Genomic DNA, 454,234 nt, shown 5'->3' on the forward strand with positions numbered 1-454,234 from the left:
TATTTACGGCATCATACTTGCTGTGGCTATTTTTCCATTTTTTTATGTTGTAAAACCGTAAATTGTAGCCGCTTTATATATTATAATTAATATTTATCTTGCAACTTATGAGCCAAAATAGTGAGTAATGTGGAGTCTTGCTAGTTCGCGCTTCGCGCCTCCTTTGACGCGGGCCGAAAAACCGACAAAAAACGGGGAACAATGCGCGAAGGCGAGGCGTGACCAATCTGCGAAATCGACGCCACACTCGCGTTCGCGGCTTCTCGCCGCGATTCGCGCACGAGTGTGGAAGGCCCTTTAAATACTAAATCCCTGTAAATCGTGCATCATGCTTCCAAAATTACGGTCAGACTGTACGAAAGGGGGGGCTGGGACTTAGAATTTTTTTTGACAAAGTGGTATCATTATGACACTATTTTTAAATGATTGTAATGTGTAGATCACGTCAAAATAAGCATCTTTTATTGGAAAAACTTTTCTCTAAAATAAAAAATGTCCGAGTTAGACGCGACCAAAGATTGATGTTTTTAAAGGGAGCTGGGACTTATAAAATTGTATTATTATAAAAACGTCGGTTCTGGCGCTTCGCCGGCCGCTGCCGCGGCACGCTCGCTTCGCTCGCTCGGCTCGCGCGCTGTATGGTCGCAGTTACACCTAACACTCCTCCTCGCTTCGCTCGTCGTCGTACCTACTCCGACCTGCCTTAAAAGCCTGGCCTGCCTTAAGCTCTATCTCCGCCATTTTCAGTTTTAGTTAAAAGTTTTCCAAGTAAAAGTTGCTTATTTCGATGTGTTCTATACATTAAAATCATTTAAAATATATGTCATAATGACACCACTCTCAATGAAAATTTTCTAAGTCCCAGCTCCCTTTAAAAATATCAATCTTTGGAGGCGTCTAACTCGGCCATTTTTTATTTTAGAGAAAAGTTTTTCCAATAAAAGATGCTTATTTTGACGTGATATACACATTACAATCATTTAAAAATAGTGTCATAATGACACCACTTTGTCAAAAAAAATTCTAAGTCCCAGCCCCCCCTTTGCTACAGTCCAACCAAAATACAATACTTTTTACCTTGCGTTGGCAACACTAACACTAGTGTCACTGTCACTAAATGTTAATATCATGTGAGAAAAAAAAAGGGCGGGAACTTCGTCGACATCAGGCGGAATTTTCGAAATTATTTTTGTAAATTGTGTACTATAGCCCTTTTTGGATTACCTATCCATTTTTCGAGTAATCCGAGTTGAAGTATTTGGGTGATGGGTAAAGATAGCGGCGGCAAGGCCGCCAAACGCAAATCAGGTGAAGCTGGTGAAGCGGTACAGTCTCCACCAACTAAAATGGCGGCAAATTTTATATCGAACAAAAGAGGACTATTTAAGGACTATACCCACATATATACAGAAGACAATAAAAAAGAATATCCCATTTTACTGTCAATGTCTTCGCCTAATACCAAAATTGATGTGATGCGGTGCACAGGTATCCTGAAAACATGTCTTGGCCTAAGCCTTGTTAAACCTATTGGAAATTTCATGATCAAAGTCTTCTTCACTAACAAGAAAGATGCCAACAACTTTCTTTTAAATACTCAGATGCAGGAGTTACATAGCTGGCAAGCTAAAATCCCTTATGATCACCTAGAATGTTTAGGGATAGTTAAAGTGCCTATTGAAATTACGGAAGAAGAACTTTTGAAGGACCTGAAGTCAAGTGTTGAGATCATTGGAGTCAAGCGATTCACAAGAAAAAATGCAGTTGACGGCTCAACTTTGCCAACGCCTACAGTTCTAATTACATTTCTAGGCTCGCTACGGCCTGATCACGTCACATATGATTACATCTGGTTCGACGTTAAAGAATACGTGAAGCCAATTCGCCAGTGTTACGTATGTTATAAGTTTGGGCATGGACGTGGTTCCTGTAGGAGCCCCCAGGTGTGCTCCATTTGCGGTGCTGGCCATCTATTCAAGGACTGTACAGACAAATCAAATTTAAAATGTGTCAACTGCAGCGGCCCTCACATGGCTGTAAGTAATATCTGCCCTATCAAAGCTGCAAAAAATCAAGAGGTGAAGGATAGAATAAACGGGAAGACTACATACGCAACAGTATCGGCCAAAGCTCCGGCTACTTCCGGTGCTCCTACCAGACCACAGTCACAACCACAACCCAAAAAGCCCCCCCAGCGGCCTCATTCCAGAGCTCTGTTTACAGACTTAATTAATTCTGACGAGGTATTAAATGTTTTTACTAAAACATTAATGGAATTAATTCAGTCTAAACAACTGAATATGGATGCTCCTATGTGTAGTAAGGTAATAAAAGAAACTCTAATTAGTAATCTATCTACTCAATAATGTATAGTGACACCAACATTGAAAACCTTAATATCTTTCATTGGAATTCACGCTGCATCATCACTAAAATAGACCAATTAAAACACTTTATTTCTTGCAATAACATTGATATAATTTTATTAAATGAAACATGGTTGGAACCTTCCAAATCTTTTAAGTTACCAGGTTACAGGATTGTGCGCCGAGATTCTGATCGTCCTCATGGTGGCATTGCAGTAGCAGTTAAAGATAAGTTCTCTTTCACTCTGATTAACACACCTTCCAGTTATCATTTTCAAAACCTATTATTGTCTGTTATCATCGGCTCTACTGTTATTGAGATACTCTGTCTATATATACCTCCCCCTCCTAATGGTAGATTTAATTTAGAAATGTTACTCAATTCCTTTTCTAAAATTTCCAGCAGGAACTACTTGCTCATAGGCGATTTTAATGCTCATAATTCAGCATGGGGATGCCGTCGTAATAACAGTAGAGGCAATGTTATTAGTTCTTTTGTAGACAAATATAACCTAGTCTGTTTAAATGATTTCTCTGAATGACCACTTTTGCCCCGTTTGGTCAACAAGGTAACACTCTTGATTTAGTATTTGCTTCGCCGGTGGTTAGTTCTAGTTGTTCGTTTTATGTCCACGATGACCTTTTAAGTAGTAACCATTTCCCAATTCTAATTAAAGTTATTTTTAATGATGTAAGCCGCTCTTCTCCACAGCATTTGGATTTCGACTCTTCTACTGTTACTCCACCTTCAGTATCAAATATAAACTTCAATAAAATCAACTGGGAAACCTTTTCTAAACTTTGCACCGAAAAATTTGCCTCTTTTGTATTAGCACCTAATCCGTTGGATAGTTACAGTAACTTCATGCAGTCTCTGTGTGACATTTTGTTGACATTTCCAAAGAAATCGTATGCTTGCCATACTAAAAATCGAAAAGCTCTTATTTGGTGGAATGACTTGTGCTCTCGGACCGTTAATCAGTCTAAATATGCTTTATATTCTTATAAGAAGTATCCTACGTTGGAGAATTATTTGCTTTATAAACAATTTGATGCTAGAAAGAAAAGAATTATTTCTGAACAAAAACAATTGTGTTGGGTTAAACTTTGTTCTTCCTTTAATCGAATGACTCCTTTGCAGCGTATTTGGGACCATGTTAAAAGATTTAAGTTTGCCAAATTAAACAATAACAATACAAGATCTAAATTTTTGGACAACCCATCTAATGCTCGTGATTTTTTAGATAAAATTGCCTCTTCTAATTGCGTTGACCCTGATCGTAATACTTTAGATTTATTTTTTGCCTCTGAAGGCTCCGAAATATCTCGATGGATCGGCAACTCCTTCGAATATTATGAATTTGAAGCTTCTTTGGAAAACAAAAAGAACACGTCTCCTGGCCCTGACTTCATTCCATACTCTGTTATTAAAAAATTACCTATTAATGTAAAGAAAATTCTACTTAGTATTTACAATCAACTTTGGTTACATAAAGAAATCCCGCCTATCTGGAAAGTTCAATTTGTAGTTCCTATTTTAAAACCAAATAAGGATTCTAATAGTTTAGATGCTTATCGACCCATTTCTCTTACTTCATGTTTTGCTAAGTTATTTGAAACTATGTTAAAGAATCGGATTGAATGGTTTATTGAACATAATTCTTTGATTCCAGAATTACAGTTTGGTTTTCGTAAAGGCAAAAATACTATGTATAACTTGGGTTGCTTATTAGGTGATATCAGACACAATATGAAGAATAATAAATTAACTTTAGCAGTTTTCCTGGATATAAAAGGTGCGTTTGATAACATTAATCATGAATATTTAATTAAAAGCTTACACAACCTTGGTATTCCTGGTTCAGTTCTATATTGGATTTTCAATTTTTTAAATGACCGCAGTGTCTCACTTAAAATAAAAAATAATTTATATGGCCCCAAATCTACTTTTAAGGGAACTCCGCAAGGATCTGTTATTTCTCCCTTAGTGTTTATTTTGAGCCTCGTTGACTTTATGAAACGTATTCCTACTTACGTCAAGTATTCCTTTTACGCTGATGATTTAGTTATATACTTAGATTGTGATGATATTTCAGCCGGTGAGATTATAATGAATCAGTGCTTATTAACTATATATAATTTACTACATAATCTACTTAAACTGGAAGTTAACGTAGCAAAAAGTTCAGTTATGATTTTTAGTCATGCTTGTATATTTCGCCCTAAAGTTTATTTTAACAACACTCTGTTACCATTTAGTACTTCTGAACGATACTTAGGTATAATATTAGACTCTGAATTATCTTGGACTCAGCACATTGAGTATATTTGTAAAAAAGCTGAGCTTCGCTTAAATGTTTTGAAGTCATTAGTCGGCGTCACTTGGGGTTCTGATCCTAAGATATTAAAAACGTTGTACATTTCTATGGTTCGTAGTCAATTTGATTATGGGTGCATCTTCTATGCTAACGCATCTAGTCATATGCTTAAAAAATTGGATGTCATTCAGAATAGAGCCTTACGTATTATCACTGGTGCTATGATGTCTTCCCCTATAAATTCTTTAGAAGTTGAATCCGGTGTTCCGCCACTATTTATAAGGAGAACTTACCTTATTGACAAATTTTGCCTTTCCTTAGTCAGTTCCGATAATGTTCTTGTGAGTCGGTATTTAGAGGATTTTATTGTTCCCAATTATAATTTAATATCAATGCCTTTTAGTAACACCTTAAGCGAATCTATTACATATTTAAATTTTGAGTTTCAAGATACTGTATTTTGGTACCACCTCCTGCCCTGTTTTACTTACAGCTACCATTGCCTAATGAGAGATATTCCGGTTACTATAATTAATTTTAAGACTAAATATGAATGTTATGAATTTTTAAATGATAAGTCAGATTATATTAAGATCTATACTGATGGGTCTAAAACCAATACTCGCACTAGCTTTGCTTTCTATGATTCTTCTATTAATTCAGGCAAAGTATTTTCCTGTAATACCTCTTTTTCAATTTATTCAGCCGAAATTCTAGCTATGATTTATGCTTTGATGTACATTAAGTATAATGATTTTGCGTCTCATAACTTTTTGATTTTATCCGATTCTATGAGTGCTCTTCAAGCTCTTTCATCAAAACAAATTGTAGCAAATGCTAATTATTTAATTTATGAGTTGCGAAAGCTATTTGATGATCTATTAAATTGCAAATTCAATGTAGAGTTTTGTTGGGTTCCTGGTCATTCAGGTGTACTGGGCAATGAAATTGTTGACTCTCTTGCTAAAAATTCAGTGAATTCTGAAATTTGTAGTTTTAAAGTTCCTCGTACGGATTTATTCAAATCTATTAAAGATATCATGCTAAAGCGGTGGAATGTTTCTTTAATCAGTTCCAGAAATATTAAAGGGAAATGGCTGGCTGAGATTCAGCCTGACCCGTCAACTTCTGCCTGGTTCGAAAAAGGTAACGTTTACTCAGGCAGAGAGTTTATTAAAAGTTTGTGCAGGCTGCGTCTTGGCCATTGCCAGCTCATCTTTTTAGGTTAAAATTGTCGACTACTTCTGTTTGTAACTTCTGTCCCGCTAAAGATTGTAATCTAGACCATTTATTTTTTAATTGCCCCTATTTTAATGTACAGAGATTATTATTTATATGCACTTGTACTGACGTATTAAAAAACACAATAATGCCAACATCCGTACAGGAACTTTTAAGGCACTTTGTATTATATAAAGTTATATTTGATTTTGCAAAAAACACTTTCGGCCTTTTGTAGGTGTCCGACTTTTTTATTTTGTTTTGTTTTGTGGATTGATAGTTTTTTTTTAAGGTGTGTGTGTAGTTTTTAAGTAGTTAAGGTTCTATTATTATATCAGTTTGTAATGTATTCAAAATGTAATTATTTTCATGTTTAAGCTGATGGCCGTGTTGCCAAAGCTTCAATAAATTAAAAAAAAAAAAAAAAAATTAATATCATGTGTCAGTGTCAAGTGTCAAAAATTATCGTATTTATTTTTCTATCCGGTTGCGGTCTGCATTGTGCATAGATTTTATTCTAATTACTTGTAAATAATATATATCAAGCAGCGTTTCCTAACATTCCATCCACTAACACATACACAACGAAGATGTGTTTGAGATTTAGCTTGAATTGAATGCTTTCAGTGCCCTGGATTGCGATTCGTATTAATATATCTCCATTCTAAAAGAAATCAGCCTTAAAACCCATCATCTGTTTGCGTATGCTACCTGCGTTATTAACAGCTCTTCGATAAATAAATAAATATTATAGGGACATTCTTACACAAATTGACTAAGCTCAAGGCTTGTGTCAGGGAAATAACTCGCTCATCACACAAATGACCTTAGCTTACCGGGATTCGAACCCAGAAGTCCCAGAACCATTGGCTTCATAGGCATTAGGGTCACTACCCACTATGCCAGACCGGTAATTTTGATATTTTAAAGTAACCCTAGAGCATACTCAGCTTGAAAATAAAATAAGTCATAAAAAAATCTGATAAACAATAAAAAGATATTTGTTTACTATATACAATTATCACATTAAAGTAAAATTCTACAAGTTTCTAGAGGCTACTCGTAATATTTAAATTTTAAGGAAATGATACAGTTTTAAAGTCTGAATATAAAACTTACTTTGATCTCTACCTCTGCATGAACTTTGACATGACAAAGTTTGGCGGTGCCACAATATACATCATAATTATTTTCATAGAAATTTCATAGTTACCTATTGTGCACTTTAGTTGTTACTTTATTACCAACTAGCGACCCGCCCCGGCTTCGCGCGGGTTAACAAATTATATATAAACCTTCCTTTTGAATCACTCTATCTATTAAAAATAACCGCATCAAAATCCGTTGCGTAGTTTTAAAGATCTAAGCATACAGACAGACAGACAGACAAGCGACTTTGTATTTATACTATGTAGTGATGTAGGCACACGCATACAGTTTTCCTCCTTAATACTTTGTAATAAGGCGGAAAATGTAAACATATCTTTCACGTCGACTATACCATCATTTACAGTTTACACAATTAACCGATCAAATCTAAACCTTACCACACTGACATAAGGCCCATTGTGTGATAACTAGGCATATTTCTTAGTGAATTTCTGGTGGAAGTCTTGAAATATATTGAGCATTTCTTTGAGTACATCTGTCTGTGGTAGTATGGTTGTCCTAAAGTGGTAGGTGCCTGGTCGCTGCTTGAAACCGCTGCCTGCCACCACACAGATTCCTGCAAGTTATGGATTATATTAGTGCTTTTGCCCATAGTCCATCCTAGTCCAAGGGTCACCAGTTAGTCTTTTCAGGTCTGGTTCTTAAAATAAAATGATCATTGCGGTCCGTTCCTCCTTGAGTTTATTAAATAAGCAAAAAAATAAAATAGGTCGGCGGTCCGGATGCGGACCACGGTCCGCCATTGGTGACTCCAGTCAGTCTAACAACAATGGAATAACAGCAACATGCTATAGCCCAAAGCTAATATCACAGTGTAAAAAGTAACAGTGGAGTGGACCGACGCCTTTGATGTTTAGCGTAAATACGGACACCGCACAAGAACACAGTAGGGTTGTCACAATACAAATCAGTCAAAATAAAACAGAAAACATTTCGTATAAATCACGCTAGCACTGTAAGTCCGAGCTGTAAGTAGTACCGAGCTACTAACAATTGCGATGTATGCAGCTCGGGTGCGCACGACCCTACCCTCGCCCCTTGCACCCCGCACGTTTACCCTGTCTATAATGACTGTATCTTGTACCTTTAAACGAGCAATTCTTGCATATTTATTTATTTATTTATTTATAGTGGAGTCAATATAAAGTTAAAGTTACATTAATTGCACAGTCAAATGCTTCTACACGGGTGAATTATATATCATATTGAATACCCGGCTGCGAATTAACAACTTGATATCTGTTCCCGTTTTTGAGAAATAACATTTTTTTTATTTTATATTTTATACTACCTAAACAGTAATTTCACACTAGAGATTTTTTGAAGAATGGGCTATGAAGCTTACACGACTACACGGTCAGAATTTCTCCCGACAATAATATTAATTATAGATTTAATGAAAAAAACAATAACTTTGTAAGTTTTTCATGACCGAGAATATCCCACACTGAGAGAAAAGTTTACTATTGTGGTTAATAGTATTTGTTTCGATCATGTTTAATTTATCTGCCTGAGGAACTGCTATATTCGCAGAATAGCAGCATGATATTGGAAACAAACAGCAAATAATGTTCTACACAATTAATGGACACTTCTAGTTTTTTGACAGTAACTGTACAAGTTATTGAAGAATAACATACTTATTTTTCTCGCAATTATTAAATCAATTTCCAGCATAAAAAGTCAATGAAGTATGCTGTATTTCTAGGCTTCCACAGAGGCCAAGTCAAACTTTGTTTAAGATGTCAAAAAGATATCATTTTGTCATAATTCGCCCAACCGTCTCGCTCGCACCAATACATATTTCATCTAGTACGAGTGAAATGCACGCGCGAATGATATAAAATGACATCTTTTATAACAAAGTTCGAATTAGCATCAAGGTATATTAGGAAAATATACCTTATGACTTATGGCATTGCGTTAAGGTTTAATAATTCAATGCATAAAGTGTCTGTGTTTATGTGAAAAATGATAGGTGTCAATTTTTATACCTATTCACAAAACGTTTAGAATACAGGATGCACAGTCAGATATAAATAGACCCTTGAAGTCTTACAACTATCTATGATACTGGATCTCAAGCTTATTTGGTTAGTAAGTACCGTCCACCAAGTTATACTTCGAATAGCCACCCGGACAAATTCCAAAGCTAATTTCGAATTTTAAAATTTGACAATTCACGAGAAGAGTAACGTAACGTCAAAGGATATGTTTGTCCCTTTTCAACGATCCTGTCATCCGATGCTTGAGTAGAGTGAAACTAAAAGAAGCAAATGTCAGCAATTCGTAACGCTTAGTTTTTGTTACCGTTAGCGCATCGCGACATGAGAACTAGTATGAGCCTGGCCCTCGATTACGTATAATTGCAAGGAAACTTGGGATCAAGTTATCTTAGTCAATTTAGAGCAGTTGGAATTCAACTCATTGTGAAATTTTTGAACGTTTTCAAATAATTTGTTGGATTAAGTAGTAAAAGTGTTACAGTGTGTTATATATTTGTGACCTACTCACAAGGCCCTTTCATTTGGTACCCCACATGGTATGTTTAAAAGAAAAATGGTAAAAACTTTGCGTCATAGCAACTACCCTCACCACTTTCGCGCTTGTCATCTCATATATTTGTGTTCAGGATATTATACTGAATGCACTGATACCAAATATACTCATATCTGAGACGACATGAGCGTAAATTTTTCTAGAAGACTTTTCGAGAAAAGGCCAGGCTACAATATCTTTACAGGTTGATTGATACTGAGCGTATTAACACCATGTTCACCCATATCCAAGACGATATGAACGAAAAGTAACCTAAAGCCACCCTACCAACATTTTCGTAACAATGAGAGATTATTTCTTGGAAATAATGTTGTTTTATAAACTCCTTGTAGAGCACCTACCTGCGAAGAGATCGTGCTGTCAAAGTTGTTAATGATTTAATATAATATTGTTAATTAACTAAAGTTTTATTAATGCATCATTTCATTTTATACACCGCGGGATTTAATAACCCGAAAGATTTAAATCACGTATTTTTGACGACAGTACGAGTAAATAATGTTATATCAACATGGGTCCAATTATATATTTTAATTAAACTACTGTTTCAGTACAAATTAAATCATATTAATTTACCGCTTCTTTGTGAACAAACCTTTATTCAGAGAGTGAGCGAGTTTAATTAATCTCAAGTAGAGAAACAGAGAGCGAGCATGACATTTCATGAATCACTCGGATATCATACGATGCACGGCGAATGCAGTGACATGTGTTCCATGACAAGAAGTGTCAAGTTATGTCTAGGATCATGTTTACGTTGAAATTATTTCAATTGATTGGCACCTCAAAATACCACAAATTGTATCAAAACTTTATTAATTACTACAACAGTAGGTATAGTGCAGTTATTATTGTTGAAACTTTGCGATAAAATCTTTTCCTTTGAGTGAGGTAACCAAAGCCATTAACCATGATTATATCCGAAAGAAATCATGCCTCTTATTGTTTTAACTCATACTACAGCTGGAAAGGGATGATTACTTGAATGACCTTTTGTTAAAATATCGATCATGCTTATCAGTACGTATTTTAAATTCTCGATGTGTTGATTTATACTGAGTAAAGTAAAATAAACAACTATGTTAAACAATTACGCTTTTTTATTAATTTAATGAATTAGGTTTTCGAAGTGTGTACCACCGTTTTCAGCACAAAGATTTAATTTTAAACGGATTTCATTATTTAGGTTTACAAAAGTGTTCTTTATTTCTTCGGAAGCCGTTCGAATTTTTATTAATAATTCTTCTCCAGAGTTCACTGGTGTTGAGTATTCCTTCCTTATCTTTCAGAGTTCCCCCTAGAAAAAAACCAATGGCGTTAAGTCGGGTGACCGGGCGGGCCAGGTTAGGACGTTGCTTCCACGGCCAATCCACCTCTCAGGGTATTGTTCGTCTAGCCAATTTACGAACTTCTAGGCTGAAGTGGGTCCGTCGTGCCGGAAGCACATAGTTCTTCGGGTTTCCAAATCCGTACACAAAGTGAATATCCGCTAAATGAATTTTATTTATTACAGTCAATCAAATTTAAAGATGTTATCTTGCGCATATCTTGTGTGACATATGAAATATGTCATTTTATTGACATCAATTTCGTCATTTTCGTCAAACTATCAGCCAGTTATCGTAAAGGTAAATAGTTTGTACTCTCGTGATTGAGAACAGAACAAAATTTCGGTAGTGAAACCTTTTTGTAGGATATCAAACTTAATTAAGTGAAACTGGCTAATAACCATGTAGTTAGTGCGCCTGCGTGTAAAATTAGTTGGTGGCTACGTCACGCATAAGGGTGTGTTAGAATTGAGATTTTTTTACTTGTGATTTGTTTTAAATAATTAATATCTCTTAAATTAAGGGTTTTTGGACTATGTGTTATATAACTTTATATACTCTAATTAGGCTCTAAAATCGTTGGTTTAAATCTTTCGGGTTATTAAATCCCGCGGTGTATATAACCCTATTACCCTTTGAATGACCTTTTTCACGTTTTCTACAGCAATGCAGTCGACTGCAGCAATTTTGAAGCGCGACATTGCTACCGACTGCATTACTGTGGTAAATGTCAAAATCGAAGTTCCTGTCTGGATTTTGGCGTCCATTAAAAATAAATAATCAAAGGAGGTCATCGATCAAATGGGCCGGAGGACAAGCCATCGTTAACTGGTAGAGAATGCCTTATGGCATTAAGTCCGCCTCTTGTACTATAAGGTTTTTCTTTTGTGCAATAAAGATTAACCACTTTATTCATAAACTTTACGGGCCTGATTTAGTTCAATTATGTTTATCCCTTACTTACAAATACATAACTTAAAGTGACAGATAAGGACAAACGATTATTACTATTATTAGCTAATTGAGGTTTGTAGCGCGTTTATGAATAACGGGGGTTAAAGAAATAAAATAAATACAGATGATGACAGTAATTATATACGCATTTTATTACGGAAAAAGATTTAATATTGGGTGTAAATGAAACGGGAATTGGAAATATAAAATAAAATGATATTATATTATTCATTTCCGTAAGTCAAACCATCATCTTTATTAGCATTGACATAACGCTCAACTTCGCACAAACCGTATGGTTTTTCACTAAGGAGTGATATATTCTCTTTACGCTAAACTTTATGGTGGGTAGACAAGTCTGTATACTTGTTTGGAACTAACTGCCACAGTCTGTCATAGCCATGTCATAGCCTCATAGCTGACATATGTGACGTATAGGAGATACCGCAATGCATGCATGCATTGCGCGTTTTATAGGAGCTTGGCCTGAGGTGTGTTAAGTAAGCGCGCAACGCATACCGATGAAACTGGGTAAGATAGTCATGGGAGAATTAACGGTCGACCGGATCGCGAACTCTCGGCTGTTGAAGCGGAACAATCGTCTGCCGCGAACATTGAAGTGAGACGGAGATATGGAAGTCGATAAAACGTTCTCTACAGTGAATCAGTACCCGCCATTTAGGGTAATTTAAATAGCTTGGATGATTTAATAATGGTTTTATTCCATACAATATTACATATACGTGGGAGATTTTTTGTTGTTACACTAACATGAGAAAGAGATTTGAGAAAGTGAAAAACAAACCCACTGTCCATTTTCTCGAAGCAACGAAAACATTTTCAAAACAAAAATGGTTAATAGTAATTAAATGGATTAATTTACGTGAGAGATTTTTTTGTAGGATATAGTAAAAGCTACAGAGCTTAATTAACATGTAATTGTTATGTACACATAGTTGTTATTTTTATATAAAAAAATATTTTTAATAAAGAAAATTATTGGGAGCTGGTTTTGGTGTCAAGCTGGGAGAAAATATAAATACATAATGAGTATATGTTTGAGAACTGCATATTAAAAAATCTCGAGTGTCGGATTCATGTTTTGATATATTTTTTCTATTTTAATAATAGTTTGGATTTATTAAAACCATGTGACATATTTTGTGGAGATTTTTTTTTAAATATAGTATTTGCAACATAGGTTATCACATCTCAAAAAATCTCTAGTGTGAGAATTCATGTAGAGCTCTCATACATTATGAACTGTGCTGACCCGCCTATTACCTATATTTCGGGGATCTCAGAAACGGCTCTAACGATTTCAATTTTTTTTTGTATATATGGGGATTTTCGGGGGCGAAAAATCGATCTAGCTAGGTCTTATCTCTGGGAAAACGCAAATTTTTGAGATTTTATATGTTTTCCGAGCAAAGCTCGGTTTCCCAGATATTTGTTTTATAAACTGTGCCGGATATGCTCGCTCAATGTGGACCCGGCTATTGGTTACCTATTACCTGTTTCTTCTAGTAAAGCGAAGGCGTAGAATACATCAGCAGCCTTCCCGTCAGCTTTGGCCGCCTCTATCGCTTTTGGTGGCAGCTGAATTCGTGGAAAGCAGTACATGGCTCCCTTCAATGAAAAAATGTTATAAGTAAAAAGCTGGTAGCCTAGCGGCACAGAATAAGTAATAGTATTTTCACCTCAGCAGCTCGAACAAGGGTACTTTGCTACTTAAAAACAGTGAGCAAAATCGCATTTTGCTCACTGAGTGAGACAAAATGAGCAAAATGCGACTTTGCTCACTCAGTGAGCAAAATGCGATTTTGCTCACTGTTTTTAAGTAGCAAAGTACCCTTGTTCGAGCTGCTGAGGTGATAACTTAATTGTTGGTATATCTTAAGAAAACGTGAGTGAATAGAGGTACAGGTAAGTGATGAAGAAGGAATACATTTTTCGGGTTCTCTAATATGTTCTCACTGCTGAGGTGAAAAGTTTTGTGAACTACACGAGATCAAAAGTTATTTACATCTCGGGCGCTTTTGAGTCCCTTACTACGCTCAAGATTCTAAATTAGATTAGATCTAGTATAGAATCTTTCGCTTGCACGGGACTCAAAATAATCACTCGAAGAAATATCAAACGTTGATCTCTTGTTGTACAAATAACTATATCATACAGAACGCACACGCACCGCCCCGCCCCGACTCGGATTACCTCGCCCGCGACTGGCCGCGACATGAATGTGTGTGTAAGTCGCTCTACTGAGATTCCGTCAGGATTCCGTCAGAAACACAATGTCGTAGTACAGACGTGCCGCGCACACATATAAACGCAAATCAATTTTGATGTATGGCGTGTCCGCCCTGTGCTAGCGGTATGAGCGTGCGACTTTCAATCCTGAGGTTGAGGATTCAAAACCTAGTACCAAAGAGTTTTTCCGACTTATGTATTTGATTTTTACCAATCGCTTTTCGGTGAATGAAAACATCGCGAGGAAACGGAATATAAGACCTAGGGCCCGTTTCTCAAAAGCTTTTGACTTGTAATACAAGTGGAAGTCCCTTTCTAACAAAAGGGATTATTCCCACTAGTTACCACCAAGTTGTTACCAGTGGTAACTACTGGGAACTTTTAATGTCAAAAAGTGACATCCGCTTGTATTACAAGTTACAAGCTTTTGAGAAAGAAGCCCCTGGGCCTTTGGGTTGAAAGGTCAGACGGCAGCCGCTTTCGTAAAATTCGTGGGATCAGTTGCCAAGAAGGCCCAGGGTCCAGGCTAAAGTTCCTTGTTCAAATACCTGAACGGGGTTGCATTTAAATCCTTCCATGGAGTTGAAAGTATCGACGACCATTTTAGCGCGCGTCTTCAAGGATTCCAACACAGCTGTCTTCTCTTCATTGAAGAGGTCGTATGAAGGCTCTCCTTGTTTTGGTGGTCTGGCCTAATGAACATATAGGTACAGGTTATTAAATCATTTCACAAAAAAAGAACTGACTTCATAGTTTAAAACAATTGAGAATTCTTTTTTCTTTTGGACAGTCCTGTATAATACACTTTATGGTCTTCATTAGCAGTTCCACTTCACCATATGGTGCTTTATAAAAGGAAAAGCAGGAAAGACTGAGAATACAGTCAGTATCGTTTTCAAAACCGTAATAGGTATGAGTATAATAATATTAATAATAGGACATGAAGAGTTCCCTCGATTTCTACGGGTTTCTATCATCGGACCATGACGTGATAGGAACATTCTTTCCTGAATTATTTAAGTTCAAGCGGGTTAAATGCGTCACTGAGGTAAATGCGTATTTTAAAGATTTCTTCTAATCGGATCATTTTAGAACTATTGCAACCTTATTCTCTGTTCGAAGCGTGGTCACTAAACTTTTAATGCAGACGGCTATAATAGATACTTAATACAATACCTAGGTTAGGTTGCGTTTCGAAGATATCGTCAACACAAGAGACGCATTTACTCCGGTTGTGACCTTATAATTAGCATTAAGAGTAAATAGTAAACTTACAACTGTATCTGTGGCAATCTGGCCAAGTACAGTTGGACACAGCATCGCGGATAATGCCTGAAACAACGATACATTATGAGGGTCTAATATCTAACAGTAGAATCATTAGGTACAGTCGCTATCAGATATATCATAGCAGCCAAGCCTCTATCTATACTCAAGACGTTAGAGTGCGTGTTCAGATATTTGTGATCACCTTGGCCGCTCGGAGATATCTGGCCAACCACCAAACAGCTGCGCAAAACGACAGAAATAATTCTACACGTAGCGTAGGAATCTTATGATGCAAACTGAGTGGACGCTCGAGGAGTAGCAACCAGAGGGGTCAGTGTAAGTTACGGCCTGGCCACGACATTGCGCGACTGGCTTCGGCTAAGGCGACAACCATAGGTTTGAGCGAGACACAGCGATCGGACCTTTCGTTCCCATGTATGGTTGTGGCCTTAGCCGAAGCCAGATCGGAAATCCCTTGGACGCTAGACGCATCACTACATGCCCCACTGAACGCCTTACTGGTCGCTCGCCACTGAGGCTGTAGGTACTCTCATAGCCCGAGTACAGTCAGCAGCAGAAGTTGCTAACCGGGTGGTGTTCAAAATGATCTTGACGCGACTTTATTGTTAAGAGAATAAGGGTGTATCAAGGTAATTTTGAACATCTCGCCCGCTTAGCAACTTCTGCTGCTGACTATACGTACTTTATAAAGGTGCGCCTGCACCGCCGGCTCCATGTTCACGATCTCCAGCCATCCACCCCGCAGTCCGCATTCACCCATGTAGCCTTTACTAATCGTCATGAAAGAGGTCACTTCTACTTCGTCCGTGTATGGAGCGCCCATTTCTCTTAGCACCTGAGTAGATAGTAAGAGACTTAAAAAAGGATTAGGGGCCCGATTCGGATTTTGTAATAGACATCTATTAGATATCTTTTAGACATCGCCAAGATACGATAACGATAGGTATGTTTAAGATCTAACCTGTCAAATTTGACATTTCCGCTATTCTGGAGATAGGTACTCTTGAACGATTTCCACAAGATATTACTTAGAGATCAAATTCACATCTAATAGATATCTAACACGATCTATCGTAAAAGTGACATTGGTTGCCCGAATTGCGCTGCAAAAAAGAACTAGCTGAAATCTAAACTATTAACGTATCTAGAATGGATCTAGTACGTGTCGTCTCTTGTGAATATCTTGAAGTTCGAATACGGCAGTAGGTTAGTAATACCTACATATTCTGCACAAAGTTTTTCTGTAATTTTAAGTGGTTATTTTATCAGTGATGTCTCAGTTTAGACATAGAAGCCGATTCAATTTATCGTTGATGTTCTAATAACTAAATGCCCTCCCACTTGACTCCCCTTGGCCATCGGCCATATCAACTGCTCCCCCTAGCCCATCAGTTCAAGACGCCCATGACCGAGGTCGCACGGAAACTGCAAGGGAGATAACCGCCTGTTAGATTATGTCATAATGCAAAGAATGAAAGAATAACCTTCTTAAACGAGTGGAACTTGCTGCCCTCAGCGTAAACGTTGTGCTGGTACACTTCATCCGCGATTATCAGCAGATTGTTCTCGTGGGCAAACTTGATGACTGACTCAATGTTTTCCCTTGACAACACCTGCAAAACAACCCTTGTTAACACATTTAGTGCCGAAAACCCGACTATCGGGTATTTTATGATTTCATTCCCAGGCCGGACGACCCGCGATAGTCGGCATCGTGGTACTTCGTCAGCTTTATATGACGACATTTTTGTGGCATGGCGCGGATGTCTTGTTTGGCTGGGTGGCAATGAATGTGTTAACAATAAATCATCATCATTACTGGCATATTTTGCTCCTGGATATACCTACTCGTATACTAATATGCAATTAACGTGCCCTCTGTGACCCGAAAGATTTTAAGTAACCGTGTTCCTGATAATTTCCAGAAAATAAAGTGTCGTATAAAATTTTCTGGATATGTCCAATATTCATTTGAAAATTAGGGAAGAAAATCCACATAGTTTTTCATTCAAATCGGAATGGGTATTGCGACAATAAATGAAAAACGCAACTGTCAATTTCATTGTATCCATTGCATTTACAAATTCTCTAAAAGCCATACATTAATTAGCCCAACATTGCTGTCATCTTGCACCCTTAGAAGTTCATCCTCGCCACCAGAAATATTATCTTTCTCCAGGAAACTTACAGCTTAAAGAGACAGAGAAAGTTATATGTTGTTTAGCTTACCTGCCCCGTAGGGTTCCCAGGATTTATAATAACAATACACTTCACAGAGCACGTTTTCTTCGCCTTATCCAGTGCATTGTTCAGCTCGTTCATGTCTAGCCCCCAGGCGTTGTCTTCATCCAAATAATAGCCTACGGCTTCTAGCCCGAATTCGACAAGAGAGGCCGAGTAGAGGGGGTATTGAGGTATGGGGATCATTACGCCTGAAAGGACAGAGATATTTGAACAAAATAATAACCAGAGCAAATGAATGGTGTGTTACTTACTATAAAAATACCAAAATCAGAACCGCCTCCGTTTTAGGGTTCCGTACCTCAAAAGGAAAAAAAACGGAACCCTTATAGGATCACTCGTGCGTCTGTTTGTCTGTCTGTCCGTCCGTCTGTCACAGCCTATTTTCTCCGAAACTACTGGACCAATTAAGTTGAAATTTGGCAAACACATGTAAGTTTGTGACCCAAAGATGGACGTGTAACGTAAATAAATGAATTTTAAATTTGGAGGCCATTTTTGGGGGGACAATGAGAAAATTAAAAAATACAGTTTTTCAAACTATATCGTGTTACATATCAAATGAAGGAGCTCATTGAATCTCAATTTTTATTTTATTTTAGGATTTATATGAAACACCAGCATGTGACGTTGTGACGTCACAATCAAATTATCTACTCTTTTTATAGTAAATTTTATACGGGTTTTAAAATAGAAATTGTGTTTAAAAATAACTCCTGTCTGCGTTTCTCTATCATCTGGTGCTTTATTTCGTGCATGGTGTATAATTATTTATTTTAAATACAGACAAATACCCTATAGGCGCCAGTCGTCGACTTTCGGAAACCTGGCTACAATACAATACAATAACCACTGGGGCCCGTTTCTCAAAACCTTGTAACTTGTAATACAAGTGGAAGTCCCTTTCTAACAAAAGCTGTCAAAGAGTGACATCCGCTTCTATTACAAGTTAAGCTTTTGAGAAACGGGCTCCTGGTTTTACTTACCATCAGGTTTGCTCCCTGGGCAATACAAGCCAAGAATACTTTTAATGCCCATTGAAGCACCAGCCGTTATAAGTATATCCTCCCATTTGCTGGGGTGCCCGTCGCGCTCTTCGATGTATTTGGCAACGTCTTTGCGAATTATTTCTAGTCCGTATGAAGCGCTGTAGGCTCCGACTGACCTTCCTCTAAAAACATTGCTTTAATCTACTTCCTACGTTTTGGGACACGAGTCTAGGGTTTGCAATCCGAATCCGGAATGTTTGAAATTATCTGAATCTGGATCGGGATCCGCGGATCTTCGCATACATTTCGGATCCGTCGTGCAAACCCTAGGACATGACACATGATTTTGCTAATTAACTGTAGATTTTCATTGCATTGTCGGTTACATGATGGAGGTACTTCTATCAGATAACAGAGAACGACATGAAGAAGTTGCATGGACACATTATGAGTGAATTCGTTTATAAAATGGCCATGCACTTTTGCGGCTCGGTTTGCATGTGTCATCATCTTCTTCCTCGCGTTGTCCCGGCATTTTGCCACGGCTCATGGGAGCCGGCGTCCACTTGGCAACTAATCTCAGGAATTAAGCACTAGTTTTTACGAAAGCGACTGCCATCTGACCTTTCAACCCTGAGGGTAAACTAGGCCTTATTGGGATTAATCTGGTTACCTCACGGTGTTTTCTTTCACCGAAAAGCGACTAGCAAATATCAAATGACATTTCGTACATAAGTTCCGATAAACTCATTGCTACAAGCCGCGACCTCCGGATTGCAAGTCGCACGCTCTTACCGCTAGGCCACCAGCGCGTGGTCGGTGTGCATGTGTGTGTAGCTGAATATGGTAACTCACCCACATGCATCCAGCAGTTCATTAGCTCGCTGTTTCACGTCACTGGGGAAGTCATACTTATCAATCAGCTCTGGTAACGTTACACACGCCAACACCTGCCAAGGAAAACTTTGAGAGAATTATGATATACAGTGGAACCTCGATATTACGAATCTCAAGCGAAACGCCAAAAACTTCGTGTTATCGAGGTTTCGTCGTATAGAGGGCACCGACTTAGGGAGGTTTTTATGCGTTTTTGTTCGTCTTAAAGAGGTTTCGACTTACAGAGGTAAAACCCTTGAAAAATTCGAGAGGTAATTATAGAAACGTAGGAAGTACAGTCTTTATTATTTGTTTCGAGTTACAGAGGTTTGTTAGTAAATAACTTCGAGTTAATTATAGAGGTGGTAAAACAATACGACTATTTTTTCGTGTTTTAGAGGTCAAATTTGATTTTTCGAGTTAGAGGTAAAAAATGTACTACATGATATGATATGATTATGATATCCTATCCTCCTATCTTCTTTTCTATGTCTTCGTTATGCGTTTCTTTTGTAGATATTCTGCGCACTAACGGTAAGGTAAGGGTACAGCGTAGACTACTTTGAATAGGTATCTACATAAATAGAATGTGTACCTGTCGAATAAAAGTAATGGGCTTTTGACCCATTGCATGCGCGTCGCCAAGGTTCGCTCTGATTACCTTCTTGAACGGCTTATTTGAGCCCTGAAAATTCAAAATGATGCTCAGTAAAGGCGTTTCCAGATGAACGCACGATGACGATGATGATGAGCTTTGATAGGATTGAGAAAGACTTATGAAAAGCCGCAGTGTTGACCACGACAGTGTCGCCAAGAGCTTAAGAAAAGCAATTTATCTGGATCGATCGAAGTATGTGTGCTCTTTGGATCAATTTCAATTTCTTGTTTTGTTACGCGTGGTTTGTTTCCCAAAAAGTTTAAAGTCACAACAATGTATTGTTTGTCCGCATTTTCGTTAGTCATAACATAATTTGCTCGGTTTAGAAACGCGTAACTTTTCAGGATTGCCATAAACCAAACCTAACCTAACCTATCTATAGGATAACCTTACGAAAATCCTGAAAAGTTAACAGTTTCAGTTTTAGGACTAGGTAATGATAATATGACAAACAATACATTATGACTTAAAACTTTATGTGAAACAAACAGACCCCATTGTTTCTATGTCCACAAAAGGCAGAAATACCTATAGTGTAGATAAAGGTGCTCTAAAATTAGATTGGGGTGGGTCCTGTGGGCTGTGTTTGGTGTCTGGCATAAGGGCATGAATTTATTTCCTCAGACCTTGCACTCGAACTATGGATAGGTATAGGTTAGGTACCTATAGTTATAGATTACCTTCTTAAGTTCATTCTCGATTGCAGCAGCTCGCATCACCAGCGGACCACGCACAGCATATTCCAACTTCACGATGTTTTGCCTCATAGTTTCCAGTGTAAGAGACTTTTGCCTACACTGTATAGGACTTAACACACTTGTGACTGCCTCAAATCGTATTGCTAGCAAGTGGCTAAGCATTTTTTTCGCCCCACCCATTCTTATTCGGAAGATAAGGTTCATTTGACTAGAATTTATACCAATTCTTCACAAACAGTCGGTTTGTAACGAAATTTAAAGTAAATAGCAAGTAAATAGAAGTTCAAGAAATAGTTTTCGAATTTGGTCTGTAGCAGCTGACAGAAGGGAATGTTTGACATCGTCATTAGAACTAGGTACATATGATGAAAAGAGGTTTTGAATGTTTTGATGAGAGGAGGACTAAATTTATTTATTTGAAAATTGGCTCTTGCACATGTGTCGCACAAGTGCTTGAATAACCGGATTACACATTGAGAGTCTGTGCGTAAAGAGAAGAGTCGTGGAATGTACATATTGGGCCCCATACACGACACTTCTCTTTCCGCACGGACTCTGTGTTAACGTGTTCTTGGCAGTGAATGTGTCAAGTGCGAGTCCATACTTACTCCGTTGGCTCAGCGATCCTAAACGAGTCTTGGCCTCCGACGCAAGGCAGCGCCGCCTCCACCATGGTTCGTCCTCTTGGTAGGCGGCCCAGGAGGCCTAGCCAAGGTGACAATCTCTTACGCTTCGCCTTCGAATCGCTTTGTGTCTCTCTATCATTTTTCCATATTAGTGCGACAGTGGCAGTCGCTACGAAGCGTTAGCGATTGGCATGTTGTCTACGGGGCCGGGTACCAAAGAGTAAAGTAATAAACACGTTTGATATTTTTCGTCGAACTCTATTGCCTAGGTAGGTAATTCAAAAGCAGGTGTTGAATTATCATAAAATAAAATGCGGATTCGTTTCATTATTAATTTATTTTTTACACAATATTTTCAACTACCGTCAGAGACCTCTAATAACTATAAGAATCCCAATACAAAAATATTTCATCTCTTTTTAACTATCCGTAGTATTGACATGTTTACTCTTTTTACAATATACATAAATATTTATGTTCATATATTCAATTCTCAATAGGCTATTTAGTTATATATAATTTTAGATTGTAAACAATGTGATGTATTCACAGAGGAGTATATATGTATATTAATATGGTACATATGTATAGCAACTTCAGTAAGAAATGGAATACGGTGTTTTATTTACAATCTTAGAAGATTCATTAAAAAAACTGATGAAAATATCATTAAAATTAAACAACAGTTACAGTAGAAACATTATCTCACACATTTATGGCAAATTGTTAATGTCCACAAAACAATTGTAATAATTTTACCATTTTTCATTAATAGACAATTATAAAACACAACATTGCTATATTTTACATAGTCTTAAATCGAAATAAATAAATTATTTTCTAAAATAGTGTATTGCTTATTGTCAAATAAATTTAAAAGTCTAGTAAAATCCCCTTTAGGGTGCGGATGTGCAATTCCTAAGTTTCATTTATGTACTAGACCTGTGGATCTAGGTCCACGGAATGTAAAGTGACCCATCTACAATTTACAAGACATGAGCCCTAAGTAAAGCATGAAAGGAATGTATATAACCTCTAATATAGGTACATAATATTTTAACAAACACTATGTTGATATCACGCGATGATATGAATAATTCGAGTTCAAATATTCAACAATGAAAAATATTCTCTCACATGATTTTATTTGGCCATGGATTTTTAGTGGTACAAACAACAACACTCATAAGTGTAAGGCCTGAGTGGACGCTCGAAGCGGAGCGTTCGCCGGGGTTCAGCGTGGCGTCGGGCTCCCAAGTAACTGACCCTGACGCCACGCTGCACGCCCCGCCGAACGCTCCGCTTCCAGCGTCTACTCAGGCCTTACACTTACTCATAACTGTCCATCGGTGGACCTTATGCCTTTTGTAATAAGGTTTAGGTACGAATTGTCAGTTAACAGTGTGGGCGATGGTAGCATGATAATTTACTTTAGGTAAGGAGACTCTGACAACAGACGTTAAAAGCCAACGAATGTTACCGATGAAAACAAGAAGAAAAGATTTAACAATTATAAAGGATTTTACTACGAAAATGCCAAAAAAGATTATCAAAGATGCAAGAACAAAATATTTAGAATATGATAAAAAATTTACATCAATAAATGGACACAGAATTGCGTAGAAATTCTTTGAAATTAGTTGTCATGACCGGTAGAGTTAGACCAAGATAAATCTGCAATGATTTTGATAGCACACGCAGTGCAAGTGTTATTTCAAGCGTCAAACTTCTATGAAATTATGACTTAGGTATAAATAACACTTGTACTGCGTGTGCTATCAAAGTCGCTGCAGGCTTTTATCTTGGTCTAAATCTACTCTACCAAGACTCTACTGACATTTTATTTGACTATAAGTATATGATGTACGCACATTATTGCCATATGTGAGCTGCTAGTAGCGACTATTTCAGGGCCAAATAGAATCTTGTCAGGTTTAACATGAAATAAAGACATTCACACAGAAAATACTTATACAACATAAGTACGACCAGATCTAGCTGGAGATTAAAAAAAGCATAGAGTAGTGACACATTGGCCAGTAACACTTTTACTTTTTAAGAAAAAATAGAATAGGTTAGAACTTAGAATAGAAAACTATGTAAGAAAAAAATAAAATCTCTATTTACGTCAATTAATAATCTAGGTTTACATGCGCTAAATTCGATTTTTCCGCACAAAACTGGATAAAAATAATAAAATACGTCAACATTTTCAATTATTACAAACAATTTCATTAATTTTAAGTGTCGTATTTCGTCCGAATTCAATTTACAATGGATTTCGTTCGAAATACGAATTTAATTACCGGCAGCGCAAGAGCTATTATTAATAAAATCATTATTAATTTTAATCAAGCATTAAGTCACTTTTGAACTGTCGGCGAAATAGAGTCACATTTAAAGCGACAAAAAACTAACTCGAAAAAATTACCTTACCACTTAAAATCAGTTAAAAATGCCACAAGTTCTTGCTGTGGCATCCATAGTTTAACATTTTGGATATTTCGGATAAATCCTCTTGAATTAAAGGCATACTTTTAGAAAACCAATATAACCGACGCAAAGCGGTATTCCCAGAAAAATGGACTCCTACGAAAACATTCGAAAATAAGACTCGTCGGTTATATTTTTTTCTATAAATATCCCTCTTCTATTGCTACTCGAAAGTACCTTAGCAATAATAGGCACTATGTTGGAAAACTTCAACTTTACAGACTTAGGAATAAGCCTTAAAACGACTGTCATCCAACGCTGCTGAGTTTCAGGGCGGCGCGAAAATTTCTTACATTGACCAATTTGACTTATGGTTCTGACATTAAAGTTACGACTATCTCTATCGTTCTTGCAATAATTAAACTGTAGAGATAGAGATAGCTTATCAATCTAGTGATTATCACTAAGACACAAATCAATACTAAGACGCGTAAAGTATATTATTGGCACCGCAAAAACGCTAATTTAGATGGTGGGGCTTCATACATTATGTGGGAACCAGGTTAACAATCCAGTTAGCACAAAATGGTACCTATTTCGCACTTTTCGTGTCTTAACATTTCTTCGGGGGCATCACTAAGGGTGGTATTCCATCTGTCCAATATCTTCGTCCAACGTCATTACGTCTCGCTCTCATCAAGTAAAATGCGAGGCAAAATACCTACACATTGGACAAAAAAATTGGTCAGGCGGAATACCACCCTAACCAAGGGCTCTGTACAAAGCATTACGGCCAAAGAATTTGGAACTTCCTGGATTCAACGGGCATTAGTAGTGAACTTTAAAGGGCCGTCACAATAGATCGTTACTTGGTCGAACTGGCATTCAAAGGTCCAAAACATCCCAATACCTAATAATAACCAAGGGCCATGGAACGTTTGAAGCGTGCGAAAAATTCTGGGTCAATATAAGTGTAAGGCCCGAGTGGACGCTCGAGTTGGGCGTGCAGCAGGGCGGGTGCGGCGTGCATGTTAAACAAATGCAAGCGCATAAGAGCGGCCTTAGTGCACGCTGCTCACGTCACTCATGATCCCGACGCCACGCTACACGCCCCGCCGAACGCTCCGCTCCGAGCGTCCACTCAGGCCTAAGTGTAAGGCCTGAGTGGACGCTCGAAGCGGAGCGTTCGGCGGGGCGTGCAGCGTGGCGTCGGGCGTACAAGTAATTTGAGCAGCGTGCACTAAGGCCGCTCCTATACGCTTGCATTTGTTTAACATGCACGCCGCACGCCCCGCCCCGCTGCACGCCCAACGCGAGCGTCCACTCAGGCCTTACACTAACACTTAAAGGGCCGTCACAATAGATCATTACTCAGTCGAATTGGCATTCAAAGGTCCAAAACGGCAATAATAATAACCAAGGGCCATGGAATTAACGAAGCGTCGTGTTCTAAAAACTGGGTCAGTATAAGAAATTAGCGCTGCAAACCTCAGCCACAGTATACTAAGAACAGTAGTGAATCTAAGGCCGCTCGGCAAGTTATTTACCTACTCTTGCGTTGGTGCTTAGGGTTGTCACTTTTATTTTTAGTTAAATATTATTTGCGTATTATGAGTAGCACTAGGTTTCTATTTATATAATATAATGAAATGTTCTGTCAATTCATAAATGAGGTATAAATTAAGGCCGGTAAGAGCAGGCAAATGCGAGCGTACTCGAATGCGCGCGATCACAGTCGCGGTACGGCCCACACTGCCGCCACCATATTCCCCCGTATATTATGCGAATGTGTGCGTGGCAGCGCGTGCGTACACATTCAAGCCGTCAGCGGCACATTTATATGAAGATTCACTACTGTTCTTGTACTGTGCCTCAGCTCACGGGTAGTATGTCGTGACGCAGGCCACCCGCCTCGGTCAGCAGTCGCGGTCCTCGCGCACGAGCTGCGCGGTGTCGGCGCCCGTGTCGGCGGCCGGGTCGAGCGCGCGGGGCCGCGCCGCGCCGCGGGTCTCCGTCGACGACGGGGATATCACCGCGGACACCGCTTTGTCTTTCAACTCGTCCGGGACTTCGTAGATGCCCGCTGGAACAAACAAATACAAATAATTTATTGAGAAATGTAATAGTACCCCACTGACAATCCAACCTCTAGACTGAGCTTAGGCCAATTCTTTCATGAAACCGATGCTGCCAAAAATACGGGGGTGCGGGGGGATGAGGTGAGCGAATCCCGTGCCGTGATTGGTCCGTTCAAAGACACGGACCAATCACGGCACGGGATTGACTCGAAGATGGAGTAACGCTACCGTATGTGTGGCAGAGGGGGTAGCGCGACTATGCTATGTCTAGAGGTTGGATTGTCTGTGTAGTACCCATACCCGGTCCCATATTGGGATACCCTCCTCCAATTGAGAGGGGATTTAAATCTTCTCGGGGCAGAGGTGTAGGGTTGGAGCCGGTCTACCTAGCTTTATTTGACGTTCATAAGCGCATTGTAATTATGCCTACTTGAATAAACTATCTTTTATCTTATCTTATCTTTTTACCTACCTACCTACAGTGGTTGCTCTTAAAGACTAAGAAACAGTTTCATTAGGGGTCGCTTTAAATCAAGTATTATTATGAGTTTTGTCAATGAGGAAGTATATACTTGCTGCAAAGTTCTCGAAACATTCGCTTTCAGACTAAATCGCTTTCAAATATTTTACAAGGGGGTAAAGTTGTTGTTTGACCGCTCGTGCTAATATTGATACCCGAGCGAGCGAGAGATTCCAAAATTGAACCAAGAGCGTAGCGAGTGGTTCGAAAAATGGAATCTTGAGCGTTGCGAGGATTTCAAAGCACGAAAGTTTAACAAAAAATTTCACCACACCGACCCGAAAAAAATATTAACTGTAAGATAAAGATACCAAACAAAATCAAATCAAATCCAAATTAATGTAATTAAACATTTCACATTCAAAATCATCATTTAAAAGTTCAAAATTTGCATTTGATTACTTTGCCTCACATGTGAATAAAATGCAACTTTGCTATCAGTTTTTGAACAAACAAGAGAACCTTTAGCAGTTAGTGTGGTGAAAATAACGTTTCTCTATTTAGTACACAGTGTTTACTGAATTGCGATTTCGTTACCCCAATCATCAGATCCAAATGCAGGAAGTGTGGCGTGTTCCCAAATCGTTTCAACCCCCTTGCGTAAATTGAAGAACCACCTTCGAAATTTAGAATTCTAAAAGATAAAGATAAAGATATTTTATTGAGTTAATAAAGGTGCTTAAACTACTTACATAACTTACATTGTTTTATGGTACAAAACCAACAGGCAAGTAAGTGTCATCTGACCCCCGTACTAGTGTGAACTGTATCACGGTGGGTCAGGATTCACCGTCCTTACATTTTGTTTACAACTCGTAGGTACCAATCGCTTTATTTTATGCTTAACAATTATAATTTCTTTTATATATCGTTTATTTACAAACAAGATATATACAGTGTATTACTAAAAGAAATTAAAAACTAGCTTAAATCTAAAATAGGCCCTTGAGGCATTGTACCAAGGATGCTGGCGACATTTCCTCGCTGTATACAATTATAATTAAAAACTCACGTAAAGGCTCAGGTTCGCCTTGCGCGGCGGCGCGCGTGACGGCGTCATACATAGGATTGGAGAAGTCCCGACCCTTCCTCCGAGCATCTTCTAATGAATACGCCGGCTCAGCGACTCCGCCGAACTCAACATTGGAGCCCTGGCGGAAGGATACGCTCTGGGACGACGCTAGGCTGCTCAGGCCGCCGCCTTTGCCGCTGAAATTAAAAGTTTTGGTGAGAAATCTACGTTAAAATTATTGCGAGACATGCTTACATCAAAATAAAATATAATAATTCAGCCTATATACGTCCCACTGCTGGGCACAGGCCTCCTCTCATGAGCGAGAGGGCTTGGGCTATAGTCCCCACGCTAGCCCAATGCGGATTGGGGACTTCACATACACCTTTGAATTTCTTCGCAGATGTATGCAGGTTTCCTCACGATGTTTTCCTTCACCGAAAAGCTAGTGGTAAATATCAAATGATATTTCGTACATAAGTTCCGAAAAACTCATTGGTACGAGCCAGGATTTGAACCCGCGACCTCCGGATTGAAAGTCGGGCGTCATATCCACACACCAAAATATAAATATCGTCACATCAAAATAAAATGTTTAAATCCCCCATTCGTCCCTCTATGACAACACTACACATACTTTGCAAGAACAATGTGTAATCGTGCTTCTATAGACGTCATATATTCATAGCATGAATTTAGTATTTTAACTGGATCGGTCATGAGGGGTGGGGGGAAATGATCGAATGGGATAGTCTTATGTATCTTTCAGTAGGAGTAGCAGCGAAAGCGCTATTATTGTTTGTCCTTGTCACAGTCTCAAGTTTTTTTTTATTTCCCTCCATAAATTAGTATGGATTATGGTGGGCAACAAATAAATTCGACCAATCATAGTGTCGCATTGCCTATGTTTTGTCCCTCACGGAGGCACGTGTATCTATGTATATGTGTGTGTGTGTAGGATCCTACCTTCTATGATTCATAGTCATTTGAGGTTAATGGTACCTCTACTACTCTGTCGTTTGCCAAGTCGGTACAGACTTATTTCGGTCTGACCTTAGAAACTACAACCAAGTTACAACATTTTTTGAATATTGTACACTGTTATTCTCATAGGTAAAGAAGGGCTTTACTCGAACCAAAGAGTAAAGTAAACTCGAACCCTGAAGGTGGCTAGCTTTCTAGCTTATTAACATAACTAAGGATGACTAATGCGCATCAATGGCGTCACAATAAAAGATGCCAGGAAGGATTGTGCGAAGGCTTCCAAGTACTTAGTAGCTGAGAGCGCAACCAGGTTTATACCTTGAGAGAGAGAGATAAAACAAAAACAAAAGAGCACTTACAATGGCCTTTTCCTTATGACGAACCATGCTGCCGCTCCAGCTATAGCCAATAGCAGCACCAATAGTACTGGTACTAATACAGCAGCGGGCGCAGCTCTTGTCGATGCCGCCGCTTCAGCGCAATATGGTGGTAATAACGGCGCTCGGCAGATGCATTCTAATTCGCCGTTGGTGGTTTCGGAGCAGACGCCACCGTTCTGGCAGGGGCAGATGCGTGGGAGTGGCCGTGGGACTTCCGCAGCTGTGGAATTAAGGAATTTTCTCAAAAATGGACGGCAAAGTCGACGTTGCCGGTTAAAAAATAGGTCGCGAAGTGCGTAGTTTATGGTCATTCAAAAAATTAATAAGTTAAAAACATTGCAGTCTCGATTTCGGGACTGCAATGTCGCATACAAATTTCATTATTTAACGAGTTCCAAACTTTTTAAAAGTTGAAATGGCCATATGAAATAAAGGCATGGGTCCATTGAACAGCCAAACAGATAATCAGTACTTATTATTATAATGTTGGTACCGCGACTATTTAGGTGTCTCAAATAGGTTGGCGTATTTTCAGCAGAAAAATACACTTCAATTTTTTTTTTAAAGGTGGCAAAGCAAATCTTTTTAATGGTTTTACTTTTTTCTGTGAAAATTAGAACGTTGCTTCCGTAAAACATTTCTATTTCTTGCACCATTTTTGAGAAAAGCACTATATATGACTCGGCTGGAAGGCTACTTGCTGGCTTCGGATTCAATTAAACGGACTCCCAAGGTCGTCCGTTTAAAACGAATCCTCAGCCAGCAAGTAGCTACTTCCGAACCTCGACAATAATGTACTATTATTAGTTGTATTAAAGCATTTTGCACAAAACAGGTAAGTAAGTAACAAAATAAAAGAATGTAATTTTGATAAATACTGTCAAATAGTCTCACAAAGTGTCAAACAAAAACTGAAACAGGCAAGTTAGAGTCAGACCGAGAAAAGTCTGCAGCGATTTTGATAGCCCACGCAGTGCAAGTGTCATTTTAAACGTCAAACTTCTATGAATTTATGACGTGTAAATAACACTTGCACTGCGTAGGCTATCAAAATCGCTGCAGACTTTTCTTGGTTTAACTCTAGTCATATTGAGTTACCTATTTGATTTTTAAGTGCCTAATGTCAGTTGTGGTAACAAGAGTGTCATTGGTTGATCTGGTTGCTGGTAACCAACCGGTTTATACTAATTTGTAACCTAAATGAAGTAAGACAACCTTGAAACAGACTACAAAAACCGGTGATCAATCGGCGAAAACAAGGAAAAGATATTGGTTGCATGTAACTTGTTCCTGGTTTCTAGGTTTTTAATTGCTAACCACTTTAAGCAGTTGCAGGTCCATCGTACCAGGTAACTTACCAGATTTCTAGTAACAAGTTTAGTAATAAACTTACCGGCGTCACAAGCTTGTTCTTGAGCAATGCCCTTAGGTTTGGGAGCAGGCGTAGCGTCGGCCGCCCGGCACGGCGAGGCAGAGATGCGAGCAGGGATTCGACGTACAACCGCCAACCAACTGACTAATCTTGTTACTAGTTACTACTGGTTACTGGTTTAGTAACTGGTAGCTAGAAGTAAGTACATACCGGCATCACAAGCTTGTTCTTGAGCAATGCCCTTAGGTTTGGGAGCGGCAGAGTCAGGGCAGGCGCAGCGCCGACCGCCCGGCACGGCGAGGCAGAGATGCGAGCAGAGATTCGACGAACAACCGCCAACCAACCGACTAATCTTGTTGCTAGTTACTACTGGAAACCTACTGGTTACTGGTTTAGTAACTGGTAGCTAGAAGTACGAGTAAGTACATACCGGCATCACAAGCTTGTTCTTGAGCAATGCCTTTAGGTTTGGGAGCAGGCGTAGCGTCGGCCGCCCGGCACGGCGAGGCAGAGATGCGAGCAGAGATTCGACGAACAACCGCCAACCAACCGACTAATCTTGTTACTAGTTACTACTGGTTACTGGTTTAGTAACTGGTAGCTAGAAGTAAGTACATACCGGCATCACAAGCTTGTTCTTGAGCAATGCCCTTAGGTTTGGGAGCGGCAGAGTCAGGGCAGGCGCAGCGCCGGCCGTCCCCAGCACGGTTATGGGCACAGATGCGAGCAGGGATTCGACGTACAACCGCCAACCAACCGACTAATCTTGTTACTAGTTACTACTGGAAACCTACTGGTTACTGGGTTTAGTAACTGGTAGAAGTAAGTACATACCGGCGTCACAAGCTTGTTCCTGAGCAATGCCCTTAGGTTTGGGAGCGGCTGAGTCAGGGCAGGCGCAGCGCCGACCGCCCGGCACGGCGAGGCAGAGATGCGACAGGGATTCGACGAACAACCAACCGACTATTTTGTTACTAGTTACTACTGGTTACTGGTTTAGTAACTGGTAGCTAGAAGTAAGTACATACCGGCATCACAAGCTTGTTCCTGAGCAATGCCCTTAGGTTTGGGAGCGGCTGAGTCAGGGCAGGCGCAGCGCCGACCGCCCGGCACGGCGAGGCAGAGATGCGAGCAGGGTTTGATGAACAACCGCCAACCAACCGACTAATCATGTTACTAGTTACTACTGGAACCCTACTGGTTTAGTAACTGGTAGCTAGAAGTAAGTACATACCGGCATCACAAGCTTGTTCCTGAGCAATGCCCTTAGGTTTGGGAGCGGCTGAGTCAGGGCAGGCGCAGCGCCGACCGTTGGGTACGGCAAGGCAGAGATGCGAGCACGGGTTTGACGAACAACCGCTGGTCACCGAGGTGTTGTAGCGACGTGGGTGGTACACTGGAAACAAAGGCCAAAGTTTTTAAACAACAGTCTATAGTTGGTCAAACCAAACTGTCAGTAAATAAGAACACAAAAGACTATACTCATCCTTTATTCTTTTGGGTGCTAGTACTAGTGTAAGACAAAGATAGTATGATTCTCTCTATCTATGTTTAAAATGAGACAGTCCTTTGACAAACTAGCGCCTCCTAAGGCCCGAGTTCCATTTAAAAGGACACATTCTAATCAAATTTTGAAGTATAATGGAATAAAAGAAGGTTCCAAATTCAAAACTGCAAATCTGACTCTGGGTCTTAGAGGAGGCTAGGGTAATCATAAGACGACGTAGTTTAGTTAAAGGGCCCCAACCCCAAATATCATTGAGTTTTTTTTAAAGGGGTAAATTTTATTGGCGTATTTTTCCAAGTTACAGCCATTTCCATATACTGGTATGCTGCTGAATGTAAATAGTATGGTAAATGATATTGTGTCAACTCTTGGAGAAAGTACATGGGTCACTTTGGAATGTCTATTTGGCTGTGTTGTTTTAAGCGATGTAAAATGAGGTAAGAGAAGATACACATCTTCACCGGTTTTAACTTCCATAATACAAAACAGTATCTGAACCTAACAGCTTTCGACGACTTCCAGTTTAAAAAAGTTCGTCTTGATGCTAAACAGAAAATAACAGACCAAAAGATCTTTCACTCTGAGCATAGAAAGGAAGATTTTACTCACCTTTAACAGCCGATGGGTTGACTAGATCCTTAGACAGTATAAACGGCACGCCGCGCCCGAATTTATCCTGACGTACAAGCTCTCCTGACTCTCTCGTCACCCAGAACAGAGAGGACTCAAACACGTCCAAAGACACAGGGTGTTTCAACATATCTCCCTTCAGAACCGTCTTTCGGAGCGAACCGTCTGGCCGCATCATCTCAATGGTGTTCAATTTCGTGTCCACCCAGTAGATAGTGTGATCCATAGCATGGTCAATAGCCAAGCCAGTCGGGTGTCTGATGTTCTCGGTAATAAGCGGTCGGCGTTGTGAACCGTCCATCCAAGCGGTTTCGATCTTCGGCGCTGAGCCAGCATCCGCCCAATACATTTTACCCTGCTGCGGATCGACCACAACTGATGTTGGACTTTCTATACCCACAGTTACCAACGCTCGTCGGTATCTTCCGTCAGTCTTAGCGACCATAACGCGACCGCGCGGTTTGGAGCCAGTTCTATCCGTTTCCGTCCAGTATAAGTTTTCACCAATATAATCTACGGCTAAAGCTGTAGGCTTCGAGCTTCCCTTCATGTTAAGATCCTGAGCGAATCCACTCTTAACTTCCCCATGCAACGCGTTGACCATGTATGATCTCTTGATTGTTTTATCGTAACTGTCAGCCCAGAAGACCATCTCATGCAGAGGATCGTAATCGATGGCCTCGATGCGTTTCTCTGATGAGATGACTTCGTATTCTTCGTTTTTGTCTTGCACGAAGCCTCGGATCTCAGGGCCGTTGGCGAACATTAGCACTACATCCTCTTCCGTCGCTTTGCATACACCGGAGAGGCTGTCAGCCAGTCTGTAAAAGAAAGCAGTTTATTAAGAATACTGTTTTTTTGCTGTGTCGGAACAGGTCAGCAACAAATACAGTATGAGCACTGGCTCCGAATGTTTTCTGGTTGAGGAAACGAAATAGTAATTCAAATTGTAACGTGAGTTGAGCGCGGGGTATTGGTAGGAAAGTGCGGCTCTCTTATTAATACATTGGAGTTCATAAGCAGACAATGTTTTGACGACCGGTCTGGCCTAGTGGGTAGTGACCCTGCCTGTGAAGCCGCGGTCCTGGGTTCGAATCCCAGTAAGGGCATTTATTTGTGTGATGAGCACAGATATCTGTTCCTGAGTCATGGTTGTTTTCTATGTATTTAAGTATTTGTATATTATATATATCGTTGTCTGAGTAACCACAACACAAGCCTTCTTGAGCTTACTGTGGGGCTTAGTCAATTTGTGTAAGAGAGTCCTATAATATTTATTTATTTATATTATTATTTAATGTGTCAAAAGATGTTATCCACCTGTATTAGCTTAGTTAAGATTAACCATCGCTTTGAGTACTTACTTGAATCCTTCCCTGCAACTGCAACTATAGCTGCCATTCAGGTTAGAGCAGAGCTGCGAGCAGTGATGGTCTCCCGTAGCACACTCGTTCACATCCTCGCATCGCTTAGGGTCCGCGTGAGAGATGATGTAGCCCTGATAGCAGGAACAGATGTAGCCTACACCAGTACCGCCGGTCAGGTTCGTGCAGAAGTGTTCGCAGCCACCTAAAACAGGAATACATCAATCAACATGATCTTGCTAAAGATATGTAGGCATAGCGCAGCTTATAAAATAATTAACTTCATCTAAAATCATACAGGTTACATTCCGGCTGTGAAAACATAAGTGCAGCAACGAGAAATGACGATGTCATAGTCAATCTCCTTGATAAAATGACATTTAAATCGCCCAACAACGCGGTAACTAAAGGAGTTACAGGGGCTTTGGATCGCAATCATTCTCGTCACCTATCAGCAGTTATATTGCAGAATTACGTTTATTCGAAGCACCGATAAACAATGAAACTGCTAGTACGGATCTTAGCCTTTTTTTATGTTCTATTGGATTGTTTCCTTACCTTTAGAGATCATATCACAAGTCTTAGCGTGATGACAACCCCTCTCATCACTAGCATCTCCGCAGTCATCTGACAGATCGCAGAGCTGCGTTCGCTCGACGCATCGGCGGTTGGCACATTGGAACTGTGTGTATGGGTCGCAAGGCTTGGCACGGGCTGCGCAGAGCGTCATATTGTTCTCGTCTGAGCCGTCACCGCAGTTGTCTACTCCGTCGCAAACTTGGTATCTGTATAAAATTAATCATATTTACGTCATGGTTTCCAATAAACGATCTTCTATATTGCTACTAAATTCCTGTATAAGTACAGCGTGTAAGAAAGCGTGTTGTCAAAAACCGACTCAAAAGTAAAGAGGAAAATTCCTTAAGGTGCGTTGGCGTAAGATGAAAAGTTCTCCGTAATGGGGTTGGCCGGTCAAAATATTTTACAGATGGTGCCATCATAGGTTTTCCTGTCAATCCCTAATAGATTTGTGTCATCTTGTTATTTTTTCTCATAGAACAAGACTAGACACAGGGCAAACCTATATTTTCTCATTGAAGGTAAGTCTTAAAAATATAAGAATTGCTAAAATATATCTGTATTTATTGTAGACAACTTTACCTGGGCACACATCGATGGTTAGTGCAGTGGAACCGCCTTAGCGTATCACAGTTGAAGTTGGTACACAACGCCGGTGCTTCATCACTACCGTCGCCGCAGTCGTCCGCTCCGTCGCACAGGTCCGATTGTGACACGCAGAGGTTGTTCGCGCACTGGAATCTGCAAGGGGATGTGAAGATAAGTTGCAGTTGGACTCTATTTCTTTCAGCATAAGAATCATAATTGAGGGTAGTTTCAAGATGACTCCTTAAGTCCTTAGAGTTTACCCACATAGGCCACAGATAGAATTGCAACAGAACCAACCCATTTGTGGTGGAACAATGCATATTCTCCGAATCTCTGTATGTCTCCCAGACACACCATAAGACAGAGAACTGTGAGTATTCTTCATCACTCATCAGTAAGTGGCTTAAAACTTTGGAATATAGGTACATCCATAATAGACTTATTCACCAAGCGAGCGCAAAGCGTCGCCGTTTCACTTGGACAAAGACGCTTTTTTATGTTAGGCCGTTCCCTTTTACAACGTATCGCATTTCTCAACCGATTGTCGAAGTTTTGTAAGCAGTTTCATTTACGTACCTAAGTTAATGGTTTTTTTATTGATCATGTTTTTTTTTAAACGGCCGAGTCATGGGGTTTCACGAGGTCAAGGAGACGAGAACAAAGAGAGGGATTAATAGAAAAAAAAATGTAACAAACCTGCTCTCCGGGCAGTATCTGCCGCCAGGGAAGCGCGGCGGGCAGCCGATCTCGTCCGACAGATCGCGACAATCTCGGTCGCCATCGCAGCGGAAGTACGACGCGATGCAATGTCCCGACTTGCACTGGAAAGTTCCATTCTTGCACTGGAAGCCGCCGCATGACATCTCGTCTGAATTGTCCCCGCAATCGTCTTCGTGATCACAGCGCCATCTTGAGGATATACACTTTCCGTTGCCGCATTTGAACTCTGATTCCGAGCATTCTCTGTATTGATGTCGGCAGACTCCTTCGGCTTCATCGCTTCCATCGCCACAGTCATCAGTGAAATCACAAAGCCATTGCTTAGGTATACAACGCTTATTCTCGCACGTGAAGTCAGTATCCGCATTGCATGAAGGACAGTTCTCTGGTAATTCATCTGATCCATCTCTGCAGTCGTCTTTTCCGTCGCAGAAGAGCCATTTAGGTATGCATCTGTAGTTGGACTGTCCAGGGCAGCGTCTCCATCCAGTGGTACAGTTCTTCTGTCTGCACATGTAAGCAGGTTCATCCGAATCGTCACCGCAATCGTTGTCGAAATCGCACATCCACAGTTTAGGGATGCATCGGCCGTTCTTGCAGGAGAATTCGGTGTCTACATCACAAGGTCTGTTGTGACACATTATTGGGTCTTCGTCGCTGTTGTCTTTGCAATCTGTGTCACCGTCGCACTTCCAGCTGTCCAAGATACAACGGCCACTGGCTTTGCACTTGAACTCGAGGAGTGGACATTCGTGTGCGCACTCAGCTTCGTCGCTTCCATCCCCACAATCGTCAGTACCGTCGCAAATAGTAGCTGCAGGAGTACAGTTGGTATTCTTACATTGGAAGGAACCAGCTCTGCAATGCCGTACAGGGCACGTGTCAGGTTCATCCGAACCATCCATACAATCTTTCTCGCCATCGCACTTCCAGAACCAGGGAATACATTTCTCATCGCGGCCGTTACATCTATGCTGGCCATCGGTACAGTTGGCAATACAGGTCTTCATATCTCGAGCCAGGTAATATTGGTTCGGACATGCGCATTTGTATGTAGTCGCGCCTTCCTCGCCGTAACCTTCGATGTTCAAGTAACTGGACTCGTGAGGCGGAGCAATAAGACATAAGTGCGAGCATCCACCGTTGTTATCGCCGCAAGGATTGTGGTAAGGCAGCTGTCTCAGTGGGTGGACTACGTGGATATCATAAGGCCTGTGTGTAGTATTTCTCAAAAGCGTAAGATTCTCTCCGGAATGTTTGTTGGCCTTGCTTATAGCTTTAAGATTCCAGTCCGTCCAGTAGATTTCATCATCGAACAAGCTGATAGCGAAAACGTGAGGTACCTTATCTCCAGAAAGCACGACGTGTCTATGTTTTCCTTCAAGATCAGCGGAACCAATGTAGTCCAAATGAGCGTCAGCCCAGTAGATTCTGTCTGTGAAATAGTCGATGGTTAGAGCATTCGGCCACGCGATGTCATCTTCCCAGTTCAAAATGGCGGTGAAGTTAGAACCATCCATGCCCATCTTTCCGATATAAGCTTGGAGGTGCCAAGATGTGAAGTACAAATATCCAGTACCAGGGTGGACAATGATAGCACGAGGGTCGGCAATGCCAGTCTTGAGAGTCTTTCTACGTGTACCATCTAATTCAGACACATCAAGGTTCTTAGAATGTCTATCCAGCCAGTACAATTTCCTTCCGATCCAGTCTATTGCTATTCCTTCTAAACCATGCGAGTCATGTCTGATCACTACTTCCTTAGTAGGATTAGGATCTGTAAAGTCCGAGCGATAGATAGTTTTGGCTGAAACATCGGCGAAGTACATCTTGTTTTCTTTGATGTCGAAGTCGATGGCCACGACGTTCATTAGGTCTTGGTGGACTAGATTGTAACGAGAAGCGTCTGTCGACATATTTCTGACGTAGTATTTGTTTGTGAATATGACCCAGGCTGTGATGTTGTCCTTCCTCTTGCAGGTATGCTCATCGGCTTCTCTTTCGTAGTACCGGTCGTTACATTTACAGTAGTAAGATCCTGGGGTGTTGGAGCAATATTGTGAGCAAACTCCTGGTGTTTCCAAACATTCGTCTATATCAGCACAAGCTTTACCATCTGACAACAGCTTGTAGCCTTGGTTGCAGTCACAGTAGAAACCAGTTAGTGTGTCTATGCATTTGTGTCCGCACTGGTTACTCTCTAACTTGGCGCATTCATCGACATTGCAATGTGCAGGCTCATCTGAATCATCCGCACAATCTGACACTTTATTGCATACCAGTCTGTTGTCAATGCACTGGTCATTGTTACATTTGAATTGTCCAGCCGGACAAGTCTTGTTCTCTTTATTACAGCCGACTTCGTCAGAATGGTCACCACAATCATCTTCACCATCACAACGGAAATGATTACGGATACACTTGAAGTTCTGGCATTTGAATTCTTGATCGGAACACTGTTTGTAAAGCGAGTTGCAGTGTTTTCCTTCATCGGAGCCGTCGCCGCAGTCGTTATCGTGGTCGCAAACCCAACCCTTATTAATGCAGCGTCCATTGGTGCACTGGAACTGGTCTTCGGAGCAAGGAGCGGGTGTAGCACAGTGGTGTATCGACGCATTTTCATCCGCACCGTCAACGCAGTCGGGGTCGCCGTCGCACAACCATTTGCGTGGGATACATTGAGCGCGGTTCCAGATTTTATTCGCTTCGCAAGTGTATTCGGTTTCCGCGTCGCATTTGCGTTCATTACATTGGTGTCTTTCGTCTTCATCGCTGCTGTCAAGACAGTCGTTGTCACCGTCGCAGATGTAGATTCTTGGAATACAGTTTCCGTTGTCGCAAGTGAATAGATCGCCGAAGCATGTGCGGCCTTCTGAGCGGCAGTATTCTGGCGGTTCGTCGGCACCATCTCCGCAGTCATCATCACCATCGCAGTACCAAGTAGCGGGGATGCAACGGTGGTTAGGGCAGCGGAAGCTATTCTGCGGACATGTCCTCTGAGCGCAATGCAGCGGATTTTCATCTGAATTGTCTCCACAGTCGTTATCGCCGTCGCATAACCAATAAGGCTCAACGCAGATATTCGTCTTTTCACACTTGAGATGGTTAGCTGGGCATGTGGTGTTCTTCGGGCACCGTTCGTGCGTTTCATCTGACGTGACGTTGTCTTTGCAGTCGTTGATTCCGTTGCACACTTGAGACATCGGTATGCAGCGCGAGTTGGCGCAAGTGAATTCTCCATCAGCACACGGCGCGTACACGCAACCTTCTTCATCAGAGCCGTCTTTACAGTCGTTTTCATGATCACATTTCCAAGATTTGAAGATGCAGCGGCCGTTGTTGCAGCGGAACTCGTGAGGGGAACAGGAGTGGTATGCGCAGTAATCAGGTAGTTCGTCAGAGCGGTCGCCACAGTCGTCATCACCATCACACGCCCACATACGACTGATGCATTTGCCATTGGCACATGAGAATTTGCCAGCGTCACAAGTTACATTGCGCGGTACACACATTCGCCCCTCATTGACTAGCTTGAAGTTGTCGTCGCACTTGCATTCGACGGTGTTATTGGGTGCTGGGTGGCAGGAGTGAGCACAGCCACCATTATTGATGTTACAGAGGTTTGCTGTGCAAGTCTGTCGGCTGGTGCTGTAAACGTGGATATCTCGTGGTGAATCTTCTAACCTTTTCACCATCTCTACCATGTTAGCTCCGGTGTGCTTCTCAGCGCGATAAACGCCGCGAAGCTGTAAGTCAGTCCAGTAGATGTAATTGCGGAATACTGTGATCGCGAATGGATAGATCGTAGCGGAGATGAGGACCTCGCGATCCGATCCGTCCATTTTTGATCGCTCGATTTTCTCTCGCACGGCGTCCGTCCAATACAGCATGGAGTCATCGAAATCAATCGTGAGACCGCTCGGTTGCGAAAGGTCTTTATCTATGATGGCTTTCTTTAGTGTCCCGGCCATAGTGGTTCTGTAAATTTTGCCCGAAGTTCCGAATCTACCCCAATCAGTGTAGTATAAAGTTCCGTTGCAGGGGTGTACTACAATAGCTCTGGGCCGTTCTACTCTGGCGATCATCACAATCATGGAGCCATCGAGATTCATAGCGTAAATCGAGTTGTTAGAACTGTCAGTCCAGTAGATCTTCTTCTGTGTCCAATCATAAGCGATTCCCTCAGGATTGATGTTCTTTTGCAGTATGTTTTGGATAGTTGAAGGATCAGGATTGGTTGATGGCATCCAGGCGATTTTAGCCCACGGGCGGATCTGAGTGAAGAACAATTTATTGTCCGCATAGTCAAATTCAACGCCGACTACGTTAGTTAAATTAACGACAGGTTTGAATGGCGTTCCAGTGGATTTGGGGTCTAGGTTGACGGCACGGATTTCGGTTCTGGTGGTGAAGACTAGATATTCGTCAACAGCTTCGCATTTGCTTGGGTTGCTCTTTGATACCTGGCCTGTGGCACAATCGCAGCGGTGCATGTTTCCTTGGAAACTGGCGTCCGGAGGGAAGCTGAAACACAATTGCTCACAACCACCGTTTCCTAACTTTCTGCACGGATTAGTTTCGTCTATTGGCTGGTTGTTTATATCAAAAATAACGATGTCCCTCAATTTTGGCAAATTCGTCCTCATCTTTTCAGGCATAGACATATTTCCTGGAAGTTTAGAAGCCTTGTAGATGGTTTGCAAGTTTCTGTCTACCCAGTACACGCTTGTCGTGTGAATAGCAATTCCCATGGGGTTTGGTAAGTTGGAGCGGATCACCTGCCTGTTTCCACCGTTGTATGAAATCTTCTGAATCTGATCCAGTTTGGAATCTACCCAGTAAACGTCGTGAGATAGCATATCGATGGTAAGATCTCTAGGGTTCGAGATTCCTGAGCTTACAACTGGCTCCCATTTGGAACCATCAAGGTAAGATTTCCCAATATGCGGGTATTGGCCGTAGTCAATCCAGTATAGCAGTCGTTTTATCGGATTTACAGCGAGTTCGCGTGGGGCTTCCATGGTCTTCTTAACAAGTACTTTCCTGTGAGAACCGTCGAGCCAGCACATTTCTACATAATTCTCGTGCGGGAAGACGTTTGTGAAGTACAAGTTACCAGCAACCCAGTCAATTGCCAGCCCTCGAATGCCGTTGCTACCGATGCCATCTTTAACGATGTGTTGTAATTCTGTGCCATTAGGTCGGATGCGGAAGATTCCGTTCCATTGTCCGCGATTGAATTCCACCCAATATATGTAGTTCTCAGCGAAATGTACGTCTACATGTAGGATGTGGTGTCCCAAGCCAGTAACCGGGACCATAGCTTCAGCGCTGTTATCCAAACTGTATCCTCGGATGAGGTCGAGTTGTGACACAACTGCAAATGTCTTGTAAGGCACACAGTTGATCTCGTTTTCTTTCTTGTATCCTACTGAGCAAGCGCATACTCTTGACCCGCCTTCACCAGGGATACAAATCTGTTCGCATCCTCCATTATTCTGCAAGCACGGATGATGGATCATCTTTCTCTTTTGGAATATCGTGAGGGATTTCAGATCGCTTTCATTGTCCATGATAACTTTGATGTTGTCACCGTTCGGGAGATCGGCCTTGATTATCTTTTCGTGTCTTTGGTCCAGGACGTACAGTCTTGAGTCGAGCACTGCGATAGCTTTAGGATATGAAATATCATTGGCTTCTGAGAGCACGGTACGGCGATCGTTGCCGTCTGTGTTCACGCTGCTGACACTAGCTGGGTATTGCGTGCTGAAGTAGATGACCTTCTTCTCGATGTCGATGGTGATGGCTTCAGGTCGTTCGATGGCATCGACCAGCACTATTGGGTTGGTACCGTCCATGTTGGCGCGTCCGATCTTCGCTGGCACACCGTAGCCGCCTTCGTCTGACCAGAAGATTTTTCTGCAATATACAAATGGTATCGTTTATAAACAATCTTAACTTAAACACTTAGAAACAGAATTAGTATAGCATGTGGCCTGTAACACGGGCGAATAATTAAAACGTAGATTCTGCTCCTCAAACAATAAAACTTTTGTTCAACAACTTTTTGAAATTATGTAGTCTTAAAATTGTCCCTTTTTCAAACAAACTAAATAATATTTTCAATGTACTTTAAATTCCGTGTAATTGACATTGCCTGTCAGTCTTGTCACCGTACAGGCATAATCAATTTCGTAATACATTGCGTGTTCGAATAAATTTTAAAGTGTTTTAAAATCCAAACCACAAGTTATTTTTAAATGTCGTTGAACAAACATTGTCTAGTTTGAGGAGTAGAATCTACGTTTTAATTTTTCGCCCGGGTTACAGGCCACATGCTGTATTATGCAGTATCACACACATGCTGTATCTTCAGTGGCATGTATTCAGATAAAGCTAAGATTAAAAGCAAAGGTATATAGATGTAAGTTATAACTTACCCTTCAGTAGGATCCAAACAGATGCCCTTTGGCCTCGCAATGGACAACCGGCTTCCATCATTGGCCAAAATAATAGTCCTGTACTTGATCTTCCCATCGATCCGGACCATCTCAATGTTGCTAGCGATTCTATTGGCCATAAACATATTACGGCCGAGCCAATCAAAGGCGATAGCTGAAGGTGCCCCAACGATACCGGTGTCGTCTCCGAAGAATTCTTCCTTGTTGCCGCCTCCGTAGGGCATGCTGTAGATGGTGCAGTTCTCGTTGTCTTCACTGTCGCCGGAGACGGATTGTAGCCAGTATAGCATGTGGCCTTGACGGTCGTAGTCGATTTGAACTCCACCTAAGAACAAAAGAAGACTTTAGTAACAGATACGGACTAGAAGTGTTTCTGTTTCCACCTAAAGTGTCGGGGTGAAAATTTACGTGATGCAATTTTTTTTATGATTCTGAAACTAAGAAGCCAAGATTTCATGTGATAACGTAAAATTTGATAGTGAACTTTCATTCAAATGTATATTCTACAAATTTAATTTAAGATTTCTGCTGATTATTAAGGTAACGTAATGGACCCTATAATGGACGTGGAACCGGTAATGGGACATAAAACCACAAATCCTCTAAAATAAGTATGTAAAAGTAGTTTATAAACACTGGCAATATTTTACCATAAATAAGAGTCATAGAGCTGTTTAAGTTTGACTTTTTATTAATTTCGGTTAATTTTTAAGAAATTGGCGCCAACCCAAAAGTTGTCGTGTCACTGGAAAAAATAACCAGTAAGAATTCTTAACAACTTCGCTAAGAGAGGTGAGTTCATATATTAAATTGTAATTAATTATTACTTGGTGTAAACTAGAATGTGTTTTGTTAATTGCATTTACCATGAGATAAGGTATACAACACATTATGTTGTGACTCTAGAGATGTATAAAAAATAGTAGTATTTTGCCCAATCCCATTATAGGAGCTGTAAAACTGCATACCTCCTATGATGGGATAATTTACATAATGATGCTTGCCATGGCGTAATTTCATGTTTAAACAATACAGAAGTATAATGTAGTTACTCGTACGAACTATGTCAGGAGGTCTTCTCGGACTTCGGATAAATTAATATCGTTTTTACAAAATTTTATTTAACTTGCCCTGTTAGTTTGTATACAGGGTGGATTTTCTTTTTGGGTCAGTGAGGGTAGCTACCAGATCCCGTGCTGCGACGAGAAAACGGTCTTAGAAAACCTTCCCTCGATTTCAAATTAATGAAGATTGGCTTTTACAGATTTTGGAAAAAACATACAGGGTGCGAGAAAAAGGTAATTTTTGACAATCTTTTTTTTGATGCCAATCGATCCCATTCCTATTGAGGATCAAAAGCTTGTATGGAGCTAAAAAAAATTCCGGCTAGAAAAGCCACAAATCGAGGAAAACTTTTCCCATACAATTTGTATGAAAATCAAAACTTTTATTTTTCACATGCTATTTTTCTATGACAATTGATTCCATTCTTATCTAGTATCAATAGTTTCTTTGGGGTCAACTTACGATAATGTACTAAAAAGCCACAAATTAATAAAAACTTTTTCCATTGACCCCAAAAAAACTATTGATACTGGATAGGAATGGAATCGATTGGCATACAAAAATAGCATGTGAAAAATATAAGTTTTCATTTTCATACGAATTGTATGGGAAATGTTTTCCTCGATTTGTGGCTTTTCTAGCCGGAATTTTTTTTTGTTCCATACAAGCTTTTGATCCTCTATAGGAATGGGATCGATTGGCATCAAAAAAAAAGTTTGTCAAAAATTACCTTTTCCTCGCACCCTGTATGTTTTTTCCAAAATCTGTAAAAGCCAATCTTCATTAATTTGAAATCGAGGGAAGGTCTTCTAAGACCGTTTTCTCGTAGCAGCACGGGATCTGGTAGCTGCCCTCACTGACCCAAAAAGAAAATCCATCCTGTATTAGTTAGTGTGGTTCAAATCTTGGAAATGGCATTTGAGCCACTTTCGGATTTCCGATTGAGTTGAAATTTTGGATACGTATGCAAATCGGATGACAATGCAATCGGGTGACAAAAATGACTAATAACTAGTTTTTTGCCAAAAACTTATTCCCTATTCCAATATCTTATACTGATAGGGTATGCCCATTATAGGGGGCCCATTACTGGATCCACGTCCATTACCGGGGTTCCATTACTGGAGCTTTGGTGTCCATGACTGGAGAAAAAAACCATACGTTTAATTTATTAATTATGTGGAAACTAACTGCAGTATCTTTGATACAACACGCCTGAAACATGAAAGAAGGATAGGATATTCATCTTTTAACAAGCTAAGCGGTAGAACTTTTACATGTATCAGGGAAATATCACAAATACTCAAAATTTCCTCTTAAATGTCCCATGACTGGTGCCGTTACTATAGCTGTCTAACTCTCAAACGCGTCACGTCACCAACAAAAGTCAAATACTTAGTAGTTTTTAAGAGATGCCCGTTTTACATTGAACTATCGATGACATAAAGCATACCTTGAACGCCAACAACTGGTGCAAGCTGACCGGCCTTTCCAGAACCATCTGGTGACAAATCGATGATTTGTGATCCTTTCAGAACCATCAGGTATGCGTTCTCCTCTGAAATGTAACAGGAAAATCATGAGTTTTGACACAAAAGGACACAATATACGTGAACATTAGAAAAATCAAAAATAGTTTCTTTACCTTCCACGCATTTTCCTTCAGACAGTAATTTAAACCCAGGTTTGCAATAGCAAGTGTAACCTGTTGGCTTGTCTGGACTGAGTAAGCAAAGATGCTGGCACGAATCAGGCTTGCAAGGATTTGTATATTGGGGCTGCAGCGATGGATGGTGCACATGGATCGAAAGAGGCTGCGAGATCAGATGAGATACCACTGTTTGGTTGGTGCCTCTGAATTTGTGAGCTGATAGTACTCTGTTCAACTGTCTATCTGTCCAATACAACGTGTCTTCGAACATAGTTAATGAATGCGGATGTAATAGGTAATGGCTTCCAGCTAACACTTGCTGCCGTCCTGTGCCGTTGTAGTTACAGAAATCTATGAAATCTAGCTTGGAATCCGCGAAGTAGACGCGTTGTGTGGCTGTGTCGAGGGTCAGGCCGTTAGGCCAGTAGATCTTGGAGGTGATGATTGCCATACGGTTGGAACCGTCCATGCCGACGCGTTCGATACGAGGATTTTCTCCCCAATCAGTCCAGAACAACCATCTTGCGCTAGGAGCGGGATCTAAGCACATTCCTCTTGGCTGCGTAACATTTCCACTCAACAAAGTTGTTCTCGCGCTTCCATCTTCTCTAGCGACCTCAATCGTATTCAACTTACTGTCCAACCAGTAGATATTTCCACCCACCCAATCATAAGCCAAACCTTCTACTAAGTCCAAGCCAGTGGACACCAAAACCTTAGGCTCGCTTCCACGATCTAACCTTGAAATCGTCTTTAACTTCATATCGGACCAGAAGATAGTTCCGGTGTGCATATTCGAGTCTGTAGCGACGACGTTTTCGACACTGATTGGGACTCTTTCTAAGCCTTGTTCGTTAAGATCTGCTACTAAGATGGAATGTCTGTTAGAGATTATGAGGAAGGCACTGGAGTGGTTGTTGGCTTTGCACATATGCTTATCCGTGGCTAGTACGTAGCCATCCACACAGCCGCAGTGGTAAGATCCTTTAGTGTTAACACAAGTTTGAGAGCAAAGGCCTGGCGGGTTGCATTCGTCGATATCTTTGCATCGGAAGCCATCGGACTCCAATTCTTCGCCCGATGGGCAGAGACATAATGGACCATTAGGCGTTTGCTTGCAATCGTTCGAGCAGAGACCTGATTGATGTTGGCATTCAGCAAAATCGCAACTTGGTCCTGAAATAAAGCATAGAAGATTTAATTTGTGTCTTACAGACCACAAAGTGTAGTCAACGACTCTTCAAAACAGCCAGATGAAGTTCGATTTTCCAACAATGGAATAACGTCTAAAATTGTGTACGTGTCGTATTTTCGTATCAATAATTGTTGACATACCTTCATCAGCTCCGTTGGGGCAATCAAATTTGCTATCACAGACTTGCGTGAGGTTGACACAGCGACCCGTGACTCCTGGACACTGCCATTGTCCTGACGGGCATCTGGAAATTGACAAATCGCGTGTAAATAAAAAGATCGTGAGTGTGAAAAAACATCGCGCAACATCACTGTAACTGTAACATCACTTTTGTCCTCAACACAAGTAAATATGGCGTTGAAAAAAGTATTACGAATAAAGTAGACCACACACATACATTCTATAAATCATCTGCATTCGAATTGCCCTTTGCATTGGCATTTCGGGCTCATTCAAGATGTAGTGTATTTATTGTAGAAGGGAATACGGAAACCTTTAAATACCTCATAGTCTGAAATGTCGTTGACGAAATTTAAGTATCGATTTCTGGTTTTTCTTGATATTTTTTTAGTACCGAATAACTCTGAAGGTTAGACACACTACAAAGTTCTGCTTAAAGAGTAAAAGTCGCTTACCTGAAAGGTGGTGGTTTGCACGCATGCGCAGTGCCCTCATCGGATCCATCGCCACAGTCATCCCGTCCATCGCACACGTAGGCTTGGTACACGCAACGTCCCGAGGCGCACTTGAAGTGGTTGGGCGGGCACGCGGCCGCGCCGCACGTGGCCGGCTCGTCGGATAAGTCTTCGCAGTCTGGTGAACCTGGAATAACCATTTATCATTAGCTTTAGGACATTCTGGTTGGTGATAAGTTTGGAATGAGTCAAATAAGTTGGGATGGGATTTTCAAGTTGTGTGTTATCTTGGGATGGTATTCCATCTGTCTAATATCTTTGTCCAATGTGCAATTGGGTGAATTCATCAAAACGTCGGTGACATTTGATCCAATATTACGAATGACATTGAATTCAAAATGGCTACGCAAAAAATACTATAAAAAATGTAATCAAGATGTAGTGGAAGTTGGACCAAGATATTGGACAGATGATCCTTACACTAATTTCAGTTCAGATTATTAGAGGTATTATGTAGAAATAGTCTTAGGACTGTGTTAGATCAGTTGGATGCTACTGTCGAAGAGATAAGTTTTCTAGTTCTGAATCTTTCATCGTTTTGGACCGAATTGGTACAATATTAGAGGAAAATGAGAGGACTACGTTTGTTTGGAGAAATTATCGTCCCCTTTCGTCACCATCAGATTCACATATGAACTGGCTAGCGAGATAGAAATACAAGCTAGTTACAGAAACTTACCATCGCAATACCAAGTCCTCGGTATACAAATCCCAGAACTTTGACACTGGAACTGCTTATCCGGCGAGCACTGATGCGGCGCCAGCGACGGACAACCAGCCTCATCGCTTCCATCGTTACAATCCGGTATGCCATCGCACTTGTAAGCTTCCTGGACGCATTGTTTGAGGTCAGCACATTTGAATTGGCTGGCGAGACAGGAGATGGGGGGGCAGTCAGCTTCGTCTTGTTTGTCGAAGCAGTCATCGTCGCCATCGCATACCCAGGATGCTGGGATGCAGTGGCCGGTTCGCGGACAGGTAAACTGGAATTGGAAGAAATGAAATCTGTTATTTATTGGAACTAGATGTTGTTTTAGCATCTTCAATACAGGAAAATAAACTTGGTCAAGCAAATCTTGTTAGTAGAAAAAGGCGGCAAATATGCGCGGGTTAACAACACTACGTTTGAATTATTCGAAAAACGCGTGTCATTATTTATAGCCTGACCAGTAATATATGATAATTGTCAAGAGGGCGCTGTTATTCTCATGTATAGGATGACAATTCAGTGTAGTATGAAAAAAATAGTTCCAGTGAAATTCCGCAACATGGCGCACCCTTAATAGATCCTGGTTCACCTATATATCTAATCTGTGGAACTGTTTTGTTTACATTTCATAGTTGTTCGATGTATATTGCTGTTTTTTTTTTCGTTTCCTAGGGATACCATACTTTAGTTTGCTTTAAATTGCTACTGTAGCAGACTATAACAGTTTTGAAATGTATTTAAGATTCTCCTTTTTTGGGCCTTCTATATTTGGAATATTTTCTTAAAATTCAGCTTGATCATTTTCATGGTCATCTTTGGGTCTGTACTGTATTCCGTCATTTATGTTGTTGTTGTGCCATGGATACGCGTTGGATCTTTAATTCCCGATAAGGTCTTAAATCAATAACTCACCTGGAAATAAGCGCAAGTTTTTTCCGCGCAATGTGTGCCTTCATCCGAACCGTCCCCGCAATCGTTCTCCGAATCACACTTCCAAGTGCTAGGCACGCATCTTCCGTTGTCGCACTGGAACTGCGACGCGGAACATGTCGCGTTGACGCATCCACTCTCGTCTGAGAAGTCGCCGCAATCGTTCTCGCTGTCGCATTTGAACGTCGCTGGTATGCAGCGGCCGGATTTGCACATGAATTCTGAGGCGCTGCAGGTAGTTTCTGAAAAATATAATGGTATTTAATAAGAAAAGGCAGATTTGTGCTACATCATCATCAAATGATTGTCAGATAGCTAATATTTGCTGGACTTTTGGGTGAGTTGAAGTGCTTTTGGGTCCCATAACAAGTGAGGGACAGCTTGTTCATTTCAAGGATTCACATTTGAAACTGCTTTAAAGACAAGATAAAGATCAAGACAAGGATCAAAAAACTTACTGGTGCAATTTTGCTCCTCATCACTGTTGTCCAAGCAGTCGTCATCTCCATCGCACACCCAACTCTTCGGAATACAGCGCTGGTTGTTACACGTAAAGTCCCAAGTGTTAGGACAAGCCTGCACCGGCGGTTCCTTGTTAGGATCCGCTATGCAGCTCGTACCATCCGCGTCTAACTTCTCTCCATACGGACAACCACACTTCACTTGTAATAACTCAGTGTTGTTTCTTGGGATAGCAAAGCAAAGCTTCTGACAGTTTCCATTCCTGATCGAACAGGGTTGATTTGGGTGTATTTTCTGTATCTCTTCACTGTAAACTTTGACACCGTAAAGTCTGTTCGTCTGAGGCTCTCTCACCATAATATCTTCCTGTTCACCTGTGAGCTTATGCAGCCTGACTATAGCATCTAACCGCCAGTCGGTAATATACATGAATTCTTTGTAAATGACGATGGAGAATGGATGTCTGATAAGTCTGGAGTTTACTGTTTTCACATCAGTGCCGTCTAGTTTAGCGTGTTGGACGTGGTCTAATAAAGCATCGCACCAGTAAACGCGATCGGCGTCGAAATCTATGGAAAGACCGTTAGGCCATCCAAGAGTTACGTTCTCGAAAACAAGTAGACCAGTTCCATCTGTATTCGCTCGGCTGATGTTAGCTGGTCGATCCCATTCCGAGAAGAATATGTAACCTTTGTTCGGATGCACCACAATAGCTCTCGGTCTTTTCAGGTCTTTCAGCAAAGTTCTTTTGTATGTTACATTTGTAGTAGATAGAACGTTTAATGTACCTTTCCTTGAATCAATATAATACAAATTCTTCGACGCCCAGTCGACTGCTAAGCCTTCGACTCCTTCATTCTGCGACGCCAACACTATTTCCCTAGTTGATCCATTTCTATGTACTCTATAAATCACATCTTGTAAAACATCGGAATAGTAAATATGATTATCTCTAGCATCGAAGTCTAAACCTACGAATCTCGCTCTTCTAGAAACTACGGGCAATATGGCTTCGCTGAAGCCTTCTATGACAGGGTTCAAGACTTTGCCTTTGATGAACCTCTGCTGAGAATACATAAGGAACTCTGATACGATATCACAGCTTCGTAAGTCTGTTTCTAGTTTGTAGCCAATGTTGCAGGCGCACCGGTAGCCTAGACCGCCGTTCTGCAGGGCGGTGACTATACACAAGTGAGCGCAACCACCATTGTCATGTCCACAAGGATTGTTCACTGACGTCTGTTTTAGAGAATGTATGACGCTGACCGCTTTGGGGTCTCTGATGTCTTTCATTTTGTAAATGGCCTGTATGCTGGTTGAGCCTTCGAATTTGTTGACGGAGCTGATGCCTTGTTTGGTGGCATCAGACCAGTAGACCCTGTCTTCAAAGAGGGCCAGACGTGAAGGGCTGGGAACCTGCTGCCCGCGTAGTACGAGGAAGCGATGGTTGCCTTCATAGTCCACTGTTTCGATGTAGTCTAATAAAGAGTCGCACCAGAAGACGCGGCGAGCGATAATGTCCACGGCGATACCGGATGCTTTGTAAGCTGCTTCGGAGACGATTGATTTTGCGTGTGTACCATCCATGTTTGCTCGTATAATCTGAAAAAAAAAAATAGGTGTTATGTTTTGGCGTTGCCATAAAAATCTTACATTTCCATGGTACTATAACTTTTGTTTAGGTACTTCTTCGTTTTGTATCACCTTTTCTTTGTAAATGTTGATGAGTTGCAACGATACTTGACCAAATTTTCCAACATTACAAACGCAATAAAATCAGACAAGTTTATCGGAGGCCCTTTTATATCTAATAAGATTTACAGGCTCACTGATTTATCAATCAACAACTAATGTAAGAAGATGTATCAAGGCATTTTTAGCATCAAATCATAACGCCTCACCTGATTGCTGTCAGCAACAAACATTAACCCAAGCGTCGGATCCAACGCGATATCGGCCGGGCTGGTCAAGTTACTGCCCAAAACCACAGCATGCCACCTCCCATCCAGCTCAAACACATCTATTTTCTGTCCCACCGCATCTGCGACGTAGAGTTTATCTCCGACCCAGTCTACCGCGAGAGCCACGGGGGCCCAGGAGCCGGTGACGGTGATGTCGTTCTCGTAGGTCGTCGCGCCCGCTGGGGAGCTTAGGTGTTGGATGTGGATCTGAAAATATAATGGATTATTGGTGAAGGAAAACATCGTGAGGAACCGGACTAATCCCAATAAAGGCCTAGTTATATATTAAAGGAAAAAATGGAAAATGTTACGCTTCCGGCAGGACTTGAACCCGCATCCTCCGCAATCCGTGCGTTGCTCTTAACCAATTGAGCTACGGAAGCCTACCAGGACATCGCAAATCTTTCCATCCCTTCCTTTATGCTTCCTTTAAGGCCTAGTTTACCCTCTGGGTTGAAAGGTCAGATGGCAATTCTTGGGATTAGTTGCCAATCGGACCCCAGGCTCCAATGAGTCGTGGCAAAATGCCGGGAAAACGCGAGGAAGATGATGATGATTATTGAGCGCTGGTGGCCTAGAGCAGTAAGCTTTCCCAAAAAAACTCATGGGTTTGAATATGGGTACGGCTCGTCATCAGCATCACCATCTTCACAACGAGACCACGAATGCGACATTGGTCTAGTGTCATTATTAAAAAAAATTAACACAATAAACGCGGTTTCCATTATAGGCATGACAATTTGTAGTGTATGGTTTTTTGAGAAGGGGCAAGACTGTTCTAATATGTTCTCGCTTACTAAAACAACCCTTCATGAGATTAAGTAACTAAGTATAGCTGCTGTTTAAGCATGAAACACGTTCTAAACTCACCTTTCTAGTTTTAAGATCGGACCAGAACAGCAGATTCTTCTTAAAATGGAAGTCTAAGCCAGCGGCTGCGGTAGCGTTAGCGAGTACAGCGGGCGCACGGCCGTGCATGTCCATACGAAGGATCGCCTTCTCGTAAGCCAGGAGCAAAGCGGGCGCGGCGGAGGCCGAGGCCACGCAGCGGGAACCGTCCACCAGCGTGTAGCCGGGGGCGCACGCACATTTGTAGACTGAAAAACAAAAGACCAAGATTTAATATCTGTTACATAAGATCCATTAAAATGAAGGTAAGACGAGGTGTGCCGCAGGGATCCACTTTAGGCCCTGTAGGTTTTATTATATTTACAAACGATCTTGTCAGATTTATCTATAATGTAGTAGTACCAAATTGTAATTTAATAATGTATACTGATAATACTAACGCTGTTGTTCATGCTGATCATATAGTAGAGCCTAATGAAATAGTCAATCTAGCTTTATCCTCCTTTCATGGATGGTTTACTCGTAATAATTTATGTCTAAATACCGATAAGCTCCAAATAATTCTGTTCAAATAAAACTCTAAGAAACTATGAATAACATAAAGTGTTTTTATTGACGTAAAAGGTAAAACTACAGAAGACACACATATTATAACTTTTAACACGTTTTACGCAATTAAAAGGAAGAGTTGACACATCTTCAATGTTGGTGATGTTGGAAGTTGAAGTTCTAAATCTCCAGGGAACTGTATCATCATTATTAAAAGTTTCCCCCCTCTACAACGAACGAGCGTGCGCTGACCGCTAGCTAGTCACTATGCCGCTTGCGACCTTGACTATGTCGTCTTAAGATTAGGAAATGTCATCCCTATTCCTTACGCTCATCGCGGTCGACGTAGGTGCGGTTGTCTAGCAGCAGATATTAGTTACTACACTACTTACATCCAGGCGTGTTGACGCACAACTGATGGCAATAGCCCCATTCCTTGCACTCATCGCGGTCGACGCAGGTGCGGTTGTCCGGCGCGAGCGTTAGTCCGGCCGCACACGCGCAAGCGCCACCTGAGGGCGATGCCACGCATTTGTACTCGCAGCCTAGTGCTGGACAGGAAGATGTTGCTGGAAAAGATAAATTAAACAGTAATGAATAAGGGATGTGGAAAATCGGCCTGATGGAGCAGTATCAGGAAAAATACCTGTCAAGGGACAGATCTACAAAGATATTCATCTGGTCCTGGAAAATGGAACATCGTGCAGATCGAAGAGACTATTTGGTCGCAATCCTCAATGACATGGAAACGAGGACGATTGAATGCATTAATCAGTGTTTTTGGAGACTGAAAACGAACCGTTTTTCAAGCAGTAAGTACGAGTACATAATGTAATTTTACATAAACTGTTGCCGTACTTTACTAAAAACCAACAATGTCAACAAAACAGATCAACCAACCAACAATAGTCACAGCAAGCAGCATCCTCATCATATGTGGTCCTCCAGGGGCACCTCTAGGACAAAGGTACTTGTTGTCGGGGCAGGCAATGGCCTCATCTGGCAGAGGTACTTTAATAAGCAGGTCAAAAATACTTACAGCAAGCGGCGTCCTCATCAGCATTATCTTCACAATCCTTCTTCCCATCGCACAGCTGCGATCTCGCTATACACTTATGTTGTCCGCCAGGCGCGCCTCGCGGACAGAGGTACTTGTTGTCGGGGCAGGCAATGGCGGTACAGTTGGCCTCGTCTGAACCGTCGCGACAGTCTTTGTAGCCATCGCAGTGGAACGTGGCGGGGATGCAGAGGGCGTTGCTGCAGCGGAACTGGCCGATGTGGCAGGGCGGGAAGCCTGGAAAGTGAAATAGTTGGTTAAACCTATTGAATGTTCTGAATGTTAGGGGCGAACGATTTCAGGCTGGATTTACTCTTGACAGTAGAACCAAAATATAAGGGTGAGAAGTGGCAATAAGATTACAAAATTAGAACTTGGAAAACCTTAAGAAAGTTAATAGACTCCTCGCTAACTCTAGCTTTTTGCCGTTTGTCTCGTCACGGAGCTGATAGCTGTAGGTAGACAGATATTATGAAGAGCAGACTGTACCTGTGGGAGCTGTTCTTTTTTTCCTTCTTATTTTGCAGGAATAGCTAAAGGTTAACGACCTAATTTGAGCACTAAATACGTTTAGTTTCAACTAAGGAATATCATAATAAGTAACAACGCCTTATTAGAGACAAGTGCATCGTTGTCCTTACACTCTCCCTTATAGTTCTAGCTATCCACAGGCCATGGTGATCTTTATAGAAGTTTTTTTGATCCCGCGTAGGTACCGTATGTCTTCGAAATTGTCGTTACAAATATTACTGTTTAACACTCACTACAATGCGGCTCATCATCAGCAGTCGTTCTCATGGTTACACTTGGCAGACATGTTGACACACTTGTTGCCCGACTCGAACAGAACTCGAGAAACAAATCGTGTTACGGGGCTCATTTAGACGGCGTACGAACTCGTATTACGATTACGATTTTAGTTACATTGCGGACCATTCAGGTGACATCAATTCAGCCGACCGATCAAATGACGCAATGTAATGAAACTCGCATGCGAGTTCTCGCAGCGTCTAAATGTGCCCTAATACTTACTACAATGCGCCTCATCCGAGTTGTCCCCGCAGTCGTTCTCATGGTTACACTTGGCGGACATGTTGACACACTTGTTGCCCGACTCGCAGCGGAACTCGTCTAGTCGACAAATCGTGGTGTTGTTCGCGCAGCCTTCCTCGTCCTTGCCTGTTCTGCAGTCTAAGTAACTATGGACAAGTAATAATAATGTGTATTAATATAGCTTTATTTTTATTGTAAGGTCATCAGAAACGATCGAGTTATTTATAGGTATTATGCCGTATCGTATATGTCGTGGCCAGATTATAGAGCTTGATAATTTTATGAAATGCTAGAATTGATCTCTTCATGATATTATGGTTAGGTTAGGTTTTTGCCTTTTTCATGATGTGGTCAACGGATAAGTTCATGAAATGATTGTAGGGATTGCAATCCGGTCCGGCGGATCCGGTAATCCGGCCGGATCCGGTACATTTTTCAAACTACCGGATCCGGCAAATTTCACCGGATCCGGTCTCTGATCCGGTAAAAGGAATAAAAGCGCTAAAATATAAAATAGCAGATTAAAACACTGCTAAAATTTAAAAGTTCTCGCCAATATTCGAACGTAATTCTATTTTAATGCTCCCTTCCCCGCGTTCCCGCTCGCGAACAGCAACCCAACAACTTGTTTGTTAGTTGACGCCAGTCTTCTACCGACGAAATATGTGTCGTCGTAGTGTTGGTTGAGATTCCCGTGCACCGTAAGTAAGTACTGAATTGTTTTATATTTAATTAATTGTGTTGTTACATGATAATATAACGTACATGTTGTTTCGTTTAATTTAGTACAAACCATTATAGCCCAGTTATAATAAGTGTTAACTGCATTTAAAATAGAATGAAGAAATATTTATAAAACTTCATTGAGCAGTCAAGTTAAATGTTTTGTCGAATTTAAAGTAAGAATATGTTATTTTGTTATTATTATACTACTAAATAAAACGAAGAATTAAAAGCACCTTTTTGTGGGAGTTGTGGGGCTATAGATATTTTAAGAGAAAAAGAAGATTTTAATTTGTGAGACTGATTATTGTAATAAGACTTAGTGGTTACGTAATAAAAACGTTGATATTTGAAACCTCAAACTGTCGTTTTATTAACCCATTAGAAAAATATCCTTAACTGCGCATATAACACTAAAAAACATAATAAAATACGTGACTGGACGAATTTTTCATCCGCAATACCAATCCGGCCGGATCCGGCCGGAACCCCGGATTGAGGCCAAAATTCGGCCGGATCCGGCCGGATTCAAAACCAGACCGGGTTGCAATCCCTAAATGAAATCTTTTATTTCAGGCAACTAGTGGCCCATACATTATTATATACCACATGATCCAGTCATAGATTTTGAAAATACCAGTTTCATTGAAGGGTTGGGAAGTTGGGAAGAACATCATTTGTCTGTTTTTATCATTCGTCTGTCAGAAAATCGATGTCATTCATGACAATCGATTTGTGATTTTTGGCGTGGTTCGCGGGGGAGCGGGGAGTGAGCGAGCGAGATCGCAGATATAAAATCTATGAGTATGAGCAAGACAGTTGAATCGTAGCGGGGCAGAGGGGCATCGGTGTCTTTGAATCGGTTAGGATTTCCCATCACTAAATTGCGGCTGTGACGTCACAGTAGGTGGTAAAAAGTCGGCACGCTTGGTTTCAATATAAATCGTTATATTTGCTTGATCTATGGTATATTTATGTCTGCGGCGCCGCCACAATCACGCACACAACCAATTTAATCTCCAGAGAAAATTAAATCACTACGCGCGGCCATTATTATAATGAAATAAAACTCGTCATCGTGTGCTTAGCATAATAAATTAAATCAAACAATCAGTTTAATATCGATTAAATCAATACAATTACTAGATTGAAACGGCCAATGATTCGATAAAGCTTACTGGCCCTGTTTAAATTAATGCGATTTCCTCATAGACTGGGCGTCACAGAGAAATAAAATACAGAAGATACTCTTCTGAAAAGAGAAGTGGTGCTAACATCTAAGGGCTCATTTAGACGGTGCGCAAACTCGTATACGATTTTAGTTATATTGCGGACCATTGAGGTTACATCAACTCAGCCGACCGATCAAGTGACGCAATGTATTGAAACTCGTATGCGAGTTCTCGCACCGTCTCAATGAGCCCTGACTTACTATACTCTTTGAAGTAGCTCTATTGTAGAACGTCATAATTGTTAGTCATACGCTGTTAATTAACCTAGTTTAATTACAATTGCCATTTTGCTATTCGTATCAAATGAAGACACACAGCAATAGATGTAAATTATATAATTTTTTGAAAAAAAATAAACAAGCAATTTATAAAACCAATACTTTAATATACACGGCAAATACGGGTAATGAAGATAGGTATGTATAGTATACTCTTATTTAACTACAGTGTTCAAGTAACGTCAGATCACTTTGACTTCTTCATAATGCGTGTCGCCGATAAATGAGAGGCAGCCTAAGTAGTTATGTTAGGTCATGTACCTACTTTATATGTTGGGTCAGCCTATTCAAATTCTTGACCAGTTGTATGGAGACAAGCTTCTGCAAATCTATTATCTGTCATCACTGACCTTTCAGCTTTTTCGAATAATGCTTCTGACTGATATACCTATAGAATTATAGCCGAACCGAGCTCAATTGAGTAATTTGATTTTTTGTGCGAGTTGCAGGCACAGGTAGGTTTTTGAACTGTCTACAGGATTTTATACCTATTCGGGTTCGATCCCAGCCCAGAAGGGCTAAGATGGTCGGCTCTTTATCATTTGTCACCATACCTGTCACGTTCTAACAAATATGTAATGTGCGAAAGTTGCGCATGGCTGACAGGTGATAAAAATGCGACCATAATACCGCTGCTGGGCACTGGTAAGTATATTTCTTATGTGTACATATGTGTATGAAATCTATTTCAGTTTATATGGTTACTTACCCATCGCATCTCTTTTCCTTGGGTATGCAGGGTCCCTGCGAAGCCGCCTTTCCTAATACGGACGTCTCGACGCCGCACTGAAAGTCGTCCGGCTGACACTTTCTGTACGCTGTAACAAATATATTACAATATTAATGCAATTTTTATTAACACACAAAACTAACAAAACAACATAATAAAACTTACTAAACCTCGCGAATTAGTATCGCTAATATACAGCGAGGAAATACGGCCAGCCTTCTGGGCACCCTGCCCGTTGACGGCGATTTAGGCCAAATTTTTTACCTGTAGCATAAGTAAGTTAGTGTAGTGACTACACTATACCCACTAAACCGTAGGTTAACCGTAGGTAGGTGTAGTGACTAAATCCAGAGATGCGATTTATTTGAAATACTTCTATTTAAAATGCAAATACAAAATGCAAAATACCTATTTTGTATTTTGCATTTAAATGCCTTTTAGTAAAAAACATTTTGTATTTTATTTGAAATACTTTTCGAGATGTATTTTGCATTTATTCATTTCAAAATGCAAAATACTTTGTGATTAAGTTTAGCCGTTAGCCAACATTACCAGTCAAACAAAATGAAATGAACGAATGACGCTTGTATTGCCGAATTTGACCGATAGAGGCGCCTGCTAGCGCCTGGCGCCAGCGCCAGGGGGCCGATTTTTGAAAGTCGGCCGCTCGATTTCGTGTATTTCGTTCAGCAATATCTCCACTACTAGGCATGTAAATTCTACTAATAGAATCAAAAACGAGTGGTCAATACCACTAAATTCACAATTTATATCGGTCGTATTTCAAAAATCAGCATCTCGCTGTTTTCCACCGATTTTCGAGTGACGAAATCGAGCGATCGAAATTCAAAAATCGGCCCCTGGTATTGTTAAAAAGCGTAATAAGTAATAAATAAAGACAGATGTTTTTTTTTTTTCACTTTTTAACAATACCAGTCCAGTTGTTATTAATAAAAGAAAAGTGTAATAATAATAAAATAAGAACTAGATGCACAATCAACCGAAATAAATGGCCACACAAGTCACAAAATGGAGCCATGGCTCTCTTTTCGTTAGTATAGTTTTTAGGGTTCCGTACCCAAAGGGTAAAAACGGGACCCTATTACTAAGACTCCGCTATCCGTCCGTCCGTCCGTCCGTCCGTCCGTCCGTCTGTCACCTGACTGTATCTCACGAACCGTGATAGCTATATTAGACAGTTGAAATTTTCACAGATGATGTATTTCTGTTGCCGCTATAACAACAAATACTAAAAACAGAATAAAATAAAGATTTAAGTGGGGCTCCCATACAACAAACGTGATTTTTAACCGAAGTTAAGCAACGCCCGGGGTCAGTACTTGGATGGGTGACCGTTTTTTTGCTTGTTTTGCTCTATTTTTTGTTGATGGTGCGGAACCCTCCGTGCGCGAGTCCGACTCGCACTTGGCCGGTTTTTTTACATTATTTTAAATGAGTATTATTTCCTTTATTTATTTCTCTTCTTAGGTTGGTTTTTTACAATATGTATATAAAATTAAAATATAAAATCACTTACAAAAACAATATAAAAAATATTATAAACACATTATAAAAAAAAGCAGCCAAGTGCGAGTCGGACTCGCCCATGAAGGGTTCCGTATTTAGGCGATTTAAGACATATAAAAAAAAACTACTTACTAGATCTCGTTCAAACCAATTTTCGGTGGAAGTTTACATGGTAATATACATCATATATTTTTTTTAGTTTTATCATTCTCTTATTTTAGAAGTTACAGGGGGGGGGGGACACATTTTACCACTTTGGAAGTGTCTCTCGCGCAAACTATTCAGTTTAGAAAAAAATGATATTAGAAACCTCAATATCATTTTTGAAGACCTATCCATAGATACCCCACACGTATGGGTTTGATGAAAAAAAAATTTTTGAGTTTCAGTTCGAAGTATGGGGAACCCCAAAAATTTATTGTTTTTTTTTCTATTTTTGTGTGAAAATCTTAATGCGGTTCACAGAATACACTACTTACCAAGTTTCAACAGTATAGTTCTTATAGTTTCGGAGAAAAGTGGCTGTGACATACGGACGGACAGACAGACGGACAGACGGACAGACAGACAGACAGACAGACATGACGAATCTATAAGGGTTCCGTTTTTTGCCATTTGACTACGGAACCCTAAAAATCTAACCTAGGGTGCCGCCAGCAGCGGGGCAAGGCCCAAGCTGCCGGTGGTCAGGGCCGCAGAGAGAGGATCCGACGGACTATTATTAATAACATAACAGAATTTATTGATACGCGTAATGATAAATATGACCAAAATGTCATGCATAAGGTGCCATGTTATTAGACGTTTTTGTTCGGCTCGGCATTGTGTCTCTATTTCTCATTATAAATACCTAACATAAATAAAAATATCTGAGATTTGGTCAAAAGGTATTTTATTTTGAAAAAGTATTTTGAAAATACCTATTTTGCATTTAGCATTTGAAATACAAAACTCAAAACTATTTGGTATTTTGCATTTGAAATAGTAAATCTGAAAAGTATTTTGCATTTTGTATTTAAATGCTTTTTTAAAACCATTTTGTACATCTCTGACTAAATCGCCGTCAACGGGCAGGGTGCCCAGAAAGCTGGCCGTATTTCCTCGCTGTATAGCGATACTAATTCGCTGTGCGAAAAAGTGGCCAGCCCTCTGGTCGCCCGAGGCCTGTATTAGGCGCGTCGATAAATCTTTATGTTAATTGACTGCTATAGAGGTGATAAACCGTATCTGCCGTATGCACTTGGATACATGGGTCAACATAAATAAAAAAAAATAAAAAACATGATGAATTCCCGCCTTGGTCACGTGGGGCGGGAACAGATGGGTACGATTATTTCTCATTCTATGCCCGCCGAGGACAGAAGGGAATAGTTTCATTCCCCTCTGTAACCTCTATGACTTGTTACGAGTGAAGTTCAGACGGGATGATCAAATCGACCGATTTAATCAGAAGAGAAATTGGCGTCGATCTCAAATTTAATCACCAATTTAAGTTTTATGGTGATATTTAAGCGTTCTTAATTAAAAAAGTGCCCCCAAACGCGAATACTGGAGTCACAAATTGGTATTCTTGCGTCTGCACCTCCATTTTGTCGGTAATATTGGTCATAATCGGCGAGCCAAATTAGCGTTTGCGTCCGCACGCCCTGATTTGATCGGACAATTTCATCAGATTGGCGAAAAATCATTCTCATCTTGACAGGCCTTTAGTCGTGCCTTGGCCGTCACTTTTACGTTATAAATATAAATGCACTACAAAATTCGCAAAGTATGAGTTGATGATAAATTGCAACTTGGTCAAACTTGAGATTATGTTAAAACTTTATCTTGTATATGTACTAAAAATTATGATGGCCAGAATGTCCGAGTCCGGCCCAGAAACCGAAAATCGCAAATTGCGGGCATTTTTCTCTGTCACTCCAATTACGCCTTCATTGGAGTAAAAGAGAAAGATCCCCGCAATTTGCGAATTTCGGTTTTCGCGGTAGCCCATCAGGGCACACAGAATACAAAAGCAAATACTCTCACATGTTTACTAAATTATCAGTCCTTCTATGTCTCAGCACGTAATGTCAAGTACACATACACACGAATCAGCCATCGGAAAACCAGTTCGAATTTGGACTTTCTTACGTCAGAATACGGCATAGAATTGAATGTATTTTCCAACGAATGTTACGCAGTTGTCTAGTGTTGGTTAAGACTCGAGACTCGAGTCCTTTGAGTCTTCTGCTTTAAGACTCGGTACAGTTTTTCAGAACAATAATTAAGACAAAACTTGAGATCTTTTCAACTTGTTAGAAACCAGATATTTTTGTAGAAACTTGAGAACTTTTAACAGAACTCTCCTTTTTAAAGAAAAATCTCATAATGCGATGTCTTTATGTAAAATTCATGGATTATTAGGTACACAAATTATACAATATCGCCTCTTTTCTTTACTATTACTTAGATAAAACCTACAAAATTGTCGACAGTCTATTTTCGGAGGCTAGAGTCCTATGAATATGCGCTTAAAAAAGACTCAATAAAGAACTCGACTCTTTTAAAGCGCCGAGTCTCGCGTAGAACCGAGTCGATCTATTCAAAAGACTCGAGTTCCATCCAACCAACACTACTAGTTGTAACGTGTCCGATCGCGTGTGTCGAAGTGTGAAATTTCCCTTGTGCACAAACACTATTCTAATTACGAACGTTCAAACGTCCGTCAAACGTGTTGGGTTACGAATCAATAGCAACAGTATGAGCATTGTAGTGTAAACAACTAAACATGTATGGGAGCATTAGGACCTAATTATCTGTGTGCATGCACTAAATTACAGTTTAGTTCCGTAACTGAGTTATATTTTTGACGAATATCTCTCTGAGTTATAATATTATTGGGTCAAAACATTTTTCAGTAGGTATGAAATTATAAAAGAAACGGGCTTAAAAGCCTGATTTTCGTACTTTATCTTTTCCGGCATGATAAAACCTTCTAAGTATATATTTAAATTTCTGTGCTGACTAAGAAAAATCTATCTTACAGGCGTATTCTGATTTTAATAACAGGTTATGAATTCGATCTGGATTCGTTATGGAAATGATCTGTCAGTTTCAAAAGTGACTTTTTGGTCGAAGAAATAAAATCAGAATACATCTGTAATTCGTTATCTATTGTAATTTCGGCAGAAAAAACATCTATTTTCGCAAATGTTTTTAATCAAAAGAGATTAGAGATAATAAACTCATGAAACATTCATTTAGGTACTTAAAAACAAACCACGTGCTATAATAGGAATAGGTATCCCTTTTAAAACATTATCTGCCGTATTCGAACTTCAAAATATTCACAAGAGACGACACGAACTAGATCCATTCTAGATACGTTATAGTTTAGATTTCAACTAGTCCTCTTTTGCAGCTCAATTCGGGCAACCAATGTCACTTTTACGTTAGATAGTGTTAGATATCTATTAAATGTGAATTGGATCTCTAAGTCATATCTTGTGGAAATCGTTCAAGAGTATCTCCAGAATCGCAGAAATGTCAAATTTGACAGGTCAGATCTTAAACATATCGTTATCGTATCTTGGTGACGTCTAAAAGATATCTATTCGATGTCTATTTCAAAATCTGAATCGGGCCCTCTGTCAACGTCTAACATTTCAGATCTCCTTCATTGTTTCAAACTCAATATTACTTTACTAATTTTATTTGTAATATAACGGCGACGTCAACTCGTGTCTCTCACACGGGATCTTGTTAAATTTCATCGTTTCTCCATTATTAGGAAATGCTCAACGCTTATCTAATAATATCTGGGAGACCGAGCTTTGCTCGGAAAACATATTTAAACTCTTTTTTTTATAATTTTAGGATTAATAGTTTAGCAGTTATTCAAGAAAATAGGCTAAAAATTACCATTCCCCCCCCTTATATCCAAAACTACTGGGTCTAAAATTTTGAAACAAATACACAAAATAGTTCTTTACCCTATAGATGACAGGAAAACATATTAGAAATGTGCAGTCAAGCGTGAGTCGGACTTAATGTACGGAACCCTTGGAACGCGAGTCCGACTCGCACTTGGCCGGTTTTTTTTTAATTAATCCCCGTACCACGTGAATCTCATTACCGACTGCACACATTTTAAATATACATAGGTACCTAAGTATTATACTATCTCCGTATATTATACTGCTCTATAAAGGTGCATCGTGGATAATGTGGTTGCCATACAAAGCCTAGGAAAAAGCCTTTGAGACCGAGTCGTATGCCTTTGTGTAGTCGATAACTTTGAGCTAGAAAGGTTAGCACAATATGGATATATAAGGAAGTAGGTTACTTTCAGTATGTTATACGCTGTATATTTTATAACGATCAAGAGCTTTATTTGTCATGCGTTGCTATTGTTTTGCGTAATTTTTGAAGTGAAAACTTCTTTAGCGGCGCTGTGCACTTTTTGAGGTGGGGAAAAAATGTTAAACTCGCGACAGGTCACGTGACCGACAGATTGAAAATTCGTAAGTCGGACACGTGACCTGATCGAAAAACTGTTACAATGTCATTGAGTTTTCACTTCTGCCGGCACTCCCGGAGTGCAACCCGTTGTTTTTTTTATATTTTCATGAATTAAAGTGCGTATCTAATTTTATCTTTATAGCTAAATCAAAGAATTTGTGTAGTAGTGCTAAGTCAATATCTATCAGGGCACATTAAAAAACTTTACTATGTAATGTAATGTGTTACGAGCATAATTATGTACCTACATATTTATTATTTATGTCCATTTCTATGGCACACCCTACAGCCGTTTGGGCTGGACGGTTTATGACATGCATATGTGGTGTCATTGAATTCGTCAAAATTGTGGTAGTGACATAGGCTAAGTACATAAATTTTAAAAATTTCGCCCGGAAAAAGAGGGTGGGGGGGGGGGCGTGTTCTTACCATAACAATATGGGTATCAACGGAAAACTAGTGAAAAGACCATTCCAAAAATATATGTAACTAATATAAAATTTAATATGTAAGTAACAAAAAAAAGTTTTTTCCCTTTTCATCAAGCCCCTTCCATTTTTTTAAGCAGTCGGGTATTTTGTTTTTATAATAATACTAGCGACCCGTCCCGGCTACGCACGGGTTAACAAATTATACATAAACCTTCCTTTTGGATCACTCTATCTATTAAAAAAAAACCGCATCAAAATCCGTTACGTACTTTTAAAGTCTTTAAAGATCTAAGCATACATAGGGACAGACAGACAGCGGGAAGCGACTTTGTGTTATACTATGTAATGATTTACAATTGTTTCTATTCAAATCGGTGCAAATGGAAAGGTAGCTTAGACGGCCTTTAAAAAAAACCGGCCAAGTGCGAGTCAGACTCGCGCACGGAGGGTTCCGCACCATCAACAAAAAATAGAGCAACACAAGCAAAAAAACGGTCACCCATCCAAGTACTGACTCCGCCCGACGTTGCTTAACTTCGGTCAAAAATCACGTTTGCTGTATGGGAGCCCCATGCACTTAAATATTTATTTTATTCTGTTTTTAGTATTTGTTGTTATAGCGGCAACAGAAATACAACATCTGTGAAAATTTCAACTATCACGGTTCGTGAGCTACAGCCTGGTGACAGACGGACGGACGGACGGACGGACGGACGAACGGACGGACAGCGGAGTCTTAGTAATAGGGTCCCGTTTATACCCTTTGGGTACGGAACCCTAAAAAGCCGTAATAGCTTGTCCGCCCTGTGGCACGTCTCCGCATCAAAAAATGCAAATCCCCCGTATGGAAATGACACGACACCAACAAAAGTGGAAAGAGCCTGTAATGCATCCTTTTGTCATCCAGATTAAATGCAAATTTAAACCTAACACGAACCTATTTTTATGCCTAACTTTGGCCACACAAAGGATGGGATGCCAGCGCGCTAGACCCTTAGTGTAAGGCCTGAGTGGACGCTCGAAGCGGAGCGTTCGGCGGGGCATGCAGCGTGGCGTCGCGCTCACAAGTGATTTGAGCAGCGTGCACTAAGGCCGCTACTATACGCTTGCATTTGTTTAACATGCACGCGGCACGCCCCGCCCCGCTGCACGCCCAACTCGAGCGTCCACTCAGGCCTTACACTTAGTTTTCCCGTAGTAGTTTACTAAGCAAAACGCCGTATTGACTTTGAGTACAACAGCGGCTTGGTTTAGTTTTTAACAAGGGATATATTTTATTTTTTTATGCAATAGAAAATGGGACAAAAAACGTCCGGGATCACGGCGTTTTTTAGTTATGTGGATATTACAAATTAACGATTATGATACATTTTTCTTAGACGTTTATCATACAAATATTAGGAAATAGAAGGTTTTACGAGTCTTAAAGGATAAAGTAAGAAAAGGCTTAAAGTAATAAATGTCTCAACCTCTAGCCGCCCAGAGGGCTATAAAAAGGTCTCCCGTTCCATTGAATTTTGAATTTGACAAATCAAAATTGCATTTGTCATGGCAGGTTTTGATTCGTGAGTGGCTAGAGGTGAATCATTTATTGTGTATAAAGATTTAGGATATGTACAGAACAGTGAAGTAGGTATTGTAATTTTTTTGTGTCACTAAATCTTACATTTCCAAGCATTCACACATTACTAAGTTAAACTACCACTAACAAATTATAAAGCGCGATATATTGGCATCACAAAGAATAGTGTAAAACAGATAGGTATTGTATAATCGTATTGACAGTGTGGGTACTCGTAGACACATTTCGCGCGAAATGCAAGGCTCAGGGCATAGTGGACGGTATGAAATTGAGTCAGTCCTCTGAGCCGCGTCTTGAGCGCTCATGTCAAAGGGTTTGCACATCTAATGCATGCGAAATAGAGATTTTTTTAAATGAGACGTTTTAGTACACACTAGCCTTATTGAGCTTCCTGTGGGACTAGGTCGATCAGTGTAGTTCCATTTTTAGGTACTCTTCATAACCATCGAGGATAAACGTTAAATTTAGGTAATTTATAACTTAGTTACAGATAATCTTAGAATCTGCCTATTCGGCATAATAATAGTTTCCCAAGTCGCTCGTATAATCCGCTTAAGTCGCTAAACGTCCCAAATCGAATCATCAATCACAGCGCTTATAAACTAACTTCGACTGGAAATATTTATGTAGAGAACAGTATTTTAACTTGTACATACAATGTACATACATACATACATATAATCACGCCTATTTCCGGGAGGGTAGGCAGGGACCACAGATTTCCACTTGCTACGATACCTCTTTCGCTTCCGTTACTTTCATAACATTCCTCGTACACGCTCGCGGGTTGACGGTGCTCTGACCTGGCCTTTCTTCAGGATTTTCCGATCTGATCAGAGAAAGTCCGCCGAGGTCTGCCCCTTCCAACTCCCTCTTCTACTTCTCCCTTATACACTCTCTTTGTCAGCCTTCTTTCACTCATTCTTTCCACGTGTCCAAACTATCTCAACATTCTTTTAAAACACATATTTAATTACAAAGTGTTATATGTATAGTACTTGTAAAAATTAAAAAGTAAAAACGAATATAAATAGGTACCCCACATTTTCGTATAAATAAACTCTATAATTTGCAAGTTGCTGTTGTTGTACACATATGTCGTCTCACACTTCATTTATTAAAATCGGCACATTAGTCCTCTTCAGGCTAATACATCCCTTTTGCGTATCTACGTTTAGTATGGTTTAGTATAGAATAGGTAATAACAGAGATACAGGGCCATCATTATGCAAATAAAGCGACGATTATTTCGGGCCAAAAATAGTAAGTAGTACCTAGTAGTGGGTAACCTAATGGTAACCTACAAACAAACTTGCCCACGCAATCAAAACATTAATTCCTTTTTCAACTGCATACTGCTGGTACCTGCTACTGCTACTGGTGGCTGCTTCATACTGCTGGGCTAAGACCTTCTCCTATTTCTAACAATGAATTTTTTTGGGTGATTTCTCGTAACAAAACTTATTCTGTGGAAATAGTGTGCATCCTAAACCAATTTAAAGTCAACATACTGTCTCACTATACTGCGATTTACGTTGCTGTATTGGAACCGTATTAAAAGTTCCACAGCCCAAGTTGAGGCTCGGTGCGCGTCATTACCATACAGAACATACCTACGTACGTACATACATACATACATAAGTTAACGAGTACGAGTATACTCTAGAGACGCAACAATGTTCAAGTCTGGTTTGAAACTGTGAAATGTACAGTCAACGAGAAAAGTTTATGTCGACTTTTCGTACTATGTTGCGCATTTTGTAAGATGCCATAAATATGTCTAATATGTTAATTAAATTAATATCACCACTATATTAAATAACGACCTAATGCAATAAAATAAATTGGCTAAATGGGCGCACAAGTTTTAAAACTTTAGCGCTTCTTTTTTCTTATCTGAGTCCTATTTTCGCTTGATTGGATTATGTTATTTAATTAGTCAGGTAATATCATAATTATTATGCGTATACCAAGTTACAGTTGAAATTTTCACAGTATTTTAGCAATGATACGAGAAACATGCACGAAGTTCTCCAGTAAAACACAACCACTCACGCACACACGTATGTTCCAAACGTACGTATACAATGTATGGAACTACGTATGCATCAGACTACTGATTACCTAGGCGTGCAGAAACGCCGCTCCGAAACACACCGGCCTATTTTCTTTTAAAAAGAGAACTCCACATGGCATCTCCATCAAAGCGGGCTATATATCCACAGCTTGTATTTTAGTTTGCCGTTTTTAGAATAAATATTTGTCGTTAATATACCTACACAATGTGACAGGCAGTCAGACAGACGGACAGACGGGCCGTTGAGTCTTAGTAATAGGGTTCCGTTTTTACCCTTTGGGTACGGAACCCTAAAACGGAAGGCAAAAATATACGGCAGCTCAATTCAGATTCAACAATATATTCGGTTTTGATCTTATTTTAATACGACCTTGAAGACCTCACGCACGAAGTGTAAGTAGGTAGTGCATGAGATGCCCGCCAATCACCAAGACGATCGTATCAAAACCAGTTCAAACCATAACAAATTGCTAAATTAGAATCGTCCCCCGGGCCAACGTAAAATGGCGATACACTCAACAAGTTTTAATGTTGTAGAAATTGCGTTTTTCTTCACCGCACGGTGCTCCTGCTAAAATCTGTTGTCTCTGAAACTCCGGAACTTTGTTCCTAAATTTTATTGGGAGCGTAGTACTTGAGTTCTGGGGAGCTACCGCAAAAACCGAATTTCGCACATTGCGGGGATCTTCCTATTTTACTCCAATGAAGGCGTAATTAGAGTGACAGAGAAAAATGCCCGCAATTTGCGAAATTCGGTTTTTGCGGTAGCCCCTCTGGTTGAAAAACAATGGCATCTCAAGTTTCGCTTGAATTCGAACATCATTCGCGTCTCGTGAAGCGGGGAATGGAGTCATAACTCGTTCTTTCACTCTTTGCCACGCGACATATTTCGTCCACAAACTTAGATTTATTTCCGCTCTATAAAATCTTGCTTACGTCTGCATTTTTTCTTTCTGTGTGTTGCTATTCTTGCCATCGGGAAAAAGTGATAATATTTTTTAGCTACTAAAATATTCTGTAAGTGAAACTTTGGGGTAACATCTCGAGTATACTCAGAACAATCTGCTCAAGATCGTAGGGAATATCATAATTAGGTTAACGCACCGGTCGTCATGGACATCCTTTTTTTATATGATAGCAAACGAGCAGACGAGCCGCCTGATGGGAGGCGGTCATCGTCGCCCATGGACATAAGCAACATCACAGGAGACACTTAAGCGTTGCCGACCCTTGAGAACCCTAAATACCTGCTTCTTGAAGAATCCCATGTCGTAGTGCAAAGGAAATACCTCAGGAGGCAACTCATTCCACATTCTGCACGTTCTGGGTGCTTCCTTCCTTTTTAGAACTCCATTTAATCTTACGGCTGTACCGCGAATATTAATTATTAAAAACAGTTTTTAAACTATACGTAATATACGAGTGTCATGTTTTTTGCAGTCAAACAAGTACAAATAAAAGTACTCGTTCACGGGACAGTACTAAACGGGGGCACACTTTTTTCCAGCAAATATATCGCGGAACTTTTCCCGAGACAGTCGGAGTTTTAATAGCTCTCAATTATATCGTAGATCTATCTCCCAAGTTCGGATTGAAAAGGATAGTTTGTTCCATGGACTAAGAAGCAATCGGGGTTGAATTAAAGATGTATCTCATCCATCGCCTCAACTATTCCATTCCCCGGGATTGCATCGTTTCAGCGCCAGGAGATTTGCCTCCGATGTTTTCGACGTACTATTTGTTGTGGAATGACTTCGGTGGGAACGCAATTTCTTTTGTTTTCGTTCGGTTTCCATTAGCTTCGGTGCGGTTTGGTGGGTGAATTGATTGGTTGGTTTTGACAATTTTGATAATTGTTATTGTCTCTATTGCCTACTCCAGTTTCGTGTGACAGTAAAATGTCCGGGATCAAAGGTAATTGAGATTAACTCAGGCGGAAATTAATATAACATCGTCGGGGTACTTTGATAAATAAATACTGAGCCATTTAATTTAGAATATTGGAGAATGCTGTGCCGTATTAAGAAACTTCAAACAAAAGTAATCGGTTTTGGAGTATTTTCGTCAGCTTTCGCCTCTGGCCGCGTAGCCAACGTACAAATCGCTTACGCTCCGTAGCGATCGAAACGCAACTGTCACTGTCGCACTAATATGGAAGAGTGATAGAGAGGCACAAAGCGTTTCGTTGTCAAAGCGATAGCGAATATCAGCTTGGCTAGGCCGGCTGTTTACAAAACAAAATGAAGTTTCCCTCGATATAAATTAATTCATATTGTAACAGATTTTTGCACTTAATATCGTTAGTTACGGACTAAAGGATGACTCACTCTCGACCGGACCGTGCCCGTGCCCGTCCGACATGTAATTTTCTATGACGGCTGATCGGTGATCACGTGGTGCTTACCATAGAAAACGAAGCGCCGGAGCTCCGGCCCGGACCCGGCCCAGGGTAGCATGAGTCATCCTTTATGCAGCGAAGATCTCACACATCTACGTTCGAGATTGTTAGCCGAGAAAACCATAGATTACAAGCGGGCCGTGGAGTGGACGTACCTACGTAAAGTGTCATTTTATGGAACTTGCTAACTATGTAAACAAACCGCCATATTTAAATTGTCTCTGAATGTCAATTTACTAGTGACTTTTGTTTACATAGTTAGCAAGTTCCATAGAATGACACTTTAGTTTAGTGCGTCGAATAAGGTTAATAAAGGTAATTTGGTACGTACTGCAGTCGGCTTCGTCGCTGCCATCCATGCAGTCGACGTGCATATCGCACCGATAATGTGCAGAGTAGCAGTACGTCTTGTTGAAGACGTACTGCCCGCAGGACAGCTCATCCTGCAGGCAGTCTGGTGGAGCTGTCGACAAAAAAAGATGGTTAGTAAATTGGTTTTATGAGGATACTGATAACTTTCTGAGATTAAGTACCTAAATCTATATATATAAATGCACGTGTCCTGACTGATTGACTGACTGACTGACTGACTGACTGACTCATCAACGTAGAGCCGAAACTACAAATGCTAGAAAGTTGAAATTTGGACACTAGGTTGCATTTATGAAATGTATAAGAGCTAAGGAGCGATTTTGAGAAATTCAACCCCTAAGGGGGTTAAAAAGGGGATGAAAGTTTGTATGGGGTTCAAATTTTATTTTGAGCTAGGAAATTGAAACTTTGTAAAAATGTACTATATTAAAAAACAAGAAAACTAATTTCTGCGTTTTCAAAAATTCATCCCCCAAGGTGGTGAAAAAGGGGTTGAAAGTTTATATGGAGATCAAATATTTTTATGAGTGTTGGACTTGAAACTTTGTATATGGGGATATTATTATAAGACGGGAAAAGTAATTTCAGCGTTTTTGAAAATTCATCCCCTAACAGGGTTAAAAAGGGGTTGAAAGTTTGAATCCATTACAAATGCTTTGAAACTTCTTAGAAAGGCATAATAGCCGATGACAAAAAAAAGTAATTGCGACGTTTTAGGTAATTCAACCTCTAAGGGGGTAAAAAAGGGGATGAAAGTTTGTATGGGGTTCAAGTTTTATTTTGAGCTAGGAAATTGAAACTTTGTAAAAATGTACTATATTAAAAAACAAGAAAACTAATTTCTGCGTTTTCGAAAATTCATCCCCCAAGGTGGTGAAAAAGGGGTTGAAAGTTTATAAGGAGATCAAATATTTTTGTGAGTGTTGGACTTGAAACTTTGTATATGGGGATATTATTATAAGACGGGAGAAGTAATTTCAGCGTTTTTGAAAATTCATCCCCTAACAGGGTTAAACAGGGGTTGAAAGTTTGAATCCATTACAAATGCTTTGAAACTTCTTAGAAAGGCATAATAGCCGATAACAAAAAAAAGTAATTGCAACGTTTTTGGAAATTCAACCCCTAAGGGGGTTAAAAAGGGGATTAGAGTTCGTTTTAGGGTGCAAATTTTATTTTAAGCTAGGAACTTGAAACTTTGCAAAAAGGTATTGAATTAAGATACAAGAAAACAAATTTCAGCGTTTTTAAAAATTCATCCCCCAAGGTGGTAAAACATGGGGTTGAAAATTTGTACGGATATCAAATATTTTTGAGAGTGCGGGACTTGAATCTTTGTATTTGGGGATATTATTAGAAGACAGGAAAAGTTATTTCAGCGTTTGGTAAAATTCATCCCCTAACAGGGTTAAAAAGGGGTTGAAATTTGGTATGGAGTTCAAATTTTATTTTAAGCTAGGAACTTGAAACTTCTTAAAAATATATGTAATTAAAATACAAGAAAACTAATTTCAGCGTTTTTGAATATTCATCCCCTAAAGTGGTGAAAAAGGGGTTGAAAGTTTGTATGGATATCAAACATTTTTTCGAACGCGGGACTTGAATCTTTGTATTTCGGGATATTATTAAAATACAGGAAAAGTAATTTCAGCGTTTTGTAAAATTCATCCCCTAACAGGGTTAAACAGGGGTTGAAAGTTTGAATCCATTACAAATGCTTTGAAACTTCTTAGAAAGGCATAATAGCCGATAACAAAAAAAAGTAATTGCAACGTTTTTGGAAATTCAACCCCTAAGGGGGTTAAAAAGGGGATTAAAGTTCGTCTTAGGGTGCAAATTTTATTTTAAGCTAGGAACTTGAAACTTTGCAAAAAGGTATTGAATTAAGATACAAGAAAACAAATTTCAGCGTTTTTAAAAATTCATCCCCCAAGGTGGTAAAACATGGGGTTGAAAATTTGTACGGATATCAAATATTTTTGAGAGTGCGGGACTTGAATCTTTGTATTTGGGGATATTATTAGAAGACAGGAAAAGTTATTCAGCGTTTTGTAAATCCCCTAACAGGGTTCAAAAGGGGTTGAAATTTGGTATGGAGTTCAAATTTTATTTTAAGCTAGGAACTTGAAACTTCGTAAATATATATGTTATTAAAATACAAGAAAACTAATTTCAGCGTTATTGAATATTCATCCCCTAAAGTGGTGAAAAAGGGGTTGAAAGTTTGTATGGATATCAAACATTTTTTCGAACGCGGGTCTTGATCTTTGTATTTCGGGATATTATTAAAATACAGGGAAAGTAATTTCAGCGTTTTGTATAATTCATCCCCTAACAGGTTTAAACAGGGGTTGAATGTTTGAATCCATTACAAATGCTTTGAAACTTCTTAGAAAGGCATAATAGCCGATTACAAAAAAACGAATTGCAACATTTTTGGAAATTCAACCCCTAAGGGGGTTAAAAAGGGGATGAAAGTTCGTCTTAGGGTGCAAATTTTATTTAAAGCTAGGAACTTGAAACTTCGTAAATAGGTAGTTAGGTAAAGTTAGGGGCTTGAAACTTCGTAGGTTGTGAAAGACAAGTCTCATGCGTCGTATAATATTAATAATTAAGAAATGATTAACCGTCCTACCGCAATCTCTTGCTGCATAATGTTCTAAGCTAATGTAGAATATATAACCACCAATATACAAATCCACGCGTACGAAGTCGCGGGCAACAGCTAGTAAATACATAGGAGGGCGTCCGCTAGCTGGCGCGGTTGCACAGAGCGGGTGAGCGGGTAACGAAAAATGGTATGTGCAACGCTAACGCTAACGCGTGCGGCGGATTTTACCTACGTCCACTCCGTGCACCCGCGCCATCTAGCGGACACGCACACAATGTACACATTGAACACATACTTAATTAAATACACACCCCCACACACAGCCACTTCGCTTTCTTTGTTTTATAAGCGCTTAATTAATGTTTAACCACATTCTATTATTTTTTTTGGTTTTATTTTAAAATTATATTCCGCTCCATTGTTTATGTAACCTATCGGGCATTATTGTGTACATTTTTCTTTTGATTTGGTTACCTACGAGACAGGCAAAGACGTGCTTTGAGCGTTCCAAATAATACAGACTGTTAAACTTTATTGAGCTATTGAATTTCAAGAGATTCACACATGACGATAGAAATCGGTGACCCAATGCGTGGCAACTGGGAAAATGGACACATGTGACACAAACTCCTCCGGGTGACTGTTTGTCTTAAATTTGGGGCCCGATTCAGATTTTGAACTAGACATCTATTAGACATCGCCAAGAATGTTTTAAGATATAGCCTGTCAAATTTGACATTTCCGCGATTCTGGAGATATTCTTGAACGATCTCCACAATATCTAAAACGTCTCGTTATGCATTTTAAGATCTCAAAACGATTTTGAAACGATCTTAATACGATAATTTAATGTAAAAGTGACATTGGTTGCCCGAATTGAGCTGCAAAAGATATCTAGTTGAAATCTAAACTACCGGGTATCTAGTACAATATCGTGTCGTTCTCTTCTCTAGTTGAACGGATCTTGTTTTCCGAATACCGCGGTGTTAAACTTTATTGAGCCATTGAGCTATTGAATTTCAAGAGATTCACACATGACTGACATGACGATAGAAATCGGTGACCCAATGCGTGGCAACTGGGAAAATGGACATATGTGACACAAACCCCTCGTTTGTCGGTGACTGTTTGTCTTAGATTTGGTCAATGTTGTTTACCCGGTTGTAGGCTTTTATCAGTTGTTTATTTGTGACGCTAATGGATTTGGGCGTTTTCTAAAATAAATATCGAAAACCTGATTCTTTCAAATCTGGACATTCTTGGGCTCATTCTACTCAGAATTGACAGCACTCTCCATCCTTCCATTAAAAAAAGATGTCCCAAAATGTCCATTCCATTACGTCACGTTTTATTATGAGAAAATTTTTCACTTGTATGGACGTGACGTAGGTAGAGAAATGTACAATTTTCATACAAATTTTAGGGACAAGTTTTTTTAACATCAGGATTGAATATGCTAGTGATTCTGAGTTGAAAGAACCCAAAAACACCAGGATCTGTGAGAATCGGGTTTTCAATATTTATTTTAGAAAACGCCCATTTACGTTAAAATTTGATGTTTGTACAGGATGTGTGTTAATCCTAGGTCCTACTTCGAAAGATACATTTGTAGTTCTGGAGCAACTATGGGGTGGTTCAATTAAAGCTATTTGATTTCACATAAAACTTCGTTGACTATGTGGTAAAAAATTATGTAAATTTTCTGACATGTAAATCTTTTTTTTTTGGGTCGGTAATTATTCTTTGAAACGGACTGTAAAAGTGTAAAGTAAATTGTATATAAAACAAAATTAAAAGACTTAATTCTTCAATTTAATTTATTTCATCGTGACGTACGAAAGTTGGCCATATAAATTCCATTACACAATAAAAGCAATTATACATATTTCCAGTTGATATCGTTGAGTGAATACTCAACGATAATTGCCATAAAAGTGTCCAGAAATTTTCAGTTCCACCCACACCATCAATGAGATATTTTCACATTTAAATCTCTTCACTACATAAAACAAAGTCGCTTCCCGCTGTCTGACCCTATGTAACATGCTTAGATCTTTAAAACTACGCAACGGATTGTGATGCGGTTTTTTTTAATAGATAGAGTGATTCAAGAGGAAGGTTTATGTATAATTTGTTAACCCGTGCGAAGCCGGGGCGGGCCGCTAGTTAAATATATTTAATCTTGTCACAAGCTCTACGGCGGTCTTCACATTGTCGCCGCTCCGGTGTGCGAGCGGGACATCGCTATAGCTACAGAGTATTTTAGAACCCTTAACCAAAATTTCCGAGATGAATGATAAGGTCATACTGAGCTTCTTTTACTAAGGGATTAACCTGCTGTTTCATACATTTTGGCTAATAAGATGAGCATTTTTTTTTGTATGGGAGAGCCAAAACTTTTTTTGCTGTTTCGGGGTTGATCTTTTAGTAAAAGTTGCTCAATACGGCCTATAAATTCATCTCGCAAAATATGTCTAAGGGTTGAAAAAAACTGTATACGTGCATAACGCTGTCTCACTCACACACCGGAGTTACGTGTTAATCCGTACGTCAACAAATGGAATCGATCCCACGCTTATTAGTGGGCACTCGTGTCCACTGACCCGTCAATCAATGGACCCTCTAGGACGGGGTTCTGTACGGATGTGAAAATATTTGGGAACAAATACTTGTACTTTGTATTTAATTTCACAAACGGGTCTAACGCGATATATTTTCATTGTTTTTACCTTAAATTCCGACGTTTCAGCTAAGCTGCGCCAGTTGTGAGAGAGACGATTGAAATTAAAAAACACCCTAAAGATTTCAATAGAGAGGACGGGTACAAATTATCGTCTACTTGGGGACCAGTTATATAAATATAATATCGGACTATATATAACATTATTAAACGACTTATCTCGCAATAGTACATTACGATACAAGTGAGAAATATAGGAACTTCGTAACGAGTGGCGATAAATTAAAACACGACCGAAGGAAGAAGTTAGAGGGACAGCAATGTACAATAAATAGCAACACTCGCCTTTTGTAATAAGGTTTTCGAACTGTCAGTTAACAGTGTGGGCGATGGCAGAGGACAGGCGTGGCTCACTCCGCGATTTCGTCGCGCCGCTACAAGTAAGTACCTACAAGAACATGCGGCCCACACCAATTTTGGTGTCTAACTATAGTAGTCGCCGCCACAGAACAAGTTAGAATGGCGATGCGAGCAGGGTACGTGTCGCCGCCGGTTTTGAGCAAACGCTCGCATGCTACTCGCCCGCGCTGACCGAAGACGAAAACGAAGTAAACATGCCTTTTGCGCCACAATAACCTTCAGATTAAGAAGCCAGACATCAAATCTGTCTAAAGGAGGCGTGTCCATTCACCACGCACACAAGTTTTTACTACCGTTGCGCGAGTGTTAGTAAATGTGGAGAGGAACGAGCGGCGACACCCGTTCCGATACTAACTGCGCGCGATAGCCATTCTAACCTCTTTAATATGTTCTGTGGTCGCCGCGTACCGCTGCGCCACCTAGCGGTCATATCTGTCGTAATAGACGCGTTTTGTTAGAGAGTGAATCTTCTGTACCTAGTACTATTATTTATTCTGTGGCGATGGTAGGAAACGTAAGGTGTCTGTTTGGGGCCAATTAGTTTTGACATTGTAACAATGGTAATAACTGTATGCAATTGAGTTCCATTGCGTTAAAAATAACGAAAAATTGCGAAAACGGCTCTGATGTAAACAGGATTTGGAGTAATGGCAACCATCCTGCCTGTCATGTTAACATCCCTATCGTTTTGTTCCCAGTTAATTAAATGAATGTTCAACGTTTTTTACATTCGCCGGATTTCGGAAAAATCCGCGTATTCGTTGACATGCTACATTTGGGTAACGTGTCGGCCCAATTATTTTGACACAGGGCGGACACGCCATACATCAAAAATCATTTGCGTTTCATGTGTGCATGGCACGTCTGTACACGCGTCATTGTGTATGTGTGGGTAAGTCGCTTTACTGAGAGCACGCCAGAAGTCCGCCAGATTCATGTCGCGGGGCGAGGTGATGCGAGTCGGGGCGGGGCGGTGCGTGGCCGTTCTGTATGATAATAAATAAATAAAGGAGCTTTATTTCTTCCACACATACTTCAAACAAAATAAATATATAACATTAAAGTAAAAGATAACTTAAAGATTAACTTAAAAAATATGTGGGCCCCTTTCGGGTAAAAGCCTCCCCCAAGGAGTTCCATTCCTCTCTATTTTGGGCTATCTCTAGCGATTTTGGACCCGCCGTTTCTACTAGCTCGTCTGACCATGTATGATAATACTATTGCTTATTTTGTGATTTTGCTGATGACGATAACTTTTTCTGAATTCAAATATCGCGTTTGTTATTTTTTAATTCGTGGTTATTTTTACCTATTGCATTTATGGCATTTTGATAAGATGCTGATCCTGCCATTCTTATCAAGTTGCGTTGCTAATGCGTTCAGTAGCCATGACTATCGTAACTATCTTACCGAAAGTATCTTAAATACCCAACACGTTGCTAGTAATGAGCTAGCTTTGTAATACAAATAAATTAGAACAAGTAGAAGTTTTGTACGTAAAACTACTACTACGAGGGGCGTTCAAAATATTCTCGGTATTGATATCTTACGACCTCTTCTAAAATTTCTTTCGTTACTGGCCGCTAAGGTTTATTCATTGACATTAAAAAAAAGTATAATTCGAACCGAGATGGTCTTTTGTTTTTCTGCAATTGCTGAACAAACATGAACATCATGTGCGAATTGACAATGTTAACTAAATTAGAACATCGATGCGTGATAAAATTCTTGACAAAACAGGGTAAAAATCAAAAAACCATAAAAGAGGAAATGGATTGTGTTTACCGTGAGTCTGCTCCTTCTTTATCTACCATTCAAAAGTGGTCAAGCGAGTTTAAACGCGGAAGGGAGAGTATTGAAGATGACCCTAGACCTGGCCGGCCTGTAGTAGCTACTTCACAAGAAAATATTGATAAAGTGGAAAAACTTATATTGGAAGATGGTCGAGTGAAGGTAAAATCTATAGCACAAGTAACCAATCTCTCTATTGGTACCGTACATGATATTATACATGACCATCTTAATATGTCAAAAGTAAGTGCAAGATGGGTTCCGCGAATGCTGACTCGGCTTCAAAAAGACATGCGTGTAGCTTGTTGTTCCGATTTTATTGACCTGTGCGGTGAAAATCCTGATGAGGTGCTGCAAAGAATAGTAACTGGAGATGAAACCTGGGTTCATCATTATGACCCAGAGAGTAAACAAGAGTCCATGCAGTGGCACATTAAGGGTTCAGCTCATCCCAAGAAGTTCAAGGTCATCCCTTCAGCTGGCAAGGTCATGGCCACGATATTTTGGGATTGTGAAGGAGTATTACTAATCGATTATAAAGAAAAAGGTGTAAATATCACAGGACAGGTACTACGCTAACATTCTACGTCAATTAAAGGATGTAATTAAAGAAAAGAGGCGAGGAAAGTTAACCAAAGGTATTCTGCTTCTGCATGACAACGCCCCCGTCCATACTGCTCATATTGCCAAGGCAGCTATTGTTGAATGTGGGTTTAAAACTGTTACTCACCCACCGTATAGTCCGGACTTAGCCCTCAGCGACTTCTTTTTGCTCCCCAATCTTAAAAAGGATCTGCGTGGAAATAAATTTTCTGACGATGAAGCATTGAAGGCGGCAGTGGAGGAGCATTTTTACACGAAAGATAAAAAATATTTTTACGAGGGATTAAAAAAAAAAATTGATCGATCTTTTAAGTGTATGAACATAGGGGGGGAGTATATTGAAAAATAAAAATATCAAACTTTTCGTACTTGTTTGTTTTCATTCTCATACCGAGAATATTTTGAACACCCCTCGTATATGATAGATATATGTTACTTGAAAATTCATGTTAAATTTTATGTTATTTCAGCATGTCGTTTTAAAATGAGAACGTATTTTCGATTATGTGGCGGCGGCTATTAAGCTTCGTGTGACTCTTAAAGGATGACTCACGCTAGACCGGGCCGGGCCCGGGCCGAGGCTTCCGACGTGTAATTTTCTATTACGGCTGATCGGTGAATATGTGGTGCTTTCCATAGAAAACAAAGCGCCGGAAGCTCCGGCCCGGCCCCGGCCTTGTCTAGCGGTTAGCCAGTAAATAAATATTATAAGGACATTTTTACACAAATTCAGCCAATGCGTTCCCTTAAGGCCTGTAAGTATACAGTGGGTCAAACAGATTACTGTGTTATCGTCTTTCCTGTAGACATACACAAGAGTTAAGGGCTATAAAGGTTAATTTTCTTATTTAACCCTTATGCACGTGAAAAGGCCCTCCTTTTATTTAGAGAACTATGATAAAATCATTACTTACATGCCCACAAGCTGTTAACTATTGCCCACAGGAGAGAAAACTAGTATGTTAGCGCTAACTGTACATGTTTCTCTCCTGTGGGCAATAGTTAACAGCTTGTGGGCATGTAAGTAATGATTTTATCATAGTTCTCTAAATAAAAGGAGGACCTTTTCACGTGGATTAAGGGTTAAATAAGAAAATTAACCTTTATAGCCCTTAACTCTTGTATATGTCTACAGGAAAGACGATAACACAGTAATCTGTTTGACCCATGTAAAATATCCAACCCTTCGGTCAATCCCTTCAGTATCATGAGCAGAGAGGCCAGAGTCCGGTACTTGAAGTAAGGTCTAGGTGCGGCGAGGTGTGAACGGGTCGGCTCTCAACCAAAGTTGTATTTGTATATCTGTGTGTTTGTATATCACGGGGTCTGGCTTAACGGGTAAGTGTAAGGGTACTTATGATCGAAACTTTACGTAACTGCGAGTCATTGACATACTTATAATTTAAGGGCCTTACGGGCACTAAGAATGGTGCTAAGTGCATGGTTGTGTAAGTTGAACAAACACATGTTACAAATCGGAAAGAAACAAGATGCAGAAAAAGACATGCAGGTTCTGCCAGAAGTCAGAGGAGACTGCTATACACATTCTCTGTTCCTCTGGACCACTAATCATCAAAACCTACCTACCCAGCTACCTACCTACGTACCTAGTGTACCTACCTTGGGCGACACGTACTGCAACCCTATGAGGTACAATAGGCCCAAAGAATCTGGAATTTCCTGGATTCAACGGGCGTTAGTAGTGAACTTTAAAGGGCCGTCACAATAGATCACTACTTACTACCCCAATAATAATAAATATAAAAATAGTGCTAGTTCAGCGGTGTCACTCACGAATTCGAGCCAATCGTGCAATCTAAGGAAGCTCGCTTTCACGAGGACTACGATGCCACAGACACACAGACATTGGCGTCAAACGTATAACAACCCTCTTTGCATCGGTGGTTAAAAATACTGAGACCTCTGTCAGATTTTTCCGCAACATGATTTTGCCACATCCTTTTTTTTTTTTTTTTTGTTGACGGAGTGGGAATGCATTTACGCACGGTGTGTGGGACTCGCCGCTCCTTGTCCCTCTCTTGGCGAGAGGGGGGGAGAATTTGGCCCTACCCACTAAACCCACTCCGGCGTTTCATCCTCTTTGCCGTTCGTGAGGGCGCACTGGGATCGATATCATACCACCACGGCGCCCTCCGGCAGCCCCGGCTTATCGCCAGGGCACCCTCACAATGCAGGGGGGGGATCAGAAACGCTTGATCCCCACCCCTACGACGTGTGTGGGGCCGTGCAATGCAGGTTCGGTACCCGCCGGCCCCACTAGGGCTCGAGGCGAGCATATGCTCTTCGCCTTCGACCCTGCCGCCTGCGTCGAAGAGGAAGCGCGTCAGCAGCCGCTTCTCGCTCCCTTTCCGCCTCCTCCTTCTGCGACATAACCTCTTCGCAGAAGGAGGCCACCGCTTCCCATTTCCTCTCGCTACCCAGCATCGCCGCTATTATGCTGTGTAGCGAGAGGTCCGCCACCCCCGTCGCTGCCCTGAGGGAAGCTCTTTCCACGGCCCAGCGATTACACTCCTCCAGAGTGTGCTGAGCCGTGTCATCCGCTGCGCCACATTCGTGGCACTGAGGCCCCGGCTCCCTCTGTATTTTGTGCAGGTAGTGTCCAAAACAGCCGTGTCCGGACACCACCTGCGTCACCCTATATGTCAGGGCCCCCTTGCCCCGATCCACCCACTCGTCCATTATCGGGAGAATAGCCCCTATGGTTCGGGTTCCATAGTGGCTATCCTCCAAGGCCTCCCTCCATCTCTCTCGCAGGCGCTCCGCGGCTCCCCGCATCACCCTCTCGGCCTCCTCCGCGTCTGGGAGCTCCCCACGCCCCCTGGATTCCGCCCTCAGCCGGTACCTGTCCGCTAGCACCCCTGCGTCCAGCTCCCAAGGCGGGGTGCCGGCAAGGAGGCATGCTGCTGCGTGAGAGGTGGTGCGGTAGGCCCTCACCATCCTCTGGGCCAGCACCCTCTGTGGCCGACGGAGCAATGCCCTCGCGCGTCCCGTCAGTCGTCCAGCCCAAATTGGCGCTCCGTAGAGCGCCATGCTCCGGACGATCCCCGCATATAGCCGCCTACATGGGGCATTCGGCCCCCCCAGATTAGGCAGTAGGCGGCCCAGAGCCGAGGCAGCACCAACGAGACGAGGAGCCAGTCTCGCAAAGTGCTCCTCGAAGGACCATCTTCTGTCCAGGACAAGGCCCAAGTACTTAATGTGGGCCTTGACCTGGACAGCTTCGCCCCCCACCCTCACTGCAGTGCCCGCCGGCAGCTGCCCCCACGCCCTCATTCGCCCGAGGACCATGGCCTCGGTCTTCGGCAGTGCGACCCTAAGCCCCAGGAGTCCTATGCGGTGCACCGTGAGCTCGGTCGCTACCGCTGCCCTTCTGAGCACCTCTTCCAGCTGCTTTCCCCGTACGGCCACCAGTGTGTCGTCCGCATAACATACGGTGACCATGCGTGGAAGCTGCGACCCCCGGATCACCCAGTCGTAACCGAGGTTCCACAGGAGGGGACCCAGGACAGACCCCTGTGGGACCCCACACACCATGGCCCTCGCGCCCCGGACACCTCTCTGCTCATAGAGCACTACCCGCCCCGTCAGGTATTGCTGTATGACGCGCCTCAGATAATGAGGTACTCCATGGTAGCGGAGTGCCTCCCCAATGACCGAGTAGGGGAGGGACCCGAACGCGTTGGCGATGTCCAGAGACACCGCCACCACTCCCTCCCCCTGGCCTGCCGCAAGTAGCCCGAAATCCCTCAACGCGCCCACCGCGTCTATAGTGGACCGCCCCCTACGGAACCCGAACTGGCTGTCATGCAAGTTCGGACCTGTTTCCACTAGGTGCTGCTGTATACGGGAGGCCAGGATTCGCTCGAAAAGCTTCCCGACCTCATCCAGCAGCACGATGGGGCGGTAGCCAGCGGGGGAGTCTGGTGGGCGCCCCTCCTTCCTCAGTAGGCACAATCGCCCCTCCTTCCAGCATCCCGGGAAGCGCCCCTCCTCGAGGCAATCGTCCAGGAGGGATCTGAGACGGTTCCCGAGGTGCTTGAGTGCCAGGAAAAGCACTTTTCCTGGCACTCCGTCCGGTCCCGGCGCTTTGCGTGAGCCCCTGAGCCGGTCCATTGCCCACTCTATCTCGTCGTCGGTGACGGGGATGACGACGAGAGGTTCCACTGGGTCCACTACTGGGGGGGCCATCGCCGGTGGGACAAAGTGCGGTGCCTCCGGAAACAGGCCCTCAACCACTCTCCGGAGGAGTTCTGGGTCCATGGACTCCATGGGCGGGGCGCTCTGCAATTTATTGCGCACCATTCTATAAGGGCGACCCCATGGGTCCCTATTGAGGGTTGCCAAGAACTCCTCCCACCCCTCATTCTTCGCCTTCTTAATGGCCTGCTGGAGGGCCCGCTTCTTCGCTGCCCATGCGGTGCAGAGGAGCTCCTCCTCCTCAGCGGTGTGCCTCCTCCTCCTGCACCGCGTGTAGGCCCGCCGGGCATTATTGGAGGCCGTGCGGAGGGCGGCGATCTCCGGAGTCCACCAATAGACTTGTTTTTTGCCTCGGACAGGCTGGGCCCGGGGCATGGAAGCGTCACAAACCGTCTCCAGGGACCTTCTGAAGTGGACGGCCCTCTCTTCGATGCCTCTTGGGGCCGCTTGGGGAGCGTTCCACGCCTCGATGATGGCGGCCTCTTCCGCCATTTCTCTGTCGAGGCGGGCCAACGACCATCTTGGGAACCCCCCTCTCCCTGCACGTCGGCCATGAGGACTGGTCGGCGCGGCCCTCTGCAGTGGAGAGACCCTCATGCGGATATATAAATGATCCGAGAGGGTCTCTTCGTCCTCCAAAACTCGCCACTCGGCAACGCGCGCTGCCAGGTCGGGGGTCGCGAAGGATAAGTCAACTATAGACCCCCCATTCCAGCGGACGCACGTCTGCGTGTTGCCGTGGTTGAGGAGGACCAAGCCAGCCGCAGCCGCCCAATCCTCAACCTCGGCCCCTCTGGGGTCAGTGTTTGGTGACCCCCATGCTCGGCTCTTGGCGTTGAAGTCTCCCAACACAAGGATGGGCGCCTGGCCGGCCCTTCTCACCACCCCCTCCAGGTCCCCCAGGAAGCGCTGGAAGGCATTCAGCGGCAGGTTGGGGGAGAAGTATACCCCGACTACTATGATTCCTCCCCATTTAGCCGCCACGAATCCCTCCCCTCTCTCTATGCCCATGAGGACTTCCCCCGGCACCGAGGCCACCAGCGCCACCCGGCCGTCTCTAGACCCTGCCCAGTTGGGCCGAGGCGGGACAGCGTATGGCTCCGCCACCGCAGCCAGTGCAATACCCCACTCCGCCATGTTCTGCATGAGCAGATCCTGTGCGGGAACGCAGTGGTTGATGTTGCACTGCAACACCTCCCATGAACCTTGTTGCGGGTGTACTTGCATTATTGGTCCATTGGCTGTCCCACAATCATCTGTTCCGTCGGAGGGGGGCTTGGGTCAATAGCCGGGGCGGCCTTTTCCGGAGCCCCACGGTTCCCACTGCGGGCTTCCACTCCCCTTACCTTAGGGGGGTTACAGGAGAAACCGCCCATCCTGTGCTTCGCTGGCAATTTCGCCTGATGGCAGACTGCGCAGAAAGCCTCTGCTTGGCAGTCCGCCCCTCGGTGCCCCGGCTTGCTGCAGCGGAAGCACAGATCACCTCTTTCTACCGGGGAGGGGCACGTGGCCCTAGTGTGTCCGATGCCCAGGCACTTAAAGCACCTGAGCACACCAGGTTCCAGTGCTTTAATTCGGGCGGACGACCACCCTATTGTCACCCTACCCACCGACGCCGCGGCGCTCGCCGCCTCTATAGGGCACTGTACAAGGGCCGAACCAGTGCCGCTGTAGCCAATGCGGATGTCCCCGACCCGGACATCCGCATTCGAACAACCCCCTTTGGCCGCAATTGCCGTCGCCACTGCTTCCGGTGTAGTAGCCTCGTCGAGGCCGGAGACTCGAAGACGCGCCATCTTAACCGGTCTATAGACTCTGGCCGCGTCTCCTATGGCTGCCTCCAGGCGCACCTTCAGAGCGTCGGCGGTGCGGCCATTGTCTGCCCCCGCCACTTCCAGGATGCGGGTCCCGTCCGCCGTCTTCCGCACATTAACGTGCTCGAGGCCAATCTCCTCGAGCCGAAAGGCTTGAGTGGCTCTCAGCATTACGGAGGCGTACGACTCCTTCGCCTCTGGCTTAAGAGCCACCACTACCGCTGCGGTTTTCGGGACCGCCAGCTTTTTGGCTGCCGGGGCCGCCGGCTTACCCGCTTTTGTCGTCGAAGCGGCAGGAGGGGTGGCCTTCTTTTTCTTTCCCCGCTTCACCACCTGCGTCCATTCCCCCTGCGTGGGAGGCATCTGTGTGGGGGCTGCAGGCACTGGCTTGGGCCCAGCCGCCGTCGTCTTCTTGGTCCGCGGAGCAGGCGCATGTCTCGCAGGGGGCATGAGTGTCGCCCCCGTCGCAGTGGCTTGTCTGCCGCTGCCTCCCAATGGCCCCCTGTTCGCTCTCAGTTGCGGGCTGGGCTGCTCCGGGACGGCAGGCGCATTATTAGGGCCCTCTGCCCTTTTTCTATCTGCCGCTAACGGCGGCCGGATGATCGGCTCCGGAGGGAGGCGCTTCTGGATCTCCTGCAGCCTGGTGTTCACCATCCCTCCGATGGAGGCAAATAGCTTCTGCTCTAGTTCCTCCCTGAAGGAGTTGAGAAGCGTCTCCACCTCGGCCCTTAGGAGGTCCCCTGACCCATTATGGTCCATCGCGGGGGGTGCCTGAGGGGCCGCCATTCCCCTCTCGGAGAAGGCTTTCCGGAGCGCTTTTGTCTCCGATCGCATGATGGCGAGTTCCTCCCGCATCCTTTTATTATCCGCTCTGAGGGAGCGGATCTCCTCTCTTTCATGCCGTGACTGCAGCTGTTCCATGGCGGCCTTAATAACGCTGCAAGCGTCGTTGATGGTGCCCCTCACGCAACCCCCGATATCGGAGGACTTCGCCGTCTGCTCCAATACTGTCTGAGCAGCCCGGCGTGCCGCCTCAATGGGGTCCTTATCCCCCAACGGGGACGCCCGACCCTCACTCCAGCAGTCACCGTCCATAGGCTCCTCATCTTCCTCCTCAGGATCCCGGCCCATGCTGTTCCGCAGATTTTCGCGGGCGGCCGACAACCCAGCGTATGTTCCAGCGGCCTTTTTCCCTCGAGCTGGGATTTTTAGTTTAAGGCGAGGCGCGCCGGACCCTACACCGCCGACTTTCCTCCCCCTCCGAGCCGAGCTAATTTTCGGCGGCTCATTATCGGGTTCCAGTTCCCCTTCGTCGGGGTGGACCCTTTTTGCCCCCGCCTTCAGCCCCTTGCGTCTCTGGAGCGCTTTTCCCTCCTCCCCACCGGGCACAATCTGGCAAACAGGGAGGCCGCCTCCAGCCCCCTGCATCCGCTCGCAACGCAACCTCATTTGTAGGAATGTTAAGGAAAATCCGCAGTTCGCATGTGGCATCCGTCACGTCTCCAGAGGCCGCGCTGAGCCATACTGCCGTATTCGAACTTCAAGATATTCACAAGAGACGACACGTAGGTACCAGATCCATCCTATAGTTTAGATTTCAACTAGTTCTCTTTTGCAGCTCAATTCGGGCAACTAATGTCAGTTTTACGTTAAAATATATCGTATGAACGAACGATTTCCATTAGTACCTCTACCATCAGTTTGTCACTGACATAAACGCCGGCGAGAACGTAATTTACTTTCTATACATCTCGCTCGTACTCGCATATTAGTGCAAACGAGATGTATAGAAAGTAAATTACGTTCTCGATAGCGTAAATGTCAGTTTTGACACTGTCAGTGACTCATGGTACGGGCTCAGATATCTATTAGATGTGACTTGGATGAGTATCTCCAGAATCGCGTAAATGTCAAATTAGACAGGCTAGATCTTAAAAATAACGTTGTCGTATCTTGGTGATGTCTAATAGACATCTAATAGATGTCTAGTTCAAAATACGAATCGGGCCCATATGCATGTCAAGCTTTCCGATTCTGATGCACTTGCCCGGAGCCGTCCATACCGACCTTCCCAACCTCGTATCAAGACCATCCTACATTGAAATATCGACTGTAAGCACTTGGAAGAAAGTCCTATTTACAACCATCGATGATCGATAGTTGTGATGTTTTGATTCTGTTTAGCTTCCATATAGTTTGGTAGCGTTAACAAGCGCCTATCCAAAATAAAATTTTGTTGGATTATCGACTCTCAAAACATGTGCGAAGGTTGATTTTGGAATGACCATCGTGTATGTGATAAGATCTTTTTGTTTCGGTGTTACATGGGTGACGCTGCAATAACTCGGGAAAGGATTTGCAGCAAAATTCTACGCTTTTGAGCGAGATAATGGGATTGATAAGGAAGAAAGACGGAATAAGTCCGGTATAGACTTGATTAAAAAAAGGTACTAATGAGAAAAAATCTGCTGACTCTCATTCGTGGACAGTAGTTATGCAAGAGGTAATCATTTTCTGCAGAATTAAAGTTTCATTTTGACGAAAAAATATTTTAGTTATTTTTTTCAGAACCGAATTACGGTCTTAAGAACTAAAGTATTAAAAAAATACGTATTTTAAAGTTCGAGTCGGGACGTTAGTGAGACTGTGCCACTGCTACGAACAAGCTACGTCGTAGCCGCGCCGCGTAGACGTGCTACGCCATCAAACTTTAGACGACTTTGAAGTCTTTGAACTCAAATTGTTGAACATTTGATGCTTTGCACTAGAATTGTTATAAATAACTAGCGACCTGCCCTGGCTTCGCACGGGTTAAAACATTATACATAAACCTTCCTCTTGAATCACTCTATCTATTAAAAAAATCGCATCAAAATCCGTTGTGTAGTTTTGAAGATCTAAGCATACATAGGGGCAGACAGACAGCGGGAAGCGACTTTGTTTTAATGTAGTGATAGTGATAGATAACATGGAATATTATAAAGAGCAAAAATGATGGCATATTTATGTGGTGTTTAATGTGCTGAACACAGCATGTTTTCAAACAAATGCGTTTGCTTACGGCGCGATTCGGGAAATGAATTAGTGATTCACTAGATATGAAATAGTAAAGATATGTGACGTTCCACGGCAAAAGGTACCTATGGCGGCTGGGGCTTACGCTATTATTAACGCCGCTCCAATATTCAGCCGGGGCAATGGTACCTTTTTCTGTGGAACGTCACATATCTTTACTATTTCATATCTAGTGTCTCTTATTCATTTTCCGAATCACGCCGTCAGTCCCTTGCAGTGGTTAACCCTTTAAACACCACGTATATCCTACACAGTTCTACACCCATCGTAAACCTTATCGTAATACACGAAGGTAAATATTATCAAAGCGAATAGAGTGAATAGAGAGTTAAATTAACGCCATCTACCCGAGTGTAGGCCAAAGGTTATGGCGCCATCACTCGAAAAGATTGCATACCTTTGGCCTACTCTCGGGTAGATGCCGTTAATTTCAATATTTACCAAATGAACACATATCAGTAAAAGAATAAGGGTCAAAGTCAAATGGCGTTCTAACAGTTTTAATCTTTTGTCACAAGATGGCAGTGAATTTACTGTAGCTGGGCGTTTTCTAAAATAAATATTGAAAACCCGATTCTCACAGATCCTGGTGTTTTTGGGTTCTTTCAACTCAGAATCACTAGCATATTCAATACTGATGATAAAAAAACTTGTCTCAAAAATTTGTATGAAAATTGTACATTCCACTACGTCAGTCCATACAAGTGAAACATTTTCTCATAATAAAACGTGACGTAATGGAATGGACATTTTGGGACATCTTTTTTTAATGGAAGGATGAAAAATGCTGTCGATTCTGAGAAGAATGAGCCCAAGAATGCCAAGATTTGAAATAATCAGGTTTTCGATATTTATTTTAGAAAACGCCCGGCTATATAATTTACTTTCAGCATCCGCCTCTATTTCAAATACTCTTTGATATTATACTGCAACCGTGCCCGTCTTTGGCGGTCAAAGGGTTAAACGAACGACCCCTGGCTTTGTCAACAAACTTGGCAAACAGGGGTCGCCAACTAATGTTGACTACCCTGCAGTTTGTCTCTAATTGTGACTGCCCACACATTTTAGTTGTTTTGCTTTAATTTAGTTTAGTGTCTGGGAAGTTTATTTTAAACAATTATTGCGATATTTATTTTGCTTCAGTTTTGATTAACCATTTTTAACAAGGTTTTATTAGGTCGACCTGTATGTAACTGTAACTATGTAATGGAATCTTGCAAGTAAAATTTGATCCACTTCCCGGTTTCCGATTGAGCTGAAATTTTGCATACACATGTAAGTCGGGTGACAATGCAATATTATGGTACCATCGAGCTGATCTGATGATGGAGACAGGAGGTGGCCATAGGAACTCTGTGATGAAACAACGCAACCTAATTGTGTTAGGGGTTTTTAGAATTGTCTCGATGAGTATTAGTTGTCTGTCGTAAGAAAAGTACAGTCAGCGATAAAAGCTTGTACCAAAAATGATTTTTTTGCCAATAACTTATTATGTTATCTATCATACATAATAACCACAAATGTATGATTGATATATGTATTTTAAAATTAATTAAGTTTAGTGACACTCACAACATTACCATTGATGTAGGTATAAATATGTAATTTTCTGAGAGAAAAAAATGTCGATGATAAAGTTTACGTAAATAGAATAAGTGTTCTTACCTATTTTTATTTATTTACCTGTTTAAACATAATTTCAAAAAAAAGTACAAATGGCGGACTTAATGCCTGTCCAGTCAACCATAGGGCTAAAAAGATTCGGGAAAATGATGCAAATATTTAAATACCTACAATGTAACAAAGTAGCAATAAAATAAATAAAAAAAACGGGCAAGTGCGAGTCGGACTCGCCCATGAAGGGTTCCGTATTTAGGGGATTTATGACGTATTAAAATGAAACTACTTACTAGATCTCGTTCAAACCAATTTTCGGTGGAAGTTTGCATGGTAATGTACATCATATATTTTTTTTAGTTTTATCATTCTCTTATTTAATTAGTGTCCGACCGAAACATGTTTTTTTGCCGAAACCGAATATTCGGCTTTGGCTCTAGTTTCGGCCGAAACCGAAACCGAAACTTTTGAAGACTTCTTAAAATCGTTGAAAAAATGTCATAACACCGCTTTTAAACTCATATTAAGGGGCTGTCAGCACCCAATGTCTTTGAAATTGATGTTACTTAAGGGGCTCCGCCACACCAATGACCTTCGATCTGAATCACAGGTTTTCTTATGTTTTTGTAGCTTATCATATTAACAGCAACGGCTTTAAGCAATATAGTATTCCATATTTACTTCAAAGTTCATTGTCTTCGAGATATTTGGCATCAAAGTTGGACAATAATTTAAGGCCAAAAACCTGGTTTTCTGGCCATAACTTTTGTGTTAATTCGTTTAAAATTAAAACGACGTTTTACGACACGTCAAAGACGAACCAATATGTAGATTTCGTATAAGTAACCTTCACAGCAATCTAGATACGAAAAAAGTGTTCTTTTAGACAATGTTTAAAAAATCATAAAATAGTATCAATTTCTTTCACAATCCGGTAGACAATAATGTAGATAAAGATTGAAGAACCGATAGCCGTTTGTCTTATAAAAATCCATCTAGTGCAAAAGTAGGAGATACGATTCAAAACTTGTCAAAAATCGATGAAAACCGCCCCTTTTAAGAAAAACTATTTGATTTAGTAAAGCAAAAAAAATATTTATGTTAATATTTATTATATTTTAAGACCGTGGCCGCACTCGATACATGATTGAACGACATCGGCTCGATAGAAAATAATTGCAAAGATTGGTCTTAAAATCACCATTAAACGGTTCTAATGTCTTTATTTCTTGACTTATGTGTCTGAAATTAAAATCAATTTGTCAAAACATTTACTTATACCTAAACCGCTAACGAATAATATTACACAAATAATCGACATTTATTTTTATTTCAATAGTTTTCTTATTATTCCCTTGAGCGCTGGTGGCCTAGCGGTGAGTAAGAGCGTGCGACTTTCAATCCAAAGGTCGCAGGTACAAACACTACAAACCCCGGCTCGTATACCAATGAGTTTTTCGGAACTTATGTACGAAATATCATTTGATATTTACCATTGAGGAAGCCGGACTAGCCCGATAAAGCCTAGTTTACCCTCTGGATTGGGTCAGTCTGATGGCAGTTGCTTTCGTAAAAACTATTGCCGACGCCAATTATTGGGATTAGTTGTGAAGTGGACCCCATGCTCCCATGAACCGTGGCCAAAATGCTGGGATAACGCGAGGAAGATGATGAGTTTTCTTATTATTCCCTTGCCCAGACCCAGTAACATGCGACAGTGCTATCTCATTTACTACGATACAATTAGACAGAGTGCGCGTTTTAGATATTGACAGCCTCCTAAGACTGCGTCGACCGTTCAGTGGCCCCATCATTAGTGGAATTGAGTTTAATAATAAACCGATTAATTTCTGTATACATAAATCAGTATATGTATTAATATTGTTGTCCTACTTGATCCACAACGTTTGGTCTTTGTCACATAGTTAGAACGAAGTACCATTGCGTATGTTTCGGCCCGGCCGAAAGGTTCGGCCGATTTTTGGCCGAAACCGAAACTACGGCCGAAACATGATTTTTTGGCCGAAACTGGCCGAAACCGAAACCGAAACCGAACCTTCGGTCGGACACTACTTATTTTAGAAGTTACAGGCCCCCCCCCCTGTAACTTCTAAAATAAGTAGTGTCCGACACACATTTTACCACTTTGGAAGTGTCTCTCGCGCAAACTATTCAGTTTAGGAAAAAATGATATTAGAAACCTCAATATCCATAGATACCCCACACGTATGGATTGGATGAAAAAAAAATTTTTGAGTTTCAGTTCTAAGTATGGGGAACCCCAAAAATGTATTGTTTTTTTTTTCTATTTTTGTGTAAAAATCTTAACGCGGTTCACAGAATACATCTACGTACCAAGTTTCAACAGTATAGTTTTTATAGTTTCGGAAAAAAGTGGCTGTGACATACGGACGGACAGACAGACAGACATGACGAATCCATAAGGGTTCCGTTTTTTACCATTTGGCTACGGAACCCTAAAAAGAAGTGAATGTAAGTAAATATGTGACGTCCCACGGCAAAAGGTTATGGCGGCTGGCGCTTACGTCGCATAGCGCCGTAATAATATTGGAGCGGCGTTAATAATAGCGTAAGCGTCAACCGCCATAAGGTACCTTTTACCGTGGGACGTCACATATATAGTTAGGTATATACTGACTATTGTATAATGGAATTCACGCTGCTGTTACAAGTACAGTCAGCAGCAGAAGTTGCTAAGCGGGCGAGGTGTTCATAATTACCTTGACGCGCTCTTATTCTCTTAACAATAAAGTCGCGTCAAGATTATTTTGAGCACCCCGCCCGCTTAGAAACATCTGCTGCTGACTGTACATCCTACGGTATCATGTACTATTTGAAATACAAGATTTATGCGTTTAGCCACGCAGAACCGGCAATTTGTCACCTCCAGTATCTAATATCGAAATTTCCCTGAAAATGGGACATTACATTTTGTACCCAATTTGTCACGGCAATAACGTTCGTGGAGACAAATTATCGTATGTCTGACTAGCAGCTATTCGCTAGGTGCACGACTGGTGCTGCCCTCATTTTGGCAGACTTTCTACGTTAAATCTTATGTAGTAGAACCGGGAATTCCCGGTTCTCGCCATACAAACTCAGTACCGGGAGCAAACCCTATTATGGAGTAAAATTAGTTCAATCGGCTGCCGCTAGTACTAATGTCAGACATTCCATAAGATTACCTGTGTTTGTGACGATCAGCGCCACTTCCCCCTCCACCGCTTGCGCACCTTGCCAATATTCGAACTTTAAGATAAGTCAAATATTAGATACCTATATAAATGATATGTCAGTGTCAAACAAGTGTCAAAAGTGACGTTTCTTCAAACAAAAATGATGCATATCGTTTCCATATCTAATATTTAACGTATCTTAAAGTTTGAATATGGCTGTAGGGTTATGTTTGAGCTAGTTTATGGACAAGTTAGGTTAAAATATAGGGTCAGAAGGTCAGAACCCCTATGTGGCTACCACCAGTTTGGCACTGACATAAACTCCATCGAGAACGTAATTTACTTTTTATACATCTCGCTCGCGAGTATATGCGAGTACGAGCGAGCTGCATAGAAAGTAAGTTACGTTCTCGATAGCGTTTATGTCAGTGCCAAACTGGTGGTAGACACACTGGAGTAAATTTCATTTGATAACGTAACGAGCGTCGCTTTGTGTTTTTGTCTATTTTTGTATGAGATTTTGAACAGCGCGCCAAGCGGGACGTTTTGGAAACTGAAAATCCCATACAAATTTACACAAAAGCTTACGTCACGTTGCGCTATCGAATGAAATGTACCCTAGGGGTACAGGAATAAAGTAAACTAAGTAAAAGATATATGTACAATGACAGGATATCTTGATGACAAAAAAGGAATAGAAATAGAAATTGAAGACGAAATCACGGAGTGGGCCACGCCTGCTACTAGGTAGCTTAGTATAGAGTCTGTGATATTTTACTCATACTCAATTTGTCATGGCAATAACGTTTGTAAACAAATCATTTGTCCGACTAAGCTTATGTTTGAGCTAGTAAGGGACAGGGTTGGTTAAATATGGGGACGCGGGAATAAAGTAGGGGATATAACGGAAGGGGACAACTCGAGTAGAATAAAAATGAGTCGCGAGAAAAAAATATGCCGATTTGAAAAATTACTGGCACAAACTTTGTAGTTGAATGTAATTATAGAAAAAACTTGGTGGAAGAAGTTAGAGGCATATTTACGCTATCGTTTCGTTTCTATATACCTAATATAAAATTCAAGAAAAGAGAAGATTTGCTTGCCCCCACGTCCCGTATTTAATGCACCCTCTCGCTTCCTCAGCCAACTAATTGACAAATTAAAATCTCGGTTCACACACGCTAAAATAGTGTTTTGCAATTCAACGAAATACTTATTATTTTTTAGGTATTAAAATAAACGTAAAAAAATATAATTCCGCGGCGTAAGTTGTGCCGTCAGTTTGATTTTTTTCCAAAACTACTATTCTATCATAATGGAAACAACTAAAACGGCTCCTGCGCCGACATCGTAACCTAACTTTGCGAAAAATATCATTCGAATCGCTCCGTTATTTACTTGCGTTCCTATTCTCACCGGAACAACATACTCCCGGCACTTTTAGTGTGGCTACCATCAGTTTGGCACTGACATAAACGCCATCGAGAACGTAATTTACTTTCTATGCATCTCGCTCGTACTCGCATATTAGTGCGAGCAAGTAGTATAGAAAGTAAATTACGATCTAGATAGCGTATTATGTCCGTTTTGACACTGTCAGTGACTCATGCTACGGGCTTAGCCCCGATCTTCCCTACTTCGTCAACTGCCACGTCATGCATATGTCCTTAGCATAACCGGCAAGGGACATACATTAGTCTGAAGAATGTACGAAGGCGCATTGTCTTCCGTGAATAGCTTCGGAGGCCCTTTACGAACTTTCCAAGGATTTGTCTATGGGTGAAAGTAATGATAATGGCGTATTGGTTTATTGAAACCTTTTTGAATAGATAGGTGTAGAAATAAATGTACTGTGTACAGTCGCCATCAGATATATCAGGGCGGCCAAGGTGTTCACAATATCTGAACACGCACTCTAACGCCTTGACAATAAAGCCGTGTTCAGATATTTGTGAGCGCCTTACCCGCTCCGATATATCTGATGGCGACTGTACTTTAAACTGTCGATGCCTAATAGTTTTAGGGTTTAACTTAACATATTGTAATAATTAGCCGATATACAGGGTGATTCAGGAGACGTGAGCAGGATCAAGCCTACGCATACAGTAAGTTATAAACAACTGTTTCGTACTATACTAGTATATGTGAGATTAACTTTAATTTATTTTATCCTGTTCAAAAAAAAGTTATAATTTATTTACGACATTTATAGTCACCCTCTTTGTTTTATCCATAACAAGTGCTAAATTGAATGTCATCGAAGTCTGGTTACTTTTGAAAAATCGTATCTCACTCAAGTGTGACATTTTATTTTCTTCATACTCAAAGGGCTGTCATAACGGTTAAAAAGGTTTTATCTTTGGTAATTAAATGTTGTAGGGTATCCATGATTGTAGATTATTAAATTTGTCCTTACCAAAAAGTATAAAAACAGAAAAAAAGCGTGATTGTTTTACTTAAATATTGAACGATTCTGCTACATTTACTGATTGTGTAGGCTTAGTCCTGCTCAAGTCTCATGAATCACCCTGTATTTGATGGGACATCAGTTATCCGCGACCATGGCCAGTGAAACCTGCGTCGAATTTTCGGAAATAAAGGTAACAAAATAAATTGGCGATAAACAAAGGACGCTTAAAACGAGGAGTTTGGTAAATTGACGCCGATATTATTATTATTATTTATTTAATTAATAAAGTACAGTGATATTCTTAACTATAATCATAGCCCCGCAAAACTCAACAATGAGTTTGACTGTGGGGTCATCAGTCTCTGGTTAATATGTAACTTAATGTAACTTAAAGTAGGTAAATTAATTACTACAATGTGTCATGGTAATGTTTTTTTAACATAGATTTAAATTTGGACTTCTTGTTTTCGCGTCTTATAGCTTCAGGCAAACTATTGAGTAAGTATGGAATTCTTTTTCTAAGTGTTCTATCCCCGTAGTAGTTATTAATTCTAGGAACGGATAGTTTGCCTGTAGTCACAGCCTTTGTGATGTATGTATGATTAACTGGTGTTAAGGAATCCGCTGAGTTAGACTCTTGGTAGCTATGGTTATTGATCGCGAGTAAGTATTTATGTTTTAAACTAACTGGTAAAATATTGCAAATTTTAAATAGTAGTCTGTAGTTACCTTTACATTTGAGTTTAATTTTATGGTTGACAAGTAATTTTAAAAATCTGATCTGCATAGTCTCTAGTTTATCGATATTGGTCTTAGTTGTGAGCCCATAGCTGTCAAGAGCATAACTCAATATTGAATCTACAAGTGACATGTATAGACATCTAAGTGTGCTAATAGGAACTTTGAATTTTAAGTGATAGAACTTACCTAATAAGACTCTAAGTTTTTCATAAATAAAATTAACATGATACGACCAGGATAGGTGCTCGTCTACTTTGATTCCAAGGTAAGTAATACATTCTACTTGTTGAATAGGTTCACAGTTACAGTTATAGTTGTTAAGGTGAAAGCAATGGAAAGTATGGGCATATAGTTTGGAAGGGATATTCTTAATTGGTAAGTACGGTGAATGAATTAGCAAGAACTTGGTTTTATTGGAGTTGAGAACTATTCCATTGTCGTGAGACCACTTAATGACCGAGTTAATGTCTTGCTGAACTAGACGGAAAGTGTCCTCAAGGTCAGTGCCCGCGCGCAAGGCGCATAGGTCGTCTGCGAACATGTGCGCTGAGCAATGCTGCAGCACACCGCACAAGCTGTTAACGTGCATCAAGTAGCAGACAGGACCACAGCCCGAACCTTGAGGCACCCCACACTCCACGGCGCACTCACGACTATAGGAGTTCCCGACCCTGACCTTGTAGGAGCGCGAGGCGAGATAGTCGCGGAACCATGTGTTCAGCGGCTCGCTCACTCCGCACTCGTGCATGGCCTTCAATAAGGTGTTCGATTCTAAAGTATCGAACGCCTTTTTGAAATCAAAGAATACGGCTAATACAATTTTTTTATCATTTAGGTAGTTATTAATTTCATCTGTGAAATTTGACAATAAAGTTGAGGTACTTTTTCCTCTTTGAAAACCGTGTTGACTGGGAGTTAAAACATCATTTTTACTAAGATAGGTACTAAGCTGGTCGGTTATACATTTTTCCATAATTTTATCAATACTGGATAATATTGCAATGGGTCTATAATTAGAAAAAGATTTACGATCTCCTTTTTTGTAAATTGGACGAATTATAGCTTCTTTTAGCTTACTAGGGAATTTATGATGTTTGACAGATAAATTAATCAATCTGGCAAGAATAGGACTTATTTTGTCTGCGACGAGTTTTATGTCAGACATGCGTATCAGATCGCTGCCCGGAGATTTGTTTGCGTTCATGTTTTTGACAGCTTTTCTAACTTGGTGACTTTTCACGGGCTGCCATCTCATGCACACGTCTGACTTTTTAGCATAATTATCCCTATCAATCCAGGTATCATTACACATATGTTTAATCTCTTTGATCTCGTCCGTATAAGTAGAGGCGAACTTATTACATATATATTTGTCATCTCCCATATCTTGCATGTTAGAGTGTATTATATCATCTAAATTTTTACTATTTTTTCCCAACAATATATTTATCCTTTCCAGGATAGGAACAGTCCTATCTCTATCGCAATTCTGTCTGCCTATGACCACGATACCGGCGGTACATGACACTGTTCGACTGAACAGCAATAATTATAATTATGCGCACGCTGTAGAAATAGGAACAGACGGGTCACTGTACATCATTCTTCGTGTTTAGCATTCTTACTTTAGATGTAAGGCTTTATTTCAACTTAAACTTCCCAATACCATAGAGAAAAAAATACATAGATTGCTCACTCCATACATCAGTTTTGATACCAAAAGACTATTAATTTCAGTGTCTACATCTAGCATCGAGTAGCGGAACTATCAGTACTGCTATTTGACAATAGATGTAGCACCGAACGGAAAGTCTTATGCTCAACAACCGGTCGGTGCTTACATCTATTGTCAAGTAGCAGTACTGATAGTTCCGCTACTCGATGCTAGATGCTAATAGTCTTTTTGGTATCAAAACTGATGTATGGAGTGAGCACTCTTGTCTTACTATATTTCTCTATGCCAATACGTTGCATGATTTCCACTGACATTCTGATCATGTATAGCAAGAAAAACTTAAACTTTATTGCACAAAATACATACAACAATGTACAAATGGCGGACTTAATGCCAAATGGCAGCAGTTTTATGCAGTTAGAGTTAGACCAAGATCTGAAACGATTTTGATACTTAGCACACGCAGTGCAAGTGTTATTTATGCGTCATAATTTCATACAAGCTTGACGTTTGAAATAACACTTGCACTGCGTGTGCTATCAAAATCGTTGCAGACTTTTCTTGGTCTTAGTAAATTTTGCACAATCGGTTGCGACGTTCAAGGAGAGGTTAAAGAAGCTATGGCTATCTGATCTGACTGATTAAAATTTGTCAATATTTCTATTGTATAGTTGCTGTATATCTTTCTAATTCATTCAAATTTTTTGTGTATTTTCCCCATTCCTTTTTGTGTAATATATGTATGTTTATCCTATAAATGTTGTATGTATTTATATCCTTTATCTTCTGGTACCTTGTTGTACATTTTGCTGCATTTGTCACCCTCTTTTCACTTTCTCCTCTCATTTACTCAAAGGTTAACTGGAAGAAATCCCTCAAAGGGATAAGTTCGCCTTTGTACTTCTTAATAATTGTATGTAATTTTTAATATGTCTTTTTGTACAATAAAGAGTTTACTACTACTACTACTACTTTTTCTATTCATGTAATAAATTCAGCGCATGCTGTCGTTAAAAGCTAGTTTTCATCCACAACAGTCAGAAAAGTCAGATAAAGCCGTCTCCCAATAAACTGCAGCGCGTGGGCCCGTCCATCCATCACGCCATTGTTGCTGCTGAGAAATGGCGCGGCAATTTTTCGGCGCGGACGTGAGCACGAAATAAATAACAGAAGATACACGTTTGTAAGACTTTTGAGGTCATAGTCATAAATTATTATAAAGGTGACGTTCGAACGTCAACTGTAGCTGCATTACCTATTTTTTAACAGTTTTGAATTATTCACGGTTAGTTTCACTCACAGACAAGACATCCTCCAGACTGAGCATAGTAGCGCTACCCCCTCTGCCACAAATATACGGTAGTTTTACTCAATTTTCGAGTCAAAGTGTCTTTGTGTGACGTCCGTGTCTTTGAACGGACCAATCACGGCACGGGACTCGCTCACCTCGTCCCCCGAACCCCAGTATTTTGGCAGCATCGGTTTCATGAAATAATTGCTCTAAACCACGGGGTTCCTAACTCCTCCTCTAGACGGCTAGAGGATTCCTAGTCTATGGTTTCACTAGACTTATATCGACCGGGATATATATGAACCAAATGAATGTTATTAAATATTTATAATTCAAAATCATCATTTAACAGTAAATTCTACCAGCAAATATAAGGAAACAACTCAAAACTTGCATTTAATTACTTTGCCTCACATGTAAATAAAATGCAACTTTGCTATTAGTTTTTGAACAATCAAGAGAGCCTTTACCAGTTGGTGTAGTGAAAATTAATTGACGATAATATTACCTGCATATTATACAAATCTAAAAAATATCTAAGTAAGTATACCATATATCATATTTAGTTTAGCCGAGATTAAATAATAGCAATAGCACTATTAGCTTGAAATCTTAGCTGATTTTGATAAATATGGTACATCGCTTAGCTCTAGTAGCTACTTTTTTTCAAGATTTACACATTAAAGATTTTATTTATCTGCCCTTTAATCTGTAAACCTTCTGAAATACTTATATACTCTATGAGAAGGAAATTTATTACCATTATTGTATTGTCATCAGATTTATAGACTGGCATGGTTTTATATTACACTTGTTTTATTTACCGTAACGTTATTGTCATTCTGTGATATACGAGTATGTTAAAATGGTGTTTAATTTACACACTCAACCACTGGGTAGGTACTTACTTACTGCCGTATTCGAACTTCAAGATATTCACAAGAAACGACACGTACTAGATCCGTTCTAGATACGTTATAGTTTAGATTTCAACTAGTTCTCTTTTGCAGCGCAATTCGGGCAACCAATGTCACTTTTACGATAGATCGTGTTAGATATCTATTAGATGTGAATTAGATCTCTAAGTAATATCTTGTGGAAATCGTTCAAGAGTATCTCCAGAATCGCGGAAATGTCAAATTTGACAGGTTAGATCTTAAACATATCGTTATCGTATCTTGGCGATGTCTAAAAGATATCTAATAGATGTCTATTACAAAATCCGATTCGGGCCCATAGTCTAACGTCTTTCAACGTACACTATGTACACTTTCTAGTTTCTACCCCGAAAATTGGAACGTACATTTTTTAAATGTTATATTATAGGCCCATTAAAATATATTTTATCCAACCCTTAAGTCGACGCTCGGATGCAGACTGCACCAGCTTTACGGCAGCAGTATTGCAGCGCGACAATACTGCCGACTGCATTACTGATGCAAATGTCAGTGGGTTTGCGGCAGCGATGCAGTTTATCTTTATACTTTATCCTTTTTGAAGTCGGGTTCCTTTTTTTTGTAAAACGTTCTAAGGTAGGTACCTAAATAAGTCCTTGTCAACACGTGTACGCTACGTGTATGTGTACGTTACTGTAGACTAGTTGTCCAGTTCAGTTTTAGAGCCGTTCGGGGACATTTAATCGATGCACCACTTTTAAAGCTACGTTCCGAAAAACGTACAAGCTAACTTAACGTTTAATGACAACTCGTAAAATAGCGACGGTGTTTTATTTTGTTAGCGTGTAAAAAAACACACAGCCCCGATTCGAACAATGCTTATACGAAGTCACAGCAGTACGATACCGATCTGTCAGTGACAAAAGTGACGTTTTTGATTGAAGAAATTGCCATGCCAAATTGCAGTTTTCTACCACTAACGATCTCGGAGCAAAGCCTTGGACAGACGGACATAGGGAAACTATAAGGCTTCCTGGTTGACTACGGAACCCTAAAAAATAGCTACAACCAAATACAGAACCTCCTCTATGAAATTGAAGTCGGTTAAAACTCGAGTCAATACAATAATAGGGTGTATACCCTATACGTAGTATACGTATGTATACTGCATTAAAATAAATTATTTCACACCATGCACGAAATAATGCACCAGATAATTAATAAAAAAACATAGATAGCAGTTATTTTTAAACACAAGTTGTATTTAATAAATCGGATAGAAATATAAAAAGTAGGCGAGTTGACCGAGAGTCAAGACGTCACGATGTAATTAATGTTTCATATAAATTCCAATCCAATCGTTTTGACAGTTCTTAAAAAGAAACTGATAATAACCCTTCCGCTTTCGGCGAGTAACAACGGAGTCACGGATCGGTCACGTCCGACGTATCAGTAGAAGAACATCAATAAATGCAGTTGCAACAAAAGCCTGAAACCGAGTGCAGCCAATGGGAGACTGTAATTTTTCAACAATTGAATCGACGTTCGATTGTGTCGGACCCAATGAAGCTTGAGGCCGCATCTGACCAATTTGCTGGATTCGGTATATTGTGAACTTGGAGGATACAACTTGATTATATCCTCCAAGATTGTGAACAATGAACATATTTGTTACGTTATTTCGACACGACTATAGTTATTTGTACAACAATCAAAGTTTGATATTTCTTCGAGTGCTTATTTTGAGTCCCGTGCAAGCGAAAGATTATATACTCGTGTAGTTCACAAAACTTTTCACCTCAGCAGTGAGAACATATTAGAGAACCCGAAAAATGTATTCCTTCTTCATCACTTACCTATTAACTCATGTTTTCTTAAGATATACCAACAATTAAGTTTTCACCTCAGCAGCTCGAACAAGGGTACTTTGCTACTTAAAAACAGTAAGCAAAATCGCATTTTGCTCACTGTGTGAGACAAAATGAGCAAAATGAGACTTTGCTTACTCAGTGAGCAAAATGAGACTTTGCTCACTCAGTGAGCAAAATGCGATTTTGCTCACTGTTTTTAAGTAGCAAAGTACCCTTGTTCGAACTGCTGAGGTGAAAAATAAATATAATATTGTCTTCATTTACCGCGATAATCACACATAAATTAAAACTATACAAGCGGATTATATCGCGTATAATGAAATTAAAATACATCCCCACGTTTTGAACCTTTTACAGCGTTCGTGGTCAACGGGTGATTTATACTTAAATTTTAATCATATAATTCACTCATTCAGGGTTATTGAAAACTTCTCAATAGGAATTAAACACATAGTATCAATATATTTTTTCTCACTGCACCAATTCTAGGTATCTCTGTTTGGCCCTAAGGTTGACTGGTAGAGAATGCCATTTGGCATTAAGTCCGCCATTTGTACATTGTAGGTATATATTTTGTGCAATAAAGTTTAAATAAATAAATAGTAAAAGTCCCGACAAACCACTAAAAGGCACACAGGTATTAAATTCATTATTTGGTGCGTGCGAGACGCACTGCGAGTCTCAAGATCATATTATCATTACAAAACTTTAACAAATTATAGAATCAGAATACCACTCCTAGAATTATCACGGACTCAAATGTGACGTATCTATGAAAAGGGACCTTATTGTCGATGGCGCTTACGCCATTATTTACGATGCTCCGATATAAATACAATGCCGCGCGATGCTGTGCGGCGTAAGCGCCATCGACAATAAGGTCCCTTTTCATAGATAATGCCCCAAATACGTTTTGTCACGTAACATTATCTTCTAGCCACCCAGACATCAAAACTTGCCAAGACAAGTCCAATTTTAATACAATATTGACATGATAACAAGTGCATATTACTCCTCCCCCGAAAGTTCCTTTCAACTAAAATTAAAATGGAATAGGAGACCTTTGTATATGTCACCGTAAAATTTTAAACACTCGTCATATTATAATCTCGCTAGTTACATTATAAACTGACGGTAGGGAGATCTAACCTAACCTAACCTACGTTAGATTATAAACTAACGGGTTCACAATCTTACGGTGTCATATAGACCGGCTAGAGGTTATTATCAGACTGACATTAGGGTATTTGTCTGTATTTAAAATAAATAATTTTACACCATGCAAGAAATGAAGCACTGAAAGATTATTAGAAAAACGTAGACAGCAGTTATTTTTATTAGACACAATTTCTATTTTAAAACCCGTATAAAACTATAAAGAGTAGGTAATTTGATCATGACGTCACATGCTAGTGTTTCATATAAATCATTTTGACAGTTCGAAAAAAGAAACTGATTTGACTAGTAGTCAAATACCCTAGACTCTACTACTATTGTCTAGGGCCTAGACAATCGGCTTCGTTAAATTGACAGCCGATGACACAGCCGTTCTACGTACCGTGACGTTACGTTTGGTGACAAATCACCCGCGTCAAATAACGTTCGTGGCATTGAGACGGTTAAGGGTTGATAGATTGTTCAGACATGTCAGAATGTAGACAGACTAATGTACCTAGAGCGGCATTCGGACTCTGCAAATTGATCTGTGGTCCAGTTATCGTAACTATTAGGTACCTATACAGGGTGTTTCCTGTAACAGGAGCAATAAATTAAACTGTACGCAGTACTCCTCAAACTGACCAACATTTGTTCAGCAACTTTTGAAAATAACACATGTTTTGATTTTTATTACACTTTAAAGTTTATTCTAAGACGCATGCAAATTTTGTTATGTTTAAAGCGTGACAAGCAACGTCAAACACACTGATGTCAGCGTACATTGAAGGCAATATTTGTTTTGTATGAAAAAGAGGAAGTCTAAAGGATTCATAATTTTTAAAAATTGCTGAACAAATGTTGGTCAGTTTGAGGAGTACAGCCTTTAGTTTAATTTATTGGTCCTGTTACAGGAAGCACCCTGTATAACAAATTTTTAGGCGTAATTATAGTTTTCCTCGGGTAAGAACAAACAGAGAGCGCGATTCGGATTTAACAACTTGTTACGATCTTAATTTGATACGACCTTGAAGATCGGTCACGCTGATTGGTGCATGAGAAATGGAAGTGAAAATCCTGCGTGAGATACGCGCCAATCACCAAGACAATCATCTCATCTCATCTCATCTACTCAAAGGTTAACTGGAAGAGATCCCTCAAAGGGGTTCGCCTTTGTACTTCTTACTAATTTTATGTTATTTTTAATATATCTTTTGTACAATAAAGAGTTTACTACTACTCTATGTACAAACTTCCAGGTCGGTCGTATGTCGTACTAGCTGTTGCCAGCGACTTCGTCCGCGTGGATTTGTATGTTGGTGGTAATATATTCTACATGAGCATAGAGCATTAATGCGGCAAAATATAGTAGTCTTCTTCTTCTTCTTTAATTGCCATGCCCTAACGGATGTCGGCGACCACCTAAAGAAGATAGCAGTAGGGACTGTTAATAATTTGTTAATAATTATACAAAGCACGAGATTTGTCTGTCACAAACTACCTACTCATGAAGTTTCAAGGCCCTAACTGAAAAAAAAAATCTCGATAGAATCCCTCTTGCGTGGCCCTTAGAAGATTTTCAAGTCCACTATTTAAAAAAAAATCGCGCCCGATGCATACTCTCAACCCTTTTTCACCACCTTGAGGGATGAATTTTCAAAAACGCTGAAATTAGTTTTCTTCTCTTTTAATTAAATACCTTTATACGAAGTTTCAAGTTCCTAGCTTAAAATAAAATTTGAACCCCATACAAATTTTCAACCCCTTTTTAACTCTTTTATAGGATTATTTTTATAAAACGCTGAAATTACTTTTCTTGTATTCTAATAATATGCCTTTGTACAAAGATTCAAGCCCCGCACTCACAAAAATGTTTGTTCTCCATACAAAATCTCAACCTCTTTTTCACCACCTTGAGAGATTTAACCCCCAACCATGTTTTCTCATAAAATGCTATAGCAGTGTTAATGGAAACTTTAATACATACTATAGTAACTTTAGGAAGCAAACGTATTTATTTATGCATTTGGTTATTAGTTCCAAGCAAAGTTCGTTTACGTTTGCCAACATGCATAATATTCGTAAAGTTAGAGCCAAGTCCACAACTTCTGATGGTCAACCGCAGCACTGTGTTATTCTCGTAGTATTCATGTTCGTCTAGCGACTAGACCTAGACTCTGCATTGAGAAACTTACTTCAGTCATATAATTTCTTGGAAAATAAAGGAACATCCAGTAACATATTATTGAATGTACAGTCACACGTGCAATAATATGTTACAAAACGAAGGCCGCAAAAATATCTGACACTATCTTATTTGTAGAGCCATAAGAGCGTGTCACATATTTTAGCGGCTTTCGAAGAGTAACATATTATTGCAGGTGACTGATTCGAGATCAGAAAAATGATTTTTAAAATTTTTACTCGTCAGATTCCTTGGCTATATCACTAGCTATTTTATACTGAAATTATACTGCTATATTTCAGCGGAGACACTTTGGTATAGATGCGTACTTCCCTCCTAAGCTAAAAGGCCGTATTATCAAAGAAAACTATATGAAAATACCGCTTTTTAGCTTAGGAGGGCAGCGTAGTATCAAAAGTAGCGATACTAATAATTCCGCTACTCGATACTAGATGTCGACTACGAAAATAGGCGTTTTGGTACCAAAACTGATGTATGGAGTGAGCACTATGTTGACTATATTTCTCTATGGCACTAGCAACTAATGTTCGCCTTAGCACATTTGTAATGCATTCGTACTGCAACTGCCTTTAGCTTTGCAATCGAGTTCTAAACTGAGCTTTTAACAAGTTTGCTATTAGAGTAAGTAATTAAATGGAAAGCTCTGTGGTTTTGCAATGTAGGATTATAATAGTTCTACAATCATTTATATAGTTTCCGAGAGTTCTTCCCACTTTTAGGAAAACGTCCGCAACTTTCACATCAATATACAATTAATTCAATTTTAATCTAGCTCTGACATTGTATGTATCTTTAAATTACCTATCAAAGGATCAAATCTCCCGAGAATCCATTTTACCCAGTCTCCCCTAACGGTCGTGTTATATTACATTAATTTTTATTAATCTCATAAATAATATTCAAATGGAACTTTAATTGCAAATGGCGGGATGTGACTCGAATTAATAGCGTCACATTAACTAGCGGCCGCAATCCGGGAATTCCCGGGAATTCCCACTATTCCCGGGGATTTGCGGGAATAATTACGCGTTATTGCGTAATCGTCAACGCGTGATTCAATCAACGTGACATGGAAATTAGGGAATGGCATTACAATTTACAACTGCCAGTGTCATTCAATTGTCATTTAACTTAATTTAAGTAGGCGGAACGTTTTTGCTGTTTTGATGGTTGGTATTATATCATAGCCTTATAGGCGAGCTAAGCGCTACGAATGTAGCAGATAACATGTGTTTTCTGAAACGTTTCTGTTCTTTCTGTTCTAAAACGAAATACACGTAAAATTAGAACTGAAATAAAGATATTGTACTGTATTGTATTTTGACGACCGGTCTGGCCTAGTGGGTAGTGAACCTGCCTATGAGGCCGATGGTCCTGGGTTCGACTCCTGGTAAGGGCATTTATTTGTGTCATGTGACCACAGATATTTTGTTCCTGAGTCAGGGATGTTTTCTGAGTATGTTCCTATCTAAGTGTTTGTATATTATATATATCGTTGTCTGAGTACCCACAACACAGGCCCTCTTGAGCTTACCGTGGGACTTAGTCAATTTGTATAAGAATGTCCCTTATAGCATTTGTCTCTATAATATTTATAATTTACCTATTGTATTGTAAAACTGTCTTTCTTACGTTTCCTTCTACTAAAGCGGTCCATCAAAAGAAAACTTTAGAAGAAGTTTTGGTTTCGACACTACATAATAGGTACACTGGAAGTTATAGTGTATTTCGCTCGCACCAATATTATATAATATATTGGGTACACCTAAACGAAGCACTGTATTTAAGTGAATGAAAAACAGTTTCTCATTCTTTTATTCAAACAAGATCGTGCCACCGCGTTCTTGTCCTAAAAACACTGCACATTGCACAATCACTCCCACAATCGTTACACGAACTCAACAGGTCCCGGACACGTACAGGCATGGGACGATAAAACGGGACATTACCGGGACACGTGACTGCACCGTCCCAGGACATGGGACACGTGTTTCTAACGGAATCGGACTTGCAACTCTTGCAAGTTATTCTAGTTACTTTTATCGATTGAAGATCGTATCTTGTTTTTACCAGCGAAATCATAGGTACTCGTAATTGTTGAGGTCGTGAACTTTTAGGGTTCTACATCAAAAGAAAAAAACGGAACCTTTATAGGATCACTCGTGGGTCTGTCTGTCTGTATGTCTGTTCTTGGGATTAATGGTCAATCGAACCCCAGGCTCCCATGAGCCGTGGCAATATAGACAACGCGAGGAACGAGGATGATAGAATACTCACGGCACTGCTGGAACTCATCTTCGCCCTTCTCGCAGTCTTTCTGATAATTGCAGACCCTCGACCGCTCGATGCAGGTCCCCTCGGGACACTGGAACATGGTAGACGGACATATTGTGTCCCCTGCAACAAATAACCCAGCTTTAGAACGATGCTTACGCTTAAACTCTATAAGTTTTATACAACGAACACGTCTATAATATTTAAAGCGTTTTTAACATATTTAACCCACATTTATAGATGGGTCTATCGCTAAATTTATTTTATTACCTTTATTTACCGACGGTTCGACACAGGTTTTACTGGTCGTGTGGTCGCGGCTAACTGATAAATTTCGCGATAGACCCGTCTATAAATGTGAGTTAATAACGTGTCTCTACTCTCTGGTCTCTGGACATCGACCGAGATCCCGAATAGAGTACCTTCTAAGGAGTGTTAAAATATGGTAAAGTATTGCATTAAATGAAAGTGAAAAAATATATTTCAAAAGTTAAATCAATTCAAATAGATTATAGATCATCAATAAATAGGAGCACACTGTATCAGTCGTTGATGACGATAAGATTAAAGACACTAATGATACGATATACTCTTTAATTACCGTGTATCGACATACATACAGGCTGTTCCGAAATATTAAATCGTAAATCAGTTATTTCTCCTTTAATACTCTGGCCTTTGGAATGAGACTTTGTACATAGAGGTACAGTCAGCAGCAGAAGTTGCTAAGCGGGCCAGGTGTTCGAAATTATCTTGACGCGACTTTATTGTTTACGTTTAGAGAATAAGAGCGTGTCAAGGTAATTTTGAACACCACACCCGCTTAGCAACTTCTGCTGCTGACTGTACATGTCGGTGTAGTATAGTTACTTTCCGCAATAAAAAAAGGAATTAATCAATAATGTTTACTAAAAATATATTATACCTTATATTTATAGGTAAAATACAAAAAGCTGCCGAAATCCAGGAGGTACTGTGGGTTATACCTTGTTACAAAAGCAAATATTAATTCCAAATTCAATCCTTCAATGACGCTTGGCATAATTCCGGTTTTCATCGTGATTTTGATCGCTGACAAGTTGATAATTGAATAAACGAGAAACTCAATTGGCACTGAAAAGCAGTGATCTCACTTTTGATATCAATTTGAATGAGATCGCGTGAAAAATCTCTGCTTTCAAACTGCCTCTCAAACACAAAGTTCATAATGAATACAAAATGTAAACTACCATCCAAGACGTCAAATATCCATCAACTGACAGTTTTCGGCACGAGGGTGAAATGTAACTCATATCCCGGATATTGTCTTAGGAAGTTATTATATTGGGAAAGTATCGAGTGCTTGTAAAGTTGACGAAATATAAAGTGGGCCGATCTTGTTCAAACTTGTTCGAGAGATCAGCTCACTTTATATTTCGTCAACCAGAAGATGTATTGTTTAGTAATTAATTCAACGTAAGATGGACTTTGAGATTGTAAAGAAAGACAATAAAGTATATTGGGATTATTTCGTAAATGGGATAAATCCGGAATTTCTAAGATTTCCTACATTAACCGATACGCTATTAATATAAGTATAGATGCTACGTTGTATCTGACGAGTGCCGTTCGCTCCAGTCGCTAGCAGTACGTATGTGAGCTGATATATTAGAACCTAACTCATAAATTATTTTTACTTTACATAATTTTGATGAGAGTATAGAAAAGCAAGTGCTTATTATTAGATACGAATATTTCAACGAAAAACTACGGGAACAACATGTTAAAAATCTCAACGTTAAAAATCAGTATGGAAAATGAATAAGTTGATACTTAAAAATAACACGCTCTAACTACAATTGTATTAAATATGAAAATTAACTTTCTAAATACTAGTTTGATTAAGTATAAAATATTGAAACACAGTTATTTCTAATAAAGTTTAAATAAGCAAACAAGCTCAAACAGACTTAATTTGCTTATAGCATAATGTGCGAGGCGAGTATGAGAGCACGAACAAAATACCAAGTTGTAGATTTGACGTCAAAAACATGTATACAACTTTCGCCTTATTGTTTTGGAATAAGGTGCAAGGTTGTGAACTGACGTCGAATTTAATACGAGTTGTAGTTGTACATTTGACGTCAAAAATACGTATACAATTTTCGCCTTATTGCTTTGGAATAAGGTGGAAAACTGAGAAGATATATCTGACGTCGAATTTATACGTAAATCAAGTTGAACAACAAAGGTACACTGTAAGAAAGCTTTGAAAATTTTCGTTTAGTTAAGTTGTAAATTAACACATTAAAACTATTTTTTACAGATGGATTTGATTTTGTTTGATATCTTACAGATAATATTTTCTTCGCGTTGGTGAAAAATTTTGCGTTTAACTCGGGGGTAAAATACGTATTCCAAAAACGCGGGAAAACCAAAGAAATTTTTATGTTGGCACCATTGAAATATTGCAAATGCAATCCCATCTGTCGCGGGCACTGATTTAAATTTCGAACAAGGTGATTGATTTACACCCGGTTACCGATTTGAACGGCTATTACTTTTTTCTCGATTTCCGATAATTGTTTGTGGCCAGAATGGCCGCCATTTTGGTTTATAGTCTATGAGCGAAATTGAATTATGAAGTTTGACTTTAGTATGATTGGGTTTTGTAGGTGTTTCGTTTAATTAATAGGTCTATTAAATATTGTGGTTTTAGAAAGTTATAGAGGTGAATTAAGAGTTTTTTACTTCCATACTGATTACGAGTATAAGTCCACTCAACTAAAATTGTAAACCATCCTTTATTTATAAATTTACAACTGACAATTAGAAAAAAAGTTAGGAACATTGTGCGGACGTAGGCACGACGTAAACAGCCAATAAAATTTGATGCCCTCGTAAACACAGATGGCGTTTTTAATGTCCAGCGAATTAGTTGAAATGGCAGCTTTTACGCCAAATAGAAGTGACAAGACTTACTATGTATGTAGTTTCATTATAGCTGCTTAGTAAATTACTATTAGTTTTTTATTACTACATATTTATTGATTAGTAATTATTACTCGTATTGGTACTTTTCTCTCTCTAACAGCCATATTCGAACTTTAAGATACGTCAAATATTAGATATAAAAACGATATGGATCGGATATGTCAGTGTCGAACAAGTATTAAAAGTGACGTCTCTTCCTTTTGACACTTGTTTGACACTGACATATCCGATCCATATCGTTTCTATATGTATCTAATATTTGACGTATCTTAAAGTTCGAATATGGCTATAAGTCTACTTTTCAGACATTATTATGTTTCGAAAAAGAGCTTTTACCTTAAAAAAAGGTCTTATTAAGAAATTCTATGATAGCAACTATAGTGTGTCAAAGGACTGTCTCATTTCAAACATAGACAGAATCATACTATTTTTGTCTTATACTAGTATTAGCACCCAAAAGAAAAGAGTATCAGTCTTTTTTTTGTTCCTAGTTCGTGACATTTTGGTTTGACCAACCAAACGACTAATAAAAACGTAAGTTTCTAACCAATAATCGACACATTTGCAGTGTGGCCAACATAACGGAACTTGTAAATCCGCATGAACCTTCCAACGTCTATTTATACCCGCACTGGCTCTCTCACCTCGTTAGCTGTCCGGCCATCTTTTATTCAACAGAGCTATGAACGAATGAATGTGAACGAATGAAATGAACGGGCTCAGATTGACGACCAACGCACCAAATATAGTATTCACTTGTTCTAACCGTTACGCCGTTGAGTTAAAGTACACTTTAGTTTGAATTAACGGTAAGGGAATATGTAGGATTGTTTTATTTAGGAAAGAAAGATGCGTTGACCCTTCGGGTGTAAGCCGGGTTTTATGACAGTTTTGTTGCTGTCGTTTCTGTAAGTATGGGTGTTGGTAAAAATATTAGCTTAAATGACGAAAATATACAACACCCAAGACTAAAATCTGCATACGCTTTACTCAAGCTAACTAAAAACATTTTTACTATTGTAAAAGAAACAACACCCTTGAAGATGTATATCCATTTATTTTCTTGTCTTGTTCCAATTCACAATAATCTCGTCTTATAACAACCGTTCGCTAGCACGGCTCAACAACCAAAGAGACCCGTCCGCCAAGCGTTATGTAATAAAAATTCCTTTTTACATACTTAACAACAATATATTTCTTGATCACAATATTCCGTTACAGTTTAATCTCCAATCCTCACTTCACAATCGTCCTCCCGTCACCTCTGCCCGTAACCGAATGCCCGTTAACCGCCATGCCAGTCCTTTTATTCTTTTTTCAAACTACCTACTCTTTACAAAGGTCAACTATCAATAACGTTACTTTTAAACGTACTAAAATTGGTAATTTTAATGAATCTTACACTATGTCAAAAATAAATTAACATAGAACCTAAAAACCGAAAACCCAACTTTCTCCAACCCATCACAAAATTATGTCTATTATTTTCTAAGTTTTTTCTCCAGTAGGTATTAGAAAAAGCGTTGCAGAAAAGGGCATAGTCAGGTAGGTATAGGTATGTAGTAAAATTTTGAAAAAAATAGTACTAATCGTGTTTGTTGAGATTAATTCAATATTATACCTCTTAAAGTTACCAATATGAACATCATGCTTAATTCTAAGAAGTTAATTTTAATCCTTAGGAAAACTAGGTACCTAAGTAGGTTTTTTATACATAAAAAAATCAGGTCCCGTCCCCGCGATGTTTACGGTAAGGAATGTGTTTTTTTTTATAGTTCTCATGAACTATGTGACACTAGATGATGCTATAAATGATGATGATAGCAATGAAGGTGAAGATACGAAAGTTATAGTTATAATAGTACATTGGGCAGACCCTAATTTTGCAACAAGAGCCCATTGCAGGCAGCTTTAGTTTTAATAAGGCACATAATACCCGCTCGAGCGGTCGAGAGCTAAAATTACCGGAACTAAAGATGTAATTACTTGGCAACTGGATACCGGTAACCCGGCTGGGTGTGAGATTTCCTTTACTGCTAAGGATTGTAGTAGTAGTAATGTTTTACATAAAATGTGCAGGTCGTACAAAATATGAGATTTTCTCACAGTTTTGTAAATACTTAGATCTTGCTGACAGACACAAGCTAAACCACTAATGTCGGTTGTCGATAAGGTTGATTTCAAATTGAAGCTATATGGAAATAGCGCCTTATTCACAACCGACAATAAATGGTTTAGAATGGCACATATGTTTTCAATACTCCCGGATTTTAATAGTTTTTTTTTTCAAGTAGCCCCGAGTGAAACATTTAAAAAAATCGAGCTTCAATACAAACTTGAAAATGGAAAAAGTAGTCCATTCGGTGTGAAAATATTGTAACCGAGAATATTCTTCCTGCGATATCACGACAGTCCTTTGTTTTGCGAATACATTCACGAGTTTTTGTTTTACTTACCGGTAATTAAAATACGGTGATACGGTTACAAATAAATAAATAAATATTCGGTTAAATTTAATGAGGAAATGGTGGTGAATTTCAATGATTATTACTTATTTTATCGAGTACGTACGATACGAGCCGGGGTTTGAACCCGCGACCGGATTGAAAGTCGCACGCTCTTGCCCCTAGGCCACCAGTGCATAAAATGCCACAATTCAAACCCGAATATCAGTCCGGCTAGATTACGAGCCACTCACGCTTCAAAATTTAACTGATCCATTAATTCGAGCACAGGCCAGTTCAAAAGCACTAAGCCAAGTTTCAGTTAGGAACAGATGTTAGCACGAACCTGAAACAGCTAAGCCTGTGGCGATTGGTTGAATCTGGAATTCTGGACGTTTGTCCGGGGCATTCGATGTTTACATAAGATAAGATCTTAGATAAAAGATTTTTATTCGTGACGATCACAAAACATGTACGGACATGTACAGACAACAACGACAGCAAGAAAATAAAAAATCAATAAGTGTGCATCACGAAATGAACCCAATGTAACTCAGCATAATGCTAGCTATAAAGCCAGCGCTGGTCTTCCGTAGGGCCCATTCGGTGATGCCGCGACAGATAACACATAAAGCAACATATTTAATTATTTTCTGGACGTCTTGTGGCGTTATTGCGTTACATTTTTTTATATCACGTCGGTGGCAAACAAGCATACGGCTCGCCTGATAGTAAGCAGTCACCGTAGCCTAATATGGACGCTTGCAACTCCAGAGATGTTACATGCCCGTTGCCGATCCTAATGTTGCATAATATGTTAATTGACCCTGACAAAACACAGACATTACCCGCTTAATATGACGACGTTTAATACGATTTCCCGCGTATAATAACTACGTAGACTAGACTACGCAGTTGTAAGTTATGTTTAGTTATTAGTTTGTATTTTAGCCGTAAGTAATACTAACATTATTTTTAATTGCTTTGTTTTGTTTTGATTTTTGTTACTAACCAATGATATGGACGATATTATGTCTGAAATAAAAAAAAAGAATTTCAATTTGAATAATAATATTTTTCAATGATTGTTATTTGTAATAGTTATATGTACCTGTTTGGTATCTTAATGTTAAGTATCATGGCGCATTGGATCTATCTGTAAGGTCATGTAAACATTTTTCAAATAAATAAATAAAATGAAACCAGCCACGTAGTGGTAATTAATGGGAGCGTTTTCAGTTTTTCGCGCTTAGCGTCGAAAGGTAAATAATTTATAAATACTCATTTCCATTGTTTTCTAAATGTTCGAATATTATAGTTAAACCAATGAAGTTTGTGCATTACGTATTGTGTACCTAGAGAATTTAATGTAACACCCAACAGGATATACCTTTGTTTATTTTCCTGTTGGGTGCATATGTTGTAAGCAAAGCCCGAGATTTATTAATTTATTTTAAATATAGGAAACCAAAAAGCAGACGTATCGCCCGTCGCCCATGGACACAACATCAGAGGGGTTGCATGCAAGTGCTTTTTTTCTAAGGTACGTCATCCAAGTTGGCCAACCCTCCCAAAGGTCAAAATAATTTTCACGCCAAATAAAATTTTCTTCAACTTTTTCCTTAAAATCAGAACACGATACGATACAGAATATGCCCTTAAATTAAACGGATCCCTACTCCATTTTTTACACCTTGTTTCTTTTGTATGAATTTGCAATGCCATAGCTGCCCCGTTTAGGGTCCGTCTACGCAACTTTGCCCCGACTTGAACAGAACAAAGTGAGAGAGTGTCATAATATGTCATATTTTCAAAGAAGTTTCACATGAATTATGACATTGGCACACTTTGTCATTTATGGCACGACTTTAGCCATTCTTAAAATTGATTAAAAAAGATCGCTGATGCAAGCAGTTTGATAAGTCAAACCTAGGTTTTCCGGAATTGTGGTTTTGACTGCAACACTTGAATTCAGTGAATTGTAAATTGAATCGAATTTCTACACCGCATATTAAACTGTTATTCGGAAAACTAATTTCACTGTTTCCCTCTTAGATCAGAAACTGCTTCTATATGTTTGAAATATGTTTGACGTTGAATTAGAACACTAGTATAATTATAACTGAAATGAACTTCGCTTGAAAATCCTATATAATGGGATTATTATTTTGGTTTGTTCCTCAAATTTCTAGGGTTTGTTTATCGCCTGAATTCGACAAAATATAGGTATTTGATTTAATGTGATGTCTGTCAGTAAGGGTATCGACAAGGAGGCGCATGGGGCAGCTGAGACCCCCCCCCCCCAAGAAAAATTATGCCCCTTCCCACCCCTTGGCTGTCGGCATGAATCTAACTGGATCAGGCATGAGGGAGGGGGGGAAATTACCGAAAGGGATAGTCTTATGTATCTTAGGAGTAGCAGCGAAAGCACTATTATTGTTTGTCCTTGTCACAGTCTCACATTTTTTTTATTCCCCACCATAAATTAGTATGGATTATGGTGGGCAACAAATGAATTCGACCAATCACAGTGTTGCATTGCCTATGTTTTGTCCCTCACGGACGCACGCGTATTCCACATTTATTAGAATCCTAATGGCTGTCGGCCATGTCAACTGTCACAGACCAGCGAGTTTAAAATTGTAGTTAGTAGCACAATGCTCTAATATTAAATATTTTATTAAAGTCCACAAGCGACGTAGGACGACAACAAAAAGATAACAAATAACCATTTCAGCATCAGACTTCGCGAAGCTAGTTCCCAGCGAAGTATAAAGCGCCCTGTACACGGAGCCTGTTATTATCGATATCACAGAATAAATAATAGTACTAGGTACAGAAGGTTCTCACTCTCTAACAAAACGCGTCTATTATGACAGATATGAGCGCTAGGTGGCGCAAGTGCGAGCAGGCGTCCGATCCGTAGCGGAGCGCGTGCGCGGCAACTAAGTAAATAGGCTTAGTGACACCAAAAATTGTGTGTGCCGCATATACTTTTAGTGGCGATATAGTTTTAGGCTAAATTTTAAAATGCATTTATTATAACAATCATAATACATAGGTAGGGTAGAAAAGTTGAAGCTAAATTGTGGACTTTTGTTTCACCAATTATGCATAACTTTCCTGTGAACTACAGAAGAGACAGACTAAAACCTTGTGACTCCTAAAGCCAGTTTATGCATAACTTTCCTGTGAACTACAGAAGAGACAGACTAAAACCTTGTGACTCCTAAAGCCAGTAACTATCCATGAACGGGACAGCTACTCGCTCAATGTGTGGCGGCTTTAAGCGTAACTTTTTCACGCTCGTGAGCCAGCATCCAGCATCGCTGTGACGTTGCACTAATAAGCTTAACTGATAAGAAGATTGCGTTTTCTTATAACTTATAATAGTATTTTGTTGCAATTTCATTTCGCGAAATGGGAAATATGATTTTAAGAGAAGGATGCACGAAGCTAGACTTTTCCGTAAGGTTAAAATTAAACCAGTTTTGACATAGTAAGATCAGAATTTTTGTATAGACGCTGTATCACTATCACTACATAGTATAAAACAAAGTCGCTTCCCGCTGTGTCTGTCCCTATGTATGCATTTGCATAGATCTTTATAACTACGCAACGGATTTTGATGCGGTTTTTTTAATAGATAGAGTGATTCAAGAGAAAGGTTTATTGACCGAAGCGTAGCGAAGGTCTACGTTTTGACTCGGGCATTTTGCTTTTGTATGTCCGGATGTTCTCCTCTACAGGTCGCAATTCTTAACCGATTTTCGTAAAATTTTGTGATCGAATTCTATGACTAAATAATTTTTTTTTGTCGATCCGGATTTTGGAAATTTTTCAAAATGGCGGAGTCGTGATAGCTCCCGCTTAAACAAATAGTCGTATCGGTATCATAAGAGTTCTTTTCTTTTTGAGATATGTTTATAGATTAAATGGCCAAAAATTCAGAAAATTTGTATCGCTGGTTTTGGCGGTATTTAGATATTTAGTTTTTACTTGAGAATGAGTAGCTATACTAAGAACTATAATGGCGTATTTTGCAAACGTTCGCTTTTTTTGTTTGCATCGGGAGGTCCCTGGTTCCATCCCCAGAAATTGTATACTGCTACATAACTTTTTGTATTTTTATTATTTTTATACCTAAATTTCGTATAGTTGTTTTTTATATATTTTTATTTTATTTATCAAGCGCGGGTTAAGCGTATTCGTTTAATTTTTGTTTGTAGGTTTATGTAGTTTTTAATTTTTTGTTTATATTACATGTACTATACCTATATTTTAATAAATATTTTTGCCATACATTTATTCAGTTTTAAGCTCTGCTCGCGAGGTCTACAGCTCACAGAGCCACTAGTGTATAATTTGTTAACCCGTGGGAAGCCAGGGCGGGTTGCTAGTATGAGCTATAAAGTTTAAATTCTAATTGCAACAGTATCGCCGTACAATGTCCTTGAACTCCCTGATCAATTGTCATTAGTCCAAAGGCAAAGTAAAGGGGCCCACTGGTTAACAGTCCGCCGGACGGTATCGGCCTGTCAGTTAGAACAAAAATTTGACAGTTCCGAACAACTGACAGGCCGATACCGTCCGGCGGACTGTTAATCAGTGGGCCCCTTAACTCAATAATGATCGGATTTACGAGTATTATCTCAAATTGTTGGCCTTATTGTCTCCTCAATTGAGCCAGTAATGTCAAATATTTGTATCCAATATTACGTGAGTGTTACAGGCACTCTGGTATCGCATTGCACTTACCGTCGCGATGCACTTACGGAATGAAAGATGGCGTCTCTTGGGTCAAGGAGACGGTTCAACCGCGAAATGGGATAGCTTGTGCTTATTTATATGTAAACAACATCTTCATAACGGGGTCCCTTTGTTTCACATAAAGTTTTAAGTCATAATGTATTTTTGTCATATTATCATTAGTCCTAAAAGTGAAACCGTTTTTTCATCAAACCCATACGTGTGGGGTACGCTTCCAAAGTGGTAAAATGTGTGTCCCCCCCTGTAACTTCTAAAATAAGAGAATGATAAAACTAAAAAATATATATGATGTACATTACCATGCAAACTTCCATCGAAAATTGGTTTGAACGAGAACTAAAGTCTATTTTTTTATTCGGTAGACTGAAATGACAGTTAATAGTATGGACATGAAATGTCATTTCATACTATTAACTGTCATTTCAGTCTACCGAATAAAAAAATAGACTTTAGTAAGTAGTTTTTTTTAATACGTCATAAATCCCCTAAATACGGAACCCTTCATGGGCGAGTCCGACTCGCACTTGGCCGCTTTTTATTGAAACTAACCGTGAATCATTCAGAATTGCAATTTATATTCAATAGGACGTTTCCTTTTATCTATGTCTATTAGATATGTATATCCGATCTAATTTCAAATCAATAACCAAACAAGATAGAGATAATATATGTCATGTTTGAACGTAGCTTCTACACGATAGGATTCAGTTATACGATAGGTTTACCTTGTTCAATACCTCATGATAAGTCGGGCCAACAGGTGTGCGACGATGTGGAAAACAGGATTTTACATCCTTATAGATAGCGTGGAAATATACCCAGGTCGATGAACTATTGGGGACGAGTCTACGATGAGGACAAAATAATGTATTTAATAAGACAGCTTCCAAGAACTAGTGTCCGACCGAAACCGGGTTTTTGGCTAATTCAAAAGGTTCGGTTATACTCTACATTCGGCCGAAACCGAATGTTCAGCCGGTACAGGATTTTTATGTATAAATCTGCTGACACCGAAGCTTTGTTCGGACTCTACAAAAAAAAATTCAGCATTTTTCGTCAAAGATGTTTGACCGAAACATTTTTTGTCGAAACCTGCCGAAACCGAAATCGAAACTTCGGTCAGGCAGTATCAAAATCTGACAACAACGTACCTATACCGGATTGTAACTAAGTTTTGGGCTTGGGATCACACAAAAGCACACTTAATACCAGTAAAAAAGGGTCATTTTATACCCATGTAAACAGAGTTTTTCAAGAAAGCAAATCCAGACAGGTAAAACATTTCATTAATTTTTCTTGACAATTAATTGTTTACCATATATGAATTGCTTAAAACAAAGAATCTGTCATGAAACAAACACCTCAATGGCGGATCGGGAACATGGCTCCGGTTCCGGCGGAAGTGGGAAGCGTCACGAACTCACGACTCTCATTGCGACGCACTTCCGGCAGGCGCTGGCACAAGTGTCGATACAAATACATTTTTTATTAAGATAAGATTTTTTTTTATTCATTACAATCACAAAACATGTACGCACATGTACAGACAATAACAGCTGCAAGAAAAGAAGAAATCAATACGTGTGCATCACGAAATGGACCCAACTCAATGTAAAGATTACAATGTAAAGATGGTTCCTAAATTGTATAGTATAGGACATAGGAACTCTTATAGATCACTGCTGAGGGACGTACATTAATCCGTCGTTGGTACAACTTTTGTGGTAGATCGCCCTTATTCTGGTTTGTTTGTGCCTCAGACATCAGACATGCCTAACAACTGGAAAGTCAAGGTTCCATCACGTCACACAGGCGTGTTTTCCGGGCGGGACGTGAGCGTTTTATATGTAAAAGCGGCGCGCCCCGCTCACGCCCCGCCCGGAAAACGCGCCTGTGTGACGAAGCCTTAAGTCGTAGTGGCTATTACGAGTTTATAGTGGCGCCCAACGTGTGGCTGATTAAACATGCCATTTTCGTACTTATGTCTTATGCTGTAGAGATGATTTTGCAGGAACGTTGTTTGAATCTGGTATGTTTATAAAGATGGCTAGATAGATCTGAAAATGGTATAGAATCCGTATTGAAGAATTTTTAGATTTAAATAAAGCACTTAAACTCGATTGCAATCGTTGAAAGCAATTTGAGATACTTGAATTGAATTGAATTGAACTTACTGAATTTTTACAGACTTTCAAGGTAACGTACTTGTCAGTGGCATTAAGATCCAAATTAGTTTAACTTTAGAAACATTCTTTAGAAATGTTATTATCTCCGAAAATGTACGCTGCGAATGCCATCTACTGGAGGTCAAAGACTTATTGAGTGGACAATTAGACATCACAATAAGATCTATGATTATATTACGTCAGTTGCAAAAAAGCATACATTCTGCCTGCTAGGAAGCGGTTACCCTAGCTTAAGGGAGTCACATCAAACAATCAATCGATTTGCATGTAGGTATTCCCTAGGAATCTGGGGGCACGGCAGTGCCCCCGCCAAGTCGAGCAAAACAAAGAGGCACGGCCGTACCATCCTTTTCTCGAATTAACTTTACAGGGATTTCATTGACAGAGAGGAAATTATTTTGTAACTGCACAGTGCGCAACATTGCCATTTATGATTATAACAAATAATTAAATACATTAATACCCTATTCATAATAAAATTTGATTTGATAACCAAGTCCGCTTCTCCACGCCAATTTCAATAATATTCGCTACATCCCCCCACTTTGACTCCACTGCAGTGTGGCTACAACGCTGCAGCTATACCACTGCAGGCTACAACGCCGCGAGGTGCTAATTTATAGTCGATTGTTCCGTCGCGTCGCCAGCGATTTTGAATTATTTCCTCTTCCAATAAACTACAGAACGACGTATCTCCCAAACAAACACTATACTCTTAAGCTCTTTAAGAAATAGTACAAACATCGACGACCAAGGACGTAAGTTGAGCTCAAACTATTTTGCACTTAAGCTCTTTAGAATTAAGGTTTAAAATAGCAAATGATAAGTCGCACTAATGAACACAGCGTTGCATTAATGACGAGCCTGTGCCGGCATTTTGGACTGTTTAAACACATTCAACACATGACAGATTGCTTTATTGGGCGTCATTTGTCGTTTCAACAGTTTGTTACACGAAATATCGTTCACAAATCTGAACTGTGAATTGAGACTATTTTCGTTGAAACTTTTAACAAACTACATTTTTATGGCTTCAAAGTCGCATTCAATTTCTTCTTTTTTCTTTTTAAAGCTTAAGATTTCAATACTGAGTATAAAAAACAGAGTTCATATAGATGTTGCTGGATTTAAAAGATAGCCTTTATTAAAGTTATCTCTTCTCTGATCATGAATATTATTATCATAAAGATAAATTTCTAAAAAAAGTAATCATATTGATTCTCTAACTTCTTTTTACGAGTGTAATGGAGTCTAAGAGCTGTATTTAAATCTAAAAATATCTGCTTCTAACCATTTTCAGAGGCTTTATCTAACCATCTTAAGGAACATTACTAGATCCAAATAACGTTCTTGCAAAATCAACTCTACAGCATAAGACTTAAAGAAGAAAATGGCAAGTTTAATCGGCCCCACGTTGGGCGCCACTATTAACTCGTAATAGCCACTACGACTACGACTCTGAGACTTTCCAGTCGCTTAGTGAATTCAGGCAAGTCAGTACAAAGAACCAGAAGGGCCATCGACTACCAAAGTTGCACCAACCACAACTTCCACTCACTTTCCATCAGGTGTGTCTAGAGCCAATCGCCGATCAGTTTAACATAAAAAAAAAAAAAAAAAAACTGACGGATTAATTAACGTCACTCAGCAGTGAAGTATAATATACAATCAAATTTAGGAACCATCCTTACATTGCCGGCCCCGTATTGAGATACCCTCCTCCAAATGAGGGGGGATTTAAATCTTCTCGAGGCAGAGGTTGGAGCCGGTGTAGCTTTATTTGACGTTCATAAGCGCATTGTAATATGCTTAAATAAACTATCATTTATCTTTATCTTTATCATTGTAACAGAAAAAATGTAGTTTTTATACATCGCAATACGTTGTCTTGCTTTTTTGTCCCCAAAAATGTGACGGAGTGGAGCTTCTTAGATGGGGTGAAATTTAGTTTGAAAATGTTCTCAAGAGAATTATAATCTACAGCTAGAAAGACATGCAATAGCACTCAAACTTCTTTATTTATTTGATAAAAGGCAAACGTGACAGAGTGGTCAGAAACAAGACAACGAATATAATTTTGACCCAATTCTGTAAATGATATTTGATTTTGTTTTTTTGATTTTTCTGTTACGGAATGTCAATTTACACTGGTCACTGGAGAATTCCATTCGGCCGCGCTGGCAACACAGCCCGTTGTCTTGATCGCCTCTACTCGGGGATTGCCAGCTATTTCGTTATTTTCCTATGTCCCATTCAGTGCTTAGATAGCGAGTAAGAGTAATTGGGGTTAGTAGTTTGTTTTGGGCTAGATTTATACACAATTTACTGAAACTGATCGTAAATTGGTAAAAAGGCGACATATTAATTCATGCCAATGGAGGTAATAGTTTTAAAAGTTATTGTGCAAGTTGCGACAAATAAGTTTAGTAAGAGTTCTGTGTTGTTAAAGATATACTCTGGCAAACCCACTTTGTCAGTAGTAACAGGCGCGAAACTCAAATTTTGTATAGGACAACCCTTCGCGCCTTAATTTTTTGAGTTTGGCGCCTTTTCTACTGACGGACATGGCTTTCCAAACTATAGTCATTTTCTATTAACAATTTGCACCTTACTTATTTTTATTTAACTTTAAAGACCATATACGGAACCCTAAAACATTAGATTATTATTTTATCCAGTTGAAACTTTAACAAAGTGTATAAACGAGAAAGAAAAGTATCCTAAAGATAAAGTATACAATACAATACATATTTGTATTGTCTTTTCTTTTTATGGCACATCTCAATAAAAGAAAACAAAAACACAAGCAAAGGTAAAATAGGCGGTCTTGTCGCTCAAACGCGATCTCTAAAGTACCTATATCAGAATAACTACTTTTTTCTGAATAAATATCTAAGTGGAATCTAGGTTCAAGACAAATTGGACCGAAAGACGCCAGATGGGCCCTAATCGAGTTGACTGGGCCCGGGTGATATAGAGCCTGGAAAATACGTTGCTGAGGCCGTATTTATAGACGAAGACTTTAAAACGATATTAGGTCAAATGAAATTGTAGCCCTGTTTAGAAATTTACCTTTTTCCTTAGGTAAAAGAAAGTCCTGGTTGATTTATTTTATTTTATTACGAAGAGTTGAGATAAATCTACGTTAGTTTGATGGGTTCATTTTTAAGATGACTGTGTTTTGTTTTAACTATAGAAACTCCAACTTTGACTCGGACGTAATAGGGTGACTGGTGACTGATATAGTCACTATTTCTGATTTGTTAGAAAAGGCCTTACTGTGTAGTGGCCATTAACTATAGCAGTCACCCTATATTTATTTATGACTAGTCACTCACGACGAAATGAGTTATAATAATATCTCGAAGATCGGCTACGTCAATCATCTTCGGGCGCACGAGCGCCGAGCAAACTAGGAGTCGAAGTGGTCGCCATGGCCGAAATCGGCCGGAAGGATCATCATCATCATCATCAATAATAACTATCTGAACACTTCACTGCTACAAAAATGCGGCGTAATAGTACACTAGTGGCTCTGTGAGCTGTAGACCTCGCGAGCAGAGCTTAAAACTGAATAAATGTATGGCAAAAATATTAATTAAAATATAGGTATAGTACATGTAATATAAACAAAAATTAAAAACTACATAAAGATACTAACAAAAATTAAACGAATACGCTTAACCTGTGCTTGATAAATAAAAAATACGAAACTTTCATTTTTTTTTTCAAAATAAAAAAATGAAATAAAAACAACTATACGAAATTTAAGTATAAAAAAAATACAAAAAGTTATGTAGCAGTATACAATTACTGGGGATGGAACCAGGGACCTGCCGATGCAAACAAAAAAAGCGAACGTTTGCAAAATACGCCATTATAGTCCTTACTAAAGCTGACGAAATTTAGCTACTCATTCTCAAATAAAAACTAAATATCTAAATATCGCCAAAACCAGCGATACAAATTTTCTGCATTTTTGGCCATTTAATCTATAAACATATCTCAAAAAGAAAAAACTTATGATACCGATACGACTATTTGTTTAGGCGGGAGCTATTACGACTCCGCCATTTTGAAAAAAATCCAAAAACCGGATCGACAAAAAAAATTTATTTAGTCATAGAATTCGGTCACAAAATTTCACGAAAGTCGGTTAAGAATTGCGACCTGTAGAGGAGAACATCCGGACATACAAAAGCAAAATGCCCGAGTCAAAACGTAGACCTTCGCTACGCTTCGGTCAATTAGGATACAAGTGTGAAAAGTAAGTTTTAAATCGACACGAGTTGCGAATTACTTTTTCGAACGTGTATTGTACAACGTTTTACAGTAAATATGGCCCTTTAAATTTTTGACATAGGCACGTATTGTCCTTAATCCCGCCCTTGGGCGGTAAATTAACACCATATTTACTGTAAAATACATTCACAGGAAAAGCAAGCGTAATCTAAAAGCTTACATAAATATCTCTGTTCTCCGTGTAACACTATTAGCTCAAAACCGCTTACCACCAGACTAGCAAGTTAATTCAGTAAGTACGGAATAAATCCCAGCGCGCAACCTCAGAATGAGCTTCGGAAATGAGGTGCAGTGTTTACGCCTTATCTTCCCTCTGAATTACCTCACCGTTGTGTTTGAGGAAACTATACACACACATGTATTTTGAGGAAACACATATTTAAGTAGGACGGGCTATTCTTATAAATGCGGAAGTGTTACTGTTGGTGAATCAACATTTTGTGTGTTGTTATTTTGTCCTGTTGCCCAAGAGATAAAATAACAACAGCAGTGGCGCCAAATATTCAAATATTGTAGCACGTTCTACTATAAATTATAACATACCGTGACGGTCACCGTGACCGTGTGGTGGCCGGTTTTAGAATAGCGCCAACCCTCACATAGGATAAGGGTGTCGTACGAGGCGACTAAGTCCACAAACGAAGCAAGCTATTTCGTCACAGGGGAGGTGGTCCTCTTAGCATTGGTTTGCAATCCATCTAGGAGAAGGATACTCCAAAATAAAACCCGGAATGGAGTTTCCGTAAGGCGCGAGTATGGTCCAATCTGAAATAAGCGGCAGATCCCAGGAAAAAGCTAGTACGTGCGTGGGTCATACTGAAAGTTTCTGGATTCTGATATATGAGACGACTTATTTTTTCTAAGTGGCCAGTCCAGGAATTTTTAGTATGCCCTAAGTACTAAATAACAGGTTTCGAAAACTTCTAAGCGACAAACCCTTAATAAATTATATCAAGAAAACAGCTCACAACCCAAGAACAGCAAACCGAGGAAAATAACATTACATTCGATACAAATTACGAATCAACTATCTGAACAAGACCAGCCAGCCTATTATGGATAGCTTTATCCATCTTTATCCACGTGATAAAATAACTGTCACTGTTTAACACCGTGGGAAAGAAAGTGACGGACACCGTTTTATCACGCTGTCACGTAGACAAGAACGACCATCATATCCGTACAGCGAGTAAAGCTTGTGACATAGATAGAATTTGTCTCGGATTGTCGTGGTCACAGTATTACACACAAAAATAATTATTTTAACACAAAAGACCTTTTTACTTGTAAGACGTTGAGAATTTTATCAGCGTTAGTAGGGAATGACACTCTTTTATAGATATGTCAATATTCAAAGAATCCGAACTTTTTATTTATTTTTATTTTATTTTATTTTATTTTATTTTATTATGGCAACAAACAGTCATTACATCAAAAGATACAAAGGATGGATTACAGAGAAGACAAACAGTGCCGAAATTTACAAGCGTTATTGTAGAAACATAGGAGTTGATACTGAGTGGTAGAGAGAGATCCATCGTACTACCCAACAGACAGGCTCACAACATTACAACTGACAATTTATTACTTTGTATACGTATATGTATATATATAATATATTTTGGAAACCTGTCAGTTAAGTTGTCGACGAAATCCAGCTAACAATTTAAATGACAATGACTAGGAAATATTAAATGGTAAATATTAACAAAGGTTCTTAAGATCTATACCTTATGATCTATGATATATCATTTAGGTTTTACATTATTCAGAGTTCCAATTATCAAGAGTTATTGCGTGGGATGTAATAAGCAATTAGATATTTTATTTTTAAAAGATGAAATGGATACATTAAAGGGGTTTATATGCAAAAATTTATTGTTATACATTTGAGGCGCACGGGAGAGAAAACAATTTTTTGTATATTTTTTCTTAAAGTGGAGAGGTGAAAATAGATATTTTTTACGTGAGGAGCGAGCTGGACGATTACTACACGAGAGCCTTATTTTAGATAACAAAGTAGGAGAATCGATTAGATTATTTATAATTTTAAATAAAATTGTCGCGTCAGTTAAATTGCGTCTATTTTCTAAAGATAGAAGTCGGTAGTGTTGTAGAGATTCCTGGTAACTTGAGTTAATACGAAAATTGCGATAGTTGAGTATTTTAATAAATTTTTTTTGGACTTTTTCTATTCTAGATTTATGGCACTGGAAGTAAGGGCTCCATACAACACTACCGAAGTCTAATATGGATCTTACAAACGAGAAGTAAAGAATTTTTATTGTTTTATTGGTTTTAAAGGGTTTACTGAGTCTATTGATGAGGCCTAAATTTCTAAATGCTCTTTTAACTATTTTGTCTATATGTGCATTAAATGATACCTTATCATCCATTATAATACCTAAATCTCTAATATTAGTAGCACGTTTAAGTGTATTATCACAAAGGTTATAGTTGAATATTATTGGATTTTTTTTACGGGTATAACTTATGACAGAGCACTTATCAGCATTTAAGAATAATTGATTTTGTAAACAGTATGACGACAATGTTCTAAGATCATCCTGCAAGTCCCAACAATCTTTGATTGAGGTAACTATTTTAAATAGTTTCGTGTCGTCAGCATATAACAAGTGATTGGAGTTATTAAGTGTTTTGCCAATATCATTTATATAAATTGTAAATAAAAGGGGCCCCAAATGGGATCCCTGAGGAATACCAGAAGGCACGCTAAGAAAATTAGAACGGTACCCTTTAACACATACGGCTTGACTACGGTTACGTATATATGAGTCGATCCATCTCAGAAGGTTGCCGTGCACACCGGCGTTCAAAAGCTTGTTTATGAGCAGATCATGATTAATTTTATCGAAAGCTTTTGAAAAGTCGGTGTACACGACGTCCACCTGTTGGTTTCTGTCCATAGCTTGAAGTATAAAGTCTGTAAAAGTTAACATGTTGGATTCGACACTCCTACATTTAAAGAAACCATGTTGATGTTCAGATATGTGGTGTTTCAATGCTGAAAATAATTCAGTAGTAACGATTTTTTCAAAAACCTTCCCTAGTACGCACAGTTTAGAGATCGGTCTATACTGGTCAATATGTGCCTTACCCTCTGTTGTTTTGGGTATGGGTGTTATTAAAGAGGATTTCCATATGCATGGAAATATTCCTGACTTTAGAGAGAAACGGAATATATACGTAATAGGTTCAGCAAGTTCAGCTGCACATTTTGAGATTAAGAGTGGATGTATTCCATCTGGGCCAGCACCTTTATGAACATTAACATCGCGCAACTCTCGGAGGATTATATCTTTATGCAAATTAATGGAATCTATATCTACGGTTGTTTGAGATGTACTTGAAAAGTCTAACATACTATTTGAATTGTTATCTATAAACACGGAATTAAAATATTGGTTAAATGCGTTGCATATATCAATACCATCAGTTAGAAAATTATTTTTGTAACACATTTTGTCAGGCATGTCATTATTCATCGTTTTATTTTTGACAAAAGCCCAAAAGTATTTAGGATGCTTATTTATTTTTTCCTCGCTAAAATCAATGTAATTGTTGTAGCAATCACGTTCCATTTTTTTAAATCTCTTTCTTAAGGTGGCATAGGTTAGATAGTCTTTTCTATTACCGTATATTTTCCATTTTTTATGCATTTTTTGTTTTTCTTTATTTAACTTAATAAGGGACTTTGTGAACCAGGGGGGGAGTTTATTACTATTATTGGATATAAATTTACACGGAACATGTTTCTCTATAAGTTCGTTGAGAGTATTATAAAAATAGGTAGTCATGTCTTCGACTAGTGACATAGACGAAAAGACGTTTAACCAATCAACAGTCGACAGGCCGGAACGTATAGCTTCAAAGTCGGCTTTAAAAAACATTTTTTTACTGATTTTATTATTCATAAGTGAGGTTGGTAAACACAAGGATAAGTCTATGTCCAGGGCTTTATGGTGAGGATCCTCAGAAACCAGAGGTAACTCGCATGTCAACACATTACAGAATCTATTACATAACACTAAGTCCAATAATTTGTCATTAGCATTAAACGATAAGTTATATTGAGACAGTAGGGATAAACTCATAAAATCAGCTAATAGAGAGCTGTGGTAATCATTGTTAGTATTTATGTCAATTGAGTCATTATCTTCATCGCGAAACCAAATTGCGTTCGAAATGTTAAAATCACCTAGTATAAGACATAGATCGTTAGAATGCGTATACAGTAATTGTTCAGCCCTAGATAAAAATGAGCTAAGTTGTCGGTCGTAGTTTTCACCGTGCGGAATGTACGTGCATATTATATGTAGATGCGTAGGAGCGAGCGAGTCGCGCGAGCCAAAGCCGGCGCGCGGCGAGGTCGCCGCGAGCGGCAAGCTGATCCACAGCTCGTCCGCCGGCGGCGGCGCACGCCACTCGGCTCGCTCAGACGCGCACAGCTCGCGGCGCACCGCAACAGCCACACCACCACCCCGACGGCACCCGCTAGCCCCGGGATCACGGTCACATCTAAATACCACATAGCGGTTATCGAAGTATTCAGAGCTATAAAATAAAAAGAGTCATTAAGCCATGTCTCAGTAATACACAGTATGTCATAGTCGTTGTTTATTAAGTTGCATAGAAAATCATGTGACTTAAAACTTAGGTCTGATCAAGGTACAGTCAGCTTGCAAGTTGCTAAGCGTGCCAGGTGTTCAAAATGATCTTGACGCGACTTTATTGATAAGAAAATAAGAGCATGGCAAGGTAATTTTGAACACCTCGCCCGCTTAGCAACTTCTGCTGCTGACTGTACTGTGACCTGCGAGTGGTAGCGCATCTGTCACGGAACCCGGCTGGCATCTAGGTTTCAATTCGCTCGTGTGGAGTTATGATTTCGTACACATGGGTAGGTTATAGAGAGGGGCTGAAGCGGAGGCGGAAAGCGTTATTAGCTTAGTACTTACTTATAGGGAAGACATAAACAAAACACTATCGACCCGCCCCGGCTTCGCACGGGTTAACAAATTAGGTATACACAAACCTTCCTCAAGAATCACTCTATCCATAGGTGAAAATCGAGTGAAAATCCGTTCAGTAGTTTTTAAGTTTATCACAAACACAAACAGACAGACTCGGCGGGGGACTTTGTTTTATAAATTTCGTCGTTTGTCCCAGTCTATTGTTAAGCCATAGATAAGAGAGGGACAAACGACGATCATCAGCTGATTAACTTAGCAGACGTTTATGAATAACACCGTAAGTATATAATATATACTTATATAATATATATCCTTCCCACTCCATTAGTAATTTTTACAGTGTGTGATAATCACCACCCTTTTTCCGATTTTAGCTTGATTCGTTGGAATCATTCCAATTTCAATAAAAAGTTGTTCAATTTAAAAATGCATAGCAAAACTAGAAAACAATTCTCTTTAAAAATCTTTAAATCAACACAACCATCTTTACTTAAAGTAAATTCGTAATAAATCTACCCAAAAACAAAGTAGAAATCGCAGAAACAAACTCTGAATCTCACAGCTCAAGTCTAAACTTGACATTATCTCGAAACTTTCGGACTTTCCCGCGTTATGATTGTTAAAACAGGTGCTAACTTTGAAAAAAGTTGGAGTCCGTAAGATAGCATTTTTCTTCGAAAGTCAACTGTTGGAAGCTAAGTACTACTGGGAAGTGTCATCTGATAATGACTTTGTGTTTTTGTAAGAAGTAGTCTAGTGAAATCAGAAATTATCATCCGTATATTGGTTGCCAAGTGAAATCCCTTTATGTTTTGTAACCTGTATGCTTTTTGTGTTGCAATAAATGGTTTCTTATTCTTATTCTTTAAATAGAGAAGTATCATCTTTCATAGTTGTGACTGACGTTAAAAGTTATCCATTAGGTAGTAAATTAATAGTTTTTTTTCTAAATATTTTAAAATGTACATGTATTATATTCTTCGAAATCATCGTCCATTGTGATTGTAACTTGAAATATGCGTGCGGTAAATTTCACCGATAGTTAATTAACCTACTTCAATTTCTAGAAGGATTTTGATGAAATTTCTGTATTCGGTTGTGCCTATTTTATTAATGTAGGTATGTTCAGTGTTTACCAATAATTAAGCCCCGTGGTCAGATTAATAAATTCTTATTTTGTCGTTGTACGTATTTAGAGTGTTGTTGTTAGTATACATATACGGCTTTATTCATAAACGTCTGCTAAGTTAATCAGCTGATGATGGTCGTCACTTGTCCCTCTCTATGGCATAACGACAGATAGGGACAAACGACGATCATTAACTGATTAAGTTAGCAGCCGAATTTTCTAGATCGCCAGCGCTTGATCACTATAACCCCAAAACAAAAGAGTGGCGAAACAATCTCGCAGACAACAAAATAAATTGCTCGCGTCTCTCGGGAATTGTTTTTAAATTTTGTTACACAAACTTGCGAATTGTCACTTCTTACCAAAGCATGTGTTACTATTAAACCACTATATACTGACCTGTAGAAGCGCTGGTGGTAGCTGGTAGCGGTAAGAGCGTGCGACTTGCAATCCGGAGGTCGCGGGTTCGAACCCCGGCTCGTACCAATGAGTTTTTCGGAACAGTACGAAATAATATTTCGTACATAAGTTCAAATATCAATTGATATGATATTATCATTTGATATTTACCAGTCGCTTTTCGGTGAAGGAAAACATCGTGAGGAAACCGGACTAATCCCAATACGGGCCTAGTTTACCCTCTGGGTTGGAAAGTCAGTCTGGGTTGGTAGTCGTTTTCGTAAAAACTAGTGCCCACGCCAATTAGTGGGATTAGTTGTCAAGCGGACCCCAGGCTCCCATGAGCCGTGGCAAAATGCCGGGACAACGCGAGGAAGATGATGATACTGACCTGCAGAAACGAGTATGTATAGTTGCTTTGAAAAAAATCTCTAAAAGCTCAATCGCTAAAAAATCCATTTATATGTCGAACGTGCTTACAAAATTTTACGGGAATGTGTTGAGAAATGAGAACAGGTTATAGACGGACATACGAAAGCATTTTTGCCTAAGAAGATGAGACGCTTTGCTCCAACAAACCCGGCATGTTTGACAACCGGGATTGTGTGGCACAAATAACATTAACATTAAGCATTAGTTACGAATCTGCATTTCCAACACAAGATAGCCGCGGTATTCGGAAAACAAGATCCGTTCTAGAGAAGAGAACGATACGATACATATGTACTAGATACCTGGTAGTTTAGATTTCAACTAGATATCTTTTGCAGCTCAATTCGGGCAACTAATGTCACTATTGCGTTAAATTATCGTATTAAGATCGTTTCAAAATCGGTTTGAGATCTAAAAATACATAACGAGACGTTTTAGACATTGTGGAAATCGTTCAAGATTATCTCCAGAATCGTGGAAATGTCAAATTTGACAGGCTAGATCTTAAAAATATCGTTGTCGTATCGTATCTTGGTGATGTCTAATAGATATCTAATACCAAGATGTCTAATTCAAAATCCGAATCGGGCCCTAGTCCTTCCTCGCGATGTTTTCTTTCACAAATGTTTTCGTACATATGTACATATGTATATATGTGTATATATGTGAATTGAAAGTTGTACATCTTGCCGCTAGGCCATCAACGCTTTTCTTAATTTTCAGCTACGTATTAATTAAATAGTGCAAATATACTGGTTTTTCTGAGCATTAGACTCGCCTGTGTTAAATAATAGGCTGAAATTACCCCCAGAGCGTGGTCGCAACGCAACACGATCCTATCTAAGTTAGAATCGGACAGCATGCGATAGTTAGATTTCTGTAGGAATAGTAATGTTGTAATGGAGAAGACAAGTGTTCCGAGGTTCTTTTAAAGTTTGTAGGGGAACAGCTGGATATTGGTGCTGGTTGGTGTTTCAATATGTAAGACTTGTGTAAGTTAAGTTTATGTTTTTGTTGAAATGGAATAAACTTCCCATTTTGAACAATCAAGTATAAACCTAAAAACTAGCTTGTTCGTTAGCAGAGCCCGAAGAACCTTGAAGTGGGTAATTTGTTGTGTATAGTTATAGGGGAGGCTGAAATATTCGCGGCCTAAGCTAGAAAAAAAGAAAAATTAAAAATAATGAATTAACATTTACTTTCATACTCTCTTTTATTTATTTTCTAAGGCCGCGAACTTTTCAGTCGCCCCTCGTAGCTAGAGGCTTGTTAATACCTGCCCCCGTTAAAACAAGCCCCACACTCCCCTACAAACTGTTTTACACTAAACATAGCCCCAGACAATCTCGCCTTAACTTTTATTTTTAAACCGTACAAAGTTAACCTCGAAAAAGTCAATCAAACTTAGCGCTCTCCACATAACTTTAAACTTTCCGAAGATGTGTGCTAACTTTTAGATTGCTTCAACCCACTTTACGGCTTAAGTTTGAACCTATTTTTTGCAGGTTTTTGTCAAGATTAACTTAGTAGTTTGCGCTGTGACGAGAATATTTTTCGTGGTACTTAATTCCAAGATAGTTAACCTAGACGCTTTACAAAAATAAACTTTTAATCTCATCTTAAAACACGCTAAATATATTATTATATTAAAGATAACTAGGTTAATACCTAGCAAACAAATTTATGCTGCGATATAAATATACTATAATGATTAGGTATAGTATATTTATATCGCAGCATAAATTTGTTTGCTAGGTATTAACCTAGTTATCTTCAGGGCAGGGTGCAGGGAGTGTCAATTATCTCTGTACCTACACCCTACACCCACAATAAAGGTACCACGTCCCATTCTTTTTTTTAAGACAATACAGTAATTGCGCGGTTAATGATAAGAATAGTCAAAATAACGCAAGTACGTAAAATTGTTTTTGAGATTCTAAAAACTTTCAGTGTTACCCTCTTATCGACTATCGGCACAGGGCGGACACGCAATACATCAAAAATCATTTGCGTTTATATGTGTGCGCGGCGCGTCTATACACGCGTCATTGTGAAGTCTCTTTGCTGAGAGGACGCCAGAAGTCCGCCAGATTCATGTCGCGGCCAGTCGCGGGGCGAGGCAATGCGAGTCGGGGCGGGGCGGTGCGTGGCCGTTCTGTATGATAATACTATTACTTATTCTGTGCTATCGGTAAATTTACTGCTGTCTTCATCATTTCATATTTTTCGACTGTAAACTGTTCATATATTTCAATAACAATGGCCCAGATATCCCGTCACCCATAGCCAATTATGACGATAATTTAACGATATAAAGGGGTGACCACACGCCGCGGTTGTCCGGACTGATCTCGACGGCGTCACCGCAACGCGTAATGAGCTCGCTACGGTGACCAACCGGGCGTCCATTTCGGGATATTGTATCATTCAATTTGTATGATTAAATATTGTAAAAGATGAATCCAGTTCCCATTTTTAAGATCATTCATGTACAGATGTACCTAGTGCATAATAGGGATGTTGACAATTTTTTGGAACTGGTTTCATTTTGTAGATAGACACGTAATAATTACAGAAAAAAATATTAAAAAAATATATTCATTAATTTTGAATAAAAAAACATGTATAATAAGTTTCGTGTTCAAATTTCGCGCCTAAACGCTCCAAACTGTCACGTGACCTTGATGACGTAACGGCGTTTTAAACAAACTGCTGTCAGTCATTTTTTTAAATTCTTTATATGGCGACTGACAATTTTTTTTTAAAGCCTTAACACACTACCGCATCGGACAGCGACCTTCTTTCTCGCTCTAACTTATAGCTGCGTCCTTAACGCACCACCTTACACACTATCGATTCGTGCGCCGCACCGCACCAAGATCGCGTTTCGATACGATAATCTGTAGACACTTATGGCTCTTCTACACGATGGGCCAACGCCGGCCACTCCAAGGGACGCAGCCACGCGGTAGAATGAGATAGCAATATCACTTGCTCCCTCTAACGCATAAATGCGTCCCCTAATATTCCCTGCTATGGTAAAAACATAACATGTTATATATTGGCGATTCATGTCAACATCCCTATTGTTTTCCATCGTATTTTTTCGGAAACGCTCGTATTTGTCATGCTAGTTCAGTCAACGTCAGTAGTTCAGTACTTTTTGTACCGAGACTGACTAAAATTGCAAGGCACATTCGTAAGTTTCCGTGAAAATACGATGGAAAATAATTATGCACTACATCTGTATGTAGGTACATGTATAAGTACTATAAATTGTGGATACTTAAAAGTTTAGTATACGAGCCTTAAGTGAGGGCGGAAAGTCAGGACATTAGACGGAAACAAAAGATAGGCACGTCGCGCGATACTTGCGACGGAGGATCTGGCCATCGCACGGGTTTATAACATTTAGCTCAATTAGGCACTCTAAATATACTTGTGTATAAAATGTTACCTCTGTAACACGGTTGTACAATAAAGAACTATCTTATCTTATTAAAACATGTAAAAAATCAATATAAAAACTATATTTTTTCGTTAACCCTCTTACGCGAAAACTTAACGCGCTGACCACGACATTGCGCGACTGGCTTCAGCTAAGGCGACAACCATAGGCTGGAGCGAGACACAGCGATCGGACCTTTCCTTCCCACCTATGGTTGTCAATGCCGCCGTCGCAAGTCGCTCAACGTCATAGCTAGCGCGTTAAAAAAAAAAGTTAAGTTAAGTTTTCACTTGTAGCTGTAGCTGGACCTGGGGCCCGTTTCTCAAAAGCTTGTAACTTGTAATACAAGTGGAAGACCCTTTCTAACAAAAGCTGTAAAAAAATGTAATCCGCTTGTATTACAGTTACAAGCTTTTGAGAAACGGGCCCCTGAAGTATGAATTAATGAAGACAACTTCTAGGAATCGCACCGCAACGTTGCTTATGAAGCCTGGCGTTTTATGAACAAAGTAATAATGCCTTCCGAGAACATGTACAAATTATACAATACACTTAGCTCACATAACTGATTAAATATTTAGCTTCTGAGTAATTCCTGTAATAAATTAATACTGGAAGTTTTTCCAGGGATTTCGGTTTGGATTGTTGCCAAATTTAATATGAGTAGTTTATTCGTTTAAGTCATCAAGGGCTTTTGGTTGACTATTAGAGTTATTTTAGTTATTTGTTCGGTATTTAATATATTTTACGTCACCGAGACGCTACGCGAGAAGAAACTCTCACTTCCTGGCCAAGGCAAGACGTAAAACTTTAGACAAACCACGGGCGGTAATTCGTAAAGCCCGAGATCGCATATTTATGGCCCTCACCTTCGGTTCGGGCCACAAACACCTGCGATCTGGAGCATTTACGAATTCACCTCCCTAGGTATGCGCATCATGTTGTTATTTACAACTTTTACAAGGTGTCAGGTACTTATAGTATAGTTGATACTAGGGATTAGTGTAAAATGTCGTGAACAAAACCTACACGAAAAAACGTAAAAAAAACTTTACAGTACATATGGTACTACTTTACCGCACGAGTGCGGTAATTTGCACTTTACGTGCCTATTTCTTAAAAGGGCCATATGTACTGAGAAATTTTGTACGGTACACGTGCGAATCGAATAGGTAATTCGCACCTCGTATCGATTTAAAACACTCCCTTCGGTCATGTTTTAACTTATCGCTATAGTCTGTGCGGAAAGAGTCGTGGAATGTATTGGGCCCTATACATTCCACGACTCTTCTCTTTCCGCACAGACTTTAATCGTTGCGAATTTCCTACTTGTATCGCATGTATCGTAATCTATCTATCTAATCTAATCTATCTATCTAATACCTTCAAACGAGCAATTTTTGTGAGCTTTGTGTTGAGCTTGTATATTTATTTATTTATTTATACATATATATATTTCGGGGATCTCGGAAGCGGCTCTAACGATTTCGATGAAATTTGCTATATGGGGATTTTCGGGGGCAATAAATCGATCTAGCTAGGTCTTATCTCCGGGAAAACGCGCATTTTTGAGTTTTTATATGTTTTCCGAGCAAAGCTCTATCTTCCAGATATTTATCGTATTAAGCATGCAGCAGATCTACTGTTGTTATACATATTATATTTGAATATTGACAACATAAGACCCGTTCAAAGCCGAGTACAATCGAAAAGGCCCACATCAAATGCTACCTATATCTTGCCTCAGCAATTCCTGTCGTTGCGGTGAAAATGGCCATAAAAAGTATTTAGATCACCCTTATATATCTTCACTAGATATTGGTAGGAAGACTTAATTTACACGCGCTAGCGGAAAGATTTTTTGCGTCAAAACATACGAGGGGCAAACTGAAAGTTTTTAGAATGGAGAAAACTGTAGTAATTAGGCGGTTATCGATCAAATGGCAGTACCAATGAGTTTATCGGAAAATGAACGTCATTTCATTACATCAACCAACACACCAGTTGCTTTTTGGTAAAGAAAATTGGACTAACCCGACTAATCTAATGCGGTTAGATTTTCACTCTAGGTTAATAGGTCAGATAGACGCTTTAATAATATCGATAATGTAATCCGTGCCTTTGGGCAATATAATTTTGCCCGTTATCCTTTTATTATATTTTCTTTTATTCCGAAAACGAGTTCTACGACTTCATATATAATTTTCTAGTCAGTATTTTAGTGTTTTACTGTAATATTTAAATGTGTATATTCAAATCAAGAGGTAGACCAAAAAATAGATGACCTTGACGCTTTTTGCAGCGACTGGCGGGAACATGCAATAAACCTTGATAAGTGGCGGAAGAAAAGGGGGGCCATTGCCCAGCAGTGGGGCACAATAAAAAAAATTCAAATCAAATAATGTTCTAATTAATTTTGAATTCCATATACTCGTAGAATGTAGCTGACATGTAACTTGGCGTTATAAATAAAGTATCGCGTTATTAAGCAAGTTAAGTATTTGTATTAAAAGGCTGCGCTCCTATAGCTTGTATCCCCGTAACTGCAGCTTAAACCCTTCGCCATATTCGTTATCTCCGCTCTATTTATTTTCATCACATATTTATGGAGACGGCTTCCTGTATATATTGTAACGAATATATGTAAACACACTATTAACCTATTAACCTGAATATTATAGATTAATAGGTATATTTTGTCTGTAGGACAGAAAAGTAGATATTTGCGTATCAGTGCAAAAACTCTACGTGCATGCAGATATATATATATATATATATATATATATATATATATATATATATATAATTGTTTTCCATCGTATTTTCACGGAAACGTACGAACGTGTCTTGCTATTTCAGGCAGTCTCGTTACAAAAAGTACTGAGGTTGACTGAAATAGCAAGACGAACGAAAACAATTATTTCTTTATTTATTTAAACTTTATTGCACAAAATATATACAACAATGTACAAATGACGGACTTAATGCCAAATGGCATTCTCTACCAGTCAACCATAGGGCCAAACAGAGATACTACAATTGGTGCAGAGAGAGAGAAAATATAATGAGTGAATTAAAAAAAGCAAACTATACTTATAAACTACAACATATTTATAAAATGCATACTACATATAAATATAATAATGATGGACTCTTGCTTTAGCAAATGCTTACGTAACATCCGCTTGAAAGAAAACTTACTAGTAGCTTGTCAAATATTTGGAGGGAGTGAATTCCAAAGACGGCTAGCCTGGACGGCGAAAGAATGAGTCATAAAACCAGTCTGCAGTAGATCCGGAAGGACCTACGACGACTTATGCACTACAACCGTACCTAAAGTCCTAAGATTACCTACTAAACACATAAGACTTAAATATTTACTTGCTATACTAAACCGTGATATATACGAAAAAAATGTGATATAAAGAAAATAATGCATTCTACAGACATCTAAAATAACGAACAATGTGCGAATAAGAAGAAATGATGAATGTTCCCATCAATCGATTCTAACTTCATTACTCATACAAATATTTTGAATAGGTACAGATACTCACGGAACACCCCACCCCTGTATTGTGGCGTGAATAGCGGGGCTCTTAGTCGAAGAAAGAGAGAGCTTTGGAGATGTTTCTAAATAAAAAGCGGCCAAGTGCGAGTCGGACTCGCCCATGAAGGGTTCCGTATTTAGGGGATTTATGACGTATTAAAAAAAAAACTACTTACTAGATCTCGTTCAAACCAATTTTCGGTGGAAGTTTGCATGGTAATGTACATCATATATTTTTTTTAGTTTTATCATTCTCTTATTTTAGAAGTTACAGGGAGGGGGGGGGGGGACATACATTTTACCACTTTGGAAGTGTCTCTCGCGCAAACTATTCAGTTTAGAAAAAAATAATATTAGAAACCTCAATCTCATTTTTGAAGACCTATCCATTGACACACCCACACGTATGGGTTTGACGAATAAATTTTTTTGAGTTTCAGTTCTAAGTATGGGTAACCCCCAAAATTTATTGTTTTTTTTTATTTTTGTGTGAAAATCTTAATGCGGTTCACAGAATACATATACTTACCAAGTTTCAACAGTATAGTTCTTATAGTTTCGAAAAAAAGTGGCTGTGACATACGGACGGACAGACGGACAGACAGACATGACGAATCCATAAGGGTTCCGTTTTTTGCCATTTGGCTACGGAACCCTAATAAAAAGGGCCCTTCTGTTATTTTGATGCGTTTAGGCAAAGAGAATAATAGTATATAGAGAGTTACTGTCATGGTAAATTAATATGTAGCCACAGTAAGTACATTTACTGCCATGTTTCGACAGAAGGTTAAAACTGTTAGAACACGTTTTGACTTTGATCCTTATTCTTTCACTGATATGTGTCAATTTGTTAAATGCCAAGAATTTACGCCATCTACTTAACAGTAGGCCAAAGGTATGGCGCCATCGCTAAAAAAGATTGCACCATACCTTTGGCCTAATCTAGTATACCCATTACTAACCGAGAGAGGGTATCTTATACCTTTAAACGAGCAATTCTTGTATATTTATTTATTTATTTATTTATTTATTTATATATATATATATATATATATATATATAGTTCGGGGATCTCGGAAACGGCTCTAACGATTTCGATGAAATTTGGTATATGGGGGTTTTCGGGGGCGAAAAATCGATCTAGCTAGGTCTTATCTCTGGGAAAGCGCTAATTTTTGAGATTTTATATGTTTTCCGAGCAAAGCTCGGTCTCCCAGATATTGTTATATTATATAGTAGGCATAAACTGGTATACACACACCGTACATTATACGATTCTCCGATTCATCTGGCCACTGGTGGTCTGTGGTCTCGTTTAGTCAAATTAAATACGGGTCACTAAAACCGTTAGTGACCAAATAAGGAATGAAAGAATTCACTTAGAATGAAGCCGCGAGTCACAGTATCATCATTAATGTGCTTGTTACTTACAAGGGCATGCTCGATGCCATTCTATTTTGAAATAGGTCGAAATAATATTTTAGCGAAGGTTTTTGATGCCTTGAGTGAATTTCGAAGTCGAACAAAAATAAAGTAAGTATTATATATGACACCGTAAGATTGTGAAGCCGTTAGTTTATAATCTAACGTAGGTTAGGTCAGATTATAATCTCCCTACCGTCAGTTTATAATGTAACTAGCGAGATTATAATATGACGAGTGTTTACAATTTTACGGTGACATATATATTTCTCTCTCTGCACAAATTGTAGGTATCTCTGTTTGGCCCTATGGTTTACTGGTAGAGAATGCCATTTGGCATTAAGTCCGCCATTTGTACAGTGTTGTATATAATTTGTGCGATAAAGTTTAAATAAATAAATATATTATAACATAATTAGGTATATCGGGTCTGTCATTAATTTATTTTGTTCAACCATTATTTCCGCCTTTTTACCGACTTTTCGTGGGATGGTTACACAAATATCTATGTTTTGACATTTTGCCGGGACATCAGTTATTCCGCGACCACGACCAACGGTCGAGTGACACTTAACTTGCTTCGAAATATCGGAAATAAAATAAATTCGCGATAGACGAGATATGATCGAATAATTAAGTATTTTTCACTAGAAATAGTGACATTTATGGTAACACATTCACACTTCATTCCATCCATTGCAGAGTCTGTGCAGAATTAACTTGGTCCAACTCTAGCCACCTTGTGGAACTAACCAGGGATGTTGCGGATGCCGATTTTTTGACATCCGCGGATGCGGATGCGGATGTCAAGATATAGGTACATAAAAAACGTCAAATATTACATTTTAGTAATTTTTATTAAAAAAAACCGGCCAAGTGCGAGTCGGACTCGCGTTCCAAGGGTTCAGTACATTAAGTCTCACTCACGCTTGACTGCAAATTTCTAATAGGTTTTTGGCTAATGACGAAATTACCTAGCAGTTTAGCACTTACGCCGATGCTAAGACGTTCCTGTACCGACGTGTTCCACATCCGCATCCGCATTAAATCCGCATCGATTTTATGCGGATGCGGATATTCAAAATAATGCGGAAGTTCCGCGGTTGCGGATGCGGATGCGGATATTCGCAACATCCTTGGAACTAACTAATATTGTGTATTTCGATGGCAAAGTAAGTATTTGCGCGCGGCCCCGGGTTCGAGTCCCGACGATGATGGATTGGTGCACAACTTATATGCTTACGGTAATTAATTGGGGTCAGTAGGGCTAAGGGAATTAGGGGTAGTTCATTATAAATATATAGGTACCTCTAAACCTAAGAGATTGGTGAAGGAATGAAATTGTGTGATGTTTTTCTAGGGACTATTTATAGGTTAAAGCATTTTACTGTAAGTATAGAAAGTGGTTACTCAAAAAAATTAAGTACGTACTATTTAAATCTAAATAAATACAAATATTACTTGGAGCACATTACAATATATAAACACACAAAAGTCTGCAAAATAAACACGACAAATCGAAAATACATAAAACAAACAACACTTTTAGCAAACCCAAAAAATTAACATAAATAATATAAATATGTATGTTATTTATTCGCATAGCCCACAAAAATGTAAAACTAAAAATAAAAGTTATTGCAAACACAAATTACGTATTAGGGCGGTTTTTTTAAAGTTGTCCCCTACACTTTTTTTTCAAATTTGTGATTTTTAGGGTTCCGTACCCAAAGGGTAAAAACGGGACCCTATTACTAAGACTCCGCTGTCCGTCCGTCCGTCCGTCCGTCTACCGCTATAACAACAAATACTAAAAACAGAATAAAATAAAGATTTAAGTGGGGCTCCCATACAACAAACGTGATTTTTGACCGAAGTTAAGCAACGTCGGGCGGGGTCAGTACTTGGATGGGTGACCGTTTTTTTTGCTTGTTTTTTGTTGATGGTGCGGAACCCTCCGTGCGCGAGTCCGACTCGCACTTGGCCGGTTTTTAGGGTTCCGTAGCCAAATGGCAAAAAACGGAACCCTTATAGATTCGTCATGTCTGTCTGTCTGTCTGTCTGTCCGTCTGTCCGTCTGTCCGTCTGTCCGTCTGTCCGTCTGTCTGTCCGTCCGTATGTCACAGCCACTTTTCTCCGAAACTATACGAACTATACTGTTGAAACTTGGTAAGTAGATGTATTCTGTAAACCGCATTAAGATTTTCACACAAAAATAGAAAAAAAACAATAAATTTTTGGGGTTCCCCATACTTCGAACTGAAACTCAAAAATTTTTTTTTCATCAAACCCATACGTGTGGGGTATCTATGGATAGGTCTTCAAAAATGATATTGAGGTTTCTAATATCATTTTTTTTCTAAACTGAATAGTTTGCGCGAGAGACACTTCCAAAGTGGTAAAATGTGTGTCCCCCCCCCCCTGTAACTTCTAAAATAAGAGAATGATAAAACTAAAAAAAATATATGATGTACATTACCATGTAAACTTCCACCGAAAATTGGTTTGAACGAGATCTAGTAAGTAGTTTTTTTTTTATACGTCATAAATCGCCTAAATACGGAACCCTTCATGGGCGAGTCCGACTCGCACTTGGCCGCTTTTTATGTTATTTCTACCTGACAGAATCACGAGCTCTTTCTATCCTAATAGGAGAAAAAAAGTGTCCTAAGGTTTTTATTTCCATTCCGTCACCATTTTTCATAGACTTTGTATGGCGGTAGCGGAATGAAAAGATCGAAAAATGTATGGAAATTTTGGGACACTTTTTTTCTCCTATTAGGATCAAAAGAGCTCGTGATTCTGAGTAGAAATAACATAAACAATCCCAAATTTGAAAAAAAAGTGTCAGGGACAACTTAAAAAAAAAACGCCCAATAGATAAACAAGTAGTAACTGATGAAATGTAAATACCTACCCCAATATAAACATGTTCAATAAAATAAAGGATGACTCACGTTAGAACGGGCCGTGTCCGGGCCGGAGCTTCCGGAGCTTCGTTTTCTATGGAAACTTGGAAAGCATCACGTGATCACCTGTCATCTGTCATAGAAAAGTAAGCGCCGGAAGCTCCGGCCCGGACACGGCCCGGTCGGCCAGGACTAACGTGAAACGTGAGTCATTCTTAAGACCAAACAGGAGCTGAGATTTAAATATTTTAGGTAAATATACCCGTCTCCCTAACAAGCGGCTCCTAAAACTAGTGAGATATGGACAAGGCGAAAAATCCTGCGTAAAAATCTCAAAAATCGAGGTTTCGTACTCGACTGTTTCCTCCTCCAAAACTTAAGCAATCGTAACCAAATTTGTAAATCTAAATGATTATGAAATTATCTGTGTCGGACCATTTTGATTTTTTGGCTAATTGATATCAGTTTTGAATACCACGCCTCTCATTGCGGCATAGTCCATTAGGCCATTATGGCCATTTTTGAAGGGCTCTAGCGGCTTAAAAAACAAAAATATCAAAAAAATCAAAACGGTCTGACACAGATATTGATAATATTAATCTGTGTTGAAAAAATCATTGCTCTAGCTTCAAAACCCACGGAGGAAACAGTCGAGCACGTTTGTATGGAGAAATGACCACTCCTGTTGGCTCTTAACTAAGAAAGAATCCCAATAGATACATAAAACACACGCATCGAACTTACCTTCAAGAAGAAAAACACCCGTAGAAATATATTTAGTGCCAACACTAAAAAACGCTATGAGAATATAAGAAAAACACAAAAACTACAAAAAACACTAACGCCCTCTACGACGTACCTTTGAAGCGTATTTTTTTTAAAAAGGGCTTGGACAGCCGACTCTTGACTCGGCCCACACGTCCTGAAAACATGTGCCATTTCAATAAAAAATGTATGTATTACGTGTATTTAAACATGTCTAAGGGTAAGCCCTAACAGTTGCCATACTACATCTATGTAAGGAGTGGTAAGGATTGGTTATTGAAACAACGACATATTGGAAGGGTTTTTTTATTCGTAAAGCGCTATCTCACACTCTTTTAAGTGTTTATACATTTGTCGGTCCTTATTGCTCTAATGTTGCTATTATACCTATCGAATGAGAGTATTATGATTCGACCTAAATATAGACTTTGCTCTTACATCTAATATCAACCCTTTCACTGCGACGTGTGCAAAGCGATATGATAAGTTTAATTTCAGGGTGGCCAATATAAGCTACGCGCTACAATGTCGTACGTAACTAAGCACTACGCAGTCCTACGAAATCACTGTATTTGTTAACTACTAGCGACCCGCCCCAGCTTCGCACGGTGTAACAAATTATACACAAACCTTCCTCAAGAATCACGTACTTACTCTATCGTTAGGTGAAAACCGCATGAAAATCCGTTCGGTAGTTTTTGAGTTTATCGCGAACAAACAAACACACAGACAGACAGACGCGGCGGGGGACTTTGTTTTATAGGGTGAAGTGATTAAATGAGTCAATAGGTTCAAAGAACTTGAAACTACTTAATACCCAAAAACCCCCACTTAAATTGGTGTCTTTTTAAAGTATGTTAGTAATCATAACTCCAGGATGAAGGGAGATTCCAAAGGTATCATAGCAAAGACCATTAAATAATTCATTAAACCAAAAAAAAAACCTATTTCAAGACACTCTAAATATAAATTCTTAAAGTACTAAGTAAAGTAATCGAGAATACTTAAAAATACAGCAATTAATTAACCTAAAAGGCATTAATTAAAAAGCCGTAAATTAGAAAAGCCTTATAAAAATGGGCTAACGAGATCCCTTGGAATATTGCTTAATGATAAGTAAATAATCTTACGCGGTGTTTAGTACCTACACATAACTAAAGGGCTTAAGCGCCGTAGTTTTCCTATACACATTCCTCTTTTTAGTAAGAGTAGGCATTGTATTCCTATTATTTTGAGAGCTGGCGAATCGAAGGAGCGTAATTGATCTTGAGATTAGTACACTTTAGAACAATGATAAATAAAATTACCGGGTAACTCGACTAAAAGACAATAAATCTGACTATCACGTGCTATCATCGAATAACTACATACCTATCACCGAATAGCCAAGGTTCACCCTAATATGCCGCATTCTAATAAAACTCACATACTATCAAACTTTCAAATTGTATCAGGACTATAACCGCGAAAATCGAAGTTCTCAAATTGTGGTCATTTTTCTCTGTCACTCTAATTACGCCTTCATTGGAGTAAAAGAGAAAGATCCCCGCAATTTGCGAATTTCAGTTTTTGCGGTAGACCTTCTGATATCCATTATCTTCCAGCTATAATGAAGGCAAGCAAAGGGTTGCCAGAAATAATCCCACCTGCATTAATATCGCGAATTTGAAATTCAATTCTGACACTACCCAGCCCGAATCCGCGGACGTATCTCGTAAGTCGCAGATGACATAAATAATAGAGTCGGAAGTCATCTAACCGGGCATTCCACAAAAAAGTTTACTTTATCGGGGACGTGACGCCTATGGCAGCTACCAATAACCTGTAGAAATCTGTATTATATACCGTTAAATTTAAAGCTAAGGTATCAAACGTTATCAACTTATCATGCCAAATATAGACTTCTTAGCTTTATCAAGTGTTTAAAAAAAATAGCGTCACATACCCGACACTTTTCTGGAATGCTCTTTACGCAAGATTTATTACCCTGCGTTGTTTTAAATGGATCACAAACTAGTAATAAATTTTAATGCAATGTTATTAATTATTGTAACCGCGGTGGAGTGCGTAAAACGCCTATTAATCCTAATAGCTAAAAAATGTTAACAAAGGCGTCGCATTAGCTTGATAAAGTTGTGTCTGGCATCAGCCAGATTTAACGGTGTATATTTGCCAAAAATACGATGTAACCTAATTCTAACTGTGGTTGATAAGTAATTTGTCTTGTTGATAACTCACAGCGCCCTAGAACAAACTTCAATGCTATAGCGGTAGGCAATGAGGTCCGTGGCCCACATCGCCTGCTATAAAGGGTCATCTATGGAACTTGCTAACTATGTAAACAAAAGGTGACAAAAGTCACTAGTAAATTCATCATTCAGAGACAATTTCAATATGGCAGTTTGTTTACATAGTTAGCAAGTTCCATAGAATGACACTTTATCTGAATTTGTGGCCCGTACACGGCTGAGAATATCTTACCGTATCTAACCTTTACCACATCGGCCGCATCCGAAATACATGAATAAAATGAATATTTCGGGCGAATGCAGATTAGCGGGGCGGCGCGGACTCATTAAGGCCATTACCTGCAACAATAGATACACAATAAGTCAGTTATACACTGGATAAGGAGTATAATTTCATTAAACATATCATTATAGGTACATTAAACGCGTTAAAACTTTTTTAGATTAAAAAAACAAATACTAGATATCACTGCCTCGGATGAGAATCGAACAGAACTCATGACTGCAGTAATAGTGGTACCAATTCAGCTACTGAGACTTGTTTTTTATACCACATCGGTGGCAAACAAGCATACGGCCCACCTGCAGATGGTAAGCAGTCACCGTTGCTCTCTAACGAAACGCGTCTATTATATACGACAGATATGACAAGCGCGAGCAGGCGTCCCCGTTCAGTAGCGGTGCGCGGCAACTACTATAGCTAGACACCAAAATTGGTGTGGGCCGCATATACTTGTAGCGACGCGACGAAATCGCGGTGTGAGCCACGCCTGACCATACCCTAAAGCGGTGGACTGGACGTAGGTATACGGCGCACGGCGCGGTAAGCGGCAAATCAATATTTGCGCTAGATCAAATGTAGGTACCTATTATCAAACTGAGAGTTCGAAATTCTCCCGACTCAGTTTATCATTAGCAAAAACTTTAATTTAGTTTTCAAACAGTTCTGCTGAACAATAACATAGGTACTTATTGCTTTTTTCCTGCAGCAGTACAGTCAGCAGCAGAAGTTGCTAAGCGGGCCAGGTGTTCAAAATGATCATGACGCGACTTTATTGTTAAGTAAGAGAATAAGAGCATGTCAAGGTAATTTTGAACACCTCGCCCGCTTAGCAACTTCTGCTGCCGACTGTACCTAATAACAACAACATAATAACATTACGGCTAAATTTATTTACACAATATAATTTAGCGACGCAGTCATTGCCCCGTACATTCGCGAAGATAAGTGCAGGTGTAATATGAACACCTCGACATTTGTGTCGCCATATTGCACAGACACCTGAGTTTATGTGACAGTCGTTGCTAGTGTATACTACGCCTTGTGTCTTGACTTTATATTGTGTCTTTATTTTCTTTTATTTAGTTCAGACAGTAAAATATACCTACCTACTTCAATTTAAGGATAACTGTTTTTAACAAATAGGTAGACATTGTTATTTATCCTTAAGAGCCAACAGGAGTGGTCATTTCTCCATACAAACGTACTCAACTGTTTGTTTCCTCCGTGGGTTTTGAAGCTAGGGCAATGATTTTTTCAACACAGATTAATATTGTCAATATCTGTGTCGGACCGTTTTGCTTTTTTTGATATTTTTGTTTTTTAAGGCGCTAGAGCCCTTCAAAAATGGCCAAAATTGCCTAATTGACTATGCCGGAATGAGAGGCGTGGTATTCAAAACTGATATCAATTAGCCAAAAAAGCAAAACGGTCCGACACAGATAATTTCATAATCAGTTAGATTTCTAAATTTGGTTACGATTGGTTAAGTTTTGGAGGAGGAAACAGTCGAGTACGAAACCTCGATTTTTGAGATTTTTACGCAGGATTTTTCGCTTTGTCCTTATCGCACTAGTTTTAGGAGCCGCTTCCGTTAGCGAGACGGGTATATTTACCTAAAATATTTAAATCTCAGCTCCTGTTTCGTCTTAACATAGTCTATCCCAACAAGCCGCGACATTCGAAAACTTTAATTACTTACTTATATCTATCCCCTAATCTTCCCCCCGAAAATCAATTCCAATCAGTACTACTTATTATTTATTCTGTAGTAATACTGATAAATATGCCCTGCCCCGCAGCGCTGTCCTGCCCGCTTTAATAATGTGTTTTATATTTTGTATTGTTTTGTATGCGTTTTTATATTTTACTATTAATATCCATATTGTAAAAAACCTTACCTAAGATAAAAGATAAATAAAGGCAATTACATATATTACGAATATCATCCGTCATCCTTTGATATTTCCAAGTTTTTCTAAACTTATTCAAAGTGAGACTGAAAATTCCCCGCCCATTAGGATCGCGCAATAAGGCCGTAAAAACATTTTTATTCCACGGGAAGTTTTATCTTTACGGATGCAGCTGACTGTACCTGAGACATTACGGGAACTAATGTTGTAGACAGTATACTGATTATATCAGTAGTGTTGATGACATCAACAGGGTCCTTTGCATATTTTTTTTCCATAATAAAGAATTGGTAATGTGGACTAAATATTAAACAGTAAAATTCGGTTTAATCTATTATTATATCAAGATTAAAGCCATTTCTCGCCAGTCGGGTTAAATATGTACATACAACATAAAAAAATATATTGTTGTTTGTTCAACTAGTGTTTTTTTTTTGTAGATTAGCTCCTAAAAATCCTGTAATTAAAATTCTAAATAACTTGACCACACAGACAAACCCTTTATATGTATAAACTCACAATACAATAAGCGAGAGGTTCCGCAGGATATTACATTTAACACGGACCCTCATTATGCCCGCTTGTAACAGAATACAGTTATTACACCGAGGAGACCGAGCGCTCCAAAAGGGCACCAAAGTACCACATTCAGTTCGCTAATGAACTGTATTATAATAGTTTACCCTTGCTAATGCGTTTGCGAGTATTGTATGTACAAATTTACAGTGAAAAGTAGGATACCGAAGACAGCAGATAGATAATAAATGTAAAGGCCGCAATACCAAGTTGGAAGTTGGACCAAGCTAGGGCTGCCATCCGTCCGGGTTTCCCCTGATTTGTCCTGGGTTGGAGGGGGGTTTCAAAAAGTGTCCATGGACACTTTTCAGAATGAAAAATAAAGCGATTATTTTTTAATAATATTATTTTCGGACACGTCCGGAGAAAAAATGCGATTTACGCCAAATGTCCGGGTTTTTAAGTCTTAGTCCGGGTTCGGCGAATTTAGAGATGGCAGCCCTAGACAAAGTCAATTCTGCATGGCGTTTGCAATGACAAAATGTGGAAATGTTATCATACATATTCAGTTCATAATGGGAACCCTTTCGCAGGGATCGGACCTGGGTGATCTAGGAATACATATTGGGCTAGGTTAGGTATTATGTTTTTTTTTAATGCATTAAGGTATTAATTTTAGTTTCGTAGGTAGTTCTAATATTAGGTTACATTTTAATCTAAGTTTGTTATTAAGTATATTTTTGGCACGTTTTTGGTTTAAATACATTACCTAATGAAAACAAACAAACTTAAATTACGTACTGTTTGTTTAACTTTACTGCGATAATAATATAACTCGTACACAGTTGAGGGATTTTTAATATCAGACAACGCAAGCGCAGAGACACAAATTGGCTCGCTCCAGAAAACTCTAGAAGTTTCTAGAAGCGTCCACACCGACCTAGACAGAAGAAAAAATTTACAATAAGTTTTTGTTTTATAACTTGTTTTTGTGGTACTGTGAAGATATAATTAGATATTTTTTCTAGACTGAAAGTTTTAGGACTTTTGTGTTTATACTTTCAGCTGATAAAGGTTAGGAAACTCTTATTAATAACTAGCGACCCGCCCCGGCTTCGCACGGGTTAACAAATTATACATAAACCTACCTCTTGAATCACTCTATCTATTAAAAAGAACCACCGCATCAAAATCCGTTGCGTAGTTTTAAAGATCTTAGCATACATAGGGACAAGACAGACAGCGGGAAGCGACTTTGTTTTATACTGTGTAGTGATAAAACAAGTGATTACAAAGTCATGTGCTATTAACTTTTACAAAAAAGGCTTCAAAAAGGATAAAATTAAATATTGTCACTTGTATACAAGGTGAAATTGTTAGCTCTGACCATACTCTGAGGAGTGGATATATGTAGGTTACTCGACAACTTTTACTATAGCCAACGGTTTAGGCGGAGTATGTCACTTTCTTAGGACGTCTCTTTCGTGTTAGGTCACGTTGTGAGGACGTCACTTTCTGAGGACGCCACATTCTGAGTTTGTCACTTTCTGAGGTTGTCACATTCTGAGTATGTCACTTTCTGAGAACGCCACTTTCTGCGAGGACGTCACATTCGGAGTACGTCACTTTCTGAGTACGTCACTTTTGTACTGAGTACGTCACAAGAAAGTGACATACTTCGCCTAAACCTTTTTTCGCGATTTCGGGGTTGTCCCCATAGTAAGTAGTAAGTTGTTAAGTATGACCTAATACATATTCACCCCTCAGAGTTTGGTTAGAGATAATAATTCATTCTGTATAAGGATATAAGTAGTTAGTTATTAAGATATCGCTCACATAGGAATATCTCAATTAAACCAGGGGTCTATTTGACTCATTATAATCATAATTATAGATCGTTTGAAGTATTTTAGGCACTATATTCATAAAAGCTTTATTATAATGGATAAAATACTTGATATTTTCTACGCCTAAGATTATAAAATTCTTTACTTTATCCTACGCATAAAACTTAATACAACATTATAACATCAAAGGATGTTATTAAATCTCCACTCCATTTTCCACGCTAAAAAATCCATTTTTAAATGATAATATTTCTGGCAGAAAATCAGCCGTTTTCACCCAATATCAGATGATATCTGAACTTAATATCCTGTCGAGAAGATTATATTTGAAGCCTCTTCTTTAGTTTTTAGGGTTCCGTAGTGAAGATAATTTTTCGGGAAGAATTAGTAGTAGTAGTCTAGTAGTAATCACTTTATTGTACACAACACAGGTTTTCAAAAATCAATTACAGTAACGGAAGTATAAAGGCGTACTTATCCCTATAAGAGGTCTCCTCCAGGTAACCTCCGAGTAGATGAGTGGAAAACTCTAGTTAGGTCAGATAGACAAATTTACGGAATGTACAATAATATTAAATATAATTATTATTAATAGAATATATCCTTTTTGAAAGTGTCTAAATTCTGACCTAATAATCTCACCCAGAGAGCATATTTTTCGATTACCTATATATGTAGTAGGTATTCGTAAATTGTGAATTTTAAATATTACAACTCAAAACTTTATCAACTCAGATTTATAGACGGGTCTATCGCGAATTTTGCTGGGTCATCAGTTAGCCGCGACCACGGCCAATGAAACCTGTAATAAAATAAATTCCCGATAGACCGGTCTATAAACGTGAGTTAATAACTTAATATGTGTTCAAAACGCGAAAGTTTCAAAACTTTATCCCCATCAAAATAATAAAAATATGAAGTTAATCCATTAAACCAAATTACATTTAGGCTGTTCGGGGATTATTTAGACCCGCTCCGCAGATTTATGCAAGCTCTAAATTATTTTAATTACATGAATGTCTGTTGAGATAACATAATTACGTTTATGTTACTGAAATGTAACATTTGTGTAGCTTATCGAATAAGCAATTTTCTACACTAATATGAATATTTCATAGTAATATAAATGTATCAAGTTATCATTGCGGTCTAGTCCTGTAAATTCATGAATATGCTTCACATGTTCTATCATCTCCGATTTAGTGGAAAGGCAGCCTAAGCCGAGCCGCACGTCACTTTATGAACGAATTTATTTACAATGTGTCTATGACATTTGCAGCTTGCTGTACAGTCAAGTGTAAAAATATGGGTCATATAACTTACCTACTCAAAAATATGTCCCATAGTTCTTAAATCGCTGACATAAGAGAGCTATGGGACATATTTTTGAGTAGGTATGATGTGTGCACTCATATTTTTACACTTGACTGTACACTGAACTTTTAGATCATTACCTATTGCAGCGGTCGGCAACATTTTAGCAGCCAAGGGCCACATAGTAGTAAACAAGTTGACGCGGGCCGCACTTTGTGACTTTATCAGGCATTGTCGTTTGTCAATTGTATTACATACAAAATAGCCAGGGAGGCTCGCGGGCCGCAAGTGAGACGAGAGGTTCACGGGCCGCTTGTTGCCGACCGCTGACCTATTGGGTTGATTTAGTCCTAATTGCCATGCATTTGGAGAATTTGTATTCCATGGAAACTGAACTTCCCTTAAAAGCAACGCAATAGGGAATATTACGCGAAACTCTGCGTAGGGGGCGCCACTCCCACAATCAGTCACAATCTAAGGGTTCTACCGCAAACGAGAGTCGAAATTTTGTTATCTAACCTCTCTATCGCTCTTGCATATTCGTGCGATAGAGAGGCAGATAGCTGACTTCCGATTTCGCGTTTCCCGGTAGGCCCCTTGTAAACAAACCGCCTTGATGTATCAATGTCATATTTTATTGCGTGTGAAAACTTGTCAAAAACAGATTAAGGCACAGTATGTATAAGTTACTTTATAGTTTACTAAAGGCGCTAGTGCTGCACTCTGGCGGCAAAACATTGCAGTAATACTCCCTATTCCCCTACAGCTCGAAACAGTATCAACTGACACGCATTCTTTTCTCCCATAACAAATCCTTTGGGAAACCCTCGATCTCAACTACCCACTTAACCTAAACACCTACCACTACCATCACAAGCTTAAACCAACCTTAAACATATCAAATAAAGTCCAATTTTGTTAGCAACTTTTTAAATTAAACTTAAATAGTTTAATTTCATCGTAAGAGTTCACAAGTCCTTGCGCAGACATTAATAGGGATTACAGTACGTGATTATACGGGTATATATAGTAGCGGAATTATCTTGCATTTTCACAAGTTTCATCGTCGTTGATAGTTTCCTAAAGTTAGCGCAGTAGAATTCAGTTAGGTTAGTTAGGTTATTCTGAAGTGAGAATTTTAGTCAATAGCGAGATGCATAGAAAGTAAATTAGGTTCTCGATGGCGTTTATGGCAGTGCCAAACTGATGGTAACCACATAGGTTGCGAGATTCACGCTCCGCTTCTATGGTTTTTTGTCATAACAACATCAAATCATAACAGTTTTGAATTATTCACAGTTAGTTTCACTAGACTTATATCGACCGGGATCTCAAAAACAATACAAAAGGTAATCACGGTTCATATCCCAGTCGATATAAGTCTAACATCAAATCATGTCGCAAGAGTTCGTGCAGAAAACCTTTTTCTTTTCTTTAATTGACAGTCCGACCTCCGGCCTTCAGACCCTTGGGTCTTAATCTGACATCTATCACTTATCAGTTGTAAGACGTAGGTCAGACATTGGGGATACACGTAGGTACTGTAGGTCCTAATTCAGACCCTAGGGAAATCGATCTGTAGAGAAAATATCGAGACTATGGGCCCGATCCCGATTTTGAACTAGATATCTATTAGATGTCTATTAGACATCACCAAGATATGTCAATGTCAAACAAGTGTCAAAGTGTTTGTTTGAAGAAACGTCACTATTGATCTTCGATCAACACGGAAGGGATGCGGCATTCGCACTATTTCCCCTCTGCCTAGGTACAAGATCAACTGATCTAGCGCGGGTAATAAAACTAGTTGCGCTCGGATTTTAAATTAGACCGAATCCAGACGCGCGAGTGAACACAGCAGCAGAAAAATGTCTAATTGCTCGGTTTTTTGTTGTAAAAAGAGGTCGGGGACATCAAATTTACAAAAAGAAGGTGTTACATTTCACATGTAATATTTTTTTTACATGTCTAACGTTTAATTACATTTAAACACAATTATTATATTTTAGTCTCGTGTAATTGCTGGATTTATCGATTTTGCTCGCCCAGTACAAATTGCGGATCGGTCGAGCGACAAATCCGACTTCTCATCTCTCAGAAAACAATGAAATTCTTTGACGAAATGTGTTAGTGTGCGTGTTGTGACATTGTCACTCGTCCGTACACAAAAAGAGATCGAGGTTTGCAAGATTTGTCTTTGACGTGTGTCATTTTCTATGTATTTGTGTCGTCATTACAGATAGGATTTTGTATGTAAGTGTGTGAGAAGTGCGACTGTGTGCACGTTCCCCCCCGTGAAAAATGGCAGAATGATTCGAATGTCAAGATATCGCTTGGGCCTATCCCTTCCGACGTGTCGGAAGCCCGTGTTGATCGAAGCTATTGATACTTGTTTGACACTGACATATCCAATCCATATCGTTTCATTATCTAGTATTTGACGTATCTTAAAGTTCGAATATGGCTGTAAGCTAGGCAACTCAAGCAATACTTTTAAACATTTACTGCATATTTACTGCACAAAAACACATCGTACAAACGGCGGAATTAATGTTAAGTATTATTTATCGGTCAAACTTTGGGAAAATGATGAAGTTGTAGGCTGATTTGACAAAGACATCAATTCAGCGATAAGACTACATTTAATATTTTTAAGTTTTTTTTTTTTTTAATTTGAGTATTCAATCGATTATATAGATTATATTATATATTTGTACTTCGGAACCGCAAGTTCCACGCGGATTTACCAACCCAAGTAAAGTAAGGTGAAACGGGTAAGTACCTACCTAAACACAGACCGAAACAAACTAAAGTTAATGATGAAATATTTGACTTTTTTCATTCATTTAAAATATCTGCTATTCAAGCGTCTACCACACAAATGAAAGCAGGGTTTGCAAACATTTTTCTCACCTTAATAACAAAATCCAGGTGCGCTAAACCTTTTCTCTTATCCTCTAAAATTACGCCCAGAGTTCATTATAGCTGGACCGAGCATTTTTAGGGCCAACTTCATTCGCTGGCCGTTCGTTCGGTGCACTCTCATAAAAATGCAAATACCGCGAGAGAGAGACGGACGTATTATGTTAATTATTGCGAATGCGCCATCTTTTTTACACGTTTTTCACCATTTCGTGTGTTTCACCAAGTTCTTATTTATTCCCTCTAAAACGTTTTATCTTCGGATTTATGCCGTATGCTGGTGATTTTTTTAAGCTAAGAGTTTCCGCATAAATTGTGAAAATTTGAATATTGAAATGCGTTTTTGCTTATGTTGTTGCTTAGTTATTTAAGAGTTACTTTTAGAAACTTCTTTCTTTCTTCTTTCTTTAAGAGCGGTAGAGGCCGAGTGGAGGTCGCTTGTTCAAATCCTGGCTCGTACCAATGAGTTTTTCGGAACTTATGTACGAGATGTCATTTGATATTTACCACTAGCTTTTCGGTGAAGGAAAAACATCGGGAGGAAACCTGCATGCTGCAGATGTATCTGCGAAGAAATTCAAAGGTGTATGTGAAGTCCCCAATCCGCATTGGGCTAGCGTGGGGATTACAGCCCAAGCCCTCTCGCGTATGAGAGGAGGCCTGTGCCCAGCAGTGGGACGTTTATAGGCTGAAATTATTATTATTATTTTTAGAGACCAGGTCTCCCTTATGTGCTGCGTAGTGAGATTTTCAAGTTAAGAGATTACTTTTTCATTTTTTTATAAAAGTCATATTACATATAACTATATATATCGTCGTCTAGTACCCACAACACAAGCCTTACTGAGCTTACTGTGTGGGACTAGGTTGCCCTGTGTAAAATTTAATAATCCTATAATATTTATTTATTTACTTATTATATATTTTAAAGGTTACTACTTAGATCTATGTACGTTCCTATAAATTTAAATAGTAAAAACAGTTGAAAAAAAACCGGTTTTATAAAGAAACATCCCCATTGTTTCAAGTATATCGTAAACTCTTTATTTCGATTCTAAAGAATGCTGTACAATGCTCATTACGCTCTTCCTTACAATAAAACTTTAATATCTAGTACTTCAAAATCCACTCTAAAAAGACTATTATGTTGATCCATCTAGGTTTTAACGGTGTCTTTTAGTTATACACGAACATTTAAATAAAATTCAAGTAAAATAAAATTTATCCTCAATGTAAAATTCGAACATCGATTCGTGAATTAGAAGAAAAAATAAAAGACAATGTTTACAATGTTATTTTTAAGCCCCGATGCAAAAAGAGGGTTGTTATTTGACGCCAATGTCTGTCTGTCTGTCTGTGGCATAGTAGCTCGATGCGGATTTTTATAACGTGAAAGCGAGTTTTCTTGCGGCGGTTCTTAGTTATGTTTAATAAAAATCGACCCGGCAGTTTGAAGCCTATCAGCTCTTTTCCAATAAAAAAATGGAATGGTTTTTTAATTTAATAATTATTTAACCAAGTGAAGCAAAAACGGTCTCCGTTTCAGCTTCCGGAAAAAAATGTTTTCCTATGTCCGGCTGTTCTCATCTACCGATTCTCGTGATATTTTGTGAGCGGGTTCGATAATTATGTATATGTGACGTTATCTATGAAAAGGGACCTTATTGTCGATGGCGCTTTTGTTAACGATTTTCCGATATAAATACAATGCCGCGCGACGCTGTGCGGCGTAAGCGCCATCGACAATAAGGTCCCTTTTCATTCAGATTTTGTATATTATTTTCCGAAATTTGGTATAATTATAGTAGTTTTTACGTCTCATTTTGTACAAGCACGCAATAAATCGAACTTTGTTCCCTTTTCCTGTTTGGTCGATGAACGTAGAATAATTCTAGTATTAAACAAACTCCAGTAATCGCAACTTCTACAATTAGACGTTCAAACCGTTCCACCAGGAAGTAACGATGCGTTCCACATGTGGCTACGTTACGTTCCACGCGTAGAATTAAGTTTGTTAGGCATTGTTTACACCAGAATTTGTTACAATACAGCAGTATTTCATTAATATGTTTTTCTACTCCCGTACTTTTATTTGTCATTTAAAGGGTCGTGCACACACCTTTAAAACCCTACCTTATAGTTGTCAAGACAAGTCTTTAGTCTATGCCCCAAAAAAGAATTTGTGCATACACGCAGTATCTTTTTGGCGATTTTACGATACTTCGTGTAATGACCACTTCAAAAATATTGAATGAAATACAGTGTTGCCAACCTTATTTTAAATGTCATCTCTGACAAATAAGTGAACCATAGACATGTTTTTTTTAATTTCATTCATTCATTCATTCTTTTCCCGCCCGTACCCTCCATTTTTGCTACTTCTTGAATTAAAAATATTTGTTAAATTTACAATTTTATTTCAAAGTAATTGCTTGGTCGTAGAAAAAGTATTGTATGCAACGTTGTTTAACTGAGTCAAAAAATACTCGTGGCGTCTTTATTAACAATTTTCGGCTTCGCCTCAAATTGTTACTCACGCCACTCGCCTTTTTTGACCTCTCTTAAACAACGGTTGCATAAAATACTATTGATTGATTAAGAATCGCTGATCGATCTGATCAGCGACCGCCAGTATGGTTTTCGCCACGGTCGCTCGACTGGTGATCTTCTAGTGTATCTCACACACCGCTGGGCTTCGGCCATTGAGAGTCAAGGCGAGGCATTGGCAGTCAGCCTAGATATAGCGAAGGCATTCGATCGGGTCTGGCATCGGGGTCTCCTGTCGAAGTTACCATGTTATGGATTGCCGGAGGGACTGTGCAAGTGGATCGCTAGCTTTTTGTCCGGCAGACGCATACGAGCTGTAGTAGACGGAAGCTGCTCCGATAGCATGGGCATTAACGCCGGCGTCCCGCAAGGTTCTGTGCTATCCCCAACGCTGTTCTTGCTGCACATCAATGACATGTTGTCTATCGACGACATTCATTGCTATGCGGACGACAGTACTGGGGATGCCTTTTACACAGGCCGTGCCAACATCCCTCGTTCTGTGGTGCTTGAGAGTCGTGAAAAGCTTGTGTCGGACATTGAGAACACTCTATCCAGAGTTTCGGTGTGGGGTCGGGACAATTTAGTCCGATTCAACCCCACCAAGACACAAGTTTGCGCCTTCACCGCTAAGAAAACCCCATTTACTGTGGTCCCACAGTTCCAAGGCACAGCCCTTACCATGTCAGGGAGTATTGGGATCCTTGGTGTCGACATCTCCAGTGACGTCCAATTCCGTAGCCACCTGGAAGGTAAGGCTAAGCTGGCATCGAAAAAACTCGGTGTGCTCAATAAAGCGAGGCGATACTTTACTCCGGGGCAAAGACTGCTGCTTTATAAATCGCAAGTCAGACCCCATATGGAGTACTGCTGTCACCTTTGGGCAGGAGCACCTGGATGCCAGCTTGGACCCTTCGACTCAATCCAAAGGCGCGCTGTACGAATCGTCGATGATCCCAAACTCACAAGCGGTATTGAACCTTTAAGTCTGAGGAGAGACCTTGCCTCCTTATGTGTGTTCTACCGCTTGTACAATGGGCTGTGCTCTGAAGAATTGTTTGACATGATGCCAACGGCAGCTTTCTATCACCGCACCGCTCGCCATCGGCAGGGTGTTCATCCACACACCCTAGAACCTAAATGGTTGCGTACTGTGCGGTTTAAGAGGAATTTCCTCCCGCGGACGCTCCGGCTGTGGAATGAGCTCCCTTCCGAGGTTTTCCCGAGGGTCTACGATATGGGGTTCTTCAAAAAAGGAGTGTACAGGTTTTTAAAAAAAGGTCGGCAACGCGCATGTAACACCTCTGGAGTTGCAGGCGTCCATAGGCTACGGTGACTGCTTACCATCAGGCGGCCCGTATGCTTGTTTGCCACCTATGTGGTATTAAAAAAAAAAAAAAAAAAAAAAAAGAATTAATCCAAGGCTCGGAAAAACGCCCCTCATTTTGAAAACATTACCCTGTTCCGTACAACACAGACTTCTTTATACCAATATCAACGATTAAAATATGCCCCAATGACATCCGTGGACCGTAAACGAACATTTTCGACTCGTAAATTGATCCTAAATTATGATTTGTTTTCAAAATGACGGGCAGTTTTCCAAGCCTTGAGTTAATTAACCAACCATATACATAAACGCAATATTTCACCGACAAAATCGCAATTTTCTTGTTTTCCATATAAGTATTGAAACGGCTTCTAACGTTACATGATGACGTCACGATATATTGCATTTTCTATGAAGCGTTTCGTCAGTAAAGTGCGGGTGCCATACTTTGACCATCATTTGTGACCTTTGTATTGCTTTAAGACAATGGGTCCTATACAGACATTTGATCCTCAAAACAAACCTGATCGACTGATACCATTCATAAAAAATGTCAAATACCCTATTGTGTGTCAGTGTTTTCACTTGTGATGCTTTTGTAAATATCAAATCTACACCCTCAAATCTATTTAAAGTTTAACCCTGTAATGGGGCCCACAGATTACCAGTTCGCCGGACGATATCAGCCCGTCAGTTAAACGCAAAAGGTGACAGTTCCGAACAACTGACAGGCTGATATCGTCCGGCAAACTGGTAGGTAATAGATTACCAGCCGATGGTTCACCCATAGACGGGCCCATCAACTCACCGGATTAATAAAAACACGCTTCAATAGTTCTAAAAAATCTCGTTAACAACAATACAACAAGATGGTGCATTACCTAAACCTAATAGAAGACGACCAAATTAGTTAACACCAAAAAAATTTGCTGAACCACGTCCTTAGAATGATGTTGATTCGTCTCATCGTGTTTCGTTCCACGCAGGAACATAACGACAGCGCTTTACGAGGCTTCGCGCTGCGCTGAGAGACGAATCGCGTTATGGTGATGTGGCTTTGAGATTTTATAGTTACTGCTGTCAGGATGTATGGGTACTAAGGAGCGTTATGTGCTACTTTAGCCAGGCTCTCGTGGAAAACTGTGATACAAATGTTCTATAAGTTATAGCGGCAACTGAAATACATCATCTGTGATCAACTGTCTAGCAATCACGGTTCATGACACACAGCCTGGTGACAGACAGACGGACAGTGGAGTCTTAGTAATAAGGTCCCGTGTTTTAGGTATATGGGTACTGAGGAGCGTTATGTGCTACTTTAGCCAGGCTCTCGTGGAAAACTGTGATACAAATGTTCTAGAGTATGTGCGGAAAGAGAAGAGTCGTGGAATGTATGGGGCCCAATACATTCCACGACTCTTCTCTTTCCGAACAGACTCGAAGTTATAGCGGCAATAGAAATACATCATCTGTGAAAATTTCAACTGTCTAGCTATCACGGTTCATGACACACACAGTCTGGTAACAGACAGACTACGGACAGTGGAGTCTTAGTAATAGCGTCCCGTTTTAAACTTTTGGGTACGGAACCCTAAAAAGACGCACCACCCAGCATCGTTCAATGTTATGTAATTCCTGAATCAGACTTGTCTAATGTATAATCTAAAATTTCTACTTATATTGCCCTAAAACTTTCCTATCCTCGTGCCGCCCAATGTACATTAGGATATACACTCAGTCTCGATGGAATGTCAACCTTAATTAAAAACAAAGTAAGTAGCATTTCATTTGTCTCGTAAAATTTTCGAACAAATGAAATTCAACCTATTTGAAAATACAACAAGATTCTAACTTCCTTGGCTATAATTTTGTATCCTGGGCGGCACGAGGCTATAAGGCAGTTTCAATGCATGACTCTAATGACAAAGAGATTTTCACGGCTGAAAGGCACGCTGTATTAAAATGTAAATATTAATAGCAAAGGCGCCGCTAAGGCTTTCAAAGTAGAAATTAATGGATGCATCGCGAAGGCAAAGAATGGAGCAGCGCCATCTAGTGGCCGAACAAAGCTGTTTGTTTGGCCTTGGTTTATGGAAAATAGGCATGTGTCGTGTACACATTTTTATAGGGCGCAGACGGCGCAGTGTTATATTTATTACAAGCTTTTGTTAACTTGCAATATTTGTAGGTTTTTATTTTATTTAAACTTTATTGCACAGTAAAGAATATACAGTGACGAAAGGCGGAGTTAATGCCACACGGCATTCTCTACCAGTCAACCTTTGTAGGTACCTATGTATGTATGATCGGGTTAATCTTCCTATTATTCGATATAACTAAAACTTCACATTTGTATGTGAAGTCCCATACCATAATATTGCATTGTCACCCAACTTACATACCTATGTAGGTACCTATGTAAGTTGGGTGACAATGCAATATTATGGTACCATCGATCTGATCTGATGATACACAGGTGGATATAGGAACTCTGTGATAAAACAACGCAACCTAATTGTGTTCAGGTTTGTTATCACCGTCTCGATGAGCAGTTGTCTGTTGAAAGAAAAACACAGTCACCGATAAAAGCTTATCACACAAATGATTTTTTTGATAAAAAAACTTATTAATGATATTTTATTAATACATCCTAACCGCCGTTATGGGTTTTCACAATACAGTATGAACTTATTTGCTTGAAAACTTAGCAGCAATGTTCAAATTTCCACATCGTTATAGGGCGTTTTTTTTTTGTTGTCCCCTACACTTTTTTTCAAATTTGGGATTTTTTATGTTATTTCTACTCGGAATCACGAGCTCTTTCTATCCTAATAGGAGAAAAAAAGTGTCCCAAAATTTCTATACATTTTTCGATCTTTCCATTCCGCGACCGCCATACAAAGTCTATGAAAAATGGTGACGTAATGGAAATAAAAACCTTAGGACACTATTTTCTCCTATTAGGATAGAAAGAGCTCGTGATTCTGAGTAGAAATAACATAAAAAATCCCAAATTTGAAAAAAAAAGTGTAGGGGACAGCAAAAAAAAAAACGCCCTATAGTGCTTTTTTGCATGAATGTAAACAATGTACTTATAGTTCATTGTTTACATCCATGCTTATCCTTATTTTTTTCAAGGGATATCTTCCTCATAAGTAAATAAAATTAGCAAAAGGAAAAACAAGTTAGTTAGAGACACTCTAGTTAGTAGCCGAAAGTTAGTGACCGCGTCCGCGTCATGCGGGTGTAACAAGCCTTTATTTAGTTAGTTAGTTTAGGTTTAGTTAGATTTAGTTATAACCCTTCCTTATAAACTCAAGAATTATGTGTTTTGTGGTTTACACACAATATAACACTAAAAACAAAACTATGATGCGAAAAGCTAAGTTTCGTTCGTCGGATTTATTTGAAAAATATTGTTTCACCCTAAATATAATTATTTACTTACTAATAAGTACTAAGTATACTGTTTGCATGTACTTAATTACACATAAGAGTCTGATCAGATTTAGTTATAATTTAATGTCAAAATAACTTGTACTTACCATGTACTTATACTTTTAGAATTGATATAGTTTGACTTTTTCATGATATGGGCAACTGATCATTCCATGCAATGATTGTCACACCAAGAAATAGTAAATTCTTGTCCCGAAGTATACATTTCCTTATCGTAAATCCATTGAAATAAAGTTGAAAAGTGGAACATATTTTTAGCATTACCGGTACAAATGAATAACCTAAATCTCTGATTATTACTTAACCTAAAAACCTAGAATTTATTTACTCTTAAGACTTCTTACGTCGATCAACGACAAACATGTCCCAAAATCCCTGTTCTAAAATCTTAAGTCGCAAACACATAATATTCGAAGCGTATGTTTGCTTGACTCATCCAGGCATCCAATAAGTCTAAAAGTCCTAATTTCGGAAGCGCTCGGTGAAGTTTGGGCACATAAATCAAGCAGAGTGTACTTGAGTCCGGGAGTGTACAGTCGTCCTATATTTTAAACAAATGTTTACTCTGTACTTTAAGGAAGAGACATGGAGTTTTTTTTTTTAATATTTCAGGGTTTTTTTTGAAAAATAATACGAGTACTGATTGGTTCTTACCCCAATAGGTATGCTGTCCGATAAAGTAAAATATGTTTTTAATAATAAAAATTGATGTGCAATTCGTAAGTTAGAAATTATTTACAGGATTTTAACAATGACAGTTTTCTTAATTTTAATATTACTTACATACCAAACAAAATATTATACATATTGCCCTTATATTTTCCAGTCTTCATTTAATATTTACTAATAAAATAATTATACCTTTTACATACTCTTATATATCAAGCAATATTAGGTAAGTATATTACTGCACATCGTATAACAGTCAAATAATTCTCCACTATATCCTGTTCTTCTAACTATGAAGTACTGTTTATAGGTAATAGTATGAAACGCTCATTTGTTTCTTGCATAATGTGTATCAAATAATAATAAAACCAGGATCACCTAATTGGATTCCAAACATTCAGTGCTTAACCTAAACCTAAATCTAACTCAAGAACAGTACAGTCACCCATATTTCAGATTCAGTAAGTTTGCGAGAGATAAATCAGCCAAGTGTACTCGAGACGAGGCGAGGTGCAGCGGGAATAAATTGTATTGTCTTATAGTGGTGCAGGTTCGAGTCGGTCGAGTCCACATTAAATTCAATTCAATTCAATCATTTATTTCAGACATAAGTACAAGCCCATATCATTAAAAGTCGAGTCAGGAATTCTAAAAGTCTAGGCATTTTAAGTCAAAGCTTGAGTTCTGTTTCAATTGGTAAAAATTATAATCTTCTTTAAGCTGCTGGGACAGTATTTTTTTAATAAAATAATTGATGAATATGATTCGAAATTAAGAATCATTAATTCATCGACATGTGTATACTGCCTGTCCTAACCTACGGTGCCCAAACTTGGTCACTCACAGGGAATCAGAAGTCCAAACTGAAAAATGAAGGTTTGCCAACGTGCCATGGAACGCAGCATTTTAGGTGTTAAATAGGACCGATCGCGTCCGGAACACCACGCTGCGCTCTAGAACTCGCATTGCTGACGTTGGCAAAAAAACCGCCAGGCTCAAATGGGACTGGGCCGGCCACGTCTATCGCATGCATCCGGATAGGTGGGCTAACATAGCCACCAAGTGGATGCCGACGAAGAAGCGTGGGCGGGGCAGGCCAAGGCAGAGATGGCGGGACGACTTTGACGCCTTCCTTAACAACTGGCCGGAAGAAGCGCTGAATCGGGAGTCATGGAGAACCAGGGGAGAGCCAGCCTAGCAGTGGGACACACAAATAGGTTAAAAAAAAAATCGTCAATTGTGCATTACAGGTAATGAATACAGGTGTTATAAACAATTTTGTTGTCTGTATCTTGCGACGTACAATGATTTTGGTTACCTAGTATTATAGGATACAATACCTATATTTTTTTTAATAATAAATATTCGCGTGTGGAATTCATACACTACACGGGAACTAAGACAAGTATGTACTTTAAATTTAGACTTATAAGACTCGAGTTATAAACAACACTATTCTTTAATGTACGTGGCTTTCGAGAACTGGATATAACTATGCGAATTCGGTCGGATATGTTTGCAAAAACGACCAGGAAAATTAGTTCATTGGTTTAGCTCACTCAGTTTAGGTGAGATACGAAATGAATTTAGGTGATTTTTAGAATCAACTTCAGAACTAATGTACCTATAGTGCCTATACCTAAGTTACAGTATCAAAATGATAAAGTAACTTTTTACGAGACTCGTACGTCGTATAAAGTTACTTTTTTCTCTTATAGGTATTTAAAGAAAGAATATTTGCAGATTCTATTTTATTACATTTAAAGATGACATTTTTATCGATATTTCCTTTGAATTTTATTTTAAGCTTCGGCCTATTGAATAACCATTTACAACACTTCCTCCCACACATTGTATTTCATCGAACAATCCAGCGTTAAACCTGAATTCAAAAAGAGCATAAAAAAATGTTCGTCACATAAATCGGGGCGGCTTTGAAAACGTCAGAAAAATATAATTTACTGCCCTAGGCCGGGTATGTTCGTGACGTCACTGTCAAGGATTGTCGGCCGCGTTACCGGGGGCGTGGGGACCGTAAAAAAGTTTTGACGCCTGCAATTGTATATAGGATTGTGACAGGTGTTAGTAATACGTATTTTAAATTTCTAGATACTTACATTTATTTTCTTCCTGGCGGAAATTGAAAAATAAATCGTATTTTTAGCGCTCGGAAAGAAAATCACAATACTTTTTATGAGTTTCGCAGTTTCGCCAATCGTACTTTTTCCATTCCAGGAAGAATATATCTATTATAAATAAGTACCAGAAAATATTTACGTTTTGAGTTAAAGAGGCACTCTGCAAGGCAAAAGGTGTGTGTAATATAAATAGAAGTAATTGACATACTTTACCAGCGGTTTTATTACCTTTGGTGTAGGTAAGTGCTTTCAAATACTTTTAAGCTAATATTTCACGAGATATTCGTTGAAGAGTATTGGCTCTGTTTTAATAAAAAACTTAGGCCATAAAACGTAAATTAAGTATCAAAAATTTCACTACTAAGAAATTGGAGAAATGAGATATAATATTATGATGATGATATTTTAAATCATTGATGTTTCAAGTTAATATTAATATCTTCAATTAATATAAAATATAAAAATATAAAAGTATTAGTTTTAAGTATGAGTCTATGCTAGACTCACTTTTTCCATATCCAATCCAAATAACACTGGCATTCTCTTTCTACATTTAATTCCTTTCAGATTTCCAGTGAAATTCAAATAATGCACTTCTCTTACAAATCTAAGATTTTTCAAGAAAAACTAACGCTAAAAAACAACATGAGATACAAAGTAACGAACCCAATCTCAATATTTGTTTCGGTAAGAGCTAAAACTGAATGCATTGAATAAAAAAAAAAAATGTCGCTTGGGTATTGAAAGTTCCGTTGATTTTATTGTAAAACTAGCGACGCGCCCCGGCTTCGCATGGCTAAACCTTAACAAATTATACACCTAAACCTTCTTCAAGAATCACACTATTGATAGGTGAAAACCGCATGAAAATCCGTTCAGTAGTTTTTGAGTTTATCGCGAACATACAGATTAATGTAGTTTAAAGGCTTCGTCACACAGGCGCGTTTTCCGGGCGCGGCGTGAGCGGGGCGCGCCGCTTTTACATACAAAACGCTCACTCCCCGCTCACGCCCCGCCCGGAAAACGCGCCTGTGTGCCGAAGCCTTTAAGGATGATTACCATCATACCCTACCCCCTGGTAGGGTCATGTGATATTTTTCCATTGTAACATTTATTGTTTTGTACTATGGTTTGCTATTTTAAACGATTACTTACTTACATACAGACAGACAGAAAGATGCGGTGGGGGCCTGTTGTAATGCCGCGCAAGATGTTTCACGTAGGTAGGGAATTTTATTTAAGCTAATGAAAGCTTTTAGCGACCAATCCCATTTTTTTTAATAGCGGGAAATTGTTATATAATTTATTTATAATATATTTTTCGGGGATCTGGGAAACGGCTCTAACGATTTCGATAAAATTTACTTAATGGGGGTTTTTGGGGGCGAAAAATCGATCTAGCTAGGTCTTATCTCTGGGAAAACGCGCATTTTTGAGTTTTTATATATGTTTTTCGAGCAAAGCTCGGTCTCCCAGATATTAAGTATTTATGGAGAATAGATATAACTGACAGTGATACGTGTCAGACAAGTGTAAGTCATACGGACCGATTTTTGAAGTCTAAAATATACATATTCCGTCGCTGTTCATATTACATCTAAAGGGGTTTAGCTAGAGGTTTAAGGAACCCTACTTGCAAACAGAACGCTTCAAGGGCTCCGCTCATAAAAAATAACATTTTACTCGGCACAATAAAAAGGCTAGGAAATAATAATTTTATTGGAACGTCACGTCTGCTCCGAATGTTATCTAATCTTATCTTTTCAGAAACGTCGTGCTCATTATTTCTGATGTATCTTTTAATAAAAATGTGGTGTACAGTCGGAAGGGAAATGTATTTATAAAGAAAATAGTACTCTATTGCCAAGGTGCTTAGATATTTTTAAGCATGACTGTCAGTATGTGTGTGAGTGTGATTGTATGTAGTAAACATAATGTCCGTTATTGTTAAAGGGGAAAGCTTACATTTTGCTTGGGATTTGGGTGCGTCGGTCATAAGGTCATAAGTCCAAAACTTTAGAATGTGTAAGATCAAACTCAAGCGGGTCAAACTGTTTCTTATTGTTATTCTGTCCCGTTACCCAAGGGAACAGTAATGGCCTACTTTGTAAAAAGAAATGTTGTATCACGTCTAACATGCTTATTATATGGCCGATTGGGGAAATAGCTTATAACTACCACAAAAAGCATGTTTGGTAAATATTAATCTCATCAGGGTTTTTAGAGTGACTCCGGGGACTGTAACCATGACAACGAGTGATAAGAAAAAGTTGAGTCACTCAGATGTTTTTAAGAAGGTAGCAACATTATGGCAAAATCAAATACATAGCAATAGATCGTATGTATGTTTTTTTACAGTAGGTACTAATGTAAAAAAATTGCACGCAATCAATTTTAACTGCAAATATGTAATAATAATTTCAAAAACCTTCGCAGTTTTCGACTAAAGTGTAATTTAATACGCCACTTTGGTATCTATTTTCATCAAATATATAAAGTTCATGAAGCCTTAAACATGTTTCGCGAATATAATTTACGATATATTCTTACACGCCAATACAGGCGAATAAAACACGAGCAACGAAATATAATTAAACACGCAGGCCAATTCGAACGTACACTGACATCGGAATGATATTTAATCATGTTATTTGGTTATCATGCGTCTCGCCCGCGCCAATACATGTACGGACATGTATGAGCGAAATGCACAATAACTAAATAACATGATGGAAAAATCATTCAGCCAGCCTATTATGGATAGCTTTATCCATCTTTATCCACGTGATAAAATAACTGTCACTGTTTAACACCGTGGGAAAGAAAGTGACGGACACCGTTTTATCACGCTGTCACGTAGACAAGAACGACCATCATATCCGTACTGATGTCAGTGTGCGGTCGAATCGGCCTGACATTTACAGTACGTTTCGCTGCAAAATTTTCTTGAAGGATATTAAATGTAAGTAGGCAGTATAACTGCTTTATTTAACGTTTCCCATATATGAAAGGAATATTCCTGATAAATTTTATGGTGGCCATTACTTGTATCTCGAACAACTGGGTTGGGGGCAGGTGCTGAGTTTTTTTAAATAAAAACCGAACAATTTTATGACTTTTCTTCATGACAACTGCGTTACGTTCGAAATTTTCTTAGGATAACTTTAAAATAATGTTATTTTTTCTGATTGTGTGAAAAAATTAAAATTAGTTAACTTATTTTATATTTATTTGTTTTGTAAACAAAAAGCAAATCAAATTTTGTATTCTTTATACCTATATTTATACCTTTATATATTTAATTGGCTGCACAACAGCGAAGTGCTTTATTCCCTTTTAACTACCTACTACATTGAACAAATAATTAACTATAATTGATTTTAGAATAAATTTAAAAGTGGAAAAATTACTGTCTTGGGTGAGACTTGAACTCACGGCCTCTGGAGTTCAAGTCTCACCCAAGACAGTAATTCCACTTTTAAATTTATTCCAAGCTTAATAGCATCGGTCGCAGACGTTTCTGCTTGTAATTTTTTTTTAATATAATTGATTTCTCAAAAAAACTTTCAATTTGTAAAAGTGGAATCAGAAATCAAGAAAAACCTACTTACACCCTTTTACACCAGGAACTTTGACAATAAACCATCGTGAGTGAGCACAAGTGATCAACCACACGTCGAAGTTTAATTGCCAGCTACTGGAGGCGAGCCAACTTGAACGGCCACTCGACCGGACACTCGACCTTAATGCGATTACGGGATTGCATTGGTTGACAAATCTGAAAACATTATTAATAGAAAAAAGCTTAAAACCGTCAGGATAATAAAATAATGAAAAATGTGATGATGGGGTACCAAATTTGTTTGTGCATAGATATAATATATTTTAACACATTCAGTGCCGAAAACCCGACTATCGGGTGATTTATGATTTCGTTCCCAGGCCGGACGACCCGATAGTCGGGATCGTGGTACTACAGCTTTATATGAAGACATTTTTGTGGCCTGGCGCGGATGTCTTGTTTGGCTGTGTGGCAATGAATGTGTTAATTGAATCCTATTTATGGTACATCTCTTATTGTGGTAACACAATAGATTCAAATAAAATTTGGATTAATTACAATTGTTAATTTTTTTAACTTTCATCCGGTGGGTAACCCTAAACAGTTACAAGTTTTTATAGGTACCAGTTTACCTAATGTAATGTATACTGCAAAAATTCCGAAACAGTATAGAATACAATCGTAGTTATGTATATTTACATGCAAGAGCAGCCGATGCAACGGAGCCACGCCGTTTTGTCGACTAAATAACTAGTGTTTAGTTTTAAGTTTATAAAATACATATGTATGTTAGTCTGTAAGGTATTTGTATAATAATATGGGCCTTGTTGCCTGATTATAATTTCTAAATAAATAAATACGGTGCGTGTTTTAAATAATAGTGGACCTAATTGTATTCAATCCTATCTTTAGGGCTATTTTTCAATCCGTTTGAACGTGCGTGTAATAAATACTCCGTTGTCAATCAGTGGCTATCGCAGGCAGCAACAAAAGCAGATTCATTAACATTCTACAGGCGCAGTAGTACTTACCATCGGCCACAAAGTCACTGACAAGTCGTAAACCTTATTGTAAAGACATTAAGGTCCAACGGTGATCAATTGAGAGTTGCTGATTTAAAATATTCAAGAAAACAGACCCGGACAATAACTTTATGACTTTTTGAATGTTATAACGAAGTTGTATTCGAATTTCCAGCTTATAAACTAGACATTTTATACTATCTCTCAATCAAGTCCTTTTTCCGGGCCAAGGTAGCTGGACTAATAATTAAAATTCTAGTCTTAATGTCGAATACTGTGCGCGTTGGAGGGTCTGCCATCTTGTGGGCTACATCGGAAGCATAAACTTCACATTTATGCGCCAAAAATGTGACGGCTCCTGTGCTGCCCCCTGTTGATGCACGCTCCCTATAGACAAGGTCCAATCGTATAGCCTTCTGAAACGTTCTCAATTGCAAATATATATTATGCAGACTAATTCAAAAGGCGCGTTTGTTCCGAGAAATGAACGGGTTCGGAGCCTAGTAATGAGTAACGGTCGGCGGACAGTTATAGGAATATCAAATATTAGCATATCGGCGTTACAAGTTTAGTATACTCGCATATAAAACTGTGTTATTATGTTCTAGTTAAAATGAGTGAAAATCGGGCAGTCTAAAGAGCAAACTTGGGTCGCCCAACTGGTTAGAGTGGAGTAGATCTCCGTGAGCTCGGCGTCAGCGAAAACTGGTGTGAATCCGCTCAGGACCAAGCAAAATGGCGTACTCTTGTGTTGGAGGCCAAGACTCATTTTGGGTCATCGCGCCAGCCAAGTATCAGCCATATTCGACGTGACGTTTCTTCAAACAAATGCGTCACTTTTGACACTTGTTTGACACTGACATATCCGATCCATATCGTTTCAATATCTTTGATGTATCTTAAAGTTCGAAAGTAGGTAAGTAAAATAAAATTACGGTTTTATTGGACAATACCAGTAGTATTGTATTTACTACAGATGTAGTGAATAATCCTTTCCCGTCGTTATTTTACGGAAACGTACGAACGTGTCATGATATGACACGTGACCTGATCGAAAAACTGTTACATGTAATGTCATTGAGTTTTTCTTTATTGATTTAAATGCCATGTAGTGAGTTTCACTCTAACTGGTATTAATATAACTCGAGTACTAACAGTGATGTGCTTAGGGGTTTCAAGTAATTAACGCTAACGCTAGATGGCGTTAACCTCTATTATACATAGTGCATTTTGCACTAGTCATTGAGTTTTCACTTCTGCCGGCACTCCCTGAGTGCAACCCGTTGTTTTTTTTAACACTTGTTGTGTTCCCTTAGTTTTGTTTATAATTGACTAAATCTGATCCCAAAGCAAATCCCGAACATTTTGTTTTCTAAGAAATTAATTTTGTCTTAAGTAACAGAGTTAGAATTTCAGTAATTATTTGTAGATCAGATTGTTTAGCTCAGGTTGCTGGTGTTGTTTCCCTTAATTAGTTTTACTCGCAATTCCTACTTAAAATATTATAAATGGGAAAGTAATTCTATCTGTAAACAGGCAGACAGAATTACTTCTACCTATTGAGATAAAATTTGGTATTATTATCATTATCATTATCATTATCAAGTATTTTATTCGTGATAAACTTAAAACTAAAATTACATACAAAAGTATAACTAAAAACTATAAATATTCAAAAACTTGGTAAGCGTTAAAGTTTACCACGAAATGGGCTCGCCTCAGCATAATACTGACCCGAAAGTCAGCGCTGATCTTCCGGCGAGACCATTTGTGGGTCACGATCGCAGCCGTACGACACGGCCCTATCATAAGCTGAACGCAGCCTTTGCAGCAGCGACGGGCGCCATCTTGTCTACTGTCTGTGGCAGCAGCAGTAGCTGAGAATGACATTTGATTGACAATGACAAAAATGGCCGTGCCGTACAACGCGATAAAAATATTTTTAACTTTCATTCGTATGAAATTAACTTTTATAACTATTAGGTGCAGACATACATGCAACAAAAGTGATAAATTCAAATACAACTTTGATACAACATAACGAAGTAAAGAGGTGAAGTTTACTTTGTCAATGTGAAAGTTTCCGCAGTTGACCATGAAGATCATGCTTTTACATAATTGAAAGTTTATACTGTACACTAGGGGAATTATATTAAAGGAAATAAATAACATAAGATAGCTACAAAAAGATAACCACACGCGCAATTGCAATGTGGGGTATAAGAATAAGAATATATTTATTTAAAAGAAAAAACCTTATTAACAATTAATAATGTCCTGTGGCTAGGGTTACCAGATGACAGGAATTTTCCTGACATGTCAGGAATTTTGGCCTTTTATCAGGAATGGGGACGGAACACGAAAATGTCAGGAATTTTTTGAATTGATAGACTTTTTTATAAAGTATCACTTTATTTACTTAAATTAATCCATAAACATTGTAAAAAAATAATAAATGAGATCCACACAACTTATCAAGTTATCAAGCATACATAGGTACATAGATGTTTTAGAAATCTAAATCATGTCGAATATTCGCATTTGCAAAGATAACAATATAATAAGAAGTATCCTCCCAATTGCTCCCCCCCCCCCCTCCCCCCCCGTTGTCGTCGTCAAAAATATAATTGTCAGGAAAAATATTCGGTAATCAGGAATTTTGTCAGGAAATTCTAAATGTGTATCTGGTAACCCTACCTGTGGCCCCACACTAGGCTATGCCTGTCACGTGGTAGCCGGATTCGTAATTCGTAAGCTGAAGTTTAAGTAAAGACTAATCTAATAGATATTGTAATGGAACAGTATACTTACGATTTCGATAGCGTGACGTTCACGTGACGTACGGGTTTGCGTTAAGTGTCATTTTGAATGGGATTTTGAGTTTCCAAAACGTCCCGCTTGGCGCGCTGTTCAAAATCCCATACAAAATGAGACTAAAAGCAAACACGAACGTCCGTCACGCTATCGAGAGAAGTACACTGAGGGGCCACCGCGAAAACTGTTTTTCGCAAATTGCGGGGATCTTTCTCTTTTACTCCAATGAAGGCGTAATTAGAGTGACAAAGGAAAATGCCCGCAATTTGCGAACTCCGATTTTCGCGGTTATAGCCCTGGGTTCTATAAATAACCGTTGATCTCAGTGCAAAACTCCACATTTGAAGAAATTTCTCCCAATAAAACACAAATCTATCCCTCCACTATACGTATTTTAATGCATACGTTACTAGAATCTTAATTAACCCCAACTAAACCCCATTGTAACCCCGAACCCTCCTGATACATTGTAAATCGGAATGAAAGGCATGTTTCGGACTGTTAGGTAAGAATAAATTATGCCTAACGTATCGCAAAAACTACCCGAATGGGATATTCGTACGTGGGTTATGGTAATTGATTCGTTGGGGAAAATATTTAGGTTTTTGAGTATTTATTTACATTCAAGGAAAACATATAGAATGGATGTTATGTTATGTATGATAGGCAAAAAGTTACCTACAAAAAAGAATAGTAAAACACTTATTAAAATGGAAAAATTCTGCGAAATTAGTTTGTTTTATGGCGGACTGTAATTTTCTTTAGAAAAAAAGTATATTATCTTGTACTGGTGAAGACGTTTCTTATATGTTCAAATAAGTTGTTGTTTTATAACAGACTCTCTAGGTATGTGCTTGTCCATCATCAGATCTTGATGACAAGCGAATAATATTAGTTGTAAATCGTTTTAGTAGTACATTTTTCGTCAGTAGCGAAACTTGTAACATCTGGTATCAAGTAGCGGTACTGATGATGGTTCCACTACTTGACGTTAGATGTCGACTACGAAATAACTCGCGTTTTGGTAAGAAAACTGATGTATGGAGTTACCACTCTTTCTTTACTTATATTTCTCTATGCTTGACAGCAAGATTTGAAATATAAGTACAAACAAGAAATCATTGTGAAGCTACTTATTAAATGTAAGCGTGTAAAAACAAAGGTGGTACAATTGATATTACTCTCCGCTAAGAACCTTCATTTACCTCTCTACTCTGAGTTTATTAAGATACATGCCCCCTGAAAAATACTTAATCTGTGCTCCATAAATTTCATATTTAAATTCCTTTACTTAACAAAGAGTATTTTTTGTAACGGATGTTTGAAAATTAAAAAGGTGAGGTAATAAAACCCATAAAGTGTGAAGCTCGGCGAAATAATGGCAAAGCGATGGGGCCAGTGCAAATTTATTTATTGTCTTGACCCTTGTTCGGTTCGCTAGGGCTGGCCACGAAAACCGCGATTTTCTTAATGATTTTGTCCTTAAGTTCTATTTATTTCTGATTTCTTGCTACTATGTTCTGAACTAGGTACTTAGTTTATGTTTCATTCTAATTGTACATACAGTTTTATATCACTTTTACTAGTGAACCAAAAATAGTAGGTACATATATTTAAGTTCTAAGCCTAAGGCATTAGTAGTCATTATAATAATAATTAAGTACCCACTATATAAAATAATACATTCTATCAAAAGTTACATTGATATAACATGTCTTAAAAATGTTAAATATAATTAACAATAAGTAATATATTTCTAAGCACTCATATTACGATAAAAGATCGATTGATGAACGATGAGTACCATTTATTCAAATACTATTGTATCTCTAAATTGTTGCTATTTTTGTCTGCTACTACTACTTATAATACCAGCTTCAAATATAATGTGATGTTCAAAAATATGTTTTGAGAATAAAATCAGATCGAATGTCGTATTTACTATTTGATTTGACTGTTATTATTATTTATTTAGTTCTGTTTTTTATAGTATTCAAACTGCGCGCCAGAAAGGATTATTCTACTCTCCACCAATTTACTAGCCCCACACGTACACTCCAAACTTAATCAGTTCGCCCGCAAGTCGCGATAAACTCCGGTAAAAACTAAGTTCGCAGTCTTCGTGGTGAAGTTCAAGCCTTTTTTAATTACTGCGAGCCTCGGTAGGTTTAAACTTTAATCTGTATTGCAGGTATCAGGTTAAAGTACTGTATTGTATTGAACGTGACTTCATTTTGAAATAACTTCTAAATTTGCGTGAGAAAAAACAAAAGTAAAGTAGAATGTGCTCGTAAGTATTAAAACTCATTAGTAGTCACACGAATTCGCTTCCAAAAAGCCGCTCCCTGGAAGTTACACTCTCATTTTAAATTTATTAGTTATCCTATATTTGAAAAACTTTCTATACTTGGATAGACACATTAGATACACATATACCTATTTCATCTATATTTATTTCTATCAACAGTTGAAAATGTCCAATAATTGATTGATGGCGGGTCGCGACCCTTGGAGTAAAACGGCACCGACACCTTTTGTATTGCGTCGTGGGTCAACATTTATAACGCTCCGAATAAAATAAATAACTATCAATGCTGCCATTTTGCAAAAATGTAGTTAGGGGTTAGAGGTACATTTTCGTCAGTGGGAAAGAAAATTGTATAGGTGTAGTCTGTCAAGCTATTTCTGTCAGTAGAAAAGAGCGGCAAATTCAAAAAATGTAGGCGCCCCTCGCGCGTTATCGTCGCATAAAAAAATATCGCGCCTTTTTCTTCTGACAAAGTTGTTTGACAAACATTCCTGAAGTTTGTTTTTTGAAGATAAACGTGTACTTCGTTTTAGAAAAATGATTGTAGTTTTATTTTTTTTATTACGATTTCTAAAAAATGTGTAACTGTGTAAGGAAGGAAAATATTCCTAAAAATTCTTTCAGGGCAATTCGAACGTAATGTATAATTCTAACGTCAGTGTAATTGCAAGTCACCTACACGTCTTACGTGAACTGCAGACTAACCCCCTTATTCATAAACTACTAAAGTTGACAAGCCGATAATAATAGTTTGTTCCTTTCCGACGTATTAGTATGATGGAAAGGGACAAACGATTATTATCGGCTTGCTAACTTTAGTAAACGTTTATGAATAAGGGGTTAAATGACGAGCATTTACGACACCTTAGAGACACATTCGCAGCGCGTTCGCCAAATCTGGACGCACCTTCTGACCGCAACGTCTTCCGTCCATGATCGTCAATCACGATAAATTACCTGCAACAAAAGATTACGTCAAAAATATGTAGACATCCTCGCCTTATCACAAAGGATTAAAGTTCAAAAATGTTAGCATGTATACAGGTATGAAGTAAATAAATCTCGCGCTCGGGGAGTCGTTATAGAGACGGATGGGGGGCAGCGGCGATTACAGAGAGTTATTGCGATTTAAAAACAAGAAAAAACAGAAATAAATCTATGCTGCGGTAGTTATCTGACCTCGAAGATCGAGATTATTGTCTGGGGGTCAATTGGTTGTATTTATTTATCGGTTACTGTAGGTCTTAGGGTTTTTCGTGAGATACACAGCGAATAACCTTTAGGTACTGTCCGCAGACATAATAGTTAACGCATGAAGTTTTAGTTCCCTAAAAGTTTATGTGTTGGTTGGGGGCGATTTTGTTATGACTACCAGGCCAGTTCGAATGTACACTAATATCAGAAAGATTTGTTTCCCATAAAGTTTTAAGTTATTGGCGATATAATGGAGTTTTTTTTAAAATTAATATGTTGGTGGCAAACAAGCACACCGCCCGCCCGATGGTAAGCGGTTACCGTAGTCTATGGAGGCCTGTGACGTCAGTAACAGTGATGTCGACAATTGTCGCACCTGTCACCGTAGTGAAATAGGGGCCTGATGTCAGTGTACGTTTGAATTGGTCTGATAACTGCGTAGGTCATAAGGCACTTTTGCTTAGAAACTAACGTGTTTTATGTGTCCATTAAGAAACGCACACAATTATACATTTCTAAAACAGTATTTTTATTGAAAATGACTTTGACACCAACATTGCAATTGTCATCACGTCCCCATAGTTCCGAGTTCCAGCTTATAAGGCGAAGCACATCCAAGCCGCAAATCGCATTATAGTTGGCGGGAACTTATAATTATTTTTGTCAAGTTAAATGAGACTTCCGAGACTGGTTTTATTGAAATTGTGGACTTAGGCTTTCATTTTATCTGCTTGTTCTTAACTTAGTTTTCTAACTTTGAAGTTTTTTGGATTTTTCTGATTGTGTTTGCAGTCTGTTTTTGTTGTATAATAAATAGGTAAATAAATATTATAAGGGCAATCTTACACAAATCGACCTAATCCTTCTACATTATATGTATATGGATAGTTTGACCACCAACGTGAAATAAAAAAAAACTTACATACCTAACTAAATATAAGGCGGCCGCTAAACAAATTCTTTTGGGCAGGGTCGCCATGTAAAATTGGCGGGCGGTGGATTTTCTACTTTTAATTATTTTCTATTAATACACTCGGGTGCAAAGAAATCGGACCACCCCAGCATTTTCAACATTTTTTCAATTTGTGTAAAAACTGTAACCTCGATCATGATAATTTAAATACCACGTGGTAGATAATTTTCTGCCCTATCAAATGACATCAATATTCAGGAGTGGGGATGGATATTGTGCAAAATATGGGCCTGGAAATCACCCCCCTCCAACTGCCTCATTAGCGCATGCACTAATTGACCACTTATCATTAGGTATAAAAACAGTCATTATCATTGTTTATGCATCATTCGTGATTGGTACGTCTTCCTGAACACTACTCTCATCGCCTGAACCTGGAAAAACTGGAGAAAAATGGATACTACCTCGACTGAAGCCGGCCAATCAGTTGCCCTATTGCAGGGAGGGCTTAGTCAACGTGCAGTGGCTCGACAACTCAACCTATCGAAGTCGTCGGTTCAACGTGTCTTCCAGAGATTCCGCGTAGATCAGACGTTATCCAGAAGACCCGGAACTGGCAGAACTCGCATCACTTCTGAGAGAGATGACCGTTTCATCGTTCTTACCTCGCTACGAAATCGTCGACTGAATGCCGTTCAGCTTCAGCAGAAGCTCCTAGAGACCAGGAATGTGTCTATCAGCCGATGGACAGTTAGAAGACGACTGAAGGAGAAGGAATTGACAGCTCACAGAGCTGCAAATGGCCCAAAACTCACCCCAATACATCGTGGACAACGACGCGTCTTCGCTCGCGAACATGAAGAATGGACCCTTCAGCAATGGAGTTCCGTACTTTTTTCCGACGAGTGCAGGATAACTTTGTCTGGCAATGACGGACGGGTACGAGTCTACCGAAGACCTGGGGAGCGGTTCTCTCAATGCTGCATCGAGGAACGTGTTGCTTATGGTGGGGGGTCAATCATGGTCTGGGCTGGTATTTCTTTGGAAGCGAAGACGGACATTGTGTTCATCACAGGGCCAGGTACCAGACCGAATTCAGGCGGTTTGACTGCACGTCGGTACGTGGAGGAAATCCTGGCTGATCATGTGGTCCCATTTGCGGGTTATATCGGCGATGAGTTCATCCTCATGCAAGATAACGCTCGGCCGCATACAGCCCGGATCACTAAGGAGTACTTGGAGGAGGTCGGCATCAGAGTCATGGAGTGGCCAGCCCGCAGTCCTGACCTAAACCCGATCGAGCACATTTGGGACGAGCTGAAAAGAAGAATCCGGGCCAGAAATCCCGCCCCTGAATCCTTACTGGAGCTAAAGACTGCGGATCGAAGAAGAATGGGCGGGCATCCCTCAAGACACTGTAAAAAAATTCATAAGATCAATGAAAAACCGAATGACTGCATGTCGTAGGGCTAGAGGAGGCAATATACGGTATTAAAATGCTGAAAATTGTTTTAATTTTTACTTGATATCTTTAGAATCGCAGTTTTCCCATTATGCATAAGTTTCACTCCAGTATGCATTTTTAGGGTGACAAAGTTCTTAGCCCTGAAAGCCTGAAAATATTGGAAGTAAACCTGTGAAAAGCACATCAATTTATAGAGGAAAAGCCAACCTTTCATTAGGTATATAATATGTCACAGTAGCACATACAGTTTTTACAGAAATTGAAAAAATGATAAAAATGCTGGGGTGGTCCGATTTCTTTGCACCCGAGTGTATATTGTTTGAGGGCCTTATATAAAAGATTGAATGACAACCATTTAGGTACAAACAACAACACTCCTAGTTGTACATCGGTGGACCTTATTACAAAAGGCATAAGGACCTTATTCCACCGATGTACCGTTAACGGTGTGGGCGATGGTAACCTTAAGGTAGTCGTTAATGTCGTTATACACATTTTATCGAGAACGTTTGGTTGTTTAAGGCTCATTTAGACGGCGCGCGAACTCGTATACGATTTTAGTTACATTGCGGACCATTGAGGTTACGTCAATTCAGCCCAGCGATCAAATGACGCAATGTAATGAAACTCGCATGCGAGTTCTCGCACCGTCTAAATGAGCCCTTACACGAGAAGACAGAAAACGATCAAATAGCACGATAATGTCGATAATAATTAACACTACCTAAGTTTATTTTGTTATTTAATAATATTACTAAAGCCAATAAGGTCGCTATCCACCAAACAATCTGTGAAATGGAAAACTTTGTTTAGGAATTATTGAAAATTAGATCTAATTTGACTTTAATTAACAACCTTGATGTTGACCACGTTCCTGCTCGGAACTTTACATTTTATCATCAAAGCAGCCTAAACACCTGTCCGGATTATTAATTTGATTAATTTCACGAGTATGGACGATTCATCAGAGCAAAGTTCAAAATTGATATTGATCTGATATTAAAATAAAATGGAAAAATTCACCGGCAAGGCTCTTTAAATTCATTGATAAAGTGGCTATGCAATTTTTCTGCGGGGCGGGGTGCACATTGTAGTAATTTTTCTTCCATTTCGTACCTTGTCGCAGTGACAATCTGACAATGAATATGAAAGTCGCTATAGTTCGTTTTTTTTAGCATTAGAAAGAAGGTAAGCGATCTTGACATGTCTTTTAATTGAAAAACGCTTTTTAAAAATCAGTAACTTATACTTATAAAAGCAGAAGAATATAAATGATCGTATTAGATTCATAATTGTTACATATTTGCCGTGACTTATTTTTAAAACATGTTTTTCAATTAAAAGACACATCAAGATTGTTTACCTTTTTTCTAATGCTAAAAAAAAACGAACTATAGGGATCATATCGGTGAATCAACTTAGCGCTCTGTAATAGTCGCCGACGACAGACACGACTACTACGACGGACGACGATGACGACGACACGACGCACGACGGTAGACGGGGTTCCGTTTGGAAATTATTTTTATCAACCGGCGCTAATAGTCCTCACTTACTTTAAAAGTGCCAGTAAACTTGACGTTGATCACAGAACGAAGCGCAGCCATCATTCAAGTAAGTTTTTCGGATAGATATTGTACTAGGTAGTTCACATATGGCCCTTGTGGATACACTTTGACCTATCGCGATAATTTGTGTTACCGACGCCCAGTAACACGATACATACGTTTAGCGGAGGTATTCTATTTATTTATTATATGTTATTATCATTCTCAAATAAGATCACACTTTTTCATTGACATGTTTATTTACATACTGCCATGATAGCGTCAAATTATTTGCACATAGGTAAAGAGTCTTGAAAAGGAGTCCGCAACATAAATGTCAAATAACATTGAGTTTTTCTTTATTGATTTAAATGCCAACTAAATTATGAGTGGCCATCTAAACCTTACGCCCCTTACGGTCACGTGGTCGCCTTACGCTGTCTCGAGTTTATCATTTTTTCCCCACCTCAAAAAGTGCCCAGCGCCGCTAAAGAAGTTTTCACTTCAAAAATTCGTATTCGTAAACCTTATTGCAAGTCCACCGACGGTCAAAGAGCTTCTGCTGCCTGAGTTCGGCAAGTAATTAGAATTATATCCAGCAGCGATATTCAAATCAAACAGCAATTGCGAATTCACACCGGCAAGTCGATGGTCAAGTTGGCAGGCGAGTAACTCGCCGCTCTAAACACACCCGCTCAATCTCCCTTTGAAATCTCGTTCTAATTTATACCTTATAGCACGGGAACTAGGTTGATAATTCAAAGACTTTTCAGTTGCAGATAAGATGGTTATGAAACTTATGAAGTAACTCACCTCACTAAATATACGTGTTCTATCTGCGTTTGAATACTTCTTCAATTTTGCACCTTATATCATGGGAATAAGATTGAAAATTGAATGAATTTTCAGTTGTAGATACGGTAGTTATGATAAAGTTGATACCAGTGCTGAAACTAGTTTGAAACTTGCAGTTTTGATTATGTTACCCTAATAAGATTATTTGTCTTTTTGAGAACTGGATCTATTAATTAGTGTGAACATTGTGAAATTGCTGAGGATGTAAGATGTAACTAATCTGCATGTATAAGGTAAGACATATGAGCAGAGGGGCTACCGTGAAAACCGAAATTCGAAAATTGCGGGGATCTTTCTCTTTTACTCCAATGAAGGCGTAATTAGAGTGAGAGAGAAAGATGCCCGCAATTTGCGAACTTCGATTTTCGCGGTTAAAGCCCAGACTCCGATTTAACGGTCAACATTTCGGCACATTCAAAAGTTAAAAGGCAGTAACTCTGTATGCATACATATAGTAGATACCGCATTTTTCTTTTGATTGACAGAACAAGATACGAGTTTTATTTTCTAAGAAGTGCCTATTTGTTTGAGGTTTAAAAAGTGCGAAGACAGTTGTAAAATTACATGTAATGTAATTCTGTTAAAAAACGTATTTTTTTAATCTGAATATAAATGATTTTCCCAAAGCGACATACTACAGGATTATAACAGGAAGAACTTTATCTTATTACTATTAAATATTTGTCTAGTATTCGCATTCTAATTATGACACGGTCGTGAGTTTATGTAAATAAAAATATTTTAGTAGAGAATGCTTTGAAGCCTTAACACTTTCAGTGACAAGCGCCTCATTTCAAATACAAAATGAACACACCTAGCGTGTAATTAAATAGCTAAAAATAAACCTCAAAAACGTTCCTTCGTTTGTTTTAAAAGATAAGATAAAAGTTAGTTTTAAACAACAAAAACATCACAACACTGATTTAAACTTTCACGATTTTTACACATTATTAAATTGTACAACGGGACTTAATCGCGTATCTAAGTTTTAAGATTTACCTCCGACGTTTCGAAAACGGCGTTGTCCCCGTGGTCTCGGAGAAGACTGAAGTCAACGCCGTCCTCAAAACGTCGGAGGTGAGTCTTAAAAACTTAGATACGCGATTAAGTCCCGTTGTAAAATTTAATAAAAACATCACAATACAACTTAAAGGTTAAAACGAAAAGGCGGTAAGAACTTTAAAACTCCAATTAAATAAATTTGCTCCATACGTGAGGAAGCCCGCACTAAGCCGGCGAATTGCACCAACTTCTGGTGTCTGATAGTTTAGATTGCCAATTCGGAATAGTGATGTGCCCTACAATTACCTACGGATAAATCATATAAGTTATTTAAAAAATATATAATGTTTTTGGTAGATTTAATTTTAGGTTACTTTTTAATGTTAGTTTATAATTATGTTGTTGTTCAATAAATTACAATATTTCACGTTCATAGTAATATCTGAAACTACCTGTGACATGACAACTGTAAGAGTCATGTCAAATGTTAATGCATGCCTGCCTTTTTAGCGAAAAGTAAAAAAAAATAGTTGTTTTATTTGAAAGTACATAATAAGTATTTTGTCAAAAAAAATATTTTTGATACAAGCTTTACCGTGCCTCACTACTTTTTGGTGCCTTGCCTTATCTAATAGTCATTAAATTATGATAATTCTTCGTATTACCTATCTATCATAATTCCTTACTCATTATCTCAAACATTTACTCCTTTATAGCAGCAGTTAATTATTTAGGCGGTAAACAAAACACAGCCAAACACAGAAATAATAACCTAGGTACTTACCTAGCTACTAGCTAGGTAGCTAATAATTATAATAGGTAATTAGTCTAATAAAATACTGTAATAGTCAAATATTTACAACACTGCGCAATACACAAAAGACGATTTTAGGAACAAAGTAAGTATTGTAGACTTCTAACGAAGTGATAGTTCGAAAATGGTTTTGTTTTGTACAAGATGGAAAGTACCTAAGTCGGTTTATAATAAAAACTCATTGGAAGTCGGGAAGTGGTTCAAATTTAACTAGCAATATTTGACCCGTACATACTAGGTACATTGAAAATAACAAAAAGCTTGTAAAAAAAAGAAATAAATTTCCAAAATATTTCTTTTATAATATTCCTGGGGATATTTGCGCAGCACATCACTAGTTTAGAACATTTTATAGTCAGTTAATTAGTTAGTTATTTGATCTTCCGTAGTTTCGGGTAACGTGGCTACTTTGCTCTAAATTGCTAGGTTATGTTTCGAGTATGGTATGTTATAAATATAATATCAGGAATGTTAAAATGTTTTTAATTTTGTCGTATTGCGTATGTTCTGTCCCTCACGGGCGCACGCGTACACTCATCTATTGGCAAGGTGCGAAGTCGGTGGAGGGGGAAGTGGCGCTGATCGTCACAAACACAGGTAATCTTATGGAATGTCCGCCATTAGTACTAGCGGCAGCCGCTTGAACTAATTTTACTCCATAAGATTTAACGTAGAAAGTCCGCCAAAATGAGGGCAGCACCAGTCGTGCACCTAGCGAATATAATACTAGATCGAAGACCTGAGACACTTGTAAGTTTTACTTACGTAAGTATTTAGGGACAAAGCTATTTGTTAGAATGTGATAACGATATTCATCTCTTTCTTAGTCATGTCTTGGGCCTATGGTATGAAGATACGAACGTTACAAAACCCTACGTTATACGTGGTGCGACAAGTATTTAATTTAGCCACTTTTAATTCGAAATTCTTCATTCAAATTGAAATCTCACTCGAACCATTTCATTGCAGCGCCATCTAGCTTTGCGTGTTCAAACTCATTAATACCGAGTGATATCGAACAAAGGCATTCTGAGCTCTAATCATGCGTAATCTTCAGGAATAAGGGTGATATTTCCAAAACACTTCCCTAAATACGTTGGAGCATTTTCCCGTACTTTTTTTTCCATTCATTACTTCCCATACCGATCTATTTTACAAAACGACGTATGTAGAAAGAACGTTATACGTAGTTAAGACCTTTTGTAAATTAGTCTCCCATACCAGTCTATTTTACAAAATGTCGTATGTTAAAAGAACGCCATATGTAGTTACGACCTTTTGGAAATTAGTATAGTATAATTCGTCTAATGACGTCCATTGTCCCAGAAAGCTCACGCGATACACTCATAAGCCCTTGGGTCTTATTATTATGGTATTTAGGATGGGAATTGAATGGAGCCATGGGAACGACTTTCTGCAGATTATCTTGTAAACGCACTTTGTTATTGTACGAAGGTTTTGTTGTGTGCGTGTGTTATCTTAGTTTCCATTGAATCGCTTTGAAAAAACCGGCCAAGTGCGAGTCGGACTCGTGTTCCAAGGGTTCCGTATATTAAGTCCGACTCACGCTTGACTGCACATTTCTAATAGGTTTTCCTGTCATCTTCAGGTAAAGAACTATTTTGTGCATTTTTTTCAAAATTTTAGACCTAGTAGTTTCGGAGATAAAGGGGGGAATGGTCATTTATTGCCTATTTTCTTGAAAAACTGCTAAACTATGTATCCTAAAATTATAAAAAAAATTGAGATTTTTACAATGACCTCTTTCATTTGATATATAACACGATATAGATTGAAAAACTTTATTTTTTAATTTTCTAATTGACCCCCCAAAATTGCCTCCATATTTAAAATTAATGTATTTACGTTACACGTCCGTCTTTGGGTCACAAACTTACATATGTCTGCCAAATTTCAACTTAATTGGTCCAGTAGTTTCGGAGAAAATAGGCTGTGACAGACGGACAGACAGACGCACGAGTGATCCTATAACGGTTCCGTTTTTTCCTTTTGAGGTACGGAACCCTAAAAATAACATTCTTTGGTGTTACGGGCATTATTCTATGATGTCTTAATATCACATGGTGGAAATTAGGCACAAACTTATAAAAGACATAAAATAATTCAACTTAAAACAACTCTCAAGAATCATGGACAATCTTGAAATGGTACCGCGATGTCTTGAAAACTATACTGCTGAAATTCATGGGATTGGCAGCAGAAAATAGCACCTAAAAAATGATGAATTTGTGCAAGTATTAGGGGCGTTTTTTTTTGTTGTCCGCTACACTTTTTTTTCAAATTTGGGATTTTTTATGTTATTTCTACTCAGAATCACGAGCTGTTTCTATCCTAATAGGAGAAAGAAAGTGTCCCAAAATTTCCATACATTTTTCGATCTTTCCATTCCGCGACCGCCATACAAAGTCTATGAAAAATGGTGACGTAATGGAAATAAAAACCTTAGGACACTTAAAAAAGTGTCGTAAGGTTTTTATTTCCATCCTAATAGGAGAAAAATCTCCTATTAGGATAGAAAGAGCTCGTGATTCTGAGTATCAAGTACCTAACCATAGTTAACGTAATATGTAATATTATTTTTCTCGATTAAAATATAAATAAGGCGTAACAAAATTATGTCCCAATTTTATGTTCAATTCTTTTATATTATTATATTTTTGATCTCATCGCATTTCCCACCCTGTATTCCTCAAATTAACTAAAACCCACAATGTTCCTTACTCCCTGCTTTTAGTACCTAAAGCGTTCATGTATTATGTAACCAACTTAGCTTATATCTAAGAGCTAGTGCACCTATCTTTCAGCCTAATTTGCCTAAAGCACTAAGCGACTGAACAGACAAACAGACGGTGGAACCGCGCATACATAATTACTAATATGAAAATGTATGTGCCTTGCATTTGCGTGCCCGTTGTGTCTGCTACGTAGCCATTTTCGGGTTGGTTACGTCATTTGTCGGATGTAATAGAAAATAGATTTATTTCTAGGACATTCATAGAAAATTAAAAACCGGCCAAGTGCGAGTCGAACTCGCGCACGAAGGGTTCCGTACCATTACGCAAAAAATAAAATCATGTTTGTTTGTTGTATGGGAGCCCCACTTAAATATTATACCTATGCTGTTTTTAGTATTTGTTTTAATAGTGGCAACAGAAATACATCATCTGTGAAAATTTCAACTGCCTAGCTATCACGTCACGGTTCATGAGATAGGTACAGGCGGACAGACAGACATCGGAGTCTTAGTAATAGGGTCACGTTTTTATTCTTTGGGTTATTTGGGTACGAAACCGAGTGGTGACAAAACAGTGCGGCATCACGGCAGACCTAGAATTAAGGAGATGGCGGCACGACCGAACATCTTTTGGAAAGTTTGGCCTAATATTGCCATATACAGAAATGCGTGGAAGAGACGAGGAATGTCTTTACCCAGCAACGGGTCACAATAGGCTAAAAAAATGCGGCGTTGTTGTTGCCGCCGTTCTCTCTGTCAATTGTCATGATAAAATGAGTGACGTTCAATGCCCAATTATTGCCCCGATTATAAACTTTATTCCGTCACTCATTTAGCAAAGACGCTGCAACAGTAACGCAGTTGACATCTGAACGTCACCAGTGTATTATGAGACGTGACACAATGGACCCGCGCATATTGGCTCGACTGCACTGCATTTACATTTCATTTCAACTGTTGCCGTGCAGGTGCGCAAATAACCAGCCATTGTGGAGTATGCATGGGATTTAGAGATCGTATAGGCATCGAAAGAAATTGCAGTAATGCAAACATTAAACACAGATATACTTAGTTTAGGCTCATTAGGAAGGCCTCGAGAAGTACCTGACAGACATGCAAATGAGGAGAATTACGATAAAAGTGTGTGTCACAAAAAGAAAATGACATCAAAAACATGTTCAATCAAGTGTTTTTCGCGCTGTATCACTTATCACTTACATAGTGACTAAGTCGCTTCCCGCTGTCTGTCTGTCCCTATGTATGCTTAGATCTTAACTACGCAATGGATTTTGATGGGATTTTTTTAAATAGAATGATTCAAGAGGAAGGTTTATGTATAATTTGTTAACCCGTGCGAAGCCGGGGCGGGTCGCTAGTATAAAATAAAAAGAACAAAATATACCTTTATCGAGTAAGTAAAGAAATAATAGGCAACCAATATTTAATAATACAAGAAATATATAGATTTTCATTTTAGTAAACTTGATAAATTTTACGCTTGTTGCGTAATTTCATGTTCATATAAACAGTATTGAGGGTAAAAATTAAAACAGATTTCATACCAAACCAAGTGGAATTAATATTCGTCTGGTCGCGTAGTCGTGGTGAAAAAGCTCATTCATGTCATGAAAAGTACCTGAAAAAGACATATCAGTAAATAAGATTCAAATACTTAATAATATTTTCCCCTCAAATATTACTCATTAAAAAAAAAATAGAAATAGGTAGCTAAAATTAATGACAAAATTTGGCTGATAAAATATTTATTGATAAGAAATTAAATATGGCTTAAGAGGAACGTATAGCGCGTATTCGTCCATACAAAAAGAGAGAACGTTTTTCCACTTCTAAATGTTTTCCATTCTCCATGATTTTTTCATTGATTCAGTATGTTATTGACACAATCAAAAACTAGGTTTTCCGTTTATCAAAAATAGTAATACAAAAAATAAAGCAAAACCTATAAACCTTGAATATATTATGCTGAAGCGATCAACATCAAAATCAAAGTGATATGTTAAAATTTAGTCGTGGAAACCGTTTTTTCCCGAAATGGAAATTGTATGAAAAAAGTATCTTTTGTCAGTAACTATACTCGTACTTCCCTCTTAATGTTGAAACGTTACTACCTCTACCTCCTCAGGTTAATATTCTAACTATTTCACGAAGCAGAAGGCCTACCGCGAACCACGTTCGACGTGTTGCCTCCCTGTCACACCTACGTACGAAATTACAAGTGCGACAGAGATGCAACACTTCGTACGTGGTTCGCGGTAGCCCCTCAGTATAGGTACTCAGTTAAGTAAGATGTTTCTCCCGAACGTGATATTGTGCGCGCGGGGAAGATTTGCAACAATAGCTGGAGTGTTTACTTAGTCGACCTTTGCTTTACCGGCCAAGGAAATAAACGTAGTTAACTACATTTTATGGTGAAACACTGATTTAAACTTTAACGATTTTTTACACATTATTAAATTGTACAACGAAACACAGCACACACACAGCACACCAACACACACACACACACACAGCCCACAGCAAAACGTAAACGAATATCGACAGTTGATAAATCGAATATTGATAGGGTTGTGTGTCGACAGAGTAACATCCCTAGTACGCAAAACGTTCAAGCTGATAAACAAGACGTTCACTAAAAACATTTGTTCATGATGTTTTCTGTGTATATAAGAATTTATATATTATTATATTGAGCTTACTATAGGACTAGGTGGATCTGTGTAGTGTCCTATAATATTGATGTTATATTTATTAGTATAGATCTTGAAAGATATCTTGTTATATTGTATGAATGGACGTAACCCTTGGCTTTATTATGCTAAACGCTACGATGATCCTAGTATTCAAATATCATGTTTTCCTCTCCTAACACAGAATGAAGGAATAACTATGGCAAAGTCATACTTAACCTCTATAGTCCAAGCAAAAGTAAACCTTGTTCCATCGTCCGAAAGACCAAAATCAATGTAGTTCTTGAAACCCCGAATTCTGACCGAGAATTCAGAAATCCTAAGCCTGTATAAGTCGGAATAATCCATCAAATTATAATATTTGTTTGAAGAGCACTTGAAAACGGCTTGTAAGGGATCTGTAAATCGGATGTGCAAATGTACAGTCAGCGTCAATGGTAGAAGATAAAATCTCGCGTCAAAAGTAGGTACCTAGCAGGGATGTTGCGAACATCCCCATCCGCATCCGCAACCGCGGAATTTCCGCATTATTTTCAACATCCGCATCTGCATCCGCATCCGCATAAAATCGATGCGGAGCTTATGCGGATACGGATGTCGAACAAGTCGGTACAGGAACGTCTTAGCGGCGGCGTAACTGCTAGGTAATTTCGTCATTACCTATGACGAAATCGTCTAGATCCAGAAAAGTCGGCCAAGTTCCTGCAATGTTTATTAAATATAACGCACCAATATTCTTGCTCAAATACTAAACGTTTCGTTTTTTTTAATAGAAAAATACTAAAAATGTAATATCTGACGTTTTCTAAGTACCTAATCTTGACATCCGCATCCGCGGATGTGAGCCTTTAAATATCCGCATCCGCATCCGCTTCCGCGGATGTCAAAAAATCTGCATCCGCAACATCCCTGGTACCTAGGTTTCATCCTCTATTACTTTTATTTTACAATTGTGACGTTCCTCGAGTAAAGGTAGCTTATCCTCCTGAGACCCAGAAGCATTTGTTTTGTTTTTGAATTTGGAACCCTTAGTTACTCAATGAACTTTCAATTTTTTTTTTGAAATATGCACAAAAATTTGTTCGCAGGGTCTTAGGAGGTTATGACGTATCGTACCGACATTAGTAGTATCGAGCGTCGTACATAACCGGTGTAAGCGCCAACAGCCATAACTACCTTTACCCGTAGAACGTCACAAATATCTCTACTGTAGGCATTCAAAAGTACCACTTTCTGTTTTACATTATTGAGACAAAATATATCTTGTTTCATAATGCTATACTAGTTTCCGTCCACGACTTCGTCTGCGTTGACAGATAATTTCCATACTTCCAAAACTATCCCATGTCCTTTTTTGGGGCTCAAACTATCTCCATATCAAGCTTTATCTAAATTGGTTCAACCGTTTAAGCGTGAATAGGTAGCAGTCAGACATACAGCCAGGAGTTAGATTCGCATTATACTATTAGTAGGGATAGAGATCAGCGAATTTTGTAGAAACACGACACGTATCCTCGTCCATTTTTATTGACGCTGAGTGTAGCTATGTAAATAGCCTAAAAAAATACTCAAGAAAGCCAGACCTGATTTTTGCAGAGAACCGGAGATGAATTTGAAGAATTGGTTTAAAATATTCAAATTAAGGCTATTGTTTGTGCACCCTTTCAAATATTATTGAAAGCGTGGAAAAGTCTCATCTATTTTTGGAAATCTGTAGTAAATTTAGACTTTTATAATAACAAATCGATAACATAAATGATAAAAACTACCTATAAGAAGAAAAGTAACACAAAAAAACGTACGTCAATAACATCTAGGTTTTACAGTATCTGATACTTGTCTCAATCTTGCATCAGTTACGAAACACTCGTAATACCTAGCAGATATAGTCAGCAAAGTTAATTTTTATCGTTTTTAACCTAGATTACCTGCGTTGAGAAAAAGATACACCTTATAGTTAGTACTTACTAAACAATATACCTACCCAAACCAGGATATTTCGCCATTGTGATACTATTTTTTTTTAAAGTTATAAAATTTGTATGTAAGGAAGGATAACGAAAACACTTTTCACGGAATACTTAAGTATATATTTTCATTTTATTTGAACGCCGAAATTCACCTATTCGTTTTTACCTCCGCGTAAATTCTTAAAGAAAATTTGTTCCCGAATTATTACGCATTCCAAACAGAAAATCTTTCGCAAGCAATACAGTAAGCAACCTAAGTTCATTCTGATCTTTATTGCATCAAGAATAAGGTTGGTTTTACTTGTGGTTCACCGTACAGTATAAGTTCTTGGGAATATTTTTTCGTCATAAATAAGGATTGGGAAACGAGACTCTTGAGTGAACCCTTAAAATTTTACGATTCATCGAGGTTACTGTTGGTAACAAAGTTCGTTGGCGTAAAAAAGTTTACACATGCGTTTGGAAACCCTATCAAACGGGTAACTGGAGGTACGGAAATCGTTTTAACATCTAAGGAGGCAAATAAGCAGACGAACCACCCGATGGTAAGCAATTACCGAAGCCCATGGACACCTGCAACACCAGAGAGGCAAGTGCGTTGGCGGTAGATGGAATCACGCTCTTTTACTTGAAAGTCGATTATCACGTACATTTATTAGCAGCATTAAGGATGACTCACGCTAGACCGGGCCGTGCCCGGGCCGGAGCATCCGGAGCTTCATTTTCTTTTGAAAAGCACCACGTGATCACCGATCAGCCGTCATAGAAAAAGCGTGAGTCATCCTTAAAGGTTCCGTCACACAGGCGCGTTTTGCGGGCGGGGCGTGAACGTTTTATATGTAAAAGCGGTGCGCCCCGCTCACGCCGCGCCCAGAAAACGCGCCTGTGTGACGAAACCTTTAGCTGACAAAGTATGACATACGCTCTTCTAAAAAAGTTGTGTAGCATATTCTGAACACCCTACCCGCTTGACTACTTCTGCTACTAACTGCCTTTACACATAGCCGATCCAATACAAATTCAATCTCAGCGCTGCGCGGAAGCCTAGAGTTAAGCAACAAAAACCGTACCATTCTTTCCCATTCAGCCTTTTTGAACGTGAATACTGAAGCTGATTCTATTTTTGAACAAAAAAATAACAAAGTTAACGCCTCAGCATCTTGGAGGATACAACTAAACGGAGTAGCCATTAACAGGCTTTCCCCTCTGTCGAAAATGGGCGGCCAACGGTCATACACAATCTATGGACTGACGTTTATCTGACATGGCTATTTTTACGTACAGTACAGTACGTACACTAAATTACTCCAAAATTTGTCCCATATAGCTCTTATGTCGGCGAAATACAAACTATGGGACATATTTTTGGGTAACTTGTATACGCCCATATTTATACTTGACTGTACAAGAAAAAGGAGACATGCAGATATACAAAAAATTTGGATGCTAAAATAGGATAATGCCGTGACAATCCATGGCGCTGGTTTACACTCACAGTGGAGACATCACTTAAAAACTAAAAGTTTTAACAATTTGATGTGGATTCCATCTCATTTTCATACGCCCTTGAGCCGTGTTATCATGTATCACCTCAATGAGTACGAGCGAAATTCCTTATGAGCTCCTGATTGCATTACGTCAGCTGCAATCAGCTCGAGCCTTTACCGCTCATGGAGTCTTCGCTCCGCAAACGTCCACCTTCATCAAACATCTCGGTGAAGCCATCGCTGACCGCGTTGGGACAGATCCCTTGTTATAGTCCTAATGGGCTGGCTAAGATCCAAAATTATGATTTCGATAATCCGAGCCACCAGCATGTGTATCCGTGGGACACGGCGCAGATTCAAATCCATCCAACATTTCTTCGGTTTCAATGGCGGTGCAGCCCTACATATCCCGTCTACCACCACCCTGCACTAGCGCCATGTTTTTGTTGTTGCTCATTCTGTTTTTTTATAATTTTATATTTTTGATAATTAAACTAGTGCTCACGATCAAGGTCGTATCAAAATAAGTTAAAAACATATCATATTTTCAAAACAGAATTAGCCTCCGGAACACTAAAAGAACTTCGACAAAATCGAACGGTAGCCCGACAACGCTTTTGCCTGAAAGACCGAACAAAGCGCAAAAACATTTCCAAAGCATTGTTGGATTTTCCTCAGTTTTAGGATTCCGTATCCAACTGACATGTGGAACACACTCACAGACGAGAGGCAAGGCTTTTTCAAAGTATAATCTCAATTTTGCGTCTTTTGGTGATCTTACGTAAGAACTATCAAAACTCCCGGAGTCCCTTTGTTTCCCATTGTTTGTCATATTATCATTAGTCACAAAACTGAAACCGTAGACTTTTCAGGATTTTCGTAAGGCTATCATATAGATAGATTAGGTTAGGTTTGTTTTATGGCAATATGAAAAGTGACGAGTTTCTGAACCAAATGAATTGACTAACAAAAATTCGGGGAATTAATACATATGACTTAGAACTTTTTGGGAAACAATAGCGACCCCTCCCACCCTCTTGTTAGAAAAAATAAATAGGGTGTAGTACGGAACCCTCGGGGCGTGAATCCGGCTCGCACTGACCCGTTTTTTCCACCTTTAATTAGCAAGATCAAACTTTGATCATCAAAGTGCATTTGATGTTTAAATTAAAATAACTTTAGTTTATAAATTTATTATTGGTTAATTAATTTGTCTCCGGTGATCCCGCAATATAAATGTAAATTATTTAATTAGGCGGCGCTGGATGAAAGACTTTGTGGAAGTGTGGATTTTTACAACCCTTTGTGCTCTTTGTCTTCCTTAACTTTGTGTGGTCACTGGGCATTATCGGTTTATTTAAATGAAAGCATCGTTTTAACTTTAGTTAAAATAATACAGCATGTTTATAAATATTTAATTGACACAAAAATGTATATCAAGAGCTACTAACTGCCATCAAACTGTTTCGCAGTTTAGCAGTCCTATTTCAACATAACACCTAAGTTCTGTCTTATGAAGAAAAAAAAACTACATTTCGTTTGATAGAACCATTTTGTGTAATACGAGGGGCGTTCAAAATATTCTCGGTATTGATATCTTACAACCTCTTCTAAAATTTCTTTCGTTACTGGCCGCTAAGGTTTATTCATTGACATTAAAAAAAAGTATAATTCGAACCGAGATGTTCTTTTGTTTTTCTGCAATTGCTGAACAAACATGAACATCATGTGGGAATTGACAATGTTAACTAAATTAGAACATCGATGCGTGATAAAATTCTTGACAAAACAGGGTAAAAATCAAAAAACCATAAAAGAGGAAATGGATTGTGTTTACCGTGAGTCTGCTCCTTCTTTATCTACCATTCAAAAGTGGTCAAGCGAGTTTAAACGTGGAAGGCAGAGTGTTGAAGACGACCCTAGACCTGGCCGGCCTGTAGTAGCTACTTCACAAGAAAATATTGATAAAGTGGAAAAACTTATATTGGAAGATGGTCGAGTGAAGGTAAAATCTATAGCACAAGTAACCAATCTCTCTATTGGTACCGTACATGATATTATCCATGACCATCTTAATATGTCAAAAGTAAGTGCAAGATGGGTTCCGCGAATGCTGACTCGGCTTCAAAAAGACATGCGTGTAGCTTGTTGTTCCGATTTTATTGACCTGTGCGGTGAAAATCCTGATGAGGTGCTGCAAAGAATAGTTACTGGAGATGAAACCTGGGTTCATCATTATGACCCAGAGAGTAAACAAGAGTCCATGCAGTGGCACATTAAGGGTTCAGCTCATCCCAAGAAGTTCAAGGTCATCCCTTCAGCTGGCAAGGTCATGGCCACGATATTTTGGGATTGTGAAGGAGTATTACTGATCGATTATAAAGAAAAAGGTGTAAATATCACAGGACAGTACTACGCTAACATTCTACGTCAATTAAAGGATGCAATCAAAGAAAAGAGGCGAGGAAAGTTAACCAAAGGTGTTATGCTTCTGCATGACAACGCCCCCGTCCATACTGCTCATATTGCCAAGGCAGCTATTGTTGAATGTGGGTTTGAAACTGTTACTCACCCACCGTATAGTCCGGACTTAGCCCCCAGCGACTTCTTTTTGTTCCCCAATCTTAAAAAGGATCTGCGTGGAAATAAATTTTCCGATGATGAAGCATTGAAGGCGGCAGTGGAGGAGCATTTTTACACCAAAGATAAAAAATATTTTTATGCAGGATTAAAAAAAATATTTGATCGATCTTTTAAGTGTATGAACATAGGGGGGGAGTATATTGAAAAATAAAAATATCAAACTTTTCGTACTTGTTTGTTTTCATTCTCATACCGAGAATATTTTGAACACCCCTCGTACCATGTAAAATCAACAACATTTGTTCGCCGAAGGTATTTTAGCGTGATAACATGGTGGACTATAACATTGAATCAAAATTATGTTATTGCTGGCAGATCATACCACTAACAGTATCACTGGAACACCAACTTACTTTTGGTATAGCTGTAGCTATCAACCGTCATTTATTACATAGGCAATAGAGTCTGTGCGGAAAGAGAAGAGTCGTGGAATGTATGCCTGTATGGGGCCTAACGGGCCAATTCTAACTTTAAGATACGTCAAATACTAGAATTGAAACGATATGGACTGGATATATCAGTGTGTCAAGTGTCAAAAATGACGTGTTTGTTTGAAGAAACGTCACTTTTGACACTTGTTTGACACTGACATATCCAATCCATATCGTTTCAATACTTTCAATCTCTAGTATTTGACGTATCTTAAAGTTAGAATTGGCCGGTAATACATTCCACGACTCTTCTCTTTCCGAATCTGTTCGGATAGTTAGTCTATCAATATAGTTCACTAAAAAATATCAAACAAAGTGACTGGCTAGGTAGACCTTGATTTTATAAATGACTTTTCGACATGAATCTAGTATATAACTGTATCTGGCATGAGGGGTGGGGGAAATGACCGAACGGGATAGTCTTATCTATCTTTCAGTAGGAGTAGCAGCGAAAGCGCTTTTATTGTTTGTCCTTGTCACAGTCTCACATTTTTTTTTATTCCCCACCGTAATTTTAGTATGTATTGGTGGGCAACAAATAAATTCGACCAATTATAGTGTCGCATTGCCTATGTTTTGTCCCTCATGGAGGCACGCGTATAACACTTCTATAGGATCCTACCTTCTATGCTTTTCGATGATTATGAGAAAAAGAAAACAAGATAATTTGGTTTCATTTAGGTTAGATGCAAGAAACATTTTAAAACAGAATTTTAAAGCATGACGTTCCGGGTTCGAACCCGTATAAGTGAGAGTTATGGATTCTGGATGTTTTTTTATCTATTTATATAAATATTCTAGTACCCACAACACAGTCCTTATTGAAATTACCGTGGATCTTGGTCGATTTGTGTAAAACTGTGACGTAATATTTTTTACTGAGTATTAAAACCACTGCAACCAGAGTATTTTCAACGTTACCAATGTAGAGCAAATAAACCAAGCGTAATAAACCCAATTAAGCTTTACGTCGACCACGTAAAGTCCACAATTGATTAACCCGTCCGCACTAGTCCTCTGATAGCGGTTTAGTATAATCCTAAATCAATTGAGCCATGGATTGCCTTTCTTGATTAGGTTATTTTCTAACTAAAATACTGTTTAGCAAACCAAATTGTGCCGTAATAACAGCTTTAACAGCCTTATGACGTAAAACACCTTTACTTCATATAGATATTCATTTTGACCCTTGAAGAACGTTTATACATCTAATCTTAAGTATTATCAGTATTTTCTTTGACATTAGGGACTTTCATGCATCTCTATACTTCGTTTTTTTAGCATTAGAAATAAGGTAAACAATCTTGATGTGTCTTTTAATTGAAAATTAATTTTAAAAATAAGTTACGGTAAATATGTAACAATTATGAATCTTAATTTTTAACAAGCAGAAACGTCTGCGAACGATGCTATTAAGCTTAGAATAAATTTAAAAGAGGAAAAAAAAAAAAATTAGTATGGGTAGCACATCGTAACTGGTGAATTTCCAATATGACTTGGAACTCCGGTAGCCGTTTAAGAAGTGTAACACTCTTACGGTAGATGTCGCTACGGTCCCCTTGACCCATAATATGGTGGAAAGATTTGCTGACTATGGATGAGGTCTTGGTGGCTCAGATGGCAGAGCGCTGGAGTATCGATCCAGAGGCCGTGAGTTCAAGTCTCACCCAAGACAGTAATTTTTCCACTTTTAAATTTATTCTAAGCTTAATTATGAATCTAATACGATCTTTTATAGTCTTCTGCTTTCATAAGTAATAGTTATTGATTTTTAAAAAGTGTTTTACAATTAAAAGACATGTCAAAATCGCTTACCTTCTTTCAAGTTCTTTCTAATGCTAAAAAAAACGAACTATAAGTTTATTAGTTACAAGTAGTACCTAGAAGCCAAGTGGCGGATGAAAGAAGATGAAAGCGATGAGAGAAGTGCACGCAGCGGAAACGAGAATGTTGAGATGGATGTGTGGAGTTACGAGAAAGGATCGGAAGAATAAGAATACAGGGTGCTTCCTGTAACAGGAGCAATAAATTAAACTGTAGGCCGTACTCCTCAAACTGACCAAAATTTGTTCAGCAACTTTTGAAAATAACTCATGTTTTGATTTTTATTACATTTTAAAGTTTATTCTAAGACGCAATGTATTGCAAATTTTGTTATGTTTAAAGCGTGACAAGCAACGTCAAACACACCGATGTCAGCGTACATTGAAGGCAATATTTATTTTGTATGAAAAAGAGGAAGTCTAAAAGCTTCATAATTTTTAAAAGTTGCTGAACAAATGTTTATCAGTTTGAGGAGTATAACCTTTAGTTTAATTTATTGCTCCTGTTACAGGAAGCACCCTGTATAATGGAAGTTTGAAAGTAGCACCGGTAACGGAGAAGATGAGGAGTAGTAGGTTAGCATGGTATTGTCATGTAATGAGGAGGGATGTATGCCATATATCTATAGGCAAAAGAGTGTTAGGGATGAATGTTGATGGGCGGAGAGGGGATGGTAGACCCAAAAAACGATGGATGGATTGTGTGAAAGAGGATATGAGAAAGAAAGGAGTGAGTGCTGAGGTGACGCAAGATAGAGGAGAACGAAAGAGAAAAACAAGTTAACTGGAAGAAATCCCTTAAAGGGATAAGTTCGCCTTTGTACTGCCTATCCTGTGCCATAAATTTGTGTTTTGTGTTTTGTACAATAAAGAGTTTATACATACATACATACATACATACATACATACATACAAGTTGTGCCGACCCCTCATAACGTGGGATGAGGGCAGGAGGAATGAAGAGTTACATATAGTACCTAGATTGTGTCACAAGGGAGCAAAATGTTCTCTTATATTAAATCAGCATTATTAAGGCTCCGTTAACGATTTTAGGGCCAAAATGTAAAATTGATAGATTTAGTCGTTGAAATTGTACTCCTTTTGTTACGTAATATCTAAATAACAAGTATTAGTTTCTATTAACACGTCTTCTCATCTTGCCTTTTAATAATCAGGTCCCAAGCGTGCGTCACCGGAAATATATGACGAGAAGGGGCAGTTTTTAAAAATTCATCAAAAAATTATAGTTATAAATTATAAAAAATGATGTATAAGAACAGTTTCAGGAAATGTTGTAGATTGTTTAAGTATCAAAATTACGTTGAAATTAAGTCGATTTTCACGAAAAATGTTCACTTGTTTTGAAGTAATTTCTGGTGAAAATTGATTTCGTCTAACTTTCATTTACTCTTGTTCAATATCATATAACAAAAATGTAGTCTATGAAAGTTGGAGTACAGGATATGTGTAATACAAAATTACCATTTTTAGCAGTCCAAACTTTACGAAATTTACAAATAAGATCGACTAAATCAGTGCTTTACGCGCATTTACCTAAACGTCCATCAGAAAAAAAATCATTACTAATTTAGTGAGTCAGTTTTCAAAAAAATGATCTGTACAAATGCAAGATAAGAAGACGTGCTAATAGATACCAGTACTTGTTGTTTCTATTACGTAACAAAAGGTGGACAATTTCATCGACTCAATCTATCAATTTTACATTTTTGCGACTAAAATCGATACCGGCCTCTTAACTTGTGAAAAAGTTCTTTTAGCCGTAGGCGATTTTTTTTAAATAATGTATTATAGTTAAACACCATACACGGTTGTATGCTATAGTTCGTTTTTTTTAGCATTAGAAAGAAGGTAAGCGATCTTGACATGTCTTTTAATTGAAAAACGCTTTTTAAAAATCAGTAACTTATACTTATGAAAGCAGAAGAATGTAAATGATCGTATTAGATTCATAATTGTTACATATTTGCCGTGACTTATTTTTAAAACATGTTTTTCAATTGAAAGACACATCAAGATTTCTTTTTTCTAATGCTAAAAAAACTATAGGGCCTAGAATCAACCTATTTACCTTCCATATTATTATTAAGTTTCTTAAGAAATAAAATAATAAGCAATTGCAATATAAGTGCATTAGAGATCGATCAATTCTCACATACTCGTAAACAACAGAAATCTTAATTTTACTCAGTGAAACAATATAAAGTCCATATAAACTTCGGCAGTAACTTTATTTTGTAGCGCGTAAAATCTAAGAAACTCCCTCTTAGACTGCCTTCGTAAAAGTACATTGTTACTCGCTATAGATCGTTAAGTTTTAAGGATTTGAACTTAAACTGATTTTTAAGTAGGTATATTAGCCTAGCTAGAACAATGAAACCTTTTGAATTCAGTTTTACTCAATACATACATACAAATCATTTACCTACCGAATTTTGATATTAAACTAGCGAAAACTTTTATAAACTAGCGACTCTAGGCTTCGCACGGGTTAACAAATTATACATAAACCTTCCTCTTGAATCACTCTATCTAATTAAAAAAAAACCGCATCAAAGTCCGTTGCGTAGTTTTAAAGATCTAAGCATACATACAGACAGACAGACAGGGAAGCGACTTTGTTTTATACTATGTAGTGATTTTTGCACATAAAAATGCGTCCTAGCTAAATTGGTTGTTCCATACTTACGCAATGGATTGTCCAATTTAGCTAGAACCCTAAATGGCGTAACAATCACGGAGCGTGACTGTATCTTTTATGTTTTCGTATTACATACTTACAATCTATGTGAATTATCAATAACCATATGAACATGAATATTTTTCATACATTATCCCACCACAAACATATTAAAATCTATATTGAAGCAATTAATCATGATTTTATAGGCACGTCGCTCAGCCAATCAATCAGGTGTCATACATATTCATGCAGGGTGTAGTGGGCTACGGGACACGTCTGTGGGCGAATCTGTAATCCTTTAATTTTGTGTAGGATTCAGGATCTTGCGTGACCGGAATTCGATTTACTGGAGCAGATTTATGTAACACTAATATGTACCCTTGTACTCAAATATATATTCAAACAGTACAGTATATAGGTAGTTAGTAGAAAGCGAACTTTTGGTGACTTTGGCGGAAAATTGACGACGCTACGTTGCATGTAATATTATGTATGTGTATGGATTCAACTTTCAATTAATCTTTTTAGTTGTTATAGTAATCTAGCGACCCGCCCCGGCTTCGCACGGGTTAACAAATTATACATAAACCTCCCTTGAATCACTCTATTAAAAAAAACCGCATCAAAATCCGTTGCGTAGTTTTAAAGATCTAAGCATACATAGGGACAGACAGACAGCGGGAAGCGACTTTGCTTTATACTATGTAGTGATAATCATTTTAGTCATCAATGTTACAACTTTATTTTATTATAAATGAATCTAGATTAATTTCTTCAAAATCTACTTGGAAATGTTACCTGGAGATTTCCGTTATGTTTTTCAATTAAGTACCTTTCATTACTGATTCACACACTCCCAAAAAACCCTAAAAGCGCGGCTTAAACGCTGATCCGTGCCGAATATTAAAAAAGCGGCCAACAAAAGCGGTATGAATGAAGTCATAATGCCGGCGTGAGCCGACTCCTGCGATGGCTAGGTTAAGCTTTTAAGTGTCGGGCTCAAAATGGATAGAGGATCACCCTGGATGTTGTGTGAAAATCTTTCGGGGTTTTAACCTGGACCACAGAATAAATAATAGTATTAGGTACAGAAGGTTCACTCTCTAACAAAACGCGTTTATTACGACAGATATGACCGCTAGGTGGCGCAAGCGCGAGCAGACGTCCGTTCCGTAGCGATGCTCGGGAACTACTATGGCTAGACACCAACATAGGTGTGGCCCGCATGTACTTCATGTACTTGTAGCGACGCGACGATTTCGCGGAGTAAGCCACGCCTGGTGTCGCGTTCATAATGGATAACCCTGGATGTTGTGTGAAAATCTTTGATATCTTTCGGGCTTTTAACCTGGACGCAATTTTGCCCTATAAGGTGTCTGTGAACCTAGCATATCAAGTGCCAGCATCTCAATCTTTTTTGAGAGTTCTAGTAGCATCCCTAATAGTTCTACAGTTCTAGATGGTTTTTTTAAATAGTTCTGCTCATTTTCGCAAAAAAAATGAAATTTTAAAATGAGATGCTAACTTCACATTTTGACACTCCAGCATCCCAGCCATTACCCACTCCACAGCCTCGAAATAGCATTTAAATGAAAGATACTAACATTTCTAGACGATATATATAGAGTTCTAGTCAAAACTGTAAAAAAAAAATTTTTCATATATGTATGGGACACGAACATGAAAAATAATTCTAGGTAAATTCTGATTAATGCTAAGTTTGAGCAAAAATCCCAGTTTTGACCACCAGCATCTCAGCAGTTCTGGATAGCCAGCTCCCTAGAGCACTAGAATAACCACAGTTCTATCTTCTAGAAGGAAATTTGACAGAGTTTTGATAGACTATGTCCGAAAATAGTATCGAAATCGAGTAAATGTTAAGTTCTGAGCGTAGAATCCCAGCCAATGCAGGTCTGATACCCAGCATCTCAGCAGTTTTGGATAGGCAGCTCTCCAGTGCACTAGAATAACCACAGTTCTATCTTCTAGAACGAAATTAGGCGGAGTTTTGATAGACTATGTCCGAAAATAGTATCGAAATCGAGTAATTGCTAAGTTCTGAGCTTGGCATCCCAGCCAATGCAGGTCAGACACCCAGCATCTCAGCAGTTCTGGATAGCCAGCTCCCTAGTGCACTAAAATTACCACAGATCTATCTTCTACAAGGAAATTTGACAGAGTTTTAGAGGATTATGTTTGAAATAGTCTCGAAATCGAGAAATAGCTAAGTTCGGAGCTTAGCATCCCAGCCAATGCGGGCTAGATACCTAGCATCTCAACAGTTCTGGATAGAAAGTACCTTAATGCATTAGAATACATGGAGTTCTATCTTCTAGAACGAAATTTGGCAAAGTTATGAAAGATAGTCTTTCAATACTCCAAAAAAGTATTGAAATCGAGGAATTGCTAAGTTCTGAGCTTGGCATCCCAGCCAATGCAGGTCAGACACCCAGCATCTCAGCAGTTCTGGATAGCCAGCTCCCTAGAGCACTAGAATAACCACAGTTCTATCTTCTAGAAGGAAATTTGACAGAGTTTTGATAGACTATGTCCGAAAATAGTCTCGAAATCGAGGAAATGCTAAGTTCCGAGCTTAGCATCCCAGCCAATGCAGGTCTGGTACTCAGCATCTCAGCAGTTCTGTATAGCCACGTCCCTAGTGCACTAGAATAATGACAGTTCTATCTTCTAGAACGAAATTTCGCAGAGTTTTGGAGAATGATGTTTGAAATAGTATCAAAATCGAGGAATTGCTAAGTTTCGAGCTTAGCATCCCAACCAATGCGGGCTAGATACCTAGCATCTCAGCAGTTCTGGATAGCAAGCACCCTAGTGAATTAGAATACACGAAGTTCTATCTTCTAGAACAAAATTTGGCAAAGTTTTGAAATATAGTCTTTAAAACTCCGAAAAAAGTATCGAAATCGAGGAATTGCTAAGTTCTGAGCTTGGCATCCCAGCCAATGCAGGTCAAACACCCAGCATCTCAGCAGTTCTGGATAGCCAGCTCCCTAGAGCACTAGAATAACCACAGTTCTATCTTCTAAAAGGAAATCTGACAGTGTTTTGCTAGACTATGTCCGAAAATAGTATCGAAATCGAGTAAATGCTAAGTTCTGTGAGAGTAGCATCCCAGTCAATGCAGGTCTGATACCCAGCATCTCAGCAGTTCTGGATAGGCAGCTCCCTAGTGCACTAGACTAAACACTGTTGTATCTTCTAAAACGAAATTTGGCAGAGTTTTGGAGAATTATGTTTGAAATAGTATCAAAATCGAGGAATTGCTAAGTTCGGAGCTTAGCATCCCAGCCAATAGAGGTCAAACACCCAGCATCTCAGCAGTTCTGTATAGCCAGGCCCCTATTACACCAGAATAAATACAGTGCCATCTTCTAGAATTAAATTTGACGGAGTTTTGATAGACTATGTCCGAAAATAGTCTCGAAATCGAGTAAATGCTAAGTTCTGAGCTTAGCATCCCAGCCAATGCAGGTCTGATACCCAGCATCTCAGCAGTTCTGGATAGGCAGCTTCCTAGTGCACTAGACTAAACACAGTTCTATCTTCTAGAACGAAATTTGGCAGAGTTTTGGTGAATTATGTTTGAAATTGTCTCGAAATCGAGAAACAGCTAAGTTCGGAGCTTAGCATCCCAGCCAATGCGGGCTAGATACCTATCATCTCAGCAGTTCTGGATGGCAAGCACCCTAGTGAATTAGAATACATGTAGTTCTATCTTCTAGAACGAAATTTGGCAGAGTTTTGAAAGATAGTCTTTTAAAACTCTAAAAAAGTATTGAAATCGAGGAATTGCTAAGTTCTGAGCTTGGCATCCCAGCCACTGCAGGTCAAACACCCAGCATCTCAGCAGTTCTACATAGCCAGCTCCCTAGAGCACTAGAATAACTACAGTTCTATCTTCTAAAAGGAAATTTGACAGAGTTTTGCTAGACTATGTCCGAAAATAGTATCGAAATCGAGTAAATCCTAAGTTCTGAGAGTAGCATCCCAGTCAATGCAGGTCTGATACCCAGCATCTCAGCAGTTCTGGATAGGCAGCTCCCTAGTGCACTAGACTAAACACAGTTGTATCTTCTAGAACGAAATTTGGCAGAGTTTTGGAGAATTATGTTTGAAATAGTATCAAAATATCAAAACTGTCCACTATCCCTAAATTATTCGAGAAAATAGTATATGATAAAATGTTTAATGCAATAAGACCCATGCTTACTCCTAATCAACACGGTTTTATAAATAAGCGTTCGGTTGAGTCCAATCTCACTGAATTTTTAGATTTTTCTTTGAAGGCCATGGATAAAGGGTTTCAGGTTGATGCCATTTACACTGATTATTCTAAGGCCTTCGATAAAATTTCGCATATTATCCTTATTGCCAAGTTGAAGACTTTCGGAATACATGGCGATTTATTAAGATGGTTAACATCTTACCTCCGAGATCGTTCCCAGGCTGTATCTGTCAAAGGATATACCTCCTCTTTTGTCCCTGTTTTGTCCGGTGTCCCGCAGGGGTCCCACTTGGGTCCCTTGCTGTTTAACATGTTCATTAATGACGTAGTTAAATGCTTTCACCATTCTAAAATTTTACTTTTTGCCGACGATACAAAATTTTTTACTTTGGTTAAATCTATTGATGATTGCATACTTTTACAGGATGATTTAAAAAGGTTAGATCTTTACTGCGCCAAAAACTGTCTTGACCTCAATATCGAAAAGTGTTGCTCTATTTCATTCTCTCGCAAGCGTAACCCAATTCTTTTTGATTACCAGATTAAGAACAAAAAACTGAATAGGGTTACCGAAGTAAGAGATCTTGGTGTTTACATAGACAGCGAAATCCAGCTCACTTCTCATATTGACAAAATTACGTCTAAGGCATATAGAATGTTAGGTTTTATTTTCCGGCAAAGTAAAAATTTTAGTGATCCTCGAACCGTTATTTTACTTTATAATGCCTTTGTCAGGTCGCATTTAGAATTCGCATCGGTCGTTTGGAGTCCTCAATATTCGGTGCACATTAATGCCATCGAAAAAATTCAGAATAAATTTATTAAATGGATGAAATATAGGTTTAAATTGTTTAATGGTGATAACATGGTAAGTCTCCAGCTGCGCAGGGAGCAAAAAGATCAAATTTTTCTGTTTAAATTATTAAACCATCTAATCGAGTCGCAATATCTTATTAGCAATATTTCATATAGATGTCCTAATTCCCGAACTAGATCAAAAGCTTTATTTGCCATTCCATTCTGTCGTACTAGGTACTTCAAAAACTCATATCTTGCTAGATCATGCTCAATGTATAACTCTAAATATTCAAATTTTGATGTGTTCAATATGAAGCTGGGTAAATTTCTCACTTCAATAAAAAAATAAAATAAACCCTAACTTAGTAATAATTAGTGTCCGACCGAAGGTTCGGTTTCGGTTTCGGTTTCGGCCAGTTTCGGCCAAAAAATCAGGTTTCGGCCGTAGTTTCGGTTTCGGCCAAAAAACGGCCGAACCTTTCGGCCGGGCCGAAACATACGCAATGATACTTCGTTCTATGAAACTAAACTATGTGACAAAGACCAAAAGTTGTGGAACAAGTAGGACAACAATATTACATATACAGATTTTTATGTATACAGAAATTAATCGGTTTATTATTAAACACAATTCTACTAATGATGAACGGTCGACGCAGTCTTAAGAGGCTGTCAATACCTAAAACGCGCACACTGTCTAATTGTATCGTAGGTAGTAAATGAGATAGCACTGTCGCATGTTACTGGGCCTGGGCAAGGGAATAATAAGAAAACTCATCATCTTCCTCGCGTTATCCCGGCATTTTGGCCACGGCTCATGAGAGCATGGGGTCCACTTGACAACTAATCCCAAGAATTGGCGTCGGCACTAGTTTTTACGAAAGCCACTGCCATCTGACTGACATTAGAACCGTTTAATGGTGATTTTAAGACCAATCTTTGTAATTATTTTCTATCGAGCCGATGTCGTTCAGTCATGTATCGAGTGCGACCACGGTCTTAAAATATAATAAATATTAACATAGGTATAAATATATTTTTTGCTTTACTAAATCAAATAGTTGTTCTTAAAAGAGGCTACCTGCGGTTTTCATCGATTTATGACAAGTTTTGAATCGTATCTCCTACTTTTGCACTACAGATAGATTTTTATAAGACAAACGGCTATCGGTTCTTCAATCTTTATCTCCACTATTGTCTACCGGATTTTGAAAGAAATTGATAGTATTTTATGATTTTTTTAAACATTGTCTAAAAGAACACTTTTTTTGTATCTAGATTTCTGTGAAGGAAACGTATTCTACATATTTGGGTTTGTCTTTGGCGTGTCGTAAAACGTGTCTAGGGTTTTAATTTTAAACGAATTAACACAAAAGTTATGGCCAGAAAACCAGTTTTTTGGCCTTAAATTGTTCAACTTTGATGCCAAATATCTCGAAGACAATGAACTTTGAAGTAAATATGGAATACTATATCTTAAAGCCGTTGCTGTTAATATGATAAGCTACAAAAAACATAAGAAAACTAAGGGATTCAGATCGAAGGTCATTGGCGTGGCGGAGCCCCTTAAGTAACATCAATTTCAAGGACATTGGGTGTTGACAGCCCCTTAATATGAGTTTAAAAGTGGTTTTATGACATTTTTTCAACGATTTTAACAAGTCTTCAAAAGTTTCGGTTTCGGTTTCGGTTTCGGCCGAAACTAGAGCCAAAGCCGAACATTCGGTTTCGGTTTCGGTTTCGGCAAAAAAACATGTTTCGGTCGGACACTAGTAATAATTATAACGATGTACCTAACAAACTAACATTAGCATAGAATGTACATCTATTTATTTATTTTTCCTTTCTTTCTCTTTTCTTCTCGATTTAACTAACAAGTTTAGTTAAAATAATACAGTAGTTAAAATGAAACAATAATGTAGTTCAATAACTTTCAGTTTGCTTGATTGCTTTGGATAATACGTTTTGTATTTTTTGTATTCTATTAAGTACTTCCCTTTGAGCATATCTGCTTTAATTTACTAGTGGAAACTGTTTTGGCTTGTGTTTTATTAATATTAATTCATATTGTGTAAGATTGAAAGCTGTTTGTTTCCCAATAAAATAAAATAAAAAATAAAAATAAAAATCGAGGAATTGCTAAGTTCGGAGCTTAGCATCCCAGCCAATAGAAGTCAGACACCCAGCATCTCAGCAGTTCTGTATAGCCAGGCCTCTATTGAACCAGAATAAACACAGTGCCATCTTCTAGAATTAAATTTGACGGAGTTTTGATAGACTATGTCCGAAAATAGTATCGAAATCGAGTAAATGCTAAGTTCTGAGCTTAGCATCCCAGCCAATGCAGGTCTGATACCCAGCATCTCAGCAGTTCTGTATAGCCAGGTCCCTAGTGCACTAGAATAATGACAGTTCTATCTTCTAGAAGGAAATTTGGCAGAGTTTTTGACAATTATGTTTGAAATAGTATCTAAATCGAGGAATTGCTAAGTTCGGAGCGTAGCATCCCAGCCAATGCGGGCTAGATACCTAGCATCTCAGCAGTTCTGGATAGCAAGCACCCTAGTGAATTAGAATACATACAGTTCTATCTTCTAGAACGAAATTTGGCAAAGTTTTGAAATATAGTCTTTCAAAACTCCGAAAAAAGTATCGAAATCGAGGAATTGCTAAGTTCTGAGCTTGGCATCCCAGCCAATGCAGGTCAGACACCCAGCATCTCAGCAGTTCTGGATAGCCAGCTCCCTAGAGCACTAGAATAACCACAGATCTATCTTGTAGAAGAAAATTTGACAGAGTTTTGTTAGACTATGTCCGAAAATAGTCTCGAAATCAAGTAAATGCTAAGTTCTGAGTTTAGCATTCCAGCCAATGCAGGTCTGGTACTCAGCATCTCAGCAGTTCTGTATAGCCAGGTTCCTAGTGCACTAGAATAACCACAGTTATATCTTCTGGAAAGAAATTTGACAGAGTTTTAGAGGATTATGTTTGAAATTGTCTCGAAATCGAGAAATAGCTAAGTTCGGAGCTTAGCATCCCAGCCAATGCGAGCTAGATACCTAGTATCTTAGCAGTTCTGGATAGCAAGTACCTTAATGCATTAGAATACACGCAGTTCTATCTTCTAGAACGAAATTTGGCAAAGTTTTGAAAGATAGTCTTTCAAAACTCCAAAAAAGTATCGAAATCGAGGAATTGCTAAGTTCTGAGCTAGCATCCCAGCCAAAGCGGGTCAGACACCAAGCATCTCAGCAGTTCTGGATAGCCAGCTCCCTAGAGCACTAGAATAACCACAGTTCTATCTTGTAGAAGGAAATTTGACAGAGTTTTGTTAGACTATGTCCGAAAATAGTATCGAAATCGAGTAAATGTTAAGTTCTGAGCTTAGCATCCCAGCCAATGCAGGTCTGGCACCCAGCATCTCAGCAGTTCTGTATAGCCAGGTCCCTAGTGCACTAGAATAATGACAGTTCTATCTTCTAGAAGGAAATTTGGCAGAGTTTTTGACAATTATGTTTGAAATAGTATCAAAATCGAGGAATTGCTAAGTTCGGAGCTTAGCATCCCAGCCAATAGAAGTCAGACACCAAGCATCTCAGCAGTTCTGGATAGCCAGCTCCCTAGAGCACTAGAATAACCACAGTTCTATCTTGTAGAAGGAAATTTGACAGAGTTTTGTTAGACTATGTCCGAAAATAGTATCGAAATCGAGTAAATGTTAAGTTCTGAGCTTAGCATCCCAGCCAATGCAGGTCTGGCACCCAGCATTTCAGCAGTTCTGTATAGCCAGGTCCCTAGTACACTAGAATAATGACAGTTCTATCTTATAGAACGAAATTTGGCAGAGTTTTTGAGAATTATGTTTGAAATAGTATCAAAGTCGAGAAATTGCTAAGTTCGGAGCTTAGCATCCCAGCCAATGCAGGTCAGATATCCAGCATCTCAGCAGTTCTGGATAGCCAGGGCCTTACTGCACCAGAATAAATACAGTTCCATCTTCTAGAATTAAATTTGACGGAGTTTTGATAGACTATGTCCGAAAATAGTATCAAAATCGAGTAAATACTAAGTTCTGAGAGTAGCATCCCAGCTAATGCAGGTCTGATACCCAGCATCTCAGCAGTTCTGGATATGCAGCTCCCTAGTGCACTAGACTAAACACAGTTCTATCTTCTATAACGAAATTTGGCAGAGTTTTGGAGAATTATGTTTGAAATAGTATCAAAATCGAGGAATTGCTAAGTTCGGAGCTTAGCATCCCAGCCAATGGAGGTCAGACACCCAGCATCTCAGCAGTTCTGTATAGCCAGGTTCCAAGTTCACTAGAACAAAGACAGTTCTACTACACAGACAGTACTTCTAGAATGAAATTTGGCAGAGTTTTGATAGACTATGTCCGAAAATAGTATCGAAATCGAGTAAATGTTAAGTTCTGAGCTTCGCATCCCAGCCAATGCAGGTCTGGTACCCAGCATCTCAGCAGTTCTGTATAGCCAGGTCCCTAGTGCACTAGAATAATGACAGTTCTATCTGCTAAAACGAAATTTGCCAGAGTTTTGGAGAATTATGTTTGAAATAGTCTCGAAATCGAGAAATAGCTATGTTCGGAGCTTAGCATCCCAGCCAATGCGGGCTAGATACCTAGCGTCTCAGCAGTTCTGGATAGCAAGCACCCTATTGAATTAGAATACATGCAGTTCTATCTTCTAGAACGAAATTTGGCAGAGGTTTGGAGGATTATGTTTCAAATAGTCTCGAAATCGAGAACTAGCTAAGTTCGGAGCTTAACATCCCAGGCAATGCAGGTCTGATACCCAGAATCTCAGTAGTTCAGGATAGCCAGGCGCCTAATGCACCAAAATACAGTTTTATGGATGCTAAGCTCAGAACTTAGCATTTACGAGGGGCGTTCAATATATAATGAGAATGAGATGCAAACTCTTTAAATATTAGGAAAGTAAATACTGGCCGACAAAGCTAATCTACCTAGCTGATTGCCATGAAAAAAAAAACTAACTGTTCTTTGTTTAAAAAAAAAAATACGGCGATTTCTTTGCGATGCTATTGAGTACGTTAGCGAAAATGGAGAAAATTGAACTGCGCGCCGTTATCAAATACTTGTGTTTGAATTTTTTTTCTATGGACCAAGTCAATTTAGATTTACGGGACACTTTAAGGTCTAATGCTCCTCCGTATTCGACAGTCGCACGTTGGTGCGCCGAATTTAGACGTGGAAGAACATCGACCATGGATCACACCCGCTCCGGACGCCCTACTACAGCAGTAACTGAAGAAATTGTGAAAAAAGTTGAAAACTTAGTTTTGGCGGATCGTCGTGTCACGGTTCGTTTTATTGCTGAAAATGTAAAGATTTCAACGGGGAGCGTGCATAATATTTTACATGAACCCTTGGGTATGAAAAAGGTATCAGCGCGTTGAGTACCCAGAATGCTTACTGACACGCAAAAACAAACTAGAGTCGAGATTTGTCAAGAAGCTTTGGACCTGATACAGCAAGACCGGGAACTTTTTTTGGCGCGATTTATAACAATGGACGAAACATTTCGAGACTATTTTCGGACATAAATAAATAAATAAAATAAAAATAAAATAAAAAATAAAAAAGCCTTTTATTTCAAGTCCAATTTATATATATAGTCTAACAAATATTATAAATTTATCTATGATTGTTCTAATTATAAAATGGTGGTGCCTCTTTAACTTTGCTCACCCGTTACCATCAAGATGTTCTCTCTTTGACTCCCCAATCCAAGTGAACGAGTCTGCACAACTGTCCGTTTAACTCCCACTTACCCCTACCACTTGCTAACTCAAGTGTTGCCAGGTAAGTCATTAAACATTACCCATTACCCTAATATTAAATTCAGGTATGTTCAGAAAGTTGCCAAGTAAAATTCATATTTGCTTACACTTTTTGATATAATTACCAAAAATCATGACATTCGGCCATCCTACTTCGTGCATGACTCCGGCGCACGAAACTCAATTTAAGGTTGAAAAGAAAATAGCTAAGAAAGCGCCTTTAGAAACACTTATAAAACATTTCTTATACACTGAAATAAATCGTACCTACTCCATGAAATTCCTCTGAGATCGAAATGCTTATTCAGCTTCTTATACCTAGTTGTAAACAATAACATTAAATGTGTAAACTTTTTTTTAAATCAATATGTTTGAGCTCGCGTCTATCATGACATTCGGCCTTCAGTTCTTTCCTTTCTTTATGTTTACTGTCAATTGCATATGTTTAGCTTTATGAGAATTTGACTTGTAGTTAATTATTTACTTGATGTTTACTACGTGTCTTACAAACGCTTAAAACATTTTTCATCATACAGCGATATAAGTTTATGCAATAAATAGATTTTATTCAATGAATTCGATAGTCTTCAAGTAAAATATGATATTGTACCTTTAAAAGTTTAAATTTTAATATTATGAACACAAACTATTTTTTTTATTGTATTTCTCTGAAACAGACCTGACAAATAAATCAGATTTTGGTACCTCTCTAGGAAGAAACTTGGCCTGTTACAATCCCCTTTATGCTTTATAGTATCAACGAGTATGTATGTACTAGGGTACTCTTGAGTGTAAATCCATATTGGTATGTTTATTTCCGAATAGGTACCCAAAAAAAAAATGGGATAAAAACAATTCTCAAACTTACAAAAGCGTAGCTGCTACATTTATAGTAAAAAAAATGTTTTCATTATTTATCGTTTATGATTTTTAACTGTAATACTATTTTCAGCTCGTACGTTACAGGTCTTTAGCTATTGGTGTTACTTAAGATATACATATTTTCTTTATTTTATTAGCATATAACCTTGCTAACCTGTTTCCGAATATTAAACTCAAAGTCGACAGAAACACTTGAGACAGGTTTCAGTAGCAAAACGCAGACTTTATCAATTTTATCATGCATAATTGTAGATTTTTATTTTTGCAAATAATATTAAATAATTGTATAATGTCCAATATTTTGATGCATTTTCTAAATTTCAAAGTCTATTTGACACCCAATATATCTAATAATTTACCAGTTTTTCTTGAAGATTTATTTTATTTCATCTATTGTAACAGAAATAAATCAACTGGTCGGACCAAACGGAAGATTTGCATTTTGTACACACCCTTTTGATATCATTCGTTACAGCAGTCTTCTAAAGATGGCAATTTATCTTTTTTTTTTTTTTTTAATCAAAGTAAGCTTTCCAAAAAAAAAAACATGTTTCTTCACACACTTTCAATATTATTTCTCACAGCAATCATGCAAAGATAGCAGATTTTTCAAATCAATGCAAACATTTCTGACGAAACCAATCTTATTGGTGCAATTGGTTTCTTCTTTCATACTGACTTAATTGATTTTAAGTACCTATCTATAGTGCATATAAAGCCATTTATGGCAATTATAATATTCAACTCTATTGACAGTATTAAAATTCAATTTGAAGTAAACAATTTTATGTGACATACATTTTTTAAGCGTACCGACATATGTTAAGTACCTAATCAATAACCGTTTCAATATTATTTTATTACCTCTGTTAAGATGAACTTCAAAATGTAAGTGTTTCATTAATAAATAAATGAACAAACGACACAATGACACGAAATTAACTTTTTGAAAATAGAACGTAAATAATACAGAAACTAGATATTAAAAGCGGAAATGTGGAAAGTCATGTGATATACCAACTACAACTTATGAAAATTATGAATTTTGAATTACATTTTTTTTTTATCCTGATCCTGATACGAATGAAACATCACAATCATAACTTTGAATACGAGAGAGATAGGATGGTTTTAATTTTGGATGTCTCGATCATTGATGTATATGTTACCCTATATAACCCTTTCTAGATATGCTAGAACAGTTATTAACAACTACTAATGCTATCCCATCATTTAGATAAACTATTCTTCTAGACACTGTTTTTTAAATCGATTAACAAATCAATAATAATCAAGCAGAGTATGTTTAGAGTTAGACACTGGCATAAATACGACTAATCTCACAATTCGCATAATTTAAAAGCAAATCAGTTACTGAAATCACGCATAGGCAATGAATGTTACCTATTTCATGTCTCTAACCAAAATCTAAGTCAAATACCTAATTCAAATATTATTTTTTTAATTTACGACTATACATGTACTTTATTATTTCTATGCTTCAAACATATTATTACGTATCTAGAGGCTGTAGCTCTAAACTTCTTCACAAACTCAGCCATTTCTACAATTTCGCTTTTATAACGTGATTTGTAACTGTATATAACCCTAAATATTCTTCATATAGACGTACAGACAACTAAAAATAAAATACCTTTTGACATTGATATCTAATTTACTAGAGCTTTTTTTTCATTTGGATATTCTAAGTTTCAAAAATAAACTCGCATCAAACTTTCAATCATAGAGAAAGTACATTTTTATTTCAAAATATTTCGAGACCGCATGTAACGATACTTAAATACTATTTTGTAAGAGAGGAAATCAAGCCCAACCCCTACATGACACCAAACTCGATCGCACCTTATCGTCATCGAGATCACCACTAATACTTACATCAAGACCTCTGAGTCAATTGCATATAGGTAACTCTCTCAATTTAATAATCCTGCTAGCTATAAAGCTATAATCGTATCAAACTTCACAAAGATCAGAATAACGTTGTATGTATAGGTATTAGGTACCAAAGTTATTGCGGAACAGATACTAAAAAATGTTCCTTATGTTTCCATAGGTAACGCAACTTAAAGAAAAAAAAAACAACTGCATACAGTATAAACGGGCTGCACCCAGGGAGCGCCAGCAGCGAAAACTCAATGACCAGTGCAAAATGACAATTGTCTCAATTGAGGCCAACGCCATCCAGCGTTATTACGTCTCATCACTTGAAACCCCCAAACACATCGCTGTCAGTACTCGAGCCATACCAGTACCAGCTAGAGGGAAAGTCACCAGATGGCATTCAATTCAAATCAACAAAGAAGAACTCAATGACATTGTAACAGTCCCTCGACCAGGCCACGTGCCCGTCCCACGTTTTACGAATCTTACGTCTTACGCTCTCGCGAGTTTAACATTTTTTTTTTCATCACAAAAAATGCTCGGCGCCGCCAAAGAAGTTTTTACTTTAAAAATTACATTCATTATCACCACTAATTTTGAAACGACTATTTCGTAATGTTAAAAAAAAATGTTTACTTATAGTTAGTTTTTGAACATTTACTGCTTCATAGTTCATTAAAATGGGTTTGAAATATTTTAACTACCACTCACTTATGGCATGTACATATACTAATTTAATTTATACAATAAGTTATTGCCAATTGCGTTAGTGTGAAAAATTCTAAATCAAACAGTTTTCTGACATCAATCAGTCAACTATAGCTTCAAAAAGATCATTGTATTTAATATTCAACACAGATATTATTTTATTGAATTCATTTCATAGTCAAAATATATTCATTAGAAAAACCCGATGAGGTAAAAACCAACTACTCTTTTCAATCTTCCGCCAATGACAAGAGTTCTCTGGTATAAAAAAAATATTCTCTGACCTTTGTTATAAAGTTAGCACAAATGTGACATTTTAACTAACTCTGTAAATTTTCATTGACCCCATTTCACAATTCATTCAACAATTCTCAGTCACCTTGACCCCTCACTGCTATTTGAGCAGGTCAAAACCAATATCAACTTCCTTTGATGCTTTCAACGTTTCTCGTATCTCGTTTGTTCCACCTCGTACTCCAGCACATGATCATTTTAAAATAAACAAAATTCTTACACTTCCTTCTCAATACATTTAATATGACTTTGCAAAACACGTTAATGAAAACATAACTACATTTCCGTGCAAACAGATCACTCGCACAAGACAGGGATCAAAAAATCAACTCCGAACTCATCCTATTAGACTGACCAAGTCATATGGTTGGTAAAGTTTTACTTGTCATTAACTTCTGTCCTTTTTAAGAGAATTACTCCCATACTGTTCTTAATGTTATTTCAATTTGTTCATTATGTTGAAACTATTTGCAGTATCTCTCATTAACCACGTCGACATTTTAAAAGAGGAATAAGACATTAACATTTACTGCGCAACCCGATCGAAATAATACACGTACTTATCCGTGAAATATTTAAAATACTTGAAATGTAAGTACTCAAACCCTTTTCATGTCTTTACATTACAACCTTCCAGACTCAGTCTTACATAGATTCAAAATGCTTGTTATCACAAAAACACAACAAGAACTACCAGAATATTAATAAAAAAATCTGTGGAGCTGTCGCTAGTACAACATAAATCCTCTGCACTCTCACGATATCTATGCCTACTTTTTTCCACTATAAACATTTTAACATGATCTGCAATAAATGATCAACATTAGCATGTCAGATCCACATCAGTTTATTTTTTAACTTTCAATAACGTACACGCGCGCTATACTATGTATTTTACTTGTTCCAAACATCTCTAAATTTTCAAATTTAAATAAAATCCATCTTCATCAGACGCATACCCGCGTTACACAAAACGAAACTCCAATAACGCATGCTTAAGTAGTACAAATGACGCACTTTCGTGTCATATAGAACTTAACCTCAATGACGCCCCAACGTCAAAAAATCAGCTTCAATGACGTCTCCACGTCATACAAAACAACATCAATGACGCCACAACGTCACACAAATGACAATGCCATGTCATACAAGTGACGCTTCCACGTCACACAAATGACGCCTCCACGTCACACACAAATGACACCTCCATGTCATACAAATGACGCCTCCACGTCACACAAAAGACGCCTCCACGTCACACAAAAGACGCCTCCACGTCACACAAAAGACGCCTCCACGTCACACAAAAGACGCCTCCACGTCACACAAAAGACGCCTCCACGTCACACAAAAGACGCCTCCACGTCACACAAAAGACGCCTCCACGTCACACAAAAGACGCCTCCACGTCACATAAAAGACGCCTCCACGTCAAACACAAAAGACGCCTCCACGTCACACAAAAGACGCCTCCGCGTCACACAAAAGACGCCTCCACGTCACACAAAAGACGCCTCCACGTCACACAAAAGACGCCTCCACGTCACACAAAAGACGCCTCCACGTCACACAAAAGACGCCTCCACGTCACACAAAAGACGCCTTCACGTCAAACACAAATGACACAAGCTGGCCTAGCCAAGGTTACATTCGCTATCGCTTCGACAACGAAACGCTTTGTGTCTCTCTATCACTCTTCCATATTAGTGCGACAGTGACAGTTGCGTTTCGATCGCTACGAAGCGTAAGCGATTGGCATTTTGGCTACGCGGCAAGCTCATATTAACGTCGATTTAAAGTATCAGGATCCCTGTGCTATTGGTATCTTACTAATGTCATATTTATTTCGTAAATGCACTGCATTGCACAATACTACTTATACGGTACTCATTTAAATTAATTGTAATGATTATATTGTATCATAAAATATTATTAGTTTGCATATGACAAAAAAAAATCAAATAGGCTTTAACCGAGAGGAACAAAGTACCGTTGTCACTAAAAATTGCTGGACAAAAACTATAGGTTATAGTTAATCAGTTCAGTTTCAATGAACAAGGCTTATTCCGTCCCAATTAACCGCGATATGCTACACATGTACTATATTTTATGAAATAAATAAGACATAATTCAATAGCACAAATTTCCGATCACTGATCACCAGCACAAGCCCACACATCAATCTGTAATCATAAAACACAAAAAGATCAAAATAATAGGCATTTCAAATATGTACTTATCTACTCATAAATGTATCAATTTTCTTACGACGTTGCAATTTGATGACAATAATTTTGATCATTTATAGTAGATAATAGGTACATATAAAACAATAATCTGTGCTAAATAGCCATTAAATCGACGGGTACATAACTATTAACTTATGAACTCATTCCAAAATCAAAAGTCTGCCGCTTTAATACTAATACAATAATTATAATTTCATTGTAGGTAGATGTCGTAATAGCAACCGACTAAAATAATTGTACCATTCAAATGATATCGAAAATTATGGTTATATTCCAAATACTTTTGCAAAGAACACGTACCTAGATCAGATACTCTAATTACTCATCCATCTAAGAGTATATAATTAAATATATAACTTTTTACCGTTAGCAAAATGTAGGTTACCTACCTTCATTAAAACAAACCAAACTAAACTCAACACTTTTACAATGAATTGATGTAAAATTTTACTTTGTCGCTGATTATACAACTACCACTCATGTATAATAAAACTACCTTATATTTTTTTTTTGCATTAAAATATCTTGATAATTTAAAACAACACTACAAAGCAACAATGTAAAGAAAGTCTAAGCTTCTTACAGCTACAAAACTGCATTCGAAACACATAAACTACTCGAGGTTTATAAAATCAATCCATTATGTAGGTACTTAGGTACCTACTATTGAAATAAAATAAAGACAACTTACGTTTTTATTCTACCGATCGAATCTAAAAATCTTATTGTGGGTTAGTGGTACGTTAACACTTCTGAAATATTATAAATTTATCTATGATTGTTCTAATTATAAAATGGTGGTGCCTCTTTAACTTTGCTCACCCGTTACCATCAAGATGTTCTCTCTTTGACTCCCCAATCCAAGTGAACGAGTCTGCACAACTGTCCGTTTAACTCCCACTTACCCCTACCACTTGCTAACTCAAGTGTTGCCAGGTAAGTCATTAAACATTACCCATTACCCTAATATTAAATTCAGGTATGTTCAGAAAGTTGCCAAGTAAAATTCATATTTGCTTACACTTTTTGATATAATTACCAAAAATCATGACACAAAACTCTGTCAAATTTTCTTCTACAAGATAGAACTGTGGTTATTCTAGTGCTCTAGGGAGCTGGCTATCCAGAACTGCTGAGATGCTGGGTGTCTGACCTGCATTGGCTGGGATGCCAAGCTCAGAACTTAGCAATTCCTCGATTTCGATACTTTTTTCGGAGTTTTGAAAGACTATATTTCAAAACTTTGCCAAATTTCGTTCTAGAAGATAGAACTGCATGTATTCTAATTCACTAGGGTGCTTGCTATCCAGAACTGCTGAGATGCTAGGTATCTAGCCCGCATTGGCTGGGATGCTACGCTCCAAACTTAGCAATTCCTCGATTTAGATACTATTTCAAACATAATTGTCAAAAACTCTGCCAAATTTCCTTCTAGAAGATAGAACTGTCATTATTCTAGTGCACTAGGGACCTGGCTATACAGAACTGCTGAGATGCTGGGTATCAGACCTGCATTGGCTGGGATGCTAAGCTCAGAACTTAGCATTTACTCGATTTCGATACTATTTTCGGACATAGTCTATCAAAACTCCGTCAAATTTAATTCTAGAAGATGGCACTGTGTTTATTCTGGTGCAATAGAGGCCTGGCTATACAGAACTGCTGAGATGCTGGGTGTCTGACTTCTATTGGCTGGGATGCTAAGCTCCGAACTTAGCAATTCCTCGATTTTGATACTATTTCAAACATAATTCTCCAAAACTCTGCCAAATTTCGTTCTAGAAGATACAACTGTGTTTAGTATAGTGCACTAGGGAGCTGCCTATCCAGGACTGCTGAGATGCTGGGTATCAGACCTGCATTGACTGGGATGCTACTCTCAGAACTTAGGATTTACTCGATTTCGATACTATTTTCGGACATAGTCTAGCAAAACTCTGTCAAATTTCCTTTTAGAAGATAGAACTGTGGTTATTCTAGTGCTCTAGGGAGCTGGCTATGTAGAAATGCTGAGATGCTGGGTGTTTGACCTGCATTGGCTGGGATGCCAAGCTCAGAACTTAGCAATTCCTCGATTTCAATACTTTTTTAGAGTTTTGAAAGACTATCTTTCAAAACTCTGCCAAATTTCGTTCTAGAAGATAGAACTACATGTATTCTAATTCACTAGGGTGCTTGCCATCCAGAACTGCTGAGATGATAGGTATCTAGCCCGCATTGGCTGGGATGCTAAGCTCCGAACTTAGCTGTTTCTCGATTTCGAGACAATTTCAAACATAATTCACTAAAACTCTGCCAAATTTCTTTTTAGAAGATAGAACTGTGTTTAGTCTAGTGCACTAGGGAGCTGCCTATCCAGAGCTGCTGAGATGCTGGGTATCAGACCTGCATTGGCTGGGATGCTAAGCTCAGAACTTAGCATTTACTCGATTTCGAGACTATTTTCGGACATAGTCTATCAAAACTCTGTCAAATTTCCTTCTAGAAGATAGAGCTGTGGTTATTCTAGTGCTCTAGGGAGCTGGCTATCCAGAACTGCTGAGATGCTGGGTGTCTGACCTGCATTGGCAGGGATGCCAAGCTCAGAACTTAGCAATTCCTCGATTTCGATACTTTTTTGGAGTTTTGAAAGACTATCTTTCATAACTTTGCCAAATTTCGTTCTAGAAGATAGAACTCCATGTATTCTAATGCATTAAGGTACTTTGTATCCAGAACTGTTGAGATGCTAGGTATCTAGCCCGCATTGGATGGGATGCTAAGCTCCGAACTTAGCTATTTCTCGATTTAGATACTATTTCAAACATAATCCTCTAAAACTCTGTCAAATTTCCTTCTAGAATATAGAACTGTGGTTATTCTAGTGCTCTAGGGAGCTGGCTATCCAGAACTGCTGAGATGCTGGGTGTCTGACCTGCATTGGCTGGGATGCCAAGCTCAGAACTTAGCAATTCCTCGATTTCGACACTTTTTTCGGAGTTTTGAAAGACTATCTTTCAAAACTTTGCCAAATTTCGTTCTAGAAGATAGAACTGCATGTATTCTAATTCACTAGGGTGCTTGCTATCCAGAACTGCTGAGATGCTAGGTATCTAGCCCTCATTAGCTGGGATGCTAAGCTCCGAACTTAGCAATTCCTCGATTTTGATAGTATTTGAAAAAATGAAAATGAAAATGAAAAAATCGTTTATTGGTCACAGTGATTATTGTGTAACAAATTTAGAAAGGGTTGGGACCTCCTAGTAAGTATATCAATACTTGTGACAGGAGACCCCGCTCTTCCAGCAGCAAGTTAAGGGTATACAAACCAATAGAATACTCGTTAATTATGTAGGTACAGAAAGTAATACATTAAAACATATAATTAAACTAAAGTAACAACAGTTAACAATTCAATGTAATGTAATAATCTAAGAGTACTTTATATAGGGGTAATAATTATTTTAGTATATAGTACGAAAGTTTTGTTTTAACATTAGGAAAATAATAGGCTATGCTTTGTTACGAGTTATGTTAAATTACCTATATTAATAATGCGTGTGTGTGTGCGTGCGTGTGTGTGTGTGTGTGTGTGTGTGTGTGTGTGTGTGTGTGTGTGTGTGTGTGTGTGTGTGTGTGTGTGTGTGTGTGCGTGTGTGAGAGACCGTATGTTAATGATAGGTATAAGTATGTTGATCAATTATCAATAAAATTATAAAATGAATTTAATTTATATCTATTACCGAGTAGAATGTAATAATAACTCTGTTTGCTCATAGTTTAAATTATTTAACCAATTCCGGACTCCTTTTTTACATTTATATGTCTGTACGGATATGATGGTCGTTCTTGTCTACGTGACAGCGTGATAAAACGGTGTCCGTCACTTTCTTTCCCACGGTGTTAAACAGTGACAGTTATTTTATCACGTGGATAAAGATGGATAAAGCTATCCATAATAGGCTGGCTGGAGTGGATAGATGGATAGTGTGGCATCAACCGAATTATACAAGTGGGCTGCTTGTGAAACATATTGCCGCTTCGCGAACACAGATTTTAGCTTGGGAATGGGGGCAGCTTTAGGTTTTCTCCTACGTGTGGTATTTGGTTCTTCATATTTGAGAGATTTGTGTAATCTTAATATAGTATTTAAAATATATAGTTTACGCATTGAGAGAAGATTAGATATTTGGTACAGCTCAGTTGTAGGGAATCTGTAAGGTTTTGAGTACATGAGTTTTAACAGGCATCTTTGGCCTCGTTCGACATCAATAAACTTGGTTTTGCTTGATCCTCCCCAGATGGTAATGCAGTATGTCATAATGGATTCGGCCAAAGCAGTATATATTTGTTTTAATAAATCAAGAGACGCGATTTGTTTCAATTTCTTAAATAACCAGGTTAACTTTCTTATTCTGCCATTTACATATTCGATATGCCCATACCAGGAGAGACGCTGATCGAGAATAACGCCAAGGTATCTAATGGATTCAACCTTGTCAATGCAATTACACTGACAAAGTTGAGTGTTTGTTAGGTTACATCCGTGGATTTTTAGTGATAGGGTGTTAGGTGGTTGCGAGTTGTTGTATTTAGTGAAGCACATGTATTTTGTTTTGGACTCGTTTAGTGTAAGTAGGTTGGATCTTAGCCAAGCAGATATTTTATGTAGACCTTTTTCTGCCTTTGCATACACTTTGTCCCAAGTGACGTCACTAAAAACAACAACAGTATCATCTGCATAAGAAATGATGCTACCTCCGTCAATTTCAAGATTTGTCAGGTCATTGATGTAAGCTAAAAATAAGGTGGGACCAAGGACACTTCCTTGAGGTACTCCAAAAGAAATAGTATTTCAAACATAATTCTCAAAAACTCTGCCAAATTTCGTTCTAGAAGATAGAACTGTCATTATTCTAGTGCACTAGGGACCTGGCTATACAGAACTGCTGTGATGCTGGGTATCAGACCTGCATTGGCTGGGATGCTAAGCTCAGACTTAGCATTTACTCGATTTCGATACTATTTTCGGACATAGTCTATCAAAACTCCGTCAAATTTAATTCTAGAAGATGGCACTGTATTTATTCTGGTGCAATAGGGGCCTGGCTATACAGAACTGCTGAGATGCTGGGTGTCTGACCTCTATTGGCTGGGATGCTAAGCTCCGAGCTTAGCAATTCCTCGATTTTGATACTATTTCAAACATAATTCTCCAAAACTCTGCCAAATTCCGTTCTAGAAGATACAACTGTGTTTAGTCTAGTGCACTAGGGAGCTGCCTATCCAGAACTGCTGAGATGCTGGGTATCAGACCTGCATTGACTGGGATGCTACTCTCACAGAACTTAGCATTTACTCGATTTCGATACTATTTTCGGACATAGTCTAGCAAAACACTGTCAGATTTCCTTTTAGAAGATAGAACTGTGGTTATTCTAGTGCTCTAGGGAGCTGGCTATCCAGAACTGCTGAGATGCTGGGTGTTTGACCTGCATTGGCTGGGATGCCAAGCTCAGAACTTAGCAATTCCTCGATTTCGACACTTTTTTCGGAGTTTTGAAAGACTATATTTCAAAACTTTGCCAAATTTTGTTCTAGAAGATAGAACTGCATGTATTCTAATTCACTAGGGTGCTTGCTATCCAGAACTGCTGAGATGCTAGGTATCTAGCCCGCATTAGCTGGGATGCTAAGCTCCGAACTTAGCAATTCCTCGATTTTGATAGTATTTCAAACATAATTCTCAAAAACTCTGCCAAATTTCGTTCTAGAAGATAGAACTGTCATTATTCTAGTGCACTAGGGACCTGGCTATACAGAACTGCTGAGATGCTGGGTATCAGACCTGCATTGGCTGGGATGCTAAGCTCAGACTTAGCATTTACTCGATTTCGATACTATTTTCGGACATAGTCTATCAAAACTCCGTCAAATTTAATTCTAGAAGATGGCACTGTATTTATTCTGGTGCAATAGGGGCCTGGCTATACAGAACTGCTGAGATGCTGGGTGTCTGACCTCTATTGGCTGGGATGCTAAGCTCCGAGCTTAGCAATTCCTCGATTTTGATACTATTTCAAACATAATTCTCCAAAACTCTGCCAAATTTCGTTCTAGAAGATACAACTGTGTTTAGTCTAGTGCACTAGGGAGCTGCCTATCCAGAACTGCTGAGATGCTGGGTATCAGACCTGCATTGACTGGGATGCTACTCTCACAGAACTTAGCATTTACTCGATTTCGATACTATTTTCGGACATAGTCTAGCAAAACACTGTCAGATTTCCTTTTAGAAGATAGAACTGTGGTTATTCTAGTGCTCTAGGGAGCTGGCTATCCAGAACTGCTGAGATGCTGGGTGTTTGACCTGCATTGGCTGGGATGCCAAGCTCAGAACTTAGCAATTCCTCGATTTCGACACTTTTTTCGGAGTTTTGAAAGGCTATATTTCAAAACTTTGCCAAATTTTGTTCTAGAAGATAGAACTGCATGTATTCTAATTCACTAGGGTGCTTGCTATCCAGAACTGCTGAGATGCTAGGTATCTAGCCCGCATTGGCTGGGATGCTACGCTCCGAACTTAGCAATTCCTCGATTTAGATACTATTTCAAACATAATTCTCCAAAACTCTGCCAAATTTCGTTCTAGAAGATAGAACTGTAATTATTCTAGTGCACTAGGGACCTGGCTATACAGAACTGCTGAGATGCTGAGTACCAGACCTGCATTGGCTGGGATGCTAAGCTCGGAACTTAGCATTTCCTCGATTTCGAGACTATTTTCGGACATAGTCTATCAAAACTCTGTCAAATTTCCTTTTACAAGATAGAACTGTGGTTATTCTAGTGCTCTAGGGAGCTGGCTATCCAGAACTGCTGAGATGCTGGTGGTCAAAACTGGGATTTTTGCTCAAACTTAGTATTAATCAGAATTTACCTAGAATTATTTTTCATGTTCGTGTCCCATACATATATGAAAAAAATTTTTTTTACAGTTTTGACTAGAACTCATTATATATCGTCTAGAAATGTTAGTATCTTTCATTTAAATGCTATTTCGAGGCTGTGGAGTGGGTAATGGCTGGGATGCTGAAGTGTCAAAATGTGAAGTTAGCATCTCATTTTAAAATTTCATTTTTTTCGCGAAAATGAGCAGAACTATTTAAAAAAACCATCTAGAACTGTAGAACTATTAGGGATGCTACTAGAACTCTCAAAAAAGATTGAGATGCTAGCACTTGATATGCTAGGTTCACAGACACCCCTATAAGTATTTTCATTTTACAAGGAAGAGGCTTTTTATAATAAATATTGATTTTAAAAATTAGTTTCTAATTAAGAATAGACATAGATTTAAATATTTTCATATTTTTAGTTAGGATACTTTTTTTCTCCTAGTAAAATCATTAGTGCTCATGATTCTCGATAGAAATAACCGATTTTTTCTGGAAAGAGTAGCTCGATCTACTCTCGAAACTTTTTTGCCACTTCATATTTTAACCAATTGTTTATTTTCTTATTACTGATACTGATACTGATACTGATACTAGGGGTAACTCCAGCCAGCAGATCCTGCAGCAAGGACTAGGAAGAGGAGACTACAGGGGGGAGGCGTAGTTGAGGCAAATAGTCCTGTAAGCTCGTATGACTCTGCTGATTCAACCTAAGCGGCATCGAGTCAGTGGAGGTGTCAGCGTCACCTCACACCGGCTAAGCCTCAAACGCGAAATCAAACAAAGTACGCGCGCAAACCAGCTTATTACGCAACAACCCCTGCCACCCCTCCGTAGGCGCCCGCAGCCTGCCCGAGACACCGGAGCACCCAGTAGATAGGACTGGAGTGTAGGGTTTGCAGTCAGGATAGTAGGAGAGACGGGAAATTTTGAGCCGACCCGAATACAGGCATCGTGAAGTCAGCATGGGGTAGATAGATACTATACTTGGTGTGTAATAAATACTTGGTTGTGAGGGAATATGACTGCTTTTTCTTCCTGTCTTCTTAATGTCTTCTTCTTCATCTTGTCTTTATTACGTAATCTCTGATCTAATCAAAGCGTGCTAGGTCACTTGGGGCTCCGTATTAGATATCCTACCGCTAGTGCCGCCACCGTTTTCCGTTTCCTCTGGCTCTGATTCCGTGTCCGTTTCCGGTTGTTTGTATATTTTTTTTTTTCCGCTTGTTTTTTTTTTTAGGCTGCTTCTGTTTTCAGATATGTACTCCAAATAGGATCGGGGTCGGTTAGTAAGTATAGTGTCGAATGTCGTTAAGTGAGTCCTCCCACGTATATATCGGGCGTCCCTCCTTCCTCTCTTTCTCTTTATATTCCAGAGCTGCGTGGAGTGCTGCGTTTTCTTGCGATAATGAAGAAGGCAGGTAGTGGTCATTAAGTTTCTTGATCGACGACCAAGTATGTGCTTGCGTAGCGTACGGTGAGCTTCGGTAAGGTGGACGAAGGATTTTGTCCTGTTGTATAAGTGTACGTAGTGTAGCACAGGTAGCGCAGCTTGTAGATATAGGAATTTCTAGGGGGACCTTTTTTTTCCCAGGAGGCACGAGTAAGTAATATCTACCGGTTGGTATAATGGTTGACGTTTGTTATATTATTACTCAGTAGGCACAAAAAGAAAATCACAACTTGCGAGGTCCTTTACTTTATATAAAATAATAATAATGATAGATAGTAGTTTAATCACGCTAGGACATACAAAACTGGATTTTAGCACTGCACAACACAGACACTTCTAACACAATAAAACCGCAAAAACACAGAGTTTGCACATCAGCATATTACATATTTACTTCGGGCATGAGAAAATTGCACTATCACTTTGATTAAAAAAAACACAAACGAAACAATTCAATAAAAATTACAGAAATATATATTAATAGAGTTTCACTTGAATTGATTGTTAAACCTGAATATTATTTGGTAGTTAGGGCTAAAGACCCATGACACCCTCTTCCCGTTCCGGTATCTTAACTTCATATTTCTCAATGCAAATATTCCATTTACGGTTATACTTGGTAGGTATCTCTTAGTTTGCAATTCATATATCGACGATATAAATATATAAAACAATTGTATGGTATTATTTTGAAGTCTCTACCAGCATACCTGTTACATTCCTTCAATTCCTCGCGCCCCGGCGTGGTCGTGGTGAAAGTAGCCGTGCCTCGTACCCTTTTTTTTTGGCATTTATTGCAACTGCACATGTTGTGATGGGCTGTAAGACCCTTGAAGCCGGATAGTATAAAAAATAATTCTGAAGCGGTGTCCGCCATTACTTCTGCGGGCCTTTGTATTTTGATTCGTTTCTTTGAGCCGACTGTCTTGCGTATTTTGCTCGCCTTTTACAACCCTTTACAATCGCCCAGTATGTCTCGCTGTACATTGAAATCAGTGGGTTCCGTAAGAGGTCCCTTCTTTCCCTTTTTAAGCTACACCCACCTACAGGCATAGGCATCTTTCTTACTCAATTACCTCTATCCTAACCCAGTCCAGTTGTTAGGAATAAAATAAAGTTGCCGCTATAGGTATACAGTAGGCACATGAGACCGCCACGACATTATCTGAAGTAACAACTTCCACCAACCAAACTCGTGCGAAGGAAAAAAAATTGTGTACAAGCAGCGTCCCTCGTGAGTCGTGACGCATGTTAATTTAGAACAAATTTGGAATGGTATTGTAACGACGAAATTAACATAGAGTTCGTTTTATCAACTTGCATCTTTCGGTACTTATACTAGTATGTAGTTGCCTGTTTTGGGGCAAGATTGAAGGTAATCGTCTACATTTGCTCGTAAAGAGACAGCAACATACAGGTACCGTAAACCGGGGTGACTTTCAAATGCAGGGGCGACTTCGATATTTCAGTTTTTCAGCCGTTACATATTTTTATTCGGATTTTTTAGTAGTAGGTAAACAAGTATGTATAATAATCTAACTTGTTACACGAACAGTTCGAGAAAATAATGAATAATGATAATTTAGTGGCAGTTTTAAAACTATCAAAGTATCCCCAAAATTTCCTAAAGTCACCTCGTTTTACGGTACTCAACATAGTTCAAGTATTGCTTGTACTGCTACCCTGCTTAAAACAGACAATGCAATTATACAGAGATTCAATCCACATGAGCATGTTATTTGGAGGTAAAATGGAAATCTCTCACCAGGTAACTCGTACTCATGTCTCGACTTCGCTGAGGTTTACTTCGGCGTATGCGCAGTGATTTTACACATTTTAAAATAATAAAAAATACGTTAAACCGGCATTTCTCGGGATGAGATATTTTAATAGTAATGAATAGAATCATAGAATCGAAACCGAAACACACAAAACGCGCGCGGTCATTTATATACAAAAAAAAAGGCACAGTCCGGCCCGGCCCGCACATCTGGCGACAAAATGGTATAGCGTACACCCTTGTAAAACACCCCGGGACGCGTCCGACCTCGGTGACGGTCAAAACAAAACTCCACCAATTGTTTATTTTCTTATTACAAAGATTTATTACACGTTTAAAGTGTAATGTTTACACTAGTCACACAGTCAATAGGTAGGTAAGTTAAGTTCGTTAGCTTCAGAATACGCAGAAAAATTTCACTTCGGAAAAAAAAGCGATTGCTACTAATACGACTTAACTTTCGCTACGCTTTTGTTATGCTTTGCGACGCTTGGTAAAAAAATGCGGGGAAAATTTTCTACGCAGAAAAAACGAGTTTGGAGCTCTGAACCTGGGAATTCTAAGAACGCAATATACAACAATTAAAAAAAAACGCCCACCTACTTAGGTGTTGTTGGTAAACTAGTTCAACTAGTTAATAAGGTGCTAATTTTATAATTATAAAGTTTTAAGTAGAGACTAATCATCGTGGATATCTTATTGACCTTAATTAACATCAATAAATTTATTGCCCTTAATTATAGGTATTTAGCGAATGATGACTATCGGTAGATATAACTATGTACGAAAGTAAGTACCACCACAGAATAAATAATAGTACTAAGTACAGAAGACTCACTCTCTAACAAAACGCGTCTGTTACGATCAGCACAGATATGGCCGCTAGGTGGCGACAACGCCACGCGCGGCTTATGGCTTTCCCCAAAATTGGGGTCGAACGGATGTACTTTTAGCTACCTGTAGCAAAGCGATGAAATCGGGGAGTGAGACACGCCTGGTACCACGGATTTCCATTTGCTACGATCCTGACATACCTCTTTCGCTTCCGTTACTTTCATAACATTCCTCATTCCTCACGCTCGCCGGTTTAGGGTGCTCTTGACCTGGCCTTTCTTGATTTCCCAGATCTGATCAGAGAAAGTCCGCCGAGGTCTGCCCCTCCAACTCCCTCTTCTACTTCTCCCTTATACACTCTTTTTGTCAACCTTCTTCAAATTGGTTATATATGTAGGTATTTAATAAATGCCTACATAAATATGATGTATGATCGCTTTCACGTAATATTTGACTTTAACCTTTTAACCGCCATAGAATACGTCATTGAGCGTGCTCGTGTCGCCGGGGGGTACGAACTTACACGAAGTTTTGTGTTATTTATCAGACAGCGGCGAAATGAGCCCGATTTTGTATGTGTTATATATCAGTCTACGGCGGTTAAAAGGTTAAAGTTCGAATGGAGCCCATTGTCGTGGTATAAGCCGGAATGCTGTTTTACCGTGCCCTATCTCCATAATCATTCCATCTTAGCATCTTATACTTCAAATACAAAGATTCTATACAAATAACCCACAGCCAATCTACCTAACACACCTATTGTAACCTTCCACAAGATTTGCATAAGACCGACCAGTTTTAACTTGAGCTCTATCTACGCAGTATTAGTATGCAAGCAGGGACCAAGTTGTTCGAAGTTGCTGGACAATAGAGTAACACGTGATTTTACTTTTATGGGGTTGCATCGTGAGGATAAGAGGGTTTTTGCATTAGAGGTATGTTTGGTTTGTTATTATGTACATGTTTGTTTAGGTAAAAAGTTAAGTTTTGTATGTGGTAGCGAAGTGACCGGATAGATATTTTTGCAATGTGTAATATCGCGCACGATTTCCATATTATTTACTTAATAAAACACAACGAAAAACATTTCTCGGAAAATAAAAGTACGTCATTATTTGCAATGGTACAAAGCTACAAGAAATTTTAAATATGAATACGAATAAAAAGCGAAATAAAGCTAAAGCTAAATAAAGCTGTCATTACCGCTACGTGTCATATAAAAAAATAATATGTTTCATGCCTTTTTTATTAAAATACATTACCACGAATCAATAAAGTAGTAAAATGTTTTTAATTTTAAAGTTATTCATTCATATGTATCTGTTGCGGTCGCGTACCATCCCTAAAGGACTTTTATTTTCAAATTAACATATTACAAATTACTACAAAATATCATCATTACCATGATTATAAAAATTACGGTCGGTTTATTTATTTATTTAATGAAGGTACTTAACACGTTATTCATCTTGGCACAGAAATTGCCATTATTATTATACGAGGGCTGTTTGATAAGTACCCGTTTTCCAAATGTATTAATATCACGGGCCGAAAATATGTATACAATCGTTTTAAGCCATTTTTCAGAGGTGGGAAAATTAAAAAAAAAACAGCATTCTTTTGTTTTTTTCTCATTTGACAGCGATTCAGTGAAAGCGTGAACTTAAAATTGTGAAAATGGAGAAAGAGCAGTATCGGTCTGTAATAGATATGAGCACCGCGCCGGCGCGCCGCCGCCGCCGACGCTGCGCTATCGGCGTGGCATCGGCGTGACCTTGGTAGTTACTACTACTTTCAGAATCAGATTATATATTTTTAATCGAGTTTAGATCATTAACGGCGCCACTTCGAATAGTTTATAGGCATTCAAAATGTATTTTAGGCCCATATAATTCAAAAATATCGAAGGCAATTGCATAATTATCTGTCTAGTAACCGCGCTACTAGTTTTGGGGAAACGAAATTATTTAACATCAATTTTAACACCAATATGCTTGTAATAAACATACTGGTTTCCTTCCATTTTTATTGTGGAACGTTCCACATTACAATTTATAGATTGTATATATATGACGGAGGCACGGGCGACGGTGATGGGCGTAGTACCTCAATGTATTACTTCACAGCTAAATTAGTATGCTACTAGTGCATGAAATAAGCATTCGGACTTGTTAACCATACTAGCACCTACTATAGTTCAGTACTAAATGATAAAAAGAACTAATTGCTATTCGAATGCAAACTGATTTGTTGTAAAATAAAAGATCACATGAAACGTTCAAATCTTTATTCAAGTTAACCCCACACCAACCCTACACCTCTGACCTGAGAAGATTTAGCCCAATATGGGACCGGCAACAAACTCAGCGGGACACATGTTTTCAAAACAACACATTCTTTCTTTATTTCTACCGGTCTACCAACATAACGACAAAACTGCCACCTTGTACCAAACTTCACCCAAGTTAAACAACTTGACGTTCCAAAGCCTTCTACCCGTCATCATAGTTCAACAATACGCCAATAGACGGCGTTACTATCTACGTTATGAATTTCGTTACAACTTCAGTGATACGTAGCCAAACATTGCTAATCGATTGTATACAGGCGTCTAAAACTATGAACTGTAACCCCGCAATACGTCCCTCTGGAGTCACGCCCCGACATATATATGTCGTAGTCAGATCGTATAATCCGCCGTATTACATTACGGCTAGCCATTTTCTAAAACAGGGGCGTTTTGAAATGCGGCAGTTCGACGATTAGCCGGATTGTCATTGCGATACGTTCTTCAATAAGGCGGCCCACGTTTAGCCGCATCGTAATACTATTTAGATTGTAGAGTGACCAGCTCTTTCGGTCGCCTACGTAACCGGAGTTTGACAATGTTTGCCATTTAATTTATTTTTACCATGGCCCAGCGCACTACATGTGTTTATTTTTCAAAACATTTCCTTCACAACTTAAATAGACGAAGCCCCGTCTGGGCGGTTTGCCCTTCGGGCATCTGAAGCTACCTAACGAGACCTAACCTACTTACCTACCTTCGCTTTTTTCCCCAAAGTGTAATGTTTTCACGGACGTCTCACTAAATCAATAGGTAGGTAGGTTAGGTTCGTTAGGTAGCTTCAGATGCCCGAAGGGCAAACCGCCCCGAAATAGGAGCCCCGCAAAGCGGAGCTCCGTCTATTTAAGTTGCGAAGGAAATGTTTTTTGAAAAGAAACAGTCCGACGAACTCCAGATTTGATGGACACCCCAGCGTTTTTCATAGTTTGTTGTTGTTACACTTGGCTTTCGATTCTTAGCTGTATGCTTACCTGCAGCTCATCCTCTGGCCTCGCATTGGGAGGCGTCGAAATCAAGTCTTCGGTGTTACATGGAGCTCGGCGTTGACCCTCACTTTTTGACATAAATCGGTTTTGTTGGGTCGATATTGGTTAATGACGGAGCTCGTTTTTTTTTGGTGTCAACAAGACGTTTCCCTGATACAGTCAATCCGCAATTTTTAACTTAGCACAAAAGATAAGGGCCTCGCTAAGATCTTCCGGCCAAAGCCTCGCCATGATTAAGACCGCCTCTGATGCCGCGCGATACTGCTTATCCACAGTTTATACGATATCAATTTTTTTCTTATCATTATTCAATAAATTATCCTTGAAAATAAAAAATGCATTTATTTCATAACTTTCTTACAGCAAAAACATGTTTTTTTCGGTAAAATTTTGGTTTGAATTCTTTTTTCATTAATCGAAGGCGTTTCAAGGCCACGCCGCCGATTCGCCGCCGCCGCCGACCAATTTTGACCGGCGCGCCGCCGCCGGCTATATACCTATCGGCGCTCATATCTATTCCGAAATCATACTTTTTGGATGGTTTATTGAAGCTTGAATATAGGTGGAACAAGTGTATAGAGTTAAAAGGAGACTATGAAGAAAAATAAATGCATATAAACAAAAACAACTGATTATTTTTTTCATAAACGGGTACTTATCAAACAGCCCTCGTATTTAGATAAAATCACAAATTTAACGTGACTCTGATTACATCATCAAGGGTTCAGTGGGAAAAATAACTATACAATAATTGTTATCAATATTACCCATTTTATGTATTGTATTAAGATTTTCTATAATAATCACAGAACTCAAACCTCAAAACTCAAAAATTACAAGACTTAATTGTTGTCTTGTCATCTGCGGCGGTAGCGGTCTGCGGTTTATCGCTTGTCACCATGCCTGTCACGTTCTAACAAGTAGTGACAGGCGATAAAAATGGAACCATGCTGCGCCCGCTGCAGTGATAGTCAACGATGTATGTATAACAAATTGTCTGAGTATAAATAACACAAGCTTTCTTGAGCTTACTTTAGAGCTTAGTCAATTTGTGTAAGAACATCCTATAAGTAATACTTATTTATTATCAAATGATGTTTATAACTATATTTACGCAAAGGTATTAGACGTGGAAAAATTACTCAAACTACTTAAATACGGTGCTCTAAAAATCTGCGATGAGTCGATAATAGCGTGACAGATGAACAAGGCCGCGGTAATGACATCGAAATAGTACACGGCAATGACAAGTACTCACTTCCGCTGCATTATGTGACAATCGCATCCGGCGCTTTCATGAGATTTCATGTTCACATGTTTATGGGTAATTATGGTTTGAGATTATAGGGTTGCGATGAATATTTAGTTTCTAGATTATTATAGATAGTTTAGAAATATAGTCTAGCCTATCAGATCAATTTTTCAGTAGATAAAGGCGCATAATTCATGATATTTAGTGAGATTCTTCGCGCCTTAATTTTTCCAACGCCTTTCTCTACTGACAAAATTGGCTTGCCAGATTATAGTAACCTTAATTAACTTTTAGTTAGGTACTAATAGAAATTATATAACTTTTATATTAATTGTTGTTAGGTATAAAATAATTTAAAAAATATATTGAACAATGTCAGGTTCATTTTACTCAGAATTACAAATTTTGATAATCAGTATGTATATATAGCCACTTACATAGTTTAAATATGAGTTAATATAATTATGTTCAGTTTTACTATGTACCTAACCTGTCCAAAGCAGGAATAGCGAAAAAAAATTTTTTTTTCAAAGGAAGATTACTTTGACTTCCAATCTCTTTATCTATTTTTGTTTTAATTTTAAAGTCTGATACTCCAGCTGGTTACTCTATCCCCCTGCATTTTACGTCACAAACACGAATTAGCATTGCAATTGCGAGGGTAATCCGATAGCGCTGCGCCATCTGCAATCCGGTCCACGATCGTCATTTCCATGGCGCCCGCACGGTAGTGACTGTCATATCCGTGCCGGCCGGACGCATCTAACATGCATACTCGGGATTTATTCCTGAGCTTATGTCAGTGGGTTAAGGTCCAAATTAGAGTAGGTTTTTAGTTGAGCGTAACATTATTTGCAGGCTGCGTTATGACTTGCTTCGAACTGGTTTCTGGTTTTAGTATCTATAATATATGAGTATCTACTTGAAGTGTCCGGTGTATAAGCTGGCAGTCAAGGAGGCTTAGCTATTAGCATAATCTAAGTTTTGTACTTTGAATTCTTGTTGTTTGAATTGGTAATCCTGCCTACGGCGTCGGTGGTACTGGGTTCGAATCCCGACCAAGGCATTTATTTGTGCGGGGGTCCTTTTGTTTCCCTGTAAAGTTTAAAGTTATAATGTATTGTTTGTCATATTATCATGAGTCTTAAGACTGAAACCGTTAACTTTTCAGGATTTTTGTCAGGTTATCCTATAGGTGGGTTAGGTTTGTTTTATTGCAATCCTGAAAAGTGACGCGTTTCTGAACCAAAGAAATTATGACTAAAGAAAATGCGGGCAAACAATACATTATGACTCAAAACTATTTGGGAAACAATAGAGACCCATTTGTGCTATGAGGAATAGCACTAATATTGATTCCCGAGTCATCAATGTTTGTCTAAGTAGTAAGTAAGTACTCATAATACTAAGTAAGGATATCCCCTGTTTTATATTTATCTGTACAGGCACCGTACATACGTTTACTTTGGATATAATAACTTTTAGTGCTGTATTTCGTGCAGCTTATTTCGTACAGTTTATTTTGAACAGTCAACATCCCTATTGAAAGCGTTGCAGTAATACTAATAGTCTTTCAGATTAATCGTCTGACCTTCGTGTCAGCTGACACCGAGGTACGATCTTCGAGATGACAGTTACTGCACTTCCTATAATTACAGGAAACTTCTCAGGGTCTGCCTTATTTATTATTACTAATTTATTGACAGCAGAGCTATCCTCTTCCTTATTATAAGTAGCAAAAGTAAGCTTGAAGTATTCATAAAATAAGTACGAATTTATCTTAAGTACTACAAAAGCACAGATATTATCATAAATACAGTAGAGATGTAGTCCATAATTATTTTCCATCGTATTTTCACGGAAACGTACGAACGTGTCTTGCTATTTCAGTCAGTCTCGGTACAAAAAGTAATAAGGTTGACTGAAGTAGCATGACAAATACCAACGTTTCAGAGTAAATAAAATGGAAAACAATTATGCACTACATATGTACATATGTACATATATTTTACCAGTGCCCTGTTTATCAAAAGCTTGTAACTTGTAATACAAGTGGAAGTCCCTTTCTAACAAAAGCTGTCAAAATGGGACTTCCACTTGTATTACAAGTTACAAACTTTTGATAAACAAGGCACAGTACGGCTACCATCAGTTTGGCACTGCATAAACGCCGTCGAGAACGTAATTTACTTTCTATGTATACATCTCGCTCGTACTCGCATATTTAGTAGTAGTAGTAGTAGCAAACTCTTTATTGTACAAAAAGACATATTAAAAATAACATACAATTAGTAAGAAGTACAAAGGCGAACTTATCCCTTTGAGGGATCTTTGCAAACGAGATGTATAGATAGAAAGTAAATTACGTTCTCGATAGCGTAAATGTCAGTTTTAACACTGTCAGTGACTCATGGTACGGGCTCTGGTCTCTTCCAGTATTGTACAGGCTATACGCAAACCAGTTGGATGCACCTGCAGCAAATGTATCAATGCATTATGCACCGAGAGCGCCTTTATGCGCTGACGAACGTGTATCGCATGCCATTGGGACTTCCTAAACTTGGAGGATATAATCAAACGGAGATGCCATGTCTGTAATTTTCTGTACAAAACAGTCTGCCGATTTTTGCGGGGGAGGGGAACGTCAAATGTATGCGTAACGTAAAAATAGCCATGTCAGATAAACGTCAGTCCATACATTGTGTATGACCGTTGGCCGCCTATTTTCGACAGAGGGGAAAGCCTGTTAATGGCTACTCCGTTTAGTTGTATCCTCCAAGTTCCTAAAGCACCAAGTATTTTGTTTGTAAAGGTTGCATTCAGATCACGACTCCAGCGTTTTTCCTGCAGCGGTGATGCTACTCGAGTGATGTCAAAGATGTTATTCTGATGACGACTGTAGCAGCATTACTGTTGCAACGTTCTTGCTGCAGCGTTGACAATCTTATTGATGAAATAAGTGAACGATTGAACGATCTAATCGCAGGAACTATGAAGCAAAGACAACGCAATTTTTTTCATTCATTTGCCGTCGTTGCAACGTCACAGCAATAACACTGTTGCAGTTGAGATCCACATTTCATCTGGTCATCACATTCAGATGTCAACGGAATCGGCAGCTGCATTTCTGTTGCCGCATCCTTGTGGCTGTATATCTGTCAATTTTCATGACAAAATGAGTGACGCAATGAACGTCATTATCGGGGCAGTAATTTATCAAGGCAATAGGAAAGATACTGCGGCAGCAATAAAGACGCCGCAATAGTAAAGGTTGCGAGTGTTGCGACCACACCGCTGCTTAAAAAACGGTGACTGTATAAAACGCATAGTTAAAACAGTTTACTAATTTCCCGGTAGATGTCGCTTTTTATTTCCAGAACTGGCGAACGGTTGTCTATCGTAGGATACTTTAAGATATTTAATTTATTTATTATACTTGGAGATAATTTGTATGGAGTTTAGTTCAGCCCGATTAAACATACTACTGTTTCTAATAAACGAAGTGTTTGATTGAAGCTTTCCCTTCGAAACCAGAGTCCAAAATTGTACAGTAACGGTACGGAATCGCAAGATCTCCACACCGCTGCTTAAAACACGGAATCGCAGTGACGCGTCGTAAATGTGACGATTTTGACATTTTTGACACATGTCTCCCTAGTAAAGTCGTAAAGTTTACGGCACGTCACTGCGATTCCGCACCGTTAGCGTATTTTGAACAGCGGTGTGGGTGGCACCCAAAAAAATATGATGCATCACTGCGATTCCGTACCGTCACCGTGTTTTAAAGCAGCGGTGTGGTCGCACCTTAATGTAGCTGAAGTCGACACCCGAACGTCACCTTAAACGTAACTTCAGTTCTTTTCCTTGAAGCTTGTAAGTTTTGTCTGAAAACTTAGCCGTCTGGGAAAAACTTTGTTTTGAATCTCGTGTAAGAGTCTAAAAGGTAAAAAATGTTAGTAAAAGTATACATAGTGAGAGGTAAGACGGATTTCTTCTTCTAGTCACGTACCACAATAGGTACGTTATCTTTGCATGCGTTTTCAAACGTATTTACATTTCTCTGCGGCGTGGATGTAGGTACAGCTAGCTGCAAAAGTGGATGGACACATTATAATTTTCTTAATAAGTCCATTCAATTTTGCAGCATAATATGTCTCGTGTATGCACCGTTAGACGCATCTGTAGCTAATTTATACGCGAGTCAGATGCGTGTGAGCATTCACGAGACATGTCGTACATCTTACCTACACCTTATAAAACAAAGTCCTCCGCCGCGTCTGTCTGTTTGTCCGCGATAAACTCAAAAACTACTGAACGGATTTTCATGCAGTTTTCACCTATCAATAGAGTGATTCTTGAGGAAGGTTTAGGTGTATAATTTGTAAAGGTTTTGTGTAACACGTGCGAAGCCGGGGCGGGTCGCTAATTATTTATAAAAGCGTCCCTTCCAGCAGAATATGTCTCGTGTATGCACCGTTAGATGCATCTGCAGCAGATTTATACGCGAGTCAGATGTGCACGAGCATTGACGAGACATGTCGCACATGACTCATAATTTATAGTTTAGAATTACGAGATAGTTTAGAATTATTTGGCATTTAATAAAGATATACGCTGATCACGAGGAATTCTGTACATTGACCCGCTTGTTTCTATCTCTATCGCTTCGTTTTGTCTCTGTTTTTGTTATGTATACAAATATTTAGCTACTATTACTACAGTCAGCAGCAGAAGTTGCTAAGCGGGCGAGATGTTCAAAATTACCTTGTCGTGCTCTTATTTTCTTAACAATAAAGTCGCGTCAGGATCATTTTGAACACCTCGCCCGCTTTGCAACTTTTGCTGCTGACTGAACATTAACTACTAGAGTCCGTGCGGAAAGAGAAGAGTCGTGTATGGGATCCAAAACATTCTACGACTCTTCTCTTTCCACCTACTCTACATTCAAATAATAGTTTTACCTAAACGAAGTTATAAGAGTTAAATTTGGACCACATTTGGGAGCTTTTGGGACTATAGTTGGTTGGTTTTACGCTATTTTTAGGTTTCCGTACCTCAAAGGAAAAAAACGGAACCCTTATTTATAGGATCACTCGTGCGTCTGTCTGTCCGACCATCCCCCCTTTATCTCCGAAACTACTGGGTCTAAAATTTTGAAAAAAATATACAAAATAGTTCTTTACCCCGGGAAAACCTATTAGAAATGTGCAGTCAAGCGTGAGTCGGACTTAATGTATAGAGCCCTTAGAACGCGAGTCCGACTCGCACTTGGCCGGTTTTTTCTACGCGAACAGACTCATCCTACATTTAAATTCTAGCTAAACGATTTGTCTAAACGCAGCCAGTTGTACAGTTTCCCGTTAAAGCCTAACTGGTCATCGCCACGGCCCGGTGGCTCGGCGACAAGTTAGAAAGAGTAATTCGGTGACAATTAACTCTATCAATTAACTGGATACATTGCAAATTGATATTACTGAATCGCGATTAGAAAGGGATTGAGATAGCTGTCAATCCATATTGATTTTGACGTAAGTGTATGGAAATCTGTTATTTCTAATCCCTTTCTGATCGCGGCATGATAATACTGACAAATGTTGTGTACAGATAGTACGTAAGAGCAGTTACCATGATCCATGATTTGAGTTATTAAATATATTACAAACGGGTCACTCACGTATTTTAAGTCGAAAACGCTCGACATGTTTCACTCCGTACCGAGTAGCGTCCGGAGCTTGCGTTAATTGTGACAGACCGGCGCAGACTACGGGCCGTAGCGAGGGGGCCGAGAAACTACCCTCGTTTACGGCATTATTGTCAATTGATGGGTTGCATATAACATTCACTACGTGATTCGTGTTTAATTTATTTAATATGTCTGTGTCTCACGGAACTTTTGTTATTAAACCATGATTCGAGTTGTTGATACCAGTAACAGTGTGGCTACCACCAGTTTGTCACTGACATAAACGCTATCGAGAACGTAACTTACTTTCTATGCATCTCGCTCGTACTAGCATATTAGTGCGAGCCACTGGTATGCTAGTACCAGTAACACTATGGTTCTTAAAACAATATTTTGGCATTTCCTTTATAAATAAGGCTATTTTGAAATAAGTCGCCTCAGACACCCGACAATGTCCCGGAATGTTCCCGATGCGGCTAATGCCCGTACATTCCCGCATAAAACGCTGTCGTGGTGCAATTTCAATGGCGCTGCCAACATTTTCTTCGAAGATAGCTTTTAATATTCGCTGCACCTGCGAACGCGAGTTACAGGCGGAAGCGGATTAAAACTAACTTTCCTTAGTGAAAAAAAACGCAACACTAAGAAAAACCCTACGTACAGTCGCCATCAGATATATCGTATCGGCCAAGGAGCTCACAAATATCTGAAGACGCCTTTATTATCAAGGCATTAGAGTACGTGTTCAGATATTTTTGAGCACCACGGCCGCTCCGATATATCTTATGTCGACTGTACAAGAAACACACATAAGAAGATTCTGCAGCGGCCCACACCAAAAACGCATAACCTAAGCGTATTAACCGTGAAAAAATGGGTAACAATTTGACAACAAGTTACGAGGAACAGTATAGAAGATGACTCATGCTAGACCATCAGCCCCGGCCCGGAGCTTCCGGCGCTTCGTTTTCTATGGAAAGCGCTACGTGGCCATAGAAAATGACGTCGGACGTCTCGGCCTGTGTACGCCCTGGTCTAGCGTGAGTCATCCTTAAAAAGGCGTATTGTGCGAGAAATTTAATATGCGGAGAAGGTGTTAAAACCGTTTAACGTAATTTTCACCTATAGTATGTTTAAAAAAAAGTTTACGAGAAAGAATACTATACCTACTACCGAGATGAACCCTAATCCTCAATTATGCTGAGTGGGGGGGTCCTATTTTAGTGTCCAATGTTTTTTTTAGAACGGTGCAGAATGAGAAGAGTCGTCGATTGTATGGGGCCCAATACATTCCACGACTCTTCTCTTTCCGAACAGACTCTATGTAATATGTGGTGGCGTTAAATAAATGTATTTTCTTTCTTTTCTTTCTTTCTTTCTTTCTCAATGCACCCGCTCCCGCTTATACCTTGAACCACGTTAGCGGTGCACTCGTTACGGCATATTTGGCGGAAGCTAGCGCCGCGCCGCGGCTCCGCCCGACTTCCTTCAACGACAGATGCATCCGTTATGACGGGCTTCTATCTCTAAAGGTGTCGTTTCGATTTGTAATCATGTATGGGCGAGGGTTAAGGCTAAGTGTAGGTTTACTATAAACTCAAATAGATGTCATATATTAAAGAAAAAGTGACGAAGCCCTCCAATAGTGAAGGCCGGATTCGAACCGGCGTCTTTAGCAATCCGGGCTAACGCCTTGAACCCCTTGGCCACGCCGCCACTGTGGAATCCGTCCCAATTTCTCGACTATATGCCATCTTACTAAGAATAAAATAAATTGATTTGTTCCCAAAGTTGTGTATACTTAGGTTTGGTGTTACTGTTTAGCGGATAACAGCCTCAAAAAAACCGGCCAAGTGCGAGTCGGACTCGCGCACGGAGGGTTCCGCACCATCAACAAAAAATAGAGCAAAACAAGCAAAAACAACAAGCAAAAAAACGGTCACCCATCCAAGTACTGACCCCGCCCGATGTTGCTTAACTTCGGTCAAAAATCACGTTTGTTGTATGGGAGCCCCACTTAAATCTTTATTTTATTCTGTTTTTAGTATTTGTTGTTATAGCGGCAACAGAAATACATCATCTGAAATTTCAACTGCCTAGCTATCACGGTTCGTGAGATACAGCCTGGTGACGGACGGACGGACGGACGGACGGACAGCGGAGTCTTAGTAATAGGGTCCCGTTTTTACCCTTTGGGTACGGAACCTTAAAAAGAACTAGGAAGTTATTATTATATTTGACGACCAGTGGCCTAGTGGGTAGTGACCCTGCCTGTGAAGCCGATGGTCCCGGGTTCGAATCCCGGTAAGGGCATTTATTTGTGTGATGATCACAAATATTAGTTCCTGAGTCGGGTGTTTTCTGTGTATATAAGATGTAGTCACTGTCAGTGACTCATGGTACGGGCTCAGATATTTCTTCGCAATGTTGGCGTCCTAAGTAAATTAAGTATTCTTTCAGTGCCATTATATTTTTAACGTATTTTCTTTGAAATATACCTAGTAATTTCAATTTTCGTTGTCACAATAAGACTTATCAAAACTAAAAGTCAAATAATCGAATTTCTTCAATTCTCGAAGGAACAAAAGTAACAAAGAACAAAAAGGGTGAAATCTATTACAAATTTCTTTTAGAAGTAATAAATTTTCTTCAAAATCATTTCTTTTATTGAAACTCTTTTCTAGCTAATATTTTTTTTCTTGTAATTGGAGGGTTGGTAATTTAAATTACTCTAGAGGAATCATTATTTAGAAATTGTGAAAAAATAAATTCGGTGTAAGGTTAAAAAGCGGACAAGTGCGAGTCGGACTCGCCCTGAGGGTTCCGTACAAGTTTAACAAATTCATTAGGTACAAATGTATAGTTTTCAGATTATTTCTGTAGGTACTTGAATTGTAGAACGATATTACTTGCCAAATTTCATAGTTCTAGGTCAACAACAATAAATTTTGATTCCCTTGAGGTCTCGAAATATACGTGTTTTTGCAGCATAAACGGCCGTATCTTTTTATTACGATCACTTAGAAGTTTGTTTTTTTCACAGCTTCAAAAGACTGTAGACCTGAGTATTCAAATACTTACTACAAGGGCGTCCCTTCGAGACGCCCCGGCGGCGGCCTCCATGCCATGTAAAGGCTTTGTCACACGGGCGCGTTTTCCGGGCGGGGCATGAGCGGGCGTGAGCGTTTTATATGTAAAAGTGGCGCGCCCCGCTCACGCCCCGCCCGGAAAATGCGCCTGTGTGACGAAGCCTTAAAAAAGAGACAATAGTAGTTTGTGTTACAAGGGATCAAAATGATATATTTCCGTCAAGGGCGTACATTGAATCCAGAGCGTAATGAGGGATTCAATTTGTTAAAGCCCAAGACGAAATAATTTTGATACCGTGTGACACATACTGCTTTTCACATCAACTATGAGGAAAATAAAATAATCTTAGTGTTGACACAATCTGATGTTTAAACAGATTATGCTAAAAAAAATGTGCAAAAAAATGTAAAAATAGTGTGCCAGAACAGAAAAGTGTTACTTTGATCCCTGCTAGCAGGGAAGAAAAAGCTCTTTTCCGAATAGGTGGTGTGAAAATGTTAAAGGCGTAACTTAGACCAAGCACTTGTGAGATACGTAGTATAAAACAAAGATCACACTTACATTTTCACGAAATAGTCCACTTTTGCTAAGCTAATACGTATATCGAAATAATAAGTTAGAACTGCTGTTTAATTACACAACTACCCTCCATGTATATTTCTTGACCATAACTGTCAGAACATTAGTAACGTAAATAAAGTATCTTATAATAATAAGCCATGATATTAAATTCGTATTAATTTGCGATTAATTATTCTATAATAAATTAAATTAAAATGTAGCAAATACATTTGTTAAATTGAATTATTATGATAACCGGATGTGCAGGAAACATCTTACTTGTTATTCCTACCAAGAAGTGGTGGAAGGGGTGAAGTCTGATCGAATATAAGCGGGTGTCTGACAGTTGTGGCTCACTTCTCAGTTGGAGAGCTAACAACGACAAACGAAGCTAAGTATCCATTTTATTGTGTTTTTATGACTTTTATGTTTTCTTTGTGTTATAGTCTGATGGTATGTACGTTACAACCTTTGATGACCTTTTAACAATTGCTATGTAACGTATATTCCAACTGATTACGGTGTAATACATCATGTAGCTTATTGCTAGATCTTTATTACTGTTTTAAATTATGTCAAGTGTGTACGGTAAGGTAGCCAGTACTAACTATAAGCCACCGATATCTATTACGCAGCGTACCTACTTGACTAATTAATTTAGCAATACAATTATTAAGATTTTTGTGAATTATGTGGTAATAAAGCCGATTAATTGTTCAGTAAATTTACAATATACTTTTACTTACAATTTGCTTATATAAATATATTACTTAAATAATGTTTACCATTTTTATATTCTAAACCTTGTAGTTGTCCCTATAATAAATACATTACTTTGAACAATAACTAACTGGTCTTAACTAAATACTGCATTGCATCCTGATTTTCTATTCTATTAATGATTTTACTGGTGGTAAATCTGACATCAGAAGTGGGATGTTACACACATTCTATGCCTACAAAACTAATGTTTCAGGAGCAGTACGAGTCAACAGCGGGACGCTATCCAACTCCAAACAGACACTGTAAGCCGCGCTATCCTGGACACAAGGACACTGGTGTTTCACTTTCAGTGAAAACCCCAGGTGAAACAAGATATTTGGTATACTAAGCATGATGCTTTTTATGGAGAACAGCAGCAAGCAGCTCAAAAGTACTTCGCGAAACAGAAACTACCGCACCTGTGAGACGCTACGGAGTGGCGCCTGTCTGGAAGGATGACTGATGAATGATGTTGTTTCTGGTATGTTAAAACTTGGCTATACTTAAAAATAGGACTGTATAGGTATGTTTAAACTATTCTAAATGACGATTTAATTAATGACTAAATTGAATAATAATACTTAAAAGGGTTATTTGTGAACACTTTGACAACATTTTGGTTTGGATAAGTTTCTAAACGTTGGAATAACGTTATTTATAGCCTGGATAAATATTTTAATCGTGATCAGTTAGCTATAACTCGAATTTCATTATAAGATTTTGAGGTCTGCATTAGAGACTTCGTTTGAATTTTAGGCGGTTAATAACGATGGGAATTTTAATTGTAACTTACCGCGTGTCTTAGTTAGGTACGTGTATCAAGTCACATTCAGCTGTCGGTTTAGTTACGAATCTGATTTAATTCTCACGTTTATGATATTTATCGTCTGCTTTGTCACTTTTCCTAAACGGCCGTTAACGGTATACAGTTAAGTGGAAATACCCTTATACGTCCTATATATTTTATTAGTCACATTATTTCTTATTTTTGTTACGATTGATACGAATAAATATTTATATAACACCAGTTACTATTTCAATAAGTATAAAACAGTAAATAACATTAAATTGTCTGGTCGTTTTAAAACTATAAGGATAAAGTTCACACGCTTTTTGGTTTTCATTTACAAGCCCTTATTTACAATTTTGCACCTACAGTGCTTATTGCGGGTTCTGTGTACAGATAGTAATACGTGTTTGGCATAAAAGCGTTTTTGAAAATATGCTTCCAGTTAGCTTGATAAATTTACTGATTGATGGATATATATGACTACAAAAAAAAAAGGATATCTCAGTGACAACCTTAGACAATTACGCCATAAAAATAGTAGACTAGTTAATTCGACTCCCGTATTAATAAATTATGTTTTAAAACCCTGAAAGTTGAAAGATAGTGTTTTGCACACGCAAATTAGTCAGTAAATAAAAAGCACATATTCTCTTGGTAATAAAAATACTTTACTAAAAAAAAACAATAACAGAGTACGATAAATGTGTATAACGTATTCCTTTAGGACAGTGTTTTTCAAACTTTATGGTGTCACGGCCCTTTATGACCACTAAATTTTTTTTTTCGCGACCCACACTTTGAGAAACACTGCTTTAGGACAATTCATCTAGGTGATCTGTAAGGAATATAAAAAAATATATACACGGTATAACATGAGGAGGCCGAATAGTTTTAGCAGCGTATTCCTGATCATATTTAGAGACAAAAATGTCCTATAAACTTTTTTGAAATTCGCCTAGTTTCGGAGTTAATACCAATAAAAAAAAATTCATAATAATTTAGTTTTTATTGTTACATTGATGGCGAAGTTTGCTACTATGGGACGTAGTCTAAATATCCTTATTGATAGATGTCAAAAAGTGACAAGTAACTATGACTTAGGTACGAAAATAAAATAAAAATATGTAAAAATGCATTTTAAGTGACAGGTTTACCAATAACATTTAATGTATAAATACATTGGAAAAAATTGAAAAAAAAAAAAACATTATTTTTGTTTTTTTTGCCAAATTGACCTAAACGCATTACATTTTTTTCCCCTTCTTTTGACCTCAGAAATGCGTGGTTACAGTCACATTCCTCGTGAACACCATGTATATACAATATTTTAAACCATTATATACTTATACATTACCAGTTCTCGTAGAAACTCACATATGCAATTGGGTATATGTACCACCATTTACATGGTCTGGCGGTAATTAAATATGCGGCGGTAATGAAATGCCTAATACAATGGCAATTTTGTACCTATGATCTTCTGGTTCATTTTATTGTTTGCTTTAATTTTGGTACATACGAGAAAACACAAGACAGCCAATAAAGCCAAGCGGAATGTAGATAGAATGTTTACAGTGAGTGAATGAGCTATAAAACGATTGTATAATCCTGATACCATAGTATTTAACTTATATGCATTTTTTTAAATTCATACCTAATCTATTGCCATAATGAAGCATGATTGTTATAAATAATACATCTTCGAATGAATTATGCCACTGTTGTCCATCGGACAACGGGATAGCATAACAAACACGAAGGTTGATCGTACCCAGAACATCCTAGACCTCCTAGAGAATAACTTTTGTACGATAAATCCGCCTTTGTACGATATGTTATTTTGTACAATTAAGATTCAACTAGCAGAATATCGCGTTATCTGCTAAATTTGGGTTTAAAGACAGTTACTATGGAAGCTCTAAAACAACATTTCATAAAGAGAAGTACGTTGCCTATTATATGTAACCACATTTTTTTTACCACCAAAGCTTCAGCTAAATAAAAGATAGATCTATAGACATATTGAATACATTCTAGATAATTCTGATTAATGACTTTTAGGGTAGTTGTTTTGTGGGATGGCCGAACGGAGTTTAAAATTCTGTTACATTAGGTTTATATAAAAACCATAGGAATTCAGTTTAATTTATAAAGGTTGAAATCTCATGGCAGGAGTACAAATTTATTTTTGACATAGGGCTCCCAGATTTATTTTCCATTTGTCGCGATCTTGAGCGGTTACTTCCAGCTATTTCCAGTCGAGTCCAGTTGAGCCAGCCTCCTTAACTGACCACCTCCATGTTGAACTATGCCTTAGTTCCGACCGTCTACTGCCTTCTGAATGCCAAATTAATTTTGTATTAAACGGAAACGTTTGCGAATGATGATATAAAGCTTAATTTTTTTTTTTCCACTTTTAAATTCATTATTTATTGTGGTTGTAAACTTAGTGCACAAGAACTTAGTAAGTTTTACGGGGATTGGAGATCTTGGATTAGAAATTTACATGTCAAATTAACTGGAGGACCCGGGTTCGATATCCAGTGGGTACATCTATTTGTGTGTTCATCGGAAGGATTTGTTCCTTAGCCGTGAATGATTTTTATGTATATAAGTATCAATATGTGACATATTATTATGTACATATGCATAAATATATTTATACATGTCTATCATCTTCTAGTGCCCAAAACATAAGCTAGTTGAGCTTGCTATGGGACTAAGAAGTTTTATATACTTAAGGTAATTTATGTATTATAAAAATAAATAAAAAATTACGTGTTGGATCTATATCCCCACGCAAGCCTAACAAAAGACCGGGATTATAGGCCCGTGAAATCTAAGGAGATACAAATAATAATAATTAAAGTTTACGTATGTGAATGAGACATGAGTTGATTATCGATCGATTGAGAACTTCCAGTGTACACCACAAAGTTAAAAAGCTAATTTGACAAAATAATAACCGATTAATAATTGCTGCAGAGCCTGTGTGCCCCACTTGATGTTATAAGTGGACCAGTAGCCAACTCAGGGCGATACATGCTACGGAGGCTGACTTGATGTGATAAGTGCCCGTAGCATGGTGATTGTAAGTAGGATAATTGCTGCCGAACCTGCGAGCTCTCGCTTGATGTAAGTGAAAAAGTAGCAATATAGGGACCTGCTGCAGAGCCTGTGTGCCCCACTTGATGTTATAAGTGGACCAGTAGCCAACTCAGGGCGATACATGCTACCGAGGCTGACTTGATGTGATAAGTGCCCGTAGCATGGTGATTGTAAGTAGGATAATTGCTGCCGAGCCTGCGGGCTCTCACTTGATGTAAGTGAAAAAGTAGCAATATAGGGACCTGCTGCAGAGCCTGTGTGCCCCACTTGATGTTATAAGTGGCCCGGTAGCCAACCCAGGGTGATACATGCTACTGAGGCTGACTTGATGTGATAAGTGCCAGTAGCATGGTGATTGTAATTAGGATTATTGCTGCCGAGCCTGCGAGCTCTCACTTGATGTAATAAGTGAAAAAGTAACAATATAGGGATATGCTGCAGAGCCTATGAGCCTCACTTGATTAATGTTATAAGTGAAATAGTATCTGACTAATAAAAATAGTAATTGTATATTACTAAGTTTAATATGATTGCAGAAATAAGGTACTTCGAGAACGAAGCACCTGTCAGTATGGCCGTGTGAGATACGTAGTATAAAACAAAGATCACACTTACATTTTCACGAAATAGTCCACTTTTGCTAAGCTAATACGTATATCGAAATAATAAGTTAGAACTGCTGTTTAATTACACAACTACCCTCCATGTATATTTCTTGACCATAACTGTCAGAACATTAGTAACGTAAATAAAGTATCTTATAATAATAAGCCATGATATTAAATTCGTATTAATTTGCGATTAATTATTCTATAATAAATTAAATTAAAATGTAGCAAATACATTTGTTAAATTGAATTATTATGATAACCGGATGTGCAGGAAACATCTTACTTGTTATTCCTACCAAGAAGTGGTGGAAGGGGTGAAGTCTGATCGAATATAAGCGGGTGTCTGACAGTTGTGGCTCACTTCTCAGTTGGAGAGCTAACAACGACAAACGAAGCTAAGTATCCATTTTATTGTGTTTTTATGACTTTTATGTTTTCTTTGTGTTATAGTCTGATGGTATGTACGTTACAACCTTTGATGACCTTTTAACAATTGCTATGTAACGTATATTCCAACTGATTACGGTGTAATACATCATGTAGCTTATTGCTAGATCTTTATTACTGTTTTAAATTATGTCAAGTGTGTACGGTAAGGTAGCCAGTACTAACTATAAGCCACCGATATCTATTACGCAGCGTACCTACTTGACTAATTAATTTAGCAATACAATTATTAAGATTTTTGTGAATTATGTGGTAATAAAGCCGATTAATTGTTCAGTAAATTTACAATATACTTTTACTTACAATTTGCTTATATAAATATATTACTTAAATAATGTTTACCATTTTTATATTCTAAACCTTGTAGTTGTCCCTATAATAAATACATTACTTTGAACAATAACTAACTGGTCTTAACTAAATACTGCATTGCATCCTGATTTTCTATTCTATTAATGATTTTACTGGTGGTAAATCTGACACACTCAAAAATAAAGGGTTAAGTTTAATTTGGGATAAGTAGATAGTAATAAAATGCTATTATAATAAGTACATGTAAAACTAGCCCGGTCACTTCAGATAGATAACCCTCTCCATCGTTTCCCAAATAGTTTTAAGTCATAACTCATAATGTATCACGCATTTTCGTTAGTCATCATTTATTTGGTTCAGAAACGCGTCACTTTTCAGGATTGCCATAAAACAAACCTAACCATACCTAACCTATCTATAGGATAACCTTACGAAATCCTGAAAAGTTAACGGTTTCAGTTTTATGACTAATGATAACATAACAAACAATACAGGTATGACTTAAAACTTTATGGGAAACAAAGGGACCCCACATATAACTAGACTGACTAGCCCGGTCACTTCAGATAATGTTAACGCGGTGGTACTCGTATTCGCTATATCACAGACATTTTTGTCATTTGTCATGACATCTGTACAAATCACATTGTTGTCGTCCGACGACAGAACGTCCTAACCTTGCACTTGACAATGGCGGGCGGCGGAACTGATGCGCGCGAAAAGCGGAACGCGCCATTGTGCTAATGTGCGTACGCGTCACGTCACGGCTCGTTGACCGACTTTGGAAATTGAAGGTTCTGCGACAACGACGAATCCAGTTTAGTCGAGGGGTTCTTCAAAAAAACATTAATTACGTCACTCAACATTTTGATTTTTTAGACCCCCTCTACCATTGTGACACTTTTTCATAGGAAAAAGATAGGTCGCTATATACGTACTATCACACTTGGCTTGACCCCTGGAGTTGCCGGCGTCCATAGGCTACGGTGACCACTTACCATCAAGCGGGCATTATGTTTTTCCACCGACGTAAAAAAGTTTTATCGAATTACTGTAGCTACGAAAGATATATATGTCGGAGCGAGACACCAGAAAGACGTATTGCAGCATTACAGTTCATAGTTAGACGCCTGTATAAAGTCGATTAGCTACGTATTATTTGCTTGTAACGAAATAATAAAGTTGCGTAATGAATAACGCCACCATCTTTTGGCGTATTATTGAACTAAAATGACAGGTAGAAGGCTTTGGAACGTCAAGATGTGTATCTTGAGTGAACGTAGGCACGAGCAGGCATTTTTGTCGTTATGTTGGTAGACTGGTCAGGCAGGTTTACCAACTTGAATTGGAGGCGGGAGCGGTTGGCTCCGCCGCTGGAACTGGCTTCCTTCTTCTTGATCGGACCGCGCTAGAGATCGGACGTTAGCCAAGCTCGTGCCTAATTCGCTACGTTCCTGAAGGCTTACACCTGAAGGATTATTCTGAAAGCTTATAGATTCTCACGTTGTTTAACCGTTTAGCTAAGTGTTTTATTCCAAGTGTTATTTTGATTTCTTATGTGCCATTAGAAGCTTACTTTTGTAAAATAAAGATTTGAACGGTTTCATGTGATCTTTTTATTTTGATTCAAATAATTTTGGAATAGTGATTGGTCGTTTTGATTATTTAGTACTAAAATATAGTAGGCACTAGTATGGGTAACGAGTCTGAATGTTTATTTCATGCGTTGGTAGCATACCTACTATTTTGGCTGTGAAGTAATACATCTAGGTACTACCCCCACGCGCCCACCGCCATCGGGACCATCCGTCGCCGACATCAGAAGTGGGATAGATGCGGAGTTTCATGTATTGCTTACACAGCCACCTGGGAGCGTGGTGTATTTCTGGTGACCTGCATTCCATAATCTGGACACTTTGTAATGGTAAGCTCACGTGTCTAACCTTGATTGAATGGTGAGTGTAATTCATTGTTATTTGGTGAGAATTATTGTGAAATTGTGAATTATGATTGAGGCAGTCGAGCATAGCGGTCGTTACGTGACGTCATCTCTGGTATCGCCGCGTTTCTTTACAATTAATTTTTGTAATCCGTTTAGATCGAGGCGATCTCGAGTTATTTTGATTTGAAATCCATACTGTTAATTAAAACCAAGTATTAGCTATCACGACGTGATATTATTTCATCGCTCACTTGTGAATCTACCCTCAATAATTGATTTGAAAATACAATTAATTTTTAAAATCCGTTGAAATCTAAGTGATCTTAAGTTATTTTCATGTGAAATCCATATTGTTAATTAAAATCAAATATTGGCTGTCGCGACGTGATATTATTTCATCGCTCACTTGTGAATCTACCCTCAATAATTGATTTGAAAATACAATTAATTTTTAAAATCCGTTGAAATCTAAGTGATCTTAAGTTATTTTGATGTGAAATCCATATTGTTAATTAAAATCAAATATTGGCTGTCGCGACGTGATATTATTTCATCGCTCACTTGTGCATCTACCCTCAAAAAATATTTTTTTTCATAAAAATACAATGCACCGTTAGAAATTGATCCTGCTGATTTGCCAATGCAAGCATTATGTAATCTTTACCCTGTAATGTTTAGTAATTAATAAAATTGCGACAAATTATTGCTCGTAATGCCGTGATAGATCACAAATCGTGTATACTATGGAAACATGAGCTACGCATATGAAAATTAATGTTACAGTGTCCTGCAGCCAGAGCCGAGCGAACTTATAGACACCATTACGCCCGTGACACAGAAGCAGCTGTGCAGTATCTTCTGTGCTGGAAATTTGGAAATAAAAGGACAGGTTTCGTTCTAATTGTTTATTAGTGAATTTTATTTTGAGTGTAATAGCGAAGCATAACAGTCGAACGTAACTAATAAGCTGTCACTTTTCGTATTGGCCCATTTTACCGTGCTACTTATTTTTGGAACACGTGTTTGTGTGTTCATAGAATGAAATAAAACGCACTCATTGAAGTTTAAATTTTATTCTGAGATTTTTGAAGTCCCATATACATTGGAAACATGTTTTTTGTGTCTGCTACCTTGCATTTCATAAACCTTTTGAGTTTAGCCTGCATACATGATAAACCTGATACCGTGCAAATGATGATTTCAGTAACAGCCAGCTATGTTGAACCACATCGTGTCTCTCGCAATCTGCCGCAGCAACGGCAACGGCAAGCGGAAAGGATCAGTCTCCGTGCTTGGGTTGGACCTCACCACCACCACCTTTGACTTGGTCGCGTGCATCATACTTTATTAAGCTGGTGAGCAGTTCCCATTTCGTTGGGATTATTTTGAGATGTTTTACTTCTGCATGGAAGTCTTTGAGCGAGTTTCTGTTGTTAAAGCTAAAGAAGAAAGCTATCTTTAGTGATTTTTATCAGTAATGTTCAGTTTCAGTTGATCAGTTGACGCTGATAGTGCCAATGGTTCTGAGTAGCATGCGTTAAAGACCTGTTTTTAATTTCTTTTTTTTTTTTTGGAATTCACTGTTAACATTGTTTTGCTTTCGACGGACTGAAAGCTTGTACTTTTGTAGGACTGAAATTACGCCCGATGGACTGGGCACTACTGTTTTGCTTTCGATAGACTGAAGGCACGTCCGATGGACTGGGCAATACTGTTTTGCTTTCGATGGACTGAAAGTATCCCCGATGGACTGGGTATTGTTTAGTGACCGCATCAGAAGTGCCGGAGCATATTGTAAGAGGTGCACGTGGTCTGCTTTTTATGTGCAGAATGCTCTTTGCGAGGAGTAGCACTTACGTGGCTGAGATGGTTACTTCTGACGAGGGTCTGGTATCTGCCGAAGGACTGGCAATGCACCGAAGGACTGGTGTTGTTTTGTTAAAAATGAATTCCCGTTTATGTACTGTGCTCATACGAGTAAAATTGGAACTATCAATTCAGAATGTTATTTATTTAAGGATGTCTTACAAAAATTTAGATCACATATGACCAATTTTTTTTTAATGCCAGATAATTTCCCCGTAAATTGATATTGACGACAATAGTAGTGATACTGTCGAGCAATGAATTAGAGCTGTTGTGATTTGTGTTTTTGATGTTTGGGATTGTTCTGTTTTCACATAAATTTGAGAGTATCCGCCAGATGGAGGCGATGATTATTGGAGTGTATCCGTTAGATAGCGGCGATGATTACTGATGATTATTTTTATTTAGTCGTTGCTCGATGGACTATTTTTGACTAGAGAATTGAGGATTGTTAAAGTAATTTTGAACAATTATTTTTTCTGGTTTGATTGATAACAAAGTTTGATTTTAATAGTAATTTGGGTGAGACCCAAATTGTTGGTCAGGAATGACCGAGCGATGAGATACTGTGCTGTATATTTTGTTACAGAATCAAATGCATACACCCACACACGAGGACGTGTGTAGCGCAGGACGGCCGTGTCGGAGCGAGACACCAGAAAGACGTATTGCAGCATTACAGTTCATAGTTAGACGCCTGTATAAAGTCGATTAGCTACGTATTATTTGCTTGTAACGAAATAATAAAGTTGCGTAATGAATAACGCCACCATCTTTTGACGTATTATTGAACTAAAATGACAGGTAGAAGGCTTTGGAACGTCAAGATGTGTATCTTGAGTGAACGTAGGCACGAGCAGGCATTTTTGTCGTTATGTTGGTAGACTGGTCAGGCAGGTTTACCAACTTGAATTGGAGGCGGGAGCGGTTGGCTCCGCCGCTGGAACTGGCTTCCTTCTTCTTGATCGGACCGCGCTAGAGATCGGACGTTAGCCAAGCTCGTGCCTAATTCGCTACGTTCCTGAAGGCTTACACCTGAAGGATTATTCTGAAAGCTTATAGATTCTCACGTTGTTTAACCGTTTAGCTAAGTGTTTTATTCCAAGTGTTATTTTGATTTCTTATGTGCCATTAGAAGCTTACTTTTGTAAAATAAAGATTTGAACGGTTTCATGTGATCTTTTTATTTTGATTCAAATAATTTTGGAATAGTGATTGGTCGTTTTGATTATTTAGTACTAAAATATAGTAGGCACTAGTATGGGTAACGAGTCTGAATGTTTATTTCATGCGTTGGTAGCATACCTACTATTTTGGCTGTGAAGTAATACATCTAGGTACTACCCCCACGCGCCCACCGCCATCGGGACCATCCGTCGCCGACATATATTTATTTCACAACGTCAAAATCCAGGCAAGAAAATGGGGAGTGGGTACTACGTTTGTATGGAGAACGATCGTCCACTAGGTATCTTCTTAAACAATGGGGTTGGCTACTGTCAAAGGTTTGCATAGATGGCGCCATCATAGCTTGCCCCTTTTCTATGAGATTCTGCTTAAAGGGTTGGCATTGGCATCCAGGGCATTAAAAAACAAAAAATTGACACAATTCTAGGGATTGACAGGGCAAGCTATGATGGCGCCATCTGCTAAGTACTTCGACCGGCCAACCCCATTAATATGACTTTTTCCCAGTGCTCTATACAACACCTAGATAGAACCCATATTTTAGTAGATAAACAATAATTTATCACACGCGGTCCTATCGACCCCAATCTCCTCTAATAGGCGCAACGCCGAGGTTATGACTCCCATTTGCAACGGGCCCCGGTGCCCCCAATTTGGGCGTAGGGTAATGAGGTTTAACCCTTTCGAAGGGTTTCGAAAGTTATTCTTTTTCTTCGCTAGATGACGCTTCTAGTCGTTAAGAACTGATGACGTACTATGATGATAATTGACATCACCGTTGTCACTTAATTTTTACACGGTAAAGGAGCGAGTGTAAAACAAATTGAATGAAAAAAACCGGCAAAATGCGAGTCGGACTCGCGCACGGAGGGTTCCGCACCATCAACAAAAAATAGAGCAAAACAAGCAAAAAAACGGTCACCCATCCAAGTACTGACCCCGCCCGACGTTGCTTAACTTCGGTCAAAAATCACGTTTGTTGTATGGGAGCCACTCTTAAATCTTTATTTTATTCTGTTTTTAGTATTTGTTGTTATAGCGGCAACAGAAATACATCATCTGTGAAAATTTCAACTGTCTAGCTATCACGGTTCGTGAGATACAGCCTGGTGACAGACGGACGGACGGACGGACGGACGGACGGACGGACAGCGGAGTCTTAGTAATAGGGTCCCGTTTTTACCCTTTGGGTACGGAACCCTAAAAAAGATGTCGAATTGTGTGTGTAGCACACAAGTAGGTACTATCAAAATGTCCACCTTATCATAGTTATCATTATCAATCCTGAGTAAGAAATATGTACCCAAGAATTTTATTGACAGGTCTGAGATTAGTTTTAAGCAGTTTACTAAATTTTAAAGTCGCCCTTTTAGTTGCCTGAAAATAAATGATATTTGATTTGATTATATTTTTACTCACACAGTGTGAGTAAAAATATAATCAAATCAAATATCATGACTGAGTCACACTATCTAGATTCTAGACACTTTAGACTTTAGACAGCCTAAATAAGTATTCGTAAATATTAAGAATTAGGTTAAAAAAACGTTAAAATACGTTCAGGAGCTATAAAAACGGAGTCACTTTGTATTTCAATTCAATATGACTCATTTTGATTATTCTGAAGTGCATACTCGGACTTTTTAATTACAAGCCCTCATTCCCTTTACCCTGTAGGCACCCGATCATGCGCATCGCGAACTTACCTGTAACAAAATGAGAAAATTAAAAAAAGGAATACCGGCGTAATTGCATTCCGGAGGGAGCTTGGGCGTAAATATGTATACATAGGTATGTATGCTCGTATAAATAATGCGTGTGTGTAAGTTATTAATCGTACGTGTAGAACAGAGAGACAGATCTAATGACTCGATCCTCTAAACTCTGAAGTTACCGAAAATGGAACTAAAAACCGGCCAAGTGCGAGTCGGACTCGCGCACGGAGGGTTCCGCACCATCAACATAAATAGAGCAAAACAAGCAAAAAAACGGTCACCCATCCAAGTACTGACCCCGCCCGACGTTGCTTAACTTCGGTCAAAAATCACGTTTGTTGTATGGGAGCACCACTTAAATCTTTATTTTATTCTGTTTTTAGTATTTGTTGTTATAGCGTGCAACAGAAATACATCATCTGTGAAAATTTCAACTGTCTAGCTATCACGGTTCGTGAGATACAGCCTGGCCCCTATTTCACCAAGCTGACAGGTACGACAATTGTCAAAAAAATGACAGACCTTTGTTTCACCACGCCGACATTTGTCAGTGACATATGTCGGGTGACAATTGTCAAGTGACAGGTGACAGATGACAATTTCGTAAATTGTTTTGTATAGAACTTCATATAAACATGACAGGTAGTTTAGTACAATTGTCCATCTTAAATTTAATGACAATTATTTTGTGAAACAAGGGTAATGTTTACTAGTCGACATATTTGTCAATTCTTCACAAGAGATCGTTAATTGCTTTCGATGTGCCGTGTTGTCATCACTAACATGATATTGATTGAGATCCCATCTGTGTCCCGACCCCATTTAATGCAGCGTATACCTACATTATATGATGAGAGAAACCTTGGATAAGTGGACAAGAGACCTTGTAGAGTGGTGCCCTAGATATAATAAAAGAAAGAGTGGCCCACAAAAGTTTAGATGGTCGAATGATTTAACAAGAATAGGAGGTGGAAAGCTATGGAGGAGGCCTACGTCAAAGGACGAGTTGAAGCTAAAGTTGATAAATCAAATTAATATATGTTATGTACCAGCTTCAATAATAAATGCTAATTACTATTACAATTACAATACCTACATTATTTGTTGACAAGGCGTCAAAGCATTATTTTTTTGTTAGTTTTAAGTATTTTTTTCTGCAAATGCAAAGTCAGTGACGTCAAAGTAGGAATCTATTCGTACTTTATATATTCCCTTGTATAAGAATATCACCACTATTGCTTTCGCGGAGATTCATTTTCTAACTAACCAAAACCCTAACTTTACTGTTAGTGCCCAACTTCGCCCAAGTAAATTATTAAAAAAACAATAAGATAAGATAAGATAGTTTATTCCATAACAACTTTACAATCATGTCCGAAATTTAACTTACAATACCTATCTAAACATACCTAATTTCGCTACCGGTCCCCAACTTCGCATTATATTTTTTTTTTATTATGAAAACTATACTGAGACTTATTCCAAATCCTAAATGTTGAATTACTAAACGCCTTCATAGGCAACAATTAAAATTTATAATGGAATTATGATTTAATGCTAGTTAAGAAGAATTTAAAAGCGATTTAAAGCGATTTTTATTTGTACCCTAAAGGCGAATTTAGGGTACACAGTTTTGCGAACGTTTATTTTCAATGAACTGCAACGATGATAACGGGGTTTGCTAACAACGAAAACACTACAATTGTCACCCAAGCCTGACACAGCTCCGATCTCATGTCAAGAATTACCGACAAATTGACAAATATGTCGACTTATAAAAACTACTCTTGTTTCACCAAATCATTGTCAATTGGACAATTGTAACTAAATGCCTGTCATGTTTATAAGCACTTCTATACAAAAACAGTTTACGAAGTTGTCACTTGTCACCTGTCACTTGACAATTGTCACCCGACATATGTCACTGACAAATGTCGGCGTGGTGAAATTGGGGCCTGGTGACAGACGGACGGACGGACGGACGGACGGACGGACAGCGGAGTCTTAGTAATAGGGTTCCGTTTTTACCCTTTGGGTACGGAACCCTAGAAAACCATACAACCGAATTGATAACCTCCTCCTTTTGAGATTTGGAAGTCAGTTAAAAACTAACTACTTACCAACTGCTTATAATATTATAATGAACAATGGACGCTTTGAAATAAGTTTCCAATTCCAAGTTATTTTCGATGCATATCGATAACATTCTTATCTAAAAGTTGGAATGCTACAGCTTTACTCAAAATGTGGCTTTCCATCAAAGAAGGGTCATTATTCATATGCATAAGGACCTTTCCACCAAATACCCAAGCACAAGCACAAGGACCCTTCTCTGATAAGCCACAATTACAATTACCTAGGTAGGTACCTTATACCTATAACAATCACTACATAAGTAGTATAAAACAAAGTCGCTTCTCGCTGCTTGTCTGTCCCTATATATATGCTAGATCTTTAAAACTACGCAACGGATATTGATGTGGTTTTTTTAATAGATAGAGTGATTCAAGAGGAATGTTTATGTATAATTTGTTAACCCGTGCGAAGCCAGGGCAGGTCGCTATTGAGTAATAAAACACGGCATAGTATTTCACTTCATCAGTAAAAAAATGTATTTATGTTTAGTGGGGTCTACAAGTGTTAGTTCACGTTAGAGGTGTTTACCAAGACAATATACAGGGTGGCGCATTCAGATCGGTCAGTATGGGAAAATTTATGGTTAAACAAACTTACCTGAAGTGAAGTTTGGCCATAATTATACGAGACGTTACATCCGAAGAGATTTAATTTTAACTAGGTAGTACACTGTTTAATGTACTAGGCATCCAGCACAATATTTAGATATAAGAAAATAAGAAAGTCAATTGATCCTCTCGTTCCCGCCGCTGCGCCCTCTGTCGGCGCGCGCGTCACCTCATTACTTTAGAGAGTTAAGGCATCTACTCTGCGAAATTTTGGGATGAATGGTAAGATGTATTTACTAATTACCATTCAAACAGGGCGGGATGGGACCTTAAATCTCTTCGGATGTAACGTCTCGTATAATTATGGCCAAACTTCACTTCAGGTAAGTTTGTTTAACCATAAATTATACTATCGACGTTACATCCTCGAGATTTAATTTTAACTAGGTAGATGTTTAGCGCCCTTTCGCAGAGTGAAAACTAAAGGAAAAAACACTATTGTAATCACATGGTGTTTTAATTAGTTTCTTTAATTGTGATTAGGTATATAATATTAGGCTCATTATCACTTATAAAGTATAATCAAATAAGTACAATCAGGCATTATAAACTGCTTCAGCAAAGGCATTGTCGGCACTAGCGTCAGTTGTTAGGGGTCTATTGTAAAATTTTGAGAATACTAGCGAATTTCCGGACCAGCCTGCTGTTTTCTTAATCCTTTCAACTGACAGGCCTTTGCGATTAGCCGCTGAGGTAGCGGCGTGCCTTGTGCTATGCGCAGAAAACAAGCTCGTATCAATTCCACTGTCAGACATCGTCTGTTTTATCCAACGACTGATTGTGCTAGAACTAGCGTTATGTATTGGTCTTTTTATTGTTAGGAAAAGTCGTTCTGTGTTGACGCTATTTCTAATAGTTTGGGTTCTATCCATGTATGCCAACAATGTCCTGGCTGGGCAGATTTCTATTTTATTGGGAAAGAACGGTATAATGAGACGTGGCATTGTCCTTCCGGGAGCGGAAGTTTTTATAATATCATCAACAATTATTTGAATGTTAACTTCATTGATTTGAATATTAGGAGGCTTAATCAAGGATAACGTCTGTACTCGTTGTGCAGTTGACAATGCGAGCAGAGTTACGGTTTTTCGTGTTAACAGATCCAGGCCTATATCTTCATTTGGATATAGGGTAGTTAAGTGATCCAAAACTATATTCGGATCCCAAGTTGTTTGATATTTTGGGAAACAGGGTTTGGTTTTATAGACTCCTTTTAAAAACCTAGACACATGTTTATCTTTACCAATCGAATCTCCTAAAATTAAAGATAGAGCTGATCGAGTAGTATTTAGGCTTAAATAGTTAGCTCCACGTTGATATTGCTCCGTTAGAAAATTTAATACTATGGATGTGTCCACTGAGAAACAATCTAACTTATTGTTTTTACAATACAGCCACCACTTATACAATGCACAATTATATTGTTTTAATGAATTTGCAGAAAGAGATGAAATCATTATATCAATCGTTTGGGGCATTAATGACTGCCTAGAAAATGCTTTCCTGATAACAGCGTCGCCACCAGGGTAAGCTTCTTCCAGAGTGGATGGTAAGTCCTGAAAGGGGATAGGAGCAAGTCAATATTAGGTCCCAAGAAAATTAGTTCTGACGTTGACAAGGCTGTCAGTAGCGAAAACCACGGTTGACTAGGCCAGTAGGGAACAACAATTATGCCAGTTGCTTTATCGGCAATTATCTTATTTAAGCATCTTAAAATTAATGAGAAGGGCGGAAACGCGTAGAAAAAGAATGGATGCCAATCAACTGTAAACGCATCAATATTGAATGCACTTGGATCCGGGAACCAAGAGATATATTTCTGACATTTAGAATTGATTCGAGTGGCGAACATATCGATGTCAGGGACACCAAATTTGTCAATAATTTGAATATAGGCATCCTCTGATAGTTCCCACTCTGTATCTATATTGGTGCGCCTGGACTCTTGATCGGCCTCCTTATTGTCTCTTGATTTTATGTATGATGCGAAAATAAATAGCTTGCGACTTTCACACCACTGCCATATTTTGCGAGTTATGTCATTAAGGTGTACGTATTGCACCCCACCCATTCTATTTATATAAGAGATTGCGGTCATATTGTCAATTCTAAGTAAAATCTCTTTGTTTTTCAAATCTTTCGCAAAACACTTAAGTCCTATAAAGGCTGCCTGGAGCTCCAAAAAATTAATATGGTGTTCCCTATCTGTAGCGTTCCAGAAACCGTGAGAGCGTTTACCATTACAATATATGCCCCAGCCAGTGAGTGATGAGTCTGAAAATATTTCCAACGCGTATTTACTAGATCGGATCGGGTTTTTGGTGGTCATTATGTTTTCCTGCCACCACTTTAAGTCTGGTTGAATTTTTTCAGTTAATGTCATATTACTATCATAGTTATCACCTGAATTCCTTAACGCGAGAAATTTTTCTCTCTCCAGACATTTGGTGTATACCCAACCATAAGATACTGCCAAACAAGCAGAGGTAAGAGAGCCAAGAAAAGTAGCAAATTCTCTGATGGTTACAACTTTTTGTTTGGAAATATTTTTTGACTGATCGTAAATATGTTTTCGTTTTTTGTAGGGCAACTCTAGACTCATATCACGAGAATTTATATCAAATCCTAGAAAGGTACATGTCTGGTTTGGCTGCAATTTACTTTTCTTGTCGTTAATCACAAATCCTAATTTGTTTAAAAGTGATACGGTTTCTGTAACGCAATCATAGCATTCGCTATAAGTGCGACCTATACACAATATGTCGTCTAGATATATTACAAGCATTAAGCCTTTACTTCTCAAATGTGAAATAACAGGTTTCATGAGTTTTGTAAAAACGTACGGCGCCGAACAGAGACCGAATGGTAGACATGTAAACTCATAGGTATCATGAAATTTGAACCTTAAAAACTTTCGGCTTGATTTATGAATCGGAATTAAAAAATATGCCTCTTTAAGGTCAATTGTTGCCAGGTATCCTGATCTAGGTACTAGTTTTGTGGCAGTACGAATATCCTCCATCTTAAAATGGTGATGATCAATGAACTTATTTAGTTTTTTAAGATTGAGGATAAATCTAAGTGACCCGTCACTTTTAGGAGTAAGAAAATTTTTGGATATAAACTGCACTGCAGAGTCTTGACATTTTACGACGGCGCCGCAATCTAGTAATTTTGTGATAGCAATTTTAAGATTGTCATTATCGGATGGAGAAATAACAGAGTTAGTTGGCTCAATTTCTTGTACAACTGGTGAATTAAATGGGATTTTGTATCCAACAACATACTGTAGAACAACCGGATCGTCTGTTATATCACGCCATTGATCAGTGTAAAACTGGAGTCTACCTGCGTGTTGCTTTACCTCTATTGATGTTTGCGTGGCTGCCGGCTGTCTCTCTTGGACGACGAAGGCTGGTACTTCTCCGAGGTCGTCCGCCGGGGGTGCTGAGGAGGGGCGCGAGGCCGGTACCCACCCGGCTTGTTCGTTCTCGAACCCTGTTGCCTGGGTGGGCCCCTCCAGTTTCCCTGGCGCGAAGTATATTTCTTTGACGTAGAAGGGACATTAGAAGTGTAGGATCTTTTAATTTGCAGTCCTGATTTTTCTGCTGACTTTGAAGCTTTAATCTTTTCGCCGAGATTCTCTCCGAATAGATACGAGTCCCTTTTAACATCTTGCATCATATTTGTAAATTTTTTATCCAAACTTGGTAAGATAATTTTCCTTCTGCTACTGGTATTCTCCGAATGAAGATCAGCTAACAATTGGCTAACATCAGCTATCTGCTTTATGATAGCAAGCTTTTCCATGTTTTCTGAAATTAAGGAACCTGTGAGCTTTGATAAACCTGCGATAGCCAGTCCTAGTTGGTTTTGGGCCTTTTCCATTCTTTTGTCTCTTTGTCTTGAAGACTCAGACATCACAGCTGCAATTTCAGCATTTAGTTTAGGAGCTTTAAGTAATTTAAAGTTTTCTGGAATTAGAAATTTCTCTGTAAGCTCCTCCTTTTCTTCTTTGCCTAAGCCCTCAACTGCTATTCGCCCCCAACGTTTAGCGATTTCTTCTGGGACGTTAGGCCCAAATACCTCATCCTTCTCCTTCGAACCACCCAGCGCCTCCAAAATATTAGCTGTCAACTCCATCGGCGGCGCTTCCGGCGTTACAGTGCTTGGGCCTGCGACAGGCTCTGGAGCGGGTGCTTGTGTAGCCTGGGCGTCGACCGAAGTTTCGACCGGTACTACTACTGATTTAATCTCCTCTGCATTAGAGTAGTCCGATGCCGAGGCTTGTGACACTTCTTCATAGTCAGAATAGTAATTTTCCGCTGAAGAGTTGCAGTCGGAAACTGTAATAATGAGTTCCCATGTAACAAAGAAGAACTTCGAGTAAATGTATGTATATATCGGTCAGACGTTGATGTGTGCGTGCATATGAAGTGCATACCTCGACATAATTCGTATTTTACTTTGTAAAAATTTAATTTCAGATAAGGTCGTAATCGCATCACGACTCAAAAAATAATAGGCAACAAAAAAGTTATAGACCGTAATCGCATCACGGTTCTAAATAACTTGTTTTATACAATTCGAGGTATGAAGGGCTAAAAAATAAAACGTTTGTTGCCAAACTTAACGTTTAAAGTCATTGATTGCAATCGCATCGCAATTCGAGACTAAAGTTATTGACCGTAATCGCATCACGGTTCTAAATAACTATATTATGTGTTCCTTACACATATCCACACATACGGTTTGCAGCACACAACAGCGTAGGGTTTAAAACCAGATAAATAAGGGCTAGTATTCAGTTATTGACAAAGGTATGTATGTAGCACATTTTTTCCTAATAGTTGTGCATGTCAATCCGGTAGAAAATGCACCTTATGGCATAGGTAACTGGGTCATAAACGAACGAACGAATATTGGTATGTTTACATTCTCCAAGATGTGCGGTAGGTAGCGAACAGCAGCGGAGGCTCGCCGCCCCTGCACCATAGTACCCACGGCTAAAAAATGTAAGTACTTTGAACTCACCTTCATCGTCACTATAATAATGGCGCCGATCTAAACTGCGTTTTAATCGTTTTATTTTGCGCTTAATATCTTCCGAGCGACGTCTTTTTCGTTTTCCCATGTTATCGTGATATCCTTTTATACGTACGCGGTAATATAACACTTATTTTCACAAGATTAATAATTTAATTTGAAAAATAAGAACGAGAGTGTACTGCGATGCCCGCACAAAAAAAGCGAATGAGGTGACGCGCGCGCCGACAGAGGGCGCAGCGGCGGGAACGAGAGGATCAATTGACTTTCTTATTTTCTTATATCTAAATATTGTGCTGGATGCCTAGTACATTAAACAGTGTACTACCTAGTTAAAATTAAATCTCGAGGATGTAACGTCGATAGTATAATCTGAAACTATAAGACATACGACGATCTCTTCTTAGGAACCATGTCATCGATTTTAGTAACAAGAAAAACTGCATTCATACATTTAAAAAAAATGTGTACTCAGCTCGGGAATCGAACCCGGACGTTTTGAAAAAAAAAATCTAAAATTATTTCTATTTAGATATCGATTGTGTAGGTCTTAAGCAGTAAATGTTACTATGAAACATGATGTCTGAAATGAATAAAATGCATTGTTTTCATATCCTTTAATTTATTTTAGTATGTTTTCGAAATGGCCACCATTTTTTTCAATACATTTTACATAAAAAAAATTTAAATGTATGAATGCAGTTTTTCTTGTTACTAAAATCGATGACATGGTTCCTAAGAAGAGATCGTCGTATGTCTTATAGTTTCAGATTTTCCCATACTGACCGATCTGAATGCGCCACCCTGTATAGCTTCTCTAAACACTAAACTAAAACGTAATTATCTGGAAAACGGCCTCAACTAACAAACAAACAGGTTAGTTTAGTTAGCACTGAGCAAACCCCTTGGTACCCCTTAATATGTCATTGTATGTCGCTAGACTCGCAACACAGTACATTTAGTGCCTGCAGTATGTTATCCTGTGATAAACATTACGCAGCAGACAAACAGGTTTAGTTTAGTTAGCACTGAGCAAACCCCTTGGTTATCTGTCATTGCGTGACGCTAGAGTCGCGACACAGTAAATTTAGTGCTTGCAGTATGTTATCCTGTGATAAACGTTACGCAGCAGACAAGCAGGTTTAGTTTAGTTAGCACTGATCCAACCCCTTGGTTATCTGTTATTGTGTGTCGCTAGACGCAGTAAAGTTTGTGCTTGCAGTACACTGTGTCCTGTAAAAAATACTACTCAGACAGCGACGTAATTTATATAAACGAAAGCCTTAGGACACTTCAAAAAACAGTCCACATGACTGACGCTTATCTGAGACGTATCACTGCCGTGTTATACGCCACCGGCAGCGTTGAATGCTCGACACACAATTTCCCGCTATTAAAAAAGTTGTGACGATTCACTAAAAAAATTAAAGATTTTTTGTATAATATAGGAGGAAAACGAGCAAACGAATTGCCTGATGGCAAATTGGCAAGCAATCATCGTCGCCTATGGACACCTGCAACACCAGAGGGGTTGTAACTGCGTTGCCTGCCTTACCTTGCTTTGCTTTGTGTTAACCGAGCCGGGAGTACGCTCATTTCTTGAAGGTTTAAAGGTCGTGTCGGCATATAAGTAAAGTACTCTCTGCAATATTCATACTGTGTGCGAGGTAGACCTGTCAATACCAATAAGGATTAGTTCTTGAGATCCAATCACTCACCGATGGAGGACGTAGCGCTTAAACTGCGGACCTAGGTCCTAGGTAAAAGACAAGTAAAAGTAAAAAAGTAAGGTTAACCTAGCTAGCAAAAGAAATACTGCAAATGGTGTGAGATTGATCTTTCATAAGGATCTTTTTATGTTAAAAAGTCAATATAAAATCGTTGAACTTTTAAAGTTTTAATTATTCTACAGAAATAACTTTAATTCTTTTTATTTTGTATTTTACTTTCGTAACAGTTTATTTTGGCATTTTTAAAAGGGAACCAATAGGTATTTGTAATTACCTGTCTCAATTTGGACTTTATTGCTCGACAATAAGGTGGAACAGTATCACTACGCTTTATAAAACAAAGTCCCACGCCGCGTCTGTCTGTTTGTGTTTGTATATTCGCGATAAACTCAAAAACTACTGAACGGATTTTCATGCGGTTTTCAACCTCTCAATAGAGTGATCATCGAGGAAGGTTTACGTATAATTATTATTTTGTTTAGGTTTTGTGTAACCCGTGCGAAGCAGGGGCAGGTCGCTCTAGATTTATCTGCGGTTAGTAAAATTCATGACCTAGTTATCTAGATATTCTAGATCGAACTAAAGTCTAAATAGAGCCAAGTCGTCAGCTTTCGCGATCATCGTCGAGGGTAAACAAGCGAGCTCATCTCGGGTAATAGAAGGATTATTGATAACGACTTAATATACTGCGTTAGCGATATATTGGATAATAATTATTATTATAGGTTGATATACTCTTTTATTAAAAATATGATAGTTTGTACCTATGTGTGAAATCAGTTGAACATGAACAACTCCCGTATCCAAAATTGTCAACACGATCAGAACAAAAAGCGGCCAAGTGCGAGTCGGACTCGCCCATGAAGGGTTCCGTATTTAGGCGATTTATGACGTATAAAAAAAAAACTACTTACTAGATCTTGTTCAAACCAATTTTCGGTGGAAGTTTACATGGTAATGTACATCATATATTTTTTTTAGTTTTATCATTCTCTTATTTTAGAAGTTACAGGGGGGGGGGACACACATTTTACCACTTTGGAAGTGTCTCTCGCGCAAACTATTCAGTTTAGAAAAAAATGATATTAGAAACCTCAATATCATTTTTGAAGACCTATCCATAGATACCCCACACGTATGGGTTTGATGAAAAAAAAATTTTTGAGTTTCAGTTCGAAGTATGGGGAACCCCAAAAATTTATTGTTTTTTTTCTATTTTTGTGTGAAAATCTTAATGCGGTTCACAGAATACATCTACTTACCAAGTTTCAACAGTATAGTTCTTATAGTTTCGGAGAAAAGTGGCTGTGACATACGGACGGACAGACGGACAGACGGACAGACAGACAGACATGACGAATCTATAAGGGTTCCGTTTTTTGCCATTTGGCTACGGAACCCTAAAAAAACCAGCCAACTGCGAGTCGGACTCGCGCACGAAGGGTTCCGTAACATTACGCAAAAAAACGGCAAAAAAATCACGTTTGTTGTATGGGAGCCCCACTTAAATATTTATTTTATTTTGTTTTTAGTATTTGTTGTTATGGCGGCAACGTAAATACCTCATCTGTGTAAATTTCAACTGTCTAGATATCACGGTTCATGAGTTACAGCCTGGGGACAGACAGACAGACGGACGGACGGACAGCGGAGTCTTAGTAAGGGTTTTCAAATACTTACCAATTTTCTACATAACCTGACTAAGAATTAAGATCAGCAAGACACTTGGCAAATATTCATGCTGCATCTCGTTCCTTTATATACCAAAAGATTATTTATTCTGTGCCAAAAGTAAATGACGGAGCTATATTCACGCAATTACAACAAGCAAGCAATAACCCTTACCGCCATGATACCTTCATAAACTCTCGTTGTATAAAGGAACAAGGAATTATAGATCACTTACTTAACAGACGAAGTAAGGGTGTGTCTCAATCTTATTTTTACTAGCCCATAAAATTATCCCACTACTGGACAAAGGCCTCTTTTCCGCCATTTGGTCCTATCAAAATGTATCAATCGTCACGCCATATTCGTTTTTTGGTCATCCTCTGCCCCCAGGTCCATCCTGTGGGAATTATGGGATCCAGTCTGTGGCAAGTTTGGCCCAGCCCAGTCCCTCTTTGACTTACAAAGTATATTTGTCCCAGTGACAACGTTTACTACTGGTCCAATCCCAAAACAGAGCTAAAAACTTATCATAAACTAAAAAGGAAGTTATCATTTTGGAAATAAGAAATATCATGCCCTATAGGAAATAATGAGATGATTCAGAGACTTAAATTAAAGAAAGAAATCACTTCACTCCATATTATATAGGTAAAACAAAGCCACTTCCCGCTGTCTGTCTGTCCATATGTATGCTTAGATCTTTAAAACTACGCAACGGATTTTGATGCGGTTTTTTTAATAGATAGAGTGATTCAAGAGGAAGGTTTATGTATTACTTGTTAACCCGTGTGAAGCCGGGGCGGATCGCTAGTACTTGATAAAGCGGAGTCTACCAGGTGGGTTTTCTGTGAAGTTAACATAGTGAACAATAATTAGTAGTCCATTACTCGCTGAACCATTTACGAATATGTTCTGTGCCCTTATTAAGCAGACATGTACTCGTATATTGCGAGAAACAGCTCATTGCGAGAAATTAAACAGAGCTTCAGGAGAGCTGGCAACAGTGAGATAAGGGTCACAGTATAGACAATGACAGTAATCCATTCCTAAATTTACCTTTTATTTTATGTTTACGAGTCTCACGCACCCTCTGCCAAAAAGCACCTAGCTATTTAGTCACCTGCAATGCAATAATTTAATAAGTTATACTATGTTTACTATAGGAGCAACCCCGAAATCGCGAAAATAAAATTTACTCTCCCATAGAAAATGTCAAGGTCAGACAGCTAAAATGTATGAAACAGCCAATATTTTTTTCGCGATTTCGAGAGGTAAGTAAGGTCCCATAGTAAAAGTTGCTCAGTATAACTAAATAAACACCCCCTGTGACTAACTAAATACCTGTATTTCTTGAATATGAATATACATATATGCCAAGTTTATTGTCATTGCAGAAAGTCAACAACAATTAAAATGAGAGCGTAATTGGATTGTATGGCGGCGGCATTGTCACAAGACATTTACCAACCGTTGTTTAAGAGAGGTCAAAAAAGGCGAGTGGCGTGAATATCGGCGTATATATTTTCGGCTTCGCCTCAAATTTTTAATAAAGACGCCACGAGTATTTTTTGACTCAGTTAAACAACGTTGCATACAATTCTTTTTCTACGACCATGCTGCACTTACTTTGAAATAAAATTGTAAGTTTAACAAATATTTATAAATATTGTAAGTTTAATAAAAATGGAGGGTACACGGAGATAATTTTTTTGTAGAATCAAGTAAAAAATATTAATCATTAGTAAAATTTTAGTGAATCCCATGACAAGTAGATTATACTAACGGTTATGAACCAGTTTTACTAATTGTATTTAATAACACCAAAAAAAATTTCCTTTTTGGAACAACAATACTGTTTACTAAAAACAAGTAAACTTTACTAGAAATTACAAAAAAAAGTAATGGAATTTATAAAGCTGAGAAGTTTTATCTAGTGTTTTGTTTCTTGGTTTTACTAATCCCGTGACTAAAATTCACAATAGTTTGCTTGGAAACAATAAAGGCCAAGCCACACCGGATGCGTGTGCGTAGACGTGCACGTGCACGTACGCGTCCCGCTGCGTTGTAGAATACGAAAACTCATAAGAGAGGACACACCGCTTGCGTGACGTGTGCGTGACGTGCGCGTACGCGTGACTTGCACGCAACGCAGCTCCGACGAGACAAACCGGCTGCGTACTGCGTGCACGCGTCCACGCAGCGGAGCGGCAACGTCGCTTCGTTGCGTGCAGTGATGACGTTGAGTTTTCGTATTCTACAACGCAGCGGGACGCGTACGTGCACGTGCACGTCTACGCACACGCATCCGGTGTGGCTTGGCCTTAAAGCAGCACTCTTATTTTCAGTAATATTTTTACTAGAAATTACAAATCTATAGAATAATTCATGGGATTCAGTAAGCTGCGATTTGATTTCAAGTAACCATAATTGCAATATACAGATGCGTCCGCACCTGAGCCTGATCCAAGCGATCCAAACGCTGTCGAAACGTACCAGACATATTTAGATCCCGTAAGGAACGATCACTTCTTACGCGATCTAAATTTGCGTGGCACGCTCCAATCGCGCTTGAATGGATTGGATCAGGATCAGGTACGGGTGCATCTGTAAATTGCAATTATGGTTACTTACAAGTCGCTGGCCCAATTTTACAGGTTTCTTTGTTATATGTTCAAAGTAGTTAAAACTAGACTTAGTCATAGTTCCATTCAACGACACACCACATTCACCAAACATAATTTCTCCGATGAGTTCCTTTTGCCGATGAGGTTACAAGCAAAATGGACGAGTCAAAGATGGATACGGAGTACGCGTGCGGGGGGAGGGGCGGCTAGTGCATTTAGGAATCTTGTTATTAGTACACTTTACTAATATCTATAAAGCTATTTACTATTTACGGAAATAAGAATAAAACTCATAAGAATAAGAAAGGGACTTGTTATTACAAGATTACCAAGTATAGAAATCAGAATTGACTTATAATTATTAATACTCATTTGTAGCCACCAATTTTAATAAATCCCATTTGTATTATCTAGTAATCTTTATGTACTGTAACTAGTACACCATTTATAAACTCAAGGAAAGTTTTATAGAATTTATACAAATCTGTTATTCCGAGTAAAGAATATTAATTTCACGATTAAGTAAAACCGTTTTGTATTTCCTATACTATGAAATTAATAAAACTTACTTGAAATTATATTATTTTCTATCGCCTAGAAAAAAAATGTAAAAATTAATAAAGTTTGATAATCCCGTCTTTTAGAAATCAGGTTTTTAATTCGAACAATATTTTTTCTCTCCATGTACTGGCGGGAAAAGAATGAATGAATGAAAGAAATAAAAAATACATGTCTATGGTTCACTTATTTGTCAGAGATGACATTTAAAATAAGGTTGGCAACACTGTATTTCATTCAATATTTTTAAGTGGCCATTACACGAAGTATCGTAAAATCGCCAAAAAGATACTGCGTGTATGCATAAATTCTTTTTTGGGGAATAGACTAAAGACTTGTCTTGATAACTATGAGGTAGGGTTTTAAAGGTGTGTGCACGACCCTTTAAATGACAAATAAAAGTACGGGAGTAGAAAAAATACATTTAGGTATGGTATAGTGAGATCATAATATCGGCGATATCTCAAGCCGGCCCGAATGGCAATCTAACTTTTCCTTGTACCGGGCGTTTCCTCGTCGTCTTCTACTGTTTACGATACGTAGGCACCTAGTGTACCTACATTTATTTTATTACTCATGCGTAATGTTTTTAGGGTTCCGTACCTCAAAAGGAAAAAACGGAACCCTTATAGGATCATGCACTCATGCACCCTTTATCTCCGAAACTACTGGGTATAAAATTTTGAAAAAAACCACACAAAATAGTTCTTTACCTATAGATGACAGGAAAACCTATTAGAAATGTGCAGTCAAGCGAGAGGGGTACGGAAGCCTTAGAACGCCCTTGGCCAGTTTTTTTGAAAGACATCTTTTACTCAAAAAGTGCTTTTTACGTAGCTGTTTAGCGTTCGCTTTGGATTTTGCGAACTAGTGTTTTTTACTTTTCCAACTTTTTTTAAATTTAGACCGTACATGACCGTACCTAATCCATACGTCCATACCAAAGACTTTGTATATCAAAACATTAGTTCCTAACGTATCCTCGAGTAAAGTATTTCAGAGTGTGGTTGAGAAACACCTAATTACCTACGAGACCTAAGAGTACAGTCACCTGCAATAACACGTTACACAACGAAGGTCGTGAAAATATCTGACGCGTTCTTATTTATAGAGCCATAAGAGCGTGTTACATATTTTTGCCGCTTTCGAAGAGTAACATATTATTGCAGGTGATTGTACGTAACCTATACTTAGGTATAGGGGTAGGGGTAGGGTGCTTAGGCACTAGCTTTGCTTATATTCAAAGACGTCATCCTCCTAAAATACCAGAGAGGATAAAGGTTATCTCACATCTGATCATTTAAGCCCGTTCTCATAATTGAAAGCCGAAATTCAAGGTTCGCAAAAAGGCCAAATGGTTTTGTGATAAACATCCTTATCTTTACTTAGTTTTTTTCTGTGATGTTTTGCAAAAACATACCTAATTTTGGTTTCTGGGAAACTAAAGTATTTGTGCATCGTAAATTATAAAACCCGCATAAATACAGTATTATAAGATTGTTTAATGTAACGATTCTTTTTTTTTATAAAAATAACTTCAAGACCGAAAATTATCAGCAAGTTCTATTTAATTTAATTTCCGGGGTGCAAGATTTAAACAAACTTCACATCAAGTAGTATTTGACGTTTTTGTTTGAAGAAACGTCACTTTTGACACTTGTTTGACACTGATATATCCGATCCATATCGTTTCAATATCTAATATTTGACGTATCTTATTGTTCGAATAAGGCTGGACCTTATTTGCCATTAGTCAGGCGCTTGGCTTTAAACAGACAAATACGTTCGAAACAAACGCCTTTTAAAAGACAGTCATCTGACTTTGGACGAGAATTCAAAGTCAGACTTAGGAAAAGAACACGTATCATTGTTTATTTTACTCCGTCTTGGAATTGGTGTAACACTAACAGATACAAGAATACAAGGAAAATAAGAGTTATTTTTCCTCGCATGTTTTTTTTTGCTTTTGTTTTCTTGCCATTATTCGCCAAACATACACTTGCCTATTCGTAAAACGATTTGATTTTATGCTATACGATATGTAATATTATACGAGTATACGTAAGTAAATATTTGTGGTTAATTAATGATGATGATACATAATTAGCCTACACTTGTAATTTTAAATCGGATAAACTCGTTTTTTTTTCTCGAATTAATTAATTACCTACTTAACTAAATATTTAGCCATTACCTGTCAGCGCCAAGTTTTTTTTAACCTGTCGAATCCCACGATATGACGTCACCCATAAGCGTTCTGGCTCAAATATGAGCCACTGGGAGCTGACAGATTAAATCAAAGTAATCCAAAAAATCGCGAAAAACCATTCTTAGATCCCGCAGTACCTAACAATATCGATAGTCACTTGTAACAGTACTCGCGCGCATTCTTGCGGCGATGCCTGGCACGGGCTGGTACGGTCCTCCACTCCCCAATACACAAACACCGACTTTAACACCTACGACATACGACTCAAAATAACTAAGCAGATTCACGTCAGTCGAAGCGACAGGGCTCACTCATACATAAACGTAATTTGAACTTTAAATTTCGAACGCTACGGTTCGAATTCGATATCGTTATTTAAGTTGCACACATGGACGTTTAAACAAGCTGCTCAACTGAGTTTCAACTCTCTTTACTTGTAGTCAAAGTGCATTTTTGTTTGAGGTTTAATGAATACAGAATGTAAACATTAAGCAAGTCGTTTAAATGAATGTGTTAGTTTTGTTTGTATGTTGTTTTGCGTGTGAGACGCCGTGACAAACGGTGAATGGCTGATGGATCGAGCCCTTACGGTCGGGCTATTGTGTGATCCATCAAAATTAGGCGTCAAGATTACGAAATGATACAAATGAAAGGTAAAGCGGCCATTTAGTTGCGATCGGTAATCTAAGTGCGTAAAGTTCACCTTCCCAGGCTACTCAAACGCATACACATATCATATGTATACCGAATGTCATGTGTTTATGTTACATAAATAGTTTTTGAGTTATGAAAGCCCAAACTGGCTCTAAATCGTTCGTGTAATATCCTATAGCCTGACCAGTAATATATGATAATTGTCAAGAGGGCGCTGTTATTCTCATGTATAGGGTGACAATTCAGTGTAGTATGAAAAAATTAGTTCCAGTGAAATTCCGCAACATGGCGCACCCTCAATAGATCCTGGTTCACCTATACCTAATAGCTACGTCACATGTTCATTTTTGTTGAACTTGGCTTGATACACTGACTCGCGTATAAATATCGGCATACACACACACTAATATACTACAAAAAAAATTAAACCCAAAAATGTATTGGCGTCGAAGTTTTGATATTCACCACAATGGAAACAAATATACCTAAAAGAACTAGAAATATTATTTAATAGGGGGTATTATTGCAATATTCTGCCGCCAGAGTGCAGCACTAGCACCCATCATAAACCATGGAGTAACTTATACATACTGTGCCTTAGGGCTTTAGAGCTTGTGCGGAAAGAAAAGAGTCGTGAAACGTAACGTAAAATTCCACGACTCTTCTCTTTCCGCACAAACTGTTTTTGACAAGTTTTCACAGACAATAAAGGCCAAGCCACACCGGATGCGTGTGCGTGACGTGCACGTACACGTACGCGTCCCGCTGCGTTGTAGAATACGAAAACACATAAGAGAGGACACACCGCTTGCGTGACGTGTGCGTGACGTGCGCGTACGCGTGACTTGCACGCAACGCAGCTCCGACGAGACAAACCGGCTGCGTACTGCGTGCACGCGTCCACGCAGCGGAGCGGCAACGTCGCTTCGTTGCGTGCAGTGATGACGTTGTATTTACCGGCGTTCCCTATGAGACGGCGAACCGAGCAGGTTCGGACACGCACAGCTCGGTGCTGCGTAGGTGCTGTGCGTGTACACGCACAGCTCTCTTGTATTTATTTACAACTCGACCGGTGCGCGTGGTGGTTTTTATAATGGATTGCGAAATAAAAGAAAAACTTATTGAACTAGTGCGCAAATACGAATGTATTTATAACCAAAAACACAAAGATTACAAAAATTCGTCCTATAAAAACTTGTTATGGGAACAAATTGGTGTCGCAATTGGAGTAGACGGTAAGTTTATGGTTTCTATTGTGCTATACTACTTGTCTTGTGTATTTTGTGCGTGCGTCGTATAATTTTATTCCCGATTATCTCGATTAAAATAGGAGACAAATTTTTCCCTAATTGCTATTGCGGCATTAGGTGACCTTGCATTTGTACGACGTAAAGGCATTAATGCACCGCCTTCCAAGCTTTGACTCGTTATGTACATTTTCGGGCAAGTTTTGACTCGTCGGTTCATTTGGAATCATTTTTTAATATATGAGGTCTCACTAAATCATGTAACTCTTCAAAAGAATCTCTTGACATGTGGAAATACCAGTAAAAACGATCTTCGTGAGACTCAAGTTCACGGCATAGGTTATGATATTCACTATGTTCCCCTCTTTTTCCATTGATTTCGTGAATCCACACTCTTTTAGGTTTCGCACGAGTATTTTGCGTTAAAAGTAAGAGGAGTGCCTCCTCTTCATCCGATGAACTGCTGTCAAACATTGCTAGTCGTCTAGATGCCCTAGGGAATAGTACGGAAATGGCGGCGAATGTGTACGCAGCCTGCACGCAGAGCTGCAGCGTCGGCCTGCGTGGCGTGTGCAGCGCACGCCACGCAGCGTGCTGCACACGCAGCCGGTGTGGCTCGGCCTTAAAATACATATGACATTGATACATCAAGGCGGTATGTTTACATAGGGTCTACCGGGAAACGCGAAATCGAATCTCAGCTATCTGCCTCTTTATCGCTCGAATATACAAGAGTGATAAAGAGGTTAGATAATACAATTTTGACTCTCTCGTTTGCGATAGACCCTTAGATTGTGGCGCCCCATACGCAGAGTTTCGCGTAATATTCCCTATCGCGATAACTTCTTATTAGTTTCATATTTATGCTACATATACTTACTGCATTTCAACCTATTAAAACTTAAAATATCTTTGCTAATTAAGCTGTGTCCACAAATTATGCAAATATTCCACAATGATGTCACTCTTTTAAAATGTATTGGTTATTCTGAAGAAACAATGTTATTAGAACTATTCGCATAGAAAATGATTGATCGTCTAATTAGTATCGGAAATTGCCGCATAAAATGTTATAATGTGCCAGTATATCATATACGCTGGAAGCGAGCAATTTAAAGGGAATTTTTCTAACAATTTATGATATATTTAAACTGAAAACCTATTAGAAATGTGCAGTCAAGCGTGAGTCGGATTAACGTATCTTGGAACGCGAGTCCGACTCGCACTTGGCCGGTTTTTTGCCATGCCTCCGAGGCTACAAGATAGTGCAGAATATAAGTAGGTAAAATCAGCAGCAGAAGTTGCTAAGCGGGCCAAGTGTTCAAAATGATCGTGACGCGACTTTACTGTTAAGAGAATAAGAGCGTGTCAAGGTAATTTTGAACACCTCGCCCGCTTAGCAACTTCTGCTGCTGACTGTACCATTATCAGAACCAGTCGTGACGAGCGTTATTTCAAGGTTCACCTCGTGGTCAAACGTGGAATAATTACTCCATTGTACCTACATGATTTATTGGGAGAACCATGCTATGAAAATAATTAAAAATATTTATCTAGTCCTGTACGGATATGATAGTCGTTCTTATCTACGTGACAGCGTGATAAAACGGTGTCCGACTATTTTATCCCGCGGTGTTAAAAAGTGACGGATATTTTATCACGTGTAGGTATACAATCGGGCGAAAATGACACAATCACCCGAACACACCGGTCTATATTTGCCCGATTCGAACTTTAAGATACGTCAAATATTACGTTTAGATACGATATGGATTAGATATGCCAGTGTCATAGAGAAAAAAATACATAGAGTGCTCACTCCATACATCAGTTTTAGTACCAAAAAGACTATTAGCATCTAGCATCGAGTAGCGGAACTATCAGTACTGCTACTTGACAATAGATGTCGCCACCGACCGGAAAGTCTTATGCTGTTGAGATAAGACTTTCCGGTCGGTGCTACATCTATTGTCAAGTAGCAGTACTGATAGTTCCGCTACTCGATGCTAGATGTAGACACTGAAATTAATAGTCTGAACTGATGTATGGAGTGAGCACTCTATGTATTTTTTCTCTATGCCAGTGTCAAAAGTGACGTTTCTTCAAACAAAAACGTCACTTTTGACACAGACATATCTAATCCATAACGTAGGTATTACCTAGACGTAATATTTGACGTATTTTAAAGTTCGAATCGTGCCGTATCTCGTTTTCAAAGTCAAGAATAGCTCTAATGACTAATGATATCTCCTCGACTTTGACATGCCGTATCATTGTGCACCGAAATTTTCCGTGCCACAGAGAACTCGCAGCAGGCAAACAACTCACTTGTATGCTTTTAGAGCATTAGCCGTCGCTCTGTGTACACTAATTAACACGTATTAGGGAGCCGCGGCACAAAATACAGAGTAACGTAGGCAAGTTAGCATTTTATTTGCGTCATTATGACTTTATTTGATTGAAATACATTAAATACCCAGTAGTCAGCCAGTGGCTGACCACTGGACAATAAGCTCGCTCTACTCGAACCCACTAATCAGCCATTAGAATGGGATGGCTGGGTAGGTACCTAAAGACTGTGTATTGGTATACAGCTAGGGGGCTGATTACTGGCAAAAAGGCCCTTTTATTATAATTAATGAAATATTACCAAAAGCGAAATTCAATTAAATTTTATTCTTTAAAAAATAAACTTTATTAAATTCTTGAACAGAAAAAGTGACCTTAACACATATTGGTTTGGTCCATATGTGTGCAAAATTATACGATCTTGAACATAGAAATTTCGTTATAAGGCTGACTATTGGTGCTTTTACCCTATCAGCCGATAATCAAAACCGGTGCTTCGGTTTCGGCAAAAAAAACAGGTTTCAGTCAGACGCTAATAAACTTTTCGGACGTAGTAACCTACTGCTATTAATTTACTGTGACCACGTATGTCAACGCGTTTGACAAATTAATGGCACTAAGTGAGGAATACAGGATTCGCATTCAAACTCCTGGTACAGTCGCCATCAGATATATCGGAGCGGCCGAGGTGTTCAAAAAGATGTAACCCGCACTCTAACGCCTTGCAATAGAGGCGTGTCCAGACATTTGTGAGCGCCTTCGCCGCTCCGATATATCTGATGGCAACTGTACCTACATTATAATTATATATTATATATAGTAAATAGTTATGTACGCTTAATGGTGTTAATCAATTATCTAGGGTCTCTAAGGAATAGTCCTTAAGGCATCCTCCATCATGTCCTCTAGGCATTAAGACATATAGATGTCTTAATGCCTGGAGTGATGGTGATGGCTCACGGCAAATAATATATGGGGCAATTGGGGCATTATCTATGAAAAGGGACCTTATTGTCGATGGCGCTTACGCCGCACAGCGTCGCGCGGCATTGTATTTATATCGGAGCATCGTTAATAATGGCGTAAGCGCCATCGACAATAAGGTCCTTTTTCATAGATAACGTCACATATGTATTTACCCAAGTCAGTGGGGATTAAGCGTTGTTTAGTTTGTCTAAAGTTTACTTACTTATAAGTACAATACAATACTCTTTATTGCACACCTCACATACACGTAGTTTACAATAAATGTACAATAACATAAATTACTTACATTCTAACGCCTACACAAATTAAAAGTCTACATCCAACAAAATTAAGATGTACTTAAAACAATTAAAATCTTTACATAATAAAGAAAATGCAAATCACGCTCTTATACAATCGCAATGTAACATTATTAAACTCTATGCAGTTAACATAAAATTCATTTTAAACGCAAATAAAAAACAAAAAATGTAAATAAAAATACAATCAAAAACCATTCTTGTCCCTTTTTAATAAAGTCCATCTAAACCGCACAGATAAAGTAGCGTAGCTATGAGCCTTCAGGGCCTACCGCGAAGACTGAAATTGCTTGCATCTTTCTCTGTCACTCTAATAACGCGTTTATTGGAGTAAAAGAGAAAAAAATCCACAATTTGCGAACTTTGGTGTTCGCGGTAGGCCTTTCGAATTGTCTGCATTTTTAGACAAAGCAATTTGAATTCTACGCAATTGTAATAGGGTCCCCGGGTAATTGACATGCAAAGAGGTGAAGGCCCAAGTACCGTTGCCGCGGGGTGAACGACCCCGCGTGGGAATACGATCTTTGCGTAGAACAAATAGCGAATGTGTGTAGAAAATATTATCGAATAGAAATCATAGATGAGGTACGTTATTTTTATTTTCATGCGTAATATTTAAGTTTTTTTTTTACATTTTACATGTTTATCAAAAATGTAGAATCTCAATAACAAAACACACTTATGCAAATCACTACATAGTTCTTAGTTGTAGTAGTAGTTACATAGTCTGTCTGTATGTATGCTTAGATCTTTAAAACTAGGTACGCAACGGAGTTTGATGCGATTTTTTTTAATTGATAGATTGATTCAAGAGGAAGGTTTATGTATAATTTGTTAACCTGTGCGAAGCCAGGGCGGGTCGCTAGTTAAAAATAAACTAAACCTAGCTTAATCTACGGAGTCTATATTATATGTACAAATATCTCCTATATCGCTGGCACTGTGACACTAAAGTTTAGAGTTTATAAAGGAAAGGGAAACTTCGGAAAATAAGTCCGCAATTATATCACTTTTAATTAATTAAAAAATAGAAAAAAAGTGATAGCTATGCTGTGATTAATATATGTCAAGTCGTGTAAAAATATATGATATGAAACTGGGGGCTACGTTTATATGGAGAATAGAAAAGCGTAGAATAGCTTTAAAACGATTGTATTTGCAATACTCATATTTCAAACAAACTCGCTAATCGTGAATCTTTATTCAAAGGTTACCTATAATATACCTTATAACGAGAACTTATTCATGTATTCAAAGACCCGACTTTATCTGATCTAATCATTACTCGTATGAGTTATTGTTATTGGGTAAGCTTATACAGACTGTGTAAGTTTTTATAAATTCAACTCAAAAGAGATGAAAATGAGCTTGAAAGTTTTTAACGAATTCTTAGCGAACGAAGTCGCGGGCAGATACTAGTATTCCATATGACCCCAATGTTTATTTAGACAATACAGGGTGTATATAAGAATAGACAACATTTCCCCATTTCCTCATGTTATGTTAAATCTATAGTTGGCGAAGCACTACGGAATCACGAGAGGCCCTTAAAAGATATAATATGAAATAAATGATGTTCGCTGTTCTCGGACTTCTTTTTAGGGTTCCGTACCCAAAGGGTAAAAACGGGACTCTATTACTAAGACTCCGCTGTCCGTCCGTCCGTCCGTCCGTCCGTCTGTCACCAGGCTGTATCTCACGAACCGTGATAGCTAGACAGTTGAAATTTTCACAGATGATGTATTTCTGTTGCCGCTATAATAAAAAATACTAAAAACAATAAAATAAAGATTTAAGTGGGGCTCCCATACAACAAACGTGATTTTTGACCGAAGTTAAGCAACGTCGGGCGGGGTCAGTACTTGGATGGGTGACCGTTTTTAGGGTTCCGTAGTTTTTGCTTGTTTTGCTCTATTTTTTGTTGATGGTGCGGAACCCTCCGTGCGCGAGTCCGACTCGCAATTGGCCGGTTTTTTCTGGCCACATATTGCATAGGTACAGTCAAGAACGGTGGGTACAATCAGCAGCAGAAGTACCTAACCGGTTAGACTACGTATCCACGATTTGAGTAAATTTTAAGTGTTTTAACCGTATCTTTTAGATTACCTTGAGTTAATACATTATAATGATGTAATAATGTAACAGTAATTTTTTGGTAGTACTTCATAAATAAAATCTTAAATAGGCACCAATGGTTTATATTGTATAGGTAGTCATTTAACAAATATTAATTTAAATAAATATATTTCAAGTAACTTCGTTGACACAAAAGTTATAAATTAATTTTGTATTATAGTTGGTCAAACCAATTTGTCAGTAAATAAGAACAAAAAAAACTATAGTCATCCTTTTCTTTTGGGTGCTAGTACTAGTGTAAGACAATGATATAATGATTCTCTCTCCCTCTTCTTTGACAAACTATAAATAGATACCGTCTGCTTAGATATAAAAGTGGCATATAAATTCACAGTTCGATTCTCACCCTAGACTGTGAATTTTCCTACTTTTACTTTAGGTACAATAAACCTCTGTTTTTTTATAGTCTGCGAAACACGCGTAACACTAATGATGTTGAAGCTCAATCATGTGAGTGAGTGAGTGCGAGCGAGACAGACTTATACGAGATGAACTTGTTAAAGAAACGCAGAAATGATATAACTAGTACACACATAAATAAATAAATTATTGTTTGACTGCGCATTACTTAGCACTAGAGACCCGCCCCGGCTTCGCACGGGTTAACAAATTATACACTTAAACCTTCCTCAAGAATCACTCTATTGATAGGTGAAAACCGCATGAAAATCCGTTGAGTAGTTATTGAGTTTATCGCGAACAAACAAACAGAAACAGACAGACGCGGCGGGGGACTTTGTTTTATAAGGTGGGTAGGATTTAAAAATACATGATAGGACATTTTGAGTCTCTTTTGATATAAAAAAAGCAAAGCTTAATCCAAAACTTACAAAGCCCTTTTTTATCCTTCAGGCATGTCACAGGAGTCGCTGATGGGCTTACTTGGTATTTGCCAGTATTTATTATTTGCCTGTACGCACACAGCAGGTGGGCCTTATTTTCAATTGTTTACGTTTAAAGCACTGCTACATATATTACAGCTAGGTAGTTGTTAGTGGCGACTAAGTCCACAAACGAAGCAAGAAGGTAGGTATTTCGTCACAGGGGAGATGACCCTCTTAGCATTGGTTTGCAATCCATCTAGGAGAAGGATACTCCAAAATAAAACCCGGAATGGAGTTTCCTGAGAGTCCAATCTTAAATAAGCGGCAGATTCCTGCAGCCGACCTGTAGCTCGCCTTTCCTGTGGGATAAGACAGTGAAGCCGAGAGGGTAATGCAGGTGCTGGACATCCCTGCATTATCTTAATTCCGTCCCAAGCGGTGTAATGGGTGTCTCTCCGGTTTTACACCATAAATCGTCTGCAATAGACGCTAATGCCAATGATGATGATGATGATGATGATGATGATGATGATGACGTTTACAGGGTGAAACTGAAAGCGTGAATGTATTTTTTTTCTGTCTTCCGGCCGGAAAGCGTCAACTTTCGGGCCGCTGCGCTAATAATGACCAGCAACCCTAGTGTAAATTTCATTCGATAGCGCGACGAGCGTTCGCTTTTGCGTGTTGTCTATTTTTGTATGATATTTTGAACAGCGCGCCAAGCGGGACGTTTTGGAAACTCAAAATCTCATACTTGACACTTACGTATGTCACGATACGCTATAGAATGTAATTTACACTAGAGGTACAGAACCATGAAGTCAAGCCCTTTTACAAGCACCCTGTCCACAAAACGACCACATCATTTTAAATGTCACTGAAAATCCTCAATTTGCACTTCATTCTAGCACGCAGGCGTCTCTTTCTCTCTGGTATAGAATGGTAAATAGTCGTCTCTGTCGCACATTATTATTTTTTATGGGGCCATTGGAAAGTGCATCGCTCGTTACTGGAAACGACGCTAGAGCGGTATTTGAACTTTTAAATACCTATATGTTTTTAGATTTGACATTTAACTGTTAGTACACATTACTAGCACCAATATAAGCGCTAGCGGGATACACTGATAAAAATATTAGATCACTATCCAATCAAAATAAGGTTTTTTAAATTTACCTTAATTTTTTTTACATTATGATATAACAATCGCTGTACTGTACTTTACTAATCTCTTCTACTTGATACCATTTTATTTAATTCAACCTGAATTTTTCTATACCTAACCCGTTGTACACTTGCCCGTATACAAGTTGGCGCAAAAGTACGTTGATAAAATATGTTTAGGAATACATATTTCTCTATAGGTACACGTCTTTTGCAAAATTCCGTTAAAAATGAAAACAGTTATTGTTTAAAATAAAACGTATTAAGTAACTATCTTCAGAATATTCGTCTTTAGCTACGTATCAAACATAAACGCAAACATTTAGTAAAATGAACAACAATTGGCATAGAAAAAAATCTTTATCAACGTATTCTAGGGCCATCCTTTATTAATAAAGGTTAGACCACACTGATGTATTTCTAATTACCAAAACTAACCCCCATTATCCCAACTAATTCCAAGCATACTCGGACTAACGCAAAAAAGCCGTAGGTACGGTTCGCAAAAAGTTAATGGCTTGTTTAATTGACGTTTTTCCTAACGACCATGATCACTTTTTTACTGACGCTAAGTTTTGTTGTAGGGTATTGTCAGGTTTGTAATGTTTTGTTAGTATATGATATGAGTATACAGTTTTATACATTACAAATAATTTTAAGTTGGGAAAAAATATTAACTTGTAGGTAAGTATCTGGACCAAATAAGGCCCGGTTCTTAAGCGATGCTAACATCCAAAATTTCATACTTTTATAAGTGCAAACGGGTGGGGTCCAATTATGCGCCTACGAGTATATCCGCTACTACTGTTAACAAAACTGCAATTTCATAATAAACACAAGAACAACAAATAAAAATAACGATGGGCCTTATTTGGTGCAGACCTACTTTAATGAAAAACGTGTGTTTTTTTTTGTATTATCTATACCTCTCTAGATACATACTATTATATAAAATTGCAGTATTCTACCCTTGACCGTTATGTTCAACAAAACATAATATAGTAATTATGACCATTTAAGTACACAAATAGACTTACATTTACATGTAACATAGCACTCACACACAATGTTTGATGTTTGTATTTGATGGATCGGATGCATGACATACCTGTAATAAAAAATAATACATTATTGTCGAGGTTCGGAAGTAGCTACTTGCAGGCTGAGGATTCGTTTTAAACGGACGACCTTGGGAGTCCGTTTAATTGAATCCGAAGCCAGCAAGTAGCCTTCCAGCCGAGTCATATATAGTGCTTTTCTCAAAAATGGTGCAAGAAATAGAAATATTTTACAGAACTTACAGAAGCAACGTTCTAATTTTCCATTAATTTTCACAGAAAAAAATACAACCATTAAAAAATTAGCTTGCCGCCTTTAAAAAAAAAGAAGTGTATTATTCTGCTGAAAATACGCCAACCTATTTGAGACACCTAAATAGTCGCGGTACCAACATTAAGCCTGTAACAGACTATCGCACCGCACCGCGACCTTGGAGCGTCGCACCCATAAGTGAGAGCGAGAAAGAGATATTTGTTTCTCGCTCTCACTTATGGGTGCGACGCTCCAAGGTCGCGGTGCGGTGCGATAGTCTGTTATAGGCTTTATAATAATAAGTGCTGATCATCTGTTTGGCTGTTTAAGGGACCTATGCCTTAATTTGATATGGCCATTTGAAGTTTTAAAAAGTTTGGAACTCGTTAAATAATGGAATTTGTATGCGACATTGCAGTCCCAAAATCGAGACTGCAATGTTTTTAACTTTTTAATTTTTTGTATGACCATAAACTACGCACTTCGCGACCTATTTTTTAACCGGCAACGTCGACTTTGCCGTCCATTTTTGAGAAAACATATTTATTAAATCCTGTCTTCATTTAGAAGGCTATTAAAGGCCAAATCGAATTTTAGTTATTCTATCTGTTTCCGATGTGATACTCATCTGTCAGTGTCAAAAGTGACGTTTTTGGTTGAAGAAATGTTACCGATATGATACTCATCATCTTCCTCGCGTTGTCCCGGCATTTTGCCACGGCTCATGGGAGCCTGGGGTCCGCTTGGCAACTAATCCCAGTAATTGGCGTGGGCACTAGTTTTTACGAAAGCGACTGCCATCTGACCTTCCAACCCAGAGGGTAAACTAGGCCCGTATCGAGATTAGTCCGGTTTCCTCACGATGTTTTCCTTCACCGAAAAGCGACTGGTAAATATCAAATGATATTTCGTACATAAGTTCCGAAAAACTCATTGGTACGAGCCGGGATTCGAACCCGCGACCTCCGGATTGCAAGTCGCACGCTCTTACCGCTAGGCCACCAGCGCTTTTTGTTACCGATATGATACTGACAGATCAACATAATATCGGAAACAGATCGAATAACTAAAACTCGAATTGGCCTGTTATTGTCAGAATAAATATCAAAAGAAATAAGTATATATTTAGAACAAATGGGATTATTCCAATTCACTCTGGTCGATTAATATTTATTGTTATTAATAAACTATTTATTGAAAAACTGTTAAGAAATAAACAAAAAACTTATTCATTAAGTTACTCCATGTAAGTATAGCAGTGGCAAGATAATATGTAAAGGCGATTGTTTATGTGAAATATTTTTCTAATGCTCATAATGAAAAAATAAGCCCGTTCAGCTCCAGCTTGCTTTAGTGTAAGGCCTGAGTGGACGCTCGGAGCGGAGCGTTCGGCAGGGCGTGCAGCGTGGCATCGGGGTCAGGAGTAATTTGAGCAGCGTGCACTAAGGTCGCTCCTATACGCTTGCATTTGTTTAACATGCACGCCGCACGCCCCGCCCCGCTGCACGCCCAACTCGAGCGTCCACTCAGGCCTTACACTTAGATTTGTTCTAATTTCAATTCAATCCCTGAAAGAAAATCATATCATAACTATATTGTTAATCAATTCATCCATCTGAACAAACTTCCGTCATAACTAGATTTACCAGATCTACATATTGTACTTTTTACACAGCTTTAATAAGTGTCACATTCCGATAACATCGGTCATATAGATAGGTCGGTAGATTCCCTTACCTTTAACAGACTAACATCGGCTATTGATCATCTTTGGCATGCAAGAGGCAATACCGAAACCGCCAAACTATTAACGGCCGGCCGATTAAACAATTAGTCAGCAGTTAACCGACTGCGGTGCAATTTGGCCGGTCACTTGAAATTTAAAGGCTTCGAGCAAGCAGTGATTAAAGTTTAAGAATGTTTAAGTATTTGGTGCAAGTTTGAAGTGGTTTTATTTGAGATCAAAGGTTCTAGTGGGTTTCTGCACGGACAATAAACAAACTGCAAGTGAACTGTAAAACGATTCTATGTAAAATACATATAAAGGTACATATAAAATAAACATAAGAGTAAATTTTAACAAACTATGATGCCGTTGAAAGACGGTTTGGTTAGAATGTTAGATTATTTATCATACAGAAAGTTTATTAAATAAATAAATAAAATATCTTTATTTCGAAGAACAGACTTCATAGTTATTACCTACCTGGATTAGAATAAAAGATAATTATTATCCTGGAAGTTATTGTTAATTAGGGTCACATGAAACCTCATGTCTTCATAGTCATGAAGTATAACGTTTTATTAATCGAATTAAACGCGATATATGTAAGAAATATTAAATAGTAATGGACTATAGTTGAGTGAACACATAATAAAACATACTTATAACCGGGTCGACACAAATCTCTCGGTAAAATCGGGTAGTTAAGTACCTACATAAATCTCCGTTTTGTCATTTTGCTGGGACATCAGTTAGCCGTGACCATGACCACTATGTCGAAACGTCGGAAATAAAGGTACCTAACAAAATAAATTTGCTATAAAACCGGGTATAAATACGTTTTTAATATAGCTGAGTGGTTTAACGGTATGCGAAACTAACGCAATTGTACACAAATAGCCCACTCTGCGTGTTATGCAGAACTTGGAAATAGTTGTAGTTAACATATCTCGGTTACGCTTTTTCCTGTAGCGACCGGTTAGTTAAGCGTTAATTAGGAAGCGGTTAACTGGCGGTTGTACTACCGGCTCCGCAGAGGGCATTTTCAACTACAAATATGTTTTTTTAAACATACCACAAAATAATAATAAGACACGGTTAAGCAGTTCATACTGTAGCGGAAATGTTGTCCTTAGAACTCGATTTTCGGCGTCTTATAATAACTATACACCTTATAAAATAAAGTCCCCCGCCGCGTCTGTCTATTTGTGTGTATGTTCGCGATAAACTTGAAAACTACTGAACGGATTTTCACGCGGTTTACACCTATCAATTGAGTGATTCTTGAGGAAGGTTTAGGTGTATAATTTGTTAAGGTTTTGTGTAACCCGTGCGAACGGGGAGGGTCGCTAGTTACCTAATTATGTTTTGAAATAATTGAGGACCCTATTCTAGAGGCCTCAAGGGAAAGTACCTAAGCCAAAATTTCCTATATTTTCTTCCATATTTTTTAAGAACTACGTTTGTAGCGCATAACTGAAAAAATATTTAAATATTACCTATTGAATGACATCCTAAAATTGCACCTTAAAGACCTATTTATCCTTCTTCGTAACCCTATCTGGAATGGAGTATAGTTATTCGCTTCCCTAAGTTTCAGTTTCATCTCACCCGTTTAAAACCCTACGTCTTATTTCAATAAGAAAGCCCAACCTCAAACCTCACATATACTTCAACAAACAAAGCCTCTCCTCAGTACGAAATGTACGGCGCTTACGCCCCTTCAGTTCCGCTCAACAAAATACGTATGGAAATTAAATAAGGCCCATATAAATCACACGCAACTGTCAGACCCTTCATTTGCACAGGCTGTTTACTTAATTTCGTGGACTTTAAGGCTAAGACTTAAGGGTGATATTGCGATGGCAAGACGGTACGCAATCATGTGTTATTGCCGAGTGAAAATCGTGACATTCGTGCTTAGGCCGTGTGTATTAAATCATGTTTTAGATCTCGTTTTTAGGGATACGTCGCCTGAGGAAGAATTAATTATCTACAGTAAATTGAATACGGTTCTTTCAAGGTGCAAATTTGTCAACGTATTTTCGGGCCACCCTGTAAACAATTAGATAATTTCCCATTGCGCGTCATTCTATTATTGTGCATGAATTTGAACCTAGACTCTCCGAAACATATCGCGCTTAGTGCCAAAACAGTATCCAAATATTCTAAATACTGAGTGAGTAAAACTGTAAAATTATCTATAGGGTCATCAACTATACTTGGTCAAGCAAATCTTGTCAGTAGAAAAGGGTAGCAAATTTGAAAAATCGCGGGTTAGCAACACTACGTTTGTATTGTTCAAAAATCGCGTGTCATTTATATCTTATCTGTGGAAATTGTTTACATTTCATTTCATCGTTGTTCGATATACATATGTACATTACTGCTTTTTGTTCGTTTCCTAGGGATACCATACTTTAGTTTGCTTTACATTGCTACTGACATATCCGCCTTGACAGACTATAGGTAACAATTTTCTGGTGATTGTCTGCGAAGTCTCACGCCACAGAATGGAACTGCGTAACGAATCCAACTGTTACGTGGTGACCCGTGGTAATAGTTACACTGTCAATTATTACGAAGCCATTACTTGTTACGTGTAACTTTTTCTAATGTACTTAACATATTTTTATACTATCTGTAGCTTTTGAGGGACATTCCACCAAAGTGTCACAGAAGCACGCTCCCTACCTACCAATAGGTACTTATTGTTCAGTATGACAGCCTTCCCTAACAAAACAAATACAAAATAAAACTAAAATACATATGAATACAACATTATAAAAACCCTAACTTATAGGGCAGGCCCAACCCACAATATTTAACTATAACTATTCTATAGAATGTTTTCCACGTTTTTAGGGTTCCGTACCCAAAGGGTAAAAACGGGACCCTATTACTAAGACTCCGCTGTCCGTCCGTCCGTCCGTCTGTCACCAGGTTGTATCTCACGAACCGTGATAGCTAGACAGTTGAAATTTTCACAGATGATGTATTTCTGTTGCCGCTATAACAACAAATACTAAAAAGCGGCCAAGTGCGAGTCGGACTCGCCCATGAAGGGTTCCGTATTTAGGCGATTTATCACGTATAAAAAAAACTACTTACTAGATCTCGTTCAAACCAATTTTCGGTGGAAGTTTACATGGTAATGTACATCATATATTTTTTTTAGTTTTATCATTCTCTTATTTTAGAAGTTACAGGGGGCTCAGCACGGTTCCATTTTTTATCCACTATCACTATGCCCGTCACTTTCGCACTTACATACTTGTTAGAACGTGACAGGCATGGTGATAAATGATAAAAATGCGACCGTGCTACTAGGGCAGGGGGGGGACACACATTTTACCACTTTGGAAGTGTCTCTCGCGCAAACTATTCAGTTTAGAAAAAAATGATATTAGAAACCTCAATATCATTTTTGAAGACCTATCCACAGATACCCCACACGTATGGGTTTGATGAAAAAAAATTTTTTGAGTTTCAGTTCGAAGTATGGGGAACCCCAAAAATTTATTGTTTTTTTCTATTTTTGTGTGAAAATCTTAATGCGGTTCACAGAATACATCTACTTACCAAGTTTCAACAGTATAGTTCTTATAGTTTCGGAGAAAAGTGGCTGTGACATACGGACGGACAGACAGACGGACAGACGGACAGACGGACAGACGGACAGACGGACAGACGGACAGACAGACAGACAGACAGACAGACAGACAGACATGACGAATCTATAAGGGTTCCGTTTTTTGCCATTTGGCTACGGAACCCTAAAAAGCGGCCAAGTGCGAGTCGGACTCGCCCATGAAGGGTTCCGTATTTAGGCGATTTAAGACGTATAAAAAAAACTACTTACTAGATCTCGTTCAAACCAATTTTCGGTGGAAGTTTACATGGTAATGTACATCATATATTTTTTTTAGTTTTATCATTCTCTTATTTTAGAAGTTACAGGGGGGGGGGACACACATTTTACCACTTTGGAAGTGTATCTCGCGCAAACTATTCAGTTTAGAAAAAAATGATATTAGAAACCTCAATATCATTTTTGAAGACCTATCCATAGATACCCCACACGTATGGGTTTGATGAAAAAAATTTTTTTGAGTTTCAGTTCGAAGTATGGGGAACCCCAAAAATTTATTGTTTTTTTTTCTATTTTTGTGTGAAAATCTTAATGCGGTTCACAGAATACATCTACTTACCAAGTTTCAACAGTATAGTTCTTATAGTTTCGGAGAAAAGTGGCTGTGACATACGGACGGACAGACAGACGGACAGACGGACAGACGGACAGACAGACAGACAGACAGACATGACGAATCTATAAGGGTTCCGTTTTTTGCCATTTGGCTACGGAACCCTAAAAACAGAATAAAATAAAGATTTAAGTGGGGCTCCCATACAACAAACGTGATTTGGCGGGGTCAGTACTTGGATGTTGGATGGGTGACCATTTTTAGGGTTCCGTAGCCAAATGGCAAAAAACGGAACCCTTATAGATTCGTCATGTCTGTCTGTCTGTCCGTCTGTCCGTCTGTCTGTCCGTCCGTATGTCACAGCCACTTTTCTCCGAAACTATAAGAACTATACTGTTGAAACTTGGTAAGTAGATGTATTCTGTGAACCGCATTAAGATTTTCACACAAAAATAGAAAAAAAACAATAAATTTTTGGGGTTCCCCATACTTCGAACTGAAACTCAAAATTTTTTTTTTCATCAAACCCATACGTGTGGGGTATCTATAGGGATAGGTCTTCAAAAATGATATTGAGGTTTCTAATATCATTTTTTTCTAAACTGAATAGTTTGCGCGAGAGACACTTCCAAAGTGGTAAAATGTGTCCCCCCCCCCCCCCCCCCTGTAACTTCTAAAATAAGAGAATGATAAAACTAAAAAAAATATATGATGTACATTATCATGTAAACTTCCACCGAAAATTGGTTTGAACGAGATCTAGTAAGTATTTTTTTTTTAATACGTGTTAAATCGCCTAAATACGGAACCCTTCATGGGCGAGTCCGACTCGCACTTGGCCGCTTTTTTTGCTTGTTTTCCTCTATTTTTTGTTGATGGTGCGGAACCCTCCGCGCGCGAGTCCGACTCGCACTTGGCCGGTTTTTTCTTATCATTGAGTGAAAGACGGTACCTAAACTTAACTTTTACATATTAAATTATTTGTAGTTTTCAAAGTCAAGTTTTAGCAGAAGATTTTCTGTATTAAAATTCGTCTGAAGCGATTAAAAACAAAGTTTACGCAATGAATACTAATGAATGTCGGGATAGTTTTAAGAAGAAAACTTCCTTGGAATAACTGAGAAGAGGTTTTAAATGCAACGTTTCATCAATATCGTCATACATTTCTAGGAAAAGAGCTAAATTAAAAGTAAAAAAGCGGCCAAGTGCGAGTCGGACTCGCCCATGAAGGGTTCCGTATTTAGGCGATTTATGACGTATTAAAAAAAACTACTTACTAGATCTCGTTCAAACCAATTTTCGGTGGAAGTTGACATGGTAATGTACATCGTATATTTTTTTTAGTTTTATCATTCTCTTATTTTGGAAGTTACAGGGGGGGGGGGACACATTTTACCAATTTGGAAGTGTCTCTCGCGCAAACTATTCAGGTTAGAAAAAAATGATATTAGAAACCTCAATATCATTTTTGAAGACCTATCCATAGATACCCCACACGTATGGGTTTGATGAAAAAAAATTTTTTGAGTTTCAGTTCGAAGTATGGGAACCCCAAAAACTTATTGTTTTTTTTTTCTATTTTTGTGTGAAAATCTTAATGCGGTTCACAGAATACATCTACTTACCAAGTTTCAACAGTATAGTTCTTATAGTTTCGGAGAAAAGTGGCTGTGACATACGGACGGACAGACGGACAGACAGACAGACATGACGAATCTATAAGGGTTCCGTTTTTTGCCATTTGGCTACGGAACCCTAAAAACGTTCTACCACGAGTTATAGCAGACAACCACAGCTTTAATATTAAGATGTTGGTATAATATTTACTCGTATAATGTGTTGTAAGTTGTAGTGTTGTCTACTAAGACAATAAATTTGTTTCAACATCATCATCATCTTCCTCGCGTTGTCCCGGCATTTTGCCACGGCTCGTGGGAGCCTGGGGTCCGCTTGGCAACTAATCCCAGTAATTGGCGTGGGCACTAGTTTTTACGAAAGCGACTGCCATCTGACCTTCCAACCCAGAGGGTACACTAGGCCCGTATTGGGATTAGTCCGGTTTCCTCACGATGTTTTCCTTCACCGAAAAGCGACTGGTAAATATTAAATGATATTTCGTACATAAGTTCCGAAAAACTCATTGGTACGAGCCGGGGTTCGAACCCGCTACCTCCGGATTGCAAGTCGCACGCTCTTACCGCTAGGCCACCAGCGCTTCTTTCAACAAATATGTTTTTAATTTTTTAAAAGCAGAAACGTCTGTGAACGATGCTATTAAATATTATTGAAATATTATTCAATATTATTGATGATGTTATTGGATATATATGTTTTGTTAATAAACTGCTAAAAACAACATTTATTTCAAGGTTATTGGCTATTGATAGATCAAGAACACGAGTTAGAGATAAATCACAGAAACACGAGTAGGTAACACATAATTCACATAAATAACTAGCACATTAGTCTATAGATCCAGCTAGCCTAGTACAGTCGCCATCAGATATATCGGAGCGGCCAAGGTGCTCAGGAATATCTGAACACGCCTCTATTGTCAAGGCGTTAGAGTGCGTGTTCAGATATTTTGAGCACCTCGGGCGCTCTGATATATCTGATAGCGACTGTACCTATCGGCATTGTACACGTAAGTACAGAAGTCTTCAGGTGCTATTTATCAAAGTATGTTAGTGTAATGTCAAATGTGCGAGCATTACCACTTGTGCAGTAAACAAAATATGGGCAGTATGATAATGAAAATAATCATTTGTGAATAAGTATGATTAGTGGTGTAGAAATTTACGGTGAGAATGCACTATTGTCCATGACGTAGCCGTTAGGGTCAAATCAAATTCTAAGCGAATGATCCGGGCCTTACACTTAAAATGGGAGGAAATTGTATATACTTTAGATAAAATATATTGGCGCTCTTATCTAATCGCATACCTTTAAACGAGGAATTCTTGTTTACATATGTACTTAAAAAAGTATGTATATATTTTTATATATTTCGGGGGCGAAAAATCGATATGGCCAGGTCTTGTCTCTGGGAAAACGCGCATTTTTGAGTACTTGTTTTCCGAGCAAAGCTCGGTCCCCCAGATATTATCTTTTAAACTATCTGTACAATTTGCTGATCTAACCAAATATTAATGTATTTCATTTAGAAGGTTTTTTTGGTACCTGCAGACGTGTTGTGTGACAGCATAACGTCAGATTCACGAACCCTGGGGATACCTACATACAAATAATCCATGCCTCTTTCAAAACAAATATACCTATTACACATTATGCGTCAAAATATAAAGTGAATTTATTAACCCCGCATAAAATGTCCGCTAGAAGTAAAAAATCATATATTTAATAAACATAAAAAATACCTTAAACAAAAGTTCCTAAACTGGATACTGTGACCGCCTGCCACCATACTAGCAATTAGTGTTACAAATGATACCGTACCTGGGCAGATTGCTACCACCATCTTATTCTAAAAACGACTTAACCGCCTACTAAACTCAATGTCACTTACGACTTTAGCCCAACTACGAATATTACTACATACATTACTGCTTAAAGTTCCATAGAGTTTAAGTCGTTGCATTAAGGTTGCTTTTAGTGTAGCCAGTGTAGGAATGTTGCTATAGTCGGACTGTGTTAATCTTTCCTTTGAGACTCCTGAATTTGGTTTCTAGGTTTGTAGTAATGTGAGTAATATTTAATAACTTCATTATTTTCCGTCCTTATTTCTGTCATTTCTGATTCCATCATTTTAATCAATTCACTGTCAATAGTAATGTCATTTCTATTTTCTAGTATCATTACTTTGACATAACTCAAATACTGAAGCAAGATATTAAAATAACTTCATTACTTACCGTCAATCCTTCGTGCCAATCCCTGTCCCATTATTCATGATAGTGTCGGGCCCATAATAACGTAAATAGGAATGTAATATAATATGTTGGTATGATTATTGCTATGACCGAACAAAACAAAAGCAATGCAACTCATATTCAAAAGGGAACATTACGTAGGGGGCGCTACTACCACGATTACTCACAATCTGAGGATATAGCGCAAACGAGAGAGTCGAAATTTTGTTACTTATCTAAACCTCTCTATCACTCTTACATATTCGAGCATTAAAGAGGCAGGTAGCTGAGTTCCGATTTTCGCGTTTCCCGGTAGGCCCCCCTTTGTAAACCATCGGCCTTGATGACCTTGATGTATAATGTCATATTTTATTGTCTGTGAAAAGTTGTCAAAAAACAGTTTAAGGCACAGTACGTATAAGTTACTCTATGGTTTACGTCTTACGATGGATGCTAGTGCTGCACTCTGGCGGCAGAACATTGCAATAATTACTCCTTATTGAAAATAGTTTTATTTACATTGACGTATTTCGTACTACGTATTTAGGAGGATCAATTTCCAGATTCCAGAGATCACTGCAAACTTTATGCAATGGGCGTCCATTTTGCAATTCAAACGTTAGAACTTCGCTGTCAATTTTCGTCCCAAGATGGCGCCCGTGCCATGTTTATTCATTATTCGAGACGCGGTACACGATTGATTTAGTTTAATTGAAATTTGAGACTAATGTCAATTTGCATGACACGGTTACGGTGTTAATATGTAATGAAACAATGTAATCTTAACAACTCAAATTTAATTGGACGAACGCTTCTCCATACACACGTTGTCCCCGTTTTCCTCCCAAGATATTATGGAAAATATTTTTCTAAAATGTATTTTTAAGCCTTTATAAACAATTTAGAACCTGATGACATCTTTATGTATTGTATATTAACTATTTACAATTATGCTCCTTAGTTACATTTTTTGATTTAGTAGGTATTATAAGAGTTCGGAGCAAAAAACTAATTCCATACAAATTTTTAAAACCTTTTTTTATACCCAGTCGGTGGTAAACAAGCCCGTCTCTGATTCACCGTAGCCTATGGATGCCTGCAACCTAAATCATGAAACAATAAAAAACTAAAAAATCAATGAGGGCGCATAGATAAAATAATAATGGTGTGAACACGCAGCAGGCTTTCTACATCACATTAAAGCTCTCCAAAGGGCATCTACGTGTTGGATCTATATCCCCAGCCTATCTAAAGACCGGGATTTATAGGCCGGTGAAATCCAAAGTGGTAAATAAATATAACATTAAAATGCGTATAATATTTTCTATATTGTTAATATCCAGAGAGGAAAATGGGGATTACGTTTGTATAGGAAAGCTGTCCCTCCGTCTTAATTATTCAGCGACTACACGCGATACTTGAAACATGTGTTCTATATCCAATGAATAAGACTGACATTCGATTGTCATTTTTGAACGGTTAAGGGTTAAAGCATTCTGACATGCGTGAAATTATGATCAAGTTGATATATTTGATCCACAGATAAGACATCCTCTAGACTGAGCATAGTAACGCTACCCCTCTGCCACTTATACGGTAGTTTTACTCCATCTTCGAGTCAATCCCGTGCCGTGATTGGTCCGTGTCTTTGAACGGACCAATCACAGCACGGGATTCGCTCACCTCGTCCCCCCGCACCCCCGTATTTTTGGCAGCTGGCACGACTAACCTCGATAAGATCTGGAGGTATTTGTCGTACAACTAAAGTGCGCTTGGTATGAGCTACCGTCTTTTCAATATTCCAGTAAGGTGCCGAAACATGGAGCCTCAAAAAGTGTGAAGTGGCAAAGATTCATGGCGCTTTTTAGATGTGGTGTTAACGAAGACTGCTGCGTATACCTTGGACAGCTAGAAAAACATACCCCTCCATTCTCCAAGAGCTCAATATCGGCACTCAGCTCTTCACAACATGCAATGGGTGAGCTGGTAAGCTTTTAGATCAGTGGTTCCTAACCTGGGGGTAATTACCCCCCTGGGGGTAAAACTGGTATTTTACGGGGGTAATAAGCAGGGCCGGATTAACCCTAAGGCAGAGTAGGCAACTGCCTATGGGCCCCGCCTCGGCTAGGGGGCCCCGGCGGCCCCGCGCTCATAAAAAAAATATTTGTTCCAAATAGCCAAAATTCATTAAAAAAAAATTATGGTACCTACTTATACCTAATGTCCAATATCAGTTTCTCAGACACAGAAACATTAGATGATTATGAACCTAAATTATGTTATTTTATAGCTTTTAAAGTCTGTAGCGTTTACCTTGGGTTACCTCCTTCCTTTCCTTCTGTTTGCCAACAATTATCATTCCCAATCCGAGCATTCCAACCGGATAATATCTATCTTTGGCTCCTTTTCAAATTACGATTCTCTTTGGTCTGCATCTGAAATTTACGGGATAACGTTACGGAGATGCTTAAAGCTCTCGTGAACCATCCTGCTGCGGTGGAAGCCTGGGACCTCTGCCTGGCTTACCTTGTACCACCTTTTTCTTTAACTTGCCTACGTGCAAAATGGCCCTAAGCCACCTCGATACGTACCTTCCTGTTTTTCTCATAGTTTTCTTATAATTTTGTATAATTTAATCGCTGTATTAATCTAATTTTAGGCTTTTGCAACTTTTTGACATGTTTATTTATGTAACTGACGTAGCCGTCAACTCCCTTCATGTTTCGAATCATGAAGTTATATTTTTTAAACTGGAGCGAGTTGTCACTTTTTTTGCCATACTAATTTGAACCTTATCACCGAGACAGAAAGTTGTTCGTACCAGACTAGAGAAAACGGTCCACTTGAGATAGAAAAACCCGAGCCCTGTGTCTCACTCGCACATGTTGCCAATGTTAAAAAGATGTCATTATGGTAGAAATTATATCAATAAACTACTGAATTTAATTACCTTCTTATACAATTTTAGTGCTATATTCAGACTACAGTTCTGATATCTTTTAAGTAATTTGTAAATAATTATGATGCCAATATTATTAACTGATTAAACCAAGCGCATACACAGCAAAAAAAAACTAAATTTTAGTATGGTAGAAGTTGTAGTAACTTTAAATATTAATTGGTATCCCCAACTTGATGACATTTCTTCAAAACACGTGAATGCGAAATTTCTTAAAAATTGTGAAGAAATGTTGTGTTAAAGGTTGTTGGAGTGAAATAATTGCTAATTGTGGAATATTGTTTCACAAGAAAGCCACAATTATTACATTTTACTATAAAAATACAAGACAACATTGTCAAACTCATTAGGGTGACTATGATGTCGGCACGTTTTGAATCGGTCTCACAGAATTCTTATTAGTTATTATTAACGTAGGTAATGTAAAAGTAAGTTTAACATAATAGGTACCTTATGTCTTTATTTCGGCATGTTTAATTTAAGATTTGTTGTAGAACAATTGAAGGGATGTTTACAAAAACAACATAACTGCTTAGACCGGTTGACACTTTCTTAAGAACATTGTTAATCGTTTCAGGTGTCAACCAGTGTAGTCAGGTATGTTGTTTTTGTAAACATCCCTTCAATTGCCAAAATTTAAAACCAAAGTGCTTAACTCCTTAAACATTACAGACTCTCATTTATACATAATATTTTGTTAGGTGTGGTAAACTGTTTATATATGACATCGATTCTTTATAGGTAGGACACATTTCCGTCAATAGAAAAAAGGCACCAACTTTAAAAAAAACGTCATATTTGCTAAACAGATCTTCAATGACGCTTATACTTAAAAAAAACTGAAGTGGACAAAAGGGAAGCCTACCTTTATGAACATACCATGAGTGAGTGCGAAAGAGGCCGACTACAAATGAAAAAAAAACCTGACCACTTAAAATTTCACTTTATTTAGAAAATGACACACCCTACTGATATATTCCATGTTATCCTAATATCCCACATACAGATGTCTTATGGTCACCCTAATTAGAACGAGATGCAGGGCTCTAGTTTGACTTCTCATGTGGACACACTTTTTGGTCAATGTACTCGATCCAGTTTATTAACTCTAAATCCGTGTTTCGAATTTCGCTACTAAAGAGTCTAGTCTGTATACTTTCGGCAAAGGTTATTCAAAATTTCATTGAAAATCATAACTGGTTCACAACTATTTTTAAATTTCAAATTTTGTAATGCTAGTTCCTAAAATCAGCTATAAAAGCAGAACAACAGTCATCTGGAAGGCAGTCTTACGCCAGCTCTAAAACAAGAGCGATCTTCTAAATTAAGGGTCCGTGCGGGGCCGAGGCAGGCCCCGCACTATCAAGAAACCCTTGTTCTTTTGGGCTATTTTCTCTTGCCTTTTTCGCGTATCTATATAATTTACGTTCGCACGTGCGTACCTGAGCGCGCCTCTACCTCCAAGCGTGCGCGCCTGTGCGCGCCTCTACCTCCAAGCGTGCGCTCCTGAGCGCGCCTCTACTTCCAAGCGTGTACGCCTGAGCGCGCCTCTACTTCCAAGCGTGTACGCCTGAGCGCGCCTCTACCTCCAAGCGTGTGTTAGATTAATGAATATATATTTTTATTTAATATTAATAAAACTCAAAAATTAATAGTCAATATTAATCACAAAGGCATAACTTGTCATTTGTCATTAAGATATTTATTTACCTTGATTCATAATTATGTAAAACTGCTAAATCAACAACTGGATACTATTTAACTTTTAAGTAAAGATAAATAAAGTAATAAACAGATGTAATTGAAAATAAAACTGTTTTATTAAATTAAATACTTAATCCAATTTATTCTCCTTATCATCAACAAATAAATACAATCACTATTAGTTTATAATTCAGTAAGAGACGATTTAATTAAGTAATTAATTAATCCATCTAATTAATCAAGTAAGTACATAATTATTACAATAATTACCAACATAGTAAATACTTAACTTTCAATATTCCTTTGGCGATGATCAACTCAGTGCCGCCGCGCAGAACAGAATGCTCAAAGCAGAATGATCAAAGTAGAATGAATCAATAATGGATAGGTCGGTCCCTTTTATACCAATTTCTACCTGGCAACTGGTTGATCATGCCACTTGTCATTCGGTAAGTGACGTCACAGAAGTAGTTTCTCATGTACCTCGTCCATTTATCGAATTATGCAGAATAAAACTATTAGAACATCTTTTCAATAAACTCCGTTATAAATAATTATTAATCAGTAATATTAATACAAAATATAATCATTTCAAAGTAGTTTACAAATCTTAGTAGTAGGTTAAATTACCGTTTCTCTTGTCAACCGTGGTTTCGTATCGTACCCACATAAATAACAAATTCTGTAAAATTCACGTGATGTTGTGTTAAGTGTTTAATTAGTGTAATATATTATCAACATTGGACGTCAAAGAGAAACAGGTCAGTTTCATACGTAATACAATTTGTACATAGAACAACAATATTCTAACACGTGCGCGTCTGAGCGCGCCCCTACCTCCAAGCGTGCGCGTCTGAGCGCGCCCCTACCTCCAAGCGTGCGCGTCTGAGCTCGCCCCTACCTCCAAGCATGCGCCTCTGAGCGCGCCCCTACCTCCAAGCGTGCGCGTCTGAGCGCGCCCCTACCTCCAAGAGTGCGCGTCTGAGCGCGCCCCTACCTCCAAGAGTGCGCGTCTGAGCGCGCCCCTACCTCCAAGAGTGCGCATCTGAGCGCGCCTCTACCTCCAAGCGTGCGCGTCTGAGCGCGCCTCTACCTCCAAGCGTGCGCGCCTGAGCGCGCCTTTACCTCCCACACGCCGCGCGCCTGTGCGCGTCCTCCTGGACGCCGCACGCCTGTGCGCCCCCTCTTAGACGCTGCGCGCCTGTGCGCGTCCCTACTAACCTACGTAACTACAGATAACTTGTGCCGTTTATTGGACTTTAAATAACTCGGAGTGCCCTATTGATTTCTCCTGGTAAATAAGAGACCTACCCCTGAATTCCATACTTTTATTGCTCTACCCTCACCTTCACCCTACCAGCTGCTCAGTTGCGTGCTCTTTCAATTTATTGGAAGAGCACGTAACGCGACAAGTCTGTAATGTCGAGCTCGAATTTCAAGCTCACGAGGGCCTAAAACCTCATCAATGGAAAGTCAGTAATGTGGAGATTGCTGAGCTCGACCTTTAGCCTCACTTTTTACCTCAATTTTTGGTTTGTCTTCCAAATTTCCTCGTCGTCAGCTTAGCCTCGCTGCGCCAAGCTCGGCCTGCGGCCTCGCTTTTTAATACAATGGACATTGGTTGGCGTCTGTGCTCTAGCTGAGCTTATCCTGAAACACGGCTTTGACCTCGCCTTGAATACTAGCAATTATACCTATCCTATATTCATTTACAAACCCTATTTTACTCACAGCCTATTCAAAACTATACGTAGTTCACTGACCTGCAACCTGGATTGATCAAATTTTCAAGAAAAACAACAATTTAATGATTTTTCTTAAGAAACCTGAAAGTCAAGGTCACGCCGATTTCACGCCGATTTTTTGGCAAACGCCGCCGCCGATCATTTTTTAATCGGCGCACACGTCTAATCGGTTTCATGAAATAATTGCTCTAAACTCAGTCTAGAGGATTCCTAGTCTATGATTTGATCGCTCATTTGACATTTCTCGCGTTACGATGAAATTGATATAATGAGGATAATTTTGACGTTGATGCTCGTACAGTAGGCACTAGTACGAATCGATACAGAACTAATAAGTAATTTATGGAAAAAAAATTTTTTTGGTACAAGCTTTTATCCCTGACTGAACTTTTTTCCACAGGCAACTTATGTTCATCGAGACAATTCTAAAAACCCCAAACACAATTAGGTTTCATTGTTTTATCACAGTGTTCCTATAGCCACCTCCTGACTGCATCATCAGATCAGCTCGATGGTATCATAATATTGCATTGTCACTCGACTTACATATGTATGCAAATTTTTAGCTTCATTGGATGTCGGGAAGTGGGTCAAATTTAACTTGCAAGATTTGACCCGTACAAACATACATACATACATACATAGTTAGGTACATAAAGGGCGATCTCTTCCAAGCAACCTTTGGGTAACGGAAACAGAAAATGTATTTAATCTAAAAAGTAGGTGTTGCACATAATATCACCTTATAAAAATACATACCTACCTAATTAAACAATTACGATTCTAATGTTGTATCGTACTTAAACTAAAGCAAGCAAATTCAATTAATCGCGCTTCTCACGTCACATGAGCGGTAACTAATTTACTGTCACCAAACTGTAAAGTGTAAACTCTCGCAGAACTGCAGCGGAACTGCAGCGCAACTGCTAAGCCGGTTACAAGACCGTGACGGGTTGATTGATTCAATTTCCGTTCGCCTATGGAGCCGGCAGTGAACATGGAGTGAGGATGGACTTTTATACGACGTAATACGTGTACTTACGAGGGCTGTTTGATAAGTACCCGTTTATGAAAAAAAATATCAGTTGTTTTTGTTTATATGCATTTATTTTTCTTCATAGTCTCCTTTTAACTCTATACACTTGTTCCACCTATATTCAAGCTTCAATAAACCATCCAAAAAGTATGATTTCGGAAAGTCATTAAAATAGGCCTCTGTGGCGGCAATGACTTCGTCATTTGATCCAAATGGCTTACCACCGAGCCATTTTTTCAGGTTGGGAAACAAAAATAAATCGCATGGGGTCAAATCTGGAGAATACGGGGGGTGAGGCAATAGGGCGTAGCGTAATTGTGTTAATTTAGCCATCACAACTCTAGACGAATGAGCTGGTGCGTTGTCGTGGTGAAACAGTACTTTTTTATTTTTTAAATGGGGTCGTTTGTCCTTCAACACAGCGTCAAATTCATCCAATAAATTGGCATAGTACTGCCCTGTTATCGTTTTCCCCTTTTCTAAGAACTCAATATGTATAATACCCTGCGAATCCCAAAAAACGATCGCCATGACCTTTCCAGCCGATGGAACGATTTTTGCTATCTTTCACCCGGTAAAATCCACTGCTTCGACTGCCCTTTCATTTCCGGGGTGTAGTGGTGACCCACGTTTCGTCCACGGTCACGAAACGACGCAGAAACTCCTTCGGGTTACGTTTGAACACAGCCAAACACTGCTCCGAAGTAGTCAGTCGGTTCCGTTTTTGCTCCTCCGTGTGTAAACGCGGCACCCACCTCGCCGATACTGTCTTCATACCCAATTTTTCTTCTAATATGTTTTGTACCCGCTCGATTGGAACATTTACAGCATCAACGATTTCTCGAAGTTCAATTCGGCGGTCGGCTAAAACGATAATTCCAATTTTCTTAACCATATCGTCTGCAGTCACCTCAATTGGGCGGCCTGGGCGATCCTCATCAAAGACGGTTGTTCTCCCCCGCTTAAACTCGTTAAACCAGTATCTGACGGTTGTCATAGAAGGAGCACATTCATGGTAAACCGCTTGCATTCTTACTTTTATTTCATCACAAGTTTTTCCTTCCAAAAACAAGAATCTAATTACAGACCGATACTGCTCTTTCTCCATTTTCACAATTTTAAGTTCACGCTTTCACTGAATCGCTGTCAAATGAGAAAAAAACAAAAGAATGCTGTTTTTTTTTTAAATTTTCCCACCTCTGAAAAATGGCTTAAAACGATTGTATACATATTTTCGGCCCGTGATATTAATACATTTGGAAAACGGGTACTTATCAAACAGCTCTCGTATAAGCAATCCTGGGATAACTCGGGGCACTTATACTAAAGTGACGTAGCAAAATATTTTATCGACAATTAAATATATCGGTGGCCCGCTCACGCCCCGCCCGGAAAACGCGCCTGTGTCACAGAATAAATAATAGTACTAAGTATACAGAAGACTCACTCTCTACTAAAACGCGTCTGTTACGATCAGCACAGATATGGCCGCTAGGTGGCGACAGCGCCACGCGCGGCTTATGGCTTTCCCCAAAATTAGGGCCGGAACGGATGTACTTTTAGCTACCGTAGCAAAGCGACGAAATCGCGGAGTGAGACACGCCTGCCTGTGTGACGCTGGCGAAGCCTTAACATGGACGGAGTTTATTTTTCCTGATAGTGATAGAATGACCAGAGTGCCAGACCACAATAGAAAATACTTGAAGAATCGTCTAGAGCTTAAAAAACACTTCCCTGCCCCGAATTCCTCACAACCAATAGAGGTCACATAAATAAAACTCTAAGCCCGGAAGCGATAACTTCTCGACGTGCGGCAATTTATATAAACGTCTGCGTCTACGCATTTACGGGCCGTTTTAATTTTGAGCTGTCTGTCTGACGGATTTATACGGCCGGGCGCGTATTGGCAGTTCATTAAGATATTGACTTCAATATATACCTATTAAATATAATATCTCTGTGCTACCTTTCTTCAGATTAGTTAACGTTTTCCCATCAGTACCAGAAGATTTAGCGAAGGTACTCGTTTTTAGGATTCCGTACCCAAAGGGTAAAAACGGGACCCTATTACTAAGACTCCGCTGTCCGTCCGTCCGTCCGTCCGTCCGTCCGTCCGTCCGTCCGTCCGTCTGTCACCAGGCTGTATCTCACGAACCGTGATAGCTAGACAGTTGAAATTTTCACAGATGATGTATTTCTGTTGCCGCTATAACAACAAATACTAAAAACAGAATAAAATAAAGATTTAAGTGGGGATCCCATCAGTGGCGGATTTCCCATAAGGCACAGTAGGCTCGAGCCTAGGGCGGCGAGATATTAGGGGCGGCAAATTGTGACAAAATATTCGCTGATTATAACAAGAAATAATTCAAAATTAGGCAACGAATTCTCAAAAAAAGGTACCCATAGAGGGAAATGCTTGGAAGTCTTGGAACATAACTTTGGACTTCGTAACTTTGTTTGAACTAGTTAGGAGGTGAACATATCAAAAGTCCCCGGCCGTAGCCCTTGCTGAGCCGGGGGAAGAGGGGGGGTTTGAAGGCCCCATTTTTCGGTTTTTCGTTTATATCTCGGAAACTATGCGTTCTAACGACAAACATGATCATTATACAAAATGAAACCTGATTAAATTTGCTACAAGTTTTACTCAGTCAAGTTTTTCGATATCTTGAGGGCCCTCTACACTTGTGCGCGAATCGCGTCGCGAAGCCCCGAACGCGAGTGTGGCGTCGATTTCGCAGTGGCTCTTGAAATATTGCATTAAATTTTCTTCAATAATATTGACGAGGAAAAAGGAACCCGAAAATTTTTAACAGTTTATTACTGATCATATTAAATTACTAAAATGTCCTTTCAACTTCTCTGGAATTCGCTGGAGGCCAAAATAAGGAAAAAAAATGTTATATGATTTTGGCAAAAAAAAGATTTTCTTATGTTTCTTTTTAGATTTTTTGAATGTTTTTGTACATAAAAACTAGTGTTATTGGTAAAACTGTCACTTAAAATGAATAAGTATTTGCTTTTTTTCGTAAAACCTTTTTTTTCTGCAAAGCGTTACTACTTTCTGACATTTATCAATAAGGATAATATGTAGACCACGTCGCATAGTGGCAACATCGCCATCGTAAATGCATTTTAGATGTTTTGTTTTTTAATTGGTAATAATTCTAAAACTAGGCGAGGTTCAAAAAAGTTTATAGGACATTTAGTCTTTAAATTAAATATGATCAGCGGCGATATCATGGTCGCATTTTTATCACTTGTCATGTTATGCGTCACTTTCGCACTTACATACTTGTTAGAACGTGACAGGCATGATATCATAAAAAACCGTCCATCTTAGCCCTACAGGATTTTTTTTTTTTTTGTTAGCCTGGTTTAGTGTCCCACTGCTGGGCAAAGGCCTCCCCTCTCTTCCTCCACTCAACCCTGTCGTTTGCATTTTCCCGCCAATCCGGATAAAATGCGTCCAAGTCGTCCCGCCATCTCCTCTTTGGTCTGCCTGAACCCCGGCCTACACCATCGATGGTGTTCCGTGGGTCCCACTCGGTAACCATTTTGGCCCACCTTTCAGGGTGCATGCGGCAGACATGTCCCGCCCAGTCCCACTTAAGCTTAGCGGTCTTGGCACCTACATCTACAACTCGAGTTCTGGAGCGCAGTTCCGTGTTTCTGATTCGATCAGTTCTGCGAACACCTAGTATACTGCGCTCCATCGCTCGTTGGCATACCTTGAGTTTGGACTTTAGAGCCTCCGTTAATGACCAAGTTTGAGCGCCATAGGTTAGGATAGGCAGAATACACATGTCGATGAGTTTGCGCTTGAGACACAAGGGAAGGTCACCCTTCAATAGCGCCTTCATGGACCAGAAGCTCCTCCAGGCGTTTTCGATACGTCTATTGACTTCTATGATTTGCCTGTTTTCGAAGGAAGCTATCTGGCCCAAATAAATGTACTCATCAACATACTGTATATCCTGCCCATCTACCGTGACCCCATATTTGACTCCGTTGGTCATCAACTTAGTTTTCGCTCTGTTCATTGTGAGTCCAACTTCAAGGCTCGCAGTGCTGAGATCTTGTAGCATGTGTTGCAGTTGAGATGCCGTGTGGGAGAAAAGAACAATGTCGTCGGCAAAACGCAGGTTAGTTAACTGTTTATTACCGACGACAATGCCCAGCCCCTCCCACGAGACCGCCAGCTTTTTGAATATCTCCTCTAGGCAACTGGTGAACAGTTTCGGAGACAGCGGATCGCCCTGTTTGACGCCTTTCTCTATTTTAAACACAGGACCAGGTGCGTGTAATTTAATGTTGGCTGTACTGTTAGTATAAATTGTACCAACGAGTCCAACGTACGTCGGATCTATACCTTGACTCTGCATGGCGGAAAATATAGCGGAGTGTTTAACGCTGTCAAATGCTTTGCTATAGTCTACAAAAGCAAGGTATAGAGGCACGCTGAACTCGTTGGACTTTTCTATTAATTGATTTAAAGTATGGAGGTGGTCTGTTGTGGAGAAACTAGGACGAAAACCAGCTTGCTCTGGTGGCTGATGTTTATCCAGCAGTGGGGCAATTCTATTTTCTATTATCTTTATGAATAATTTGTAAATATGAGAGATTAAACTGATAGGCCTGTAATTATTTATATCTGATTTATCGCCCTTTTTGTGCAGAAGTACTATATTTGAGTGGCATAATTTAGGAGGGACTTTACCGCTGTATAAAATTGCATTGAAAAAGTTCGTTAAATGTGGTAACAATGTATCTTTTCCTGTTTGAAGTGCTTCGGTTGTGACACCGTCATCCCCAGGGCTCTTCTGATACTTCATGCTCCTGAGGGCGGCGTTGACTTCACAACCGGTTATAGGAGGGATACTATCTGGACAGGACTGGCTATTATTGAGTGGCGATTGCAAAGTGTCGGAAGAATAAAGATTTTTATAATATTTAGTGCAGATATCTGTAATTTGGTCCCTACTGCTGCATTTTATCCCGTTTTCGTCTCTAAGGCTGGTTATCCATGGTTTTTCTTTATTTATGCCTTGCTTGGCTGTTCGAAGAGATGAATGTGTTGTTAATGCTATTTCAACGAGTTTTGTGTTGAAGTTATGTATATCGCGTCGGATACTTCTTTTTACCTGTTTATCTATGGTATTATATTGTTCCCTGTTGTTTTTGTAGTGTTCTCGGTCCTCTATCAATTGTAGCGTGTCTTTTGTTAGTTTATTGTTATTTTTTCGGGTTGGTTTGATTTTACTGCTAGCTGATTTAATACTGTTAATTATGGTGTCGTATTGTAGTTTGAACATCGGGATGATTATTTGTGTTATTATTAAATGCGTCAAAACTGTTTCGTAACTCTAAGTTGAATTTATCGTGATTAGATATAAGCGTGTCTTTATTTAATCTTTTTCAGAAACAGCTGTTTGCGATGAATTTTGATATTAAATTTCAATTTTGCTCTCACTGGTCTGTGATCGGAACTAAATTTGAATTGGTTGATAGTGGATATGTCTACAGGAATACACTGTTAAAATCTTATAGGTTGTACGTAGTTGTACCGTAAATATTTACATACTATGTATTGAAGGAAATTAAATAGTTTAATAGTTTATTTATTGTAGGTAATACACAAAAGCATTTACAGGGGTGCAAAGATTATCCTAATTATGTACAATTGACAAAGTGTAGGTACCTCAGCTAAAAAATATATTGTGTCAGGTTGCTCTGGTTCCTACACTAGGCTCAGCCTGTCTCGTAGGTAACCCAGACTCAAGAGCAAAATTACAGAGAGCGGATTTCTCAAAAACTAAACAAAATACCTATCGAAAAACTCGACTGTCTCGACTGTATAAAACTTGTAGCCAATTTAATTAGCTTTGATTTTGTATAATGAATTTGTCACAAGGACGCATAGTTACTGAGATATAATAAGCAAAAACCCGAAAAATGGGACCTTCAACCAAACCCTCCTACCCCCACTCAAGGGGACTTTTGATATTATGTTCACCTCCTAACGAGTCCAAATAGAGTTACTAAGTTAAAAATGTGTCCCAAGCATTTCCCTCTACACCTTTTCGTCGCCTGACCACAATGTAGTCAATATGATGGGTGCTGATGCTGAGAAAGGGGCGGCTACAAGGCCTGGAGCCTAGGGCGGCAAAGACTGCAAATCCGCCACTGGCTCCTATACAACAAACGTGATTTTTGACCGAAGTTAAGCAACGTCGGGCGGGGTCAGTACTTGGATGGGTGACCGTTTTTTTGCTTGTTTTGCTCTATTTTTTGTTGATGGTGCGGAACCCTCCGTGCGCGAGCCCGACTCGCACTTGGCCGGTTTTTTAAGAAATCAACAACCATTTCACCTGCTATTATCACGAAAGCATGTGAATGAAGAGACGACGGGTGACAGAGAGGTATGGAAGAGAAAGACATGCTGCGCCGACCCCAAGTGAATGGGACAAGGGCAAGAGAATGATGACCTGCTATATATTAACTACTTATTTTACTGCATCCAAACATTTTACATTCACACAAAACATTTTCGAACCGAGAGTACTTTGTACCTACTCTCGAAGGATGTATAACGCTACGGCTTACGTACACTCTAAAAAAAATTTGGTTGGCCCTATCAATATCTTGATAGTCGTAATCAAGCATCTTGATTCCATACGAGCCTAACAAGAACTTAGACACATCAAATAAGGTAATTCTGATTGCTATTACTATATCTATGTAACTGAACCAATTAAGATCTTGTTCAATATTTACACGAAAAATAATTATGCTAACTAATTGATCCTAGCAAGATCAACTAAGGGCTTGATAATTGTTATCATGATAAGTTACTGTACCAACTAATACAAACAAGTCAGTTTAACTAAGATGTAGGTCAATATTAACATGAAGAATTACTGTATTAACTATTTGACCCAAATAAGTTCAACTAAGAACATGATTACATCGACTAATCGACCTTAGTAGCCTGAACTAAGATATTGTTAAATTTGAATCTCAATTGTTTAATCATTTCAACTAAGATGTAAATCAATGTTAACATGAAGAATTACTGTATCAACTATTTGACCCTAATAAGTTCAACTAAGAACATGATTGCATCGACTTATGCATCTTATTAGCCAGAACTAAGAAATTGTTAAATTTGAATCTCAATTGTTTAATCAGTTCAACTATGAAGCTTGTCTAGTACAATATACCATTCTTCATCAATTGTACTAGTACAATAAAACACAACAACAAACAACAAGCTTCATAGTTGAACTGATTAAACAATTGAGATTCAAATTTAACAAAGTAAAGTTTTATGAAAAGGGGGTAAATGAATAAAACAAAAAATATATATAATAAGATGTTATTTATTCATCTAAACATTTAGAAAACTAAACGTTTTACATTTAAAAATCGAACTTTCTTTTACATACCTTACATATATATTATAATTAACATTTAAAACGGGCTACAAATATAATGACCGTTTGGCGTACAACCGTCGATTTCCCCCTTATGGGTACCCGTTGGCGGCAGGCTCGGGGACGTCTGTCGCCTACACGAGGGTCCCTGGGATGGCCAATGCGCAAAAAATGGCGCACTCTTAGAGAAGTAAAGGGAAACAGTTCCTCCGAAGTCGAGTCCGCAGTTCGGACAGCCGCTGGCGGGGTTTCGGAAGCATGGTCCCGATCGTTTCCCGTGCCTCGCCTTAAAGCCTTGAGGCGGCCAACAGGGGTTTTACTGGGTAGACCTGGGGTCTCATTAGTCCACAACAGGGATTCCCACATAACCATCCCGGCCCGTCCCCGCGCCTTTTATTCCCGTCGCCGCGATTATCACTTGCTCCATGTTGCACATACACTATTATACATTAGGTACACAAAGCAAACGTTCACTGTTCCAGGCTTGCCGTGAAATAAAGGCACAAGTAAAGTTTATTTCGTTGACGCGTACTTGAATGACTAAGTAGTTGAATGTTGAACGTCGAGGCTGAGACTGACTCCCCACTCGCACGGTCACAGGCGCCGCAGGGGCGCGGGCGGGGAGGACCGCGGGTGCACCGGCGCCCCCCTACTTATCTCTTGATTGAACGGATTAACTGATTATATAATTTAATTATGAAGAAAATCGATTTAACAAATAATTCTTAATAGAATGGAATATTAGTTTCGTAATTAATACAATAACTTGATCATAATGGGATTGAATGTTTTATCTTCGTTGTTCTAAATATTATATGTTTAGTTGATTAAAATACCAAGTCTTATGTAAATCAACAAAGAGAAAATAATCACATAAACTATTAAAATGTTCATAACTATTAACATATTTATCTGTTTTAATTAATTTGTTAAGGATTGAATCAACCTACGTTACATAATTATGCCAACAAGTTAATGATAGATGCAAAGTATACAATTGTTAGGATTAATAACATACCTACTTTATTAGTTCAATCACAGATACACTTATTGTTTTAAGTAATCAGGTTTCTTTGATTTATATAAGATCGTTATTGTTATAATTAACTTAACGTCAACTAAGAGAAAACTGCTCTTAGTTGGTCTTCATTTTTTAGAGTGTAGGCGAACAACGCGCGAACGCGGCGCGGCGCGGCGGCGGCGCGGCTAATCGCGGCGCGGCGAGGATGAAACAAACCGTTGATACGTATAGGTATGTCCTTCTCGTACGTGAGCGATTTAGACGCGAAGCGGCGCGGCGGCCGCGCCGCGTTCGCGCGTTGTTCGCCTACGTAAGACGTAGCGTAAGAGCTATGTTCTCTTTCGGATATTATTTCTACCTAGCTCCTGCCCACAACATGGCCGTATGTCCTTTCTCGGGCCTCAAACTTCATCTAAATCAGTTCAGCGGTTTAAGCGTGAAGAGGTAACAGTCGTAGAGACAGAGTTATTCTCGCATTTACATATTAGTAGGGATTTAATCCAATACAACAGAATTCAGAATACCCTTTCACCCTTTTCCGTCGAATACAATATTCGTCTGTTTATACGACAACGGTTTCACTCGTTCTCGGTCGTATAAACAGTTTAAAATATGTCTCACGAAAGTTTAATATCGACAATATTCGTCGTTAGAAGGGAGGATAATTTAATTTGTTAGCATTCAAAGAGGCCCGTTCAATGGGTTCCGAGGCTTTTACGGGCTTTAGAATCATTTTAGGGTTCCTTAATAGCCGTCTAAGAATACCTCTTTGCCCGTTTGGAGTTTCTATGTTTAGCTCTCTCAAAAAAATTAACTTGAGCTAGAGATGTGCATTGCCAAAATTTACCAAAACTCTGGAAAACTCTCGCAAATTTCTATAAAGTTTTACAAGACCTAAAGAATGTGACATTTTGACATCCAAATACACTGACCATAACATTACTAAAACCGAACTGTTAGGCGGCTTAATACAACCGATTTTCTGGATGTATAAAGATATATTGAGCCGATTTGCTGGATATAAAAAGTTAAGGCAATCATTCTAAAAATGTCATTATACAATAGGTACATTCAAATCCTGAACTTTAATTACATCGCCAAGCGAACTAGAACTTGGCACCCATATAGATCTCAATTATTTTTCCGGCAAAGTTAACAACGACGCATATTCTTAATATTGGACCTGACTCTTTTCACATTTATGTTTTTGATGGGATTGTTTTTAAGTCTTATTTTCATTATAAAGGACAGTCAAATTTTAGGTACTTAAGTATATTTTTACTTTATTTTAAGGAAAACTGCTAAGAAACCTTCAAAATAATATTTGATCGATCAACTGATTTTGCTACGTAAGTACTAAAAACGCATTACACAACCCAATTTCTTACAAAATCAAAGGTTATCAATTTCATTTAACTTTGCTTTATTTAACTACCTATATGTGTCAACACTCCATTGTTTTATTCAAAACGCGTTTATAGCCACAAAATAAGTAATAGTATTATTATCATACAGAACGGCCACGCACCGCCCCGCCCCGACTCGGACGAATTACCTCGCCCCGCGACTGGCCGCGACATGAATCTGACGGACTTCTAGCATGCTCTCAGTAGAGCGACTTACGCACACATACACAATGACGCGTGTACAGACGTGCCGCGCACACATATAAACGCAAATCATTTTTGATGTGTTATAGCTCTACGGAACCCAACAATGTTTATTTACAGAAATTGATGTTTCTTAAATAAAAAATGTATACACTGAGTACTCGATGTAATTTAAGTTGTACTTTAGGCTACCGATACGAGTAGATTATTCAGGTTATCTTATTTTATTTTGAACGCGTTTTTCAATGATTTTGCAACGAGAGCAGATAACTAATTAAAATTTAAAAAACCCCCTACGCTATTGAAATTGTTTATTTACCCCAAAAACCCAATAACATCCCAAAATATCCGTTTTTTTTTGTGTATACTAATTTTTAATGAACAACAACATAAGTATAAACTAAAAATAAAAAGTAACCTAAAATTAAAACTACCTACAGAACTAAAACTGCTACCTCCTAAATAAAACTATATATCGGTATCTAAAGAGGGCCCAGGGGCATTAGCGCCAAAGATACTGGCAGCATTTATTGCCAAAAATGGTAAAACCCAATTCCTTGACCACTTTGAGACCCATAGATGGGTGCATTACATTTTTTATAATTACTTTTCATATAATGTAGTTTGATATATCGTTATTTTGAATAACGTAATAAGCGGCATACTACCGCAATACCTAATTAACGATATACATCATGTTATTATTGGTATAATGGTCATAAGGTATATTTACACTTCGTCTAATATACATTGCCATAATTATTACATACTCTAAAGCATATTATTTGTTATAACAAGTGATATCACATAATTATTTGTGTGGCATAAATGGCATAATAGTTGCATGACATAAATGGGTTAGGTTAGGTTAGAACGGCGACTCCGCACAAACGAATAACTAACTAGCAAAAGGAGGATTAGGTTAGGTTAGAACTTTGACCCTCCGTAGAATAAAATACCTAGCAAAAAATGGTTTAGGTTAAGTTTAAACTGCGGCCCTCGCAGAATTGCAAACCGTGAAAAAATTGGTTAGGTTAGGTTAGAACTGCGACCTCCCTAGAATAGAAACTTAAAAAGTTTGTAAAATTTTACGTTATCTTTAAATGAAATATGACAATAAATGTTATACCATATATGTATTTATATTTGATAAAATTGTATGAAGTATTACGTTATACAAAAATATATTATAACAAATGTCATTATAAAATATGTATTTATACTAATTAAGAATTATATTACAATAGGCATTATATCAATGACAGTTTAGATGAAATCACAATATAACAAAGGAAACGTATAATAAAAACTACATTATAACGTAAATTAATATATCAAATGGCGTTATAACAAATGTATGATAGTTTTTTTATAATTATATTAAGCATTACACACCCCCCATAGATAATACCAGAGTGTCTACTCTCCATTATTAAGTTGGACCCCGCCGGATGTCCAATCAATCCAATTGCTAGTCATCGGTTACGCTTCCGCTATGACTATGACTAGCCTGATTGTATCACAGCGGTCATTTCTATACCTCGTCATTCTTCTTAGAAGATGGACTAAGATGCGATGACTACTTTATTAGGGTTCCGTAACTCAAAGGGAAAAAACGGAACGGATAGGATCACTCGACTGTCTGTCGATCCGACCATTGGAAATGAAATGATGATACAACTTCAGTAAGAAAACATAATAATCCGCATAAATATGTACATATAGTTTTGAATAACATGCCGTTTGATTACTTCTACTGCTAACTGTACTAACTTTACATTGTAATATGGCAATTAGCCACTTTCAGTGTTTAACGGTAGCACTCTGGTTTACCGTAACATAAACGCATATTGCTTGTGTTAGCGCAACCTAACATGTATATATAGGCAGGCATTTAGAGAATATACGTCCTTATACTATCAACACAAGGTGTTTCAATACCTACTCCCACCAGCACCTGCTCGAAACCATATACATATATTTTATTTATTTAACCAACTTTACATTGACAGTTAAACCAAACATGCAAGTTATGGGTTACAAACGTATGTACTTAAAACTAATTATGATATGCTTATCACTAAAATTAATTAATATTAATATGTAGTTGTGGGCGTAGATATTTACTCTAGATAGCGGCCTGCTGTGGCTAGGATTTGTGAGAATATGTCAAGAGTGGGATTATGTAAAATAATGTTATTAATATGGTTAAGTGCGACATATAGATGACTAGTGACTAGTGTCATTGTGCTAGTCTTGGGAATTACGAACAGGGGTGAAATGCGAGGTCTGAGAGTGGTTCTAACAAATGGTGATGGTACCTTAAAATGAACATATTCTAGTAGCAACGGATTAAATATTGAACCACGTATTAGCCTATAGAAGTATTTTACTGTTGCAAGCTGTCTACATATAACAAGTACCTACCCTCTTGTCTTGTTATTAAGTATAACATCAATTTACCAATACAAAACCAACACCCAGACGTATTAAAGATAATTGCGTGTTAATATATGCAAATTGGGTGGAACAGAGCTAATTCGTCTCGGCAGGCGAATGGCTGCGAATTGTTATTCGCAAACGCCGAGGAAATTGCTTTTACACTATGCGGAAAAAATACTTAGGGCCACTTGCACTATTCCACTAACCCGAGGTTAAGCGGTTAAACCGTTAACCCAATGTCAAATTGTACTGGTAACCATGGTAACTGCATGTTTAACCGGTTAACTCCGGGTTAGTGGAATGGTGCGAGTGGCACTTAATCCGATAAGTGGCCGGACGATATCAGCAAAAGGTGACAGTTCCGAACAATTGACAGGCTGATATTATTGTCCGGCGAACTGTTTAAAAAAATCATTTACCAGTACCAGCTAACTTAGTGAACAAATACCGGTAATCGAAAATGTTCAAAGTAAAAATACTGCCTAATCACGATAAAAATCTCGAAAATAACCATGAGTTTTACGCGGCCCTAATAGTGACTGCGTCAACTCAAACCCAGTGGATCTCGCTTGCCCCAATGTCAGTACGAGGTAGATGCATTGTGAGTTAGTTACGCAGTCGCTAGCGAATATGTCCGTGTGAAACTCGTGGTAAGGAGGAGGTGGTTGTGGTGGTAATTTTTATCCCGATGGTACCTATATCTACCTACTGCTTTTAAATTTAGTTATGACGTTTATAAAAGATCGTAGATGCTAGTAGAACTATTTCTGTTAGTATTTCCCTTAAGGAAATATTGTAAGCAATTTGCAACGATGTACCTAACTATTTCTAGTTAGGTACTATTTGACAGACAACGATTTCGTAATTAGGGTCAGATGGGGTAATATAAAACACGGATAAAAATAAGACTAAGTTTTTAACACTCGCCTACACACAAGGCATCTTTTGAAATGGATTAGGATTGAAATGAAATAAGTTTTTGAGTGTTAAAACTTAGTCTTATTTTTACCCGTATTTTTTTTTATTGAGAAGTTCAACAGCGTTTACATCAAATAATTCATAAAAAACATGAGAACTTATAGCATAGCCAATAACAGAACTTCCTGGAATTTATACATAAAAAATAATAATCTGTGGGTACACTTGTGACTATTTTATACTTAATTATTTACCCCACCTGACCCTATATAAAAGTCGTCACGATCCCGTACTCAAATCGTATCGTTTGAATGTCTTTTCATCCGCCAACGCGAAAGAAATGGTAATGAAAATTATGACAATAAATGGACAATCTTACTTTTACGCGCGTTTTTATGTTTAATAAGCCATTCCCATCAGCTTGCCCAAGTTATAAGTGTAATTTCCCTCTCTACCAGCGGCGTATGCATTGACGTATATCTCAGGTAGGGTTGCCAGATCGAAAGCCGCTATTATCGGGAAAAAATATGAATTTTTCGGGATTTTGGGCCTTAAATCGGGAAAATGAACCATTCAAATTAAATTAATTGTATTAAAAACAACGATATTTTACATTATTAGCACTACGTCAGCTGCTCTGCCCAATCTCGCCACGCGCGCCCGCTGACGGGCTCGACGCGTCACGCGGGTCGCTGGTTCGTTCCACGACAGTTCAAAACTTGAAATTATTGTTTTATAACGTGATGCTGTTTTTCGGGACAATTTTCACTTTGTCGGGAATCAGGAATTTTACAATCATGTCGGAAATATCACAGGTGAAATTTAACTTACGAGCTACTAAATTAAATTAATCACAATTTTATAAACGCAGATTGGTCTCAACTAGTTGCGTTAGACGGCACAATTGGCTCGAATTCGTGAGTGACACCGCTGAACTGGTACCATTTTAGTGCCCGTAAGGCCCGTCCTGTGATATACGTCAATGACGGTAGCATTATCCTTGGTTTGGTCCGGTATTTTTATCTCTTTTAATATTTTAAAAGTTTAAAAATGGCAAAACCTTTATAGGTAAGGCATAACGCCGCATTTCTAGGCAGGCAACACCGCTTGAGGTATATAAATATATATAGGTATCCTAAGTACCTAGGCACTTATCTAATTTATTAGAAAGTTTTGCCTTGTTTTGTGGCAGTTCTCGTAGAAGTTACCTTACCTGAAAGAAAAAGACAACATTTATTAAAAAAGGAAACGTAAAAAAACAGTTGTAGAGAAATTTTAATATGTAGGTATTCGGTATAAATAAAACCCTCATAATACGTACTTATCAAGAATTTAGATCATGATATATATTATATACCTACCTAAGTAAGTTCTGTAACGGTTCTAAACGTTAGAGAAGTTTAGAAACGAAAGAGTGGTACCTTTTACCTATAAACGTCACAAGGATAAACGCCAACTGCATTCAAGAAAAAGCGGCCAAGTGCGAGTCGGACTCGCCCATGAAGGGTTCCGTATTTAGGCGATTTATGACGTATTAAAAAAAAACTACTTACTAGATCTCGTTCAAACCAATTTTCGGTGGAAGTTTACATGGTAATGTACATCATATATTTTTTTTAGTTTTATCATTCTCTTATTTTAAAAGTTACAGGGGGGGGGACACACATTTTATCACTTTGGAAGTGTCTCTCGCGCAAACTATTCAGTTTAGAAAAAAATGATATTAGAAACCTCAATATCATTTTTGAAGACCTATCCATAGATACCCCACACGTATGGGTTTGATGAAAAAAAAATTTTTGAGTTTCAGTTCGAAGTATGGGGAACCCCAAAAATTTATTGTTTTTTTTCTATTTTTGTGTGAAAATCTTAATGCGGTTCACAGAATACATCTACTTACCAAGTTTCAACAGTATAGTTCTTATAGTTTCGGAGAAAAGTGGCTGTGACATACGGACGGACAGACAGACGGACAGACAGACAGACAGACATGACGAATCTATAAGGGTTCCGTTTTTTGCCATTTGGCTACGGAACCCTAAAAACCGTAACAGCTCGAGTCTAAAAATAAGCAAAAGTACAATAAACAAAAAAAACCGCCATAAATTGACGATTAACGAAGGCTCTGCAAGGTCAAGAGCGCGTGAAAGCGGGACGGGGCGATGCGCGAGCGAGACCGCATGCGCGGGCGCATGGCACCGCCTGGCACCGGTTTAATTAAACATTTGCAATTAAATTAATAATATATATCGATGTTTTCATGTTCTAAAGGTGGGAAAATTTGGGGAATGCATGGTAAACAAAAATAGGGACTGCATTCTTTAGTTATCACTTCGATTTGAATTTAATTTAATTGCGTCGAGTTGTGCAAATAACGCAAATTGAAGGATATATATTTATTATTTTATTTCATTTTTTAATGAGTACCGACTGCTACAAAAACATTATACAGATTTAGGTAACAAGACAAAGCCAATTACAAGTACGAGTAGTCACAGATAGAAATGAAATAAACAATATATCAAACTGCGCGCAATTTCACACAATGCATTTACGTTTTATACTAGAACTAGCGACCCGCCCCGGCTTCGCACGGGTTAACTAATTATACATAAACCTTCCTCTTGAATCACTCTATCTATTAACCGCATCAAAATCCGTTGCGTAGTTTTAAAGATCTAAGCATACAGACAGACAGACAGGGAAGCGACTTTGTTTTATACTATGTAGTGATAAGCATACTTCGATAAATTATCGATACACACGGACGGGACGGTTGCACGCAGAGTGGTGCGGGCTTGGCATGGTTCTATTTTTATCGCCTGTCACTATGCCCTTCACTTTCGCACTTACATACTTGTTAGTACGTGACAGGCATGGTGACAAATGACAACATTTTAAACTTTTAACTGTTTTGGGAAGTCAGTTTTGAAAAAAAAATGGTTGTCTGTAAAGTCGGTTTACGGACGATAATTTTGCGTGATAACGTCATAAGAAAACATTGATGAAAAATTGCATACTTTTATACGTTACCATGGAGATCTGTCCACAACGTTACCATGGAGATCTGTCCACAACGTGACACTTTTTCGTGCATGCTACCGGTGTTCATCGATTTATAAGACGTTATCACGTCAAAAAGTCAAGTTAAAAATTCTTGTATGGCATTCGATGTACGGAACGTCCTTGAAACACCACGGTCAATGGCAACATAATTCTGTTATTTATGTAAATAAACCCGTCCTCAGTCCGCGACAGTCAATGTGTATGGAATAACGATTATACTGACAGACATTTATAGTGGTTTTCAAAGATAAAGGGACAAACTTAAAGGGATAAAGGTGTTGGGTTTTTTAAATGTAGAAGTTTGTGAATTTGTCTTATTTTGCAAAATTTTACAAAAGGAAAAATGCGGTTTCCTGAGCTCGAATCATCTGTCTTCACCTTGTTGAAAACTAATATGTAATTATAAAAAAAAATGTATAGGTACCGTTTTATTAGGCAGGCTTCCGATTTTTTATCCCAAAGCCCCGTACTTAGTCCATCGTTTTAACTCAATAGCCAAGTTCAGCCATACTCTAAGTGTGTTCCGCGGAACCCTAGGGTTCCGCGACACCCCTGCAGGGGTTCCGCAAGAATTTAGAACACTATGCTTTAGTCGCCTCGAAAAATTTTACTATGCCGCCACCGTATTGTAGGGTTCCATCAAGTATTTCGTTTTCCAAAAGGGTTCCGTCAAAAAAAAAGATTGAGAACCGCTGGCCTAGTTCATTTAAGATTCCATTCCATCAACTTCCAATAGCCTTTACTTTACACCCTGGCGGGTGCTGTCTCTGGGTGTGTCCCTGACACGGGCAAGAAACAGCATCCGCTCGGTGTACCCCTTACATTACAAAAGGGACTCTACGTGTTGGCTTCGGCTTAACACACGCCTCCCAAAGGTCCGGAAGACCTATGTTCCGTGATGGGAAAGATAATAACAATATTTTGTAACATTAGCAACTTTTCGTTTCAAATCTCTGAACTTTGATAACAAAATGTAAGCGATACTTACTGCTTTAAATATGGTAGCATCTTTTTATAGCAAATGCCTAAAATGCCTTAAAATTAACAAAATTACAATTAAACTTAACTAATACCAACATATCTAATAGCAAATAGGTACCTAAGTAGAATTTAGTAGTAGTAGTAGTAAACTCTTTATTTTACAAAAATACATATTCAAAAATAACATAAAATTAGTAAGACGTACAAAGTCGAACTTATCCCTTTAACTTATATTATCCCTTAAGGGATCTCTTCCAGCTAACCTTTAATTACTAACACCAATATTACGTATTCAGGTTCTCAGGCTATTTAAGTTAATGGAAAAATTTTACTTGTTACCGAGATGAGCTACCATGTCTAGGTCAACCAACCTAAGATCAAAGAATTTTCGTCCCAAACACATAATCTTCCATCGCATCCGGCATGTTCTCATTAAAAACACAATTGCTATTGTGTCCTCTGGGCTGTCATTCCCATTCTACCAAACACATCGCCTCAGACCAGCGTGCAGCGCCGTACAAATCAGGGATGTTGCGAATATCCGCATCCGCATCCGCAACCGCGGAACTTCCGCATTATTTTCAACATCCGCATCTGCATCCGCATCCGCATCCGCATAAAATCGATGCGGATTTAATGCGGATGCGGATGTGGACCAGGTCGGTACAGGAACGTCTTAGCATCGGCGTAAGTGCTAGACTGCTAGGTAATTTAGCTATTAGCCAGAAAAACCTATTAGAAATTAGCAGTCAAGCGTGAGTGGGACTTAATTTACGGAACCCTTGGAACGCGAGTCCGACTCGCACTTCTCCGGTTTTTTGAAATAAAAATTACTAAAATGTAATATTTGACGTTTTTTGTGCACCTAGTCATGACATCCGCATCCGCATCAGCGGATGTGAGCCTTTAAAAATCCGCATCCGCGGATGTCAAAAAATCGGCATCCGCAACATCCCTGGTACAAATATCACCCTCAAGTAGGTACGGAACCATAGTGTAAATCTCATTCGATAGCGTGACATGACGTACCTACGCGTTTGCGTTAAGTTTTATTTTGTACTAGCGACCCGCCCCGGCTTCGCACGGGTTAACAAATTATACATAGACCTTCCTCTTAAAAAAAACCGCATCAAAATCCGTTGCGTAGTTTTAAAGATCTAAGCATACATGCAGACAGACAGACCGAGCGGGAAGTACTATGTAGTGATGGGACTTTGAACAGCGTGCCAAGCTCGTTTTGTAAACTCAAAATCGCATACAAAATGACATTAAACACAAAAGCGTACGTCACGTCACGCTTTCGAATTAAATTTACACTAGGGGTAGGTTACTGAAGTACTGATGTGACGTCGGAAACTGATAAAAATTTCGATTCGCATGGAATAATTTAGAAATCATCACATACTTTTGTACAGGGATAAAAAAACCGTTTTCAGAATGAAGTTTCCATTATTATTTGTAAAATTCTCCTGAAATTTGCAACTCTTTGGAAACTTCCCGCAACTCGCAAGTCTGTGCCTAAACCATAAGGTTAAAACCTGAAAACCGTGGTCTACGTTTCTTTGGATTTGGCATAGTTCACCCTTCACCAACAACATTAGCAAAACAAAGGTCAAAGTCTGGTATTAAATGATACTAAATTTTAGCATCAGCACTACCCACTTTGTCACTGCCAATTCTGAGCAGAGTTAGGTTTTGCGTCTAGTCTCTTTGGATTTCACATTTTTCCGGTGTCCCTGACTCTCATGGCGTTATGAAGAACGAGAACCGCAATGATTGTATTACATGGGCCACTCCTTTTTTCGTAATAAAAGGCGTAAGTACTTTTTTTATATGATTCACCTGGCACTCACGATGACAAAACCTATTAATGTTATTTTTAATTGATTTTCAACAGATGGAGAAAATTCTCAATATGATTGCTTTTTTTCTTCTATTACACATCGACATTATTGTATACCTGGGCATTTTCACTTAAAAGTACCATTTACTTTTTTTCGAAAATCCATCAACCTTTTGGTTATTTCTAGTCAGAATGACGAGGACTGTCAATTTAAAAAGAAAAAATGTGTCCCATAAAAACGTCAGTTTTGTAACGCATTAGCGTCCGTACAAAGTACATTTTGTATGGACCATTACAAAACTGACACCCAAAATTTGTATGAAAAACTGGGGACTCTCTTTTTCTTAGGCTCATTCAATAGTCCTCGTGATTCTGAGTCTAAATAAGCCAGAAGTTGATGGTTTTTCGATAAAAAGTAAATGTCAAATGCTAAAAGTGAAAGTGAGAGGCGAAATAGTAATTCATCGCAATAATATACCAAATTCGATTCACATAATTTGTGGTTGGGCTTTAGAAACCCTTGAAGTGAAAATGCGTCATGAACGTAATGCGTTATTTCTACACCAAAGGGCCACAAATCATCCACATTGCATCGAAAGTGACATTTTATTTCCCATAAAAACTTTATACTTTTTCGACCATTTCCATGTAGGTACATATAGTGATTTTCATAATTATTTCAAAGAATATCTGTTATTTTATTCGACTGCCAATAGGAATTGAATAAAAAAAATGTTTTTGCTTTCATTTTGTTGTAGGTATTTAGTTTTTGTTAGCTTTTTTACTATATTTTGTTATTCAAATATTATATTTTTAGATTATGATATTATAAGTCATTACTCATTACAATTAAAAAAAAAATAGGTATTAAACATATACTTATAAAGAATTGTCAATACTTTTCTTTTCTTTTCAAATTGATTAAATTAAAAGTATCTGAATTAAGACCGAAAATGTTAAATATTTAAGATTTTTATTATTTTAAGTAGAGACGCTACAATATAAACCGGATACCTTGCCCATTTCTTTCGTATATGACATCTATTTGACATAACGAATACCAAAATAGATTCTTAAAAAAAAACAATTGCCTCCCTCCGATTACGCTTAACCTATTCAAATCTCATTACCGGCGTGACAAAGCGGATGGTAATGAAAAGAGTATTGAATCCAGCGCCATCTATCGCACAAAGGGCCGGATAATGCGACGTCTTTAATGGAAACGTCAGTGACACGCGCTAGTGAGGCGACGTGTACCGAGATTATGGTACAGCATTATGGTACAATACAATTTTTTACACGCCTTCAATAGCAGAGGATATAAATGGACTATGTTACATAGAACAGAATAGAGGTCCATCCAGGCGCAAAAGAGCATGGCCACTTTATGAATGAATTCATACATACGATACAATACAAATTTTCTTTATTGCTCACCAATATGAAAAAGAACATGGCATACAAATTAAGCACATAATCTGTATATAATAGTTATTTTCGATACAAGTGCGAAAAAGAGGAAATTCGAAACGAGTGGCGATAAATTAAAACACGACCGAAGGGAGTGTTAAATCGACACGAGTTCCGAATTACCTATTCGCACGTGTATCGAACAACGTTTTACAGTACATATGGCACTTTAAAGTTTCTACATACGCACGAGAAGTGCTATTTTACGCACTAGTGCGGAAAAGTAGCCCCATATGTACTGTAAAAGCCATTTTGCCGCTCGCTGTATAACGAGGCTTGGGTGTCGGATGATACATTCCGTCTCTAATAAGGGCTTAATTCTTTCTTTTTGAGCGGTAGAAGAATAACATAAACATATAACTTTCACTGTCTGTCCCTGCAAAAAGGTGTAATAAGCCCATCATGTCAGTATCTATTCGGTTCTAATATTATAGGTTAGCTGATTAACTCAGCAGACGTTTATGAATAATACCGTAAGTCTATTGACTTGCAGTGTACCGTCAGTACCTAAGGTTAAAATTTCATAAATCCATATTTGGTTACCGTTTACTAAATATAGAACTAATTAAAAACTAATTAGCTATATTTCCTGGATTTCGTGTTATAACCCTCTCGGGGTGAAACAAGTAATCTGCTAAATGTAGGATGGTTAATTTGTAAATTTATTAACGATTTGTTAATCAGTCATATTACATGCTCTCTAAGGTATTACTAATAATAGAATAGATATAATGAGAAAGATTAGACGCCGAATATTACGCGAAACTCTGCTTAGGGGGCGCCACTCCCACAATAAGTCACAATCTAAGGGTCTACCGCAAACGAGAGTCGAAATTTTGTTATCTATCCTCTCTATCACTCTTGCATATTCGAGCGATAAAGAGGCAGTTAGCCATGTTTCGATTTCGCGTTTCCCGGTAGATCCTTTGTAAACAAACCGCCTTGATGTATCAATGTCATATTTTATTGTCTGTGAAAACTTGTCAGAAAACAGTTTAAGGTACAGTATGTATAAGTTACTCTATGGTTTACTAAAGGCGCTAGTGCTGCACTCTGGTGGAAAAACATTGCAATAATACTCCCTATTAATAGCAAATTAAATCATACTTCGAATTCATCATTGTCGCCTGCACATAATACTTGTCATACAATGTACCACTTTTAAAAAACTGGTACACACGCCATCCCAACTAGCACGTGCTTGAAGGCTCCTTCGTGTCCCATTATTAGGGCGTCACTGAGTATTCCTTGGTCCCTTTGTCAGTAAGGAGACATACGAGAGACAATAGGCAGTGCTATTAAGATAGTTCATCTTAATGTTCTATGACCTTCCGACGCAGCCTACAATAGTTCATGGGTCCAAGTTATGATTTTACTATTTTAAGTTTTTGACGATAAGCAGTTGTTTTTAGGCAACAAAAATTATAATGCCAAATTGCAGCTTTCTATCACTAATGACCACTGACCAAAGCCGCGGATGGACAAACAGTTGACTACGCTAAGACTAACTAACTATTACGGCTCAGCGACCCAAAGAGGATCTTGGCCTCCGAAACAAGAGCACACCACTTTTCCCGATCCTGCGCTGCTTCCTGCCAATTATCGGCTTGAAGCTAACGCAGATCCGCTTCCACACTGTCTCCTCAGCGGTATCTGGGCCGATCTACCAGGCGGACACCGTCGGTCTTCCCAGGTACGCCCTCTTGGCAGCCCGGTCCTCTCCGATTCTCAATAGGTGACCGAACCGAACGCAACCCTAAAACATTGTCATAAGCATCAAGTGGAGTTTAGTTTGTTTTTAAATATATTTTTATTTCGTAATGTGTTAAATATTGCATCAATTGAAAACCTCAAGATGTTACACACAATACAATTTTCTAACACAAAGAAACATTGACGTGTGTCATGCTGTATGTTACATTACAGGCTACAAGTTATATCCGGCATAACTTGTATCCACTCATATGCATAAATAAACATATTAGTTATGCCGTAACAAGAACTATGAACTCTCGACCTAACCTCTGCGATTTGACACTGTGCTAGCAAGTAACTTGAACGGTACTTACTAATCAAACTTTAAGGTCGGCTTACACGGTGCTAGTTAAATACTAGTTTGCTTATAAACAAGGTTTAGATGACCTGTCAAGATAAGAAACTACTATTTGGTGAGATGCATGATGTATTAGGTACAGTCACAATCCGTGATTGTTACGCAATTTAGGGTTCTAGCTAAATTGGACATTCCATAGCGCAAGTATGGAACAACCAATTTAGCTAGGAGCCTAAATGGCGTAACAATCGAGAACGTGATAGTACGTGTATCTCCAAGTAAACTGAGTATTTATGTATTGGTAATTCACTATTAATGCATGAACCAATAGCATAGAAATAAGCGGCATTTTATTTATACAATTAATTAGAAGACTGTATTGATTTAAATGCTATGAAACTCTTGTACCAAAAAATAGTTAAGTATGTGTGTATTTCTAACGTTTAAGAATGTTTAACATTACCTAATCATTAAGTCTTTCGATTTTGACATCATCAATATTTATTGTTCATCATTTGACACCCCGAATGCAAACGTCTATAAGATATATTTATTTTACACACATATGACACACAACTTAACATCGAGCATGACGTAATTTTTTTTCCACCGCCGCAGCACCTATAAAGAAACGTGTAAGGTACTTGTCTTATGTAAATCGCCCTTTAATCTCAACGTCCAACAACTAAACCAACTAGCTACATTGAATAATTGAACATGTACCACATTAAACTTCAAGTGTCGAACTTCAAACGGGGTACAGTATGCGTTTAGCAAATATTGCAACGGCCCATGTTTGGGCGCCAAACTGCATGTTTGCCAAGAGATTATTCCAATGTACGAGGAAGCCGAAAAGCTTAGCGATTTACGACACTATTTCAATGATATAAAGCTTAAAGTGCCTTGGATTTCCATGACTGTAAAGTTAGGTTAAGACTCCAAATCTTTGGACGGTTATGGTTGAAATGAATCCTGAATTCCTTCGCAATAACTTTGTTATGCTTTATATCTTGAAGCTATACATACCTACATGTAATACATACATACATACATATATTCACACCTATTTCCCGGAGGGGTAGGCAGAGACCACGGATTTCCACTTGCTATGATCCTGACATAGGTACCTCTTTCGCTTCCGTTACTTTCATAACATTCCTCATACACGCTCGCCGGTTTAGGGTGCTCCTGACCTGGCCTTTCCTCAGGATTACATAAGTAATCTAGCTCACTAAATGCCCAACTCCTCATTTAGATTTAACAAACTTAGAAATTTGCGTAATGTAGGTAAATGTTGAAGAAATTTTAGAGAAGAGTCAGGCAAAGAATACCCTCATCCGATGATAATGCATATAAAAGTTTGAAAATTGTTACGAAAAGATTCATCTTTATCAACCCTTTTGGGAAACATGCCTAGTTTTATTAACACTCAAGCAATGAAGCTGTGTCTCTTTGAAAGAAATTTGTCTTACATAGTTACCCGTTTTCATCGATGTATATTGTATATAAACGATAGACCACATATGTGACGTTTTCAACCACAAAAGTAACACATTGTCGGTTGTCGATAAGGTTGATTTCAAATTGAAGCTATACGGAAATAGCGCCTTATTGACACCCGCCTAAGTACCGTTTTGGATGAATATTACACATATATGGCGCAGTCGGTAGGATCGAAGTACGTATATATTTCATGTACTTAGAGCTTCTGTAAGGACTAACGGCGTTATTCATAAACGTCTGCTAAGTTAATCAGCTGATGATCATCGTTTGTCCCTCTCTATGCCATAACGACAGATAGGGACAAACGACGATCAACTGATTAAGTTAGCAGCTGTTTATTAATAACGCCACTACTAATTAAATAAAACCCTCTAGTCAAAAACTTATTTATAATCCTTATTCCACCCTAGACCTTGGAGGATACAACTAAACGGAGTAGCCATTAACAGGCTTTCCCCTGTGTCGAAAATAGGCGGCCAACGGTCATACACAATGTATGGACTGACGTTTATCTGACATGGCTATTTTTACGTTACGCATACATTTGACGTTCCCCTCCCCCGCAAAAATCGGCAGACTGTTTAGTACAGAAAATTACAGACATGGCGTCTCCGTTTGATTATATCCTCCAAGCCCTAGACTCTTATTTCAATCTCCTTCCGGTTTAAGGGCCCACTAAAATGAGAACTTGGTTAAACTTTGATTTACGACCACGTATAATGCGCTAGGGAGCATTTACCCAACTTTATAAATTGGGCGTGTTTGTCTTTTTTATGTTGGTAGTAAACGGAAGTTGCGACGCGGAACGGAAGTGACGTTGGCTAAGTATTTTGCGGGTATAAAATACTTTTTAGGGGATTAAACTTCTCAAGTGACTTGAGGGGAAGATGATATGCCTTGGGGGATTACTAATTTGTTTTACCCGCAAAATAATATGGTAGGATGCTTTAAGAGATTGTATTCCGTTACACGAAACAACAATTCATAAATGAAAGGAATATTTTTTGAATTTGGGGAGTTGTTACAAAATTAATAATGTCACACGCTGCCTAAAAACAATGCGTGTTTTATAACAACATCATAATTTTCTTATTATTTACGAAAACGAGACTTAATTGCGTAAGTATAATTAAGTTTCTTAAAAAAATAGATGAGGATGATTCAAATGTTCCATACAACCATAGTCCTATAGCAAAATAATCTTTAAACGAATATCTAACTCCACTAGCCAAAAAGGAGTTTCTATTGCTTTTTTTCTCAAAAGTTCGTTATAGGAAAAGGACACCTGCTCCAGTATAACCCAAAGTAAAAGGTATAAGTATTATAAACGAAATACCTAATAAAGAAAGCTATTTAGCCAAGTACTAAACACCCTTAACCCGCCACTTCACAGCTAACAGGGAGTTTATATCGCGTTAAACGCTTTCTTTTTTAAAAGTTCTCGACAGCAAAGAGTCGGAATGAACGCAAACTGCGTCCACTAACGGCCCGATTCGAACAATGCTTATGAGATATCACAGCGATACGATACAAGCGGCCTAGCCAAGGGACGATCGCTTGTGCTTCGCCATCGAATCGCTTTGCGTCTCTTTATCACTCTTCCATAATAATATTAGTGTGAGCGCCTGGTAGGGTTGCCAGATGGTCGGGATTCGGCGGGATTCTCCCGATTTTCAGCATGTGTTCCCGATTCCCGACAAAGTGAAAATTGTCCCGAAAAACAGCTTCACGTTATAAAACAATAATTTCAAGTTACGAACTGTCGTCGAGCGAGCCAGCGACCCGCGTCGAGCCCATCAGCGCGCGCGCAGGGCGCGCGTGGCGAGATTAGGCAGAGCAGCTGACGTAGTGCCAATAATGTAAAATATCGTTGTTTTTAATACAATTAGTTTAATTTTAATGGTTTTTTTTTTCCCGACTTAAGGCCCAAAATCCCGAAAAATTGATATTTTTTCCCGATAATAGCGCCTTTCGATCTGGCAACCCTAGCGCCTGGCGTCCGTTGGCTCGTTGGGTCGACGACATCCGGAAGATTGCGGGTCACTTCTGGATGAGATTAGCTCAGGACCGGGACAAGTGGCGTACTAGAAGAGAGGCCTATGCTCAGCAGTGGGTGATATAGGGCTGATATGATGATGATGACCGTGATAGTTGCGTTTCGTTCGCTACGTAGAGTTAGCGATTGGCATGTTGTCTACGGTGTCAAAATTGACGTTTTTGGTTTAAAAAGTATCATTTTTGACACTGACAAATCAGTATCGTATCGCTGTGACGTCTTATAAATATTGTTCGAATCAGGCCGTAAGCCGGAGTAAGGCAAACAGTACGCGGCGACTAAAGTTACGTAGATTGCATTGTAAGTCACACCCTGGTGCGATGGTTTCAGATTTTCAGTGCATAGGTACAAGGTACAACGTTGGCTACCAAGCTTAGAATTCATTAAATATACTTACGTGTGAAATGTTATTTTTGAGAAAACAGTACCTACAGTCGAGTTTTCGGCATGAATGTGTTAAAGATTATTATTTATTTAAGAACACTTAAATTTCACGAATACTTAAACTTAATATGACATTTTATTAACCTTTTAATTCAAATTAATTAATGTCAACTCAGCTTAGTTCACAGATTAACTTCAGCATTCTATGCGATCACTGCCATAATAATTATTCTGCAAATCTGCACTGCAAAAATAATTTTAAATAAAAAGGTCGCGTTGTCTACTAGCACAAAGAGATTAGATAGTATACAGGCCTGTCCGTGTCCTGTCATGTAAATTTTGTAGTCAGAGTAAATTTACTGCCATCTATCGACACACGATTAAAACTCAAAATGAAAATGTATAAAAACTATCAAAAAAACTTATATATACATGTATGTATATGGATAAATTATTTTATTATTTTTATATCATTTCGACCCACGTTCTTTCACTGATACCAACGCCATCTAGCCGAGCAGAGGTCAAAGGTGTGTGCGCCATCTATCCAAGAATGACTTTTTCTTGATTTCCGAGGCAAGTTTTTTTTATCAAGATGCTAGTGCCTTCATCTTTTCGACTTTTGAAAATTGAGTTGGGTAGGCTTCGCTCCATACTATAATAATGTTATCGGTTCATCATATACCAACACGTCTGCACCGTATGGAATAACAACTGCGACTGTCGCCGGAGTCGCGCCGCTCGGAAGTGTATCTGCGTCAGTTACCGCTGCGACACTGACGCAGCGGCTCTGACTCTGCGGCCGTTGCGACAGAGCCGCTTTGCTCGGAAGTCCAGCTTTAGACTTTATTCATCTTATACGGAGTTACATATGTCTTACTCTTTGCTACTATTCTACTAGGTACATGATAATTCTACGAGTATTTACTCACACCTTTTCATAAAAGGAGATATATATTTTTTTATTAATTTAAGACATTTCAGACTAATTTTAAATTAAATGATAAAGCTCTAATTTAATTAATAGACTCAGTAATCTAATGTCACAAGAAATAACCTTAAATATTCATGTTTTTAATTGATTTGATATAATTTACCGAACCAAATTAGATCTAAGATACGTGTAAAATACCTCTGAGAAAACTGTCTGTAGCAATTTTTGTCCTAATTAGGCAGTTTTATATTAAAATCTAATTTGTCTCAGACCATTTTAGCATAATCTTGAAATATTTTCTATAATGGACCCTTATGATTGAATTACTTTGCTACATATAAATTGCTTTAAGCTGAATATCAATTGCTTATAAGATTGGGTAAGTATAAGATTTAAAGCTATTATTAGGTACCAAAATCAATTAAATCAAGATATTTATACAAAGTTTTTATGCGGACTAAATCCTTAATACTAATTAGCTACAACAGCCAGTGATGCCACATGTAGTTGGCAATCGTTTAAAAACCTATATACTCCCATTGTCCCCACAGAAGTCCCTTAACCTTTTGGACGCCAATGACCGATATATCCGCACCGTACCATGCCAAAGACCGATTAATCGGTCACAGACCACAGAGCAACATAGACCTACGTGACGTGGCGTCAGCGTGACAGCTTTTTGTGTTTGACAGCACGGCGTCGAAATGGTTAAGATAACCTCAGCAAGCCACCATTAACGTCTGAATAAGCCCAAGATCACCTTGATCATTATTACATTATTTGGCATTAGATCAACCTTTAAACAACCACTGTAACAAGATCCCCAACATTACATACGATGACCTGAACTGCTAGCAAAAGTTGCGCTCTCACGCGCAACTCCATACCTGTTCTTATCTTAGTCACCTGCAATCATTTACGGTATAAATATATAAGTCATACTAACTTTTACTATTGGACCAACTCGGAAATCGCGAAAAAGATATCTCCTATAGGTACATTTTGGCTGGCTGATGTTGATATTTTGTATGGGAGAGTAAATTTTTGCGATTTCGGGGTTGGGTTGGTTTCCCATAGTAAAAGTTGCTCAGTATGACCTATATATTCATCCCGAAAATTATTGCCGGTGACTAAATTGACATCCTGTATTACTTTAAGCAGGCGTGACACTCCGCGATTTCATCGCGTCGCAACAAGTAAGTACCTACAAGTACATGCGGCCCACACCAATTTTCGTGTATAGTCATAGCGGTTGCCGCGCAATGCTACGGGATGGACGCCTGCTCGCGCTTGCGCCACCTAGCGGTCATATCTGTCGTAATAGACGCGTTTTGTTAGAGTGGAGTGAATCTTCTGTACCTAGTCTAGTACTATTATATTTCTGTGCTTCAAGTATGGACTCGCGCGCGAGAACGCAACTCATGCTAGACGGTCTGATTGACAGATCAGCTTATACCGGACGCCATTATTGTAGTTTAGGCTGCGATCGCCGCGACATTTGCAGGTCGATGGCCTGATTAGGCAACAAGTTGTCGGTTGCGAGTGTACCATCCTTTATAACTTGTCTATGTCTATGTGAGGAGTTTGTGTAAAAGAAAATCGCATTAGCACAAATTTTACTTTTGTACGACTTACATTCCAGCTAATGAGATGCAGCTGATTTCTATGGGACATCCAAAGTTTCGCGATTTCGGCATTGGTCCCATAAAAATACGGCGTCATTCATAAACGTCTGCTAAGTTAATCAGCTGATGATCGTCGTTTGTCCCTGTCTATGGCATAACGACGGATAGGGACAAACGATGATCATCAACTGATTAAATTAGCAGCCGTTTATGACTAACGCCAATAGTCTTTATTATTTATATACTTGTATTTCTTTTTGTAATAGAATTAGATTAGAGTTAGAGGAAGGCATACATTTCGGTGCTACGTTTTATCCACTACAATGGATGCTGACTGTACTTAAGTGCACTCGCGAGTGTACCAACGTACCAAGGACACCGGACACTGCAGCAGCTGCATTAAGCTAATGGTCCTTAAGAAATTCAGTTTAAGAGGGTATCTGGTTATTTAATGGGCGCGGTGCAAAGTTGGCGCAATTTCTAAAGTGCTGTAATACTTATGATAGTGACTCTCATTAGTAACGGAATTGCGGAATTCCATAGTACTTGTAATTAATTGATTTTTTTTCTACTCGTAAACCTAACCATAAAGAAAAAAATACATAGATTGCTTACTCCATACATCAGTTTTAGAACCAAAAAGACTATTAGCATCTATCATCGAGTAGCGGAACTATCAGTACTGCTACATCTATTGTCAAGTAGCAGTACTGATAGTTCCGCTACTCGATGCTAGATGTGGACACTGAAATTAATAGTCTAACTGATGTATGGAGTGAGCACTCTTGTCTTACTATATTTCTCTATGACCTAACCTAAAATTTATAAAAATATAATTATTTTTAGGTTGACACTCCATCATCATCTTCCTCAAGTTGTCCCGGCATTTTGCCACGGCTCATGGGAGCCTGGGGTCCGCTTGGCAACTAATGCCACATTGGCGTGGGCATTCATTTTTACGAAAGTGACTGCCATCTGACCTTCTAAACCAGAGGGTAAACTAGGCCCTTATTGGGATTAGTCCGGTTTCTTCACGATGTATTCCACCGAAAAGCGACTGGTAAATATCAAATGATATTTCGTACATAAGTTCCGAAAAACTCATTGGCACGAGCCGGGGATTGAACCCGCGACCTCCGGATTGCAAGTCGCACGCTCTTACCTTACCGCTAGATTGGCACTCCATATTTCGTGTTATTTTCTTACTCAAGAACAGTTTATGTGCTAACACTTCTTTTAATTCTAGTCTACATAGCTACATACTAATATCCAGAGTACTGCTACACCTTTAGACTATTATGCAGTTCGTACAGAGCTAGAGATATGTGCATGTCAAATGCAAATAGAGACAAATTATGCGCATGTTACGAGCTGCAGTATCTGTGTCGAAATTTGTCTGTAAATTGTAGCTTCACTTCACTCACGAATAAGAAATACGGCCTAATTCGAAAAATGCTTCTAAGAGATCACTGCGGTACGATAACGATCTGCCAGTGTCAAAAGTGACATTTCTTCAACCAAAAACAGGAGTTACCATGATGTCCTTATTGCGATTCTGTTTAGGACCTATACTGAATTACTAAGGAACGGAGTTATGCGACTTATATAGCTCCGGTCTTTAGCAATTTAGTTTAGGTCCTAAACAGAATCACAATAAGAACATCATAATAAGGCCCCTGATTCCTGAATTGTCTATAGTAAAATTTTACGCGCAGGTTCAATAATCATGGTAGAGTCATGGGGTTTCGCAAGGTCTACAGGTCAGAACTACTTTATTATGGTAAAGTATGTCGGTATATGTAGTCAGTTGCACGTAGTTTCGTTGAATATGACAGGCAGAGTTGGGCAAGCCACAGGCGGTGGGATGGCCCGGAAATCTGCATTCGGCATCGGCGTGATGCCGCGGGCTCTAAGCTTAAGCTGCCCGCGTTGGACTTTAGAGTGAATATAAACCAGTGTATGTATGTGTATATGCTTTTGCCTGCGACTTCATCGCACAGAATACGTTATTCTACTCGAAATTCTAACAGAATCGCAAGGAATGTTTACATGTTGAACTCTTTACTCCATCCGTATGACTGTATGGACTGCCTGTACCATGAGTCACTGACAGTGTCAAAACTGACATATAAGCTATCGATAACGTAATTTACTTTCTCTACATCTCGCTCGCACTTAGGGTTTGCAATCCGGATCCGAAATGTATGAAATTATCCGGATCTGGATCCGGATCCGCGGATCTTCCCATACATTTCGGATCCGTCGTGCAAACCTTACTCGCACTAATATGCGAGTACGAGCGAGATACATAGAAAGTAAAAATAACGTTCTCGATGGCGTTTATTTATGTCAGTGCTAAAATGGTGGTAGCTACACTGTTTATAGTATTTAAATCCTGTTAGTTAAATTTGGACAATGCATTCATATAATAACCACATGGACCGATCTGGTGATGCAGTCGGAAAGTGGCTAAAGGAATCTGTCGAAGAACTAATTAAAAATGAATAACTGAGTAAACTACAGAAGGTAAGATATTGGCTCGCCTTTTCTGTGGGATAAGGGCTGATTTAGACGGCGCGCGAATTCGCATACGATTTTAGTTACATTGCGGACCATTGAGGTTACATCAATTCAGCCGACCGATCAAACGACGCAATGTAATCAAACGAGTTCTCGCCCCGTCTAAATGAGCCCTAAGACAGTGACACCGAGAGGGTAATGCAGGTGCTGGGCATAGTGGGCATCCCTGCGTTTCCTTAATTGCGTCCCAGGCGGTGTAATGTCTACCATAAATCGTCTGCAATAGACGCTAAGGCCAATTAAGGTAGCAATAAAAACGCGAATCGATAAATGTTTTTAACTTAATCTTATTTACAGTTATATTTTATTTACATTCAACTTCTGAGCCTTAAATCGTGTCGCAAGCGCATCAGCACATCAGCGCATCGTGGGAACACTTTCACTGCTTCATCTTCACAAGCAAAAAGGCAGTAAGCGCCATACTAACTACTAACTCACTGCTTTTTGATTACGGACTTTATGGAATGGTGATAAGGTTTAGATTGTTGTGTCTTCGTTAGTGATTGCGTTTGTTCTGTGGATGTGCTCTGTGTTCATGTTATTGGGGGTTTTTAGAACATTTTGCTTTTACGTTTGGAAAATAATTATGTTTATAAACTTTATAACACTAATATGACTAAATTGTTTAAAATAACAGCCATATGGGGACGAAAAGTCGCCAGATTATTTTGCCATACATTTTTGAAAGAAGAAAAGAAGAAGAAAGAAAGAAAGAAAATACATTTATTTAACGCCACAACATATTACATAATTGAAATAAAAACATACAGACATAAAAAAAAAAAAACATTGGACGCTAAAATAGGACCCCCACTCAGCATAATGCCGCGGCAATCCGTGGCGCTGGTTTTCAGTGGGGACCTGACTTAAAACTATGAGACGACACATACGCCAACGACACAAAAAATAGACATAAAAAGAGTAAGGTTTTTAATTTGCGTTTGTCATTCAATCTTTAAATAAAGTATGTAAAACTTTTACTCGTTCTAATTTCTTTACGTTACAATTTCTAGAAATGAAAAAAGTACCAGACGTGATATACACTATACTTAAGGGTCATTTTTGGACCGTTAGGTAGGCCATACTGAACAACTTTTTCTATAAGACCAACTCCGAAATCACAAAATTTTTTTGGCTGTTTCATACATTTGGTCGAGTGGATGTCGACGGTTTCTATGGGAAAGCCAATTTTTTTTTGGGATTTCGGGGTTGGTCCCATAGAAAAAGTTGTTCTGTATGACCTATCTAATCACCTCGCACAATATGGCTAACGGTCCAAAAATTACCCTGTATGTTAGGTATACGAATGTTCTATACAAATTTCATGATATTTCAGGAGGTGGTGTTAATGAGATCATAACATCGATTGTATGCGGCGGTGGCGGCTAATAATTGACGATATAATTAATAATATTTTTATTTTAGAGACAGTGTCCACGAATTCGCACGCAAAAACGAAAATAAATCAATTTGTAATTATCACACGTAACCATTTTTCCTAATATATCTTCACATTATAGTGATTATGTACTAACTTACGTAAACGCATTATATGCATACCGCATATTTACCACAAAATATCATTGCGTCTTAACAATCCCGACACGTTCCAAACGGCAGTCGCTTACGTCATTTCTAACCACAATTACATGTAAATATGGTTGAAATGGTCTTAAGCGCCAGGGATACTATCAATATTGATTCAAATTAAACCTTATTCTGATATGTTTAAGGTTTACTTTGTTTATTTATACGCATAATAGCTCACATTTTTTACCAACACGCTCTATTGACCGTCGCTATTTCTATAATGATTCTTTATTTAAATTCTATCGTCACTGTAAACTGCCAATTAGTGTGCCTTAATACCAACTATACCAAGACATAAAGTTCAAAGATGGTCAGTTGTTTAACAATTTCATAATTGAAGTAACGGGTATAAGTACGTTCCTAATTGTGGATTTGTGAAATGTTATTATGAAACTGCTTGTATGAATGTTATTATGAAAGTACTAGCTTTTGCCCGCGACTTTGTCTGCGTGATGGAGTTACCTAGTAATTTGGGTAGCTCATTTTTACCAATCTACTTTTTAACGATTCTCCATACAAACTTCCACCCCCCCTTTTCACCCCCTTAAAGGGTGATATCTGGGATAAAAACTACCCTATATCCTTCCTCGGGGCTCAAACTATCTCCATACCAAACCGGTTCAACTAAATCGGTTCAGCGGTTTAAGCGTGAAGAGGTAACAGACAGACAGACAAACACACTTTCGCATTTATAATATTAGTATGGATTAGTCAAATGGGGCAGTAGTGGAAAATCGGAAACTATATGAACTAGTACTAGTTAATTTTTCCTTACTTTTATTTTAATCACGACTCCGATTTCTAGTTTAATAACTAAATTAAAACTATTTTCGATTTTAGAATTAAATTCATCAAGGTGAGTTTTGTGTCAGAAAGTGGGTAAAAAGGTTTTTATTGGGGTTAGATAGGCAACTAGGAGTCTAGGATACCCTTATATATTTTCTCCATATGCGTCTGTGACAAGGGGTTAGAAGGGGGTGCCCGAGCCTCCCGACTGCCCAATGGTCCCCTACCTCCCCTACACGGATTCCTAACCCCTTAGTTAAAAAACAACACTTGAGAGAAAAAACACTCCGCACTGATAGGAAGTGTCAACACACCACAAGTGTTCACCAAGGCACTACTGCATCCGAATAGCGTAGCTTAGCACTATCCATACAAACCACCCATCTCTGCTTAAATTCGCAATGAAAAACCAACCGTATTCCTTTCAAGTAAAGTCCATATTAGAAGCACGCGCGCCCAGCAACTTACGAGTTTTAGAAAGTTATTATAAACGTGTGTTAGCACTGTCCCTAAGAACACGTCATTGCTCACCCGCTCCGTGAAAAACAAACCTATCCCCTTCTATTTAAAGTTTAAACCCGAAGAACACGCGGCACTCACTTACGAGTTTGCGAAAGTAGCAGTTAACGCTTCCCGAGTCTCATGTGGAACACTCGCCTCTTTATACATTTGCAATTCAAAATGAACTCTAAATCTTGTTGCTAAAGTTCAAACCTGAAAACAGCACACTGGACTTATTTACGAGTTTGTGAAAGTTACAGTGAATACTTCTTGTATATCGCGTGGTTCTGAATTGGACTTTAAAGTTAATATAATAAGGTGTTGGGTGCTAGAGATAAGTGGCCACGGCTAAGACGGTGCGCTCAAAGACATGCATTTTACAGAGTGGGTATTGTAGCGTGAGTGGCGGTCTTTGTTTTGCGTATGTCGTTGAATATTTAATGTAGTCGAGAAAAGTGATATACACTGTAGAACACTGACAAAGCGTTTGTTTTTGACACACATTTAGGATTAAATAAGAAGTGTTTGTGTTGTTTTAAATTCTCTTGGCAACAAAGGTGTTGAAAGTTTCAGGATTTGTCGTGTCGTGTACACAATGCTGCTGCCAACATCATCGTGGCTCCATAATACACAAAATAACGTTAATATAATTAATATTTACATGAGCGTTTAATTACAATATGTACACTAGGCACTGTCATGTGAAAAATGACATAGGTAGCATAAATAAGTAACATCATTATCATCATCATAGCAGCCTTTTATCGCCCACTGCTGAGCATAGGCCTCTCTTCGAGTACGCCACTTATACCGGTCCTGAGCCAATCTCATACATCCAGAAGTGACCCGCAATTTTCCGAATATCGTCCTCCCAACGAGCCAACAGACGCACTCCTTTCGTCTGAATTTTGAAAGCGGTCACCATTCCTTTAGCCGTATATTCCGTTAAATGTACTATTAGGTATGCCGAAATGTATTACCATTTACCAAACACGTAAAACCAATCAAAATAATTTAACACATGAACCTGTTGCCCATGTTTCCCCTTTTAACACCCTAGCTAAACCCCATCTTCCTCTATTAACACATCTAGACCCCACAACAAAGGCCCAAAGCTATCAGCTCTCGCATTACTTTTTTCGTTTTTTTTTTAACTAACAAAGCCGTGAATTAGGAGTTAGCTCTTCCTAAGTTGTTCTAAGTTTAAAATGGTGTTGTTAAAGTTGTTAAAGTTTATTATCCATCCTGAGTTCTCCGCTAAATAAAGAATTAATGAAGTTTTTGAACTAAAAAAGATGGTCACTTGAAATATCTATTTCCCATCTAAATGGAAGACTTAATAAAACAAACTACAATTTGATCAAATAGGGTATTATACTGTATTTAAAATAAATTATTTTACGCCATCCATGAAATAAAGCACCAGATAATTATTAGAAAAACACAGATAGGAGTTATTTTTAAACACAAGTTCTATTTAATAAATTGGATAGAAATAAAAAAGTGGGGTCCCGTTGTTTCCCATAAAGTTTTAAGTCATAATGTATTGTTTGTCATATTACCATTAGTCATAAAACTGAAACCGTTAACATTTCAGGATTTTCGTTAGGTTATCCTATAGATAGGTTAGGTTAGGTTTGTTTTATGGCAATCCTGAAAAGTGACGCGTATCTGAACCAAATGCACAAATGTAACAAACAATACATTATGACTTAAAACGTGCTTAAAACTTTATGGGAAACAAAGGGACCCCATTAATGTTCGCTAGTACCATAGACAAAATTACAATGGGCCTTCTTTGGCTAAGTACCTAGATCACAATACTCATGGCACTTGCGCCAAAGAAGGCACATATTTATATTAGGTTAAGTTTAAGTACCTATTATAATAATTCCCTTATGCATTCCAAGGTATTTATATCCTTGCAGTGTCCACAATGAAGTACCTAAGTACCATTTGGAGTTGAAACTCTAGGTCCATATGGGGTCCCAGCGCGCATAAGATGTTCGCAGAAATAGCAAAGCGTCTGGTTGACGTAACTGGTGACCGAAGAGCTGGCGGCTACCTCGCATAACGTATCAGCATTGCGAAACAGCGAGGAAATGTCGCCAGCATCCTTGGTACAATGCCTCAAGGGCCGATTTTAGATTTAAGGTAGTTATTAATTTCTTTTAGTAATATCACTGTATATCTTGTTTGTAAATAAATGATTTTATCTTCTTAATAGGTATGTTAGCAATAAAATGCTTTTAAGTTGAAGTTGAAAATGTACCTTAGTAACACCAAAAAAAACCTTACCACGTCAGCAATCCGGCTCGCGATGTAACCGATCGTGTAATAGCAAGTTGTGGTCCCGTACCTGAAACAATCCGAATAAAAATGTCATCACAATATGAGACGGGATAAGCTGAAATCAATACTGGAATGCGGATTGAAGGAGCTTAGATGTAGGTACGGGATGTTTTTAGGGGGTACCAATATTTATTATATCACTAGCGCCCCGCCCCGGCTTCACACGGCTTAACAAATTATGCATAAACCTTCCTCTTGAATCACTCTATGTATAAAAAAAACCGCAGCATAATCCGTTGCGTAGTTTTAAAGATCTAAGCATACATAGGGACAGCCAGACAGCGGGAAGCGACTTTGTTTTATACTATGTATAAGTGACAAACATAAAATATAAAAACAGAAATAATACCTACTAAATTAAATTAACTAAAAATATCTACCTGTATACACATATTTACAAGTAAAATTAAGTACATTTTTTTGTAGAGTTGGAGCAAGCTAAATTTTCCTGCCATGTGTTACGTTAAGTATGGAGATTATAAAGATATGTCGGGAATCGTGGGCGTATCATACCTACTATCAGAAGCACATCAGGACCTTCAATCATGGATGACGAGCCCTCGTCAATGAAATACGTTATTCAAGTCACAGTTTTTTATTAAGACTGATTATAAATCATAGCACACGTTACACTTCTTATTCAAAGCAAACCAGGGGATTAGACCCAGGAACCGCCACAGACGTCATCTTCTCCCGTTCATTCTCATCATGTTCTCATGTGAAGATTGATTGACAGCATAACTGCAATTGTTCTGGATTTCATTTGTTTTTGACAGCGCACTCTATGACGCCTTGGCGAAACTGCGCCGAACACCACTCAGGTGTACACATATTTAACACCCTAGTTTGCTCTATTTGTCAAAGATTGCGTGATGAAACGGCTCTTAAAGGCGATAGATGGCACATTTCAGCCATTCTCCGACAGATACGTATGCATTTTTTGTGAAAAGTTAGCGTGGTCAGAGTCTAGGTACCTAGCCTACCGAAGAGATCCATTATACCTATAAGAAATGAAAATACGTATTATCTAACGTGCACGTTGAAAAATCTGAGCACAAGAGAGCAAAATGCATCGCCCGCGGCAAACATCGCACTCGCATTAGAGATAAATGTCGCACACCTATAATACCCTATATTTTATACCACCAATAGACCAAGAGCTAGTCATACGACCGGTCTGGCCTAGTAGATAGTGACCCTGCCTATGAAGCCGAAGGCTCCGGTTTCGAATCCCGGTAAGGGCATTTATTTGTGTGATAAACACGAATAATGGTTCCAGTCATGGGTGTTTTCTATGTATATGTATAAGTATGTATATCGTCGCCTAGCACCCATAGTACAAGCTTTGCTTAGTTTGGGGCTAGGTTGATCTGTGTAAGATGTCCCCTAAATATTTATTTATACATTTCATCATTTTAACCGGCCTCGAAATTTTACAGGATTTGTTTATTCATGCCTTCATGGTTACCGATTTCTCAAAGACGGCAAGACCGATTTGAGATAAGTTTAGCTTGAAAGGAATTCATTTTAGGATCACACATGGTCCTGTTCCCAGCTGGTTATCTGATAAAGAGATCTTCAAGTAAATTGAGGGAAGATTTGAAATATTATTAACACGTGTATTTGCTCTCAGAAAGCGACCTTTGATAAGTTGAAAAGCTAAACAGCTTTTGTTTAAGGTTATTTTTAATCAACAACTAAATGTTTCACAAGAAAATTGTTATAGACCACGAAAAGGTTTAACACTGCAAAAAGATTGAGAATAAGCAAAAAAGTTAAAATACCTAAAATATATTATTACGAGGCAAAATCTTGAGAATGTTTGTGTTTCGATTTATTTAGTATCGCCTATTTAATACTAAATAGGATTTAAAAAATGCATTTTATGTTTATCCTCGGCATTTACCTATATGGAATGTATTTCGCTCATAATAAAATTATAGAACCTATACTATAGTAGGTACATTCAGAGAAATAATCGCCATAAAACTATAATGACCAGACACTTGGACTTGGACAGACGAAACAAGTTATGTAAATATAATATTGGAGTCCGGTAAGTATGGCAAATACCTACTTAAAATGCTAATATTTTATGGATGGACCGGTTTGACAAACTCGGCTTTTATCTATTGTTAAGCAAAGCGATATTATTCATTCATAAAACTTTGAGTAAAATAATAAGTGTCTTAGGTAAACTTGGTTATTTTTTTCTTTAAAATACCTCTCAAACCCTATTGCTACCAGTGTGCGATTTTCACAAATTTTCAAAACCTGAGTTAACAAAATAAATCTTTACAATTATCTACATATAACTGCTCACAAAATTTCACGAGAATCGGTTGAGAAATTTGACGATAGCATTTTTGCCCAAGCTGAAATAAAACGTAGACGTTAAGTGAATAATTTTGGACCAAATAAGAAGAAAGAAATCTATATTTTTGAATGTCATAAACGCTAGAAAAAGTAAACGAGATTATGTAGTACTGAATCCGGTGACGGTCATGAAGACTCAAGGGCCCGTTTATCAAAAGCTTGTAACTTGTAATACAAGCGGATGGCACTTTTTGACAGCATTTGTTAGAAAGGGACTTCCACTTGTATTACAAGTTACTAAATTTTGATAAAATGGTCATTGGTCACTCTTTAAATTAATTGTAACGTATACCTGTGTATTTATTTTACTTCGTAATAATTACAATCTATAAAATGAACTAAGATTCTAATGCATACGGATAATGGTATAAAATAATGAATAATAGTGTAAATATGGTAATTTTAGAAGTTTACTAGAAACACGTTTTCTAGTTGTAAAATAGGTAATAAAATCTCAATTATTCTGCACTTTACATATTTTATTCATTAAAAAGGCACTTTAAATCAATTATTTAATGCGAATGCCATGCGAAAAAAAAAAGATTGTACTTTTATTATATTGCCGGCGACTTTGCCGCTATTTAGATGAAATTTGCTATGGAGATAGTTTGAGAGCCGAGGAGGAACATATGATAGTTTTTATCAATCAATAATCATCGTTATCATTCCACACGAATTCGCGGGCAAAAGCTAGTAATACAAAAATATGTGAGAATCGTCGTTTGTTAATGTCATAGCATATTTATTGCCCACGGATTTCCTAATCATATCAGACAGGTAACTTGATTTCTTTGATATAGGATTCTCATTATCATATAGCCGTATATTTTCTGGGAAATGAACTTAATAACCGAGCTAAGTTTATCTCAGGCTTGACTAAAAATAGATAAGGTTACACTTAATATCTTGGCCCTCAGTGGACAAATTGACAAATCAAATTATCCAACTAGGCCACCGGTGGACTTGGTCACTTTTTAGGGTTCCGTACCCAAAGGGTAAAAACGGGACCCTATTACTAAGACTCCGCTGTCCGTCCGTCCGTCCGTCCGTCCGCCTGTCACCAGGCTGTATCTCACGAACCGTGATAGCTAGACAGTTGAAATTTTCACAGATGATGTATTTCTGTTGCCGCTATAACAACAAATACTAAAAACAGAATAAAATAAAGATTTAAGTGGGGCTCCCATACAACAAACGTGATTTTTGACCGAAGTTAAGCAGCGTCGGGCGGGGTCAGTATTTGGATGGGTGACCGTTTTTTGCTTGTTTTGCTCTATTTTTTGTTGACGGTGCGGAACCCTCCGTGCGCGAGTCCGACTCGCACTTGGCCGGTTTTTCTTTGTGATCTATTTCTGTTTATAAATCAATACTTATTTATATTATTTGATATCAAACATCGACATTTATTCAGCAAATAGGCCACAAGAGCATTTACACGTCAACATGGAATTTAAATACAAGGAAAAAAATAACACATAAAAAATTATAAAATACATAAATCTAACTACAAATATCAATTCAAACTACGTCACAGCAGACGAAAATACTTGTTTAAATTAAAATTATTTTGTAGTTTTCCTTAAGCACTTATATGACGTCTATTTTGAACTGCCGAATCAGTGTTAATAGAGGATACGGGAGCTGAGATTTAAATATTTTAGGTAAATATACCCGTCTCGCTAACGGAAGCGGCTCCTAAAACGAGTGCGATAAGGAAAAGACGAATAATCCTGCGTAAAAATCTCGACAAACGAGGTTTCGTAGTTCGTACTCGACTGTTCCCTCTTCAAAAACTTAATCAACTTTAACGGAATTTTGAGATCTAAATTGTAATTAAATTATCTGTGTTGGACTGTTTTGCTTTTTAGGCTAATTGATGTCAGTTTTGAATACTGTGCTTCTCTTTGTGGCCTAGTAAATTAGGCCGTTTTGGCGAATATTTGAACTATTTGAAGTGCTCTAGCGCCTTAAAAAACAAAGATATCAAAACAGTGTGACACAGATATTAATAATAATAATCGGTGTTGAAAATCATTGTTCTAGCTTATAAAAAAAACCCCGGAGGAAAGTCGAGTACGTTTATATGGAGAAATAAGGACTCCTGTTGCCTCTTAAAATTAGAAACTACCTCTTGTGGCGTACCCGCGTTCGAATGTTTTGTCTGAAATCAGCCATCGGAGGTATTTATAATTTTCCTTATAGCACTTATATGCCTTCTGTTTTCAATTTCGATTTCGCGTTTCCCGGTGGCCCTTTGTAAACAAACCGCCTTGATGTACGAGTATCAATGTCATATTTGATTGTCTGTGAAAACTTGTCAAAAAACAGTTTAAGGTACAGTATGTGTAGGTATAAGTTACTCTCTGGTTTAATAAAGGTTCTAGTGCTGCACTCTGGCGGCAAAACATTGCAGTAATACTCCCTATTGCCAAATGTGCTAACATTAGCAACTGACTCTTAGAGTACCCCCGTTCGAACCCACGCGAGATTCTGCTATGGCAGCCAATTATTTTTATCTGTCATGGCGAAACCAGCTTAGCTACGTATCGGGATATTAAAGGTCATTGCCCTGACATTTCTATTACGAGAAACGCTTTTTAAATGGTTTTTTATTAAGAGATCTTTGGAACCCTTCTAGCATCGTTTTGGTAATTTCTTACTTAGATTTTTCGAATGAGATATGCAATAAGTGTGACTTAAAAAAGTGCAAAAAACACACAGTAAGTAATTAATGTCAAGCACCTTATATTTTTGCAATGAGATTACGAAAATATTAACAAAACATTAATTTATTGTACTAGATGTGTAAAGAGAAAAATCGTACCACCGAGTTGAACAACGTGTGGTAACTGAATTGTCATACGTCAACTTTGAAAAGCGGTAAGTTTCAAAAAAGTTGGAAACTATCTCGGAAATTTCGGGAAAATTTAATAGGAAATTAAGAAAACTTTCATTATGGAAACTGTAAATTTCGACCACATACCTACAAAATATGAGAAACTTCCGAAACTTTTCTATGTGGAATCCATGGAATCAGTAAACCAGAACCATGAATCTTTTGGTCAGTGGTAAATGGACATCGCAATCCTTGACCTCTGAACAAACATTCAACACGTAAGTTTTGAAACAATTGAAACAAAAGCCTTTGTTGCAATCGCTGTCATGACTATCCGTCAATCGTCAATTAATGACAATTGATTGTCACTGAACGTAATCCTATAATGTGATTAAATCAATGCAATTGCATTGTTACGAGTATGATGAATCATCATCATCATTGATGATAGGCGCTAAGGAATCACTCTTATTATATCTAACATTACCAAACAAATTCTGACATTGCTATTATAGAGTCTGTGCTGAAAGAGAAGAGTCGTGAAATGTATGGAACCCAATACATTCTACGACTTTTTTTTTTTCTTTTTTTTTTTTAATATGTTCGCCAAACTTACGTTTAACGGCGAATTGATGCACTCATTTTAAACGTTAGTACCTTAAACTAAATTACATTACTTATTACTTATTATTACTCTTCTCTTTCCGCACAGACTCTACATAGTTTTATGTATAGGTCCCGGGTTCGAATCCTGGCAAGGACATTGATTTGTATATTTATCACAGATATTTGTTCCTGCGAGTTTTAGATGTTTTCTGTGGATTTAAGTATTTATCTATGGAGCCGTGGAATGTATGGGGCCCAATACATTCCACGACTTTTCTCTTTTCGCACAGACTATCTATCTATTAGTCGTCTAGTACCAAGAATACAAGCCATACTGAGCTTACTGTGGGATTAGGTCGATTTATCTAAGATTGTTCCGCAATATTTATTTATTTATTTTATTCCCTCAAAACCAAGTCACATCACAACACCAACAGCAACACGAACTGAGCACCTATGAACCTTGTGTCATTACAATAAGGTTTACGAATTGTCAGTCAACAGAATGGACGTACGCTCACGTTAATCAATTTGTCATTTATTAATCAGCCGCCAATCACGGAGCCGGTTAACCCGTCCGGATGTCGGAGCTATTATCCGGAAGCCAATTCGAAGTTCGAATTTCGAATTCATGATTGTTTTTATACTATATCGGTGGCAATTTACATAGGGTCAGGTGGGGTATAAATATAAAACACGGGTAAAAACAAGACTGTTTTAACACTCAAAAACGTATTTTATTTCATTCCTATTTATTCCATTTAAAAAGAAGCCTTGCGTGACACGACTTTTTATAACTCGTGTTTTAAATTTACCATTCCTGACCTATAGACTAGGAATCCTCTAGACGGAGTTTAGAGCAATTATTTCATGAAACCGATGCTGCCAAAAATACGGGGGTGCGGGGGAACGAGGTGAGCGAATCCCGTGCCGTGATTGGTCCGTTCAAAGACACGGACCAATCACGGCACGGGGTTCTGACACTTTGACTCGAAGATGGAGTAAAACTACCGTGCCGTATATAGTGGCAGAGGGGGTAGTGTTACTATGCTCAGTCTAGCTAGAGGATGTCTTGTCTGTGACCTGACCCTACGTCTTCAAGCAGTTACCGTAACTTATGACTTATGAACGCCTGCCATTCCAGCAGTGTAATGGTAACTCGTGTATGTTTTTGGTGCAAAATCGCTCGTTGATTTCAATTCAATCTTACCTGTGCATCTCGTTTGTAAGTATCTATGTTCTAGTGGTGCGAGCGAGATACACAGCGAGTAAGAACATGTAAATAGCAAATCAATAGCAGATATTCAAAGTTCGAATCACCCCAGCCCGGTTGATTAAGAGCCGGGTAACCTTTTGCGTGTGCAGCGCGTCGCAGTTGCACTTTTTAATTAAGTGCATAAAAGACTGATTGTTTCGTTCTTACAACGAAAATTTACGTTTGACTGTAAAAGTCCATGTGTCACGTTTTTTAGCGTAAGCCCTTTAATAGTAGTTTATGTGACTGCCACATAATGAAAGCGAATAATACGAATGTGGGTTTATGAAACGAACGAAGTGAGTTTCATAAAAGGATCACACTACGAGTAGTTATGATATGTATGTAGATAAAACGTATTTCTAGGTATGTTTGTACATTCGATTGGGATTTTATAAGTTAAATTTGAACCACTTTGCAGTGTGCGATTGCTGATTGGGTTCTTTAGTACCAAACGCTTCCCTGATTTATTTTCCAATGCAATGAATATATGCTAAAGCGGGGCTAATGTTATTGAGCACACGATACCTAATCTAATTACGAATAATTATGTATTTAAAAATAATCGCGAATTACTAATTAATATAGCTACATGTATATTAAAATAATAATTTTCTATAATGTGTTCGCTTTGCTCGCTGCTTGTTACAATGTACATTATTTAAAAGTAGAATATTTTCATAAAAACATATTTCATAATTTATTCGCTCCGCTAGCTGTATTATTTTTAGTGCATATTTGCGAATAATTTAATATGCAGTTAGTTATTGCGAAGATCCTGAGTGACATGGACCCACACACGATTATAGGAAGCTTTTCATCTGAATACACAAATAGGCAAGCTGCATTCGAGGGGGCGACAGCTGCAGTAATTGAAAACCACACTGTTTTTGAAAAGGACATTAGTACACTTATATTTCAAGAGACATAAGGCCTTTTAGAATTTTAGCTAGCGCGGGTTAGGTCAGGTGCAACGGGACAATTTCATTAATAGAAACTATATTTCTTTGTTTTTATTAAACAGTTTGACGGATTATATCTTGTGAGTCGTCGCTGGATTTTTGCATGTCAATTATTTTTGAGCATTATTCAAAACGGTTTAAAATTATTTTAAAGGGACCTAAAGTGATTTCACGGGAAGAGGAAGAAATATTGTATGCAACGGAACAAGTGAGAAAAGGGCATCCGGTGTCAAAAATGACGTTTTCACCTCAGCAGCTCGAACAAGGGTACTTTGCTACTTAAAACATTGAGCAAAATCGCATTTTGCTCATTGAGTGAGACAAAATGAGCAAAATGCGATTTTGCTCACTGTTTTTAAGTAGCAAAGTACCCTTGTTCGAGCTTCTGAGGTGAAAACTTAATTGTTGGTATATCTTAAGAAAAAGTGAATGTGTGAGTGAATAGGTAAGTGATAAAGAAGGAATACATTTCTCGGGTTCTCTAATATGTTCTCACTGCTGAGGTGAAAAGTTTTGTGAACTACACGAGATCAAAGTTATTTACATCTCGTGCGCTTTTATCCCTTACTACGCTCAAGATTCTAGAATCTTTCGCTTGCACGGGACTCAAAATAATCACTCGAAGAAATATCAAACTTTGATCTCTTGTTGTACAAATAACTATTTTGTTTGAAGAAACGTCACATTTGACATCGACATATCTAATCCATATCGTTTCTAGATCTATTAATTGACGTACCTATCTTAAAGTTCGAATCGGGCAGTGTATTCGTTTTTGACGAATTACCATTACATTTGTTATGTATTTACCAGTTATCTATTAATATATAGAATAGAGCCTTTACCATAAACCAGAAATAAATAAATAGGTAGGTAACATTAATATTTCACAGTTGAGTAGAGTGCACTAAAATGTAGCGTTTTAAACTTTCGACTGGAAGTGATTGGTAAATAAATACGTCTATAAAATCAAAGTTATCAGTCAGTTTTTATCCGTTTAACTTTTTAGCCTGCTAACCAGCTAGATAAACGTAAATATGTCAACTTACTATGTACTAAAAATACCTACTTAACTTCCACCACGATGCCGAAGTTGATTGAAATTCGGCGATTTGCATATGCACACTCCTCGCGAAATTTATAAAGTCAAACCGTGATATATCATCCCAAAAGGACGTATGTCACTATGGAAATCGTTTTGAGATACGACGTTTTGTGGATTAGCTTGGTGAAACTGGAGTGTGTTTGTTTTTCAGCTCTCACTGCCAATTAAGTAGTTCATTTAAAGTTTAATAACTGGGCTATTAAGTTACAATGATATTGTACAGTCGACGTCGAATTTACGTTTACACTTTTGCACCTTACTCCTTCGTAATGGGGGTGCCTAACCATATATGTATTTGACGTCGACTGTAGGTACTTGCTAGTTGATAAAGTTTTCGCTATACGGGGCCATTTTTGTGTTATGGTATTAATTTCTACTCAGAATCACGAGCTCTTTCTATCCTAATAGGAGAAAAAAAGTGTCCCAAGATTTTTATTTCCATTCCGTTACCATTTTTCATAGACTTTGTATGGCGGTCACGGAATGGAAAAAAAAAAGTGTCGGGGACAACTTTAAATAAAATGGCCTCTACAATCTACAATCATGAAATCAAACTTACTGATTGCTCCTGTGGACTATATATATTAGTGATTGTGAATTTTGATAAATACACGTCAGCAGAATTATGTTTTTAATATATTTATTCACTTGGAAATATACTACTAGTAATTGCCGTGACGTTTAAAGGAAGAGTAGTTAGGTATAAGGACGATATCAAAGTGGTCGCATCTCAACAAAAAAGTTATTTTTATGGGCATTAAATATTTTTTTAAATAAAAACTTACCTTGAATAATTTTACGGTTTAGACTCACTTGCTTGTTTTAAGTCACTCGCGCGACATGTTGTTAAAACAAGTGAGTCTAAACCGTAAAATTATTCAATGTTAGTATGTCTCACAACAGTTTAAATTCGATTAAAAACTTACCTCCTTATAGACGGTATGTTGTTCAATATGTCCATAAAACCTCAAGACTCCCTAATTTAAATATTTAAAGTTAGAATAAATACATATTTATGTGTTCGAACTCTTACTTAAATTGTCATCACAATTCACATTCCTGCTTCAAAACGACATCATACTATAATATACCCATCTCTTTTTCCATTTAAACCCCTACGTGAACTGCAGAATAATCTTAGCGTCTAATCACGTGTGAAAAATACGAATACCCTCCATTTTCCTCCATTCATATTTCAACCCAGTCCCTTAGGGACAGAGTCTGCAAACGCTTGGCATAACAAGTCCAGTAGAGCAGTTGAATTTAATGGTTCTCCCGAGAGCATCCATCTAGGACAGCGGTCGGCAACCCGCGGCCCGCGGGCTGCATGTGGCCCGTGAACCTGTCACTTGCGGCCCGCGAGCCTCCCTGGCTATTTTGTATGTAATATTGACAAACGACAATGTCTGATAAAGTCATAAATATTAACAACGTGTGGCCCGCGTCAACTTCGTTAACTACTATGTGGCCCTTGGCTGCTAAAAGGTTGCCGACCGCTGATCTAGGAGAAAATAATATTTAAATGCACGTATTGCATTTCTGGCTGTAGCGTTGTTGGTGAAAATTGTTTGTGATAGCTGATATTTTTATTTGTTTTGGTTGGAGTAACAGTTTGAGAGGCAATTACCTCCAACTAGTGTTTTGTATTAACCGAGTTTGTTGATAGATAGATAGATATAGATAAACACTTAAATTCATTTCCACAACATACATGGTAATTACAAAGAATGATTTATTAAGCATTTTAGCATGCAGCGTAAATTAAAAGAAAAACTAATAATTATAATTACAAGATATGAACAAAAAAAATGCTGATAAAATAAACACATTTGTAAAAAGTTCAAAAAATTCGATAGATGTGATGTAAATGCCCTGATTCTAGACACAATAAGGTATTCACCTACTAGTCAAATCAGTTTATTTTTTAGAACTGTCAAAACAATTTACTAATCTTCTTCTTCCTCGCGTTGTCCCGGCATTTTGCCACGGCTCATGGGAGCCTGGGGTCCGCTTGGCAACTAATCCCAGTAATTGGCGTGGGCACTAGTTTTTACGAAAGCGACTGCCATCTGACCTTCCAACCCAGAGGGTAAACTAGGCCCGTTTAGGGATTAGTCCGGTTTCCTCACGATGTTTTCCTTCACCGAAAAGCGACTGGTAAATATCAAATGATATTTCGTACATAAGTTCCGAAAAACTCATTGGTACGAGCCGGGGTTCGAACCCGCGACCTCCGGATTGCAAGTCGCACGCTCTTACCGCTAGGCCACCAGCGCTTTACTAAACAATTTACTAATATGGAATTTATATGAAACATTACACAATGACGTCACGGTCAACTCACCTACTTTTTATATTTCTATACGATTTATTAAAAAGAACGTGTGTTTAAAAATAACTGCTATGTTTTTCTAATAATTATCTGTGGTATAATTATGGTGTGAAATAATTTATTTTAAAAATACAGTCAAATACCCTATTACTGCTTAAGGTTATTATTCACCACATCAGAGTTTACAAATAAAATAATCCTAGTTCCTCAACTATCACCAAAAAGCAAACCACAAACTACTAATCCTACCCTAACTTTTCACAAACTCCTTTAAACTAAAAGGTTTCTAAGTAAACCAATCCAAAACTAAGAGGCGATTAAGAGTTAAGATTAAAACCGCATCAAGTGACGCAGGTGCGAGTAACTCGGTCCAGTAACTAACTAACTAAACTACCGAACTAAACTCACGGCTTGACCCTAATGTTGTTTCCAACTAAATTTGGCCCGGGCTTTTTGTTGGACCTTTCGGACATGCGGTCTGGCTTTGTAGATTGAAATGTGGTTATGTTACTAAGTATTTTTTTAATCTGACTCTGGATAAGGCAATTTTTTTTTACAGTAGGTACATCTGGTGCTCCGTTACGACGTGGTTACGACACCCTGTGCTATAATAAGCATACTTATTACGTAACTACATTTAAAATTTAAAGGGCTATATCCTGGACTGTAAAACGTTGTACGGTACACGTGCGAATAGGTATGTAATTCGCAACTCGTATTTTAAAATTCGCCAGTCGTTGCGGATTTCCTATTTTCGCACCTGTATCGTAAATAACTATTTTCGCACATTATTCACATAAGAATCGCAATTCCAGCGCACACTTAGATTTTTTTAAATCTCAGTGAAACTTAGAATAGCAAGCAAAACGTTTGAAAAACTTATTTACAGTACATATGGGGCTACTTTTCCGCACTAGTGCGTAAAATAGCACTTTTCGTGCGAATGACAAATTTTAAAGGGCCATACGATACGTACTGTAAAACGTTGTTCGATACACGTGCGAATAGGTAATTCGCAACTCGTGTCGATTTAAAACACTCCCTTCGGTCGCGTTTTAATTTATCGCCACTCGTTTCGAATTTCCTCTTTTTCCAAGTGCGAAAATAACTATATTCTACTTGTCCATTGACTTTAATGGTTGAATTAAGACCTGCTAAATACTACAAACGCAAATAACAGAACTATATGGGCTCTCACTATAATGAACTAATTACGAAACACTTTAGTGAACTATAATGAATTTTATCAATACGTCTCGCCGCGATCAAGGGGATATAATATACAAACTTTAAGTCCTAAAACTGAGCTACCTTCTACTAAAAAAAATGACCAGGCCACTTCCTCACCAACCGTTTGAGTTAATCACTTAAGTGGTTGACCCGCAAAACTTAAAATAGCAGAAATAATTACTTATGTTATCTCATGTGAATTAATTAAACATTATCTAATCTAAAACCCGTTTCATATTATTTAATCACAGTTTGGTGGCTTTGGTGCTATTAATTGAGTAACCTATCAAAAGTAAGTAATTAATAACTTCTGATGTAAACAGCAATAACTTTAATTACTTCTATCATTACCTTAAAGTATATTGATATTTAAACGACTATCGTATGTATTGCAAAGCATCTGGGAAGTATCTAAGTAGTAGGTATGTATACCTATGTACTCTAGGCGCCGAATGGCAAGGGGGGCGCCAAAATGGCAAATGAGAAAAAACAAGTTTTAAAAGACGCAAGTGTGCCGAGGGGGGGGGGGTGGAAAATACGCTTGAAAACTTCAACGAAAGGCGCCAAAACCCGATTTCGCTCTACCCTGATCAAGGGCTCGGACCGACACTGCAGGTACCTATCCTCGTACCGCCCACCATACAAAATTATAGCCAATTAAGGAAGTTAGAATCTTGTTGTATTTTCAATTAGGTTGAATTCATTTGTTCGAAAATTTTCGAGACAAATTAAATGCTACCTACTTTGTTTTTCATTAAGGTTGATATTCCATCGAAACTGAGTGTACCTACATCATAATGTACATTGGGCGGCACGAGGCTAAAGGTAGAAATAATAGTACATTGTTGTAGAGGCCGGGAAAGGGCAATTCGTGGATGAGTTTCGATTTTGTAGGACGACGCGAAGCTATACATATATTGTAGCGTGTAAATATCTACAATCGATTGTCCATCTTAAAGCCAAATAAAAAAACCGGCCAAGTGCGAGTCGGACTTGCGTTCGTTCCAAGAGTTCCGTACATTAAGTCCGACTCACGCTTGACTGCACATTTCTAATAGGTTTTCCCGTCATCTATAGGTAAAGAACTATTTTGTGTATTTTTTCAAAATTTTAGACCCAGTAGTTTCGGAGATAAGAGGGGGGGTCGGACAGGCAGACGCACGAGTGATCCTATAAGGGTTCCGTTTTTTCCTTTTGAGGTACGTAACCCTAAAAACATTCGAGCACTTTGCCGGCTTTTTGTCAAAAATCTGATTTAGCTACATTTTTCAGAGGGCGGACACAAAAAAAAGAAATAGCGGTACATTTATTGGTGAAAGGTGTGCGTTACGGAGTGGACTCGTATTGGTAAAACGTTTTTTCATGCTCCGCTATGTTAGGACATGGCACGCTTCGTTTTATTTTTTAAAAGAACCTTTCATGTTTTATGTATTTCGGTGTTACGGTATATTATATTGTTCAAATACCGAATAGAATCATGTATTATTACACGGATGAACCATGAGCATGGGTTCAATAGTAAAAAAAAAGTTTAAATGTGCATAATTCACCCCTCCATTCATGAACGAAAACATTTCGTACTTGTATGTACTTATACTTGTATCCTCAGGTTTTTTTTGCTATATCAGAAGGCCTACCGCGAAAATAGAAGATCGATATTTCGTTCACTCCATCATTCAGCCTCTCCGTCACTCTTGCGTATTCAAGCGAAGAGAGGCGGATAACGAAATAATTATGATTGTCGCGGTAGACCCTCTGATATTGCAAAAAAAAAACATAAAGGTAACTAGTACGAAGTGTCTTATTGGGGACATATTCCGGGCCCTTCGGGGGTCCTTCCTCAAGCTCGAGTGCTTGCGGCGGCTGCAATTCCGAGGCGAGGCGAGGGCGGAGTGAGTGAAACCGTTGTCGTCTAAACAGTTTAAAATATGTCTCACGAAAGTATAATATCGATTAGTACGAAGTGTTTTCATTACAATATATACCGGTTAAAACACGGATAATTAACTTCGTTAAAAAAGCAAAACGCCGGTAAATAAGTACCGTAAAAATGCAAGTTATCAAAACCCCGCAATATAGGAATACCGCAAAAAACACCAGAAACGAGCAACTAAGTAAAAAAAAAGTCCATTTGCAGCAGACTTGACTACGAATTAAAATCATGGGGATTTTAATTCGCAGTTTAAAATATGTCTCGCGAAAGTTTAATATCGATTAGTACGAAGTGTTTTCATTACAATATATACCGGTTAAAACACGGATAATTAACTTCGTTAAACAAGCAAAACGCCGGTAAATAAGTACCGTAAAAATGCAAGTTATCAAAACCCCGCAATATCGTAATACCGCAAAAAACACCAGAAACGAGCAACTAAGTAAAAAAAAGTCCATTTGCAGCAGACTTGACTACGAATTAAAATCCCCATTACACCGGATAGACAAACTCGACAAAAACATTCAGTTTTAATGCCCGGAGCAATTAAATTAAAATTTTCTTTAAAATAAAACTCGCAGCGAAATGCATTTAACGGCTAGAGATCGGAGGCACATACAGAATGCTTGGGGTTTTATTCTGAGCTATTAGGTTCACTTTGAAAAGAAAAAGAGCAAAACTGCTTAATATACAGGGAATAACAGGATAAGTGAGAGTCGGACTCGCCCACCGAGGGTTCCGTACTTTTTAGTATTTGTCGTTATAGCGGCATCAGAAATAATACATCGTCCGTGAAAATTTCAACTGTCTAGCGTTTCACGGTTCATGAGATACCGCCTGGTGATCCCTCCTCACCCCAACTACGGGGTGAGCTAGGATTTCCTACTATTTCATGTTTATCTTTAAAGTTATGAAATGGAACTACACAAAATTATTAAAAAAAAACATAAAACTTTAGATTTATATACATTTATTATAAATAATAATAATAAATAAATATTATAGGACATTATTACACAAATTGACTAAGCCCCACGGTAAGCTCAAGAAAGCTTGTGTTGTGGGTACTCAGACAACGATATATATAATATACAAATACTTAAATACATAGAAAACAACCATGACTCAGGAACAAATATCTGTGCACATCACACAAATAAATGCCCTTACTGGGATTCGAACCCAGGACCGCGGCTTCACAGGCAGGGTCACTACCCACTAAGCCAGACCGGTCGTCAATGTCGGTGTTTATGTATATAAATCTAAAGTTTTATCGAGGTTTGAATGTCAGGTTTGTCCCTGCGCACACCATTTTACGGTACTATCTAATACGAATCTACCAGAAACTCTTTAACACCTGCAGCAAACGCATCCGAGTTTTAATAAAAATAAATTGAAAACTGACTACTATGAGGCACGCGGGATTATACCCGGTAATTGACTACACCCAATAGACTCCACTTTAAAAAGTTTACGAAAACCGCGATTTCAACAAACATTTTATCGCTTAGATACGTACGGCCCGATTCGAACTTTAAGATAAGTCAGTGTCAAAAGTGACGATTCTTCAAACAAAAAAGTCACTTTTCACACTGAGACATCTAATCCATATCGTTTGTAGACCTAATATTTCTTGATTGACTTGATTTAGTGGTCGTAATTTTAGAAAGATATTTATTGGTGGCAAGCTTCGCAAAACGTCCCTTTGATGGCAATTTCTTGTGTAGGTACTACAGTGCCACACATTTATAAGGCACTTTTTTAATTGAAAATGCTACGTATGCTAACTGATTTTATTATTAGGTAACTTTTTCACTCAAGAAATTTGTAGTAACAACGAAAAGTTAACCTCTGTTCTGGCAGTAATTTGCGGTTGTTTACGCATTATCGGAGGTTTAAAATGCTAAATAATTTAAAGCGTAAAAGTAACTAAGTTCGTTATATTTGTAAACAGAAATAGATTTGTGTTAAATAATTTCTTTTCTTTACAGTTTGATGCTCTATTCCGCAAACCAAAATAGAGTTAGACCAAGACAAGTCTGCAACGATTTTTATAGCAGACGCAGTGCAAGTGTTATTTTAAATTTAGTGTTGTATAAATAACACTTGCACTGCGTATGCTATCAAAATCGTTGCAAACTTTTCTTGGTCTAGTTTGAGCCGCGAATCGTCATCATAATGCACCATCCCATCGTTAAGTGATCTGTCGTGCCAGTTAAGACCAAGTTTTCATTTGAGGACTCTTTTTGATGAATTGTTCGTAATTTAGCTCGGATTAATTCAGAGCTGTTGTAAAATAGAAATTAAACGGGGAGAACATTTGTTTGCGTTAATATCTTATGAGAAGTTATAGTTGAGTACACCTGCTTTAATTAAATAATATCTTGAAGTTCGTCAGGTACAAAGATGTGCTTAAGCGGCACCAGGCGTGGCTCACTCCGCGATTTCGTCGCTTTGCTACAGCTAAAAGTACATCCGTTCCACACCAATTTTGGTGGCTAGCCATAAGCCGCGCGTGGCGCTGTCGCCACCTAGCGGCCATATCTGTGCTGATCGTAACAGACGCATTTTGTTAGAGAGTGAGTCTTCTGTACCTAGTACTATTATTTATTCTGTAGCGGCACATGAAAAGTGTGAAAAATGACGATACATTTATGTAGGTACAATTTGATTGAAAACAGCCTAACAGGTGAACGTACGAATCGGTCGTAACGATAATGGTAAAGACGGAGATGCAGACTTGGATTAGTCTTAAAAGCATTTCATTTCAGTCTTAATAGTCTGGCGTTAAATTAAACACAAGTCGTCTCCTTCACGATTTTCGTAGACATCTCTTCTAAATACCTAAAACTGGTATGGATGTGTTCCTCGTGGTCTCTAGAATACGAATTGACCGGTTTTAGTTTATGGAGAGGGGGACGTGTCGATAAAAAGGGGGGGAATGTGGGCGGCCGACCAGCATTGATATTTGTTCACATCTTGAGTCCTATGGGACCGATCGGTTCGTTTGAGGTGTCGTTTGAAAGAGTATTAAACGTGCTATTATTGCTTCATAATAACTGTAGTCATAACTGTAGTCGTTTAGAAAATATTTTAAAATATATGATTTTTTACCGTGCATGGATGGCATAAGTACTGACAAAACATGCGTCTAACTCAATAAATTATAACTTTACCGCAATTAATGTTATTACAAAATATACGAGAAATTTCATTAGCTTTCTAAAAACATAAGGTTTATTGGTGTATGGTATTATATAACCATGTAATGATGAATTTTGTTCAGCATGGGTCACTACGCACCGTCACGTAAATGGCGGGCGACCGACCACAACTGTTCATTGTTTCTCGGGTTCTATTTTACTGATCAATTGGTGATGGATACCATTAGAAAGAATGTTAAATGTACAATAATTGGTTTCTAATAACCGTAGTCATAACTGTAGTCATTTACAAAATAATTGAAAATATATGATTTTTACCGTGCATGGACATAAGTACTGGTAAAACATGCTTCTAACTCAATAGATTATAACATTACCGCAATAAATATTTTCAAAATATACGGGAAATTTTATGAGCTATCCAAAAATATAAGTTTTATTGCTTTATAATGTTGTATAACTACGTAATCATGAATTTTGTTCAGCATGGGTACTGTGCACCGTCACGTAAATGGAGCCCGGCCATCGTTGAGTTTTCATTATATTTCAGGTTCTATTTTTCTGATACATGGTGGATACCATTTGCAAGCATATTAAATTTTCTGTGAATACTCGATTGTTTGAAATCTGAGGCCCAAAATAACCATTTTAAAAATATTAAAGAAAATGTTTAATTTTTACCTTAGAGGTTTGCTTAGTGACTGAAATAATTTGAGAAAGAGATAATGTAGTAAATATAGCGTGAAATTTTTAGAGTAAAATCAGCAAACTATTTATTAACTTTCCAAAAATATTGTTTAGTTACCGTACAACTATAAACATATATGTAGGTATGCCAGGACCAATTTCGCCAAGCAAGCAAACACACGGCGCGGCGAGCGCCTGGTAGACCAGCAGCATTCTATTATTGTTTGACAGTACATTTTATAATGTAGGTATCCAAAATGATAAAATATCGATATAAATGATGGTTTGTTTGTTTTGTTTTTTTATCACAGGAAACTTAAGTATAGTTTGACTCTTTTGACAAAAGCCCAGTTCTAGGTTCATAACATCGTTAAGTTCGTAGCTTTCATGATTGCAAAACCACTGCATATGAAGTACTTAATATCTGTGTTGTTATTTGACTCACGCGTCTACACGTAAAACGTTTTCAAACCCACTCCGTAGTTAATAATTTAAAATCACCTTTTTAGTGAGATCTGAGGCTTGTGGCGTTAAAGAGATATTTGTCGCCGCACGCTCCAGGATGCAAAATAAGTGACTACTATTTGAGTACCAGCGTATGTCCACATAATAACTATCCGTGAAGTCCGGTTTTAAGTATAGTAATAGTAAGATAAGGTCAATATTGAGTAAACTATCTATATTATATTTATTTACTATTTTATTTTACGGTCTAATTTATAGTTTTTGCTTACCTATTGATTCATTGGCGTTTGGCATTGTAGTTTTAGCTTGTAAGTATGACTCTATTGACAGTTATAAGATGTACTACGGTATTTAAATAACGCTCGTCTGTAACTACATGATCTTAGATCTATAATAGCGACTCATAACTTCTCTGTTCGACTGTAAGTCATACAAGAGAGTTAAGTAGCGATTGCGATATAAAAAGCTATAAGTAGAAGGCTTTATCACACGTTTAGAACCTTAAGTGCAAATTGCAGATTATTACTCATATAGATGTTAAGGTTTTTCAATTCACTTTGAGCTATAAGCTATAATACTAGCAGCTTAACATGCAATATAGCGCCCAAAACAGCTACTGTAGATCTTAAATCTTTAGATGAACCTTTTAAACACTTTTATCTCACCAGAGCCTGTAAACTGTAAACTAAGACTATAGATGTAGCTATTCTAGAGCCAGGCTGTTAGGTAAGAAAATAGGTGCTAAGTGTCGCCTAATTGTTTGTTGGGATTTATATGACGGTGCGCAGTGACCCATGCTGAACAAAATTCATTATTACTTGGTTATATAATATCTTACACCAATAAATCTTATGTTTTTGGAAAGATAATGAAATGTCTCGTATATTTTGTAAATACATTAATTGCGATAAAGTTATAATTTATTAAGTTAGAACCATGTTTTAGCAGTACTTATGTGCATGCACGGTAAAAAATCATGTTTTCAATTATTTTGAAAATGACTAAAGTTATGACTACAGTTATTGAAAACCAATTATAGTACGTTTAATATTCTTTCAAATGGTATCTATCACGAACTGATCAATAAAATAAAACCCGAGAAATAATGAAAAGTTGACACCGATCTCCTGCCATTTACGTGACGGCGCTTAGTGACCCATGTTGAACAAAATTCGTAATTACTTGGTTATATAATATCATACACCAATAAAACTTATATTTTTGGAAAGCTAATGAAATTTCACGTACATTTTGTAAGAATATTATTGGAGTAAAGTTATAATTTATTGAGTTAGACGCATATTTTATCAGTACTTATGCCATCCATGCACGGTAAAAAAATCAAATATTTTAAAATATTTTGTAAATTACTAAAGTTATGACTACGGCTATTAGAAACCATTTATTGTACGTTTAATAACCTTTCAAATGGTACCTATCAGAAATTGATCAATAAAATAGAACCCGAGAAATAATGAAAAGTTTACGTCGGTCGCCCGCCATTTACGTGACGGTGCGTAGTGACCCATGCTGAACAAAATTCGTTATTAATTGGTTATATAATATCATACGCCAATAAAACTTATGTTTTTGGTAAGCTAATGAAATGTCTCGTATATTTTGTAATAAAATAATTGCGGTATTGTTGTAATTTATTGAGTTAGGCGCATATTTTATCAGTACTTATGCCATCCATGCACGGTATAAAATCAAATATTTTAAAATATTTCGTAAACGACTACAGTTATGACTACGGTTATTATGAAACAATAATAGCACGTTTAATACTCTTTCAAACGACACCTCACACGAACCGATCGGTCCCATAGGACTCAAGATGTGAACAAATATCAATAATGGTCGGCCGCCATCTTTGCCCCCCTTTTTTTCGACCCGTCCCCCACTCCATAAACTAAAACCGGTCATTTCGTATTTTAGAGATCACGAGGAACACATCCATACCAGTTTTAGGTATTTAGAAGAGATGTCGACGACTTTTCTCGAAACAGGCCGATTTCCACCTGTCTATAAGGACGACTCACGCTAGACCGGGCCGGGCCCGGAACGAGGCCTCTGACATGTCATTTTCTACGACGGCTGATCGATCACGTGGTGCTTTCCATAGAAAAACATTTGCAGATATTGATATATTCCATTTATCATTACAACAATTTGTTTCTGCAGATATTAAAAATAATATCCAATAGTAATTATTCATACTTGCCAAAGTTTAAAGTTACCGGGCGGCGCGTAAGCGTTTTATAAAAGCGGCGCGCCCCGCTCACGCGCCGCCCGGAAAACGCGCCTGTATGACGAAGCCTTTACGCGTTTAGAGCCCGTACCATGAGTCACTGACAGTGTCAAAACTGACATTTACGCTATCGAGAACGGAATTTACTTTCTATACATCTCGTTTGCACTAATATGCGAGTCCGAGCGAGATGTATAGAAAGTAAATTACGTTCTCGACGGCGTTTAATGCCATATTGGCGTTTGAGCCAAACTGATGGTAGCCGTATAGGTCGCGAGATTCACGCTCCGCTTCTATGGTTTGATGCCAAAACGGCACCAAATCATGGCGCAAAATACTGGTTCTCTGTGCCGTTTCTATACGTTAGTAATAATAGTTCAACGAGTATGACCTATGTATACTTAATCCTCGTAAAATTGAAAAAGTCAACAGTATACCTATGTCCCGCTCGCACACGGGAGCGGCGTGTCCAAATCCAGTGTGAAGACCGCCTTAAAAGCATTTTATTTCAGACTGAACCTCTTTTGAAGTCGTTTGAGCTCTTTAAAAATAAGTAAGTATGAAGCGAGCAAATCGGTAAGAATTTGCGTTTTATTTTTCAAAATTGCTCGCTCATCAGTTTTGTTGGAAACGCTTTGCATCGGACGATTGTCTGGGTACTGAACATAGTTTTACTTTTAAGTTGTAAATCTGAAGGAAGAATCTTAATGTTAAATGTGATTCTATTGGTTCTTAATAAACATATTCCTCGATACGCATCCTATCTCTCTGGTGGAAACGCAGCCGAAATATACTAGTAAATGCAATAATGTGGTATTATTGTCTTCCAATATCAAACGCTTAATCACTAACAGTTAGCCGATTAAGACCTTTGTTTTTTAAACAACCACTACTAAAACGTGCACTCTACTGCTCAGGACATACGGTTCCTTTTACAAGTGTGAAGAGTTTTATCAGAAATAATCAGAACATCAACAAGGCATTGTTTAGGCGATAAAGTGTGTACGAGTTTAGAGAACTTTGTTACTAGCTATGAGTTACTAGCTCGACTACCAAATTAAATTAAAGACGGGTTTTAATGTGTTAAAAAACCGGCCAAGTGCGAGTCGGACTCGCGCACGGAGGGTTCCGCACCATCAACAAAAAATAGAGCAAAACAAGCAAAAAAAACAAGCAAAAAAACGGTCACCTATCCAAGTACTGACCCCGCCCGACGTTGCTTAACTTCGGTCAAAATCGGTTTGTTGTATGGGAGCCCCACTTAAATCTTTATTTTATTCTGTTTATAGTATTTGTTGTTATAGCGGCAACAGAGATACATCATTTGTGAAAATTTCAACTGTCTAGCTATCGCGGTTCATGAGATACAGCCTGGTGACAGACGGACGAACGGACGGACAGCGAAGTCTTAGTAATAGGGTCCCGTTTTTTACCCTTTGGGTACGGAACCCTAAAAATGTAGGTACATTTCATTTATGTCTTCAAAATATTGACTAATTGGGCTCATTTTACTCAGAATCATTTGTACATTCACGCCTCATGCATGAAAAAATGTGTCCCAAGATTTCTTTTCCAGATCGTCACATTTTTGTATGAATATTTTTTTTATTTGTATGAACGTGACGCACTGGAAAAATATTTTTTCATACAAAATTTTGGGACACATTTTTTTATGTATGAGGCGTGAATGTACAAAAAATTCTGAGTAAAATGAGCCCAAGAAGTCGAATATTTTGAAGACATTAATGAAATGTAAATTTTTTTTGAAAACGCTCAAATGCAGGTACACTGTAAATAAGAGGGTTGAGAAGCAGTGAACTTAATTATTTATACATATGGTGGCAAACTCATATCAAATTAAGTATAATAGGTACCTACATACATAGGTATGAGTATTTGATCATGTGTATTATTGTGTATTCAACTAAATTACGTCATAACACTTGACGGCCTGCCAATACACAAGCACACAAGACTAGATTAAGGGGCGTTATAGAATTTACTCAGGAAATTAAGTGGCTATTGTTATTTGTATGGCTGTTGAGTGTTGACATAATCATATCATTAAGTATATACTCGTTATGGGTCTCCATTGCAATTGTTTCCCAAAAAGTTTTAAGTCATAATGTATTGTTTGCCCGCATTTTCGTTAGTCATAAATTCATAATTTATTTGGTTCAGTAACGCGTCACTTTTCAGGATTGCCATAAAACAAAGCTAACCTAACTTATTATTTATAGGATAACCTTACGAAAATCCTGAAAAGTTAACGGTTTAGTTTTAGGACTACTTAATGATAATATGACAAAATTATGACTTAAAACTTTATGGGGAAGGTATGATATGAGACTTCCCAATAAGGAGGGATTTCCTCAAAATTTGTGTGGCATATAAATACATGCTATTTTTTTTATACACAAACTATACACCTACCTGTATTATGTACAATCATTACCTAATGTCGGGAAATAATCCTCCTAAAATCCGTAAACGGTTCAAAAATTAATTACTTTATGTTAATATCTAATAGCAAGCGGTAATTAAAAACCTAATACCATTTGAGCCTTTTATCCGGTAATTATCTATAATGAATTGTAAATTGATATTTTGATGCGGTACGGGTACCCAATGCCCGGGTGCCGTACGCGTCCGGGTAACCTACGGGCAAGAGCGGGCAGCGGGTATTAATTGTTAAGGTAAAATTTGGATTGTAACCGCAGCAGCCTTACTATTGTGACGTACTGCTCATACATCATTGTTGTTGTGAGGGAGGGGAAGACCAAGAAAAATGATATGAGCCAAGTAAAGAAGCATGAAGGGATACTAGATATGTCATAACAGGATACTAAAAGGCTGGCTTTGGATCAAACAAGGTGGAAACAACTTCATCTCGCTGCACCAACTCTTGTTGGTGCCCAGCTCTTAAATTGAATGATGGTGATGTAGTTAGGATTTTCACGACGGATCTGAAATGTATGGGAAGATCCGCGGATCCGGATAATTTCATACATTTCGAATCCAGCCCTAGTAGCACGGTCACATTTTTATCGTTTGTCACCATGCCTGTCACGTTCTAACAAGTATGTAAGAGCGAAAGTGACGGGCATAGTGACAGTCGATAAAAATGGAACCATGCTGAGCCCTAAACCCTAGATGTAGGGCTACGGCGCTGAAGCGTGAATGCGACATAAAATTAAACATGGTTGTTGTTATTAGAACATTCAATCCGTCGATCATTTTATCAAGGAGATTCGCAGTGACATCTAACACTACCAGCAGTAAAGTTGCAACAGTAACGCTGTAGCAGTCGCTATCCGAATGCAACTTTAACCCACTGGCAAGCGGGCGACCGGACCGATATTAATTGCCGGTGATGATCGTGTAACGGTTTACCCGGATCAAAGAATATTAAATCAAACAAATAAGCATATGACATTGTTCAAGTCCATGCAAAAAATGTAACAGGATTTGTTTTTTTAACAGAACAGAATAAATGTGCAATGCAATGTACCAAATTGTGCTTCTAGTTGGATAAGTTTGATATGTGACGATATAAAATATGCTGTATGAGTACCTATCAAAATCGTACATGTACAGTCGAACAAAATCCTCAGATTATGATTGTAAGTATTAGGGAATGCTTCCGGTAGGTACTGAGTTTGTATGACGAGAACCGGGAATTCCCGGTTCCGGTACTGTATTTGTATAGAAAACCAGTACCGGGAGCACTCCCTAGTAAGTATCTTTATACTTATTTATATGTCGCGTTACATGACAATTTATTCGTCGTTTGTCAAATCAATTTGTATATCTTCTAAGGGGGTTGAGAGGGATTATATTGAGAACAATTTTATTCAGTTAGGGGCTTAAAGCTTCGTAGGTTGTGAAAGACAAGTCTCATGCGTTATATAATATTAATAATTAACAAATGATCATGCAACCGTCCTACTGCAATCTTTTGCTGCATAATGTTCTAAGCTAATGTAGAATATGGGGTGGGGGTAAAACTGGTATTTTACGGGGGTAATGAGCTAACCTATTTTAACAATACAACAAACGTACACGTTTTATTTTTTATTACCATTGGGAGGAGGGGTAAAATCAGGTTCCCTAGTTAGTCATAGGGGTAACCGAACTGAAAAGGTTAAGAACCACTGCCTTCTGGCATTAAGTCCTCCATTTGTACTTTTCATGTATACATAAAAAAAACGTATATTAAAAGGAAGAAGATAAAATTACATAACTAGCTCAGTGGCCCCACACTAGGCTAGGCCCGTGTCGTGGTGACCGCTCTACAGAATTACTACAAACATAAACTTTTGGGGTATCCTCTAACTATAGTATCTTACTTTGTATGAGATGAAAGACTATGCTACGCTAGATAATATCTAAACTCCCTCTCTCTCTCTCTCTCTCTCTGCGGGCGACGAGAAATAGGCATGAACGTTAACACTTAACATTCTATCCGGCTTATCAGTGCAAACTCGAGCGCTCGTGATACAAGCCACGTTGTGTTCTTCCGATGAATCTTACGCCTACACCAATATGCGCTTTGTTTATTGTTGAGGAAAATTTACATCAAAGGATTTATTGAATAAATGACTGGGATAGTTTAGAAGTGTTCAATTAAAGGGAAGATAGAGACTTAGTAAAAATGTAAGTAAGGTTTAGGAACGAATTCCATTCACAATGTGCCCATGTAATTTTGCAGCTCGCTGTACGTTGATATTGTATCGCATGTATGTAGAGTTAAAACTACTGAGCCAATTTTGGTAAGTGACGTGTCAATACTTAATTCATTTCAATTAGGTATGCAGGTAACACAGGGTTCATTTTGAACCGAGACAAACTTATTGCTTAATTTTTCATTTGCATACTCTGTATTCAATTACATATTATGGACATCTTCAATTACAATACAATTCAAGCTGAGTGTAACAGCGCCATCTATTGCACCAAACGAACAAGTTATAGAACGCCCACACCATAGATTGCTATAAAGTAGGTATAAACTACTATCGTTAGAGGCCATAGGTTCACGGATGACCGCACCGCCCTATTGTTATGTACTAACACCAACACTGAGTATTGGTGAACCTTATGGCTCTGGAATAAGGTTTACTAATTGTCATTTATTGGTGGACGAAGGTACAGTCGACGCCAAAGATATGTTTACACTTTTACTCCTTTCACCTTTGTAATAAGGCGAGATCTGTATACTGTATTACTGTATGTGCTGTACTGTATTAACATAAACCCTCTTGGCACCACTTGCACCAACCCACTAAACAGGGGTTAACCGGTTAAACCGTTAGCCCAGTGTCAAATTGTACTGGTAACCATGGTAACTCCTGGTTTAACCGGTTAGTGAATGGAGCAAGTTCAGCTTGTCCCCGTTATTCATAAAGTTTTACAAGCCTCAATTAGTTAATCTATGTTTATGACTTTCTTACAAATACGCTGGTAGCGCGTTTATGAATAACGCCACAAGGCTTTGCAATACGGTTTACGAATGCATGGGTTAATGACGTATCGGTGTCAACTGAAAACTGTGTAAATAAATACATATGTGTCCATAACTCCACGGCAGGGATCGGATACCGTTATTTTTTCGTTCTTTGCTAATTATTTCATTTGTAATTGGGCAATCTAACAATACGAAGTTGTTACCTAAGCACACAACTGAGTCCTACGTTTCGAGTATAAACTAATTTAAAAAATATGGTAATTTCGAAGTTTTTGCAAAAAACCGGTTCCGATCCCTGTTCCATAGTCCATGGTAGCCGTGTGTACCGGTCATGGTACACGGGTTATCTATGTAGTTGTGTGTTGTATTTATGGTACACGGTTTCATGTAGGTACCTACAGTTAGAACGGTTTACGTCAGTGAGAGGGTTAGGTAGGGTCTGTCGGTTGATTTTACTATTTAGATTTATAGTGTTGTGTATGAATTCTAATCCTAAAGGTATGTTTAACGAGCGATTGTTAGCAAATACACGATATACATAAATATGATTTAGAACGCCTATAAGTAACGGTTTGGGTTTCTTGGGATAATTTTTACGACAAAAGTAGGTAAATGTTTTTGCCAAATTAAGCATAAAATTGTAAGGTAAACGTACTGGTGCTCGACGCGGTACCAGTATATGTCATCTTGAAACTTAAGTCATTGTCAATAGAGGTGACAGCAGGGTGTCATCTATTGGGCTATCTACTATCTAGCACTAGTACTTTACCTTTAGTAGTTTACCTTACCAAGTATTAGCTTAGTCATTATAGGTAATTTTTCTATAGATTTTGGGTTTTTATTGTTTCTTGAATCTGGCGTCACATTGCGGAAATCTTTATTATTAAAACAATATGTTAATCAGCGATACAATAACGTGCTAATCAATTAGTACTAATGCTAACCCGTTAACTTACTTGGGTATTTTTTAGAGATGCCCCGAATAGTGGTTTTGGCCGAATACCGAATATTCGGCCCCTCTCTCTGCCGAATACCGAATATTCGGCGACCGAATGTTCGGCATGACATGCGAACATTTTGAGTCACAATTATTATGAAAACTCATCGCTAACAAAGCTCAACGTTAGATTACATTAGCTAAGATATATTTTTGTTGAACAGCTAATGCTATAATGAATAGATAGAGTCAAACAAAACAGACTCATGATAAAAATTAAATGTTTTTCAATCAACAAATACTCAAAACAGGGTCTTCGTATTTAACAACTTTCCAAGAACACATTCTAAATATACCTACATAGTTTTTGGCAATTATTGTGCAATTTTTCTTTTTACGTAGGTGCAACAGATATTCGGTATTCAGCCGAATAATAGGCAACATTCGGCCGAATACCGAATATTCGGCAAAGTGGCCGAATAGGCCGAATACCGAATAGTTGCGGAATATTCGTGACATCTCTAGTATTTTTCGCATGCAGTTAATGTTACCGCCCTCCCACCGCGAAAGGAAATACGGAAATAAATACTATACGAGTATGTATAACACACCACCACCAAAAATACAAAAACCTAGGTACTTATTAAGTACTTAAAGCAACTACTTTAACTATTTATTTTAGTACTTTCTGTCCACGCAATTCTTAAAAACCATTTCATGCTCATTTTCATAAAAAATTACGTCTAAACACTTTCGTTTTTATAACTCATTAAAATAACTGAAAGTAAGTTTAACTTCCTCGACGTTCTGAACGGGAACATAATACCTACTTTTCAGGCATGCTTGGGTGGGCTATTATGTTAAGTACTAAAAAACTAGAATTTATAATGCCCTACGTTTTAATTTTTCACACCGTACCGAGTAGCATCATAGGGAGTTCGCGTTAGCGGACCGGTGAGTGACCCGTTTAAATATATTTAGTATTTCTGTGTCTCACAGCAGTTTTTTTTATTAAAAGATACTGTAATGATTTTTTATTGAAAAAGAGTAAATATTATTTATTGGAAAATCTACATACTTACTTTAAAAATCTGACGTTATAATATATGAAAATTTAACATTTAATCACCGCAGTGTGGCCGTCCTAATGGGTGGCAATTTGCAAAATTAACGCGGCCCACAGCCCACACTGCAAAAATTGCCACCATAACAAATTGCATAGTAGCTCAGAAGACAAATGGCGTAACAGTGCATGATAAACATATAAGTGCAATGGTTCATACAAAGACATTAAGTTCACATCTCTATTTCTAGGGACACAGTAGTGCCCCCGCCAAGACGAACAAAAAAGGCGGAAATAAATCCTCAACCTCATAGCTTCGTCCCAGATAAAATCATGATAATTCAAAATATATACGTAAACCTTAATATTTTGAGGCAATTTTTGCAAATTTTCTTCGGTATTTTATACCTTTATGAGCATTTAAGCCCTTTTCACACGACGCGACAAATTGCAGCTTCCTGCAATCAGGCAGCGTGCTAATCATTAAAAACTGTTCCTTCCGGGGTATAAAATATGTTAAATTACCTGTCGTTTGTCACTTTTACCATAATTATTTAAAATTTTAACTGACTTCAAACAATTATTTCAGCGATACAGCGAGGAAACGCGGCCAGCCTTCTGGGCACCCACCCTGCCCGTTGACGGCGATTTAGGGCATTTTTTTTACCTGTAGCATAGTGTAGTACCTAGGTTTAGTAAGTGTTATTATGTTTTTTTTTTAATTTTATATACTTACAGATTAATAACAATAAATTCTTTCAAAATGATTCACTTTTTTATTGCTTTTAATTTCGTTACGTTTTTTTGTCGTTTTTTATTCTGGTATAGTGGTATAGTGTCACTATAGATAATTGCCATTTCTCACTTTGCTAAATGCTGAATTTCGAAACAAATTATTGTGTATCATATCTTCCTCGCGTTGTCCCGGCATTTTGCCACGGCTCATGGGAGCCTGGGGTCCGCTTGGCAACAAATTATTGTGTATAATAACATTAATAATACTATGGCTCTCAAGAAGCTCTTTATTTATTTTTTCTGCCCTCCGGACAGCGTCAACTTTCGGCTTCGTCGAGCAGAAAAATTGTATACCCACCTCGGGCAGCAAATAAGAAAACCTTAGATTGTGATCTAAGGTTTTCTTATTTGTTTGTCTACTGTTGACTGCCCTAGCCATGTAAAATACTATTTCAGTTGTTTTCAATAGTTTTCTCAATACTCACTATATTCAAATTTGTCGCCATTACTGTCATACGCGAACTTCTATTCCCCAGAACTTCAACAACATTCCAAACAAACAAACTAAGCACTCAAAATATACCATATTTCCATTACATAAAGTTCTTCACGTCCGCAAATATTAAAGTTTCTCGACAGACACAACAGTGTTTTCTGTAAAGGAAAACAGGTCGTATTTTCTAAGGAAAAGAGTTCAGACAATGTGCATGGAAAAGTTTGCGGAAAAGTCTCAGAGGTGTCGAACGTGCATTTGCGTCACGGATGTTCAGCACGAGTCGCACTTTGTTAAAAGTTTGTCTATATTTTCATAGATCTGACGGAATATACTCAACTTTTATACGCCTAGATAGCTAAGGTATTCACACTTGTTTAGGAATAATGTTAAAATAATTAGATAGCAATCTTGCAAACAATTATATAAAAATCAAATTGCATAAAATTCACTCCGTAGAAGATCGAATGGAAAATTTTACATACTTGCGTCAGCTCAGCCACCTTAAAACAAGTAAGCACCTTAAAAATAAACGTAAACAACGTAATTACAACTTAATACGATAAATCGATGATTAATGTTAATAAGGTCATTAGTAAACATATATATGTACCTATACATAGATATTAAGTACGTTTTAAATGGATCGTATATATTTATTCTAAAAATAAATCTGTACCTTTATAGGTATGTTAAAGTATCGTTTATTCATTCGTTTATCATAAAACCATAATACTCGAAGCAAAATAATTAGGTACTCGTAAACACAGGTTTTCACTCCACGACAAAGTAGCAACAAACAAAAGGTGAATTGGAATATCCCATTGTTTGTGTACAATACACATTTGTTAAAAACATGTATTGTACCGCGAGCGGCCATTTCTGTCCGCCATTTTGAAAATTGCCTCTTAAAGTTAGGCAGTTTCATGCGAATTTTTTAGGCGCGTTTTATGAAATTTTCTCCAAGAAAACAATTTTTTGTAGCTTATGTTAATAACTAAAGGAGGAAAGCGTTTTGAAATTTTAATATCTGGAAATTCAGAACGAGAACGAAGTTAGAGAATTCAAATGACTTGCCAACGTTTTTACGTGTTCCTTTGATGATTTTAAATGACTTGGCGGCTTTCTGCGTGTTTCTTTGTAGATTCGGACATACCTGGAAAGAGAGATAGGTCAATTAGACATAATATTTTTAAAAAAGAGTAAAAAAGTGACAGAAAAGTAGTTTTTTCCGAGAAACAGAAAAAAGTCTTGAAAATGTTAACGGGCTGTGTACGTATAATCAATCTGTGTTAAATTGTCCTATAATATTTATTTTTCGTTATAGACGTTTAATTATTAAAAATGTGAAATTATTAAAAACAGAATGAGCAACAACAAAAACATGGCGCTTGTGCAGGGTGGATGTCGACGGGTTAGGTAGGGCTGCACCGTCATTGAGACCGAAGAAATGTTGGATGGATTTGAATCAATTTATTTAGATTTTTCATTGATTTCAATCGTAATTATTCATTTCATTTGACTCTTCTTAAATTACGCTACGTATAAAATGAAGCAGAAAACATAACTTAAATATTAACAGCGCAGCGGTATGCCAAATTAAACGGCCCATATATCTCGCCGTGAGCGCACATTACCGGATTCCGGTAAATCTCCCGGAATCCGATTAACCGGTAAAGTGGGCGTCAATAGCCCGCGATTACCGGACACGGCTGGCGCTGGGGAAAACTTAGAACAGTGGGGCCACTTTTACTTGATGGTTCGCCAGCAAGCTGTCATGCAGTTTGGCGAAAATTATGTATGTAAATTATTACCAAACCGACGACCATGTACCAAATGTTTATGTAACACCTTATTATAATCATGGTTTTTGCATAAAATAAATGAAATGAAATTACTCTGTAATTTTGATTGAGTAGCCAAAAAAGAAAATAATTAAATTGAGAGAGACGAAATTTTGTTACCCTCTAACTTCTCTATCACTCTTGCATATTCGAGCGATAGAGACGCGGATAGCAGAGTTTAGATTTTCGCGTTTCCCGGTAGACCCTTTGTAAACAAACCGCCTTGATGTATCAATGTCATAGGTATTTTATTGTCTGTGAAAACTTGTCAAAAAAACAGTTTAATGCATAACATGTATAAGTTACTCTATGGTTTACGATGGGTAATATTCGCCTTTTTTGCAAGGTTTAGGGCATGATAAAAGGAGCAGAGGGCCTACCGCGAAATCCGAAATTCGTAAATTGCGGGGATCTTTTTCTTTTACTCCAATGAAGGCGTAATTAGAGTGAAAGAGAAAAATGCCCGCAATTTGCGAACTTCGATTTTCGAGGTTATAGCCCAGGACAGGTTGTTATAAGCTGTGTAGAAGTTAATGCGCCGGCGGTGAACATTTGCACCGATTGTTGCTGCAGACTAATTGGACATGGCAGGTTTTGTTTCACATGAAACTGTAGCACAAATCGACTTTTCATGACATTTCATCACAATGGGGTTGGTAACTGTCAAAGGTTTGCATAGATGGCGCCATTATAGTTTGCTCCAGTTTAGTTCTATGAGATTTGATTTAACCCCTCGTATGCTTAGACACGGATCCGTGCGTGGGAATTTAAATCTATTGTTTTAAATTTCAAGGTCACTTTTTCAATAATCAAATCTGACAGGCCGCATACGAGGGGTTAAGGGGCATCCAGGGCATAAAATTTTATTAAAAGATCAAGAATTTGACAATTGTCTAAGGATTGACAGGGCAAGCTATGCTGGCGCCATCTGCTAAATACTTCGACCGGCCAACTCCATTCCACATTTATTTTACATAATCCCACTCTTGACATATTCTCACAAACAGAAGGAACCGAAAGTCCTAGCCACAGCAGCCCGCTATCTAGAGTCAATATCTACGCCCACAACTATTAATATTTATTAATTTTAGTGATATGTTTATTACAATTAGTTTTAAGTACAAACGTTTGTAACCCATAACTTACATGTTTGGTTGAACTGTCAATGTAAAGTTGATTAATAAATGTGATGTTATCTATGAAAAGGGACCTTATTGTCGATGGCGGTTACGCCATTATTAATGATGCTCCGATATAAATACAATGCCGCGCGACGCTGTGCGGCGTAAGCGCCATTGACAATAAGGTCTCTTTTCATAGATAATGCCCCAAATAAACTCCAAGAGTCATCATGGGAACTAGCCAAGATCAAAACCGTTTATAGAATACATCAATCGAAACTTAAATATTGTAATTATGGAAATATAGACAGATAAAGACATAGGTACATGCTGCGAGTCTTTATACAAAGTTCGCGAATTAGCCCGGCGAACGAACATCATACAACAAATTGATGCAAAGCAATTCGACCCATATTGATCTGTAGTAACACACGTCTGACACTGAGTCGCTACGACCCAAATTGAGTTAGCATCACACGTGTGATACTAGGGCGCTCTACGGGTTAATGCTTTAAGATAGCTGCTTTCAAAGTATAAATTAATAAGCAGCACAATATTCCAAAGAAAAAGGCACTTAAAAAATACTAAGGCACTAAGGTGAATATTTAATTTGGTTGACTGTATCTTTCTTTTCGTAAAAACAACCTCGGACCACAAAACAATAAGTTATTCATTATAACTTTTCTCAATTTGTACCAAAATAGGAGGGGCCAGGAACAAGTTATGTTGACATAAATATGTATATTTATTTAGTCGATTTAAAACCAAATTGAACACTGAATATTAAGATTATTCTGTTTTGAACTCGATGCATTATTTATTTTGCACTTAAGAATTTCGAGGTGAAATTAAAAACTTACTAATGTTTGTATTACTCGCTCGAGTATTTTGTTATTAATGAGGTGATTTCAAATATAAACTGACTGATGACTCAAAATATCTGCATTACATTCATCCAAATCGGTTCAGCGACGGTAGAAGCGTGAAGAGGTCACAGACAGACTGCGTATTCGAACTTCAAGGTATTCACAAGAGACGACACGTACTAGATCCATTCTAGATACGTTATAGTTTAGATTTCAACTAGTTCTCTTTTGCAGCGCAATTCGGGCAACCAATGTCACTTTTACTATAGATCGTGTTAGATATCTATTAGATGTGAATTAGATCTCTAAGTAATATCTTGTGGAAATCGTTCAAGAGTATCTCCAGAATCTCGGAAATGTCAAATTTGACAGGTTAGATCTTAATCATATCGTTATCGTATCTTGGCGATGTCTAAAAGATATCTAATAGATGTCTATTACAAAATCCGAATCGGGCCCAAAGAGACATACATATTACATTCGAATTTATAATTTAGTAAGTATGGATAAACAAGTGATTACACATTTGCTGAATAAGTACAGCAAATTTAGAACAGAAATATTCATAAGCAACTAACGATACTCATCTAACAAATATGTATTTGTAGCATCGTATTTGATCCTCGCATAAATTGTAAAGATCTCATCTGCCTCTATGAAGAAGATCATAAATATCATAATATTAGTATAACAAAGTCCTAAATAGATACAGCCGCCAGAGTCAGATATGGCATTTTCTTACTGACTTACAAAAGGAGTCGCGGGTACACAAATCATAATATCTGTAGCACTTTGTCTCAATATTAAGAGACGGGGTGTAAGGAAGATATTAAAATAGGGTGTGGTGTGAAAGGGTTTTCCTTACCTTTTGGTAAGGGTTAGGTAAAGTAGAATAAATAAATTCGATGAATATATAGAATACTGTTTATTGGTACACCTCAGTAAAAGATACAGCTTAAAGAAAAACAATTGATTAATGATAGAGGCAGACAACAGGCGGTCTTAGAGCGGCAGAAGAGATCGCTCTTTAGCTATAAGACCGCCTGTTATTACCTCTGTCTTCATGTATTATGTGTGTCTCTCTGTAAATGTTTTATTGAGTTTGTGCAATAAAGAGGATTTGTATTGTATTGTATCCTTCAAAATCTTAGCTCTTTCCCTGTTACGGTGCTTTCTTACCCCTTTCTCAAATTATTATAAAAGGCAACAGCGCATGTCTAACTCTCCTGACTTTATTACGACTCCAAATGAAGATTAATTCGCAGCGTACAGAGCAACGTACCAGACCAAAGATATATGCGACTCCGTATAAGATAAGTAAGGAAGGAGGGAACGTGCCTCGGAAATCAAGAAACAGTTATCCTCGACTAGATGGCGCCACCTTTGGCCTATACGCGAGTCGATGGCGTTGACGACACCGTTTGATATTTAATAACTTTAACACATATCAGTGAAAGAACATGGGTCAAAGTCATATGGCGTTCTAAAAAAAAACCTAAAAATAATAATATATTTATACATATATAGGTACCTACATATATTCCTCATTTTTAGTTTTAATCGTGTGTCGCGATAGATAGCAGTAAATTTACTGTGACAACGAAATTTACTATGACTTTAACCCTCTATAATATAATCTGTTCTCTTTGGTAAGACTATCTCATTTCACGTGATATATGCACGATACAAGATGAGATTTGTCACACTTTGTTTTCATCACTGAGATTCACATTTGTTTTACTTTCGTTGTACAGTCAACTTCAAAGATATCTTTACATTTTTCGCCTTATTACAAAGGAGTAACGGGCAAAAGTGTAAACATATCTTTGGCGTCGACTGTACCAATTCGTAATGCACGAGTGAACAAGGTTTTTATATTAAAATAATACGCGATGTATAAAGTAGGATTTGTAACAAAGTAGGATGGCGTGTTTTAACAAGTAATGTTGTTTTCAAAGCATTCATTTTCTAAATAAATTAACTTTCTAACATTTGCTTACTAGGTTTATTTAAACATTATTTCTTTTTATTTTGATAACGTGAAAATTGGAAGAGCTCTTTAAAACAGCATTTTTTTTCCAGCAACACTAATTAATAAATGAAACTTTTCTAGACCAAATTTTAATAAACTCGATGTTTAAAAAAATTTTCTTCGTTGCAAGAAAAGTCGAGTATTGCGTGGGCGAAAAGTTAGGTTAGGGGTTTGAAATTAGTATGTGGTAACCCTAAGGTCAGCCGACCAACACCCATGGCAGACAAATCAAAGGGACCGGGCTGTGATTTAAAGGTGCAGTGAGACTGGTGGGAATGGTGGGGCATGGTAGTGCGACAGCCAAGAACAAATGCGTATGGGGACATTTTACATCTCTAAATTTAATTATTAAACATAGTAGAGAATATACATACAATCTGTTATATTATTAAAAAAAAATATCACAAAATTTACAAATACATTACATTAAAAATATGTCTCTATCTGTTATATTGTAGTAGTTAGGTATATATTTTTATAAGATTGTTATAATTTAATATTTACCCAGCTACGGGCTGTTGTATTAATAAATGTTGTTATTTTTAATAGGTTTAGATTTAGACTTATGATCATTTGTTATATAATCTCTGTTTTAGTAAATATGTACATATATTTGGGCTTTGTAATTAATCAAATCGAAACTACCACATTGTGCATAGTATGCAGGTGTACGTAAAACAAACGTTATACGTATAAGCACGCGTCTGCCCGGGTTCGAACCTGGCTACGACAGGTTGGCATGAGCTCGCTAAATTCATGAATGTATTAGACTCATGAATGGCGTATCAGGCGGGTGTTATCGCGGCTAATGCAGCGTGCGAGGCCCTATTCAAACACGTGGATACAATCAAGATACAATTAAATTATGTTAAATCAGGCCAAGTTCTACTAAAAAGCCAATGTTAAATTTGGGAATGGTGTCTAAAGGAAACGCCCGTTTGGTTGACAGATTTATTCCAACTGACCATCGCAAGATTATGCATCTACCTACATATAAGTAACCATACAGAACACCTCCACCTTTAATTTATACCAATGAACACTTATAACTATTAATGCGTATAGCTACACTTAGGGCGCATTACATAATCGCCGTTTACTAAAACTTGCACGACCCTATAAACGAGTATAACGATACCTTAACTGTATTGATAAGGAAAACTTTTTAATAATTAAATATAACCTATCTTATTACATAAGCGATAGCTACTGTTACATATACATACATTAGTTACTAAGATAAGTATTATTTTAAATTCCATCTCAGTGGCTTACTAGGTATATCATATACCCAAGAGGTATTTATTTATATAGGTACTAATACAAAATTGTGATCTTAAACACTAAACCCTTATCTAATTAAGTATTACTGATAACAAAGAGATCTTCAAACCCGAATCTAAACGGGGGCTTGCGGGGTCTAGGTACCCTGGGCGCATTGACAGGACTGCCAGAAGGCAATTGGGCCCCAGACCTAGATGATTGTTCAGGTGACTTGTTGGGCGTTCTATCGGTACATGGAGCCGCTGTGTGCGCGGTTGGGGACGCAGCCGAAACCGCCGCCGCTACCGGCTCACGCTCGTGCTCATCGCCACTGCCGGGCCGGCTCATCTCATCACTTGGCTCCTCAACGTCCGGCCGGGCAACCAACTCGTCATTACCAGGAAACACCAGCGAATTGCGCTTAGCTACACTACCTCCCCCGTTATTTAGCGTTACCCTCCTGCTCTTCAATTGATCGATATGCCTATGAATCCCGGTTCCATTGTCAGTGTCTACAATATAATCAGTATCTCCGCGCCTATCTCGTACAGTGCCGGGCATCCACTTATCGTCACCGCGATACTGTCGTACCCAGACGGGATCGCCGGCGCGCAGCTCGCGCTCGACGCCGCCCGCCGCGCGCCTTTGCCGCTCCTGTGCCGCTCGGACATGATCCCCACGATCCGGTCTTAAGCAATCTAACCTAGTTCGCAGCGAACGTCCCTGCAACAGTTTCGCAGGACTCTCTCCTGTCGTGGTATGTTCGGTATTTCGATATTGCAAAAGAAATCTACACAGTGCGGTCTCCGCGTCTAAATGTTCTTTAAAAGATTTTATAATTACCGCTTTGCATATTTTTACTGCGCTCTCGGCGGCTCCGTTGGAAGCCGGGTGGTACGGCGCCGAGAGTACTTGATCTACGCCATTCGATGATAGGAAATTTTTAAATTCTGTACTCGAATACGGAGGCCCATTGTCACTAACTACTTGTTTCGGAATGCCGAATCTAGACCATAATTCCCTAAGCACACGTATTACCGCAGCCGCTGAAGTGCCATTCATCCCTATAGCTTCGATCCACTTTGAGTAGGCATCTACAACGATTAGATATGTTTTCCCCCGGATCGGACCGAGGAAATCGAGATGTATCCTAGTCCACGGCCTGTCCGGCCACGCCCACAAGCGCGGCGCGTGCGCCGGCGGCGCGCTAGACGCGGCGGCGCACACGCCGCACTCGCGGCATTGCGCCTCGATGGCCTCGTCAAGTCCGGGCCACCATACGTAGCCCCGCGCTAAGCTTTTTGTCTTCACAATGCCCATGTGAGCTTCATGAAGTTCCTGTAATACTTTGTCCCTACATGTTATTGGGATGACCACTCGGTGACCCCATAAGATACAACCTAATTCCGTATATAATTCATTTTTCCTATTAAAGTAAGGACTTAACTCTCTAATTTCGCATTCTGCCGGCCACCCGTCTTTAATGTAACCTAAAACTCTGCTTAAAATCGGATCCGAGGCCGTTGAGGTTTTCAATTTATTATAATCTAACAATAAAGCGTCCGCGGCAAAATGCAGATAGGTCTGTTCAGGTATCTGGCCCGCCTCCTCCACCGCTTCATCTTTGTATGATTTAATTAACCTAGAAAGAGCGTCCGCCGTATTTTTCTCGGTCGAAATGTACTCGATATCGAAATCGTAAGCTGAAAGCACTATCGCCCAACGCTGTAGTCGGCTCGCGGCGGTAACCGGCACTCCGCTGTTTGGGCCAAAAATACTCACCAGGGGCTTGTGGTCCGTACGCAGTGTAAACCTACGACCATAAAGGTACTGGTGAAACTTACTCACGGCAAACACGATTGCTAGTGCCTCCTTATGTATTTGACTGTAATGCAACTCGTGTGCAGTTAGCGACCGCGAGGCATAGGCCACGACGCGTTCGGTGCCGTCGGGCGCGCGCCGTGCTAGCACGGCCCCGAGGCCGTGCGAACTCGCGTCACAGGTAACAACCGATTGTTGTGAAATATCAAAATGCACTAGCACGTCCGTGCTGACCAGTAACCTCTTAACCTGTCTAAAAGCTGCCTCCTGCTCCTTACCCCAACGCCAATGTACCCCTTTTTTTACTAGCTGGTACAGTGGATGCAAATATGAACTCAAGTTGCGAACGAATTTACCATAAAAATTTACCATTCCTAAAAACGAACGCAATTCGGCCACGTTTTTGGGAGCACTCATTTCTACTATGGGTTTTATTTTCTCCGGGTCTACACTCACGCCCTGCTTATCGACCTTAAATCCCAGGAAGGTAACTTTATCGGCCAGGAATACGCATTTACTCTTTTTTAATTTTAACCCACAATTTTCTAATCGACTAAATACCTCATTTATTGTTTTTAAATGCGCGTCTAAGTCCGACCCTGTAATTAAGATATCATCTAAAAAATTAAGTACGTTCGGAATTCCCTGTAGAACAGATTGCATCATTTTTTGGAAAATCCCTGGGCTGGACGAGAGCCCGTACACTAATCGATTATATTTAAATAATCCGCGGTGAGTATTTATCACCGTATAACACTTTGACGCCTCGTCTAGTTCATACTGATTGTAGGCATGCGATAAATCTAACTTCGTAAAATATGAGTTGTTGCTTAAATTTGTAAACAAGTCCTCAATTTTTGGAACCGGGTACCTATCGACCAATAACGCTTTATTCAAGGTAATCTTATAATCAGCGCATACCCTTATACCGCCGTCTGCTTTCCTGGCAATGACAAGAGGAGTGGCCCAGTCGGAGTGGTCGACTGGCTCGATGACGCCAGCCGCCAGCATAGCGTCCAGCTCGGCGTCGAGGCGCGCGCGCAGCGCGTACGGCAGGGGCCGCGCGCGGCAGAATATCGGCTGAGCTCCCTCGCGCACACACAGCGACGCCCTGCCTCCGGTGTACCGGCCCAACGTCTCCTCGAATAACGGCTTATGCCTGGAAAGTACATCCGAAATTATAGCCTCCTTATCCATCGACTTGACGACAGACCCGTCGTTTATATTAAAATTGTACACCTTAAAAGGTGGTATATTTATGCCTAGCTCGGCGAGCCATTGACGGCCTAACAAACTAGTACAACCATTATTAATTACATACAAATCCAAGTTTTTCTTCTTATTCTCGTAAACTACGTCTACTTCAAGATAACCTAGAGGCCGGATACCCGAACCATCATAAAACTTAAGTAAAAGTTGACACGGGTGCAAAGTACAGTAAGCAAAATATTTATAGTAGGTTGTACTACTTATACATGATATTGCTGATCCCGTGTCCACCTCCATCGTCAAAACCTGATCATTTACAAGGATAGGAATACACACCGGCTTGTACTGGTTCAACGACATCAAATTCATAATTGCTTCGCCGTCCCTTCCACGCTCGCCTTCCATGAAGTCTTCCTGGTCCGCCTCCGCGTCCCGACCTTGCACCCAATGCAAGCCGGACCTGGCACCACCACCTCGGCCGCTCCAGCCCCCGCGCCATGACCGCCCGCGATTGGCCGGTCCGCGGCCTCCATTGCCACGCCGATTAGCCCCAAAAGGGCTTCCGAAACTGCTGCCACGCATGACTTGCGGGCACATCCTACGCAAATGCCCCTTAATTTTGCACACGTCACACACGTATTGACTAAACTTGCACTCCGTTTGTCGATGATGAGGGTCGCCGCACGACTCGCATAAACCACGACCTGCGCTGACCGGTTGAATCTTATGCACTGTTTTTACATCGTTCCGCTCGCTATAATTATCCTTATCTCCGATTGCATGTGAATCCCGCTCGGCCGCCTCCAGCGTAGTAGCAATCGTAACCGCCTTATTATAAGTCAGTTTTTCCTCTGCAAATAATCGCTGTCTAACAAAATCACTACTTACGCCACAAACGAATTGGTCTCTCATATTATCGTCCAGATTAGTACCAAAATCACAATACTTGGATGCTTTCTTCAATTCTGCCATAAAATTAGCCACTGATTGTCCGTTACTTTGCCGACATTGACGGAATTTAAATCTTTCGGCGACTACCGACGGTTTCGGTTGTAAATAATTAGCCATTACTTTAACCACTTCGTCGTACTTGCAATCACACGGTTTTTTCGGGCTGCATAAGTTGACCATCAGCTCGTACGCGGAGTCCCCTATACAGCTGATCAGCGTCGGCAGCTTCTTGGTGTCTTCCACATTGTTCACCAAAAAGTACATATCCAACCGATCACAATAAGTTTGCCAATTTCCACCATCCATCTCGAAGCACGCGACTTTTCCCACAGTTTTAGCCATCTTCCTCGCAAAAACACTTTTTATTTCCCTCGTCAGCCAATGTTAAATTTGGGAATGGTGTCTAAAGGAAACGCCCGTTTGGTTGACAGATTTATTCCAACTGACCATCGCAAGATTATGCATCTACCTACATATAAGTAACCATACAGAACACTAAAAAGCGCTGGCCTAGCGGTAAGAGCGTGCGACTTTCAATCCGGAGGTCGCGGGTTAAAAACTTAAAACCCCGGCTCGTACCGACGAGCTTTTCGGAACTTATGTACGAAATATCATGAATGATATTTACCAGTCACTTTTCGGTGAAGGAAAACATCGTGAGGAAACCGGACTAATCCTAACAAGGCCAAGATCCCCCTCTGGGTTGGAAAGTCGGTAAGTGGAATTTTTACGAAAGCAGTCGCTTTCGTAAAAATTAGTGCCTACCTACGTAAATTCTTGGGATTAGTTGTCAAGCGGACCCCAGGCTTCTAAGTTAAAAGACGGTCTCTAGAAACATGAAGCTGAAAATTAATCTTTAAGATTAAGATTTTATTAAAAATACTGCTTTTTTACTTGGAAAATGCTATGACGAGGAACCATTAATTCTTTATTAATTCAGTGCATGTTACAGAATTAGGCCCCAGGTGATCGCTGACGGTTGTAATCTGGGCTCAAATTAGCCACATTGTGTTAGGAGCGTCCGTGTGCAGCCACTAACACAGCGGTTTTAACCTTTTTATTCATCCATCAATGGCTTTCTCATCGTTTTTGACGGCATGGCACATCAGCTCACTCAGGAATAGTTATTTGTTTTACAAGGGGGCAAAGTTGTTGCTTAACCGTTCGCGTGCTAGTAATAATATATATCCGAGTAAGCGAAAGATTCCAAAATTGAACCACGACCGTAGCGAGTGGTTCGTAAAATGGAATTTTGAGCGTTGCAAGGGTTTCAAAGCACGAGGGTTAAACAAAATTCGCCCCCGAGTGAAACACAAAATTTTTCACCACACCAACCCGAAGCAAATATTAAATGTAAAATATCAAACAAAATCAAACCTAATCAAATCCAAATGAATGTTATTAAATATTTATACAAACATAAGAAAACAACTCAAAATTTGCATTTGATTACTTTGCCTCACATGTGAATAAAATGCAACTGTGCTATCAGTTTTTGAAGTGCAAAGTAAGCCTTTCCGAGCGGGTGTGGTGAAAACATAATTTAACATGTCCGATGGTGGCCGTGTGGAAAGTATTGTATCCACTCAGGTTTTTAAGTGCCCTTGGGCTAGGAAAATGTAAAGAAAACTAACAAATAAGGCAATAACAAAGTTAATAAAAGGAACTCTTAACCCTTCTATTGATTCTGCACCGGCTAGTTAATATTATACGGAATCTAGGTCAAAACAAATGTCGTGTATGACTATGACTCTGTTAGTGTATAATTTTAACGGCCTAGTACAAAATCCCGATGGGGGCATTTATTTCTGCTTATCGCGATTGGTTTTTCCCGAGTTAGAAATGTTTTCTTGGTATCTGAATATAATTTTATCTATTTTTGTATGCATACCTATACATATACCAAAAAAAATCCGCCGATTTCGTGGCCCCACAGCACCGCAACAGCAGTTCGCCAAGACAATAACGTGGTTTAGCAGCCGTCAGCGGCACTGATTGGGACACACACACATACACCTTCTAACGATATTAGGGCTTGTTACATGATATTCCTATTAAACTGGTAGTATTTGGATAATTATTTATTTAAACTTTATTGCACAAATTTACACAAAAAGAGTACAAATGGCGGACTTAACGCCTTGAGGAGTTCTCTACCAGTCAACCATTATTTGAAATCAAAACAAATTACACTAATCGACTTTTATTATAATAAATAAATAAAAAGTAAACCTAAGTAAGTATATACCTTCAGTTTGTTCTGTACTCTGTATGTAAACAGTTATATACTTGGTCAACTAGATCTTGACAGTAGAAAAGGCGGCAAATTTGAAAAATGTAGGCGCAAAGGGATATCGTCCCATAGAAAATTTGAATTTCGCGCCTTTTTTACTGACAAGATTTGGTTGACCAGCTATAACAAGAAATACATAAGTATAATATTGAGAGCGCAACTATTCGCCAACACACACTGCGCGAATATGTTGTATTACTTACTAGTCCTAAGTGTTTTTCTTTTTAATCTATTTAAAAAATATATGTATATCCACTATCCAAACTTCCACAGTAAGCTCAAGTGTTGTGTGTACTAAATAACAATATATTGTAGAAATAACAAACAAATCCAAATAACAAAAAAGTTTATTGTAAGTTCTTTAAATAAAATGGCCCATTTTTATCTGAAATAGGACTGAAAACAATTATTATCACAACCAGAAACCTAATTGGGGTCAGGTTAGATTAGAATCCACGAGAGGCCGATTTTTCCAATTACAGATAAGACGTTTTTGCATAGTAATGTAATCATGGAATAAAGAAATGGAAAAATCGCTCTAAGACAAATATCTCCAGGTACTGCTTATATATCGAAAACGTAAAAAATGAGGGCTCTTTAAGGTTACTTAATTTGTTTTTGTTATTTGTGAAGACACGTTTCACATGATGCTACAGTGTTCTATAGATGGCGCTACTGATTCTGTTTATATTACTTGCTTGGAACAACGGCCATTATTGTATGGTAATCTTAAAACTTAGATCTGCCCTGCTTATCGCGGGTGCAGTACTTGCAATAACACCCTCATACAAAGTACTGCGTTTGCGATTAGCAGGGCAGAGATACGCGATTAAGTCCCGTTGTACAATTTAATAATGTGTAAAAATCGTGAAAGTTTAAATCAGTAATATTGAGGTTTCTAATGTTATTTAATATATTTAAGTACCTACGTACCTACATACAACTATAAATCAACTTTTATCACATTTTGGAACTGTTGCATAGCATACAATACATTCCTTTATTTTAAAATTAACCAGGTAATTCAAAATACAACGTCGCAAATAAACGCCGCAACAAACCTGAATAAATCCGATTTCCAGAAACCACTTCATTATCGTTAAAATCAACCGCTTTTCCGCCCTAGTACCGAAAAAGGCTTAAACGCACCCAAGTTTCAACAACATACGCCATTTTCAGTTGAACAATTTTCGCAATCGAGTTCAAACTACGGTGAAGGTAATTAAAAAAGTAATTCGTATCGATAACACTTCGTCTCAGTGTGCGACACCTAATTAAAAACTTACTATGTTATTTTACTACTACAAACCGCTTTGCAGATACGCATCCATTGCTTTTCTAATACGCAATGTATTTTGTAATTCTGCAACATAGGCTGTCATGTATAAAAGCCATATCGGTATGCAAGTTTGAAATTATATTAGTGATAAGACTATGGTATCGAATCAATGTTTATGGAAAATACAATATTAATAACGTTTTTACGATAAATTACCTATGTTATTGTATTAAATTAAGCATATATACAATATTATACAGATTAAGTAGTAAAATTAACTTTATAGGAACTATCTGATAGTTCATTAAACAAACTTCATTAGTTTTCTATTCAGTGATAATTACTTAAATTACGGAGTACAATTATATTACTATTAAATTAGTGATTTATTATTATTCATATTAGCTGCAAAAGTAAAATATAGATCTGTCCGTTGCAAACTTGTCAGTAAACTTCACTACATTGTATAAAATAAAGTCGCTTCCCGCTGTCTGTCTGTCCCTATGTATGCTTAGATCTTTAAAACTACGCAACGGATTTTCAAGCGGTTTTTTTAATAGATAGAGTGATTCAAGAGGAAGATTTATGTATAATTTGTTAACCCGTGCGAAGCCGGGGCGGGTCGCTAGGTATAAATAATCCCCAACCACCATTACTGTACTAATGTTGGCACAACATGCTCATTAGAGCCAGCTGCATTTTAAAGTCAACGGACTTGGCGGTTTAACTACCTTTATCTTTTACTGAACACGCCTATTAAATTTAAGCGGAGGATGGAAAACCGAGCAAATGCGAGTCAAATTCACAAGTCGACTGTTGGATTTTTAATGCATTCTTTTTTTAATTATTATATTGTACGTACTAATTGTTTCGGTACTTACCTAAAGTTTTAAGGTGCTACATATATCTTCAATATCGTTTTCGTTCGAGTACACTGTCATTCTACATTTAAATATCTGAATTACTACCTACTAATAATTACTAAATCGCCGACCGATACGACCTTAAAACCTTCAAGAAAAGATCCGAGCGTACTCCCATTTTAACGGCTATAATTTTCAATATCATTTTGTTTTTGAGAAAATGCTATTTGGCTTAGGAGGGCATTAGATAAAGATAGTTTATTATTTAAGTATATTAGGAAGCGCTGGTGGCCTAGCGGTAAGAGCGTGCGACTTGCAATCCGGAGGTCGCGGGTCGAACCCCGGCTCGTACCAATTAGTTTTTCGGAATTTATGTACGAAATATCATTTGATATTTTCCAGTCGCTTTTCGGTGAAGGAAAACATCGTGAGGAAACCGAACTAATCCCAATACGGGCCTAGCTTACCCTCTGGGTTGGAAGGTCAAATGGCAGTCGCTTTCGTAAAAACTAGTGCCCACGCCAATTACTGGGATTAGTTGTCAAGCGGACCCCAGGCTCCCATGAGCCGTGACAAAATGCCGGGATAACGCGAGGAAAATGATGATTATTCAAGTATATTACAATGCGATTATGAACGTCAAATAAATAAAGCTTTGACAAAAAAATATGCCGTATCGATCTACTACCAATACCAATATGAAAGTTGGGGATTTTTTTTCCTCGGAAACTTTAGGAAAATTTCACGAGTATGAAAGAAAACTTTCATTGTGGAAATGGTAAATTTTGATTCACCTACTTAAATATGAGAAGTTTCCGAATTCCATGTGAATATTACGCCATTTTGAAACTTTCCGACATCACATCAGTACCTTTCCGACTGGCACAAATGTTTTGAAACTTACAACCATATTCGAACTTTATGATACGTCAAATATTAGATATCTATTAGACATCACCAAGATATGTCAGTGTCAAACAAGTGTCAAAAGTGACGTTTTTGTTTAAAGAAACGTCACTTTTGACACTTGTTTGACACTGACATATCTTTTGGTGATATCTGATAGATATCTAGTTCAAAATCCGAATCGGGTCCTTATTCGCCAAAGGACTGTTTGCTTTAAATCTGGCCTTTGCCAAATGCTTTCATTACTCGACTTAGGGCCAGCTTTATAATTAAGTAAGCCAATAAAAAGCTTTTATGCTAATTCACTTTGGTTTAAACCTCTAAGTCCGGGCGTACTTGTACAAGTACAAATTTAATTGGAGTTTTGAACTCTAGAAATAAAAGAAAGTTCCATATTCAAAGTCGTTTCAATCAAATTCAACTATAGTAGGTGTACAGCCAGCTGCAAAATTGCATGTCCTGTTCATGAATTCATTCATAATGTATCCATACAATTTTGCGACTAGCTGTACAGTCGATGTCAAAGATATGTTTACAATTTTGCACCTTACTCCTTTGTAAAAAGGCGAAAAATGTAAACATATCTTTGACGTCTATTGTACATCGAACTAGTAGCTATAGGTACTTTATCCGTGAACAGACTTAAGGGCCTCCCCACAAGCGTCTCTCGAGCGTTAGCGTCTAGTCAACTCTTCGTTGCGTCGAGCAGCAGCCATAGACAGGCGTGGCTCACTCCGCAATTGCGTCACGTCGCTACTAGTACATACCTACAAGTACATGCGGCCCACACCAATTTTGGTGTCTAGCCGTAGTAGTTGCCGCGCACCGCTACGGAACGGACGCCTGCTCGCGCTTGCCCCACCTAGGTATCATATCTGTCGTAATACACGCGTTTTGTTAGAGAGTGAATCTTCTGTACCTAGTACTATTATTTATTCTGTGCCATAGTGTTGACTAGACGCTATAGTGTGAGGCGTCTGTGTCTCTAAGGGTAACATTCCATTTCTGACCGCAGCTACACTACTGGTACTGAACACGTCGCTGTTACTGTCAATTTCCATAGTAAAATGAACTGTAATGCAGCTGCGGTGGGAAATGGACTGTCACCTTAAGAGCTTCGTACTGGGTGGCACTAAATGTGTTAAATAAAGATGTTAAGCCGAGGGTACGATTGCTTCTCCATACAAACGTAGTCCCCATTTGGCCCCTAAAGGACTCTCGTTAGACCGAGCCGTGTCCGGGCCGGAGCTTCCGGAGCTTCGTTTTCTATGGAAAGCATCACGTGAACACCTGTCATCTGTCATAGAAAAGTAAGCGCCGGAAGCTCCGGCCCTGACCCGGTCTAACGTGAGTCATTCTTAATGCTTCTAACTTTTCTAATAATTGAAAATGCTAAAAAAATTGAAATATTTCAAGCTCGAATCTCAAATGGCACCAAAATGCATCGTGGATCGTGGCACTAGTAGGTAAATACTGGACACAAACATTGCACTACGACATGTAGCCGCGGTACAATCAGCGGCAATATTAGTTGCTAAGCGGGCGAGGTGTTCAAAATGATCATGACGCAACTTTATTGTTAAGAGTATAAGGGCGCGTCAAGGTAATTTTGAACACCATGCCCGCTTAGCAATTTCTGCTACAGACTGTACCATCACCCACACTGTTAGCCCTCTAAACGACACACCAATCGTGTGCGGCGCGTCATCGTGAACCTTGTTAGAATGCACGAAGGTTGATATTGAGCTGTGGCCGCGCGCGTCAGTTGACGTCTTTCGGTCAAAGGCTTAACTGACAATTTGAACCTTATCTCAAAGACATAAGGCGTACGAAGGGCTAATCGTTGGTACAATCTGCACCGCACCGGTGTCCGACCGTAATGGCTGTGTTTGTTGATAAACCCGTGTTTTGGACTTGGACTTGAGCCAGCTGACATAATGGGGAATTAAGCGGAATAAAATGTAATTAAATCTCTGTGATGAGTGGCCTAAAATGGCGGCAGCCGAGTACCTACAGTAGTCGCCGTCAGATATATCGGAGCGACCAAGGTGTTTACAAATAGGTATCTAAACAAAGAATGCTTAAGTTGTATGTCATGTTCTTTTTCATATTGGTGAGCAAAATAGTTATTTACGATACAAGTGCGGAAAAGAGGAAATTCGAAACGAGTGGCGACAAATTAAAACACGACCGAAGGGAGTGTACATATGGCACTTTAAACTTTTAACATACGCACGGAAAGTGCTATTTCCCACACTAAGTAGTTCGGGAAAGTAGCACCATAAGTACTGTAAAGAATATATGTATTGTATTGTATATACTATTAAAATCGTGTTTCGAATTTAAACTGTTGTGAGACATACTAACATTGAATAATTTTACGGTTTAGACTCACTTGTTTTAATGTCGCGCGAGTGACTTAAAACAAGTGAGTCTAAACCGTAAAATTATTCAAAATCGTGTTTCTTTTAATTTAATACAAAAAACCTCCGCCGTTTTTCACTTGTCAAACATAGTTTAAATAAAGACAGTGATAAATGTAAAAAGTCCATAGTATCTTCAGGTAAACCCACTACCTCGAAATTCTCGACAAATGTATCCGCGAATGCTATTCCCAATAGAATTCCTTCTAGCAACAATGCTATCTTTCAGCTGCGCCTGCATCGACCACTTGCACTTAGACTCCGTGGTCAACCACCGGATCAGAGTCAATATATTACTTCCTTATTTACTTCCAACACCAAAGACCGCCATGCTACTCTGTCCAAAGCCATTTCTGTCCAGTCGACAGCGCCGAGTTCATTAAGGTCAATACAGTCAATATATTTACCTATTAAGTAAATAAATACATATTTGGGCAGGAGACTCTTGCACAGATCGACCAAGCTCATACTTATTAGGAATAGGAACGTATTAGGAATACTACTCAAAAAAGATCAAAACTAAAGGTCAACTACGACGGACTCAGCAGAGAACTTGAATTTGCTGACTGGTCCCCTGTTGTGCGGGCAAGCTCTGTGAATGCCGTGTCGGTTTTCTCAACCATTGTCACAGAGGCGATCTCCAGAAACTCTGAAAAGATTCAAGTAAGCCGCTCTAAATTCTGTATCCAACCTTGGATGACTCCGGGGCTAATTAGGTGTTTAAAACAGAGAGACAAACTACACCGAATTTCGCGGCAATCTCCGAACGACGAAACTAGAAAACTTGTATACACAAGATATCGCAACTTTTTTACTAATCTTCTAAGAAATCTTAAAGCGGAACATGAGAGAAAAGAACTTACTGCCCACAAAAAGTCGCCAAAAAAACTGTGGAAAACCATAAATAAAATTACACACCGGAACTCAAAATGTACTGTGCAAAATCTGACAAAGATTAAAAATACTGAAAAAGAGTCCCTGAACGTATGTCACGAATACTTTGCAACTGTCGGTCAGAACCTTGCGAACACAATCTTAACAGAGAAAAGCGGCCAAGTGAGAGTCGGACTCGCCCATGAAGGGTTCCGTATTTAGGCGATTTATGACGTATAAATAAAAACTACTTACTAGATCTCGTCCAAATTTTCGGTGGAAGTTTACATGGTAATGTACATCATCAGGCATCGGAGTTTTTATCGCATGGTAAGACTAATAGCAAGCTATGGAGTCGACATTTGCCATAAATGTAAACTCTTATTCATACTCATACTCATTTACATATTTCATTTATCTTAAAATGCCTTTAGAGCGGTCGGTCGTGTATATTATCTTAGTCGAATTATATATAAAAATATTTTTCTATTACATTATGAATTCATAACTTCAATTATTTTAACATACAACTACTTATACAAACTACATCGCTGCGAAAGACCTAATGTCATGTAGGTACTGACCGCTAATAAAATTGATTAGTATTTGTCATGTGTCAATCACTGGTGATTGCAAACGTAGTAGTTATTTATATCTGTAAGTGGTAAATACGTTGTGGAATATTCCATAATTAATTATTATGCCTAACCCAGAAATAGCTGCAATTTTGGCATGGATAGAGCCATACAACGATTTACAATATGACTATGAAAAATCTGCTATAGTGTGCTTGAGTTGTGAAGTACAACTCACCCAATTAAAACATACATTTATTTTAAAACATATCTGTGTCATATCATCATTAAACTCATATACGTAGTAACTATTTAGTAATCGAGAACAGATTACTAAATAGTTACTACATATTAAATAAAATTAATCATGAGTATGAGTATGAATAAGAGTTTACATTTATAGCAAATGTCGACTCCATAGCTTGCTATTAGTCTTACCATGCGATAAAAACTCCGATGCCTGTACATCATATATTTTTTTTAGTTTTATCATTCTGTTATTTTAGAAGTTACGGGGGGGGACACACATTTTACCACTTTGGAACAGGGATGTTGCGAACATCCGCATCCGCATCCGCAACCGCGAAACTTCCGCATTATTTTCAACATCCGCATCTGCATCCGCATCCGCATAAAATCGATGCGGAGCTTATGCGGATGCGGATGTCTAACAAGTCGGTACAGGAACGTCTTAGCGCTAGGTAATTTCGTCATTACCTATAACGAAAACGTCTAGCTAGATCCAGAAAAGTCGGCCAAGTTACTGTTTTTATTAAATATAAGTAATATAACGCACCTATATTCTTGCTCAAATACTAAACGTGTCGTTTTTTTACATAAAAAATACTAAAAATGTAATATTTGACGTTTTCTAAGTACCTAATCTTGACATCCGCATCCGCATCCGCATCCGCGGATGTGAGCCTTTAAATATCCGCATCCGCATCCGCATCCGCGGATGTCAAAAAATCTGCATCCGCAACATCCCTGCTTTGGAAGTGTCTCTCGCGCAAACTATTCAGTTTAGAAAAAAATGATATTAGAAACCTCAATATCATTTTTGAAGACCTATCCATAGATACCCCACACGTATGGGTTTGATGAAAAAAAAAATTTTGAGTTTCAGTTCGAAGTATGGGGAACCCCAAAAATTTATTGTTTTTTTTTTCTATTTTTGTGTGAAAATCTTAATGCGGTTCACAGAATACATCTACTTACCAAGTATCAACAGTATAGTTCTTATAGTTTCGGAGAAAAGTGGCTGTGACATACGGACGGACAGACAGACGGACAGACAGACAGACAGACATGACGAATCTATAAGGGTTCCGTTTTTTGCCATTTGGCTACGGAACCCTAAAAATGAAACACAAGAGTCTTTGGCAGCCAAAGTTAAAGTAAAATCATCGAGATTTAACTCAATTTTCATCTCCCCTACAGACAAAAGTGAGGTTCTCAGCCTGATCCAAAAATTGGACACAGATAGTTCTCCAGGCCTTGACAATATTAACAATAAAATTTTGAAAGCCACTGGTTCGGCTATTGCTGAACCGCTTGCAGTGATTTTTAACCAAAGTATAGAAAGTGGTATATTTCCCACGGCTTGGAAAATATCGGCAATAGTTCCGATTCACAAAGGGAATGCCAAAAATGAACCCTGCAACTATCGGCCTATAGCACTACTGGGATGTTTCTCAAAACTTCTAGAGCGAATTGTGAATAAAAGGATAGTTACTTACCTTGAATCCAATGGCCTTCTAGCGGATCGTCAGTTTGGTTTCAGAAAGGGAAAATCGACCGAAGATGCCGTTACTCTTCTTACAGAAATTGTCTCATCACACTTGGACGGGGGCCGGGCCTGTGTCGGAGTTCCTTTGGCGTACCACAGGGCAGTATTTTAAGTCCTACCCTTTTTCTATTGTACATTAATGACATTACACTTACTGCGCTACAGAATGCTGAGCTACTGTGTTATGCCGATGACACCGCTATCGTCTTTCACGGTTGCTCTTGGGAAAACGTTTTTAGCCATGTCGAGCATGGTATGTCTTATGGTTGGTTAAAGCAGAACCTTTTAACTTTAAATACAACCAAATCGAAATTCCTTTGTTTCCATAAGACAGCGGCTTCTTCACCAGGACTTCAGATGAAACTTAAAGTCCACAATCGTGGTTGCACTGATTCTTCAACCCAAACTTGTATGTATGACCATATGACAAGATCGAACAAAATAAAGTATCTCGGGATTGTGATAGACGATAAACTAAACTTCGGGATACATGTGGAGGCAGTGGCGGGTAGGGTCAGAAAGCTGATATACACGATGAAGATGTTAAGGGAATCAGCTGACTTGCCCCTATTAAGAACTAGTTATACCGCACTTGGACAATCGATAATCAATTACTGCATCCTTGTCTGGGGAGGTACATTCTCGACTATCCTTCTGAAATTAGAAAGAGCGCAAAGAGCGGTGCTTAAAAGGTAGCCTTGAAGAGACCAATTAGGTATCCTACGAAGGTCTTATACAATGACGCTCAAGTACTCAGTGTTCGGAAGCTCTATCTTCTGAGGGTGGCTCTGTCTGTACACAAAATGGTTCTAAACTCATCAAACTACAATAGCTTACTTAAAAATCGAATATTTAAAATTCCTACGACTGCCGTCAAAACCACATTTGCACATCGTTTCTCAGTCTTTCTCCACCCCCGAATCTACAATCGTTTAGTTAACTTGTAGAATTTTAAAAATTACTCAGTCTTCGAACCAAAAAGCTCTTAACAGTTAAGATGACACAGAAAACATTATTAAGATAATAATCCTAACATATAACACACACACACACACACACACACACACACACACACACACACACACACACAACGTGTTGATGCTCAATTAGAATAATATATTACGTTTCTCTTATAAATTAATTTCCTAAATCTACTTAAATTTTTGTGTCCAACATGGTTCAAAAGCCGCTCATGTAATTAATACCTTTAAGTAAATCGTATGATTTCCCTCACGGGACAAGCTTTGCCTAGTGTGGGGGTCAGTATAAAGTGTAAATGCTGTAATGTATTTTTTTATAAATAAGCTATTTGTATTTGTTGTATTTGTACTTACTAATTCGGCTACCACGTGACAGACATAGCCTAGTGTGGGGCCACAGGATATTGATAATTGTTAATAAGGTTTTTTCTTTGGACACTACGACTTTATTTTCAAGACGTTAGAGTGCGTGTTCAGATATTTGTGAGCACCTCGGCAGCTCCGATATGGCAACTATACGACGCCATTGATACCATACCATTCAATTGAATCCTTCACCGTTTTGAAATAAACTGCCAGTTTTATCCCTAAAAGTTTTTGTTCATGAGCACGCGCTCTCATACCAATTTAATATGGGAGTGCGCCACATGTGGTCATATCAAGTGGTCTTATATCTATGCAACATCTAGAAGGTAAGTGTTCTGTGAATTTGGCAACCGTCCAACAGCATTATACAGATGAGCGCATGCCATATCCTTCCAGAATTTGTGCACAGTTTCATAGTTTCTGAAAAAATAACCACTTGACATTCTGGGGAATAGTCTGCGGCAGAAAAGTGCATCCTAATTCCTAAATACAGGCTAGAAAAGTTTGCACATTTGAAGCCTGAATTTTCTCTGCAGTTATTTTCCAAAGTATATTCAATTTAATTAAAAATAGGCGACTTTTCAGTGAGGCTATATGTCATCTATCAAATTGTCATTTCTGTGTCACTTTTGACAACTTACAGATCGAATACATAACAGTTTCAGACCAAGAAAATAAAATTAGAATGGGGCTTAATATCCAACTCTTAGAGAGCTGTAACCTCGCGACTTTTGCAAATGCCGTGCAGACTAAGCTCGATCCGACTCTATATGCGTTTTTAACCGACTTCCAAATCTCAAAGAAGGAGGTTATCAATTCGGTTGTATGTTTTTTTTTTTTTATTATTTTTTTTTTTTATGTTTGTTACTCCATATCTCCGTCATTACTGGACCGATTTTGAAAATTCTTTTTTTGATTGTATGTATATGCATACAGATTGGTCCCGTTTTGGTCAAAACCCAGTTCTGATGATGGGATCCATGAGGAATCGAGGGAACTCCTCAAATCTTAAAGGCATACATATAGTGATTTTTGTGTTTTTATCAACAAATCAAGCATATACATTCAGAAACGTGACATTTGATGAAGTGGAACTGCTGATGATGATCAGAACAGAACTCTTCAACGACGCATAGTTCACGTTTGGCGATTTGTCCTCTTCGTTATGTTTGTTAAGCAAGTTAAGTTTTTAAGCCACATTTTTGTCAAGCTCGAGTTCTGATGATGGGATCCATGAGGAATCGAGGGAACTCCTCAAATCTTAAAGGCGTGCGTATAGAGATTTTTGTATTTTCATCAGAAAATCAAGCATTTTTATTAAAAACTGTCGCATTTGATGAAATGGAACTGCTGATGATGATCAGAACAGAACTCTTCAACGACCCATAGTTCACGTTTGGCGATTTGTCCTCTTCGTTATGTTTGTTAAGCAAGTTTAGTTTTTAAGCCACATTTCTGTCAAGCTCGAGTTCTGATGATGAGATCCATAAGGAATCGAGGGAACTCCTCAAATCTTAAAGGCATACATATAGTGATTGTTGTGTTTTAATCAACAAATTAAGCATATACATTTAAAAAGTAACATTTGAGGAAGTGTAACTGCTGATGATGACCAGAACGAAACTCTTTAAGGACGCATAGCTCGCGTTTGGCGATTTTTCCTTTTCGTTATGTTTGTTAAGCAAGTTAGGTTTTTAAGCCATATTTATGTCAAGCTCAAGTTCTAAAAGATAATAAAAATGCATGGGATCCATGAGAAATCGAGGGAACTCCTCAAATCTTAAAGGCACACGTATAGAATTTTCTGTATTTTCATCATAAAATAAAGCATTAACATTAAAAACTGTCGCATTTGATGAACTGGAACTGCTGATGATGATCAGAACAGAACTCTTCAACGACGCATAGTACATGTTTGGTGATTTCGAATTTCGACTTTGACTTGGACTGGGACCCGGACTCGGATCCAGATCCGGCCTCGTACCCGGATCCGGTTCGGACCCGGACCCGGACCTGGACTCGGACTCGGACCTGGACTAGACCCGGACTCGGACCCGGACTCGGACACAGACCTTGACCCGGAAAACCACTATGATACCTAAACTAAACAAACTACTATGATTACCTACCATAAAATGTAGGTATAAAGTATGATGAGGCCAAACCCCTCCCGCTCAAACCCCCGTACACCGCACCGCATGCGCCGTTAAGTGGGTTAGGTTAGGTTTGAACTGCTATCCTCACAGAACCGAACAAAAGTGGGTTAGGTTAGGTTAGAACTGCGAGCCTTACAGAAACGAAATGCTACTAGAAAAGTGGGTGGTTTTACCTCCTTTTCTACATAGCGCACCATCTACAATAATCTTTCACCGGGCCGCATAGAAGTCGGTTTTTTTTTCTTAAAAATTATTAAATATCTTGATTACATCAGCAATAATTATACAACTGATACATCTTCAAATCAACTAGCCGTTTTGAAATCACAAAAAACTCTATAACAATACCTATTTCATTAATCATACAGCAAATACATGATTAGCATATTATCTCCCGGTCATTACTGTCGGCTTTCAATGGCCGTCCATCTCTTTCTTTCGTACAGTTGTTGTAAAGGAGTGAAAGAGAAAGTACGATGCGCGTGCGCCGCAGTCGGTGGGAGCTACGAGTGGGAGCGTTTTATTTTTTTCTATTGTTTAGATTGCATTACTGTTAATGTTTTGTGTGTCAACAGTCTTATTATTATAATTAAAGACCAATTTAGATTGAGTTAAACCTACGCTTTTTGCCGTGGGAGAAATTAGGGCACGAATAGTGGATGAATTTATTTCTTGGAGCTGTACTGGTTTTTATTATAAATTAACTTATTATAGTTATTATGACATCGAATTTACTATTTATAAGATTTGTATTTATTTGCTCATTCTTACCTCGATAATAAATTACATTTGCAATTTTGCATTGACTACTACAGTTTAAGTAGGTGATCTAAAGACCGTTTCAGTTTAAAATATGAGGGAAATCGTTTCTTACTTGCACCACCCGAGTAACACCGTTAGATACTTCGTGCATTTCGACTGGTTCGTCTATAAGCGGGTCGCATCGAATGAACGAGAGGTCTCACATGACGAGTCTTTATTTGCTAGTTTTATTAAGATCATACCGCTTATAAAGCGGGATTGTTTGACACTGACATGGTATCAAAATTACACTCGACAGCTTCCCACTTGCACCACCAAAACAACACCGTTACTCCGTACTGTTCGTCTGGTACTTTTTGTAAATGGGTCGCACTGACCAGAACCGTGTCCTATTCTCGTCCTATCGGACGAACGGGAGGTATCACATGACCCCTGGAATCGCTAGCGTAACCTAGCCGCTTACCAAGGCGGAGTAAAAAAATATTTACTGTCGACTGCTTTCTACTTGTACCACCAAAACAACAACGTTACTTCGCATTTCGACTGTTCATCTGTAAACAGGTGGCCATGAACCTCTGACCAGAACCGTGTCCTATGTTCACAGTCCCATCAAATTAAACTAGAGGTGTCACATGACATGACCCCTGGAATTGCTAGCATCCTAACCTAGCCTTTTACGAAGACGGGCAAAAAAATTTTTACCGTCGACTGCTTTCCACTTGCACCATCTAATAGTTCCGTTACTCTGCCTTTCGACTGGTACCATCGCCCACACTGACAATTCGTAAACCTTATTACAAACGGCATAAGGTCCACCGATGTACAGTTAAGTGTTGCTGTTTGTAGGCTTGTAAGCGGGTCGGAACCACTGACCAGAACCGTGTCGCCCGAATTATCCGATCGAAAACGTGCTCATAAAGATTAGATGATTGTTTCACTTTGGGTTGCCAAGCTGTTACTCGTATTCGTAATACGAAAGTAGACAGGGCGAAATCGCCTTTCCATACAAGCGCCTTTCCATAGTTTCCATACACACGTAGTCCTCATTTTCTTGTCTGGATATTAACATTATTGAAAATTGAATAATTTTACAGTTTAGACTCACTTGTTTTAAGTCACTCGCAGGACATGTTTCGGAGAGCCTCTGTTAGTGCTTGAGAAAGGAAACCTAGGCTCTCCGAAAATTGTCGCGCGAGTGACTTAAAACAATTAAGTGAGTCTAAACCGTAAAATTATTAAATGTTAGTATGTCTCACAACAGTTTAAATTCGATTATTGAAAATATTTTGACAAAATTTGATGTAGGTACCTAGGTACATACCTATAATCAACCACAGCTATACGAAACCATCATACCATACGAATTATTAATGTCAAGCCATTAGATCCATTAAGTATGACTCACGTTAGACCGGGCCGTGTCCGGGCCGGAGCTTACTTTTCTATGACAAATGACAGGTGATCACGTGATGCTTTCCATGTACACATCCATGTAACAAGTACGGACATGTACAGACAACAACAACAACAAGAAAAGAAGAAATTAATAAGTGTGCATCATGAAATGGACCCAACTCAGCATAATGCTAGCTATAAAAGTCAGCGCTTGTCTTCCGTAGGGCCCATTCGGTGATGCCACGACAGATAACACATAAAGACATATATATGGGCTTTGCCATGTGGAAAACGCCAATGCAAACTTAAATAATGTATGGAAATAATCACATTTCTTCTTTGAATTAAGTTACTTTTCATCGCCTCAATACATTTCCACTTTTCGCTTGGCATAGGAGCCAAATATCACATCAATCGAAATCCTATTATTATTTATGTCCACTAAAATACGATGGTTATGAAACGTTCGTCTGGCCGTCTCGTTATGCCCCATAAACCACAGATGTCGATCCGTGAGGTCTGATTGGTGTTCTAGACTCAATGAGCTACATACATACATACATACATACATACAATCACGCCTATTTCCCGAAGGGGTAGGCAGAGACCACGGATTTCCACTTGCTACGATCCTGACATACCTCTTTCGCTTCCGTTACTTATACGGATGATATAAATTAAAATTACTTCAACACCCGAAACTTGGACAGAGTAGCGTACGGATGATATAAATTAAAATTACTTCAACACCCGAAACTTGGACAGAGTAGCGTGGCGGTCTTTGGTGTCGGAGGCCAAGATCCACTTCGGATCGTTGCGCCACAGCAGTAAGTAAGTAAGTACCCGAAATCTCGCTTCAAAAATATATTTAACAAGTAAATAGGTATAAAATGAAACATTGTTTTGTTACAGATTCTCTTGCTATCTCAAAATAAGACAGAAAAGTTATTCGATAACTTATCCTGCTTAAAATTGAGGTCAATATTCAGTTACCCCAATGGGGTTAATTGGCAACCGTCAAAGGTTTGCATAGATGGCGCCATCATAGCTTGCCCCTTTTTCTGTGAGATTTGGCTTAAAGGGCTGGCATCTAGGGCATTAAAAAAACAAAAATTTGACACAATTCTAGGGATTGACAGGGCAAGCTATGATGGCGCCATTTGCTAAATACTTCGACCGGCCAACCCCATTGTAATCGGCAAGTAATTAAAAAAGTTTCTACATCTTATTCGTTCATTCCAGTCATCATCAATTTCACTCCCACATCTGTCAATCCTGCATGCGAAATTAAAAAGATTAATTAAATATTCGAACCAGGGATGTTGCGGATGCAGATTTTTTGACATCCGCGGATGCGGATGCGGATGCGGATGTCAAGATTAGGTACTTAGAAAACGTCAAAAATTACATTTTTAGTATTTTTTTATTAAAAAAAATCGAAACGTTTAGTATATGAGCAAGAATATAGGTGCGTTATATTTAATAAAAGTAACTTGGCCGACTATTCTGGATCTAGACGATTTCGTTATAGGTAATGACGAAATTACCTAGCACTTACGTCGCCGCTAAGACGTCGTTCCTGTACCGACTTTTTCGACATCCGCATCCGCATAAGCTCCGCATCGATTTTATGCGGATGCGGATGCAGATGCGGATGTTGAAAATAATGCGGAAGTTCCGCGGTTGCGGATGCGGATGCGGATGTTCGCAACATCCCTAAATCGAACACCAGTCAACAACGTGACACTTCCAGCCCATGTCCCGAAACCATCAGTAATCCTCTGTCCGGAGTGACGCGGGTTCGATTCGGGCCTCAACCAGTTTGTGACGCCTGTAACCCACTCTTGATTAGGCTCAAGGATTGACAGCGTGTGTTATCCAATCATAGTAATATGTCTGTTGTTTGCCGGTGGCTAATACTTGGGTGGAGATATTTTGATTTAAGATGGCGTTGGGATTATAATATGTACAGTCGGCAACAAAAATAACGGACTGATCTACGCGTCAATACTACCTAACCTAATAGGTTAGGTTAGGTAGTATTGACGCGTCCCCCCGCAGGTTGCTCACCTTGTCGTGGTGGAGGGGCTTAGTAACCGTGGCTTGGTCACCCACGGTGAAGCGAAGAGGCAACCAGGGCCGGCCTGTTTGAGGTGCGGGTTGGCCCGAGGAGGACGCTCCAAGTGGGCTTGTTAAGCCCGCTTGTGACGCGTTGGAGGTGGACCGTCGAGGAAGAGGAGTGTCGGTATTGAGGTGAGCCGTTCTCCCTATCTTCGGCGGCCGAGGTGGGATCGCAGGGGAAGAGGCGTGATGGTATTACGATACGCCACTCTCCCTATCCCCTGCGAACTTGGCGGGGCCGTTCCGCTGTAGCGGCGTTGGTGGGGCTGCAGAGGAAGAGGAGTGTCGGTGTTACGATGTGCCGTTCTCCCTATCCTCTGCAGCCGAGTTGTGGTATTGCGGCAGGACCATAGACCTGATCTGTCGCCGGGCGCCGGGGAATTTTCTGGCGTCCGTGGCTTCCTTGTGGCGGGCTCGGGGGGGTCCGCTACAGTGCAGAACGGAGGCCGAGGAGGAAGGCGCGTCGAACCATCTGGCGCGCCTAACGTGAAGGGCCTTCGGGCATTCGCGAAGGAGCCGCTCGTAGGCGGCTGCCGCCGGTGGGGTCGCGGATGAGCACGCAAGCGTTCCCGTAACCCCACCAATAGGGCGGCGAGGCGGCATATGGGGGGGTTTTTAGTGGGTATACCGTGGGCCTCATTAGCCTAGACGGGAGTCCCACATAACCACTCGGGTCACCCCTCGCACCCGTGTGGTATGCGGAATGCATTTTCCCCCCTAATAAAAAAAAAAAAAAAAAAAAAAAAAAGGTAGTATTGACGCGTAGTTCGAATATGGCTGTTTACCTGTAGCTACAACTGTTAGAGAATGGTAGGCCATTATCTAACAGTTGTAGCTACAGGTAAACAGCCATATTCGAACTTTAAGATACGTCAAATATTTGATATCAAAACGATATCGATTGGATATGTCTGTGTCGAACAAGTGTCAAAAGTGACGTTTCTTCAAACAAAAACGTCACTTTTGACACTTGTTTGACACCGACATATCTTGGTGATGTCTAATAGATATCTAGTACAAAATCGGAATCGGGCCCACACTTTCTTCACTTCCTTCAGAAAGTGTATCTCTAACTACCTACTTTTAAGTTATTTCGCTTTTACTGAACTGTGACGCGGTGGGCAAAGTTATATGTTAAAGGGCAAAGTTTTATACTTTTACGGTACTAACTCCTAGAACCACACCTCTCATATCCGCAATCCACACACATGTGACACTGAACCTCGGTCGTTGGCTGCGCGGCGACGCATTGTTTTGGGTCAGTCACTCGCGGCCATGCTAATCGCGTCTCGAGGCGCGTGCGCAGACTAGTACAGCTACAGCACTGTACAAGTGTACACAAGTTGGCAACCGCGGCCACCACAGGGTATGGATATAAATGGGCCTCTCCTCACAATCACATCATCCTGGAATGCCTCTGTAAGGGCGCTAGTGAGGGTACTTGCCGTACTTGGGAAGGGCAAAATTCTAATTAATTTATGTATTTTATTCTTTTTGTATGTAATACACCTGTCATGTATAATATAGGTATTTTCCATACGATAAATAAGCACTATACTCGTACTTGTAACATAGAAGACCGGTTAATAAAGGATACAAACTTGTATGCTAACACCTTTGTTAAGCCTTTGCTTCTTTAAAAACCCGGTCAAGTGCGAGTCGTACTCGCGTTCCAAGGGTTCCGTACATTACCTACCCAATTTTTAATAATGTATTTTTTTATGTGGAACGTGAATGAAATGTCTTTAAAGAACCCGTAGGGGTCGGATCAAAAACTAAGTAATTAAGTCAGACTCACGCTTGACTGTACATTGCTAATAGATATTCCTGTCATCTATAGGTAAAGAACTATTTTGCGTAATTTTTTCAAAATTTTAGACCCAGAAGTATCGGAGATAAAGGGGGCGGGGGGCCAGAAGACAGACATACGAGTGATCCTATAGGGTTCCGTTTTTCCTTTTGAGGTACGGAACCCTAAAAATAACAAAAACTCTTCACTGAAATTAAAGTCTAAATACAAAACCACCACACCACGATACCATAAATGACAAAAAGTGACTCTTCTTGCGTGCCTTATCTGGTAAATGTATTCTGTGACAACGACACTGTACTTTGTCGAATCTTTTAGATAAGTGATAACGCTTTCTGCAAATAAGACAGAGGACGTCTGCACTCCGCAAATAGTCGAGCAAACAGCAAGTCTCCCGAAATGTTTACCCAGGAATTATATGAAAACATCATTATAAGTAATTAAAATAAACGTAAAAAACAACTGAGATTTAGAGATGATAGAATGTACGTACCTAAAATGAGTATTCAATAGAAGACTAAAGGTGGTCTGGATCAACAGCTGAGTGAAGAACTTAATTTTATAGAGGCGAATTCGATCAAGATAAACAGCATGTTGGTGTTTGTAATATTGCATTAATATGAGCATACTAAAACCATACGTTTTTCTTTTACCCTGCAACACCAATCCTATGAGTCAACAGATTTTTAGTTTCATTATATTTTCCTCTGCACCGTTTCGTTTCGCCTCGGCCTACTAGCTCAAGCTTGCTCGACAGATATAAATATGGACATAATATGTATTTGACTATTTGACACCCCAACACTTATCTACAATACCTACTTATCTACGTCAGCATAGTTTTATTATAAACATGGAAAATATGAAAGTTATTACTAGTCCTGTGGTTTTAAATGACGTATCCAGTATACCCTCCTAAGGCCCAAGGTCCTACCTTTAGTATCTATTCAGTTCGATGTAATTTAAACCATGTTCAATTGGAACAGAGTCGCTTTTGCTTTGTATCGTTAATTTTCAAACAACGCAAAATCAACTCTATTTCCTACAGTTTAGGTTCAAATTTCAGTGGCAAATTTTGTAATTTTCGTTAGTATGGCTGATCCTTAGGGGGCTACACATATCCGTAACTTGATAATCGTGAGAATGAAACCAAATAAAAGGGCGAAGATCAAAGTATCACAACTGCGATAACACACAAAACAGGTTTGACACCAAACTCGCCGACTTTCTACTGTATAACGCATGTTCAGCGTCAAATCGCACAATTTATTGGGTTATTCTAATAGGTTTTTGGGCGTTTATCATAAATGTATATTTTTTTTGTCTGCGAGCATCATGGGCACCTTTGCACCAGGAACGACATGAAGCGTTGTGTCTTTTTAAATTTATAATTTTTATTTTTATTTGTAATCTTAATTAATTGTTTTTTTGTCTATTCTAGTTTTTGATACCTAATTTAAAATGGTGGAATCATGGGTGATCGCGACTTCTACAGCTCATAGACAGAGTTATTCACGCATACTTAAGTCGCCACTGGTATGTAAGTAAATGTATGTACGCTTGAACGCGTTAAACGCTTCACCCGATTACAATATGCTCATCAGACTAAGTGGTGCCAACGCGACACTAATTCGATTTGCCATTCAATCGATCAAGTTTTTGCCACTTTGGTTAGCGGGGACTTTGAAATGTCTTTATTGTTTTAGACATTGATAAGATTGGGATTAGGTTAGGCCCGGTTTTTTAATGGAAAGCCATTAAACAAATGAAAAAGGTTTTCCAATAACTATAGTGTCTTAAGATTTTACATGCGAACCTTGGCCGATAGATTTTATTAACAAAACCGGCCAAATGCGAGTCGGACTCGCGTTCCAAGGGTTCCGTACATACACATTTTTTTTACAATATCAAAAACTAAGTAATTAAGTCTGACTCACGCTTTACGGCACATTTCTAATAGGTTTTCCTGTCATCTATAGGTAAAGAACTATTCTGTGTATTTTTTTTTTAATTTTAAACCCAGTAGTTTCGGAGACAAAGGGGGGGGGGGGGGGGGGGTCGGACAGACAGACAGACAGACAGTCGCACGAGTGATCCTATAAGGATCCCGTTTTTAGGGTTCCGTAGCCAAATGGCAAAAACGGAACCCTTATAGATTCGTCATGTCTGTCTGTCTGTCCGTCTGTCTGTCCGTCCGTATGTCACAGCCACTTTTCTCCGAAACTATAAGAACTATACTGTTGAAACTTAGTAAGTAGATGTATTCTGTGAACCGCATTAAGATTTTCACACAAAAATAGAAAAAAAACAATAAATTTTTGGGGTTCCCCATACTTCGAACTGAAACTCAAAAATTATTTTTTCATCAAACCCATACGTGTGGGGTATCTATGGATAGGTCTTCAAAAATGATATTGAGGTTTCTAACATCATTTTTTTCTAAACTGAATAGTTTGCGCGAGAGACACTTCCAAAGTGGTAAAATGTGTGTCCCCCCCCCTGTAACTTCTAAAATAAGAGAATGATAAAACTAAAAAAAATATATGATGTACATTACCATGTAAACTTCCACCGAAAATTGGTTTGAACGAGATCTAGTAAGTAGTTTTTTTTTATACGTCTTAAATCGCCTAAATACGGAACCCTTCATGGGCGAGTCCGACTCGCACTTGGCCGCTTTTTTTTCTTTTGAGGTACGGAATAGTTGCTAAGCGGGCGTGGTGTTCAAAATGATCTTGACGCGACTTTATTGTTAAGAGAATAAGAGCGCGTCAAGGTAATTTTGAACACCTCGCCCGCTTAGCAACTTCTGCTGCTGGCTGTACATAACAATTTATAAATTTAAAAACTTTCGACCGTTCAAATTAACTTGAAACATTTCCTAAATTCGAACTTCCCTCAGGAAGGAATTAATCTAAGGAAGTGGCGCGATAAATTCATACACAGTAAATGATGGCACTGATGAGCACCCTTATCTGGCGGACCCCAGTTCTATCTCTGTCCATTTTTATTGATTAGAGAAGGATAGAGAGATGGAGCGATTGAGGGAGATAAGTGGATGGAGGGTCAGTACAAGAACGTAAGTCAGGAAGGGCGTAAAAGCCGTGGTTAGTAAAGTTGTTACGATGAGGCGCAGAACGTTCGCTTCTTTTATTCATTACAGCTGCCTGCTGCTGTAATGGCTCCTCTACACGATAGGCCAGCGCCGGCCACTCCGAGGGACGCATTTATGCGTTAGAGGTAGGGTTACCAGATGACAGGAATTTTGGCCTTTTGTCAGGAATGGGGACGGAACACGAAAACGTCAGGATTTTTTTGAATTGATAGACTTTAGTATAAAGTACCTTTTTATTTACTTAAGTTAATCAAAAACATTGTAAAAAAAATGAGATCCACTCAACTTACTAGACCCCCCCCCGTCGTCGTGAAAAATATGAATGTCAGGAAAAATATTCGGAAATCAGGAATTTTGTCAGGAAATTCTAAATTTGTATCTGGTAACCCTAGTTAGAGGGAGCAAGTGATATTGCTATGTCATTCTACCGCATAGCTGCGTCCCTTGGAGTGGCCGGCGCTGGCTCATCGTGTAGAGGAGCCATAATGCGGCGCGCCATTGCTGTCAACTTAAAAATATCTTCTGTTAGAACTATTATGAAACAAGTAAGTAAACGAATCACAACACTGTAAACGAACATTGTTGGTAGGAACTCGACTGAGTCTGAATTTGAAGAACTCGGCTCGTTATTACGAGACTCTGCGCTTAAAAAACTTCCGAGTCTTTGAAGTCCCGAGTCGAGTCTTTTGTTGAGTCTTTTTTAAGAGCAACTCAAAAGGATATTTGTGAGCACCTTGACCGCCCCGATATATCTGATGGCGTCTGTATACAAACAGAAAAGTTAAAGGCGACGAAAGAACTTGTAGAACGTAGACGGTCTTCACCTTCTAGACGGTCTTCTCCACATTGATCTCTCGAATTTTCTGCAGCCATTGGGAATACAGGGTGGAATGTGTTTAGGGCCTTTTGGAACGGGTTACAAGTTGGGCCATTAAGCGCAAATGCTGTGGCCACAGACGGTCTGAATGTCGAGTTCTTTCGGTGCAATAATTACTGGGGGAATGGATGTGTTTTGTAATGTACGAGTATATACTTAATCTTATTAGTCTTGATTATTCTAACTTATAAAATAATATCTGGGCGACCGAGCTTTGCTCGGTAAACATATAAAAACTCAAAAATGCGCGTTTTCCCAGAGATAAAACCTAGCTAGATCGATTTTTCGCCCCCGAAAACCCCCATATAGCAAATTTCATCGAAATCGATAGAGCCGTTTCCGAGATCCCCGAAATATATACCTACATAAATAAATTAATTAATATATATACTTACAAGAATTGCTCGTTTAAAGGTATAAGATAAACAAATATAATTAGAGCAAGTGGGCTATATTATTTAAAGTTACCTGTACCATTTTTTTTGTGTGTGAGAGAAAAAGAGACAGAGAAATTATATTTAACACCACAATAATTGAGTATTGGTAGGTAAATTTTTATGATATTCCTACTCTGAATCACGAGCTCTTTCGATCTATCCTAGATAACAATAACATTGAAATGTTGCCATAATGTAAGTAATATGAGTAATATCCCATCCCATCAAAAACATTACATGTAAAAAGGGGCAAGTCTCGCAACGCTTTTACTACAAAAAAGTTTTGAGATGTAATGTGAAACCGACTGCCGTATTCGAACTTCAAGATATTCACAAGAGACGACACGTACTAGATCCATCCTAGATACGTTATAGTTTAGATTTCAACTAGTTCTCTTTTGCAGCGCAATTCGGGCAACCAATATCACTTTTACGTTAGATAGAGTTATATGTGAATTGGATCTCTAAGTCGTATCTTGTGGAAATCGTTCAAGAGTATCTCCAGAATCGGGCAAATGTCAAACAGGTTAGATCTTAAACATATCGTTATCGTATCTTGGCGATGTCTAAAAGATATCTAACAGATGTCTATTTCAAAATCCGAATCGGGCCCCAAGTCGGTTATTTTAATCAGTGACTAGCAGTCATATATCTGTCGTAATAGACGCGTTTTGTTAGAGAGTGAATCTTCTTTATTCTGTGACCGTAATTGGGCAGCTTTTGGACTATTGGGTGGTTTTACGTAGCGGATTTTGTTATTTTAAGCTACATTGACGCAAACTTGCATCATTTTCAATTATAATGTAGCTTCCATATTTGAAAACATTTTAATCAGCCGTTTAAACCGGACACATTTGAAACTGCCGACGCGGCGATAACGTTTTCAATATGGCTGCGGTCAGCGTAACCGTATTTTACGGACGAGGCAATTATTTTAGCCGATACAATACCATTACATTAGCTGTGTCATTAAGTAATTATACTTAGCAATATGATTTACGAACATTTTATGACAGCATGACTTATTTTACGGGTGTTATGGCATAATAAGAACCTAACTCCGCAGTTACACTCTCATGTGAGTGATGCGACAAATGATGATATTTGTATGTATGTAATATAATTAAGTAGAAATAATGAGACTGATACCCTGACTCCACAGTCAAGCTAAATGTAGTTTTGTGGATATCAAGTTTGATTTTAACACGATTTTGATAAAAATTATCTAAATTCCTCAGTTCAATAGGGTCAATCTCTTATTAACTTTTTTTTTAATTTACGAGGTTTTATTGTATTTTACTGATGACTGGATTCATACTTAATACTTTATACTTAAATTAGAACTTTTTTCTCTTGACTAGGAACATACCAATATAATGGAAACTAAAGTATGAGTAACACCAACGCTCTAACTATAATAATTAAAAGCCATTTACAACTATGATAGAACCGTGTTTTCTCACGGAGGCACGCAGTGAAGATACCGTGATATTGTAAAACAAAAAACAATGTTGATTTCTATATTTAGCATCAACTTCAAAATGCGGTACACACATACAATACAACTATCGCCATCTAATTTAGAAGCTTTTATTTAACTTGCAATAGTTGCAATGTGTGTAGGTACGGGTCAAGTCTGGCAAGTTAAATTTGACACACTTCTCGGTTACCGATCGAGCTGAATGACAATGCAATATGGGGCATTATTTATGAAAAGGGACCTTATTGCCGATGGCGCTTACGCCGCACAGTCTTTTCATAGATAACGTCACCATATTATGGTACCATCGCACTGATAGGTAATTATGATGATGGACTCAGGAGGTGGCAGGAGGTGGAACTCTGTGATAAAACTGTGTGTGTTCTACTCTACACACTAAATTCAACTCTAAGGTTATGTGGGATAAGAGAAACAAAGTTTATTTTAAGCTTACAATAAATTTAAAAGTGGAAAAATTACTGTCTTGGGTGAGACTTGAACTCACGGCCTTTATTTTGCTCGGGGCAAGACAAACAGTATGACGATTCTTTACACGTGTTCACCTTGCCCCATTTCTATTATCCCATCTCATCTTGCTATCTCTTAACTGTTCACTATGTTTTATTAACTACAATACAGCATATACTTAACTGTCCAATCCTCACACACCTCGACAATACACAATACACGCATTATACGTTAATTTAGCACAACAATACAAAGCAAAACTTGCTTGGCGCTTACGCCCTTATTGCTACCGTTTCAATAGAATTATGACACTTTACGTCGTAAGCGCCACGTGATGAAACAGGTTTCGCTGTGAAACATATGTTGTAATCCAAACTAATACTACAGTGCTCCTTTGTGTAAGAATTAGCTATGCTATTGTCTGAGCAGATTTTATTTGTGAACCTTATTAACTAAACATTAAAGCCCTTGCTACACGGTCGCCGACAAGCCTTCTAACCGTCTGTCCTTGGTCTGACCTTGGTCAGTTTTGGTCAAATTTTGTTGGAAACAACTGTCTACACGGTCCGTCCAGACCAAGGCCACGCGGTCTGAGGGGCTTGTCGGCGACCGTGTAGCAAGGGCTTTAGGTTTATTTTGGTTTAAAGGTGTGAAGGACGAAGGTGGAAAGGAAAATGTTGTGAGGGAAATAGTTTAGTATGTGGCTGATAAGGCAAGAATTTCCCTTGGGTACTGTTTTGATTATATTATAGTCAACAATGATTGAGACCCTATGGGTAACTATTGGTACAGATAGCACTATGAGTAAAGATAAAAAGGGCTCGCATTTTTGCAATCTGAGGATAGCTCCTCAGATTGCCTCCTGAGATCGGTAGCCCGCGAAAACCGAAATTCGCAAATTGCGGGGATCTTTCTCTTTCACTCCAATGAAGGCGTAATAATAGTGACAGAAAAATGCCCGTGATTTGCGAACTTCGATTTTCGCGGTTATAGCCCTAAGCGAATATATTTACTTAATTAAGTACTTACGTGTTATTTTCGATCGAAAGAACAGATCTATAGAACCAGGTTAAGATGTGATTTACGGCTATTGGTTGATTCCCGCACGTGTCCACACATCTCAACGTCAGTGGAAGGGTAGCCTAACTGTTTCATAACGAGGAGTCATGGTTACATTGCAATGCAATGTACTCGTATCGTATGGCAATTCAAAATTAATCGGCGCGTCATTATGCACCTTGTCGGAATGCACGAAGGTTGATATTGGACTGTAGCCGCGTCTGACGTCTTTGGCGGTCAAAGGGTTTAACAGACAGCATCTCGCCTTACATGAAACAGTCATCGATGTATATGATTATACAGACGTGTTTCTTGGTGACATTCCGTACGATAAACATGTTTAACGACCGATTCGTGACCATTCGTTCATTCATTCGTTCGCTAAGTGATAGAAGTTTGCAGTCTTTGTTCCACAATGTCGCAGTGTCGTATCGTACGTGTGATAGTGAGATGACATGAGTCTAATCATTATAGCTGGTGAATGACTTTTATTAGCTACCTGTAGTTGGGCTTTTTCTAAAATAAATATCGAAAACCCGATTCTTTCAAATCTGGACGTTCTTGGGCTCATTCTACTCAGAATCGACAGTACTCTCCATCCTACCATTAAAAAAAGATGTCCCAAAATTTTCTATGAAAATTGTACATTCCACTACGTCACGTTACATACAAGTAAAATTTTTTCTCATACTAAAAACGTGACGTAATGGAATGGACATTTTGGGACATCTTTTTTTAATGGTAGGATGGAGAGTGCTGTCGATTCTGAGTAGAATGAGCCCAAGAATGTCCAGATTTGAAAGAATCGGGTTTTCGATATTTATTTTAGAAAAAGCCCAGTTACACCTCAGGCCAAAATTATCGAAACAAGAAGGCCCACTTGCACCATTCCACTAACCCGGGGTTAACCGGTTAAACCTGGAGTTGCCATGGTTACCAGTACAATTTGACATTAGGTTAACGGTTTAACCGCTTAACCCCGGGTTAGTGGCATGGTGCAAGCGGGCCTAAGTGAGTAACTATATTATACTTTACTGCACCACAAGAAAACAAACTCAATAAGCAACAGATTTGTAATGTAAATAAAGGTAGCAACATGTGGTCTTAAGGTAGCAACAGGCGGTCTTATTGATGTATGCGATCTCTTCCAGGCAACCTAAGGCCCACCCCACATCTGGCGTCTTTCGAGCGTCGGCGTCAGTCAGCGCTATGGAAAATGACGTCGCTGCGCAGTTGCGTCGACGTCGCGTCGACGTTGCGTCGAGCAGGGCCATAGAATTATAGACGCCGACGAGACGCCGACGCTCGAAAGACGCTAGATGTGGGGTGGCCCTAAGGGTGGCAGGATATAAAGAACAAATATCTTTAGAATCAGGTATTAACAAGCTTATACATTAAAAACTGGTGATTGATATTGATGATCAACATTCTAGATCTTATAGGTACATACTCGTATATATCCTTTTGTTTTGTAGCGTAAAACGGGTTATAGTAAATATGTACGGTAAACCGGGGTGACTATGAAATGCAGGGGCGACTGCGATATTTCAGTTTTTCAGCCGTAACATATTTTTATTCGGAATTTTGAGTAGGTGAACAGTTCGTGAAAATAAGGAATAATGCTAATTTAGTGGCAGTTTTAAAACTATCAAATTATCCCCAAAATTCCCTAAAGCCACCCCGTTTTACGTATAATTCATTAGATAATGAATTCCCTAGCTCCCACTTTAATTAAACAATAACAACTTTGCAACATCACATTTCAAGTGAAATAAGACGTCTTTTCCTTAACCGTCCGAGTAAAAGAGTTCATACTTAAAATAATAACATTTCTCACAGGAAAATGTAAAATAAAGTTTAATTGTAGAGCCCCTGGGAGTCCATTAGTGGAATAAATGCGAGGGCTAGAGAAATGTTGGATAAAGGATGACTCACGCTAGACCGGGCCGAGCCTGGGCCCAGGCGTCCGACATGACATTTTCTATAAAATAAAATAAATAAATATTAATGGACATTTTTTTTTACACAAATTGACTAAGCCCCACGGTAAGCTCAAGAAAGCTTGTGTTGTGGGTACTCAGACAACGATAGATATAATATACAAATACTTAAATACATAGAAAACAACCATGACTTAGGAACAAATATGCTCATCACACAAATAAATGCCCTTACTGGGATTCGAACCCAGAACCACGGCTTCACAGGCAGGGTCACTACCCACTAGGCCAGACCGGTTGTCAAACGGTCGGTTCGGTCGGTTCGGTCAATGATTTATAACTCAAGATAGGATAGAGGCGTTCCAAAATTGAAGCGCTTACCTTGTGACAAATTGGACAAGTTGCCTTTAGACGCGGCTGGACAAGCGATAAATGTGCACGTGCTAACGAGCTCCCGCACACCGAAAGAGAAAAAGACGACCTTATGTTTAACAACGAGTGTTACAAAGATGGATGGAATGAGAAAATTAATCAAAAATAACAGATTTCTTCGTAGGCACAGAAATAAATATGGAAGTATTTTTTGTGCTCCTCAAGTATGAGTATAAACTATCTATGGTTATATAATATCATTGGGTTCGGTCGGGTCGGTTCTATGACGGCTGATCGGTGAGCACGTTGTACTTTCCACAGAAAACGAAACGCCGAAAGCTCCGTCCCGGCCCCGGCCCGGTTTAGTGTGAGTCATCCTTTAAACGACATCCAAACACTCCACCCACTTTATTAAACAATCCACTTAACTAGAATTTTGCTTACATTAACTCTTCTCTTATTATAGTGACCGAGCTTCGCTCGGAAAACATATAAAAACTCGAAAATGCACGTTTTCCCAGAGATAAGACCTAGCTAGATCGATTTTTCGCCCCCGAAAACCCCCATACAGCAAATTTCATCGAAATTGTTAGAGCCGTTTCCGAGATCCCCGAAATATATATATATATATATATATATAAACAAGAATTGCTCGTTTAAAGGTATTAGATAGATAGATAGATAGGTAGGTAGGTACAGGTTTCTAATGCGTCGGCATTGCGCATTTGACATCTCAGTAGCTGCTGGTGTCAAGAGGCTATACGGTGACCGGCTACCTACAGGCGGGACGTATACTTGTTTTACGTGTTTAAAAAAAAAACCGGCCAAGTGCGAGTCGGACTCGCGCACGGAGGGTTCCGCACCATCAAGAAAAAGCTTGCATATAATAGGAATTATTTTTAAATAGGCTCAAATTTGCTACTGGCATGTTCAAAGGTTTTTGTGTAATTGTTCGCTTATTATTATTGTCTTTAATCAGAAACAGGTCCATGTGTTTTTTTTAAAAAGTGCATTCCTCCAGAATGTATTACTGAATCGCGATTAGAAAGGGATTGAGATAGCTGTCAATCCATATTGATTTTGACGTAAGTGTATGGATCTGTTATTTCTAATCCCTTTCTGATCGCGGCATGATAATATAAACATGTGAGCGTTACAATCCTGTGTTGTTTAAATATAGGTCTACATGAGTCTAAAGGCTTTAATCCGAATATCGCTCTTATGCAGCGCTTTTGAGCTATGAAAACCTTCGATATGTCAGTTGTCAGTGCTAAACAAGCAAAAAAACGGTCACCCATCCAAGTACTGACCCCGCCCGACGTTGCTTAACTTCGGTCAAAAATCACGTTTGTTGTATGGGAGCCCCACTTAAATCTTTATTTTATTCTGCTTTTAGTATTTGTTGTTATAGCGGCAACAGAAATACATCATCTGTGAAAATTTCAACTGTCTAGCTATCACGGTTCGTGAGATACAGCCTGGTGACAGACGGACGGACGGACGGACGGACGGACGGACGGACGGACGGACGGACGGACGGACGGACGGACGGACGGACGGACGGACGGACGGACAGCGGAGTCTTAGTAATAGGGTCCCGTTTTTACCCTTTGGGTACGGAACCCTAAAAAATTAATAATTCATCCAAAAAGCGAATCTCTAATGGTTTTCTACTTGAATGTCACAACTGTCTAGATACGACTAGGTACCTAATTAAGATAAAACTTAGATATTATGAATGAATGATCAACTAATGGATTATTTCTAAAATTATTAGTTGAGAAACCATATTCGCTTATGTCAAGGCGCGACAGTGACTTATAAATACGGCCTCTTATCGTTAATAGGGACCATACGCGTTGGAGGGTATGCCATCTTGTGGCCTGAACCTTAAACTTGACTTTAACTTGACGCCAAAGAAGGTGCTGCCCCCTACAGTCCCTCGGGCGTTGTAGGTGCTGCCATCGTGTGGCCTTGACATTTACAATTTGTGTCAATATACAAGGGGCTCCTGTGCTGCCCCCTATACAGTTCATGCACGCTATATCGCATTATCATTACTTGAATATCATAAAAAGTCATCTTTGCTCCAAAAATAATCTTCATTAGTGTAATGTAGACCTGGCAACTGTCAAAAATATAAAGGCGTAAGTAACTTTTTCAACTAGGCAACTCTCATAATATCCCAGCTCCATACATTTTGCTAACGAGATAAACATTTGAAACATTTTTATTCGACGCTGGAGCGCGGTCAATTTTGTATGATGAGATTTTTAGCCGAGATGAAATATAAATATGATGAGATTTTTAGGTTTACTGGGTTCTTGGCTAGGCAACTGAGAGCGTTTATGCAACGTTTACATCTAGGCTTGTATAGTAAATCAAGAGATTAACTTTTAGGTAGATTATTTTAATGAGATGCACTGTGAAAAGATTTTTCAAGGTGTGATTAATTACTAACATTTTGGACCTTATATTATGCGATTTTGATACACAAAGACTAAAATTTTCATGCGGCCAAAAATTGTTTCGCTCCGTTCATACCATGAGTCACTGACAGTGTCAAAACTGACATTTACGCTATCGAGAACGTAATTTACTTTCTATACATCTCGTTAGCACTAATAACGAGCGAGATGTATAGAAAGTAAATTACGTTCTCGACGGCGTGTATGTCAGTGTCAAACTGATGGTAGCCGTACTATTCTAGTGCGTATACATCGCTTACCAAGTTAAATAAACGCGTACCTACGATGCGATTTTGATACACAAAGACTAAAATTTTCATGCGGCCAAAAATTGTTTCGCTCCGTTCATACCATGAGTCACTGACAGTGTCAAAACTGACATTTACGCTATCGAGAACGTAATTTACTTTCTATACATCTCGTTAGCACTAATAACGAGCGAGATGTATAGAAAGTAAATTACGTTCTCGACGGCGTGTATGTCAGTGTCAAACTGATGGTAGCCGTACTGTTCTAGTGCGTATACATCGCTTACCAAGTTAAATAAACGCGTACCTAACCCACTATTTATACAAAACCCAAGCAATGTCATAAAGTTATACCTAAATACGCAGAAAACAAAAGAAAACTTCTGTATAACACTTTAAACTCTCGCGTTTTGTACATATATTTAATTACACAAACGGGTCTACCGCGATATAATTTCATTGTTTTTACCTTTAATTCCGTTTCAGCTGAGTTGCACCAGCTGTGGTCACGGAAAGACTGACGTCCCAACAAATGTCAAATTCTCAAAATAACGTAAGTAATGTCTAAACTTCTGTTCCTAATCTCCGCATTAAATACGAGTAAGACAATGTTTAAAAGTAGGTCATCTTCCTCGCGTTATCCCGACTAATTGCCACGGCTCGCATGGGATGAGCCTGGGTTCCGCTTGGTAACTAATCCTGAGAATTGGCGTTGGCAACTTGGCACTCGTTTTTACAAAAGTGACTGCCATCTGACCTTCCCAGAGGAGAAACTAGACCTTGTTAGGATTAGTCCGGTTTCCTCACGATGTTTTCCTTCACCGAAAAGCGACTGGTAAATATCAAATGATGTTTCGTACATAAGTTCCGAAAAACTCATTGGTACGAGCCGGGGTTTGAACCCGCGACCTCCGGATTGAAAGTCGCACGCTCTTACCGCTAGGCCACCGACGCTGAAACTAAAGAACTAAAGAACCTAATAATTGAACTAAAGAACCTAATCAAAAGTCAATTAAAGAGATCATATTACACTGTAAGCACGCTATATCAAAAGATTCTATCTCATTCAGCTTTGGGGCTCAGTGCAAATTATCCGGTCCGGTTTCCGGCCGGACCGGGAATCTCCCATCCGCCCCTTTAGGGCAAAATAAGAAATAGATTTTTTCATATCAGTAAATAGCCCTCTCATTGGACTACAGTAGGGGTAGGTATTCAAGCTTAGGATTAGGATGAATAGATATCAATGGAGTTTCTTGCAATCTATTCATTATTATTTGTAATTATTTATCTAATTAAATATGAGCGGGAAAACCCATAAGCTGTCACATGTCGCATCAAATTATTAATATACATGACACGTGTACTAACTGCGCAGGAGTAACGAGTAACCATTTGTAAACCTTATTACAATTACAATAAGGTATAAATTAATGCACAGATTATAAAATAATAAGAAAATAAGTAACCACCTATAAACCATATTTCAATTGCATAAGGTCTACTTTTGTTTACTTATTTGCCTTCTACGCCGATTCAAAGTTTATACTGCGCTGAAAAAGGCTTGAGTCCTTGGAGTCGAACCTTTAAAACTCAACAAGACTTCTTCAGATACAACGTAGGTAGTAACAAATTATACATAAACCTTCCTATTGCATTTCTCTATCTATTAAAAAAACCGCAACAAAATCCGTTGCGTTAGTTTTATAGATCTAAGCATACATAGGGACAGACAGACAGCGGGAAGCGACTTTGTTTTATACTATGTAGTGATAGTGATTTTACAATGCACTTATTAATTTCAGAATTCCTAATACTTAATGATTTCAACATTGTTACCCGCTACCCGCGTGACTTACTTGGGGAACTAATTATACCCCAAATTTTAAAAAGATTCCAAGCAAGCAATGCAATTGCAAAATACAAGCATAATTTTGGCTCCAACTCCGCTTTTCCATAGCTTCCATAGCCATACAAATGCAAATCCCAAAATTTGCCACTGATATTTGAACCTATAGTGCAGGGAATAGAGTTGATTTATATTTGTTTGAAAATTTAACGAAACAAAGGAAATGCAACTCTGTTCTCATTGAATATGGTTTAAATTTCATCGAACTGAAGAAGTACTATAAGTAGGACCTTGGGCCTTAGGAGGATAGAGCATTTAACCGCATACTGCTGATTCGAATCCCTTATCCGCTAAGCCTTATTTGGACGTATGCGTACGTACGTTAGTATTACGGCTAAAGAATATACATAGATTTCTAAAAAGCGGCACAAGATGAAGATGACCAGAAGATGATTTGATGTGTATTATGTAAAAATATTTTAATGAATTGGCATAAAAAATATACATAATGTATGTGTCTCATAACAATTCGTATTCCACATTTACAAAACGAAAAGGAAATTTATAACGGGCATCACCATGTTGAGCACAATACCTTTAACCCATATTATGCTCATTGAGTTTTCGACCCACTGAATAAAACTCACTCCTACTCATTAAATTATTAGAAGAGAGAGCCTGTTACCTCAAAGAGTTCAGACCACAGACTAGTTTTGACATAAGATGAGTTAAATAAATAATACCTTACACGAGCATTGGGCCCAGGCTTTTCACAAAACACTAATATCCAACCCTTCAGTCGGATCACACAGGCGAAAACACAATATCCCTGCATGCCAAGTTTCATAACTTATCAATAATGTATTAAAGCACAGGAATGATGTAAAAAGTAATCTCAGGAAGGTCGGGAAGGGACTGAAAGTAAACGTTATACAGCCCAATGCTCTGGGGAATTCGGGTGGGGGCGAGTGACAGCGGAGATTACGAGCGAAATGTCTATATCCAACCTTTTAGCAGCCAAGGGCCACATAGTAGTTAACGAAGTTGACGCGGGCCGTACTTTGTTAATACGTATTTATGACTTTATCAGACATTGTCGTTTGTCAATATCACATACAAAATAGCCAGGGAGGCTCGCGGGCCGCAAGTGACAGGTTCACGGGCCGCAGGTTGCCGACCGCAGCGCTGTCCTAAGGGCTTAACGAACAAACTTCAAGTATACTTGAACAAGTCTTTGAGGTCGATATCCATCGCGTTTTCTGGCCAAGAACTGTACGAAACAAAGTCCTGTGGAGTATTTCTCCGCCAAGGTATACCTAAGCTTTGAAACAAATTAAAAGTGGAAAAATTCACTGTCTTGGGTGGGACTTGAACCCACGACCACTGGATCACTAGTACAGTGCTCTTCCATCGGAGCTACCAAGACCGTACCCAATTCAGTAAATATTTCTTTTTTTTTTTAGGAAACCAAACAGTCATATAAACATATCAAAAATACAATACAAAAGATGTACTGCAACAAAAGGTACAATATTTCCACCATATAATAGCATCGTTCGCAGACGTTTCTGCTTAATACAAAATTAATTAAGGTATACCTACCTAAGGAATAAAACCATCACATTCGGTCGGAAACCATCGGACGGAAGCCATGGCTCCGGGTGTCCTGTGCATTCGGACTCGGACTGAAGTGGAGCGAGGCCAGAATGATCGCTGAAGATTGGGAAGGTTGTGAAGGCCCCCTGAACTTGAACCCGTGTGGTGCCTTATATAGGACAACAAAAACAACAACAACATCTCATATTATAAAAACGCAAGTTTACCTTATATGTTTTTAAAAGGTAGGGGCAGAATCTAATACTAAATTTCTTAAGGCTCGGCACACAGGCGCGTTTTCCGGGCGCGGCGTTAGCGGGGCGTGAGCGTTTTGTATGTAAAAGCGGCGCACCCCGTTCACGCCGCGCCCGGAAAACGCGCCTGTGTGACGAAGCCTTTACAGTACTTGGCGATTCTCAAACTTTATCGGTGACGGAACCTATTTGGAAAGCGAAATATTTGACGGGGCCCTAAATTAAAAAAATGTGGTCCTGACATACCTATACAAGAGCTGTTTTTTTTCTTATTATTACAAGTATCCTCGCGGATACCCAACAGAGGCTCTGCTTTAGGGCTCCGGGGGTCCGTTTACAGACCTTTGCGCTAAGAAACATGTACCATATAACCAGTCCCGCTTTCGCTAACACTGATTCCAAGCCCCAGCCTTTGACCACCGAGCCGTGTTCAATTCAGGTGCGCTACTAATTTGGGACGATCGCTTTTTAATATCACAATTCGGACCTCAATCGACGACGGAAATGAAGGATTTCCTTTGTCCCATTTGGACCTTAAAATTGTAATGGAGTGAGAAAAAAATTTACCTCCCTTGTAAAATGTTCGGGGTTTATTTGCGAATGGGGTTTTTGTGTTTTGGAATAAAGCCTATTATTGGGTTTGAAAATGTATTTGAGATTTTGTTCTGAGTATTCAAAGCAAGGTTTAAAAATAATAGTTTGATATTATTCGTTTAAAAAGATTTCTAAACTCTGATGTGTATTTAAAAGGTAGGTATAGCAACGGATTTGGCTAAGGGGGTGAGGTGATCAAAAAGATCTACTCACGTTCTTATTATCTAATAAATAAAAATGTTTTCAGATCATTTTAAATACTTTGCCCGCTAAAGCAGAGATTGCTTCTGACTGTACCTAAAAGTACTTAGTTTATAATAATATGTAGAATAATTCAGCGAATACCTATTTTCAGACTGGATAGTTATTTTAGCCCTTTTGCATATTTTGACCCCTATTTGCCAGTAATTTCGTCTTAATTAATAATTAATTAATTACTTGACATATACATCATATTTAACAACATTATATTTGATCAGCATGATTATATTATATTAGATTTTATATTTGCACAGATGTATGATTAATATTCAACCTCTTATAAGGATATGTGTTAACACTACTGACATGTTTAGAAAATCTTTTAAATACAAGTCGTAAGTACCTAAGTACTAGATTGCCTATTTTTGAGTATTAGAGACAAATGAGGCTTATATGTTTTAAAGTATTCTACATGTGGAAAATATAACTTATTAGCATTATGTTTTCTTTAAAACTTCTAGAATAGCCTCCTTTTAATATGTACTACTGTATAAAGTGTAAAAAAAAATGTTTTCCTTCGCATCTCTGAAGGCTCGTCCAGAAATGATGTGATCATTTGGTCAAATTTGGGCTACTTTTGATCCAAGGTGAAAGCTCAATGAGGACTACGTTTGTATGAAAAGATGATTTCGCAGTTCCTCCACTGTTGTCGTCTTAAGAAGTAGTGATGGGTAGGACATCAATTTAAAATGAGTTTGTATGAGTACCTCATTTTATAAAATGAGGTGTTACAATGTCTTACTTCAAATGAGGTGAGGTACTAGCATATTTTCAGCGTCGACTATTCCATTAATTCCAACGGCGACAAAAATATTTAATGTATATACATATTTATGTATTCATCACTTCCTTTATAAATAAATAAATAGTAACATTTAATTGGAGTGCAATTCTGGAGGTTAAGAATAGAACTTTTAGGAGAAAGATAATTTTAGAATCAAGTAAAATGAATAGAGGAGTGAAGTAAGACATTTTTGCGGTACGAAGTACTGCGACAAATTGACAAAATGAGTGGTACAAATGAGGTGCCTCACGAGTGAGCGACTCAACACTATTAAGAAGATTCTGAAGGGACCATGCCAACAACACGCATCATAACCCAATGATATTATATAACCATAGATAGGTTATACTCATACTTGAGGAGCACAAAAAATACTTCCATATTTATTTCTGCGAAGAAATCTGTTATTTTTGATTAATTTTCTCATTCCACCCATCTTTGTCACAATCGTTGTTAATCATAAGCTCGTCTCTTTCTCTTTCGGTTTGCGGGAGCTCGTTAGCACGTGCACATTTCTCGCTTGTCCAGCCGCGACTAAAGGCAACTTGTACAATTTGTCACAAGGTCAGCGCTTCAATTTTGGAACGCCTATTAACCTATCTTGAGTTACCGTGAACATTGATTAAAACAAGTTACAGATGCCAATCTAAAATGTTGTCGCACGAAACCGTCACGTATTTTCTAGGTTTTACTGAAGATATTTTTTAAATTTCGATGTAGGCGGTAGTTAGCCGAGCGGCGTTTGAGTTTGCTCTAGATTCCAATGAGCGTTGACCTACAAGACGCTTCTATATGACGCTAATTATATTGAATCAACAGTGCACCGTCGAACAGCGCCTGGGACTCGGAGATAAGTAAATGTTTTGCGACTACACAGCTTATAACAGCACAGACGGTTTGTAAAAAAACGCTCAACTTAAGGTACTTGCGTTTGGAATAAAAATTTATCTACTTTTAGTTTAAGTATGCTTTCAAACAGGGTATATGAGATTTCAATATTTACGTGTGCCATTTGTGAGATCTCCACTGAATTCCAATTAACGTTGACCCACAGGAAACTCCACTCATCATTCATTATTATTGAATGAAAATTTCAATGTTAAACAGCGACTCACATGCTGATTCTACAAAGATCAAAGTTATTGCGCACTGCGTTAATAAATAATCGTGGTGATAATATACATGTATGTGGCATAACGTGCGGTTAAAAAGCTCAAAATTCGCCCTTCGCTGCATTAAAATTAAACGTCTGCAATATCACAGCCATTATATTAACACCTCTGCGTTCGCCATTAAGCAAAATTGGATAATTCGGTATAAACGCTGTGTTTCCATTATCTCTTATTAATATTACGCTACTCGATTGTTTTAAACACATTTTGAGTTAATTTGATTACCGACTAATTGCGTTGAAGTGTACTGAAGTGTAGTAACTACTGAAAGCACGTTTAATTATTAGATTGCTATATTTTATTTAAGTATAGTTAAGCGAGCCATTGAATTTTTGACACATATTTTAGGCAAAAATTCACAATGTTTACGAAAAAACAATGGTTTTTTCGAATATATTTTATCCATGTTAATAGTTGGATTTGTTTCAGATACCATACAACAAAATATAAAAATTATTAGTGTACAATGCAAAAAAATACCCGGATCTCATAGCACTATTGTTTTTGTTTGTCATTCATCGTTACTTCTGTTTTGTTTTATTCGTTTCCTCAAAGGTTAACTGGAAGAGATCCCATACAGGGATAAGTTCGCCTTTGTTGTATTTAATTTACTCTGTAACTATGTTTCTCGTGTTTTTATTTCCATGTGCAATAAAGTATATACATACATACATAAAAACTAAAAACTCAAATAACGAAGGGAAATACCTACTTATACTTACCAATATGCATTACAAAAATCGTGGTAAATCCAGATGAGTACAGCGATGTTAGAAGTTGCGCCATACCTGAAACAAACAAGTTAACATTATTCAAATGTCATCAAATAAAATAACGTTATTTAGCTGAAGACCGTCTGTGTAACTAACAAGAGCGGATTGCAATTCCCTTATAACATTACTCTTAGAACCAAGATCCGGGGCCCGTTTCTCAAAATCTTATAACTTGTAATACAAATGGAACCCTTTCTAACAAGAGTGACATCCGCTTGTATTACAAGTTACAAGCTTTTGAGAAACGGCCCCCAGGTCTTGTTATTAATCTCAATGGTCTCGTCCAAATACGACCCTTCTCCCCAACGCCTATTATTAAATCTTCTTCTAGAAGAGACTTAGTATATTTTATACTAGCTTTTGCCCGCAGCTTCGCACGCGCAGGAGATTTTTTTTAAATGTCACCCCTTTAGGGGATGAATTTTGAAAAATCCTTTCTTAGTGGACCCCTAGACCTTATATGGAACCTACTTGCCAATTTTGGACTTTCTAGTCCCAGCGGTTTGAGCTGCGCGTTGATTTAAGTCAGTCAGTCAGGTCTTTCACGTTTATATATATATAGATTTCTTTGCGATTAATTATAAGTTAAACGTCCACGCACGTCTTCATTGGACGAACTGACTGGTGAGTGACTGGCCACAACATTCAATATTGTGTCTAAGTAAACAGTAATAGCTCTCACAAAATTACAGAACGTTGAAAATGGCCTGAATGGCTTCGAGAAAAGGATGGTACGGCCGTGCCTCTTTGTTTAGCTCGACTTGGCGGGGGCGCTGCCGTGCCCCCAGATTTGACACATTCAGTTGTCTCGCGACTGTACTCGTTTGTTAGGTGTGATCAAGGCATTTTTTTAGTTCTCATAATTTCAGCGTTTTTAACACAAAATGGCATATCTGTGAACATAGTCTGCGAAAGTCGTTAACTTAGACAAGGCGAGGCAACTTCTCGGTTATTGAGCATTTAATTATCACGCGAGACAACCTGTCATACTCAAGCTGAATTTACTGGTTTATTGGATATTTTGTGACTCCACTTAAAGATACTGGAGACCAATTCAAACATACATTTTGACATCAAAATGATATCTAAATCATTTTGTTATCGTTCGCCCCGCGCGTCTCTCTCACTCGCGCCAATACATTTACGGACAAGTACGAGGGAAATTAACGCGCAAATGATAACTATTAAATTTTTATTTATATATTTTAGACATCAATTTGATGTCAAAATGTACGTTCAAATTGGCCTTCTGGTAAGGTAGGCTAGACAGATAAAGTACTCTAGACGTAGAGCTAAAACCTAAGGACATTTACGACACATTTAAGAAATTATTCAGTAAATTTACACATTTAGCGTTTGCGTCAAATCCTGTTCCAAGTTCTGATTTTTTGCAGACTTATTTATGACATTGGCCCAATTAATGATCCAAGTTTGAGACCTCGAGCGCCGAACGCAACTAGCTTTGTCAAAAATCGAAAAAGCCGCGAAAATTTCGGTTTTTTTCTTAGATTTGGGCGATTAAACCCTAAAAGACTAGTTTTTGATAGTAACGTTTCAGGGCGCTTTTAAAGAACACTAAATTTGCTACAATACGACACTAGAATTATCTCTGTAGATTGAATAGTTTCAGAGGTAAAAATGCCTTTCAACAATTTTTTTTTTTTTAATTGAATTCGTAGGCTAAACGAGTGCTGTGAGTATGCACTTTTGACTCAGGCGATGCCGCTTGGCACGATTGTTCCTAAGGTCAAACAAAGCTAATTTGGTCCGGTAGCCACGAGATCGTACCGTGCCTACCCCCCAAAAAGGGAGGGGAAAGGGTTGGATCCCCAGGTCCAATATATATGCCAGGGATCGGATACCGGTATTTTTTGTATGGGAACGGAAACGGTATTTTTTCGTTCTTTGCTAATTACTTCATTTCTAATTGGGCAATCTAATAATACGAAGTCGTAACCTAAAAACACAACTGAGTCCTACATTTCGAGTATAAAATATTTCGAAAAATATGGTTATTTCTAAGTTTTTGCAAAAAACCGGTTCCGATCCCTGATATATGCTGTATTTCTTCCTACTCTTAGGAACTAGGGCAAGTTATATATCATTTTCATACAAATTCGACAAATTTACTGGATTAAAATCCTTCTGACTTTAAACTTTAAAACTAATAATTATTTGTAGGAAGAAGAACCACCTATTAGTTACTCGTTATTCATTAAATTTTAATTTACTTAGGAACCAACTGATTTACTCGGCAGCTACAATTAAATAAATTAAATACATCCCGTCTGGTTTCTAGTTGCATTAATACAAATCTATATATATAAACGTGAAAGACCTGACTGACTGACTTAAATCAACGCACAGCCCAAACCGCTGGGACTAGAAAGTCCAAATTTGGCAAGTAGGTTCCTTATAAGGTCTAGGGGTCCGCTAAGAAAGGATTTTTCAAAATTCATAAAAAAAAAAAAAAACAAAATTAAAAAAACTCCTGCGCGTGCGAAGCTGCGGGCAAAAGCTAGTACGAATATATTCTACAAAACTGCATAATTTCATTTTGGCGCCCGATTTAATATAAACCATATTTACTGTGCCGTTAAGACTTATTTAAGCTCACTTGTAACGAAAGTAAGACCTTTTAAAAATACCGCTGTTTAATTCTTTGACACTCTCACGACTCGCGTATAACAATAGATTTTCAGCATAATTCTGTTTTTTTTTTAAATAACAATGCATGTTTCGACATGACGAAGCAAAAAATATAACTCACAGTTATATTCTATGTAACTTTTCCATTTTAATCTAGTGAAGCTGAATTTGCCCACAAAGCTGTACAAAATATGAACTATAACCTCAGCAGACTTAAAAATATGTAGTATACATTTTATTTATGAATTATAAAATAAATACAGTTTTTTTTCTTTTTTACTCTACACTGGTTTAATTTAAACTTTAAAATTTTTAGGATTGTTTGCATTTGCATTGCATTAGAGCACGATAAAACAAACAGAGATAGTTAATATTAACAACCCAGAGTAGAATACCATACAAGAATAACGAGTGAGCATAAGCAAAATAGATTGATGTGCATGTTTTTAACCTAGTTCTTCTTTCTGTGTTAAGAGATCAATAATATTAAATACCTACCTGTTTTAAATACAAATGTGTTATGATTTAAATACAGATGTGTTAAATCTAACAAATTTATGAACTTGCAATAAACACTAATCGGCGTGTAAACATGTCTGCAACCACACTTATCTGTGTTGACCTTACCGCAGAATAAATAATTATGTTTTGATTCTTTTTTCTCTGTTCTTTATGGCTATACTTTATTGTTAGTTAAATATTAGGTAATTAAACTCAGGAAGAAATAAACTAAGCCACAATCTCAGTCTAAAACGTGAAAGTGTAGTTGAAGTTTCAGTAGATCGCTAACTTTCCGCCACTATAAAATTTGCATCTTAAAGCTTAGAAATAAAGTAGCTATTTGTATGAATTATATTATTAAACTTAAACAGTTTTAAGTATATACAAAGTCACGTTCGTAAACTTATTAGCGAAGAACAAGGATGCAATTAGATTAAAGTAATTTACAATAAACACTTTCGTTGGAACGAGCGCAATTAATGCGAAAATATTTTCTTGAAGTTAGTCACCTAGTTTAGAAATTTAATTATAATTTTGTACTTAGGTTAATGAGGTTAAGAACTGTTCATTAAACGCTCTAGGTTTCACGAACTGAAATAGCTGTTATATATTTAGTAAAGACAAAGGGACCAAAAGGAAAGGGAATATTTTGTAATGAACTAATACCGTTTGAAACGAAGGTTTAATCCCAACAGTTTTTTTAATTCATTCAAGCTTACGTCTGCTAAACGTTTTAGCAGTTTTAGCCTAAAACTAACACTAACATAAAAATAATGATTCTATGTTAGCTTTAGCAGACATTGTGTACATCAAAGTGCAAATTGAGATAGTAGATACCTACTCGTATCTTCAGTTCCTTTACATTATTTTCACGCACATTAATAAATCTATCTACATATTGAACGAAAATTGAAGTTTAGATTTGATATCATGAATTGGTTTTGATTATAACATTTGTTTCATGTGACAATCAAGAAATAATATCAGTATTTCAGTACCCACGTTCTCCCGAAATAATATCGGTTGCATATTTGAGCCGTTTGGGGTTGAGACCAGGGGGCCTTGGGGAGAAAGAGCCCACGGGGTTTTTAATGAATGTAGCCGCAGGCTAGTGCAATTGACATATGACCAGAGGGCTGGGTCATAGGTCATATCTAGCACAGCGGATCAGCATTGCCATACGTGGCAATGCTGCCAGCCTTCTGGACACGCTTTCGGCGATTTGGGTCAGATTTTCTATTTATAGTATATTTTTATGTTTAGTTTTTAATTTTCCTTTTAAGTCCCTTAGTGTTACATTCCACATATTGTTTGTACAAACACAAAATATATCGTAAACATTATAAAACCGTACCGTTCCCATTCATACTCGTACACCAGTTAGTATTATAATTATTATAAAATCCCCAAACCGCTGAATGTAAAAACGTGTTTGTATAAGTGGGACACTCCATACAATTGGTTGTGACGGATTGAGTTCATTGCCGGCCTGTGTTGTTGTCGTACACACTGCCGTGTTTGACGGTTTAACGTGGATTTGTTTTATTTTCTTTATTTAGGATTATCAACAGATAATACATGTTTTCCGGATCCGGAAAATAATTTTCTTAGAAGTACTTACCTAGTATCAGTACGCGCAGCAAAAAGGTTAATAGATCCATTATAGTATGATTGCGATGGTATGAGAACCCACATCTATGGTATTTATTCTTGATATGGTTCAGAATAGTTCCATTGATAATCGCAAAACAACGGACAGGTTTGTGAGTAAATAACATTAGTTACATAATATTCTGTGGCTAAATGTAACTTTTATTTGCCTAAATCACGGAGTTACGTACTTTTGAGATCCATATAAACTTCCTATATGGCTATAAAAGTGAATATTTTCCCCGTAACAGTGTGTATAAGTATATGCAGCCTTTTTTGGACCATTCAGTTAGCCCAATACGTTTTAGGTGGAAATTATATTTCCTCCTCGCTCGGAGATAGGCCGTTTATTTCAATTGCGATGTTTTTCCTTTGTGACGAGTCTGAATCATACGTATGTTTCATGTTTGCGAGTTTAAATGGAACAGAGCTGAGTACGGACAGAAGACAGCTGATTTTTATTATTTATACAACATCTGAGCACTAAACTTCGGGCACGAAAAATCGATCTAGCTACGTCTTGTCTCTGGGAGAACGCGCATTTTCGGGTTTTTATATGTTTTCCGAGCAAAGCTCGGTCTCCCAGATATTAAATAATTACTTAACACAGGTTTTCTCGAGGTACAGTCACCTGCAATAATATGTTACTCTTCGAAGGCCGCAAAAATATCTGACACGATCTTATTTGTAGGGCCATAAGAGCGTGTCACATATTTTAGCGGCCTTCGAAGAGTAACATATTATTGCAGGTAATGTCTGTACCTTTCTTAGATATGTGTATAAATGTAACTTGATAACTTTTTTTGTGTTTTAATCCTACAGTCGCATACAATAACACTGACGTCACTAATGTTAGCCATTCCCATGCTTACGTCGAGTATGCCGACATTGCCGGCGACCGGTGAGCGCGGTGCCTGGCACCGTGGCACGGTCACAGGGCGGACACGCCATACATCAAAAATGATTTGCGTTTATATGTGTGCGCGGCACGTCTGTACACGCGTCATTGAGTTTCTGACGGAATCCTGACGGAATCTCAGTAGAGCGACTTACGCACACATTCATGTCGCGGCCTGTCGCGGGCGAGGTAATCCGAATCGGGGCGGGGCGGTGCGTGTCCGTTCTGTATGATAATACTATTATTACTTATTCTGTGGCACGGTAGCGGACGCAATCTTTGACCGACGTGAGAGAAGCGAGAATCGCTTTCTGTCTCTCTATCACTTCCATATTAGTGTGACAGTGACAGTTGCGTTTCGTTCGCTACGTAGCGTTAGCGATTGGCATGTTATCTACGGGGCCTGATCCATTCATTGTCCTAAGCGATTTAGATAAGGTAGGTGAGGCGTATAAGGCCCGGTGGGTAGTAAGGCCCAGCATTCAAAAATAACAGTTGCATCAGTATTACTCGTCCAACACTTCATAATATTAATTTTTTGTGGGCCTTATTGTCCACCTCGTGTTTAATAAGGCCCAAAACAGTATGTTTTAAAAACACGAATTTGCCAAGAGTACCAATATATTTTTATAATTACCTATTGTGAGAATATAGTTGGTCAGACCAATTTGTCAGTCAGTAAAACCAGGAAAACTATACTCATCCTTTTCTTTTGGGTGCTACTACTTGTGTAAGTCGAAAATAGTATGATTCTCTCTGTTTATGTTTGAAATGAGACAGTCCTTTGACAAACTATGATATGAATTAACTTAAATAAATGAGAAATCTATATTGAGCGAGTTTTTCATAATATCCTCATTATTTCTGAAAATATTTCAGTTTGAATTAAGATGGCCTTATTAGCCTCACCTACCTTACAAGCAATACTACGAGTAATATACCTATAATAGTTTGTTTCTAATTGACTATGCAACAGTCATGAAATCTCTAAGGATCACATTAGACCGGCCCGTGTCCGGGCCGGAGCTTCCTTAGCTTCGTTTTCTACGGAAAGCATCACGTATCTGTCATAGAAAAGTAAGCGCCGGAAGCTCCCGGACACGGCCCGGTCTAACGTGAGCCATCCTTTAATTTTAAAATACCCGTACAATAACACTGACATATGCATTTGATTCCCATGTTTAGTTCAAGTCGAACGCGGTGCCAGGCACGGCGACGCGCGGCGGCGGACGCCATCTTTGACCGTATGAGAAGCTAATTCATTCATTGGAATCATTGTCTCGATATATGTAATTGTAATTTACATAGATACATTATCATCATCATCTTCCTGTTGTCCCGGCATTTTGCCACGGCTCATGGGAGCCTGGGGTCCGCTTGGCAACTAATCCCAGTAATTGGCATGGGCACTAGTTTTTACGAAAGTGACCTTCCAAGCCAGAGGGTAAACTAGGCCTTTATTGGGATTAGTCCGGTTTCCTCACGATGTTTGCCTTCATCGAAAAGCGACTGGTAAATATCAAATGATATTTCGTATATAAGTTCCGAAAAACTCATTTGTACGAGCGAGTAGGATTTGAACCCCGGCTAATCTATATAGTACATCCCACACACTTAGTTTCAAGCTTGTCCATGTAGGTTGTCCATCGCGGTTCAGCGTGGCAACGCGGCGAGCGTGATGGGCTCCTTTGCGTCTGGAGGGGCGCGGGGCGAGTTTGGTGGGTAGGTTACTTGTTAGTTGTTAGTTTAGATTAAAAAACAAAAAAAAAAAAAAAAAATATGAACTAAATAAATATATAGTATAATTTTAAACTTTTGTTAGAGTGACTCGAATCAATGTCAGATGTTGGGTATTTATAGTTTCAGTAAGAATAAATGATAAAGGTTTAAAAGTAGGTAATGAAACAGCTGACGCTTCAAATAACGTTGGAGGAGGAGGCACACTTGTCTTATATATACGATTAAGAAATTTCTTCTATTTAAGCCGCTATTTAATTAATAATTAGCACTGGTGCATTATTGCCCCTGCAATGTGGGGTATGTTTATAAATTACGGCTTATTTTTATTTTGTTTCAAGCTTATATTCCTAGTTATAATTAGTAAATTAGCCTATGAATTTTTTCTTTGAGAAAAAAGGTTGAACATGCCTGTACTGACTATATCCTACCCTACTGGGTTATTGGGTGACAAAGATGGACTATCTACTGTGCTATTCGATGAAAAATTATAAAACATTCATTATTATTTTGATTGTCTGTGTGAAGTAGGGACAGCAAAGACTTATATAATTAAATAATTATAAAACTTAAGTAAAAGATAATACCTATGGCCCATTAAATAGTAAGAGGTTGCAGGTTCGTGACCGCGAGGCAGGGGTCGGCAACCTAGTACCCTATTCAATGAGGAACTTTGGAACACGTGCTATTGGCTTGAAAATTTGGTGTAAAAATAGCAAACCGCTGTGTAAAAACAATAATAATAAAAAAGGTTCTAAACTGAAATAGATGTCATATATACTTGGTCAAGCAGACTTTGTCAGTAGAAAAAGGCGGCAAATTTGAAAAATGTAGGCTCTAAGGGATATCGTCCCATAGAAAATTTGAATTTTGCGCCTTTTTTTACTGACAAGATTTGCTTAACCATCTATATTAAAGAAAAAGTGACGAAGTTCTCCAGTGGTGAAGGCCGGATTCGAACCGGCGTCTTTAGCAATCTGGACTAAAAAATAATTAAAATATATATTTTTTAATTATAATTTGATTTGTTCCCAAAGTTGTGTAAAAAAAGGTTCGTTGAGAATTACAGTACATTTTAAGGGTTCCGTACCCTAAGGGTAAAACCGGGACCCTATTAGACTTTACCATCCGTCTGTGTCTGTCACCGGGCTGTATCTCATGAACCGTGATAGCTAAACAGTTGAAATTTTTGCAGATGTATTTCCGTTGCCGTTTACAGAATAAAATAAAATATTTAAGTGGGGCTCCCATACAACAAACTTGATTTTTTGCCGTTTTTTGCGTAATAGTACGGAACCCTTCGTGCGCGAGTCCGACTCGCACTAGGCCGATTCTTATTTTAGCTATAGGTACTTTTACCAACTAAACTTTCCTCTCTGATTAAATATGACTGATCATGACCCCCGCGATACAGGCCATGACTATAGTTCGTTTTTTTTAGCATTAGAAATAAGGTAAACAATCTTGGTGTGTCTTTTAATTAAAAAACACATTTTAAAAATAAGTTACGGTAAATACGAGTATGTAACAATTATGAATATAATACGATCTTTTATAGTCTTCTGCTTTCATAAGTAATAGTTATTGATTTTTAAAAAGTGATTTTCAATTAAAAGACATATCAAAATCGCTTAACTTCTTTCAAGTTCTTTCTAATGCTAAAAAAAACGAACTATAGTGCGAGGTTCACTGTAACGTGCCTGTAAAACTTTTATTGTCAATTAAATATTGGTATTGATAAAATATTGGTGGTTTCACAATCACAACCTTTCAATTACCTAAGATCACGTGTACCAGGTAACGACTGAATGGCCTGACCGTGACCTCGCCATTTAGTTAAATTAATCAAGGCAATACCCGAAACGTGACAAGCGCAAATTGGTTAGGTGACTAAAGGCGGCCAATTTGAAATTATTGGTTCCTAGTTCTGATACAGTATAGCAAATTATGTGTTTCTCATGTTTGTATACCAATTGTTTCGGTAACAAATTAATGATATTGTTATTCCTTATATATGAATGAATGAATGAATGAATGATGCTTCGAAACACACATACACAACATATAAATAAATCTTCCTCAGTTTGTAACAAATTGTTAAATGATATTATTTCTATATTTTAACTTAAAGCCCGACCGGCACTTAGTCTGTTAAAATATAAACTTCATTTTCACCTCTTTAATGCTTGAATTAAAGAAAACCGTCTAAGCGGGCCTTTAAAATTTTAATTACATATGTATATGTTTCCTTCAAGATCCAACCTGAAACGGTTTAGGAAATGCGTTGCATTTGCTTATAGTGTCTATATAAAGGGACTGCTTCATACATTGAGATAATATGAAATTAAATTTAATATATATTTTTTAATATATATTTACAATATTTACACAGGTATTACATACATTTTAGACGAATCCTAATGTCACCTGGGGCATAGTCCCCAGGACACTGGCCGCATTTCCTCGCTGTATTGTTAAACTCACCCTTTGGGCAAAATACAATGCAATTGAGATAATACGTACCTACTGTTATTTCCGAAGAATAGTTATTTTTAAATCATAAATAAAACTGGTAGGTATAAAAATATCCAGTTGCCTGAAAAAAATACAAATTATAGTAGAATGATGAATCTTTTTCAAATCGTTTCGAAATATATTTTTTTTACTAGAAAAATAATAGAAAGTTCCAAATAAAAAAGGTTGTCAATGCCTGTCCAAGTTTCTCCGCTGCCTCCATAGCCTCGCGTGTCAGGGGTCGACAAAGAATGGCACGTAACCGTGATTTAATTCAAGCAATCATGATTACTCTCCGCTGACACGATCAACAATCATGGAGTTTGTAATTGAAGTCAAATAAAAAAGAATAGATTTAAAATTTAACAATTTTCTTTGCTACTTTGCACCGTACTCTTCAATAGGCTACATGACTAATTTTCATTTATGGTATCAATCGATCGGGTTTGTTTTTAGGAACAAATGTCTATATGGGACCCATTGCATTAAATTAAGTAACACAAAAGTCAGAAATTGTAGTCAAAGTCCGACAGTCGCACTTCACTCGCGAAACGCGCTATACAAAACAGCCAGGGGCCGTGATAGGCCGGTTACTAAACTTTAAATTGTTCGAGAGCATCACATTATATCCTACAGTATATTTGTGTTTGGAATATAATAGAACACTATTTTGTGAATGTATGTGTAAAGTAATCTCTAAAAAATATATTGAGATTTTTGGAAAAAAAAATTTTTAAAATTTAGTTTTTAAAAAGATGTAAACATCAAATTCTACAGTAGCGATTTTTTGTTCAAAAGGCATAACTAAATATTTTACACTGTAAGTAAAATATGCACCACTTTTTTAGTGGTGCATACGTCACGAGCAATAAAAATGTTTGAAATAAATAATTACAATACAACATTAATTAAACACTTGGTGATTTTCCACTATATTGTTACGCCAATTATTCTACTCAATCTAATAAAATAAAAAACCAGGGGATTTTATTTTTACTATTTTTTAAACAATTATAACGTATTTTACCCCACGCGCATTAATTCTACAGTATATTTTTTTAATGCACCATACAGCCTGTAATTAATGTTATCACAACGTCAAAGAATCTCCTATTAATACAATGAGCTTTTGTCACAATTGTAAAAATGGCTATCGTTAAATTATTTAAATGATCGGCGCGGGGCGGGAGGGGAAGCGATGGCGATACCTCAAGGCCGCACGGCCGCAAAGCAACGGATTGGATAGGATGAAGGTATCTTAGGGCGGTTACAGAGTAGCGTTTTATACGAGCGTACGCGTACAGTCACCAGCAATTAAATGTCTGCTAGTGCACGAAAATACTAACGACCTTTTTTCCTACGTCCAGTTGACCTAAGTTTAAAATGTATAAATTGCGAAACTTGTAACGACATGTGTCCCACGTTTAGCTGACCTAAGTTTAAAAAGTCTACCGTACCGCGAAGAAATTCAAAGGTGTATGTGAAGTCCCCAATCCGCATTGGGCTAGCGTGGGGACTACCGTACGAAACTGATAATTTTATTTAACATCACGATTTTTGGTCGTTCATGAACTGTCAAATGTCACCTTTCTCACTTGTTTGACCCTGACATATCCCATCCATACAAGTGTCAAGTGACGTTTCTAAAAAAAAACGTCACTTTAGTCACTTGTTTGACACTGACATATCCCATCCATACAAGTGTCAAAAGTGACGTTTTTATTTGAAGAAACGTCACTTGACACTTGTATGGATGGGATATGTCAGGGTCAAACAAGTGAGAAAGGTGACGTGTTTTTAAGAAACGTCACTCTTGACACTTGTATGGATGGGATATGTCAGTGTCAAACAAGTGACAAAAGTGACTTTTTTGTAAAGAAACGTCACTTTTGACAAGTATGGATGGGCTATGTCAGTGTCAAACAAGTGACAAAAGTGGCGTTTTTGAAGAAACGTCACTCTTGACACTTGTATGGATGGGATATGTCAGTGTCAAACAAGTGACAAAAGTGACGTTTTTTATGAAACGCCACTATTGACACTTGTATGGATGGGATATATCGGTGTCAAACAAGTGACAAAAGTGACTTTTTTAAAGAAACGTCACTTTTGACATGTATGGATGGGCTATGTCAGTGTCAAACAAGTGACAAAAGTGACGTTTTTGAAGAAACGTCACTCTTGACACTTGTATGGATGGGATATGTCAGGGTCAAACAAGTAAGAAAAGTGACGTTTGTTTTTAAGAAACGTCACTTTTGACACTTGTATGGATGGGATATGTCGGTGTCAAACAAGTGACAAAAGTGACTTTTTTTAAAGAAACGTCACTTTTGACATGTATGGATGGGCTATGTCAGTGTCAAACAAGTGACAAAAGTGACGTTTTTAAAGAAACGTCACTTTTGACATGTATGGATGGGCTATGTCAGTGTCAAACAAGTGACAAAAGTGACGTTTTTGAAGAAACGTCACTCTTGACACTTGTATGGATGGGATATGTCAGGGTCAAACAAGTAAGAAAAGTGACGTTTGTTTTTAAGAAACGTCACTTTTGACACTTGTATGGATGGGATATGTCGGTGTCAAACAAGTGACAAAAGTGACTTTTTTTAAAGAAACGTCACTTTTGACATGTATGGATGGGCTATGTCAGTGTCAAACAAGTGACAAAAGTGACGTTTTTTTTTAAGAATCGTCACTTTTGATACTTGTTGACACTGATATATCCGATCCATATCGTTTCTATAACTAATATTTGACGTATCTCAACTGACCTAAGTTTAAAATGTATAAATTGCGAAATTTCTAACGACATGTGTCCCACGTTTAGCTGACCTAAGTTTAAAAAGTCTACTGTACCGCGAAGACATTCAAAGGTGTATGTGAAGTTCCCAATCCGCACTGGGCTAGCGTGGGAACTACCGTACGAAACTGATAATTTTATTTAATATCACGATTTTTGGTCGTTCATGAACTATCAAAAGTGACGTTTCTTCAAACAAAAACGTCACTTTTGACACTTGTATGGATGGGATATGTTAGTGTCAAATAAGTAACTAAAGTGACGTTTCTTCAAAAACGTTACTTTTGACATGTATGGATGGGCTGTCAGTGTCAAACAAGTGACAAAAGTGACGTTTTTGAAGAAACGTCACTCTTGACATTGACACTTGTATGGATGGGATATGTCAGGTCGGGGTCAAACAAGTGACAAAAGTGACGTTTTTGAAGAAACATCACTTGACACTTGTATGGATGGGATATGTCAGGGTCAAACAAGTGAGAAAGGTGACGTTTTTTTAAGAAACGTCACTTTTGACACTTGTATGGCTGGGATATGTCGGTGTCAAACAAGTGACTAAAGTGACGTTTTTTTTTGGAAACGTTACTCTTGACACTTGTATGGATGGGCTATGTCAGTGTCAAACAAGTGACAAAAGTGACGTTTTTGTAGGAACGTCACTCTTGGCACTTGTATGGATGGGATATGTCAGTGACAAAAGTGACTTTTTTTAAAGAAACGTCACTTTTGACATATATGGATGGGCTATGTCAGTGTCAAACAAGTGACAAGAGTGACGTTTTTGAAGAAACGTCACTCTTGACACTTGTATGGATGGGATATGTCAGGGTCAAACAAGTGAGAAATGTGACTTTTTTTTAAGAAACGTCACTTTTGACACTTGTATGGATGGGATATATGTCGTTGTCAAACAAGTGACAAAAGTGACGTTTTTTATGAAATGTCACTATTGACACTTGTATGGATGGGATATGTCAGTGTCAAACAAGTGACTAAAGTGACGTTTTTTTAGAAACGTCACTCTTGACACTTGTATGGATGGGCTATGTCAGTGTCAAACAAGTGACAAAAGTGACGTTTTTGAAGAAACGTCACTTTTGACATGTATGGATAGGCTATGGCAGTGTCAAACAAGTGACAAAAGTGACGTTTTTTTAGAAACGTCACTCTTGACACTTGTATGGATGGGCTATGTCAGTGTCAAACAAGTGACAAAAGTGACGTTTTTGAAGAAACGTCACTTTTGACATGTATGGATGGGCTATGGCAGTGTCAAACAAGTGACAAAAGTGACGTTTTTGAAGGAACGGCACTCTTGACACTTGTATGGATGGGATATGTCAGGGTCAAACAAGTAAGAAAGGTGACGTTTTTTTATTAATATTGACTTTCAAAGTATTGTCATTAGGCTTTTTGAATTTTAAAAGTATTGGTCTCAAATTATTTGTTATTTATTTTAATTTCTCGCAAAGCACTTGTTATTATTCCAATATTTTTTGATAACACGTGTTAAATAAACAGATAATTGTAGAAATATAAAATTTTCGAGTGTAGGATGAATAAACATATTTTTTAAGCATAAAATAAAAAATAAAAAATCATAATAAATAGATCTCACGGTATCCGAGTGGTGCAAATTTCCATATCAATTGAGATTAATATTATGACCTAATCATCAAATTTTCGAATTGTGTAGGAATTTTTAAGTTACATTTATATCGATTATTTAAAAAAAAACTATAGATTGAGCTTACTGTACACAGCGCACAGGAAACTCTCGGGATTTCTTTGTTATTAATCATGAACTAACTTAAGACATATAATTGATACATTATCCCGACTGTATGACTTAGTCTGTATAGTGTTCTAGATATTGACCCTAGGGTCATTAATTTCATGAAGAGCTCAATTACGGTACTGGAGATAATCGTATCGTGGGCATCTGTAAACCCTAAATATTGATTAGAAAAAGCTTTCGAAACTGTACGAATTAATGCAAGCTAAATTTTTTCTTCCCCCGCCTATGACGTCATCGCCCATCTTGTAGTATGTACAAAACAAGAAAATTGCGTTTTTGTCGGTGAAATATTGCGTTTATGTATATAGTTGCCATACAATATTTTTTTGTATGAAATGTAAGGAATCGAATGGTACCCTTACTTTTATCGTTTTTGGAAGTTAAAGAAAAACTTAAATTTTGAAATTTTCAGGTCCTGTATTTCTGTAATTTTTCAATATTTTATTTTAATATCCACATTATTGTGATAAATAGCTCGTTTGCTATCTATTTTACTAGATTTTGTTATAAAATTCAACATGTGTCATCATCCCTATTGTCTACCACTTAAGAGAGAGAACTAGGTTCTTGTGAGAGCCCAGGCCGTAATATTACAATCTAAGTTACACTCTAATTTATTAATGAGTTATAACATTTGGCTACGCATGAGTAAAAATGTCGCTACGCAAACAATATTATATCCATTTTAATTCAATTACTGCGATATAAGAGTATAGTTTAGCTATTAACTTAAATTTTCACTAGACATATCGACCGGGATATGAACCGTGATCCCGAGCCGCCGTATGTATATCGAGCCGAGCCCTGATATCGAAATATCGGGAGCTCGAAAACAACGGGACTTTGTATGACGGTAACGGAATGGAAGGAACGAAAAAAATATGGAAATTTTGAGGTTTTTTCTCATATTATGTAGATTGTAGATCGAAGGAGCTCATGATTCTGACTTTAAATAATATAAAAAAATCCAAATATAAAAAGGTGTAGTTTAGTGTAAAAACTTTAAATACACAATATGCTAGAGTCAAAACTCATGCATTCAAATTCCTACCGTATCTTAACGGAATAAAGTCCAAATTCAAACTGTTCCATCGGCTATTAAGGCTGTTATACACGGTGAGGCTTCAAGTGTAAAATTATCTTCGCATGCAGGGAATAAGTAAGCAGACCACGTTTTTAATCAATTTCTAACCGGTCGGCTGTCTGACAGCTCACTTTTATGATTAATAGCCAGTTACTTGGTTTAGATAAATATGTGCCCATTTTTATGCCAAGATTGGAGTTCCAGAGGTGACATATACGCCATGCTGACCCGTCATAGTGTTGAGTGAGATTACTATTTTTGGCGATTTTGCATTCGGGTAGACCCGTAGGTACAAACTGTATAACTATTTTTCTTAAATAGGTTTTTGTCTAAAATAGTCCTGACTTTTCTACAGAACAAATATATATTTGTGGCTAACACTTAACAAAATACAGACAACGCTTAGAAATAAACTAAACTACTAATAATAATTACCTACCTTTATTTCTAAGCATTATAATATCGTTTGCAGACATCATCATCATCATCATCAGGCTATATTAGTCCACTGCTGGACATAGCCCTCCCCTAAAGAGCGCCAAAGCCCCGTCTTCAGCTTGCCGCATCCAGCATCTGCCTGCAATCTTTCGCAGATCGTCATCCCACCTGGTCGGAGGGCGTCCTACACTACGTTTGCCGAGTCGCGGTCTCCACTCAAGAACACGTTTACCCCAGCGGTTATCGGTTCTTCGTGAGATATGGCCAGCCCACTGCCACTTCAGCTTGCTAATTCTTTGAGCTATGTCGGTAACTTTGGTATTCTGTCGGATGTATTCGTTACGAATCCTATCCTTCAGAGAAACCCCGAGCATAGTTCTCTCCATAGCTCGCTGAGCGACTTTGAACATGTGGACCAACCCTACTGCAGCGTGTCGTTTGCAGACGTTTCTGTTTAATTTAATACAAAATTATATTACCAAAATACATAGTCAACAAAACGGTGCCCTATTGACCGACTTTACAAAAACTGTCAATGTAGTTAAATAATAACTGACAATGCCGTAATAAAAACAAACAATACCTACATAAAACACTATACAATACCTACACACAATACCTACATAGTGACGTCACTATGTATACTATTTAAAATATGTCATAAACACAGTGTAAACACATCAGACAACAATGAATTCCTTTAATAGGTACTGATTTATTGCCACAGACTTAATACTAAAATTCCACGGAAGAAACCTAACATGCCTAGAATTTTTAAATTACCATTTAATACATTGGAATCCTGACTATTTCCCGATAAGTATATCAAGAAAAAAATATATATTTTCAACCTTACACGGCAGGATTTTAGGTTAAAATTGCAATACACTTCAGAAGTAAGTCAGAATCGTAAATATATAAGCAGAATATCCAATAAGTTAAGTAAAAAATTACATATGTAAGGTCAATCTGGCTAATATATTTCTTTGATTTACAATCCTAGGAAAAAAACCCATCTGCTTTTGATTGCTGAAAATAAAAGCAATCGCTGCTTTGTCGATGAAATTATCAATTTTGTTCGTTGTTCGAGAAAAACGCTAGTAGACGGAATAGTCCCTATGACGGAATTTGCCAGATTGACCTTAGGAATAAACCACTTCTATTTTGAAAGTTATGCAGCAGTTTTTGAAGTTTAAATTTGCATAGACACCGTAATTGACTACCATAAATTATGTACTGACAATAGAATATACATATTACAATGTCCAAAATTCCATTCGTTTATCCATGCGTGAAGGTTCACCTCTAATTAAATCTCGGTATTGTGCTAGCCGAATGCAGGTTTTCATGTTGTGGGGTCAGATATAGAATGGATATTGGATATACATAGTCCTAGAACTTATAAAAGCTTTTCAAAAATGGAGAGCGCAAATGGAAGATACGCTTTCATTTTAAAACGACATGCTTAAATAACATGAAACTTAATATGAATGGTTTTGTAACATTTCTCTGTCTGATACTCATTTACATTGCCAAAAAATTTATACAAAAAAGCGGCCAAGTGCGAGTCGGACTCGCCCATGAAGGGTTCCGTATTTAGGGGATTTATGACGTATTAAAAAAAACTACTTACTAGATCTCGTTCAAACCAATTTTCGGTGGAAGTTTGCATGGTAATGTACATCATATATTTTTTTTAGTTTTATCATTCTTTTATTTTAGAAGTTACAGCCGTTACAGGGGGGAGGGGGGGACACATTTTACCACTTTGAAAGTGTCTCTCGCGCAAACTATTCAGTTTAGAAAAAAAATATATTAGAAACCCTAATATCATTTTTGAACACCTATTCATATACCCCACACGTATGGGTTTGATGAAAAAAATTTTTTTGAGTTTCAGTTCTAAGTATGGGGAACCCCCAAAATTTATTGTTTTTTTTTTATTTTTGTGCGAAAATCTTAATGCAGTTCATAGAATACATCTACTTACCAAGTTTCAACAGTATAGTTCTTATAGTTTAAAACAAAAACTAAAACACTCATTACGTTATTGCTAAGGTCTTGATAATACTTAAATAAGCCTGACATTGTATATACATATTATGCCCGCATGGCCACAGCCTTACCGTTATCGACATCGCATACCTCTACGGGCAAGGCTACAATTATCTATGACACAAATGCATACGCAGTCCATACAACTTTACAAGCATGTCATTGACTTATCAGTACTAGCATTTGAGTGATGTTAAGCGTTTAGGCTAAATATGCAAAATTGGCATAATTGTCCTTAAATATGCCTATTTCCATAATTATCTACACAAAAGGATGTATATCTTGGGCTAGCACCCTTTTTATTGTGTTGTCGTTTTTTTTTGTAATTTTCCATTGAGTTACGATTATTCCATACGTATTCGCATGAAATGTACGCACGCTATGAAATGTACACTAGGGGTACAGAATAGGGAACTCAATCTTTACATCGAAATCTGACGAAAAACATCGACACTTACATTTAAGTAAATACTCGTAAGTTTTTGGCAAAAAATTCATTTTTGGTACAAGCTTTTATCGCTGACTGTACTTTTCTTTCCACAGACGACTAATACTCGAGACAATTCTAAAAACCCAAACATAATTAGGTTTCGTGGTTTTATCACGGAGTTCCTATGGCCACCTCCTGTCTCCATCATCAGATCAGCTCCATGGCACCATAATGCATTAAATTGTCACTCGACTTACATATGTAGTAGGTATGCAAATTTTCAGCTTCATTGGAAGTCGGGAAGTGGGTCAAATTTAACTTACAAGATTTGACCCGTACAAACATAGTTAAGTACATACATACATATATACATAGGTACATTGCAACTATTGCAAGTTAATAAAAAGCTTGTAAAATCGCCCTAATCGGACCAAAACCAGAAGACTTGCCCAACATAAATCACAATGACCAGTTAACTTGACATTAAGCTTGTAAATCTTGTAATCTTGTATAACGGCAGCGAAATGTCAAGTCGTGACTCCAATCTGGGCGCCATTAGAGTCCGATTCGATTTCGATTTGCTACAAAACGTTTGACATGTCGCAAAAACGTATGCTGTTAGGATGGCACAACTTCCCTGTTGCAATAGGTGTAACTTGTACATACGAGTACATATAGGGTATTTGACTACTATAGTCGAATCTGTTCCCTGTTTCGATTTGCCACTATGGAATTTATATGAACCACTAGCAAATGACGTCACGGTAAAGTTACCTACTCTTTATAATTCTATATCTGATCTATACACCATCATAATTCCTCGCGTTGTCCCGGCATTTTGCCAGGGCTCATCGGAGCCTAGGGTCCGCTTGACAACTAATCCCAGGTATATCTATATCTATACGATCTATAAAATAGAAATTGTGTCTAAAAATGACTCCTGTCTACGTATATTATGTCAAGCATGGTGTGAAATAATTTATTTTAAATACATCTACATCCCTTTAAGAGTGGTTGTAAGGTGTGGTGTGATTAACTTCGTTTAAAAACCAGAAGCACGTTTAGGAAACTCAAAATCCCATACAAAAAGACACTTGAAATTGACAGTCCGTACTGGTTTTAAAGATCCTTTTTCGTTACACCCCATCTTCGAAGTTACCCCTTATTCACCTTACTTTATTGTACAGTCGCCATCAGATACATCGGAGGTGCCAAGTAAAGGTGCTCTAAAATATATGAACACGCACTAGGGCATGCAATCCGGATATCCGGATAAACGTTTTATCCTGATATCCGTCCAATTTACTATCCGGATTTAGATGAAGTTGATATCCGGATAAAACGAATAATTCGAATACTAAAATTTCAAAGAAAACTATTTTAAAAACGTTGAAAGTTATAATGGTAATCACTAATCACGTTGTCGGTTGATTTTAATTATTTGAATACATTATTACGTTATAAAAACTGTTTATTTAAATATTATGGCCTTATTATTAAATATTATGGAATACTATGGGCTTGACTCTCCCTTATTTTTAGATATTTGAGATATTCTTATGCAGATCGACCTAGCTCCGTAAAAGTAACATTGAGTGTACCTACTTGTACCGTGTTCTTGTTATACGTGATGCGCTGTCATTATTGTTAGCGTCCGAATACATTATTAACAAAGTGCAAACAGAACCAAAATGAGTCCACCGGAGGAGGACTTCGTTTGATAGGTATATTCAATTTCAATTTCAATTATTTATTCATAAAATTTACATTTTATACGTCATTATACAATTACAGATAGTTAACATATTCGTTTGCAGATATGAAAAAGGTTTTAGCATTTTCTATTTGAATAATTCTGTAATGAAAACCTTGATTGACTTGAAATGCAAAGTAAAATCTCAACAAGAAGAGACTGTTCTAGCAGTTAGACGATATTGGATAATCTTAAATATTATCAAAACCTGACGGTTTTGATAAAAACCTTGGTAATCCAAGAAATGAATTTCACAGCGCAGACTGCCAATATTAAATGGAGGGTTGAAGTATCGCCATACCATAGTAAATTATTACAAATATAGTTTGTGTAACCTGTTCGAAAAACCATATCTAATCTAATCAAGCAATTAAACTTAAAGGTTGTGTAAGAAATCTTTGCCGAAAATCATTTTTAGTTTTTGGTGACTATAATTTTATTTTGCCATTATCACGTCACGTGGCAACTCAACACAGTCATTCGTATTAACTGAACTAACCTAACCTCACGGTTACACCAGCTATATCACACATCAACTTAAAAGCATCGACGAAAAGGTAGAACGCCAAAAATAGTTTAATACTTGCCGTTACGCAGCCTTGCTTGCGTACGTAAAATTGTATTTTATTACACTTTTTATTAATTTAATGTGAGTTTTATTAAATAAAAAGTAAGTATTCGAATTATCCGTTTTATCCGGATATCCGGATAGTAAAATAATAAATATTCGAAATATCCAGATACGAAAAATGGGCGGATATTGCAAGCCCTAACACGCACTCTAACGCCTTGACAATAGAGGCGTGTTCAGATATTTGTGAGCACCTTGGCCGCTCCTATATATCTGATGGCGACTGTACCTACATTAAGCAATGATTTATTTAATAAAAACCTACTAAACCTAAGCAATAAACAAGTGTTACTAATCGTCATAGGTGGCTGCGCGCGCGTCGCGTGCCCACATGCGGATATCCCTCTTGCACAACTGATTTTCACCGAGGGAAAAAACGAGACGTTAAATTACGTATGTGCTGGTAACGCTAACGTATCCATTGGGAATTTAACGGCTTCCAGTCATAAACCGCTTTTAATCTTTTTATTGGACTAAAGCGGACTAAGCTATTAAGTTATGATAATGATATGATATAACCTACCAGCAGCGGTCTCAGCATGGTTCCATTTTTATCGACTATCACCATGCCCGTCATTTTCGCACTTACATACTTATTAGAACGTGACAGGCATGGTGACAAATGATAAAAATGCGACCGTGCTACTAGGGCAGCACTCGTGCGAAATGCAAATACATATCATAACAGTCATAACAATAGCTAAATTTCATCTCAATCCTAACCTCTAGCCGGCCAGAGACCTATAAAAAGGTCTCCTGTTCCATTCTAATTTGAACTTTGTGTTGACAAAATAAAATTTCATTTTGCTTGGCACGGTTTGACGTATGGGCGGGTTGAGGCTAAAAATTATACTATCTACTAATAAATTGCAGCACAGTCTACACTCTACTGATCTACAGTATAGATGCCGAGAATATTCGGCAACTATTCGGTATTCAGCCTATTCGGCCATTTTACCGAATATTCGGGGTTCGACCGAATGTTGCTTACTATTCGGCCGAATACCGAATATCTGTAGCACTTATCTAAAAAGAAAAATTACACAATAAAAATCAGCGCACACCACTACCTATATTTAACTTATTTTCTTGGAAAGTTGTTAAATATGAAGACCCTGTTTTTTAGCATTTGTTGACTCCTAAAAAATAATTTTATTCTTATAATGGGTTTGATTTGATTGACTCTAACTGGGCGTTTAATAATAAGACTGTACTAGAGTCACCCGATTACAAACTTTACTGGGACAGAACTATAATTACAGACAGAACTATCCACTACAACAGGCCTGATATTACCCTTCATGACAAAACCGCAAAAATTGTATATCTGATCGACGTTGCTATTCCTAACACCCACAACCTCACCTCTACACACACCGAAAAGATCAGTAAATATACAGACCTGTCTATAGAGATTAAAACCCAATGGCGAGTGAACACAGTTAAAACTATTCCGATCATCATTTCATCCACAGGTGTTATCCCCCGCACTCTGCATTCCAGCCTCAAGACTCTTGATATTCACCCACTCACGTACATAATCCTACAAAAAGCTGCCATTATGAACACATGTAGAATAGTTCGGAAATTTCTAGCTCTAGAACAATAGAGTCGAAAATACATTTCAATATTCGTTTGGCCAAAAGCCCGCGAATATGGAAACAAAACTTCCTCCAATTGGAGAGAAATAAAAAAAATATAAAGAAATACCAATAATAATAATAATTTATATCCATATTATAAAATAACCTAACTTAAGACCAAAAATAAATAAAGAGAATAATAATAATAATATATTCTTTATTGTGCACCACATGATAGGGTTCGTTTTTAGGGTTCCGTAGCCAAATGGCAAAAAACGGAACCCTTATAGATTCGTCATGTCTGTCTGTCCGTCTGTCTGTCCGTCTGTCTGTCCGTCCGTATGTCACAGCCACTTTTCTCCGAAACTATAAGAACTATACTGTTGAAACTTGGTAAGTAGATGTATTCTGTGAACCGCATTAAGATTTTCACACAAAAATAGAAAAAAAACAATTAATTTTTGGGGTTCCCCATACTTCGAACTGAAACTCAAAATTTTTTTTTTCATCAAACCCATACGTGTGGGGTATCTATGGATAGGTCTTCAAAAATGATATTGAGGTTCCTAATATCATTTTTTTCTAAACTGAATAGTTTGCGCGAGAGACACTTCCAAAGTGGTAAAATGTGTGTCCCCCCCCCCTAACTTCTAAAATAAGAGAATGATAAAACTAAAAAAAATATATGATGTACATTACCATGTAAACTTCCACCGAAAATTGGTTTGAACGAGATCTAGCAAGTAGTTTTTTTTTAATACGTCATAAATCGCCTAAATACGGAACCCTTCATGGGCGAGTCCGACTCGCACTTGGCCGCTTTTTTTTGTTGCCCCTTACACTTTTTTTCAAATTTCTTATGTTATTTCTACTCAGAATCACGAGCTCTTTTTATCCTAACAGGAGAAAAAAAATGTCCCAAAATTTCCATAAATTTTTCGATCTTTCCATTCCGCGACCGCCATACAAAGTCTATGAGAAATGGTGACGTAATGGAAATAAAAACCTTAGGACACTTTTTTTCTCCTATTAGGATAGAAAGAGCTCGTGATTCTGAGTAGAAATAACATAAAAAATCCCAAATTTGAAAAAAAAGTGTAGGGGACAACAAAAAATAAAACGCCCAACTACATTGACTGGTTCTGAGCAACAAAAGTTTAACCTTAGCAAACGTTGTGCTTTGTCAGCGAACAGTCAGCCATAATTAACGTGACTCAAAATGTTCGCATGTTCGCATTCGGTCGCCGAATATTCGGTATTCGTCCAAAACCACTATTCGGGGCATCTCTAGTCTACAGAATTGAATCTAAGACAAAATACTAGTTTAAGATCCCAATTCTGAACTGGGCTAAACGGTGACCCATTTGAACTCTACCTTAAACCTAGCCGAGTTCCTATTGGTCGCCCGCGCTAGCAAACCAGTGCATTGAGAACTCGAGGCTAAATCATTTGTTTCCATAGTTTGACAGTTTACTCAATAGGTCGTTAGATGGCGCTGAACTGAACGCGGCGAATCCTACATCGCGCTTACGGTATTTTTGTTGCGTTTGTATATACTCGTACGTGTTTACAATTATTAAAATCGTGAGTCCATGCACCATTTGTGACTTAGGTAAGTCGATTTAAAAGTACAAACTGTACATTCCTTATCTTGACAAGTGGGTCCATATCCATACTCCATTTGTGACTTAGGTAGGTCTACCTATTTAGAAGTACAAACTGTACATTTCTTATCTTAACAAATAAACTCAAGTTTAAACACTTTAGATTTTGTGATACCGGAACCTGATATTTTATGTTATACTTGTAAGAGACAGTCTTTAATGGAAACCTGAAAACTTTCTAGAAAAGAACCTCTTGTACCGTAAGGCGTAAGTAGACACCACACACACATACACACACATGCATGAAAGCCTCACATACTCTTATTTATGGAGTTGGCCGGTCGAAGTATTTTACAGATGGCGCCAGCATAACTTGCCCTGTCAACCCCTAGAATCATGTCTGTTGTTTTTTTTTGGGATTTTATGCCCCAAATTGCCAGCCTTTTAAGCCAAATCTCATAGAACACAACTAGAGACAGGGAAAAGCTATGATGGCGCCATCTATGCAAACCTTTGACGGTTGCCAAAACCATTCATTTCTTACATGGAAAAGCTATGATGGCGCCATCTATGCAAACCTTTGACGGTTGCCAAACCCATTCATTTCTTACATTCATCATTCGTTCCATTCACCCATTCACCTCTTCATAAAATACGATGCTCGGTAAGCGGTTAGAATTACAACTAACCGGAAGCTACGTCTCGACGTGTTTGCCACAATAACTCACTTCCTGTCTACACTTCGTGCCACTGCAATCAATTTTGAACCTTAAACTTTAATCCATAAGGTTCAATCAAAAAATGGCGTTGATATCTTCACTCTATTACATTGTCTACACCTCGGTCTGGCGCAATTAAAATTGAACCTTAGACTGTAAAGGATAAGGATTAATATTAAGAGGATAGTGTTTTTGACACAATTGAATGTGAATTTAAACGTAACCCTAATCTGATTTTCATTCAAAACTAGGATACCGATTCGAACAGTTCGAACTAACAAATCGATCTCAATTTGATCTAGACACTCGCAACTAGGGTTTGCACGACGGATCCGAAATGTATGGGATGATCCGCGGATCCGGATCCAGATCCGGATAATTTCATACATTTCGGATCCGGATTGCAAACCCTACTCGCAACTCTCGCAAGAGTCCACAAAATCTAATACCCTACTTTGCAATGACATGGTGTAAAGGTGCCACCATCCAGCCCTCTTGTCCCGGCTTTTTGCCACGGCTCATGGGAGCCTGGGGTCCGCTTGACAACTAATCCCGAGAATTGGCGTAGGCACCAGTTTTTACGAAAGCGACTCCCATCTGACCTTCCAACCCAGAGGGTAAACTAAGCCTTATCGGGATTAGTCCGGTTTCTTCATCGATGTTTTCCTTCACCGGAAAGCGACTGGTAAATATCAAATGATATTGCGTAGGTACATTAGTTCCGAAAAACTCATTGGTACGAGCCGGGGTTTGAACCCGCGACCTCCGGCTTGAAAGTGGCACGCTCATACCACTAGGCCACCAGCGCTTTTTCACATTTCACTTAATATATTTGAACCAAATAAAAAAACATTGTCAGCGTATTCTTGGGCCAACCTGTACTTACTGTCATCAGTCCGGGTTTTCTCAAATGAGTCTTATGTAAAAGTCTATCCGGGTTTTGAAAGCGTCCGGGTAAAACCCAGGCTAATATTCGTGTGTGGGTTATCCCTACACACAATTATATTTTTAACCCCCGAGCAAAAAGAGGGATGTTATAATTATAATATAATGTTATAGTATGTTTGACGCCAATGTCTGTCTGTCTGTGGCATCGTAGGTCTCCAACGGATGTGCCGATTTCGATGCAGTTTTTTTTAACGTAAAAGCGAGTTTTCTTGCGGTGGTTCTTAGCTATATTTCATAGAAATCGAGTCAGTTTGAAGAGTATCAGCTCTTTTCAAAAATGATGTAAGGCATTTCTGGCATAAAACGGATTTAGGATTAAATTTTTTATTTATTTAATAGTTATTGGCTTATCAGTCATGTATAAAAGGAAATCTTATTGGAAAACGACGTTTAGTCTTTACTACTGAACTGCTAATGAAGACAATAAAATGATGTTATACTGTTTTGTGAAGTCGGTTAATTTTATTTTTGTTCGTGCCTCATAAGAGAGAATCAACAATATCATCAGCATCACCCGACACGTTTCTAAGAAGCCTTCAAACAAAAACACCCAAACATGCTCCGTCTCCCTCGCACTGCGCACGCGCACCTCTCTCTCTAGCTTACGGTCACCACAACCAGTTTGCAAACCTTGAACTGAACCTATATAACCGCTATACGATCATAAATGACTTTAAATTGCTCGATACTTATGCTTTTTTGTCTCTTTTCATAGTTTCCTGTCTCCTTTTGTCTTATTTGTAATTTAAAATAAGCTTTTGTGATGTGACATTAGAAAAGTGTTTCAGGCTGGTTCAGTCTTGATACTTGATGGCATCTTATCTATGTTTAGTTTGAATGGGATTGAATGAGAGATAGGATAGGCATGTGGATAGGTGAGTTGACACTTGACAGTGACATCACATCTTAGAATAACGTTATTAATGTTTCTTTCTTAAGGTATCTTTTTTGCATCGCTTAACGTGTCTATAGATAAATAAAAATAAATAAATATTAGGACATTCTTATACACAGATTGACTAAGTCCCACAGTAAGCTCAAGAAGGCTTGTGTTGTGGGTACTCAGACAACAATATACGAGTATATAATATACAAATACATAAATACATAGAAAACACCCAAGACTTAGAAACAAATATCTGTGCTGCGTTTCTCTTAATTACAAGAGTTGTCTTGCAACAGTTGACTTGAAGCCAACATTAAGTTCAAATCACCCCCAGTAAAAAGTCCTAAAACATCTAAAAATCAAGTTCTAATCAAAAACCCCTTCCGAATAACAATTAACACACCCATCGCTGGCCCAATATTACAGGGTTCTATGTTACATTTTCAAGATAGTTGAAATTCGACTTAATGTTACTATGACAATGTTCAAATTTCAGTTCGATAAAAGTGAAACATAGAACCCTGTAATATTGGGCCAGCGCCATGTCATCACACAAATAAATTGATGTGCGTCGCGGCGCGTTGAAATCTTTCCTTTGCGCACCTCCGGTATGACGTCATGTCAATATATCAAACCATTTTAAACTTTATTTCTATTAATTTAAAGTTCAATTCAAGTTACCGTTTAGACATGTACCTTGAGTATCCTTGTGCCAAAGCGATTTAGACTATATTGTCATTGATTTATAGTCCATATTAAAATGACAGCCGATACAAATCGGGGTATACGTAAAACTTAAAAGGATGTAAGTATATAGGAAGTTATATGACGTAAATGTCCTTTTTAAAGGCAATAAGTAGTTGTTTACTCCAAGACGACAATTTAAGGTTGTTTTTTGTGTCTGTAAAAAGTATTGTTTGATTTGGCTTCTTTATATTTGTCCTCTTTGCATTTTGGGTTATTCCGAACCCCATTAAGCAAAAAAAAACGGGTTGCACTCCGGGAGTGCCGGCAGAAGTGAAAACTCAATGACATTGTAACAGTTTTTTGATCAGGTCACGTGTCCGTCTTACAAATTTTCAATCTGTCGAATCTGTCGGTCACGAGACCTGTCGCGAGTTTAACATTTTTTCCCCACCTCAAAAAGTGCACAGCGCCGCTAAAGAAGTTTTCACTTCAAAAACCTATGGCTCTCTTATTAACCGAGGTCAAGATTTCAAAAGTAGGAGGTTCTCAATTCACAATTTTTTCAGATTTGTGTCGTGCTTATTTTTCCCAGATTTTAGCTAAGAATCTATATTTGGTTCAATCCATTTTCCGTAGTTTTCTTTTGCAAATGATTTTTTATATGATATATTTCTTAAGGCTTCGTCACACAGGCGCGTTTTCTGGGCGGACCGTGAGCAGGGCGTGCCGCTTTTACATATAAAACGCTCACGCCCCGCGCACGCGCCGCCCGGAAAACACGCCACGCGTTTGTGTGACGAAGACTTTAATTATTTATTAATTATATTAAAAATAATAATAAATAAATATTTATAGATATTTAATATTTATATCTAAAATTACAAATTAAAATTATAAAATATTGTAGTTATATATAATAAATTATATAACTACAAAATAACTATAAATTATATTACTTTTCTTTCTTTCTTCTTTCTGTACAAATGTATGATACCTACTATTTGATAGTTCGGAAAGTGAAGAGTCGTGGAATGTATTGGGCCCCATACATTCCACGACTCTTCTCTTTCCGCACAGACTCTATTAGTCTGTGCTTGGTCTGTGCCTAGATCTATCTTGAAAATAGGCTTAATATAATGAGGCCAATAAATGCCAACTGCGTAGGTACCGCGGACATATTGAAAATAGACACCACAAATTATTAAACGTATAATTTCAAAAGAAGCGCTGGCTGGACGTCGTGACAGCGGATATGCAAGAGAACAATCTCAACACATGAGGATGCCGAAGACCGGGCAAAGTGGAGAAGACTAAGCAGGAAAGCGGACCCTGGCGCTAGGCCGGGAAAACGCTAGGTTGAAGAAGAAGATAATTTCAAAATCATATGCTTATACCTCAGATATCCGGTACGAAGGTGATCAAATTAGTTATATTTATTGAATTTTATTGCTAGGCTTCTTATAATAGGTACAAACATATCAAATTTAATTGGGGCAAAGTGTCCACTGCATCATTTGTATTCAGAATCATATTTAATCGTTACAAAACAGGAGAATGTTAGGACCAGTATTTATTTAATCTTTATTGCCCAAAAGAAACACTTATCGTTTGAAAAGGGTGACTTAATGGCAAAAAGGCATTCTCTCCTAGTCAACCTTATAACAGGCACGTTCTTCAACTTACATTTACAGCCATATTCGAACTTTAAGATACGTCAAATAAAAGATATTGAAACGATATAGATCGGATATGTCAGTGTCAAATAAGTGTCAAAAGTAACGTATTTCTTTCAAGAAACGTTTCGAACACATCTGCCAAAGATTGTCTCTACATAAACTTGCAAATGCATCAAGAGCTAAGAAGCAACTTAAATAATTTTCTCCACACACCTATCTAATTTAAATTCTTAAATCGAAACTTTAAACTCAAATTCCCTGGCTCGTTCAACTCGAAACTTACTTCGAAAAGTTGGAATTTAAACTTTAAATTGCAGGCAAATTTATTTCTACATGCTGCATAATATTGTGCATGAACTATGTAAATTTAAAATATTATAAATAGGTACCAAATATATATTTTTTGTTGAATATTTAGGAAAACCTGGACAAAATGGACACTTTCCAGTTGTCCAAGAAACAATTTTGACTTTTGTCGATTTTTTTTGTACCCAGTACTGAGGGATGAATATTATGTAGGTCATACTGAACAACTTTTACGCTGGGGCCAACCCCGAACACGGTCTCATCCATTTCGGTGAATCATATCATATTTTAATATTTTCTACGCAACAACACAATTTCTTTTGCGATGCGGTGTCTATTTATTATCAATCTCTGGTCTTTGGTATAAGCGGAGCCTGATCTCGTTTCGTAATTTATGTAAGGCTCTTTCAAGTCAGTAACGGAGACAAGCTAAACTAGCCCTTATTGGAATGATATAAAGTCTAATGGTACTTAGTACCTAATCCTTGTGGGTAAGGCAGATTGCCATGTCCTAGGCATTAATCTGAGGATCTAGACCTCCATGTACCTACTTGAGAAACCAGTAATATAGGTACCAATACATATAGGTCCTACTTGAGAAACCAGTAAGATATATAAGATACATATCCTCGTCCTGCCCAATGTGATTTTTAAAGGACATATTCCATTATTAGCAAATGAGACTCTAATTTCTTTGTACCTATAACTATTTTTAGCAACGAAAAGTCACGTACGAAACGTCAGGCCATAAATAAACGTAAGTTTTACGCGATTAAGTCCCGTGCTAGTTATAAAAGTATGACTGAGTAGTTTAAATCAATATAACGAAAACTAGTTCATGTAATTTAAGGATATCGTTTTGAAACGGTCGGTCCCAACTCCCAAATAAAATGGGCTCCGGCTTGCCCAAAGTACTATAGTTCGTTTTTTTAGCATTAGAAAAAGGTAAACTATCTAGACGTGTCTTTTTATTGAAAAACACTTTTTAAAAATAAGTCACGGCAAATATGTAACAATTATAAACCATATACGATTAGATACATTCTTTTGCTTTCATAAGTAATAGTTACTGATTTTTAAAAAGCGTTTTTCGATTAAAAGACGTCAAGATCGCGTAGTCTTTTCCTAATGCTAAAAAACGAACTAGGTACCTATGTATAATAATTGGAAAAAACATGACCACGAAAAATAACCAAAAAGTATAAACCTAGAAACTAATCGGTTAAGTTCAAGTTGAACCGAGATAAACACTAACTGTTAATATTTAACGCCCGTTTAACTGTAGTTTAAAGCCGTGAGACCTAGATAGTTATTTCACACTTTATGCACGTTTTGAATAGGTTCTTCATAATACATTCTAAATAGAGATGTCAGAAATACCTACCTACCTATTTAAAGATTTTAATAGATAGGTAGCTAAGTATTTTTAGAGTTAAATAAGTATGTTATAGTTCGTTTTTTTAGCATTAGAAAGAACTTGAAAGAAGGTAAGCGATTTTGACATGCCTTTTAATTGAAATACACTTTTTAAAAATCAATAACTATTACTTATGAAAGCAAAAGACTATAAAAGATCGTATTAGATTCATAATTGTTACATATTTACCGTAACTTATTTTTAAAATGTGTTTTTCAATTAAAAGACACATCAAGATTGTTTACCTTATTTCTAATGCTAAAAAAAACGAACTATAGTTGGGTACTTACCAACTTACGCGAAAAAACGATTCTTAGCTGTCTACTTTCTAACTTAGTAAAAAACCTAGTGTATATCCATTAAGTAACTCTACTTCCTATCCATATAAATATACCTAAGTGTTATTATTTAATGTGAGAGAAAGTCGGGAAACGCTCACAAATTGCTACCTATGTAAATATAACCCGATTTAAGTGATATAAAACAACTACCCGGCAATTATTTTTAAGTTACTTTCAAGTTTGGAACTACATATTTATTAAAACTTAGTACGATTACGGAACTCGTTCAAAAACGGAACGTCAAACTTTCGAACGCTCGAAATTCAAAATTCCAGTTACCAGTCCTAGCGCCAAGATTCCCAAAGTCATTGACCTGCAAACTTTTCACTGTCAACACGGTTACCTGATAAGTGCCTGGTGTCTTGTGCCACGACGCACACCGCCAGGAGTGCCAGCCAGCACCCGCTGGCACGCATCTTCACTTCACAAACACATCAACACTATGCACACAACACACACAATTTTCTGGAACTTCGTGGAAAGTTTTGGGAAAGTTTTGGTGACGTGTAACGCGGGGACAGCAGGCGTGGTGTCCCTTCGGTGGCGGCCGAGTGACTGAGGAGATGTGATGTTAGCCGGCCGGCCGCGGCGGGGTTGCCAGAGTAGCGCCCGCAAAGCCTCCGCTTGGGGAAATCCCGACATTTTAGCGCTCCTCTACACGATGGGCCAGCGCCGGCCACTCCAAGGGACGCATTTATACATCAGAGGGAGCAAGTGATATTGCTATCTCATTCTACCGCATGGCTGCGTCCCTTGGAGTGGCCGGCGCTGGCCCATCGTGTAGAGGAGCCCTTAAGTTGGTTCTAAGTTATGTTTTTGTTTTGATCACGATCTTGGAGCATGATGGGAAATCCTGTGGAATTTTGCTTTTGAATGTTGATCATATTAATCATATATGGAATTGTTCTTTAGGTTTTCTGTGTACAAGAGCTGGTAATATATAGTTGGTCAAACCAATTTGTCAGTCAGTAAGAACCAGGAAAACTATATTCATCCTTTTCTTTTGGGTGCTAGCCGTGCTAGTACTAGTGTAAGATAAAGATAGTATGATTCTCTCTATGTTTGAAATGAGACAGTCCTTTGACAAACTATATGTTTTTGTTTTGATCACGATCTTCGATCGAACACAATGGGAAATCCTTAAATTTTGCTTTTGGATGTTGAGATAATTTCGCAAAGTAATCATCCGTGAAAACTATAACGCATCTACAAAGATATTTCCTGTAATAAGAAAAATATCACAGGATACACTAATAGCAAACAATGCCCACGTTCAAGTCTCCACTTTCTTAATATTCCAATAAAAAATATTTCACAGTGTTCCTTTATTGCTAAACACTGCTCATGACCAAATCCCCACACTTTTATACATGGCCTGAATTTACGGGGATAGGCGGGCGCTGGCGGTGGCGGAACACCGCACACAGGTCTGATGGCCATGTAAATGGCTGTTACTGTACCAGCATTTTTGCATCACCGTTCAAACCGAATCCGCACACTTTGCAAAAATCTCCACAATTTGAGAAAAACGCCACGCGCTGGCAGCTTAGCACACACAAGTGTTTAGCACGCGAGTAACAAAAACATTTCTGTAACGGCATTTTTTTATTTTTGTGCACGACAAAATCCCCACACTTAGCAAAAAAAGCAATCTGAGGGGACAGTCATGGACCTAGAATATTATAGGTTCATGGGGACAGTCGCGCGCTTGTAGCACAGCGCACATAGGTGCTTGGTAGGTAGCGCTAGCGAGTAAACATCTTAGTAACGGCATTCTGTGCACGACTAAATCCCCATACTTTTCATAAATCCCCCCAATTCGCGCGAGCTGGCAGCCCAGCGTACAAAGGTGGTCATTAGATATCAAGTAAATATGTGACAACTTTCTGTGCACGATCAAATCCCCACACATTAAGTACAAATCCCTCCGATTTGGGGGGATATCTGCGCGCTGGCAGCCCAGCGCACACAGGTGGTTGGCAGGTAGCGGGTAAACATTTATCGCGGCGTTCCTCCATTGTGGGTCAGATTTGTGCCACGCGGTGTGTTTTTATACCCCAGATACTAAAAGTTCGATTGGCTAATATACTATATTACATGTACTATCAAATCATCTTCGTCTTTAAAATAACTGATTTGCAAGACTGAAGTGATCCCATAAGTGTTCCGTGAACAAAGTTTTGTACGGAACACTAAAAATAAAATATATGTATGTAGGTAGGTAGACAGGGTGTCTCATTTAAATCGGTCAGTATGGGAAAGTCTGAAACTATAAGACATACGAAGATCTGTTCTTAGGAACCATTTTAATAACAAGAAAAACTGCATTCATACATTTAAAAAAAAACTGTAAGTACTCAGCTCGGGAATCGAACCCGGACGTTTTGAAAAATAAAACGAAAACTATTTCTACATAGTATAAAACAAAGTCGTTTCCCGCTGTCTGTCTGTCCCTATGTATGCTTAGATCTTTAAAACTACGCAACGGATTTTGATGCGGTTTTTTTAATAGATATAATTTGTTAACCCTTGCGAAGCCGGGGCAGGTCTCTAGTTAAACATATAAGTAATAAGTACTTAAGTATGATATCACTATGGGCCCGATTCGGATTATGTAATAGATATCTATTAGACATCGCCAAGATACGATAACGATATGTTTAAGATCTAACCTTTCAAATTTGACATTTCCGCGATTCTGGAGACACTTTGGAACGATTTCCACAAGATATTACTTAGATATCTAATTCACATCTAATAGATATCTAACACGATCTATCGTAAAAGTGTCATTGGTTGCCCGAATTGCGCTGCAAAAGAGAACTAGTTGAAATCTAAACTATAACGTATCTAGAATGGATCTAGTACGTGTCGTCTCTTGTGAATATCTTGAAGTTCGAATACGGCAGTATGCTTCGCCATATATTTAGATTTAGATATTTATTCTCATAATTTGAAATTACATTATAAATTATGCTAGACTAATCTTCATGAATCTATATTATGATCGTCATTCATATTTACATAATTATTATAATATAGACAAATTAAAAACAAACACATACTACAAACATACGGCATACAAATAGTTACAAAAGACATGTAACGTGCATTTAAAACTAAAACTTAATATTTAATAAATTAATACACGTCTAACTAAAAGGTTATAAAGTTTCCATTGTCTGACAACATTGTTTTAATAAAGTGCTTTTTTCATATGTTTAGGCAACAAATACTTAGTACTTACCTAATGTTTTAAAAATTATAAATGTTACATATATTATTAGACCTTGTGACATAATGATAATGGTACAAACATAGAATTAGAATAGACAAGAACAACTGTCAATCTTCAAAAGTGCGACCAAAAATGAAATGCAAGTGTGTGCGTAAATTGTCTATGTGAGATCAAAAATAGTGATGTCATTTTATAACATATTAATAATCTGTCGGTGTTTGATTGCTTTATCGACTACTTTTTCAAATGTGTTATTTTAAACGTTAAAATTCTACGACATTATGATGTATAAAATAACACCTGCACTGCATGTGCTATCAAAATCGTTACAGCCTTATCTTAGTCTAACTCTTACTGTGTTGGAAAGTGAAGTTTAAATTTACTCCTAAACATCTGCACCTTCAAAAAGGTATAGCAATCATTATTTGAAGTCGGTTATAAAGGTTAATATCTTAATTGGGAGAATCAACTTTTTCTTGTCACTCGTTGCCATGGTTACGTTCCCCTGGGTCACTCTTTAAAACCTGATTTTTAGGCATTTAAATTCTCCAAACACGCTTTATTGTGAAACTTATAAACCCTTTCCATTGAGGGTCGTCTACCAAGCGTGTCAGAAGGTGGTGAACAATGTCTTCTAACAAACTATGCTACTATTGTCTCTTGGGTGACCGGACAGAATAACAACAAGAAATAGTTGATCCACCCAATTATGTCTTGTGAAGAAATGATTACATAGATAGGTAGCTATTAATATACCGACAAGTTATCGATACTGTCATCTGAACATTTTGTCAAGCCCTAGCGTAAAGTAACAGTTTATGTTTTTACACAAAATATTTTAAATTATTGAGTAATATGATAAAATATTAGCACACAAAGGAAGAAAAACTTATAATCAACTGTATAAACCGGCTTCTTACACTTTTTATGCTGTTAATTTGACAAAATATCGTTAAGAAAATTTCGCTCGGAATATCATTATTCCTCTGAAATGAATATTTGCTAGGTTTATTTGGCCCCGTGACACTGAAATCCGGTACACTACAAGACACTATCTTCATTGTATTAGTTTATCAAATAGTTTTCTTCCGAATTTGTGTATATTTTTCAAATTGGAAATTACGGTGATACGCTCTTGGCCGTCCGCGGCCGTCGTCAAACTCAAAAATGGTCACGTTTTCTCATTTGTAGTCTGACTCTTTCGCACTCATGCGATGTTCATATACGTGATGGCTTCCCTTTTGCACACTTCAGCTGTCTGTCAAGCGCGAGCGCGACATTGACAGGTCTGTGGGTACAAATATTTTAATTTTTTTATCTAAGCCCGTACCATGAGTCACTGACAGTGTCAAAACTGACATATATACGCTATCCCGAACGTAATTTACTTTCTATACCTACATCACGTTTGCACTTATATGCGAGTACGAACGAGATGTATAGAAAGTAAATTACGTTATTTTTTTTTATTTAAACTACATGAAGCCATGCAAAAAAAATTGTGACACGCATTTCTACACTGATTTAAACTTTCACGATTTTTACACATTATTAAATTGTACAACGGGACTTAATCGCGTATGTAAGTTTTAAGATTTACCTCCGACGTTTCGAGGACGGCGTTGTCCCCGTGGTCTCGGAGAAGACTCACAAATCTAAATCTTAAAACTTACATACGCGATTAAGTCCCGTTGTACAATTTAATAACACGCATTTCTATTTCTGACTTTACTTCCCCTAATAAGCATTATCAAGTATATCAAGGTACCGTAAAATGGGGTGAGTAGGCGCAAAACTGACATTCAAACCTCGATAACATTTTATTCTTCTGTAATGCACATGACTTTTAATGTTAAATAAATGAAATGAAATGAAATCAAATTTTTACATATGCAAACTGAATGGTGTATACAGTGTGTAAATCCAATACGGGCGAATATTTAAGCGGTGGTTAGCATAGGACCTAAAAAGTATATTGAGATAGATTTTACTTAGAAATGCATTAAAAATTATAACCATACAAAATAATTCGGCCCGCAATGTAATACACCACACACGTTACGGGATACGAGCTTTTTAAAGTAACTGTCAACGCTTGTTGGCAGTTACTATGAAAAGCTCGTATCTCGTAATGTCATTATCATCTTGTTTCTTAATGTTTACAGTACATTGCTGCTCGGTACATGTGGAAAAAATTAATCACGAAGTCATAATTAAGTGTAACTTAAAAAAACATCTTAATTAATGATAAGACGGGTAAATTCTATATCTGGTTTAATTTATTGCCCGTATTTGACTTACACACTGTATAATAAGTGTTCCGGACGGACGTTTGTATTTTAGTTTTTATTTTATTTTGGGTAGTTCCATTTCATAACTTTGACGATAAACAGGAAAACCCACCTCACCCCGTAGTCCCGAGTATTTGGGGTGAGTTGGGTTTTCATACAAAGGTGATTTTGTAAGATTGTTGGATCGATTTTTTTTTATTATTAGTATTACTATAACTCCATTTTAAATTGCAATACATTATTTTTGTAGCAGTAGCTTTAAAAATCCATCTCACCCCCCTTTCATCCCTTCTCTCCCCATTCATAACCCCACTCTCCCCGCGAACCCTACTCACCCCATTTTACGGTACTTCTCGAAACCTTTCCATTCGTAATATACCAATCTATAATATATATTTTTCTACTCCAGCACTTAAATGTGTCAATTAAATGACTGACAGTGATATCTAAAGCAATGTCATTTGAATGATTTGTCTATAGGCTCATAAGATGACTGCTAGCAGTCATCTTATGAGTATAATACAACTGCTTTATTTTTTTTAAAGATTCAACTTCCGATCATCTTGATTGAAAGAGGTGTTTTCATTTACAATAATTTTTTTTTTGCTGTGTGCATAATAATTCATACAAAGTAACACATTTTCTTAGTCTCAACTGTTTTGTGTCGGGTGCAGCTGTCATAGAAAAAGTAATGTATGCAACAGCTCATAATTGGTTCTTAAAATTCAAGGGTCTTTTTTTACAAAACTCGACTACGTCTCGTTTTGTAACTTCGACCCTTGAATTTTAAGAACCCTTATTATATCACTGTTGCATAAACTACTATTATAGCAAGCTATAAGATATAAGTAGGTATATTAATATACCAATTAGTACATTACGATACAAGTGCGAAAAGTAGGCGCAACAAGCGGCGATAAATTGAAACACGACCGACGGGAGTGCTTTAAATCGACACGAGTTGCGTATTACCTTTTCGCACGTGTATTGTACAATTTGTAGACAATGTTTTACAGTACATAATGGCCCTTTAAATTTTCCACATGCGCACGTATACTTAGTGCTAGTTACCGCACTAGGGCGGTAAATTAGCACCATATGTACACAGTTCATAGTGTATTATTTTACAAAATAATTATATATTATATAAATTATAGCTATACGTCTGTGCTCGTGACGGGCTTGATAAATTGAAAGACTTTTGAAGTTTCGGCTCTGCGTTGATGAATCAAGGCGAAAACACACTTATCCCACGTACGCAACGTATGCAATGCATTATGACATCTGAACCCTGAAAGTTGTATGCTTCTAGAAACATATTACTTGTCATACGCAACGCAACGCATGACAAGTATGGTTGTAAGCATACAACTTTCATGGCTCCTCTACACGATGGGCCAGCGCCGGCCACTCCAAGGGACGCAGCCATACGGCAGAATGAGATAGCAATATCACTTGCTCCCTCTAACGCATAAATGCGTCCCTTGGAGTGGCCGGCGCTGGCCCATCGTGTAGAGGAGCCATCAGGGCTCAGTGTGTTTTCGCCTTCAGTCAGTCACAGTCAGGACTCTTGCATTTATATATTTGTATAGATAACTCAATGGGTCAGGTTGTCTCACTATTCTCTAAGTAATAAGTAGGTACCATCATTACCAGTGACGTTGGGTATTTTTCGTCATTAAGTAATGATAACGACCCGTTATCTCTGTGATTAGATGTTTGAGTCCCTCTAAGCTATCTGCACAGACTTTGACGTGTTAAAGCGAGGCAGTGTCGCATTAATGTCTGTTGCAGACTCTTTAGAGTTTTTATTCTTCTTTCCGATTATAAATTCAAAAGAAGAAACTGACACATTAGATTTTTAGATTCATTGATTTGGTTGTCAAACGCTGTGGTTTTCTGATCCTTGTAAATGCTAGATTATAATTAAATATACACTATATCGAAGGTAAAATCTTATCATTTAATACAGTCCATCCCCATACCATCTTTTTCAATGTCATTATTAACATTTTTATTATGAATGTCGGTTTATCCACAAATCTAGGATGACGTAAGCGTCATTATAGATCCGTGGTACCC

General features: G+C 38.3%; 3 protein-coding genes across 3 annotated transcripts; all 3 read right to left on the minus strand.

Moving 5' to 3' along the window:
• Window positions 1–7,481: 7,481 nt before the first annotated feature.
• Window positions 7,482–20,286, minus strand: LOC134651957 (alanine aminotransferase 2-like). Its single transcript, XM_063507099.1, has 10 exons — window positions 20,158–20,286; window positions 19,542–19,636; window positions 18,684–18,868; window positions 17,686–17,888; window positions 16,941–17,069; window positions 16,139–16,291; window positions 15,442–15,498; window positions 14,715–14,858; window positions 13,431–13,545; window positions 7,482–7,631 (listed from the first exon to the last, which is right to left on the minus strand). Exons 1-10 carry the CDS (start codon window positions 20,188–20,190, stop codon window positions 7,483–7,485), a joined length of 1,263 nt encoding a protein of 420 aa, XP_063363169.1. The 5' UTR covers window positions 20,191–20,286; the 3' UTR covers window position 7,482.
• A 5,607-nt stretch (window positions 20,287–25,893) lies between these two features.
• LOC134652015 (low-density lipoprotein receptor-related protein 2) lies at window positions 25,894–447,163 on the minus strand. The gene is made up of 27 exons (XM_063507168.1): window positions 446,967–447,163; window positions 142,561–142,623; window positions 106,747–106,866; window positions 70,161–70,292; window positions 57,291–57,399; window positions 54,328–54,494; window positions 53,278–53,532; window positions 52,631–52,807; window positions 51,711–51,937; window positions 50,781–51,047; window positions 48,876–50,481; window positions 48,400–48,659; window positions 47,458–47,761; window positions 46,719–46,905; window positions 46,224–46,327; window positions 44,883–46,064; window positions 44,691–44,795; window positions 42,152–42,497; window positions 35,688–41,630; window positions 34,986–35,144; window positions 34,383–34,609; window positions 33,825–34,029; window positions 32,440–33,281; window positions 31,558–31,719; window positions 28,931–29,171; window positions 27,588–27,784; window positions 25,894–26,060 (listed from the first exon to the last, which is right to left on the minus strand). Exons 1-27 carry the CDS (start codon window positions 447,037–447,039, stop codon window positions 25,894–25,896), a joined length of 13,827 nt encoding a protein of 4,608 aa, XP_063363238.1. The 5' UTR covers window positions 447,040–447,163.
• LOC134652374 (uncharacterized) lies at window positions 374,083–375,642 on the minus strand. Its single transcript, XM_063507549.1, has 2 exons — window positions 374,563–375,642; window positions 374,083–374,176 (listed from the first exon to the last, which is right to left on the minus strand). Exons 1-2 carry the CDS (start codon window positions 375,517–375,519, stop codon window positions 374,171–374,173), a joined length of 963 nt encoding a protein of 320 aa, XP_063363619.1. The 5' UTR covers window positions 375,520–375,642; the 3' UTR covers window positions 374,083–374,170.
• Window positions 447,164–454,234: the final 7,071 nt, after the last annotated feature.

This window comes from Cydia amplana, chromosome 11 (assembly GCF_948474715.1).
Source record: "Cydia amplana chromosome 11, ilCydAmpl1.1, whole genome shotgun sequence".
NCBI lineage: Eukaryota > Metazoa > Arthropoda > Insecta > Lepidoptera > Tortricidae > Cydia > Cydia amplana.

Bases quoted from the DNA above. Each gene is read 5' to 3' on its own strand.
- LOC134652374 (XM_063507549.1), bottom strand. From the start codon at position 375,519: ATGGCTAAAACTGTGGGAAAAGTCGCGTGCTTCGAGATGGATGGTGGA.
- LOC134651957 (XM_063507099.1), bottom strand. From the start codon at position 20,190: ATGGGTCAAAAGCCCATTACTTTTATTCGACAG. The intron at 19,637-20,157 runs GTACACATTCTA...TTTCCTTGGCAG, and splicing joins CCATTACTTTTATTCGACAG to GTGTTGGCGTGTGTAACGTT. The intron at 17,889-18,683 runs GTAAGTAAAACC...CTGTCCTTTCAG, and splicing joins CCCAGGGAGCAAACCTGATG to GCGTAATGATCCCCATACCT.
- LOC134652015 (XM_063507168.1), bottom strand. From the start codon at position 447,039: ATGCGTGCCAGCGGGTGCTGGCTGGCACTCCTGGCGGTGTGCGTCGTG. The intron at 46,906-47,457 runs GTAAGTTTCTGT...TGGTTATTCCAG, and splicing joins GAGGACTTGGTATTGCGATG to GTTCACCAGACTGCGAAGAC. The intron at 46,328-46,718 runs GTAAGCGACTTT...GTCAATTTCCAG, and splicing joins TGCAAACCACCACCTTTCAG to ATGCCCGTCAGGACAATGGC.